Source organism: Rissa tridactyla, chromosome 1 (genome assembly GCF_028500815.1).
Source record: "Rissa tridactyla isolate bRisTri1 chromosome 1, bRisTri1.patW.cur.20221130, whole genome shotgun sequence".
NCBI classification, from domain to species: domain Eukaryota; kingdom Metazoa; phylum Chordata; class Aves; order Charadriiformes; family Laridae; genus Rissa; species Rissa tridactyla.
Genome location: NC_071466.1, coordinates 212561602 through 213138317, shown reverse-complemented (window position 1 = coordinate 213138317; position 576716 = coordinate 212561602). Strand labels below are relative to the sequence as shown.

At 41.1% G+C, this 576716-nt stretch overlaps 1 protein-coding gene across 14 annotated transcripts; it reads left to right on the top strand.

Moving 5' to 3' along the window:
* Nucleotides 1–150814: 150814 nt before the first annotated feature.
* On the top strand, nt 150815–534024 carry CELF2 (CUGBP Elav-like family member 2). Of its 14 annotated transcripts, XM_054187183.1 has the most exons (15): nt 150815–151003; nt 219128–219163; nt 397040–397236; nt 429792–429874; nt 452593–452641; nt 461165–461299; nt 471648–471727; nt 476642–476800; nt 478213–478276; nt 489314–489448; nt 509093–509224; nt 514842–515039; nt 518964–519107; nt 524638–524809; nt 526114–534024. In XM_054187183.1, exons 1-14 carry the CDS (start codon nt 150951–150953, stop codon nt 524763–524765), a joined length of 1593 nt encoding a protein of 530 aa, XP_054043158.1. In that variant the 5' UTR covers nt 150815–150950; the 3' UTR covers nt 524766–524809; nt 526114–534024. The 14 variants fall into 14 exon arrangements, with proteins under 14 accessions (XP_054043158.1, XP_054043144.1, XP_054043149.1 ...); XM_054187169.1 differs by lacking the exons at nt 150815–151003; nt 219128–219163 and adding an exon at nt 269564–269818; XM_054187174.1 differs by lacking the exons at nt 150815–151003; nt 219128–219163 and adding an exon at nt 269565–269818 and having other exon boundaries at nt 514860–515039.
* Nucleotides 534025–576716: the final 42692 nt, after the last annotated feature.

The following is a 576716-nucleotide window of genomic DNA, read 5'->3' as shown; positions in this document are numbered from 1 at the left end:
TAGATAATGAATGACAGAACATCATAAAACCCAGCGAAGATTGGATTTAAATCCCCAAGTGTCTGAACTTACTAGGAAACGCAGACACCCACAGTAAGGTTCCTCTCACTCAAATTCATAGAACTACAATGTAGAGGTCTCCATTCCAGTGAGTCACACAAGGTTCTCCTCTACAGTCAACAGAGAAAATCAGGCATTTTTAGGGTATGATTTTTTTGGGGTATCTACTGCAGGATTATATTATTTGTTTCCATGAAACACTTATTTCCTCTTTTGACTAAACTGAGAGTCTAGACTCCTTGTTCACATTACATGCCTGTGTTGTAGATATCTACATTTGTTTGAATCAATCCCATGCAAAGGGGCAGCTTTTTACCCTAGAAAGCTATGCTGTTTAAGCCAAACAGAGGTTTTGTTTTCAAGGTTTTTTGAGTCTAGTGGTTAGTGACCTCTGCCTCTACTGTTTCTTCATGGCTGTTTATGAAGGCCCAGTAGTTTCATTCCCTTTTTCTGTCAGGAGGGAGGAGAGAGATAATTGCTATAAAGATGCTGTTCTTTAAACTACTTCCATGGAGCTTTGCCAAAGAGCAATCCATTTGAATCCATTTGAGAGCTAGACTGAATTCCTACACGCTCAGGAAAGCCAAGGGAGTGCAACACTAAAAGCTGCTGGAGGATTCATGGAAATGGAGCCTCTTCAGACAGATTATGCTGAGCAGAGCAAGGTCTGACCACAGCAGCAGGGCCAGCCCTCTGGGTGCATAATGTCACCTTACTGTGCACCCCTGGGCCACCACACATCAGCAGAGTCTTTTGACTGAAAGGAGTAAAGGGTGAACAAGGGGGAAAATATGGTGCTGTTCTTCACAAAGATGAGATGTAGCTTTTTGGACAAGACCCACTTTCCTCCTTGGAAAGAAGTAGGGTGTAAAAAGTAGATTGGGTTTAATTGCCTGGTATAAAATTAGTTATGGTAAACCAGGTATCTGCTTTCCCAAGACAGTAGAACACTTCCTAAACATAACTGATTTAAACATATTTGTGTTAACCTTGCAGAAAACCAAGACAAACTTTTAAAAGTTAATTATATATCACTCTCGACTAAAATAACATAAGCATTGTAGAATGGGAAGATATGGGAATCTCTTGAAAAAGTAAAATAGCTATCACTGAAATGAATTCCTAAGATATACCATCTACAAGTGTATATGAGACAGTATATTATGGATTTGTCTAATTGTTTTAAGGAACATAAATGCTATATGACTTTTCTAAAAGAGGATGTCTCAAAGCTGCCAACATATTGATATGCTGTCAGCTCATTCAAGTGTGTTATTAACTGGCAAGCCTTATTCAATGGTATTGGTTCATGTAGAACTAGAGTGGTGGAAAAAATGGATTTTTCGGGTGGATCACTTTCTGCAAGGTACCAGCTGAATATGAAAAGATTTATCCTCTTGCCTCTCCCATCAACTAACTTTGACAAATAAGAAATTTGTGACTTCTGCCTATGAAACATGTAGCTCTGTTTCTGTTGCTATAGGTACAAGGGCCAATTAACATAGGTCTTTTCAGAGAGGGATCTGAAAACCTTTATAATAAATATTAATCAGAAAAATTCTTACTGGTCTTTTTATCCCTTCTAAGTAATTGACATACAGAACTCAAGAGAAGGAGGTGAATTTCTAAAATACATACAATTCAAAAGGAAAGGGAGGTATAAGACAAGTAAGCAGATGAAGATTTGAGAAAGGCTGAAGAAGATGATCCAGAGCATATATTTTTTATGGATTTTTTTTAATAAAATGCTCCACAAATGCCTCCTGACTTCAACTGACATCCGTTGCATCCATTGCTATCTTAGTAGGGATGCGTTATGCTAGAGAGGTTGTAAAAAATGGGGTCCTTAATAACCTTTTAGATTCATCTAACCCTTGAATATTTTGCCCATTAAACAGTCTTTATAGGGTGGTTCACTTTGTGCAGATTCAGTGAGGTTCAATTTTATTGTTCTAAATCAAAATTCAATCAAATGTGCCATGTTTTCTCCTTACTAAGAAGGCAGATCAAAGGTAGTGGGTGAAAGTGTCCCATCAAATCCCCTCTGCGGTGGAGGCTCAATTTATCACTTCCATTAAAATCTCACATCTCTGGCAGACCAGGAAATGAGTACTACCATAGCAAGTCACCCAATCAGACTTGTGTTCTTGAATATCTTTATGCCCCTGCATCTCTTTACCTGTCCTTCCCTCAGGTTGGCTAGAAGGCTAAGATAACAAAAAAAAAAATCAGGTCCCACTTCCAAAATGAAGTTTGACACCCTTGCTCCTCAGTTCCAGTTGCCCTGGAACCAAAAATGTATGACAAAATTCAAAATATGCAAAACTTTTATTAAATGGGTTAGTTAGCCAGATTCACTTGTTTGATTTTGTTTCCAGACCCCTTGAATTGAGTAGAAAAGTTTGAATTTAAAAAGCAAAATGCAAATTAAAAACAGGGACTCGGCCCCAGATACTTTCTTGTTTGTCCAAAATCTCTCTCCAATGCTGCCTCTATTCAAAACAAGCACCTTTCCTTGAAGCATAAAAAGCATGTATTATTAAATAGAAGGTATCTCTGATTTTAAGCTCTAATTGATGTTAAAATTGGAGCTAAGGTTTAACAAGTTATATTGCATGGAAGCTAATCACATGAAAAATGCTATTCTTCACCATCACCCTGATTCTACAAAGATTTACATTTGTGCTTCACATTAACCACAAGAATTTTCCCACTGAATCAATGAAATTGGTCTTATGCTTAAATTTATGTGAATATATGTGAAGTTTGTGTCTTAAAGAAAAAGAAGGATGATAGCAATGTTACCAGGTATTTATTACAATGTCTTTATGACATGAAGTTGAAATAGAGATGAAATTTTTGTATCTTTTTTTAAAATACTGTTGTATTTTTCTTTAATAGTTCTCATCCTTAGAACTTAGTTCAGTTTTTTCCTGTTGCACTCACTGAGGGCAGCTATCATATCATAGCCAAGAAAGATAATTGAATGAAGAATTGATTTTTATTGCCTGTAATAAAAAGCAGTTCTTATTACTTTTACAAATTACTCATAATTACAATTGTCTAGAGAATGCCTTATCACCCTGAGTGGAGCTGAAATAAGCTGGATGCACAATAGTACTTCTATGTCTGTGATTTAAAACTTGTGTTCTCATTAATGGCAATGTAAATTAGCACTATGGCAAATTTAGTTCGTATCATTTTACTGGACAGATTCTAATACTGCTGGGGAAGAATCTTAAGCAGACATGCAATTTATTTCTGAGTGGCATCATTCTGGCTGGAGCATATGCACTGAGTCTGAGAGGTATCTTTAATTATTAAGGAAGTAGAGTTGTGCAAGTTACACTTCATGAAACATTTTGATTACGTCTTTTAGAGTCCAAGTGCTGGAAACTCTGGAGTGTTATAAGCAGGTATCAGATTTGTTACATTGCAGACATGCAAAGCTAGTTTCAGCATCAAGATCACTCTGATTAGGTTCAGCAGATATATATTGAATGGCCTTTCCTGAAGTCTTGTCTTTAAATTTCACAGAAAAGCAGCATTAAGTTTGCACCTGCCACAGCTGAATTCTTTTGTCTTGTTTATCACGCAGTAAGGCTAATAGAGAATATATCTGGGGTTTTTCTGCCTTTTTTTTTTTAAAGTAGAACAGGTAGCTCTGGGTCACTTTCATATACTTGATCCATTACAAGACAGAGAAGGAAAAGCTAGAACTAATCACATCCTTTCTCACCTCCCTAAAGAAACCTGAATTGTTAAAAATCCCCTGGGCACTCAGTCTTCATTAACTTCTATGGCAGAGTTTTGTGCCTTGTTTAAATGTGTCATTCTGATAAATCAAGGTATTGATCGCACTTGATTATAAAGAAAGCGTCTTTCAAGAAGAATGAGTACCAGTTTTGGGGATGAGATGATATTTCTTCTGTTATGACCTGTTGTACAGATGAGAAATATCTGGGCTCACCTTGTTAAATAGTGTGAGCACAGATGAGGGTTAATTTTCTGAGAAGTGTTTCAATGCTAAATTAGATTTGCTAATTTTGTTCGTGTTATACTTTATATTTTATGTGTACTAACTCACTCATTTAAAACTTACTACCTTTAAGGCAAATATTTATGTTAGACAGTACTGTGCAAACTAGGATTCGTGAGTATTTTTTACCAACCAACAAGTCCTATTAATTCACTGAAACCCCCCTAAGGATATAATCAGCAATTTAAAGAACAGTTCATACATTACGCTTGCCTACCAGATATCTAGACATATCCTAACCACACGGCAGGACACAAACAGGCAGTTTATGTAGGCATGTACTGGGCTTCTGCAGTTATTCAATACTACAATTAAATTATCAACTCTTTATTAGTGTATATAGTATTTCTAATGCTCTTTGTCTCAGGCATTCCTATGAATAAGAACCTTTCATTTCCTGTGTGTGCCAGCGAAAGCCCCAGTTTAAAGCATGAAAGATATTTTAAAAGAAACAAAACCAACCCTTCCTAAGGCTTCTCTCAGGACATCCTACTTGAAATTTCAGTGAAGAAATCCATACTTAGACCTACTTAATAAAATCTTGAAATGTCATTCTGTACTCAACAGGAACATTTTTGGCTTCTCATATTAAAGGAAACACAGCAAAATATAACCTTGTAGAGGAGAGTTCTTCTAGTCCACCTAGTCCTGGGAACCTCAGAGGAGCGAATCTGCTCCCTTGCTGGATTCAGCATGCTGCTGTGGACTCTGCAGCTTCTTCTAAGGTTTCCCATGGCCGCCTCCTGCTCTGCATCCCTGACACATGGAATATCTGAGGAGACAACCCTTTCCTGTTCCACATGGACGCACACCACCAAGCTCTCCAGTAACGTAAATCATGTACATGCCATCATAGACATTTAGGTTTAAATCTGCACTAGAGTCCAGACTCCCCACTTGCTTGCTTTCCAGCTGGAACCCACAGTGGCCTAGGTGGGCAAGTTGTGAGGAAAAGTTCTTGATGGTGGACCCTTTATGCTCAAGTTCTGTCTTTACATGTCCTGTAGGTGTAACGGCATTGTCATGAATTGTCTCGCACTGTCAGTCGCCTCACCCCAAGAAACATCTACTTTTAGCAGACCTCTGCAAAAGAACCGTAATTGTGAAGGAACTCTCCACCCGCTGTTATTGCTACAGCAGCTCATGGGGAAGGACTGACTCTCACCCTTACATGGAACCATGGTTTCTGTCTAAAACCTATGGAAAAACTCTCTGAAAAATGAAACACTACTTTGAGAAGCCAGGCTGAGGCTGAAGCTTGTGTCAACAGAGCAATGCTCAGTTCAGAAACAAAAGGTAAAGAAAGATATTCCCTCGGAGAAAGGACTGAGCCAATTAGGGCTATGAGATGCACTTTTCCTTTTTAAGATGATTTTCACAAGACACATGGGTGTTAGGTCACCAGAGAATGCTCAGGTGTTCACAGACTGTTGTCAGCAGTACTGAGCTGAGGGTCCAACAGAAGTCCCAGGGTTACCTCAACAAGGGGTCCTCGCCATACCTCAGGCTCAGCTCACTTTCAAACTCAGACCTGGTGGCACCGTCCAAGACATGATCTTCTCAGATCTCTCCAGGCACAGCCAGACCCCTCCACAGTCCAAGAGCTGGCCTCTGGTGAGTACATTTCTGGTGGAGGGTACATGGAGAGGGGGTATGTGAATGGGGGGCACATGGATCATACCATGGGACCAGATGATGTATGTGGCAGTCTGGGCATGACAATTACAACAACTGCATGTCAGGGTTCCTTTTTGTCTTAAAACTTCACACCATCACTTCAGAAACTGATGCCCTCCCCAACTTGCTCTGGACCTCTAACTGCATAAAATGAGAAGCTCCCTTTAATTAGACAGCAGAGGCATGAAAACACAACCAGATGGAAGTTCTCCAAGCAAGCAGTTGTGTCATGACCAGAAATGTTATTGCCCAACTTTGTCAGCCTCACACACTTCAATGTTTGCACCTGGAAAAAAGTCCTGTCATCTCTGACCTAAGCAGATGACCCCAGCCTGCAGTGTCCGCCTGTCTCTCCCTCTCCCAACACCAAATGTATGTCTGAGCTGGGACACCTGGTTCTGACCACCAAAGATCCTAAGAGTTAGAAACTTAGATTCCAAAAGACTATGAAGCCAATTAACTGCAGAATTAGATCATTACCCAGTGGTACATAGCAGCAGCAGATCTTTCTCATGCCATATTCTCACCCCTCTGTCTAGACTCCACTCAGGTACCTTACCTAGCCCATCGAATTCCCTCTTCTGCTGACATTCCCAAGCCTGATGGTGAACAAGGTCTAGTAGGAGCTCATCCCATTTCACTCCACCATTCTCTGCTTCTTCCCCAATAGCATAACCTATAGATTACATTTCTACTAGACTCTCAGATATTTACTTGTAGTTTTCTGATCTGTTCTTTGTATGATCTCCAAGGTAACACAATGAGACTTGGGCTCCAGATGCAAAGTTACAAAATTTGATCTCTGGGTAGAGGTCTCAGTAGTACATGTCTGGATATTGATGTGGTTTATTATCTTCTGTCTTCCTGATCATGGAAAGCAATGACATAGCTGGGTTTTTTCTTTTTCTCACAGACATATATAAAGGAGAGACATTGACCCAGGATGCTTCCATCATGCAATTTCCAAACAGATTCTACCTGTTCAAGTGGAGCAAGAGCAAATAGTATGGCAGAGAAACTGCAAGACAACTAGAAGACTGAAGTGAGAGTCTGGGTCCAGAAGGATTGTGAGGATCGACCTAAAGTCGTCTGAGAACAAGATGGGCTGTACCAGAAGTTCTTGGCCGATGAATGTAGGACAAAAAAAGAGCCAGAAAGGCAACTCTTAAGGGATCTGTCTTTTTAAGTGCTGGCTGGTGCCAGAGCTGCTGCCAGCACCCCGTGGGGTAGGGAACAAAGCCCCATGACCCTGCAGAATTTTTTTCCAGTGAAACTTTTTCAATATTTTGGGCTACAATCACTAGAAAAGCTGGAGTAGTCTGGCTCCTCTTTCAATGACTGTAATGAGTAGGCACCACATGTATGGTCTCTGAAACAGGCTGTGTGACTGCTGTTACTTTTCCCTCAGTGATGTAATACCTCTGGAAGCATAATCATCTCTTGTTCTTAATGTTTTCATATTAGGCCAATTGACCAACATTTACTGTTTATGAAAAAATAAATATGTTTCAGCTATTGGATTTGTCTGCAGTGTTTTAAATCTCTTTTTCTGTGTCCTGTTGAATTTTCCTTTTGGACCTCCTTGCTAACTAGAAAACAGATTAGAAGCTGTCTTACTTCAGTGGACAAGAGGAATTACAGTTGTTAACAATCTACTCAAGACATATACATATTTATCTTTATTTATTATTACTTCCTGCGTGTATTTTCTAATTTTATATTTTGAGGAAAACACTTAATCACTGCAAAACTTGACTAATGAAAGTAGATATGGTTTTCAGGCTTTCAGGTTCTTGCCCTCTGTAAGTGGTACTCAGTCTTTCACAGATGAACTTTCATTTTCATTCTCTTTCTTCTGCTCCAATCCTTCATTTTTTCCCCTAATATGACTGACTTCCCCTTGGGTATTCCCCTGGCTCCTATTACTGCCTTCTCAAAGGACTGCTCCCTCCACAGTGTCAGCTCTGACTGTGATGGCTAATTCATCAGTACTCTGGTTCATTCATAGTTAACCTGTAATGTGGCAAATTTAACTGTTTGAGACCTGAAGCCTACAGTCCTTCAGGTTGTAAGCCATGTAGGGTAGGTAGCACTATATTACCCCACAATTTTCCACTTGCACTGGTGGTGACAGTGTATTGCACACACTGGAACTCCACAGAATTCACGGGGATGAGAAATACTTGAATATTTACTTGAAATATTTTAATTTCTTACTTTAAAAATGAATAGAATAGAATAGACTGATACCTTATTGCTTGCTGACATGAAAAGTCAGTCTTGCAAAAATTGTGATCTGCTTTCCCTATTTTCAAAATTTCTTCTCCTCCCCCCCATACTCAGCAAGGTAACAGTGATACTATACTGCCTTTTAAATGTAAATTATTTATTCATGGGCAATAGGCAAGGAGGATATTGCAAGTAGATATAATTTTTAAAAATAGGCTGAACCAACAGACAATGGAAATCAAAATTCAGTCATAAGAATTATACTGTCAAATTATTCATTTTGTTTATCCTTCCCTTTGTCCTCCCTGACCCTTTGAAGGAAAAGTTCTTCATAAAAAGGCTTACCTAATACCTATCCAATTATTTCTTAAATTGTGTTCTGGAATGTATTTCATGATCAGTTGTGGTTAGTGTTTTAATTAAACTTTTGCAGTGTATCTGCATGAAAATATAGCCAGTGAGACAGACATACTTGTTCTACGGGAGCTGATTGACAGAAGGGAACAGATTGACTTGGCGTGTTAGTAAGACTCATTAATCTTCTTCAAGTACATACTGGGAAAACATGGAGTTCTCTCAACAAGCTGTTACCAAAACAGAGTTTCTGTTTGAACAGTTGGAAAACTATCAGTACGAGTGCAAGTGGTAAGCAAAGAGTGAGCTGCTCTTGCATGATGAAGCATTGCAGTTCAGGGGCTTTGTCACTGCGCATAATGTACTTTAATATTTAGAACAGGGTGATGCTTATTAGAAAATAATTCATTATCACTTAGGTCTGAAGGTTTGTGCTCTGAGTGCAAACCTGGAAGCTAGCCATTGAAATCATGCTGCGAGTCTTGACCTACAGATTATCGTATTCATTTTATAATAGGTAAACATGTAGCTTCTTAAAAAGCAAAGTATACATAATGGGCTTTCATACCTATCCCATGTGACAAAAGCATGGAAACAGAGATACCTTAGATGTAATACAATAGAGGGTTTAAAGGAAGCGGCAGGTACCTGGACATACACCTGGAGAAACAAATTATTTCACTAAGTACTTCTGATCAGCATCTCAGTAGACAGGCGTTTAACATCTCTCATATGTCACTTGTATTGAGACATTTTTTCATGTTTCTTATACTGAACACTTAGCAGGAAGGGCTGAAATTTGTTATTTTTTTTTCCTGGATTCTTAAATTAGTTAATAGCTAATATTTTAACTACAGGCTACATCTGACAGTTCTCCACAATCTACATTTATAATTTTTTTTGCATCTACTAATGAGGAATATATCACCTGAAAAAAAAAATGCCCTTTTAACACAGAATGCAGAAAGGCATTCCAGCTGAGATATATTGAGGGGAGAGGTATAATGAGGTATTTGGGAAGAGATACACACGCAGGCACAATTCTATTTATGATGTACCCCTGAAATCTATCTCTGATCCAGATGCAACCAACGTAAAGATGCTAATCTTACAAGGGTGTGTGCATGTCCTTTTACTCCCACAAAACTTAGCAGGATGTTTAGTACATGGCGAAATTCCCTCAAAACAGCAAAATACTCAAGAGCCCAGACAGGAGTGGCCATAAGGAGGAAATGAGGCTAACGCTCTTTCCACAAGTCTCCTTCCCACGTTATAAATTAAATTTAAGTACATCACAGGCCAAAAAGCTAAGATGATCTGAAAAGGTGATTACAAGGACACTGTGGAGCTGATTTTTTTTCTTAATTTTTTTTCATTGCATTTCCCTGAAAGTATGAAGGGGACTTACAGAATTCCTTGCTATCTCAAACATATGACTTAGTTCTCTGATATTTTACCATTTGTAAAATGAAGAACATTTTTTACTGATGCTGTAAATAGTTCATGCAAATTAGATGATATCAAAAACCCCATGAAACATTCAAAGCAGCATCAGCATCTGCTTTGCATACAATATATTATAAAAAGAAGTTTCCTCTGCTTTCTTAGGGGAGAGATTTTTATGTACATTCATTGTATTTGCAGAGCTTTCTTTTCAAATGCAGTGTCAATTGAATGGTTATACACTATAAATCTTAGCAGGCATACAAACACACACAGAAATAATACAGACTGCCATACACTTAAGCATGGGATATGTATATTGGAGCAAAATTGGACATCGTTAATAGAGGTTCCCTGGTAACAGAACTGCTGTAATATGAATTTTTATTCACATTTGGTTTAGCAGGCATGCTTGGGGTGTCATGCTCAGTTCTGAAATGTAACGCTGACAGCAAGATACAATGCACAATAACACTGCATGTTTCCAAGGCAGAACTCTGCTGTGTCCTCCTTGGTCCTCTTTTAGCATAGCTGTCTGCAGTTCTCTACTTTTGCAAATTTAGGCTCATGAATCCACGTCCCCCCAAGAGGGGTAAGTGTCATTGGTATGAATTTTAGAAATGAAGAGAAAAACAAAGACATTTTCAGTGATGTTCATCGATGTTGACTGCCTCCTTTTGGGATGTTCAGTGGGTTATTACATCCTGCACTTTCAAAGACCATCAAAGGTCTTCAGCCATCTGGAATCAGCAGGCCTGTGTAGGTACTCATTACTTTTGAAAATTAAGTCCATGGTTTCAGCTGAGCATCCAAACAGCAAAACACATATATATTTGGAAAGTGTTCTTCAGGCTTGCTTGCCCATAAGAAATGGATGATACCAAAGAAGCTCCTAAATAAATTTGGTTAGAACTTTTTGGACAATGTTTGGCAAAATTCACAGTCTAATTGATCCTAAATCTTTGCAGAGGTGTACCTGCTACATTGTCCTTAAGTGAGTTTTACAGATTTGCAATACTTAGGAGGAGGAAAGAGAAAGCAAGCAACAAGGACGAAAAGCTTTCAGTTTACAGACAATGGAAAAACAAAATACAGTTCACAGCTGCTCAGAAGTGTCTACGTGGACACTTTTGGTTTATGGCATCTTAGTAGACAGATAGCAACTGATCCCTGTTTTGCTGACATCACATCTTGGATAAAGGGTTGGGAAGAGGAAAAGTCAGGTTTCGATTCCCATTCTGCCTGATTTGGAAGGGGCTTTTTTCCACATGTCATGCCAATGCTTAATCTTCTATGCTACACTAGGCGTGAAAATCAGAGCAGTTGTTAAGATACTGGTCATTGCCATCTGGGCAGCTTGAACACAGTTAGACAGTAACACAGTACTGTATGTATCTTCTCTGGCCCATGCTAGAGTCCAGCCAAAAGTCCAATGTTCGGCTGTCTGGGCTTTGCCCTGCCACATCTCACTCACTTTTATGCTGCGTGTTAGATCATTCCCCTCCTGCCTTCCCTTTTCTCCCATGTGCAGCTTTACCTCAGATTTCTTCCTTTGATATGTCAGTGTTAGTGTCTCGACCCCTCCACCACGAAGTAGAGAGCTTTAAATCTGTTCTGTGACACTGATCCAGCGCCTCCAACCCATGTATGATACCACAAAAGGCTCCTTTGAAACACAAGGTCAGGAGTTAGGCATTGGCGTATTTCCACAGATTTGAGATTTAGGAACTTGCCAACTCTCCCTGAGGCCCCTTCATATGCACCCAAATAACAGGATTTCGGTGGAGTTGAGAAAAACAGCTTCGCTCCAGTTTGGTGAAGCTTCAGGTAGAGTACAAAAGAAGGAGAGATGGAAAAACAATATTTGGAAATTTTTGTATTCATGATCCAGTGAAATTTCAGGAATCGGCAAAGTTCTGTGTTTCTGGAATTAGAAGCTTTATTTGAACGTGTTTAAGAGAAAATTTGCCTTGGACCTTAGTTCGGCTTTTTGTTGTTTCTTGAGAAATTTCTCTCCAAGGTTTCAGGCCAGTACTCTGTCCTTACCCTTCATTCACCTCCCTGGTCTTCTGTACACCCTGGGAAGCATAGATGGGAGCAAAGGAAACGAGCCAAACGATTACATTAAGACCTTAACCCACACCCACACTGAATGAAGGTGGAAGAAGAGAACAAACAGAACCTCTAATGGGGTACCACGATGAATACATAAACCCAAGGGTGAAGGCCACCAGAGAAACAAGCTCTTAAACGATGAGCATTTCCTACTAAGACCATTTCTGAACCTGAGATAAATGGGGATAAGACAACAAAAGAGATGCATTATTTTGGTGACAAACTTTAGACACAAGTATTGCAGTTCAGGACAGAGGTTGACGCTGATACCAATCAATGAAAGAAATACTAAAACTAATTAAAAGTAATATTCATACCTAGGGCACCTGGTGCTGTTAATCCAGCCAAAATAGTTTCAGAAGCACCAAAGCCGCTTGTGCAAAAGCAGTTATCTGAGAAACAGTTGTTGAGTTCTTATACCATTTTCATAGACTGACAGTAGAAGTTGTTATGTTAATTCAGAAAGTGCACAGTAATGGTTTAGTTATTACCAAATAATTCCTGTATTGCTAATTGCATCGAGCATTTTGAATTAATTATTCATACACGGTTTAACCTTTTTAAAACAAATGTTTTTAATCTGATTTTTATCTGTTGTACGCCGCCTCTGTTTTGTTCAAGTGCGTGCTCCCAGAGTAAATAATACTGATGCTAGTAACTAACATGGACTATTCTGGGGGAAGGATACTTCAAATATCCAGTTCTTGCCTATTTATTGGCACCTGGCTATGATAAATTGTAGCACAGACTATGCAGTAGGTAGATTCAGCAATAAAACTGACTGTAAATTAATCAAATGTTGTCTTTGTCACAATGATGGATCATGTACAGTCAAAGATCTGACAAGTTAGGGGTTAGAAGGGACTATTCCTCCACCTTACTTGCTCTATTTTTCAAAATTCATATGGCAATTTGCCTAGAAAATCTCTATAAACTGTTGGTTGGTAGGCTTGGCAAGTCTGTTTTCGCTTGACATTTGAATTGTAGTTGAGGTTTTATGAAAAGCTGCCTAACTGTCTAAGTGCTGAGCACTTTTGCAATGCAGTACAAATTATCTTACAGGATTACCAATGATTTATATGTGTTTTTCCTAGTCTTCTGAGTTTTGCTAGGATTAGAGTTTCGGTTATTATTTATTTCCACATCTCTGCAAAGATAAAAAGTGAATTATTCATTTCTGTGTCATAGACTCATATGGTTGGGAGGGATCTCAGAGGCCATCTCATCTATCCCCCTGCCCTAAGAGGCATCAACAGCAGATGTGTTACTCCTGACAGATGCTTGTTTAAGGTCTTCTCATAGATTTCCAGTGATGGAGTCATCACAACTTCCCAGACAGTCTGCTCGATGTTTCCCTATCCACACTGTTCAAAAGAGGGCTTTTTTTTTTTTTTCTCCTGATGTCTTTGCTTTGATTGAAATCGATTATTTCCAATCCTTTCCGGCACTGGCCTGAGGTATAGATTGCTCCCCTTCACACTGTAGCAGTCATTTCTATGTCTGAAGACTGCTACCATTCCCAAATCAGGTTATTAATTTCTTTCACTCATTTCTCATAGACCATTTTTCCTTATTCTGCTGAAGGTTCTCTAGCTTGACCCAAGCCCTGTGAGCAAAATGTAGACACTGGGTGGGATTTCATCTTCAGTAGAACTTCATTCCAGTTTCTATGATGTAGGTGTCGAACCATAGTCTTCTTTTATACTCACCAGGGAGCTTGTCAACCCATTAAAATCAGCAGCGTTCAGAGAACAAATGGTTTCATTACAAAGTGAATGCTTGCTTTGGGCCAGATGAATTGCATCCTAAACTCCAACATCTGTATTGGGGAAGGCTTATTTGTGTACAGTAGGTGTGTAAACAGCTCGTGTTGTAGATGCCAGAATAAGGTGATACGAATTCTGAAACAGAGATTACAGAGATAATTGCTTTCAGTTGTGTGCTGCTCCCATGTAGCCAGCTAACATCCATACAGATGGCATAAGCTTATCCCATCTGGTCTCCATCTTCCTCTTCAGAAAGGGATGAGTCTCATGCAGCTCCTCTGTGTCATCTATCTGTCCCGTGCAGATGTCTCAGGTATGCCAAGGTGTCTAAAATGCACTACCTGGCTACACTTAGGCAACTGAATCCTTCCATGTCTTGCAGGTTATGCTCTTCCCTATATTTCCCAGTATAGCCCTGGCCCTTTCCGAGACACTGTAAAGCTCAGCTCCTTTTCCATGGAAAAGCTACACAACCAATTGTTCTTCACTCTATGCATATATGCACACGATGTTAAGTACTCCTGCTCCCGTTGTGTATTGTGTCACTACTGATTATGTCAATCTAAATGTATGTGGGGATCTAAATAAATGTACTTCTGTTTCATCTGCCTTTGAATGTGTGTACCCTTTAGGAGTACGTCTTTCCTGAACTCTGTGTAAACTTATTCTCCAGATCTCTAGACCTTGCCCCAGTGTCTGTGCTTCACAGTTTGGTGGCACAAAACACTTCTACAAGTCACGTGCAAAAAAGTTGTGGATTGCAGGATGTCCACGGGGATCAGGACACCTAGGGTCTCATCCAAGCTCATTCACCAATTGCAGTCTTAGACAAATCTCTTTCTTTGTTTCCCTTTTCATCTCCGTCCTGTTAGATCTCTGGGACAAAGAATATCTCTTCCATTGTGTTTGAGTCTCTGCTGGGACTTCTAAGTGCTATTGGAAAGTAATTAATAACAATATACTACGTTTATAATAAACCTGACATTTACAGAGAAAAAAGCTACTCATTTTTATTTCTGAGCATGCTAGATATAAGGCCAGCTATATCCTACACCAGGAATATTTTTGTAACAGAGGGAGAATTTCTGGCCCATTGAAGGAAAAGTGAGTTTTGCAGCCACAATTTTAACTGCAATTATTAAACACAAAAAGAGCAAGGTGTGATTGTAGGGTGCAATGTACCAGGGGATTTATCAGATAACTGTAGAAATAGTCACGAAGGGGACTCTTCTTAGGTTTTAGAGGGTTTTCTTATGGCTTGTTCCTCTGGCTGATTGGGCAATACAGTATCCGTTTCTCATAAGTTTAGAGTTCATGTTGTATCATTGCTTGTGTCTGCCTATGCCAGATCTAACAGGTAGGAAACATTTTTCTGATACTCAGTTTACAGTTTTCTTTATTCATAGAAATGCCCCTTTAGAACTTCATTTTAAAGGCTTATCTATTTCACAGAAATGAATGCACTTTTCATTTTCTAGTATTTGGTATTAAATGCAGATAGCAATCTGCTTTTTTTTTTTGTGGAAAAGGTTATTATTTTTCTTTTTATCACATGGATGTCTGTAAGTAACATGTAAAATTATCTCTACTCTTGTAGAATTGTAGACACATAGTGCTTGACTGCAAAGCTCTGTAATTTTCGTATTTTTTTTTTTAATACCCTGCATTTAAAGTTTCACATCGGCAGATCTGAAGAGGAGGATGTAAAATAAAAAGCACACAATGTTCTGAGGAAAACAAAAGAGGAGTGGGTGGCTTTAGATAAAACGGTTGCCTTGTACCTCTGACACTGATTATTTTGTTTTCTGGTGCATAAGACTCTAAAGGAGAGAGTCGATTTGGGAGAGACATCGGCACTCTGAAATTGCCCCGTACAATGGGATACAAGTTACTCTTTGGCTGGAGAAAGAATTCAGATAAATTCAGACAGAAATGAATGTTCCATGTTAAGCAAAGAATACTGCATTCCTGAATGGATGTTAAACGATGTGTCAGCTCTAAAGCATACCCTTTAACATGAAAAGATAGCATTGCCTCCATGTCCTACTTGCTTATTTGCACTGAAGCATCAGTGACAAAATATGGATAGTTTCTCTGATTCTACCCAAAACAAGGCTTTGATTATCCACAGCTGCCAGGCAAACTAAATCTCAGGTATTATCACAAGACAGACATACTTTCAACTTGAGACATAATTGACACTGAATTCATGGTCAAACCATTTACAGCTGACCTGGGCATAGGCATCATCGTAACTAGAACCCAAGATATTTTTCAAGAGTAATTTTTTGTTTATTTCATTTCTTGCATATTTCGATCCAAACTTTGAAAGGCACCTTTTTCTATATAAATTACAAGGCTTTCTAAGGGAAGAGGTGGGTATTTGTGTGTATAAATGAGGAATTATGAGATTTCGCTATGGTAAACCCAAAGGGAATGCAGTTTTTCTTACAGGTCAGTGAAAAGAAGGTTAGTAGAACTTCATGTTGGATAATCAAAAAGCAATATACTGTACATCCATGTAAATCCTGTCTGATTCAATATTTGCTTTAATTAGGCTTGCTGCAGCACTTACAAGGGCTAGTGGTCCCTTTAGAGAACCAGCATTTCAGATTAGGATTCCACTGAAAGACTTGCTGTACTTGTCAATTAAAGAAAAATCCCTCCCCCATTTTTTTCTCCCTTCCTTGCAAGGAAAAAAAAAAATGAAATAGCAAATTTTAAGCATTAAAATAATACTTTCGTCACTAAGTACTAATGAAAAATAATTCAAAACACGGTATTCCATACTTTTTCAGAAGGCTAATCTAAGGGACAGAGAGGTGACACAATTTAATCTAGGCAATGTGAGACATTAAGGGGAGAGTCAGGACTGGAATGTAAGAAGTTTGCTTTTTTTTTTTTTTTGTCCTGGGAATATACATAATTATAATCTCATAGTTAAGAACAGCATGAGAACAATCTGCTACTAGTATTTTTTATATATATATAATTCCAAATGGGTGGTGTTAAGGATAATTTAGACAAAAGGCAATGCTTCCAATTTGTGGAAATATCCTTATTCTTTTCGGAAAAGCCTGAATTGGTCTGAAAATATTTTATGCCAAAATTTTCTGCAGAGTAGGAGCTCTCAAGAGGCATTGAAATTGGCAGTCTGGCTACATGCATTTCTACGAGGAGATTAGGTTTAGAGGACGGCAGCAGGGATTTCATAAACTCCCTGGTTTTAGGGCAAATCACCCAGGAAGATGACCCCAGAAGTGAGGACCTCGTAACTCCACGGTGTCTGGCTTTAAGTGCTATTCTGCCTCACAGCTAAATCAGCACCAGAGGTGGCTCACAGAGGGCTGCGTCTGGACTGAGACATCTAATTTCTTTTTGTTAACTTTGTCCAAAAATTTCCAATCGCTACTAGCGTAAATGATAGTAAAAAGCCTTTTCCTCTTCTTGGTTTTAAGAGGACAACTGAATAAGCATTGAAAACATCTATTAAGCCACCTTACAAAGGTTCCTGTTCTCTCAGAGCATAATAAAACAGCCTTCAGGTGTTAGACCTTTCAACGAGACAATAAACTTCACCATGTTGATTTTTATTTTTTTTTAGGCTCTTTTCAGATCATTGCTGGGATGAGATTTTTAACACTCACAGTTTCAATACGAGGCAGCAAAGAGTAAAATTGATGGATGTGGGTTTCTACTGTTTCCAAAGCATTCCCCAGGAAATATATATACTGTTAGGTATAGGTGCTTCTTTTTGGGTAAATAAAGACTCTGCTTTGGAATTAAAATCTTTACCCCTCTAGGTATGCAGATGTTTACAGGTCTGACATTGAAAAGCATCTTTCGGGTACATTGCTCTTCACATTCCACTTTCTAAGCACAGCGTGTCAGAAATACTGAGGGATGGGAGTTTCTTCTGGTGGTCTTAGGCAAAGAGAATACCATAGACATTGTTTGTCCGTTTTTTGTCACTGTTGATGCATAGCAGAAATTAGGCAAAGCAATGGAGCTAGAAACAAAATGGGAAAGACAGGAAAAAGAGAAAGTAAAAGAAAGCCTGAATGAAAGCCAAAGGTGTAGAAAATCACTGACAACTTAAAAAAAAAAAAAAACAAAAACCAAAAACAAACAAAAACAAACCAACAAAAAACAAACCACCAACAAAGTGAAATAAGTCAATAGAAACAAATAGAGATAACAACTCAAACTGAGAAAAGAAAGAAGGATGCTGCTTCTTTTCAGTGTGTTAAAGGAATGGTAAACCCAAAGTGGAATAGTTCAGGAAAAAATCATGAATGCAGAAAAAGAAACCATAAAGTGATGAAGAAAAATAAACCCGAGAAATGCTGTAATGATTCCAAGCAACTTATTTACAGGAAAGTGCTTGTAAATATGCTTTCCATATGCTTATAAATATTAATGTTACATATTGAATATATAATAAAAAGGCAAGCAAAGAAAAGAATCTAGCTTTAATGTGATTGTGATTTTCTAAGCTTGACACTTTTTAACATTGACACAATACAGTAGGAATCTAACTGAGCATGAAACTTAAGCATATGCTGAAATTTGAGCATTTCAAGAATCCTATCCACTGCTGTTGCTGATTAAAGCAAGTATATGCTTAAATGTGTTGCTGGATTAGGGTTTCTGGGAACAGGTTAACTTGCATTGCCTACAAAAGAAGATAATGTTTTAAACAACATCAATTTCTCTCATTCAAAGTCTTTGTATGACAGCATAGGTTTCTATGCAAATATTTGGGATCTCTTCAATTGAATCTATTCCCATATTCATTGATTTTAACTGAAAATGAAAGCCAGCTTTTCAGGACAGTCTATTTCTTAACCGGGATGCATCTTATGGTCCCGCTGCCATCCTGTTTGCAAAATTCTTAATTAAGAAAATAGATTTACAAGACAAAGCTGCCGTAGGAAGGGAACATTTTCAGCTCCACACGCTGAATATTAATGAGGATGGGAGGTTGAATTGAAGGGATGGGGCTTGGAAAATGTAGAGCAAAATTGCACATGCACAGGATTATTACTCCAGTACATCCACTAATTAATCATAAAAACCAAGGTGATGGCAAATACCAGATTTCCTAGTCTGTGTTCTTGTTTGCTAGCAGATATCTTCTTAAATCCTGCTTATATTATGACTTCTTTGACACAGCACTCAGATAGGGATATATCAGCGGCATCAGTGCCAAATTGCACAATTAATCTAAGGTGACCTGAGTAATTCAGCTAAATGAGGCATGATCTGAATATGACAAGGTAGAAGGCATGCAGAAAAAGAGAGCAGAGCACGAAAGGAGAGGGTCTTAGCTTAAAACAAACCACAAAGATTCTGGTTCACTGTTTCCCTGCACTTTTTGTATTTATTTGCATCTCTGTACAAAGTGGATGTCACACGATGCAAAAGAACAAGTACATGGAAATGCACCTCAGCGGTGCCGTTCAATGGGAAAGTAGGACAGGGCTGTAATTTAACACACGGGAACAAGGCTATGCTAAAAAGCAGCCAAAAAATCCTACACTTTAGCAGCGCGCTCTCTGCTCTCTCAGACCTCTTCACCGTAACTTCAAGCCTGACTCTCACAGATGTGTATAAAGATGACAGTCAATTGAATTTCCCTTTCAACAGCCCTAATAGCTCATCATCTTTTTTTTTTTTTTCCCTGCCTGGTTCATTTGTGTCATTCCATGGTACATTTTCTCCAGCTGAAAAACCTGTATAAGACTTTCTTACCCCATCATGCCCCAGGCACCTCCAGCCCATGTCTCACCAGAATAATTCAATACCTCTGTTCTACCAGTGCTGCTTTCGCAGAGCTGCACCATGACTCAGATTTCTGAAATGAGCCGTATTTTAAAAAACCCCCAAAACAAAAAAAAACCCACCCACACAAGAGTTCCACAGTTGTGTGGAGAGAGATGTGACTGACGCATGGGAAGGAATAAGGAACTTGGAGCACAGAATCTGGGGAAAACTGGGGAAAAAAAAAAAGAAGAAAATCTTTAAGCTCTTGTGAAACTGCAGCTTAAAAGGGTAAGATACAGGCCAAACACCAAAAGACAAAGCAGTGCTGAATGACAACTAACTTTACTCAATTACAGGCAGAGTTTAGTGAGCTGTCTAAAATCTGTAAAAAAGCAGTGGAAGAATTTTATTTTGAGAATCACGGTACCCTAAAAAAAAGTTCATCATTTCTCCTTCCACCGATGCAGTGTTCAGAGGAACAAATAATTCCCTGGGTTTTTCTGCAACAGGAGCGGGTGGATGATAAAGCAGCAAAGTTACATACCTTTGATGGTGCTGGGACATCTTTCAGACAATTGTCTCTTTTTATACCATTGCTATTAGGATCACAGTATAGTTCAGAGTAATTTTGAATGTATCCTTATCTCTTTCTTACATCTCTGCAATAAATCTTATCTGCTGGCTTCGTGGAGGAGGGGGCGGTATAGCAGAATATTGTAAGAGCTGTTTGCTTTACGAGCCAAGGTAAAATTTACAAGTAACAGTCCATCCAGCTGCTGGGAACGTGCCTTTTTTCACATGCAATTCAGTAAGTTCTTTTTACATTTTTTTTTTATTTTATTATTTTATGAAGAGAGCTCTTGCAGTCCATTATAAGCTACTACCAGAATCAATTAAACATGGCACAGTAAAACTGCAGAACAAAGGACAGAAGCTTCGCAGGATACAGTATGTTCAATTAATTATTCCATTGTGAATTAGAGGCAATTAAGATTGAAATCTTTTTCATTGATTTGTGCTAGTTTATCTGTGATTGAGCCAGTAGATGGATTGCATAAAACGACAGAAAGAAGGAGGAGGAGTGAAATAACTTCTAAGAAACATTTAGTTTATTTGGATTTGTTTAAGGTCAGACATTTCTCAGGCTCGAGAATTGAAGCAGAGATTGGGAATGGCTGTGGTGAAGAAGACGATTAGCTCTTAATTGCAGAAATTTAGTGTACAGGACAGGAACAGGACTGGCCAGATACTGTGTGATTTTGGTGGAGTTTTACACTGTGTTCTGGAGACCATGAGGATCATAACCATCTCCTGCAAATACTCAGGGGGAACATCTGGGCTCTTAAAGTGCACTTTTCTGTGTGGTGTTTAAATGCCTTCAAGACAGCTGTGATGGAAGCAGTTCATGTACAATTTGAATCGAGGAATTTTTGCTTTCAAAGTGAAAATCAGATGTCAAATCACCGAGCTGGAAGGAAGGAGACCATAAAACCTACATTAGAAAAAGTTTGTAATAGTCTGGAAGTGTAGCTAATGCTCTCTAACTTGTTTTTCTGCCAGAAACACACTGTTTCTGACCCTAGTTACCTCTGACCAGTCCACAGATCTCCCAGTTACACAGTTCCTGAAGAGATAATTTTTTCACCATATACTTTCTTTTTGGCGAACTATAGTTTATTCAACTATCGAGATCCAGCTCCTTAGCTGGAACTAGAAAGCAAGGTCACGATGGTGCACTTGACAAAAGTACACGTACAAAGGCAGTCCTCAAGACATTTATGGTACAATGGGTAAAGTACGCATAATAAAATGCCATTATGGTTTATTAGGCTTTGTGTGGACTGTGAAATGCTTTGAATGCAAAGGGAATTGCTACATTTCCAAACCCCAGAATACCCACAGTTTTTCTGTCTCTGAAAAGACACTAATGACAGAGAAGGAAAAAAATATATATATATATATATTTAAAGCATTTTTTAGTCACTTATAAGACACCATATTTATGAATGCATGAGGCTACTCAGTAAATTGATACTTGGACCTCAGCAGCTATGAATCAGTCAGAAGTTGTTACTATCTGTGGCCATTTAAGAAAGTAAGTGAAATAGTCCACATCCCCGTAGGCAGTACAACATCCCCGTAACCATCGTATGTGCTCTGCTGTTATTCCTGCTGCAATTCTCAACACTCAAAGATGGAAATGATCTTAATTTTCTCCCATTGAGGCCATGTCTTCATACCAAGGCTGAGCTGCCTTCACATGCCAGCTTGGGTATCTGTGCACTTGCCACGATATACATGGCTTGCAGAGCAAAGCGAGGATTTGAGATTCCAAAGGTTAGCAGCATGCCCACTTCTACCATCAATATCTGACACAAACACACAAGAGAATCCCATCTTTCTTCATGTAAAGTCCATTTATATAGAGCTATAGGTTTCATGAAAGAGGTTCCACATGGAAGAAGGTTAATTAAACTCTTCATCCGTTTTTTCACAAACTTCATTTTTCTTCCTCCCTGTTTTCTAACATGATGGCTCCATCTCTCTGAAAGTAATGGGTGAGGATATAACATAGGTGCAAGGGTAGGAAAGCACAGATGGACCTTTTAGAGCTTGAATGCACAGACCCACCTAGAGCTACTGAGTTATGTCACTACTTCTCTGCACACACATTTTTGGACCACAGCTGTAGTAAAAGCATCAATCCCTCATTAACATTTTAAGTGCAAAGAGCAGTGCTGTCTTGCTGAAAGACCAAAGTGCGAGCATAATGAATTGCACTAAGCTGATTTATTGCTGCTCCATTATGCTTTTGAAGAGATGCTTTTTTTACATCGGCTTTTCACAACTCATAACAATTCTTATACATAGTTATAGCTACTACACATGCACCTATCCCCGTGTTTTTAAATACATAGTCATACATCTGTATATTCATATACAGATGTACACAGAGATGCACACAAGAAATAAGTAGTATAGTACCCTAGATTGCAATAAATTCTTGTACATTCAATAAGGAACACTTTCTTTTAAATCCTTACTGTATGTATTTATATATTTCATAGTAGATAACATTGCCATTGCAGAATACATTTCAGCATTAGTAAAGTGTCATTTCATAGATACACTATAATACTCAAACTTAGAGTAACAGGTAGGATTTAGGACATTCTCATCATAAACCTCTCAATGTACTGCATATTGGTTCCTGTTCCTGGGGTTACAACTCCCACCAGGTAAAGGCCAGGCTCCTACCAGAGCTGGCATAGCCAAACAGATGTGCCTGAACCCTGCCTCTGAAAAACTGTTCAAAAGATGCTGGAAAGCATCTCATTTAATTTGGGATTCCAGAGCTCAGATCCCTCACAACCCTGAGAAGGCAAGTAGGATTCAGCTCAGATCAAGACACATAAATGTAGAGTTCTGCAAATATCTACACATAAGTTAGGTGCCTAAGGTTCCACTATAGTCATCGGAGGTGTGGAATTCAATTTAAGTGCCCACAAATAGGCATCCAGTGCTATTTGGGATGGATCCAACCTGTCCTCCGACACTCCCCCAGAAAGCTCTGGGGATTATATATTTTGTGTTAAATGAGCCGGTCTCCTGGTGCACCTCAGATCCTCAAAGGTGCATCAGGTGGCACTAGAATCCTATGTTTTAAGCAACTTAATCTTTGTCTACTTTCAGGTGAGCTGAATTGCTCTCCAGATTCTTTTGACTGTGTTGAACAGGGTATCGAACTTGGAAAAAGGTTGTAAAAGGAACTCAACAAGTTAAAAAATATACCTACATACAGTAATGCTTATTCTGAGGAGTCTGATCATGGCAATGTGAATTAAATACACTCTCTATGGACCCACAAACCTGGGCAACTGAGCTAAGTTCCTAGAAGAGCAACGAAGCTGAAGGGTGTAGAGAATAAGTCTTATGAGGAGCGTCTGGGGGAACTGGGGTTGTTTAGGCTGGAGAAAAGGAGACCGAAGGGAGACCTTATCACTCTCTACAACTAGCTGAAAGGAGGGGTTGGTCTCTTCTTCCAAGTAACAGGCAATAGGACAAGAGGAAACAGCCTCAAGGTGCGCCAGGGGAGGTTTAGATTGGATATTAGGGAAAATTTCATCATTGAAAGGGTTATCACGCTTTGGAACAGGCTGCCCAGGGAAGCAGTTGAGTCACCATCCCTGGAGGGATTTAAAAGACATGTAGATGTGATGGTTAGGAACATGGTTTAGTGGCGGACTTGGCAGTGTTATGTTAACGATTGCACTTGATGATCTTAAAGGTCCCGTCCAACCTAGATGATTCTATGATTCTAGTTCCACAGGTTTTCTATCAGCTGGCCGCATAAGTTAAACCAAATGCATATTTTGTGTAAAAGTACAATACTTCGCATTTTGTGTAATTTTTGTAAAAATTGACTGGAAAGCAATTATTTCCCTAAATTTTTCTTTTAGAATTCTGTGGCAAAACACTTCCAGAAAAATAGTGCGTTTCTTAAATGTGCTCCACTGCAACAGCTACAGATCTCTGGCATCTCAATGACAGCCCTGCATCTTCAGTTAATCCTTTACTAAACGGGGCATACTTGGGTCTTGTTTCATTTCTCTGGAGGGAGCTAATCATTCTGCAGCAGGAAAAGCAGCCTAGCGATTTTAAGTGTTCTCACTATAAATCTCAGAAATCTTATTTTGAGGCATCTTAGGGTCATTTTAATTGCGGTCACTCATTCCCTAGCACAACAGCCCCTCAGAGTGTATGTGTTTTATTAGATCATTCCTTCAAGCTCTGACTGGAGCTCCCAAAAAGTGCTCGTAGTCTGAAAAGTGACAGTAAAAATGACATTGTAGGTTCCTATATGTCTTCTCCCAGTGGATTCCAGATCCAATTTTCTCGCTTCATGAGTGAAAAGATGCTTATTTTCTCTTCTCCCACTTGCAAACACAGCCTGTGATCTGAAAACCAAGCGGGGTTCTTCTTGCCTCTTGCCTCATTACCAGTAATAAAGGTTCTGCAAGCAGAGTTTTACCTTTCTAATGATGACCGTACATTCTAATTTGGTCTTCATTTTTGACTTTATTCCTCTAATCATATCGAGTCCTTTTTCCTGTCAACACGATAAACATAGTAAGGGACAATATCTGAATAAGAAGAGGCCACTTTTATGAAGTCATGTGTCATAGTATAACAGCATTTCACAGAGATTTGTTAATGTGTCAAGAGAAAATTGATATATGGAAGATATCAAAGTTTGTTTCTGAATTTCTTGGCTTGAAAGATCAATTTGAAATAGCATCAGAACTGGACTCTAGTGCAAGCAGGGAGCCCCACTGCTTTGTGAGATTATAAGGAAAGAAAAATCTAGAAGAAAAAAAAATTATTTTTTTTCTAAGAAGACAGGAGTGTATAATGTTTGGCTTTAGACCCTTGACAACATTATTTTTATTGAACCAGTCATCATTTTTTCCCCCTGTGTTTCAATGAACTACTATGGAGACCAAGTGCTTCCCTTAGGGCAGTGTGGGGTAGCCAACCAGGATCATTCCAATGGGATTACAAGGGACGTTTCACTGGCCCTCATTCCAGGTAGATGTTTCTGCATCAGCAGGCTCTTTTCAGTCCCTCTCTCGTCTCTCAGAAAGCCAAGAAGCTGTTTCCAGCAATTACCTTGACCACATCTGACCAAGCCAAACTGTAGTCAGTTCATTTTACTCTGTCATCTTGAAACTAGAGGTGGGTGAAAGTCGGATTTGAGAGCAATACAGGTGAGAATGCAAAAATTAATATATCACATTATCACGAAAAATAAAACATCAGTCAGATATCAGATATAGTGATCATAAAATAGTCACAAACTAAAATCAAGGGCTGTGAAACAAATCCTTTAATCACCTTGCTTCACATCACACTGTTGTATTTTACGGTGGAGTGCGCAAAATGCTCTTTGTGCTCATGTAGTTGCAGGACTTTTTTATTTTTAATGGGTATATTGCTGTTAACCTCACTGTCTCTGCAAAATCTCATAGTTCATTGCAAAAGGTAGTATAATGCACTTCACCATTCAGATTAGATGTAGGTGATTAGAACACAATAATCGTGTGCGTGTACTATACATCTATATGATCAAGCCATTCTTTTTTAAATATTAAATGGCCTCTTGGGGCAAAAAGTAGGTTAATCAAAATAATACTGTCAAGTAGAGAGTACAGACCTTTTTATAAAGGAAAATTAAGTAGAACTGGTAATTATAACTAGTGTACAACCTTTCAATGTAGTCAATAAGAAAGTCAATTTGCTTAAAATAATGAGGTATTCTGGCATGAACAATCTGTTCATACTTTGTTCCCAAGAGCCTCCAGAGGGAATCAGAGCCCTAGCTGACATTTGATACTTTCTGTCAATTTATCAGCTCCGTGTCAGTCTGAGTTTGTAAGATGATGGTAGGAGGATGCTTGGGGACTGATACAAAAACTGGGAAAACGCGGTTAGTTTCCGGTGCCTGAGCTTATCCTTATTAAAAATAAATAAACCCTTCACATTTCCATCCGCACTGCCTCCAAAATTGACTTGAGATGTTTAGCTACGGAATTAAACTAACTAGAATAACTAGGGTAATAATAACAATAATAAATGCTAGCAATATTTGGGAGAGGTGAGGAGTTCTTAAGCTTCAGGCTTCACTAACGGAGATCTGTTTGCAACCTAATGAACACGGGAAAAAGATTACCTCCCATTTGCCATTCCACTCTGAGGTTGCTCCTGTGCTGCCAGGGGAGCTGTCAAGTGCCAGTCTTGGTAAGACAAGATAGTGGATGAGGTCACTTTGGTGGCCAGTTCAGAATAACATTTTCTGCATCCAGCAAATTCTTCAGTTTAAGCCCAAACCATGGAGGCTTGTGTTCCCTTCTGCTGCCTTGCCTTCAAACACATTTTCTTTAGGAAGCTTTTCTTGGAGAACAGACACAAACATCCAAGTAATTGGGGAAGACTCAGGGACACAAAAAGGTGTGGGTATGACAAGTTATCCTTCTGGTTTTGATACGCTGTTCACACCCAATGTGGACACATTTCGACAACCCCACAAACCAGTGGTGCTCTATCAGAAAGCAGAATTATTAGGAGACTGGTCTTGAAAAGAGATATCTGTGTCTATGCCACAGAGAGGTCAGAGATAATTACCAGTTTGTGGTTAATTAGAATTCATAATGATTCCTGATAATACCCTACTGGTTCATTAAGACGCGTTGCCTGTTCGACTGGTTTGTGGAATCATCATCACCTGAATGCAGACGGTCTTCAGATCACCAAAATCAGTCTTTCAGCTGATGAGAGGTAACTCCAGGTTAGCAGAGAGTTTTAGCTCTCTGCTACAGAGACTGCTAAAACAGGATAATTGATATTACTGCTTGGGGAGACAGCTAGCCAAAGGAGGGCAGTAGCTGGTCCATAATGTCAAATCCTGCTCAGTTATGGCCAGGTGAGAATGGTCAATTATCCCGTGCTGAGGGAACTCACAGTGGAGATAAGACAAGTCATTGCCACCACCATCTTTGAAAAATAACCCCTGAAGACATGCCTGTGAGACCAAATAAGTAACACCGCATTTCTTCAGTGATGGCAATGTTACAAGAAAAAGGGGGCTTCAGTACTGGTTGATCCTTTTGACTTTGACAGAGTAGCAAAAAGCAGACTGATCTCACTGAGGACCAAAAGGGGCTGAAGGAAGACAGGAGCAGAAAAACCTAAAAACTGAGAAGACAGCAAGACACCTACTCAATTTAAAGGCTGTCTGGTTAACTGAGGAATTGAAGTGTCCATTAAAGAACGGCTTGTGCACATTTGTAAACATTTCAGGGAAAAAGCCACTCATAGCAGGTACACAGGAGCAAGCTATACAGTTTTGGAGCTTCTTGTGCACAGCCTTGAGCAGACATCCCACACGTTGCCAGCTTGTACAGGGCCCAGTGCAAGGACCTTGGACCTGGGGAACTACCAATGTCCTTGCCCTCACTAGTGCTCTGCCATAATTGTGACAACAAGCTGCCGGATTTCCTTCAGTCTCTGATAAGTTCAAGGTAGTAGGTTTGTTTATCCTGGTAAAAAGGTAAAAGAATTTGTTTTCCCAGGCCTTCCCGCAGGCAAAGAGTGAATGCTCGGTACACGTCAAGCATTCCTGGGAATGTGCAGAGCCATGAAAAGCCTCGCTGCCTTTGACCCTCTCTGCATGGATGCAGAAGTCCTCTATGAGTCATCCCTTCATGAGATCAGAGCCTTTCCCAGAGGCATTTCTATGTGTCTCCTGGGCCCAAATGTAGACACAATATGTTCACTGAAATGGAAGTGCTCTGCAAAGTCACAGCACCCAAAAAATTTCCCTCAGGGGAAGCTTTAAAAACACCTGATCCCTAGTACTGTCCAGCCTATTCTGAAGGTAAATGTTTGCTCTTTGGAAGGGTTTTTAATGTATCCCAGGGGTGAGTTTCACCCCTAGAAAGGCCACTAGCACTGCCTTTGGTTTGGTTAACAAATCTGTATATTACAAATTCTTTACAAGAAGAGTCATCAGCACATTGCAGCTGGTCTAGTGAGATGCAATAGCTATGGGGCAAACAGCTTGCTTTAAAGGAAGGGGCCAAAAGAGTTAAAGCATAGAAAAAATTATTGCTCTCTCATGCAAAACGGAGACAAGGAGAACTTCCCTGCCTTGAGGTTTTGCTAAAAGAACTTGACTCTTTTTCCAAATCAAAGAACATTTAGGTAGACTGTGTACTTTTACAAAATAAAGCAAAAGAAAAAATGCTCACTTTAAAGTGTTACATTTCATCCTGTCAGCATCCTCACATTTTTTCCGGACCAAACACAGAAGGGATCAATCAGCAGCTTCCTATGTTTCTAAAAATATGAAAATGTAGAACAACCTGATTTCAGTCTAATGTTCCTTTAAAAACTTCCCACATGAAAGAACTAGCTAACATTAAAATGTAAAGAAAGTCACAAAGTCAAATTCAAATTCCTGATTCTGAAACCAGTGCACTTTGCTTCCACTGGACTACAGAAGTCCAGATACCTGCCTGTGTCACATTGTCCCATCAACAACAGATGTCTGACCATCTCCTCTGAAAACATGCTATCAAGCTAGGGCAAATTATACACCCTTTCCTAATTAATTCCAGGGAGAGGCTAAAGTTTGACAGGAATTGAAGTGATAGCAGGAAATATTTCCTGCATTCACTGCCATGGGGGGATTGAGAGAGAAAAGGTTAAACCTTCTCACTATCCCCACATGTCAAACACACACCTTGAGTCCTTAAAACGCATAGCAAGTGATGGAATTATTTTCTATGAACACTTGTTCAGTTATTTTTAAGACTAAACCAATCTCTGCCTATGAAATTTTAAATAGCAAAAATGTTTTTGGGGGTATGTAAAACTGAAATTACCAGGGAAATATTCATACAGTACATAGCTGCACAAAAGTGGTAGTAGTTTCAAATTCCAGCAACTCATTTGATGATGTATTTATGCTCTTAACTGGGTTTATGTGCAAACTTAGAAGGCACTTGAAGAATTATGGAAAATTTTTGTCTATATCTGCAGACATTATCCAAATTGACTGCTGATTTGGGGTTCTTTGTTTTTATCAGTGGCTCTCCACCCATTGATTATTTGGCCCCATTGAAGTGTCTCAGTTTGAGTACGGTAAATACTAACTGAAAAGTACAAGCTGCTCTTGAAAATGTTTCCAGTGTTATCTACAGGGCAAAAGAAATGCAAAACTTCTTTTTTTTTTTTTTTTCTGTGTGCGTACTGCACAGGGTGGAATTCATCTGACCACACATGGGTTTCTGGATGTACAGAGACACATGTGAAATATTGGTTTCAGCATTTCACGAAGTAACTCTAAAATCCCTTTGTAGAGAGATAGTCAATACATCCAAGAATCTCATCCTATTTTAGACAGCTACATTTCATTAGCTAAGACTTCCCCCTAATCTCCACTGACTCTCATGGAGCCTAGATTCTCATAGCTCTGAAGCCTGAGCTCGGACATACATTCACCTTTCATCAGATGAATCCCAGTTCATGTTTCTGACTCTCCAATTTAACATTTTTCTAAGCTTTAAGATTAAAAAAAATATATATATGGGTTTTTTTCCTCTTGCAGAAGTTAGAATTAATGCTGTTTCCTTCATGGTTAGGATTCTCTAGTCCTAAGGAAAAACACAGTTCAGCCTGTCCACCTTACCAGGGAATTCATGCTGCCAGATGTACGTGGTTATGGATATGTCAGTCCTTGTGTGTTTTCAGGGCTCATCCACCGAGCATGCCTGGGTTTCATCCACACAGCAAAATTGCCCCTGTCCCTCAGTATGAAGTAGGTTGGTTTCAGCGTTCCTTCCTCTCCTCTCTTTTCCTAGTCCAGGTATGTAGATTTACATGTAATTTCCTCTATTAAATTGTGACACTAACTTACAAAACTTCAATGGCTGTTCACACAGGTTCATTGTTAATAATAGGTTAAATCATTTCACATGTTCACTTAGTGAGTCAGTACCAGAAAGCCCACGTATCTCCGTTCTCCATCCTGTGCTTCTGACAGCCAGTGTACTCTGCCTTTTCATGGCACGATGAACACAGGCACTGAACACTAAGAGTCATTAACTGCATCCACAATCCACTCCATGAATGTCTTTCACTCTGCTAGATCTCATTGCTCAATTATAACCTGGTCGCTTATATTTTGCTGCTCATCCTCAGAGGCTTCTTATCACATGTGGCATTTGCTCATTAAGGCTGAGATGTTATTCCTAGGATTCAGGCAAGGGTTAACATCAGTAGGAGTTGCATCCTCATTCTGTAAAAACGTCGTTCTGAAGCATGACTAAAATGATCATCTCCTGTTAGAAATTTTCTTCTTGAAGAAATGAAAGGCATTGTCAAATAAAATGAAAACTTTCCGAGTTCCCAGTTAAACTAACATACTAGGCATGCATTAAATCAATTAGCTGTAAATCCAACTAAATTAAACTATCTTGCTTTCTCTTTTTAAACAGAGCACAAAGACTCACTTTTGCATTTGCCTGATTATTTAGTGTACTCAAAATGCTGAAATATCCAGTGACCTATTTCTGAAACTGAAGATAACACGTAAAAAACATGAGCATGTTATGTATGTTGTCTTGAAATCTCTTTTATAGATTTGTCAGTCATCATTGCTTCAAAGACACGTTCACATTTACCATATTGCTTGTGGGACTTAACACCGTGCTGTGTGGAGGAACTTTGACTTGTGTCGGACTCCTGTAAAAATCAATATCAAAGCACTGACTGTACTGCAATAGAGAATGCTTATTAATGTGCAGCTGGGGGGAGCAGTGAAAATGACCCATCTTAATGCTGTTGACAGCACATTTGTCTTGGTGTCTTACTGGTTTTAATTTGTCATCTGATAAATGTCCATTTATGTAATGGAGAGTTAAGTGCTCATTAGTTTACATTTAGCTTTGTGTCTAGAGTCAGGTCAGGCTGCTGAAACTGATGTTACATGAAAGCTATTAATAGTCACAAAAGGTTATTTCAATAAAAACAACTGAAAGGAAATATTGTATTTGTAACTGTTCAAATAAATACATAATTTGGCTGCTTGATCAACTCCAATGTCAACAACAGTTTTTCTTGGTGTTTCTCAAAGATGTGGAATTGGTGCCCCTTAATGTCCAAGAACCTTTGTACAAAACGTTTATGAACTCAATTTTTAGAAATATGAAAATAAATCTATAACCTTTATTACTGGTGAGCGAAGTGGGTACTATAGAACACGTATGTAAAATTATTAATTTGTGTGCTGTCATATTGTCTGTAGAACAAAGCCACCTATCTTCGGTCTCTCTCAGTTTTTATTTGTGTTTGCCCAGTCTTATGGTGGAGTATCAACGCTACTTGTAATGAAGATGTTACAATAGGAATCATTATTTCTAGAGCTTTCATGTGAAACCTGCCATATCTGATGAACAGCAAGGAAGCCATAAATGATGGGATAATTCAAATTCATTCTGTAGAGCTGAGCAGGATTTTCCCTCTGAAATTTGTGTAATAGTGAATATTTACTATCTTTTTCTAAATATCTTAATGAAAAACACTTAGCTGTTTTGGTCATGCTTTGGCATGGGGTGAGAATGTGCATAAGGTCTAGTTATATACTGAGGTGTAGCTTGGACTTCAGAGCAGCAACAGAGTCCAAATCCAGGTGCTCTTAAACCAGCCAAGCACGTCTGGTCTATCCTCACCTATTAAAGCCACTGAATCTGTTAAGATCTAGTAAAATCTCTTTGCCAGTGTCTCCCTGTAAATTTTGGCTTCTTCCAGCTTGCAACAAGTTATTACTTCATTGTACTGTGAACTCTGACTTCTGCGGCTGAAGTTGAAATATCTTTAGTCTCAAATCCGTTTAAACACAGGAAGATAAGGGAGAGCTTAGTGTGTGATGCACAACATTACTGACACCTTAAAACAATACATGTTATGCTTTAAAAGCAATCTTAGGCCAAGCTACACACTGACTTCCAATCCATTCTGCAGCTGTGTTAATCATATTGAAAAAGCCAAGATGCTTTTGTACAGCTTTGAAAGGTGAAAAATGAACAAGGAGGACAATGAACTGCAGGGAGAATTATTTTCCATATATTTTTGAAAATCTAAGCAAAGGGTTTCATTCAAATGACCACTTCAGTTAGTACCATATGGCTGAAGTCCCAACCTCAGCTTTCCCATTGATTGAACATGGTTGACCTCCTTCATAAAGTACCTTGGCTTTCACTGATGAAAAACACAGTGTAATAGCTGCCTGGTGGTATTTTATATCCCACAGGTCAGCGAGTGCAACTTGTGCTTTGTGCAACTAAGCCACGCTTAATGAGTATCTGTATTAGCCTTCAAATCTGGCCTCTTGACTTCATTTCTCTACTTGGGAGGCTTCCCAGTCCAGCTCCAAGCAAGGACAAAACCATGGTCGTCGTACTTCCAATGTTCTGAGGTGCCAAGTTTTCTGAAGTGCCACAAGTATCTTTTCTCAGACGGGTCCTGTATTTTCCATGCAAATATAGTACCTGAGCAGCAGGATCTGAGCAATGGAGAGCTGAGAAGCCTGGACTATCAGAGCCAGAGTAGAAGAGGATTCTTCCCTGAAAGAAGACAAGAAGAGAACAAGAACACCTGAGTTCAGATACAGGATGGTTTTGAAACAGTTTTGTGTTGTCAACCTCACTTCTTCCAAACTATTCCTGGACACAACTGTGCTGATAGTCTGAGGCACCGTCACTATGCTTTGGGAAGGTGGTAGAGTTCAGCTGTATGGACATGAGCCGTACAGTGCTATCTGGTTTCAGGCCAGTTTGAGTTACGGGTAGACAAAGAGGCATTAGGACAGGGGGAAATATCAGTAATCAATATTATTATGTTCCAGTGCTATGCAGAATCACTCTGATCTGTATTCCCACGTTGAAATACAGGGTGATGTTTTGTCTTTCACAAGGTACATCTCACACTTTTCTTTCAGCTCTACATTCCTATGGACCTCAATGGTCTTACTACATCTCACAAGCTAAATTTTATTTTTTTTAAATTGTGCTTAGCAGTTTTCAAACCCTTCAATATATTTTAATCACTTCCTAAAACTGAAAAGGGTGCAATTGAAAATAGTTTTAATTTTGATTACAGCATTAAGCGCATCAATGTTTTGCCGGTTCCTGCAGCCTATTCATATCTGTTGAAAAAAGGAATATTTTTACTACCGCTTTTGAGATGGGAATGCAGAAAATAAAAGTTCACAAATTTTCAGAAGTTCAAAGAGTTGAGATTTGAAGACAAAACTTCTGGCTGTTTTCTAGAGCAAGACACCTCATCTCACACGTACCCTGAGCTGAACCTCTAAGTACACAATATTCCTCAGACAAACAATCCATGCCCCCACCCCCCACTCCTTATCAAGTTTTAATCCTTCAATAATGCTCACAATTTTGTGAGAAGTCAGGACTTCTTCAGAGGAAGTGGAGAGGTCAGGTGAGGTTATTTTCTTTGCTGAAATCAAAATGTGAAGACAGACCTTTCCATGAGCTAAATCCCTTCTACTTCTTCTTTATAGCCAAAATACTTAGGATCAGGTCTTTGTTATAAGCTTCCCTGTGATAGGTATATGATATAAACTTAGCTCATAGGAGATAAGATTTTTATAATTTTAAGCTGGTATTGTTTACAATGCAATACTGTTATATTTCTTTCTTAGTTCATTTAAGGTGTCCTCATCACCCTCAAAGACTATAAAAATTTCATCTGGGTAATCTTGACCTGCACATAATTATATGGAAAACCAGGAAGTAAAAAGTAAACTGTAACATTTGGAAACAACTTAGGGTTTTTTTTTTAAGTCTTGGAGGTCTAGTGATGAACAAACCTCACCTAGTCCATCAATAATATGTTGGCAAAATGAATTTACCTCTGCCTCTCAAATTCTTCTGACAAATAGCAAACACTTGCTACACAACATGCAATATCAAATAATGTTTCTCTATAGCATAGTTTGCCCATGAACTGGGCAATTAGCTGGAAGCAAGCAGCCATTATCATTTCCATGAACTTGCAAACAGGGTGGTATCTCTTAAAATAAAACATCAAATTTTTAAGAAGCTGTTTGTAACAAAGAAAGTGTCTCTAATAGGGAAAATGTTCTCAGAAAAAAATGCTCTCAGATTAAAAAAATCTCTGCATTTTAGCTAACAAAAAAATCCAGATTATATATAAATTTCACAAGGCTTAATTGAGACAGTCAATCAAATAAAGCTTTTGAGAGAAAGGGTTATTCAGTATCTATGGAGCAGAAAGTAATAGTAAACTGTGAGGATTATTAAAGTAACAACACATCGACCGCTACAACATGGAAAATAGTCTTATGTAAAATGGAGAGCTTGTAGCACAAAGGCAAAGCTAGACAAAGAAAGCAATTATGTTCTTATCTAATGGCAATTGCAAAAGGAGAAGTCAAGTGTAATATCATGTATTAAGAGGCAAAGTACCAAACATGAGGCCACAGCCATAATTTTTATTTCAGATGTGTAATTACATGAAGTCGTAAGACAACACAAAAAAAAAGAAACCTTTTTTTTTTTCCAGCTCTGTGATTAGTTCTTGTTAAATCACTAGCTTTCTTTTGGGTTCAATTCTGAATGGAAATAAAATTTAATCAGCAGCTATGTTGCTTAGCTTTGCTCTGTAAAGTTTTGATGGATTGATTCAGCTTTCCCCCTATCCATGCACAAATCAAAGAAATATGGAGAGCAATTAAAGTAAGAAGGATTCAGTCATTCCGAGTGGGATATAAGTTGCTCCATTTGGAACGAGAATTCCAGTGATCTTTTGAGTATTTTGGCTAAATGGTTATTATGAATTTAGTGAAGGCTTGTTATAGATTTTAATGTTCCTTATTCTGTTCTCTTTATTGAATAAGAAAGCTCCAACCTCAACCACCATAAAATCATCTGAGACCTGTTTACCTTAAACTGGACTCATATAAAGAAAAATTAGCCCCTTATTGGCTAGCTGGCAACTATTAACATTTTGATAATTGTGATAATTATTATTGCCTTATATATATTTTATTAAAGACATAAAGTTTTTATCTTTGTGCCAGCAATAGCGGATCAGGATAAACATTTGAACCAAATCAGCACGGAAGAAACTGAAAGGCAGGTTTTTGTAGGGAGCTGGCATAGGGTGGTGACCATAGATATATAACGTCACTAAGAAACAACAGAACAATTGAACCAGTTCAGAAAGTATTGGGATTCAGGCTCCCACCTGTGTGTACAAGTAGCGCCAGTAAGAAGGGTGGTTTCTTAATGGCACACGATCATATACTGAGTCACTGCTGAACATACTCACTATATACAATGCCGTCGCACAAAAACATCTAACACCAAGGCCTTCAATTCTGTAAAACAGAAAGGAAGTCATCCTTATTTGTGTTACTGTATTAGACAAGAGGCCAGTGACAAGGACGGGCCCCCATAGTGCTCGTCTCAGTACAAACACAGAACAGAGAGACTGCCCGGGTCAGGAGTTTACAATCTAAATATAGCTCTTGATTTGTAGAGGGATGGGTAAAAATTGTCTGTTCAGTCTGGCCAGCACTGGTTTAGCATGTGCATCACATTCTTTTTTTTCCATCTGCTTTCCAAGACCAATCAGGAGGGATCAACTAAGAAGCACAGTTCAGGCAGAATAGACTTACTATTTTCATTTTCTTCTACATAAATAATGCAATGTTATTATGGAAAGGAATAGAAAAAGATTATCCTCTTTTTAGTTCCAGTCCCTGGATGAAGGTTGAAAAATATATTATTGTAGTTCGCAATGTTACACTTGCAGAGAGAATTTGAATATCAATAAGCAGAGAGATTTTTAAATGGATATTTACATATAATATCACTGTATGTTTACATTTAATATCATATTGGATTTAATTTTATTATGTTCAAGAAAGCAATTGGGTGAAGAATAAACACTGTGGGATGTTATCTCATTGATATGCAGAATCAATATGATAATCAAGTTGCTGATATAAACTCATAAGAAAAAGCTTCTGACATTTCATCTAGGATCCCTAATTTCATATTTACAATGTGGTGTGAAACCATATACTGCAGTCTTACTGTTTAATTAGGAAGATTACTCTTGTATCAATTTTTTTTTTTTCTAATTACTTTTGCTCTCCTTTCACATCATGGAAGACTAATACTGGCTTCTATCAAAAAGTCATGAAGAAATTTTTTTTTTTAAAAAGTTTAATTAACAAATATAAGGTGAATACATAAAACAAAAGATCATCCTAAACCTATGCTATAATCCTTGTGAGAAGGATGTTTGTCTTTATGAGTTAGAGTGGTTAGCAAGTATTTCCAATATCCTAAACAAGTGTGAGCTTGTGAAGGAAATTGGACTGCGTACGCCTTGTATTCTTAGCAAAAATATAGCCAGGCATGATGACTAGGAGGTATATGTTTGATGCTGTATTTCAGGGAAGTCCATTCCCTATTTTCACTATCACTTGACTCATTTATTTAACAAGTGCAATTATTCTTTTCCCTGCATTTGGCCAAATAAGCCTCCAGTACCTTCAATGGTGGTGTTACACCATTGTTCAATGTTACGTGTTCAGTAACAGGTTGGCTGGAATACATACCTAGCTGCTCCTCAGAAACCGAAATACAAAAAACAATGCACTTTCCTTAAGATCACAGCCAGTATCTATAGGGTGGATGTATTGCATGACATCTATAAGGTGGTAAGTGTCAAGCTTGGACATCCAGAGCCAACAGCAGTAGTGCCTGGTGCAGGGAGCATACCAGAGCTGGGGACTTGCAGTGGTTTTGGGGTAAGGCACTGACATATTGTGAGGCTGGAGAGTAGTCTGCTTTATCTGGAGATGTTTCATCACACAACGGTTGTGGTCATCTCATTCCAACCCCCTGCCATGAGTGTTGTAACACCTCCATGGCAGGGACACCTCCCACTACCCCAGGTTGCTCAAAGCCCCATCCAGCCTGGCCTTGAACACCTCCAGGGATGGGGCATTTACAACTTCCCTGGGCAACTCATTCCAGTGTCTCACCACCCCCATAGTGAAAAATTTCTTTCTGATATCCAAACTAAATCTACCATCTTCTAGTTTGAAGCCATTACACCTTGTCCTGTCACTACATGCCCTTGAAAAAAGTCCCTTTCCAACTTTCTTGTAGGCCCCAAAAATTGATATATCTGTAAAGGTCTGGGCACTGGGAGGCCTATGAACCAAATGTTCGTATCTATTTAGGTCCACCTTTAAATGTTACTAACAAATAGTTCACTCTCCCCCTGGATCATCTCTCAGGGCAGTATTCCACACAGGGCAGATGCGTTACCCCTGCAGTGGACTAAGCAAAGATGACAGTGACAAACTGTCTTTCGTGCATGTCTTCAGTGATGTGAGAACACCTCATGAAATATGTTTCTCTGTCTGAATTAAACAAGCTTATCCTTTTGCAAACTGTTCTATAAAAAGTTATGAAAGCCAAATGTCTCTCAAACTGATATATCATTAAAGCTTCTGCAACATTCCAGGCATTGCCACTAGTAATTTTGTGAGTTAGGATTGATTGGGTCTCTATTCAAGAATAAAAAACGAGTGGTGTGCCAAGAATGTTGACAAGAAGCGATATGAATCCAGTCTTATCTCAGTGTTATTGCTCTTGCCAGTCGCTATCTTACTATTAAGATAAAGCAAGTTACCCCGGCGTGTAAGCTACTGATTGAAGGCTGGATAATGATTTCTGGATTTCTCACTGCAGCTGCAATATTGGAGAGAGTCTGGAAGAAGATGGATTGGCAAATTGCAAATTTACGTTTTAGGATGTGCACATAAAAAGCAATTTAATGAATTTATATACCTGTTCATATATGTACTTCTCCCTGTCTTTCATTGGCATAAACAAATGGTATCTACTCTTCATAAATAGGTGCACATAAACATGTCATCTCTGCTAGTTGGTATGGCATTTTAGGTGTACAGAAATATTTAAACATAAAAAAGAGATTACTTCTATTCTGAATCATCCCATTAGAGTGATATACATCTCAATATTCGGAAAACATCAGTGTAGCTTACATGTTGTATGCCTATAAGCACTGTATGCATAGATGTGAAATTTATATTGGGACAATCCAATCCCATAAAATGTTTCATGCTTTTAAGTGGCTTTTGGATCATTCCCTGTATATATTTCTTGTCTAGATGCAGGATAATTTAATACTTTTTTTTTTGCTTGTTGGCGGTCTGATAAGTTATGGTTACAACAAGCAGGAGCTGTGCTGGGGGAAAAGAGGTTATGAGATTCCAGAGATTTATGTGTTCCAAGCAAGAATTAAAGTAAGACTGTAAAGTTTTTTGAAGAGATAGAGGCAGACCTCACGAGGCAGACCTCACAGGACAGTAATAGGACATTCCAGCATGGTGCTAAAAGCGAACTCCTCCAATGCATAATTCAGATCAGAAATCTGAACCTGTTTCCACACCTCAGATCCGCTCCCTAACCACCAAGTTATTAACAGTTTTGGAGTGACATTTGCTTTTACTTCTTTTGTGAGAGCTTATTTCCTAACAAAACTGCTATGTGTTTTCAAGAATTCTATGTTTTCTCAGGCAAACTTATTTTATTGGAAGATCCTCGACCAACTCTGCAAGACACCTTTCAGTTTGAAAGTTGGATGTCTCCCAAGTTACTCTGGCTTCATCCTGGTGAAGCAAGAATGTGCTCAGGGTGCTATATGTGTTTATAAAACATTTAACACAACAGAGCATGGGCTCAGTTAGGCTTTCAGATGTTAATATTTTAAAACTTACAAAGCTTGATACTGCCCTTTGTATTCAAGGGGCAGCAAAATAACTCATTTAAACTCTTATACTGAGAAAGGATTAATCTTCTTCTAGAGATAGTTTTTCAGGAAGACAGGACCATAGGAGCCGTCTTCCCTAACACTATCCTACAATTCTTGCAGGATTCTTAACCCATCATAAGTATTTATCTTGTTTTTTCTCATTGTCTTAACCGTTCATATTTGGGGACGTTGTTTAAATTTTATCCGCAATAAAATTATGACGTATTGACTTGGAGAAAAAGCCCACTTATAAACATCTTCAACATTAAGTCTATACTGAGTTAAAGACCTAACAACAAATGTGCACAATTTATATCATCATTAGATATTTGCATCACACCACTCTCTGTACAACTGACCAAAAAAAAACCAAAACCGCAGATTTTTTTCCTCCTACTGTACTATTTCAGGTAGAAATTGATGCTCTTATTTTATGGTAAACAGACTAGTTACTATGATTTCTTTCTTCGTTTTATTATTTTCAAAAGCTCATAGCCCTGAATTCCATAAAAATTGTGGGTTTGGGGTTTTTTTTAGTGTTAGCTTAGAGCTGTGAAATTAACACTGTTCTACTTTTTAGTCTTGGACTAAGCAGCTGACAGAATTGTCCTTCAAACTTTGTCCAGCCTGCCCACAATAGGCTTTAATGTCGGCGTCCACTTCTTAAAACAGAGATAAAAAGCAAATATACTGTATAGTATGAAATCAGAAATAGCTAATGGATTGCTGCCAACCTTCATCATTATGACAGCTTTTGGATTTATTTTATTAATTGATTGCATTAAAGGATTGTCCGATCTAAGTCTTTTCCAGTTTTTAATTAGTGTTTAATTGATTTCAGGAAAACAATATTTTAATCTGTACTGGCAAAAAATCATACAGTTTGGGGTGAAATTCAGAAAAGGAAGTTGAGACACTGTCTACCTATGGTGGGTAGGTCTAAGTGTTTCATAAAGTCTTATGTAGGCTCTGTTTACATTGCATATATCATACTTATATAAGCTGGCATCCTCTACAGACCTCAAAATCCCTTGTAGACTCTAAGCAAGCAGTATTATCTCCATTTTTTACACTTGGAAATTTAGGCATAGAGGCTAATCTGAAGTTCTGTTTAGCATAAAAGCTTTTCATCCAGAGTTTTATATTAGCTGCTTCTCTCTAGTGTGTTGGTATTTCTAAAGAATAATACATATATTATACACACAGCACTTGCAAGAATGAAATTTTTCCTTCATTCTATACATAGAAGCTGAGGAATAAAAAAGAAAAGTGACTTTGCTAAAGCTGGGCAGACGATGTGTGGCAGAATACACATCCAGCATCTTATAAGTCTCCTTCTCATCAAGTGTGGAATCCTGGATTTATTCTTACCATTCTGTTTTAACCAAGAGCTTCCTCTTACTTGTTAAATGCTGACAGATGTCTTCAGATCTGAAGATCACTCTTGTTGTGAGGAGCTTATTGGCTAAGTAGACAGTGTGAAATGGAATGCCTAAATCCCCGTTCCACCTAAATTGGGACTGAGGCTTCAAAAACCTAAATCACACTCAATGATCCAGTCTGCCTCATTTCCAGGAGACTCTACCAGTAAAGATATACACATTCATTAGTCATTTCTTTACTGAATACCTAACTTTAATTACCCAAATATGCTCAGAAATGTTTGCCGTGCAGAGCTGGAAAACATCACTTGCTGTAGTTTCTGGTTTAGTCAATCATGCACACTTCGATGATGTGCCCAGAGAAGTCCCAGGGCTAGAAACAGACAGGACCACAATAGAGTGAGTGTTGTACAGCTTTGCATAATATTAGGACATGAAGCGTTTTGGGTGAGAATGCCTTCTATTCCACCATTTGCATTACTTGTTCTTTGTCAGAACAACAGACAAGAACAAAAACTCCCAAGGCAAATCCTTGAAAATCCTTTGGCTGCCCAGTTTCAGCTGGCTTTCCTCATAAACTCTGATTTCTGGCCCATGATTTGCACTTATAGGCATACAGTGCTTCATCTTCAAGATATTCTCACTCATAACATTCCAAAACCTCAAAATTGGCCATTCAAAGTTGGACTGAACTCTGCATTTTAAGAGGCGATGATCTCTCCCCATTAACAATATACATTGGGTACAAACTGAGTTGGACTTGTTTTCTTCTCTTCTCCATTTCCTTTTCTCCCCAGGTTTATATTCTCAAAAGTTCACTAAGACAATGCTAATATTTGACATTTAAATCCTCCCAGTAAATATCCATCATGAGTCTCCCAAATCTCATGTTCCATCATCTGCTATTTTTCAGGTTTGTCTTCTTGACTTAATGATTTGGAATAGCTGATTTTAAAGCTGAGCCTTGGGTAGAAATTTTGAAGGTGAGAAGGTGGTTAAACATCCTCAGCTCGATGGAGTTCACACCTACACCACAGAATGCCCTAATTATTCAGGTTTGGAGTATTCTAAGGAACAAAATATCAGAATGGGAAGACGTGAGAAAGCAACGTCTTTTAGGCAGAGCAAGGAAATACTAATAAGAAAGGACAACAGAGATGAAAACAGCTCAGAATTTGAAAGGGAAGAGCCCAAATTTGTAGCTAGGAGAGACTCTGAAAGAAGGAAGCTCCCTGTTAACCAATCCAGATCTCATTGATGTTTTCTTATTTTTTTGATGCTGAAGTCAGAAGGAGCACAATATACCAATATTTCACAGTGTTGCTAATTTTCTGCTCAAGCTGCAGCCTTCTCTTTACAAATGTGTCATAACTTAACTTGTAAACTACTGATTATGAAAGTATGCTAAATAACATGTTGATGCAAAATTTTATCTGTCTGTACCAATTTTTATTAATCTGGCATACACATGTGCCTATGCCAAATTATAAAATATGTCAGTTGTTTCATTGATTTGCAGTATGAATTACAGACTGTCACAGCTTAAATTACTTCAGGGTGTGCACAGTTTCATCATTCAGGATTAGTCATTAAGATACTGAGATAATGCTAAAATTTCAGTCCCCCATATGTGGTGAGCAGCTCTATAGGGCAATGTGTGGTGTAAATGAGGTAAAATCAGAGCAAAGGCTGTAAATCTTCAGGAATTTAGTATGCAGTTAGCAGCATGTAGATCCATGAATGTGATTAACAGTCTCATGCAAGTAAGGCAGCTTCTCTAGCTGTCAAGATTTTCACAAAGCAAAACCCAATTACACATAAACAGATCTTGAATTCTCCCTCTGGGCTTGTGTTTCTCTTAGCTATAGATTTTCATTCTTACTTTTTTTTTTTTTTTTCAAATTTAATATTTAATACATCTAAAGGTTGCCATTTTATTGAGGAATTCAGACAGTATAATCCCCTGGGTGGCTTTCTTTGATCATATGTGGTACATTTTAAATTGAATATATTGACAGCCTATTATAACATGCTTTGTCTTGTAAATTAATTTTCAGTTAGTTTTTAATGCATGTCAAATATGGATTGTAATCAGTTCTTATGTTGGTGTTTTAATAACATGACCGCTTCTCTCATAAAAGGACAAAAACCTTCTGTAAATGGCTTAGGTCTTCTGTCAAGTAAACCATATCATTTCATCTCAAAGGGCACAAGTGAAGGTCACTTGGGACAAGGTTCATGTGCCTTAACTTAGGCATCTAAAAATTACTTCTCTAAATCTGAACTACACATGTTCCCTGCATAGTCTGCAGAAAGAAATGATTACTCCTTAAGTGTTATTAATTTTCTCCACGACAGTCAGTTTTTGCTAGGTCAAATGAATTATTGTCCAAAGGTACCTATTTCTCTCTAGTGACTCCAGAAAGAGCCGCTATTGTCTAGCTCAGACCTCAACAACACACGTTTTAGACACATAGGGTAGGAGTCAGTTGCTTAAAATAGGTGCCCAGGGTCATTTGAGACACGCTCTGGTATCCAAAACAAGTATATGGGGTGGCAGGTATGATGCAGGGCCTACAGCAGGCCCGTGATCTTGTAAACTAGAAACTAGAGGCCGGACAAAATAACCCAGAACACATAATGAATACTAAATGTCTATTTGAGGCAGCTGAGTTCTACCCCTGATTTTAGGTGACATCTATTCCACCCCAAGTGACTTCAGCAAATTGGTGAGGGGGTAAAGGATTACCTTTGCTCCCTAGAGTGCTGGTTTAAGGTTAGGCAACTCACATTCCATAGGTTTGAGATTAAGATGTTGAAATTTAGGTGTCAACATATAGTTGTGTATCTGTGAGCTGTGTAGCTGAGCTCTCATGACCACCAGTTGCCCGTGCGTATGTATCTTCTGCAACCTGTGCTGATGAAGTGTGTCTTACCCATTCACCCATATCGGTGGCTATGATGCAGGGCTTATGGGAGACCTATGCCCATCTGGACTGGTAGCTGAAGAGCAGATGAGGCACCAGGGGCATCTCCAATAACCTCGACGCCAACATGTGGGCAGATGGATCAAGCCCCTCTTGATACAGCCATTGGAGTCTAGGCAATCAGAGAGTAAATCCCACAAGAAATACTTGCATGTCATCAAATGGATCACACCTTAGACAACTGATTTTGTTAGTTAGATCTCCATTAACTATTGTGAAGGATCTGGCAACTAGTGCACATGTAAGTGCCTCAGTCTGCAACGGAATCAATCCAATATCATAAGCTGATTGAACTTTGGTTTGCGCAACATGAGCTACTTATCTAATCCTCTCTACACTAGGTCCACATTTCTGAATGTATTTCCCTCTTATTCATTATCAGTGTTAGAAGGGGGATAAGACAATCCAGAGATCCCTTTCAGTTGGCTGTGACTGTGACACATATATTGAAGGCCATGGGGCTAATCTGACTGTCTTGAAAAAGTTTGATAAATGGGGCAATATCCTGTCCCCTAAAACAATATTTGCAAAATGCCTCAGAAAAATCACTTATCTTCACAAAACCAAAGAAACCAGTTAAATTCTGACAGCAACATTAAAGGAATCCTCTGTTTGGCTGCTCAAATGAACAGATTTAAAAGTAACTTAAATCACAGTCTGTATTTGCACAAGTACTTATGCTGAGTCTGGAGGGGCCTTTAATCTAGCAGACAGAGGCAGGATAAGGTCTAATAATTGCATGCTGAAATCAAAAAAAGTTCAAACTAGAATTAAAAGGAAACTCATTTATTTTTTAACTGTATAATGAGCTAACTTACTGGGGCAAATTACTAAGTGTCATTGTAGTCCTTAAATCAAGATCACATATGCTTATAAAACATACATCTTAGTTTAACAACATATAGTTGGGCTTGAGGCAGAAATCACAGATGAAGTATGGCCTATGTTATGCAGGAACTCAGACTACACAGAGGTCGAACTACTTAATCATAATGGTCCTCTATGGCTTTAAAATCCTTGAGACCATTAATTTCAGGCAACAGGCAGGATATGTTCATGCAAAATTAATTTCCTTAGGGTCTTTAACCCCACCTTCTCCTTGTATGCTTGTTTCTGCCCCTATGTGGGACTCAAGTCTACCGCTGCTTTCTGAGAGACTGTAGTACTTCAAGAAACAAAAGCCAGGGTTTAACTTATCTCTCACTTAAGTGCTAGTTTTTACATTTACCTGAAATAGTAGCTGAGTGGAAGAGTAGACACTTTCACACTTGCTTGTCCTAATATTTCATGTCTCAAATCTGAGTTTCCATATTTAGTGAGACATCTTCTCTTTTAGTCTAGCTGATATCACAGCCACATGGAATCATAGAATGGTTTGGGTTGGAAGGGACCTTAAAGATCATCTAGTTCCAACCCCCCTGCCATCGGCAGGGACACCTTAGAAAGGAACTTCTGAAAGATCATCGATAGGGTCCTGCTTCTGGAGGTTTAGGTGACAACATAATATTTACTTACGCAGCCCTGGAGATATATGACACCCCCTCCTTTGCCTTACATAGAAATATTGTATTTATGGGACAAAAAGAATTCCAAAGACTCAACTAACCACAGAGGAATTACACATTAAATGAGATGCCCTTTAAACTGTAAGTGGGTAGGCATCTTCTTAGCAGCTCCTGCCTCGTTAGCTGCTTTTCTGTCCAAAAGAGTAAATCAGCCTTTTAACAGGAGCATTCTAGTGCCATTAATCTAATAGATACCTGGAAAATCATATTAAAAAGCATCTAGAAAACAATGAGCTTTGATAGTCCTTGAGTTCTGAAGAAGTCTATCAGTAAGCAACTTCAACGCTGACTCATGACAGGAGAACAGTGGCTTGTGATATATACGATGGAGAAAAATCACATGAAAAGAACAGTGAAGCTGGATAGTAATCTGTATGTCTATTTTAATGTCAACTCTACCTTGGGAAGGAGAGAATTATGCAGAAAATACAGAGACACTGTCATTACCAATGTAAAAAGCTCTTACCAATGTATCAGCCGGTATAAGTTGTGCTCAGAAAGACCAAAATCATCAAATGTTGCTGCTATCAGGCACCCTACAGTCTGGTCCATTTCTATATGTGTAGTATTTTCTGTCAGCATCAGTAGACTGCATTTTGGAGTGTGGATGCACTGTGAAATCACTATGCATTATGTTCATGGTTTGGGACACAGTACTTTTGAATTTCCTGACTCTTATGCTGCAGAATACTCCAGAATGACACTTTTCTGTGATGGAAATGGGAAAGCAAAAAGAGGTCTTTTTCACTGCATGGCTTTGGTCTTAAAAATATGTATGTTCAGGAGTGGGAGAGTGCATTTGTCACTGTAACCACTTCTTATTTTCTGGTGAGAACTCGGATGCAAAGAGAGCATTTCATTTCCTGTTAATGTCAGTGGTCATTCTAACCATGTAAGAACGTGGCACTTCGCTTTTCACTGTGAATAGGATGAGACTGGGAAGACAGCAATTATAATAACTTCATTTTTAATATTTGATTTCTTACAAACCACAAGGCCTCCAAAAATAAAGCCCTTAACCCCTACATCTTTACTTCTCTTCTTTGGTTTCTGCCAGAAATGTTCATTTTTGTATCTCACTGGATTTGATCCACAGATTTCCTAGTGAGTTCAGGACAGTTGGTAAAAAGCTTATACGAGTAGAAATAGGCAGCATATAGGGCTTCTGGGGCCAGTAAGATGCTGAACTTTTCTTTGCACATCTCAGCTTCCTTCTGTTAAGTAACAATTCAGTTCTGTTCGACAGGGTAAGAATTTTTGTTGGTTTTGTTCATCACAGGCACTACACAATCACCACTTTGCCACTTTGCTAATTTCCCAAATCCAGTTCTGGTCGTGCAGATGTCTGCATGGTGGATGTTCATGCAGAGATGAATTTGTTCATATGCAGTAGGTCTAAAATGAGTCAGATTTATCTGGTTCAGACCCACCTTTGCTGACTGACCTCTTTCTGTTCTGTGTTCACTGGATTTTTTGACATTACAGGGGCTCGTTACTAATAAACTGCTAGCAGATCAGAGACAAGTAGCATTTAGTATATAGTATTTTCACATTAGGTCCTTTGGGTTCATTGAAATACATACACAAGAACGTCATGGGAGAACAGAAAGGCACGTTTAACCATTCCTTTTGCAATTATGCCCATGCATAACTTAGCACCTTATGGCAAGGATTCCAGAGAAGACCTGGCAACTCAGTGCTCAACCTCCCTGGGGGGTCAATGAGAATTAGACTCCAAAATCCCCAAGGCACAGATGAAAAATTCAGTTCTATCCGATACATTTGTAACCTCAGATCTAGCAAAGTGTTCAAGCCAGGATCCATACAGGTCTTTGGAGTCAGTAATTCCATGGAAATTAATGGAAACTAGCTGTCTAAATGCCTCACGCTTTTGGGCTGTACGAAAGTATAGCTTTCAGCTTTTCGGGTTCTCATCGACCCTGACAGACTTTAGTTTAGTCCTTATAGCTGGGCAAATGGTTACATTATTTGCCCCAGATCAGTATTTTTTCTCTCCATCGCTTTTAATTGCTTTTGAATTGTTCCCGGCCAGTTATCTCTATCCCTAATTCAAATACAGGTTGAAAAATATTTATAAAGAACTCCATCCATCATCAGAAAGACAGTTTCTAAGGGTAAGTCCACATGGTTTGCTGTGATACAGACCTAGTAACTGGCTTTTCAACCTGCAATAAATATTCTTTTCCCTGTCCTCTTCTGATTGCTCCATAATTAACACTAGGGAGGCACAGATTTAACTATCTGACAGATATTTATTTAAAATACCTTCTGCTGCATATATTAACATTTCTGTATCTACTTTTTTAAAGCAGCTTTGAGTTCTGCAGTAAAATCAGATCCAGAGTTTGGTTATGTTAATAGCCTTGCATGGCTGCGGTATAGATCAATTTGGAAAAAGCGATGAATCAGTCATCTGCAATATAATTGTATGTGTTTACACTGTAGAAATGTTTTTAGCATAAAAATACAATAGAAACATATGACTCACATCAACATCACTTAAGCTGGATAAATTGTGAAAGGAAGTTTGGTGGAAAGGAGGATTTAATGCTCTCCACATATATGTACTGATAGCATATATTTATGCATTAACTAAGTCTTTCTCCTGAGCCACTGCAAAAAGGTAGAACTGCAAATAACTGCTACCTGTTCACCCCCCTGGTTAGTGAATACAGTTGTGCCACCCAAAAAAAAGACCTAAGTGTCCATGCATGAGGTTAGTTTTATTGCCAGCTCTGGCTATCTAATGCATCTGTCTACTAAAAAGTAAGAAACCAGGTGATAGAACAGGATTTCCAGTCTCCTTTTCCCTTCCCTTCCCTCCCCTTCCCTCCCCTTCCCTCCCCTTCCCTCCCCTTCCCAATTGACACTACACCTTACAACTAATGGTGAGGACACCTGGCAAAGGTACTGGATGCAAATAGAGTATGAACTTAATCACTGAGATTTTGGAAGTCAGCTAGGGGACACCACCACCACAACACTACTATTAATGTCAAAGTTTTTGCAGTTATAGTCCCCAGGCAGCTCTGACCGCTTTGAGCTGTGGCTGGCCGAGCTATCTGGGGTGCAGGAGCCCTGCAGGGACAGCCACTGAAGTTGGTGCTCATTGCAACTCAGAGCTAGGAAACAAGGGAAATGTGTAAGTATTTCTGTAAGTATCCTGTATTTGTGCTTGGGATTGCCATGACCCAGGTGCAGGACCTTGCACTTGGCCTGGTTGAACTACATGAGGTTTGCACAGGCCCACCTCTCAAGCCTGTCCAGGTCCCTCTGGATGGCGTCCCTTCCCTCCAGAATGTCAATCGCGCCACATAGATTGGTGTCATTGGCAAACTTGCTGAGGGTGCACTCAATCCCACTGCCCATGTCACCGACAAAGATGTTAAACAGCACCGGTCCCCATACTGACCCCTGAGGAACACCAGTCGTCACTGGTTTCCACTTGGACATCGAGCCATTCACTGCAACCCTTTGAATGCAGCCATCTAGCCAGTTCCTCATCCAGGAATAGTATCAAGACAATGTCCCTATTCTTTATTTTATATCTGCCACACGGTGAATCTGTTAGTAGGAGTTAGTAGGAGCCGAAATCTGCTGGTAGGAACCGAAATCACTTTGAAACACAGATGAAACCGAGATAATCCAGGTTACTGATCTGTATGGATGCACAAAACCCAATCCTGCTGATCCCAATCATTTTGCTACTATTCATAGTGTCGTTCACTGGAAACTTAGCAATGGGTTTTATCTGTCCTTCATGACAAAGTGTTCCTGAGCAAATGAGACAGAAAGATGTCATGGGTTAAATACTTCTTTTGCCAGAAAAGTCTTTGCGTATATTCTTTGTGCACATATAGATGAAGATGCACCTAGAATAGAAGAATCTATTATAGACACGTTCTAATGCTATTGTCATCAGAACAACATCTGGGCACTTTCATATCAGGCCTTAAGGTCCGTGATTAAGATCTGCAATTTATAGATCAACTTCTCCCAGGGAAGAATCGAGTGTGAAATACGGTGCATTGTTTTGAGATGGTTTTATTTTGTTTAGGGTTTATTTTCAACATATATGCTGAGGTCTGACAAGATGAACACTGTTTTCAAAAATAGCAAAGTTGCAGATGGAGGAAATGATTTGTTTATGGTATTCTGTATCAAAGAAATGTCACAGATAGATGGGTTTTACTCAAATATTAGAGTTTGCAACCAGTTCTCTGATTTAGCTGGGTAATAAGTATATACTCAGGCAGCAAGACAGCTTGCTGTTGGCTACATATATCATGTTCAAAAGTACAGAGGAATCCCAACAAAGCCACTTGTAATTTGCACTCACTAAATTGGATACAGATCCACCTTTTTTTCCAACAGTAGCCTAGAAATAACAAAGGTTTTGGGAAAAATGCCTGGTTTTGGTTGAACGTTTCTTCTCGTTGGCTATCTGCCACCACAAACACAGAGGGGATATAATAACAGTCATTTGGAGTTCTGTAAACCTTGTCATCTGAGGACCTCAAAATGCTTTCCAAGTGTTAATTAAATCCTCACAACATCCATGTACCCATGCATAGCAGATTTCAGGTTGTTAGGCTCTCCCTGTGACCACAGCGGCTCACTAACTCTATTGCTCTTTGGAGACTTCAGACCCTTTCACACCAGAGACATGAGCTGCATCTCAGCTGCTGTGCTGCCAGCCCAAACACCGGCACTGTGGTTTCCACGTAACTCTCAAAACTCTTTCTTTCAGAGAAACTGAACTCCGGGACCTTAATTAGAGTGGAGCTTTAAAACACGTTAACCTGTTTTTTGGGGATAATGCTTTATTAGCAGCCTCAGAGACAGCAGCTTAAAAAACCACTTGGGTCAGTACCAAAAGAAATCCTTCCTTAGTTCTGAAAAAGCACACAATACCTCCCCATATTGCTGACTCCAAGCAATAAAAAATCATGAGTTCACTCCAAAAAGTTCTTTTAATAGTCTTTTTGTCCGCAGGCTTTTTGCTCCCTGCCCAGTTCTTGAGACGTTGGAGTTTTAAAGTTCTTTGGGATGGAAAAAGTTTTTTCCCACAACCATAAAGACATGAAAACAGATATTCTTCCCAAGTCACATGAGTCATTAAGCTAGAAAAAAATCAAATACTGCAAGACCAGATATAAAACCATGAGAGTTAGCAGTGTCATTTGTTTACCTCTTTAACATGGCATTATTTCCTCTTAATAGTCAATTCTGAAAAGACACTCAATCTTAGACCCTGTGCAGAAAGAGCTCTTTCTCTCTTATTGCACTCTAATAGGCATCTTGCAATATGTCTCTGAATATATCTGCCGTGATGATCTGAAACAAAATTCCATCTGAATGCTGTTTTAATTTTTTTCCCCTTCTATGCATATTTGTTTGATCTAGTGAGTGCATGTAAATAAATCCTGCACTAAGCTCTATAGAGAGGCAAGAGTGAGGATGTGCTATAGCACACAGGGAGCTTGGCCTTGTTACATCCTGTCGGGGCAGTTTGCATTCTCAGTTCTGATCATCCTAAATTCAAATCCCAGTAAGTCACCCACGGAGACAAGTATCGCACGCAGATAACAGTAAATATTCTCCAGGCAGCCTTTTAGAAGCGCTTCTTTACCTTGAAATATCAATGTACAGTGCTTTATATCACCAACAGTGCACTCTGGAAGGCCATTAACTCCTGTCTACTTGGTGATCACAGAGGAAACTACGCAATGCTCTTAGTGACTACCATATAGCATAGATACACAAGAGGTAGCTTTCAAATGGATTGTCTGGATGCCATAACAGCCCCATTGCGGTAACCTGAAGCTTGTTTGCCCTGCCAAGAGACCTCTTCAGGCCATATCGTAATGATATTTCTTCTGTGTTCAGCAGAAGGCTGTGCAAACTGAAAGCGGTCTGAAATGGTTAGCTAGTCCACTTTGTAACTTGAGACATATCACATAACAAACTAGATTTCCAGCAATTGCTTCCTCTGACATTGTTCTGCTGAATATACTTCAACAGTGCTACATACAGCACCTTTCTTCATTTATAATTAATCATAAACCACTAAAAATTGTATTGTCCAGAAGCAAATGTTACTTTCTTTGTATTGTCTCTCGGTGATTGGCATGAAAGTTATGTAAGTCTCACTGGGTAACAAAATACAATACCTAAATGTCTTGATTTGTTTTCAATTCATGACATGCTGTATTTTTAATCATAGCAAGGTCTTCCAAACTGTCTTAGATAAAGTTGCAAAAAATTTTAGTTGTGATTTTTTTCCCAGGGAATTTTTATTTGAAAATGAGATGTAAACTGTGCTCCCGTTCCATGTATCTGTTACACCACATCTAACACAATATTTGAGAGCCTTCCAGCTCCATATGCAGTACTATTGCTAACTTTTTCTGTATTTTTTGTGTTGAGCCTTCCTTCTGAATTAAAGGTGTACACAGTAGAATGTTTTGCGTGGGCACATACAGAAAACAGGATTCATGTGATATATTTGTTAGAGGACTCAAGTTCAAAGAAACACACACTGCACATGGAGTACTTCTTGCTCCTGTGGGATTGTGATTCAGATATCAGACAATAACTGAAGCTCCATCTACTTCATGTAGCCGCCAGCTCTAGCTTTTCAGAATTACTTCATCATTGGTCATCACAGTCTTTCTTTTAGCATATTATTTGTTGGTCACTATCTTTCAAGTAATGTTCTTCAGAAAAACTAAGCAGATCCTAATTTATTCTCCTAAATCAGCCCCAGACGTGCTTTCCACCATCCTTTTCCCTACCCTGTTTATGACAGGCCAAATGGTAAATCCTACTTTTCCCTGTCACTCTGCAGTGCTCTGACCTCACCCTTTCTATTTCTGTTTCTCCTCCTGAATAGTCTTTAAGAGCTCCAAGACCCAGCTGCTGAAGACAACACCTACAATATTTCACATGTCGTTATTCTCTAGGAACTATTTAATGCAAACACACTCTTCTAGGTACTTACAAATGTCAGCGTAAATTCGCCAAGCAGAAATTGTGTCAAAACAGTCTAGATGCCACCCACTGGAGCAGGAAGGTTTGGGGACAGAGGGGGAGCGGCTGAAAGCAGATCATTTGACTTTTTAGTACACTTTTTGACATTGCCTTATGTGATGTTCTCACAAGGAAAATTAGGAGAGGGAAGGTGCAAAATCATTTGTGTAATTCATCAACAGTAGCTTGTTATCAAATTAGAGGGAGCTATCAAGCAGAGTTTCCAGGGAGTTCAGCTCTGCTTTAGATGGCACTGAGAGTCCCCTTTAAAACCTCAACAAGGGATTAAAGACTTGTGTTCACTAAAACTGCACATGATACAAATCCCGGAGGGACAGAAACCACTCTGAAGGACAATATAATAACCATGAAAATCTCAATTGCAGTTCTTTGGCCAGTTTTAGATCTTCTGGAAAGATCCCAAAGGATAGTGATGGTAATGTCTAAATTTATTAGGCTTTATTTAACCTAAAGCCAAGAATTCTAAAGGGGATAAGATAAGTGTCAAAGACAGGAAAGGCTATCAGAAATAGAAGCTGATGCAAAGGGCAGAACAAGGTATTGCAGGCTTACATTATGACAAAAGAAAGATTCAGATTAGACATTAGAAGCCGTTTCTAACAATGAAGACAATAAAGCACTGGAATAGATTAAGAAGGAAGGCAGTAGAGCCCCCACCAGATTAGACATCTACCAGAAATGGATGATAAAATTGCCTAGGTTAGAAGGGATCTTTCAGATCATCTAGTCCAAATGATGTAAGGTGAAGCTGGTGCCAACTCACAGAAAGACGTTTCCCACCAACTTTTACATTTCATTGTTTCCAGTACCGTAGAATTTGAGTGCCTAAAAAACCACTACCACATTTGTCCTCACAGCAAGCCCATTAGGTAGGGAAATAAATATTATTATTTAACTTTTGAAATTAAATGAATGAAAAGACATGAAATGTGCCTTTAGAAAAGGCACAATGAAGCCACTGAGGCTGAGATCCAAAAGGTACTCAGGAATCTCACGCCCATTGGCATGTTGGCGAGCTACTGTAAGTCTTGATCAGTACTAGGAACTTACTTAAGGCTCTTCTGTTCATTATAGCATCTGAACTGCATCATTGTCCTTTGCTCCATTTTGTGTCCCAAGAGAAAAAAAGAGACAATTCCTTTTCTCCTACCCTGTCACAGGACCATGCAGGCTAGAAACACTATGTATGAAATAATGGATCTAGTAACTACAGTCTATAAACCAATATATAGGTCTCTTGGCAACTTTACAGTGCATTTCAACTTTGATCATATTTTAAAAGGTGGCACTTACCTGTATCGTGACTGCTCTCCTTTCAAAGTCTTGTTTCTCATGAAAAATGGGATAAGATGTCTTTGAAGCTAGCAGCCGTCAGGATATTACGTTAATGCTATATTGACTCAGCCCTTCATCCTTCCAAGGTGTATAAATTGAGCTGCATGCAGCCAGATATGTGATGAGACCTTTCAAAGGAGGTATCTTGGTGCTTATTATCATCACTATTACTCCACGTGTCCCAGAAAGGCATCATTGTGGGACATAGTAAGTAAAGCACAGAAATGTGGGACTTGGGAGATCAGACTGATGTTCCTGTCATGACTTTGGACATGTAATTTCCCCTTCCTGTGCCTCAGTTTCTGCTTTTATAAATTTAAATAATGATACTTTGCGGACTACATGAATATCTGCAGAAGAAATGCATTGCCTGAGAGACAGCTATTGCTCTTATCTTTATCAGTTTTTTACTCAGGCAAAATATTTTCCACTCCTACCTGCCAAGAGCTTGCAGCTTAGAACAGGTAAGATAGTAAAGGTAGGAAACAGAAAGCTCTATCCTCATTCTAGAGAAACAGAGACACTCAAATCAAGCACATATCCTTTGGTCACAGTGGAAATTTGTAGCTGAATCATGGATCCAATTTGCAAGTCAGTGCCTTAAGCGTAGGCATTTTCAGGTGTTCTCCCTGGACATTAAAGATTTAGTGGGAGTTTTCATGAGAGAGTGGATTTTTGCCAATATCCATGGCTAGGATTTTTCCCTTCCTCTCCAGTTATGCAGAAAACTGTTTGCTGATAGCTTGCTGGCCTGCCTGACACCCCAGAGGTGACTATATAGCAGTAAAGCTGCACAGATTGTAAATTATACAGATCTTTTCATCCCATGAAACAGCAATCAAAATCTTACACAGTTTTTCCAGACGTTTATTTGAACGTAAAGTAACTCAGTACTTGCTGCAAGGTGCCAGCGGTTTGGAAAAGACCCAGGGACAAAGCATGCTCATTCAGAGAAGAATGAACCAAATATTGAAAGTGGATCAATGGACTGGGGAGTAAATCCTCCCCATTCGGCACAGCGGCTTCCTTTCATTGTCACTCTCTGCACAGACACCAATGGGCAAATCCGGCATAATGTAGTAATTGTGCATTTAACTGCTGTTACCACATTACACACCAGGCAATTCCTTTCCTCTTGGTTACTCCTTCTTCTCGCCATCCCTTCTCTCTACCTCCCTTGTTTCTGAATTTCTTTTCCTCAACGTTTCATTCCCTGGTGCTATTCTCCCTTTGCCACTTGGGGGGTTTCCTCACTACTGCCCAGCCACATTCCATTCACCAAGACGATCAGTGTCCAAATAATATCATTCATACAGATGTATCAATATAGCTCCTTCACTTCCACAGATTAAGCAAAGATTGTGGTGCTCGGACTCCTAATTCACTGTTTCAGGTGTATCTGAACTGCAACAGACTAAATATCCTATACTTGCTTTGTATGGAAGGCTATCTTTTTCTTCAAATGCTTGGATGTTGGAGGCCATATAAACGTAATATCCGTTTGAGGATCTAGGCCAGGAACTTCAGGTGAGTTCCCCTGTGCTCACAAACCATTTTATGAACATTCTTACTAGAAGAGTTAAATTTTGAATAACATTTCCTGTGCACCTTATCCATCAAAGGTTTTCTGCCCCAGCTCCCACAGTAGTCAAAGTCTAGGTACCCAGAGTAATCTGTTTCTACTATCCAAGAACCAATATTAAGAAATGACAGCAGTGGCTTCCTGGGCTACATTAGGCAGAGCTCTGGCCAGCTCTGGGCTCCCCAGTACAAGACAGACATGGACGTGCTGGAGTGAGTCCAACAATGTGCCATGAAGATGATTAAGGGACTGGAACATGGAGAAGCTGAGAGAGGTGGGACTGTTCAGCCTGGAGAAGAGAGGGCTCAGGAGGACCTTATAATGTGTATAAATACCTGCTGGTGGGCAGTAAAAAAAGGAATCCAAATTCTTCTCAGTGGTGCCCAGTGACAGGAGAAACGGTAATGGGCACAAACCAAAATACAGGAAATTCTGTTTAAACATAAGAAAAACACTTTTTTACTGTGTGGGTGGCTGAGTATTGAAACAGGCTGCCAAGAGAGGTTCTGGGGTCTCTGTCCTTGGAGATATTCAAAACCCAACTGTACAAGGCCCTGGGCAACCAACCTTTTGAACAGGAAGGTTGAGCTAGGCAGTCTCCAAACATCCTGTGACTCTGTGATTCTGCAAAATAAAATATTTTAGTGTGGGAAAAAATCAAATTTAATTTACCTGGCTCCCCTGGGAACCATAGTACATTACTGTGCCATACAGGAGTAGAGGGGAAATAAAGATTTGCAAGTCCTGAACACCACAGGAAACTACTGCCATGGGAACAGTGGTCTGAAGGGCACATCCAGAGCAACTGAGTTCAGTCCCCTGCTTTTGCAGGACATCACAACAGGTATTCCCTGTTCTGAGCTTGTTATAAGTTAGGTCCAGGCACACCTGGGAAGGTCAGGTATTTCCAAACTGAAAAAGGGAACCCAATGGGGACATTTACAGAGAGATCGGCCACACTCCCCCACACTCCAAAGTGTCCCTGGAGCAGGATGACCCTCCATGTACGCTGTGGCTGGAACATGGGGGAAAGGGCAAAGCTGTGCCGGAGTTTGAGACGTCGTATTAGCAATGTTGTGTAAAATAAAGGAAGCTGGGGATTTGAGAAAAGGAGGTCTAGGTGTAATACTCTTCTTCTCAGGGTGGGTGGGACTAGTTTTCAGGCTAGCTGACTGAAACACGTATTGTCATTTTACTGTTAAATGCTGTGTGGACACCCAGTACAAATATAAGTAATGTCCCTTAGGTCCATAAATAAAAACAAACAAATGTGGTTTTGCACAGTTACCAAAAAAAAAACCCAGGAAGGATTAAAGAGTGTTTATTGGCTGTTAATAATACAATGTTGCAATTTAGGCTTCCTTTAGAGAATAGTGCCCGGTATCTACTATCTCATGATAAATAGGAGCTGTATCGCATGACACTTGTGAACAATGGGTGAAAGGGATATTAGAAAAATCTCATTTATCTTCTGCTTTATTTCTTGATAGAGGTCCTTGTCACCATGGCTATTATGTGACTAGCCCTAGAAAGGCCACCTCATTAGTTTTCTTTATCAAGATAGCAAGGTATCCTTTAAAGGGACAGTGCATAGATTTTAGATTCAAATAGAAAACAGACTGCATTGTGTAAATGTGTCTCTACCTCTCTTTTCACTGCTTAAATACGTAGGTTATTTCCATAGCTGTCAACCAGATGAAATTAACACTCCTGTGATGAGGAAGGTGTCCCTGTAACAGAAATATAGAAATGGAATTTTATGAGCAGATTGCTTCTATTTGCCTCATGCATTTCTTTAATGCATGTGGCATTTCTTTAATAAATAAACACTCACCAAGGGAAAAAAAAAAATGAAAGCAACTTTCTGTAAATTCTGTAAATCTATTTTCCCCTTTGTCTCTTCCACTCACACATACATCTTCCTCTTGTCTGACAACCACTTCGAAAATTTTCCTCTGTTGCCACCAAAGCAACTATGTGAGTGTCAACAAATCAGTAATGATTTAGAATATGTCAAAGGAAACTCAACATTTTTGTCTCTTTTCAAAAATCTTAATGACAGGCAGATAAAGTTGGACAACGCCACCTCTATTGGCTTTCTCTGGGTTTTGATGGGTATTTTTCATAGAACGAAAGACGCTGCTTCCCTTCTGCAGCAGGCAAGGCAGGGGAAGAGTAGCTGCAAAATCTGATAGTGCCTAATAGTTGTATTAGGCATGTCTAGCTTTCTGCATAATTAAGAATGTTTTTCAGTTGGGGGATATAGAAGATCAATGATTATAAAATATTATATAATAGTAATTAACTCTCAGAACACACTGCTAGCTTTAAATAGGTGATTAAAAGTACCCTCTCATGTGATAACTTACTAGAAAAGAGCCTTAGAGGTAAGCGGACGCTGAATGGATTCGACAATACTATTAGCTTACTGTATAAATCACAGTCACTTATTTCACTGCATTTTAAAGTAAGATAAAATATTAAAATGCAAAAAAAAAAAGCATTGATGGAACATTAACGTTAGGAATTTTAAGGCACAAGTTCAGGAAATTAAAAAGCTCAGGCTCTTTTAGTAGTAATCCCTATCAGGTGTGCGTTTTCAATGAGTAACCTGAGTGATGTTGTATCCGAATACATCAAAAATATCCCAAAAATAATGGCCCAACTACATTTGCTAGGAATAGATTAGGTACATGAAGTTTGAAATTCCTGTTTGTCTTGTACTTACAGTTTTGAATATGAAAGAATGGAAATGACAGTGTGTGTTTTTCCTTGAAGTTGTTGCATGCCCTACCGCAAACCTTCTGGGTGTAGTTTTTCCATGTGTCAAGTCCACCAAAGAAATGGAGCAGTCATGTTTCAGAAGCTTGCTATGAAAGGGCCATCAAGAAAGTACAGGAACAGCCTGCATTCGAAAAATTTGCAAGTTCAGTATTAGAGTTATCAGATGCAGAAAGAGTTCGGAGAAAGAAGATAAAACAGATCACCCTGGTGGACGGATGGTCATTGACACTGAGTCTGTCCTGCTTTGAATGAAACACCCCTTAGGCAAGGTACCTGCAGACTCATTGATTAAACCACCAGTGCAGTGTTCCTTGTTGAGTTGCTTATGTCTGAAGTGAACTTACGCTCCTTTAACGTCAATTTTGGTAATCCCCTGCTATCTGTGATTTTTTTAATTTCCTCAGTGCTTAGGAAATAAAGGAGACTGAGATAGAAATGGAAAATGAAGATTCCTCAGCGCTTCCTTTCTCAGTCTGTTCTTACCCTTCTAATCACACAGATGTTTTCTCTAGGAGCAACATTTATGTTAGGGCCCTTGGAAGTCACATTCCTATTCTATTGGAGTACAATCATTCCACTCGCGAATAAGTTTTGTGCCGGGAAAACCTGTGTCACATCACTAATACACGTCACATTGGTTATTAATATGGATTGTGTAGGTCAGCATGTCATTAGTGATGGATGCATATGAAATCAAAGAAGCATCTGAACTTGCAATCATTTTTAGTTTCTAGTGGAGACAGCCTACCAGGACTCACTATTACTCACATTAGTGCTCAGGCCAAAGCCACGACAGCAGAAAAACACGAGAGCTAGCACAAATCCGTGGGAGCTTAGGGTAAACCGACAAAGCAAAGTGGGGGAAAAATCTGAGAAAATGGTACACAGATGTGGGAAGATGAGGGGAACAGTCTAACGAGCACAGAGTGCAGCTAGATGATGACGAAGCTGGGAACAGAATCAGCTCCACAGACTCCCAGTTCAGGGCATAACCTAGCAGGTTTGGTGGGTGGCTGTACTGGGAACTTATTCAATTTGTTGATCTTTCACAAGCCAGTCTAGAATGGAAAAAATAAAAATAAATTAAAAAAAAAAATCTAGGTTTAAAAGATACTTGTTTGAAACAATAATGTCCTTGGCCAGGGGGGCAGGGAATATTTTAAATGTCATTGCTACCCTCTATTATATATATTATTCATCCCCATGGTCTGGATGACCACCACACATAGACAGACCAGCCAGTATAAATACCATAGGCACTCGTTACATAACAAATCTTTATCTATTTACCTTTCAGAACATTAGATCAATCTGCTCTGAACTTTGGTCTTTTCACAATCATAAGTATTACCGTTTCCCATTCATAGCAACTGCAGCAATAGCAGGAGTACTGCTGATGGAAAGACCATGACCTTACTTATTACACCACCTGTGTACTCTTGAGAACCCTATAATTGAAACATTACATGTTGACTCACCTTTTTCTTATGATGTATTGTAACTTCTCAAGGCTAGAGTTTTCAATCACGGATTTTCAGAGTTATATCAGTGAAACAGATTTTAAATCTATTCTACTCTGAGAGAAGCTGTTCCTCCTTGAGAAACTCTCCATCTTTCCTGGTTGTTTTATTTCATTAAAATGAATGTTCTAAACGATTCCCAGTTTCTAAACAACACCCCAGCTTATTCTTGAATAAAATTTTACTATAGCGTTTTCTATTAACCAGGAAGGATTCAAAAGCATAGTTGGGCCATTCAGGACTCCAGCATATCAACACTGCACACCCTGTTCCCCCCTCAAAGGCCCTTTCTTACACCACATATAGATATAAAAATATCCTCCTGCTGCTACTGCATCTTGCAAATGTTATCCCCTCTGTTCACTTGTCTCCTGCAAAACCTCTCATGTAGATGGTACCTTCAGCTCTTCTCTGCTACTGTTCCCAAAACCAGGGATCCAGGAAAGTATCTAAGATGTGCTCATCTTAGTCAGTGGACATACTACACTTGTAGAGGTAGCCTGTGACATTCATCTTCCTGGGAGTTACCTCCTGATGGGAAGCAGTCAGACCATCTGCAGATCATCCTCCAGGACATTCACTCGATGATTTAATGTGAATGGTGCATTGGTCTAATAAAACTTATTAGTCCTGTGGGGCGAAATGACTATGGAGAGCAAATATGCATCTAGCTTGACTAACATGCCTGCCTAAATGTATTTTTGAGGTTTGGCCTTTGTGCTGTCAGATGCTTGAAGGACTCCAATAGCCAGAAGACATTTCTTCCAATGAATCCTATGAATGTTGCTCGTTTACCAGGACTTGCTGCAGTCTCATACAAACAGCTGAGAGATGAAGGAGCATGGACTAAGGCTCATCTATCTACAGAAGACTTCCACTCCCATAGGGGAAATCAGCTCTCTCTGCTAACAGAAAATTCAATGATTAATGCATTTTAGTCCATAGTCCCTACAACGTTAGCCAAAAAGTGGGAGGAACTTTTAAGGACAATTGCTTTTCCAGCTGTGGGAAATGTATTCCCTCCATACTGATACATAAAGTAATTCTAATGATAACCAAACAATGCTTTAGAGATTCTGATCACAGTGGCTATTTTTTTTTTTTCATATTTCATCACTTTATTCTAGTTAATTACTGGTTAAGAACCCTGTGGAAAAGCATATCACCTCCTACAGGAGTAGTTGAGGAGAATATGTTACAAGAAGTTGCAGAGGAAACTACTTAGAGGTGAAAAAACACGTCTGAAATTTTCTCAGATTTTGGAATGTTTGCTCACCAGACAACTGAAGATCTGTTACAAAAGAAAATTAAATCATTGATAACTGACTGTCTGGAAGCATTGATGTTTTTAGGCTGATATTATTTATGTCCTGTCCACACTTTCACACAATCTCCCCATTGAACGTAGAAGTACCTTCTAGACATTTTATGGTTCAGTATTGCAGAAGGTTTGCAGAGACTTTTGAGAGGACGTTAGTTAATCTAAAGTGACACGGAGGAATTTAACCAATTCTTAGCTCTGACAATTGCTTGACAGGTCAACGGGCACAAGTTCTACTTCCTCAAATACAGTTAGGTACTTAGCATCTACTGATTACACGGTGAGTTAGATGCCTGAATAAGTTCAGGGATCCTAGTCTAGATCTCCTTATGACAGATGTGCTTCTGTTAAGAATCTCAAACACTTTGAAATCTACTAAGGTAATAGTAAGGAATTATTATTGACAACAGTTTTGAGTGAAAAGTTTTGAGTGAAAATATTTAATTCCCTTAATTCTTTGAAAAAAAAATCTTTTTTTTGAGAAGGGCCATGTCATTCCTCACCTAAAATTCCTGGCATCATTTCCAATTTATTCCTCTTAATGGAAAGACGTTCCAGAACCCTGATTCCATATTTTACATATTTTAAATAATGAATGTCTTCTGAAAAAATGCATGAAAATTATGCTTGGCTTTAGTTACTAGAGAAGTTAACATAAGCTACTTAGATTACTATTACAAAAATGTTATTCAAATGTTTTTACTAATGTAAGTCCATATTGAGAGCTTGATCATGAATGGCTTTTGTTCTTCAAGTTCTTCTTGACCTGCATAATCCTTTGGTTTAAATTCTTGAGGGAAAATAAAAGCGCATTAAAGAAATCATGCTCTGTATACAAATAATTTTTCATTATTTGCATAACGAAGCAGTATTCCTATTACGCATCGCTTTCTTCTTTCACTCGAATATTTCTTCACATCCAAAAAATATATAGCCTCGAATCACAAAGGTTTAAAGTTTGACAATGTGTTAAAATACTTTCACAGCAGCAATTTAAAATAGGCTGTACCAATTGCTACTTTTTCTATCAACCAGAAGATTAAAAAAGATTTGCAAAGGGGAAAAAACACACCCTGCCTTTTTTACTTGCGTGTGTACATTTTTCTAACTGCTTTTTACTTTAAAAAAAAAAAAAAAAGGAAGGAAAAAAACCAGAGCGAGGATAAGGGAAGTCTCAGAAGGTATCAGAGCAATCTACATTCTTCTGAAGAGACAACAAGGAATTTCAAATTTTCAAGAATATTCTGCTACCAAAGTAGCAAAACCAGACTTAGGAAAGGGAGGAAACATTTAACATGTTCATAGTGCCATGAACATGCAAATGTAACACATCCTGCCACAGCATGGCTTCTTTCCTCCTCTAGAGTTTGACCCACGTAACGTCGTTGGTGAATACGCTGCTGCTATTGGTGAAGTTAATGGTTCTGATATTACTAGTTAATCACTAGAGATTCCCATTTTCAGATATCCTAATTTCATCCTTGTAGATGATTGTCCTCAGGAGTATTATAATGGTTTGTAGTCATCTGCTGATGGTAATTATGGATGAAAAATATTTCAGATGAAAGAGAGGTAGAGATTGAGTGGATTGAGCAAGGTCATTGAAGTGATCTAGGGATTACATTATCAGTCCAGTTCCCACCTCATCCCAAAACATATTAATTTCCATAACATATTCTTCCCTTGAAGACACAAGCCACAAACATTACTCTGCAACTTTTCCTTTACCAAGGGAGTGTGGTAGTGTACTGCCACCCTCTGCTGGAATACACAAGGACCAAGCGATTTCTCCACCTCCCCATGTCTATTTAGAAAGAACAGTATGAATTGCATCATATTTTCTTGTCAGATATAGGAAAAAATTAAGGAATGTGGAAGGCTAATTTGACACCATGCTTTAAAGAAAAAAAGAAAATGGGAGGTTTTCTATCTGTTTGTAATAAATTTTATTACAAGACTAATGTGGTGCACTAAGTATGTCAAATTCAGTTCCTACAACTCTTCTAAAGGAAGCAATGGCAAGGAAAATTTTCATAGAGTTTGGTCAGGGAGCTTTGGTGTAACTGATTGCAGAGCTGTGGAACTCTAGGGATTCCTTGGTTGCTTCAAACCTTACAAGCATCACGAAAGGACTTAAACAAGTTTCCAGTTATGACTTTTTGCAATACTTCTAAGCCCTGCTAGAGAACAACTAAAAGCAGGAAGAGACACAAGTTCAGCTACTGGCCTTTCTGTATATGAACCAAGGTTTACCTGGTATTACTCACGTTGTAAGCCAGAATTTCACGCTTTGTAACACTGGAATCAGACGGAGTCTTTTGCGTTGTAAAAGCAAATAATGGGTGTGATGAGATGGACAGGGATAGATTATTGAAACATCAAGAGATCAACAGCTTTGCCTATGAGTTTGTTCTAAAGAGGTACAATAAGGCCTATGTTTTTAAATGCAAGTGATGAAACTGGGCACCTCCAGGTTTTTTGTGTGTGCTGTGGTAAATGACGCTCAGTCATCTCTGAGTACCAGACTTCTCAAAAATATTTTAACCCAATACCAAGGGTATGAAAACCACTAATCCCCTTTGAAAGCTTAGGTTTATTTTTCCATCATCACTAATGCACAGGATGAGTTCAGTTTCTAAAAAAAAATCTGAGCTATTAAGATCAAATTCTGACCATATGGGAGTTACAAGAAGGTCTCAGCGCAGGAATATTCCATCATGTTAATTGATTACTGCAATATGTTGCACATGAGGAGAAGGAAGGAAAAAGAATGTTATGAAGATGTTCCAGCAGGTCCCGTCTTTGAGTAATGTGGATCACTGAGGATTTATTGCCCAAGAATTTACTGCTTTTATTCACATTTGGCTCTGATTTAAGGATCTGATCCAGATTCTTGAAACAAATGGTAGACAAAACCTTGACTGTACTTGAGATAGGTTCTTTAAAAAATGAAGTTACCTATTAAAAACAATACTTGGCTTATCTCAGACAATCAGATTTTTGCACCTACCAGTCCAGCTGTTGTACAACATCGACTTAAATGGTAGTCTGTCATGCACTAGAATAGTTTCATGATCATAGTCTATGTATGAGCACCTAAGATTTTTTCACTGATAACATTTGATAGTTTGGATTTATATTAGGTAAGCAAGAATAGATGGCATTAGTTTGTGTAATCACCTACTCACACAACAACTCACACAAAGTGTTGTTCACATTTATTTCTAATCCAGGCTGCATTTATTATTATTTCTGTCCAAAAATGCCTTCATTCTCTGTGTTTGAACCTTAGCTATATGCAGCAAAAAAAAAACAAAATGGAAGAAACTATTGTGTAAACAAGGGAAAAACATTACAGTTTGGGAGGGAAAATGTAGCATAAGGGGAAAGTCGAGTTAGCATTGAAGCTCAGTATTTCATCGTCTTCACTAATAATTTGAAATTTAAAATCAATTCAAATTACTAACACGAGAGAGCTTTCAATAAAATCATGGTGACTGGACTTATGAGCCATCTGTGCCATACACTGAAGCTTAACTGCATTATGGTGGTCAAAGTACTGAATTAAAGGGAGTCAGGAGGGGGAGAAGGGAGGAGGCACAAGAGGTATGGCCTCTAAAACCTCTATAAATCTAACCTCCCTCTTTCCTACCGCCATCATTAGATTCCTACTCTGCCACCGAATAGTCTCAGGTAGGGCTTTAGTATTTGACAAATGAAGGCAATTTGAGGATTTTATACTTGTGGATACATTGTAGGACTTACTGTGTGACTTAAAAGCATTTTTCTTGTAAATCAAATATTACCTTGGAAAATAACAATACTGGCAAATGAAACCAGTGTGGTGCCACTCAAGCCTACAGTCCTGCTTTAATCATGTTGCTCTTTGAGAATTTAAAGCTTTTAATCATGCCAGGCTGCCACGTTTTGGGTTAAAATTCATGTGAATTTACAGATATTATTTTGGCCACTGGAGAGCTCACTTACTAATACAACAGGGACTCTATTGAAGTCATGGAAATTTTTTGCATTGTTATTTTTTGAATGCACTACAATTACTGCAAAGTTCAACCCTACCTGAGTTCATATGTGACAAAGTTAATGAAAAATAGGCTTAATCTGCAATGATTTTGTCTCTTTTGTCCTTCTGTATTTTGTCTGTGTGCTACGCATTAGCAACTGATTCAGTGTAAAAACAGGATATTTTGATTGCTTCATATCTTCATAGCAATAGCCTGTGTTGACTTTTGTATTAGTGCTCTAACCTTGAATTAATAAATACATAAATGAATTCTTACATCTGTGCTGTTTTCAGTACCCAATCAAGGCCAATGTGGTCTTATGACAGGATACAGGCCAACAATAACTGCTTAGAGTTTCATTCAATAAGGAGGTTCTTTATCTTTCAGATGAATTATCAAATAACCACCTATGAGATACCAGTCCAAAATATAAAACCAAAGCCATTTGAAACTAGTCTTGGGTTTTTTTTCTTCTGAGGTTTAAGGAGAAACCTAAGGGCTGGCAGCAAACCTCAAGGGTAATTTCTATTTCCCTGTCCTGCTCTGCATGTACACAGTTACATCGCATTGAGAAAGTTCAGAAACCAATAGGGACAGATAATGTATAGAGCATACCATTATAGATACATAACCAAAAAAAAAAAAATAATCAGAAAATGGTACCAACCAGTTTCTATTGCAAATAAACACTGGACAGATGTGCTTTAGTTTTATGAGCGTGTAAGTCTGATTTTACAGAGTACACTGCATGAAAGTCTAAGCCTTTGAATATTCCTTCAGCAGTAATATTCGTCCTGTTGACAAATCTTTTAAACACCTTATGCAAGCATCCTTTCATGCAAATCAGATTTTCAGAGGTGCCATGTGAGAACCCATGCATTAGATCCAAATCCACCAGAATGCCAGGGATAAATGCATGTTGCCGAGTCATGGGAAGATCAGAACAGTTTTTAAAAAGCAGTCTTTCTAGAATGTAGATCCATTCCTTCATAACGCCATTTTCCAAACAGATTTATCTCTGAGTATCAAGTTTTGACTTTATCTTAGTTTGTATTTCTGAACCCCAGACTGTCAGACAGATATTTGAAAAGCCATCTATTTCTCAGACATTTAAACTAACCTATTCATGGATATGCATGGCTTGTAAACCTACTTCCACATACCGATCTTAATGAGATTTTGCTCTTCAGCCTTCTAGTTATGGGCAAAACAATCTGGTTTTGTGTCTCCAGTGTGTATGCTTCGAATGTGAAATAGACTTGCATGTTTCTGTCTCTCACCTTTGCATCTGGGTGACAATTTAGATTATGCACAGAGAAACAGAGTTTTCTATCAGTAATAAAAACACTTTAATCTTATTTAATTTTCTGGATTTCATCTATTTTCACTTGTGTGTAAGCATAGAAAATTTACTGAAGTGTCACTCTAAAACCCTTGTATAATTGCTAACAGCAATTGTGTCCAAAATTTACCCCATTTAATATGGAGTAGAGGATGTATAAGCAATTTCCAGTGCAAGTACAATGCCAAACAGCACAATAAATTTTATATGTCTCTCAAGGTGGTGAAATTGTTAATTAACCAAATTCAATTAGTTAAGGAAAGTATAAAGGATTGTATCACCATAATTCTATTCATCTCACTTTCAACAGCTAGGAATTATGAGCGCTATGAAGTTGCTTGTGCGTAGCCTGAGAACTCATCTTCAAACTCCCTAGGCGCTTGCTATGGACAAGTTTACATGACTGCCAACACCTGAGCAACTGCACTCGGCTGACATGCTTCTTGCCAGCTGACCCGTGTTATCTGACCTTCTGCATGCTCTGCTCTTATCCCATTTGTAAAACATGGCAAATAGTCTTAAAGCACTATCAGGATAGTTTAACACCTTTTAATTTGCATTTACAAGAGGTGACAAATGCACTTAGAGTCAAATTCAGTAGAAGTTTATCAAGAACCATCATTTACAGTGAGAAACAGCATTTGAGCACTGGACTAGGTGATTTCCAGAGGTCCCTTCCGCACTAATTTTTTCTCTGGGATTCTACGAATTACAGAATATAGTCACTAAATTGCATCAAAGATTTGCAAACAGTGAACTCTTATGGCCAAGAAAAGTAACCAGAACATCTCAGTTGGAGTAATCATCACTTGATGATCTCAAAGGTCCTTTCCAATCATGAGGATTCTATGATTCTATGCTGATGTTATGATGCACCTTACGTGACGGAACTCTTATTTGAAAGGAAAGGGATTTGAATCACTAATGAACAAGGTGACGACACAAAACGGTTATATTGGAATATCTGTAGCCCAGACTAGCTAAGAGTTATGTCCCTGAACTGCATGTAGCTTTTAGTGCTGCCAAAGAATCTCTTAAAGCTTCCCTGAAGCAAGAATAAATTGTTGAGGAAGGAAGTGTGGGAATGGGAATATTACAAAACTCACTGGTGAGGTAAAGGCTATAGGGAGGTAGGTTATAGCCCCAAGCTTTATAGGTTTAAAGCTCCTGATTTGTTTTTGGACAATATCTATTTTATAATAGCATGATGCCTTTTCTTCATAGTCTGGTGGACTCATCCACTTTTGAGCAAAAGCCTGACTCTCTCTGGCTGAACTGTGAAGACTGATCCAAAACCAGGAATTTTCCCATCACAGAGACTGGGAAGCCCAAAATGCACCAACTGGGAAGCCAGATGACTCAGAGGATTTAGTCCCAGACCTGTAACACTATCTTATCTCATGTTCATTGCAACTACAAATACACATGCTCTACAAAGTTAAGCCAAATTAAAATGGTTTTATCATTGATTTAAAAGATTTGAAAACTTCAGAATCACATGCAGAACACTCACAGTGTGAGTCACAAATTGAATTCATACTTTGCAAAGAAAAGTCTCCATTCAGGAAAAGAAAATTGATTTCTTGAAGGTAGTAGGCAGGCAGGTCAATTTGCAGTAGAGCTGCTGTTCAAGGAAACTTCAGAGCCCCACGTGTCCAGGTTTAAAAAAAATAAATAATTTAATTTAAAAATTTTAAATAATGTAAATTATGCTTTCATCTGATTTATATGTGAGTCTGTCAAAGACTCGGACTTCACCAAAGGAATCGGTTCGCAGTTGTTTTATAGGGGTTTTATTTAGCTTGGTTTAACCTGTGTTATGGTGGTATTGAAGAGCCCATTTGACAGTCTGGTTCTGTGGAGGCAGGCAACGAAGAGGATGGATCTTGCGTTATCTGACAGGACACACCAGACAGAGAGGAGGCAAATGGGAAAGGTCAGAAATGGATATACATGAAATTAACAGCCCATGGGAGAGGCAAAAGGACTTTTTTGGTTCATGGCTCATTTAATTAATAAAGAAGGAAACAAAGACACCACATCAGATGCAGTTTACCATTTCACTTAGTAGCTCATGTGGGATGAGCAAGAATTGGCTTCATTCATAACACAACTTCTACCTAAACACCTACTGTAGTCACTAGATTTATTGTACACCTGTGGTCTCTGGACCAAACCTGAATGGAATTTGAGCAGTAGGGACAGAAGATGAAACACTGGTAGAAAGTTAGCTGGACAGAATTAAATTTTTACAAGGTCATGATCCTGGATACAAATCATACTACTAAAAATCAAAGGGCATAAGCTGCTTGAAATCTTTAATGTGGACATATTTGATTTCATTTTGTGAGCATTTCAAGCCACAACAATGTGCAGCCAGACCCCCCCCCCAAAAAAAAAAAACAAAACCCAAGAAACATTGTGTAAGAAACATTATATGCCAATAATGGCATATAATCTTCCAACCATGAAGATTCTATGATTCTATGAATATTACCTATTCAGTATTTTTAGCTCAAGTATTAGGTTTCAAATAAGTGCAAAACTACTTTGAGTGCTTATATCGCCTTTTCATTCCAGATTCAGGATGCAAACGGAAGCACTAGAATTAACAGTGTTAGGCCAATCTGATGTTATTCCTATTCCAAAAAGAAGTATAGAGTACTAGAAATCTCATAAGAAAATCCTTGGTACTTCCACCCTTGTTTCTAGCATTTTCAGGTTAAATCACTTCATCACAAATAGCAAAACTCCAAACATTTGTGAGAATGGTCACCTTGTCTGATTCTTGGGTCTTCCAGTCACCAACACTTAGCTGAAGATTTTCACTGACTCCATATTCAAGTAGGATTATGCCCTCCCAAGTGTCCTGAATCAGAAACCTAGAGCTGATGACTGGGGCATCCTGAGAGACTCTACATCATTATCAAACTTCTTTCTCATCAGATATGAAGCTGGACAATGGGTGCAATGTTACTTTGTATTTAAATTAACAAAAGGAAATAATCTGTTTAAAATATTTTGCTTTGACTGAACAACAGTGATTTTCTGAGTTGCTCCTACCCAAATATTCAAATATATTCATTCCCCGCTTTATGGAGGTAATAATCCTCCTAAATAGCCATTGGCCTGGGTTTAATCAGAGCTCCATTTCTCAGGTGGGATAATAACGTTTTCTGCAATGAGATACCGACCCAGTCACCATAGGCATAGCGACAGCGCATACGACTCAGTACATCAATAATTTTCTTTCATGCAGCTTGGATGGGCAAGGTCTGCCTAGTGCCTGGGTTACAGTTATGGTCCTCAGTAGCTACATGCACACTAGTGACTGAAATAAATAATATTCAGTTCAATCATTTTATAATGCCTTTTTGAGCCTCATGGTATTGGTAGCATGTTAAACTTTTGCTTCCTAAATTTAGCGTAGACACATTGAGTATTAAATGTCATTTAGAACCTGCCTGATGTTTTTGTCTTGCTCATGTATGTAAGCCTGATTTTGAGCAAATAGACCTTTTGAAGTTGTTGAGAGCATTTGCATATGACATTATACATATGCTTTAGCAATGTGTGTTATGGAACTGTTAATGATTTTTGTCCTGACAATTTTTAATGCCCATTCTAGCATCTGTCATGGATGAAATTCCTCTTACGGACACAGTTAGGTGGATAATCTGGCATTTAACTCCTATCTTTGCTGAGTCAGATGCATTTTGCTTTCATCTCTATTCTAAGCCAATGCGGTGTTCAGTGATTACCTTTATCAATCTCCCTGCACTAAATTTGAGTATACTCATTGAATAAACTGCACTATAAACAACCTGTTTGGTACGTAGATAAGAACTGGATCCTTTTAATCCCAAATTGTAATTGCTTCAGGCCCTAAATGTGTAATTTAAGGATCAAAGCCTGAACTGTTATCATATGCAATCCAATAACAAGGAAAACCTGAATGATTTTCAGATAAATAAAATCAGGCTAAATCAATGTAAATCTATAACCATTTCTCTCACATCGTTCAGTGTATTTAACTTCATTTTGTATTTTTCTTTGTTAGGTCTACAAATAGAAAGAGCTCAAGGTGTCAATCAGCCAAACGGGTAAGAGTCAAGTTTTCCCTAGGACTTCAGATTTTCATATTAATTATTCTATTTTTCTAGTCTCTATAATATAAGATTATAATAGTTTTATAATATAAGATTATAATTTAATTATCCGATCTTGTTTACAGTTTCTATAATCTTATTTACAGTAAATCTGTACATTCTTTTCCATGTGTTTTATTTTCTTTTAGGTAATTTTCATAGCTCCTTTCAGTTATTTCTCATATGTTTAATACTTGTTTTCCTTGCATTAGCTAAAAAACCGCTAGGATTATCAATAAAATATTAGTTAATCCGTAAAAAAAAAAAAAAAAACCCTACAGTTTGATGTGAATTGAAATGTTGGGAAGCAGTAAAATATATGGGATAGATCAGCTGTATAAACATCTAAAGCAAAAAAATAAACATTCAAACAGCCCAGGGTTTTGAATACAATTTCTGCATTCTCTCCCCTTCACTTAAATATACACAGATGCAGGCAACGAGATAATGTGTGCAACTTCGGCATAGTCTACCCATGATCATGCAAACTTTATCAGTACAATTTAATCGATAACTGAGATGGAATTGTAGAGTCCCAGCCTGTGGTTAAATTCCACTTTTTCTTTTTGTAATAAAGGTTTAATTACTGTTTAAAAGGGCTGAAAAGCTAGAAGAAAAATGACAGCTAATACAAATATTTACTTGACCATCATTTAGTAAATACATAAATCTTTTCTTCTTTCTTTAGATATTCAGCTCTTTTCAACAGCATAACAAGGAGTAAAGTTACAATGATAAATTGTTCTTTCCAATTTCATATTCTATTTCTAGCCTTTTCATTCATCAGAGTTTTTAATTTGTTTTGGGTTTGTTGGTTTTCACGCTCCCATGTATGTTTTAAGAAATAATTTATTACAATGCATATTTCTTTCTTTTCAAAATTATAATCCAATTACTTTCTCAGTAAACAAGAATTCCTCCTTTTTATGTGAAATGAACTACCAGCAAAAATGGTTTCTGATTAGACAAGCTAATTTTGAAAGGACAGATAGAATCAAGCAATGAACTGGATAAAAATAATAATGGAGCATACCTTGTTAGATAACAAATGGAACAGACTTTGGAGACAATTAATGCAGGAGATACTTAATGCTGAGATATGTTGAACAAGCTTTGTCTTATTTATTTCCTGCTATAAATCATAGTTAATTTACTTAAATAATGTACTGTAACCACCTAGCTAAAAACATCATGTTTCTGTAAACACATGCCACTGTAACTCTCTCTGTTCTCTCCGATTTTGCATGGAAACCCCAGCACCCTTTTTTGGGGGGGGCAGTGAATGTATGTGTGTGTAGACAGTAGACAGATAGATAGATAGATAGATAGATAGATAGATAGATAGATAGATAGATCCATCCATCCATCCATCCATCCATCCATCCATCCATCCATCCAGTAAGGAAAAGTGGTTTAACAACATTCAGGATGAATACTGCAGGAAAATATTTGGTAACTTCATCCAAGGGATAAATATGTGTCGTGGTTTCAGTTGGGATAGAGTTAACTATTTCACTAGCAGCTGGTATAGTGCTATGTTTTGGGATGGGAAATACTTTTGACAGGGCACTGGTGTTCTTGGTTGTTGCCAGGCAGTCAAGGCCTTTGACACTCCTCATATCACCCCACCAGCGAGTAGGCTGGGCGTGCACAAGAAGTTGGGAGGGGACACAGCTGGGACAGCGGACCACAGCTGACCAAAGGGATATTCCATACCACGTGATGTTATGCTCAGCATATAAAGCTGGGGGAAGAAGAAGGAAGGGGAGATGCTGGAAGTGATGGCATTTGTCTTCCCATTACGCATGATGGATCACTGCTTTCCTGGAGATGGCTGAACACCTGCCTGCCAATGGAAAGCAGTGAATGTATCCCTTGTTTGGCTTTGCTTGTGTGCACGGCTTTTGCTTTACTTATTGAACTGTCTTTATCTCAACCCACAAGTTTTTCCCCACTTTTACTCTTCTGATTCTCTACCCTGTTGCAATTGGGGGGAGTGAGCAAATGGCTGCATGGTCCTAGCTTCTGTCTGGGGTTAAGCCATGACAACATGATTTTTTTTGCGTTGGGTTTCCAAATGACTAAATTACAGACTGCAGGCCCTTACTTGCTGGGCTTGATCCTGTTTCAAGTCTTGCACTGAAGTAGCACTTTTTATTGGACTGTTGAAAAACTGTAACAGAGTCAGGTGGTCTGAGAGATATCTTTTCCTATATTGTCTGTTTGCTGTATATGGTGAAGTTCTGTTTCTAAGAAGAAGCATAAAAAATTTTGGTGTTTTTTTGAGTAAAAAGCTGGAGTGGCACACTTTTGAGAGAAAAAAATATGCCTACAACTCTTATTCTTTTATGTTATGGAAATGATCATATGTGTACGTATTTCTAAAGAAAGAATCAAGTTACTATTAAAAACATCCCTAGCCTGTATTAACGACTTGTCCCCTCCAATGCAAGCAATCTTGCATTGTCAAACTCCAGAGGTCAAGGGCAAACAATATGAGTTTTAGGACTCTAAAAATGTGTACAATCTAATGAAAATGGAATTTCAAGTTTTTTAGTATAGTTATATGATCCTGACTGTCTTTTTATTCAGCAGTTAAGCAATTGGCAATTTAGTTAGGAAAGATAACATGTAGTTGCATATCCTTATACTGTGTGTCTGATGCTTTTTGTTTTATCTGAAGCTAGAGAAATTTTATGTAAGACCTGTTTGTCTAACCTTTAGGAAATAGAAACACATTTTCTTTATCTTCCCTTAGCAGTAGTATTTCCTGGGCAATTTTCAAGGCTGCTTTCAAACAGTTCAGAAACACTGTGTGCAACTATTAAAAAATTGGAGTTTGACATAATTCTCTAACTGTGTATTGTATGATTGCATTTTGTATCAAACAGCAAAATTCACTGTTGGGAAAGAATCAGTTATAACACTATTTCTTCATCAACTGCCAATGAATTTGCAGGTCATGGGAGTGAGCAGACGATACACAGTGGTTTAAAAAGGAACTAGACAAGGTTATAGGCAGCCAAGATGCATTTCCTCAGAAACCCACAACTATGAAGGGTTCAGGAAATGCTTCATTTTCTCTGGGAACATAAGGACCTGAGTGGTGAACTTTCTCATGTGATTTGGGGAACAAATGACACCAAGGAGTTAATGCAGGGCTTCAGAAACAGGCCCAGGGACCACGAATGGTGCCTCCAGGCCTACTGTCTTCCAGGCTACCTATAGTCCCAATTCAATGTTTACTGACAAATTGCTCCGTCTTCCTCTTTCTGTGGCTTTATCTCATTAGCAGGAATCATGCTGCTTCCTCTTGGTCCTGTGGTCCGTGAATGTCTCCATGTCACATGGAAAAACAGCACTATAAAAAACTTTTAACTGTTTCACAGGGAGGATTCAGTCCTCTCAGCACCTTTACGAGTTCTTTTTCTCTTCCATGAAACGAGGTAAAATGGAAACAGAGTCCTCCTTCACGTAGCCAGTCTTAGTTTGGGGGAGCCAGGTTCTTCCTTGCAATGAGGGACCTCTGTAGAAGAGTTGTTCTGGACAGAGATGTGTCAGGGACGGTGCCTCAGTGTCCTCCACTTAAATCAATCCTACCATCTCAAGTCTGAGAAATAGCTCTTGACAGTCAAGTCGGACTTGCATGTGATCACTTATAAATATGAATAAGCATGTTCCGCCACTAGCACAGTATCCAACTCAAGTTTAACAAACAGTCATCAAAAAGACTTCTTTTTAAATGTCTGCTGATTTTTAAAGACATCAGTAGAAAGGTAGCAAACACAACCAGTGCCATAAACAGCCAGCTTTTAGTCTTGAAGAAGGGAAGGGAATCATAGGTCTTCATCTCTTTCTAACTAATATTGTAGATTCAATTTTTTCAAACCAATGACTGCAATCCCTGGTGGGGGGGCCCACACGCTGTGACACTATTCAGAATAAACTCTTCTGTGTTCTCACAAATTGTGTGAAACCAGTCCTTCTACTCCTGTTTGTGCTGCAAATTTCAGTTTTACCCAATGCTTTTATATGAAACACTTCAATGATTTTATTATATTTTTCAGTACTTGGGCAACTAATCATGTGGATGTTAATTTTTCTCAGTGATTGGTAACTGTTTCTAAGCATTACCTACACTAAAACATTTTTATTTACTTCCAGAGTCTTCCCCTTATTCACTTCCTTTCGAAGATTATAGCAATAAATCCCTCTTATCTCTCATGTCTGTATCTGGAAATCATCTCTAACTGCCTTCTCTCCCAAATTGCACCTTAATACCGATGCAGTCAAACAACTTCATAGTTTCAACATCTTACATCTCTCTGGTTTTTTTGTGTCCTCCTCCAATCACCAAATCCAGCACTTCCAGATATCTATTACTCATGCTATACTGCGTGTATAGAGTTATGGACACTCTCATTTTTCTACTTGTTCCTTCCTCTACTACATCAGCGTCCCTTTTCTCCTGGCTTTCTGGATTTACGCTGCCAGAAGACTACAAGATGTGCAAGGCTATGCTGGGCGGTAGAACCAAGCCCAGAATACAAACCTCTAGTACCTCAGCACAGGGCATGAGATTGGGTTTGTAATATGTGTGATGTTAAGATTTTGGGGTATTGTTGAATAGCACCACCATTCTTTGCCTAATTTTGTATCATTTCTCAACTCCTCTATTCTCACTTTTCCATTAAGCACCTTGTGATTTCCTCTTGAGAGCTCCTTACTTACAAGAAAGTTGTTTCCAGGATTATTACCTTTCTGGCCTTGTCATTTCTCTTACAGTACACACTCCTATCCCATGACTATCCTACTTACTAATGGAGCTTCATTTCAGAAGTCCTAAAACACCTCAGAACCACTCTGCCAGAGAACCGCTACACAAATGCAGTTACAAATGAGTACCACATGCGTTGGTAAATATGAATCTCATCTTGCCTGCCTGTTCCTGTTCACTCTCATTATATATATGTATTCAGTAAAGAACAAAAGTGAAAGATTGAATAGTCATCTGAGTTTGTGGAAAGATAGGTTTCGGTCAAGATAGTCCTTGCATAATCCTGCACGTTTTATTTGTAAATTGTATTTTCATTTCTCACAGGAGAAGTTGCCAGGAAAAAGACTTTTGCCTTCTGAATCGGATCGGTCTGAATCGGATCCTCCAGCCAGCTGATACTCCACTCATATGTGACACAATTTAGTAGTTGCTGTAATATTGGCTTTGATTTTAAATTCTTATTTTGGCCTAAGGTTACTTGTAGGCCAGGGTTTCATGCTGCCACAGAGCAAAAGACTTAACACATAGGCAGATTGTCCTTTAAGTTTCAGCTTTTTTAGGACACGCACAATAAAGCATATGGGAAGGAACAGAGACAAGCCTTGGAACACAGATTGGATCCCTCCCATGGAAACAGAAAGGGTGCTGCATTGCAGTTTTAGCCTGAATGAGTAGGAGAGATGAGGTTGGAAAGATATGTGAGTGCAGGAAACATGGTGATGGCAGAGTAAGAACCATCCTGAGGAGGAGAAAAAGTGCCAGAGGCAGGTAGTAACAGGAACCAGCTGTGATTTCAAACACTTATTGAATGAAACCTCCTCCAGCATAGCCCTGTGATGGAGCCTGGGGACCAGGGAGGTCTCTGAGGAGTGATGGTGAATGATGTAGCCAGGAGATAATGAAGATTTCAAGGCTTGCCTGTATTTCGTTAGAAAGTTGGGCAAAATCAGCATATTTCCTGGGAAACTGCTCTGTATTGATGAACCAACATTTTCTGTACGAAGACAAATATTCTGTTGACAGTTTTGACCAGCTCTATTTTCAGTGTCAAGGGATCTTGTGCTACTTCTCTCTGTCGTATCCACTCTGGCCCTTGATGCAGGAATTGTCATCTTTAGTTATATTTGCACGTTTGCCTGCAACACTGGCTGGAGGCCATAGACTGCAGCACTAATAGGCACAGAAATCGAGAGACCTAAGGTGTTTTCCTTTCCGTGCCTTTCTAATTGATGGCACGTCTAACTAATGTTGCCAGAAACTGATACCGTCACATCACAGATCAGCCTCGAAGAAGTGAACCGTATGCAACATTCCAGATTATTTTTGGTTTTGCCGGCATAGAAATATACTACAGCAAAACCTCAAGTTGCCAAATGTGGGTAGTTTGTACGCAAGCGAAATATAATGACAAGCGGTGACATTGCTCCCCTCTCTTTTGTGGCAAAGCTGATTTAAGTTTAGTTCACTCTTTTTAATTTATTTCTCCTTTTAATTTCCTCTTTTCATATAGGGGGAAATTATGATCTTATGAAGCTGACATTAAATGATCAAACAATATTGAACAACCTAATGAAAATCTTAAGCAAAAGTCATTGTGAATTAGGTATTTGCTAAACTGACAACACAAGCCTTTGTAAACCTGATATTGTTCTTATGTAAACTCATGAATGGAGACTTTCTCAAATAAATTACTTAATAACATCAGAGAGTCATTGGCTGTGTAAATATATCCCAGGGGCGCATACTAAGATTCCTGAATTTAAATGTTCAATAGAACTTCATATTTGTCACCTTTACTAACGAGTTTTTCCTTATGAAATCATTATTAGCATGAAAAAGTTAAATTTTGTATCTAATTTCTTGAATTAATGCTGTTTAAAGGCCCTAAGGGTTTGAAAGTTCTTTCACTGGAATTCATCATTTACATAATTTTCATAGCCCCAACCCTTTGCTCTCAACTATGAATGCACATTGTGATTTTTTTACGCATTAAGGCAGCAACTTCTATTTTTCTCTACACAAAACAATTAACAGAAGAATAACAGGTAATAAACATTTTTAATCTTTAATGTTATATTAACAGTGAAGTGCCATATTTCACGCTTCAGCAACAGCACTGCCTGCTGAATGATGCCTTTCTGGTTCCTCACTATGAAGATATTTGATTAGAAATGGAAAAACAATTGAGTCATTTGAGATCAGTGGAGCTTTCCATCATTTCCAGCTTGAGATACTTGTGAGTGCACAGCAGCATGGCCAGACTTTTAAGCAGACTAGACAGTATTTTCTCAACTCTACATTATCATAGTTCAGCCATGATCTATGAAAGAGCTGTTTACTTCATAAATTTCTTTGTGTTGTTAATATAGCTTATTAGATAGGAATATTATTCTTTTCATAAACCCAGACTTGGGACACCAATGCAACACAGCATTTGACCAAAATATCTCTTAATGTTAACCTTTCCTCTGCCTACTGTTACTAATAATAATTTTTATTACTGCAGGTCTTTGTGAACTCAGGGTCATGGACATATGGCAAGCATAAGACAAAGATGTAGGACAGACCCAAAGCTGAAAAACCTTACCAAAGTAGCGGCAAAGATAGGCCTAATGTCTGGGTACTTTGGGTTTAGCATAGCAATCACAATGGAAACATAACAGTTCAGACAGTATTTTGACCAGAAAAGCTGAATTTAGCTCTGTGTCAAGGCTAAATTTGTTTGACAACAACCGCTTCCATCCAGTGGTTTGCTACATACTGCAAATCAATTTTACATGGTAGACACATCCCCTATTCCCCAATTTAACAACATGCACGACAATTTTATTATTATTCCTGTCTGCGCACAGTGAAAGAACTAAGGCAAATGATGCAATCTGTTTTGTGGGAAACTTTTGATTAGGATTCAATGTGAGATTAAGACTCCGCTTTTAGATATATACTTTTCATCCAGTTATGAGTATCTAAAAAGCTATTGCACCCACATTAGATTCACTGAATGTACTGATTGCCTCTCCCCTGGGTGTGATGGGAATTTACACACCTAATGCACCAATTACTTCCATACTTTCAACATTTAAAGTCTAAATCTGGAGACGAATGTGACCCTTTCAGTTTGATTCATTTGCCCACACATTCGTGTCTAGTGCTGTTTGAGAAGCCTAGTGTCATGTTCTCATAGAATAAAAGAATTAACACCACCTTCTCACACCAGCCCCTGAAAGTAGTTTATCCTACCCCAATACAAAATGGAGAATCAGCTTCATAAAATGCATTGCTAAATGTAATGTGGTGCAGTGAATACTGATTTTTTTATTTTTTAAGCCAGTCTATTGTGCCTCAGATTTCCTCTGATGTTTTTCAAAGTTTCTGTAAACACACACTCTTTTTTTTTTCTGTAGAAGGAAAATCACATACCTGTGTGTTTTCTCTCTGGTCACAAAATGTCTAGGAATAGCTTCTAGGTGCATTATCTGAATTCCCATTATTTTCCAACAGAAGCTTCAAGTGTCATGTTACCTGTTAATGCTGCTGCTCTTTCCCACCAAGGGACAATATCGAAGAGTCTCAGGGACAGAAAAAAAGGTGAACAATCTTGAAAATATTCTTAGCGATGAAATCCAGATGTTACAATTTTTGGTCACGAGTGCTTGATGTAGAAAGGGGTTTAAATCAAATACTGAAAGGGAATGAACCCATGAAACCCTCTAAATCTATTTTCTGACCAGCAGCAGCTTCCTTGCAAACCTTGTCTCACAATTTCTCTCTAGACAAATCACTCTTCTTGACATAATGGAGGAAGTCCAGTATGTGTGATCAACTGTGTACAGTTTTAAATTTCCTGCAAATCATGTTAGTTGCTTGATGATATGTTAAACCGTAGGAATTAGCCATACTGAAGTTATTCATTTTGGACTCCAGACAAACAACCTCAGAACAGCTTGTTGGAAGGCCTGGCACTTAGTTACAATCAAATTCGATGATGACTTGCAACACGCATGTCAAACTGAGGTCAGCCATTTGAGGCTGCTCACTACCAACCTTCCCTCTCCAGGAGCCAAATCACTGCCCAGACGCTCGTAGAGGCTTGCTATTGCCATAATGACAACATGTTATCCAGGTTAAAATGTGGGTTTGCTATTGATCCAAATGTACACTAAGCCACTGGAAAACTTTACCAAGGAGTGCTATGCTGCTTGTGAATGCAAAAACTCAACTGGCTCAGAATTTTGAGCCATTTGCTGTGTACTAACACTATGTTGCCCAGAGAAGCTGTGGCTGCCCCATCCCTGGAGGTGTTCAAGACCAGGCTGGATGGGGCTTTGAGCAGCCTGGTCCAGTGGGAGGTGTCCCTGCCCATAGCAGGGGGGTGGAACTGGATGATCTTTAAGGTCCCTTCCAACCCAAACCATTTTATGATTCTGTTATAAATTCTGGTTTATAAGATCTGAGTCATTAAATGAATCCAGATATTTGGGTTTGTTTGGTTTTTTTCCCCCCGTGCTTTTGCACTGCCATTTCCAATAGCTAAACGCCCAAACCACCACTTACCAAAGAACCCTACTGATGCAGCCATTGGAAAACCCGCACTTGACATCTGTCAGCCTGCTGAGATTCCAGCCAATGTTCTCACCCTGTGCTGATGCACTCTTCAGATATAATTGCTTGTCTCTGATTCGCAGTATCTCTTAGTAACACAGGCACTCTCCTTCTTGATTCATTCCAGTGACAAGGAGCACAAATTGAAAAAAAACATTCATAAAACTCAAATTAAAACATGTAACTCAAATCTTCTTGCACTAGCAAGGTTTGACTGGTTGTAAATACAAACTATCTGGACTGATCTTAGGATTTTAAGAAAATACATGGTTGCCCTGTAAACCAAAGCTCTGAAAAATATAACTAATGATACCAGGGCAATGGGAGCTATATATTCCCATCTGATTATCTGTTCTAGCTTGAATAACTCAGGGATACATTCTATTCTATTCCTGTTAGGGCGCTACTTTTAGGTTTGTAGATCTAAGCTTCATCTATCTATCCATCAGAAGATCTTGAAGGCATGTCAAACTTGTGTTTCTCCGAATCATTCCTCTATTTTCAGCTTTTTTTTTATGTGTATATGAGATATCAGATTGGAAAAAAATCTCTTCTATTGAAATTTTTCTCAATGTCATAATTTTCTTCCAAGAAATATACTGTTCCCAGAGATATTTTACTCCTTGGGGTAGAATTGTGTCCTAAGTTGGAAGAGAATATTGATGAATAGAAAACCATTTTGTTTTTTCTGTGTTGTCTGCTTGTAACTTTGACTTTCCTTTCCTTAGTCTGTGTACACCATAAGCTTTCCCATGTCACTTATTGTCACCATTGTGATTTCTATTGTATGACATTTATTTCCTTTTTCTGCTATTCAGAAAAGAGAAGATGGACTGCTAGGAAAGATTTCTTTTATTTTTATCCTGCTTTGATAGTATGCAAGTTCATATCGCTGGGGTTTTTTGTTGATTTGAATTGCTGTAACCGGTGCTAAGTGCATAGAATGAGCTTGTACGTTAATTAAAGGGAGAGAATCTCAAGCTATTTAACTTAATAAGGAGAAGTTAACTGACTTGATCAGAGTGTAATACTTGCAGAGGTAAGAATTTCTGATAATCATTGACTCTTTAATTTAGCAGAAAAAGATATAACAAGATCCAGGCAATGGAAGATGAAGCTTGACAAATTCAGAGGTGGAAATAAGACACTCAGAGTGTAATTAGCCATCACAACTTCCCTACAGACGTGTTAGATTCTTTGCTGCTTGCAGTTTTGAAGTCTTAAGTCTTCTGAAAAAATCACAATGCTCAAATAGAATTTTCTGCCTGGTGGCCATGCTAGGCTGAAATTCCTGATACGTATCGTGTAGAAGAGCAAGCAAGTAGTTTTACAACAAGCCTTGTTGGATTTCACCTACATTTACAACAGAACGCTGTCAATTCACTAAGTTATCATCTCCATCACATCTTCCATATGGCAGGGCTGTACTCTTCTTTGTGTGCAAGGCCTCCACTGAAGTTATGGTTTGCATCCCTGTAGGGTGCAAATGATACAGAAGCAATAATAATAATAATAATAATAATAATAATAATAGTAATATTTAATAGGATGAATAATGTAGAATGTGCAGGTAACTATAGTATTGTGCAGTATGGAGAGAACATAGATGCTTTCTCCTTGACAGCCTGACTTTCACAAGGCATGATCCATACTCCAAGAGACTGATTACAATCAAACTATGAATGTGTATTAGATTCCCAGATGGAAAGGCCTTAGTAATACCAGCCTCTACTCACAGAAAAACTAGTGGAGTGTCTGCACCATACACTTTAAGAGGGGGGTTCATGTCAGCACATTAGACATCTAATTTCAACTAGTTCTCAAGTTATGCCAAAATATTCTTCATACAGTCAACATAGAAGGGCTTCCAGAGAGAGGTCCTGCCTATCTAAGTTTAGGTTTTATATCAAAGTCCTGGGCCTAAATGAACTTTTGAAACAGCCTGTTTCTCTTCTTTAAAGTGTGTGGCAATTCTAAGATTAAACCCCTAACTTAGGTAACTCCTTAGGTTTCAAGAAAACACTTCATAGTAGACCTCTGATGACCTCCGAAAATTACAACTTCCCATTTGTATTTTGCACCCTAAATACTTGTGAGTGCTGCCTAGTCATGATACCTAAGAGACCTTCTCTGTCCCTCTTTAAACCCACATTCCTTTTAGGTAAGGCAGTTCTTTTAAAAAATTTTGGAGGGATTTGTCAGACTAATTGTAGGCCTCTTGGGACAATCATCCTCAATTCTCTCTATAGCCAACAAGAAAAAGTTGTTTGTATGGCATGACTCATCTCCTATAATGTACTGCGACATATGAATTGGATTCTAATGATGCCTGTTTTTCCCTATAACCACAAAGTCCAGAGGCGGGCAACAAAGCTGGTGAAAGGGCTGGAAGGAATGTCCTATGAGGAGCGGCTAAGGACTTTGGGCCTGTCTAGTTTGGAGAAAAGGAGGCTGAGGGTTGACCTCATTGCTCTCTACAGCTTCCTGAGGAGGGGACATGGAGAGGGAGGTGCTGAGCTCTTCTCCCTTGGATCCAGTGGGAATGGGTCAAAGCTGCGCCAGGGGAGGCTCAGAGTTGACATTAGGAAGCATTTCTTTGCCAAGAGGGTGGTAAAACACTGGAAAAGGCTTCCTAGAGAGGTGGTTGATGCCTCATTCCTGTCAGTGTTTAAGAGGCATTTGGACAATGTCCTTAACAACATGCTTTAACTTTTGGTCAGCCCTGAATTGCTCAGGCAGTTGGACTAGATGACCGTTGTAGGTCCCTTCCAACTGTAATAGTCTAGTCCTATTCTATTCTATTCTATTCTATTCTATTTATTTGATTCGATTCGATTCGATTCGATTCGATTCGATTCGATTCGATTCGATTTGATTGAAGTTAGTTAGAGTTTAGAAAGTGACACTATAGATATCTGAAGTTAGGTCAGATCAACCTTCCAAATGTTGTCATGACAAGCTTCTTCATCTGGTCAAATTAAAAAGGGTTGAACAGAACTGTAATTCAATAACATTTCAGAAGACACCTCGGAATAGCAGTAAATGAGTTTTTTATTGTATTGTGTGCATCATTCATTTACTATTTTAATACAGGAGAAAGACCTTGTGTTACACAATGGCAAAAAAAATGGAAATAATTTTTGAACACAATGTACAGAGTATCTCCCCTGAATAAACTTTTAATATGAAAATAACACATCATATGTGAAGTGTCATCAGTATTTCTGGTGCTCAGAACTAGAACATGCTGATTATGCTTTGGAGGGCACACATGGCATGTGGGTACTTAGTTGACATTTTAAGTGATTGAATGTTAGGAACCTACATCCTATTCCTCTTGCTGAATACGTGCTTTCAAGGTTCATATCCTGGAAAAGTCCTGGGTCATAGGTATAACAACAAATAGATGAGGAGAAAGAGAAGTGATGTTATCCATAAGGTCATGCAGCTTCTTTTCATTATCAGAGAATAGGTTTTTAAAGTCAGCAAAGGATTTGGGAAAGAACGTTAAAGCTTTCAAGGCACACATTTCTTTTTCAAATAGGGAGCTGGCGTTGGGGAAAGTGAAGGTATTGGAGAGTGTTAGGTTTAGAGCCACAGGCATTGCGACTACCCTGATACAACCAAGAGAAAGAGAAGGATGTTAGAAAATGAAATGGAAACATAAACAAGTCCTAGGACAAACATCATTACTCGTTGTCCTTTACCATGAGAGAGGTTAGAGTGAATGATATTCTCAAATGCCTCCAGAGTCTCATCAAAAGAAAAATGGAACTTTACACCTATTCTTTCTTTAAACTACAGTTCTGTTCTTTTTCCAAAGCAACATCAAGCACTTCCCTCTATGTTCTGCTTTGTTCCAAAAGGTCAGCTTAAAGGGGTACACAGGTGACAGTGGTGTCACACATATGATGAGTATTGCGGTCTATATCTCAAGAGCAGCTGTAGAGCACTCTTTTCCATTGCAAATCTGTTATGCAAGTAGATACAATTGCATCAAAGTCTGACTGCCTCATCTTATTGCAACTTTAAGATCTTTCACTACTTACGTCTTGAAAGGAAGTGAATTTAGTTCAATTCCGTGATTCTGAATGGGTTATGAGGAGTAAGCAACTTTGAATTTTAGTCAACTTCCTAAGGGTTGGCTCTACTAAGTAAACACAACATGAAATCCAGCTGTGAGTTTCTCTGTAGGTTTGGCTGTTTGTTGAAAATATCTTTTGAAGTTCTCAGATTCATACTCTATCACACTAAAAAGCAGCACCAGGTAGCATCTCCTGGCAGTGTTCATGTACTTGCTAATAAGGACTCCAATGTACTTGCTAATAAGGACTCCTGGAAACTGTAAAGTTACTAGATACAGTTCTTGAATGGTGGAACTCCATAAAGTAACTATTTGCATTTTATTTCCACCAATCCGAGAAAAAATTCATACTCTTCAGATAAGATTGCATTTGTATCCAACAAGATTACATTTTTACCCAAAACAGAAACAGAAAAAAGACTATTTCCTGTTGCGAATCTTGTCACAACAATTTGCAGTTGGCCCATTTTTAGTTTTTATTTTCTTAGAATGCATCAGAGCTACCAGTCTGGGACATATGAAAACGTAATTGAGCTTGAAATGTCATCTTGATAGCAAGTGATACAGTTAATTCTGTTGGTAAATGTTGTGCAGTGCTAATTGCTAAGTCTAAATTTAACAATTAGTTTAGAAAATCTGAAGTGTAATTTATAATGGGATATAAGCTGCAGGCTTCTGCTTGCACTGACTTTTTTATTATTATTACTTACACCAGTTTAGGAGGATGAAGCTGAAGAATTTTAACCAAGAATCAAGACGCATGCCTAATTTAACTTCGACCAGATTTGACTATACATCCAGTAAATTTGCTATGGCTACAAAACATGTTCTAACAAATTAAACTTGGATCAAGTCTTTTGCTTTCTACAGTTTGTAATTAAACATGAACTCATATTGTCATCCTAAACTTCATTACCTTCTTTAAAATTTTCATTGATGTCGTCTATCAGAGAAGAGTGCATCAAGAAGAGTGTGGCCAGCAGGTCGAGGGAGGTCATCCTCCCCCTCTACTCTGCCCTGGTGAGGCCACACCTGGAGTGCTGTGTCCAGTTCTGGGCTCCCCGGTTCAAGAAGGACAGGGAACTGCTGGAGAGGGGACAGCAAAGGGCTACCAAGACGATGAGGGGACTGGAACACCTCTCTTATGAAGAAAGGCTGAGGGACTTGGGTCTCTTCAGTCTGGAAAAAAGATGGCTGAGGGGGGATCTTATCAACGCTTATAAATACTTAAAGGGTGGGTGTCAGGAGGATGGGGCCAGGCTCTTTTCAGTGGTGCCCAGGGACAGGACAAGAGGTAATGGGCACAAACTTGAACATAGGAAGTTCCATCTCAACATGAGGAGGAACTTCTTTACCCTGAGGGTGGCAGAGCACTGGCACAGGCTGCCCAGAGAGGTGGTGGAGTCTCCAACTCTGCAGATATTCCAAACCCGCCTGGACGTGTTCCTGTGCAACCTGCTCTGGGTGACCCTGCTCTGGCAGGGGGGTTGGACTAGATGATCTCCAGAGGTCCCTTCTAACCCTATGGTTCTATGATTCTATGATTCTATGATCAGAGAAGTTGGTTGGTACTAGTCTGTGTGTTTTATATCATTTTAAAGAGGAATGTTGCTATGTTTCAGCATTTGGGGTTTTGAAACCTTGAATTAGTCACACAGATTTTACAATGGACATTCTGCCGTACAAAAGTCCTTGAGATAATAAAACATTAGTAAGAAGGAAATAAACTGGAGATGATAAAATTAAATCTTATTTCCCTCACACTAAAATTTTTTGTATCGCAGAATCACTGGATAGTTGAAGTTTGAAGAGAGCTCTGGAGATCATCTAGTTCAAATTCCCTGCTCAAAGCAGAGTCAACTAGTGAAGGTTGCCCAAGATTATGTTCAGACACGTTTTGACTTTTTTCAAGGATGGAGACTTCACAACCTCTATGGGCAACCTGTTCCAGTGTTTGATGACCCTCACAGTGAAAGAGTTTTAGTGGAATTGTCTGTATTTCAATCTGGGCCCATGGCCTCTTCTTCTGTCACTGAGCACCACTGAGAAGAGTCTGGCTCCTCCCCGTTGGTTATTTATACACACTGATGCCATCCCCCTGAGCCTTCTACTCTCCAGGCTAAACAAGCCCAGCTCTCTCAGCCTCTACCCATTTAACTACATGGGTAGTTAAGGGTGCTACAATCCCTTAAGCATCTTCATGGCCCTTTGCTGGACTTGCTCCAGTATGTCCTTGCTCGTCTTGTACTGGGGAACACAGAGCACAGCACTCTAGAGATGTCCAACCAGTGCTGAGCAAAGCGGAACGATCATCTCCCTCGACCTGCTGGACACGCTCTGCCTAATGCAGCCGAGTATGCCATTGGCCTTGTTTGCCACAAGGGTGCATCGCTGGCTCACGGTCAACTTGGAGTCCCCACAGAACCCCCAAGTCCATCTTTTCCAAGCTGCTTTCCAAAAGTTCGACCCCAAAATGTACTGGTATGTGGAATTATTCCTCTCCATGTGCAGGATTTTGGATTTCCATTTGTTATCTTCATAAGGTCGATGTTGCCCCATTTCTCCTGCCTGCTGAGTTTAGTCTGAATGACAGCACAACCATCACTCCTCCCAGTTCTGTGTCACCCGCAAACTTGTTGAAGGTGCACTCTGTCCCATTATCCAGGTCATAAATGAAGCTGCTACACATTACTGGCACCAATACTAACCCCTGGGGTGCTCCACAAGTGACTGGCCTCCAGCTGAACTTTGTGTTCCTGATCATAACCCTTTGAGGCTGACAGTTCTGCTACTTGGCAGTCCACCCCATTGTCTACTTATCCAGCCCACACTTCATCAGCTTGTTTATGAGGATGTTGTGGGAGACACTGTCAAAAGCCTTACTGAAGTCAAGATAAACAACATCCACTGCTCTCTCCTCACCCACTGGGCTAGTCATTACACTGTAGAATGCTTTCTGGTTAAGCATGATTTCCATTTTGTAATTCCATACTGACTACTCCCAAACACCTTCTTGTCCTTCATGTGTTTCAAAAAGGTTTTCAAAATTATTTACCCCATCACCTTCCAAGGCATTTTCCCCAGTCTTCCTTTTGCTGCTGATGTACTTCTAGGAATACCAATGTGAGGTTTCATGACAGCTTTCCTCAGAAGTCCCAAAGCATTTATTCTAGCAGCACTGGAACTGCTGCTTGGGTTACAACTTGGAGCCATGACAGACAGGAGCTTCCACTTCTAAAAATGTTTTATGAATCAGATTAGAACTGTAACCCCTCTTCACCAAACACACTGTGTAGACCTTAGACTTCATAAACATAAACATTCATATGGAAAAGCTTGTTTACTTTGAGGGTGGCAGAGCACTGGAACAGGCTACCCAGAGAAGTGGTGGAGTCTCCATCTCTGGAGACTTTCAAACCCCGCCTGGATGGTTTCCTGTGCAACCTGCTCTGGGTGACCCTGCTCTGGCAGGGGGTTGGACTAGATGATCTCCAAAGGTCCCTTCCAAACCCAGCCATTCTGTGATTCAGTTATACCAGTGTTCTTACATATTCATTTTGACACATGCTTTTTAGCAAACTCAGTATTTTGAAAAAATCTGTGCTCCTTTGTCTGTTTCAAATCTGGCACTGAAAATCATAAGTTATTCTTGAATCCATCAAACTTATCAATTTACCCAACTTTATATATACCTATGCATGGAAAAAAGCTTTCCACTAGCTGACATTATAGACAAGATTCAGCTATGTCCTTGGAGCACTGCTAATTTGCAAAACCAATAAAAATGATGAAAGTTGTCACTACTTAAATACAACAATATGCAAGGTGTACTTAAGTTTTCATTTCAGCAATGCTTTTGTTTTGGGGTTGTTTTTTTTCTTTTCCACTTGTGCTTCATATCTTCTTATTTCTGTCTCCAAGTATGCAAATCTGGGGTTAGTCACCCTTTTCTGTTCAGTTCTTTAGATACAGTAGTGTAGAGATACTTAATTTTTGTCATTGGCAATAAACACAACTGAGTTGCATACCCCTGAAAAGATTCACTTTTGAGAAAGGCAAGATCCTCATCTACTATAAACTGCCATGTTTCAGTGAGGTGCGTCGTGCCAGACTTGCATTGGCTGAATATTTGGCTCCAAAAGCTTCCTTTTGAATCATAGAATCTTCATGGTCGGAAAGGACCTTTGAGATCATCGAGTCCAACCATACACACACAAAAAAAAAAACCCAAAAAAAGAAAAAACCACCACAAACAAACAACGTACAATCTCTGCCACTAGAGCATGCCCTGAAGTGCCAAATCTAGACGTTTCTTACATACCTCTAGGGACGGTGACTAAACCAGCTCCCTGGGCAGGCTGTTCCACTGCCTGAGCACTCTTTCAGTAAAGTAATCAGTGAAGTCAGTGAACATCTTATTGTCATCCCTGTGGAATGTAGAACATTGCACCCCTGCCATAATTTTTTTAGGTAGAACCGAGATGAGAATTTTCCTCGCCCAGAGAGTGTTACAGAATATGATAATGCCTTTTTAAGCAAAACAATGTTCTTAAGGAAAAGTCACTGCTCTGGCATGAGGGAGAAAAATGACTGAAAGAGCGGTTACATGCTAAACAATTTTCAGTCCACTGAAAGACCATTCTTGCTTTCCCATAATAGTCCAAATAATAATACAAAAACTTGAGACTGGTAAAGATAACTTGATTTTCTTCTGTACTGCCCCAGCTTAGAAAGTGCAATTTTCCTGTCGTATAAAAATATCTGAATGACAAGAAGGCAATACTGTAGTTCGGCACCCTGCTTGGTATTGACCTTAGGTATGAATTGCCAGTTCGCTACTATAAGGAGACGGTTACGTGTCTCCTCTTCCACTTAAGCTCTCTTTACATGAAACAATTCAGATTCCCTGTGCCTCCCACCAGTCCTCCTGAGAATAGTGAGCAGAGCGTCACCAAATCTCCAGTGACATTAATGACTGTTACCCTGGGTTCTTAGGGGAGGGGGTGGGATGAACTGAAATGTGCATCACACGACCGCAATGGCAATGGCAGAAAGAGGGGAGGGTTTTCTTTTTAGCTGTAGGATGCGCTTAATGAATTGAACATTTTTTAAACCAACACATATACTGACTCGTCTAGGCCAGTAGCGTTTTCTTTCAATAGCAGGTTTGCAGTCTGACATTCTTCTTTATGAATGAAAAGAAAAATAGGTTAAATGGGATTAAAACGTTACTCTGCTAAAGATGCAGAGACTTGCCTCTGCTACAGTACCCGTTTCTAGCAGTCTTGTGCGGGATTACTGTGGCATTCACATTACCAAATTGAAAGTAACAGGCATCTTTTACGCTGTTGTTGTACAAGTAGTGATACCTTGACAGACCACTTTACTGAAAGCCAGGTGAATTAAATGAGCCTAAAAGCAATAAACTATATACTTTACCCTATAATCATTGAAATGAACAATATTATATTTCCAGCCATTTTCAGAGATTAAGGTTAGCTCCAAGCATTAAGTATGACTTTTACTGTTCTCTTCGTGCAGTACCAAAGGCACAATAAATTAAGTAAGTTACTACGGTCCATAAAATCATTGTAAATGTAATACATCTTGGTTGATATAAATGAACTCAGTTAGGATTTTATATAACAAAGATGAGCCTTTAAATGATGAGTAATATTTCTGCCTTTTATTAGTTGAACTAGAGAAGGTTTTTATCTTGCATTTGTGAAGAGACAATTGAGATATAACTTACAAGGATTTCACCAAATAGATTAAGAATCTTTCACATCAAAAAAACAAACAAAGCAGATGGGCAACAGAGTTCATCAGGTGAGTTTTGTACAGGTTACAGAGAGGTAGCTTGGGTGTCAGTAAAGCTTTAGCACCAAGCATTAGAAACATCATAATTTTATTTACATATTTATTTGCCCAGTAAGAATTTTAAGAGTTAGCATTTAGAAGAAGAGATACAAAAACGTTGATGATACAGATACAAACCATGTAGGAGGCAAGGAGTTAAGGCCAATACCCCAGCCACCTTCTCAGCAATTCTTATGTAAAAGAAAATACTAAAAATATTTTTCACATTTTATCCTTCAAAACCAATGCAATATTAAAAAGATGTATTCAATAAAACCAGAGAGAATTCACAACCAATAATGTACAGTTTGTCCAAGCCCTGGTATGAATCCTGTCACTGCTAGTTGCAAAGATCTTATGCCTCCGTGTATTCTTATTGCTTTTTAAAGCAATCTGGACTTGAAAGCAATGCAAAGCTACATTGTTACATTGTAAATTGATGTACATCAGCGTTAAACCAGTCATTAGTGTGAAGGGAACCAGGAGAAGACAGGGAAGACATAAATTATTCAGCATACTTTTTTCCATATGCTTCCATTTTTAATATAAAAAGTAAACGTGTGCACACATTCAGACACTTTCTATCAACACTTCAAGTTTGAGCATTTTTGAAAGCAGTATCATACAGGTATAATCCAAATGCTTAGTCCAATTCTCAGCACAATGGCATTTTTTATTTGTATTTGGTGACTAGAGGGACAGAAAAATATGCTAAGTCTGACTATGACTAATAGGTACCCATGGTGAGGTTTTCAAACCTCTCAGGTTTTGACCTGTTGATTTTATTAGGAACAAAATTTGTCTAACATTAAGTACTTTTCACAATTTTAGTCATCATATATTGTACTTAGAGCAATAGATCCCATTTGTGTTCATATCTTTTATGTTTTTGAATAATTATCTTAGATGCTAAACAAATACTCAACAACATTACAGAGAAATTAGTTCTGGAGCTGGTAACCTGTCTTAATATAGCCTGGTATAGAACTGTAAAATAGTAAAACTATACCCTTTAAAATGGATGTCTTATAATCCTAGAGTGTATCAAAGGGGGGAAAAAGCCTCTTCTGTATTAAAGCAATAGAAATCATCATTTTTTAAAATCTAATTTTCTTTTGCAATTTTATCTGTATTTAATGTACAAGTGGCACTCAGTGAAAACTTAAGTTGAACCAGGCAATGTCATTTTCCAATTTTTAATCAATAATAGAAAAATTTTACATGTATTTCTGGTGCTGCAATGGAACATTTATGAAGCGGTATCCGTCCACTCCCATTTGCATGAAATATTTGTGGTCCTACCATGAGTCACAAACCTCAGAACTCAAATTTGGAACACATGCTCCTTAATAGCCTCTCTTTAATAATGTATCTGTGTTCCTAATCAATGTGAGTGAAATGTTTTCATAATTTAATAATAAAGTGGGTACATTCAGAATTTTGAACAGGTGAGGATAAATCATGTTTGCCTGTGAATAACAGCTTTTATCATTTACTCAGTGGGATCATAATGTATTCTTTCAATCTGCACCAAAGGTAGTAGCAGGAAGCTATTTTATAGATTTCTTGGTAATCTGAGCTGATGTTATACCTGTTACAGGACACTTCCAATAAAATAGAAACACAGCAGGATGAAAAAAGATACAAATGGTGTTTTTATACCAGTCAATAAAAGCATGACTCTGTAGTAATAGAAAATTTGTTCATGAATTGTGAAGTACCAGTGGCTCAGTTGGTAAGGTATTAAAATAATTCATGTCCTGCCATTGTAACTTTTTCTTACAATTTTACCTTTAATTTGCTGTCTCGTTTTCATTGTCAATGAGAAAAAGTAAGTCAAGTACATTTATGGACCATATCATTAAAGCAGTTTATTGGAATGTCTTCTTATTTTGTTGATTGTTCCCTGTCAGAAGAAGGAAGTCTAGCACATATGTACGTACGGACTTATTTTTAATGACTCAAGTTCATGCTTTAGAAGTTGTATTTCAATGAATCAAAATTTATTTTATTTCAAATTCCAGGTTTACTTAGCCAAGGTCACGGAACCACTTCCAAAAACATTGAAAGGTCTAAGATGCTATCTGCAGGCTAATGCATGTCAGCAAACCCTTTTCTCCTCTTCGCTGAAACTCTGCGGGTTTCAGGGATACTCCCAATAGGCATAAAGGTCGCCAGTTGGGCTCAGTTTGCGGGACAGAGTCATTAATTTGGAAAAGAGAGTTACAGATACGGAAGTTAATTGGGTGCGCCAGATTCTGACCCCCGTCACACTACTTAAATTGGGAGTCATCCCAGAATGAGTAGAAACTTTTCTGCTTCATGGTTACAGTCCGTAAGCTGTGGTTCTCAACAGCGTGGGTCTTGCGTTATTTTTAAACCAGGAAATGAAAATTAAATACATTGAAGAGAAGTAGGAGTAGCCATACTGAATCTGAAATGTAATTTCTCTGGCTGGCTGGAGAAGATTTTTATAGTTGTCATTCTCTCAGTTTTCGTAAATAGTTGTTTTAGCATATTGAGGTGTCCAGTCTCCATCTTTTTAACTGTGGATTTTGCATGGGTTTTTAATGTCTAGAAGGACATTGTTCTTTTCTTTGGTTTCACCACATGTGCGTTTGTTACTTTTTTCCTGGATGGGAAATTCTGATTTTTATAAACACTTTGTAGTTTTAAAGCACATGATGCTAAGCACATTCAGTCTGTAAGGAAATGTTCTTTCTGCTTTCCATGGGAAAAAAAGAAATAATGAGTGGTATAAATTTTGCATCTTAGATCTCATTTCCTCTTTAGAATATAAATCTTGTGCAAAGGAAATGGGGTCTCCATTATCTCTTAAAGATGAAACAGCTTCTAATATGGATAGTCTGCATTCTCTCTGTCGTGTTCCTAGGGGATACGTTAATAAATAATGAACTAAATGTCATATTTTGAAGTCTCTTAGTTCATGGTGATGCAGCTTTCTTACATGTTTATTAAATTTCAATCTTCATTAGACAGGGTTAGCGGAGAAATTAGGTCCCTCTTGTATTGATTTAGTAATGCAGAGTTATAAAATAAATAAAAAGCAGATAGATTTTTGCTTTTTTTTTATCATCTGTAGGTCTTTTCTTGATCCTGACTGTGCCGGTACATTGTCTATGACTGAATCAGCTGACACATTTGTCAAATTTATTTCGACACCGTCCACTATAAAGGTTAAAAATGGAAAAGAAGATTTGAGACTACATGCCATATTTGAACAACAATGACCAGCCTTAGCAAATGCCAAACAAATCTGGCAAAACTATTTATAAAAGCTCTTAGCACGAAATACCCAGGACCTTGAGATCTGTTTGGATCCTGGACATAGGGAAGTATGCGAACACTCACTCTGTAACCATCTCTCTTCATCTCTACACCCAACTGTGTCATTGGGGTCATCTTTTTTAACTTCTCTTCAGTAACCAGGGGCTAACCTAACTTCAGGTGGGAGGATTCGCTAACTGATGTTTGCTTCTCACTTTCCCCAGGAGCAGTTTAACAATCTCACATAAGCATAAAAGAAGGGTTTTGGGAATTCAGAAGTGATTTAGGGACTAGTAAATCCCACCCACTGGACATCCTGCAAGTTGGTGGGCTTGAGTTGAATGGCTCAAGCAGGCTGTGCAGAGCTTGGGTTTCTGGGCGTCTTCTCCAAAAGTAATGCCAAAAACTTTGCAGTGCAGCTCTCTGGGCACTGAGAGTGATATTTGTGATGGTCTTCACATATTCTCTTCTCTCCAGGAGGTTAAGAAAAGCCTTTCCTTGTGTTCCTATCTTTTGGGAGCTCCCATTTGTAATTCATTTCCCCAGGGTTATAAAAGAGCTCATGGTCATAACAGATAGGACCAAAAAAAAAAGATTAATACCTTACCTTGAGAGTATCATAGTATAATTCTGGTGGGTGGTGATCTCACAGGGTCTCTGTCTAGTCCATCTTCCCACTTAGAGTAGGATTAGCCACAAGATCAGACCAGGTTGCTCAGACCCTTGCCCAGTGAGATCTTGAGGCTGAATACAGGGGCAAAGAAAGGCTGACTAATGAAATAATGATCTGAAAATTAATAGCGGCAGCTAAAAGAGGTGAGAAACAAATCCTCAACTGGGGGACCATTTGGTTATAATTACTAACACACAACTCTAATAGTACCAACACGTACAATCATGCATGAGAAACTTGCTAAGCCAGGTAAGTACCATGTAAGTAGGAACTAGCTATATTAATCCTATAATTAAGAGATGGACCTTGGAAAACCATACATTTGAAATTATATGATACTTCATAACCTATTTCGTAGAAAATAATAATCAACTCTGAAGAAGAAAGAAAAGAAAAAATATTATACAAACACAGTATCATCAGTGGCAAGATAACTGATTTTCTAGTTCAGAGAAATTTGGAATTTACTAAACTATTTCCTCTGGTAACATATAGAAAATCATTACTTCTGTTAGAAAAAGCAGGAAATAATACAGAAACCATAAGGAAGGTGAACTAAAAGGAAACAAAAGGGGTAATGCAATGAAAGAACAAGGGTATTGGAAAGACGTTACAGATGGATCATAGGATTATTGGAGTGGTAAAATGCAACTGGGAAAAAGGGCATGAGAAGAATTTCTGTTATTCTTGCTACTCTTGCCATACTTTCAAGACTTCACTGGGAAAATAGGGTGCAGTACTGATCACTCCTAGATGAGGAACGTGCTTTCAAACATGGGCAGACACAAGCAGAGGCTGCTAGGATGAGCACGGAAACAGAGTGTTTCCCTTGCCGAAGGACACAAAGAGAGTTTGGCTTGTTTAGCCTTGCAAAACATAGACGAAGACAGGATGTGATTGCTCTCTATAAACTTATCAGGTGGGTAAACACCAGGGAGAATAACTGCTTAAACTAAAGAACAATGTTGGTCCAAGAACAAATAGCTATAAATTGTCCATGAATAAATTTAGGCTGGAAATTAGATAAAGTTTTCTAAACCTCTGGTGACTAAGGTTCTGAAACAGTCTTCCAGTAAGAATAATAAAGGAAATGGGGAATCTAGTTGGTTTTAGGAAGGGCTATTAAATAGTTTTTGAAAGGCATTATATGGTGTGGGTGCCTGTGATGAGCAGATTGGATTCAGTGGCCCAGTGGACTGTTTCCCATTTTATAAGTAGATATTCCGGTCAGACTGATTCCACCACATTAGAGCTAACTCTTTCTCATGGGTGTCCTGTTTGAGTGGATAGTGATACAAATGTAGGAGTCTTCCCTGATGGCCCTAAAACAGAAATAATAATTTACTTTTCTGATGTATTTCATGTGAACTCAAAGGTAAAAGGCACCAGAAAATGAAAACAAATAGGACATTCAAAGCAGGCCGCTCGCTGTACAAAGCAAATCACAAAGAGAACCAAAAAGACACTTGATGCCCCCAAGAAAACGTGCGATTTAAAAATAAGAAAATAATCAACAGTTTGATAGTGGAATATGAGAAAACTATGAGGCAGTATTTGTCAGCATGCTGAATATGTGTGTGCACATGACTGACAGGTTTTTTCCAAATATGCTAAAGAAGACTTTTGAGGGGGAAAATTATGTAATGGTATTTATGTGAATCTGCTTTAAAGCTTGTATGGCAGGCACAGTGGAAGGGCAGAAGAGGGTGCACACATGAGAGCGCTGAAGTTGAAGGTGCACTCATTACTTAACCAGAGACAACAGTCCACCACATGAGAGAGAGAGAGATGACAACACAGGCAAGGCTGCAGGCGGTGAGGAGCCATGAGAGTAAAGGAAATGGTTCCCATTTGATACATGGGAATCCAGCAAGCAAGGAGAATAAATTAGTATCAAAATGAAAAAAAAATTAGAAGGTGATCTTTGCAGTGGCATTCCAAGAGGACACAACAAGTTAAAGTTACAAATGTCAAAAAAACCCATGGTATCACAGAAACAGAGATACAAATAAGAGATCCAGCTATGCTGGCAGGAAATAAACCTTACATGCGATAAATGTTGAAAATCAACCTATAAAACTTGAGTGAAAGTGAAACTTGAGCCTGAAAATGAGACTCTAGCATGACAATAAAGCACATATGGGGAGTTCAGAAATTCAGGTGGGATCTATAAATTGTCTAAAGTTGGATATCACAGGTGATTACAGATGCTCAAGTACCTTTGACTCCCACTGAGACACCAGCTCTTCAAGGACTCGTGTTGGGGTTGTTAAAATGCTACCTCTTAAACCCAGGTCTTAAAAATTGTCTTTAACAGAAGGTAGGACATTTCATGGTGTTTGTTTATTTTTCTTTCTTCTACATTTATGATGGAAACAGATTAATATCAGACCAAGCATTTAATTTTTCACTTTAAGTCTCTGTATCCATTTATAACTTCGCAGAATTATTTCACTTAATAGATATGCTCCGACTCTTGACTATGGGCTTCATGTACTCCATCTACCCCTTTTTTCTCCCAAGTGATATTTAGCAATTATTGTTATTTAATTCCTGGATGAAAAATTACAGGGCTCTGCTCTGTAATTATCAATGACCTTTCAGTGTAGAAAAATGCAGCCGATCAGATGCAATGGGACTGCCACAGGCGGCCTGAGTATTTGGACAGATATCTTAGGAAGAATCCTTTCCCTCCTCTGGATCTGTCTTTTGTTGAAGGTCAGTGGAGTTGTAGGGTAAAGCTTTGAACAAACTTTTCTTATTTGTACTTGTCATTTTAAAATTAGTTACATTAAAATATGAACTAAGAATGAATCTATGTGGAAAATGACACAACACTCATTTATTTCATTACCTTCAGACAACACTAAAATTGGTAGCACAGCAAACCTCGAGGTATATATGATATCAGGTACTATACCAACACATGAAAATTCATTCTTTCTATAAAGAATTTATGGCATAGCTAGGAAAAGCCAGAAAAGGTGAACAGGATAACTTAAATTATCTTCATTTTAGAGAAAGAAATGCAAAGATGAGGGTCTGATTCAGCAGGCCACTGACTTCAGGCATGCTGGGTAGTCTGCTTCATGTCCATGACTGGTAACCCTCGTCAGTGCCTTCCCGCATCACAGCCTGGAGTGGTCTGTCCCAGGTTACAGGAGGAGACTATGCTGATGAGAGAGCTGTAGGGCTCTTGTACATTGCTCTGAAGATAAAAACACCCCAAAAAACAATCATTGACATAAGCACACCTCTGCTGGCTGCCCCGTCTGAGGCACAGTCAGGAGGTGCCAGGCAGTAAGTAGCAGCTATCTATGAAAAAGCCTAGAAAAGAGCCTAGCAAAGCCAAAAGCACTAATTACCCTGATGGGAGCTTCCCTCTCTGCTGTTTCTTCAGGTGACTCCATATGGGGCCATCTCTGCTGATCCACATTTTGTGCAGTAACTAGACACAGCAAAGAAGAAATATCTTCTATGGATCTCATAGACAGTTGCAACACAGGGAATCATTCTCCCTGGGCCAAGTTCTGCTCTTGGGGTGAGCACCACAGTACTTCTCTGAGCTTTGAAACAGGAACAAAGTAGGCTGGCTCTCGTGCTTTTACAAAACTAGTATTCCTCAACTTGTTCATTCAAGTTTCTGAATAGGGCACTCCTCACTTATCCCCGTGACTGTTCCTGTATTCTGATACATCTGATAAGAAGGTCCTAGCACTCAAGATAGTCCTTTTATTACTTTTTCTTTTTGTCTAATCTGATTGGAAAAATTGTTCACTTGTCTAGTTTCAATGAGGTTTTGCTCAGGCTGTGGTTATATTAATGCACATATGTCTGGAGGACCTCACCACTGCCATGGTAAGTGAAAGCCATTTTTTTGATGGTCTACAATTTCCATGTATTTGTTGGTTTCTTAGACCTTAGCAGCTTTTCTCTCTGAGTCATTTGCCCTACTAAGTACTACACTCACAGAAAGATCTGTCACCATTATTAATGGATATTGTGTTGCAGAACCACAGTGTAAAAGCACTAATTATAATTATCTGCATGCATGTTGATGTGTAGGTAGCTCCAGGGACATATGCAGGTAAGATTTTTATACCTATATGACACTGTGATAACCAACAGTGCCTTAAAACCAGATAGGATCTAGAAACTGTGAGGCATCCTCACAGAGCCATGTGCCAGAAAGGGTTATATATTTAAGGAATCTTTTTCATCCTCTGACCCAGAGTAAGCTGTGGGAGCTGCTCAAACCACACCATTTAGGATGGGAAGTGGAGGCAACTTCTGTCTCAGTAGCAGGAATCTAATTATCCTTTTGGAAATCAGCCAAGATCCTGGATCTAATACAGATATAGGATTCCATACTAAGTGATACAGATTTTTAAGAACCACATGTGGCCATCTTTCTGTTCCATTTCCTTATTAAAGACATATTCAGCAGCTTCTTGCCTCCTAATAACATAGACGTTACCTCAGGCTTGACACAGAGAAATGGCCTGTCTACTAAACTCAGCCACTCTGGTGCGTTGTCTTACAGAGAAGACTGCCGTGCATATATTCACCAAGTTATATACCCTATATATCCCTCTAAGCCTGGAAGATGTGAGAAGATAACTCTTAAGATTGAGTGGACGCGGGTGGTAGGATACCATTGAGTGTAAATGAGAAGAGAAATTTGAGCATCAGAATCTTAACTGTGGATCACCAACACACACAACCAGCATGACATATTAATTCATAATTAAATGTTGACTTTTTTCCCTAAGGATATTTGGGCTTCTATATCAGCATAGTTCATTAGTTAGTCACTGCGGTTGATCCAGTTGTCGGCATGCCTTTGATCACTTTCCATCTAACTGAGCGTGTTAGAGTGGATACCAAAAAACCTTTGTGCATCTCTGTAATTGCAGGCAGAAAATTTACTTACCATGCAAGGAAGAGCATTTTCTCACCCTCAGTCTTGCTTCTCATGATAGACCTCTTATTTCATTGAAAATGCTGAAACTTTCTCAAAATCTATGTTTCGTATCATGATGTTTCCTTTTCCTGCCTTCACCTACATCAGTGAGATAACCAGTCTTATTATGGGACTGTCAAGTGATTCTTAAAGTGAGTAATTCTTGCTAGCAGAAATTAAAAACTGGTTTAAAAAAATCTAGTTAAGATAACATTAATGCTATTGGTGCTCTAGGTCTGAAAGTACTCCAAATAATTATATTTCTTTGCTTAAATATTGTACACAACAGAATTCCTGTTCTGAATCAGGCCTCAAAGGATAATGGTGCTTCTGTCTGTCAGAAGATAAAGATGAAGAAAACACAAAGTTTATAAGAAGCTTGACTGAATTTAAGTATCCTATTTCCAGTACAATTCCCTTTACCTTAGTTACTAACTGATTGAACTGTCTTAATCAAAACAGCAGGGATTTTGATCCTTTACAAGATATTTTCCTACTCAATTTTTTATAGTTTAAAAAAAAAAAAGAATTGTTTAGTGCAAAAAAACAAATACCAAGATGAAAATACTTTTTAGTAACATTGTCAACACTGATGATTTGCAGATGATATCAGCTTGTTAAAATGCACCACCAACTTTATAAAACATCAATTTCTCTCTCACATTTCTCACAGCTTTTGCTACGCATAACACCTAAGACTCCCATAACTGAAGCATTAATGTATTTTTTAAACCCATCTCTTTAATCTTTCAGTATTTCTTTGAGCGTTTGTCAGAACTTTGTGCTTACACACCTTCATTAACTCCCCTGTATAGTCGCTCAGTTAGGATTCGTTTAATGTAACTTCAACAACTAGAAGTTACTATGTGGAGTAAACGAGCAATCTAAGCTTTCTGCAGGGACAGCTGATCCCTTGCTAGGATACACGTCTGATATAGATGGAATTATTTTCTTCTGAAGTTGTTTATCTCTCTCCACTGACTACAGGGGAAGCCTAGGCAATTACCTCAAAAGAAACACCAAATATTTTAACAGCTAAAATGACGAGACGAATTCCTCAGCCTTCTCTTTTGTTTATGTTGCCGACCTACGGGAGAGAAAAGGGCTGTTTTCATTTTTAATAAGGTATTATGATTGTGAATCTAGCAACAGAGACAAAATTGAAAACTACACCTTGATTCATATTTTGAAATTAACAGTAGTGGAAATTGTGTCCCTCCTTAGTTCATGCATATCCCTGGAAAGTGCGTCTATGACTGTATTTTCTGTATCTTAGATACAACTGCTGTGTTACAGAGCTAAGAAGCAATCAAGGTATTTTCTCACAGCTAATTTTTGGTGTGACTTGACATAATAACTAAGGCAGGGCTGTCACCAAAAGGGACCATTCCTCTTTCCCCATCCCTAGTCCTTCACATGCATTCCCTCCCTGTTCCTCGACTACGTCTGGTTTGGAAAAGTGATTCAGTGCAAAACTTTCTTTGCAAGGTTAGTTTTGTTTAAAATCCGCTCACTGGCCTTGCTCACCCAATGCCAGGTCAGCAGCGGGAACGCACCCATCAAGTTGGCCATGGGGGCAAGAGAGGGACTGTCCCCATTTGCATCCTTCAGCATTTCTAGATAAATGGCAAATCACACCCTAAACAGCGTTGCTGTCATTGCACTCATTGTTTTGAACTTGTATGCAAGATGTATAGAGAAATATAAGCACAAATATAAGGTTCAGATAAACATTGTTTGCCTTACATCTTTAGTCTGAACTGTGGTGACTGACTGCTGCAAGTAGCATAACACGCTGCTGTCCTGCTCCGGGTCTTAGAGCACCACTAAGTTTGAGGGCTGAAAAACCCAATCCTTGTCTATACATGCTGGAAGGACAGAAGGGGAGTGATACACAATCAGATTGTGGTCAGGAAATTTCTCAAAAGCACATCACTACTGAAAACTGTAACCAAACTTTCAAAACATTGCCTTTCAAAACATGTTTGTGCAGTGCTTTGAAGTTGTCCTTTGCTACTGTACAGGATTTTATATCATTAATGATCTATCTTGTTCCTATATTACATTTTATGGCTTCCATTCATTTCACATTGATTTTTTCCTGATTTATTAAGAACCCAGTCTCAGACCCTAGACACTCTGCAAATGTAAATTGCTGTACAGAAAATAAAAATGCCAAAATCGGGCTGTGCTTGCCAAGTCATAACTCAATAATATCTACCATCTATGAAAATAAAATCCATAAATACTTCTTAATATCTACATTAGCTTCATAGAGCATAATCTGTAAATGCTGTAACCACTCCCTCCTCCGTTACTTAATCCAGATGCTACAAGTATTTCTTTTACGAGCGTTAGTATTAAAGTGCTGATCAAAGTGAATCTCCAAAGCTTCCACATGCCTAAGTATTTGCAGGATCCTGGGCGACCTGCATATAGTCTTGCCGCCATATTCCAGACTGTTTACCTGCTAAACTTCCCGTTGAATATATAAACGATACCGGATTGCACTGAGGGTGCTGTGCAAATGCTGCCGTGTGGAGAACGCTTTGCCTCCTGGGCTGCACGATACCAGGAAGGCACTGGGAAGCTCTTCATAAGGGCAGCAGGAATTATTAGAGGACTGACTAATAGATTTAGGAAGATGGAAGAGAGTAAGAACGAATCTGACTAGTCTGACTAAATAGTGTCTCAGACTTATGAATAAATTGGTCTAGCAAATCACTTTTAAGTCTTTGTCCCTTATCAGCAGGCACATAACCAACTTTCATTACAGGTTGTAGGGCACCCACAGATAAAATTCATGCCATGGTGTCTTTCTGCCTTATGGATATGCAGGTAAATGTATCATTTATCATGTGCTTCCTTCTATTCACTTGGAAGACAGTGGAATATTTTGCAGCATATTCCACTGGGATTTGTAGAAAACATTGCAATCCTGGTATGCAGTAGCCTCATGTTGGTTTGAGAGTTTACTTTGCACAGCAAATATGAAGTATAATGTACATGAACTATAATGCAAAATGACTGTTTAATTCAAGAGACATCCAAGGATTTAGATAACTGCAGATATATACAATATGCATGAGGAATATAAGTATATCCATGTTTTGAGCGGGAGGACCTGACATCTACAGGGATTTCAGTATTACAAGGAATAACACTAGGTTTCCTTAGCATGTCCTACAAGTATAAATGCATCTTGATGTTCAAGATGGTTTTTTCGGTTTACTTTAAAATCAGGGCAGTTAATTAAGTTTAATAAATGAGCACCTTTATTTGTAGAAAACAAATCCACTGTGTGTTTCAACAGATATGAAACAGGAGGAAAACAAGTTGAAAAAGCATAGGGAAGCTTTTAAGGAAAAGCTGACAGGAGCAGGGCACTTATCCACCATGTCCTCACCCCTTGCTCAGCTCTTCCATGTGGATTCAGCCTAGGAAGGAGCTGGGCGACTCAGGGAAGGCATGCCCAGCTCAGGAGATGCCCTCTGTACAGCAAGAACCTCTCCCAAATTTGACAGCAATCTTCCTGGGAATTGAAGGCTACATATAATACCATTAACTTCCAGCAGGATGGCTCTGCAGCCATATGGGGGGAACCCATACGCAGTGGGTACATATGGGGAACCCATATGCAACCCATACGCAGTTTCCCGTCTTCACAGTAGGCCCTTCTGCCTCCTCATTTTTCTCACTTTTCCCTGAGGGATATTCATAGAATCATAGAATAGTTTGGGTTAGAAGGGACTTTAAAGGTCATCTAGTCCAAGCTCCCACAATAAGCAGGGAGGGACATCTTCAACTAGATCAGGTTGCTCAGAGCCCCCTCCAACCTGACCTTGAATGTTTCCAGGGATGGGACATCTACCACCTGTCTGGGCAACCTGGGCCAGTGTTTCACCACACTCATTGTAGCTCCTATTGCAGCTGGAAAGTGAGAAATACAAGGAGGCTTTCCTCTGCACGCTGTAGGTGTGGATATGTGTTGTGGTTTCTGCTCACATTCTGCAGCACGCATCGTGCTCCCCGCTGCCCATTAGCAAAGTACCTATAGACTGAAAGTGGCATGTCAGGATGCTGATGCAGTCAACTTTCTGTTCATCTGAGTGTTGATTTCTGCAGTTCCTTTGACTGTGCTTCATCTGCTGACAAAGTGTCCCTCCCATAAGAACCAGCAGGCTCATCACTATTTCTTCACAGGCTGGGAAAATAAGGCTGTGTCCTTGCTGCAGAACCGTGCTCTACACAGAGTGGGGCCAAAGCTGAGACTGCAGAGAACATCTCACTTCAGTGCACAAAGCCACAGCTCCAGGATGAAACAGCCTTTCACTGCATGAGGAAGAGCCATGCAAAGACACTATTTCTGTGTAAGGAACTGAGGCGTTTCATCTGTTTTCCTAGAAACTGAATTGAGGTGCACAAAATGCACCAATTAAATCAAAACAAACAAATGAGGTCTCATCTGGTCTTTATTGAACTAAGCTTCTGCTGTTGTTGGAGATGGGGCAGTTGAATAGCTAGAATATTAATCTGGTCTGTCAAAGACACCCCTCTTAGATCTCAATTTTAAGTGCTTTGTAGCATCTCAGAGAACACAAGGGAAAAATCTGAAAAAATCACTTAATTTGAAAACTGACATATTTCACTTGGAAATGCTGTAACATAAAGCTTCCATTCAGAGGACTGAGGCAGGCCCAGGCCAGTCTCAAATGTTCACGACTATTAAAATATTAATTATATGTTTGCTTGTAGTTAATATAATTTATTTGTGTTAATTTACATCAAGATAACTTGGAAGTTAAAAGTCATCTATACAAAAGCATCAAATATTCAGTAACTGTTTAAGGAAAAAATATATGTATGTATGTAAGTATAAAAAATACACATATATGTTTATATATATACACTTATAAATATATCTCAGAGCTGCTATTTGCAGACTTTAGTTAATGTTTCTGTGCCAAAGTTTTGAAATTAAACCAGTACCCCACAGTGATTTCTCTTCTCCTTTTAAGCACAGATATTGGATAACTTCTCGATGCCTTTCAGGGCTTTTTGATGGCCAAGAAAGGAATTCTCCTATCTCAGGAGGATGAAAGATTAGATGAAAATGGGATATGCAGGTAAATTAGAGGAAGTCTGTTGCTACCGTGAGAGTCCTATTGCAGCCAAACGCAGGTCAGAGCAGCAGCGAAACTCCAGAGGATGAAGAGGCCAAAGGACTTGACAAGCAAAAAGCAATTTTTGTGTCCTTCTTTGGAGCTAGGCACTGCTGGAAAGCAAGCAGATGCTTTGCATCAAATGATCCTTACGGATATTTAAAAAAAAATCTTCTTTCTAAGAGCTTGCAATTTTATACGTGCCCCTAACCACAGGCAGAACCAGGCACTGAATCTAGTCCTGATGCTGAAATGTCAGCTGGATGTTGAAACTCACTGTGTAGCTTCAGGTGACGAGTGGAAAAATTCCACATGCAAATGTAAGACTCAGTCCGGCAATAGAAGGACTTAGTCAGACATCCTCATTTCGTATGGTACTTCTTCACACCAGCCAGAAGTGGGTAAGGGATAAAAGTAATAATATCAAATACTCAAACATCTACATCTTTTTTCAATTATTTTGTTTTTTCTTAGTAGCGTCTTATCTAAATATGATCTGGTCTCAAATAAATTCAGCTGGAAAGACTTGGTAAATCAAAGTTCAAGTCGATCTGACTGCAGATTTCCAGTTAAAAGAACTCAGATTGGATGACTGGAACTAACCATTACCCAAGAATTTGGCTAAAATCTCAAGGAAAAAGTTCTATTTGTTTAGTTAAGTTTTTTTAATGAAAACATGCTTTGTCTGAAATGTTTTATGGACATTGAACCTCTTTAAAAAATTCCAACCAATACACATTTTGCTGACAGTGCAACTTATATGCCACAAGGCCTTTGGATGAAAGTTATCTGTACAGATATTAGCCTTTAGTATTCCCATTGTACAAGATATGAAAAATTGGCAAAGCTCTTGGAACTGGAAGAATCTTTGAACTAGAATTATAGATCTATCACGGAAAAATTTTGAACAGCGAAAGGTGGTGCTGATTTATTGCTAGGGTCCTGCCAATGTTTCTAAAGGGCTTCTACACAAACGTGCACACACGTATATATGTCATAACTGAGATAGACTTACGATACAAATACGCCACTTGCCAAGCAAATGAAATCCATGCACTTCAACTATGCCTATTTTGCATGTCAGTAAAACACGTTGCTTAATTCACTTACGCACTTTGAAAAGGAGGTAGGAAGTGACATCCTCCTTTGTGGTGTGGCTATTCCAAAGGCAAAAAGCATTTGCTCTTCAGAAGTATTTTTCAGAACCCCAAGGATAAGTCTTCTCTGGCAAAGAGTTAGCTGTAGACAAAGAGGGGGTGGACTCCATCAGAGACAGAAAAAATCACACCTACTCTTGAGGTGGAGGAGGATTTCTTAAACTGGGGCTCCCGAGAGCCCCCTCTAGCACTCCATCATATGAACGCTTTGAAGATCTGTGATGGAGTCTTGGAGCCATATTCTTCAAAGGGTAATGAACAGATATCCTGTTTAGACAACTTCAGCAAGTAAACAGTAAGCCCATTAAACACTTTTTCTATGTACCCTGAAAGAGTTTAAACAAGGGATTCCACTGAGTGGCAATGGGGTTTGAGACTTTGACATCTAGCACTTGAAAAGGAGGAATGATATTATCTCCTGCCAATAAGAGAATCAGCGACCATAATATTCTGAGGAAAGTTGATTGTTCAGTACACCCAATGGAAAAAGGATCGTATACAGGAGCCCTTCATCTGTTTTATTTAAATGTGAACATTTATGGATATAGCTGCCCTTATCCTTGACAAAATATAAATCTATGAGAAGATTCAGTATATCTATGAGAAGATTCTTACAATTGCAAGAATACCATGGGGAGTTGTTAAAGCCAAAAGTGAGCAGAAATGTATCAGTTGACCAAAACAAAGATTGCCTCTCCCGGTATGCCTTGCCTCACTTATGTCTCCGGATCCTCATGGCTGCAAAAAGTACCTGATACTTCACAGAAGTGCCCACAGACTTTTTGAGGTGGTTTGAGTTCCCCAAACTATTTTCTCCAAGCCCGAACTAGCAGAACACATGTTTTTGTGAAAAACAACTCAGCCTCTAGATCCATTTGCTTCTCTCTTTGGGTTGCAAATTGTGGTATTTTTGAAATGGGGAAAACTGTCTGCTAAAACTCATATTGAGTGCATTCAACTTATTCTGCACAGAACTCATTGACAGGTTTCAGGTGGAAATGCATCCTGTTCATTATCAAGCCAAGTTTTTAATGCGTTGTCTCAGGGTAAAAGGCTTTGCTACAGCAAATGTTAATCTGTCTCCCACTGCAGTGTTTGGTCTGCTGAACAAATCAGGGATTTTCCAAGAGACTTTCGTGCACCACAGATGGATTACAGTGCTCAACACAATGCCTTCAAAAAATGACATGCTTTCATGCTCTCAAAATAACATGCTTTCATAGTTTCGTTGCTCTTCTAGCTGAAACAAGGAGAAAGGACTTTTCGTTTGTCTTATACAAGCAGTGGGATCCAGCTTCTGAGATTAGGTGGGAGACTTGTTAGAGCTCCAGTTAAAGAGAGTCCTGTAGAAGAATGCCCACAAACCCCAAAGCATTCTTAAATGGTAGCCAATATCATTCAAAATTAAGAAATAAAGGCAATTTGTCCACTGCGATCCCAGAGCGATGGTTTTCTGCATCACTGTAGAGTGCTATCCACTAGATCACAGTGTCGTCAGTTATATCCATCACCGTATTTGATAATGAATAAAAATTCATCTTCCTCATGCCTAACTTTGACCCTTCAGATAAATCCAAATAATTAAATCATCAGTTAACAGGTAGAAAGTTGTATTTTAGCACCTAATTAATAAAGAATTATCAATTCCATGTTAATGGGGCAGTCTGTATGCTAATAGAAAGAATCCAATGTGAGTTCAACCTCTCGTATGGCAGGGTACGAGAAAAATGCCAACAGCACTGATAAATAAGAGTAATGTCACTGAAAAGTTACAAGCGTTAACCAATGTAAACATGTGGCTAATACTGCAGCATACCATGCCTCAGGGAAAGACTTAACCCCGCATATGGGGGGCTAATATTTAAAGCATATAGGAATGCAGATAGACAGAAAGAGTTTTCTCTTTCAAATAAGTAATTTTATTCTTCTTTCTGGAATTAACTGAACTGAGAGAAAAATATTCTGCTCTCAAAGGCCTTATTTTTACTAAAGAAAAAGAGAGATTTTTTTACCCAAATCTGCTAACATGTGGCAACTAATTTGAGATGAATTTAAAAAGAGAAAGGCTGTTCTTCCCTCTCCATGCAAGTTCGCAGACTGACATGTTCAGTGTGAAAATCACTGGCTGCCTTGTCTCCTCTGCAGTTTTTGCTTTGTTTTAACTAACATAAAGTAAAACCACTTTTTTGTCCCTAACATTAACATAATGAAAGTCACTTAATTGTTGATAAATATTTTATTATCTTCATTCTGGACTGGCAGAACACTTCTTTTCAGAGGAAGTATGAAACGAAATGTGTGATTTATTCTGGAATTTGTAGATTGCTCTTCATAGAAATAGGTATAGCATATATACAGTTGGCACTCTTTCCCCAAGAGGAAAAAGAGAAAACCCAAACCACATTTCTTTAGAAACCTTCTACTTAATTTAAAAAAAAAAGACAGAAAAACAGAAAGACAGTGAAGGAAAAGAATAGAGAAGGAAAAGAATAGAGAAAGAAAAGAAAAAAAAGAAACCTTCAAATTGCAATGATCTGATGTATTTGAAAATTCATTAGCAAGAATAGTTTCAAAAACTGTATGTCCACAAATATTCCCCCCTGCATACATGCTATTAGTCCATTCAAATGCAATGGGAAAAGACCTGAAAATCTTAAAAGAAAAATTATGATGCTACTCCAGATGGTGAATGAAGCATAGTCATGTCTCTTCCGCTTAATAACAACCCACTTAAAGTGAAAAATATAGCCACACAGCAAAAGCTTTCATAAATATATAAAGAGATTTTCACCTACAAAGTTTATTCCAAAATTGATCCTTACAAAATCCCTTGAAGGGAATTTGTATGTAGAAAATCAACAGAGACATTTTTTCTGTTGTAATTTCTTTTGTTGAAATTTTTTTTGTATCTGTGACAAAGTGAGTGAGTCGGTCAAGAGAGGAACAGGGCTCGCCCTTACTCATCCGTTCTTGACACTTGACCTGTGGATAAAAGTGATCTGGAGAGGTCAGGCGTGTTCACAACACAGAGATAACATCTGTGGTGACGAGGCTCCTGACTCAGACCTCTTCTCAGACCACTACACTGCAATAATTGTTTTCTCTAGTTATTTTTAATGTGGACTCCCTTTTCAAAACTGCAACAAGATTTAACTTCTTGTTTATTATTATCCCCTTTACATTCTTCAGAAGAGACCCGTGCCTTTTTTAGCAAATTGCATTATGGACTTCAGCGGGTTTTGTAGTGATTTGTACAGTATTTGTAAAATGTCTTTGCAGAAAGTGAGCCGAGGTTCTAGTGTAAAGTTTCAGACGAATCCTGAAATCACTAAACTCTGTTTTACCAGCTCAAAATGTAGTCAGTTTTTAAACACTTTGGGGAAAGGCCCTACACTAGTACAGATGGCAAAGCATTCAACTGGCTCTGGAGTCTATAAAAATAATTCCTTTTTATTACTCAGCTGTTTCACAAGTAATATGAAAATAGGTCTGTTTCTTGATGATTATATTAAGGATAATTGGGAGAAAGTAATAGGGCATCTTCTCATTATTGTCTATGAATTGATGTTCCTCAATTATATCCTTTTTATGTGAATGTCCTGTATTTTTTTTTCTGTTTTTTTAAGGGAGCAATTTTGCCTTCCAAGTGTCTTTTCCAAGGGAAATTAACACACATCACGCTTTTAGACAAAGTACTGTAGCGTAATTCATCTCTGCACTGTCCTTTCCTAGCAACCCAAAGTAGGAAATATATGCAGCCAAAGTGTAAAGCTGAACAGCTAGCAGGTTTCTATATTTACAAGAATCAAAGCAGTTAAATGACTCAGCTGCCTCCTAATGTGGGTTATATTTGAATTTGGGGAGGGTGGAGGGAAGAATGGGACATTATTGCTTTAACAAGGTTTACTGCTAAACTGAACATATGTTGCTCATAATGTCACTTTCTAAATCAATGAAATTATCATTATAGAACATGTCGACAAATTAGACATGTAAAGTGCAGGCTGTATGTGGGAGAGATGTAATTTGGCTCTATAAAAAGAAATTAAACAATAAAATATCAATGACAGATGTAGTTAGCTAAAGGTTTTGAGGTTTAAATACCAATTTGTGAAAAAAAATTATTCAGACCCAATCAGGGCACAAGATAAAAATACCAGCCTTCATGCAACAAGATGATTAAGTATTTGGACCAGATGTTCGGAGACCTTAGCTGTGCCCTTTATTTAACTGGCAAGCATGCTGGCAAGTCCTTAAATTTGTAAAACCCAAGTAACGAAGGTTAGCTCAGATGGAAGTAATAAAACAATCAAATATCAAGAGTCATTCATGGCTGTGCACAATAGATCATGCTACAGTTCTGAACTCCACAGTTTAATATACCAGCATAGGTTTTAAAGGAATAGGCTTTCTGTATTATGTTTTAAGAAACTTACTGAAGGACTTTTTTCTGTTCCAACTTTCAGTTCTCAAAGCAAATGCAGGAATTGAATGCATTTGATATGTTTTACATCCATTTCCACAGGTTTGCAGATTTTATAGCTCTCGAGTCTCAGCTAAAATTCTGTGTCGTAATTCCTGGGTTATAGCTTTGTCTCACAGCTGCTATATGGTTGTGGGCAAGGTGTTTAAGACTAAACAATAAAACGTCTGTACATTCAAAGAAGAATGACTTGCCAGTTAAGGGATGACTTCTGTTTTAGACTCTTCTAGTGACTTTGCAGGGTGATCAATCTCTTTGTGCCTCGTCTTTTCTTATTCAAAAACAGCAGGGTGACATAATCTAATCTTTTGGCTCATTTTCTCTCTTGGGCATAGTCTCATTCCTAACCACATGGGAGCTTCTGGGCACAACTGTATTGCAGTAGACCGACGTTGTAATCCGAATTAATGTATCTTGGGGTCCTGGCTGGGCCATGCTACAGCTCCTGTCTGACCCATGCATCAAACTCTCCTTCCTATGGAAACCAGGGGCAGCAGATGTAAGGAGGGGGTTTCACACATATTTAGAACTTACTAGAGAATGAAGTAGGGATGTCAGCACAAGAAGGACATGGACCTGTTGGAACAGGCCCAGTGGAGGGCCACAAAGATGCTCAGAAGGCTGGAGCACCTCTGCTATGAAGACAGGCTGAGAGAGTTGGGGTTGTTCAGCCTGGAGAAGAGAAGGCTCCAGGGAGACCTTATAGCAACCTTCCAGTACCTAAAGGGGGCTACAGGAGAGGAGGGGAGGGACTCTTTATCCTGTAGGAAGTGTAGCGACAGGATGAGGGGTAAGGGTTTTAAATTGAAAGAGGGGAGATTTAGTTTAGATATCAGGAAGAAACTCTTTACTGTGAGGGCGGTGAGGCGCTGGCCCAAGTTGCCCAGAGAAGCTGTGGCTGCCCCATCCCTGGAGGTGTTCAAGGCCAGGCTGGATGGGGCTTTGAGCAGCCTGGTCTAGTGGGAGGTGTCTCTGCCCATGGCAGGGGGGTTGGAACAAGAGATGATCTTTAAGGTCCCTTCCAACTCAAACCGTTCTATGATTCTGTGTATCCTGAGCTCAGAAATACTGTATCGCTGCCTTTGATGCAGCCACTCTGCTTGGACAGTAACTAGCAGAGATGGCCCAGATCTTGTTTAAGCCTTCAAGACATTGCCATAATATAATCAGCAGCAATTCTGAGGGCATAAATAAAAGATAACATTCATGAGGTTTTCAGAGGGATGACATAGTGTGCATAAAACATTTGAATAGCACAGACAGAGCAGATGAAAAGGGATTGAGTTGTAAATAAGAAATCATTCCTTGATGGGCTGATGTAGTTTGGCAGTAGAAGATGGGTTTCATCTGATCAATGTAGGCATCTACAGTGTATAGAAAGCATCTCAGCTATTCACCCCCACTCTTTACCACCCTTGTAGACAAAGAAGAAAAAGATGCTTCTCAGACACAACGTAACTCTTCTGAAAATAAATCTTTAAAATAGATTCATTTTAGCTACAGCCTTAAAAATGCCTATTCCTCACCATTAACTCTGGAGAGAGTCTACAGTGACTAGCTCAGACGTGGACATCTGCTGGATAAATATGAAAAGGCAAATGAAATGTGTGCCAACCGCAGTGACCATCAATTGGTAGCTTCTCAGCCTGCCTCGATACTGTAATCCCATTTTAGGAAGCATTACAGCCAGTTCGAAAGTTAAAGAAAATAAATGCATGAAAAATACTAAAATGAAAAGTTTCCTTTTTCTTATGAGAAGCTTGATTTGATATTCCCCACAACTTAGGAAAATGAATCCAGCCATATGAGTAGAGGAATATGCTCTTGTGTACTCTGTTGCTCATGTGCAATGTTGTTTGAAATATGGGTTTCAGCACTTCTGTTACCATGGTGCCACTTCCAAAACACTTGTAAGCCTGCTAGGGACATCAGAACTTGATTAATTAATCTCTACAAAATGCTTTGAGTTTCACTGGGTGAAAGACACTCAGGGTTAGTTTCTTTGTCCTTCTCTCATGAGGAGCAGTACCTTCAAAAGATGAGCGAAGGTATGTGAAAATTCATGTTTGCCTGGAGGTAGATAAACTAGTCTTGAAAAATGAGGTTTTGTAAACTCATTTTGACCCTTCTTTTTCCCCCATAGCCCTTGAAGGGCAGATCCCAGTCCTATCCAAATGACTACGCTCAGTGTACTGACCACTCTAAGTGTAAACTCTTACTCACTCTGGGCAAGCAGGGAACACCATTTTCGTTATTCAAAAGCACTTCAATGAAGTGAAATACCTTCTTTTAAATGATTGTCTGAGCAGAGAAGAGAGATGGGACTTGTAGGAAGAAGTAATGTCTTTTCCGAGACAACCTGATAGAATTGAAAAGAAACAGACAAGATTTAACAGGCTTTTGTCCTGGAAAGATTGGTTTTTTCCAACACTATCAGTTATTCTAATAAAAGGTATTACCTCTCCCTATAAACCTTGCCTCTCACCTCTTAATGTTTCTTATACTGATACTTCTTTTTATTCCTGTTTTCTAAGCTATATGGATTTAGAAAGACTCCAAATCCATCTTCTGCAGTTTCCAAGTGCTTAAAACACTCTGCCTGTAGAATTTATACTGTATATGGAGTGCTCTCAAAGAGCTGCACTTACATAACAGTGCTTGATTGAATGTCTTGTTTTCCACGTGCAAGTCCAACAGGCTGGAAATCAGGACTGCTGAGAAATACCTGCTTTCTGAAAATCATTAGTCTTTTTTCCCCTCCCGAATTATTTCCTTTGTACCACTAGAGAGTTGCACTAGAGGTGCCAAGTTGACTGAATCTGGATCACGCTCCGGTGCAACCTGGGCTTGCCTAGGGGTCTGCTATGAACCCCTGCTCACTGCTAGCGGGGCTATTTGTGAGCTTGGCATAACTTTATGTCCAGAATTCATACTGGAGTTACATTTAATTGCTTCTGTTTTTCTCTGGAAATGATTAGAAAGATGTTCACTTTGTCTCTAAGATGCTTCAAAAAGGAGAAAGCTTCTGGGTGTTCGTACTGAACTTTCCAATCGCTCCATTTATCTGCACAAACTGAAAATTATCTACAGTTCTTTGGACGAAGGCAAAATTACCTTGTCTGCTGAATTGATCGAAAATAGCATCCCTCCTGTGTTCTCCAGCTTGGACTATTTTTTGTACCTGCTAATTGGGGTTAGTTCTACTGTGCCCTTTCCCAAACTGTCAGGGCACAGCTTCACCAAACTGAGAAAAAATTACTCTCTAAGAGCTATGACCCCCATTTTGACCAATCTCCTACAGAAAGATTATGCCTAGAAGGCAAATACCCCCAAAATTGACAGAGTCTGATAGTCCTAGTTTAGAGAAAAAATAAGCAGAGAGATTATATATTGGAGGGGCAACACAGCAAGGCATAAGCAACCCAGGAGGTTCTGGAGTGCATTGATGATAACTTCTTCCTCCAAGCGATAGAGGAATCAGACAGTAGAGGTGTTCTGCTGGACCTCGTATGCACCAACGAGGGGCTTGTTGGGGTTGTGAATGTCAAAGGCAGACATGGCTGCAGTGACCATAAGATGGTGGAGCTCAGGATCCTGAGGGCAGGTAGGAAGGTGAAAAGCAAGCGCAACCCTGGACTTCAGGAGAACAGACTTTGGCATCTTCATAGATCTGTTCGGAAGAGCCATCTCAGATAAGGTGCTGGAGGGAAGGAGGGCCCAAGAAACTTGGTTCATATTCAAGGATCACCTCCTCCGAGTTCAAGAGAGTTCCATTCCAACAAATACAAAGTCAGGCAAAAATGCCAGGAGGCCTGCATGGGTGAACACGGAGCTCCTGGCCAAACTCAAATGCAAAAAGGAGGCATATAGACGGTGGAAGCAACCAGCTCTAGACAGCCCTGCTTGAGCAGAGGGGTTGTTCCCGGTAACCTCAAGAGGTCACTTCCAACCACAACCACTCTGTGGTTCTATTCTATGATATCTGCCATTATGTCTTGAGAACTACTCAGTTAGAGACAAAATATATATTTCAAGCTATATAAAATATCAAGACACCACATCTGGCTCACTGAAACACTAAATGCTGGAGTCTGGGTGGTGGTCGGGCATTGTATCGTCTCCTGTTTTAACCTCTGGGCACGGTCCACTGGGTAGCGGAGACCAAGTTGACCTTTATTTGGAGCCAGAATGGTTTTAACATCTGGACAAAGAAACTCGGCAACTAGCACCATTTTTTAAATGCATTTCCATGGCATTTCCATGGCATAATTCTATGGCATTAAAACTCAGGGAATGAGTTTTATGGTCACAAATGACACAAATGACAGAACAGAAACTTCCTCTCATTTCACAGAGGGTATATGAGGGTGGTTGAGAAGGACTACAGCACCCAAGGATTCATTCATGTAGTTTTCTGCAGCCATAAGACATACTTTTTAGAATAACTCCTGGTGGAGTTTCATTGGAGTAGTTAAAAATTTTGAAACTTTTTTTTTTGATGGAAAGCTATTTTCAGTGGAACGGAATGTCCCTATTTGTAAAATTTGCAGGTTTGGGCTGGAGGGAAGAAAAATCTGACAATAAATTTTTAGTTTTGCAGTCACAATCTGGAAAATATAGAAAACTTTCAGAAAATATTTATTAATACTTAGTAAAACATAATTTCTGTGATTTTTTTTTTGCTCGGGGCAAAAGAAATTATTTTCCGACTAGCTCTCTTTATAATAGGTATTTTGCATAACAGGTTGTATCAGCCCTTTCTCCCATAAGCAATATAAGCAAATGTAAATTGTTGGCATGAATCCAGACAGCTGGCCTCAGTGGGACATCTTCCTTGGTCATGCCTTTGAATCTAAAAACTGCAGACAAAAGGCGGCGGTGAATAAGTCATCCTTTTCACACTGGGCTCCAATTACATCTGTTGCTTTTTGAGGGAGGGCGTTTGAATTTTGCAGACAGTCCTTGGGCAGCTGTTAAGTTTGTAGCCATATCTGAGTCTGAATTCTCATGAATTGGAAGTACTTAAACTCCGCTATGATTCCCATATCCCACAGCCATGGGAACCGTGAGAAAACTTAGCCTGATTGATTAGACTCTTTGAGTCACCTAACTTCTGTCAGGGATGTGAATCTGGAAAGCCAAAATAAGCTTCCTTCAGACAGGGGTTCACTGGAGATTTCTCTGTGGTGTTTAATAATATGACTGTGCCCAAGGAAAACCAAGAAATTGTGCGCTTCCTCTCATCTGACATTAATAAAATTAATTTACCTTCAGAGTAATAATGAAATGTTTCTCAAAGGAAACTTATTTTACATGCATTTTTATTTCTTCTTTTGAGCAGAGTATCTTCTGCATATTCTGCTGATTATATTTGTAAATGCTACACTATTTTGAAATCTGAAATTAAAAGGTTTTCAAGCATAAAAAATGCAAAATCTGATAATAGCTTCTTGGTCCGTTTTTCTCTCCTTCAGCCTTGTTCCCATGAAACCAGAATGTTTGAAGTTATTAATTCCTTGTGATTTATTGGTTATCTAAAGACTTCATCCTTCTCATGATATCTTAATATATTAAGTGTTTTCTATGGAAATGATTAAGGTATTACAGGCAGAAGATTGTGATACTGCTTGAGCAGTTCCAAAGCCATTCCGAAGTCTCCAAGGAAACAAAGGTCCTATTACTAGTCCCTTTCCTACAGAAGTTATCAATGGTACAAGATGCTGTGAGCTGTGCCACTGACCTCAGTAGGACTGTTCCTAAGGTGTGAAGTTCAGTATCTGAAATACGCCTAATTGGGTTATTTTTAAAGTACATTAAACTGTACACAAATTTACCTCAGTGACATGCTTCCCATGCTTTTGAACTTCTCTTGTACTCTTTTGAGAGGACTATTAGTATGAGAAAATTAAAACTTTACAGCAGAAGTTCAGCTTTTGGTGCAAAAAAAAACCCCGGTGGGCTCTGAATGTGATCTGTCCAGGCATCACAGGGGTTGGTTGGCTTTGGTTAGCTTCACAATTTTGGTCCGTCTTCATCCCAAAGAAATATCAGAGCTTCTCCAGAGCTGCAAGGCAATTAACACATTTCAGCAAACACTTTTAGTACAATGAGAAGGAAAACGCAAAATAAATCACGAGTTTTACAACTCTGTATTACCTCATGACCAGCCTTCCTAATTAAATATGTGAATTGTTGTTCATATTTCCGCTGGAGTACATACAAGTTTCGTTGCTGCTATATCAGGGCCCCTCATCCCTTCACAGAGGAGGTCTGGGACAGCACAAGGATGGTGCAGGCGGGTTCCCACAGGCTAAAGTGGTGCTACAGCCATAGGACAGCCTTACAAATTTATTGGCAGGAGGAGGGGAGCACGATTCTCCAGTGGTTGGCTGAACTGGGACCTGTATAACCTTGTTTCCTGGTCCTTTTGTCTTAGCTTCTCTCACGCACTACTTTATATTAGCTTTACAGAATCCTGGTGTATTAGATGTATTGCAAATAATGTCTTAAATACCACTGATGGCTCCCTGAAGTATATTCTCTGTTAAACCATTCAGTCTGATTTAAATGACCAAAGCTACAGAGCTCCCACCAGCTCCCTGAGGAAGCTCTTGAGACTCTAACAGATCTCACCTTCCAGTCAGCAAGACTCTCTTATTTAATTTTGCCCGCCTATTACCTGCAGCCACTTTTTGCACTCTAAGCATGCCATTTGCACTTTCACTGTGATGTGTTATAGCTTCGGATACAAACGGCTTACCTGTCTGTTGGTTATGTCTAGCCTTTTGTTCAGAAAAGATGTGGCTAAAAAGGCAAATAGCAGAAAAGATGTTAACACATTTTATAGCTAAGCCTAAGAGGTTATTCCCTGGATCTTCTACTTTACTCTGTTTTTACTGTTTCCTATTTTAATTGTCTTAACATGGATAGCTAGAGACAAGTACTAATCCAATCAATTGCACTCTCTAAATCTCAGTACCTTTTTTCAGGTCAAACTGGAAGTCTTCTTTAGTGACTGCCTTTAAAGACCTTTTCATGAACTGTATCAGAGGGTAGAAGCTTTTAATTTCTGAAAGTTAAATCAGAAATGGAAAAAAATTCTAAACGCTGCTGTTGCTGGGGTTTTTTTAAGGTAACGCAACTGGCACTGCGATTTTAAAAATAGGCTGGGAGATTTAGCAATTCTATTTTCCATCAGTTTATAAAGGTATTTAATGAAGGCAGATCTACATTAAAATGGACCGGTTTGTTCTGGAACAAAAACGTAAGCCATACATCTTTTTTATGATATCTTAAGTGAAGCTGGTTTGATACTGTAGACTTTGGACAGATGGGCATTAAGATGTAAGAACGAGAATATGAAAAATAGGACTGCGAGTCTCAAGAAGTCTGGGTGTGGATTTCTAGGATGCCTTAACACAGCACAGGGCATTTGCAGGGACAAATATACATGCAGTAAGAGTCTAATTTTCCCTGCAAGTGCAACACATCTTCCTTATGCACAGTTTATTTATCAAAGATAGTGTTCAGGTTTTTCTCTAGCCGCGTTAAGATAAGGAACGAGGGGTGGCCTTGTTGAACTGAAGAAGACAATCTTCATCCAAAGATACGCCATTAGCACAGTGGGATTCATCCAATACTGAATGTATATATTTTTCTCCTAGCACCAATCTGTCTTTCCCACATTAGCTGTAAACTTCAATGAAAGGGCTCTATTTTAACGTGTGTGCCTGGCATGAGGGATTTCTCATCTTGGACAGCACTTCTGGATGCTAACATAATGCAGTAATGACTCACCTTCAAATGCAAAATGTTCTGCTCAAGAAATCACAGTTGATTATGACTTGTACTGTACTGATCCAGGATGAGTCTTGCTTTTCACTAAGTAGGGTTCAGATAAAAAAATCCCCTTGGTAGAGGAGGAAACAGCATTTCAGGGAGAACATAAGGCCATATGCAACTCATGTACAGTGCCAGCAATATCATGAAGCTAACAGCATTTTTCCTTTAGTATTTCTCAGCCCTAAGAGCTAATCGTGCAGCAAGTTAATACCTCCTCTAATGTCCTTCAGTCTTATTGATTTTAATGGTGCTCAACGCCTTAAAAGATGAGGTAAAACATTTGAATGAAATGTAAACAGTCCTATAGAAACAGGGTAAATACAAAAAATAATTGAAAGTGACAATCAGTCATAATAAATTTAAATGGAAGTGATTTTTTCATGTTGCATTCACGTCTCCTTCATTCAGTGAATATTTCCACTTTAAGTCTTTGTACCTTTAATTACTTCAAATATGAAATAGCTGCTGTTTCAAGTACGTACGGTTCAGCAGAACATACAATCAGAATAACTTTCATGCAGTAAAACCAATTTGACTTGTGTGGAAGTGAAATGCAAATAGGCAATGGTAGCATTAGTCAGAAGGTTTGTCTATGCATGAGAGTTGCTTTGTAGCCCCTGTGATAAAGTGAAAGAGCATGGCATTGTCACCTGCCTGTCTCTTCATCCATCATTAGTTAGGCTAGAATTGGTTAAGGTGTCTTATATGCTGACTGATGTAGCAGGATGCTGTTCAGCATTGGTTGCTATGGGTCCCGGAGTCACTAAATCCCTTTTTATTCCTATTCAGACTCAGGGTCTATAAAAGGTGCCATATCCCTTTGTTAAAAACTACAGGCTGGCACTGAAACCTGCAGAAATGACAGACATCATTTCTCTGAATACCTGTAGGAATCTCAAACACGTTTTCTGCAGTACTTAAAAAAAAGAAAGGGAAAACTAAATATTTCCCCTTCTTTTTATACAACATAGAGGGATTAAGAACACAGTTTGTCTGTGTGATATAACTCCCAAGATTTGCTACTGTGACTGTGAGCTTTCAGTAATTCTTTCATACATTCCTAATACTCTACAAAAGTTCTCAAAAATCAGAAGTCGTCTTTGAGATTTCAGACTCAAGGCCTAAACGGAGTGGTTCAGAAGTAGCACTTACGTAAGGAATTGTGGGACCAAGATAAACTATTCCAAGAGGCTCTGCTTCCAATTTAATAATCTAATATGTATGTGATTAGTGTTTATAGGAAAATCAAGCTGTTGGTTTTTGAGACAGACACAACAGTGTTTGTTTTCTCCAGCTTCTCATAGCATCTAAATGCGATCTGTTTTGTTATTTGATGCAAATTTTTGTTTGGAACTTTCTCTATTTTCTTTGTGTCTGAAATTTGGGGGTGGAAAGCACACGTACATTTTAAGAAAGCAAAGAGCAAGGCATCTTATTTATTTTGTTTCTATTGGGCCATTTCTACAGTTTCTGTTGCATGCTCTTGATTAAGATCAGTATTTTCAAGTATCATCAAAATCAATATGTACTTATACAAAACATAGTGTGATTATTAAAAAATCGAAGTAAATATTGTTATGCTAACTACTGTAAAGGCAATATCAACATGAGGAATAGCAAAGGTTTCTTACTAAAGAGCTGTGTGCCATTGCAAGCACTTTACCACCTGACTTTCACACTGCAATTTGTCCTGTACAACCATCATATTTCAATACTCTTCACAATCACCACACTCAAATTATAAAAGTGCATTTGGCTTTCCATAGAATCATAGAATTGTTTTGGTTGGAAGAGACCTTTAAGATCATCGAGTCCAACAATCAACCTAACACTTCCAAATCCACCACTAAACCATGTCCCTCAGCACCACATCTACCCATCTTTTAAATATCTCCAGGGACAGCAACTCAACCACTTCCCTGGGCAGCCTGTTCCAATGCTCGATAACCCTTCCAGTGAAGAATTTTTTCCTTATATGCAGTCTAAATGTCCCCTGGTGTAACTTGAGACCATTTCCTCTTGTACTATCGCTTGTTACTTGGGAGAAGAGACCGACCCCCACCCCGCTACCCCCTCCTTTCAGGGAGTTGCAGAGAGCGATAAGGTCTCCCCTCAGCCTCCTTTTCTCCAGGCTGAACACCCCCAGCTCCCTCAGCCGCTCCTCATAGGATATCAAGTGAGGTGGAACCAAAAGGACAAGAAGAAACCTGCAGACACAAGAAACTATTTGGTATTCTTTCCATATTGAAAATAATATTTTCAATATTTTTACTGCTCTTGTTGTTTTCATTACTACCTCAACACATTCTGTAGGGCATTACAACTAAGAATTTCATTACATATATAGCACTGGATCTGAAGTATTGCAGGTAAGACTTATATCACATCAAACAATGCTGAGTCTATTTCTTAAAGGCATCATTTTAAATGTATAGTTCCATTACTTCCAACTGGGTTTGCAGATTGAGTACTGGTTTATGAAGTAATAATTCGTGTTATATTTTTAAAAATACTGCTTTCTTAGTTTAAAAAAATCAATATATACATAGCAAACATTTTCCCACTGGGTTACAAGCAATTAGAATCCACCAAGAGAAAAGTCATCTGTCAATTGCAAACATTGTACTTAAAAACAAATCCTCAATGCTGTCTGACTAAGCCAATGTTTAAGCAAACAAATATATTCAAATATTCAAAGATATAGTTGATGTAGTAACACTTTTTGCTGAGCTTAATTCAAAAATCATTGCAGTGTAGTAAACAGAACACCCCCTAAAACAGAGATTAGAACAAGTGATGATAGAACTGCATATAAATGACAAAATAACCACAGGTATATGAATCTTTATTGCTGAAAGAGACCACATTTCACAGTAAACACAAGAGGTGGAGGTGGGGTGATAGAAAAAATAACCGTTTAAATAAAAAATAATAGGATGTTATCGGTCTGTGGCATGGTCACAGCATTTGACAATGCTCAGATCATGCAGCAGACCAACAATGTCTCGTTCTTATGGATATATATTATATTATAAATATGTATTATATACAGACATAATATTATGCATTTGGCTGCATCTTATTGATCATAAGACTTAAAGGCAAAGCATAAGATTTACTCTTTCATTGTTTTTTGAGTCTATAGGGCACACTTGAGTCACATTTTCATGCTTTTCTTCGAGGTCTTATAGACCTGAAAATTCATAGTTTTAATAAAAGATGAGGGTTTTCCTGTTTTCATATGACACATTAAATCACAGGACTTGGCAATATTGCTATAAATTCATAGGCACGCATAACAAAGATTAGAAGAAGGCACTCTGAATTTGTTGTCTTGGAACATATCTTTGACCTCCACGGTACACACTTTTATTTAGGGATCTCTACATCAAGCTTTAACCTCTTTTCTTATTTCTTTTTTTCTTTCTTTTTTCTGTCAAACCGTAAAGCCCAAGGATCCTAGTCTCTGAACTCATGTTAGGTGCCTGGCACTAAGGACTGCACTGAATGGCCAGCAGCAAACCTGCCTCCCATCATTTGTATGCAAAGCTGCAGCTCGTTCAGCAACAGCAACGAGAGGTTACGTTGCCCACTGCTTGGTTTAATTGGAGTTAAGTAGATCTATTACATCGGTGCGCCCCATATACTAGCTGTTTATTTTGATTAATGCATGCATTCCTATGAGTAAAACATGCGTGTGAGAGAAAAACTTTTAGAAGAAATAAGTGGGCAATAAGAAGATGTTATATAGACTAATTTTCCCAAGAGATATGGGTATTTTTAATGCTTCCCCTGGCTGGTGTATTGAACTTCAGACTCTTCGATAGATTTCCTGCTCAGAATGAGAAGTACTCAGCAATTGCTATATTTCTCAAGTTGGGACCCTAAGAATTTAGACACTCCAAATCCCCAGTCTTCCTTACATTTTGTTACTTCTAATTTGTGACAAAAATAATAGTGAGTAAACTATGAGCAGGGATCTGGCCAAAAGGGACGTAAAGCCTCGAAATGGGCAGTTAAAAAGAATAAGAAAAAGACAGGGGAAAAAGCAGCTGGGGAGAAACTTTTTAAATTTGCTTAAAAGCAAAGGATATGCAGCCTGCAAGGGTATTGCGACAGGGGAAAGAGCACAGGTTAAGGCATTAGACAGAGAAAGGAGGAGAAAGCCACTGTCTATAGGTATCAGACTGGAAGATAGTAATGCATCTTCCTGGACTGTAACAAAAAAAAAAAAGTGGTTTTACTTTGATAGGCTCACAGGACAGGAGATGACTCTTCTGGGGAAGACAAGGGGGAGATGAACCTAATTGAAAAGAAAATGTGAGAACCAGGACAAAACCTTTCCAGACAAACTCCATCAAGGTCAGGTAAATTCAAGCCCCTTCCAGCATCAGCTGAATCTTCCTGGCGGTCACAAAGGGAACCGAAATGACTCGTTTATGCTAAATGCCTAAAACCAAGGCATCGACCCCGTGCCATCTGTGAACGTTACCAGCCATGTGTGCTGCAGAAAATGGATGCACTGTGGCCTCGGACTGAAGGTTATTTAGAGAAAGTCCTTTTGTGATTTTATCTACGGCACTGAAAAACTCAGGAAAATGTAGTGCCCTCAGCAGCTGGAACCTGCTCAGGACCTCATAGAGCCACACCAGTCACATATTCTGGTGGGAAACAGGGACAGAGAGATTACCTGGGGGAGATTTTTCGGGAGGTTAGGACCAAAAGAGACAAGCGCTTATTAGAAAATAAGATTAATGACCAAAATTGGGATAATAGCTCATAAGCTTTCAAAGTTTCTAGATGCTTATCCTAATGAAAATTGAACCTCTGAACCTTCCGAGGTTAACTTGTCTCCACTTATAACATCATTAGGAGATAATGTCAATGAAATGGAACATTGTCACAGGACAGCAGTTTCCCACTGCTAAATAAATGCTGAGCCAAAGCCAAGATATTTATTTTCAAAGTGGGAGATATTTACCCTGTAAACACGTTCTGTTCCAGTGACTTTATGTCTGTTACACCAAACTGCTAATGAGGTAGATGCTGCCTGATTCATGTGGTTAAACTAATAAGAGTTTCTCCATGTCCTCCTATTGAAAATATGTATTTTTATTGGATTAGAGAACAGATTAGCTCAGCGTTTCAACTAATCTGGAAAACAGTTGATTCTTTCCAGTGCAGTTTCTGACAACACACCATACTTCAGTGGCTCTTCACTGTAAACAGCTGGAAAGCCCTGTTTTCATTCAGCAGCTATAGAGCTGTAAATTAATTGTCTTGCTAGGCTAACAACTTGACGTATATGATGCAGCACTAGTACTGTAGATACCACAGGAACCAAAATTGCAGAATGCCATTAATTTCAACATGAATGGTGACAAAGGAATATCAACAGTTTTTAGAGATATAGAGAAGGAAGAAGATGTTTGGGCCAAGAAGCTGCTCTTTACATGGACCTAAGAATTTCCAGATCCAAGCCCAAGGAGATGCAGGAATTTGTAGGAAAGCACGTCTGCTCAATCAAGCATGGGTAGTGCGGGTCCCAGGGGAAGGGGGCGGATAGAAGCGCAGGAAGAATAGTCAGTTTTAGTAGCCACTTCTATCAAACCAAATCTGTATCAGAGCCATAGACTGATTTCTCTCCTGCTTTGAGAATCTCAGTCCTTGATTGTTGACCACGTAGGAGAAACAGAAAAACTGTTTGCAAAAAAAGGCCTTTATTTTTAATTATTGCTTATATTAAAAGAAATCAAAGCTTAAATTAGTAGTTCTAAAATTCAAGAAATTCTTCCTTTCTGGACATATATATTGAACAAAGTGCTACAAATATGACTTAAAAAATAAGTTTATATAGAGAAAAAAATCCCATTAAAGACACTCCCTTTCCCAAGGGCACTGAGTTCCTAAGTCACACTGATATTAGTAGGATATTTATTATTTCAGGGGTTTAAGGCTCCTTAGTGCTTCGGTGGATCTGGATCCTCATGCCTTAAATTTATCAAATCAGTTTCTTCAATAGTGAGAGTTGAATATTGCATATTGTATAGGCCTGAACTGGAATTTGCTACAAGTAGTAAAACACACTGACTGTTAGGAAATACTGCAATGAAGAATCTCTTATTCTTTACACCCATTTTCCTTATTATTTTTACCGTGTGGGCTTTTCCTTAGACAAGGAATTTGGGTAGAATCACCTAATAAAACCATTAATCCATTGCCTAGCAGTTTGTAGTAAGGTATTCCCAGTGCTTCCACCGAGCACTTTCGCTGCTCCTCAGTGAGGCCAGGATATTTTAGTGCTTCAGAAATAAAACCAGCCTCAGAACGTTAACCACAAGGGCACACCTTTATGACTTACTGTATTCCATTTTCTTGCTTTTGTTATGAACTCTCTCAGTGCCTTACTCTGTTCTGAAAATGATTTTTTTAAAAAAGGAATGTATTTTCCAGGAGCACTCCTAGGCAAAGCTGATGTGGGTTTGAGTTTGCGTTTTGAGAAGCCTTGCTTTTCAGCATATATCCATAGCTCCACAACAGTCCTTCCTTGGACCACATATGTCAATGATGACAAGCTCTACAGCTTCCTCCATATTCAAGTTGCCTCAACATGCTTTTTTCTGGAGGTTTATTTCAATTCATTTTAATATAGGCTCGGAGCAGATGTCATCAGGATCCAATAATCACAGTTTATTGGGTGGACAGAAAGCAGGCAGTGAAGTCTCTATTGGGATCTTCAGCATCAATTTATGAGGTGCATTGCAAAACTAAAATCCATCTGATTTCCATCAGCTTAGCTATAAATGTAGGCATAATGATTCTGTCCACTTATTTTCAAATCAATTTAACATAACTATCTCCCAGAATTAGGAGACATGGATCACTGCACAGTTTAGGCACTAATATAGTGGTTTCTACTCACCAATGTCCAATAGCACTGATTAGTTTAGCGTCCCACTCCTGTACTCGCTCCACATCATTAACAACTATTGGAAACTGTACATTTATGTTGTTTGGGCTTTCCTACAGAATCCATGCAATTTAGAGAGCAGAAAATGCAAAAAGTTTTAATATCAATTTTTGCAATTGATAAGTGCTTAGTGCATCAGAATGTTTAAAATGATTTGGTGCTTTGGGGATAAAAATGTCAATAACTTAAAATTTGGAAATTTGGACTGATATGCTCATGGAAAACTTGGACTGAATAAAAATGTCCATTTTAGAAGCAAAATTGAACTCTGTTTCCTTTATGTTTTCTTTCAGTTTTCAGCTGTCTCATCAGCTTTGCTAGAATACAAGTGGTTTACATCAGTGTAGTAATGCTGATGGCTGAAATGGGGGCAAATTCTAAGTTAGACAATGTATTAGCGGAATTTATATGAGTATGTAAATATGCATAGAAATATGTCAGTGTACACTTTATTCCAGAGAAAATTTCAATTCACAACATGTAAAGAAAGAATTGAGACATTAAGTTGGATGCATTTTAACGTGGAAGTTTAATTTGTATTTTCTATGTTTATTTATAGGGAAGGCGTTATTATGAACAGGATGTTCATCTGATCAAATGCAATGATGCAATTAAATTGCTGCTCGTTACAGGTTTTATGGTGCTTATTAAAAGTAAATATAAATAAATGTTTGAAGGTCTGTGTGATCAGAAATGCCTTTTGATATTGGATGGAAATATATCAGTGCATGAAATGCCTTAACTGTTTAAAAGCGGCAGATGAGTGTCTTTAACACCATCGCACCAGATCACTATAAGCACAACTGACACAACCCATTTGCTTTTTTCAAAAGCTTTTGTCAGAGACCTCATGGGAGGCTATTAAAAAAAAAAAAATCAACACAAAGTAATCATGGGCTATATCAGAAATATCCAGGTCAAAGACAGAATCCAGTATGCGAGTATACTGTTAGAAAGTCAGGCAATTCAAGAAAAGTAAGAAAAGACTTTTTCTGCTACCAAATGGAGTGGGAAATCTACGGACAGAAACACCCAAGCAAGCCACAGTGTCTATTCCCTTTTTTGCTTCTTCCTTCATGAAAGAGATTGATGTGATGAAATGGCTAAAGCAATTAAAGGCATGAACAAATGAGAAAAACTGAGACTAAGTAAGATAAGTGCTTGTATTAGTTATATATTTTCATGGTCACTGAGCCTCAGGAAATCCACCCCAAGGTGAGCACTATCAGAGAAAAAGAGCTGTCAGGACAATCTCAGAGCTGTCACTGATTATCTTGGGGAGCTTATGGGGGGGTTCCAGAATACTGGAAAAGTGCAATTATTGAGCCTATCTTTATAAAAGGGGGACAGGAGGATAGATTTGTCAGCTTAACTTCAATTCCCAGAAAAATCCTGGAGCAAATAACCAAGCAAACAATTTGTAAGCCCCTAGAAGATAACAAAAAGATGAGTGACAGCCAACATGGATTTGTCAGAAACAAATCTTGTCAAACCAACTTCATTTCCTCCTATGACAGGGTAACAGGCTTTGTAGATAGGGCAGAAGCAGTAGATGCTATATGTCTTGACTTCAGTGAGGTTTCTGACAATGTTTCGCCTGACACTGTCATAGTAAGGAAGGGAAACATTGACTGGATTAAAATACTATAACATGGGTAGAGAAATGGCTGGAAACTTGTACTAAGGGCATACAAGGAAAATAAAGTGTATTTGTTAGGAAGAACATACCGAGTCACTGAAAAGAGGTCCAACCACTTGGGAGGATGAGGATTCAGAACGAGTTTGACAATTTGTAGAAACAGTCTGAAACATCTAAGACGACTTCAGGGAACAACCAGCTAATCAGCAGCTCTGCAGAAAGAGAACAATGATGGAGAATAAGATAAGAGAAGATCCCTGAAATTAATATTATCAGCAAAGTGACGCTTTTGCAGAAAAGCCAAATACTATTATGGGATGTGCAAGCAGGAATAATCTCTCTAAAATGCATGACATAATCTTTCTGCTCTGTTTGGTGTGAATGAAGCCGTAGTTGAAGCACGGTGTCCCCTCTGCAGTTTGCGTTTCAAGAAATATTTGGGTCAGCTGAAGGCAGAGCAGAGTGATTAGGGGTGTGGAAACTCGACCTGTTAGAAATCAAAGAGCTGAGGTTGCTTCCTCGAGAGAAAAGAACAAATAGAGACAGGATTAGTAGTCATCAAATACATAAAATATTGCTGAAAAGAGGAAAAGAGTGAATTGTCCCACATACCCATTTTGTATGTGAGAAGAAATAATGTGCTCTAAATTGCAGAAAGGGATATTTATGTTAGACACTGGAAGAACTCTTTTTAATGGTAATAATGATTAAGCACAGACATATATTGCCTGAGAAGGTTGTGAATCTCCATCACTGGAGACCTTAAGAGCAGTTTAGCTAAACATATGTTAGGAATAGTTCAGAGAGAGATGATCCTGCCCAGGGTAAAAGAATGACCCCTTGATGTTCCTTCCACCCATTCTTTCTTTATTTCTCCAAAACATTAACACAATGGTGCACAAAGGTTTACCATGCAGAGTTGTGGAGCTGAATGCATTTGCTAATGATGTGCTCAACGGATAAGCAAGACCTTGGCAGATGTCAGAACATTTTCTCTAGTTAAAGTTTACTCAGAGGAACTTTTGACAGTACTAAATGGTAAGAATGACAGCAAAGATAGCTTGAGATACTTATTCACAATGCTGGCTAGGCTAGTTAGCAGGCCAGAAGATCTAGGTGACTTTGTGCATAAGACACATGAGGGATCTGTCCAGCCCTCCCCGATGGTGAAACTCAGCATGAAAGAAAGGAGTTCACACTAACACTCATAATGCCCTTATATAAAGTCAAAGGATTTTATTTTTTTTACCCTGGATTATATGAATTTGAGTCATTCTTTAGCAAAAATACAGAAGTCCAACTTTGTATGCCTTATTTATTTCCTTATTACAGAGGAGCTGAATGACTAGATTGGTTGTAGATGAGTGGGGAATATTAAAAAGCTAACAAAAATAATTATATACTAGAGTGTATTCCATCTCATAATTTAAGATCACATGAGCAACATCATTTGTGCCATTCAAAGCGCTGAGGGAAATTGAACCCTAGAATATCCCCAACTGGAAATTTTTTAGGTTACCTGTCATTTAGGGTAGTCTGGCTTGGAGACAGGACTTTATTCATCAGAACGGCAATAGAGCAACCCTCATAAATAGGTAGTATGTTTTGAACTTGGTAAGACCGCTCCAGCTCTCTGTACAATAGAGGCTTGTTTCCTCCTCGGATAGTAACTGTGCACCATTATTAGCCATCAGAGTCTACACTGGGCCATTCTTCCCTTGCAAACGTGTAATCTATTTTAATTTGCTTCTGTGCAACTAGCAGCTCTTGCTTGAAGCATGCTTATATCGGCAGGTTTTCCCTAATGGCAGCACATTCCACTTCTCAGGGAAATGCATAGCATTGGACACGAGTCTATCATATGTCTTGAATTAACAAAGGTGTTACCTGGAGTCTTTAGCATGATGACAAGCCAAAGAAAACCCATGTGCACCAAGATGCCAGTAATTCCTCATAAGGAATGCTGTCTTCCAAGTCATCAAAGAACAAATCCATTCTCCCAAATTCACAAAACATAACACAACACCACTAGGTTTTCTTGATTTTTTAAGATGAAGAAACAAGATCTTCCTACCTGCCTAGAGTGTCAAGGAGAAAAACCTCGCTGTTTGTGTTTCTTACCTAAATATATTTGTCTCATATTAATATAAAATGATTGTCGTATTTCCCCCAGCTGCAGTTGTCTTCACAAAGTGGATAATTGTGCCTCAGAGTCTCTAAACTGTGTTGGTGTTCTTCAGGATATAAACTGCTACACAGATAACTCAAAAATCATCTACTTTCACAGTTTAGGTTTGATCATAAAGGAAAGATGGTTGCTTGCACAACATTTAGAGGAGGAAAAGTTATTAGCAGAGTTTAAAGGTGTTACTTGTTGGAATACAGCAATGCAGACTAGACAATTTGAAATTACTATAAGTGTCACTAAATAAAGTAATGGGGTCAAATCTCATGTGTCTCTAAACTGGTACAGGTCCGTGGAGTTTAACAATGCCGTGCTAATTACATCAGCAGAGAATTTGCCCTCTAGTTTCTTAAGGCCTGTCACAGACAAAAATGCTTCGCACACAGGACTTTATTCTCAATTTTATATCCATGGATGTGCTTGTTTGTGTTTGTACAGACGCAGAGACTGACACAGGGATAGATCTGTGCAGTTCCCTAGCTCTGGCATGGCTACCAGCAATCTCTACGTTTTCATTTTGAACTCTGGCACCTCAGAATAAGCTGGAGAAGAACTAATAACTCTGCCTGGTGTCTCCAGGTCTAGAGGGATCTGAAACGCTTATATTGATAGATGATGAACTCTGTTTGTGACTGAGGAGTATGGGGAGAGTTGAAGGGGGGGTTCTGCTTCTGAAAAATATAACTATTGAAATACTTTTACTGAGGAAGGGGAAAAACGCAAGCAAACAAAACAACTCTATGTACTGTGTATTAGGCCTGAATTCACCTTAGGCCCTTTTATCTACTTTTTTCATCCTGTTTTCTCTCTGCTTTATTCCCTGCTCCAGCCTATGAGGATTTGACAGCATGGCTGCCCTTTAGCAATGCTTGCTCTACATGGCAGGGCAGCAAAATATTAGCTAGTTTAATGACACTCTCTGGCTCCCTAGTAGAGCAGCATTCATCATCATCACTTAAGAAAACACCTTATCTCAAGTAGAAAAGCTCAAGCAGGTTATTGCATCCACATCCATTACAAGGTTGCAACATCTACACTGAGGTTACCAAGAGTCAACATATGTTTTACTACTACTTCAGAGAGAATTAATGTATTGAACCACACTGCTAGCTAATTATCCATATCATTGACCCCGACACCTTAATGGAAAATATTGTTCGCCCATTGAACAGCAGCTCACACAGAATTAGTGTTGCATCGAACATGTTATAATTAAAGCCTGAAAGCCCATAGATGGTTAGACAGAGGAAAAGAGGCCACTCTTAGTCTACCTTACTCCCTCTCTCCTGTTTCTCCTTCAGGTGCAACTCTAAGTGGACTTTCAATTCATTTATGTGTGTTGCAACCTTGTGTCACGCAGTGATGTCCAACCTTGTTTCGTTTTGGGATCCTAAGATCCCATTGGATAATGCAGACTAGAAAGGACCTCATCTAGTCCAATCTTCTGCTCGCAGCAGGGTCAGCAACGAGGCCAGACCAGGCTTCCTCAGGGCTTCCATAGCTTTGGGTAACAGAAGCAACGCAGAGGTGTGAGCACAATGCTCCACCTCTCGACTGGCTCGCTCCTGCTGATCACTGAGGCCGCTGCACTGCTCCGAGGGCCGCAGCCATCTCTGCTTCCCTGTGTAGCACTAACTCCACCATGCAGAGCACTTGACTAGCTGTGCCTATTTTCTTTTAATTGTACTCCTTACTAACACCCCATCACTTTGTCATCACGCTCATAACACTGAGGTAGTAAGTTCCAGAAAGTAGTTCTAAATGTATAATTATTTGTGGTTTCCCAGTCACCATCTATTTTCTAGTTTCTTTTCCATTATTAATTTGTTTCCTCTTTGCTTACTAGTCAGTTGTCTTAAATTCTTTTAAGTCTCCGTAGTGTCCGATGAAAAGGAATTAGGCTTCTGAGTGTGTTCTTAGACTTACTCTTGCAATTATCTACTTCATATTGTTCATCACTCTCTCTTTAGGAAGGTTATTTGGCCTGAATAAATACTTTCAAGTTTGAAGGCTCAGTTTCAATAAAGTTTACAGAGGCTTTCATCTTTATTGACGTGAAGAAAATCTGCAGTGTGATTTTTAAATTTACTGGCATAGTGTCTTGCTTATTGTCATAACAATACTCTTGCCCAAGAGCCAGGAAAACTGTAGTAACCACCTTTTCAGTATTTTGATTTTTCTCTTTCTTACTGGATTTTAGGGTATAAAGATATGGAAAATGTTAAGAACATGTGAAGATGAATGTATAAGAGTAGAGATCCAAGGATTATATAGCACATTTTGATGCGTATAGATCACTCACAGACTTGTTGCCCTGACCTTAAGTTTTTGGTAGAATCTCAGTCTTTATGCAAAATAATTTCAGGCAACTATCAAACTTTTAGAAGTGCTCACAATTTTTAAATCCCTAAAAATGGAGTTCCACTGAAATGAGCAAAACAACACAGTCTCGTGGCAAAATTTTCATGAAGCAGTCATAGACATAGAAACAGCTTCAGAAAATGAGATCCCTAAGGAAACACACCATCATTTCAAAGCACCAATGCACAGATTTGCTCAGGATGCAGCCAGCTGTTGAGAACAGGAGCCTAGTTTTTAACCTTTAACCAAGCATCAGTATGAAGATTTAGGCACCAAAACCAAGACATTGTCCATGGAAAAGTAAGCCTGACCTTGACTGAGCAGGAGGTTGAACTAGATAACATCCTCTGGTCCCTTCCAACTTGTGATCCTATAAATCATGAATAAGAGGTTTTGGTCTTTTTAGGATATATTCTTATATATTTAATTGTCAACTTTATTACTGATGGTTTGAAACTAGGAATTTTCTGAAGAAATAAACTAAAAGAAACCCCCAAAACAGCAAAGAAGCTGTAAAATTAAATTAAACATCATTCTTTAATATCTAGGCCAGAAAATACAAAGTTTGTAAAGCAAATACAATAAATCTATGTACATATTTTAATGGATTAGACATATAATACACGTGGATGACTGTCCTATGTTATGTTTTATTTGCTACACTAAATGCATCATATCTTACAGACCACAGAGAATTGTGCTGCTGTATTAATTACATTTTTAAGTGATTTTCTAATCTTTGGACCATTTTAATATCTGACTGTTGCAGGGAGAGTGTATTAGAATTTCACACAGCACTGCTGTTTGAAAGAATTTAAATAGTAAGCAAAAGCTCTCGTTTTTTTGTGTTCTTTCAGCCATTTATTTCTATTAGTATCAACGTGGCTGTTTTACATTATGCAAACATTCATTGCAAAAGTGATTTGGATAGTAGGTTAACTCTTAGAGAAGAAATATATGCTATGATAACATTACCCAGTGTGGATGTGTTATACTTAAGACATTAACTTCAGTATAAATCATTCTTCATGTGAAATAAAAGTGCTTTATTGCATTACAGTAAGACCCTAAAACACAGCAGATGGATGTTGTAGGATGTATTCTGGGTGTTGCGAGTCAATTGCTGCTCTTTTTAAAGTAAAGAATGGAATTGTAGACAACGATAACCAGAAGAACATAAAATTCTGATGTATACCCACAAAATCAATGACTATTTAGAATGAAGCTTGAAAACTTGGTATAAAACACTATCTTTATCTCATCAAGCTAGGCCTACATCTTGTCCCATTGAGGGGATTTATGGAGGCAGTACTGCAGTATCTTTAAATGAATGTGAATTCCCTTGCTCCTTCAGGTCTAAGACACACAGTGGAACATTATGACCTGTTGAGATTTTTCTGAGCAGCAGCAAAGGTAATAACAGCTTCACTTACAGGGATATGGGAAATCAACCAGTCTTTCCTTTTAAGATTCTTTTTGCTTGTGAATACTATAACCATCGTATAAAAGTATGTTTAGCAAAACGAGGAATTAATTTGTTTTCAGAGTTTGCTGGAATTTTTCCATCCATGTTCTTTCAGTAGAAAAAAAAAAAAAAATTGTTGTGAAAATGAAAATTTCATCTGGAAATGTCATTTTTCTGAGAAAGACTTTTTTTCTGCCTTAAAAACACGTAGTATACATTCGGACTAAAAAGCATATTTACTCTTCTTTTTTTTTCCCCTCAAGAATTTCCTCTCTACATTACTAACTAATCCTTAAGTAGCAGTTTTCATCAGTAGCTTTCAAATCAGTACAAAGGAGAAAAATGTCATTGTTCCTCCTGAACCTAAGGCACAGCGAGGGGGAGGAAGGAGATGCTAAGTGGCTTGCATTAATCACCCAGCATGCCAGTGCAGCAAAACCCACCTCCCAAACCCTAGGACAGTTTTCTACCTACTTTTGCACAACCAGCCAGCACTCCCTGTATGCCCGCTCTTTTGGCAAGAATACCACTGAATTCCTCAGCCCAAAATACCTTTAATTATGGCAGAATATGGATTTAACCTTCATATTTGAGCAGCTGTTCTGCTGAAGAAGGAACTCAAGGCTCAATTAGAAAAAAAACTTCCCTTCCTTTTCAGTTCATCAGCTTCTGAGCATTGGGAGCCAAACCACATGAATTTTTGTGCCTTAAATGTTTATTGTTTTACTTTGTAGCTGAGCAGACAAAGAAGAAGAGAGCAGGTGTGGAAGGCAGGGAAGAACAGTGGGGCTCCTTCAAGACAGGAAAAAATACTCTCAGGCATGGGGAGAAAAAGAAAGAATAAGTTGCTTTGTGCTACCGGTGCCTACAGTGGAGGAGCTAAGCTACATTCCCAACAGCAGTTCTGCCTCTTTCTCCGTGCACCTCATTTTTTGCATAATAAGAGAAAATTATACTTTGTCATGCTGTATTAAAGATAATTATCTCCTGCAGTCCTTGCGGTTTTCTACGGTGCCACAGCTAACCCAGTTGTAGTCCTTGATATTTGCACAGCAACTGGTTGTTACTGCCTCAAACCAGAAATTCTTTGTTTGTTCTTTGAAGAACTCCTTATCAATCCAGATGTTGACCTTGATTGCTGGTCACTCAGTCAGCAACAGCGTGGCCAAATTCAAGGAGGGCTTTGGTTGACCCGTTGCCTAGTTTGCATTCTTGAGAGCCTCTGAAAAAGGTCTGCATGGTTGTGACACATCTGGGGCCTATGTCCCTATGAGAGAAAACAGTAGTGACTCACACCATGGGCCATCAGGACGCAAGAGGGGACAAATATCCATGGAAGTTTTACTGATTTGCACATAGCTGTGGGGGTGGGAAAAAAGGTTGGATCTAGTGGGGCTTGATTTATTGATGGTAACCAGTCCGTGAAGGAGATGTCCAGAGGACCTATTCTGAAGGTCTTGTAGGTCCGTACATTCATGAAGCCTGGAAATCTGCTGATGTCCTTGAGAACATCATGGTGCTCTTCATGTTCTCTGATACAGCTGAATGGATGGCTTACAGACGGATAGATGTGAGCTACAACTGTGAAAAGAGTCCAAACAGACGAAAACCAGACTAATAAAAGAGATTTCCTGATTGAGGGTGAGAGACAGCTATACATCTATCATTGAATGCCATGTGCCTAGCAGTGAGTATCTTCATAAAGCCGACAGGATGCAGCCAGTACTGGAATACCTGAGACATTGCAATGCATTAAAACACTTGCAGTTGGGAAATAAAAAACCTTCATACTCCAGTATTTAAGCACCCAAAGGCTTGGCTTTGCCTACAAGCCAACTCTGTCCTCCTTGTCTCAGGGCGTTCTTTCTCAGACTTGCAGGAGGGCAGAGTCACACAATAGGGCAGGAAACTTAGGTCCCTAGTCAGTATTTTTGCCTTATGGTAATATCCAAAAGCATCAGTTGAAATAACCGCGCTGTGCTGTACGCTGCACCAGCACTATAAAAGACAGTAGGATTCTCAAGCCAGCTATCATTTAAATAGACAAAAGAATGGGAGAATGTAAATATTATCATTCCCGCTGAGCAAACAAAGAGCTGGTATCACTCAGGGGGGTCAGGCGGATTAAGGAAGAAAACCCAGATCTCGTGACTCCCAGGCCAGTGTCTGAACCACACAACCACAGTTCTGCTCTCGACAGAGCTGCTGTCTCTGGGTTTTGATCAGCACATATTGCTTCCAGCAGTTACCCTGTCTGATTTTCATATCCCTATTAAATTTTTCTATAGATGATGTAAAAGGTCAGGGGAAGGGAAAGAAAAAAAAAAAGCACATGCAAACATGTCGAGAAAAATGCCATCCCTTTTCTGAAAGCCTATTGTAAAATAAATAAATAAAGTAGTATTAAAGAATGGAAAAATTACCAAGGGAGTCATAAAAAGTTAGCTTTAGGCCAGAGAAATGTTGCTTTTCATTTCTATATAGTACATGAGAATATTTTGTGGACTAACAGTGCATGAATAATGTTTTATTAAAATGTATATCTTTACAGCTTTATTTTATCAGGTCCTTCAAGGCTTGGCATAAAAAAGGTTTAACAAGTTTGACACATGCTGATTTAGCATTTATACCACAAACTGAATCTGCTGCTTTGTGAGGGAAAATAGGCCAGCTTTCAAAATACAAACACTGAGAAGTATTCAAAGTGAAACAAAACAAAAGTGAGAAGTGGGAAGAACAAAAAAAAAAAAAAGAAGAAAAATGCAAACCACGATCATTCCAAACCTGCTGTGGAAAGGTTTTGGACTAACTTAGAAAATATATTGCATTAAATGTTGCAGCACTGATGGTCTCAGCATCCAAGTTTCTTTATAAAATATGCAAGTCTGATCTGTAGAATTCAACTAAAACTAGTCAGTGAGATTCTTTCCTCTTTTCTTCTTTCAAATGAGCATTTGATCAGGCCCTGCTTGAGCAATCTTAACACTTTCAGCTACTAAGCGTATTAGCCAACAGAAAACACTTCTGAGGATGTAAAGAGTTTTAAAATTTTAAAATAATCTCACATCACCAGTTGCAGAAGGAGGTATTTTAGAAATCTCCCTGTTCAGCCTTAGTCTCCAACCCAGAAGAAAGGTGCTATTTGCAAGTTAGTTTACAAGGCAATAATTATGTATTGCTGTAAACCCCGACATTTAGGAGAAAAGGGGTTTTTCCTGTGCTATGTTAAACTGTGACCTAGATTCCTGCGATACTGAAGTTAGCTGAACCGCAGCTAAACTCTTAGCTAACCTGTCTTCTACAGAATTTTTTTTGATGTTTTTAATCACAATTTTTCTTTTCGTACAAACCCTGGATATCTGGCACGTTTTGTAACTTTGCACTTCCATTATTAAAATTGCCAGATGGAGACCAGTTAAAATGATTTCTATTTCTGTTGCTTTGATATTTTTGTACTTCTGCTTTTAAAGTAACCAGATGGGCGTTAGCTAAATCCTCTGAGCTACTTGTTTATACAAATGGACTGCAGCGGCAAGTATATAAATCTATATACTAAGCTCGCTGGAATTGCTACAGCACTGCAATAGGCAGAGGATGGGTAACATCTCCTTTTTGTTAAGAGGTCATCATCTTTATAGAGATAATCAATAAGCTAATTAAAATTTGGAGTTGTACCGTTGCCCAACTTCACGGTGAGGCTTTTATGTTCTATTTACGTCTCTTCCACATTTCCTATATTTCTGACAAATTAGAGATGACAGAAATTTGCCTCTATCATGACACATACCCGAACTTTTTATTTCTTAGTATATTGAAGAGCAGGAACCCACTCTATATCATAATTTAACATGTATGTTAGAAGGAAAGCTAGATATATATGAAGCCCCCAATGTTTTCTCTGATAAATACATTCTTATGACATTCATTTAATCTAAAGATGATCTTCCTGACCTCTATATTCTCTTTGTTTTAAAACTTACAAGCTTCCTCATACCTTAAAATCCTTTTAGTAGCCATCATTCCAGAGGTAATTAAAATATTTTTTTATTTGTATAGCAATTTTCCTACCATTAATTTTTGAACTTCGAGAGATTCCAAAGCTACTTGTATGGGTTATTTCATTTTCCAGCAGTATAAGTGGACACAGCCACTTTCTACAGCAATCCAGGAAAAGGAAACAGTGGTGGTTGTCACATTCCATTGCAATTTCCAAAAAATATATGTCAAAAAGTGAGATTAACAGAGCTGGTCTCATTAAGTGAACATCATGATTTTGATGAAATCAACAGTCCTTTACTTACATGCATCTACTTGAAACAAATATGGGAAGTATATATCAGAAACCCTGTAATTTATTAAGCTTTACGGAACCATCCTTTGATCTTTTAGAAACAGAGCATTTCTTTGTAGTTTTAGCCAGTTTTTATCTTAACTGTGTCAGCTAGAAAAAATCTTTCCTTAACAGTCTTCATAAGAAATACAATACTGGGGGTGGGGGAATATGCTGTCCCTTGTGGCAACAGGTGTGGTAACATTAACAGAAATTTTAAGCCAATTTTTGCCTTTTTTGGGTATATTCAGTATGAGACAGGCTCATACTTTCCTGAATAAATAGTATAACGCTATACAACAATTGCCAATTTCTCTCCATTGTATGTTTTATTGCTGAGTGATTCAAAACTGAAAAAATGTTGAAATTGTCCTAGGAAAAAAATAGTTAGATTGGGTAATGGGGCTAATGGAAAGTGGTAATTGGGGAAGCTATAAAAGTTGGAAATTTTCTAGTCTAATAATAAAGGAACAAATGTTAATTTTGACTGCTTTGCAGTAATCTGCACAAGAGAAGATTTGTATAGCAATAGAAATCTGATCAATGAAGAAATTGTCTTGGGATTTTCATACAAATCCACAAGCTCTGTAAATCTACATTTTCTGGTGACATATTATCCTGTTTGTTCAGTTGCCTCTTTTAGGAATTTCCATTTCAAATTTAACTTCTAAACCCTTTGTGAATATAGTAAGGTAGAGTGACAACAGTAGAGCACTCTGAATCCTTATAGCACTTCCCAACCAGCGCTGCGAATTCTGTGGCAAATTTCTTTTTGCTTCAACAGCAATGGCTCTGAAACGCTCTCACATATTGAAATTAATGTCATCCTCTTCATAATATCATCTTCTTCCTCGTGTTGTCTCCTTCATAGTATTTTCTTCTTCTTTAGTTTAATCTTTTTTCCCCATTTTTGAGAGTGGAAATAAGGGTTATCATTGGAAAAGCACATTGATATAAAATCAGCCGATAGCTGCCGATGAGTGTGTTCGAGGAAGGTCTGCAGAGCAAGTTGTTTTGCTTTGTTTCCTGCTAAGCACTGCGGGCAGCCCAATCCTCTCTGCAGGCCTCTGCTCCCACAGGGTTGTCCAGATGGTCTGGCTCCGACCCTCTTTCCTTTCGTGTGAAGGTGGGGAGGTGGTGGGGAAAGTTTGTGTCTGGCTTAAATGACTCATCCCCCACATCCTCGGGCCTCAGCTGCTGTAGAATCCTCAGGAGATCCCAACACGTGCCTTACACCGTTGTTGTTTTTTTTTAAATAATCTGATCATCACCTCTTGCTCCTTGAGCCCTGGAAGGACACAGGGGAGCAGATGTTGCTCCCCTATCAGCTCTATGTTATACGGCAAGCTGGAGAGTGAAAGGCAGGACACGTCGGGGTGGCTCTGGCTGGCTATGGTACAGTAGAAATTTCAGTGCTTTTGCCATGTTGGAAAAAGGCCAGTTTTCCAGGTTTGTGGAAATCACAACCTGACTGAGATGTACTGGAGATCGGTCTCACCCCATTCCCCCCTAGACAGCTGGTCCTCTCTGTGCTCAGGGCTGGCCGAAAGCTGTGCTAAGCACTGCCTGACCCTCAGCTGTTGAACCATACAGCACAATACTAACATTTCGGACAAATAATTACTGGAGCAGCCAAAAGGTCTTTAAACTAGCTTGTTTAGCAGGGTACTGCGAAGGTCCAGGCATTCCAAAATCAAAATGAAATCTGTGCAGCAATGAAATAAATACATCTTCTTACTGCTAACATGTGAGTGCCAGTCCTATGAATTAAAATCAAGAGAATTGGGAATTTATATAGAAAAATCTGATATGGTTATCTTGTTGAAAGACTGCTGATTTGAATAAACAGATTTAGTGGGAGAAAAATTCTGAATGAAACTGACTGGAAAATAGAAAGTTCTTTATTTGTGGTTTATTAGATTATCATAATTCCACAGTGAGGAAAGAGGATACCTTTGGCTAAAAGCTCATGCCATCTCAGTGGTACAAATAACAACAATATATATAGAGAGATACAGCAAGAGAAAATGAGAAAAAGAGGGGAAACAGGGGTAAATGAAAAGTTATGATATATGTAAGGTTGTAATAGAGAAACCAAAGGCATAGTGGGGGATGGCTGTCAGGAGTAAGATCAAGTGGGTGGGAGAAGCTGAAGGTGTGCCAGGAGCAAACAGCAGTGCTATAGCTCAGGGGACCGTGAACATTTATTGCCACATACTGGTATTGTTGTTGGTAAGGCAGTAACAGTTTTTGGCTCCGGGACAGACTATTTACTTGAAAGTGGTTCTTATATCACTCTTTAATTTGGGAATTCCTGCCTTTAGGAACCCTTTTCTTGTGTTATTGAAAATGACATAATTTCTAAAAATCCAATGTATTTTTCATTCACCAGGTTATTTTCTTAATTATATTTGCTGGAGATAGTTTCAATTGCAGTTTTGTTCACCTCCAATTTATGTTCTTATTTCTAAAGCCTTTGGCAGTCTTTCAAAGAGTATCCGTACACACTGAATTTCGTCTCTCAGCTTTAGACGATAGCTCTCAATAAATCCACGAGCAGTGCTTGCAGAGGGGAGAGCACCTTCCCGTCTCTCCTCCCCCGAGCAGAGCTCCAGAATAAATCATGATCCTCAACACTTCATTGATCTTGGTAAAGCTCTCCTTTCCGCCAAATTCAATGGCTGATGAAGTTGCAGCTACTATTTCTCCAGTCTTGTGCCAGGTTTTACAGCAGTTGGAGCAGAAATTAAAGAATGTGTAGTACATTAATGTTTAAGTGTTGTTTTTCCATTCCAGGTATCCAAAAAGCTGTCCTGTTGCCCACGTCAAGACAGCCTTCCATGATATTTATTTTGCTTAGACATGAGTTTGACCTATGACAGGTGTACCAGTTCAGGTGTTTTTGCTAAAATGGTTGTCACCTCTGACAGCAGGGGAGAGTGGCCAGATGGGAGCTGGGAAGCAGGAATTTGCTTCAGCAAGAGCTGGCAAACTTTCAGCAGGTACGGGTGGGGATAAAAAGTGGCATTGCTCCTCTACATTGGGCTGCATGCTCTTTTAAAACACTTTCTTTTATAACAGTTTCAAACCACCTTCTGTATATGAACTCTTGGTAGAAGTCATTGCTAGCAGGAGATAAAGTTCCTAATAGCACTGCGGGAAAGACAGAGGTGGGCAATAGGTTTTTTAAGATCCTTGGTGAAAAATATTTCAGGTTTGTACTTGAAACATAGCAGGATGATCTGCTCACATTATCTAAGGATAATGAAATTTGTTTCAAATTTACAGAAAATTTACATAGCTAGAAATATCTCTTGGGAGTGGATCATTTTAAATGTGCAGACTGGGTTAATCCACAATGAAAGGGAAATTTTATTTGCCTTATCACGGCCACGTTAAAGTTACGTGGGTTCAAAATGGGCAGGTGGGCTGCCCCACATACCCACGGGCTCCTCAATCTGTCAACAAAGGGAAAATACCAGAAAAGATACAAAACGTTTGGCTGAAAAATATTTCACTAACAGGAATGTAACTAATGAAAACCAGGAATTCCTTCAAAAATACCCATTACATTCCTTTATGACACTACAATGGAAAAGTATTAGTACTCCTAGGCTCTTTACTTTGCATCCCTTGGCAGCCTAGGGAAGATTATGGCTATTGACTACCAGCAGAGCACAGGTTAACTTGGATTGAACGAAGGCCAATTAACATCTCAAAACAGGCCTCAGCTGGACGATTGTATTTTGGGAGAAGTATTGGGCCCAGTTTTGTCAACAATAATGTCAACATGAAACCTGACCTCACTATTGACATCATAAAATGAACATGAATTTTAGATGCAGCACCCATAATTTGAAAAGAAGGTTGTCTGGAATCAATCTTTAAGTGCAATTCAGGATGTTGAGGGCAGGGAGGAGGGTTAAAGGCAAGCTCAAAACTCTGGAATTCAGGAGAACAGACTTTGGCATCTTCAAAGATGGGATAAGGCCCTGGAAGGAAAGGTGGTCCAAGAAAGCTGGTTCATATTCAAGGACCATCTCCTCCAAACTCAAGAGATTTCCATCCCAACAAATACAAAGTCAGGCAAAAATCTCAGAAGGCCAGTGTGGATGAAAAATGAGCTTCTGGACAAACTTGATGATGGTGACTAGGAGAAGTGCCTGAAGACTGGAATAAAGCAAATGTCACTCCTTTCTTCAAGAAGGGCAAGGAGGAGGACCCAGGGAACTACAGGCCAGTCAGTCTTACCTCAATCCCTGAGAACATGGTGGAACAAGTAATCCTGGAAACCATTTCCAGGCACGTCAAGGACAAGAAAATCATCAGAAGTAGTCAGCTTGCATTCACCAAGGGAAAATCATGTTTGACCAACTTGATAAACTTCTATGACTATGTAGATGAGAGGAGAGCAGTGGATATTGTCTACCTGGCCTTCAGTAAGACCTTTGACACTGTCTCCCATAAGATGCTCATAGACAAGGTCTTGATGTGTGGGCTGGAGGAGTGGACAGTGAGGTGAACTGAAAACTGGCTGAACATCCAGGCCCAGGGGATACTGATCAATCAGCAGTGCAAAGTCTAGTTGGAGGCCAGTAACTAGTGGTGTACCCCAGGGGTCCAGTCCTGTGTAACATCTTCATTAATGATCCTCAGGACCCTGAGGTCCTGGTGTACACCAAATTGAACATGAGGCAGCAAAGTGTCCTTGCTGCAAAGAAGGCGAATGGTATCCTGGGCCACATTAGACAGAGTATTGCCAGCAGGTCCCCTCTACTCAGCACTGGTGACGCCACACTTGGAGTACTGTGACCATCTCTGGGCTGCTCAGTACATGAGGGACATGGACATACCAGAGAGAGTCCAACAAAGGGCCACAAAGAGGATTAAGGTTCTGGAGCATCTGTCCTGTGAGGAAAGGCTGAGAAACCCAGGACTGTTCAGCCTGGAGAAGGCTCAGGGAGATCTTGTCCATGTATATAAATACCTGAAAGGAGGGTGCAAAAAGGACAGAACCAGGATCTTTTCAGTGGTGCCCAGTGACAGGACCAGGGGCAATGGGCACAAACTGAAACACTGGAGGTTCCCTCTGAACATCAAGAAACACTTTTTTACTGCGAGGGTGACCAAGCACTGGCACAGGTTAGCCAGGGAGGTCGTGGAGTCTCCATCCTTGAGGATATTTAAAAGCCGTTTGGACATGGTCCTGAGCAACTGGCTGCAGGTGACCCTGCTTGAGAAGGGAGTTTGGACTGGATGACCTCCAGAGGCGAGTCCCTCTGGAGGTCATCAACAGGGGAGCTATTCTGTGATTCTGTGAGAAGCAAATGATTCAAGTACAGAAGGAAATGCCTTAAGTTAGCAATATAGAGTTCAATCTGTTCCAGAGGATTTTAACATCCTTTTTTTTTTTTTTTTTTTTCATTTGTGGAGCCATTGGAGGTAAAGAAACGAACCTTCCTGAGGTAATTTAGGCCAGCTCATGATTAGTTCACTTTCTGTTTACTTTCCAAGGAGCCAGTATCTAAAAGAAAAAGGGAAAAGGAAGGCTTAGGAGTGTCTAAAAGCAGTCTGGTAGGTGACTAGAACTAGACACTTATTTCTGCAAGAGGAAAGAGTTTTCTCAAGCTACTGGATTAAGACATAGCAGCAGCTGGAACTCCTTTTTTGCAGACAAGCTACAAACTAAAAGAGAGAAATATAAATTATTTGAAGAAACTATTATGAGAAGCAGCACCATCTTCCCCTCCTGATTTCCTCAGACAGAGACTGAACTCCTTCCTGGCTGATGAGGAAGAAACATAATTCAGCCCTCTCAAAATTCTGTCAGGCAGGGGGAGCAGTGAAATCTAAGGTGGCCATAAGGGATGATCTACTCAACTCTTCTTGCCAGACACACCAGGAACCTGTGAAAAGAAGTAAGTTTCCCAAGGACACCCCATGGTTTATTAGCAACTAACTCAATCCAGGCTTGGGAGACTCAGCCCGTGAGAAGCATGGATTTACTGAGGCTGTAACAATTGACCAACCAAATGAGAAAACAAGGACGTTTCCCTTGCTACCCTATGGGCCCAACCATACAGTACGCAATTTTCAAGACATCCAATGTCTAGAGGGCAGTGTAATGTTCTAGAAAGTTGGTTCTATTAATCTAACTCTTTTTTGCAGTTTTTATTGGTGGGATTTTGTCAGATGAAGCAATGAATGTTTATGCCCGAGGTTTAGAAAGTAATAAAAATGTTTTATTTTCAACATGGGGACCTGCGCTTGTCTTTATTGGAATCACAGCCTAGGCCTTGTCTGGGAGAAAAATCACTACACTGCTTGGGCTTTTGTAAATGAGGTCAGCAAGAAAGAAAGCATGTGACATGAGATTTTGAATATTTCTGAATGGAAGGAAAGGATCTCTTATAAACAAACTGCTTGTGTGAATATGACCTGTGTATATAAATAATGTAATCTGGGCTACAGTAACTATTAATGCTTTGAAAGGTATAAAACTTTCATGAAGAGATGTAGGAAGTACTGGAATTGCCGACATGGGAATGAACAAACATTTACATGATGCTTTTTTTGAAATTAATAGTCCTCACAAATAGAAAAAACACGGTACGTCTTTTTCACTTATAAAATAAGATTCTTTACATAATAAAGGCAAATAATTGCATTCAATAATTAAGAAAATAATTTTCTCTGATTTCCCCTGAATTAGGAAAAAGTCCTTTTTAGTGCACTTTTTATATGGATAAGTTGTATTTTAGAACTTAATTTAATTCCAGCCTTCTATTGATGAAATAATACTGTTATGAAACTCTCTCCTGCACTGGTTTCAGAGGGATAGCATTTTTTTTTTTCCTCAGGAGAGCAACAGATTATTTCAGTGTGTTCCACGGTGCTTTCTTTAGATGTACGCACACACCTGTACATGGATTTGTAGATGCTTGTGCCTATGCAAGCAGATGAGCACTTCTAAACAAAGGCTCCAGGGGAGTTACATGCCCAGAATCAGGACACTTAATTGTTTTTTGTGCCTATAAAAATCTCCTGCCAGCTGTCACGGCAAAAAAAAAGTAGTCTTCCCATTTTGTCAGCTTTCCCTGACTTCGTAATAGGAAGGGAAGATGAAACAGTGTTATCTCCAGTGGGTCCAGCAAATCTTGAATCCTGAGCAGCGTCAGACATAAAGTAAGCCTGTGCTGGTACAGTTCATACACAGGCTAAAAGGATGCTTCTCCATGCCTTTAGATGAAATATGTATGTGATTGCTCTGGCATCTAAACCATTTTCTCTTTCCTTACTTGCATGTCATCATCTTTAGGTCAATAGCAAAGCACACTGTCACAGGGGACCTCGTGTCTCTCTCTGTTTAAAGGACATAAGCTCCATGTACAGCGTAGGTGTTTGTGGTTGGTACTTTCAAAACCATGTGCCGGAATGTAGCTTGATAAAGATGAATCTCAGAAATGGAAGATTTATTTCACCATTTTTTAATTTCGTAACTATTCCCTTTTGCTATTTCCCCCTTATTTCCCTCTAGGACTTTGGAGCCTTTAAATTATTTTCATTTTAAAGGGTATGGTGTAGGTGACCATTTTTTAAAGCTTCAGGGGGTTGTTGCTTTGCTACAGCAACTCTTAAATTTTTGAAGTGGTAGAAGCCATCTGTCTCAACAGATCATGTTCTTTTACACTGAATGACAAACCAGCATGTTAGTTGATTTAGACTTAAAACAATCTTGGAAAGGAGGGAATTTCATAAAGCTGCCAATTTTTGTGTCTTCTACTAAGTTCCTGGTGTTGTGCTCTGCAAATTGCTAGGGTGGTATCTGTCCCTCCCAGATGGGAAAGTAGGGCACAGACAAAAAAATAGTTTTCACAATGTCAGGAAGAAAGACTAAGAGGAATTCACCGAATACCTCCATCTAGTCCCTTACCAATAATCATCCTATTCTCTGGACTTCTGTGTTGGATAGAAAACCCGAGGTAAACTTTTGAAGAGCCTGCTGAAGACATATATGGATATGGAGCCACTAATTTTCCTTTTATCTCTTTAGAAATTGTTTCCTAAACATTTTACAGTATGCATTCAGCATAATTTAATTACTTTTAGATTTACACTTCAACGCTGCATGCGATGGCATTCAGACTGTACAAATGCAGCTGTGGTCCATGTGAAAACATGGCCTTCACAACAAAGCACTTATTAAGGTCATTACCAAAGTTTTTATTTTCTGGACTATGTTACGGAGGCAGCCTGAACAATAACCTTTTCATAAGGATTCATAAGGACCTCTTGGTGTTCACTGTATGACCTGACACGAAAAGAATGGAAATGAAAGGACAGTGTCAGCTTTGGCTTTTCAGTCTGCTGCGGCGCTGGAACAGTTAACGGCTGCTATTTTCCTCTCTACCAAATTTGACCCATGACTCTCAGGAATGGAATGAAAGAAGCAGATTTGGGTGTGCAAGTAGCTCTTTTTGAACACGTCTGGCAAATACAAGGAGCTTTTCTTCTCTTTCTTTCTTTCGTTTGGGTTAGGAAGGGCAAGCCCTGCCTTGGACTACAGAAGTGCTCTCACTCTGCCAGTGCTGCAGAATGAAGAAACCCTCCTGTTAACCAATAAAGAGAAATTTAGCACAGGACGTAAATGTTTGGCTCATATGCTGGTTAAAGTAAACCACAAACACCTTAAAAACAATTAGGATGATGGGAGTTTGGGGAAGACTGTCTCTTCAGAGAGGCTGGAAAGCATTTCTCCCATAATAAAGTGTGCCATAATAGTCATTTTCTGCTAGGTGAATAGGCACGAAACACATCTTTGTTCATAAGGCTTTTTATTGTAGCAGTTGTCATGAGTAAAACCTGAAAGTACTTGAAAATCCATTAAAATCACAATCCATAAAAAAAAAATAATACCATCTCTCGAAAGTTTGTCTCTACAGACTTCGTAAAAGTGAGAAGTCGATAAGTATGAGACGCATTTATGTAATTTAAGATTAATGATTAACTGTTAAAGTGCAGGCTTTGTACAATCAGGCCTGCTGTTTAGCAAAGAAACAAAACCCTTAAATCTCTGCAGCTGCTGGATGAAGCCAATTTCTAAGTTGCTGTGTGTGATAAGATGCGCTGAATCCCAGACTGGTTGGCCATTGACCGGCCATGAATCAGTGATTACTGACTGTCTCCGGGGTGTTTTGGTTACAGTACTCTTTCCCAACGAGTAATTGTCATTTGGATTTCTGCCTGCTTGTAACTGCTTTTCTCTGGTTGTGTCCAAGCACTGGTGCACGACTTTATGCATTTCTTAAACTTAGGACTTACAATTTCATGTTTCTTGGATCATGTATTTCATGACGAGAGAATGGATTTGCTTTAAAGATTTGTACTACTTGGATTTACTCATCCCAGTTCTAGAAGTGAGATTTTTAATTAATTTTTTTTTAACAGAATTATTGAATTCAGCCAGGGTTTGTCTTTTTTTTTTCACACATCCAGGCCATGAACAAGTGCCCAAGTTCCCAAGTTAAAACAGCATCTTGCCAACTTTAAAACATTTGGCTGGTCAGCAGGAAAGGAAAAGCTGCTTGTAAAGCACTGGAATGCATTTTCAATTAGTCACTCCGTTGCTTAAAAGGCAAGGCACTAGGCACTGGGAGGAGAGGCAGGGGGGTGGAAAGGATGGCGGGGAGGGACAGCATGAGACAGTCTGGAGAAGAGCCTTTATCAGCCCACAACAGCAGCCCTGAAGTTAGAGGCCACTCTTTAATAGATAAGCTTTTGTTTAACAACAGGCTCCCTAGGGAGAGTGAGGCTTTCCTGGTAAAAAAGACCAGGATTTCTTTCAAATAGCTTAATATTGCTTTGTATGAAAGAGCGACGGAAAATATGTGTTGGGAAGATGTTAGAAGGTTATTTATTTCCCTACTATTGCCTGATAACCAGGCTGTTGGGCATCCTGACTAAACAGTTGTGCTTTCACAAATCTTCCTTGGCTCCTAAAATATTTTGAATGAGATAACACCCTTGAAAGAAGATTAAATAACCAACCCAACCTGCTTACTATACTTGGTTTATTTTCCTGCCCAACACTATGAAGTCCTCGGTCCAATAGGTTTCTGGTAAGGAAACAGCTGGGAAAAAAAATCTCATGACATACAGCCATCTTTCTAATACTCAGTAGCCATCATTTCTTATGCTTTTTTAAATGCTTTGTCCTGTACTTGACCTTCAAATGTTTGTAGCTAGCTGATCTGGAACTTTTTTGACTCCACAGCTGTCTAAACTAAGGATGATGATATTGCTTAGACATCCTTTTGTCTATGTGCGTGTATATATGGATACTGTTTTCAAAAGTATATATATATGTATTTACTTTAACATGACTCAAAATCTTGGAAAGCTTGTACTTCTTTATCATATTAACTGAGAACTGCTAAGCTCTTGCTGGTGGGACATGTTATGGCATGAGAGACTCAAGTTATACAATGGGCTGCATTTCAGCAGGTAGAGGAAACTTTCAGGGCTGTTGCCTCCTGGCTAACTGTAATAAATTTGCTTAAGTAATATTTCACAGATGTGCTGGCTGTTTCTTGGCAAACAAGCTGAAGATCATAGGAAATTTCTTGACTTGAAGCATAAAAATAAAAGTTTTGAAGACAAAGTCCTTAACTGCAACAGAAAAAACATTTAGCTAAAGGATGGGCTGGAGTGCCGCTACCCAAGCACAAGAGTTAAAATAATTTTACAGTGGGTTTCTGTTTCTGTTTTATTTGTTTTCTCCTACTATAGCTACATGCTGTATGAAATACGTGAGGCTGTTTTGGAAAATCCATTGCCTGTCGCAAGTTTCTCTGTGCTAAACTTAATCTTCTAGTTTTATTTTTAGAAAGCTTATAGTTGCTTTCTTCAGTGTTGTAGGGAAAGCTGGCAAAATGCCAGCCATGTCCAGCAAAATGGAGACGTGGCTTTCTTTCCAGACAAGAAAAATTTAAGATGAAAACAATAAAAATGACCATAAATAATTGCAAATGGGAAAGGAATAACAATCTTCACTCCTACAGTATCGTTTTCATGTGGATATGTTGGAGGAAATAATGGAGCGTTTTCTGTGGGAAGGCAGTGAAAAACGTGTCCATGGAAAGTATAAAATGTATTTGTTAGAGATAAAATTCTTGAAATTGAGCTATTTTGTGAGTTTGTGGAATTTCTGGATGAACAGAGTTAGAAATGCTCAGCATCTTGGTGCAGTGGAGCTCTGGGCTGGTTTGGTGCTGACCTAAAATTGGGGATGGGCTGTGTTGTTTCTCTTGGCCTTGGTTTTTCCATCTAAGGGAAACTGTGGTCCTCCACCTCGTGTTTCTAGTCCTTCAAGTTAAGTGATATAGGAGCATCCAACCTTAATGTAAAGGTCTCTCACCTTGTAGCTCTCATTCACTCCTGACCCACACAGAAACTGAAACCGGTTACATCCATAAGTGGGGTATAAAGGCAGGGCATCGTTGTCTCTTTCTTGTCTTGATGTGCAACAGCAGAAGGATAGAATGCAACGATGACTCAAACTGGGCTTCCAAGGAGGCATAAAATCATAGAATAGTTTGGGTTGGAAGGGACCCTTTAAAGGTCACCTATTCCAAACCCCCTGTAATGAGCAGAAACATCTTCAACTAGACCAAGTTGCTCAGAGCCCCGTCCAACCTGACCTGTAATGTTTCCAGGGATGGAGCATCTACCACGTCTCAGGGCAACCTGTTCTGGTGTTTCACCACCCTCATCGTAAAAAAAATAAATTCTTCCTTCTATCTAGTCTAAATCTTCCCTCTTTTAGTTTAAAACTATTACCCCTTGTCCTATCGCAGCAGGCCCTACTAGAATGTTTGTCCCCATCTTTCTTATAAACCCCCTTTAAGTATTGAAAGGCTGCAATAAGGTCTCCCCAGAGTCTTCTCCAGGCTGAACAACCCCAACTCTCTCAGCCTGTCCTCACAGCAGAGGTGCTCCATCCCTCTGATCATCTTCGTGGCCTCCTCTGGACCCACTCCAACAGGTCCGTGTCCTCCTTATGTTGGGGACTCCAGAGCTGGACGCAGCACTGCAGGTGGGGTCTCACCAGAGCGGAGTAGAGGGGCAGAATCACCTCCCTCGATCTGCTGGCCACACTGCTGGGGATGCAGCCCAGGATGTGGTTGTTTTTCTGGGCTGTGAGTGCACATTGCTGGCTCACGTTCAGCTTTTCATCTACCAGTACCTGCAATTCCTTCTCGGCAGGGCTGCTCCCTTCATCCCCCAGCCTGTACTGATTCTGGCAGCTCCCCTGACCCAGGTGCAGGACCCTGCACTTGGCCTTGTTGAACTTCATGAGGTTTACACAGACCCATTTCTCAAGCTTGTCCAGTCCCTCTGGATGACATCCTGTCTCTCAGGTGTGTCAACCACACCGCTCAGCTTGGTGTCTCGATCCCACTGTCTATGTCCTTGATGAAGATATTGAACAGTACTGGTCGCAATTTGGACCCCTGAGGGATGCCACTTGTCACCAATCACCATCTGGACATGATAGAACAGGGTATTTTGAATTTTTTTGTTTGCAGTCTAAGCTTGAAGCCTTTCTTACTTCAGGCCCGATCATTGATATGAAACATTCAGTGAGAAGTTTACGTGGGAAAACACATGAATTTAGCTCTAAAACAAGCAAATGTGACAGTAAGTTAGACAGGAAAGAGAAAAGGCAGAGTAATGTCACCACTTATGTTCTTCCCAGGCTCAAGCGAGGGCTTAACCTTTGTAATGGTGGTTTACAAACTTTTTAGGAAGAAAGGAAGAGACACCGGCCAATCTCTTTTGAATTGCTTACCACACTAAAAATTAAGGTTTTCTCAATTCCACAAAGAAACATATAACAAGTGGCAACTGAATTTCATTTTTTGTGGCAAGCACCTAACCCATCTCCTGTAGGTAAATAAGTATATGGACCCAAAGTCTCCGGAGGTAGATACAACCCTTATCTACGAAGAAGTGCTCAGAGATATGTGTGTATTGGGTGAGAAGCACGCTGTGTCACACTGGTGTTAAGAGGAAGGTGGAGCATCTGCAACCCCCAGCTGTCCTCCACCCTCCTCCCCCAGATCTGCACCTGCAGGCTCTGATGTGTTTATCCTTGTTACACCCCTCGGAGATAAAGCAAAGCTTTTGGAGCTGTATCCCAGGGGAGGATGTAAAATCCAGAGGTCTGAACCTGGGGCCTGACTCGCTAAACTGATCAACTGATGTGGCCCCACATACTGAGCCAGGAGCTTCGCAGGGTTGAGGGGTGGAAAAAGAGGCAACAGAGGACTCGATGTTTCTCCTAAATGAGGGGTCAATGATGTGCTGGCCTTTGAACAAAGGAGGCATTTTTGTACCTAGGTAGTTTAAAACTGGTTGTTTCTATCTGACTGCTGTCTCCTGTCCGGCAGACAAAATGGTCACAAAATCTTTTTGGGGGGCAGTGGGAAGCCTCACTGTCACCTCCTGGCAAGGGCAAGACTGTGCTGCCTTTGTACCATAGGGCCACCGGCAAGGGGAGGCTCAGGCTGCCCAAAACCAGCCTACAGCGCAAAACGGAGCTCTGAAACCAGTTCAGACATAGCTCGAGTTTTATCTCACCAAAGGATGGTGGAAAACTTAAACCAAACTCAAAAGTTTATTAAGCCTTATTGTGCCTTTTATTATGTTTCCATGAGCGTGTGGTGTCACACTACCATATCTCTATCTGACCATCATATTACTGCTTCTTTTTACATATAAGAGCTGAACTTAATTTTTTTTTTCTTTTTTTTCTTTTTTTTCTTTTTTTTTTTTTTGGAGAACTGGTGGCAGAGTGAAACTTGGAGCATATGCCTGTGGTATAAATAGCAAAGTGGAAGTATCTGTCGTTTGTGGTAGTTTTGCTCCCCCTCCCCAGAATTTTAATTTGGGAACTTCTAGAATTCCCAATGAATCCGTGGAGCTGAAGGAGAAGGTAAAGTCATTCACAGGATGAATGGAAAATGTTTAGAGGGGGGAAGAAAAACAATGCAAAAGAGTAATATTTAAATGCAGGGAAATCAATGTCAAAAAGTGTTACGGCAACACAAAAGAAGCCAATCATCCAGATTTTCCTAAATAAACACACACTAACAGCAGTTACACAACTTTTCACATCACCATAGTGATCTGGAGCACGCTTTACTATTTATTTTTTAAGTAGCAGCAAAAAGAAGAAATGGATTTAATGGAATTCAATAGACACCTTTTCCCCTTTCAGACATCCAAAGGGTTACATCTGCCTTTGCATTATTAGGCTGTTCATTATTCTACCATATTATTATTATTCTACCATAATAGCAGTCTTGCTATAAATCAGACTGCTTTCACTCACAGCTTCAGCTCACAAGTCTGCCAAGTTTAATAGATTTAAAAAAATAAAGGGGGGCGGGGGGGGAGATGGTTCTGTGTTCAAAAGGTTGTGAACTGTTTTTAATGTGCGTTATCGGCCTATATGAGGGCGAGGGGAGGAGGGAAGGGTGGGAGAGGAGCTGCATTAGAAAGTCCCTCCTTTAAAGGTGTTAAACTCCAACCCGCGCAGAATAGGGAAAGGGAGACCCCCAACAACCTTCAGAAAATAATATAAAAGCAAACCTCAGAGGCAGAAGAAAATACCCAAAAGGAGAAGACTGCAGCTTGCAGTAATCTGTAAATGATTGCTGGCAAAGGCTGGAGGCTTCAAGCTTGAGCTGTGTTTGTTCCAAAAGAAAGCCAAGAAGGACAGTGTTAATAAAGAGAGATTTAACTGAGGGCTGTGCTTGGAATAAAGTGGGCTACAAAAAGGTCAAATTTGATCAGTTGGAGCAGATTACAAGGGCTTTAAAAGGTAGTGGTGAAGAAATGAAACTGGGGCTGTGAAGCAATATAGCACAAGATTGATTTTGGGGGTGGAGAGAAGCTGGGACAAGTGCTTATCAGCTTGAGAAGGAGGAAGAGCTGTGCTGGGTTTGTTGTCATTCCCACACCGAGTAGAGTACTTGCTGCTTCTGTGGCTAGGCTTCCCTGCCGTGTTTTTTGTTGTTTTTTTTTTTTTTTTTTTTTTTAATATATATTATTGTTATTATTACCGCAATGGTGTCTATAATTTCTGACTTGGATCCTCTGAAAAGCTGGAAAGTTTTAAGGTAGGCCTGTGTTTTCTTCTGTTTGGTACAGGCGTTTCTGCTTTAGCCCTAAATTAACTGGAGCTTGAGTTATAATCGAAATGTGAGCCCTGGGCTTAAGTACGAGAGGAGTTTCTGGTAATTACAGCCCTTTTAAGATACAGCAAACCTTTAAGCAGATGTTTAGAGAGACCCGAGGGAGATTTTTAAAATATACTTCTTGGTGTTACAGTGCAGTGAGGAATTTTTTTCTTTCTTTCTTTCTTTTTTTTTTTTTTTTTTTTTTTTAAGGAGAGATTGTGCTGTGAATTCAAGTTAATAGTAAAGGCTCACACCAGTTGAAACTGCAGGATTAACTCTCTGTTTTCCTCGCCGTGCTTTGCAGGGGGAATGGGTGGGAAACTTCAGAGGAGGGAAAAAAAAAAAAAAAAAAAGAGCGTGAAAGTTGATCAAGAAGTGAAAAATAATCTTGGGGGAAGGAAGGGGGACAAATGTATTTGTTTCGTTTTGTTGGTGAAACTTCCACAGTTTGCTGTCCCTCTAAGGCATGTGTTTGATACTTAAAAGTTGCTACTGATTTTTCCCTTCAGCACTGCTGTTTTTTTTCTTTGAATAGTGAAAAATGGTAACTCAAACTGCTAAAAAGAAGGATAAAGGGGGCAAAAAAAAAAAAAAATAATCACTGTTAATGCCTGCTGCAGATATTAAAACTCCACAGTGTTAAATGTCCATGTTTAATGCTGCTCTAAGCGCCTGGTTCTGCCTATTGAGAATCCGGACATGCAAAAAGTTTGCAGATGGTTTGCAGAAACTTCACTAAAACATTGGAACCATCTGGGAATGTAGATGGCAAAATTATACAATTAGTTATATATAAAGTTTATTTCCCTCAGCTGTTAAGCAAAACATGAAGCTGCAGCCAATACAGGGGTTTTTTTTTTGTGTTTGTTTTTTTTTTTTTAAGGGAGTAAATTTTTAAGGGAGTAAATTTTGAGGGGGTGTGTAGGTTGTGATGTTATTGTTATTAATATAATAATATTTTAAAGTCTACTTTAGCTTCTTGCTACAATGTTTTAAAGAACTTAATGTGTCCTGAGCTGAAAGAGCAAAAACAACCCTTCAAAAGTCAAACTATAATGTCTACTTACATGACTAGGGTTTTTTTCCTCATATTTGCAGAGCGTTGAACTTTCTTTTTCAAAAGTTTAAGTTTCTCTGACCATCTTCTGAGCCTGTGTGTAGGAATGTGGACTAAGATCCTTTATCCTCGTCTGTGGTATGAGACTTGGCATAGCGGTCTTACTGCAAGTTTATTTCATTATTTTATTTATTTCTTTTAAAGTCACTTAGGACTGTCAGCACAGAATGATGAGTTTCCATTTGACTTCCAGAACTCCAGCGTGGATGTTAGCTCCAGTGTGGTGGTGTGCGGGATGGGGGAGTGCAGGGCTGTGATTGGCAATCCGGGGTGGGTGGTCACGCTGCATCGGACCAGAGCTGGGGTGACTTCTGTGAGTCATCGCCAGCGAATGCCAGTAAAGTGCTTTTGCAGAGCTCCACATGCGTTGTCTTACAGTGTGTGTGCTCCAGAAAAAGATATTCTAGGAATTATTTTAGAAGTTTGTCAAGCGCTATGAGACTACTTCTTATTCCTCTGTTAGCCAAGTCAGGTGATGTCTGTTTTTTTGCTGAGTTGAGGGATGACACACAGGACTTGAAAGTCGAGCAGATCTGAGGAGGAGACACTGTTGCCCTCTCGAAGAATCCTGTTTTCTTGGGAAAATGGCGTGTTTACATGACTAGAGAAGAAATATCTCCCTGGCACATTTTTCCCTACAGCATGACTGAAGTTTCCCAACTTTGTGTGTGAATCTGGAGATTACAGCTGTATGGACACAGAGTAGGTCAAAGATGTGATAAAGTCCATTTTACTGGGTATTTCTTTGTGTAGCTACTGTGTACAATTACAGCAGCGACTCTGTACAGATGTGATATTGTGCAGATCAACAGCAGGATGCAGAGGGTTAAAAGGTAGGAAAAGGCAGTATGCAATGTAAGTGCAATGATCACTAATAGTGGAAAAAAAAAAGAAAAAACAACCGAAGAGCTAGAAGCCAACATGTAGCTCGTATGGCTTGTGATTTATTGAATTGTAATGCCACTTCTACCTTTTCTTATAACTTTTATTTCCTCTTCTGCAGGCCAATTTCCAGCCTGTTTGATGCTTCTGAGCTTACCGGTTTTTAGTGTCTCCCCCACCCCCAGTATACCACGGCAGCCTGTAGCTGCTATTTATGAGAGAGAGAGGGGTGGTTCTATGTGTTTCTCTTAGGCGGCACAAAGCAATTCTTCAAGACACAAATGAAATGCTGTAGCAAATGCTACGATCAGCTCAAAAGTAGCGTCCTACAGTGGCAAATTCTCAATTTTTGTTTTCCTTGTGCACCCCCTGTAACTTATGCTGTGACTAGCTCACAGTTTGAGACCTGCTTAGCTGGGAAAAGACTGAAGGACACAGATCCCACAGACACAAGGGGGAATAATTGCATTGGGGTTTAATAATTCCCAGGGGCTTGGACCAGCTGTGGGCTGCCTTGGTACTGGCTCCTCTGCCCTGGTCCCCAAATCTCCTGCAAGCCCATCTTCTGACCTCTGAATAAAGGAAATAATAAAGGAGAAGGTACAATATAACAACAGACAAGGCTGTGGCTGGTGGTGGAACATAACGAGTGGGAGAGGATGGCAGGGGATTTTGCCGGACTTTACCCAGCAGGACTGGGAGAGCCAGCAGAGGTATTAAAATAAAAAAATGGCAATATGGTGTGCATATATACTATTACATCAGGCCTCCCTCTCTTTGCTGTGTCTGTCTGGGGTAGGACAGGGAGAGTTGCAATACTGTCTGGCAAGTCTCAGCTCCCACTGGCTTCACGTTACAGCAAGGGGGGAGGATCTCAGGGGCCCTGAGCGCAGATTAATGTCCAGAATAAAACCCACCTCAGAAAATATCTTCCTTCACTGGATTTCTTGATAGTGATCTGAATATTAAAGTTATTGGAAAGTAATCTGTCAGATCTCCTGTTGTCTCTTTTCAGATAAGCTCCCAGTGTAAGATCTGTGCTTTGACATTAACACGCTGCTGCCTGATCCTCCCTTATAGATGCCTTCTCACTTTTCATAGTGTGACTAGAATAAGTGCCGTGTCTGTTGTACTCCTTGGAGCCAGGAGAGATTGGCAAAACTTCAGGCCTTTTTAAAATCCTTCAGAGCTTTACCAGCAAATGGTGCTTGCCCAGCCCTCTGCAGACACAAAAATCCCATTTACCCGTCTCCAAAATTATATGGTAATTGGGATCCAGCCCCCCTAGTGCATAAGAGAGACTGAGATCAGCTGCTGTGACTCCAGAGATGTCTCTAATACCTGTTCAAAACTTTCCCTGTGCTTCTGGGACATGGTTTCGTTCCTTGTACATGATGGGGACAACTTTGGTCGCTGTTTCTGAAGGTGGAGCCTGAGCTCTGGGCCCCTACAACAGCAAAAGTAGAGCAGTAGCCTGGGAAGGAAAGGCACAAAAAGGAGGGGGGGGAAATATCCCTGAAGGCCACATCTCTTCTGTTGCTTTTCTCCCTTAACTTGGCTCCAGCGAGGCTAAATACAGCACTATAAATCATATGAGTTACCTATACAGGGAAAACCTTGTACCCCTTTGCATTCCTGGCTGAAGAAGTATGTGACCTTTCTATGGCTTATTGCTAGGGGAAAAAAAAAAAAAAAAATTGTTTTTAACTTGACTTTGCAACCTCAAGGCGAAATCCAAGCAAAGAGTAGGAGCTCTCACTCAGATGAGCAGTCAGCTTACAACCTGTGAAGCAGCGAATCTGGATGCAGAGGAGTACAGCAAGACGACCCCCATTCCACAAGTTCTATTGCATTGGCCCCTGCAACTTGGCTGGTGGAGCTGGGAACATCTTGTTTGGAACACGTCGTGTGTCAGGCGGATGTACCAATTCAAATGTTCTCTCCAGAATGCCTTTTCCCACCACGCACCCCATCCAAACAGCTTGTGAATGGTTTGGCTTTTCAGGAAAAAAAGTGTTTTTCATGCTTGGCAAGTCAGTCCAGGAAGAGCAATTTTGGCCTTGTTGGTGTTTGTATTATGAGTTGTTTTCGGTTAATATTCCTGTCCCCACACCCCGCTTCTATGATTGCCTGTGAATTAAGATGGGTTAAATAGCTTCAAGGTGTTCAAATTGGGGAAAGGGGGAGGAAAATACACACAATGGCTCTAATTCAGTTGTTGGCACAGAACAATAAACTGAGGCAACTGTAGTGATGTCAGTTGTTCTTGATTTGGCTTTTGCCTTTCCATCTTCGCAAAGGTTTAGATAAGGCGTCCTGTGTTGTACTCAGTATCTGAACAGCCCAGTTTAGTACATGGACCCCCAACAGAGAACTACTGTTCAGAAAACGGGGTACAAAAGCATTATTTCACATGTGTTTGAGGACCTGAAAAATCTCCAGCCTCTGAAAAGTCTCCAGCCACTCCTCAAAAACAAAACGAGCCCTGAAAGTTTGGCCCAGGGACATAATGCTGGACTCCATCGCCATCATGAAATACAGATAATGGAATTTCAGCTGTCAGCAGAGAATACAAATTCCCCCATAATTGCCACAATCTGCTCACTTTACAAAAAAAAAAGAAAAAAATCCATGAAAAAGAGGGTGTGTGTATCTTGTAATAATTAAAAACACATTTGAGAAGTTATTTTCCAGTTAACCCCTCTGAAAATACAGATCATGTCAGAGATGGCACTAAAAGGGATGGTAGTGAGGGTCACAAGTGATGACACAGCTGAGTATCACCAGGGGGATGATGGTTGGTACTAAGCTCTGATATGTAAGATATGAGCAGCAAAACATGGTCTGGATTCTTCTGCTTTCAGTTTGAACATGTAACTCTACAGTGACTCAAGTAAGTAATACTGGGATGAAAAATTAGGGCCAGATATGTTGAGGTACGAGTTTTTAATCATTTTTTCATCTTTTGTGTCTGCTTCCTCTGTACTTTGTAGAGGACAATACTGGCAGTTTTTCTTTTTTTTTTTTTTTTTCTTTCTTTCTCTTAAAAAGGCAGGATATATGGGGTGATTGAAAAAGTAAAGATAACAGAAAATAGCAGATTAGGATGTAACACAGTCCTGCATCCATTGTTGGTGTCTGAGAAAGTCATCTAGTCCTTCTCTAAGCCCGTGGAGATTTATTCTTGCATCTTTATTTTCCCCTGATTAAAATTCAATATCACTCTTTTCAATAAGAGGTTATTCTCCACTGTTTTACTAAAAACAATCCACTTTTCATATCAAGCCTGTATACAAGCTTATTACATCTTGTTCATTTGGACATGAGTTGTTAAATCTTCCAGGTGCTTTATGGGGAATTTAACCATCCAATTCAAATGAATGCTCTGTCACAAAGAGGTTTACTTACCATCGCTGCTGTGTTCCTTTGCCTAATTGTTTAAATTGCCCTAAACCCTAAAATGTAATATCAAATTACTGCACCAGCAACACAGATGCCAAGCAGGAGTCTAAGATGATAAGCCTGTAGAAATTCTCTCCTGGCCACCAGTGGTTTGCAGTTCAGGGACTTCCGATGCCAGTAGTGATGGGTTTTTTTCTCGATGAATGTTTCCTCCGTGAATTTATCTGATTGGTTTTGCAGTTTTAACTTGAGCCCCCAACGTCTTGCAGCAAAGAAATTCAGTAGTTGCACATACGCTAACAAAGCGGTGCTGCTGGAAGGGCTCTTCTTATATGTAAATTTGTGTTGTGCCCATGTGTTGGGACACGTGGTAGCTGTTTGGAGTGGTTTCCCTGCTAAAGCCTTGAGACATTGAGTTCAGGTTCCTTTCTTTTGAAGGGAGGGGGAGGTTGGCTTGTTTCTGCATCTATTATACCCCAAAATTTCATTCCTGAATGGTGATTAGTGACACCCAGTTACAGGGATGCACATGTTGCATGATGCAGGTAAAAACAGGATCATCCTTTCCTACACGCGTTACTTAATCATACTGACTTCAGTCTACCACTTCATCATCTTCATCTCTTAAATCAATGGAAGTCCCGATGTTCTTCTGCAGATCTCTGCAGCTCTTTCACAACTAACCCACTGCAGATTTTAAGCTTTGTCTAGTTCGTCGCTCAGTGGAACTGAAATAAGGAGGAAATTGCCTGTAGAAAGGAAAGGTAACTGGGCAGTGGCAGCATTACGTTGTGCCTTGAGAGATCAGGTTATAATTTCAAGCTTTTCCCAGGCTTTCTGTGTCAGTTTGGATGAGTTACTTAATCTCTGTGTGCCTCAGTTCCCACCAGTAAAATGGAGTTGTTAATACCTGTCTTATCTACTTTGGCTATAAACTTTTCATGGCTGTAGAGATGTATGGCTGTGTCCATATAGAGCCCGCAGCAGTGAGGGCTCAGCCTTGGGCTGGGCTTTTCACCACCTGCCCTCATAAAAATAATTTGGTTAAATGAAACTAGAACTTAACTCTTCTGAAAACAAGTAATTCCTTGCTTATTTCCTAAATTCCAGTATTTTCTTATTTCCTTTCTTCCAGTATCTCTGCCTTTGCAAGGCAGCTCTGCAGATAAGTTGCTCAAATTCCTCACGTGCACCAGCTTTTTTTCCGGGAAGTTGCCGGGCTGAAGCTGGTTAAAGCCTGGAACCCACAACTGAATGGTCTGGCTGAGCTTTGCCTAATGGCAAATTGCTTAGCTTAGGAGTTTGGATTTCTTATTCTTCCCCTTTGGGGTTTTTTTTGGGAGGGTTTGGTTGAGGTTTTTTTGGTGTGTTTGTGTGTGATGCTTCTGTTCAGTAACCCTTTATAAAAATTTGTAAGCTTGGTTACTGTTCTGCTTTATTAAACCCTCCTCCAAGCTTAGTGTTCCCTTTGGTATGCAGTTCCTCTTCTGCATAACTGCTCTTTTCATGTCTCATCGCTGCACATGAGAATAATTCTTTTCATAGACTCATTTCTTGCTCTCCTGCATTTTTCTAATCCCCTCCCCAGTTGACATGCAACCTTACTGGCCTGTGTTTCATCACCTTCGTTCAGCGACACCTGTGCCACGTGGCATTTTCCCAGCCATTGGTGGCATACCCTGCTGTCCCCATGGTGAGGTGTCATTAGAGCTATGCAACTCTTCTAATAGTTATTTTTCCAGCAGTCATTATTACAGCGTTGCCTGTTCAAGAGAAATTCATTAAAGATCTCTTGCTAGTCTCAAAGTGCCGCATCAAGTACGGAGCAGAGGAAGGTGAAACCAGGGAGATTTGCCGTCTCTCTCGCTGGGCCTTTACATCAAGATCCAGAAGATTTTTCCTTTGATGGACCTGAGCGGGAGCTGAATTTCTTATCTGTAAGGAAAACGTTCTACCTGTTCCCGCTGGGTGTTGTCTGGTGGGTATTGCTGTCTCCAAAGAACCTGTTCAGACTTCAGGGGCTCTAGCACTCCTGAAAAATGCTCTGTGGCACTAAAAATATTCTAAGCATTACCTAAATGTTACCATCCAGCCATCTTTTATATGAACAGCTTCATACGCTCATATTGATTATACTCTAATTTCCCTTAATAATAACCAACCAAACCCATATGGATTGTGTTTCTATATAACTTTCTCAGATGCTTTTTTCCTTGATTGTGTTTCCCCATATTTCATCACAAGTGGAAGTGATTCCTCAGGTTTTTTTTATTCCTCATCTGGGAATAAAAACTCCCTTGCGTACAGAGTTTGTTCTGACAATCTTCAAGAAATTCTTTATATAGATAACTTGTATCTGATAAAAAATTAATTTACTTGTTCAGGGAACTTTGCAAGAATCTTCAGTAGCAGGAGACTGGTTCTCAGCGTAACATACCTGAACTGCAGACTCCGTTTATGTATTAAATTAGTAGATCAGCGGAGCCAGAATTTAGTTGGGGTTGGAAATCTTCGTATGACTTTTGAGTGGTTTGATTAAGCATATTCCATCCAAGAACTCATAAGATACTATGGAAAGCTTTAAAGTAAAAAGGGGGAGAGGATAACTTCTTATTTAATTTTGAGTGTCTTAATTTTAAATAGTGTTCTTGGTTTCCAGGTCCCAAAGAAAACAGTGATGTATTATAGAAAGGACTTCAAGTGAGTCTTTGAAGCCGTGGACATTCCACTTCTGAGAAATATGTGGACTTAATAATCTTTCTCAATGAAGAATAGGTTATAAATTTACAAGTGAGTTAATCCACATGTGTAACTCCAGCGCTGCTTTTCCTTTTACACTCATCCTGAAGCAGGAGGCACTGTCAGATTTCAAACTGAGACTACCTAATTCTGAAAAGAGTAACTAAATTCACCTTCAAGCATTTTTAGGATGAATTTCACTTCTCAGCCTCTTAGGCTCTAATTAATCATTGCTTTAAGCAAGGCAGGGGTTACTGCATGTTAATCAGAGGTGGTTTCTTGTCCCTGGAAGGTTTGCATGGCTTTCCACGTAACTTCCTCCAAGAAGTACTGGGTCTGTAATGCGTGCTGTGTACTTGAACCTTAATTTTTATGTGCCCTGTCTGTAGAGCTGCTGGGCATCTTTGCTGAGTTGTCACCAGCTGGAAGTCCCTTCTGCCCTAGTGTAGTCTTAGGGAAGAATTTCAGTCCCGCCAGTAGCTGGCACTGCTGAGGCCGGTGGGTATCCCTGGAGCCCTTGGACTTCCCCCTTCTTGGAAAAACTGACCTTGCCAAGAGTTGCAAAATGTTGTTGTTGACTGGGGTCATATTTCGGCTGGATGTGCCAAAATAAAGGATTTATGTAGCCTGGGAAGAACTACAGGCTTGGAAGGAGGAGATAGGTATTAAAGGTCTCCAATGGGGTGATAAGGAGAAAAGTATTTAAACACTGATGTAAACTTTCATTGAGTCCAACAGGAATTAATTGGCAGGGTCTTTTATGTGACTTTTCGAGTTAGATTTCCGGCTGACACAAGCTGACAAAGCTCCATTGAGCAAGATCTACTGACTTAGAGTAACTGAGAGTTGGGCCCCCTGTGTTTTGCAGAAGACTTGACATCTTTCTTTTTCTACGTAAAGTTTCTGGATCTAATAGGAGAAAAAAATGTCTTGTTCAGAGCACTTACTGTATTAATTACTTCCAGCCTGTTGATGCCCAGTTTTACTCCATCTGAAGTCTGGGCTTTCAAAAGTTCTTGGTAATAAGGTTACATTAAGTTTTAATTTTCTGGTTATTTTTCTTGTATTTAAAAGAAACAGATGACCGTAGTCAACGTTCTTTAGTCAACATTCAAGTAGACCAATAAATTTAGTCTAATCTATTATCAGACCTAAACCTATGGCATCCTAGATTGCAGACAAGCTGTGTAAACTAACTGTATAAGTTGCATGGCAATTTTAAATCACTGGGAAGTGGTGACAGGAGAAACCAAACTTGCTGCATTACAGAGTAACTTCTTTTTTTCCTGCCCACTTGAGCACAAAAAGGGTATTTATTTTTTTTTTTATTTCTGCAAAAACAGTTTGTGTTTTTAACCCAGAACAACATGGTTCCCACATACAGCTCTGGGACTGCTCTTAGACCAAGTTCCCTGCTGTTTGCTGAGAGTTGCAGCTACATCTGTGGGCAGTAAGTTGCTCTGTTTGCCATGAGATTCATTAAAATCTGTGGTTACTGAGAGTTTGTCATGCACACAGATCTTACAAGTGCAACTGAAGTGTCTTGTTACACAATGCCTCAAAACTGGCTAGATCCCTATTTTATGTGGACTTTGAGGTTTCCTCTTACATCTTTAATTCTTCTCGTAAGAAGAATTTAAAAGTAGTCACAGTTCTCCACCCCGACACCCTAGAGAAGCAGCAAGTTACTCTCATATTAAGAGGTCCCCTAATTTAAAAATACCCTCTCTAGCAATATTTTCTATAGTAAACTACAATCGGAATTTTTCTATTGGTACAAGTCTGGGATGCAGTTAATGCACTTTACAACCTTTATCTTATCTGTAGATACTGTACAACCATGCACAGCAGAGTGTCCAACAACAAAAATAGTAATTATTTTTACGATGACAAAATAGTACAAAGACTTTGATCCACTGCAAAGAAAATTCACGTTGTTCGCATTCATGTGGTTGAATAAAGACAGCAAGATGAATGATCATGGATCCGTTTCCAGGTCCAATTCCAGAAGGCATAACTTTATCCTATTTACACGTAGATAAAAAGTTACCTTTGCCAGCATTATTTTTATTGCAATTAAAGATGTTTACTGGGCAGACATCATAGCAGAAAAGTCCTAGGAAAAGCGTTCAATTAATTTCCAGGAAAAAAAAAATCATCATAGTCGCTGTTTAAGAACAATAAAACAGCTTAAAAAACAAAATGTCCTAAAATGTACAGAAACCTAGCTTGAATGTGCTGTGTACCTGTAATCATCTGACTGTACTAATCGTTGCCTTGTTTTCCTATTAAGCTCTCTGCGAGTTATTACAGGGTTGATTGTACATCATGTATCGTCAATTTGGGTTATGGATTAAATTTAAGCAGATATTATGAAAATACAGTCTATAACAACAGGGGGAAAACAAGCTCTGTTGATGAAAATGAGCCATGTCTACAGTCAGCTTGTGATTTGGGTATGAAACAACATCGGGCTCCAGGTTGCAACATCACAAAACATGACAATTTGGAGGAAAGGAGGAGTTCTGCATTTCTTTGGTTTTTGTTTGTTTCCCCCCCTCTTTGTTCCATAAGACGCACAAGAGCAGTCAGACCACACAGGAAGTTTGCACAAACCTTACGTGGTGCAAGTGGGCCAGGAAAGCAGAACTAGCTCAGCAGCAAAGGGTTTGGGCATTTTTTATTTCTTCAGCAGCTGGAAGCTTAGTGTGGCACTACTGAATAAAATCAGCTTTGCAGGGAGGAAGCTGGATAATCGTTATGTATGACGGTTTCTTAAGATGTGATGGTCTGGAACAGAGCAGTTACCTATATATGGTATCTTCGTATCTTCTCGGTAGTAGCAGCCAATTTTGAATTCCTTCAGGAAGATGATAAAAAATGTGCATTAACCGAGGGGTTGCAGCAATAGTTAGCTAATAATTTCAGACCTAGAAGGACTTCCTTATGAGGAGTGTTTAATTACAGAGGCAAAGAGTTGCACAGAATAACAAGCACTTCTCAGAGATGGTGATTTAGGCTTTTGTTGTTTCAATTTTGTCATAACACAAAAGGGAGGAAAAAAAAAAAAGATTTTGGGAGAGATTTGAAACCAATAACCCACATGACAATTAGCTCGCAGGATACTGTGCCAGTAGATACCAGGGAGGCCAAATACTTAGAATTGGAAAAAAAAAATAATTATTTTTATGGACGATGGGAACATCTACAATTAGATAGGATTAAAATGGATGGGCAAGGATGTAAGTCCTCACGCTTTGGCCAACTACTATCTGAGGTTGAGAAGAATCTTTCCTTATTTGGCAACATATCCCTATCCGTGTAGGCTTTTTGTACCTCTTAGTGATGGAAGGTCATATAAAACAAATTCTGATCCCATGAGACAATTCCCGTGTTATACAAGAGTGTTAAAATCCTGCTAATTGAATTTTCTTTCCTATTACTGAATTCTAATAGCATTTCCTTTATTGATGCAAAGCATGAGTCAAAAGACAGAACAAATCTTTCAAGCTCTGTGTTACCAAAGCATATACTTTTATTTAACAGCATTATATATGATATCTTGACCTCTTTCTGGACCGATGAGTTCCACAGGGTAATTTTGTATTGCATTAAAATAATTATCCATTACCATTTGAACTTTGTATATTCTCAGATAGGTAAACTGTATACTTTAGCAAGCCAGCATGCATTCCGAAATTGTTATGGGAAAGATTTGCATTAGGAAAATGTAGAATTCCTCCCCCTCCTTCCCATGATAAAAAAAAAATCTCCATACACAATAGCTGTACTGCCACATGTCATGGGGACATTGTGTAAATTACAGAGTTACAAATTTGTCAGCCTAACCAAATGTCTGAAAGAATAATGTCATATTAGTTATATTTCAGCTGTAAGCCTGGCCTGTTTTAACCTTGATTTGTGTGGCAGCTAGCCATACCAACAGCTTGTGCATGGTTGATTATAAACAACTTTGTTTTAATGTAACAAGATTCTCATTTAATTCCTGGGAGCTTGATGCAATGGTGATCAAAGACAAATTCAGACATATCCCTGAGGTAAAGGATTAGATTAGACTGACCAGAACAGACAAGGTCCTGAAGATTTCAAGATCATAAGATCTTTTGTATGTTCTAATTCAAACTTTCTGAAGTTGGATGGTGCACCTGAAAATACAGAGATGGAGAATTTCATTACATGCCTAGAGAGCCTTGATATAACTTGGACCAGTTATGACTTGATTTGATTTTTTTAGAAAAGCTTTATTTATTTGGGTTTGCAAGTTATTTTTCATCTATATTATCTTTCCATGTTAAGGATGAAAAATTTATTCTGGAAGAGCTGGAACCCTTGAAATCTGTTTTCTTTGTTTGGGATTTGTGTGTGTGTCATGGTTGGATCTTCTTGTGCTGAGCCAGACGCAGATTCAGACTTGGGGAGGGGGGATCCTGGTTTGGGGTTTTTGATATTTCTAGTGGTTGCAGTGTTGTTGTTGGGGGGGGTGCGGGGTGGTGTCTTTCCTTTTTTTCCTCTTTGTTTTGGGGTGGATTCTATTTTGGTTTAGGTTTTTGGGGTTGTTATTTTTTTGGTTGGTTTTGGTTTTGGGGTTTTTTTTTTTTGGTTGATGAGGATTAAAAGTGTCCTTGTCTGAAGCAGTGTACCTGAGAGGCTCTCTGTCTTTACTTGACTGCCCATTTTGAAGAGGCTTAAGACAATTTAGTATTTTTGAGATTACCACCTCCTTGCCAAGCATCTCAGAAGCTGCGCAAGAAGTTCAAAAAATGTGGGAGGGATTAAGCAAACATTTGTGTGTGACTGTACTTACACATCTGCTTCCTAAAGAGGGTGGGAAGGGACTACGATGTTCACTTTGTTTTGAAATCAGCAATAGTCATCTTAGGTCTGTAAATGTCAAATTTGAGGGGCTTGGTTGCATGAGCATCAAAACCTGCGTTGAACCTTTGAGTGGTTCTTAAGCTTCTGGAGAACTGAATCAAATTGCAGGAATGATCCTTAACTTAATCATCCCAATAAACTCCTGCTACTTTGCAGCTTATATTCTTTGTAAATAGCTGATTTTGAACATTCCCTCTTTCTCTCCTGTAGAAAAAATACAACTCTTCTCTTCAAAGAGAATCAAACCTTTACACAAACAGGTTGATAAGGTTGTGAAAAATTTTGGGGTTTCCTCTTCCCTTCCCCCCACCCCCAAATCTTCAATTCAATTTTTTTTTTGTTTGAGAGAGCACCAATAGAAACCATGAACTTTAATTTTCTGTCTGGTGTTCTCAATGGTAGGGGAGGGAAAATAGGAGCAATAACCTAAGGTCCTTCATTATGAGTTTGATGTTTGTATCATAGGGCAATATGGTGTTGCCCATCATCCTGGTGTTGGGGAATCTTTAGGAGTAAAGATAACTAATCCAGTGCTGCCGGGTTTCACAGTTATAAATTTCCTTGACTCTGGGAAAAATGAATACATGAAGGGGGACTTCTAGTCTATAAACACACAGGTACACGCTCACATGTGCACAAAGACTTTTAAGGTCAATAACCTTTCATTCAGTCAGCAAGTAAAAATGCATGAATTTGCTAGTATTTTTTTTTTAATATATATAAAATCATATAGCGGGGTTTCCTTTAAGATTATTGCACAATCTTGGACTTGCTTTGAGACCTACATTTTTTTTTGTGGTTGTCAGTCCACGAGTTTTTGGAACAGGGACTGCACAAAGATTTCTGACCCCACAAGCTAACAGAAATTACTCGTCTAAATTCCACGTGAACTTCCGATTAAATGTTCACTTCTGCTTCAGCTATGATATTTCCCCCTCAGTCTGGACTACTTGTGCTACAAATGTTTTTTGACTGCAAATGGAAGCATCAGTTCTGTTTCTGGGCCAAATTTTCACGGTCCTTTTAAATGCATACTACAGAAACTAAGTAAAACGCCTGCCCAGCATCCACAGAAGACATCAGCTTGTGAAGGTTTCTGACAGTGTGCTTCAGGGAAAGGTTTTAAGTCATTTCAAAATAGTTTAACTCTAGTGCTTTTATATTCTCATGCTTATGGCTTGCTGTTTTAGAGACCTGTTATGTTTAAGACTTCATACCAGTACTAATCAATCTTAGCTGCATGTCCCCAGATTATATATGAAGACAATGTATTTATGTTTTTATTTGTCAAAGAAGACTCTAAGCCAAACCAAAGGCTTAATAATCAGTGAGTGCTGCGTGGGGATCTTTTTTGTTTAGCTGTGTTTGTCCTGGAGATTGTTAGGCTGAGCTATTTGTTTAAAAGAAACAAAATGAAAATGGGAGGCCTATAGCCAAGTTTTCAAGTGATCCTCTTGCTCACTGGCACTCGCTGAGACAGGAAAAGCGATGGCTAGGGCTTCAAAAATCTTTTGTGCTCTCATTTTTTGGAATTTGAGCTCCTAAGAGAGTCTGGCCTTTTGCCAGTGTCCTGAGACTAGCCCGAGCACTGGGGTGCTTTTTTCCGATCTGCACAGTCTAAAATTAAGACATTGGTTGGGAAGTTTTTAAACCAGTTCTTGTTAAGGCATCTCCTTCGAGGTACTGGCCACCTTTAACCGTTCTTGACTTCAAAGGGTGTCGATGATTGGATTCCATGCTGGCACATCAAATATTTGAGGCAGACCGCCGGCCTGGGGAGGTGTGCTTTCCTTAGGTTTTTGAACCTCTCTTACTGTTTCTTCTCTGCGAATCTCAATTGTTTCTAATACTGTGTTTAACTTCACTCTGAACTTTTGTTTGGCAAAGAAGTGTATTTGCTTGTTTGGGGCAGGCTGAGTTTTACTGCTTTGCTTGAATTTCCTAGTGGTCTCCAAAATCACAGTGGTTTACTTGGGAATCTTGCCAGTGTTTTAGACTTCAAATAGTGATAGTAAGATTTGTGTGCTCATTTGAGGCTTACATAAGGCTAAAGCTAATATTTGTGGGCATGATTAAATGTGTTTGGTATTTTGGGGGGGAGGGATGTATCTAGCTTATGAGTTAGGCCTGCTGCCTTGTGGGGATTTGTATGACATGTAGCAGCAACTCAACAGGTTATCTAGGAGAAGGAGAGTTAATGCATAGTGTTGATACTCGTAAATCAGTAGATTAGTGCCTGCCTTACACCTCTTAATAAAAATAGCAGAGAACAACAATCTTATCAACATAGGTGTGATCAGTAAACAAGTGTCGTATTCATATACAAAATAGAATTTTTATCATCCTTCTGCTTCAAACCGTGTGACACTGCAGTGAAGCACTTGCAGGAGATGAGTTAGTACGTGTTTGATGACAGTTGCAGCCAAAAAAAAAACAAAACCTAGAACAAAACAGAAAGTCACAAATGCTAACATAAGGCAGATAATTGGGATGTGGGGGGTGAATATCCACATTTGAACTTTTGAACTGTCAAGCACAGAAGCCTGCTGCTGCTTCCTCTCCACAACTAGTAACAGGCTGGTTGTAAATTTTGTGAACACCTGGACTAAAAAAAAGTGGCATGTGCTAAGTCTTCCAATTGATACAGAGATGACACCGGTGAATCAGTTAGCAGGCTGATCACTTGTTGTCCTTGTGCATGTAGGCTATTTTGATTGGTAAATGGGAAGTTTGGAGGCCCAGAAAGGCTGAAAAGTTGTGTTCCTAGAAAGAAGTGGTCTTACAGAGGAGGAGGAAAAGAAAGTTTAGAAATAAGATGATGAAGATCACAACTGGAGGAGAGATTTGGGAAGGGAAGCAAGTCCTGGAGATGAGGAAAATCGGTAGACGTGAATTGGAGATGCCTGGAGACCTTGGCTGGTGATGCCCAAGATGGGTAACCACAAGCAGTGGCATAGCATGGACCAACACAACATCCTGCCCGACCTTCCTGGAGCAGGGATGTTGATTCATTATGAATGTAGTATGTGAGGTGTTCAAGTAAGATAAAACTGAATGTCCTTGGTTCCTAAATAATTCATTGCACTGCCATGAATGGTCTGCTGAAACATTAACAGATATTCAAGCCTGCATATATAAGGGCCCTCCTTAGGGTGGTGGTATGTGGCACTTTTCAAAGCAAAAAACAAATTCTGGGTCTTAGATTTAAACATGTCATGCATACATATGCATGCACATGATATACAGGCTCAAAGGTGTTGTGGAATTCCATAAGTGGTATGTATACTATGTTCACAGAATCACAGAATGTGTTGGGTTGGAAGGGACCTTTAAAGGTCATCTAGTCCAACCCCCCTGCAGTGAGCAGGGACATCTTTAACTAGATCAGGTTGCTCAGAGCCTCATCCATCCTGGCCTTGAATGTCTCCAGGGATGGGGCCTCCACCACCTCTGGGCGACCTGCGCCAGTGTCTCACCACCCTCATTGTAAAGAACTTCTTCCTAATATCTAATCTAAACCTGCCCTGCTTTAGTTTAAAACCATTGCTCCTCGTCCTATCGCTACATGCCCTTACAAACAGCCCCTCCCCAGCTTTCTTGTGGGCCCCCTTCAGGTACTGGGACTGTAAGAAGCAGTGTAATCATACGTATTTTCCAGAGGAGATTGTGGTGGCCATTTCAATGCCAGTCCACTTCCAAAAAGCACAAATAAGCTTGAAACATTTTGAATTAAATGGTGTTCTGTGAAGAGTGGGTAGGATTGATTACACACGTTCCTAATTAGGTCTTTGAATATAAATGATTTTATATAGTATTAGATAACGTATTTTGCTTTGAACTCTCAAACCTCACTCTAATCACCTTCTAGCTTTCTTTGGTACTCTTGGGTACAAACTACCCCCCTCTCTCTTTCCTATAATAATCCATCAAGGGTTGTTAGCTGTGGGAAGAGGGTCCTCAGAGAAGGGAGTCAGTCAGTGACATAATTGGTTTCCTCTCAAAAATGTGTATGAATGAAGATAGCTGCATCTGTTAGTGAGTACAGAGATAAACTTTCCATGCTTTGATTAGGAGACTTTTGATACAAATTATTTGTGTATATGTTTTGCAGCTAACCCATTTTAAGGAAAAATTTGAATAAATACGATATCTGTACTTCCTAAAAAATGAGCCCTTACTATAAGTGAAGGAAATGATAAACTATTCTAAGTGGCTTAACTTTGCACAGGAAAGACACGGAAAAGTAGGAGTAAAACCCTGGTCTGTATCTTGAAGCTGGAATAAAGGATCACAAGAGTAGTTATTATTTGAATATCTTCTTACATAAAGCTAATAAACCATTTTCCACCTGATTTTCTCAGGACTTCAAAATTCCTCCTAGCGTAGGTGCCTCTGTACCAGCAGGTCCTCTTTATAGCCCTCATCACTGATGGTTTGGAAAGTTAGGAGGGAAGTCTCTCTTCTCCTGTCCCCATCTCCTCACCATCCTTAGTCCATCTTCTTCTCCAAATGTTAATTGAAATTAATGCTAAAACATAAATCTGAGCAGAAAAGCCCCCAAAATCTCATTCTTTAGGTTAGCTTGGATATACGGTAGCTCTGTTAGCCCAAGCAGAGAAAAGAAATCAATCTTATAAGGACAGCTTAGGCACTGAGTAGAAACATTTGGTCTCTAGTCATACACAGGGAGCTCTAAAACTTCTAAGAAGGAGAGTCACAAATTGTTGTAGCTTCACATACTTGGTGGAGTTGAAAGAGGTTGGATCATCTGTAGTCAAATTCCCGTGGTGATTGGGACTCCAAACTCCCAAACCAATGCTGCCATTAAAAGCAGACCAATGTGGGCTCTTAGGCAACTAAGACTAGGTTAGATTTTAAAATATATAAATACGTCTGTCTGTCAACAAAGACCTTCTAAATTAGGTCAATTGAAGTCACTCTGTAACTACAAGCATGGTTCTAGTGCAATATTAATTGGGGTTTTTTTCTTTATGCAAGTGTCTGTCTTAGGGATTTGTACTCGTGTAACTGCTGGCCAAATGCCTGACTGCAATTTCTTTTTGTCAAATGAAGACACAAATGCAAGAAAAAATTCAATTTTTTGATTTACAGTGATTTTTAGAGAGGCGCCCAAGCAGACAGTGGCCCTACTGAGTTCGGCGTGGCTTTCAAAATCTGCCAGCAACACTGGCAAATACTTCAGCAGATTTTCAAGGCTCAGTTCTTTGCTGCTTAAAAAATATGTAAATATATATACTGTTATCCTTTTTCAACTAGGTTGGGTACATTAAGATGTGTGAGCTAGACTCAACTCGTGAAGGACTAAGGCACTCAATGTATCTTTAGTATCTGTGCTGCAGCCGTAAAAGGAGTTTGACAGACGTGATGTCCAGGTAGGTGCATTATTAAATCGGGGAGGCCACCAGCATTTACTCCAGGATCCGCCACTCAAGAGATGCACATGTGAGAAATAATGTGCTGCACGCAAGGGTTTTTTTCCACTACTGTATGAAATCGGTGCAGGCGTGAAGTGTCTGAATTTTCTTGTATTCATGCAGTGGTTTTACCACGTCTTTCCACTGATTGCTGGCTGAAAAAAAAATAATAAAAAATATTTGCTGTCGCAACTGCTGGGTTCGCGAAATGCTTCACTCAGCGAGTCACGCCATATGCATAGTATAGTTATCATCTGCCAGGGTTAATTGATAGAGAACTCTTCAGAAACAGAAATGGATTATTAACTTTTCTGTCTGCTGTGTCTCCTTTGTACAGAGATGACACAAAGGGAAGAAAATCTTCATGAAGAATCTCATAGAATCTCATTGAATTGATAAGGTTATACGAACAGTAACAGAGAGTAACATATGGGTTAACGTGCCTAAAATGTGTTGTAAAACCCAACAATTCACACGTGCATGTTTGGGATATCCAACATACATTCCAGAGGATATTTGTAACAAAACCCCTGTGTGCGCTCTCCCTAACCCAGTGCTCCCCTGGGCTATGCCCTGCTGTTGAGTTGAAGCCTTTTTTCATCACATCTTGATTAATACGAGGTGCTAAAAGCAAATTGGTGATAACCGCTGGTCATGACGGCTATTGTGCAAGCTCTTGCCAGTGGCGGTGCTAGTTCTCTCCTGTTCTTACCTGCAGCAGCCTTCGTATTTTAGTCATGGGCCCCGAGCAGAAATTGTCAATTAGATTGAGCCTTGTGGTTGTCTTTGAATAAATGTTCTTTAGCAGATAGATTTAGTGCCTCGCTACTCTATTCCCCTGGTTTCTATGTGCAATATACCTTCCATATACACTAAAATGAAGTATCTTCCTGGGGAGAAAAAAATCTATCCAATCACACACCAGATAAAGTGGCTACTCTGCTGAACTCAAGAAAGAAATGAGAGGGCTTGATGAATGCCTTGAGGCCAAAACAATGATTCTCTTGCTGCTTTCTCTTGGAAAAAAAAATTGTAAGATGGAAAATCTGAGTTATTTCAATTTAAACAGTACAGAGGACTGTGGTAAAAGAGGCAGAGTCACTTCTTTTATCCCGTCTACATTTGATCAATGTTTCTTGAACAGTTTTGTCCCAACTGGGATAAGGGAAACTGGGATCTTCTGTGTAACTGGCTACAAATTATTGATAAATGGGGCAGGGTCTGTGAAGATGCAGCGTGAGTTTTTCCACTGACTCATGAGAGCTCTGGGGGACACTGGATGGAAACACGGCTCAGTTGTGCTTCAAAGGGTGATTGCGTAGTCAGAAACTTGCCCGTCTTAAAAAATCACAGACAATTTGCATGTAATTATATCTATTGGACTTGAGTGGGCTGTGAAAAGGAAAGATGATAGAGTCTGGAGTTTGGTTATGTCTAAGAAAAGTCTAGCCCGAGACAGGGAGGGACAGAACATCATCTTGCCTCAAACTTGTGATTTTGTGAGTTTCTGATTCTTTTTCTCCACAGAAGTTTTGGTTCTCTCTTATACTGGAAATGACTATTTATGTAAGACGCTCATAGACTGGGGTGAGCGAATGAAGGAAAACATCCCACTTGAAGGGAGCGTGGTGGGTACCAGCAGGGCATCGAGACACGTCCAGCATCCTACAGCACTCCATGGTCCCGGGGTGGGATATGGCCATATCGGCTATAGGAGACATAGGGAGGACTGCCATTATCTACCTAAGACGTGGAGTCCAGAGCTGAGACTAGTGACTGGACACGGTGGTTGAAATTTTCACAAGAATTGTTTGTTCTTTTTGGGTTTATCTTTTTTTTTTTTGCTTGTGTTTTTGGTTTGCTTTGTCTATTTTTTTTTTAATTTTATTTTTATTTCTTCGTCCCACCAAAGTAGTAAAAAAAAAAAAAAAAAATTAATAAAACCCCACTTTTTCCTGTGGTTTCTTTTTTTGTTTTATTCTGTTTATCTAGCACGTATTTCAGCAGGTGTCCTGACTGGCCCTGAGTGCACACACAGATGTGAGTTGCTGACTGAAAACATGACGTTGGGGATTGGAGGTGGGCAACGGGATTTGTTGTACTTGGCAGTGTACGTGCCTGCTCTAACATGTGCTTTTCTGTGAGAGCGTACGGCTGGGGGAGGCAAAAGAGGAAGGGAATAGTTGCTCCCATGATATGAATGGGTGTAATTAGGTGCCTTGCCCAAGGTGACATGGAAATCCTCTGTCAAGAATGAAAATGGTAATCCAGGTCTTGCGGAGAAAAGGCTGCTGCAATAAACACAGAGTTATCCTTCCTCTTCTAGCTGCTGCTTTCCAGCTAAGCCCTCTCCTCCAGGGCCGCGGGCTTTGGTTTTACCGCTAGTAACATAATGATTGGGAAAAAATAGGTGCTTGGGCAAAAAGGATTAGTGACTCTAAGCCTCTGACCATGGGCAGTGTGTAGAACAAATGCGTCTTTCTGGCAATTAGTTTAAAAGTCCATCTTAGGTTGTGGGGTTTTTTGGTGGTTTTACTCTTAATTAATTTTTTAATTAATACTTAAACTTCTTTAGAATGGAAAAGACTCCTGTGCAATACAAACTCCAGCAATTTTGCGCTGAATAAAATGGAGGCAGCATTTGCCTGTGCTTCCCCTGCAATTACACAGCAACTCTCTTGTTTTGTTTGAATTTTCCTTTGTCGTTATGAAACACAACAGGCTGACGGGTTGATATTAAAAGCAATTGTGTTCCCATTCATGCAGATGCCAGCCTGTTTAGGTGAATTTACTAAGTCCCCAGACGTACATTTTTATATTATTGCTGTCTCTGGGCCGTGCTGAGCATTTTAATTCTCTGAAAATAACCTCTGTTTTCCTTTCATCTCTTCATTAGCTCTTTCATCACGAGGACATGAATTTAAAAAATATATATATCTTAAAATTGTATGTAATAAAGATGTTTTTATCATTCCAATTTGTTGAGCTGTGCTTTTAAAGTTGCACGGCTTTCACAACCATAAAATGGCACAATTATTTTTGTGTTGTATTGCTTTGTACCCTGAGGTTCCATTTAAAGCAAAGCAGGGAGACGTGTTTATAGGCAGTATTGAAAGCAATGTATATGGATCTTGATGTCAAGCATATTTTATTGAAGTAAGATTAGAAAGGGATCTGATGACAAGTTCTGCACTACCGAAGTGAAATCACAATGAGGTTTTGTGCCAAGCTGCACACTGTTAAATCAAAATTAAAGTCATACCAAGCTGTGTTGTTATTTTTGTGGGTTTTTGGTGGCGTTTTTTAAAGATGAATTTTATAGCCAATTATGAGTATCTTTAAGTATTCTGAGCTTTTTGGACATGTTGGTACATGGCAGTGCGCGCTCGTGTGATCCCAACCAGGCCGTTGGGTTGGGGGGAGTTTCTGTAGGTGTCTCGGATATCTGAAGATTGCTGTTTCCTGCTATATATTGTGCATGTATACTTGGATTAAATCCTTGCGAGTAAAAGTAATTTCCTTTCTATATAAAATCGCGCCGTTAAGTACATTTCAAGTGAAAAGCCCTTTTTATTTGATCTCTTCATGTATTTTGTTAACGTCCTGAAAACAGGCTGAGAAGGTTTGGGTTTTTTTCGAGAGAGACAGGCTTAAATTCAATCTGTTTTTAAGTCGAATGCCTGGGGTTGGCTCTAGTTAATATCTGCAGTACAGGAAGGTAAACAGTTCCAGAAAAATAGCAAAATTACGGATTTTCTTTCTGTGTACAATTTTGCATTGTGCTGGGAGGAGATCCCATAGAAAGCAGTTTTTCCTTTCAAATTTGCATTTTGGATTCACAGAGGGGATCCATTTCTGATTAATAGAGGCGACACCAAAGCTACAGGTTTAATTAGGCTTCAGGACGTGAAGGAATCACGTCTTAAAGGATGGACAAATTAAATATCTTCCTTCAATGTTTTACGATGAGTTGCTCTGCAGGAACACCTTGTGGTTTGCACGAGCACTAAAATTTTTGTGATGCTACAGTATTAGTGTCTGGAAAATACCGTTACTTGAGGCTTTTGAAGCTCTGAAGTAGTATGACTCAAACTTAGTGTGCTATTGCAAGAATTGAGTATGTAAGGGAACACCAGGTTCCTATTTTAACTGCCAGCTTTGCATGTTCAGCCTGGGCTCTGAATGTCAAGCTGGATTTTATTTTTTTTAATCATCACTGGCGTTATTACGTCTCTCACCTCTCCTTCCCGTGAGACAGTAATCTTAGCAATATATGAGCTAATAAATATAGATGATTTAAAATCCCAGCTGCCTTTACTCCATCTAGTCGTGGTTTAGCCAGTGCCTGGTATGTGTCACATAGTAACTGTCTTCACCTTTTTTTTTTTTTTGGCCGTTTCCCTTCCGGGTTTTTGCAGTTTTTCCATCGAAATCGCAAAGGATGGAGACTCTCCTGCAGTGTGTTTTATGCAGCATTCAACACAATCAGATCTGGTTCCCATTTTAGGCCTGTAGATGTTGGCATCCCGAACATATTCCTACTTGCTATTATTATTTCTTTAACATGTGGAGTTTTATAGCTCAGTCCCAGACTCCCTTCGCCCACAGGGTGAATAATATGGAGCTACTGTGCAAAATACACTTTTTTGGTCAGGTGGGCTTTCTGGTTCCAAACCTTCTATTTTAATCATCGACCAATGAGTCTATATAATAACATATAACATGATTATATATGGAGAATCATATATAATGTGATTCTATATAATAACAAGATCTGTGGTATGGAAGTATGAGTTTTGCCTGTGCACTGAAAGACTATGGAATTGATTTTTGTTTTGTTTGTTTAATGGTAAGAAAATCTATCTACAGATGAAATCCTATTTGTAGGATCACTACTAGGTAAGAACTAGTGATCTTCAAAAGGTAGTTTTCTGAAAACGTGTTTATCCAGGGAGAGGACGGAAGGAAAGTTGCTTTAATTTAGTTTCACATTTTCAGTCATTTGGGTGGCACAGTAAAAAAGGTCTTATGCCAAGCTCAGGGGGAGAAACTAGTAAATGACTTATTGTTGTTTTAAATTTTTGGCTGTCACAACTTGAGTATGCTAGGCCCACAGATTTTTAGTTATTTTTTGGAATTTTTCCTTTTGTTTCAGTTTTTATGGAGAACTTTGATATGTGGAGAAATTGAGGAATTTACCACCCAGTGAAAAACCAAGCTGAATGTATTAGTTAATACCAACGCCACAGTTGTTTTGCCTATGTTTAAAGGGGCACATACTGCTTGGGCTTGAAGAATGAATCAAAAGGAAAGACCAGTATGATATATTTTGGGGAAAAATTTGCAGACAATCATGTTTCTGCAGGTTTGCCCAAATGGGCAAAACTGGGGAATCTATAGTCATGACCTTCTCTGTCTGAAAGGCACCGCTCTTGTGTTGTTCACTGTTAATAAAACTGTTAAGAACTGGGGGAAGCTACTGTCCTCCAAATAATGAATGTTAGTAAATGGTGGGGGAAAATGCACAGGACCCTCTCTGAGATCAAATTGCCAGCTTTAGCAGAGCTGTCTGTCACCCACTGCAGGCAATACACAGAGAAGGATGTCTTGAGGGAAATGATGTTATCCATTTTTGGTTGCTTTTTTTCTGACGTTGCTATGACAGCAAATAGGCTTCATAAGATCTGAGGGCTTTTGGCTCTTCTTTTGGTTTTGTTTTTGGTTTTTTTTTTTAGTGCCAGGTGACCTCTACCCTTGATGCTCAGTGCCGTTCTCAGCCAGGTATGCGAGTGCAATACATGTCAGCAGTTGCACTGTGTATGTATTTTTTTTACTTATCCTTGGGACATGCACAGTGAAAGACTTCTGGAGCCCCTGCTGTAAAGCAGCATGTCAATCTGGCAGCCTTGTTTATACCGGCACTCGGCCTCTTCCTCCGCTCGCCCGTTCAAACGCTCTGTTTTGGCACGTGTGTCAACAAGTGTGGTCAGGTGTAAAGAAGCGTGTGGCACAGAAGTGACGTAGCTGTCACATAGGATGGACTTCCCACAGCGGAGACGGCACCTCCCGCGGAATTGCGCCGGCTGCCCGTCCACAGCCCCTTGGCACCCGTGACCCCGTGAGAACCCCTGTTCACCAGCGAGGAGGTAGCGTTTATGTCTTTTTGGTAAACGCTCGTGTTTCGACCCCGGTGTTGCGGTGCCACCGCTGCGTTAGCTCAGTGGTTTCCTTGCTTTGCCATCTCCTCAACGTGGGAATGCGCTGTCGTTCATCCCACTCCTATTTCGGAGCGATTCGGAAGCCAGCCAGCCGAAGGTGACTTGATTCCAGTTGTCAGCATCAAAATCTGCAGACAATGAGACATGGCTGCTTTATTGGTTGCTGCCAGGAAATCATCCTGGTAGAACAGACCCTGAAAGTAATGTAATGGGACTGCTACATTTCAGACTGCTTAGAGACCTCCACTGAAGGCAGGTCGTGGTTAAAGAGAAACTTCACAGAACACCGTGCAAAGTTAACTGCAGCGAGTTGTGTTTGGCTTTCCCAGCAGATGAGGAAGCAGTGCAAGTGCTAAATACTGGTGGAAGGAATTATCAGAGATGGATGAAAACATGATTTGGACAGTAGGAGTTCTGAAACATTTGGTTTCAAACCATTAACTGTTACAACGGTAACGTTTTGAAAAATAGCGTACAGTTGTGTTGTTTTGTGGAGATAGATAGCAAAAGGTGATTTAATTCAACTACCTTCCTTTGCATCTAGCGCAAGCCAAACCAACTGGATAGGTTTAGCCATCAGAGGTTTGACAAGCTGATAGAATCTGAGACAACTTCCCAGAGGCTGGGTAGTGAGAATCCAGGCTGGATGTGAAATACATCATGTCTCAGTCCTGTGCCAGAGGTTGATAATCACAAAAAAAGTTTCACTACCTCAGAAGAGAGATCAAGGACGGGTTACACCAAAAGTCAAGGCTTTTAGCTGTAGAGTGTCAGCATTTCTCTGCTGCCTGCCCATGATGTTCCAGCACTGGACTCCACCAGTAACTTCCATCTGTAGAGCTGTCAGTCTTTCACTAGTTCAAATTCAGCTTTAAAATAAAGCCAGGGCTTCTCCATAGCTATGCAGGCTATTTTTGATGGCTTCTACCATGCCTGAGAAGCAGGCAGGTGTCTGTGCTGTTTTTCAGTGGTTGGGACAAAGCTTTGTGAGTGATACGGAAGAAGGAAATGAAGAGGGGTCACAACAGGGTTGCATTTTGCTGGGCTTGCCTGGCCCCTTTCAGAAGTTACCCTCCCTCCACCAAACACAATTCTTTCTGACTTCCATGAAGTTGTAAGTGATTAAGGGTAGGAATCCAGAAATCCCAGAGCGTGAGAGCTCAAAGCGTTCAGATCAAACGGGGCATGGTGACAAAAATGTAGGCAAAGGACGCGGAGCAAAATTCCAACTGTAATTGCAGTTCTGCTGTATCAAGCAGTATTCAGACAATGAACAATTGAAAAGCTATTCACATCACTTCACATTTGCTTAGCCTTGTGGCTAACGTGGCATTTTGGCTATTGTTAGATGGCAACCCAAAGCAGTGAATAGTCTCTACTACTTGGGAAAGAATTTAAAAATCTGAGTAAATGAATAGCTCCTTCTTGGATGCCTCTTATTGCCGTAAGTTAGACATGGAAGTGTCAGGTGAACTCGACCTGTTCTCTGCAAGTGCCTTGGTCTGTCCATAGCATATGTGGAAAGCCAGGGAAAATTAATTAGAAAGGATGTATCTAATTTTTGCACAGTGAAAGCTAAGTAAAACAGATTCATGCATGACAAAAATAAGGTACAAGGAGACATCTCTTGACAGCACTCTGTGTCTGCTTGCTTCAGAGATTTTCCCCCAACGTGAATACAGTTCTTTTATTTCTGACTTTGGATGAAACTGAAAGAAAACTGAAAGAAAGGCTCCCTTTGCAGTACCTATCTGAAGCCTGAACAAGAACTAAATCAAACTTCTTTAATCTAAAGAAAGCATCTGATTCAAATACCGGCTTTGAATTTGGCTGCTGCTTCTTCTGTAGAAGCTATTAGCCTTCCCCTTGTCTGACCTGGGGCTTCCAAAATCTGAGGCTTTTTCTCTTTCTTTGGATTGCCAGCAGCAATTGCTCTTAACTGTAATGTTTAAAAAACAAATAAACAAAAAAGCCCACAACTAAGCCACTCTGGTGTCTGAAGTCCGTGCTATAGAGAGGTATGTATTATATCTTTATGAAGCAGTATAGCGGAAACCAGCTCCGCAGGAAAGACCTCCGTTAGTGGCTGAGATTTGCAAGGGTATCAGAATAAAACTGAAATTAATATTAATCAGTGCCAATGCTATTGTTTAGTTTTAGCATTTCACTTGGTGCAGAACAAGCACGGGCAAATGAAAGAAACCTGTTCACGACAAAGAAAACTATCTCAAATGCATGCCCTGGTGAAGAAGAATCAAGCCCATTTGCCCAAATTCTTGATATGCAACATACTTCCATAGTGGTTTTTTTTTTTAATTGATTTCTATGTTTTTGCTGAGTGAAAATCAGGCAATGCCACATGATTGCTTTTTGTATGACTGCTAAGGGGTCCTTCTGTATGTGTTAAAGCATGGCCTGACACAATGGTTAACGTGGGAGAGAAGGGATGTTCCAAACCTTACTTTTACAGTTTCCAGCTTTCATGAGTTCTCCAGAACAAGCACCAAAAGCAATAACCAAATAGCATTGGCTGGTTTGTTCATTTTTGAATTATATGCAGCTCCTTGCATTATAAGGACCAGAGCTTAATTGCTTATCAGCCTAATAAAGAGGGAAAGGTACGTATATGAAATGAGGTCAAGACACAGGACTTGGAGTCTGTAGGAATCAGGGATCCCATCCCAGGTTGGCAATGGGCATCTTGCGTGACCCTGGAGAAATTCTTTAATATTTAGGGGGCCTCTGCTCGGTATTAGAAAAACAGGATGATACTAACTTAAGTATTATGAAGATGTAACTCATTAGTACTTGCATGGGGCTTGGGCATTGCAAAGATGAAAGCAGGTTCCTGACGTGGTCTTAACAGCTAGAGTAGATTCAGTCAAATCCAATGTGTCCTCCAAAATAGGACAGTTCTCTGGGTGCTTTAAGAACAGACTATGTGTGGAGTTTTGTTTTTTTGGTTGTTTTTTTTTTTTTTGCATGGTTATGCCAGTTCCATTGACAAGGTAGGAGCAAAAAGCTTTTGGAAATGAGGGATGTCGTACTTGGATTGAATGAAACGGTGTATCATGCAAGCTAAATTATTTTGCACAAATAACTAACCCGATTATGTTTTTATATTAAAAACAGTAATTCACAGTCACAAAAATCCATTCACTGAAGACAGCTTAATACAAAGAGGCTGATTTGGCGGTTGCGTGTTCTGCCAAACCTTTTTTAAAATTAGATATTTATTTTGTTGTTTTGTTTGTCGGGGGTTTTTTTGTTTTTTTGCTTAAGGGTACTTCAGAAAAAATAGTAGAGAAAAATACAAATGGGGTGTCTCCTTCTATAAATTCTTGTGTAAACCCAGACAGGCCTATCTGCCACTGTGCTAGGCTCTGTACAAAAGCAGCTAAATTCAGTCCATATTACAATTTAATTAAAATAAACGGCAATGAGTATAAGGAGATCTTTGAAAAGCAAAAGGCGAGAGCCTTTGGAGTTTAATCGTATTTGTCACTTAGAAGCACTTTCAGCAAAAGTAGGGGGTTTCATATCTTTAAAATAAGTAAATAGATGTAGGCTGGGAAGTTGCTAACATTTCCCAATTAAGAAGTGCTGGTTCCTGTATCAGAAGTGGTGTTTCAGGAGGGATCTTTGTAGCTGGAAGGAGTTTCCTAGGAATGTGAGCTGGCTATAAAAAGAGTCCAGTTAACCTGTTACAGGTAGTTTATGTCCCTTCCTGGAGGACTAGTTTGAGGCAGATACTCAATTTTGAAGAAGCAAGATACTGTAGAACCTATACACGAAATACATGAGTGAGCGACGCGCACCACTTTTGACAGAGTGGAGACCATCTATAACGCTTTAAAATGAAAATGAGGGCTAGAGTTGGGCTTAAGTCATTAAGCAGCGCGGGAGTGTTAATATCAAATAGTGTTTGCTCTCATTTCCTGAAGTGTTCACAGCCCAGTTGTTAAAATCCACTCATTCGTAATGTTGTGTAGCTTATGTTCTTCAGGAAAAAGTTCCTTTTATTACAAAATCTTACTCTTGACGGGAGGAGAGGGAGTTAAAAGAGAGAGTACTTTAATGTAGCATTCGCTACATGGCAAATCCTTTTTCGCTGTTTACCTGCAGCTTGTTTTCTGTTCAGAGAGGGATTCAGTTATGTATGTTAAAGAGAGGAAAATTAAATTCCTTATTAGATTTTTTGGTTTTGTTTTTTGGTTTTTAGGTTTACTTTTTTTTTTTTTAGGTTTACTTTCATGAGTGTTGATGTATTGGAAAAGCAAAAGTAGAACTATTTAAGTTGCTTGTAGAGATATATATCAGCAGGCTTGCAGCCTCTCTTTATCAGGGCTATCCTGCGTGGCTGCATTTATAACATCGAGCATCTATGAACAGGCCACAAGGCAAATAGTTTAAAATGTGTTGTAATTTGAGATGCTGCTTCTTTTTTGTCCTCTCTAAAATGGAATTGTAGTGGTAGGTCCCAAACAATCTGAAGACGTGTTGTTTTATTCTTTTTCTCTAAACTCATCTTTCTTGGACTCAACGTAAAGGTTCACTTTCAGTTCTGTGAAGACTCTTAGAATCTCAAAGTAGCAAGTCCCTCCTCGCACAGAACATTATTACAGCTATCTATGCAAAAGAGAAGCTGAAGTGGAATCTAAGTCATCCAGACAATCTCAAGCCCTGAAGCCTAATTTTAGTCTTTCAGGGAGTGGAGAGGGATGCACAGATCTACTTACTCCAACATTAGACCAGCCAAAAAAGGCACATGTCACTTGAGACTTCAGCCTGTAGAAACAATTTGGAATGAAAATGTAGGAGGAAACTGCTTGCTAAATCATTGTCTTTCCACATCTTCACTGAAGAAGAAAAGTAAAGTCAGATAAATCCAATTTGCATGAGATCTTTCATGCATGCAGCTCCTGCTGTGAAGCAGAAAAATATTTCCTCTGCATTTGGAGAAGCCACGGTAGCCTACCAGTGGCTAGCTTAACACCTGTAAGCCCACCCAGCTCTTAACCAAGTCCTGTGAATCCAGGCAGATAAACCAGTCTTATTCCAAAGATAGTAAGTTCAAATTTTATTGCTGTGCATAGTCTTCAGTCTTCCATGCCCAATCCGTTGCTGTGTTTTCAGCACATATTTATCATAAATCATACCCAAGTAGCCTAAACTGAGATAAGCCTCATTATAGAGGACCTTGCCTGAGTAGTAGGAATATCTTATTAAATAAAACACATTATTTTTATCAGTGTAGAGGGTTGCTTAAATACTTTCACTTATCCTATTCCAAAGGAAAAGGTACGATGATACCTGATTTTAATTAATGATTTCACTGCTGTTGCATGATTTACTAGTTTGTCCAAATAAAGCCCTTCAAGGGCTTTAAATGTTTTGACTTAGAGATATGGTTTAGTGATGGTTTTTGTCAGAGTGAGGTTGATGGTTGGACTAGATGATCTGAAAGGTCCCTTCCAACCTAGGTGATTCTATAATTCTATGTTTCTATGACTTAACAAATTTTGGGGAGGCCAAAGGGCAGAAGTGTGTTTTACGTTGGAACCTTCACAACATCTTTTAGCCTTGCCTGCCTTTGTGATTAGGGTGCAGAGCATATAATGTAAAACAACTTCTGTTTTCCTTTACCAGAGCTGCAAAGTTTGAATTTATAACTTAGTGGATTGCTCCAAACAGAGTTGTTTTAACCAAGGAGCGTTACCACATGCTGGAACGGATGGAGTTTGGCAAACTTGCAATCAATTGGTCATGATGGGAGCTGCTAAGGGAGTCTTAATTGCAGTTAGATTTGAGGTACGGCACCAGGACAGTCATTAATATTGTTGTTCCATTGTCAAAGCAAACACTGATCAAAAAGCTTTTTCCACTGATGGAGAGGGAGGCCTGTGTGACATGAGGGGATGGTGCATATTTTCCAAAGGTAAGGAAAATGTGTACTATTTAAAGTCCTTGAAATACTGCTCCAAATTCTGAAAAAAACCCACCCTGGATGTCACTAATATATCTAGAAAAGCCAACCACATGGGAATTTAAGTATGTAGAAGAGTGGTGCTGCAAAAGAAGTGATGCTTCCTGTGTGGTCAGCAGGAGCAGAGGACTTATCCCACCCTGGAAACTCCCGAAACCTTTTCTCAAAGAGTAAACTAATAGTTTCTTGCCAGTGATAATTTTCTCTGAATGGCAAATAAACCTTCCAAGAAATGTAATATGGAAAAGCACAAGGCCTCCGCACGACTTCAGCTAGCAATGAGGAAATGTTATTATCTGGAAGTGAAAAAATTGAACTTTGGGAACTTTGTTTAACAATCATTTCTCTTCCTGATTGAAATAAATGAGCTCAAAGATTTAGCCCCATGTTCACTCTTCAGTGAAAGGGCTTTTACATTGATTTCTTTCAATGAGCATAATTTTTTATTTTGATGTGCAATTAGGACAAATTCAGATTATTTTTTTTTTTTTCAGCTCTTACTTTCACACAATGCCCCTTAATTAAGCGCACTATACAGGGATGGCAGGTGACTTGACATGCAGGGCTGAGACTCTGCTGTGATCGGAATTAGAGCCACAGTTCACACCAGCCAGTGGCACTTTCAGGAACAGAAAGCTGCAAAATTGAAAAGTAAGAAAGCCAAATCCCATAATGGCTCACTGCAGAGCTAGCCGGTGAAAGCCGGGCATGGGCTAGCCCGCAGCTGTATGTACGAGCCAGTTTGTACAGAACCGTGCTGACTAGCTACTGGTCACATATAGCAAAGAATATATCTAATTAGCAACATCCAAAGCCATGTGTGAACCCCTAATTTGCTTTCAACTTGCTGTTCAACAGCAACCCCTAATAAGTAAATAAGGAGCCCCTGCTCATCAGTGAGGGCTGCGCTAATTGTGTTTCATGTGATTTTGTTCCCTGCCCTGAATCCTGGGCTGAAAGCCAGTGGGGACCTTCAGCTCCTCCTCCTCCAAAGAACTTTGGGCATTCTCAGTTTCCATCGCCCTAATACGTGAGTAATTCTTGCTTCCCCGTACCAGCGTGTTAATTCTGCAGCGCACTTTGCAAATCCCTGCGTGGCCGCTTCCAGCTGGCCGCTGTAGAGGCATGATGATTTGGATGTGTACACGTGGATGCCTACTTGCCTAAGCAATGCTTGAAATATTTCAGGCAAACTGTGTCACAAAGTGTATTCTGGTGATAAATACTATTTTCGAGCAAAGCAGGTGTGGGACAATATGGAATATACAAGGAAATAACTGATTTTTTTGACTGTGGTCTAAGGAAGGTGGAGAATTAAGAAAGCAAAAGTATCCAAGGGACTTGTCCAGGTGGCTAAAGAACCATCTAAAGTGACTTTCCTGCCAAATTCTAAATTCCTGACCTGGTCAGTATTTCAGTTTCTTTCTCCTATATATACCAAAGTTTCTTGACACTTTGAACCAAGAACATACTCAAAAGCTTAAAAAGGAGATCAATGTGAGGTGAAGGGGAAACAGGGAAGTAACCTCAGCTCTTGAAAATGGGCTTTAAGGAAAAAACTGGGCAAACTTCAGATTCTGAGATCAGTTGGTATTCCAGCAAAAACCTGTTTTCTGATGTTATGTGTTTTGCTGAATATATGACAAGGATAGCTATGACACAGGCCTTGGAGAAAAACAGAAATACTTCTGGGTTTGCAGGGCTTTCTTCTTTTTTTCTTTTCCCTCTCCTTTTTAATATATCCTGACTGCCACAGTCCATATTTTCTTTGTTTGAAACTGTACAGTAGCTGTCTACAAACTGCTGTAAAGTGCAGTTACCTGTTATTGCCCTGTAAATAATTGAATAACCTCTTCCAGGCAACATGGTCAAGATGCAGATTTAATTTACTTACAGGCCAGGAGTAAAGATGGTTGAATCCATTCGGTTCACTGTCTGTGTCTGGAGGTGTTGCGTATGGGTACATAAATAGTTTACTGAACCTGTCAAACTCTCTGCCAGGAATGAGCATGCCCTCTGGTCTGCTACATGTGCTTATATGAAACAGTTCCCCTTCAGTTCTCACGCAGCAGGGAGTAATATATATTCCAATACTTTTGTGGAAGCAGGTAAAAGACATAATGAATCACGCATATAGTAGTAGAAATGGACACAGAGTTTGGGTTTGTGGGTTGGTTTTTTTTGGTGGTGTTTTTTGTTTGTTTGGTTGGTTGGTTTTTTTGGTTTTTTTGCGGGGGCAAGCATGGCATGAGATTTAGTTTTGGTTTGGTTTTTCTTTCGGTCTTTGTGTTTTTGCGAAATGATATGACCTAATTGTAAAGGTAATGTTTAATAGTCCCTGCCACAATTTTCATGGTAATGGTAACAGTTTTAAACTGAAGGAGGGGAGATTTAGATGAGATATCAGGAAGAAACTCTTTACTGTGAGGGTGGTGAGACACTGGCCCAGGTTGCCCAGAGAAGCTGTGGCTGCCCCATCCCTGGAGGTGTTCAAGGCCAGGCTGGATGGGGCTTTGAGCAGCCTGGTCTAGTGGGAGGTGTCCCTGCCCAGGGCAGGGGGTTGGAACGAGATGATCTTTAAGGTCCCTTCCAGCCCAAACCATTCTGTGATTGCATAATAGGGGTGAAACGCTCCCTGCTGCAATGTTTGGGTTGTGAAATGAAGCACAGGAAAATCAAAACTTCAAATGGTCACTGTAAAGATGTGAGCAGCTGTGCGTGTCCTGCAGCTTGCCGTGGCCCTTTGAGCTGAGACGCTGGGGACCAGCTGGTTGCTTCCTACCGAAATCAGGCTTCCAGAAGTGCTCAAGGGGCAGCTCCGCGTCACCAAGGCAGAGGTTTGTCACCTCTCTAATGAGGATGTCACATTAAAACTGCGTTTTGGAGTATTTGTACCATCGTAAGGAGTGTAATTAAAACAAGAGACTAGCTTTTACTTAAAGCCAAGATACAAAGTCAGTAATATCCCTTGGCTAGTTACCTGAGCCTTTCAAAATCTTTCATGTCTGATTTTCAAAGATTTTTATATTGCTTTCTGTTTAAAGGAACACGCTTTCGACTCTGATCTGCACTTATTAGATAAAACTTTAATTGATATAGTTTCCTCCTCAGGTTAGTATGTTTCGAATTCCTTAGTCACTACTATATTTTAAAAAATTAAAGAAAATACAGATGAAGAGAAAAGTAATTTTTTAGGGGTGGGAAACATTGGAAGGAATAGAGAGAAGAGAGAAACCTTCCTTTAATGGTAGATGGTGACTGTCTAACACACTCACACACACACGTGCGCACGCTTGCGATGTCCTGGCGATGTTCCAGAATGGATAATGATTTCCCTATCTCGGTTCCCTTAGAGTTTGGATTAGATACAGTATTTTCTACTCTTGCTGTTGTAAACTCTTTCTGTGTTTCATGGCTGTGCACCGTTAAACAGCTGCTAGCGTCCTCTCTGGAGGCGGATCCATTAAGCCGCGCCGTTTGCAGAAATACTTTAAGTGCTTTTTCATGAAAAGTATAAAGGTGGGGAGCCACTGTCCGAAATGATGATATTTGCTTGGAAACTGCCTCTCTTTGAAGGTCACTGATGATATTCTGTTGTTTTGAACGTGTGGTCCATAGTCTTTCAACAGTCCATGTGTCATATTCATGGCTGCCCTCCATCCAAGGACAGTGCAGTGCCTTCCTGCAAAGTGACCAAAAGACGACTGTCCCCAGAGTGTAATCAGTTGTGTAGCCATCACACAAGTGGTTTGCCGTAACGTGGACCAATAAAGACATAATAGTACCAGACAAGACAAAACAAAGCCAGAGCTGGTATCGCAGAGATGGGCTACCACCGGTGGCAATACCGGTGCCCAATGACTCCGCTACTGGACAATCTGGGAGTTTCAGGAGTTGCTATCACTGCCATGGCAAGGCAGCAACTCCTGCCTTGAAGTCCGTTAGTTTTGAAAATAGCCTTCTTGTATGGACAGATATAAGTAAAGGTGTTATATCTGTATATAATAACGTGCAGCTTATATTTATAGAAGTGCTCCGTACTGCTTAATAGTTTGTCGCTTTTGTTGCAAGCTTACATAAAATCTATGGCTGCTGTAGGGCAAAGGTATAAAACTTTCATGAGTAATATAAAATATACAAAATGTTGTTGTTAATATTTAATACAATTTGCAGCAGTCAATGAGCACAATCAATGTTTATTAATTAAGTTGTTCTGTTGCAATAGCAATTTCTTCTTTTTGGTGTATGTGTGTCTTCGGGGAGAATTTAGCAAGCTTTTTTGACCCTTTCAGAAAAAAAAATATGGCGTGTTTAACATTAGTGTTGGCAACGTCTTACATCACTTGTTTGCCTTTTCTTCAGCAAGTAAACACAAGTCTTCTAGTGACATCTTCTATTTAAACACACTACATGATAAGAGAACTGGGTTTTGGCCAGGGTGTTTAATAAGATGTGTTGTAATTCAGGCTGTTTGCAGGAGCCATACTGACGCACTGCAGATAATCTAGCATTTGGAGGGGTGGTGGGTTTTTGGGTTTTTTTTTGTTTTAACCCAGTTTGCTATATGTTCCTGGGGGTTGCAGACAGCAGTGTGCAGGGTAGCAGCTCAGTTAGTTCAGCTGATACCCATAAGCTCACAGAATCACAGAATGGTTTGGGTTGGAAGAGACCTTAAAGATCATCTCTCGTTCCACCCCCCTGCCATGGGCAGAGACACCTCCCACTAGACCAGGCTGCTCAAAGCCCCATCCAGCCTGGCCTTGAACACCTCCAGGGATGGGACATCCATCATAAGATCTTTAGTTAACTTGGTGTGTGCCTCGGTGTACCTGTTGAATCGGGCCATGTTCTGTATTGTCCCAAAGGGACAGTGCTTTGGCCCCAGCACAGACATGCCCACGTTGGGGATGATCCCCCTGGAGCCTACAGTCCCATCGGGTGCTTCCTCTGAAATCACAGGAGGGAAGTAATTCCCTGACCCAAATGTTCTTGCAGGGTTGAACTGGTCTGCAGCAGGATTTCAGGTAACCCTGCCACAGCTCAGATCGGTCCGGTTTATCAAGATTACATGAAAACCATTAGCTTCGAGGCCTTCATACTACCAAAGGGTCTGGCTGTGATGGAGAGCCGCCAAGGGCCAGGGCCTGTTTCAGCAGATGCAGTGTTTGATTCAAGTGGACCCAGGAGATTATTTCTGTCACGTGAAGTAGGTGGTTAATATCTCACTGCAGTTTTAATCTGTCTTCTCCATTTTTTCCATGTTATGTCTCTCTTAAATAAAACTAAGCAGCTTTAAAATGACTTCTTCACACTATAAAATAACTCAATCCATCAATCAAAAAAGGTTTTTGTGGTAGTGCTTAATGCCATATCCAAAATTGTGTGTAGTCTGTAAAGTCCATCCTTTCATTTTCATCCATGTGCTGTACCGGTTGAGAACTGCTTGAGTATATTTTATTTCTATTTTTTTTCGCCTAGACCATATCAAACTCTCCAAATGCATTAGAACTGGAGCACTTCATGGTTTAGGTGTTGTTTGCTTTGGGGTTTTTTTGGCTCTTTCAGAAGCAAAAACATTTTACAAGACCAGAGCAGTGCAAGAAGTTGTTCTGCAGCAGCCACAAAGTGGTTAAGTCATTAATTTATTTCTCTAAAATCAACCCTAAAGTAAACATAAAGGCCATGATACTTTATTTAATTTGTCCTCTGGGCTAAAAATGTCTTGAGATTACCAATGATCTTAGTTGTAATAACTTTCATATATAGATACATATATATAAAAAACTATGCCACATTATTTTGAACTACACTGCTAGGGGTTTATTGAAATATATCAACCTTATTGCTAATATTTCACAGGCGGTTCTTCATTTCAGCAATATAGAATTCAATTTAGCAGAAATGTGATATTCCTTCTGAAATTTTAAATTCCCAGCAGATGTATAATTCAATTAAGTCCAGAAGATTAAAAAAATTGAAGTCATTCTCTATACATACACTCTTTCTGCTCAGTTCCAAAATAATGAAAAACTACAGCTGTTCAGTTTTGGTTCATCTATCGCTTTGTACAATTTTATGGGTTTTATGTGTAATCACATTTGCAGAGAGAATTTTTATACAGCCTGCTCCATTTTACACAGTTATTATCTTTCCACATTAAAAACAGATTGTAAAAACTGATACACAAGCCTTGGGCCCACTCCTTAAGGGAAGTAAAGCATGGTCATTAATCATGGGTGGGGGGAGCGCAGGGGAAAAAGGAGTTTGTAAAACTTAATTGTTCTGTTTCTTTGTGCTATGGGATGGCCTTTGTCTCCTAATTTTAAACTCTTTCCACTCTGTGCGTGGAACTAAAGGGGTCATTTATTTATGCGTAGCTGACTTCGGCAGAAATCGGACACATGCATTACCGAAAATTCTCCTCCAAAGGTGAGGAGGTCCTTTTGTGGAAGCACCTGCGTGCTGAGAGCCTTCCCAAACCCTTTGGAAGTTCTTGGCTCCTATTCCTAGGCCAGCGCTCGAGGTCAGGGTTCCATGTCAAATGTCACGGCAGTGTCTGTGCTCTTTGCAGAATAATTTAATTTCCTGTGCCTCAACTTGTCCGGTTTTGAATGCCCCTGCAACACAGACCTGTTGCAGAGGGTTCTACTTGCACCTAAGCAGTAGCTTGGTTTGTTAAACTGGGATGCCTACGACCTTGCTACTCTATAGGGATGTAAGAGAGGTAAACCTTGAATATATTCAAATAACTTCTGCCTCAGAGTTTGCCCACTTCTTTTTCTTTTAATCACATCAGTCTATTAAAATATTACCTCTCTCTGAATTCCTGGTCCAGAGGGGGATGAAAATCTGTTTCATCTTGGCATTTCAAGCATAAAATATGTAAAATATTTTTATTCAAAGTTACAAGTTCCAAAGTTTACCCTATGATTCCTTCCAACAAGAGAGCATTTGCAACTCTCCCAAAGCAGTCACTCAAAGGTAAATAGCTTAGGCATTAGTGATCACCGCTGCATCCAATCAACTACCTGATTGCCTATACGAATCCTACACTGCTCGGTATTGACCTCCATGAAGAAAAAAATTGATTCACTGACCTGTCACTAGATTGTTTTCCAGAAAGTATAAGGGACTTAACCATGCTTGTTGAAGGTGCTTCTTATCTGTAAGGTGTCTTGCCTTTAGCAGATAACAGCGGGCTTTTTTTTTTCCCTCTCCTCCTTCCCCAGCAAAGCTGGAACGTACAGCTGTTGAAATGGGAGAACCAGATTATTTCACTTTGATTCTGTTTTAGCTAAAGGATCTGGCTTTGGGTGAATAAATCAGCTGAGGAAAAATAACTGGCAAAAAATTAACGTTGGCAGGAGAGCAGTGCTGGATGGAACTGTGAACAATCGTGCTAGGTGAAATATGATGTAGCTACTCGCCAGCGCGTGTGTAATAACACAGCTGTCCTGTCCATGGTTACTAGTTCAGCAGCCATGAAAAGGTTTTCTGATCAGACTCTGCAGTCATCTGTGTTACAAATCGATAATCAAACCACCTTAATAATCACAGAAGAAGAAAAACTTACTTACTGTTGACCTGTGGTTCTTATGTGTTATGTATGCGGCAGCATATTAAGTTCTATCTCAGTCATCATTTGATTATTATGCATTCCTCTTCCTCCTCCTCTTAATCCATGTTTTGGTCTGTGAAGTTTGTAGAGAGTTTGTTTGCAGCTTTGTAGAGATCCAGCTCCCAGGTTTGTTAGTTTTCTCAATGGGAAAAAGTGCCTATGCCATCATGAAGCAAAAGGTATTAGTCCCCAGTGTAACCTTTCACCTCCTTCTGAATCATGTCTTATAAAACATGGAAATCTGTGAGCTGTAGTTGAGTAATTACTTCTTCCCTTCTTCTTGCAGTCTGCCTGCATCATAAATGCCTCCTTACATCTACTAAGTCACCAAACCTAAACACTGTCCTCTTCTAATGCTGCTATTCCTCTTTCGTAGCACAGTAGCCTTTCCATGGACTGTAGGATTTGACTTCATGCTTCTACATATGAACTAGAGCTACAGGAGATAATGTAAGGAGATAATAAAGTAAGGGGCCATGAGGAGAGTCAGTGTTTACTGGGACCTGACCTCTGTGCTTACCTATGACATGCATAACATGCAAGTCAGACATCTGCCATTAAATATATCTAGTTTTGTGAATTCTGTATTCCTCTCACTCTGGAAATGGAAAACATTTTATGCTCCGCTTTTTGCAGTGGCCTTTTCCGTATTTGCAGATATTGAAGCTTCCTTCAGCCATCTGTTCTCCAGATCATCCCACCAATCTCAATTCTTCCTCCTTTTGCTGGTTGTAGGTCATAGCGTCTGGAACTTGGACCATTCTTGTTGCTTTCTTCTGGGCTCTATCTAGTTGGCTCATAACTTGATGGTAATTTGGTGCCTGAAACCTTAGCAGCACTGGCTAGAGTGTGTTGTGCTAAAAGCTACTTTGGTGGGTCAAAAATTCCCATTTCCCACTGGACTGTGTAAATGTGGTGGCACTGACTTTATGTTTATCTTTCGTGTGATCAAGGTGGTCTTCCCACCCTTCCCTTCACATCTTTTCTTGCTCTTTTCAAGACGAAACACCGTCTTCTCACCATGTCCACACTGCACTGGTGTATTAGGACTTAACTGCCTGCAGAAAGAACTCCTTCAGCCTGTCCAGTCTAAGCTGTAACGAAAACGAATAAATATTGTCCAGTTGGATTATAACTTATCTTCAATGTTTTCGTGTCAAATTTACTGGATTGCAAAACCTTGAGTCATGTGCCCGTAGCCCGTGTTTTGGAAGCTGATCCTGTTGGTGTAGGAAAGGGTCAAGAAGAGCATCCAGAACAGAAGACATTGAGAGATCCTATCTGGCTGGCTGGCTGACTGATGAGACAATAAAAGAACGGTGCTTTGGGGTTTTTGCTGTTGCCCAATCTGTGCTCAGACATTATCTGCGTATCCAGACACATTGACTTTTTCCCAAGAAATCTCCATGTGTGAATTTTTTTTCATAATTCTCCCATTGCACTGAAAATTTATTGTCCAGTAGATGGGATGGCAGTACTGTGATAGTGTATCTATACAGGATAAGTTCCTTGTATGAATAAATAACGCTTGTCAGTAAATACTTGTGGGGGTTTTGAGCAAAATCTGTATTTTCTTAATAAATGGGTTTCCTTCTCTTAGATTATGACATGAAACAGCCATTTAAATTTACCATTTAATTCGGCTGGGCAGTAGGTTATGTGACTGGAGCCAGGAAGGAAATGGAGCTGGTTTTCTCACCTTCCCGTTTTACTCTTTTTATTGTAGTGAGTATATTTCATTGTCAGCTTATATAGGTTTCCATGGCTAATGCCCCACAGCAGTCCGTATGTAATTTACAATTCATCAGGGCCTTAAAGTAATTTCCTTTGTAAAAACTTGACAGAAGTTTTGAAAAGCATGTGAATTTACCCTTTATCAGGTGCAGGCATGAGTCTCCACGTAGCCTGCCTGAGTTGCAAGTGAACAAGACTCTGGGTTGAGCTTTGCGGTTTGTTTGGGTTTTTTTGGGGTTTTTTTTTGTTTTTTTTTTTTTTTTTTTTGTAACTTGCCTACAGTTAAATGTGACTCTGTTGGTCTGCGAGTGACGAATGACGGACTTAGAGATTCAAGAACACAATGCCAATTGGTAACTGAGATCACTCCCCGTTTGTAAGATAATTTCTCCTTTGTCTTAAAATATTAAATCCTTTATCTCTAGTAACTGGAAAGAATAAGACTGGCTAAAGTGTTCTGCTACAGGCCTAGTTTTGGGCTTTTTTTTGGTTTTCTTGGATTTTTACCACTGGGTGCACATTAGGCTTTCAATTACTTTATTGTTTACATCAAGAGAGGAAAACAATGCCAATTGTACCCACAGGTGGTCAGCCTTTAGGTAATCAAATGAAAGCAATTAATTCCTTCCATGCACAGCAATGTGCTTCCTCCTAATGGAAAATAAACATTCCCGGTTCCCATAACGCAGCTGAACACCGGGAGAAGGACCCAGGGACGCAGACCTTTCTCAGCAGCCATGGTGCTTTCCTTTCCCCCCTGAGAGGGGAGAGGTGAGAGGCTGGACTGGGGCAGGGAGGATCTCCAAATGGATGTTTTATTTCCCAGCTGCTGCCTTTTGGGGGAAACGGATCAAAACATGCAAATCCCTGATGTGGGAAACATTGGAGCTATCCGTATCCAGTAAACTCTGAGGGATGACTGTTTTCAGGGGCAATTTGTAGTTTACTGCACTCCCAAAATCTTAAGCAAGCAGCAAATATGTGCTGGAAGTAGTTGAATTCCTGCAAGCAGTGCCCATTCTGCAGCGAGCTGGGGTCCGGGCACCTCGTGGCTCAGACGTCGTGGTTTCACAGCCACGGGTGCACCCTGCAGTCCTGTCGCATTGAAAACAAGCTGCTGTTTTTCCTTCAATGTCCAATAAAAGCACCTCTCTTTACCCAAGTGATGGCACGGCAAAAGTGGAGATGAGTAAAGCAGATATTATCTGGGTGAGGACAGGAATCCATCCATCCCAGCACAGGTAACCAGGTATTTAAGAGATCCTCATCAAAATGTTATGGTATGGGCCCTCAGAAGAAACTAGGAAGATGGTCTTTCAAATGCTTGAAGGTATACAAAGCTGTTAAGTTTTTAGTTTGGTTTGTGGTTGGTTGTTTTTTGTTTGGTTGTTTGGGTTTTTTTAATCCCCATTAAAGTGAGGCTTAGAAACTTGCTTGTAAAACAAACAAAAAAAGGCACCCTGCTAAGAAAAGTGCTACCGTGGGACTTGCAATAAAAGTGAAGGAGCTGATAATCCTGTATCCCGTCTTTCCAAAATATACATTTGAGAATTTTCTGACTTTGGCCTGTGTAAGCATGAAATCTTACTCAACCTTAGCTTAAAACTCTTGTGGTTTTTGTCTTTTGAATTGCAGTATGCGTGAGCTGACAGTTCAAATTTAGGTAGAGTTAATGCTTTGGTTTGGTTTTATCATCTTAAAATCAAAATGTCTTGTATTCTATTATCTACATAGTGTTTCCTTATAAACTGAAAATGAGAAAAAAAACCCTCTGTAGCTCATTCTCATTATATGTGTAAGTGCTCAGAGTAATACTCGTAAGAGATTCCAGCCTAAGTGTGTCCTAATCCAAAACAAATTTGGAGAAAACTCAGCAATGGACGGGGTAGGGTTGTGGGGTTTTTTATTTGGGGTGGATTTTGTAGTTATTTTTTTTCCTGATTAGTTTATGCTGGATTAAGGCAGGACCAGTGACAGAATGAAGACACTGCAAGAGACGTGAATTTAATGTTATCCCCAGTTTAGCAAACAACGATTACTTAATGCATATTTTTTTTCTTTTTACGTTCTTTTTATTTTTTAAATATAATAACTCCTAAACAAACACGTCAAGAACAATTGCAAAAAGGAAAAAAAGGCAGCAAGTACAGTTCTCTGAATTTATCAGACCCACCTTTCCTGTGCTATGGCAAATTCAGTCCTATACAGCTTCTTAGGCAAATAAATAAACTTCAGTAACGTGAGCTTGATAATGCAAAGACTATTAGTGCTAATCACTTGGAAGCTTGTGTAGCCCTCTGTCGCATTTATCTTTTTCATGTACATCAGAATGAAGTTTACCTCTTTTTCTTAATCTCTCAGCATTTAATCTCTGTGGTTGGACAACTCAGTCTCTACTCCCACTGCCCCCCAAGATGGTGCACGATAACTAAGGTCTGCATTCAGCAGCCTGCTCGTCCTACGGCTATCCACAACAAACTCCAGAAAATAAGCTTTTTTTTCTTTTTCCTCCATACAACTGTGAGGGAAACCTCCAAACATCACCTTTTCTCCATCCAGTTTTGTATAAAGGGCATAATTGTTCTCGTGCTTCAAGTGCCCATAGGAGCGACCAAAGCCTTGAAGTCCGTTTCTCCTTGAGCAGGAAGAGTGGCGGTTTGTGCGCATTGGCTGGGCTGCTGCTATCTACCGTGTAAGTTGTAAATGTGAAGTGTCGTGACTCCTTCAAGTGGCTCGAGTGCTGGGAAACTGCCTTGAAAGCTGTCAGACCAGCCGAAGCGTTGCTCCTCAGACATGATCCGTCACTAAAAAAAAAAATCCGTTCAGCCAGGAGTTGCCTCAAATTGCAAACTCGCTGCCTTGCCTATCTGACCAATTTCTATTCATAGAGTGGGAGAACAGGAATGTACAACACCGGGAAAATTACTTGCTGGTAATTTTTTTTGTTGTTATCCTGTTCTTTTCCCAGTCTGCTTTCCTTCTTTCTCGCCTGTCTGGGATGTTGCTTGACAGATGTTTCCCTCTTATCTCACTCTTTCTTTATTGCTCTGCCAGTAGTATCTGATTGATAGAAAGTGGGCAGGCTGGTACTTACAATACCATCCTTGGCTGATAACTCTTTTGCCACCATTTTTAAGAGAGCCAGAGTCATTGCTCTGTTTTGACTGACTTCTGCTAATAGAGCAGGAAAAAGAAAGTAGGATAAATTGCCCTGTGGTAATTACTATCCTTATTTTGCATGGAATTTTAGTAAAGCCTGAATAAATTTGAGCAAATCCTTGAGTTTTAAGGATCCGAGTGATCCGTTTTACTTCAGGCATTTAGCTGGGCTGGGACCTGGATTGAGCTCAGACAATGATGTAAAAAGATTTAGGGCAAAAGTTTAAGACCTTCCTTCATCCCTGTGTAAATAAGCCCTACTGACTAAATTGATGGTCATGTTGGAAGTGACACCCGTTTGCCTGGCTCATTCATTCCGTTCATGTGAGGCTTATCCCAGTGCTGAATATCTCTGGTCCTGGTCTTAGTTCAGTAAAACATCGTGGAAGTTGACAGCAGGGTTTGTGTGAAGTAGGACCATTAGTGGCGGTATGGAGGAGACCTAATGGTCCTCCTAGGCATAGGAGAAGCATATTTATTGCTTTCGTTGCAATTTAGTAGACAATTTCTGTCTTGATGGCTCTTTAAACTATCTGGAACCTATAAAACCACTTATGTGGGGAAATTTTGCCGAGTAAGAAATGGAGACCGGTCCAAATTGCTACAGTGCCTAATGCATTAGAAGTGATCTCTGTGAGGATTTTTGTCACTGTATTTCTCTTTTATCACTTTATTTACTATATGTCATTGCCAGTACACCCCGTTCATCTGTGATTAATAGGATAATTTCATTCTTGACTTAACTGGGACTCTGCATAGTAAGAAAAATGCAGTGGTTGTATTGCTTTATGCGATAAGAGTTGTGTCATGTAAGCAACTGGGGAGACCGTCTGCCTGCACGTGTTTATTACAGTGCAGTACTTTGTAAAGTCCATTTGAATTGAACAAGGCTTTTGAACTATTGATTTAGCTGGCACTTTTTGCATTGAGAATAATAAACAGTTGTAGTATGTAGGCAGCCGTCTATAAGAGGTACGAGTCTGTCTGCTGGCATGTGTAATGCAGCAGCCGATGTCAGCTGCGCTGATGGGAAGCAGAAATTAATATGTCAAAGCATAAATTTAAAAAAAAAAAAAAAAAAAAAAGAGCTTAACTTCAAACTGTCTAAGCAGGGCATTTTGTCCTGAGGCTGGCTTTAGGTATACAGGAAATCCCATAATGTGTTTTGCAACGATGTATACTTTGCTGAAATAATTTACACTGTTCAAACAGACTTAGAAATCCATCTAATAGGAGAATAGCGTATCTATTTCTATTGGGCAGATATATGTTTGTATGGTCTAACCTTCTTCTTTTTTACCCGGAGGTTTACCTGGTAAGAAAGTATAAAACACAATGTCTGGAGATTTTCTAGCCAGCTTAAGTATTAGTAGATTATTTATGAAGTTTGTAGCATGATGATAGAGCTGCACATCTTAAAATCTTTTTACTAATGCATCTGAATCGACTTTCCCCCCTCTGTCAGTGAATGGAAGAGAGGGTTGCACCCGCTAAGATGAAACAGACGTAAGAGACGGTAATGCAAAGCTCATGAGGGGATGGGTCAAAATTGCTGCGGAGTAATGGAGTGCCCTGGTTTCAGCTGGGATAGAGTTCATTTTCTTTCTAGTGGTTGCTGTGTTTCAGATTTAGTATGAAAGGAATGTCAATAATGCGTATAGTTTTAGTTGTTGCTGGGTGATGTTTATACTATTCAAGGACTTCTTTCAGTTTCCCATAGAAGCTGAGAAGGAGCGTAGGCAGAAAAATGGAACTGCCCATGGAATACCCCGTACTATAGACATCATGCTCGGTACATAAATGGGGGTTGTCCGGGGGACAGGAATCCACGATCACTGCTCGGGATGGGCTGGGCAACCAATCCACCAGGTGGTGAGAGAGACTTGTGTTTGCATTACTTAGCTTGAATATCTTTTACGATTATTATTATTTTCCTTTTTCTGCTATTGTTCTATTAAACTGTCTCTATCTTAACCCACGAGTTTTTTTTCCTTTCCCCTCCTTTTCTCCCTTTTTTCCCTGCCCTTCGGGGGGAAGGGGGAGAACTGCGTGAGCGGCTGTGTGTTCCCAGCTGCTGGCTGGGCTTAAACCGCGACATGGGGATAATCTTTTTTGTCTTTGGGAACTCTGACAACTGATGAACGCAGATCAAATCCTCAGCGCTGCATTCACTTGGTTGTTGTTTTGGTTTGTTTCTTGTTTTTTTTTTTTTTTTTGTTTTACCTCAAATGCCTGCCTGAAACGGCATCCATTAAAAGTGTAGGCGCCAGCTTTGTAGAGGACGATGGGCCACATCACGCTGTCACTTTGGAGGCAGAACTCCCACGGACCTCAGCGAGCGCTGCTGGGAACCAGATGGCGCGTCTTGGCCCAGCCGAGGCGTACGACGCCGAACCCAGGCACGAGCAGCCTGTTCGGCAAATCCTTTTGAAATGGGGGGTAAATTCTTGCAGCTTTCTATGATCTAGCCTGGTTTTCAAATGGTGGGATTTTTTTTTTTTTCTTTCATTTTGTAGCATCCTGCCGATCCCCTGGGATCAAAAGTGGTGCTTGAGCCCTGCTGCTGGTGCGAGGTTTCATACTGGACCTCCATCCACAGAGCGCATCCTCTGCTCAAACCTGCAGCAGGTGGAGGGAATAAAGCGGTGTGTTCACCTGGTGTACATTTTTTATATATTTAAATGTAACAGTTTATGACAGAATTCAAAGTAACCAACTTTATAGTCATAGAAAAGCTCAGAATTAAAACTGGTGGGACTTTTTTTTCCCTTCAGATTTTTTTTTTTCCCTTCAGATTTTTTTTTTTCCCTTCAGATTTTTTTTTTTTTCCCTTCAGATTTTTTTTTTTTTCCCTTCAGATTTTTTTTTTTTCCCTTCAGATTTCCCCCCCCCCGCCCCCTTCACAAAGGCAAGATTAACACATCAGGAGCTTTTAAGTGCATGAGCATTTTGAGCGTTTTTATTTTTTTTTCTTTTTCTTTCTCTTTTTCCCCTTCATTTGCATTCGCCACGTGCCTAAAGTTAACCACGTGCATAAGAGCTTTGCTGGATCAGAGGTGAAATCCAGCAAGTCTGACTGTTGTTTCTGGCACAAGCAAACAGAAATTAAGGACTGTCAGTGGGGTTTGGGCAGCCACGATTTTTTGGGGCTCTGGAGTCCCCAGGTAAAATTGCTGGACCATATTGGGTGTGCAGAGTTCACAGTTAACCTGCAGTAGCTGCTTTAAACTTCTTTATTTGATGGTATACTCTCCAGAGCCTGCCTGAAGCATCGGTCACAGACTGACTGGTCGCCACCTTGATCCAAAGCGTGTCGTCTGCCAGCCACGGAAGACTTTGGGGTTTTCCTGTGGCATTTGAAATCTGGTTCTGGTTTATTTTGGCCCTCCTTTCTTGTATTTGGGTTGGTTTTGTTGCCCTCGTTCGCTGTGAGATGTTCTGCATCCTTTGACCCTTGCAATGAAGGGTTTGCTACAAGTGACTGACCACAGGAAACATGTAGTGTGTGGTTTTTCCTGCCGTGTTGTGGGAGCCAGGTTTTGGGTTGCTGCTCCTTTTTTCTTTTTTTTTTTTTTTTCCTTTTCTCTTTTTCTTCCCCTCCGTTTCACTGAAGAACAAGGATTATATAGTTGAATTGTCTGTCAGCCCTTATTTTTTCTCCTCTTGCCTCTGTGGCTTTTTACGCCAGTGAATACATTTTAACCGAATTTGACAGGCACGGAGGTCCCAGATATATTTAATTTCTGCCAGTTTCATGAAAATATCAGGCATTACAGAGGAGAAAAAGTAGTCTCTACAAGGGAAAGTCAGGAGATCAACCTTTATTAGGTATTCAAAAATTCGCGTGGGAGGGCAACTTTGAGACATAAATCAATAGGCAACGAGGCCCCTTCGGTTCCACCGCTCACCAAACCCCTCGTCTTTCTCCCACCTCTACGTTTAGCTGAATCATTAGGAGCAGATACGGCATAATTCTCCGTCTGAGCACGCCGTGGGGTGACAGAAGATGAACGGGAGCTGTAGTAGCGTTACACTGAACGCGAAATGCAGTTGGGGAAACTAAATTTCAGATTCACTGCTTATTTCGGGATGGAATGCGGAGCTGGGGAGGGCAAGGAAAGAGCCCCGCTTAAATGGTGTGTGCCCGTGAAGTGGTTGAGCACGGGAGCGGGTCAGGCAGGCTGGTGCTGCCCGTCTGTGCATGTTTGCTGTGCCCATTAATTACACTTCTTTGTAGCTTGGTAGCGATTTCATTCAGGGGAAATGAAAGGATGTGCCGTTAAATAATGCTCTGTGTGTATATGTAATTTCTGGAGCAGCCCGTGAATGCTAATATTGTTATTCGACAAGTTATTTCTCGGTTCTTGGAGCCACCCGGCAAAGCGTAAGTGGAAGTTTTGTGAACTTCTAGGTGGTTTCCCAGTGAAAACACAGCAGGTTGGTGAAGGCACAATCTGCTTTTTTGTGTCTCTTCTGTTACTAATCACAGGATAAAAATCTTCATTTATTTTCAGGAAATAATAGGGAAAAGAACGATCTACACCTTGTTTAAAAAAAAAAAAAAAAAAAGTCCGAAGGTATAAATTCTTCGCGTATGTGAATTCAACTCTAAAAAATGAATCTAAGCTAAGGAAATTTTTCAGTCTGAAATCTGTGGATTTGCTTTTTTGTTGTTCTCTACTTCTGGCTGCCGTTCTGTGAGATGGCGCCTGTTTGGAGGTGTTAATCTATACATAATGAAATTTCAGAGAACGCCCGCACTATATCTGTAGTGCTCCAACTGTTCTTTGAGAACCCTGCGAATGCATCTCACATAATAACCAAAGAAAATAGCGGAAAGCCTGCGATTAGAAACCTAACAAGTAGAGCTTATATAGCGATAGCTGAAAAAGCTACCATTCACAGGAGCCGGTTTTCTTTATACAGCTCAACGAGATGTATCTGTGCCTTTGCTGGGGTAGAAAACACTTGAAAACAGAGTACAGGAATTTATGATTTCCATGACTTACTTTGAAAATAGATCTTTTTCTACTGTTTTTTTCTTTTTTTAATACTGAAAGCTCTTTTTGATGTTGTAAGACCTGTTACACTAGCCAGCCTAATCTTTTTTCCCCACCGTGTAAGTCAGTAATGTGAGAACCTTTGAGGTAAAAAGCACAGGAGATTAGTACCATTAAAAGCATGGCTAATACCTGTGTTGAGTCAATAACGGAGCGTCTTACATAAAATTACTTGACCGTTCCTTACGTACCAGCTTCATGCTTAGTCTTATCTTCTGGGACATTGTGTGTCACTTGCTAAATAGGAGAGAAGGTGCAGTCTAGGTCATAATAACTTGTATCTAAGTAGTCTGTGGCACGTAAACATGAATATGAGCATATGAGAAGTAATTGAAGTGGCTATAGCTGAATCTTGCAGTGTATGGGTAACTTGTGTGCCCGGCTGTCACATATATTCCAGGTTCACTATTCTGCGTAGTTTGGGGAAAAGTTTGGCTTTATGAAACAGGCGTGATGTACTAAACAAGTTTTGTGTAACAGGTGAAATACTTGTGTTTGAATTTTATCGACTGATAGTAGAGGAGGTGAAATAGGAGACTGTATTTCTGGAGGCAAGGGTATACAAACAGATCAGAGGTGCCGGAATAAAGCAAGCTGGGCCAGAGGAAGACGATGTAAAAGGGAGGAGAGAAGGGAGAAAAGCAAGAGGAGGGGAGTGCGAACTGAGTGATGGGAGTAAACCAGACTAGAAGAGATGTAAAAGTTAAGATGACATGTTACTGGCAGTGAAATAAGGAATGGCCACTGAGACTTCTGCCAGGAAAAGATGTGGAGGGAGGTATGGAGGTAAACCTCAGGAGTGGAAGGGACAAAGCAAGAACATCAGTCAGCTTGTCGGGTTTTGTCTTTTTTTTTTTTCTTGAAAAGATGGGTAAAACCTCATGTGTGTCGGTAGTATTGGAGTGCGAGGGGAGACCTTCAATAGCTGACAGATGATAATGTAACTGTCACTGTCGTGCGTGTGGGGAAATGTCCCCAGAGCTTATAAAAGCGTTTCTAATTTCTAGTCCTTCCTATTTAAAATACAAAGCTTTTAGGAGCCTAATAGTCTTAGTGTCAGCGTGGGGCGTGGACTTGGTGTTAACTCAAGGAGTGTTACTTGTGAGAGTCACCACCAAGAACTTCCTGAGGCGTCTGGGGTTCCCTCAGAGGTGTCTCCAACTGTACCAGCCAGTCCTGGCCCCGTTTCACTTATGAGATCTGACGAGATCATAGCCTGGGGTGGGAATGGCTTCTGCAAAGAGCTCCATAGATTCGGGGAACAGGACGGATTGGGGTCAGGCTGACAAGATCTAAGTTGACACACATTTCATGAAATGAAAAGGTCATGTTTCAATGAAGGAGAAGTGGGGGTTTTGTTTGTGGGATTTGTCTTTTGGCTTGAATTTCACTGATGGCATTCTGGTCCACAGACATAGGTGAATGTGGCCAACCCTTGAATATCAGAGCTTTGGTAAGGATTTCAGGTGGTTACAACTCAGTCAACTGATATGTCCCAGTTGTTCAAGTATGCCAGTTCACTCCACACCTCCCACACCCTCAGCATTTCAAGAGCTTTGCCTGTGGCTTCATAAACTAATAATATCCAGGAAAGCTTTGCAGTGGGATGGCAGAGCTGCTCCGATACCCCCCCTTTTCAAGGGATTCAGCTGGGGGAAAATGTTGACATTTCTGCCTGACTGAGAAAACTCTCCTTTTGTCCCTGCTATAAAGTTTTAAACCTAAACAAGCAAGGATTTTAAATGGGGCAGAACTTCAATAAGGAAATTTTTTCTTGTGTTGAAACGTTCCTGGTATTTTCTATTGAAACACTTACGGCATCACCTCAAAGCCCTCGCTGTCCTCTGTGCTGTCTGTAAATGCAACAAAAAAGTTGCTTCTGGCTCAAAGAGAATATAATATATATATAATATAATACAACTAGAGGGAGTTCTCACTAATATGGGCTCCCCAGCTGGAAACAAAGCGCTGAAGATCTCTCTACTGTGGACAGGAGGGTTGGAGGCTTCTGCTTTCTGCATGTGAGGCTGCTTTTAAAGGACTTCTGCTGATAGCTATTTTTATTCTTCTTAGTGCTTTTCTCGTTGGCATTGATTTGTTTACAGCTTTTGTAGTTGCACCCAATTTCCACCTGTCGTGGAGGTGCGATGGCTGAAGTTGGATCTCATACGTAAGGAGTCCCTAATACAGTTTGAAACACAGTACCCCCTCAGGTGCGTGTGTGTTAAGACCCTTAATGCTTTCACGGAATCACGGAATCTTCAGAGTTGGAAGGGACCTCTAGAGATCATCTAGTCCAACACCCCTGCTAGAGCAGGATTGCCTAAAGCACATCCCTCAGGGCTGCATCCAGGCGGATCTCGAAAATCTCCAGAGAAGGGGACCCCACACCCTCCCTGGGCAGCCTGTTCCAGTGCTCTGTCACCCTCACCGTAAAGAAGTTTTTCCATGTATTTGAACGGAACTTCCTATGTTCTAGCTTGTGCCCATTGCCCCTTGTCCTGTCACCGGGAACCATTGAAAAGAGCCTGGCTCCATCCTCCTTAAACCCACCCTTTAGATACTTGTAAACATTAATCAGGTCCCCCCTCAACCTTCTCTTCTCCAGGCTAAAGAGTCCCAGCTCTTTCAGCCTTTCCTCATAAGGGAGGTGCTCCAGTCCCATAATCATCTTGGTTGCCCTACGCTGGACTCGCTCCAGTAGTTCCCTGTCCCTCTTGAACTGGGGAGCCCAAAACTGGACATTTCATTCACTGGTCCTACTTTTTCATTCACTGGTCCTACTTTTTCCCTTGTGCCGTTGGTGTGGTCGCCCCAAGCAGTTGGTACCAGAAAGATAAATCTTCAATTTTCCTCCATGCACCTGCATTACGGGGCTATTGGAAGCTGTTTGCCCAAATGGTATTATTGACTAACGTGACAATATGTTCTTCCACCAATACCGCAGTACCCCTTCCTAGAGGGGCAGACACCTCCATTTTTGCCTTCTTCATTCAGAGCAATCAGCATGCTAATAAAATCAAAATAAAATAAATTGAGATGAGTATTTCCCTACTCAAATGAATGTGATAGCAGCAAATCTCCACTCCACGGGCAAATGAGTTGTGCCAGGCATTTTAATGATGAGATAGGTTAGCCAGGTTATAATTGTCTTTAATTTGCACTTGCAGAAGCTGTAACATTTACCTGAACATGATTGGCGCTGGGAGAAGTAGAAAATTCTGTCGCACTTTTGAAAAAAAAATCAAAGGAAAAACTTCAGATCTTATATTTGAAACAGAATATCCTGCTGATTGACCACGCACGTTGGTATCAGTAGAATTTTTTGATCCATAGAGCTGAATGATCACTGCAAGCAGCGAACACAAAAAGTCAGTTCCATAGTGGAAAGCATGTAGTTTTGCTTTTATTTTATCTTGGGGTTTTTTTTTTTTCTTTTCCAAAAGCGTTTCAGAACGCTCAGCCCTTTTCCCTGCTGAACGGCACATTGAATTCTTGTTCTTCACTCTGCTGTCCTCAGAGACTTGGAAAATTTTTTAACTGAGGTTATCTGGGGTTTTGTCTCGTTTAGTTATTTTTAATAATGGAAAGAAGAGGTTGTCCTTCCCATCCCGCCCACTATTGCACCTTTTTACTGTAAAATATAATTTCCTTCATGAGTGAGAAATGAGTGATGAACATAATAACTCGTGCAGGCTTGTGCACCAGTCCTGATGCTTCTCATGAACTTGTAAACCCAGGTAGCGTTTTCTTGTTCCGTTGTGTCCTGCAAACTTCCCCTCTTCCTTTGCAGAAGTTCTTGCAGGAAATACCCGTAGGCTTTAATTTCATACTTACTGCTGCATTTTTTTTGTTATTTTTCAACTTCTGCAGTGAATGGTTTTTGCTTTCAGTGTTTCTGTTCTGTAGGAGGGAACTGTGGGTGGTTACAGCTGTAACGTGTGCTCCATAATCTTGAAGCATTTGTTCAAAAATTTCCCGTTTGCTCTGTTTCAATTTTTAACCAGTTGAGTGGCGTATGCCAGTGCCCTGGGGGAGCCTGGCTGCTCCAGCTTCGCAGGCTAAATTGCATCCCACCAACACTTGGAGCGCTTGGCAATTGCGACAGGACCCTATAGGACCCACAGCCTCCAAAGAGAGGATAAGATGAGGGATGAAAGTTGTATTGTAAGCCTAGCAATTGCTGCAGGTGGGAATTGAAGGGAGAGGCTTCTGAAGATTTTATTTTGTGTCTGGTTTAATTTTTGTCCATAAGCTTCTGTCCAGCCAGTCCACAACCTACGTTTCAGCCCTAGCCCTTGGGAGAAGAAGGCATGATGGCCGTATTAGGGAACAGTGGGAGTTGTCTTGTTGGTAGCCAACAGCAGAAGGGCCAAAGTATTGATTGGAAAACGTGTGAGAAAAGGATACTGCTTCCCAAGAGGAAGCAGAAGGCTTGAACAGCAGGTGGTTTGGATGAGAAGAGGGATTTTGGGTTAGGGGCAAGGAGGAAAGGGACCACGGCTTGCCTTGGTTTTCATCCATCCCGACTATTTGGGAGCATATGGATGTTACGTCCTCATGTTAACACCCTCCACAAATCTTATCTTTTTTTTTTCCTTTTCTTTGTTTTCTCCTTGTTGTGATGATGTGATATTTGCAGTGTAAGTTTCCTCTTGTTATAGAGACATTTCTCCCCTCCTTGTGCCAACTATTAAGAGCCATCATGTGGAATAGCATTTGAGCTTATTCTTCTCCTGGCATTAGCAGAGAGATTTCTTCTCTTTGTAAATGTTGAAATGTTTTGCAGCTTAGTTATAAATATAGCAAAATCATGTCGCTTTAGTTCCAGCATCTGGTAGGATCACTTTAAAATATAATTGAGTAAAAATTAGAATTTAAACAGCAATTTTGTCCCTATTTTGCTACTTTAAAATCAAAAAATCCAACTTTTTGTTATTATATATATAAACAAATCTCTTCTTTCTTTCATGAAACTAAAAATAACTACAAATGCAGTCTCTTTCTCCAATTGCCTGCAATTTATATTAGCGGTAGCTTCAAGATTCGAAGCGTGGATCTGCTTATTGAACAGTCCCTGAACTGATGGGATGTAAGATTGTGGGCTTTGTCAGGGAGACGACCAGACGTGAAACCCTCGTTGCCTCTTGTTTGCTATTATGAGCGTTCACTTTTGATAATTTTGTGAAGAAATGAAAGCCAGAGGAAACATGTGTGAATCTTGTTGGTGTACACGCAGGTTCCTGCAGTGTGTAGGGTGCGCAGCAGCGATTCGGGCGTCAGTTCTCTGTGCTGCTACAATGAAGTATTCAACCCCTCTCTTGGGGAAGTACATGGTAGGTTTCTGGTGGGGTCAAAACTTGAAATAAAGGATGTATTTGTTCTCTTCCTACTTCTAGTGTTGTGGGGGTTTTTTCTGTCTTTTTTTTTCTTTTGTTTTCCTCTTTCTCTTCTTTTTTCACAGTTTTGGTTTTTTGGGGGGAGCCTTTGGACAAAAAAGCCTTTGAAATTCTGTCTCAGGTTTTGCCTTTTCAAATCTGATCCTGCTTTTAGAGAAGATTTGCTCAGCACTAGCGGTAGGTGCAAACCTCTGTTCAGGCAGAGGAGGCTGCTTGGAAGTAGGTCGTGAGCCTCACGTTATTCAGAGCCCTTCTGTGAACCAATTGTGAGTTTAGTGCCTCGGCGTAACCAGCCTTCTTCTGAACATAAAGTGGAAGTCATCCTCCCATTTCCAAGGTAATTCAAGCCTCTAAATCCTCCATTCATTTTAAATCAGTTGAAACTTCTGTGATTCTCTGCAAAAGAGTTTATTTATTTATTTTTATAAATAAATAAAACTCTAAATAAAAAACCTCTTTATTTATCTAAAGAGTTTAGTTATACATACAGAGAGAGCCCATCACTTCTCTACGCAGCTGGAAAAGGGAAATGCTGCTTCCTTGAAGCCCCTTATTCATTATGTTCATCTTTGCAAGAGTGAAATATCTTCATTAGGTTTGTAATTCCTATCTCTGTGTAAAAGTAGTAAGACTATGGCTTGGCGAAATAGCTGAGCCTTGAGTAATTTCGCTATTTTTTCCTTCTGATAACTTGAAGACTGAAGACATACATGGAGATCTGTGGCTCTGTCTTGAAATGCATTTCTTTAGTCCCCGTTGCTAGTTCAGCTACTTTGGGGGAGGCCTTTCCTGGCAAACAGTGTCTGTTCTATAGAGATCCGTAGCCGTAGTCAGAAACCTGTTGCATCTGTTAAAAACATGTAAAAGACAGACCTGCCACAAAAGCTTCTTCTAAACTTAAGCAAAGCAGATAAAGCAGGCAAAGGATGGAAATGGAAACGGTTCAGCTGTGATCCTACTCCAGCTTTCCCAATTCCCATGAATTCAATTACGCTGTTAATAATCTGTTCAACGATCTGACCCCTTGGAAAGCATGGCCAGGAGAAAAAGAAAACTTAACATGACTTTGTGGTTGTAGTTTGCTATCTTTTTGCATCACAACACTTATTTTGCAGTGTTCAGGAAAGTTGCGTTACAGAGTGAGAGAATTTTACATGCCATATCTTCATTTAAAAGCTGTGGCACGCATTAAATTTAATTACTCTCCTTCTATGGCTTAAATTGAGGGCAGCTTCAAAAATGAGGGTGGCTTCTATTAAACTTAATTACTTTTCCCTGCAGTCTGCATGGTTAGTAATCGCGGGTAGATTCTAAACAAAGATACAGTAGAGAGATTCTTTTATGAGAATAGGGCTGGAAAGTAGCCTATAAAACATAGAGAGATGCCAAATACCTTTTATGCCCAGCTTTAATTTATTATTGCTATTGTTAGCTAGTATAATAATAATAATAATGTTTCAGTGTAATTAAGAAGGTATTGCTGGGGAAGGGGTGTTAGTTGAATTTGGCCTTTAAATGTTTAAGCCATGAATTCTTCAATTTCTTCAAGTTCTTTCGCAGATTTATGGGGTGAAAAAAGGTTAATGATAGAATTTTTTTTACAATGTGTTCTATTGACTATAGATGGCAGATCTGACAGTTAAAATGAAAATTGTTCCAGAAGAAACTTGAGTCAAACTAATTATTGGAGATGTTATAGGGATGTATAATTATATTCACCTTTAAAAAAAAAAAAAAAAGAAAAGAGAGAGGGGAAAAAAGTTTTATTACAACTGTGCTTTTTAAAGAACAAGTGGAGAAATAAAAGCTGTAATTGTTCTTAATTATAGCTAACTGTAATTGCACACGACCGCAATATGCAGCACATCAGCAGCAGATTAAGAGATCCTGGCATATGTGTAGTGTACAGAGCAACTTTGAGCAGAGGTGTAGTTTTATGAATATAGTTATGTATAATTTAGGTCTCCTACTTTGGATTCCATCCGTGTTGATTTTATTTTATTTTTATGGCTATTGTGGCAAGATAATTGTCACTTGGAAAGTGCTGCTGCAGTGATTTATCTGTTCCAAATGAGTCAAAAACCTTCAAAAGGAAAACTTGTTTTCTTTTACACCAATGATGGGATGTGACCAGGAGAGATTTTTCTCAAATGCCCTTGTGTATCTACTGATGCAGATAAATGGCTAGCAGGATTTTTTTTTTTAAGCATCTCAGCATAATCAGTACCGAGCTCCCAAGGATTTTGCAGCATGGTTGAAAATCTTGGTTAGCAATCTATCCACAAGTTCTTTTTACGTTCAAACCCCTCGACAATGTAACCCACGAGTCTTTAGCCCATGTGAAAATGCTGCTTTGAACAAAATCTAGGAAAGCGAATGCCTAGAGGTAGACCCTGATTTCTTCTCTTTGCACCTGATTTGCAGTCTAACTTTTTTTTTTTCAGCTGCGTGCACACAGCTCCTGGTTTTGAGTGTAATTTACCTCTAAAGCATTAAGCTTTTGTTACATAGTGAACTAAAGAGGGCATGAAGATGCTTAAAGGAGGCCGTTGAGCTTCAAAACTACTGGTTTTATTTCCTACTGCAAAACAGCTCATTGCTGGAAGAGTGAGGGTCAGTGGGCACCGTATTGTCGATGAATGTGTGCGTGTTCTTGTGATGGTAATTTCTGCATCTCTCGAGTACTTCAGATGCATTCAGTCTTTGTCTTGATGTGCCAGGATCCTCTCCGACGTTCCCAACCTGTTTTAAGCTGTTCCTTTTACCCAAAAATAAATAAAATCCATCTGTCGCTGAATGCTTTCCTTCCAAAACATAGTTTTGCAAAATGTTTCAGTCTTGGACCAGCAGCAGAGTTGATACAGCCTAAACTTTGTGGACCAGAAGGGAACTTTGAGGCTGCTGGGATAGGGTTGGGTTTTTGCCCTGTTTGCTGGCACAAACTGGAGCCCCGGTTGTAAGGAGCTGTACTTCGACGTTTGTTCGACTTGGTAGTTTGGGAGAAGTGTGTGTGCCTACCCCAAAGCAGTAGAGAAGGTTTTACCGAAAGAACCGTGTGTTTCTATAACAGGGGTTCCACCAAGGACAGTGATGCACAAGAAGTGCAGATTTCTGAGAGCAGGCAGCAGCAGCACCAAGAAACTGGGAGAAATCACAGCAAAAAGAAGAGGCAAAATGGATGGCTGGTTACACGAGGAAGCATGCAAAGTTGTAGGCATAATAGAGGTTAAAACTCATTCTTGCAGGTACCAGTGAGAAATCAAAACTTGTTGTTTCAAAAGATTTACCGCATGGAGAGTCTCCTGATAACCAGCATGTTCTAAATAAAGCATTCGCTTCAAATGGCAGCACCGTAGCAAAAATGTATCTATTACAGGGCTGCTAATAAGCAAATGTGAGCAATATTTCTTGACAGCAGGCTGTGGGTGTTTTTTAATAAATCTGTGTTAAGTAGAAAAGGAATAAAAGCTGAAACCCAAATAGCAAACCACTTTGGCTACTGTTTTCTCGCTCCAAGTATAGATGGATGCGTTGACCCCAATCAGAAATTCTCGAAGGATAATTCTGGTTAGTAGAAGCTAATGTGGAATTAAATGTGTATACATTTGTGTATGCGCTCCCAGAAAAAAACTAATGATACGATTCCAAATGCTGAACATGTTCCCCACTCCTCTTTGTTAATACAGTGTTGCTTATGCTTGGCAATAAACTATTATTTCTGTGCTACTTCTGTAATTACATTTAATAATCAGCTCTCACAGTCCAATAGTATTAAACGTAGGAGTCTTTTCAACAAACTATGATAAATAGCTCCTTGCAGAACTGTTGTACTTGAGGAAGCTTTATGGCTCTCTTTGTAAGATTTGTCATTTTCTTAATGCAGCTTCAAAAAGCTTCTGAGCTTCGTTATGGACCGTCACTGTATTTTTTTCCCTTCCCCCTCTGCCTGTGAGTGTAGCTGGGTAAATGAAGCTTAATGTGCCATTTCCAAGCACTGTGACACTCCTCCAGGGCTGGTTACATTTACCATTGCTAAAGTCTAAATAAGTGAGTTTTAATGAGCAGGAATGCTTGCTAATAGCTGATTCAGGTACTTAGTAGTCCATGTTATTTAACTGTGGTAGAATTACAGAACATAAATGGTCTGATGATTAATAGATGTACCTGCTATATATTGCAGCCTAATAGTTCTTGCCATTAAAGAACTATCTTAACATCTTCTGGTTTGGATGTGGTTGGGGAGAAAAGGACTTGCTGGTAGATTTATAATCGCTGGTAACTTACACCTTAAAACACTTTATATAATAATTCCACAACACCATCAATATATTGTTCAGTAACAACAACGAACTCGTTAGAGAACGGCGATACTTGTGTACTTCAGCTTCCCAAGGCAGCCAGCTCAGCAGATTTAGTCACTGTGCTTAGGGCTGTCAAAAGTAAATTCAACCCGTCCTTTTAAGGTCAGAAATAAGACAGTGAATTAGATCTTAATCTCCTTTCTTCTCTTGTCCCGTTAATTTTGGGCAGTGGTAGAGGGACCAGTAAGAACAGCGCTTGACTGTGTTGTTTTAAACACTTCTGATTTGTGGACGAGCAGGTGGCAAGAGGCGAAAAAAAAGGCAAAAAAAAACCCCAACAGATGAACAACAAATGAACAAGAATGAAGAAATAATAGCGTCCAACATCTGTTGCGGTTTGCGCTGAGATACTCCAGAAGACACGGCAGTATTTATGGAAATAGTATAAGGACTGCTTTGAGCTGCGGCTAATGGGGCACAGGCTGCTGCCTGCCAGGCTCCTTCACTGAGCCCCTGCTGCGTTTCGCCTGCTCCATCCCACGTTTCAGCCCGACATCATTGTTTTTTTGGATCACCAGGAGGAGATGTCAGGACAGAAAGGCGCGGAGTAGTGACTTTATACCTGACTAACCAGTAGAGAGAAGGGCCGTGACTATTTCAGCAGGTGGATTAAAAGGCAATATGGGCAGATGGCTGAAGGAGATGTTGGCACCGCCGGTGTTCCTGGTGGAGTTGAGCTGTTTTCAGTAGTTCCTGTATCTATCCGGTGAAACCTCTGATAAAGAAAAGCATCCAAAATGTAGGGAGGCTTTTCCAAAGTCATCGAATGCTTCCTCAGATCTGGGCTAAGGTAGCTGCAGCATTTATCAAAGCTGGTTTCTGTTCGCATGGCTGGGGGTGCAGACAGAGGAGCGTGCATCTGCCTGCAGTACGGCACGTGGCCGTGCCCAGCATCCCTCCTGCTGCATGGCGCTTGAGCAAGACCTGTCCTTGTGAGAATTCTGGTATTTGAGAGTTCACTGCTTTCAAAACTGGAAGTAGGAAGCCCCCAAAGCCTGTAAAGCTGTGGAGTTTTGGGGGGAGGAGTTGGTTTTTTGGTGTCATCCCCCCCCCCCAACAAGGCAGTTCCTGTAGAAAACAAGTTGTTTGCATATTAAATTGAGCAAGGCCATCCCCTTCCGAAGTAATGTTAGTTCTTCTAAGATGCCTATATTTTAGCATCTCACTTTGTTCCAGAAGTCCCTCAGCTTCACAAAACTTCAGAGGTTCCCAAATGCATGTCTCTGCCCAGTCTGCATTGGGTACAAAAATGAGTAAGTATTTGAATTCATAATAGCTGAAGTATCCAAGTTTTTCTGATTCAGTAATGTATTTTGAGACCAGGATCAGCTGCCATTTCCAAGCTTGGCATTTCTTGGTGGAGAATCAAGAGTTGGTTCTCTGAAATAAGTTTAAATAAAGGCTCCAAATTCTTTGAGTGGTTTCATGTCTGCGTCTATTAGTGAAAACATCCAACACCAGGGAATACCGAAGTTTTGAACTATTAGCTTGTGAAAAGGAGGGGCGGGGGGGGGGGGGGGTGAAGAGTGAGGTGGGGGCATTCAATGGAAAACAGTTGTTAGGGTGGCTTTTCCTTTTTGGCATTCGTCACCTCAGACATCAACATTTGACCCCACCAACAGCTGCTGCATGATAAAAGACATTTGTGTAGATGGTACATATAACTGTTTCCCGCACCCTACGCAAATATGAGAGTCTTAAATATCAGAAGATATTTACTGCAGCCCTGTACAATATCCTAGAAACTAAGGAAAGAATCTAGGCCATCACTGTCTATAGTACTTGAATAATTTCCCTATCTTTCTTCATATGTTTTATGCATCCTTGAGATTATATGACTTCTTCGGTATAATTAACAGATGACCCAGAGTTCTCCTTCAGTTCTACATTTGTACAACTGAGTTTGACCTCAAATTACTGCTGAGACTTCAGGCGGGATTCCCCTCCTTTTCTTTGCACAGTGGAAAAGAGATGGTGGCCAAGTAAAACACTGCAACCAATGGAAACGGTAGCATGAGCTACAGATAAGTCAAATACCAAGCGCGCAAAATTTTCCACCCAGTGAGGTTACAGTAGATTTAATAAGCATATGGGGAGGAACTCCTGCTCTTTTGGAGAGAAACAGGGTATTTTCCTCCCACTGAGCTCATGCAGCTCCCTGAGGCAGGAACCTGTGCATCACTTCTCTCTCTCCCTGCACTAACAGGGTGAGGATGTCGGAGTTGGTACCACGGTGGATTCTCCTACATGTTCTTTCTGCTGCTTACTGTGCTCCAGCGAGCCAAATTCTGTACCGGTGGTATTTCTTTCCTTCGTTTCTGAGTCATTACCTTTCAAAGGTTCTTTAGGAAGAAATCCTTTACTGTGAGGGTGGTGAGACACTGGCCCAGGTTGCCCAGGGAAGCTGTGGCTGCCCCATCCCTGGAGGTGTTCAAGGCCAGGCTGGATGGGGCTTTGAGCAGCCTGGTCTAGTGGGAGGTGTCCCTGCCCAGGGCAGGGGGGTTGGAACGAGATGACCTTTAAGGTCCCTTCCAACCCAAACCAGTCCATGATTATATGAAAATGCAGCACTTCCCCAGCAAAACACAGGGCAACAGCAGTCCCTGTGCTGCAACAGCCAGATCTGCACATCCACAGTGGCAGGGGAATGACCTTGGAGCAGAACACCAAAGCGGGACCTTTCTTCATTTCTTCTCTGTGCCCTGGCATTTCCCCCTGATGACCCTGGCTAAATTGCATCCTATCTGTGTCCCCATTGCCAATCTATAAAACGGACACACCGCTGTGCTGCTTCCACCTATTCATTTTTATGTTGCTCTTTAATACCAGAACAGAAGATACAAGAGAGAGGAGCTTTCGTCTGATGTCCTTGGTGGGGACTTACACAAGAGGCCAAGATCTTAGTCCTGTTTTGTAGGTAAATTGCAAGGAGGGAGGATTTGGCCTGAATTATGCTTTAACTTGTAAGTTATAATATTGTTGTCTTCAAAGATTTTGGAGTAGGGGGGTAAAACAAGACTTAATTTTTTATGAAATATATAAAATAGTCACATGTTTTATTTGGGGTATTATTTGTATGCTAGATATACGCCGGACTTACACTGTTTTGGTGGCAGGCGCTTAGCACTGAACACACAGAGATTTCTTTCCCCCTTACCTAAGGAGGAACGAAAAATTCAGAAGTAGCAAATTTAGAATAGTGAAAAATGCAGCTTTTAAAAATAATCATGGGAGAAAACAACAAGCATGTTTGCTCATGTCCTTTATCTCAGTCAGCTAATCTTGCAGAATGACAGCTTGTATAGAAATAGATTTTTACATATGAACTTGTTACATCACTTCCTAAAAAAAGAGTATTTAGCTTGTACTTAAATAGCACATTCAGAGGCTGTTTATGCAGTATTTCTGCTGCAAATGTATGATCCTTGTTAGGTAGCTAAGCTCTGTGTGAAGTTTTAAAACTGCAATGTATTTATTTGCTGCTTACTGCGTGAAAGATAAAATACTTACAAAAGAATCAGTTTGAAATCTTCATTATTTTTTTTTTAAAGATTGTTTTCTACCATTTTGGTCTTTACTGGTCATAGGGAACAATTAGAAAATAAAAGATATACTAAAAGCTTATGATATAGAGAAAGAAAGTCTTCTATGAAGTCCATCAAATTAGTCATAGCAAAACTGAATTCGAAATTTAAACCCCATACTTTATCCAAATGTGGCTTGTTTATTGTGCTGCACTCTAACAAAGCTGAGAAACTATCCAATTTAAAACCGGTGAAATATCTTGTGTCTTACGATGGTATTTCAATACATGCTGTTAATTCTTCCAAGTGAACTCGGATGTAGTCCCCCCATGTGATTTTAGGAAGAGCAGAGACAACAATGTGTCTTTGGAGGTGCTGTTTTTCAGCTGAAATGTGAAATCAATGTCCTGACCATTTGTGGTCATTAAAAATCCCACAGCAGTTTTCTGCAAGAGTAGAGGCATTGACTCCCAAGTCTTGGTGAAATTCCAGCTAAGTAATTATATTCCTCCTGATACAACCTTCCTTTTAAAGCTAATTTAATGTTCCTCTTCAGCTGTTCTCCCCTGCTTTAAGTGGAAAATCCTTCATTTCCCTTTGTAAACTTTTCTTTAGTTCTGCTTTATACTGACAATTAGTAGCCGTCTTTTCTCTTGCCACATCACTGATACACATCGATGCAGTAGCAGCGAGCATGTGTGCAGGCATGGACCCCTACAATTAAAAAAGTTGTTTATTGATGGTCTGGTTAAAAGCCATTGAAATTAATGGCATGTATCCCTTTGAGTTGGTGGTCACAGGAGCCGTCGACACTGTAGCTGAGAGCTGTTGCCCAACTGGATGTTTTGGACCCTTCTCTACCCTGATTTTCTTGCACAGCGGAGTGTAGCGTGGAGGGACTGTTGGTGGTACGGTGTCTGCTCCCCATCGGCCTGTAGGCAGAGCCAGAAAAGAGCGGTCGAAAGCATCGGGTGCGTTGTTTGTTCTGGCAAGCCTGATTTGCCCGTGGGGCAAAACAAAGAACATCTTCACGGTTATGCAATATTTGGAAATATTTCAAGGTAGAACTTCGTAGTTATCAACATGATTGAAATTTGTTACACACACCTTATCAACACAATTGGCATATACAGTTATGCCCGCAGTGGATATTCCTGGAAAAATATATAATTTTTCAAGTGATCCTCTCAAATACCTCATTTCTCGTCAACTTGTTCTTATTTCTGTTCACAATTAATGCTTGTGCCAGGTGTAGGACTCTGTTTAATAAAGGGTGGAATGTTTCACCCAAAGCAGAAATATCAGCTTAAACTTTGGGGGTTTTTTTGTGCTTCATGGAATATGAGCAGAAATGATAGAACTAATTGCTGCTACATGTCCTGGGGAATGGAATGGGTCATGGTCTCTTGTCCTGGAGACAACAGGACCTTCTAACGCTCCTGGCTGAAACAACGGCTGCTGGCTCTGATGCCTACAACCATGACCTCAGTGTTTGGACACTTCTCTTCACAAGTTGGAAGATTCTCATATTCTGCATCTTGGGGGGTTTTGGCTTGAATTTGTGCTGCTTTCTGAATAGAACACTATACAGAGCCCTTCTTCAGCTTCATCCTTATCCTTATGTTCTTATCCTCGTGTGCCTCGTGCGCCGTAGGCGGGCTTTATCCTCTCCCCAAAGTGTGAGATGGGAAAAGGAAGAACGGTGACACGATTGCAGGAATGTGTTGCTGCCTTTCTTTTCGCATCTTCCTTAGCACCCCAGTGGATTGCTTTGCTTGAATCCATATGCTTTTCTTTTCAGAACAAAAATTGTTCTTGATGGAGACCTAAGGCTTTCCAAATCACTAATGGCCATGATCCTGCAGAAGCAAAAATTTTTCCTAAGCATAGTCTTGACTCGCATGGTTTGAACTCAGTTCTAGCTAAGTGTCCTGGCATGCATCTAGCAGAATACACACAGAATTACTTTAGCTGCCCTTTAAACCCCTCCCCTGCTCTTGTGCCTCAGTTCACATCCCTGCAGAAGCACAGTGTAGAGTATTACACCGGACAAAAGTGTTGCACAGTGAAACCTCGGAGCTGTGTTGTGCTAAACCCTGTACGTAGGTGGGTAACAACAGCTGCCAGTCAGCCTCTGAGAGAAGAGCACCATATGATCTCTCGGTGAACAAAACATTTAATACAAACACAACGCTTTCCAAATATTCTGAAGAGTTTTCCCGAACAACTTTCTTTAAACAAAACTAATAGGCAGTAAAGTCTGTTTGCTGATCTTTATGCAGATCTTCCCACTTCCACTTCACTATAAGGTTTTGACTAAAATATTTATACTTTTCTGCTTTGGTACACATCCTACTCCGATCCTACGGGAAGGATTTCTCATCCTGTAGAGAGAAATGACAAAATGTGTGTGTGGTGCTTGGCTCGCCCACACTGGCTTGCTGGGTTTGGAGAACAGCTGTGTAAGTCCTCTCCGGAGGGTGCAGAGCCTCTGCAGTAGGTTAAAGCTCCTCACAGGTCTAGTGAACAATTTGTAAACTTGCAGTTTGATTTTTTTCTTTTTTTTTTGGGCGAGCACGTGTGATGAGGTAGCATTTTGGGGTGCAGACCTCCCACCCGGGACCCTTCTGGCTTCAACAGCACCTTCACCTTCCATATGTATGGACCACGCTGCCCCAGATCCGTCCTGCGCAGCCGAACACAAAACGCTGGGAAATTGTAAATGACCTTCTCGGGAATGCTGCGACTGCACTTCGTAATGTCACCCTCCACCTAACAGCTTCTCCAGGGTCTTTAGCCTTGTCCTCTTCTGTCCTTAGCATTACTGTGCATTAGCTTATCCCACTTGCATTGGCACTGATTTCAGTGGAATTGGGGGCAGCCCTGACGAAGTATTTACGTTTCCATCCTTACCTTTTTGCAAGGTCACCCTTTCATATGGTAGGTAGGACGTGAAAATACATGACCTTATACTCATTTTCCCTTTGACTATTATCCTTCTCTTGGTTTTGTCCATGAAAAAAAAACCCAAAACTTTTTTCTGTAGATACATTAAATTATGAGTTATGTTTATTGTATGTGTCATTTGGGAGTACTAGGGATCCGAAAATTGGTTGTATAAGTCTGGCATCAGTTTCTTGAAATACTGCAGAATAAGTATCCATTATCTTTAAATAAACTTTAAGGGTTTTCTTGATGAGTAATTTGCTCCATAAGATTTTCTTTTTTAAACTCCCATGAAGTATATTTATAGAGCAGTGTTTCAATTCCTGATATTTATAGGACACTTACAGTGGACATTAACCATCTTCAGCAGTCCGTGTACCATTTATTTCCAGCGACATTGCAGGGATAATTGTGTTTGTTTTCTAGGAAAATGGTATTTTTAGTTTAATAATCTAAAGGGGTTTTAATTATTTTTTTAATGGTTTACGTGTTTACTAAGTTGATGAGAAACAGTGATATCTTTGGATAGCTCGGAAGTAATCAGACTTCTCTTCTACTTGTGAGTTTCACAGTTTTATTTGAGTTTGATCTATATTTCAAAAATCGCTACCTTACACATTTTTTCAAAAAATTGGAATTTGATCTGACCAAATGTGAAACTGGCAACACAATTAATTACATTAAAAATGTATATGCTAAAGGCCCGCAGCATCTTTGTTTAAGATTCTGATCACATTCAGATTTTTTTACCACTGTATTGACTCTATTTAATAATTGTTTTCATAAGGCCAGCATCTCTTGTAGAGAGGGTTATTTAACAAAAATGAAAATCTTTAGAAATTTAGATGCACCGATCACTCACTGCTCCGCTCAGAAGCTGACACTGTGTTTCCAGTTTAACATCCTCTTTTAAACACAGCTTCTTCTGCTTCGTGATGCTTCCTGCAGTACACACCTGCGATTTGCCTCGTTGTCTCTTTCTTTAAGCTGGATGAGCAACTGCTATTTTATAAAATGTGCTCCCATATCCTAAAGCAACAAGGTTTGTGCTATTCTGTCATTAGAGTGATAATAGATAGCTAAAGGCGAGGGAGCCCCTTTTGAAGAAGAAACAAAGCTTGACTTTTTCTTCCAGGTTCTTTCCCCAGAAAAGCATTTCGATGAAAGGAAACGGTGTCTGTGATCAGTGGTGGAAGGGAAAAATTTCCTGACTGTTGGAACCATTTAGTGATCCAGTTCTTTGATGGGTTACAGAAAATATCATATTAATTCCTTGAACTGTATAACTTATGAGTAGGGCTTGGAAAATCAGGTGGTATGATACCAACGTGCAGGAGAGTTTAATGAAAATAAAATATCTAGAATGTACGGCTGTATCAAATTGCCCTATAGAAACCAAGTCTGTATTGCTCCACTCTAATTGCGTTTCCTTATCTCTTTCCATTCTCTTCCTCCTGCTCCTGGCTCTCACCTTTGATGTCATTTAAATCATGGACTTTGTTCATCACAGGCACTTGTTAAATACATACCTGTCTGCCTTTGCTGGGGTGGGAACCGGCTCTTCTGAGAGGGCTTATCATAGAATCACAGAATGGTTTGGGTTGGAAGGGACCTTAAAGGTCATCTAGTTCCACCCCCCTGCCATGGGCAGGGACACCTCCCACTAGACCAGGCTGCTCAAAGCCCCATCCAGCCTGGCCTTGAACACCTCCAGGGATGGGGCAGCCACAGCTTCTCTGGGCAACCTGGGCCAGCGTGGAATGTATCCGTTGGTCTGATGCTGAATGGTGTGTACAAGAAAAGCATGTGAGCCATCTCTTTATTTTTTGCTTATTCCTCTTTGCAACCACCGAGCAGGGTTCTGCTCTGTGCCTTTTGAAGCAAAGCACTGGGACGTTTAAGGCAACCTTCCGTGACCGGCAAACTGCACGGCTTGAAGATAGAGACTCAACGAAAATGCAAAGCCGTGCGTGTTTAGCGGGACCATTTTATCTTCTCTGACACTATAATGGAGTCTACAATTTGCAGCGTAACCATTAAGGAAAAAGCCTGGGTGTCGCCATGGGGTGCTCAATAAAAAAAATAAAAACAATTAAAAATCCAAGACCCTTGTAGCTGCTCATAGTTCATATAGTGCCAAAAAGCATGGGGGATCTACAACTAAAGAGGAGTTCCAAATTATTGTGTTTTTACTATAACTCTGTAGTTGCCCCATAAAAAAAAAAAGTTGCTTCAGGACATGGTAAAGCTCTACAAGAGCCTTGAAAAACATCTTTCTTTTTTCTTTTTTTTTGTCTTTGGATTCATAAAGAAATTTGACTTGGGGGTTTGGTCTGTATTCATAAGGTTTATACACTCACAACCAAAATGTGTAGGCTTGGTTCCGTCCTTAGAGATCACTAGATTCATGGTTTTGGGAATTGTTAAGGCAAGGAAGATTTTGAGACCTGTCTCAACTATCATCACCACTCCCCCCCCAAAAAAAAAAGATTAAATTTTTTTACCTACCCTGTATGTAAAAGTTGATGGAAGGATTTTCTATTCCTCAGCTGTAAATAAGGAGAAGAGAGTGTTATGTTGAGAATTGTCCCATACCACAAGTTCAAGCTACAGATGTGCAATTTTGCACTTTGGATCTCAGCTGAAGCAAATAGGGTGTGACCTGACGAGCTCTCTTTCATGTAGCAAACTTCAACATAGGACAGAGGGTTTATAACTGGACGGGCAAAGCGTGCAATAAGATGGACCTCGGGTCAAGTGTAGGAGAATGAGCCCCTTTATGCCTCCCTGCTGGTTTGTTAGGGTCTTATACATGGGAGAGAAAGGAGAAATGGCGCTATCCAGCTGTTTTCCCGATCTTTGGATAAGGCCTAAGCAGATATTCTGGAGAGGCGAACAAGGACGTACAGTGGTGGTAGATCTGGGATGTGTTTTAAGGACAGACGTAGGTAATGATAATGTATTTAATTGTGCTTTAACGTGACGTACCGGCTACATTAGCCCGCTTTCACTCTCTCACGCTTGGTTTCCCTCAAACAAATTGCAAACCCACAAAACACCTTCAAACAAGTAAATAGGATCAAAAATCACATATTTGGAAAACAACTATTGCCTAAAACCCAATATAAGAAGAATTAACATTAACATGGTATTTCACGTTACCATGACACGGTTATACATCTGTCTAATGTCTTGCTTTTGCTGCAGCACTGGAAAAAGGGAACTTTTAACTTTTTAACTTTTAAAAAAGGGAACTTTTTCCAGTGGAAAATTGGCCCAGTACTACGTTTTGGCTATGTAGGATCATGCCGTGCTGGCATTTGAAACAGTGATAATTTTATGCTGAAAAAATGAGTAATTGAACCATTGAGAACTTTATTCTGATGAAATCCTTAGATCACACTCCATCATCTGTTTTTCACATTCTTGTGTATATGATCATGCAAACGTTGCATCCGCAAATGACACATTTGCGTATAAAGCTGTGTATAAAGCACTCCTATAAAATATAAGCAGTATAAAGGCATCTTTAAAATTTTATAGCTTCTTTAAACACAAGCCAATTTTTCCTCTCTTTGTGTCTTTCAGAGAGACTGCCACAGAGTTATCTGGATCATTACCCAGGTAAGCAAGTTGCTCTAAGCTGCATCTGTGTACCAGTGTCTGGAAGGTGCTGAAAGAAGCACGACCTTTTGAGCCGGAACACGATCCTTTTCCTAAGGAAAACCGCTGGGATATTGAAAACTGGGGGTGCAGAGAGGAGAACACGCACTGCGTGCCGTAGACAGACAAATGACTATGAAATACTGGCGCAACCAGAACTCCCCAGCTTCAAGCGACACGCTGAAGTTGCTTTGAGGCTTAGCAGAATTGTGCACCTGATGAGGAGAAGAAACCCAGATGTGGCTTTCCTCCAGCTGTGCAATTACACCCATTGCGGGTGGTTTGGCTTTTGCTTTAAATTTCACCTGAGGGATGAGGGGAGGTAAACGTGGAGGTAGGAGGAGGCAAAAACACTGGAATCTTAAGGCATTTTCATTTGGAAAGCAGCTTAGACCAAATTCTTCTGTGCTGAGAAAGCTTTTCATAAAATAATAGAACTAGACAAGACTCCCAGGCTGCAATAGAAGCTTTTGAAGAGAGACCTGCCTACGTATTGTCAGAGGATGCAATAAAATGCTGTAATCATGCAGACAGAAAAAAGGGTGGAGAGAAGGGAAACAAAAAAAAATCTGATACGGTAACCTGTCACTTAGCAGAGATGCAAAAAAACGGTGCTCACAGTCCTCTTGCATCTTCTGCCACCAGTTTTGCCCTTTGAGGTGTAGGGGTTTTTAATGAGATGATGGTTTGGGGTTTTTTGATATGCTCTGATTAATACCAATGATGTAGTTCATCCAATATATAATGTTAAAAGGGTATTTCAACAAGAAAATCAGTTTTCTTTAAGCATGGTAACACATACAAGTTATTTCTGCTTCTAAGGAAGAGAAAATATGTCTGCCTTTCTTTATGGTGCCTGTGGTGTATATTAGTTGGCTTGACTGTGTTGTTAAGTTGTAAAAATGTAGACTTTCACTGTGTGTGATGGTTTTTCCCCCCTTTGTAATGTATCGCCTTGTTCTGTAGGTACAAGCTTGTATAATTTAGATGAGGTGTTCGTTCATTAGGTACCTTTCTTCTTATGACTTACCATCCCCAGTTGTGCAAGCAAAAATGCTGGTGAAATGCCAAGCATTTGAAGTGCTGACCAACGATTAGCCTACCTGACACGTAAGACATTTTATTCATCTTCATTGCAAAAGAATTACAATTCTTCATACATACAAAAAAAGGAATAACAAAAAAAAGGAAGTAGAGATTCAGCAGAGTAGCTGTCTCTTTGATTAGGAGTGTCAATAACACAGCCTAGCTGTATCTTTTACTGGTTTTAGTGCTAAAATATTTCCAGTTTGACGGCATGCCCCTAATTGGGTAGGTATTACATGACTAATATACTGGAAACATGAAGTCCTTGTACTGCAGAAATGAATTCCACTTTAAATTAAAGTAAAAATGAGAGGTATAGGTGCTTGAATAAACATCCAGTTTCATACTTGCCATTAATGATCACCTAAATGTGTTTTTTGAATTATTACCACAAGGCTTTAATTTTAGCTGTGGCAAGATGTCGCAAGTAAAAATCAGATTATACAAGCAATGTGCACAAGGCATTGTAATTGTGTTATAAATATTAAAACCAATGATCTTGTCTTGATTTAAAACAAATGTTTACAGCTGTGCGCAGATTGGCTTGTCCTCCAGCCTTCTCGGGGATTCACCTGTTCCTGCAGTTCCTTGGGGTTTTTAAACTTATGTTACGATGTATTAATCTAATATTTTTGGTTCTTCTTTCAAACTTCAAGTGAACCATTTTGCTATTATTAATTCATAACAGTGAAGCAGTCTAATTTCTCCACCAACACCACATCTTCCTCCGCCCTCGCCCTGCAACTGCTTTATAGCCTATAAAATTTTAGGTGTTGCACCTTGAAATGATGAAACTAATAACCACTTTCCCCTAGTCACTGTGCTCGTCATATATTGTCCGGTGGGGCAGAAAAAGCCCTCTGCAATGCTAGAAATGTCTCATTTGTGCAGGCAACCACGATGCCTCTTCTCAGGGCAATAATGACTCGTAGGTATATTTGTGGCCAGGACTGATTAAATCCTTTTCAAGCTTTCGTAAACCCGGTGGAAGGGCTTTCACTGGAAGTGACGTGTGAGCAGTTGTGTCTGTACTTGACTGTCAGGAAGGCTTAGGCACTAGTGGCACTAATTTTTTGTTGTCATAAAAAAAAAAAAACCCGACGATGAAAAAAAATTCTCCAAAACCCCTTCTGAATTTTACATAGTTGAATTAAAGTTAGGGATTTGTTCCCAGGAAGCCCTGTAAATCGTCAGAAGTTACAGGGGAGAATATTTTGAATATTTGCTCTTCTCCTGTAGTAACCAAGAGAGGTTAGTTATGGGCATTTTTAAAAGAGAAAATATAACAAAGTGTCTTGCTAAATGGTGACTTTTAAATATAGTAATTTCCCCTTAAATACTGCTGATTGATCTCTAATGATTATATTCAAGAGGCAGAAGAAATTACCTTACTTCTTGCCACTGAAGAACGTGTATCATTGATAGGCAAAGGGAGAAATATCTGAGTTAGTGGATATCATTTAGAAGGAAAGCTAATAGATTAACTTTGCCTGTAGAAAGATATAAAAATATTCAGCACGGTTATATTGTGTCAGTTCTAATTTACCAGTTATTTCTGATGATTTGGGGAAGCTCAGGCAAGAGAAGGAATTGAAAATTTAAACTTAAAATATGATAAAGAAGCTTTACAGTTTTTATATTAAATGACATTATTATATCCGTGAAAGTATATTGTTTTTTTCGAAGAAAGGCTTTCTCTGTGCAACAGCACATCAAAGAACGGATCTTCACAAGGAAAACTTTATAATAATATTAAGTTGTTCATTGCATGACCTATTTAGAGTACTCGGATACTTCTTGTTGTAGACTACATAATTAAATTTTAAATGGAACATGATAAAGAAATTATACTGGTGATCTCTAGAGATTTGAATACCCTATTTGGATCTTTACAAGAGAGTAGTGAAGGCATTCTTTAAAATTTAATAAAGGTCTGGCCTATATTTTTTTTTTCCCGTTAGATGTTCTATAGCTGCTATGGCAGTCCTATTTCAAACTGTATTTGTTCTCAACATTACATAGATGGTACCTGTGATAACAGACCCAACTAAAAGTATTAGAAGAAATATACCTTAATTTGAGAATTCCACCATTTAAACATGATACAGAACGACTAACGAATGAAGATAAGCTCCTAAAACCTTGTGGTACCTAAGCTTGCGACCAGCTTTGGCGAGCAGCGGCTGAGCTCAGCGGTCGAGGGGAGCAGTAAATTAGGGAGGTGGAGCGCTGGAGCACAGCGCAAAGCCCCGTGGGCACAAGGGAGATGATGTTTGGAGCTTAAACGAGAAAATGCTCAGCTTCAATATCAAAGGAGTGATTTCAGTCTCTAGCCACTTCTGTTTGTTTCTGGCAAAGTTACTTTATATTTAAAGAAGAACAAATATTTTAAATATAGACTAACCACATGGATTATTTATTTGCTTAATACTAGGTTAGTAATGATAACAGAAGTAAAAATTAGGCTACTTTTCCACTTTTATGTAGTGACTCAGTTTTACATTTCACTTGGGGGTGGGAGTAAAGTTTAACTGGTCAGTTCCTCCTGCAAGCTGTTCTTATTTACTGCTAAAAAAAAAAAAAATAAAGAGAATAATTTGCATAGATTTTTTTGTAAAAAATATTGTAGAAAGATCTCGGCAGCCCCTGCTTAAATCATGAGCATAACTCCGGAAAACTTGTATTTTGAGGTAAAGGCCATCTTAAACCTGACATTTAGAAATCTTTTTAGAAGGGTGGGAGGAAATCTGCAATGAAATATAACGGCATGGGATACATTGATGTGAAAATTATCGAGTATCTTCAAAACGGAAATTTAAATCTTTAGCTTTTCTTAGAATTGTAATAATTTGCAAACTTTCTATATTTTAAACCACAAGTCTGGAGTAAGGTACAAATTCTAAGCCCTCCTGAGCTGGGGTTTTATTCTTCACCTTTCCATAAATTTCTTTAATAGTGTCTAAGTTCCATTTACTGTAGAGACTTACGTTCTTGCATGTCTGTGGCATTTGGAAAATAGAATTTAAGTACCGAAGTCACTTTGGTACTTTTGAAAAATGTTAACCTGCAACTTCACCATTATTTAAATCTAATGCAACTAAGCTTTTATCTAAAGGGAAAAGAAGAATTGACAACCCACCATATGACAAGCAAAATGAAATCTCTTGATCACTAACTGTCAGCAGTCTTTCTAATACCATTGTGTTAGGGAATGATATGTCTTCCAAGGAGCTAAGTACACAAGGTTTTGAATCATTTCTGTCTTGACAGCCTAACCCAAGTAACTACTTGTAAGTGCTTGGATGAATTATAAAATTTATGTGGCTCTGCAGAGTGAGTTAATAAAACATCTGTGAGCATTTTAATTACTATAAAATGAAAAGGATTTTTTCCTGACAGTAATAGGGGCATGGACTAAAGGCCTACTTGACATCTCAGTTGCTGTCTTCAGTGGTTTTGCATGGACGGTGGGAGCTGGGGTTAGCTTCTGTCTTTGCTCCTCTGGTCCCCTTCAGGTCTTCTGCCAAGCAATTTCTCTCTCTGAGAACACCAGGTTGTACCTTTCCCCCCTCATGTTTCATATACTGTTGATGTCCTCTCATGTCACCGGTGCTGCTTTGCCAGTCGTGTCAGGCTTGAAGACCCATCCACCTACACCACATGCGTCTGCCAATCTATGACAGAATTTTTCCGTACCTGGGTATAACACTTACTGAAGCTTTATTCTCCCTTAAATAAAGCAGGGATTTGGCATAGCCCGTTTGTGACCCTCTCTTCTAATGGAGAAGTTCTGCTTTCCACCTCTAAATCCCTTCTCAAAACTCACTTTCGTCTAGAGCCATATAAATAATAGGTCAAGAAAATGTTGTGCATCCCGGGTGGCAGGCAGTGGTGGCTGATAACATTAAAATCTCTTGAATGTCAAACTATATGCAGCTAACCAGAGCTAGTATTTGGAAATGATATCATCTTGTATCTTTTCTGAAACCACATCATTAAAAAGAAAAGAAAAAGATTCCAGCCCTCGATATTTAAATGTTCTCCAGTCAACTGTCTTAAAGAGCAGGTTTTCCATAATTTGGATGCCTGCCATTTTCTGAATAAAATAATTATTTTAAATTGAGACTTGAATTTAACTAATCACTCCCTTAAGAAAATAAAATAAATTCTTATGTTTGACCTTTGTCTGTGCCTCAGATGTTAATTTCTAAATAGTGTTTGCGTTCGTCTAAGCTTTGAGCTGATTTTCTGTACTGCAAGGAGGACTGCCTGTTACCCATTGTATGTGCTGTTTAGGAATGCCCTGGTGCCGTTTGGTCTTTCTGAGGTGCTGTAATATAAAGTACAGTAATTATTTGGGATAGTAACGGGTTTGATGTTACTGTCACCGAAACTGGGGGGTTTTGAGGAAATAATACACAAGTTGTCTCTGAATTATTCTGATTTTTATTTTTTCTAAGTAAAGCTCCAATATCATTAAAATGTGACATGGAGTTATTCCTTCTAGTAGCTGTCAGCATTTTTTTTGGTTGTTTTACATCCATTTCGAAATATGTTTTTTACAGCTAATGTTAATCTTAAAACACACTTATGTGCAATCTGATCCCGTTCTGAAGAGTTATTTTTAAAATCTTAAGAGGAGCCTAAGAAGCGTAGATGTGATTATCCATATGTGCTTACCGATGACTTGCATTCAAAAATTACTAAGATATCAATGGCAGGATTCACATTGCCTAAATTTAGCTATTACAGAAGTCCTCGGTCGAAAGAACCAGGGGAGAAATGAAGAGAAATAGGTGCCTTATCTCAGGACGGGGTGAATAACCTTGGGGAATTTTTTCCATTGCCTGAAAGTGGAGCCTGGGGGAATAGCATAGACTAGATGTTTCACCTGATGATAGCTTTAATTTAAGGTGAGTCCTAGCAGCCTGAGTTTTATAAGTGTTAAAGTGCCAAGTGACGTAAGCCGATGCCTACTGGAGTTCTGAGGACGTTGGCATGCTTAACCTCAAAAAAAACTTTCGATATTTGGTACCTAAATGCTAAATATAGAGCCCGGGAAGGAGGGGGGAAAGTCGGACAAAAATGATTGTTGGACTTGATAGGACTCTGACCCAGAAGGCAGTAACTCTTCTCACAGTGCAGAGCCCTCAGAAATCACAGCTCGCAGTCTTGAAATGGCTCCTAACTACATGTAGCCTTTGAATCTTAAAATGAGTGTAAGTGATTTTACTCAGTGACCTCGGCTTTGAACCCACAACCATTTTTCACCAGAAATTGTTAGCATCTCTCACAAACGCTAATGAATTTGACAGTAGACCTTTATCTTAAAAGTGTGGTAGGGCTTTTATTTTTACTCCCTATTGTAAAACTCTAAAACTTCTCTTTTTTTTCCTGTTACTCAGCTTTGCCAGACTTCCAAGCATCTTTTTAACTTTGTCTTACAAAGCGTTGCCATCCAAACGTGCCCGATGAGGATAACGTGCAGCAGAAATGAAAGGACTCCGATACCTTCATTTCCATTCCTGAAGGTGAATTACAAGATCGTGATTATTTTTATTTATACAGTGCCTAAAGAGTGCTAAATACTTCATGGAACAAATAAAAGACCTCTTGTAAAAAGCACGCATTCCTATAATCTAATTTTAGTCTCAAATCAGGCAGTATGAATGCTAAGCAGCAGGGCTTGAAGAAAAACGGAAGGTATATAAGGGCTACACTAATAAGATTGAGCAGTTATTTAGGTTCATTATCTGTTCCACTTAATACCACTGCAGTGTCTTACTGGTTTAAGTTAAATTTACATTGGTCTGCGGAGAACATTTGACTGACACAGGAATGGTATTTCTCGGGTTTGCTCAAAAAATTAGCCTTTGAACAGCAGTTTAAATGAAGATAGAGAAATGGACCATTGCAGGTGGATTTTGAGAGACCATTCCAGTGTAAGAACAGCAAAGGAAATCGACTTAAAACACAAAAACCTTTTTTTTCTCTCCTCGCTTTATTTCCCAGCTCAGTTGAAATACTCGTGCTCCAAGTTAGTCATTTGTGTGTGTATCCTTCGCTTAAGTGTTGTCTTGGCGTCTTAAGATTATCAGAAAAACATTGTTCAGAAAGTCAGTGCAAAGGATGAAACTTAAGGGAGTAACTTCAGATGGGAATACGGATTTGAGGAGGGGAAAGGGTGTATTCCCATGTGCCTCTGGAGAAGCAGCCCAGCAACTGAGGTCAGGGAGAGCTTTGTTAACATGGCAGAGTTGAGCAGCTTTCTCTTAGTGCATTTGACAAAACACAGAGTATTATATCATATGTTTAATAAATAGTTAGAAATGAACTGCTGATATACAGGGGTTTTTGTGTGGTGTCCTTACCATTGGTCCCAGAAGAGCAGTAGTAAGAGACAGGGATGGGACGGTGTCAGGAGCACACCAATACCCTCAGACAGCAGAGAGTCCACTTTAGTGCTCTCCTCAATGTTCTCTGCCCTCTGAGCGTCCCTTTTATTTATGAAATAATACCTAGTGTATCGTTTACAGAAATTGCAACTATTTGAATGATTCCAAAAGATTTGCTATGAATTACAAGCAAAGCTTAGACAATCCTTGGTAAATTATTTAAGGAGGTTAAAAAAAAACCCACAAGAACCTAACACATTCCCCGGTGTTCAAGGTTAACAGTTTATACTTCATCTACATTATATTAAAAACATTTTTACTGGAGTCCATAGATGTTGCACATTTTTAAAAGGCAATGATCACAGTGGGACTAGGCAGGTTACATAAAGCCAGACGCAAGATCTGCAAGCAGTAATTGGTGACTGGTTTTTTTTATTTTTTGAGGGTGCTGACTTGAGATTCCTCCTGTGAGACAATGCAGATTTCCCCCATCTGTGCCTCGCCATTAGAAGCAGGCGGCCCCTAAAGCTTGTCTGTGGTCAGCAGAAGGCGGGCAGTGAGCCCCAGACTCACGTGTTGGGAGCAGCATCTCATAGCGATGCTGTAACTCTCTCGCTCGCGGTGATGTTTTTGCCTGTTTGGAGCCACTGAGGACCTACCCCACTTTCTGTGTACGTTCTCCCGGTATATTTTGCAAGTTGTGCCCTACACAGCACTTCTACAACAGCAAAGTGCCGGCGCAGTGCTTCTCTTAGCTGGGCTATAATGGAAAATATTTTTCATTCAGACCCTTGGAATTTTTAGAGCTTTCGCGTCGTTTTCTGCAGGGAACATTTAAGCCTCGGCAAAGCCATGATGTTGTACAGTGGATGCAAATCATGTCCGTTTGCCATAATCTAAGCTTAATGAATGCCCGCGGAGAAAGAACAAGGGGAAAACAAGATGCCAGGCTTCACCTAACACACACACAAAAAAAGGAAGAGAACTGACTCTTAGCCCTTTCTGACTATTTTCCTTCTGAACTTTTAGATGCTCATCTCTCCACAGTTCACGTGCTTAATCTTAGAGAATAGTCCTGTTGTTATTAAAGTGATTGCACACGTCGGTGCAATTTTAGCATGAGTATTGCTGCTTACTCATTGCTGTAAAAGGAACATCATCTGATTTGATCCCAACTTTGTCACTGAGATTATAGACAGCTCTATTTGATGAAGAAAGAAGAATATACACCTAGAAACCCAGTTTTGGTAGCATCCTCTTGAAACGTGAAGAGAGAATCATAAAGTGGAAGCTTAAAATAAGGGCCTAAATGGCTGCTAATACTTATTTAGATGTAGGGTTTGGGTTAATCAAAAGTACTGGACTGCATGTGCCACTGACTTTGGTTCAAAGAGCAAGTGCGCTTTTCTGAACCAGGCTATTGATTCAAGCTCTTAAAAGGCGGCTGTGACATTTAAGAAATCTGCTAGGGCTCGGAGCTCAGGAGCCCGTCTGTTAACTTGATGCTCAAAAATTTTTTTCTTTATTAAGATGTTTCTGTTGGGGGTACAGATGTACCTGCGCCAGTGTGCTCGTGGGTGCCAAAGAGACTTTGGCTTGCCGTGTCTCAGCGGCTGGTAGCTTTCATTCCAGGATCACTTGGTGAAGTAAGGAGAAATTCCTGCAACTAAAAAATTTTATTTAACAAAAATGAAATATTACTATTCATGTCATGAGTAATTGAATCCCCAGATGGTCTCATTCTGTATCAATGGCTGGGGACAATATGAGTCTAGATAGACTGTGACAACATGAATTGATTTCTTCTTTCTCTTTTTTCTTTTTTCTATTTTTTTTTTTTATTTTAAAACCTGAAAAGTGACTGTAGGGGTTTTTTTTTAGCTGATTGCTTGGAGCTGACATTACAGGCTGTGCAGCTGTAAAAAAGACCTTCTCATTTTCATTGAGAGTAAATAAAATAAAATATTGCAGAAATAGCATTGCTTTTCCCCGGTCCTGCTCCTGCAGAAATAAACAAAGATAACTTGGATAAAGCAATTGAATTTGGAAAAGCATTCACAAGAAGAAATGGTTGCTGCTAACATTGAATATTCAGAATGTAATAATAAAAGTAATCATGTTACTAAAAAGCCACCTGTTACTTTCTTCAGTTTTTACCTAAAGCACAGAGTTCACTTTTTTGTTTCGGAATTTATAGCAGAGAGGGAAGTCCAGCTCTTTAGACACCTTATTACGTGCAAGGTAGTACTTCCTTATTAAAGTAGAAAAAGAAACCGCGCACGCTAACATTTCTAAAGCTGTTAAAGATGGATGTTTCCATGAAGGAACAGAAGTAGAAAAACTTTTAAGTGCTCGTTAAGGCGTGCACACACAGTGCATACAAGCAATAAGTCTGTTTTGCTGAACTGTGAAATTGCACTGAGTAATTTCTCTAATAACAGAATGGATATTGCACCTCTGACCCCAGAGGAGCTCCGGGCTCGGTGCAGAAAGTCAGCCCTGGCATCAGCAGAAAGTCGTGCAACCCCAGCACGGGCTGAGTGGCGGAGAGACAGGGAGAACGGTGGCAACAAATGAAACTTGGCATACGACTTGTAAACGTTCTGGCTGATGTAAAAATTCAGAAAATGATTAACGATGAAGGTACTTTATTTATTGATTTCCCCCCTCTGTGACCTGTTCTTCAGGGGAGCTGCGCAGTCGTGTCTCAAGCTGCGTGTTTGACAGCTGCCTCCTGCTTCCCATGGAAGTGTTCCATCCACTATGAGCGTACAGCGGCACAAACTTTTAATTGGCATTTTGTGTTAGCTTTCTCTTACAGAAATCATGCAGCGGTGACGTTTTTCCTCCCTGTTATGGAGAATGCCTGTGGAAATAACAGTTCAGTAGCTGGAGCAGGGAAAAAAACCCGCAGTATCCCTCAGGATGCACATGTGGAAACGGGAAAAGAAATCTCAGTTAAAGCAGCAACTTATATCTTCTATTTCAAAACTTGCAAGGTGAAAGAGAGTGATGCAGTTTAAAGGGGATATTGATTTGGCTGAGTTACGCATGAACTCATGCCACAACCCCAGTCCTTCTCTGGTCTCTGAACCTTTTAGAATTAATGCAAGGGCTTTAGATTGATTGCTTGAAGTTTTTCTGTAAAAACAGTGAGTCTGATGAATGGCAAGTACTTGAGGTGATTAATAAATAAATAAATGAATGAATGAATGAATAAATAAAAAGTTACTCTAAGGACTGAGAAAAGGCAGCGAGAGACTCTACCTCATTTCTTCTGCCTTCCATTTTACTTTGGGAGTGACTTTCTTCAGCAGCTCCATCAGGTAATGAAATATAAATGGGAAATAAATTCCCATCGTGAATTTGTCTCACAGTGCCAGGGACATTTTTTTAGATATTCACCCGCTGGAAAAAATTCAGAGCTCAGAGACAGATGTTGAAAATGTGGCCGTCAAGTCTGGCTTGCGCTTCGAATGCAGGTTTTCCAATGTTGATCCTAACTCGGTGATATTTTGTTAAATTGTGGAATGCTGTAGGGCTTTGGTAGTGGGTGCTGGATAATAGGAAACGTGTGGCAGGAGCGGTTTATCCTTACAGCACCATAAGGGTTGTTGTTCAAGAGGAAGCCGGTGGTTCATCTCTTCATCTGGTATTATCTAGCAGCTGCTTTGAAAGACAGGCTGGCAAAGTTGAGAAGAGGCAGCTATGAAAAGAAGTATCTGCAGGAAAATCTTCTCAGTCCCTAGCCAAACTTCTTTTCACGCTAATAAGAAGATGCTTTACATCATTGTTTTCTTTGGGTTTTAGGACTTTTACAACTCCTGATATTCTACCTTTTCAAAAGATACAGGTGTCCAGTTTTCTTCTGACTTTCAGCTGTGACGCTTTGTTTGGATGAACCAAAACCAAAAAACACGTTTCCTTTTATAAATTCAACTTTGAATTAACTTCTTCCTGTGAGACAAGGCAGAGCGCTGAAGAATTATGTCTATAGAGTTCACAAAAACAATAAATAAGGAAACAAAGGATTACCACTAAATAAGGAAAAGCCCCAAATTCCTTCTTTTCCCCCTGCTTCCCGGTATTCTGCATGCATCAAAGCTGGTCTCTTCTGACCTTCTAGGGGCTTGTAAGATTTATGGTCTCTATAAATTTTATGGTGTAGCATCAAGTCTAATATAAGAAAAATCGATCTGTCCGATGCAAAAAGAGACACAAAACAAAACAAAAGCCCAAAACCTCCACCAAGCCCACCTTTGATATTAATGTTCCTGTGTAAGAACCTCTCAGAGTAACTAGAGGCAGTTGCACATGATTTTCTTGTGGCCAGTACTGCCTGCGCAATGCTCACCAGTGGGCTGCTGCTCTCGGGCACAGAATCATAGAACAGTTTGGGTTGGAAGGGACCTTTAAAGGCCATCTAGTCCAACCATCTCAACATCTTCAACTAGATCAGGCTCCTCACAGCCCTATCCAACCTGGCCTGGAATGTTTACAGGGATGGGACATCTGCCAGCTCTCTGGGCAGTGCAATGCATCAGTCATCTTTTGATCTCGCACCATGTTTTTTAGCCTTCCTTACATTCAGAAATTCTCAAAATGTACTTTAAATCTTCTCCAACCACCAGTATCTCTTACTTGTATTTCCCGATAAAAAAAAAAAAAAGGGGGCTTTTGTCACATATCCCATATGTGCTTTATGGTGCTGAGACGTGATAACTGAGATATGATTTTATAATGAAAAATCCCCCAGGGAAGTGTGCAGATGTACTGCGGAAAGATATTGACACTTTGTGCTTTATTTGTAGGAAGGCTCTAAACACTTTCTCCCCTTCTTTTTAACAGAACATTAAATTAAAAAATAGACTTATGTCTCTTGTCAAACTCCTGAAGATATGTCCAAGTGGTGGCTGAACGATGTACACATGTTAAAATGGTATTCTGCAATGCATCAGGCTAGAATTTGGAAAAGATAACTGATCATTGATGATATCGCTGTCTCCTTTCTTTCAGCTAAATGTGGAGCCTTTTGAATTTGAAGTGAATGCTGCAGCTAGGGAAATGCAGCAAGATGCTAGTAAAGGGGGCTATTGATGGCGTGCTCCATACTGGAAAGCCGTCTTGTTATTGAATGCAAATGTGACTTAGATATGTAAATTATATTCAAAATTTCATCAGTAAGGCTTTAATATATCTAGAAACTATCTTAAAGCATTTAAATAAAATGTTAATTGAAAGTATGGAATAGTGTTAGCAAGCTCTTTCAAAGAAAGCTTCAATTCCAGGCACGTAACAAGGAAGCAAGCGCTCTGATCTAGTCAAACAGAACCTCCCATGGTAAAAACCTATAATTGTTTTAAAGTTCTCTAAAAACCTACATCTCTGTTCTCATCTCATCCCACACACTGTGATATTCCTTATGTTCCTCACTCTCCTCTCTCAGAGCTGACTTTCTTTGTAGCCTTCTCCCACTCCCAGCGTGCTGCCTTCTCTCACCTCCTACGCGTGGAGCTGCCTCCTGCTGCCCATACAACAAGCACTTTTCTGCACATCCCAGCCCTTTCCTTTCCTTGAGCTCGTCTGCGCCGACTTCCCCATGCATCCATCAGGATGTCTTGCCCTGCATCAAAATCCAAAGGGTGAACTTTGTTTCCGAACTCTCAGGAAAGCTCAGTAACAAGCCAAGCAGCGAATTTAGATCTTCTGAGAGCGATCATCAGATGGAGCAAATGACTGATCTTTGTCCTTAAAAACCAAACCAAACCTTTTTTAAAGAATAAAGAGAGAGTGGTTGAACTAGACTGCATCCCTCTGGTGCTTGTGGAAATGCTTTCTCAAGTGGTAGGGCAGTTCTCAGCAACATTGACTTCAGTGGTTCAACTTCAACCAGCCCAGGTCCAACTCATCGACAAAAGCTTGAAATTAGTCCTAAGAGCTAGAAGTATGGGAACACAGAAGCATGAGCTTCTCTTGCTGCAGCTCTGGTTTTGATTGTCACTCCTTACCTACTCATTAAGCAGAGGGATTTTGGAGGTATTTGCTAAGATACCTTCCTATCTGCAGATGGTCTGCAACAGTGACAGCAGCTGTTCCAAAAGCGAGCATGAAGGGAGGTATTATTGCTGCTTAGCTATGTTTACAAATTTGTAACAAGGCTACTATTTAAAGTATGTTCTTTTGTGACTGCATGCAATATGTTATCATCTAAATGTTGCTGGATTGATGGAGGGCATCAAAGGAATGCGGCACAGAGAGTTTTCCCTGCTCTGGAGTGTTTTCTTTCTTCCAGAGCTTGCGGTAGTTTTGGGCAGAGGATTAATTCTATAATCTGTGACTTGTGCTCCCATGATTGGGGGGGGAGAGGAGGGCAGCCACATGACAGTGTGCAGCTGACAGGAGTTGCTGGGGAAGTGTTTGAGTTCAGGAAATATATAGTTCTACGTTGAAAGGCAAAAACTAAGTAGAAATAAAGCATGTTTAATTTTTGCATGTTGAATGCACTTTTAATGGCAGAGGAAGATTGTCAGCTAAGGGAAAGGATTGTCAGATAAGGGAAAGGCTGTGGACATTGTCTACCTAGACTTTCAAAAAGCATTTGACGCTGTACCCCATAGAACTCTCATGGAAAAACTGGCAGCTCATGGCCTGGATGAGCATACGATCTGCTGGATCAAGCACTGGCTGGATGTGCGGTCCCAAAGAGTGGTGGTCAATGGAGTTAAATCCAGCTGGCGGCCGGTCACAAGTGGTGTCCCTCAGGGCTCGGTGTTGGGACCATTTCTGTTTAACATCTTTATTGATGACCTTGATAAGGACACAGAGTGTATCATCAGCAAGTCTGCAGATGACATGAGGCTAAGCGGGAGTGTTGATCTACATGAGGATAGGGAGGCTCTACAGAGAGACTTGGATAGATTGGACCAATGGGCCAATGCCAATGGAATGTGCTTCAACAAGGCCAAGTGCTGGGTCCTGCACTTGGCCACAACAACCCCATGCATCGCTACAGGCTTGGGGCAGTGTGGCTGGAGAGCTGCCTGGCGGAAAAGGACCTGGGGGTTCTAATTGACAAGCGGCTGAACATGAGCCAGCAGTGTGCCCAGGTGGCCAAGAGGGCCAATGGCATCCTGGCTTGTATTAGAAATAGTGTGACCAGCAGAAGGAGGGAGGTGATTGTCCCCCTGTACTCAGCACTGGTGAGGCCACACCTTGAGTATTGTGTCCAGTTTTGGGCACCCCAATACGAGAGAGATCTCGAGGTGCTGGAGTGAGGGCAGAGGAGGGCAACGAAGCTGGTGAAGGGCCTGGAGAATAAATCTTATGAGGAGCGATTGAAGGAGCTGGGACTGTTTAGTTTGAGGAAGAGGAGGCTGAGGGGAGACCTCATCACTCTCTACAACTACTTGAAAGGACATTGTAGAGAGGTTGGTGCTGGTCTCTTCTCACAGGCAATTAGTGATAGAACAAGAGGGAATGGGTTCAAGCTGCAGCAGGGTAGGTTTAGGCTGGACATTAGGAAAAAATTCATCACAGAAAGAGTGGTCAGACACTGGAATAGGCTGCCCAGGGAGGTGGTGGAGTCACCATCCCTGGATGTGTTTAAGACTTGTTTAGATGTGGTGTTAAGGGATATGGTGTAAGGGAGAACTTTGTAGAGTGGAGTTGATGGTTGGACTCGATGGTCCCAAGGGTCTTTTCCAACCTAAATGATTCTATGATTCTAAGAATGATTTTTACGGTCTTTTTTCACAAATCACTCCATCCTCAGACCAAAGGAACCCAGCTGTGTGCCATGCCTCAGGGAGGGCATCGGAGGACTGGGATGCTCTTGCGAGACTCCCAACCATCTCTCCAAGCAGCAGCGACTCAGGCAGGCTGTGCTGCTTTAGCCACGATGCCTCATGGGTATGACCAAAGCGCACAACCCATGCAGGCAGGACCCAGCTCCTGAAGCTGTCAGGACCATATCAACCCAAACCATACACGAGGGGTGAAAGCTAAGGTCCTACCCATGCTCCTCTAGTAGAAGCTTCTCAGTTTCAGCGTGTCCTTTCTGTTGTGCTTTACATAAAATGGTTGCCATTGAAAATGCATTGGTTTTTTTCCTTGGCCGCTTATCTATGAATGGAGGTTTCTGACTGTGTTTTTCTATAAGTGTTCATGGAAAACGGAAAAAAGAAGAGGGGAAATGCATGTAACCAAAAATTTAAATATAAATTCTAAACTTTTCAGTAAGGAAGTGAAAATCCAGACTGCCTCATTTCCATTGGAAGCATGTTGAGTTTCCATGTGGTTCCCCACTTGCGTGACTCATTGCTGGTGTTTGTGTTATTCCCACTTGGCTTTGAAACAGTTCTCCACCTTCTCAGGTGAAGGGATTCATCCCACAGCCCTTTACAGATCCATACTGGAGTGAGATGAATCATTCCTGTCTGTTTTCACTGCTGACTTGAAGGGCACCTACGCAACAGGGTTCCCATGGAAAAGTCCATGTTGGAGACAGGTGAAGTTATGGGGGAAAAGTTTCGCTGTTGTCTTTGCCATCATTTTAGTGAGACTGGGATTACAATTCTCATTTTGTTGAAATAACACGTGTTGGAGGGGAAGTGTAGTGATGTACAGGTTCCACTGCATGGTACCATTTGGCAAATCACACAAGCTAGGCTGACGGATTGAAGACTATGGTAAAGTGAGAATATTTTGCGTGGTTTTGAGCATTAAGCGTTAACGAATGCATCTTAGCTATTAAAATATATTTAATTATCTTTCTAGGAGCATGCAATCATTATTTCTTGATATTACTTGCACGTTAAGAAGCAGAACTGCAAAAAATGTGTTTAAAAATTGCACCTTGCTGAATTGGTTTAATTGGAGGTCAGTAAAATATAAATGGGAGGAAAAGACCTGATGTGGAGGTTTTGAGTTTGTTTAGGTTGGGTATGAATACGTTAAAGTTCTTTAATGTAGGGCTGACGGTTATACTTGGGTTCACTTAAAGGGAAAGGTGAGTGTACTGTGGCTATTACCTATTAGGGGAGGTAGAGGAAAAGATTATCATTCTCTGCAAAGCCAAAAAGCCAATATTTGCGAGCCAAAAAGACAATATTTCCCGCATGTATTGTAGTTTACAACTGCTCCATGTAAGTTTTCATGTGTTCCAGGCTGCTGTCATCCCCCTAACCTTTAAATACACCTGTGTAATCATATCAGAAAGTAAAGGTCTATCATTTACTTCTATTAATACCCTTGGACAGATTGCTGTCTCATTAGAAAGACTCGGCAAAGTAATTCAAGAACTGTTAGGCGCTAATAAGACGCTGTCTTTAAAAATGGATTGGCTGAGTGGAAAGCCTGGCAGGTCCCCAGAATGAATATCTGGCCACAGGCTGGAGTTATGTCTGTGCTAATCTACTTGGTGTGTTCAGAGGATCTACTTGCATCTTGTGGAGTGGGAGGTTGGGAGGCTGCTGACCCACGAAGAGCTCCCATCTGTGGATTCAGCTTGCTGCAGCGATGTCTGGTGGTGGCTGAAGAGTTTGAGGTTTTCTGCAGTTACGGTCCATGGGCCAGGGCATAGTCCATGAACAGAGGCATATTCTGAATATGCCCAGCCCTAAACTGTATTTACATTTCACTAGGGTGGTGTATAGGCTTTATGTAGCTCGGTTTGCTGTCCTGAAGTGAGCTGTCAGAGCTTATCACTGTAAATTTATTTTTTCTATGCATCCTTGAGAGAGGGAGCTTTGGATTTTAGAAAGGGAATGGCAAAGAGAGAGCTGACAAAATCAGAAACCGTGCACTTCACTGAGATGTGGCTGGGCACAGCTCTCTAAAATACAGGATTTGCAGTTGGAAGAGATGCAAATTCCATCCAGACTAAATTCAGATTTAGATTTAAATGCAACTCGCATGGGCACCAGCTAATTCACCAGCCAAATTCACTCCATTATTAAGTTAAGACGCTATCAGGTGACCCCCATGAAATGTATTAACATAATGTCAATAATGAGTCTTTTTATAGGAAGGTGTTGAGGAAATGCAAGCAGAGTTTATTATATGGTACCACGCTTCCAGCCTGGCTCGTTTCTTGTTTCACGAAGCTTTATGTGATGGATCCATCTGTTCCCAGGAGATGGGAGCGTGTTGATGCCATTTTGATGGGAGACTTTGTTTCTAGGTTGAAGCTTTCTGAATTCTCTAGAAGTTGCCTGAGACTTGGTGTTCATTGCCTGGGGCTAACTGTTGCCAAGCCACTCAGCACAGCCAGCAGAGATTGCCTTCACAGGCTGGGTGGGGCCTTTACTTAACTCAATCAAGGCTCATTAAAGCTTCAAATCTCTGAATGCACATTTGAAATTGAGTGACAGGAACTTCTGGGAAAGTTTTGTTGAAAAGCCTGGCATAACTGAATATTATAATGTAGCAGTAGTTCATATGCAACTTGATTGTCACAGCCTGTGTCAAGAGAACTCATAATTTCTGAAGGATAAGACCATATGTTCCAAAAAGAGCTTTCAGAAGGTGGGATACTTGTTTTGCGAGTTATTTTTTTCCTCTTCATTAAAAACAAAGTGTTATGAAATGAGATTAAAAAATCCCCCACACTTAATTAAACTGATTCTCCAAGAAGAGGCCCCAAACCTGTTGGATTAGCATGTTACGATAGCTGTGGTTTCTGATTTACTTCTGGGTGTAGCGGAAATAAATTGTTGCAAGGGTAGTTGAAAGGACACTCTTATCCTAAATATAAATCTGAGAATGTATAAGAATTTATCTTTAAATTTGTTTTCCCACTTATACAGTCCACTTATACAGTAATGCAGTAGTTAAGGACCTCGTCACGCAAGATGACAGTCACCTTGCCGGTTATAATTGGCCCCCGAAACAAAGAATGGCCAGGAAAGTCCACCAAATGTCCAGACAGATTTGTGTGTAGCAACTGGAAATGTTACATGCTGTGGTTTACATCAGCATCGAATATAAATGTAGGTGACTTCATCATCTTCCATTTTAAGCTGTACCTAAATCACCTGTATCGTCCCAAAAAATTCTTGCTTCTTGAATATAATGTGAAAAGGTAGCTTGGGCATCAGTGGTGTTTAAAAGTCAGAACTGAACCTGAGCTGACATTTCTGAGGACGTAAGAATTATACAGAATTCTGCTCCAACAGGAAGGAATAATATTGACTAACAAGGTCTCAGTCTGCTTTTGGAGACTCTGAATATACACTGTGGTTATATTTTTAGAATTTAGGTTTTATTTTCATTAGCAATAATATCCCAATAATGGGGTGGTGAAAACCAAATAGAGTCAGCTTGGTGGGTTGGGATATTTTTATTCCCAGTAAGGGACAAGCACATAGGGAGATGTGATTATTGCCCCAAGAGATTGTAATAAACATAGTCACAAGCACAACTTTATTGGCTAATTACAGATACCCCTATATGATTTCCTAATTATTTTTTTTTTCTGCATGTCATGTTGCAGAAAAGTGCCATACAACAAGCAATGTTTGCTTGCCTTGTTAGGGAGAAGTTTTACTTACATTATTGTGATAAAATGGGATGAAATTACTCTTGTAATTTTTTTCTTGACCTAGCTGGAAGATGGTCACATCATCTTAGCTCTGCGTGCTCAACCCCTTCATTTTACTGTTAGCTTCCTGTATTTACTTTAAATACTTGGGATTTTCTAAATGTTTTACATGTGTTTAATTTTACCTGTTTTCTTAACATTGCATATTTCAAATATCCTCTCGTCGCTAGGTTCCTAGTGGATAATTACTAAATAAGTGACTGATAACTCCACTAGAAAGGATCTATGCAGATTTGGCATTTGTTAGGCTTGTAACATTTGCTGATCCATGTTTCCCATTGACTATTGATTGAGATATTTGATGAATCCTAAATAACATGTTGTAATTGCATATTGGTATCAGCTATGTGGATGTCCTCATCTGGGCTGGCCATTCAGTGCTTCCTTTATGGTCAGGAGAGAAAGGCAGGCGCTTGTCCAAATAACTTTTCCCAAGGTAGCTATTTAAAATAGGTTGTACGGATTGCTTCCTTCTCAATGAGGAAAAAAAGGCATCACTACACAGGGAGTCTGAGTTAGTGGTTCAGGTGTGGACACCTCCTCTGAAGAGGTCTAAAGTCACATGAAATTATTTGTACCAGCTTGCCTCTTGACTCTTTATGCGGAGGAAAAAACAAATCCTTCCATAAATCCTCTCCATTATGCTGTCTCTCAGAATAATTTACAATGGACTGACAGATGCTAAAAAGCTCGCCCATTTTCCATGATCTGTCAAGTTAATTAGACAGATTCTGCCTAAATTCTTTTTATGTTCCAAATCCCGATGATTTGGTTGCCTGCGTTTTGGCTGGCCGATTTGCAATGTCTGCAGCAAACCATCTTGTCTGTAAAGGCTTCACTGACTGGTGTTGAGAACAAACTAATTCTGTGGAGTGTAGCCTCCATCAGGCAGCTCTCTGGTAAATGCTAATGAGGAAGTAGAAAGAGGTGTTCCAGAAGTGATGTGAGCTGCCTCGGCTTAACGAAATACCCACCTTTTTCCTAGTTTTTGCTTGTCCCAGTCCTCATTTCCTAATCTAGGCAAACCACAAGAGAACTGTTTAGCTAATGAATGATTGAAAAGTATGAACACCAAATTCAATAAGTCAAGAAGAAAACAAACATAAAACCCCACAGAGATAACAAAATGTATGCTTAAATGCATCATTCAATTACTCTGCTCACTCTTTGCTTCCCATTACACTCTCCTTTGTCAGTACACAGTGTATCTAAATGGCAATCTCTTTGTGACAAGAAACTTTTCTTCATGCCTTTACCTGCTGGTGCAGAACACTGTTGGTACTTTGCAAATATCAAACAATAAAAAGAATTGATTGCAAGGAACATATGAATTGCATGATGGTTAGTGAAGCTTCTCAGAATTTTCCCTACCCAGTGCTAAGGTAGCCACCAAACTTTGCAGATTTGGACTGCGCTCCTCTTTATGAATGGGAAGGGCACTTTCAGGTCGACTACCACCAGACGGTTTTAGTTCCTTAAGTCCTTCTATGGCCAAGGGCCATCGAAGTCACAGAAGGATAGCAATCAATACGGCATTATTCTTTGTTTTTTCTTTCAGTGTAAGTCATCCAGGAATCATATTGCTACTACCCCCTTAAAATTGTTTGTCTCTGAGGATGTAAGTTGTATCAGGTTTTCTACTCAAGCTTTTCTTTCTCTAATGTTCCTAGAAAGTTGGTTCATCGTCCCGGCGCAAACGGAGCAAACCAACTTTTCTGCTCAGACACCACCCTTCTTGTGGAATACAGAAGTTCCCTTGCCTCAAAGAACAGAGCCAAGTGCTTTGTCTTCCACTCTTAGCAGGTCTTTTTAACTGCCTGTAATGTGAATAAGTCACAGGCAGAGCTAACGTTTGTTTTATTAGGCTGCATGGCATTAACGCTTCTTGGGATATCAAAATCCTCATTTTCTGTGTACCAGCATCTGAAAATGATTGTATGATTCTCCAGAGACTTCACTTGGATATTGCAAGCAGATGTTAGAAAAAACTTGAAAATGGAGAGTGGTATTGATGAATCCCATCATAAAAAGATAAAATAAAAATGTCATTACCTTTGCATTGCCGTGTAGCTTACGATGATGAAATGCGGCAGTTACTATGGAAGAAATGGTCTTTTTGCATCTTCCAGCTATAATCTATTGCACATGATTAACACTGAAAGTCTTTACTAATTAGCTTTTATGGTCAAACAATTTTCATGAAGTTGGTTTCAAAGAAATCAAAATTAAACTCCTTATAGCTCTGAAAGATAGAATTATGGAATATGAACGCATAGATAATCTTTACAAGCTAGAGGAAAATGATCGCTGAGCAACAAAAGCTACAGAAAAAGACCCAATAATATCTCAGGTATTGCAATATAGTGTGTATGGATAATCGATGACGCTAGGATTTTATAAATACAATCTAACTAGATTGGGGGATACACTGGGTTATCTTTTGTCTGATCGCATGTATTGGTGAAACTTTACCTATGGATGCTGTCAATGCAAGTGGTAGAGAATGGGTCAGAGCAGGATGCAAACCTTCACTCTTTACTCATCCTTGTAAAATTAAAAAAGGTAAGACTAGGATGTCGTGGGCTGACTTTATCCCATCAAAACAACTGCCGCAAATCAAAATGAGTAATTTCCCCCTCCACCATTTTGCTCCTTAGTTGCTCTTTGCGTTGTTTTGTTAGTTTGCCCTGCCTTCAAAATAAAACACTGCTTCGACTGACTTCATCCTGCAGTTTTGCACTGCAATTTCTATTTGTAAGTGTAATGACGAAAGAGCTTTTAAAAGATGCTTACACTGAAATGCGGTGGTTCTTTTCCAAGTCAAACCTCCTTAATTTACCTGTGTGTTTGTGCAGATAAGCTTTACTAAACCGTGGCCCAGTAAATATCCTCTCTTCAGTGAGCCTGTAGCAATTACATTTCACAGAGGGAAGGGGAAGCACTGGATTTAGTACAGTTTTCAAAACAACTTAGTTTTATAGCAGAAAAACATTTAAGCATTTAGGGGCTCATATCCCACTCATTACGAACAAATTTCTGGCTCCCAGAAAATTTAGCAACCCAAGTACTTTTGAAAAATCTGTCTTTTGCTCACTGAATTTCATAGATGAAACGCAACCGTTTAATTCTTTTATGGAAGAAAAGGGAGGTCTTAATCTTTTTTTGGGCTTCATCCTGAAATCAAGACCTGGAGAAAAAAACTAGGTCTCGTAGTTAGTTTGATGGCATTTGCTCCATTTCTGTATCATTGATCCCTTTGACAGGTGACAAATTTCTATCAGAGATACTTAAACAATTATAAAACATTGGACACATACACAAAAGAAGAAGTTCTTATAGGTTGTCTTCTTTTCAGGATGGCTTCATAGGAAGACTTTATTCTTCTAGCTGTATTGTGGAGTCTAACAACAGAGATTTTTGCAGTTCTGATACGGTTTACATATTTGAGATGACCCAAACACTGCTTTCTTTGGTCCCATTATTAATGTTTGCCTAATTAAATAACAGGGTGAAGTTGAGGATGATTCTGCCCTAGGCTAGATTATTCCAGCTCTTGAGAACCTTCAAAAATGTAGTGTTCTCCTGAAGTAGCACGGGATGGCCGTGAGATCCTCTCATTTGAATTTTGTCCTCTTGTGCCAGGGTTTTGGGGGTTTTTTTGTTGGCTTTTTTTCCTATGGTTTGGGGGGTGGGTTGCACCTAGTCATACAAATTCCCAGTATCATTGTTAAGAAATAAAAGACGTGTATAATGGTAGGATCTTACCCATTCAGAGAAGCATCAGACTGAAGGTATTGGAGACAATAAGGTACATACAGGCAATTCATGTTTTCAAGGTGTCTTACCAACTCCGTTTCAAACTCTCAGGACGAGGCAATCCCCACAGCCCACCGAGATCTTGGCTTCTTTTTTTTTTGACATTATGAATGTAGTCCCATAAATGTAAAACTTGTCCTGATTTTGAGATGCATCCTCCATCCTAAAGATACACTGATGGCTGTCATTTCCTATTCGAGACAGCACTATCCAGTAATAAATCCATCTGCTGCTACACCAGATTAAAGCATGTGAAGCCTTGGAAACACAACAAGGGGTTAAATTACGAAGTGGCCCAGATGCACTCCATTAATAAAAGAAACAAACCCGCTATTTCAAGTGTTGGGAAAAGTTTCTGTAGTGGTTGTAAAATAGGTTCCACTGCTTAAGAGACTTAATACAAGAAAAGGAGCTGGCCCCATTATATCATTAAGAGAATCCACTTCTTATTTACAAGTTAGGATTAATTTTTACTGAGGCTTAAATGCTGTAAACCCCTGTTGTGTGGCAGAGACTGTGACATTCTGTTACAGGTTAATTTCTTTCCTTGCAAATTAGAAAATAGTGTGACTTACAAAACAGGGGGAGAGAAAGGGGAAATATGCCAGCAGCTGTGCTTAGACTTTTTTTGCCTTTTGGCTTCTTCTTTCATTTTCTAGTCTGCTGCACTTCTTCTTTCAGTGATTTGGATGCTGGATGCCAATTTAAATTTCCAGTGCATTTAGCGTCCTACAACACCAGGGGACTGAAAAGAGAATTAAGAATGTACACGGCATAAAAAAATGATGATATATTTTTTTTTCCGCAGTCCTTTTTATCATTTTGCGTCTGTGTGATCGCAGTGATAACGGAACCCAGCAAAACTACGGCCGCAAAAAGCCAGTCGCATGTTTATTTGCAAAGATGTGTTTGTAACGGGAACTAGATGGGGCTCGCTCGTCGCTCACAATCTGTAGAGGGCTCTTTCACAGATCAACAGACTATAAGATTGCTTTCCTGGATATGAGCCACTGATGGACCCATACAGGCTAGTAAGAGTCATGTAAGAGTCTTTTATCCTGTCTCAGCAGGGACATCTTCCTCATGGGCTTCACGAGACAGTGTTTTCCCAGCAGCGGATTTAACGGGAGGAGAGAAGGGACGGAAAGAAGATTAATGCTTCTGCCAGTTCCCTGCAAGTTCACAGAAAATATTGGCTAGAGCAGGAGTGGCCTGACTCCGTCGTGCTCCAGCCTTTTCTGTGTACTCAGAGTGGCATGTTTTTAATCAAATGTGAAATATAACTTTAGCAGGTCGAATGGATTAGCCTTGCTTGTAAGTAACTCTGTCTGCTTTAGTCAAGTGTAACTTTTTTTTTTTTTTAAATGTTTCACGCTTAAGGTTGTCGTCTTTAACTTCATCAGTTGAATGGGTTTTTGGAGTTTTGATTGTTAAAGGTGGGGAACTATTTAGTAACCATATCCAATTGAGCTTTGAAGTATGCGCAGTGAAGATGGCAAGGTAAGAAACTTCTCAGCCAGTCTGTCGTAAAAGCTTAGAAAACACTGGGACAAATGAGGAGCGATCTTTTCCTTTTTTAATACCATATCGACATTACAGCGCTTGTAAATATTTAAGTTTTCCTTGATTCGGGCTTTCAAATCTCTTTATGTTTAGAAAGTTAATATCCTTGTATTCAAAAGCTGGAAAATCTGTTCATGACAAAGTACATAACTGATTTCCTTCCTCTAACGCCAGTTGCTATTTATCAGCATCTCATCAGTCTCCTGTTCTTATACAGCGTTGAAGTTATCAAAGAACTGGGGGGATTTTCAGCTACCTTATTTCTGGGCCTCTGAATCAGCTGAGCCGCTAATAAAGTTAGGCTGTTCGTATCAAACCATCCCTTATCAGTAATGTACTTTGAAAGCTGTTCTATCTGGTTAAATCCAAGTGAAATAATAGACCTCGTACCTGTCACATCCTCGGGCTGCTGTAAAGTGTTGTTGCTCCACTAAAATAAATAGTTCAGGTGATTTCCATGTGCCAAGAAACTGATGTAAATATTAGAAATAATTTTTTAAATAGTTTGCTTTTCGGAGTAACTGAGGATTTTTTTGATATATTAATCACTGCCATATTTCAGTGCTAGATATGGTGTGAAATTGCTCTCAATTCTTCTTGCAATACAGACTCTGAAAATTTTAATTTTTTGTACTATTTGTAATTAGCGTTTACATTTCTGACCTGTGTTTTAATGTGTTGTTTAGACAAGTTTCTAGTGGCTTGTTCATTTTACTAAGTACAGTTACAAAAAAGTAAGGTATAAAAAAAACCAAACAAAACCAAACCTCAGAACTTTTAAAGCGGTCTTTGTAGGAATTCATGAGATTTGAAGACTAAGGAGAGACAGCAAAATAAAAATATATCCAAAGATTCATGGGCTGAACCAGGTGTTTGCAATACTCTTAAAACCAGATTAATTTTGTTTGCATTGAACTAGATGGGGGAATTCTAACATTCTGTTTAATAGAAACCAACACTGACTTCTCTGAAGCCCCCGTCTTAGATGACTACCTTCCCGACATTGCTGTCATGTTGAAAATCCTCCTCCTATGCTGCAACAGTCAGCAATATAAATGCAGACAGCAGTAACTCCAGCAGTGAAGATATTCTGCAAAATTTCAGACAGCGGAGAAGAGGAGAACACGATAGCTCGACCATATACCATTGCATTAAAAATAAAGGACATAGTCCTTTGATTTCTATGAGAATCGTCTTCCAGTCATTGCAGTGTGACAAAATTCATTACTTACCATAATAGATTTATATATTTTCTTAAAAAAAAAAAAAAATAAAATTAGCGTAGCCCAGAAGTATTGCAAAAGGTTGTTGGAAGCAGATCCTCTGGTTCATATTCCCAACGCCTTGCACGTTCCGATCTCGTATCTTTCCCATTCCTGCACTTCTCTGTCTGTTAAGTAGGAATAAAACTCAAAGGGTGCCTGGTGTCTTCTGTACTTTTTTTTTTTTATTTTTTAATTTGAATGCTGGTTCAAGGTCATATTTCAGCAAAACATGTCAGCATATGTTTAAGTCTCACTGACGGTAGAGATGAGCACAGTGTTTTGAGAAACCGAGGCCTCTAAAGTTATGCATCCTCAGTATAAATAACATCTCTTGTTTTATCTGATTAGTGATGGGCTATGCCTTTTTTTGCTTTTTTAAAACAAGTGCCTCCATTTATCACCATCCAGGGACCTATTTGGATAGTCAGTGGACAGAAAACAAGGCATGAATCTGTTGGAAAAATCATTTGGCTCGTGTAGTCCTTTCTAAATATAACTCTCTGATCAAAGCGCAGCGTGTCTTTTGTAAGTCCTATCCAAAACAGATATTAGATGAAGAATGTAGTGAAACCTTCAGATTTTTGACGGTGCCTTTTCAAAGGCATGCCATCCTGAATGTAGCATCATGTGATGCTGTTTGAACCGAGCATTTTGCCTTCAACTTCTTTCTCTTGCATTCGTGCCACTCTACCGAGATAATTGTATACACAACTTAAAAAAAAGCCAAACCAAAAAAGCATCTTCAATTAAAATGCTGGGGATTTTTGAAGGCTGCTGGAGAAAAGCGGTTGCAGTGTTATGTCTTAGAAGTAATTTTTTTTATTTATAGCAAATTCTAGACATAAATAAACATAAATTGTTTCAGGGTTCTGTAGTACGTTCATAAACATAAGGGCCCTTGCAGCTGAAATGGTCTCCTCCTGAAATGGCAGTTAATAAAAGCTATTTTTGATTTAGCTTCTAACCCGTTAATATTGTAACTGTCTTTCAGGTGACTTTTCCCATCCTGGGGAGAGATGCGGGTGTAGGCATAAGAAGAATATGACTAAACCCTGGTGAATATTCACCAACTGTTAGTTGAGCACCAAAGTTTCATTGCATTGCTTTCCCAATGCCGTGGTTTTCTAAAACAGAATTGTTCTCTGTTCTGGGGGTGCGGTCACGGGAGAGAGGGATGTGCAGAGGCGTGAGACTTTCCTACTCGGGCACGTCGTAGGAGAGGGGGCCAGGGAGAGAAAGCTGTTGTTCCTGTAAAGCTGCCACAGACAGCGCTAATTAATACACTGATTTTACAAGTGATGTAGGGGACTTATATAGACAGAATTAATTATTAAAATCTCTTTCTTCAAAACACCGTTTCTAAGGTGCTTTGCATGATTATAACGTGAACCTGCCCTACAAAGAAGTCGCAGATCTAAGATCGGATTCAGACACAGCAGTCATGTACTTTATCAACAGTTTGAAGATGAATGTATGCACACATCTGGTAAAATTAGGGAGCCGGGTGCTGAGAGACGCTGTCAGGATCAAAGCCTGGGGAATGCGACACAGTGAGGGAAGTCAACACGCATCAGGGGAAAGTAAGACTTTACTAAGTCAGTCGCAGTACATGGGGCTGCTCCCTCGCTTGCTAGTTTTTTAAAGTATTAAGTTTTTTGATAGTTTTATGAACTTTATTGTGTCATTTTCACAAGAATGCAAAGGGAGACATAGTAAACAAATTCAGCTGTGATTATGCTGGAATTGCACTCTCTTGGTGCTGGATTTACCTCCTGAACTACCTGCAATAATCTGCAGCAGCTATTCTGAAGTGAGCTGGGGGTTTTTTGCAACTCTCTAATTGGGGTTCATGCTTCAGGGACCTATTTTTAGAATTGTAGCGAAAATCAGACCTTGCAGTAGAGGAGGGTTTGCAACCGAGCAAAGGCCAAATTGTTATTTCTAATGCTGGTTTTATTCTTAGCCCTGCATAGTGATGCTCCTCAAGTCTGGAGCACAGATAAAAATGAGATATTGATGACTTTCAGACTCCCAAACCCTTTTGCTTGTCTAGAATGCAATTATATAAGTGGCAGTAAGTGATGCCTGAATGAGATTAATATAGGCTGCCTCGCTTCTCATTGCTACAGGTAGGAATGAGAAGATCTAGGGAATGACTATTGAAAGTATTAAGCAATTAAGGTGGGTAGTAAAAAGGGGAGACTGACTGGTATTTTTTTTCCTTTAACTTCATGAAAATCTGAAGTAATGAGTAGCTCCATTATATAAACCATCAGGTGTGATGATGCATTACATATATTTTTCTTATTTCGTTTAAGAATAGCTTCAGAAGATCTAATGCAACTTTTCAATCTGATTTTAAGCAATTGGAGAATATTTAATGATACCAATGTCTCTTTGAAGCCTAAATGTTTATATCCATCTAAATTAGTAACATTAAAAACAGAGTTTGTGCAATTTGGAAGCAATTTGGTCTACCAAATAACAATAGTGTACAGAAAAAGGCTCGGCATCTGCTGATAGGGTCATGTCTTTGTACTGGTTATGTTTTGGGGCAGAATCTGTTCTCAGTTTTACACCTCTGTAAACTGACGGTGATTTCATTAGTGCCATTATACTTAATCTGTGTAATTCAAGTAAGAATTGAGACCCTGGAGGTTGAAAAGCACAATGTCAAATTGCAATAACTATGAAGTCAATCACTGTATAATTTCCCTTAGGTTTCAGGGATAGTGCAGTCTGTGGATACCTGGATAAACTTTGAGTAACTGGGGGAAGATAAATCCAGGGGGTGGTGTTGAGAAACTGAGCTTTCAGGGGAGGGAGGTGTTTGTTCAGTTGTTTGGGGTTTTTTTCCAGAGAAGGTGAAAAGATTGCATTGATTGCATTGCTGTAATTGATGTGTGGCAGCCCATTTAGTACAAAATAAAACACATCGGAAGAAAACGACTTGGTCCTCTCTTGAAAATATGATATTAAAATCTATTGAACTTAAATAAATCCATTGAATTTCATTGCAGAAGAATCACTTGCTTGAAATGTTACCTAAACTGACACTAACTGTGTGCTGGGAAATGAAGCAACAGAACCAAATTCTGATCTCATTTATACTGATATAATTAAGGAAGATTGTAGGCCCTTTGGTCTTTGAGGTGATCCTTGTGCATGAGTAGGGCCAAGGGGGGCTACAGTAATAAAACTAATATATCCAAGAAAATCACTGACACTGGTGTAAAGCTGCTTTGTGGTAAGAGTAAAGCTGATCAACACACAAAGCATCCACAACATGTTTTTCTCAGGAGGTTGTTCACATAATACACACGCAATGCAGGACTGAGAAGGGTGGTTATCTTTTACGTTAAAGTCTTTTTATGTCTCTATGGAATATGAAGCAGCTGTAGGAAAGAATTTACACCTATGTTCAGTTCCTTGCGTACGATATCTGCCGCATAGAGGGGATATGTGTGTGAGTGGGAACAAGGCCCATATATTATATACAGAATTATAGAATCATAGAATCGCCGAGGTTGGAATGGACCTTTCAGATCATTGAGTCCAACCATCAACATGACACTGACAAAAACCATCACTAAACCACATCCCTCCGCACCACATCTAGCTGCCTTTTAAATACCTCCAGGGATGGCGATTCAACCACTACCCTGAGCAGCCTGTTCCAATGCTTAATAACCCTTTCAGTGTAAAAATTTTTCCTAATATCCAATCTAAACCTCCCCTGGCGCAACTTGAGGCTGTTTCCTCTTGTCCTATCGCCTCTTACCTGGGAGAAGAGACCGACCCCCACCTCTCTACACCCTCCTTTCGGGGAGTTGCAGAGAGCGAGAAGGTCTCCCCTCAGCTTCCTTTTCTCCAGGATGAACAACCCCAGCTCCTTCAGCCGCTCCTCATAACACTTATTCTCCAGACCCCCTGTTTTAGCGCTGAAAAGGGTTTTCTGCCTTGCAATGCTCGTAGGAGAGCTTGAGCACAGGACTTTGCCCGTGTGACCCCCAAATTGTTCTGGTGCCTTTCCTAGGAGTGAGTTTATTCAAGGCAACATGAAATAAAATCCTGTAACCTTGTCCCTGCTCCAGACGGAGGCAGGAAGGTGGCCTCCCTTTCTTCTCGCAAGCTATTCAGCTCTGCAAACAGAAATCTGGGGTGTTGAGCTACCAGCTGCTCCTGCCGCAGGTGCATCCGAGGATGCTGCGGGGGAAGGACTCCGATTGGGGCCAGGCGACGTGGATCAGGCAAAATATCCGCTGTGAGCACTTGTGTGCGCCGTGTAGGGCAGCTGGCGTCACTGGTCCCTTTTTGCTTTTGTGCCTGTTGGGGCTCTATGGAAAATCCCATCTATTATGTTACAAAAAAATAGATCGGTATATGTCTGCAGCTCTTACATCTAGAGCAGCATTCTGATAGCCTTTCCATCCCTAACTTCTCTAGTGTGGATGAAGCTGTTGTTTCTCCTTTACTAAGAAATAAAAAGTAAAAAAAAAAACCAACTATTTTCTTTTTTAAGTGTGCAACTGTGCAGCACATGGTTCCTGTGAAACTCTTTTGAAACGCCCAATATTTCAGAAGTATCCCCTAATTAGGGCTGCCCAATTGGGCCTGATTTTTCAGATCTTCTGGGTGATTGTTGCTTTCCTTGATCTTTAACAGGAGTGGACGGTCAGAGCATTTGAAAATCTGTGAGGCAGGCGGATGAATGTTGATGAACCAGAGGGAGAGTGTGGAAAGAAAATGCTTTGTTTGATATTGCTAATTGTTTTGTTTTGGCAATTAAGTATTTTTTGAAGCAAGTGATTGATTTGGTGAGAGATGAAAAGGGATTAAGTGTGACCCACTGAAACTCATTTCTAGCCCTAGCTGCTTATTACGAAATTAGTTTTTGTTTCAGAATAAAACACACAGACAGCCTTGGTGGTATGGAAACTATCAATTAGCTGAATATACAGAGAAGTCCCTTTCTGTAAGATGTCAACTTCTTATGTGACAGTCCTCTAAATATATTCTTTTGAGAGTTTGAATTATTTGGTGATGTTTTTAAGAGTAGCAGTAATAAGGAAAATGAAAAGATTGTGATGAAGAACAACTGAAAATACTTGTTTACTCTTTTATTTCTCCAAAATCTACCCAGAACAAATTCTTTTGGCAATTTTAAAATAATGTTGCTGGTATTGGTCAAGGGGAGGATAACCCTCTGTCAAGAATTGTTTGATAATGTTATCATGAAATATTGATTTTAGTGCCGTTGAGTTAAAATAATAATAATACCATGTTGTTTGCTTCCTTTTTTTTCTTCAGTTGAGGAGCAATTACTATGAAGTTAGGTAGTAGACAGACTCAGGCAGGGAAGTGTTTGTGTTACTGTGATTATCAAGCGCACGCACACTCTATAGAATGAGCTTAAGAAGATTCTGTAGTATTTTGGGCATCTTCTTTCCAGACCTTTTCTGCAATAAATGGCTAGTTGAAATGCAGTCTGAGGTACTTCCGAAGATTTGGGAATTTATTTTCCACACAAAACAAAATTCAATGAAAAAATCAATCTGATCTTACAAAGTGGTTACTTTAAAGGAATAATGGGGCTTCCCAAATACTTAAATGCCTTTATAAAACATACGAGCAGGAGAGAAAAAAAAAAAAAAAAAAAGACCTAGGATCCCAAAAATTTCGGACCTGTTTTTGGGAACATGAATGGATTTCACAGGGGGTTCAGCATGGATGGTGTAGCCCCTTCCACAAGGATGATCCTTGGCCATCCTTGGGTCCCCAGCCATCCACCCGCTCCATCTCAGTGGCTTTGTAGACAATCTTTCTTTGTAGCTGCAGCTCTCGATGCAGAGAGGAGCAGCAGAAGAGCACATACAGAAGGAAGCAAAGAAGAAAGAAGAGAGAGGAAGAGAACGGGGCTCTTAACAGTACAGCTTGATTTGATGTTTTGCCTGAATCTTCACAAGTGTAAATATTTGACTGCAGTTTTGGTGCTTTTTTTATTCCCCTTCAGGTAGAGTATTTGTTTACACAGCACAACATTTCCTCCTTCCTCTCTTCTGTTCTTTCACTCCACGAGTGAAAATCTGCAGCTTTTTTTGGCAAGGGCTTAAAGGTAATAACACCAGTGAGTGAGAACTCTGCTTTCTCTTGAGACTGTGTAAATCACTATCCTCTAACTAAAGGCTCCCATGGGAAGGGGCATTTGAGTTTTGACCCATTTTTTTGCAGCTTCACCCTACTGAGAGTCCAAATGGACCTGGAAAGCTTAATTAACAAAACCATCAGATTTTTGCCGTGAACATCCAAGTTTCAAATTCTTGCTCAGGTGACACCTTCCTTACAAAGTGGAGGGCAATTTAGGAGCTAATCCTGGAAGTCTGGTGCTTGAATGAATACTGGGAGTATATATACCGGGAATATTGTCTTCTTTCACATAAGAATAGTCAGCACAAGAGTCCTATTCCCAAGGAAAAACCAACATGGATATGTCTCTACTTCTAGGAATCACATTCATGATTTACTTTTTCATCCAGCATGTGCCACTATATGTGCATGTGGTAGGATTGTTCAAGTTTATGAGAGTTTACCTTCTTTTTGGAATTTCTTTGGAAAATAAGTGAGGGACTCTACCATAGGTTTCTATTTATGTTATTTGTTTAGAGGGCGGCAACAAACAACTAAACATATGTTCTTTCAGATGTGTAGATGTAGAGACATTTGGTTATGAAGCTTATCTGATGCTATATGAAGATTGCTTTTAAATGCCATAAAAGCAAAAAAAAAAAAAATTACCCTTAAAAATCCATAAACAAGAACACGTGTTGACATTTGGCAGATTCATACCCCATTTCTGAGATCCTGCACAACAAAATAGTCACAAAGGTTTAACATTGCAGCATCTCTGGCATTAAAAATCTCTTTTTCGAGTGACTTTGCTCAAGTAAAGTATATAGTTGTAAGACTTAGGAGTAGCTTAATTTAAGCATATTGAAACCTAATGATTGAGTGAAACAGCTTTTCCTAATGAGTACCTTGCTCCCAAGGTAGAGAAGATGACTTGCAATTTTTTTTCTTAATGAAAATGGAATAGGAAGGAATTAGGTTTCATATGCCTGTTTCAGAAGTGCTAATGCAAGAAGCAAATCAGTAATGAAAGTACAGATTTTTTTATGTCATGTAAAGGAAAGTTACTGAACCTGTAATGACTGACAATGGCTGATTTTCACATTACTAACAATTTTCTGTGTGCGTTTTATTATGAAATTATTTGACACTTAAATACCTTAATAAAATTATGAGGTGAAAAAGACCAGCATGGGAGAGAGTGTAAGATGTCATGCTGTCATCTGCGCTGTTTTCCATAAAAGATTAAATCTTATTTATTTTGATTTATGAGTTAGGAAAGAAGGTCTTTTCTAGAATAACCTGCAAACACCTTGCAATTAGTTGTTCATACTCATCGCATCTCTAGGACAGAAGCTGACAGCTAGGTTAATCAAAGAATCATAGGATGGTTTGGGTTGGAAGGGACCTTAAAGATCATCCAGTTCCACCCCTCTGTCATCGGCAGGGACACCTCCCACCAGACCAGGCTGCTCAAAGCCCCATCCAGCCTGGCCTTGAACACCTCCAGGGATGGGGCAGCCACAGCTTCTCTGGGCAACCTGGGCCAGTGTCTCACCACCCTCAGAGCAAAGAATTTCTTCCTAATATCTAATCTGAATCTACCCTCTTTTGGTTTAAATCCCCTCATCCTATCACTTCACTCCCTGATAAAGAGTCCCTCCCCATCTCTCCTGTAGCCCCTTTAGGTACTGGCAGGAGCTATAAGGTCTCCCTGGAGTCTTCTTTTCTCCAGGCTGAACAACTCCAATTCTCTAAGCTTGTCCTCATAGCAGAGGTGCTCCAGCCCTCTCATCATCTTTGTGGCCTCCTCTGGACATGCTCCAACAGAGCCATGTCCTTCTTATGTTGAGGGCCCAAGAGCTGGATGCAGCACTGCAGCTGGGGTCTCACCAGAGCAGAGGGGCAGAATCACCTCCCTCGCCCTGCTGGCCACACTTCTTGTGATGCAGCCCATGATGTGGTTGGCTTTCTGGGCTGCGAGCGCACATTTCCAGCTCATGTTGAGTTTCTCATCGACCAACACCCCCAAGTCCTTCTCCTCAGGGCTGCTCTTCAATCCATGTCCACCCAGCCTAATGATTTTTCTGTCTTAAATTCATCGTATTGCTTGACTTCTGGGACAACATATGAATCCAGACTGTAATATTCTTTTAAATCACAGAAGACTGGCAAATTCCACTCATTTGGATGTAGAGGGAGCAGATGTGTGTTGAAGAGTGTAGTAGAGCAATTAAATAAATTGAAATTATTTGGGGATTGAATTTCTGTCACCCAAAAATATTTTCCTGAGCTTAGCTGTAGATGTTTAGAATGCTATTAAAATTTTTTAAGCTTTATTTGACTTTGTGTCCACAGGGTCAACTATCTACGAAACGCTTTCACCGTCTGTGGAGACAGGAATCCTTGAAAACCAGATTTAATATCTCCTTGTTTTTTCATACTGAATTAATCCTTTGGGAATGTCATTCTCCCTTCAGTTCAGCCATTTTGGTCTTTGAGAACGATTTCATACCATTTGAAGAACTGAATCCAGCTTCTCTAACACTGACATACTCAATGCTGTGTGCTCTTATATAAGTGCTGCCTGGAAAGTGGTATGTAGCTAGACTGAAATATGGACAGTGTGGGTTCCCATTAGCTGAAATACCTAAAGAATTTGTTATATTTAGAATTTTGTTCACTTATGCTTAATACAGCTCCACTTTAAGTTAGGGAAAATTGGTTTCATTTTCTCTTCCTACCATTAATAGCTATTAGAGTTGAAAATAAGGCTTTAAACATATCATTAAAGTACACTTAAGTAACTTGCAATTGACAATTAACTCAGCATGGTAATACATTATCATAACATTTTCCTTTGATAGGTTTGTCTCTTAAAAGATACGAGGAAAGACAAAGGATGCCTTTGTAAAACTCATATTGGAGTTATTTCTGGTTTAGTTGTTCATGTTTTGTGTGTTTAATCAGTCAAATGTGTTGCATCATATATGTTCAAAAAGCCTTTATTTGGTGTTTGATGGTGGGCAGTTGTAATGGACTGTGGTGAGGGAGTGTCTTTTTGTGAGGGCTTTTTGATTTGTTTCTATGAGTACAGTGGTCAGGCAGGATGGATATAGAAGAAAATTTGCTGCATACTTCATGGATCTCAAAGTTTGGGAGATTACTTTGATAACCACAGGAAGATAGAGGCAGAATTCAGATCCACATTCCAGCATGTCTGGCTTTCAGGTTTTATTAAAATCCTCTTCAGAAGAAGGCATGATAAATTCCAGGAAAAAATTGCCTCTGATTACCAACATCTCAGTGTAACATAACATGTGTTTTCCCTTTCAAAACAATAGTAAAATACAGCCCTGCACTTAAACTGAAAGCATTGTTTGTCCTGTCTTAAGACAGAGTTAATGGTGAGCGCGTGAGCGTGCAGCTCCTCAGCACGGTGACCACGGAGTGCCACCTCCCAAAGCCGAGTTGGAACGTTACTATGACAATGGCAACACTGATGACATTCTCCGTTCCTTGCACAGCCAATGGGCATTGACCTTATCCTGTCAAAGCATGTAAAAAGCGATGTGGGCAACACTGGCTTTGTGAAAATTGGACACATTTATCTAGGACGTTTCACTGCGTTACCATGTATTGAGTTGTAGAAGTGTAGCTAAAATAGATGCTGTATTGTAAGTTTTTTGCAGTGAAGCTAGAAACGCAACAAAGGCAACTGTAATCTGAGCGAATGTTTTTTCTAATGCTTTAAAAGCAAAACCACCGGTGCCAGGCATGCAAAATCCCGTCAGTTCTATGCCCCAGATCTTCTCTGCTCCTGTTTTCTTGTAAATCCACTCTCGAACATATTGGTTTGGAAATTGTACGTCTTAGGGCTCTGTAGCCTGGCAGTCTGAGCAGTTTGGTTTATTTCGAACATTTCCGCCATGCTTAAGTCTGCAGAATTTAAAGAAATCCAACTGTTTGCATACATCCTGCTGAAGTCAATAGCAGCGCAGCATTCAAACGCAGTATTCCCTAGCTCACTCTCCTCCCTCTCCTCCTCAATCATTTCTTCAAAATTCCTTCATAATAACCTTATCCAAACCATAAATATGAAAGTCAAATAAGCCCAAAGGAGATTTATCATCCTCTGACTCGGCACTCCTTTTATGATTAATAATGACATTGATTCCTTCAGAAATGAAACAAAAATTAATTTAAAGGTTCTGATTGGTTTTAGTATTAGGTAAACTTAACATATTGAATGAGCGTAAAACAATTATCAGTCTTATTAACAAAATTAGCTACAGCAAATTTACCAGAAGGAAACTGTTGCTATTTAGCTCCCTAATTGTGTCACTATTCTTTGTGACCAAATGATATAATGAAAATAATTTGATATACTGGTGCTGCATAGAGAATTTCCTGGGAGCAGCTGAATATCATAATCTGTTTTGAACGTATGTTTTCCTACTCTTCCTCTGTTTCAGAAAGTAGAGGTCAAGGGCTTCAAAGAACTTTGCAGTAAAGTGAAGTTGAACTGTGCTGGGCAGAATATGGAATAGATTCTTTACTATTATAAAATGTTAGATAACCCTTTCCTCGAGGCCAGGACACTTTGACTTCTCCAACTGATTCATGGTGTATGAATTTCAGGCTCTGGAAAAGCATGGGATGTCTTTTATTCTGCCTGGCACGGAGGCCAAGAACTGGACTTTCCGTGCTGTGCTGTTGTCTACATATTTCCTTGTATTGTGCCTCAGTCCAGGCACTTAAACTTGGCAAGTTTTTCTTTTCAGGCCTGAGCGTTCATAAAGCAGAGAGCAGTTGGATGCCCTCTAGCCGTAGGCGTTTCAGCCCAGAGGGAGAGTCTCCTGGCCAGCTTTGAAGGCTTCCCAAGGATTGGTGATATGAAGAATTTGGGATTGGGTGCCAGCTTTCATCTATTCTGTGCGAGTATCGTGTGCTCATGGGTTATCAGTGCAGTGGGGTACAAGCAATGAGAGCTGACGAAGGTAATGAGAGAAATAATACGTGGTCTTGGAAAACTTTTTCTTGCAAAATATCTCTACTGGCACTACTGTACTTCCACCCCAGCAACCATCTAAATGGTGGGGTCTCAGAGTGTTTCCTTCCTGCCTGATCGGTCTGCTCTCCCTGGCTGCATTTTGACTTTGTCAGGATACGACCCTCGCATTTCTGTGTGTTCTCATTTCTTTCTTGCCATCTGTCTTCCCTGGATTGCCATCAGTGGGCAACTTGGGTTTAGGCACATTTCCTAGCGCCATTCCTGTAACAGCTGCTTTGGGGAAATGGAAATCGTTTGTAAGTAGGATCTTTCCTTCTCTCCCTCCCGGTGTAGCTTTATGAACTGGAAATAAGGAGATGAAGACATTTTGGTACAGTAAGAACTCCGCAGCACGTGAGCGATCTGCTTATTGTAACGCTGCCTTAGATTGTAACAATGAGCTTCGACATGATCAACTCTCATATCAAACTGCACTGAAGAAGTGAACGGGAAAGCTCCTGTGGAATACAAACCCCTTGAGCCCATCCCCTGGCTGCTTGCTTAACACTTATGAAGATGCTCTGAACTACACAACTAGTTTTCTTGCCCAACACTACAACTTTACAACTTTACGGTTTGTGCCCTCTGGGAAACATTTTTTTGTTTGTTTCATTATTTAAAGCAAACCTAATATTAATGATGGGTCTGCTGTGCGTTGAAGCACTGTGCTACCAATCCACATCAGCGCATAACTTTTGGTGAGGCTTTCTGCATAATTTATGTCCAAAGGAGAGTATGCTGACACAAAATTGAGGATTTAACCATGTTTACTGCTGCTTGCGATAATTAGATCACTTCACACTGGAACTCCTAAGCAAGTGTAACAAGGTGGCCTTCTGAATAACTGTTAAATTTACAGTCCTCTTTGTAACTGGTCAAACACAAAGAACCTGAAATATGTTTTTTAGCCTGCTCTTTATCTAGCATTATCAGAAAACCCAGATGCTTTAAATAAGATACTTGGGTGCCATCAGATAGACCACTGCAAGAACTGGTAAGCAAAAATCATGTCCAGATCACAGGGTTCGCCCAATCATCCCTAAATTGCTTGGGTTTATAAAACTTCACATAGTATTTCTTGAAAGAGTTGGGTAAGAACTGTGTTAAGTTCCAAATATCACAATTCATTGACAGTTTCAACACTTCTAAACATGACTGGAACAGAAAGGGCTTTAAATGAGAAATCAAATCCACGCGTGTGTGCTTCTGTTAACCTCTAGTTTGTCACATTTTAAATCTATATGCTATCCCTTCAGCCATGCTCTGGTATCTGGTTAAAAGAAGTCTAAGAAGTAAATATATGATGTGTGTGGTGTCAAAGCGAGAAAGATCTAGAAGATTCAATAGGCACCTAGGTCAAATGGAGCGTAGAAAGATGATTTGAGGAAACTCCCCCACATTTTACAATTATTTTAAGTGCAAAACAAGCATTTTTTTCATCCTGATGAATTATGATAGAATTATAAGAAACAAAATCAGACTCAAACAGCACAGGGAGACTGTAGGAATACTTAGTCCTTTGCTTTGAAAGGCATTTTCCATCAGTCACTCGCTCCTGTGGCTCCTTCTCACCGTCCTGTTCTGCCGTCTGATGTTTGACATCCCGGCTGAAGGGGAAGACTCTCATATTCAGAGTGGACCCACCCATCCTTTGACAGCACTGAAGGATGTGATCAGCAGAATGTGACCCTTCGTTTAGTTTATATTCTGTTTTCTATCTGATTGACTTCTGCGGCTGGGGGTGTGGAGAAGGACGATCAAGCCAACCAAAAACATGTCTTCACAGGCTGGGAAGAGTTGGGCTGAATCAAACTACTACATATAATCGAGTCAGGCTGTTTTGAGAGGTCAGATGGTTGCTAACTTCTGCCTTTAAGACTTTAAATCATTAGACCCTACAGATCAGAGGGGAGAAGGAGGTTCCCATAGAATTGAAGCATTACGTTTGGGTGCTCCTTGCCCCATTCCAAAGAGCTGTTTTGATTTCCTAATGGTCACGCTTTTCTTTCCTGAATCGGACAACACCTGTTCTTATTTTTGCAGCTTTTCTAGCAGCTCACCTTGTTTCCCTGTAGATACCCTGAAGTGACATGTAAGGGAGGTGGACTCTTGCTAGGGTGCTCTGTTACATGGGAATGTGTGTTGGGTTGTCCCTGAGATGACAAGAGGTGGAACCTTCCCCTAGACATCATCCTGATTAGTTTCGGATGCCTCTTCTGAAAGATGAGCGTTCACTGGTATATACTACAAGCTTCAGAAAAGGCATCCAAACCCAAGCAATCTGTAGTATATACCAGTGAACATCCATCTCTCACTCACATCAGGGCGTGGAGACTGCAAGAGAAGCCATGACTTGGTTTTTATGCGGGCTTAATACAAGCTCCCCCCTTTGCAACCCTTGCTAGGCAAACAGAAACGGTTCTTCCCCAACTCCAGATTCAGTTGGGCTGAGCTGCGTCTTTTTCAGTGGGTCAGAGTGTGCCGTACTTCAATCTTAACACAGAAATTCCTGTTTACAAATCCAGTTTTCCAGTCCCTGATGCAAAGTGATTAAGAAAAACACAGTTCCCGCATAGGTTACTCCTGCACTTCATTTCTTCAGTCATATCTACTAGTGAAATGCATTCAAATGCCAAAAATACGTAGCACTTCTGAAGCTGATTGTTATTAATATTGTTTTGTTTGGGGTTTTTTAGCTGTAAACCTTTTTGAAGTGCCTAGCGAACAGGGAGAGGAGCAGCTTTTGAGGGGGGAGAGAACTTTGAAATCCACAGAGCAGAAGCTTTAATCTCCAGTTGTGACTGACATCAAACAAAAGTGCAAAAACTCCCTTTGTTCTTGAGCACAAAGGGTGTGTTTGTTGTTTGTTCAGGGTAAGTGAAAGGCCCCCGTGAAGTCCCACTGAAGATGTTTAATGAATCTGGCAGCCTCCAAGCTGTCTCTTCTACAGAGTAATCCTAAAGACAGACCCATCACACATAATTTAACAGAGTGTGACACGACAATCTCTGCTCAGGAGAGACTTCGGAGGGGGAATACTTTTCTTCCTCAACAGCACAGGCCCCTTAGGGTTGGTGTTGTGGAGCAGAACTCATGTTGGTGGTAGTCACACTTTCATCTCTGAATTGAGGAGATTTATGTGCTCAGGTATCACTTATTGAGCTACCTGAACACTGACTTTGAACTCATGGTTAAAACTGAGTGAATTGTACTGTCTCTAATGCAGGGGGGGCTGGGATTTTGGCAGTCACAGTTTGTAGTAGAAGTCAAAGTCAAGAATATCTAAGAAAGAAGGTCTGCTCCCAAAATCAGGCCAAACAGGTACATGGGTATTAGAGGAGGAAGGAAGAAATAGCATCAATTAATAGTGGAACAATAATGGAAAAGACTATAAAAAAACCAAACTGAACATTTCTTAGGCATCAGGCCAGTTAAGGGTTACCATGTAAAAAAAGGTGATAAAAAGATGATATATAGAAAGATGATAAAAAGATCATCTTTTTACCAGTTCCTCTTACTTGATCAGTCTTTGGATGACTAGAATAGGAATAACAGTGGTGCGTGAGTTCAACCTCCCTTGTCCTTTCTATGGCCTAATGTTTATAGCCTTTGATAATTGTGGAAGTTGGGCTTTTTGCTGACAGGCCTCATGCTTTGTTGGCAGAGGAAGGATGTTTTGTGTGACTGGGAGCGTGGGGAGTAGGTGGTGTGTGCCTTTTTGGTCTGGGCATCTATTGCCCATGAATGTGGCAGATAGGACTCAGATCCTCTCCAGACTTGAGGGCGCAGGTGGGAGTAGTATCGGAGCACATTGCTTTTCTCTCAGCAAAATCTGTTTTCAGCTCTGCCGTGTGCTGCATGTGTAAATTTGGGCAATTCACTTAATTTTTCTGTGTTGCTGCTTCTCCTATAAAATGGGCCGAATCGTGTTTACCGACTTGGGGATAAAGTACGGAGTGGAGTGTGACTACCTACAGCAGCAGGTAGAAGAAGAAACCACTGTTCTCTTGGAGAACACCATGTTTGGGGTTCTTTTTTTCCCTAGCTTCCTCATGACATAAATCAAATTTCATCCCCACTGCTGGACGTAAATGCAAAATGCATTTGTACTGTCAATGTCAGCCACTCCAGGGACTGCTGAAAAGCTAAGCACTACCTACTGTTGCATTTGATCCCCATGCCAATTGTCAACCAGAGCCCCAGAAAACCATCGTATATCAGGTCTGATGACTGGGATTCAGACTCAGTGCCAAAATAATACTGATATTCTGAAACACAATACACAGCCCCTTTCTAAGAGCTTCTCTGCCCGGTATCACTGTTTGAAATAATTCCTTATTCTCTCCTGAATTGCAAGAATATTGTAGGATCTATCTAAAATAGCAGTCCCTGTTTCCCTCCCTTTTCCCCCTCACCCCTTATCAAATCAGACGTCCAAAATCAAGTGCCTGTGTACTCTGCTGACAAGCACAAGGGGATTAGGGAGTGACGGGTTTAACAAAACTGGCTCAAGGTTTTGTAAAATGCATCTTGGAGCTTGAGCTCTGAACGAGCCATAAAATTCCTCCCATGAGGTAGAATTGAGGTTTCTGCAAGACTGGATCAGAACTTAATAATGCTTTTTTTTAGGTTATTTTTTCTTGCTTTCTAAAAGGTGCTACAAAAACATCTGATTTTTTGAGATGCTGCAAGACTAACAATGACTTAATGTAACCATTGCGTAAAAAATCACAAACGTGTTTTACCACCAGCAAAAAGAACTGATTTCTGGGCTGCATGCAAACCATTTGGGGCAATTAGCATGTAATTTAATTTGCATTAATCAGCACAAGGTCAGCAAGAAATTAACTTTGGGTGTAGATTTTACATATAACAGCATATGAGAAGAAGGGAGGAACTTTTTTTACAGGGTGTTAATTTGGAGCTAAGTGCATTCAGCAAGTTTTGCAGGGTTTGGCCTTGCAGAAGGAAGATGAATGATGGGGATTTGGGAACACCACAAAAGGATGTGGCGATTTACCAAGCATTTAACGTTGCAATATGTAAACGCTTTTAACAGACTTCTTGGCACTTGCGAAGATCAGAGCGCAGGTTTTGCTGAAGCATTGAACACACGGAACTCCACTGAAGGGCTGCCTCTGGCTGAAGGTGGACGGAGTCTCACAAGGCTGTGCGCGCTGACCACGCGTCACGCCAAATCATTCAAGAACACAGGCAGATATCCCAAAAGTACGGGTCTCTGTGCAGCTCCACAGTATTACCTTACTGAGCTCTGAAGTGGGAGGAATTTAGGCAAATGATTCATTTCCTCATGCACCCCTTTGGCCCTCCAGCCTTTCCCTCCGCTGCCATTTCATTTCACAATCTCCTGGGGCTCCACGAGCCTTTGGTCCTAGCAACGTGGTAGGTGTTGCGAGAAATCTACTGCTGGAGATGCAGAAATTGTTTTTGACAACTGGTATCTGAGCGTCTGGTTGTGAGAAACGAGATGCTGAGGAGTCTGGTGGTGTTTGGCTACGTTAAGGGGGTAGATGAAATGTACATGGCTCTTCTTATGCTTTTTTCTTTGAATGAAAAGCATTTATCAGTTGTGGGGCATGGAAGGTGTCTGAAAGTAAGTCTCCTTTGTTACCTGTTTTTTTCCAGAAGTTAATTCTAAGGCACGTTGGAGGTGCCACACGTACATCTGTCGTGCACGTACATCTTTGTTATACCAGGGTTAGAGAGAACCATGGGCAGCATTGCACAGCCCATTTCAAGAGAGGATGCCATGGCCAGGTCTGCACCCATTACCTAAATATTCTTCTGGAAACTCTGGGCAGAGTAGACATGGAGACCTCTCATCCAGTTATATATGCTTAACTGAGAAGCTGAGGTTGACCCTAGTTCACCTAAGCTTCTTGCCTAGTCTAAGGGAGATCCATGATGGGTTGAATTGGAATTACTAGGGGGAAAATCTAGCTTTCTCTGTTGACTGTTAGAGGATGCAAAAGGTGACTATGCTCTTGGGCTTTTTTGTTAAGTGCCCAAAGTTAAGTGGGATTAATCAGGCCAAAGCACGTCTGAAAGACCTGGCTATACGAAAAGTTTGGTTATGCAAAGTGCAGTCACTTTGGGACCTAGGACCCAATTTGCTCACAAACTGAGATCATATCTTTATCAGATAGCTTGGCTTTGCTTGAGCCCTCCTCCCTTTGTGGCTTAGGATATGCTCGCATCATCCACTCAAACACTCAAGGTAGTGGGAACAGTGCCTGCCATGCACGGCAAGAAGCTGTTTCCAAGTGGACTTACCCTACCTCTCATGCTGCTTCCATTGCTTCAGGAAGATTTAGGTAGCTTGACACTCTGTAATGTCAAGATATCCTTAAACAATGTTTTCCCTAGTTAGCTCACAGTTAAAAAAATATATGTTTAAGTTACATGACAGACTAATAAAATCAAATTCAAACTTGGTACATTTTTCTTCAAAAACTTAAGGAATCCCTTAACCTAGAACTTTAGTTTGGCCAGGTTTTTCATCATGGGTTTTCAGATGCTTCCATCTTCTGGATGGTTTTCACAGGGTCTGATTTATTTCCTTCTCCCCACAAATCAACATCCTAACTCTGAACTACAGGCCCTATGAAACTGTGAATTTGGGCACTAGAATTACCAAAACTCACTGGCCATTTTTTAACATCTTGCACAAAATTGTCAAGTGTCAGATGACATGAGAAAGGTCAAAGAAAAATGTACTGTGTAGTAAATTTAACTGAAGATTTATATCCCAGCTCTTTCTTTTTAATCAATGCTAATAGATTTTTAAAGACAAAAAAAAGGAAGAGAGAAAGGAGAAGTATCCTTTCAATAAAAAAATGTTAGATAGAGAGTTTAAAGTATTAAAAAAAGTGACGTGATTTTTTTTTTTCTGTCATGCAATAAAATGATTAGGGAGGGTAAAAGCTGCTGAAACAAGTGTTTATATTAATTCATTAATAAAATAAAAAAAATTTTTATAGTTACTAGTTTTATTTCTATGGCAACTGTATAGAAATTGATCCATTTCCTTCCCTTCAGAGCATATGTAAAAGGAAATATGTATTCTGTAAATATTGCTTTCTTCAAAGTCTGACTTAGTATTATCAGATAATGAATCAAGAGTTCTCGACCAGTATTTACAACTGAAGATCACTTCATCCTATTTGAATTATATGACGCTCCATTTGTTTCCCTTCCATGTAGGACAATGCCATACCTACCTTTTCAGGCACCTTGATGGATGATGAGTTGTTCTAATGAGGCCACATTTCCTGCTGGACAGTGTAGGAGTAAGGTCCACTTATCACATCACGTTCGTTGCTAAAGGTTCTTTTAGCAGATGCATCCACTCATCTAGATGCCAGATACGAGAAATTAAACTCCTTCCTCATTGTCGCTTGTACTTGAGTTTCTGTTGAACATCACCCTCTCTGGTGATATCTTGTTTTTAAATATCCACATTCATCCCTAGTGTTGGGTACACTTCATGGATGTGTGAAATGAACCTTCTGCGTAGAGCACCATAAGTTCATTTTAAAATAGGCTCGATAGAACTGTTAACTGTGGTTCTATTTCTAATTTTAACTTAAGAGGATGAGTAGCCATTAAACTTTCATCTGTAATTATTAACATATTTCACATTAATTCGCATGTGTTAATATACACAGTTTATACATTTGTGTATATTCCTCAAGTTCACTTTCTTTAGATTGTGCTCACAAGAACACAAGGTCTTTGATATTCCACATGGGACATCTAAAAGTGATGATCTTGGCATTACTACAAGTGTAAAATAAAGATATTCCTGTTTAGACAGAGCAGGTTCTACTTATACCTTAAAGAGACTTTAAATTAAAGCAGAAAATAAATGATTCTATAACCAGCTGTGTTTGTTCTCTCTCTCCCTTCTTTCCTCTCTCTTTCTCTCAGATCTGGTGCTCTGTTGCCTCCTCTGTTTCTCGTTGCTCTTTTGATCAGCTTTCTCCTCCTTCCCTTTAGTTGCAGGCCAGATGTTCTTACGACATGTAGTTCTTTCCAAATAAATTATTTGCTTTGTAGAGTAGCCATGTCTGCAATCACAACCTGGCCGGTTGTAAGTTGTTTCGAGTGATGTATCGTCTTTTAAAAAAACACACCAATGTGTGTTTATGTGTTAGAATCTGTGATTTGCACAGGCTGCAGTTTTCACCCCTGCCCTGTCGAGCACCTGGGAAGCACCAGAGCACATCGTTTAAGTAAATTGGGGGGTGCTTGTTCCTTCTGGTGTCTCTGTCTTCCAGATGCTGAGATGCACTGAGTCAGCGCTGCTGAATGCTAGAGAGAGTGGCGCACACCTTTGCTAACCGAGAGAAACCCTGGATACCAGTCTTGCTTTAAATACAGAACTTTTTATTCCCCCGCTGACCAAATATTAATCTTCAGCATTTTCACAACATTTTTTACTTCTGTGCTTTCTGTCTGTGCTATTTAATTTTCATGACGCTCCTTGGATGCTCCCAGATGAAAAAGTAAGGCTAGAAAAGACCTTGTGCATCATCCAGACCGACCTGTAGGTCTGTAAGTAATTGCTACCCCCATGACTCAGATAGGAAAGGTAGGCATATAATCTAAAAGATCTACCAAAACAGACAAAAGAAGATGTGGGGAAATGTTAGACTCTTTTTCTTGCCCGCTTAAACCAAAAAAACCCTGTGATTTGCTGCATCTCTACTGCAGGAGATTGAAAATAATTTGCCTTTCCCTGCGCACATAGATGACACCGGCAGATACTGTGGCTGTGATTAACGCACACAGCGCATACAGAGGTAGTATCTGTCCTGAAGACAGCGTGGTCTGCACGCGTGTGACTGCCTCTAAAACTGATTGATATGTTTTTACCATGAAATTATATTGCAATACATACTGGAGAGGAACTGTGGCTCTACGTCTTGTGTTTTTGTAGCCTCTAACAGGAAAGGAATTTCTCCACCTGTATGTATGTGCATAATACAAACAGCAAATGCAGGACACTCTAATACCACATGGATGGTGCTCTTCTGATAAAAGTAGTATCTTAGATGTCAGATTGCTGGGACCAAAATTGATCTCCTGTGTACAGCTATCTTAAAGGCTGTATAAACAAAAAACCAAATCGACAGAGGAAACAGAAACAAAAATGCAATATTTTTTTCTAGATAAAAACAAAGAAAAACCTCAATAAGAGCAGAGGCAAAGCCTAATGAGATACAGCCTATTGAGTTATAGCCCATTTCTTGCTATTCACATTCACCAGTGAAGTGGTCCAGAGCACTCTGGTTCTAGCAACACCTGGTCTCCCGTTCTGCAATTTCCAATAACAGAAGAGCTGCAGGCGATGAGTTGCTCATTTCTGCAGGAGATTTTAGGAGGAGATACCTAAATGAACTGTCTGCTTTCTCAAAGCACGGTGGAAAGGTTCCGCACACTCCGCTTCTGAAGCTGAGGCCAATTTCATTTCTACTTCAAATTTCGCGTAGGTTGCGTCGCATAGGTCTGCTTCAGACCTGGAAGCCTTGCCTGGCTCCAGCTTGATTGCTGTAGACATCCTGCAGGCAGGTGACGGCTGCGTCTGGAAGTGCCAGAGGAGCTCAAGGCGTCGGAGCCGGACTCGCACAGCTGGCAGGGCTGTGGGGTGCAGGGACATGGGCTGGCCACGCTGACACAGAAACACGGGATTTCCCACCTTCCCTTTAGGCACATAGGTGGGATTCGTCCTGCCTAATATATGTATCTAAAAGTTAGGGATCTAATCCCTTTGTGGTCAATGGAGAGAGATGGTAATGCTCTTTAGTATAACTAATCTCTCCTTGCTGACAATAGAGAAACCCTAGATGACTAGCTTAGACTAATTGCTCAACTTCAAAGGTGGGATTTAGCCATCTAAAACAGTAAAATGCTATCAGATTAAAGAGTAGCTTTTCACACCTATACAAAACAAATGTGATTTGAGCCTAAATAACTGCACAGAACAGCAGATAACCGAGACTTAGACTGCAAGTCCCTCTTGTGAGGAAAAGTATTTTAAATGTTTGTGCGACTCACAATAACACGCTGTTTTATATAGCTTTTAGTGTTCTGCGTTATTGTCACACGGCTCTGGAGTTTATTGGGTTTTTCCATTTTAAAGATGGAGATGTGAGCGAGAGGTTAATTGGCTTGCATGAGATCTGACACGGGGACGCGTGGTGAAATGGGAAAATGAATCAAGGCTTTCTCTTACTCTCATGATTGCACTCATGATTTTTGGGCTGTTGTCCTGGACACTTGTCTACTGTTTCTCTGTCACAAAATGTAGTTCGTCTACTGCCTGGTAATATTGCTTTAGTGTAACAAAATGTCATTGTATTTTGGGCTTCTAAATATTTTAAAAATACTGTAAGCAAATGGAATGGTCAAAGAATAATCTGAAGTAGAGAGCAGAAGGCATGTTTTTAATTGATATACATTACTCATTGTTACTGGTTTGCCACAGAAGTTTTGATCATTTTGGCTCTGTAAATGATTGGTATTCCCATGGCCTTTCAAGGATTTGCAACATCACGTAATTAGTTTAGCAAACGCATAGGCCATATGTAGAAGGCTTGGGTTTAGATTAAATACAGGGCAATGAAACTGTTGAACTTCTACTGTATGTAATTTGTGCAGAACATTCTGCAATATATACATATCGGTTATGAATCTACAATCAATTTTTATGTTAGATGTGGAATCCACAGCTGGACTTTCATCTTGAAAGAAGCCAGATAGCCCTGTGCATCTGGTTTAATCTTCCCTTTAGCCATGTCATTTTAAAGGCACTCCTGCTTAGTGCATCTTACAATTGAAAAATAATACTCATATTCCCTCTCATCTTCAGCAGCTGTGATCCCTCTGCAGATGTTGTTCTGTCAGACGTTTCATTATGTGTGATAAAAAGCGTAGGTTCTTTTTGTCTGTCTGTGTTACTGCTTTGTGGATTTTATTTTATTTTTCTTTATTTATTCCTTTGGCTGTAGATGAGTCCTTCCATAATACTTCACTTTATTTCCTATTGCTGCTGCTTCGCCTTCTTTCTAAGTACAGAAACGATCAAGAACTTGCAACTGCGCGGAGCCACCCAACAGAAGCCCATTGATTCCCCACCAAAGGGCTCTGTGTGAGCCATTCTACTCCAGCCTGAAAAGAAAGCTTTGTTCCCTCAGCTGGTAGTGTCTTAAGATGCCGATCCTTGCCATATTTTTGGAAAACTGTAGCAGTTTATCAGACTGTTTGACACTTCCCGTTCAGCTGTATATTCTGTAGCGTACTCTGGTGTTTGCCTCTTCTCATCCCTCAGTCTCACGAGGGCGAGACGGGTCTTGGAGCAGCCCAGGCGTGGCGGTGAGTTATGCTGGGCAAAAGTCATTTGGAGGCAAACAGTGCAGGAGGAGGAATCCGGAGTGCTGGTGGCCATGCCTGAAATGGTAGTAATGGATTTAGTATTTGGGGCAGGAGGTATGGGATTTGTCATGTTGGCTGAGTATTTTCCTGGCCGCCTTCCATGACTGTTCAGATATTTTTAGCGTGAAGTACAAGCTATGTTGTCTCAGTTGACCTTGGAGCATGACATTTTAACATGGAATTGGTTTGAATTGCTAATCATTAAAATGATTTATTATTTTTTATTACAAGAGCAACTAGAATCCCAGTCATGTTTTGCAGATGAAAAGGGAAGCAAATCGAAACCTGTCTTCTCTTGACTTGCAGTCTTTCACAATATCCATGTTTCCTAAACTACCGTCTTCAGGTTTCTCTCTTCATCATTAAAAGCAGATTATGCCTCGGTTTGGTTTTTAACTTGTCCTTTGGTCATTTGACAAATATTATATCAGAATGACTGAAACTAATCCCAGGGTCTCAGAGTGCTCAATGAGAAGTGTAGAACGAAAGCATTGTTTCTGTTGCAAACAATTTATGACCTTAATAGAAGTTTACAGCTGCCATCAGAAAGGCGAGATCTTCCTATCAGTATATTTCTACTGGGGATTGCTCCCTCTTTGCCTTCATTCCCAGGCTTAAGTTTACCAAAAAGATCAAGCCCCGAAATGCCAACTTCTGTTAAGGCATTAGAAGCAGTAGCACTGCATCAGGATATTGTAGCAGTATATTTTAAGGCGGTAATATATAACGTAGGAAAAGAGGTTCAGACCAACCACAGCCATAGAAGCCTATGAAAGTTTGAATTCAAGTTTTGAGGTCCAGATCTGTTTCTAGCTCAGTGTATTTGACTCTTACTGGGCTTTTTGACTAGTTGTCGACTTTGGGTGATTCGTGTGTATTTAGTTTTGCATGTTCTTATGTTAACAGGACCTCAGAGGAAATGACAGTCATTTTTAAGATGCATTTTTACTGCCACAGTAAAAAAAAGACTGAAAAAAGTATCAAGTTCTCGTTGACTTTTTCAGTCCACCAAATAAGCATCTACTCAAATATCTGATATAGATTTTTTTTTAAAAAAAAAAGGCGAACAAACAAACAAAAACTAAACAAAACACTCCCCCAAGCCCCAACCATCCTCCTGCCCGAAAAGTAGCTGCATGGTTTAAAGATTTTACTCAGCAGAAGTTGAAACCAAAATATGAAAATAAACCTCACTGACTGCCTTGGCAACTGGAAGACCACAACCTGTTTCTACAAAGTACATGGCAGATCTCCGAGGTAGGGGCAAAGAGGCTGTTTCCCCGAAGTCAGTGTCACACTAGAGTTCTTTTCATACATAGGAAGTGAGTAAATCATTGAATAATGCAACACCCTTTCCCGTCTGCGAGAACTCTGCCAAAGCCAAGCCTAAGGGTCTGGGTTAAAGCAAACCCAGTTACTTGGTAACTGCGTTGTGTTTTGGAGGGGTTAAAATTGGAGGGATGTGGGGACTTGTGTTTTGGAGGGGTTAAAATTGCCAAGAAAAACGGCAAACTTGAAGAAGATCCCCAGGTGCCTGCGTTAATACTCCCCAGTCTCTCTGATGTGAGCTGGCAGGTCCCATAAAGCCACTCAGCCTTGAACAGGGAAGGGAAGGAGGGACGGAGCAAGAGCTCCAGCTGCGACTCCAGAGCCCCAGAAAGAGCCTCTAACCCAGTTCCCTTAAAGTGCACGAGCCTCGCGAGCCGCAGCATCTGTTTGCCACTGTATTCACTGAGTTCGCAGGGCAAACAAAAGATCCATATCAAGCATGCATCCTTCCGGGGGGGGGGATGCCTTCCCTCATTCGCCCACAGATTTTCCCCCCTTTTCTTTCAGTTATATACAATTTTAATTTTTTTTTTTTTTAGAGGGGCGGTGGGGGGGATGTTGCTAATTTTTTTTTTTCTTTTTTTTTTTTTGGATGGTAATTAAGAGAGCTACCACCAGCTAGGCTGGAGTGAACGCAAACAAGACCCCTATAGGCAGCACAGTGCATTAATGTAAAATATGCCCAGACAACATAACTTGTCAGAGAGGATTATTTCTGCTTAGTGAATCTGCAGGGGCCCCTTTGCTCCACCACTCAGCGTCTGACTAGAGAGAGAAAGAGAGAAAGAGTAGCCATTAGTGAGTAGCTACTGTGGCATTGATGTTTGAGCGCACTTCTGAACTGGCTTTTGTTGAGAATATCGGTGCAGAAAGCATGCGCTGTCCCAAATCCGCTGTTACTATGAGAAATGAGGAGCTGCTTTTAAGGTATGTTGTCTCCTTTGTTTTAACGCGTGCTTTCGAGTTGCCTGGGCCCGCTGCAAGTATAACCGCGCTGTGTATTAAGTAGTTTCCCTATTTAAAGGAAAAGACAGGCATTGCTGTGTGCAAGTAGCGTTTTCCACGAGTTAGAATCGCACATTTCATGTATGACAACAAATGTACGGAGAGGGCAAGGAGGAAAAAAAAATAATTTTTTTTTTTTTTTTTTTCCTAAATGAGAGCTGATATTTCTTTTATCACCTCCTTTGCAATATTTCTGCCTGCTTCATTATTATGCACTGGGCATGGAATAAGCATGGAAAAAGCTCAGGGAGACTCCATATTAGAGCTAGTGCCCTAAATACCACTTTAATTTTCACTTAGCCTATGTAAATAGTTACTAATGCTCTACCTGGTCTTTACCCCTCGAAGACGTTTTAAAAATATCTAAATACTCCCATACGTGGGATTACACATATATTCTTAACATTCCAAGGTTTAGCGGGGGGCCGGCATCGACTACTCTTTTCAGAGAGACAGACACACACACACACACACACACGCAGGCACACGCACACACGCACATACACACAGAATTATGCTAGAATTGGCACCCTGCTTTGAAAAATGTAGTCTTTTGTTTATTTGCTAGCAGACATTGTAGCATTGAATACATCTTTTGGTCTGACAATGGGACAGCTGAACAATGGTGCTGTCAAACTAGCTTAATGTATGTCTGGCGGTGGGGTGGTTTGGGTTGTTTTCTTTTTTTTCCCCCTTTCCTTGTCTCAGCCCCTTTTTCATTTCCCTTAATCTTTTTGTATATCCGGGAGAATATGAAGTGTATTGCCTATTTTGTGACGGTTCTTTCATTTGATATCTGCTGCTAATAGTGCAGGGAGGGGGAGGTTTGCATCTGAACAATTATGCCCATTGCATTAAGTTGGAGATTTATTACTAACCTCCCCTTTAACTGTGGCGAGAAAACTTATCGATTACGAAAGCTTGCAATACCGCTGTCAATCTGGAAATACCTAGTTGCCAAACGTGCCCTTGCCTGATTTTATGCCTGATCATGTCAACTTTAACTGCTGTTTTGAAGACACTGTTTCTAATTTTGTTTAGGTAATGAAAATGCAATAAAAATGATAAATCAGCTCTCGAAGTGGGAGCCCATGCTACTTTCCATTTTTATAATCCAGCTATTAGCATACGTTAGAATTTTTAAGGTCAGGCAGAATAATTTACCTGGATGGTTCCTATCCCCAAATCTAACAAATTATTCATATGACATTTCATGATTATCTTTCTGTTTAGACAGCCGTAGTTTAGCACTAGAACAGTTAACAGTTTGGGCTTGGAATTTGGCAAAATGCTCGTGCACCTTATGCATTATGAAAAGAAATTGTTGCAAAGCTTTTGAAAGATTCTGAATTACTACTTGGACAGCAGCTTGTGTCTTAAATAAAATGAATTGTCTTCAGTCTGTGGAGTTTCTGAAACTGTTTAAAGTCTTTAAATACTTTACATGATAAATAAATATATTGAGTTTAGTAAGATTTGTAATCATTTTCTGAGAGAAAAGAGAGAGTGGTTTCTATTTTTTGCCCAGATCAATTAATTGTAGGGGTCTCATGCTTTTTTTTTAAACTGGATTCTACAGCATGATTTATGGGTTGAGGGGTCTCTTTGACCCCTTAATTAAAAAAAGAAAAGACATTAAAGATTTATTGGTAGCAGTCAGAGCTCTCTAAAGCATGTGTTTTCAACAAAAAATGTTTTATGGGGGGGACTCTGTGTACTTACTATGCTTTTTTGCATTTTTTTTATTGGTGTTGCATCTCCTTCCCTTGTGTCTTGAGCTGGTATAAATCAATAGGAAAGAGTTTACGTGAACAAAAAGGTAATATCACATAAAATATGCTAGAAGCCTAGAGGTTATGGATTATCAGGTAGTACTTGCGTGCTGTGTGTTGTGCATAAACATGAATAAAGCGAGGATGGTGTTTAATATAGTGGGACCATGCTATAATTCACTTCTTGGAAGAACTTCTTTCGAGACAAACATTAACTCATTCACAACTGCTCTGCTCTGCCAGCACTGCACTTTTTTTTTTTTTTTAAATTTTTTATCGAGTTATCCTCCTTCAGCCTGGGCTTTCTAGCAGCTGCTGGCCCTTTGTGAGTGGCAATGAAGTGAATCCCTCGCTCTCGGCGACATGGAAATGCCCCTTTAGTGACTGCCCGGAGTAGGCTGAATGCCACTTTTGTAGCAGCCACCACCAGCCACCTGGGCAGCAAACTCAACCGCCACTTTTAAGGACTATTCAATACTAAACCTGTTCCCTAAGCGCTCGTCTCACAGGTGAGTTCATAGTAAACTTACAGCAGTTGCTATGTTTTCAGATAAAATGCTGCGCAAAATACGTATACTACAGATTTTTGTCTTGGATTGCCAGTTACTTTCTTCTTTTCCAAGGGTATTTTCTGACATTGCATTCACATCAAAGACTAATTTTTGAATTATTTGTATGAACCCTACTCCAAAAAAAAAAATATTCTTTCTGTGCATATTTACTGAAATGCTGCTTTTTTGAGCCATAACAATTATTATTAACATCAAAGAAAGTGAGGCAAATCTGGAACACAGGCTATTTCTTAGCATGCTTTAACAAAAGTGTCGGCTTTTGAGAGACTATAGAGGTTTCGAGATCCTACGCATGAACATCGCAGGTGTCCTTGGCGTTACCTGCTTTGAATCGCGCCCATTCGCAGAGCAATGTGGTGCCTTGCAGTTGTCAAACTTGGCAACATCTGTTTCCACAACAGCGCCGAGAGAGCTAATTCCGACTCTGCGTGAGCTGTTATTTGTACTTGCGATGACCAGGTGTAATGCCAAAAAGAAAGACCGTCCTCGGTCCTACCTGTCAGAGCAAAAGGAGGACAGGGCTTATCCTGGGAACTGGCTTTCCATGCTGCCATAGGAAATGGAAGGGAGTTATATTTATTTATTAGCCTGGAGTCTTTGTCTATATATTATTTAATTTTTTTTTTAATTTTCAGATTCGTGAACCACAATCTCTAACATCAACATGTTAATATTCTCTTTGTTAAATGAGAATAAAACTGAAGTGTTTCTGTTATCAAATTTAAGTATATAAGATTGCAAACTATACCTTTGGGGCTGAAAAACAAAGGAGAGCATTCAATTAATATTCATATCTAGAAGTTTTACTGCAAGTGTAGATTGTGCTTGAATACTTAAGAAGTCATTCAGGAGTGAATCAATACTAATTATTGTAATCAGGAGGGTTAATTAGCTGAAGATGCTGCTGATGGAAAGTTCACTGCTTACAGCCCTGAAAACACCTAAGTTGATGAAATCTGAAAGCAAGATGTCTAAGAGGACTTTGTGTGGAGAGAAAAGCTCGGCTTTCCTTTGGCGTTTCAAGAGCCAGTTGTACCAAAGGGGAAACAGAGCTTGTACTTTGTGTTTTGCATTAGATTAATTCAGGGGGTATTAGAAGATGCAAGTAAATCTGTCTTGAAGATATTTTGTGGTAGTTTCTCATTAAATGCAAGTACCATTTTGGATAACCTGTACTGTCTCTGCAGCGTTCATTTGTAGATTACCATAAATTAATATGGATAATCTTATGCATTTGAAATCTTGTTCCAGCACTGTTAGTGGGAACAGTTATTTTATTATTTATTTTTCACCATTTGTGTGCAGGCATGGGCTCTTCACATGGTATAGGTACAGAAATGACACGTGCGCTGCATCTCATAAGCAGGGATACATCTGTGTGCGTGTGTGCACACATAGACATGTGCACATAAGTTTGAACATTTCTTCACTGAGGGTGTTTATTTCTATAGTCCTGTGCCCTCAGAACTCCCACTCGGCTTCCATCTGCAAAAAAAAAAAGAAAAGTATTCAACCGCATGTGATTCAGAGGACAGGTATTGAACAAGTAGTTCATGAAATTTAAGTTAGATGATAAGGAATAAAGACTGAAAAGAAACGATTGAAGAAAATCCTTTTCTTTCCCCTTAATTAGAGCAGTTGTGTTTCTTAAAGTGAGCATTACTGAATTCAAGCCAAATCTCGCTACACAAAATCTTTTCTCACAACTGAATTGTGAGAAGATTTTTTTTTCTTTAATGCTGGGTGTTTTGCAGGGGTTTTTTTTCCCCTTTTCCCCTAGTTATATCTATTAAGGTTAGAACCAAGATGAATGTCTGGATGTTTATTTGAGAAAAAAAACCAAACAAACAAAAAAACCAAGACCAAAGAACCCCCTCTCAGTCACACACACGCTGACATAAACCCCCCCGAAGTCAAGCGATGCTTTCATAAGAAAGAAATTCTGTTTCAAAACACATCCTTCTTTCCTCTCTAATGACATTAGAGATTATCACGTGCAGGTGCTATTTATCTTTGCAACTGCTTTCCTATGACTGTTTTACTGCTTCCAACACATTTACTTGTGTGTCAGCCATAGGAAAGGTAACTGAAAATGGCAGCTGTTGAGAAAGCATGTCGCCATGCCTGGAATGACATGCATTATCGGGGCAGCAGGAGTTGCTGGCTCTACAGCCCATTTCTACTTGACCTGCGGAATGATTGGCTGCCTGGGATGGTGATGAATCACTGGAGTTTATGAAACAGGACTGCTGGCATCCTCACAGAGGAAATAAAAACGGGATTTTATTTATTTTTTTTTTCCCCCCTCTCTCTAACACTCTTGCTGTGGCAAAAAGCTTTTTTTTTTTTTTCTGTGTGCGTGTGTGTTTTGTTTTGCTTTTGTGTTATTTCACCCTGCAGTGGAAGCAAATGTGTCAATTAAAGTCGCTTTAATACTGTTCTTGGCAAGTTAATGATGCACGGAAGGTTAACTATCATTATTGGAGGGAAAGGGGCATGAATTTTCACAAATCTTGTGTAAATCTTGATCTGGACCCTAATTTTCTCATCTCTCACTCCAGTCTTGAGACTGAGATAGCACAACTAGCAATCAGCTCGAGCAGGATGTAAAAAAGGATTTCAGCTGTTGTCACACGCAACTTTATTTCCTCGGATGGTCTAAGGATCGGTGACCATTTCATGGGCCAGTATCAGACAGATCCATCTCTGGGGTTTCTGCACGAATGGCTAACTTGACATTTCTGGAAAGCATCGGCTCCCAAATTTGCACTTGGTTTCTAGGTGGTTCGTGAAATTATATTGTGCGTTAAGCCCACATTACCGGATTAGGCTCTTAGGAGTCAGTGCTTGCAGGGAAGTACCGTAGGTCTGTAAACCTGCCAGTGCACTGACAAGACTGACACAGTGTGGATCGCGAGCTGCCCTGCAAAACACAGCCAAGTAAAAATGATCCTTCTATTTCAATTAAAACACCCTAAATTGTGTTTGGGGGTGGGGAAGGGAGAGAATTACTTGCTTGTCTCTCCATGTAGCATCCTCGGTGGCTGATGTATTAGCCTGCGTCCCTCATTCGAGTAGAATAACCTAATTTTAAGTTAACTCTCTCCGATTCAAAGGAATAGGGTTACACAGAAAATTGCTTGGGAAGTTTTAAATATGGCACTTATGCGAAGATAATGCTTTCTGCCATTACATTAGAGAGGGTTTTTCTCGAGTCTCCTGCTTTGCTGCCTAAGCTTTTTCTCCACGAGTTTTGAAAAGCAATTTGCATGCTCACATAGGCCATTAGACTTTTTTCACCTTCCTCCGAAAAATTCATCAGTGGCTGCTGCTGCTGGATGCTGGAGAGGCTGCAGGACTCCCGTTACTTAAGGCACAGCCTTCCGAGGTCCCTTGCAAGGCTTCTGAAATAGAGGAGGGCAAACTTTTGCCGGCAGGAAGGGGGGGTGGGCATGGGGAACCGCTGCTCGCGCCCGTCGGTGTGCGAGGGGTAAATGCTGCCCTCGCACTGGAGTTCCCATGGCAGCAAATCAGCAGGTCATCTTCAAGAGCAGCCTTTGAGGATGCCAGACAACAGTCTGTCACCGGGAGGAAGACGGAGCAGAGGGTTGGAGGTGGGGGGAAAAAACCCGATAGAAAATCAGAGAGAGGATATGGGAATTTACTATCCCTTTTAGACAAATAGAGGAGTGAAGAGAAAAGCAAGGGCACCCGAACGTAGATCATCTGGAAATTGAACCTTGCAAGTGTAGATAGCTGTGGATGATACGATAGCTGTGCTAGGGAGCGAATTTAAGATTCAAATCCTGCACCTGCTCTCCCTGGAAGCTGCAGGTCAGCATCTGAAGAATTGAGGCCCTCTAGAAAGGCAACGGTGAATTATCAGAGAACTTAAATTCTTAGAGACTCGATTTTCAACTGTAACAACCTCTTCGTTTCATTTTCCTTCTCTTCTGCCTAAAAATCATCTATTTTCAGCTAAACTGCGAGGAAGAAGCTCACGCTAAAGCTTGAGAATTTGCCTGCATCATTTCAGCCCACATTTAATTTTAATGAGAGAGTTATATAACCCCCTTTAAAAATAACAAAACACTAACAGAACTGCATCGGCAACATCAGGTGTTCTGCAGTGCTGCTCCAATGAATCATATGGAGATCTATCTGTGCGCGGCTGATGAACGTACATTTAACTCAGTTAACCCCTACCCCCGAATATCGCAATCCAAAGTGACCAAAATTTTCCCTAAAGGGCCTTGCTCACAAAAGGACACCAAACTACGTGCCTGCCCTAGGAACCTCACGGCTGCAGCAATTTTTGCCGTACAAAGTTGTGGTGCCGATGGGTTGGGGTTCTTGAAAAAAGTTGCAGATGAATTATTGTGGTTCTACTGAAGTAAAACTTTCTACGTTAAAAACTAAGTTGGGTTTAATGTTTTGCTTTGGAAAAGAAAGCCAATGTTCCCACTAGTTGTACTGAACCCCAAATCTCTGAAGTTAAGAACAGCCCTTTTAAGGGGCAGCTCTGCGAGTAATACATATGACTTCATCAGTGTCCCTTTCAGAGGGAGAATTTGGGGGAAAAACTGATTTAGCAGTTTTGAGCCTGTTAAACACCTTGGCTCAGACGCAGCCCTTGACTTTTGAAGCCCCTCAGCCACTGGTTGCTGGGAGGTGGGAAGGATCACAGTAGACTTGCCACACTCTCTGCATCCATTACAAGCCATGATCAGAGGCAGGGTCATGGAGTACCTGGACCTTTTGATCTGACCCATGTGGCAATTCTTATACTCTCTATGTAGGGAGGAAAAAAAACCCACCCCCAAACCAGACACGGCACAGTTTTCTGCGTGTCTAAATGCCTTAGAGTTACTGCAGGAGCCTTTTCTTTCCATCCTTCGTATCTGAGGTTTAATGGATTGTGTCTGCGGGAAATAATGATGTCAAACAAAGACAGTTGCTTTACATGTTATCAAGGTGATAGTTTGCTATTTTTGAGGACCGAGATGCATGCTAGGCACTTCACGAACAAATGAAAAAAAAAAAAGACCTGTGAAATTTCCTACCTTAAGATTTCCTACCTTAAAGGTTTCCTACCTTAAATTGCCTTTTACCTGAAGTGTAAGGTGAGATCCAGTCATCTCCAGTGAAAAGGAAAGAAAACCATGTGGCAGAAGTGAATGAGAAGGGAAGAGGGTGGTTAACTTCACAAAGATCCTGCAGTTAGTCAGAAGTGCAGTAGGTTCGTTCAGAAATTTCTTTACAATCTGTTTTTGAAAATAAATCTACTTTTGGCTTCCTGTCTCTTTTCATGTCCCTTATTCATCCTCTTGCCTTGCTGATGCCACATTAGAACTTCACATTTGCCTTTGCCCGTTGCTTTTGGAGTTGGAGCTGCCCTCCAGAATTGCCTCTGTGTTCAGCCCATCCTCACCATCCCCTTCCCTGATCCTGCATCTCTCCCAGAAACAAGCCTCCCTCTTCAGAAACCTCAAACTTATATAAAATGACTGAGGTTTTTATGCCTCCTAGCAGTTGTTCTTGTGGGCTTGGATGGGGGGAAGAGCTTTTTCTGGTTACGGTGGGCTTTTACCCCTGCCCCGTGAAGGCATAAAATCCAGAGGGGGTTATATGATTAGGGGACTGGAACACCTCTCTTATGAAGAAAGGCTGAGGGATTTGGGTCTCTTCAGTCTGGAAAAAAGATGGCTGAGGGGGGGGTCCTTATCAACACTTATAAATACTTAAAGGGTGGGTGTCAGGAGGATGGGGCCAGGATCTTTTCAGTGGTGCCCAGGGACAGGACAAGAGGTAACGGGCACAAACTTGAACATAGGAAGTTCCACCTAAACATGAGGAGGAACTTCTTTCCTTTGAGGGTGGCAGAGCCCTGGCACAGGCTGCCCAGAGAGGTGGTGGAGTCTCCGTCTCTGGAGACATTCAAACCCCGCCTGGACGCGTTCCTGTGCCACCTGCTCTGGGTGACCCTGCTCTGGCAGGGGGTTGGGCTAGATGGTCTCCAGAGGTCCCTTCCAACCCTATGATTCTATGTGCGATTCCTCCTATCCTAAGTAATACAAGATTGCACTTTTTCATGTGAAGATAATATAACAGCCAAATCCACCAGTATTAAGTTCCCTCTTCCAGGGTTGTTTGGAAAGGTGCTTTTTTTGACCATAAATAATGCGCGTGCTGTCTAGTAGGAAATCAGGTCTGCCCAGTGCATGCAGTGCCCCAGTTTCCCTCCTGGTTGGGTAGTGGTTGCTGATGGAATCAGTCAGCGGGTGAGAAGATAAGGTAGTTCATAAAAAAAAAAAAAAAAAAGGTTAAAAGAAAGAAAAAAGAAAAAAAAAAAGAGGAAAAACAGTCAATGCCTGTTGTCAAGTTGAGATAGGACTGGGTTGACAAAAGCCTTGGTCTTGTGTCTATATGGACAAGGCACTCCACAAAGGCAACACCTACAGATCAATAGCGATGCTCTTCGATAGGGCTGTAAATAAATAACAGGACTGTAAGACTTGGTCTTGCAAATATTTACTTGTTACTCTTTTAGTATTTGCTAAATACAGTGCCGAGCACCGTGGATAGCCCAGCTGGAGCAAATGGTACTGGCCGGGTCCTGCTCAGCACTAGCGCTACGCAGGATTGGACCTGAGGGTTGTGATCGACGATCCCGAGTATTTGCATGCTATTAACAAAGTCGGGTGTTCCTCCAAATTAAAGGCCTTTCCTGAAAACCCTCCGTCACATGTAGCGTCTGCCTTGCGCCATAAAATCTTGCCTAATTGTTTTCGGAACGATTGAGTTATTACCCGCAAAATGGAACAAAGGCCTAATACCCACAGTGGGATGAAATCACCTCGTCAGTGGTATAAAATAGGAAGAGGAAAAAAAAGGAAAAAAAAGAAGTGAGTGGGAAGTTTTACTATAGCAACCAAGTTTACATAATATCAATGTGCTTCAAGTGAAAGCTCTAGAAATGCTTAATTTGAGGTACCTTTTCACAGGGCTAATTTTAAATGACGTTTATTTCTGAAAATTACTGATTAGCTCCAATAGCCTACGGAATTGGGGGGAGGGGGGGGAAGCTTCACAAGCGGCTCAGATTTCAATACTTGAAATTCATTGAGCAGTTTTAACCAATAATTCAGTTTTCTTTTTAAAAGGGTTTTGGTTCTATGCAAATCATTTTATTTCTCAAAATAAGATGAAGGGAAGACTGTTGTGTGTTTGGTTTCGTACATAAAAACATCCTTACTGAAAGGTTAAGGCTTCGTAATGCAAAACTTTATTCTGATATTAGAACTAACTGGCAAAGATGGATTTGTTAAAAATAATCAAAACCTTCACAAAATGGTGCGAAATCAGGTCCACTCCTTTTTGCCACTCCAAGAGATGCATTACTTTTTGCTTTTAATTGCTTACGGTGCTTACACCATTCTTCAGCTCTGCCCAAATGCTTTGTGTCACTTGTGCTCGTGTGCTTTGCTTTTCTTTTTTTCTCCTTTTTTTTCTTCCCCTTTTCTTGTCCCTCTAGAAGTCCGCTAATAAGAGTTAAGCTGATAGGCTTCCTCCCTCCCTTGTACGCAGGTAGGCTCACGTCCCGCCACACGAACCAAAATGCTGTATTTTCTGCTGTTAGCCCAGCTACTACTTTCAGGCTCATGGGTTGCCTGGAAGGTTATTTCTTTGTGAAAGATAGCGAACACCTCATTTGCATTCAGTAACGCTGTCTGGACCAGATTCCTTTTCCCCCTCGCATTAGTGGAAGATCCTGAGTGATTCCACTGAAGTCATTTGAGCCCGCTCCAAATTTACACCGCCGTCGCCCAGCTCTGCTTCTGCCGCCTCTGATAGAAACTTGCTTTGATGCCAGAGATAAGCTGAATCCCGAGCATGTTCATTGGCTTAGGGGGGAATAAAGCAGAGGATTTGAACTCTCTTCATGCTGCCTTGCAGGCTTGGGAGAGAGTGAAGTCATTCGGAAACTTTCCCTTGAAGTGCTTCCAACAGTAGCATTTCCTTGGCCCAATACTGGGGGGGGGCAAGTTGATTAAAGGAATGGCAATTAAAGAAAGGGTGAGGAGGGGGTCTGGAGAGGGGTCGTGATGTGAGCTCCACACTGGATTTGGCTGCGAGATCTGGACGGGAAAGGGGGTGTCTGCTGTCTTTGTCACTTGCTGGACGAAAGCCACGGGCAGTGATGTCAGAGTGAGCTCATACGCTCAACCCTGCTCTTTCTGCAGCTGAACTTTTTTGCAGGTTTTGGGGTGTTGTATGGTTTTTTTTTGCTCTGAGGAGGTGTTCGGTTTTCAAAGGTTGAGTTGTTTGGAGAAATTGCACGTCGCTCTGTGTCCGAAAAGCCGCTTGAATGGCGCCTGATCTGCAAACGTGAAGGGGAATTGCTTCATCTGCCCCACTTCGACGTCCGGAGAAACCGAGGCGCAAAGAGTAAATGATGCGACTGCGGCGGCAAGCGGGGTCTGGGCCTCTGAAACGAGGGGAGGATGGAGAGGAGGCGACATTTGTAGCCGGAGTAGGATTAAAGCCTGAGAATTGCTGATTCCAAATTCCAGGTTCCTTCCTCAAAACTGCCATATGCTCCACCAGCTGAAAAAGCTTCATATCGGCAGGCAGCGATAGCGCAGCAATAACGCAGCTCCTCTAAGCCAGTGTTTACATCCATTGTCTGATTTATGCTGTGAAAATTAATGCAGCTTCATTTGCCATTCCCCCTCCCCATTTCCCTCTGTACTACAGTAACGGACCAAAGCTTCCATTTTTCCTTCGTTTTTAATAAAAGTTGCTATTTTGCGCACATGTGCCGGTCAAGGAACTGGCATTAACGTGACAAACAACAGAGGGGAGCCTGTAACAGTGTGAAACATTCAGGGTGGGGTTTTTTGCGTTTTTGTTTTTCACCACTTTACCCTCTGCGTTCGAGAGTTAATTCGTACGTAGTCACTACGTAATTTACGTTTGAGAACCAAATTATTTGAATGCGGTTTCTCCCTATAAGCTCTCCTTGAGTCATATCTCGGCATCTTTTATAGAGAGGGTTTTTTGGTTTTTTTTTTTTTGCATTTGACCCTGTTCCTGCCTCTAACTTTTAAATGGCAAAAGCAAATGTGCTTTGAAAAGTGTGTTACACTGTAGTTGTTAAATAAAGCAATAACCTATGCACTTGTAATGCTTTCTCTATGACCTACTTACATACTACTTCACCCTCCTTATAGTATGATTAAAAGCTGCTTTGAATCCACTATTCCCTCAAGGGATTTGAGGCTAGAATTTAACAAACTGCTGAGAAGGCTTAAGTCAGTAAGAGGGCTTCCCTACAGCTTCTTCCAGCTAATTCACATGTAATTAAAAGGAAAATAAATATTTCAAAAGAACATACGTTTTAATGAAGCATTTTTAAGCACTTACACCTTGTGAAATGGGGCAAATTTATAAAGATCTCGCTGTTCCATATGCAGATTTTAAGCCAAATTATTTGTGATCCTCTCCTCCTTCCACCATGGCATCCTGTGCAAAGCGTGGATTTACTTTTCAGGCAGCAGCAGTGGGACTGTGGTCCTTAAAAGCATCAGGCTGGGGAGACTGAAGTCCCTTAGATTAAGCATGTAGCAAAAAAAAAAAAAAAATGATGATGAAGAGGTACGGATCCAGCCGCACAGGGTGAAGTGGGGGTGGAGCCTTCGTACTTAAAAGAATATCTTCATCCTCGCTGAGCTGCCTGTATTTCTTCTCAGCTAAAACCTGCCCCTTCTGCAGTGGCAAGATTTTGAAATTGAAAGTTAATCCAACTCTGCTCTGGGCTGGATTAACCACCATGGAGGCCTCAGATCAAAACCCAGGTGGCTGCGTCCAGCTGGAGAGAGTTGTGCTTGGTTTCTCCTTTTATTGCGACTTCGCACTTATTTTTTTTTTATCCGCCATATAGGCTTACGCCGCGCGATGGATGGATGGCGTAGAGGAATTGCCATTAATTTAGTAAAGAGGAGCCATAGCTTTGCTTTGTGCATTTCTCTGTGGACGTTTAGGTGCCATGGTGATGAGGACAGTATGCGAACATATAGAACAGAGCAGATTAATAACGCTATAGATATCTGTTCAGGATTGCAGCTGTCCTACGGGGATTATGCTGAGGGCCAAGTGAACCTTTCCTTTCTTTAGACTTGCAAAGTAGGCAAAAATTTTAGCAGCCTGAGGGGTTTTTCTTCCTTTTTAACTGTTTAAAATGGAAAAGTGTCTTAGTGCCATAAACTGGACTCTGAAAATTCACCTGGTCTGTATTCTTACTATCAAATAGACACTGGTCAAAATTTCAATAAAACTTCGCCTGAGCGACAGCATATTTATTTATCGGTCAATTTAATTTTATTTTAGAATACTCTCTGAAAAGTTCAAATGTAGTTCTTTTAAATTCACATTTGTTACTTTTTGCAAGTGTTGTTTATCCAGAACAAATCAAATTATAAAACCTGGAGAGAGATTCCGAGGGAGAAGCACACACAAGGCAGAGAGACGTCTTCTCTGTCTAGACTGCTCAGATCACCCAGTAATCTTCGTAAATATGTTAATATTCTTTTGCCTGGAGCTGCTTCGTATTGAAGCAAGTAGGTTTTGGAGATGCAAAGGAAAAATTATACAGATTTTCAGGGGGCGGTAGCGCGTGTGTGGGGGGGAGGTGGCTCCAGCTATTTGTATGTGTGGAATTTTATGTGGAATTTTGGTGGTGTGGCTGGTTGCGCGTGGGGTCGGGAAGGGGCTTTGGGCCGGTTACAGGCGGGAGGGAGGATTTACCGTCGTTTACTGACTTAAATCCCAATTTACGAAGCGGTGAGGACAGAGTCACAACTAAATCCCCGGCGAGCCGGGAACATCCCTTGGAGCGTTCCAAGGGTGCCAAGGCCCGAAGGGCAGGAACCCGGGTGGAGGGACCCTCCCCTGAGCGACCCGCCTGAACATTCCCAGCGCTCCCAGTTCGCCGGAGGCCACTTGCGCCTTCCTCCCGCACTGGGAAGAACCGGGTCTCTGGCAGAAACCGAAGCAGAGGGCTGCCCGCCGCTGCCCGGCTCTTCGCTCCGCCGAGGGGAAAGGCTCCCCCCCATCACCCCGCACCTTCCCCTCATCGGCGCCCACCCGAGCCGGGAGCGTTGGGCGGCGGGGAGATGCTGAGGGGGTCTCGGCCGGCTCTTACCTCCCTCCCACGCCGCCACCCTCAAAGTTTGTCGGTGGGGGGAGCCCGGGGAGGGGGGTGCGCGTGTCCCCCACCCACCGCGGCGATGCTATAGGCCTCTCGCCGGGGCCGGAGGGGTTAACGGGGAGCCGCAGCGGGGAGATGGCTCCGCCTCCCCGCTCAGCACCTGGCGCTCCACCGACGGTTGCCTCAGCAGTCGATTTCGGAGGGGATTGGCGGAAAATAAAAAAAAAAAAAAAAATTAAATAAAAAAATTAAAAAAAAAAAATAACCCACACCAAGAGAAGGAGGGGAGGAGGGGGAGGAGGAGGAGGGGGGGGAAGAGAAATGTGACAACTGCCGGGGCTGGCGGCTGCCGCGGGGAGGCCTCCGCACCTGTGCCTGCCTCTCCGCCGCCCGGCGCAGTTGTGGGATCCGCCGAGCCCCGCCGCATCCTCCCGGGAGCCAGACCGGCCGCGGCGCCCCCGGAGCCCAGCATGACTTCTTCGTTCAAGCTGGATTTCCTTCCGGAGATGATGGTCGACGGCCGCTTGCTGGTCTCTGACAGAATGTGAGTGGTGGCGGGGCTGCCGCCGAGTAACCCCCCCCGCCCTCCTTCCCTCCCGCCCTCCCTCCCTCCCCGCTACCCCCCGCCGCCGGGCGCGGGGCTTCGGCCGCCCCTCCGCGGCAGGAGAAGGGGGTCCCCCCCTCTATTTTTTTCCCCCCACCCCCTTCTCAAGTCACTTGGTGGTCTCCGGGTTGGGTGTCCCCCCACCCTTCTCCTCCCGGGTGTGCGGCGTTCCGGTGGGTCGGTGAGGGCGGGCGAGGGGCGGCGAGGTGAGGGGAGGCGGGGGGGGGTGTCTACATGCTGCCCTTCCCCGGCAGAACAAAAATCCCTTTGCAAAACCTTCCTCAGTTCTCAAGCGAAACGCTGAGCATCCGCTGGGAGTAAAACCAGGCAGAAAGCAGGGATTTCTTGTTTTTTTACATATATATATATATATTTATTTTTTTTTTATCCTGTTCCCGACAGCTGCCTGGTACGGAGAGTGTTAATTAGGTTGAGGGGGGTTGTTTTACGTGCGGTTGAACTGGGGATAAGATTTATCGGAAGGCGCTGAATGCTGGAATTTCAGAAAGAGAAGTATTCCCCTAGCCCATCTCTGCTCCATTAATCTCGATCTGAAAGTTTCTATTATCATCCTCTTGGGCATTGCCAATTGACAGGGATTTTCAGGTAACCTAAGCCTTATATGAAAAAAAATAAAAGCGAGAAACGAGGCAGTAGTCACTTGCTGAAAGATCAGAAAGGCTGAGGACCGTGCTGCGTTTTTACAGTATCCAAAATGTCTTTTATTTTGCTGGGTTTTTTCCTTCTTTCATCAGGATGATAAATGTGGTTTGAGTTACATTAGAATGAAGCGAGAGGCTTTGGCATTGACTCTGTGCTGGAGCTATTCCGGTTGAGGCAGCGCTTAAGTTACAAGTGTAAATAAACCCGTGTGTGCGGCAGAGACTGTCACCTGCGATTTGCACAAATCGGGTCGCGTACTGTGCCCCCATCTAAGACTATTCAGACTTTTTATTACCTTCTTTACCGGCAAGCAAACTTTCTCCCAAGGCGGAGCGCTCTCCCTGTCACCGGCGATGTTCTGCCCGGAGATGCTCGGTGGTGGGGCAGTTGTTCAGGCAGCTGAGATTTAATGAGCGTGTGGGAGAGGGGAAAGAGGCAGGGGGAGAAGCCACTTGGTGCAGGTGACTTAACGCTGTTTTTACAGTCCTTGAAGGACAGCAGAGTGTTTGCGTAAATGCTGCCCGTTGTCTCTGTTTCGTGATCTTAAATTCAAACAAGTTCTCTGCTGTGTTTTGTTTTTCCCATTGTAAGATCCCTGTTTTGATTGCCACCGGTCAGTTTTGGAAGGGGTGCTCTATTTCTCGCCTTTGGCATGAAAATGGCACAGGTTTGGCTATCAGGGTACAAAGTTGCTGCTGAACACTGGTATCGCTTGCTTTGCAGCCCTCTGTAGGGACTCGCCACAGCCGAGCTTTCCCTTGTTTTCCTCGTCTCAGCTTTGATTAGACTTTCTACCTGCTGTCCTTCCAGGCAGTCAGGAAAGATACCGCTAACAAACATCTCCAAGCTCAAAGGCACTGTTAACTGCAGCTGACGATGCCCTGTTGTCACTTAGCCTTATATAACTTTATCTCCAAGTTGCCCCTCGAGGGGGGAGGACCAGGTCAAACTCTTCCTTCTGCATTGCTGTCTTTGTACTCCTCTTCTCTGGGAAGCATCCGCGATGTATCTTAACAGAGCTTGAAACACAGGCAGTGTTCATCGGACGCAGATCTTAATGTGTGTCCGAAGAAACCAAAATTACTCTAGAGATATGCCAGCTTCTAAGTGGATCTCTAAATACAGAAGGTTAATAATAGAATTGTTAAATACGCATGTCCTTGTAGGGTTTGGTGCTGGTCCTCATATATTTGGGGGGGGAAGGGGAGACTTTGTAATTTCTTGAAGAAAAAGAAGTTTACCTCCTGTGGTAGTGTTGTGATGTGCTTCCTTGTATTAACCAAGCTTTTCTTTGCTGCTGATCTAAGTAATTGTGGAGATGCATGATTTCCAGGGATCATGTGTCATGCATACAAATTAATATCGAGGCTAAATTGCTATTAACTGAAGGAGCTTCTCCTAAAAAAAAATAAAAATCTTGAAACTAAGTGCTGTCTGTGGAAGCTTTGCTACACTGCCTTTCTAAAACTCTGTAATTCGCTATTTAAAAATATCTTCGTTTCGTCTTCGTATCCAAGTGGTGGCATACATTTATTTGCAAGTCCCCAACTCTCTGGACTAATCAGCGCCGCCGAGAATGCAGTTTGATTACGCGTAGGGGGTCACGGGCAGGAATGCACCTTCCCCTTTGGCTGGCCCAGCCCCGCGGTGCAGTGCGACGCCAGCGGCGTTCGGCGGGGTGGCACGGTGCGTGGCGGGGCACGCTCCCACTGACGGCGCTGCACAAAACTTTTAACCTCGCCATCTGGTCTGGCCATCGAGTATAGCTCCGTTCAGTCCTTAGCAGAAAGGAATTTTCCTATTTTAGACTGAGGCAATTAGCAAGATGTGTGTAAAAATCTTTCACAGTGAAAATTTGCAGAGCTAGATTTATTTATTTATTTATTTACGCCAGTGGCGTGTCGGATATTTTAGGAAATCAGCACCGTACAGTATCACTTATACTTCTGTTGTTTACACATTTAAAAGTTCTTCGTAAATGGCATTCTTTTCACTATTATCCATTCTTTCAACAAGGAACCGAGAAGGAGAATTTTCAAGGAATAACTTTCGGTGCATACCTATCGTGAAAGTTAACTGCCAGCTTGATAATTGTCAAAATTAAAGCGCTCTTACCTCTGTGAGACTGTTAATTGCTCTTAAATGTTGCATCTTTCCAAATTTTGCTCCTGTTGTTATTTAGCTAAATATAAGTAAAATAGAACATCAGCTACTTTGAGCATGATTGTTTAGTATAATTAAACTGTATGCATGGCATGGGTGTACCTGGTTAGTAATTGAACGGCAATTTTAGTAGCAAAAATTCATTAAAGACATGGCGTTGGAAAATAGACCCTTTAGGATATGAAGCTTAAAGTTATATGAACTTTTGTTCCTCAGGGCCAATGGCAAGTTGGATGCACTAGCCATCGTCAGTGCTTGCAAGGAGACCGCTTGGTTAGTGCTCTGGTTAAAACATCAGAAACTGTTTGACCGATGTTCTGCGTAGCCTGTGTGTGCTAATTGTGTGGAAGAAGCAATTTGGAAGAGAAGATGGAAGTGGAAACTGTGTGTGTATTTGGGCAGGGTAGGAGAGGGTTAATGGTTACTAAGTGTGGTTATAAAATGTGAGTTCAATGTAATTTGCTTAGTAATTTCACTGCCTTGCATGTACACGCCAACTGGATGGTTGTAAAGTGGTTGCTTTGAGGATTAAATACTCGTCGTAGTTACCCCCCACGTTGATTTCTGCAATACCACCAAAGATTTTTCCGTTCCGTGCTACACGTTCCACTGCCTGGGATTACCTTTAATGTAAATGAGTAATCGTGTGTGTTACTACCGAGACAAACTCAAATTTAACTTTAATTTTTGGTAGCTGGGTATAATGTCAATTGAATATGTGATGCTTAAAGCAGTGCACGTGCAACTGTAGGGGTTCCATGGTAATTACGCATAGAAGTATTTAGTCTTTGAATTCCTGCCTCCTCTTATCCAAGAGGAGTCAAAATCGGATATATGTGCAATACGCTGATTAAAAAGGCAACGAAGATCAATTTTCAATACTTTCTGTTTGTTTATATTTATTATTTAATAAATAAGGGTTGTCATCACTCCCAGGCATTCTTGCACTTTACGAAACCAAAACTTCCCTTTCTGCACTAAATCTGCAAAACAGGACTTTTTCCAGCATAAACTGGAGGTAATAAAATAACTTTTTTTTTTTTTTTTTTAACCTCACTACCTCACTGCAGGGAAAACTCAACATACTGTCAAAAATAATTTTTCGACTTTTTTTTTTTTCTTAAATATATGTAGAACATCAAACCATGAATTGCTAACTGAAAATGGATAGTTGGGTATCAGCTGTCGTGTGGGTTTTTTGGTTTTTTTTGGTTTTTTGCTTGTTTTTTTTTTTTTTTTTAAGTCCACAGGCTTGTCCTTATACTGGCATTTTATTCTAACTTTGATTTAGTAATAGCTTTATTTTAAGTGTTATGACTTGTTACTTGCATGACAGATTCCTTGAGGGAAAGCAAAGCAAAAGAAGAAGAATATTCTTGACTGTTGACAGAGCTCCAGAAAGGAAAACAAATCTTTGGATGTCGATTAAGTAATTACGATTTCCTGGTGTCCTTCTCCCCATCATCTTTTCTAGTAGCTTCCTAGAGCCCCGTTCAGTACGTAACCTATGATAACTCTCAGCTCATTAATATTTAAATATATCTTCCACTTCCTATGATATGATCTCATAAGTTTTTAAGCCTCCCCCACATGTATTCATCATTCAAATTAATCATCAGTTATGATTGCTTTAAAAACTTTGATAACTCTAAATATTTCATTGGCGTTTTAGGATGTTTGATATCTTATGAGCATTTGGACTATTCAAATTTCATAATTAATTCATACGTTAATATGAAAAAATATTTGACCCAACCGATATAGGGGAAAGGTGTACGAAATCTTTTAGTTTTTAAAAGCTCCTGGAATGCAAAGAATGCACTTTGGCAAGACATGACTGTCTAGAGAAAAGGTATTGTCTTATAGTTTAATCATACATAAACTCTTCCCTTTTAAAGTGGAGAGGTGATTTTTTTTTTTTTTCGTTTTTATTTCTACAAACTGTATTTCCTACAGGGTGTTCATATAACTGCGTATATCTCGCGTCTCCTGACATGGTTTCCTTTGATTAAAACAAACTAGTGGCAGGGCAAGGTTAACCAGGGGCTAAAGTCACAAAATAGAGAACACACGTAGAGAGCGAGGCCGAGCTTTCCTTTGCGAAGAAGTGGGAGAACAGGAAAAACCTTCATAGGTACAAGAAAAATGCGAGAACAAGAATGCCTATTCAGAAAATAAAAACTAATTAGAGCAATAAATGTAATGTTCTTGAGTAATTGTGAAATAATTATTCCCCTTTAGAATCATCATACTTTAATTGCTTTCCCCCGCATTCCCGCGTTCCGCATGCCTATGGAAAGGAAGAGAAGCGCTTGTGTTCCCTCCAGGATTTCATTTTGCATTTGCAGTAAGCTGCTGGCTTTCTCGTAAAGGTTTTCAGAAATATGTTGCCTTAAACGCTGTTGTGTTCTTCCATATGGTGTTAAATAGAAAAGGTGAATGGCAGATGCTGAAGCTATAAATTCTCTCCTATCGTCCAGACAAAGCACCTTGAGATTTAGTTGTGCAGTTTATCCATCCTCTCTGTACCACAGATTTATAATCAATCTCTCATTTTCATTGAGACTTGTGTTACGTAAATAGGACACACTTCAGCAGAGTATTCTCTTTGCTCACAGCTTGATCCTTGAAAAATCAGCTGACAATAGTTTAAAATTATAATATTAATAAAGAGGAGATCATCTGGCCTTCAAAATGACATCTGAAAGCAGCTTCTGTTTTGTGTTAAATCTTAATTACTGTATTTAAATGAATGCCTAAATGAGCCAATACACAAAGGAGTTGCCTACTGTACCAATAGTGCCTGTTTGGTGATTTTTTTTTTTTTTGTTTTTATTTTTTTCCTGTGGGTTTACACAAATATAAAAACCAGTTTATACTGAAGAGAACAGCTATGTTCTCTTGCCTCTTACTGGCAACTCAGCTGAAGAAGAGTGAGTATCTTGCGTCTGGTCTCTGCCCTGGGACAGCTTTTCCCTTGCCTATCAAAGGGTGGCAATACTTGCAGCCAAGTTCAAAAGGAAGGCTCCCGAGGAAACGTGGGTGGGAAGTACTCCGTGTCGGCCTCTTGAGTGATATTTTGTGACCTTACCCATCGCTTACTATCAGGGGCAGCATGTTGTCACACATGAGGGAAAGAGTGATGGCTTAGGACCGGGGAGAGACTTACACCGTGCCTGTAAATGCACTGGCCCCACTGCCTTGGGTTATGCTGGAAGGGATGCGCCCGTGTCCAGCTGTGCCCAGGTGACCCTGGAAGGGATGCGCCCGTGTCCAGCTGTGCCCAGGTGACCCTGGAAGGGATGTGCCCGTGTCCAGCTGTGCCCAGGTGACCCCGGAAGGGATGTGCCCTTGTCCAGCTGTGCCCACGTGTCTCTGGAAGGGATGTGCCCATGTCCAGTTGTGCCCAGGTGTCTCTGCAAGGGATGTCCCTGTGTCTGGCGGTGCCCCAGTGACACTGGAAGGGATGTGCCCGTGTCCAGCTGTGCCCAGCTCACCCCGCTCCCCACTGCCACCTGGGATGCACTCATCCTCTGCGAAGGAATATATAGGGAATTCTTGTCCTTTCTTTCCCTGCCAGCCAATATGAGTTGAGCCACTTCAGGTTTGCCAGGAAAACAGAGCAGCAACCTGAGTATTTTGTTTTATGATTTTTATGTCCTTGTTAATTTCTTAAATTGTTCTGCGGATCTTACTCTGGGGTTTTAAAGTTTATGACCATGGTTATTTCAGAGATGCAGCCACTGAACTTTCATGAAAATGACATTAGCGATCTAAGTGATCCACTGATTTTTTTTTTTATTATTATTCTTTTTTTTTTTCCCTTTTTCTGTGCAGGTTAGCATCATAAAGCAAATACAGTCCTGACAAAAAGGCCTAACACTGACTGTCTCCCAGCAGCGGTGGTAATTCATTGCAATGCTAATTTATAACTTTTTCAGTTTCTTTCCACTCAAATACACTGGCCCCTGGACAACAGTGTGAGGCTAAAAGAGAGATGTCCAGGTACACACACCCTTTAGCTAGTCTGTGTAGCTGGATATCTCCACGATGGGAGCACAGGCAGTTCCTTTTGAACCAACTACGACCCTTTCTGTCCCAGACTATACTGTGCTTTTTCTTGTGCTCTGTTCCTACATCCTGTATCCTTTGAAGAAGTCCCAGTCTGATTGCAAGTCACAGCTGACAAGAGCTATCTGCTGTTTCATAACCCTGAAAAATAATGAGGATCCTTCATCCTCTTAATCAAAAGGCATGACGCTGTCGTTTTCTTCAATATACACGCGCTCTTCCCATTTCTTGCTTCTCCGTGGTTTCACATCACTAACTTGCTCAGAGATGAAAAAAAATAAAAAAATCCACAACTTGCTTGACCCACCACTTGTTGTGTCACATCGACCCCAGACCTCAGTGGCACCGGGTGCGGTGGCAGCGGTGGTGCCTGGCCTGGTGTGAGATAAGTGCACTTCATTTGCCTGAAACAGACCCAGGTGATTGAAAGTTATTAACTTCTGGCAGAGGATAACTGTGTTTGAAAATCTGCAAAATCAAGTGATCTTCTCTTTAATTTTTTTTTTTTTTTTTTTTTTGGGGCTCACTCAATTGCTTGGATCTGTCAGCCTTCGCCTGCAGTTCATTGCTAGTGAGAGAGACATCTGGCTATGCCCTTTATCAATAAATGCTTGGGTTTTTTAATATTTTACTACAGATTCATCGTAGAACAAGCATTAGGAGTCTGATACATTGTCAAACGCACTCCGTGCCCAGTGGCTATCTCTTAAAGAAACTCTATTCTCTACCTAGTTTTTGTACAAAACGCTGTAGAAATCACAAGGTAGATGGCTGCGATTTTGCTTGATTTCACCACGCGTTTCAGTAAACTTGATCCCCTTGTCATGTCTTTCAGGGGAAAAAATCATTTTATCTGCAATGTTTCTGTATAAACGTATGGACAAGTTGATCATTTCATTAGCCAGTAAATGAACTTTCAGGTTTTTTTCTAAATTCAGTTTAATTTCTTCTTCCAAGATCTTATTGCTTAGAAACCTTTTTTTCGTACTTTAGTTCCCTTATCCAAACTACTTTTATTCCCTGCTGTCTAAAAAAACCAAAAATAAGAGAGAGAGAAAAAAAAAAGCTCAGTAAATTACAGGGGCTATTACTCTAAATATGAATTTTATTTTGAAAATTCCTAGTTCTTCTGGATTGTTTAGTCTTTAAAATTAATTCTTGAAAATATCCTGACTGGGGGATGCCTCAGAGATTTTACTGCACAACCATAAATGCCCAATTAAGGGATGGCCACTGGTTGCAATGATCTCTCCAGGGAAAAAATTGCAGACATCGTTACCCTTGTCCTAATCTGACCCATGTAATGCAACTCCTTCCTTGAAGCACTGAGACTGTAGGATTGCAAGGTGAGCGCTGGCTTTCTCTGCCAGGTTCGGAGTTGCCAGCTCCTTCTGGAGATCAGTATTGAGTGGGAGGGAACCAGGGGGAAGAGGAAGAAATAAAATTAGCATTTAATTTTGCAGGATGTGGAAATTAGATGACAAGTGAAGCGATTCTTAGAAAAAGAGAACGTCTCTGGACACGTAAAGAACTATTATCTGATATTTTATTACTGACTATAGCCTGCAATCCATGTTCAAGCCAAACTTCCAATGGGTATACAGGAGCTTGGCTTGAATGAGGAATGCATAATGCTGGACTTTGCATCCCATGCCAGGCTGTCTAGCTCTGAACCGTGAATTGCAATTGTATAAATGTTTTTTGTAGTCTTTTTTTCAGTCTCTCACTTCAGAGTGAACTTCAACGTGGAAACATGAAGCAACTAACTTTTCAGATACTATTTTACCTGGCTAGCCAAGTGGGTTGCTGTCTTGATGATGGAGTGGAAGATAAGTCGATTTTAATTTGGCGTGTGTTCTTTTGAGGGATCTTCACACATCTTAGGTTGGGGCAGGGGGTTTCTTTTGTTCTTGACGAACCTTTTCCCCTTTGCCAGAAAGGAGGATTCATCTCAATGCCTGAGGGCTCTCAGCTTTCACCAACATTCATCTCTCTCGTTTGGCTGCAGAAGACAGACTACAACTTTTCCTTTTAAGTTAGCTTGCTGTCTGTGGAGAAAATAGTAAACGCAGCAGCATCATAACAGCACTCAGATATAGTCAAAGAAAGCCCAACAGTATATTACAGATTTTTAAAACAATTGTGTTTGCCTGATTTCATTATTGCTAAAGCGTAGCCTAGCATCTCACGTGCTAGACCACATTTATTTGTCTTCAAGACAAGACTGTGTAGAATAGGAAACCTTCAGAGTTTTAGTATCTTCTTACCAAGTGCAACGTCTGTGCTGTTCCTGGGGTATTTCACTGGAATGGGATGAAGCTGTGTGTGCTGTATTATATACTGTAGAGCATAATGACTTTGGGGCAGATTCTGTGTATTTTTAAGCTTTCTTTTTCTGCAGTGGCCATTACAACGCAGCCCTATAGATGTTGATGTAGAGTTCCTAGCTGTCATTGTAAAGTAAACCAGAAGCAACTCTTCAACGTCCTATGCAAACCTTTCCTTTGAAACAACCATGGAGCAATTCATAAAGGAGTCAGATCTGTTCTCCAGACAAATATTGTTTACAAGGCTTAGTTTGGCCCAGGCAGCTTTCAACAGCACTGGCTGATCCCTGTGTTTTCAAAGTATTATTCCAGACTCCTTTAGGTCATTTCTTCTTCCCCCTGCATGCAGAGTTCATCGGATTTGGGAAAAGGTCCTGCAGCAGCATCGTTGTTGCCTGAGTGTGTTTGTTGAGGAACAGCAGGCTACTCCTAGCAAGAGATACACGCCGGGATTCAGAAAGGAACAATTTTCGGCTTGCTAAGATGCCCATATTGCTACCTGGAAGCTCTGCAGGAGCTGGAGACTTTTTGGCTGTTTCTGTGCCTCTTTGCTCCCTCTGCCCTCACCTCCACATCAGGGGATACTTAGACTTCTTTACTTCGCTGGCCTTCGGAGGATTTGAAGGTCTCGGAGCTTCCCCAGGCTCTTGGTTTCTACTCAAGTGGGAAAGGAAATGGAGAGGACTGCCGCTGACTTCAGCCAGCCGGGCCTCGGGTTTTCCTCTTCGGTTTGAAGCCACAAATATAGAGTGAATTTGGAGTTGAGAGATGCCAGGGTCCTGGGTAAGATGAATAATGTGGAAGGGAGACATGCAGAAGAAAATGGGGGGAGAAAGGTATATATTTAGTCAGACTTTCATAAAAGATGCAAATTCAGGATTACCTAGCAGAGACAATAATCATTTAAAATTAATGTTATATTTAAAAAGTGGAGCATCGTTTGTGTTAACAGGAATGAAGATTTTATTTTTAAGCCCAGCAAAGCCTCAAATCCTAGAAAATGCAAAATTGCTGCTGATAATTTCTAAATGCGAACCTGGAAGGCTTCACGGAAACTTAGAAGGAAATAAATCAACTTCCCTCTCCTTCCCGAAAACTCTTTGGGCAAAAAAAAAAATAATCTGTAAATATTTAACAGCAAATAATCACATTGCCAAGAACCAGCAAACAAGGCCCTTTTATCCAATCCTATAATATGCTGTAAATAGTGAACACCGTCATAGATCTAGCTGAAAAAAACTTTTTTTTTTTTTCATCAGTGAAGAAGCATACCATCTAGCTCTTTAAAAATCCATTAACATAGCTAAAACTTTTTTTCCGGTCTCTTACCACTTCGTGTCATATTTTTCTCTGCCCTTGACATGCAATTTGCCCTGCTCGTATCTGTTTAAAATGCTGGGAGCCTTCAGCATGCTCCGCTCCACGTTGCGTGCCTGCAAGAACCTTCTCCCCTGTCCTGCCTCGCGAGGTAGGAACTACCCTGTGGTGCCATCTCTGCGTCTCCACCACTGAAAGGTGGCTTTGGCTGCTGGGTTACCCCCTTATCCAATGTTTAAACACCTCTGTGATTCCTCCCCAGCTTCTCTGGTGAAAGAAGTTCCTCTACATATCTGCAAAACATGTAGTTTATGTTCCTCCTTCTTTGATAAGATAGGTAAGAGAACTTGCGAGAACCAACTATGATTTAGATCTGAACTGCTTAATGATTTTATATTCTTACTATCCAGCTTGTGTCTTGAAAGTCCCTGGAAGTATGACCATTCTCTTTTGGTCTGTGCTCACTGACCCAGCATGTTGGAATTATCAGCCCTGCCTACGATTTTTCTAGGTCTTCTGGGGATCCGTTGTCTAATAAAAATGTTGCTTGACAAAATATAGTAGGTTTTCTTGCATTTTTGTAGTGGATGTCTTACTAGGCTCTCTCAACTCTGTTTTTCAAACAGTCTCATACAACAGTTGTGAACCAAATATGATACTGTCATGTGTTTTTTTTGTTTTCTGTGTTTTGTTTTGTTTTTTTTTCCACAACCACAAGTTGCCCTACTTACCCAATGCAAATCACTGTCGATCTACGTAATATGCCTTTCTCAAGGGCATCTGTTAATTCCACGTGATAAGCTGGGAGTTTCAGCCAGGAATATTGAGCATTGAAAGAAGACCCGGCTAAACTCAGTAGGACTTACATTTAATCAAATATTAAGCGATTCTCCCAAACTGTAGCTTTGACAGACTTTGTGTGTGAGCGATTGCTTCAATATTGAGGGTTTTAGGTGAAATTTTTATCATTAAGGGGAATGGTATTCCCCTATACAGGAAATGTATGCAGCTGCAAGTTGGATGATGCAGCAGGAAGATATATACAGGCTTCGGCACAATATAGTCCTTTAAATGCTTCACTCTATACACAGTGAAACTGGTGGCAAAGCTCAACCGACACGTGGTTTAGAATCAGCTCAGAGATTCAGATTCCAGAAAGACTGGTTTTTATGAGTACGTTAAGGGCTGAGTCCAAGGCTTGTTGAGTCAATGGGCAGACTCCCTGTGATTTCAAAGCGCTCTGTATCTGTGATCCAAACACCGCGAACAAATAAAGACAAAGAATTTATGTTGATTGGACGTATTCAGTGTGACAAGAGCTTACGTCTGATTGTCCTCTTTGCTTATGAAACACAACGGTGTGCTTCTCCCCGGGATTGCTGGAAGATGAGTATTTTGGTAGCTGCATGCTAGGACTCCCAATTAGTGCAAGTGCTGGCTCCTAGTGCTGAGAACCACAACACTCTGTGAATGGAGAGAAAGTTATGGTTGATGAAAACATATTTTGGGGTTATCTTGATTTGCTTTCAGGGTTTTAAGGCATTCATTTATCCTCTTTTTCTTTTCTTCCCGCCCCCACCCCCTTTTTTAAAAAAAGTCATCTTGATCTGTTATGGCGGTAAGTTTAATGGCATCACAAGATTTGCAGTGAAATCGTGGGCTTTAGTGAGACGAGGTTCTCTGCTCCCTTCTCATCCCTTTGCGTTGGTTGGGGGTCTGCCTGCCCCCCTCACACCTAAATCACCTGTGAGATTTTGGGATGCTGTATGGGTTCTTTTTTCTGATGTGCAAATGTGCATCCTCTTCTGCGTGTAAAACTCTGTTTTCTTTAGAAAGCAAGTTAATTTTCTTGGTCGAGGAGCTCAGTGCACTCCAAGGGATGGATATGTTGAAAGTAGCACCAAAGCAGCATCAAGATCACTTATGCCTGAGGCTGATTCTGGTTTACTACCGAGGCGGACAAGTAGTTACACTGAATATAGAAGCACAAATCACTTTTACTTAGGATATAATTAACTTATGTGAAGGCGAACTCCTCTGATGTGGATTTCTCTTTTAATATCAGGTATATGCATTTCATTTTACCCTCAAATAACTTACTCTGGATGGATCTTCTGACCAAATCAAATGCTTAATTTCTCTTCCTGAAATTCCTCATGTTGTTAGCTTTGAAGCAGTCTTCAGTCTCGCTTCTGACCTGAACCTGATTAGTTTGTCTCCAAGCGACTTCCCCTCGTGCAACACTGATGCCTTTTCGCTTGCTGTCTTTTTGGTTTGATCTTGATTTACTTTTGCAACTGCCAAATGCGTGGTCATTTGAACAAGGTGTACTGATATACCTCTATATTTTTAGTTACTGTATTCTAAATTATTTATAGACGTCAGATTTTCAAAGTTGCTCCAATTAATCTTTGTTCTAGTTTATGTAGGTTCCCTATGCAAAGAGTAGAATAATAGGAAAAGTAAAAGCAGAATGTATGTACGGGTTAGTATAAACCACAATCCTTTTCATACTGAACATTAGCTTGTTGAAATGCCTCCACTCTTGGCAGAAGACAAGCTTCGTAACCTAAGAGGATGTGATTTGAGTGGAGTTTTCATGCCCCATGTGCTCATTGTGTTCTTGCCACTGATGCAAACATTATCTATAATTACATTTTCAAGAGACTGAAAATTGCAGTCTTTGTGGAACAAAAATGCAGCTGAAGAATGGAATGTATATCCTCTCCACCCTCATTATAAGGCTTATAAAAATCAAACTATAAGGCCCAGTACTGTAGCTTTCAGATACAGGAAACCAGCACCGTGAGTCTGTGCTAGAGTATTTTTCACTGAAAATTATGGCCTTTGGATGATCAAGCTAGTGCTGTTATTTCCGATAGTTTGCCATTGAAACTCGTTGAACTAAAATTTGTGATTGAGATCAGTGTAAATAAAGTTGGAGTAATTACTCTGCTTGCTTATTCATAATATTATTTTCATGCATTTGAGATTTTATTCACGATTTGTGGTAACGTCAAAGATTTATTAGACAGTTCATAACATGGGTGTTGAAACTTCCTACCACACCATGCTGTGGAACAGCCGTGGTTTTCAGGAGGAAAACAGTAGCACTGAAAATGCCGTTTTTATGATGTTCTCCTGGACAACAAGGAGTTTTTGCGTTGCAGCTCAAACTCTGCACCCTTAACTAAAGCACCTCTTCCCCACAGAAAAATGTTACCATCTTCCATTCCAGTAGCTGAAGAACCAGAAGTAGAAAGGAGGTATGTATCCTTGACTTCCTAGCTGTGTAAAACAAGCACTGGAAACTTAGACAAAAACTTCTAGGTCAAGTCAGCTAATCCCGAACTTTTGTAGTATGCTTTTTAGAGTAGAAATTCACAGAGTATCAATGACCTGTTCGTAAGACCCAGGCATTCTTTCTCCTCTCATGAGCTTTAGGTTTGAGTGGGTTTTTCTCCCCCCAGTAAGTGTGGCGCTTGAATTCTCTCGGACAGTAGGATTTGACTCTGTAGGGATGAGCCCAGGGAGATGAATGCATTTGAGAAAAGCACGTGCAGTTATTGGTTCTGTGATTTACTGCATTGAGGAGTGTGGGTAGAGGTGTTGAATGATCACATGAATGCTAATAAATAAACAAGGGATGGTCCTGAATGCCTGTACATCCATGAGCAATTAATAAGCTCATGCGTGTAGGTGAATGAATTTATTGCTAGAAACACAAGTAGTCTGGAGTAAAATTAATGTATGTCCACTGCTTTCCTTTCAGTCTGGTTGTTTTTTCTTATTCTAAAGAAAGTGATAATTTGGATGCTTTTCGTAGCTCTTGATAGGTTCACGGTTATTTTTAAAAGCAATTTTTAAAATAATTTGGATGAGTAATAATATGAGTCTCACTATATACCTCTTTATGACCATGTATCTTTCTGTGGAAGGGGCTCTGGGCAACTTCATGTTGCAGCCAGGTGACAATAAGGGCAATGAGATCCACGTGCTTTATGCAGTTGCTGCCCAAGTTGGTAATTCTGCCTCCAAGTTCTGCTGCCTGATTGCGGCAAGTTATGCACAGGAACGCCGTGGTGATTGAGTGCTGGAGTTCCCAGGACAGCATCTATTCTTAGTGGTCCAGCAAAACTTATTAAGAAAAGTAATTAGAACAAAGCTCAAGTACATTAGCCTCTTTAATGCTCCTGAATTCTCAGAGCTATCTTCAACATTGGCAAAGGCTGTGTTTCCAGTAGAGAAACTGAAGCAACTTTCTTTGCTGAAGTTAAACCCACTTTGGTCTTGGCACCGTGATGGGAGTTTCTTCTTACCTAATAGTATCAAGACCCAGACAGATAAAAGGGCGATGGTACGCCAACTAGTGAAAATAACCCACCTTTGATTTTATTGTTGTGATTAATTTCCGTCGAGATGCAAGGTTCTGTGCTTCTGCCTGCTTCTTACGTGTGGTGTTCTTCTGTGCCATGGCACCTTACAGCCTTCTGTCAGCTCCTGAGGCTCAAGAACTGTAACATGGCTACGTAGCTAACTGTTTCCCTTGCAAGAATCTGTTTATCTTTTTCTTCCTTATCTGTTAACTCTGGCAGGCTGGAAAGGTATTTTCTTTCTCTGCTTGCAACACCACCCGACATTACATTTGCTCAACAAATTGTCTCCACTATAGTCCTGAATATTTGTTTCTCCATTGGAATCCAAAAAAGCAGCCTCAAGCCTGTTCAGTCTTGCGTGGTGCATCAAAACTATGTTTCCTCAGGCCTTCAGGATGTCTTTGGGGAGATCTCTTTGGCCTTTAAGCCATGCAGAAGTGTGAGTGGCTGTCTTCCTGGGACGGGAATGTTCAATCGGTTTGAAGACCTTCAGTACAGGTCTACTCTTCATTTTTCTTATTATATACCTATATTCATTCAGCTTTCACACTTATCCCTTCCCCAGGCATCCCCCTCCCTGCTAATGCTGGTATAGATGGACAAGAGTTAACAGAGTGTCCTTTGAACTGTAGGATGTCCAGTTAGGTAGGTATGGAGAGTTCAAACCAGGCAAGAAAGTGGGTTTCTAGGTTTTACAGGTCCAGACTACACACATTCACTTACTGAACAAACAGCCTTTTTATAAAAGGAACTACAAGCTATTTTTTCTTCCCTTATGCCAATTAGTGACAATTTTTAGGTCTTCTCTTCTGCCATACTCAGATATTTTTTTTTGTCTTTGTTCTTCAGTTGCCTTAGAGAGGTCTTTTGATGCTTCCTGTACTGTTGCTTTGTAGGCCAGATAGTCGTGTCTAGTGTCACTCCTGGCAACGTGCAATCTGTATAGTAAATCTAATAGAATAACACTCACTTGTTCTTTTTCTTAAAAATAAATTCCTCGTTAGGGGAAGCTGCTGAATTGCAAGGATTGCATGGCAGCTCATGTTTCTGTGAACACCTGAAGGACTGTTGAGAAGACCCATCACTGTGACCACACCAGTACTCTGGTATTTGGGTTTCCTTCTTGGCAACCTTTAGACCTATGGGGCAGTGAAACATAGGTTTCAGTAAATTGGCTTGACTCAAGCTTGCCTCATTTCAGATCTTTGTGTCTTAAATTTCCAATGGCAGTGAAAATATCACGTTTGTTAATTTTAGAAGAATTTCAAGACGTTCCCAAGGATGGAGAAGTGTGTCCCATAACTCCTGAGGCAGGCTGACTTTTACCTGGCACTGCAGTCAGGGCTGACGTTAGTTTCACAACCAACTTTTTAATAAAAATACACTGTTTGAATATAAATATTACAGTAGTCAGAAAAGTCTGCCGTTACCTGCCTTAAAGTCGCTGCTTCCCCACGCTGAGGAGTTGAATGCCGATCCTCAGGCGATTTTATTCTGTGATGCTAATAGCGCTAATACAGTATCATTGTGTTTGAGGCTTCAAAGATACTATACAAGCATTTTCTTATGATTCCCTGATCTTTGCATTTATACCCAGCTGTTTGTTATTCAGTTCAGCCATCAGCATCTAAGTCTCAATGGACCATGTAATATGCAGCTGTAGCCAGATGTAATGCTTCCTATTCCTAAATGTTTCTGTTAGAAGCTAAGAGTGGCAGGCTAAAGACTACTGATAACAGCGTTGCTTGCATTAATTTAAACTCTAGAGCTACACTGATTCTGTTTGGCAAATTTATTCCACGGCCAACAAGCAGAGCAATATTTCCAATCTCCATCGTTGCTAGCAGTGTTGACATTAAATACATCGAGTATGTCTGCACTGATACAGAATGTACTTATAGTGCTAATTCAAATAGGAGAAGGATGTCTAATTTGCATAAACAAATATATTTTCAGATACAGTTCTATTTAAGAGAGAGATAGAGACAGAAAGGAGCCTGTTCTAAACAATGACTTGCAGTCATTTAGAACAGTTCAACAAATCTTCACGTTCTTTAATTTTTCGTTTTCTGTGGATAGCGGGGAAGCCCTGAGAATATCTTGTTCAAGCTGCAGGCGGGTCTCGCTCTGCTTGGCTTTCCTGGCTTGGGTGCTGGCACAGAAGAGAATCGCAGGGTTTGAGTTTTCTGCCATAGATCGCTCTGAAGCATTTGGCAAATCACTTTAACAGGTGACTGGGGTTGCACGCATATTTGGGGAGTTTTCGTTCAGCCCTTCACTAGAAGGTGATGCCAACGTGTGGTTGAGAAACTTTCGACAGGAGAGTTCTTCACCAGTGCAGAATGCCCTGTCAGTGGGGACTCGGCATACTTAAAAATCTTTATGAAAATTAACTTTTCTCTAGGGATTTTCATTTTTCATTGGCAGTGCATCTTTATAACACATACTTTAGCTTCTTCTTTGTCATTTCCAGGTGTATGGTTTAACTCAGTGTAAGAATGAAAGCGGAGAGTGGTGGCTCCTTTCTTTTCTCTTGCTCAGTCCCTGTCCCTACCCCCAGCCTGTTTTGTTTATTTTTTTTTTTATTTTTTTTTTTAATTACTGTGCGCACTAAGTAATCCTAATCCAGCAAGGACGTTCAGGTTACGAGCAGTGCCTTGCTTTCAGCTCCTCCCTCCGCTCTGTGCCTGCCCAGGGCGGTTAGTGCTGCACGGCGGCAAAGCTTCTCCCCCACGTGCTGGGCAATACGGGCTGGTGTTTTGACTCCAGAGCGAAGAGCGTCGCACAAAGGATGCAATGTGATTGTAATGAATTGCAGAGGGGAAGGGCTTGTTTGAAATCAACTCGATTAACTCGGAGCACAAACCATTGCAAAGTCAACAGTTTTTCTGAGTGGCCACCGCCAGCCATCTCTTTTGAAAACACTAATGGGCTGTTTAATTAGGTGATGAAAATTGTTTACAGTTGGTGATCCCAAGTTTTGTCATTTTGATAGTGGTTAAATTCAAGCTCTTCTTTGATTCTTGGCAGCTCTCTCATTGTTTCATAACCTGGTTATGTCTAGTTTAATTCATTTGCGTGTATTAAAACTGAACCTCTCTCATGCAGCAGCGGCGTTTAGTTAACTGTACTGTGTCATTATAATAGGTGGGGAATGACTAATATACAGCAGTTGGCGTTAAACAAATACAGCGTTGCAAGAGTATGTTTAGATTTGTGGAAGATGTATTCCTTTTGAGCTGACTATACGTGAGACCTAAAGATAATCCTGCCAATAGCATCTAAATTTCAACTGTTCCTCTGTATCTATTGCTCCTGGGGGGTGTTGGCTTCGCTTCTCTCTCTCCTAGCTTAATAATAACTGTCCCTTTGAGAATACAAGAAGGGACAACTTACAGAAGTGTCCTCATATGCTTGATTTTTGGCTTCAGTTGTTGCTTCAGAGCAACCAAGAGCAGAAGTTTTCTTTTTCTCTTAATTTTGTGATGCTTATTCTTGCTTAGAGAAGGTGGACTGGAATATTGGGGGGCACTAAACTGACTGTTAACTTTTTGGCTGTTGACAGCCGCGTGGTGCCTATGGGCTCCTTTTTCTCTTCACCCTGTCCAAGCATACTACAAAGACCCACAAGTTCCTGTCTTAACAAGTATGCAGTCTAAAAAATGTGAAAAAAAAAAAATGGTTGGAAAGCAAAAAATGAAACGGAAGCACACCTGAATGACAGGAGGTGCATCCAGACTCGTTGGATGGCACAGGCAGAGGCCAGGAGATGCCTGGTTCCCTGTCTCTTGGTCCCGTGCCCTCTCAATGGGCTGGCTTGGGTTTTGGTTTGGTTTGTGATACCATTAGTTATGTGCCACATGTTTTGCAGATGCTTTCTGCCAAGGAGCTTAAGCGCAGGCAGATAAACAAACTGGCAGATGCTGGGGGAGGGAGCGTCTTTTGTGTTTTGGGTTTGGGTTTTTTCCCCCCTTCCATTTGAAAATCGTGTCACATATGGGTCTTTGAATTCAGAAGGAGTAACAGCCTTTTGGATGAGTTTTGGATGCCACCAGGAAGGAAACAGAGAGTGGGTTTTTTTGAGGAGCTGGTGACTCTTCTGTTCAGAAATCAGAGTGTTGTTAGGTTGATACTGTGATACGAAATCCTGCAGCGTCTTTAAACCTCTCTGCACCTCCTATTTTTGTGTTGCAGATGTGAAGGCATCATTAATATAAGCATGCAATATGCTACATGGGTAATTAACGTATTCCTGCATAGCTTTCCCTTGCGAAGTATTACATACCGAAAGTAACAATCGCACGTATGTGACCTCACTTAGAGAAAGGTTGTGCTTCCTGGAGCTCCAAAACCATGTAGGACAGCCAGTCCCATCTTCAGAAGGCACTCGATGGCTTCTAAGTCCCAGTTGCTTTCAGCAAGTCCCAGTTTTTCCTAAGACATTTTCAAGGAATGTCCTCCTGCAGCTCAGCTGCTGAAGTGTTCTTTAACCCTAAAAGTCCACCAAAAAGGACAAGATCTTACCTGTAATTTTAGAGCAGGCGTTACCATGGCAGTTGTACATGAGTGGCCAGCTAAGCATATAAAAAACAGAGCGCTAAGAAGGCTGTACGCAACAGGATGGGCATTTTCAAGCGTGCCACTACTCACTTAAGGTGTTTTCCACTGCCGTCGTGTGTACTCAGCTTTCTGAAATCAAGGTAAATAGGCAAGCTGTGGATTGTTGTACTTCTGCGTCTCTGACATTACTGGACTTGTGAAAAGTATTGTGATGCTGCTGTAATGTAACAGGTGGTCTATTATATAAATAAGAATGGCTAAGGAAGAAAATGTTTATGTTCAAGGAGTAGAACTACATAAATAATTCAAAGGAAATGTGATTTCTCCCATTTCCAGGCTGCCGTATTCTCGGGAGGTTCTCTAAATATGCATAGAAAGTGCCAGCAAAATAGGTTTTTTTAAAATTTCTAATTGTGTATGCCATTTTCTCCCTAGGGAGCCAACAGATGAACCAAAATAAATAAGGTTTATTCTACAGCTTTAGTGGTAAAGTGCTTGACCTGAATGATGGTGGAAAGTAATGAATGCAAATGTTTGCAAGAATCTGTCACGTATCTTTATTGTATAATCAATACCAAATAGTCGGGAATATGTTCTCATAGCAATGACACACCCTTTTAAGATATTACGGTTCACCATAAATGTAATTTGAAGAGCACCACTCAAAACTGCTACATATAAGGGATGTTCTTAAAAACTTTTTCCTCCTTACCCTTGTGTATTAGTTACACATTCAGAAAAGTCTCTCCTTTGCTTAAAACTTTGTATAGTACACTGCATGAGTTTGAGGTTTGTTTGGGTTTTTTTGGTCAAAGTTGTATTTGCTTGGCTATAGTTAAAGGTAGGAAACACAGGGTTAAAAGGAGACTTTGTATTTCTCTATTCCCAAACCAACGTTTAAATTGAAACATAATTTTATAAACATTACATCTGAATACCATTTCTCTTCACAGGATCTTTTACCTCTGGGACACTGGCTTGGATCAGGATTTTTTTTTTTTTTTTCCCCTTGCAACAGCTGTTCAGTGCATGAAATAAGCCAGTGGATGTGGTCCAGTTTATAGTGGGAAAGTGTCCATCTCAAAACCACCATCTCAACTGGCACTGAGCAACATCCTTCTCTCAGCAAAACAGCCAGAAACTGAATGAGCATGAATAATGAACCCTTTGCAATTGTCCAGGTCAGGTTGACAGCAATTTTGCCTCTGTGTATTGATAAACTTGGCAAAGATTCTGCATTTCCAGGCGTGCAGAGCCCTTTCTTAATGATTAATTCTTTAAAATAAAATGCACGGAGTTTAAAGTCGCTGTAGTTCCTACTGCTGATTAATCCGATGATGTAGTTTTGAGAACATTTTAATACAGAAAAGACCTACTTCTTACTCCGAACATTTCTCATTTTAAAATCGCAACTAGAGGAACAATACAAGGTGGCTTCGTGTTGCAGTAGTCCAGGATATGAGATTTAAATAGTATAGATTGTCACATGACCTACATTTTCAAATTTGGGTATCTAAAGTTAGACACTGAAAATCAGGCCAGTTATTTTCGTCTTCCTACCCATTTTTGCAAGCACAGAAATATATTGTAAAGCCTCATATTCATTTTCTATGGAAGTAATGATGGTTTAGTTAGTGCTTTTTCTCTGAGGAGCTCCAAACGTTTTTATGAAGTATGTCAATGTCTTGGTAGAGCAAATTTGATATTGAAACACAGAGAAGCTGAACCTGTGTTCTCATCTTGATATACAACTGTCCTTTCAATGCAGCCTGGAGCTTTTGGAGGTATTTGCAAGGAGGATTATCTTTCTTGGCTTCCTCCGTAATAAGTGGAGAATGAGAGGGTCCAGTTCTGAAATGTCACGTTGGAGCCCAGCGTCGGTGCTCTGCATCATCTGTCTGAGGACCTTTTTGTTTGGTGTCTGTGAGGGAACCCAGGGCACTGCATTTCTAGGCCTAAAACTAGCTTTGTGAGTACCTTCTTTTGCGGGGTTAATGCAGTATACAAGGATAATGATTCTTCCATGGTTGCTACCTGGAGGACTTTTGTCCTTTCAGGTCCTGCTTTTCCTTATCCTTGGGAGATCCATGGATCAAACTCTATAAAATGCCTGAGCAGGGCTGATTAATCTTGGTGTCGTCAAGTATTTCTTGGGAATAAGCCTTTGGCTTTGAAGGGCATGGTGGGACACCTTTGTGTTGCACAAAAATGAGACCAGATTTTTCCATAAGGTTTGTCTTTATGTAGTCCACCTTGATTTGAGTCAAGTTACGTGATGAACCTCTTGTTAATTGGCTGGTCCCATATGACCCCTTTGTCCAGGCTGAGCCCTTCAGTTGCTTTCAGCAGCTCCATCCAAGCCAACTAGAAAGCAGTAGGCTTGGAGAAAGCAAAAGAAGCATCCCAAATGCAGGCTTGTCTCAGAAGCTCTTCATCAAATGCTGAAAGCAACATGGAGATTTAGGTTTATGTGGTTTGGGAAACTTCCAGTGAAAATATTCTCTTTGCAAAATGTCAAGTCTTTGTTATCACAGTTGGTTTTGTAGAAGCATGCCAGCTTTCTGCGAAGGAGTAGTCCTTTGCTCAGGAGTGGAAGTGGGTAAAAAAGACATTAATCTAGATGATCTAGCAAGCTACCAAGTGGACCACTGTCTAGACTGACCTGGTTTGAGTGAGAAACTTGAACCTCCATGTCTTTATATCAACCAAGTTCCCTGCCTGCCAAATTGTTTGGTGATTTCCTGTGCAATGGTGGAAAAAGCAGGTCCTTTCCATCCCTCCTGTTCAAACCCACTGAGCTCAGGACTCATGTAGACAGTGCAAGACAAATCTGGTCTTAAAAATTAAATGTTTCCTGGCCTGTAGAGACATAGGAATTCTTGTGTGCAAGTTTCATCCCATGTCATCGCTGCTCCCCCTCCCCAAGATGGAGTGTCCTAGAACATCCAGTTGATCTATACATACCTTTTCTAACCTTAAAGTAAATATTGTCCTTTAAAGGAAGGCTACGGATCCAGTTCTGCACTTTTCTGGTGATTAGTAGAGTAATCTTTCTCTTTATTAACGTGCTATACGGTTCAAAGGCTGCTTTGCAGTGTAAAAGCCATCGAAGATGGTCTACAGACTGACCACTTAGAGTCAAGAGCTCAGTTCTCTCTTGAACTCCTTTTACTGAATAAATTTGCTTCTCATTTCAGACTCATTTGAGACCTTAGACTGTGCAAGGTCTTTAGAGAAAAGACCATTTCCTTCTGCTGTGTTTATACAAAACCTAATTCTGGGGACCCTGATCCATGAAAGATCTGAACAGCTCCTACAGTGCAAATAATCATTTGGGAAATATAGGCTTAACCCCTGCAAAAACAAATGTATTTGCTGGTTGTTGAAGGGTGGAAGAAAAAAGAAAAAGTGTGCATAAAGAAAATGGCATCTGGTAGGCTGCCGGAAAATGGACCAGTCTATTAGGGATTAGTGCTAACAGGGCTCTAAGTTTCTTTCATCAAAATTACTGCAGTCAAAAAAAAAAATACCACTTCACATTTGTGCTTAATTTCACCTCTGTTTATTCTCCTCTCCTGTTCCCTGAAGAATGTAGATGAGGTTTAAGTTAGTCTTAATAGTAATAGGTTTGGAATCTAGCACACTTTCACAAAATTAACTTTGCTTCTGTTGATCTGGGAATTAAAATGCTTCATTAATTTAGCGAGTCCTGGTTTGACAGCCAAATAATGCATTTTGTGACTTGTACTCTTAAGTCTAAAATTCTTATCTGCAGCTCTCCCTGGATGTCTCTGACATTCAGGGCAGCTTGGAGATCTGCATGGCCTGGAAAGGAGGAGAACGTGCATGAACATATATCCGTGCAAGCGCTATAATACAATTTATACGAGTGACTACGCTGTGTCCAAGCGTGTCTTTAAGCACTGTGTGAGTAGGTAACTACCAAGAATCCTGTTTCTCTCCTCCTTTACAATATACGCTTGGTTTTTTCCTTTGTTTGTTTGGGTTTTTTGTGGGTTTTTTTTTGTTTTCCTCCTTTACCAATTCAACTCAACACAAGCAAGGACATTTTTGGTGAAGGGAAAAAGGCTTGGAGGCATGATGGATTGCTGTGCCGTACACTGGGGCTGGGGGAAGGGAACAAAAAACCCCAAACATGTCTGTATTAAAGGAAGAAATTTGTCATCTCTCTTCTACACACCGGGCATGATGTGGTACCAACTCCTGGGAAACCCGAGATGCCTATATGTACCTATAGTACATTTTGAGTATATTTGAGAACTTGGTAGCTGTTTAGAGTGTTTTCATGTTGCTGGTTCCAGTCATTCTGCAAATACTCTTTATACGATAGGCATTTTACGCTAAAAACATCCATGAGCTACACGAACCACGCTGTTGTCATATACCAGGCTTGTGGACTGTGCTATTGAGCGATACACACCTGCGGAGGACTCATATGGTGCCTTTGGAGTTTTCCCCATCAGAGAAAACGAATCTCTTCTTCACATCTGTTATAAACGTACATGATGCCCCCAAATCATGTCTATTTGTTTTGTGGCGTGTCTCAGGAATTACTCTGGTTCTGGGCTATAAGACTGTGCACTCAAATTGCATGGGCACAACCCAGGCAAATGGCCACAAAGCACAACTACAAAAAGACCCCACGATCCTCAAGGCTCCATAAAACTCATTGTAAAGCACTGAAATATAAAACAAGTTGAAATAGGTTTGCTTTATTGGTGTCTAAGAATGCTTTTTCCCCTTTAGTGTCGCTTCAGAGCGGTGCAGCCCAGCAGTTTTACAAGGAAATAATATAAAAGCAGGTACAGGTTCCCCAGCATGAGGCATCCCTGGATTCCAGGTTATTAAAGGTGGAGAGGTTCAGCCAGCCCAGTAATCCCGCTGGATGAATACCCCGCAGTGTATTTGTAGCATGCTGAAAACCAACGCAGTAGATTCAGATTAACTTGTGCTTTGTTTTTTTGGCAAATTCTAAGACTTATGTCGTATCGGTGCCCACTGAAATGTCATGCAAAGACGATCAACTGCAAAATTCTGTTTGTGTGCCCTGCTGAAAAAGCAGGGATGCTTACCCGCGCTAGATGAGTGAAATTTTTTTAATTTCTCTTCTCTGCTTTAATTATCATAAGTAAAGATGAGTCTGTAGATTCTGTAGCTGAGGCTAATTGTGTTTTGTTTGGGAAGGACGTGGAGTGAAAAAACAAGGTATGTTTTCGTGACGTAGTGGTGTGACACCATGTTTTTGCCATGCGTTGCTGTATAACATCAGTTATTTTAGCAGTAGGTCTTCTTTAATATGGCAAAATTCAGTATTTCTGCTTCTGTTTTGGGAGGGGTGGGGGAAGAGTTAATTTTGCTCCTCTGTTGTCTAGGAAACAGTGGTTGTACTTACTTCCCTTTTGAAAATAGATAGTGAATTCCACATACAGGGAGCAATGAATAAGATAAAAAGCCACAAGATTAGAAGCTTGAATTAGACACCATTTGAGAGAGCAGAGATAAGTTCATGTGTGATGGAAACTTTTAGGTTGCAGTGAAGTGAACAGGAGTGGAGCTAAGATCCGCTCTTAAAGAAGGTGCTCAGGGCTGTAAGGCTCTGGGCGTGTTGGCGCTGGTTCAGCAAAGCATTTAACTAAGTGCCTAATTTTAATGATATAGGGCCCCACTGAGTCCGCAGTTAAGGACATGGCCCGGTTTGTACATTAAGTACTTTGTCTCCCACCGCTTTTGAGAGTTCAACCCTGTGCCTGTAGTGCTAAAAACGAAGAGAAGGAAGAAGAGACACCAACAACTGTAATTTGGGTGCTCGTGCTGAAAACAAGCTGTCCGTCCAATTTAGGGCTGTAAATAAATACTAAAATTGGTGATGGAGTTAATGACTGAGAACAACGGAACAGGGAACAGGATTTAAAAAAAAAACAAACAACAGAACCTTGACAGTTGACACAATGGGCAGTAAATGACAAGTGCATTTCAGTGCAAGCTTAAGATGATTATACTCGGAAGAAGGAACTGAAATATAAAGCAAGGGCTGTATGCAACACTGCACGTTCAACTGGAAATGTAGGTTATGTACTTGGTACTAATTCATGTCCCAGCGAACAGGGGGGGAAAAAAAAAAATCTCTCTTCAGTTCAAATGAGACTTGAGCTGTAGATTTTTCTGCCTAAAAAGCTCTGGATAATTCTCTTCTTATGTATTATTAATAGTTCTATTACATTAAATCTTAGGTGCTCAGAATGATCCTCTGGAGGTGTTTCTCCCTCTCTCTCTCCCCGTTGTTCCCAGCTGAAGTCTGGGGTAACGGTGCTCCTGGGTAGGTGAATCTGGGCTTGGAGAGCAGGCGCGCAGATGCTTATACAGAGAGAGACAATTTGCAGGACTAATTTCTTGCAAGCGATTCAGCAGATGTGTTTTTCAGGAGGGATTTTAGCGTAGTCAAGGAGGTGCTGCCCTCCAAAAGGAACAGTTTGAAAAATTAGAGGGTCCTGGGAAAGAAATACTAAAACAAATGAGTGGGAAGGGGGAGGGAGCGATTAAGATTTTAAAAAAAAAAAAAAAAAAAGGAACATGTTGGAAGCGGTGAAGCAGAAAGATCCTGGCAGGGAGAGAGGAACGGGTGTTCTGGGTGTGTTTGAGGGTGCAGAAAAGGGCAATGCCAGAGACGCTTAACGCAGACAGCAAATCTCCTCTCAAGGTTTGTGATTACTATGTCGTGATTAAAAAACCCCACAAAAACACTCAAACCTAAAACAAAACAAAAAAAAAAATCAAGTGGAAATCCTGCTGGCTCTTCTTTTGTGTTATTGATCACAAGCAGTCCCTTGTGAAAGCGGCCAGTATTACTGTACAAATACGCACGCCATGCTTATGACCAGCAAATTCCAGCCCCCCTTGAGGGGAGTTTTGAGAGAGGTTTTGGAAATGTAAATAAAAAATCCAAAAACGGAGAAGGAATGTGAAAAGTGGAGAATGCTCAAGAGGATTTGTGATGGCTTTGCAGAGTGGAAGTAGGAGGAGAACTCCCAGGTTGGAAGGGGTTTCTGAAATGGCAGTCAATTAAAATTATATGTGATAGGGGGTTGACAGTCTGCATGTTTTCAAATGATCCAGCCATAGCTTGGAGTGCGGTGGGTAAGGTGCAGCACTTAGTTGGATGTCCTCCTATGGTAGTCATTAGTCACCTTTTCCTTCCTGTAGAGCAGAGAGAGCCCTAATGACAGTGGATATAACGATGCCTTCAGGGATGCTTAAGGAGTTACACAGCTGCTATAGCAAGGTGTAGCCTGATTCCCTTCATCTCCTCAGTTTCACCAGTGTGTGGAGGAGTCGAGGACATGCCTCAGAGGGGTTGTCAGCCCCCTCGTCACCCATCCTCCCCCTTGAACATCCCAGAGTTGATAGACAATTAGCAGCAGCTTTTTGCGCATGGCCGGGAGTCGAAAGGGAGCTCCACCTCCGCCGCCTCGCGTAGGGCCAGCGGTTGTTTGGCCTCCGCTGTAGAGAACCGAGAAATGTGAGTTTCCCGCTCAGCCCGAGCTGTGCATTTCACCGTAAAGGGTTACCGAGCAAGTCCGCTGCAAGAGGCATCCGTGTCTCCTGACGAGCTTTCCTGGTGCTGCTCTTGCCACGTCCCTCTCCGACGTCAACTTTCCTGGGCTGCTGCAGCCTTATGTAACTGCCCCAGCTCTCCCAGTAGCCTTTTTTTGGGGGAAAAGCTGCTGATTCACCCTGCGGGCAGGTGCTGCAGCGCGGCTTCGGTTGGAGCTCTTGGGTAGGACAGCACCAAACTCCTCTCCCGAGCAGAGCTGGGGGAGAAGGAAAGAGAGGGGGAGAAGTTGGAGCGTGAGGAAGGTCACACTGCAGCATCTGTGCTTCTACCTCTCCCTTCGAGATGCTTGTAGGCAAAAGAAAAGACAAACCTGATGGATGGCTGTATTTGCAAGAGGGTTGAATACAAAGCAGGTGGTACTGGCACTTAATGGACCCAGGGTTGCGTCTGTGCTGCTTTCGGAGACACCTCCAGCAGGCTTTAATCCTGGCTGCCGTGGGTCGTGCTAACAAAAAAGACGCCATGGCAGAGACCGCAGGGTGAACCACCCACGTGCCAGGCCCCAGCAGAGTGGTGCATGATGCTGAATACCAGTATTGGTGCCTCTTTGCTGTCGTGGTTGATATCGTGGTGATAATTAGCAGAGGTCAGCGTATGATTGGTGCGTCTTGCCCAGCCGCAACGCCGTCTCCCTGCCATGGTATCAGCATTCATCCCCTGCAATGCTTGATTGTGCTACAGAGGTGGTTTTCTACCTATGGATCCCTGAATCACAATGGCCCATAGACTACAGGCCAGATTTTATTGAAAAAGGATTAAAATAGAAATTACCACCCCCGCTCAAGCAGCCAACTTGGAAGTCCGAGGCTGCAATCTTGGGTACTTCTGTGCTCCTCGGTGGAGGAGAAGGGGCACCCTGGGGATGGTCATCTCTTCCTGAGCAGACCAAACAAATGGCCTTGGAGGACCAGTTTCTGTCCATTGATGAGAGGAGGAGGCAATGGTGTGATGTACAGAGCCTCAGCCATCAGGACTTCATGCATCTGAGATGGGACAAAGTGACGTGCGGAGAGATCTAGGGACGTGAGTAGAAACCAGGAAAGGGAGGCATTTAAAAAATGTGCTGTTTTAATGAATGTTTTCAAAGCCAACCAAAACTGAAGTCCTACCATAAGGTAGTCTACAAAGATGCGGGACTTCAAAAGCCAAAAAGAAGGACGTACGTGGTTTTCAGTGTACAGAATACATAGTATATAAATATATATTTTTGGAAGACTTTTAAAAATTCAGAAATCAGAGTCACAAAGGAAAGGGAAGAAGAAAAGAAAAGGTGGGTTGAGAGGGAACAAAGAGGGGTTTCAGGGTTTTCTTTGTTGTCTCAGGTCTGTGTTTTTTTTTTTAACTGTTCATCAAAGCAGGAACTCTCAAATCAGTTGGCGCTAAGAAGTGTCTCATTCACAGAGGTTAGCTGCTTGTTGGGAACGTGCTAATTTCTGATGATAGCTCTGAAAGTCTGTTTTCTTTCCTTGTTGATAGAGACCGTGTTAGCCAATAAAAATAATTAAATTTATATTATCAAGATGTAATTGGTGATTATGCCCTCTAGGTGGGAAAAAATGCTTTCAGATGAGCAGAAGCCTATATCCTCTGTTCAAATGACTAAACTTCTTTAATTTCCACAGAAGTGGACTGCGGGGAGAGTGGTATACCCCAAGCCTGCACAGAGAGGGCATTAGCAGCCGTTTCCTAAAGTAATTTATAGTATGGTTCACTGTATTACGCCAGCTCTAACAAACTCTCTCCTCCTTTACTGCTGGTTACTCTACTGGGAATTTGAATCTTGGAAAGCTAAGTGATTTATAAATTTTTCAGGAGTGACGCATACACCCAATCTAAAGGAAAATGGGCTCTTGCAGCCTGTGCACCTGCTGTCGGGGAGGGGAGAGCCTTGCGCGCGGGATTCCTCTCTCAAAATGGGAAAACACCAACGATCTTTAGGGCAGCTTGTTTTAACTTAGTGTTGATGAAAGGTCATTGCCCTTGGAGCTTAAAGCCCTTGCTTTACCCAAAACCAGTTAAAGATAAGGATTTTGCATCAGTGCTTATTCTTGGCTTGCAAATATGAATTTCTCAAATACTGGCTCCTTTGCTCTCTGTGCAGGGGTGCAGTTTGTTCTGAAACCATGGTGGCCTTTAGGTAGGTCAAACTCGTGAGTCCCTTCTCCTCGCATCCCTCCCCGCCATGCTTTCAGTGTGGAAAGCAAGGTCTTTCTAGGAAACAATCTCTGAACAGCCTCTTTCCTTCCAGCTGGGAAAGAAACGAATTGAGGCGCCAGGAGGGTTGCGAGGCAGGGAGCCCGAGAAGAAGTCCTCCTCAGCGAATTCATACTGTAGTAACTTGCTATTTGATTTCTGGAAGGGTAGAGTTACTCGCGAAATTCTGGACTTGCCTCCGAAAGACTTCATGTATGGATATTCGTGACAAACATACACTTCAAAATGTGACTTAAAAGAATTTAAACCCTTAGTCCTCACCGAGGTCCAGGTCAAAAGTTGCATGGTGTTCCTGCTCCCCTGATGCAGTAAAGAGATGGAGAAGCTGCTCTCTGCCCCTCTTCAGTTGTTAGTGTGTTGTTGTTGCTAGAGAAACACAAAACCTTAGACGGGGATTCTGGCAGAATAAAAGCCTTTCAATTCATATTTGATCACATTTAAAGGACGGGGAAGGAGGGACCTTGTAAAAACCCTGTTCATCCACTAGAGAGCATATAGGCAGTGCTTCTCCTTGGAGAAAATAGAAATGTCAAGCTCTTATCGTACACAATAATGCAATGCTGTTTAAATGTTTACTGCAGTTCTACCTGTCGTGGTGACATATGGAGAAGAGAGAATGTGAAAACTGGAAGAAGCTTTGCAAATATATAACTTTCATGTGCAAAAGCCTCCTACCTCCTTGTTAGCGTTTAATATCTTCTTGTTCTTAAAGAGCGTTCCTATTCTCCCCATGGAAATATTAAATTATTTACAAAGTTGCTGAGAAATCCAGGAGTAGCCTCGAGAAGTTGCAGAGCTGATCTCTGCAAGGGCATTTTACGGCTTTTAGAGAATTCAAGTGTTTCATTTCTAGTTGATGTGGTTGGGAAGAAGCTTCTGCAAACGAACTGGTGTGAGACTGCGCGTTCCAGAGGTGATCAATGCGAGAAGCTGGCGCTGAGAAGGTGATATCCTTTGAAGTCTAATGATATTAATATTGACTCTTAAATATTTCATAGCTGCTACTCTTTTGTAGTGATTTTAGTGCTTGAGTTATGGAGCACACTTTTTTTCCCCCCCAATCTAATTTCCATTTTTACCCTTTACACTGACGCCTTCTGTGTGTATACAATACATGTATGTAACTTCAAATGTAAACCACAGGGATTTGCGTTGTGTTAAACGAATGGTGGTAGACTCCACTAATTAGTTAAACTTTCCCCCCCCACCACCATGGGTATCAAATTTACTTTTTCCAAAGGCAATGCTACTGTTTGTTAAAGTGGTGCATGTTAGAGGCAGTTTCTTCCAGTGGAATAAGCCACCGACTTTCTCTGCTGCCCTAGTTAACCTTATTCCTTCCATCTGTGGTTTACAGATCATTCAACATACACTCGTAACCTGCTGTGAGAGCTAGGCATGAAAAATAGTATATAGACCCCAGGTCACTCTTGTGACACGTATCTTTTCCTCTGGTTTCTTTCTCTATGCTTGTCTTACTTTGTGGGCACTGAAACCCTCCATTGCCGTGTTCAAATAGAACTGTGTGGATTTGGTGCGGCGCAGATGTGGATTCATTTGTGGCCTTTTCTAACGCTCGGTAGAACGGTGTATTTTTACTTTTTGTGTGCCGCAAGTCCTACTTAGTAGTTGGCAAAATTATTTGCGTAGTGCTTAGACACTGGATGGATTTCCACTGAGAATAATGGACAATCCGGTCAGGATTTAATTTGCCCTCAGCATCAAGCAAAACTTTCTTTTTGTTGCCTTTTGCAAGTGATCAATGGATCCACTTACATTATAACCTGGAGTTAGGAGCAGAATTGTATGTTAATATCTCTCGTTGCAATAAAATGACTGTTAAAGTCCATTACTTTTCTGGGGAAAAAAATGGGATGTATTTAATTTTAACTGCCTCAGTAGTGTACTGGTGCATATATAAATCCTGATGAATGAAATCAGGCAATTAGGATTAGAAATGAATAACACGGGGCATCTAGTCATTTCAGCGTGTTTGCATTTTGATTCTGATTGATTTTTCTAATATTTGCTAAGTGCATACGTAACAGCAAAGGCTCTATATCCACATGTTGTATTTTTAAAATGCCGTCATGTTGACTTCTGGGATCTAGATCTGTTATTTGACAGCATATTCTGATTTCATTTCAGTTATCTGAAAAACTGCACCATTAAAATAGCTGACGCAGAATTTAAGCACGCCTGTTCATTGTTCTCTTTTTTCAAGGTTTTTTGAAAATTGCACTTGATGCCTAACGCTGCAGAGTCGGTTTGCTTTTCAGGCAAGGTTACTTTTCCTCTTTGAATGACAGCAAGTATTTGTGTGCGTGTACGCAAGTGCAACATGAAAATCTGAAGATATATCTGCCTTACAGTTTTGTTTGTGCTTTTTAATTGATACTTGGATGATATAAAGCAAGCAACTGCCATATGACAATGAAGTGGACTAACTTTCCCAGCTGGATGTCATATTTTACAGAGTATGTAACCAGAGAAACTGTGAATTATGTAAACTGCTAAATAGGATTCTGGGTGTAACTTATTACCCCGCTGGCTGGAAGATACTGCTTGTTACTTGCACTTTCTGAAGCAACATTGTTCTGGCTGTTTCTCAGAAGTGCTCAACTTTGTTATTGGGGAAAAAAACCAAACCTCAAACAAAATTTCAAGGAGCGAGAGTCGTACTTCTGGTTTCCTGTGGTGAAGGAGTGGGAGGTTTTGGAAGGCTGGAAGTGAGTAGTATTGAGTACGACTTCGGAACAGTTGACTGCCGTGCTTTGCATGTGTCTGCTCCGCTGCCTCCAGGTAGGGACCCGGATGAGCTAGATCGCCTGATAGCTCCTGACGAGGACGGATGCTGTTGTCTGGGTCGGCTGAGATAAGCGCTCAGCGAGCCAGTCTGGGGTGGTGGTTTCGTTCTATATTCTGTGTTACTTCACCAAGGGATGTTTTATTTGCTTGTTGGTTGTGTCCCTTTGTGGTTTTGTGCCTGTCTTTTTCAATTAAACTCAATTGCGTCATTTATTTTCACATATAGTTCTTGAAATACCCCTTTCCTGGCATCATGCCTGTGTTTTGCTGCATAAACCTAATGCAACTTCACTGAAACAGACATTTTAAATTTTATCCTCAATATAACATTTGCTACTTTATTTTTTCTGCTGTTCAGCTTCGCTGCTTTTCACACGGCAGTCTGCTGTTCTTGCTCAGGGTCTCTGGATTTGCTGTGGGACGACACGCAGCACGTTCTTATTTATCAGCCACCATGAGTGTAGTAGGTGCTTTGTGGAGGCAGCCAAACTTTCTGCAGTAGCATTCAAGTTGTGTCAGGAGGTTGTATCTATGCGAGAGTGCGCAAGTTGGTTTGGTTTGAGGAGGAAAGACCCTTTGGAAGGACCAGATTTGGAGAAGAGCTTTGCTCTTGTGCTAAAAATTGTGTTGCTCCATGATACATTAGGCTGGGCTTGTACAAAACTGCACTTCTCAGAGAAGATAACTGGAGTCATAATAGATGTGAAATTAGTATTTGTGGAAGGTTTGCGTGTCAGAAAAATGTCTATGTAGTTGGTGGGGTTTTTTTCTTAAAATGAGATAATATTAGCTGCTGGCATGAGCTCAGTTTCTTATTCAAGAGGCACCTTATGATTCAGGGTCACCTCTTGAATGAAGAGCAGTCCAAGAAGACTGTGTGAAGAGGTGCAGGACGTGATGTTGAACTTAGCAGGCCTGCTGTTTGGATTTTAACGTTAACTTTTTTTACCGCTTCCAAAAGGCCTGATGTGTCAGGCCTAATGAAACGTTTTGAGCAAATGCCCCACAGCTTCTTTTCCTCTTCACCTTGTCTCAATTAGAGCCCAGGTTACAGGCAAAATTGTGGCAATAGGCAGCACGATCAGGCCCAGGATCCTCTCTGCTGCCTCTGGCCCTAGGGGTGAGGGGACAACCCAGGGGACTTGCCAGGTTTCCATCTGAGGCAGCTCACCTTGCCCGTCTCTCCAGTAACTGGAGGGAACGTAAGTTGGTAAGGTGAGATGCTTAATCTTTCAAGCATTTCTTTCTAGGACATGGCTTCCCACACTTTCACATGTGAACATTGTGCAGGGTGAAGAAAACACAGGGAGAGGCGGCAGCGTGGCTGGGAGAGGCAGCCATGCTCTTGCCTTCGCCTCAGTGAATGGCAAACCTCCTCTTTCCTAAAGAGCTGGCCAGAGACTTCCTTGCTCTTGCAGCTAGCAAGAGGCACTGTCTTTTTCAAAATCACACTGAAAGAACAGGAAAACACCAAGAACTAGAAAACACCTGCATTATCGCCTCTTGCAGAACCTTCCCGACTTCGCAGATGAAGGAAAGACCTGGTGCATGCCTCCAGAAAGTTTTAGGTTTCAACTCATGGGTATTTCCATGGGTAAAGCCTGGTTCAAAATGTGTCGGATCAGCTTACGGAGTAGGCCCGTTGGGTACAATACAATGGGAATTGCTTTTCCCCCATAATCTTGAAGGTTTCAGGGGGCAGAAAGGAGTGCCGTTGTGGTGCGGAGTCACAAGAGTCTGGTGCTGCTGCGTGCCCTGACCTTCAGCAGGAAGCTCCGTTACAGCACGGAGACCGAGCGCGCCGCGGCACAGGTGTCTGCAGTTGTGTGCATCTGCCTTCCTCGGTGTTCATTCTCGTTTTGAGCTGTAAGGTCTGTAGGGCTGGGCAAAACGAAGAGAGAAGGTCAGTTTATATTGCTGTTGGGGGAAGGTCTTACAGAACGTCATCAAAATGACAAATTTTGCATCAAAAAACTTTGGGAACGTAAAAATGCCTAGACAACTCATCATTCCCCACCCCTCCCAGAAATCTTTTATTTTCACTTAAAATGCACATTCTTCCTGTTAATACAGCTATCTCCAATTACAGTTACATGATTTTTTTTCAGTCCCATATGAACCTAAATCTTTGTTTAATATAATAGCCTTCAGGCAAAGCGGCAATATGCCTAAAGTATTTGAAAATGCATTAATTTCCAAATTGGTGTTGAACCTTGGGTTCATCTCTCAGTATTCAGGCAATGGCGTAGCTGTCATTGCCCACCGATTCCTATTGTACAATGCAAAACTATCAGGCTTAGCAAGAAGGTATTAAAAAATGCAACAAAACTGAATTTTCATCTCCTTTCATGTTTTTAGCTTTTAGATTCAAACTAAGTGAGAATGTAAAAACTTTCTGTCGAGGTCTCATCATTTAAACTTTTTTTTTTTTTGTAAATGTGATAATGTGTTTCCACTTATTCACGTCACTATAAGATCATAGGCTTTTAGAAAAAAAACTCAAACAAGAATTGGGAGACTCAAGAAAAAAAGTGAGTTTGATATTTTACGTGCATTCATTTCATGTGCATAAGCATCTTTGTGAAGAAAAGAAAGGTAATCTTTTCCTTTTCTTTTGTTAACTCTCACATATCTTGGGCCAAAAATTGGAAAATTTTTTAGAATTCAGAACTCTGTATTCAAGGTAGGATTTTTTTTTTTTTTAAATTCACTGATTTCTTATAGGTTCCCAATCCTAAATATCCCATTTTTGTAAAGGTTTTTTGAATCTTTTCCTTTTATTGTAGTTGATCTTTGCGTTCTGTATGTAATTTGTCAGTTTTTGGGAAGAATCACCAATGTAACTCTCTACAAATTCCCATAATACCTGCCCTTCACAAAATAACGCAGAGAGCTTAAAATTATTGCATATCATCTTTAAAGACTACGTATTTTTTTCAGTTTTCATACAGGAGGTAACCAGCGCTCAGCTTTGTCTCAGGCCCTTTTTAAATACCTGTTTCTGCTACGTGGCTCCACTGCTGGCTGTGAGGATACTCCATGATCTCAGTTCTTTTACTAGAAATTTCTTTTTTCATCTTTCAGTCCTCATGCAACCTCCTGTTTTCAGTTTGAATTTTAAGTCCAAGTGATATTTTTTTTTTTTTTATACTTACTTCCAACATTTGGTCTGTACCAAAATTCAGCCTTTTCAACTTTTCCAAATTTCTTTTCCCAGCTGTCTTCTGCAGTGAGTTCAGTCCCACTTTTCTGTATTAGTTAACCTTTTACCCTATAAATATTTGTTGATGGAAATTTTTGCTCGGTTGGCTTAGGTTTGTGATAGTCAGCGAGTCGAGGCTGATAACGAACCCCCGCTGCCAGCGTGCCGAGGAAAGCATTAAACCCCAGCTGTACTCCTTCGTGCTCCTGTCTTTACCTGCCCCTAGCGCATACCATTGCACTTGATTTATCCAATGTAACGTGATCCTTATACAAAGCCAAGCTTGGTTGTCGTAAGACCATCCGTTTTCTTGCCTTTCTTATCTCTTTTCCAGCTGCCTTTCCCCCAGTTCAACAAATAGCTCCAATGAAAAACCTCCAGAGTAAAAGGAGCCAGGACTAAATTTGGGCAACCTGGATTTGGATGGGACTCTGAGGGATGAATGTGTATTTTATTTTTTTAAAAATTTTTTTTTTTTATCCTCCCGCCTTTCAGCCTTTTGTTTTTTCACTTCTTTTATGTGATATTAACTATCTTGGTTATCTCAGTACCAGAGGAGTACTCAGTACCCGAGCACTCAGCGAGATGCAGTGCTGTGTAGTGTATCCCGTTGTCTACATGCTTTCTTGATCCACGTTCACATGCCTGGGGAGCCCAACTGCAGCCATCTCAGGCTGGCTTTTTAGTGACGCAGCGGGCAATTTTGCGTTTCCATGAAGCTGAGTACTTAAAAGCTAGGCAAAGTAGTCTGGGCAAAATAGGCACAATTCTTCCATGGGAAGTCCCCCCAGGACACTTTGCACTTCAGACTTGGACATAAAACAGCTCTTAGTGCTAATCTTTGCGTTGGATTAAGTTTACAGTGAGCAAAGAAAACTTTCAGTCATGTTCCCCTGCAAATTAAAACAGTCAAAGGCCTTGGAGTGTGATAAAACAAGTTGCAAAATTGAAAGGTGCTGCTGAATTCAGGTCACTGAAAATAACATCATGCCTTTCGAAATGTTTACATTGATTGAAAAATGCAAAATTTTTCCTAAACCCTAATGAGATACATATTTCTTTGTCTTGAGAAGCATAAAGCTGTAGGATACTCTTGGTTTGTGTTTTAAATTTTTTTGTTTGTAGCTACATGGACTGAAAACTTTGTCCATTTTCTTTAAAGCAAAACTCGAGGATCTCCCATAATCTAAAAGATTGTGTTCTTTCAGTTTGATTTTGATTTGTACTGGGTGTTTTGGATGCACCAAAACCATGACTTGCGGTCAGAATAAGAGTGTCCTTGTTGACGTTTCAGTAAGCAGAGGTCAAATTGGAACATGAAAACATAACTTACATATTCATAATTGCATGAATTGTCCCAAAAGAAGGTCTTTTATTATACACTGTCCATTTGCATGCTTAGTTAATAGTTTAGTGGGCACCGTGAAGATGTCAGACGCTCCTTTACTCATGTATTTTATCTTCTTTTATTTTGCATAAGCCCACATACTTTTTCACACAAGAGCATTAGTGTAATTTCTTTCTGCATGATAAGGATGTGGGTTCAATGCTTAAAAGAAGGGACGGTAGCATTGTATATCTCTTAAAAAGGAAGAAATCCTTGAAATATTCCATTCACCTATGCAGATAAACTGACTAGAGATTCAAACAGTCCTTAAAACACTGATGCAACTTTGCTGTATCATCTTAAGTCTATAAGCACCTGCTTCCAAAAAAAAAAAAAACTCAAAGCAGACCCAGCAGAAAAGAGAAAGTGAATAAGTGTGAGAAGAGATTTGGAGGTATTTGAAAAGATGAAGCGACTACAAACAGTTACTGTACTGAAGGTAAGGCAGTTTTATAACGGTGTGGAGAAGGGAAATGGGGCAGGCAAATCATGTGAAAGCTAATGAAACTTTAATGAAAACTGATGTCTTTTCCATGAATAGCTTTATGGTTTTGGGGAAAAGGCCATATGGGGGAGAGGGGGGAGGTACCCTGATAAGTGGTGGTGAAGTCCATAGGTACAGCCGTCTGAAGGGGAAGAAAACCAGGTGTGATCCGTTAATGCCTTGGTCCACTTTTTGGTGAGATCTTTGTCGCTGCTGACTGTGCTACAGGAATGTTTGAGGGTCTCAGCTCGGGTCAGCTGTGTACTGCCCTGAGGAAAGGGGAAAAGTACCCTAAACCGCTTAGTCAAAGCACGGCAAAGCTAAACCTGCCTTCAGTTGGGGCAGTTGCAATGGTGAATCAGGCCAACACCTGAGAAGAGGTGACAGAGTTGCAGGGAAAACACAATGTCAGGGGTGGAACAGAAAACCCACCTGATTACTAGTGAAAGCGAAGCCTGCGCCTTAGTTTCCCCTTTTCTCATGAGGATGTGGCTTAGCAAAATGGCCACCACGTGCCTGCAGAGGTGATGAGCCCCAACAGATACCGCAGGACTCTGCAAACAGCCAGGCTGCACAGAACCATCGTATCATCTTCACAGCGGATGATCTGCCGTAGCTCTGGGGGCAGAAATATCAATCCAAGAGGCAGCATCGAAGTACTGAGAAACAGAGGGTCTCCGCCAAACCCCTGTGGGGCCCAAATGCATTCGTGCTTGTTGGAAATAAGAGGCAAGTCAAAACCAGAGCAAGGGCAGCGACGGAGCCCTGGGGATGGGTTGGTCCTCGGGAAGCTCTGAATTTTGGATCTGCTGCCCTGTGATGGTGCCGCCTCCTCCCCCTGTCCCCAGAGCAACCCCTTCCCAAATGGAACTGTAATTTTTATGAATGCCTTGAATTGCAGCCAGGTAATTACCTTCAGGAAATTTTCATTTTGCTAAATGTTAATCTATAGAGAGTGAGTGAGGAAGGGGGGGGAAGCTACCAATTTAATAGCAAGATAAACAGCCATCTCGATTTAGTAAGCCTTATAAAGGAAGCTCTAGGTGTGATCTTCAGGGAAATACTCCATTTCTGTATGTGTTAATCCTAGGAGGACACTTTGCCTTTGGTGGATGTACACAATGTCCACATACGGGACCCAACATGTGTAATTTTGTTCCTGAACTACCCCAGATTAGCTTTGAGCAGCGTCGGCCTACTGTAACAGTGCTGAGCGTCAGGCTGTTGCTTGTGACTTTTCAAGAACCAAGAAATAACAGTTCTGCTGAAGAGGCTGTTTCCTCAAGCTGACTTTCAGATTTATTTTTTTACTTCTTCTATTAATTTATTTCCCGCATTCCATTAAAAATGGCATTTACAGGTCAAGGAGCATTACAATGATTTCATTTGCAAAAAAAAAAAAAAAACCCACACAAAAAAACCCAACCCCTGAAAACAACAACAGCAAAAACCTCTCTGCCTTTGTCGATTGTGCACTTTACCAAAGATTTACATTTTTCACATCTGTTGTCTTCCCATTATAGTTTTCTTCTTGCATGTAAAATTGATATAGCAAGATAAACATTCTCCTAAAGGCTGGAGTAGGGGAGCTTAATAATGGCTCTGATTATTATTATTTTTATTTTTTTCCAAAAGAATACTAAAACAGCCTGTATTTTTTTATGATGTCACAACTAGTGGAGAGTTTGACATTATCACATTAACTGCTAATGTATAAATGCAACACTGATGTACTAGAATTAAAACATTGTATAATGACCTTCCCCTGGTTCAGCCATTAAAAATACATTAATACTCTTTCTTGCAAATTGGGCCTGGCGCAATTTATTCATTGATAACTGGTTTGTGGGTGTTGGGTTTTTTTTTTGTGTGTGGATATCTGTGTTTATTTTCTGCAAAATTATTCTGACACTGTCTTTGTAAAAGCCGTCAGCATCTAGGGTGCACTTATATAGCCTTGATTTTATTTAGAAGAATAGTAGGCAGAACAAGGAAAGTCAGTTTCCCTCCTCCTAGCTTGCATTCAAGTACTCGTGCTGGCTAGCTTTATCCAGCGTTGTGTGGTTCAACATCCCCATTTGTAAAATTAGTATATTACCCATCTCACATGCAAATTGAGACTTAATTAACAGATGTTTGTAACTGCTTTCACATCCTCCTAAGAATCACGCTACGTGAGTGCAAAGCAGTTGCTGCTGGGAGATGAGAACAACACTGGGGCAAAGGCTTTGTTGGAGAGGGGCCGAGGGTTACGCAGGGGTTACTTTTGGCTAATATTTTTTTTAAAGCTACTTTGGTACCTTTTTAAAACTGCCTGTCTTGAAGTAGGTGGGGCACGAGACGGCAAAAGATGTCTCCCATGTAATAAGTGCTACTTCCCGCATCCCCCTTCTCCATCCCGTGTGCATCGAGGTTTTAAAGCCTTAAAAAGCAAGCTCGGAGTCGAACAAAAAGGCTGCTCGAACAGCAGTGGGCATGTCGCAGCACACTTGAAGATAACAGCTGTCAGGACACAGGAGATGAAAATGCAACCAAGTATACAGGCTGCAGGAAAACTTGGCCTTGGGCATTTTGCTTTCGCTTCAGTAGTTTTAACCCTTTGCATGCCAGCAACGATTTTTAAAGGGGGAGGGGAGAGCACAAAGGAGGAGAAAAATCCTTTATGAGTTGTTTCTGAAAACTGAAAATACACAAGTAACTAGTAAATAGCTGCTGGGTCACAGTTATAAAGTGGCATTTAGACAGCTTGGCCTTTATCTGATTGTGAGCCGTGTGTTTCCTCATATGGGAACTACCGCCGACCCAATTTTAATCAGTTGCAATTTTGCTTTTACATCTAAATTAGAATAGTTTGGATTGAACGGGAAGTGAAATGTCTGATCAAAGTGTTTCTATAAAGCAATAACTCTCTTGCTTTAGTTTCTTCGAACATCTTCAGTCTGATATTCTTCATTTTACCCAAATATCAGCAGGGCTAGAACTCTAATGTATTTTACATCAGCCTCCTGATTGTGAAGTTAAATAAACAGTTCATGAACCATATGGGAAAGTCTCCCCGAAGACCTCGCTCTTTAAAATGTGTGAGTACAAGGATGACTCAGGAGATTGGCGACGAAGAATGGAAACTTTCAGTTCGGTTGTTGCCTCCAATCCACCTTGATAGGGGGAGCGACCAAATATATTCCTCCCTGATGACTGTCCGGGGGCCTGCGTGAAAGGAGTCGGTGGTATCAGTTACTGCAAGTAAGCAGATGCGTATTTGGCACATGCCTCAGCAGAGAGCAATATACCTCCCGGCCAAGCCAAGGTACGTTAGCAGGACAGCACTTGATTTGTGGCTAAAATCTGGTCTGCAACCCAACAAAGCCTCTCTCCACTGAACCCGTTCCTTCTGCGCTTTCCACCTGTGTTAAATCCAGTTAAAACAAAACCAGCTATTTACAAGCTTCTGCTAGAATCTGTTTCCGTGCTTGTTGTCTGAAACGAAGCCCTAATTATCACAACCCCTTCCTTGATATTTTCTGTTGACTCGCCCGGTTGTCTACAGCCTTGATATCTAGAGCATGAATGCCAAGGCTGAAACGTGCATTCAATTAGAAGATGACTCTTGACTGACCTACATAACAGTTCATTCATGAGATAATGTGACCTGGAGTCATGGAGATAGAAGTCAGTTGATTGAGCCGGGTTGGCTGTGTACACTGCAAACTCTCCAGTGATTGAGGAATCATCTAAAATTAGACATACGCTGTACGTTACCAAGAGCCTTTCAGATCCGGCTCTGTTTCAGTAATGTTTCTTTTATGAGATGGGCGTATAATTTGGCACATTGTAATCCTTTAATGCTGAACTTATTAGCATGGAGTACTTAGGTATCAAATAAAATGAGCAATTAAGTGATTTATATTTAAGGTCTGCTCTCAGTTCGGGGCTTAGGTAGCCAGCCTCCCGTGAAGTGGCGAGAGCGAGCACGGTATTTACCACTTCCTTCGGAGAGCTACAAAATGGTGCTTTTTGAAGATGAACCTAGTTGTGCATGTAAACCCCAACCGGCTGTTACTGCGCCGCAAGTTAATATGTATATTTCTATTACGGGTTATTGCGTGTTTGTAGTGAAATGCAGGATATTTTTCCTAGCTCTTACCTACTGGATTTACAAATGGGTGAACTCGCAGCGTTCAGCTGCAAGGGGTGGTGGTGGGGGGGAAGTTAACCAGCGAGCAAATGGTTTGAGCATAACGATTAAGCGACACTTTTTGTATTACTAAGCCACAAAGGAAGCTCAGATAAAGGTTGTAGGTCAGAAAGAAACCTTCAGGAGCATGCTCGTGAAGCGAGGCGGTTCAAGAGAGGCTGCAGCTGTCACTTCCAGATCTAAGGGGCTGTGAGGTATTTCAACGATTTTCTTATCCTATCTTGTCTTAAAGATTCATTAACGGAGTAATGCGGAATTATCTTGGGTCCTCTAGGGCATAAGTTCCTCTTTTTCTTTTTTTTTTTAATTTTTTTCCCCCCTCGTCTGTAAGGGCAGAAGTCTCTGTGTCACATCGAGCCCTCGGTTCGTCTTGGACGAAGCCGCCTCGGCGCTGACTGACGTTGTGAGGAGGAAGGGGGGACATTTTGTGCGGGGAGGCCGTGTCCTCTTCAAAACACATCTGGGGCATGGCACTCCGGTTTTTAAGGCTTTCTCTATTAGTAGGTGCATCTCATGTTTTGTTTTTTTTTTACACGTGCTTTTAAAAAGCAGGTTGCATGCTCTTTGCTTTGTTTGGTGTTTAACTCCGTGCTGGCGGTTACGATCCTCTCTAGGGGAGGGTAAAGATTAATCAAAAAGCTTGCCCTCCTCCTCGACAGGAGCTTGCTGTCAGTCTGTCCAGCAGGAGGGTTCCTGAGAGTCTTTTGTGAGTTTCTTAGTTTGTTTTGGAGTGTTTGGGGTTTTTTTTGCTTTTACGTTGTATAAGTAATAATAAGGAAGAGACTACCTGGACAGGAGTAAAAAGGCATTTAATTTAATCTCTCACTTTGTACGTTCTGCAATGCTTTCGGACGATCCATTTTATTTTTTTTTATGCTGCATCCACGTGGTTCGGCTTTGAGTGAGGATATCGTTGGGTAGGCTGGCAGAGGGCAGCAGGAGAGAAACTTTTCTATTTTTGGGGGGAGTTTTCTGGTTTAGGGTTTAGGTAGAGCGCTCTGGCTGCAAGCTGGGGCTGAAATTGCACAGGGCCCAATTAGCGCCTCTTACCTTTTCTGTTTGCTCTTGATTGGTTGCGGAGTCAGAGGTTTAATTAAGCAGAAACGGGGATGTAGAGTTAATGTTCATTATAACTAAAATCGAAACAGCTGTTTACCTTGCCGAAGCCTCATGTGTTAACATCCATAAATCTCCCCCCGAGGAGAGCTCGGGGGAACCATCCCCAGTAAAACACCCCCTTCCAGATATCGTGTTATATCATTTTTGCAACATTTCCTAATCATATTAATTAACACATTAGGGTATAATCCTTATTGTCTACAGAAATTACTTCAATTAAAACTATTAACATATTATCATGATTGATATATTATTACAACTCGCTTTGTTACTACTCAAAAACTACTCTAGCGAACGCGAAGGTTTGAAATTAGCATAAACTGCCACGTTCGTGCTTTTTCTCTTAACCGATGGATCAGGCCTCACGGTAAACTCCCTGAATCATCCCTGGTTCTGTGCTGGGGTTTCTACAGTGAGAAAGGATGTGAGGGGCCATGACTGTCCCACAAGATGAGGCTAAAAAGAGTTTTTTGTCTTGATTAGCCTCTGCACTGCCTAACAGATTTGTGACTGCTGTGCAGGACCATATGGAAGGAGTAAATGCTACAGAGGAACCCAAGACAGTAATGGATACAAATTGGCCATATTCACGCTAAAAAAATGAATAAGATTTTTTTTTTAAGTGTTTTTTTTTGTTTGTTTGTTTTTTGGTCGGAGCTGTGAGGTTTTGGGTTGACTGCCTTGTTAGGAGGACTGAAGGCGAGAGGCGTAACTAGCTTTAATATTGAATGTTGTTACACTCAAATGCTTTGTACAGGCAGGACGAAATGTGCCCTCTGTGTAAAGGCAAAAATTTATTGCTAGCGTAATTGAAATCTTAACAGCCTAATCAAAGAATTATTATTAGTCCAGATCTACTTATTAAAAGAAAAGAAATATAGTGTTACAGGGGGAGGAAACCTTCAATAATAATACAGTTTTAAATGTCTATACACACATTTCCAAGTTTCTGCCCCCTTCTGTGGTGTTTTGCTCACCCTTTCTCCGTGGTTCGTGAGGCTGTTGCCTTTAATTTTTGGAGCTGGGGAGCAGTTATGGGAAGTTGTCAGGTACCAAGGGCTTCACTGGGAGGGGTATGTTGACAGTGGGGGTTTCTTCTTCCTCTTTGCCAGGAGGAGCACGACGCTGATGTTGATGATTTCTTCCTCTTTACTCTGAGCTCTGCTTCTGGCTATTTTTATGTTATCTAACTTGCCTTTACACCCTGCTTGCTCTTTACTAGATTGCAACACCACATTACGCCTGAATTCAGTATGTATGCCATATCTTACATACGTGGGATGCTTTCTTTCTTATGCCTAAACCCACAGGTTTGCGTTTCTTTAGGCAGCTGTGGGTGAGTTTTTATAGCCCTGGGGTCTTGGGAGTCACTCGGTGCCCCATCTGATATCGGTTTGTGCCTCCACTCCACTGCACCTCCATCCTGTGTCGCCTCTTCCGAGGCCCCCGCTATGATCCCGTGTCTGTGTTCCTCTGCGCTCTGGCATTATCCTGGGGTCATAAATATTTCATCCTACGCCGAGCAACTACTTGTTACTACTGTCTGTATAAAAATTACACTTAAACCACATCGTTACGCGAAGATAAGCAAAAGTAAAATAAATTAGGCAATAGCCACCTGGTCATTAGGAAAATTGCTGCTACAGCTAAAGCAGCTAAAACGAAGCTCCGGGCTGGGCAAGGCAAGTGTAGGCAAGCCTGACGTGCCCGGTTCCCCAGGCTGTGCAGACTCAGCACTAAGTCCGTGGCCTATTACTGGCACCGGCAACACCGTGTTTACTGGGCTACAAGGCTCGAACGTGATGAATGAGATCATTACTTGGATTTACCCATACTGGCTGGGGACCAAGCTCAGCGCCACGGGATGTCCTTTCTGGTCTCAGGTTCTAGCAACACCTTAAACTGTTGGAACAGAAAAGGAATACTTTGCCTTTACAGAGCAGATATATATTGGCACACTATTAGCAGACAAGTTGAACGCAAAATAAGACCGTTGATCTAACCGAAGTAGATAATTGCTGTCATTATTCTAAGCCATATGTATTCTATTCATCTTCATGATAGTGCAGTAAGAAAGGTGTTCTCCTCCTTTACAGATAGATAGTATTTACCTACAGTTGCCTTAGGATGCCTCTATAGTCAATGGAAAGACGTTACTACCTCCATTTTAGTCCACCTGAAGTCTGAATTGCCCTCTAAAATGATTATTTCTCGTCACGGACTAAATAGGAAATCCTGCACACATAAATTTAATAAATCTGAGCCAAAGAGATTAGAGATTTGTCTGCAGCAGATGAGTTTCAGAGGCTGTGCTCTCACAGCTGTTACTGGTAACTAGCTTAGCTTACATTTATTTTGTATATGGTCTACATAGGCGACTGCTGTAGTTTAGTACTGTTGTTATACCCCAAATGAGACATGTCCACAGGTAGTCTATGACTGAGCGTGGAATTCGGTTCTCATATTTCAGGTGAGACGATAACGCCCTAATGAGTTCTCATCCATGTGATGTGGTCAGTGGCACTACTCAATTCTTTTCAGTTTAGCCACCACTCCAAACTGTGAAACCAGCTGCTGGTGGCAGCCGAAAAGATGACAATATAATAATAAATTACTAGAAAAAGTTAAGATGCCTAACATCTGCTCTCCACCAAGCTTGAGCATCTTCCCTGTATTGATGTTCTGTCATCTCGTGACACAGTAAAAGAAGATGCCTGCTCTGAAGTTCTTGCAAATTCAAATCATTTGCAGCTGGACCTACATTCCAGGCATCCACCCTCTCGCGAATTTTAGGCCTAAATAGGGAATAACAATAGAGAAGGGAGAAGACAAGTGCAGGAGAAAAAATAGCTTCTTAAAATACCTTAAGAAGTTCCTGGCACAGGTAAAGGCCTGCATCTACTCATTGTTCATTACGATTGATGAGGAAATACCTAGTGATGGCAAGCAGGGTTTTGCAAGACAGAAATAGAAACTGCTACCTCTTCAGAGCCACATGACTGTGTGTCCTGGATTTAGGTTCTGCAAAATGTTTTAATCAAATAACAGTTTGCTTAATAGTATGGACCTTGTTGGTTAGTGCAAACCGAATGCAAACATATTCTAGATAAGATTACGCAGCTCTGAAGGTGCTTGTAGACAGACACTGTTGAGAAAATATACACATAATATTTACTTAAAATGTTCCTGGAGCCTCCTTTGGTGTTATTAGTCTGTCATGAAAATCCGCAAACACATACTTATCAAAAACTCTCTGCAAAACATTAGGCAGTTACTGAAGTCAAATATAGAGGGGTGGATGCCACAGCAGAGCACAGTTAATGGTTGAGCTGTGACTTAACTTACATCCAAGTGCAAACATAATTAGATCAGAAAAAGTCCTGCACCAAGCGTAGGAGGTGTAGCTTGCTTGGAATGCAAAGATGAACCTGGATTCCATCCTACTGCTGCAGTCTCCTGAAGTAAAACTGTAGGAGACAGAAGTCCAGAGCTGAATCCAGGTTGAAAGGTGTAAACCAGCCTAGTAGTTGCCACAATGTTCCGCTCGGTATTGCGGTACAAACTTGCACAAAATGGTGTGATCTAAGAGAAAAGACTTTTGGAATGCAGGGCTCGTGGAGGTTGGTATGGCGTTAATTTGGGGGATTTTCCTTATGTTAATTAAACAATATAAGTTGATTTCTAGTTTCCTTTTCTAAGTTTGTTCGAGTCTAAAAAAGTCTCCTCTTAAGACATGATTTCTATAACCATAATAATTTATTTCTTCTATGTTCTTAATTTCTCTCCCGTACATGGCCCCAGCAGCTGCTTATACTGTGAGGGTATAAGGGAGGAGCGCAGATCCCTCCATGGCAGATCTCCTGTGATTTTAAGCCAGCTCAGTGAAATTCCGCTGGATCTGAACTGACCTTAAGCAGAAGGATGATCCTTGTACATAAATGTGAAATAATACCATAATAGTGAAGAGCGTAAACACCTAAATACTCCAGTAGCCATCACTACATAGTAAACCAACTGGATTTGATCCTGGAGATTATCTTCCAGACTGTATTCCTATGAGTCCTGTTCTGCCATGCATCTCTCATCCATCCATCCATAAAAATCTATTTTTGCAGGTCCCAGAATTAGAAAAAATTAGTATATTAGAAAATATTTCCCTTTTTTCCTTGTAACAGTAGCATTCATCGTTCACTCTGCTGCTTCTCCTCACCACTTTCTACCTCCTGATTAGACCTTGGGGCTGATGTAGGGAACACAAGACCTGGGGACCTTGTGTTCCCTAGGACCAGCAATTTTTTCCTGAGCTAGCCCCCGTAGAAGTGGTAAGCAAGCTATATTTTAACTTATGTGATTTGGCAGGCGCCAGCTAGGAGGTGGTGACAGCTGAGATAAGGAGCCAGTGGGCTAGCAGTGGGGACCTAAGTAACAGAGAGCATCACGGTGGTGGTTAAACTGAGATTCCGGCCATCGGTGTGCCTGGACGTCCGTCTAGGAACGGGCACTCAGGCTTATGTCAGACCGTGCCAGCCTGGAGACGTCCTGAGGGGTTACTCAGATGAGCTGGTGTGTTTTGTATGGACCAAAGCCGTTTGGAAAAGAGGGGAGAGTAGAAGTCCATGTGCGTGTCCCCAGCTGACACCTTTAACCTAATGCAGAAAACAGAATTAAACCTGTAGCTGTCACTGTCTCATCCCAGCATGGTGACCAGCTGTGACTGACTGGTTATAACAGGCTGTTTTCCTTTTTAAAGGTATTATTTATAGCGCTGTCTTTTAGAGGAAGGTGTGAGACTGGTGTATTTGGCTGGATAGCAATGTCAGTGCGTTCGTCTGCTGCAGGGTAGAGGTGATGTTTCTAATCAAGCTGGGGCTGAATGGACTTTCCAAGAGGAGCGCGGTGAGGTTTCTAAACAACTTAAAGGATTTGGTTCAGAACAGTGATTAATCAGTCATTAAAAAGCAATTGCAAATGCCATTACTTTCTGTCCATCTCTAGTGTTTCTCAAGCATGCCCCCGAAAGCTCGACACCATTCTGCAGGTTTAGCAGTAATTTGAATGCAACAAATTGTACCTGCAAAGCACAGATGTTGAAAGCTGAAAAATCTGAAGGTGCCGTATGTTTCCTGTAATTGAAAGCAGGTGCCCTGAAGGAAGCAGAGATTCTGTTTCACTTTATGAAGTATCTAGTTGGCAGAGCAGGCAAAAAATACCCTCTAAAGCTTCAGTCACTAGGACTGGATAAAACAGATTAAAGCTGTTGTCCTACGATAGCTCTAAGGGGCTCCAGCGAGGGATCAAGGTCCCATTGTGTTGGGCACCATAGACAAAAGGAATTAAGTCACAGAGTTTGGAGTACTGAATAAAATTAAAGGGTGGGACGAAGGGGAAGACCATAATGACCCTGTTTTGTGCAGCTCTGAAAACCAGGCCTGACATTTCCAGCACTTTGGGTCTATTCCACTTGCCTTGGGAGGGATGCTGCATCCCAGGTCTGCATCTCCCAGTTGTCCCACTTCTGAATACTTCTATCGTTGCTTCAGTGAACGCTCAATACGGTAGGATCCCAATCTGTCTTTTTCCTTGGTCATTGTATACAAAGAATCCAGGCCTATAAATGAATAAAAGCTATGAAAATTTGTGCTTTCAAGGATGACTTTTTGGGAAACGGTCTGTAATGTGAAGCCTGTAGGATAACGGACAGGAGAGAAGCACCCGGTGCGTCCTAGCTGCGCCTCCACCTGCAGATTTCACAAGGCTTTAGGGAGGGCGTTTTTGTGTGTCTGTGCCTCAGTTTACTTATGGACAGTGGTAAAAGCCCTGAGGGTCCTCTGAGAATTATTCGGTTGATGTTTGTGGGGTTTTTTATGTGTTTTGTGGTACTCTTAAGACATGTAGGAGCCAACTGTTATTGCCCCACTGAATTTAGCTGAATTGCATTCAAGCTGGGCATGCCTTGTGGGTGTAGGTAATATTTGATACTTAAAGACAGAAAAACAAAATAACAGAAAAGCAGCCCAAAAAGTAAAAACTTACCAATGCTTCCAGCGAGCTTTGTATTGCTGCAGGTTTGAGCAAGCCAGGACTATTTCCCCTTCCGTTCTGTGTTTCGGTAACTATAGCAAGCGTAGAAAAAGAGGAAACAACTTTGATCAAAACAGTTTTCAGCTCTAATGAAACAGAGAGCACCCAGCACAGCATCGTCGTACAGTTATTTCATCTCCCCCTGAATACTTTTGTCAAGCTCTGAAAGTGCCGACTGACCTGTGTGCACCAGGCTCAAAGCTCTTGCCCTGAGTCTTCAGCTGCCCTTTAGAGACTCTGCAGCACTTTCACAATACTCTCTCACTCTCTTTGGATTGCCCACGGGGGTTTTTTTCGCCTTCAGTAGATGGCAGACATCTTCTAGGAATTTTTCTTGTTTAGCCTGTCAAACCACCTGAAAGAAAGAAAGAAGAAATGCCTTTTGTCCACATCATGATAGAGATCGTAGATTTTCCTGAGAATACTGAGAATAATGTTTACTGCCTTTCACTAATGGCTGAGAATGGATAGGAAAATCTACGTTCCCAGCAAGTGGAAGAAAAGGTCTGATTTTCCATAGATATTAGTCAGTTTTTCATTCTTTTTGACAATCTTATTTAACTGACTTTAATATTGGATCTCAATTCCAGCCAAAATTTTAAAAACTAGGTATTTAATGACTGTCCCCATCACTTCTCTCTGTAGAGCTTCCTATGCATGAAAGGTCAATGTCAGTCAGGCCGTACCATTTGGCATGAAGATGAATATAGAAGCTAAAGAGGATTTAAAAAATACATGATCTGGCATTTGAAACTGAAGTCTGGGAGTTGAGTCCCGCTTTTATTCCTTTATCTGCTAGTGACCTAGCACTTTGTCTCTTATGGGGTGTGTTTACGGATTTAATAATCTTTTTGTCCTAGTGTATGGCAGTGGAGAAAGTTCTGCAGGGGCAGAGTGAGATTTTAGGTAGGTGGAAGAAGTGTGTGGGTGATGGTACCATTCTCTCTAGAGGTATCTATGTGCAGTGAGTACAGAAAATAGGGTTAATGCTCTCCGTACCTCACAGAACCTGAAAGAGGAGTCCATTTACCTAAAAATCCTTGGCAGGGCCATCTGGTCCCCTTGTTTTTGATTATTGACTGTAGAAAGAAGGGAAAGTGGCTGGGTTACTAATGTGGTACTTTGCCGAGGCTTCTGCAGCTCAGTGAAATCAGCCTGAGCATTACTGCCCTAATTTTCCCATCTGTGAAACTTAGGCTATGTCTCGCAGTGGAATCACGATCCTTACTACTTCTGTGCTCAAAATGCGCGGAGAAAAAAGGTAAAGTTAGAAGACAAGGTGGTATTCTGAACAGCGTCGTGTTTGCTCTAAAAACTGCAATGTACAGCCTGAAAGTATAGAGCAGATACATACGTGAACATATACAGTGTGAAAGTGCAGCACAGAAAAAGAAATTGGGGCTAGATGTCTTACGAGCCATATTTCTTTGGGCAGTAATGCTTTTAGGTGTTATTGTTAGGCATCTCTGGAAAGCAGTTAAGTATTTCCAGTCAAGCTTGGAAATAACCGTTTTAATGTACCAGCAAAGGCGGGGGCGCCTTTAGTTATGATTTGGATATTTGCAAGCAGTTAGGGCTCCGCCTGGTCCCTCCGCATCTGCTGACTTGCTGTTCTTTGTCTTTAGCTGCTCACTCTTGTTAATTGCACTAAACTTTCAATTGAAAAATACGTATATGTATATATATGGAACAGGTTGCCCAGGGAAGCAGTGGCTGCCCCATCCCTGGAGGTGTTCAAGGCCAGGCTGGATGGGGCTTTGAGCAGCCTGGTCTAGTGGGAGGTGTCCCTGCCCATGGCAGGGGGGTTGGAATGAGATGATCTTTAAGGTCTCTTCCAACCCGAACCATTCTGTGATTCTGTGATATATATGACTTTATTAGGCATCGTTAAACAATCAGCAGACAGTGGTCAGCCAGCCTGCAGAATCGACCACTAGTTGTTCTTACAAACATTATAACAAATGACAAATTTCCAAATTTCAGAGCTTTGTATGAAATGAAGCCTGTCGGAATAAGCCACATCTTCATGTCATCCATCTGTCTTTCTCTGGAATCACACAAAACTACCTTTGGACGTGTATGAGCCTTTTCGGCTTCCAGTGCCACGTGTTTCACGTTTTCCTCTGTCTGTCTTGCCAGCTATGTGGTTCCATCATAGGGTTTGAATTGTAGTGAAAGTATTAAGATAGTTAAAAAGATTGAGAGTATCATGGTGATTAGATTTTGGGAAAATCTCTTAGAGGGTCTAAAAAAACCCTTCTTTTTTACTTTATTGACTCATACGGCTGAGATTTGTCAATGGAGATGACTTGTAAGTTTGAGCTGTTCCCTGATGGTTCTTGGATTTTGAAGCACATCATTATTTAGATAGTCTGGTGGTATCTGACCATCTTACCTGGTTTTTAAGGTGCTTAAAATTTGGAGTTGAACCTTTGGAATCAAACAGGCCAACAGCTACAAGTTAGTAGCTTTTGTCTCAGCTTGTTTATAATTTAGTCTCTGTCTTTCAAGTTGGTTGAGTGGGAAGTGGTTCCAAACTACACATTTAGCATTCACTTGTGGGGTTTTTCTTTCTTTGTCTGCAGTAACTTCTCCTGTGGAAGCAGAGCTATAAAGGGTCTGTGAAAGGTTGACCTCATTGGTGCTCACAGATCCTACACTGAATACCAAATTACTCTAACAGCACTTCCTTACGGGCTGCTAAAAGTGATCTGTAACTTAAACCACTGCGCTGTGGTGTTCTGGATGACCCCTACTTTTATAGCTGCTTGTTTGATTGCATATCTTAAAAGAGTGGAGGGTGCTATTGTGTAGGAACGTTTCCCTTCAAATGTATGTTGCCTTGGTTTAGTTTTCTCTTTTATGGCTTTGTCATGCATATATAATATCAGCTTTTCTAGAATAACTTCGTTTAAAGTACGAGCTGATTTTGCAATTTGATATAACCTGCACAGAGCTTTCTCTTCTGTTTCCAGGTACAGAGAAATCGAGCATCTACTTTCTTAGGATGCCCAGGTTATCAGGCACTGTTAAATATCCATCACTCATTCCTACATCCAGTACGTTGTTATATGCAGAGAGCAAAAATCTCAATCCCTAGTTGCCACAAATCGCCATTTGTAGCAAAGTGGATCAGGTTTTCTGAATGAAATCTCAGATGATCTGGTGATGTTTAGCCTCTGCGAGAAAGTTGTTCTTTGCTAGTAGGTGGCTCATAATTTATCAAAGCCAAGAGACTTTGATACCCTCTATCCTGTCACATAAGACTGAGCTGCTGCTGTGGTGCATGAGATAAGGTTATGTTGCCCCTGGAAAAAGAATTCACTTTTTTCGCCCTCTGATATTTCTGTTTCATCCCTTCATGATGTGATGGCTTTCTGTTGTCACTTCTCATTTTTGTAAGGGATTACTAAGTGCTCCTGCTGCTAGGAGTAACAGGATCATGTGATAACTCGGGTTGGAAGGTCCCTCAGGAGATCTCTAGTCCAACCTCCTGCTCAGAGCTGGGTCAGCTGGGAGGTCAGACCAGGTTGCTCAGGGCTTGATGCAGTTGGGTCTTGAAAACCTCCCAAGATGGAGATTGCATAGTATTTCTGGACAACCTGTTCTAATGGTTGACTGCCTCCAAGGGAAAATATTTTTCTTTCTATCCAGTAGGATACCCTTCTTTTAACTTATATCTGTTGCTTGTTGTCTTCCCACCATTGTGCCATGCAAGGGACCTTGTCTTGTTCAGCCTGGAGGGGAGAAGGCTTCATGGGAACCTTTGCATACTTATGGGAGGCTATTGAGAAGGCAGGGCCAAGCTCTTAAACTGGTAGATATTCCCATACCATTTTATCCATGAAGGCTGGTCTGGAGTTGTTCACTCTTTGAGAGCGATTTGGAAGAAGATGTTTTAAAGCAAAGTGATACAGTTTCTGCTGATTGTCCATGTGTGTGAATTTAAGGGATTCTGGCCCTCCTAGGGCCTAAGTCTTTGACTCCTAAGTCTTCCTCCTAAGTCTTTGACTTCAGGAATCTATTCTGCATTGCATGACATCATGACTGAAGTTGGGTGCCATTGCCTTGGTCTTTTGAGCACCCATAATCCGTTGGCAATCTGTTAATAGATGCAGTGAGACTTGTTCTGCTCCAGGTTTTCTAAACAGGTATAACATGTTTTCCCCCTCGATTGCCAGCACTTATGTATGCGAAAATAAGAATGGTTGTCTCAATTCTTGCATATGTCTGAATTTTCTCTCCAATAGCTGTCTCATGTTAACTGACTGCCTGAAGTTATACAAATTACTGCTACAAATGGTTAACACTTAAGGAAATGGGAAATTGTTTGTTGTGCAGACAGTACCTGTCAGTCTGGGTAGCAAGTATACAGAAACTTGTTGCGTTGCAAGGCAGAGCAGCACCCAAAGGCAAAGTATTGCACTGGTGTTCTCTAGCTATTTAATACACGTTTTCTTTTTTTTTTTTTTTTAAGTCTGCCAATAAATCCACATCTATTTGAGCTGATTTTTTTAAAAAACCATTTGGGACTATGCTGTTATTTCCTTGTTGTATATCTCCAGGTTTTTGCATTTTTCCCATAATGTTAAAGAGGGCGATAAGAGCGTATTAGTAGTCAGGGATGACTCTCTAATTTGTATTTTCTAAATCTTACATGACCCCGTTCCCCCAGCATGGCAAATTCCTTGGGTCCTAACTGCAGACCTAAATGAAACAAACTTGTGCTGTATTTTCTTTCCAATCAGAAGAAAAATGAGTGCATGTAGTTATTTAATGAAAAAAAAAATATCCTTTCCAGCCCTTTCAAAGGACTTGCTACATTTCTCAATTTTGAGTATACTATTGCTAATGCTGCTTGCAGCGTCTCCAGAGCGTACCTGAAGATTTCACAAAGACAGAACAACTTCTTAACCAAAACAAAAGTTTGTCTTCTGAATCTGGAGAGTCATGAAAGTAAGGAGTGGGGAATAGCGAAAGGAGAGGATTTGAGGTTTTATGGCAAATTATTTTCAGGACGGAGACCGGGGGCTTCTGTTCCTGGAGCAATGCTTATTAGTTAGACTATGATGCATTTTAACTTAAGATGTGACTAAAAAAGAGGACTTTTTTTTTTTAAAGCTATTTAAACTTCAGCACTAGCTACGTAAAAGCACATGAACAGCTTCACAGGACCAAACTAAAGGTTGACCTAACCTAGTAGCCTGTCTTCCACAGGAGCCCATAGAAAATGGATAAGCAAAATAAACAAAATAATGGTGAAAGTGCTCAAGGATTTTTTTTTATTTTTTTTTTCCCCCTGTAGGATCTCCCAGATATTTTCAAACTGTTAGACAGTGACTTACAAACCTGAAGTTGCACCTGCATGTTTTTCTTAAGTAGCTTCGTTGGATTTCTTTTCCACCAGGGAAGAATTCGGTGGGTCCTTCCAGGTCCTCACATAGTGTGCTATTTTGAGAGCGAAGAGCTAGATATATTTTCATGATATCACTGTTTGCTGCTACATTATTATACCTCCTGTACGTTAATAGTGCTGAGCTGTTTGCACCATCCCACACATTCGGTGTTTGTGCCAGCATGGTGAATCAGAAAAACATCTGCCTGGGGGGTAGGAACGTGGTTTTATGTATGAATGCGTAAACATGAAAACTCTACACCTTCTGATTTGAACTCACACCAGAGAGCACGGGAGAGACCTCTGAATGTCTGCGGTTGGGAACCGGCCCTTGTGCAAATCCCGTGTGAGAGGGTTGGGGGGGGATAAGGTGACGGTCCACATCAGCGTTAATGAAGAAGAAAACTGGCAGAGCGGCGGCTTCCTCTGAGAGTGAAGCTACAGACATTGTGACACTGAGATACACATGCTGTTATTTCATTAGCATTCATGAACCACTTTGTCATTAATTTAGGTCAGTGTTGCATTGCTTGAACTTAAGATTCAGTGCAGGGGATATTTGAGGTTACATCGATCCTTCCAATGTTAATTTTTATTATTTTTTTTCCAGTGGCCTTTTTTTGATTTTGGAAGTATTTTAATTTTGTCCATTCGGGATGAATGGCATATGCCAAGCATGGCGACTCCTGATGGGCATTCAGCTCAGTGGTATTGATGAAGAGACACAATACAGGAAAAAGATGACTTAAAATAAAGGAGGAGCTCTTCTCGCACATTTGTACATTCAGAAAAGTGCGGCCACCTAAACTTCCCAGAACACACTGAGCTTTTAGTAAATAATAGGCTCAGGGGTCGCAGTGATCCTCCTGTTGATACTATGGAGTTTGCTGGCAGCTGACATCTCCACGGAAATGCAGGAATGTCAGCCCATGAAAGCAGCGTTAGCATCTTGACAGGTGGCGTCTTTAGACAGGTTTCGAAGTAAACCGGAGCTCCTGTGTTTTCTTAAGAAACTTATTTTATCCCACAGTTACTGGAGCTTTTCGAGTCTTGTTTTGAAAGGTACCTATGATAAAACCGGGTCTTCCAGAGCCGGCTGCACAGCCTTTCAGGAAAAGCCCAGGGCTCTGTCACTCAGTTCTGCCCAGAGGTTGCATTATTAAGAGTAAGACGGACACAGAATTCCCTTTCTTCTTTAGTCTCCACCCTCTTATCTTTTTAGGCATTTTTAAAAATTGCCTTATATACCAAAATAGAAAGTTTGTCAGAAGCCTGGCAGATAAGAACTCGTACAGCCAGTGAAGATGCTGTACAAATAGCAGAGTTGTAAGTATTTAGCAACATCACAGTAGCCTTGTTCCACATTTGCAATTAATACACGTCTGTGTTTGCATTTGTTATAGGACTCTTGACAGCACCAACATAACAAGAAAAACGAACAACCTGAGTAATAAATCTCTGGAGGCATTCAGCAAGTGCCATAGGGCTCATTAATCTTGATTATTCCCCATAATAGATAACTTCACAAATCATCTATTCTCCCCAATCATGCACATAAGGATAACGTATATATTATAGCCTCCCGTTCTGTAAAACCCCAAATAGAATTTCATTTTTTAAATATAAGCCTTGACAAATGCAAGACAAATATTTATAGAAAAGGGATGGGTATGAATAACAATGAATTGGACTGAAAAAAGTGGGGCAGAGACTGTTGTGAAAAGAAGGTGCCATCTTTTCTGGGTTTTGGGTTTGGTCTTCCCCCCCTCCAACCCCAGCCCCCAACTTTATGATGTCTCTATTTGAATCAAGGAATTCATTTATTTATAGCCTGAAGTAGATGGGATTTTCTTCCTGAGAGTTTTGGCCGGGGAGATAAAGGAGTCTGCAGCTGCAGCCCTCATGCATGCTCTTTAAGGAATGTAGACAGGGGAAAATAGGAGCCGCTGAGAAATACCCTGAATTCCAAACAATTTAGTATTTATAATTTATACTACTGATTCCTTCTTTTTCTTGTACTCTTCCCAGAGCCTCCCTTTGAAAAGCACCCGAAGTTATCAGAGAAAACCACAGTTCCGATTTGGTTTTTACCTGTTTATCATGTTTTCTCAACTGCAAAATAAATATGCCGAGGCAGCATAAGAGATCTGTGAAAGACATAGCATTTAGAGTAAGACTGCATGTATCCTTTCGGAAAGAGTACCAGAGGGGCTCTAATACCCATAGTTGACACTGGACTGCGAGCTGTGCTTCAGCTCAGAAATCCCTTGGTTATCTTCACGCTAATTATGCAAAGAAAAGAAAATATAGGCGACATTAATTTTTAAAAAATATATAAAATATTCTGGGTTTAATGCAATTGGTATTAAAAAAGGACAAGCAAGTGGAGTGAGGTGGAAAACTGAACTTTTTTTTTTTTTTTTTTTTTTTGGCATAGAAGTGGACCAGGACCTTTTTTTGCCTTCATAGTTGTCGTGACCTTAACCTGATGCTTAAGAGTAAGTTCTGCTGATTGAAGTTTCAGAAGCGTAAAGCTGTATTCGCAGCTGATCCTTCCTCTTACGCAGCATAAAGCATGAGATGTGATTGCCCTCGTCTTTGCCTGCAACCCCATTTTGACACCTTTCTTTTCCCTCCCTCAATGTGTCCAAATGCTCTCAAAACCTCAGGATTTTGTTCTGTGACCTGGGGCACTAAAATAGCAGTTTTGTGTGAGTGGAAAGGATTTAAAAGAGTAACAACTGAACTGCTTTAAGGGAGCGTTTCCCCTTCTTGTTCACTGTCCCTACTCCACCCTTTGTAACAAGTACTCAGGATTCATTTTCCTTAAAATTTAATAGAAAAGAGACTATGTGTATCGTCTTTCAGAGCTGAAACGAGAACCTGAGATTTGAATCCATTTCTTTTCCCAAAATCTGCTGCGCACATCACTGGAGCAATTCTGCCTCTTCAGTTCTTTTGCATGTGATTGCAGTACACATCTATAAAACACCTTAGTCCTTTAACAGCCTACATTGCGCCCCTCTTCCTAAATACATGCACATTAATGATCTCCATGGGCAAAATACCAAGGTGAAGAATGAGCCTTACCTTTAAGAAGTTTGAAAAGGGGGAGAAAAAATTGAAACTGTTCATTTTCTAAGTTTGATTAGGTGGATTCAGGATCCTGTAGATTTGGCTTTTGTGTTTAGACCCATTTTTCTTCAGACCTCTGCAAAGAACTTTCCAAGACAGTGTCAAACAGTAGTGCATTTTGGTTTGAAATTTTTCTTTGATATCAGCACAGTCTGGGAGTTTGAAGCACGGTTTCAGAATCAGGATAAATGAGTTGTATTCCTAGCTGTCTGAGAAAAATTCAAGTAACTCCCTTAATCTCTCTTGGCCTCAGTTTCTTCCTGTATAAAACTATACTAATAATACTTCACCATCTTTGTAAAATGTTCCACAGTCCTCTGATGAAAGGAATTATTTTAAGTTCAAAGTGTTACTCATAATGAAAGAATGAACTTGCTTATTCTTGAAGAAATACATTATATAAACATCAAAGAGCTGTTTGTACCAAGTGTTAGTCTGCCATAAGGTGCTCCTGTGTCTCAATTAGCAATATTTTCTCTTTCCCTTCTCTGTGAAAAGGAATGTATTTGCTGACGTGGATGCCATGTGATACAATTCCTTCAATGTCAATGTGTGCAGTAGAACTAAGTATGGTGATTGGCATCAGCCATAATTTCCTATTCTGTCAAAAAATTAGCATGCCAATGGATGCAAAGTGATGTGCAGTCACTTGTAATCATTTTCCTTCCACTGCCCTGCCTGGCTGATTCCTCCAAAGAGCCAGGAGTCAGCGTTGGAGAACAACTTGAGTTTTGCAGTTCAGGTTGTGCTGGAAAAGTACTGGACTCATCTTTAGATAATGCCACTTGCAATCATTTCCAAAAGCGGGAGCATTCTCGTCTTTTGTTGGGGGATATTATCGAAGTGTAGGGATTGTCTCTGTAGAAGTTAATGCAGGTTACCTGTTCAGGTAATGATTGGTAGTAGTTGGCCACCAACAAAAAGGGGTTAGACAAGTGGGAAAGCGTGATGTGTTCTTTAATGGATTAATATAAATTTTAATATTTTTCCTTGGATTTTTCTACCTCTGGCTAGTCTCAGTGCGGCCACATGAACTTGGTTACTTCTCTGGCTCTTCTCTCTTTGATAAAATTCAGATGCATTGGGAAGTTAATATGCAGTTAATGCAGCGTGCCACCCTCTTTACCTGTAGACGTTCCCAGGGTGCTGTGACTGCCTCCGAGCAAGGAGCCTGCTCTACTATGAAAGTGGCCTGTTCTGCTTCCCCTGTAGAATCATTTAGGTTGGAAAAGCCCCTTAAGATCCTCAAGTCCAACGGCAAACCTAACACTGACAAATTACTACTAAACCATGTCCCTCAGCACCACATCTACACGTCTTTTAAATACCTCCAGGGATGGTGACTCTACTACTTCCCTGGGCAGCCTGTCCCAATGTTCGATAACCCTTTTGGTGAAGAAATTTTTCCTAATATCCATACTAAATCTCCCCTGGTGCAACTTGAGGCCATTTCCTCTTGTCCTATCACTTGTTGATTGGGAGAAGAGACTGACCCCCACCTCTCTACACCCTCCTTTCAGGGAGTTGTAGAGAGTGAGAAGGTCTCCCCTCAGCCTCCCTTTCTTCAGGCTAATGAACCCCAGCTCCCTCAGCCGCTCCTCATCAGACTTGTGCTCTAGACCCTTCACCAGCTTTGTTGCCCTTCTCTGGACCCACTCCAGAACCTGAATGTCTTTCTGCAGTGAAAGGCCCAAAACTGGACACAATATTCAAGGTGGGGCCTAACCAGTGTCGAGTACAGGGGGATGATCACTTCCGTAGCCTTGCTGGCCACACTGTTTCTGATACAAGCCAGGATGCTCTTGGCATTCTTGGCCACTTGGGCACACTGCTGGCTCATATTCAGACGGCTGTCAACCAACACCCCGGGGTCCTTTTCCACCAGGCGGCATTCCATGCTGCTGTAGACATGCTCTAAGTGTGGATGCTGCTTCTAGAAATATATGGAAGGGGACAGCAACATGCAGGAAACACAACACAGCGGAGTATAAGGTGGCCCTGGTGTAACTTGTCCCCTCGTACGGGTTGAAAAGGAATAAACACCAAGAGGGTTCATAGTAACCCTGAACAAAGTAAGTCCTGAAGGACAAAATTCATGTTGCTTGAATAGCAACACGTCTGACACTGATACTCTTGTCCTTTTGCATCTTGAAAAGGCATTAGAAAGTCTTTTCTTTTTTTGTTGTGCTGACATAGTGGTACAAAAGGGGATAGTGACCCTTCTGGTTTAAACTGGGAATACTGGTCTTCAACTGGAAAGGAACAGAATTAAGCAAAGACAGAATATGGAGACGTCTTTGCATCTCTTTAATTGTTGATGGAAAGAGAGAGGACAGTACTGTATTAAGATATTTGAATTCAAGTACATAAAGGGTTACAAGGAGAAACTGGTCCCTCTCCAGGCCTTGTTGAGATGGAACTATAAATACAAGTAAATAAGTGGCCAGGGCATTGCTGGAGGGATCATTTCCATTTTCCAAAATAACATCTAGTATGGTGAGGAGGCAGGACTTAACAACACTTCCCATTGGTATCTCCTTGTACCTGAGACAACATCTCCATAAGCACTTCGCCAGTACTCTCGTGCTTGCTTCAGTGAGATCAAGTGACCAAAAACCTGTTCTCAGTGTAAACAGAAAAATACATTAGCTGGTTTATTTTTAAGTTGTTTGGAAACTTGTCAAGTGAAAGCAGCTCTAAATGACATCCAGATTTAAAAAAAAAACGTTACTCTCAGTATCTGAAATAGAAGTGGTAGTTGTGACAGACTCCCAGTGCTCACATCTCTGGAGCTTAAAAGATGAGAAACACATGTTTAAACTCAGATGTCCGATTTAGAAATAAATTCATACGGGCTTTCCATCTCTAGGCTAGGACCTGTCTTATGGAAAAAAAGTTTATGTAATGCTGTTTCCATTATAAATAGAGACTAATTTTCTCAAAAAGACTCTTAATGCTAAGCAAACAAGTAAGCTCAGTACTAAAAACATTCTCAGTGCTTCATTGCCTTGGGTTTACAATATCATTTGCACGTCAAATTATATTTCATCTTATGATTTAGTAATGCCAGAAGAATAGATCTAATTCTGTGTCTCATGATACCCTTAAAGATGGAAGATTGCTTTCCATGGAGTGTAAAACTCAATTTGTAGTCATGTGTATAAAACATGACTTTATGGCAGATTAGCTTGCTGTAGATTTAGTTCTCTCTGACAGTGAATTGAAAAATATTAGCATTTCACTGAACACAATATTAATGGCAAGAAGAGAGTATTATTGTAACGTCGAAAGTAGAATGAGAATTTTGAAAGTAGAACCAATAAGCAGAAGAAAATGTATTTAGAGATTTGCAAGGAGTTTAGGTAGAGTTGGTTTAACTTTTTTCTTTTCTTCCTCTTTTGTTTTGTTTCTTTTTCCCCCTCTCTCGGAGTCATTTTAAGAAACAAAAGTGTATTTGCAGATCTCAGACTGACCTGCCAATGATTTGGAAACAGCAAGTACAATGCTGGAAAAGGCCTTTGAACCATGTCTGTTTCAGATGACTGTAGTAAATCTGAATTTTAAAAATTTTTTCGAAGGGTTCCGTTTTTTGATTTGCAAATGTCTTGCTCAGTGGCCAGATGTGCTGTTTGCTTGTTCCGGTGCAAGGAGAAGGTATAAGCGGAAGATCAGAGTGATTGTTTTTATGCGGTTCATTATTTATGATAGTGTGACGGTGTCGCTGAAGCAGGTGAGCATCACCTCCCGGGTGTGATGTCCCTTGGCGTGCGGAGTACTTGCACTGGAAACGGGCCCGAGCCAATTAACGTACCACTAAAATCATTACATCCATGTGTTGCACTGAGGGTTTTAGTAGAAGAGGTGGAAGAAGGAAAGAAATGGAAAAGGAAACCCAGTAGACACTGTAATTAAATGGCATTCGAGAGGAGTGTGTTTTATGGAGAGCGCTTCCTACTATTCCGTGTCCTGCACTTGAATTTTAGCAGTGTATCTTCTACGTATCTGCCAGGGTGATCCAACGTGTTTATGCAGAGTCTGCTTTTATCATGTGACTGATAGTAATGCAATTCTTTATGCCTAACTCAAAGTTAATATATTCAAGATACAAATGATATCTGAGGGCGTAGAAAGCACTGCAACAATTTAGCTGCAGTTGTAGAAAGGTTCCCCATGCTTCTATTTTAACTGGATACTTTTTATTTATTAATTGTGTTCCTTCTAATTCCATAGAAAGTCAAAAAAACAATGTGTGAAAACAGCATAATTATGCTTTGATATTGCTGCAAAAGTAATAACTGAATTTGATCTGCTTTTAATCTTTCAAGCTATTCATTGTATCTATCCCTTATTCCTATGGTTATCTTTTTCCTTATTCAGTTCTCTTTGATTAACAGGCAGTGGGGGTCTACCTGCTTTCTTGGGTCAGGCACAAGCTCTGCTTTCTTTTAAAATAGCTTTCAATGTGATTACTGTTCCTTTGTTTCCGTTTAGGAAAGCATTTAAGATTGCAAATGATGTGCTAAATTGTCCCATTCTCTGCAGAATATTTTCCACATATTCCAAAGGTTGAAAATTATGACAGTGTGCTTGTTCTTAATTATGCATGCTTATATTAATTCATATTTTCACTAATTTTCTTTCATTTTTAGCTACAGCTTATGCTGTGCGGACTCAGTCCTACAAATATGCATGTGATTAATTTTCCTTGCCGGAATTGGTTTTGATGCTGTTGCTTTTTGCAATCTCCATAGGAACATTTGCAACGTATACCGCATACAACAACATGCGCTTGCTGTGGGACGACGCTTGGTGTCGAGTCAGAATAGGGCGAGAAGGGATGGAAGGGGAAACTGGTTGCAGACCCCAGACGTTGACTGGTTTGGAACTGGCTGGTTGGGAAGAGCAGACGTGTACCTAGCAACTGGTTCAGGTGGCCAGGCGCTCTCAGGAAGCTGAGATGCTTCTTTCCTGATCTGTGAGTAGCTGCTGAGCTCAGTTACCACAACCACATTGCTAGTGATACCTGAGCTCCCCAGTGGAAACCAGCCGCTGTGCTGGTGGAGCCTCAGATGAGCTAAGTAAGTTGCAGTGAGTTGGAGGGGGAGACCACACGGGCACACAACCCCTCTTTCCCAACCCATCCTGCTGTGACGCTTATTTTACAAGCTATCATAAAAAATATTTCTAATCCATAGAAGATAGGTGTCGCTGAAGCAGGTGAGCATCACCTCCCGGGTGTGACGAGGCTGTCCCTTGGCGTGCAGAGTACTTGCATTAGAAACGGGCCCGAGCCAATTAACGTACCACTAAAATCATTACATCCATGTGTTGCGCTGAGGGTTTTAGTAGAAGAGGTGGAAGAAGGAAGAAAATCTGTTGATCTTTAATCTCCTGGTGGTCTCCTTGTCCTTGGTGGTAGCATAGGAGGTTAAGTGAGTTTACTCGGGAGTTAAAGTCTATCTGGACTGAGAATTTGGCCCTAAAATTTTGTCTTTAAAATAGTTGCTTCATTGCCAACAGACTTGTGTTTACCATCGCAATGAGGCAGAAATTCAAGGAGACGGAGGGACCTGTCTAGTGTGACTTCCTTCCTCTGTCCACCTACATCCCCTATCCCAGGCAGAGGTGGAGGGCACACACAACTTTTCCTCTATGAAAACCTCAAAAATAAAATAAACTTGTACAGTCATGAGTTGCAGACAGTTGGGTGCATGCCCCACGCAACCCATCGCTCAGGTTTGCAGTGCACCCGTGTGCGTCACGGCCCTGTGGTCGCTCTCTGGCTCCGTAACCCAAATGCAGCAGATATCATTGCGGCCTTCAAAACCAGCCTGCTTGACAGCGTGTTTCCTGGCTGGGGTTTGTCTTCTCCTTCCTCATGCCCAGCACAGCCTCTCCCTTTGCATGTCCCCAACTATTTAAGCAGCACTGTCTCCTTTGACAGTGGTAAAAGTGCATTTCTAGAACAAACAGGGTCCAAAAAGACGGGATTGCTGTAAAAATCCCAAGGAAGTAGAGACTTAGTGACAACTTAGCCTTGATGGGACCATAGTGATACCAGTTGTTAACCTTCTCAAGCAAAGTATTTATTGCAATATTTAAATTTACTTTAAGTTGAACAGGCCAGTACAAATACTGAGGGTTTCCTGTGGTTTATCTGGCTTACTGACATGTGCTAAAACTGCGTCAGCCAAGCACACCCTAGGGCTGTAAGTAGGTCGGTAGTCTTCAAAAATACATCTTATTCCCTTGCAAGAGCAGCATCTTTTTGCCTCAGCTTTTGGAAAAGCCCGTATCACTACATATGGCTTTCTGTGTTGCATAGCTTACAAAAAGATGCCTGGAAAAGAAGTCTTCAGTTTCTCAGCTGTGCTCTGTGGTACAGGAAAAGAAAGTCAGAGATGGTTTGTCTCTTTGCCAGAGCAAGGAAACCACCCTTGGCCACACGGTCCTATTAATAACAGCTTAGATGGTGTTACTGTATGGTGCAACTTAGATGTTTTTACTGTGTAGCGCAACCGAAGTTTCTTCTTCGCATGCGAGGATCAAATTTTTCACAGATAACTATTTAGAAATGCATGCATGTATGCATTTTTAAGGGCTCTCAACGTGCCTGACACAAGCACCTTTTGTCCTAACACTTAATGAAATTTTGGTGGTTTTGTTAAGCAGCTACAGATCCCTTGAGGGTTTAAAGGTTATTTGTAGGAATTGCAGGAGACATTCCAAATACTTTAAAAAAAAAAAAAAAGACACGGGCTTTAAATAGTTAATGAACGCACATCATTTACCTAAACAGTGTTTTTATAGATCTTTGCAAATATGACATTAATTAAGGAAAGTAACTAAAGCTGAAGTGCCACAGAATGTTAATCCTCAGCATCAGTAATTAGCTGTGGATGAGAATTTTTAAAAATATTTCCAGTTTATATCGCTTTGTTTTGGAAGAAACACAAATATGTGGGTTGAATTATTAAGAAAACAAATGAGCCCTGAAAAAAAAAAAACCAACCCAACTCTTAAAGAGTGGGTGGACGTATCTGTGCTACTGCAACGAGCTTTTGCGGGTCCGCGGCTGCGCTGACTCTGTGGTGGAAGATAAACGCGAGATAACCCTGAGACACCCCCTTCCCTCTCGCCCCCGTGCCCACGCAGGGGGTGCTCTGTGTCCTTTGCTCCGTACCAGGAGAAGGGGGGATCTGTCAGCCCGGCTGAGGATAACGTCGCATCCTTGTGTTTGCGAACGGCCAGTGAGACCAGGTAGTGCAGACAGCTCCTCGGTCATTAATTTGATTGTGTTTTTAACAAACTAGTAAAGGCAGCAGCTCTTTGAGTCTCTCCCTCCTGCGTGCCCTGATAATTGTTTTGTTTATCCGCCCAATTTTACTTGCCGCAGCGGGCATTGGAAGGGCTGTCTGTATTGTTTGTCTTCTTAAACTGTTAAATGAAATGACTCAGAAGATTCAGGAAATTAATTTTTGTAGTCTAGATATATGGTGAAAAAAGAAAGCTTTGAAGTGGCGATGTCAGTGTAGCCACTCTGAAATTCATGAATCAGCCTTTGCAAGATTTTCAGAGGCGTAAAAAGTGAGAATTTTGTAAAATAGTTGCATCCTTTTCAGTTACTTATTGATATCTGAACCTTAACAATTCATGTCACTCCAAGCTTTATTCAATGGGCGTTCTGTATGAAAATGAAAGCCAAGATACCCATATAAATAGGACTTCAAGAATCAGAGCTTTTAAAATAAAGCATAGCATTATTATTAGACTCATATTAAAATTGGGATAATACCCAGTGTTACCTATTCTTTTCTCTCTCTTTTTTTTTTTTTAGGATGATTAATTTAACAGCTACTATTGAAATAGCCATAAACAATTTAATAAACCTAGTAAAACTTCGGATGCTTCTTTATTATGCATTCAAATAGGATTCTCAGCCTCTTGAGTCCTACTCTACACCCTTGAATGCTGCTAAGTAGTGCCATTAAAACAGCAATACGAGGAGACCATTCTCATTTATGTCGATTGTAAAATAGGGGCAAGGCACTGGTTTGGATTCAGTTTGAGAGATATGTTTCCATAAGAAATGCTAAAGAAAATGTAGAAGAAACTGCAGCGTCTCTGGATACCACAAGGTTTGCTTTGCCCTGTTGACATGTGTTAATACTGTCTCTGACCTTCCTACGTTAAGTTTGGATGTGTGTTAGCAAATGGTAAAACTGGATCTTCCTACCTAGAAGACAGTCAGAATTGTGGCCAAAGAGTGGTTTTGTCTTACAGAAATATCATTAATTTTCTATGGGTTGATTTCTTTCAAGATTTAGCGGGTTTTGTTAGTTGAGGATGTTTAAGGGGAAAAGTTAATACAATAAAATATTTTTTATTACATGATTATGAAGAAAGGCTTATTTGAAAATAGTTCTCCAAGGTATTTGATAAAAAATTATACTCTGTCTGAGCTCTGGAAATTCAGGCCTTAAAGACATTCCATTAGTTGAAACACCTTATGCAGGATCTTACATATTTTGCCCTCATTTTTGTGATATATATTTACAGGTAGTACCGCAAGCTGCATGACAGCTGGGTGAAATGTGAGCCTGTAGTGTTCTCACCAGGTGAAAGATGTTGAAGCCATGAGCCTTTGATTTCTTGGTTATTTGAATATACAGATACAGGTGTATCGTTCAGAGGTGTAGTCAGGAGCCGTCTTTGCAGCTGTAGAGATATGCAAGAATTGCACAGAAAGTGTCCCGTGGCTTCAATTTGTGAAGAGTCTGAGGGCTATGGGCAGAGGTTACTGATGGGCAAGTGGGCAATTTATCGTATTGCTCCTGCCTCTAAGAAGTTGGCTTGCGATTCCTTTCTGACACCTATAGTGTTGCTTTACATTTTTCAGGGGTTTTCTGCTTCACTGATGCATCTGGAAAAGAGAGTTTGTAATCAGTGACTGCAACGGGCCCATTGCCTTTCTGCTTGTGAATAAGAAGGTCAGGAGTTGCCGAGTTCTTCATCCGTTTGGTTGAGAAAGTAGGTTTCCAGAGATGGCTGCAGAACAATACTCATGTCTCTGATAGACCCCTCCTTTGCTTAGGGAATGTGGTGTTCTGCACAGTGACAAGCTGATTAAGAGCAATTTTCTAGAGAGGAAACAAAGCTACCTGCAGTAGATGGAGAAGAGAAAAATATTAGGCTCTTGCGTGAACGTCCTTATATCAGTGGTTGTGCTCCAGTAATTAAATTCTCACAAACAGATGAACAAACAATCTCCAGGGGTAATGAGGCTCAGTCAATGAACCACAAGTGTTCACAAGTACTAACAATAAGAGAAAATACAACTGAAACCCCTGCATATGTGTTACTCAAAAAGCAAGTTAAGAACTAATTAAAGGGATTTCTGTTTTCCTCTGCATTTAGAAATAGATACGTTCTCCACATCCCAGTATTACAGAATTCTTAGCTAGACGCATGAAAGTAGGTTTTAAACTTGTTTATTTTAAAAAAGAAATTTAATAAATTCAGTGCCCCCCCTTGACCAAAAATTAGAACCAGCATTATGGGCTGCTTTTCAACAAACTTGAAAACCTCTAACCAGAGATGTGAAATCCTTTGAATGCGATGCGTTTGCCCTCTGCTTCGGGTGCATGAAATGCGGACTCATGAAAATGTGGTCGTAGAAACTGAATACAGTTTCTTCCAGCCTGCTTGGTGATAGCATATTCCACGGGCTGAAATACAAGTATCTTTCCTGCTCTTCAGGAGAAATGATAATATATGCCATCACCTTAACTGTGCAATAAAGTAACTCAAATTGGTCATGTCTGTATAAAAGTGCTTTGTGTCACATGGTATAAATACCTAGATTTTTTTAATGTCCTTTTTCTTATCGCCTGTGACAGAGACCTGTCCACGCCACTGTCAGAATTGATTTTTTTTTCCCTTTGAAGTATTGTTTCTTACTTCTTCAAAATATTTTTTCCAGCAAAAAAAGATTGGCAAAACGACCATTTCATATGACAAGTAGAGATGGGAAGTTGACAGTAAATGGAATATCAACCTTCCCCTTTGCTGCCGCTGTTGGGCTGGGAGAGTTAATCCCATCAATAATGACAGTCATGTTAGTTTTATTGATATTTTGAAATCTGTCTTTCCTTTCTCTCCCTGGTTCACTGCAATCCGTTCTAGGTTAGTGACCTGCCACACGCTACGTGGTATTTAAGTGCCGCATGTGTTGCTTTTTTCATTTAAAATTGTGCTTTTAGGGATCAGGTGAAGTATCTTGATGAACACTGTCAACTGGTTAGATATAAATTATTTTTTCCTCTCTCTCCCTCAATGGATCCCTCAATGGATCCCGTATTTAAACTGTATTCATCAGGGTGCCCTTTGGCTGCTGTAGATGGTGGAGATCACCGGTGGCTGATACTTTCAGCTGCTCCAGAGCAATGGACAGAGGACCTTTAGGAGAGATTCAGTAACACATCCATAGCCACAGAGAAGTCATGGTGGCTTCGAGTGGACCAACTGATAGCATAGTACCAGGTCCATGGTGACCCTCTATCACCGACAAGGAACCTCCTCCCCATTTATGGTATGGAGCCCGTAGCTATAATGTGCATCTTTTTTTTTTTTTAATTCCTCTTTATGGCAGAGCCAGCCATAATGAGTAACAAAGTCTTGAGCACAGTAAGAGAAAGTCCTAATGATTTATAAAAACCCAAGAGCTGAACTGCAGTTCATTTGCGAAATGTTGAATGCGGTTCTGACATCCCCGTCCAGAAAATGATTTCTAGCTGGGGTTTAGTTTCATACTTGTTCTCTCTCTGTAAACAGGAAGAGTAACTTGAAAGTGAAGGGAGGCTGCGTGAAGGTTCATCTCCATGCACAGGGGCACGTGGAACTTGTACTGTACAGCAAAACTGGGCTAAAGCAGGGGTTTGGTCTTTTTTTTTTTTTTCTTTTTTAAAATCTGTATCTGTGTCAAAATAAAATGTCTGTGTTCCTTGGATGGAACACAGAAAATTTTTTATCTCCCATTGATGTTTCCTCTGCTGGCATCCAAAGATGGGCAACAGAATAGAAAATTGAAGAGTTTCCATCTCAAATTAGATGTTTTTTTCCTACTCTCCGTATTAGGTATTTTTTATATAGAAGAGGAAGAAAAAAAAAAACAGATTAATTTGCACAGCTAATCTATTTACACATTTATTTTTTGCTATTTATGTAATACTTGCTGATGAGATGGCCTGGTGTCCTGAAGTGGCCACTGATGATGATGTATTTTACATCTAGAGTACAGTGCTATCCCTAACCTTAGGTTCAAATCCTATGTCTCCATCATGGGATATGAATACAGCAAAAGGACAAGAGAGACTGAATCGGTAAGGCACAGAGATTTCAGAATTGCAAAACATATTTAAGAATCTAGTGTTCATTGATCCAGTCACTTGAAATTTCATTTTACCTCGAGCCTTTTCTGCCGCATGGAACACTGCCATAAAATGAATTTTTATGTATAACTGGTAATAATGGCCTAAAATCTGGCAAATTTAGTTAGTGCATTTTAATAAAATCTTACATTTTAAAAGAACGAACTTGAGTAACTTATAAACTTGGCAGTAGATATCTTTGGAATAAACTATAGTAAGTATAGTTGCGTGAAGGTCATAATTCAGCCATATAAAAATTGTTCTTTAGTTTTAAAAATACTAGTTGCAGTTGTGGTGGTGTTCACACAAGACTCTCAAACCCTTCATTAAATGTTAAGGAAGCCTCAAAAATTCCCTTCTGAAGTTCTGTAGTCATTTTTCACATTCTTCTGTTGTGGCACAGGGAAGGGAAGTAATTTTCCTGCTACAAGAGCCAGAAATAGAACAAAGATTCCCCCAACCGGCGACCCCTTTACTCACTCTCTTTTGTGCTCATCAATTAAAACGCGATCACTTATTGTCTTTGTATATTCTAAATGTTTTAAGTCTCTTCTGAACTGTTTTGTGTCTAGGGATTATATTATCTGGTGCGCAGTATAGCTATGAGTGGGTATTTCATGGTGTGTAGAGTGCTTCTTCCCCTTGTATTTATATGTCCTTTTTACTTTGCCCCCTTTTCTGCCCCTCCTTCCCCCAAAAGACGTTTCTAAGCATAAACAAGGTCTATGTGTTTTGTCCTCTTGACCTAAGTACGAGGATGCTGTGGAATTAGTATTTTAATTTTGCAGAACTAATTCAAAAATAAGTATTTTCATGACTTCTCCCTCCTATGAAGGAAATCCCCTAACCTGGAACCTTTTCTATCTTCCCTTGGAGATAGCCGCCCCGCCATCTTACTGTATTGCTAAATATACCGGTTTTGACAGCTAGAGGAAAATTTTGACTGTAACTGAGAGGTTATTTATGTACAAACAGGCGCCTCCGTCCCACCCGTCTGTGCATGCAGGCGCGTGGGCACGCACTCTTTTACTCTCCCATCCTCCCACGGCATTCTTCCCTTGAAGAGCTCTCTATCTCTGAGAAATTAAGCCTCATTACATATCCAGCTCCAGTCAATCCCGTTATCGTTAAACTCTTCTTGTGGGATGCCTAAATGAGCTAGCTTGTGTATAGCGTGCTGTTCTCCCAGCGTTAAGCAGTCCCCATTTGTGTGGTTTTTTGCTGCCGTGGAGCCATAGCCAAGAAAGACAAACTTCCCTCCCACAGCACAAGAACAAAGCATTGTTTCCTCTTTGCCTGACATTATTTTTCTTGAGATAGTCCTACAGGGACCAAAGCCATTTTGCCATTACCCCTTAGTGCTACTTTATGTGGGATTTATAATGAAATTGCCTCGACAATTTGGGTAATGACGGAGCAACGCAATAATTGATGAAACATTTTGGGGTGGAACAATTTCCTTTGGGAGACATCAACTTTTGTATTAAAATTGTAGTCCTAATGTAATACGCTGAAACTTTAAATAATAATAATTAAAAAAAAAATAATCTTTGACTGCATTACTTAGTGTCTCTCACTGATTTTAGTTTCTGGTAGTACTTAGAGCAAAATTGAAAAGGGCTCTGGATCAGGAAAACCCGTAGCTAAAGGTTTCTATCTGTGTTAATCAAACGATCAAGGAATTACCTTGTTTATATTAGTTCCGAGATGGACATAAATAACATGAGTAATAGTTTTCTGTAATTTTCACTAAGCCAAGTTAAACGAGCTTGATGAGACAGCTTTACATTATGCTAGCAGAGAGAGGGAGAGTGTTTTATTGTGGTTTTTAATAATGTCCCTCAAATTCTTAGTTTAAAGCCTGTTCCCTAAGATAGTAATATGTTTTAAAGTTTTTTATGTTTTAAAGTTTTAATATGTTTTTTATTGTCCAACTAATGCTTTATATTTAAAGATCTCAGAACATTTGACTTCAATTACGTTATTAACGAGTAGTCTCAAAGAGCACTTGATGTAGATCCGAGCATTACATTTACTACTTCTGGAATATGGTTCTGTTCATTTGTAGATCCAAAGGACCTAATGAAAGTGGGTTGTCCTTCATATCTCCGATTTGCAAACAGGAAAAGTGGAATTTAGGGACCTCGAGTGCCTCAGCCAAGACCATAAAGCAAGCCAGGGACCTGATTCCTATACACTATATAGATTAAATCCTGTTGGAGTACTCAGGTTTGTTTAGCAGAACAGTCAATCTCTTCCCATTACGAAGATAGGACTATTTGCATGGATGGATTTTTGTCATGCTAATTTCCAACACTCAAATTCTTTCAGGTGAAGCAGGCAGATCAATTGCTAGCAAAAAAACCTCTTCTTCCTCGGAGAAAAAAATTTTTTACAGCTGAGCTGTGAATTCCTGGAAAGGGAAAGTGAATCCTTGAAAGCAGAGCTCTGCAGCCCCGGAGAACTCCTCGAGAGCGCTGCATCGGGTAGATTTATCTACTAATCAGAGCAGTTTTGCCGTGAATGCTTTAAAAAACCTGAACTTCAGCTGTGGCTCTGACACTTGTAAAAGAGATGTTGAGTTAAAACACGTGACATTACACCAAACAGATATGTTAAAAATTGTACTTAAAGGTTAATATAATAAAAGTGTAGTTCATGTGAGAGTGATAGAAATATTGATCATAAAAATAAGTAGTGGCCCAGAATTTCAACTGAAAAGGGGGGAGGGGGGGAAACCTACTTGATATATGAAGAATTTGAGTTGTGACACTAAGATCAATGGCTGTATTTTCACCCAGTGAAGCATGAGAGCTTCAGATAAGGGCAGTTAGTCAGTGAAATACTGACTGACATACCCTTTTACTGTTGGCATTTGGTCTGCAATATTGATCTCGCCTGTCACTGCCAACAAAGTATATTGAGGCTGTATTTATGTTCAGATAATGTTGTGTTCAGTGCCTTATGAGTGATTTCTAAAAGCTCAAGATGTATAAGGAGTTAATTCTAGCATCTGCCCTCATTTATTTGATTGCATCTTTTATATTGCTACAAGCCATTATAACCTTCTGCCGATCAGTCAGAAAACAGATAACATGTTATAATCTGCACAGGTTCTTTAAATCTGAAGATTTCCCGTTCCTCTGCTGAGAAACGGCGTACTGTAAACAGCAATTACATAGCACAGTCGTTCTTTGACTGTCAATGGTGGGAACACCGTTCCAGAGTGTACGGAAGGTAGCAACTAAACTGGTTAAAGAATAAATCTTTAGGAGGAAGGCCATTATTTCTTCTGTCAATTTGGTGGAGCTGGAAGAGTTAAATTCAGAGCTTTTGGAAATAGTAGCGGTATTACAGCAAAACATGTTTATGAGACACATACATCAAAAAGTTTTGACATTTTATTTTCCTTTACTTTTTTCTGCTGGCTCCAGCTGAAAATCATAAATGAACAAAATCTTTTGGTTCTGCTCCTGTAAAATTCACAGTTTGATCTTGAGTCAGAAAGGCTGAGAGAATTGTGTGCTCGGTTGCCAAGTGTGGTGGCTTTCAGCTTTGCTTCAGCCACCTTGGCCAGACCAAGGGTCAACCTCTTGCTCCATTGCAATTATGAGCATGTTACAAGTTAGCCGTTGGCTGCTGCAAATTGTCTAGAGAAGAGTAGCTCAATCCAAATCAAACCATTTTTCTGCCTTTCTAAGAGCATCATCCACAGAGCTGTAATTTCTTGATCATTTTTCTCATGTTTGGTCATACCTACAGGACCCCCTGTGTTTATCGTAGCCAGCAGACCCAACGTGGTTTTTATGGTTGCCTGGCAAACCTTGAACTTCAAGGGAAGAGGAGACAAGGAAAGAAAGTAGAGCCCAGGCAATGGGTTCTCTGACTGCTGTGAGGGTCTGGTGTGCCTTGCTCTAAGGTAGACTGGGATGGATGAGGTGGCTCTTGTCTATGCAGTGACTACTTATTTCTGGAGAAATAGTTAAAGTTGAGTTTTGTCATTTAACCCAAGACAGCTTATATCAGTCTTAGCCTTTGACCTCTCATTCAAGTTCATTTGCTTTCTGATAGCCGAAGAACTCTCTGGGATAATCCGAGCCAGCAGAAGGAACATCACAAGAATGAGTAATGAATTTAGAGGCTGGAGACACGGGAGCGATGTCAGGAGCAACCTGGGAAGTTGCATCAGGTTTTAAGAAGAATAGGTGGTTATCGTAACAGTAATGTAAGAACATAACAGTTAAGGCAAAGTATTTGCATGCAAAATTCTGTACCAGAGGCAAATAATACTGGAAAATCACTTAAACTGACTCTGCCGCATCCCATACTAGTAATTTAACCACTGCTTAGTGGTTAAACCACTGTGAACTGCCAGCCAGCCCGTTTCTCTTGTTTCTCCACAGCCAGTTAGAAAGAACCTGTAATTTGAAAATAGAAGCTTGATGTTGTTTCTACCCATCTTTGCTGCAGATTTTGTTTCCTACACCCCATTGCATTTTGTGATGAATACCAGCTAGCGCCATCACTGGTGGTGAATTTTATGATGAAGGTGTCTACCCACTGAGCTGCACGCAAAGGCTAGCTGGTTTTTGAGTTATAACTGGATGTTTCTCTGATGGGATATTTGGAATTATGACAGTACTTCACCTTCTGTAAAACTCTAGGGTTATACTGTACATGGCAATTCTAGAGATACTGAAAATGCTAAAAGCATAGCAATTATTTTTTTTTAAAGTAACAAACATCTTTTTTTTAAGCAGAGTGAGGAGCCACAGCTGAGATACAGATGTGCAGTATTATTGGATTGTAGTGGTGCTGGTCTTAATATGGATTTTCCTAAAGTTACTGAGGGCAGTGTGACCACCTTTTAGCTCAAACGTGGTGAATGAATACGGTCGTGAAATGTAATACAGCGTATTGTAGGGTAGAAGCATTCCTTGACATTGGATGAAACCAGTTGATGTTCTTTTTGCATTCTCAGCTCAGGGATGAGGATAAGAAAGTTAAAATTGGGAATTATGATGCTTCACTCATTAAGGCTTTTACAGCTACAGTTACAAATGAGTGCGGGGTTAGAAGGGGTGTCTTCTGGACCATCAAAAGCAATTCTTAGCACTTTGAGATTTCACCTTTTCCTGAAATGGGGAAATCATTTATGCATATTACCAGTTGCTTCCTAAAAGACAAGGTGTTTTTCTGCAATAAGCTTGAAACATGAGACCTTTTCAAACTTTTTGTTTCAGTCAATCAGCTTTGATTTTAAATCATGAAATTGCTTAGATGTGGGTGAGCAAAACCAAACACCTGTGAAATACATCTGCTGATGGCAGCCAATAGACACATAGTGAGTTCGGTACTGAGCTAATGCCTCTCTGATATGAGGCCAAGTCAGTCAGGATCTGGTGGTTGTCTGTTTAAAGCGAGAATTCTCAAAACTTTGAATTTGATATTAAAAAAATATTTTTGATTAGAATATATATAAAAATGCCTTTTTTTTTTTTTCCCCCCCCTTAAATGGCATAAGCAAACAAGATGGACTGGGAACCAAAAGGTGGATATAAACCAAGCTGCACTTTTCACCATGAGTCTTGTGGGCTGAGTCCTTTCAGTCATCAGAGTAGCTCTCTGGGTTGCTGGAAAATTTGCAGAATCCCTTTGTTTCTCAGTGTGTCTGTCCTTCCATCATGTCTGCAGCCTGCTCTTCCGTGTGCTCCTCTGCTGTCCCTCTTGTCCCTTGCTGTGTCTATCATGCTCTTGCCACCATGGCTAGAAGCATCTCTCCCAAATGTGCTCTTTGGCACCCCGGGAGCTCTGTCTCCCCGTTTACAGGAGCAGCCTGAGAGCAGAGAGGTAGCCTGTTGCAGACATTAACTGCTCTCATATGCCGGGAATTGCCTCCTTGGCTCCCTGAATGTGTCCCCAAGGTACTCTGTAGCCAGTGAGCACCCAGAAACAAGGGGGTATCTATGGGGCTTCGGCATATTCATTGTTTTTCCAGTTAAGGGTCCTTTGCAAACGCTCTCTTCGACGTTCTTCGGGGATCTGATGCAGCAGGTGTATCTTTGGACTTTGTTTCATTCTCCCTCAATCCATCTTTGTCATGATTTACGAAGAGAACAAAGATGGTCAAGGCTGAATGAAGCCAGAGATCCCAAAAGAAAAAAAGGTGCAGCACAATTCAGTAGCGTTTTACGATGATATGATCAAACAAGCTCATACACTACTACTGACATTAACGTGATGACAATTTAAGAGCATTAATGATCTGTATCAGCATCTTCAGCAGCCTGCAGAAAAAAGGCAAAAGCAAATATTAACATAGCTTGTTACAGGCTGACTTCTTTTCCCATTCCACTTTATTTTGACATTCTGCGTATCCTGCCCACTATGACTGTTCTCCTTCTCGACATCATCTTATCAGCTCCGCTTAAAATTCATTTCTTTATTAAATGTTGCACTAAAAAGAATAATGCTATTAAGTGTTTGGAGGGATTAAAGGTTGTTTTCAATATCTAAGGTAGACCAAGCTAGTGCTCTTAACAAGTCTGATGACTTTTAATTTCTTTTTTGTTTGTTTGTTTTTTAATATCCCTCTGATATATTTTAATGACTGTAATTTTAGAGGGTGATTGTATTGTCATAATTTAGAACCTGGGTCCTGATGTAAATATATATGCATACAAACACATACGTAATATATATGTGTTATATCTATACATCTATGCATGTACATAAATATAGGAATACACAGAGTAATCCATGTCTCCCTTTCTAAGTGGGATCTGTGGATATACCCTTGAGTTCAGAACCCATCATTTCTATTCTCCTAGGCACTGTAAAATTCATTAAGCTAAGTAAAATGGCAAATTATTTGCTGCTGTTGAAGGACAGAGAAGCATGCTTGTTTGATTTTTGGGCTCTTGTCTATGTTGCTTACCGAGCAACGTTGCCTCGTATTAGAAGGGTCGTGATTTCAAAAGACTCTAATAAAGCTAGTCACATTATGTGTGTGTATTAGAGTGTAGCAAAAAGCCTTTGTTCATTTTGACTGCAACGGAGCTGACTTAATGCCCTGTTTTGCAGCTGTTCTCTAACTACCACTCACTCCAGCAGTTTTTCCTTGCAAAGACCAGTTTTGTCCATCCCATGGGTTCATTCAAGAGTGTTTGCAGTAACGTCTTTTGAGGGTTTGCTGGCCTGTGACGCATCTAATGAAACGACTGGATATTTGCTAGTGTAGAAAGCTGAGGAATATTTTCTGCACATCAGTTTTAAGAGAGCAGCAGTAGTTTCACACGGGGGTTTGTTAGGTGGGAGTACCTGTGCAAATCAGCCCTCAGCACGTTTAGAGTGCAGAAGCATTCATCAGTTTACTCTTTGCATCTCGAGGTCCCTTGTTACAACTAAAGATATGCCAAATCATTTCTTTAAGGGTTTAGGGAATGGGACTCAAAGGGCTCGACTGTCGAAGGAGCCTGTCATTTGATGGTTTGTAGTTGGGCACCTAAACAAGCAACCTGGTGTTGCAGATCATTCAGCATCCAGCAAACTCAGTTGATCTTGTTGGGATTGTTCGCGGTGAACACTTCTGATAACCTGACTGCATCTTTTCGATGGCCGACTGGGAGCTGAGCGGGTTGGATCTAGCTTGGGCTGGGTGTGCTTGTCACCGCTGAAAACCAACTCCAGGATCTCTTGTTGTCCAAATGCAGCTTGTTGGGACCCGTGTCATTGCACCTGGCAAGCTTCTAGGTTTTGCACGTCATCCGTTTCCCCGACAGTCTGCTCAGCGGGTACTCTTGCTCAGTAGCTGATGGCAGAGGCTAAAGGTGAAAATACGCTTAGGCCTCCTCCCTCCCCATACTCTAAGCAACGCTAAGTATAAGCAGCTGGCAAGGAATCTATCGTTTGTCCTGGGTTTGAAACCTATAAATAGCCAGATCATTAAAGGTGTCACTTACAATAAGCCTTTGTCCCCGAAGCTATTTATGGTGTGGGCTTTGGCTCTGCACAGTTTTCTAGGATTGCCAGAAGCAATGCTAATCTGCCTGTGGCAGTCAGGCTGGCAGAGCCGGTAGCGATCACCTCTTGTCCTTCGCGCATTGCTCAATCTCGTCAAATCTCGAAACCTGTGGGGTTATTAGAAATTCATCTGGGTGTAAAGGAGAGCAAAATTTGGCCTCGTGTTTTTGTCAACAAATAGAAAAGAAAACAAACCGATCCAATAACTGCCACAATTTTCATAGAAGTCTTTTAGATAGGGAAGTAAAAATATGCCCCAAATCTTTAGTGCTTTTCAAGGGAAAGGAAAGAAATGTGCTTTTTGTTTTAGAGATTCCATTGGGTTCCTGCTTACTGTCTGGGGAACAGAGAATGCCACAGTCCAAAGCCAAATACATATGCTTTAGATAAGTTGTAATGAAAAGATACCGGGATAGAGTGTTCGGTGGCTACGGGGCTATTAAGAAACTCGGCAGGCCCGGAACAATTTCCCTCCTCTGCCACAGACCTACGTTATTACCGTGGTCAGGTCACTCGGTCTGTAAAGTCAGAATTACGCTTGCCTGTCTCTAAGGGTAATGTCAAGATGAATGAATCGAGCTTAATAGTCACCCAAATACTGCTCTGACGAAGGCCATTTAGTATGGATGCGTGCAAATGTTGCAGGCATGTAATCACCAAAGAGAAAATAATAACATAAAAGAAAACTTTTAAGAGTGAGCATCGCAGTTTTTTTAAGGATAGTGTTTCGGTTCGGGAAGCCCCTAAATAAACTGGAATCCTTCATTTTTCGCCAGGAGGATTATGGATTAGGTGCTGCTATTATTTCCCTAGTTTTCTTCTGTAATTCCAGTGCCAACTGCAAGCAACATATTTTGATTTCACATCAGCGAGGGTCTTTCCCATTAGCCAAAGCCAGTTAAATCATGAAGATTTTCTCTTTTAAAAACACAGAAGCAAATGTTACTCAAATCAATTATTACCGAAAAATGCTTTGCTAATCGAGTTAGGTGAAACTGTGCCCATTCCATTGTTCCGGTGATTCATTGAATATGACAGACTGGTTTGACTGAAGTCAGGCAGTGTATATATATAATAATATGTGTGTGTGTGTGTGCCCCCGTGCGCGTGTGTAGCACAGCTGATGCTCACTGAAAGCTTCTGTGCAGTGAACCATCACATATTAATAGTGAAATCAGGGTTCGCGAGCTGAGAGACATCGACTTGCCAAAGGCCGTCCCTCTTCTCCACCCTCCCTGGCACATTGGTGCGCTCACGCGCACACGCATGGACATACATCATCTCATCCGCTGTTTTCGGGCAAATCCTATGGATACTTGGAATCTCTGTTCTCAAGAAATCCGCCAGCCAGCCTCTCATTCATAATGTCTTGCGTGCGTTCCTGCAGGCGGGGGGTGGGGGGGGAGGAAAAAGTGAGAAGAATTACAGATGATTCAATTAAACTGATATTGTGCACAACAAAACTGCGAGCAAATGCAATTTGGGTCCTGTTCATGTGACTTAATTATCTCTTACCTCCCCACTCCACCCCCTTTTTTAGAATTTAAAAACAATTATGATATAATTGCCAATCTGGAGATCCCTAGATACGCAGTAAATACCCTTTGTCTCATCGAATGCTCTTTTCCTCGATTCAGAAATGGGACCTTATTAAAAATGCACACACACAAAAAAAATCACATAAAGTCATCAAATGACCTTCAGGAGATGAAATTCTATAATGCTGTATACCCAGAAAAGACATACCCATGTATTATGTGAGCAAATCAGCTAAAGTCGTTGAAGATAATTAGCTGTGTGCATTTATAGGATGCGCACACTTTCAGCACTTGAGGCAAATCCCTAGAAGTCAATTGAGACCTTCTCTGATAGAGGCTTGGAGGTGCATTTGAAGACCAAACATGCCTTTTTTGCTTGAATTAGTAACATGTTTCAAAATTTACTAACAGCTTTTTAATGTGTAATCAGCTTGACTTAATGGGGAAGAAAAAAATCGCGATCGTTAAGCAGCCCATACTGAGTGTATATATTCACGCGGTGGGAAAGTGCCTTGCAGTATACAGTAGTTTGGAGTAAGTAGGATCCATTACCCATATCTGCTGAAGGGCTGTCAGATATGAGGTAAATTTAGAGACCTGCTTGTCCCTTCAGCTATTCATCACCGCTGAGCGGCTCTAGCGGCAGCCGACGGTATTTTTAGAGAGGAGAATGATACGGAATTTCTCCATGTGCCGAACATTAGCTGATCCCATTACTCAGAGCTACGCAGAAAGTCACAGCTGACACTTCAGGTTGGTGGCAAAGAAGAGCAATTGGCTTAGAAGGGAAAACACAGAGGAGATGTCTGAGGAGAGTACGTTTGTGGGGACACTGCCACGTCGGGACTCTCGTCAGCCGCGGTCTCGTGTTACTCGGAGTCAGAAGCAAAGTGCAAAGATAGTTTTTGAAGTGTACATTTTCTCAGGATGCGGTGCAATATTGCTCAGGCGTCTTTTCACATCGTATATCTAATAGTTTGACTAATAAGAATAGCAACTCTTTGTTAAGTCCATAAGGCGTCTAGCCATCTGAAAAAGGGTTGTCCTGAGCTTCGGGATATTTTCAAAATAATGTGGGCAACTGACTATGAATAAGCTATTTTGCAAACAACCCAAGTCATCTGTGTTATTATTTATCATTATTTCATCAAAGAAAATCCATTTAGTTTAATGTTCATTTGAATTGCTTCTCTTTAAGACCTCCAAATCCTAATAATGCGTCGAACGCACTCCAGAATGTCAAAATAGTAAATTGTATGTAATTTTCTTTGACAGTAAGTGCATGAGTCCTTGCCAGAATTGTTCCTCTCTACACCCGGTGTGAAGTCATTGCTTTCCCCACCCCCCCATCAAGTGATATTTGACTTTTTAAAACCCGCCAACAAGAACACCGCTGACCTTCTCGTAACCAATTCAACGGGTGCGGGATGGGGCTGGGGGAGCGGGGGGAAGCGGGCGGTTCCAACCCCTACCATTCCGTGATTCGGGGTCTTCTGCCCGCTCTGCTGCAGCCCCGGGTCTGTGCCGTGGAGAACCGAGGGTGGGCATGTGCGCCAAACATTTAAAAACCGGACGATCCTTTAAAGAATGTACTTTTTTTTTTTTTTTTTTAATAGCTCTAGTACTGACCCCCAAGCACTGCGATACTGAACTTCCAAAGCTTTGGGCTTACAATGAATAGCATTCATCTTCGCTTCTGGTTCTGATCTTGTAAAAGCTAACTCATGCATGCACAACATGATAGACCATGTTACGCCTCAGAGCCTTTTTCAGAGCTATCATCTAATACATTTTTTATAAGCCAGAGTGCATTCACAGAATTCTGCCTCAAAAGGCATTCTGCTTTAATGGCTGCACTGAAATGTCTAGTCTGGGTACTTGCGCTTTTTGGAACAAAAGGGTAATGAAAATGTTGAAAATTTTTTATAGTAGTCTTTAAATTTCAGGTTTGGTTTGGTTTTTTTTATTAAAGATACGATGTGTAAAGGTGGAAGGATGTCTACAGAAAAGCTGCTTTCTGCTAGTCCTAAATGAAAAGGGTGAGAATTTTGGCTGCCGAGAAGGCATATGCTCTTTCTGGAAATGGCTATTTGTGTATATTACATAAAACGTGTGCACACATGCATGTGTTCATCTGCAGGCAGACTGATCTTGAAACAAATTAGATTAGGAAAAGTATTAGGAGCAGCTTTCTGTTGTCAGTCCTGAGACTTAGCTCAGGTTAGCTGCTAACAACAGAAGTGAAAAGCAGAAATGCTTCACAGATTTAATTTTGTAATGTGCATCAAAGCGTATATATAAAAGCTACTAAAATTTCAGTTGAGAAAGGAATATTTCAAAATATATATTTACACTTACTGGATACGTTAGTAGGATGGATAGTTTCGTACTCTGAGAAATTCGTATTCTGAAGTAAACAACAGAGCTCTTGAAGTTTTCTAGTGCTCCGCAGGCAGGAGTCCCTTCATTTGACTTGCTTTGACACATTTTGAAGATTATTTTCCTCTTGATCAGAAATTTGATTTAGCAACTAGAGTTTTTCTAGGATTTGTCTGTAACTGGAAAGCTTGTTTGTCTTTAAAATTGGGAAGAAATTTGTCTGTAGCAGTAGAAAAAGTGAGATTGTACATTATAAAGCTTCCTTAGAGTCCCCAGATAAAAATTCTGTTGAAGTAATTTAGAAAATACTTTGTCTTTTTTTAAGATACTTTTGAAAGGCTCCAAGATAAAAACTTCTGTGAACTGGTTGCTGTGTGTGAGTGACTCATTGTAAAAGCTGAGCTTGGCTCTGTGTTTGTACTCTGAAAATCTGCAAAGATGGAGAGCGTGTCACAATCTGGGGCTTTGATTCAGTGCTGGGTAAGAGATGGGGAGTGTCTTTTGCTTTGTCTTAAGAAAGAATAATTTGTTCTGACACTGTTGTTGTCAACTGAATTTGAAAAAATAGAGTTTATGTATTTCTGAGACAAATTAGTGACGAAGACAAGATAACTGAATTGTGTCTTTTGTGTATGAGGGTGGGGTATTTGCTGCAAAAATTGCCCAGCTCTTTTTTAAAATATTTTTTTAATGATCTAGACTCTTGCTACAGGTTGCCACGCTTTGGCTTGGCGTCTTATGCCCTTGGTCTCACCATACAGCCGTTTAGCCACCGTGCTTGTAGGTTTTGATTCTAGCAGTGATTGCAAGCAGTCTAACCGTTTGCGCGTGGATGTCTTTCTGTGGAACTTCAGTATCGTTTGCTTTGCAGAAAAGACCCTGGGGGAGGCTCTAGCTGGACAGTAAGTTGCCCAGGAGCCAGCATTGCTCCCTGGCAGCACAGAAGGGCAACCGCATCCCGGGGCGTTCTGGCAAAAGGATGGGCAACCGGCCATGAGGGGTGGTTATTTCTTCACTTAGTACCACATCTAGACACTGCGTCCATTTTTGGGCTCCCCAGTACGAGACATTGGCATACTGGGAGGAGTTTGATGGAGGGACATCAAGATGATTAGGGAGCTGGAACACTTGATATCCAAGGAGGGGCTCAAGGAGCTGCTTTGTTATCCTGGAGGAGAAAGTGAGGGGGAAATCTGTTCTCACCTACTTATTGAGAAGTTATGAAGACAACAGAGCAAGACTTTTTTTTTTTTCCAGGGGTGCACAGAGTACACAGGACAGGAGGCAACGGGCCCAAGTTGTTAGAATGGAAATGCAGATGTTGATTAGAGAGAAAGAAAAAGATTTTCACCATGGTGGTGGTCAAACATAGTAACAGGCACCCAGAGGGACTGCCCTTGGAGGTACTGAAATATCAGCACAGCCTTGAGCAACCTGATCTAGTTGGCCCTGCTCTGAGGGTGGCTTGACCAAGTGACCTCAAGATGTCCCTTCCAACCAAAATTACTCTCTGAATCTATGCTGACACAGGCTCTCTCTGTTTAACAATGTAGTCATGAAATTTTAATGCTGACACAAGGGAAGAGGTCAGTTCCTCCTGCTTTAAGAACCATTTGTGTGAAGTTAAACCAAAAAAATAAAAAATGCCCTTGTTTATCAGTTGTGAGGTTTGCAGGGCTTGTGAGCAGAAATGGGCAAGTTAGAACTTTTTATCTTACGTTCTGCAGAAGCAGAAAGCACGTGGCTATGTTTTTGCAATGATGGCAGTAGTAATTCACGGTTCTTGCAATAAATAAGTATTTGTGGTCACCTCCCTTGCGCTCTAATTTTGTTGGAGAGTTGCTGAACTGCTTGGATCCTATAAGGAATGGAACGAGCCAATGGTGAAGTATGACTTCACAATCAACTAAATGCCCACCTTTCTTTCTGCTTTTAAGACTGTCCGGACACCTAGGAGCAGATTTAACGTGTCTAATCTTTTAAAGCTATAATTAGCATTAATTTCTATTGCAGTAGTATTCAGAGAGCTCAATCAAGGTCAGGTGCTAGGTGAACAAACATCTAAAAGAGGCAGACTTTGCTTCACCCTCTCCAACAAAAACAATTAATATAAATGTTAAGCTGCCTGTGTGACTCGTGACAAGATTCACCCCGCTTAATTGTAGCTGTCTTGAGAGTTCATCTACCGTGGGCCTTTTACAGCCAATTGAAAAAGAGTGGGTCCAGCAGAAGACTGCCTCAGATGCTTTTGATGCTGCTAGGATAACACATGTGATATTTATCCCAACAAAAGGACTTGTCAAAGACCAAATTTCTAGTACTGTACCAGGGCCTGGGATAAGACCCTGGTCTTGGGAGTTACGGCCCAGTGCTTTTGTTATTTTTATACTCCATCTACTGTGACCCTGAAGGTACCCATCTACCTGAAACGTGATGTGCTATTTCATGGAATATTATTTGTTCTGTTTTCTCCAGAAGAGCGTGTTTTGCACACCTGTGTCACTTCTGAAACAGACGGTCTGGCATTCTAGACGTTTTCAAAAGCAGCCTACAGCAGCCTTGCTCAACATTTCTGCAATAATGATGACAACCACTGGAATAATATAAACCACTTACTAATCAGTTTGTGAAGGCAGGACATCTGCTTTACACAATACAGAGGCAAATTAAGGAGGCTTTCACAGTAGTCTGAAATTGTGTGTTAGAGTTTAAAACGAGAGAGAGAAAGAAACTAATGGTAAATAAATTGGACCATAGTGCTAGTTTTCATCCAGCTGTACACAGCTCTGAAACAGCTCTCAGAAAGGTACCTATTATTTATTAATTCAAGATGACTCCAGAAAGCAATTCCTCTATAAATTTCTTTCCAACAACTTTCTAATCGCAGTAAGTTGTTGGCAGAAGTTGTGCTGGGAGAGTATGTCCTCAGTCACAGTCTTTACTATTGTAATTCCAAAAGGCACTTACCTGTAGACGCTTGGCTTTTTGAACCGCGTGGTTTTGCATGCAGGCTTATCACATTTTAGGTGTTGACTCCAAACTACTTGCAAACTCCAAACTACCCTGCAGAAGAAAGCGAGGGAGTCTGGGATTCATGGCATCCTAGATATGATGGGTTTGGTTTGCGTGACTTTATCAAAGGTTCCAATTCGTACCTGCTTTTCCGTCATCTTCCTGGTAGCAGCTCCAAAGCCAGTTTTCACCGCCCCTAAGAAGTTCCATACATCATTTCCTGAGCTAAAACATTTAATATTTTTCATGCATGGAAGGCTGTCAACTTGTGTTCTGAGATGTAATATCTGAGCAAGGGGGAGACTAACTCAGCTACCTTTGGGGATTAAGTGTCAGAGCCAGGAGTAAGACAACTGGGCAAAATTCGGATATAGATTTGATTTAGGGTAGGCATTGCACTTCAGCTTGGAAGCAGATCTCTCTATTTAATTTCCTTTCTTGGATACATATTTCAACAGACAGCCATGTCTAGCAAGGTTTAGAATGAATCTGGACAGAAATCTTAAGATTAATTTTTATCACTGTCTGGTACACGACGAGGATGCCAGTTTAGCTTGTTCCTTATTTGCCCTGAAGACTAGTGGTTTTGGGATTTGAGGTTATGTCTCCAGCAGTTAGCCACATCAATACCGTTTGGTTAAGCATACTCATTTAGAATTGGGAGACTATAAGTCTGAACTACATCTGATTGCATGGAGAACCCAGTGGTGGAATATACACACTACTGTGCTTTGCATGTTTTAGATGGCACAACATCCAACCAAAATCTGACGGTCCAGAGAAAACTAGTCCTTTTGGGAAATGCAGATGTTAAAGATCTGAACGTGTGCAGCCTTTAACTAAGAGAAAAATACACTTTAAGTTCATCAATATTTACTTTTTTTCTTGGAGCGGGCAATGTACTCGTTGGCAGAATTTCTGTAGAATTAGCTGGTTTTGCTAATGTTAAGAGTAGCCCTTCCCCACTTAAAAGAAAAGGGAAGAACTGAATCCAATTGTGGAATGTATGTACTTTATTCCTTTTACTTTTTCCTGGATATGCAGTTCCTGCATTCCTCTCAGAGTTGGAAAGTTTAAGAAATAAAGCAAAACACAATGCCATTACAAAAGATGTTTAAAGCTCTTCAGGAACTGTCTTTCATTTAAGTCCAAAGTAATGATGTGCAGGTTTTCTTCCATCTATTTATTTTTAAAGATGATGAAATATTTAGTACACAGTGTTACGCTTTTTCCCTTTCTAAATTAAGTGCTACGGATGCCCATCATCTTTGAACTGAAACGGCACAGCAAAGTAATAATGAAGCAAGACCCTACTGCAATCTTTTTCTAACCCAAAAATGTGAAAAGTGCAGATTTTGGGGAGCTACGCGGTGTTTCTCCCAACTGATCGTCTCATCAAGGGTGATGCCAAAGTCCGGTGCTCCTCTAAGAAACTGTGGTCTCCTCTGATGTTTAGGGGTTTCCTCTGTCCGCTGTTAGCCCCTGATAAAAAGCTTGTCTGAGACCAGAGCTCTCAGTACTGCTGCAGGGAAGCAAAAATGGGGGGTTTCCTCTCTCGTTAAAGTAACGTCTCACCCAAGTACTCCGTTGTCTCACTATTATCTTAACATTCACTGAAAAGTGTGGATTCTTTGGATCTCTTCAAACTTGTTACTAATACGGAATACCGTTGGTCTGCACGATACTGGCTACAACAGCCTTAGGACCTGCTGCATAATTTAGGCTAATGATTCTTTGTATTTCATTTCATGCAGCCCTCTATTTTTGCCTGGAAGCAGAGATATTGCAACACTGCCAGAGCATCTCTTAAGAAGCGCCATTGCTCCAGACACTCATAGCACCCCTGTTTTGTGAGCTCTTAGGTGCACATTACAAGATCAATACTTATTTTTGGACTAGATGTTCAGAGGAAGTCCCTGGAATAATATTTTTGCAGTAATTCAGGACTGAACTCCCCGTGGTTGGGATATACTAAGATATTCTAAGGATGGCGGCAATTTGTGCCTTCTGCACAATGTTTCTCGAACCTCAAAATGTCTTTCCCTCAGCAATTTAAAGGTTGCTGTTGGCTGTGACTGCAGGGGAAGAGACATTACCGTTTCTGTGAAGAAGTTAGTTGTAAGCATGAAAAGAGCTCCAGTAATTTCTCTAAGGGGAGGCACCAAGCCTCGTAAAAATATTGACTGAGCTTACACGTAGCTTTTCTGCGCCGTGTTGGTTATAAATAAAACCAAGACACCCAGATTACAGTTTGTAATAGAAGAGAGGTGACCTGAAAAATTTATAAAGGTGTGAGATAATTAAGAATGATAATTTTCAGTTAACATTTGAATGATATGGCGCCATTATAAACCATTTAACACAAGATGCAAATGAATGCATCTGAAAAGGGAACGTTATGTTTGTGGGTTTACTGTAATCGAGTGCAATATGTATTTGAAGGAGTTGTTAGTAGGGAAATGAAGGTTTAAGGCTAAATATGACTGAAAATGTTTTAATCAAGTAGTGAAAACAGGCCCTCAAACAAATCGGAATTACAGGAACATTGGGCTACTCTTTGGGGGCCACAAGATCTTGAATAGTCAGGGGATTGCAAGGCAATGAGAAGAGCCCCACAAATTGTCTTTGACGCTTGCTGAAGGAAGTGTCAGTTCATTCCAGATCTGATACCCACAACACTCTCAGAGCAGCGAAGTTGCTCCCTCATCAAGAAGTTTTGATGAAAAGGTGCCCGAAAGGCCATCAGTGTCTATGGAAGAGGGGAAAAGACACCACCAGCCGCTTGGGTTGGTTTTTCTGCCCTGTGTCGTGTCTGCTGAGAACAAATTAGCCGTGTTCGAGGGACAGGAATGGCACTCTGGCTGCGTGTAGAGCTGCTGAGCTGGAAGAGCCCAAACCCAAAAGCCCCACAACCAGTGAAATCAACGGGAGCAGCAGGGTCAGGGGCATCTGCCAGACCGGCAGGCCAGAGCAATGGGTGATGGGAAATTAATTAATTAACCTGACAAATGCTGTTCAAAGACAGGAACGGTAGTGTATCTCCTCCCAGGTGAAGCTGGAAGATAAATATTGCCTCATGATAAGTAATTGAGGTGGTGTGAAGGCCTCTGCTGGCAGATCTAGCGACAGCGCTTCAAATATAAACGTTCGTGGGGATACCTTTCAGTGCTGGTGCCCTCCTCTCTGGGAAAACACTGAAAATAGAATTTCTAGCCTAGAGCCACTGAGCAGAGGTAAGCAGTTGCAATCTCTTGACATTGTATATTAAAAGCCACAATCTGTATCTGGCAGATGAGTTAAGAGATTTTGAAGTTGGAGATCGTTGAACCAGCTGAGGTAAATAGACAGGAATGGGTGCTTTGGTCTTTAGTTTGTATTCAATTTTAATACCGTTTAATTGATTCTTGAAGTATATTTGGAGCTTCCAAATAATTCGTAATGGTCTTTCAGAGCGTTAGATATAGCGCATCATATTTTCAATTAAAGAATCATTATTTAATTAATGTGGCTCAGTCAAGTCCTGATAAATATGGGCACCATCAGAGCTATTTTTGTTTCCTGATTCATTTCTCCAACAGGACTGAGGAAGCACCGCCTTGAACCATGTCTCTAATGATGAACTCATTTCCTGCTCAATAAATACACTGAAGAATAGCGTTATTTGCATATATTCTACTAAGGATTCCTCCAAATAATACAGAGATTAATAATATCACTATATTTCTTCCCCTCCAAACACCAGACTTGACTTTACTAAGACACACACCGTAAGGTAGAAAGCCAAACGTTGAACAGGAATAGTAGCTAAGATGTACAAAGAAGATTAAGAAAGGAAAAAGAAGAATATTTATAGCTCGGTTTCGGCTGTGCTGTTCTTGTACCCCAAAACCAAGCTGTGTTTCTAAATGATTTGTATGCTGTTTGGCTATTAGCATTGCTGCCATTCAAAGCTCTCTTCTTTTTCTTCTCTCTCCTCCCTCCCTTCCCCCCAGTACTTCATCTTTATACCTGTCACGAAACAGTTGGGGTCGAAAGTCAGCACAGAGTGCATCATTTGTACATTGTGTCTCTTTTCCTCATGTGCCTCTGCTGCCAGAGAAATTGAACTTTCGTCCATTAAAAATCCATTTATTGTGTCTTGACTTCACTGAACTAAAGAACAGGACATTTCATCAAACAGTACAGTTTAAAATCAAATTAAATTGTACTGGGGCCAGAAAATGTGACAGGATAAAGACCCTAGTCATTTAAAAAAATCTTTTTAAAGACCTCCCTGATTGCACTTATTGATACTTCCACATGTCCTTTAAGGTCAAAACTGGTCAGTGACGCAAGGACTCGGCATGGGACATCTAAATGGACCCTTTTGGCATTTTTTTGCCTTCTTTCCGTAAAACAAGTGGTGAGCACTTCTTCCGAATTCGTGCTCGCTCAGGTTTGACACTTGCACGCTGAGTTTGGGTGCAAGTGGTCCCCAGTTGTGATGTCCTTCCAGGTGAACCTTCATGTTGGACGTCACTGCCCCAGGGTGCTGGTAGTACAGGGCTGCCATCTACAGCGATGACTTGTGTTGAAGCATGTGGCATGGGTTTAAGTAACTTGGTAGCAAACCCCACGAAAATCAGGGGAAGAACGCTTGTCCAGTAGACTTGCCTGATGGCCTTTCAACTTGATTAAACATATCCCTCAAAAAACGGGGTTTGCATCATATGTTCTTCTGTTGGCAACCTGGTCCCTTTATTGCCATATATAACCACAACATGTGGAGGAGAGCCGCGTTAAATATGTTTCTTGTCCTAGTTACAGTTTCCAGAATGTTGATGTGCCACTGGAGTCAGAGAAACTGGAGTTTCACAGATGGATTACAGAATTAAATTGTGTAACTCGCAGGGCTACATATGTGCAGCATTTCTGGAAGTCCAGAAATGAAACCGGGGGCTGAGAAAACACCCTTCTTCCAGACCCAATTGCACGGGCAACAGCTGGAATTTGCACGGCTCCTTATTCAATTAATATTCAGAAGGCACTATTGCATTTTCCCAAGAGCAAACAAAGAGACAGTAAAAGCAAGCTGCTACATCTAACTCCACTATTTGTCCTCCCCCTCACGCTGTGTTGGGCTGTTTGGTTGGTTGTTGGTAGTGTTTTGTTTCTGGTTTTTTTAACCTCTTATAAATATGTGTTACATTTGGCAAAGAGGCAACTAGGGACCAAGAAGAGAACAGCGAAGCGGTGTTTCAGAAGCCAAGAGAGAAGCGTGTTTAAAGTGAATTGCACCAGCTTTTTGTTCATATGGGAGATGCTTGTATTGGTTTTTGCTTGACTTGCTTCCATGCTTCCGTGCAGAGTAAGCTGCTGAGATGCTCGTTTATAGTTTAGCTCTTTTTAAGGTATGGTTTGGGTTTATGGTCTAACCAACGACAAGGGGAAGGTTTACTACAGTGATAAATATTTATTTGGTTGTAATGCTAATGAGGTTTATAAAATATATGCAGCAGATGAAATGCAAATGTGTTATCACTGCCTCTTTTTTTTTGAAAAATTAGGTATCTCCTTTCCCTTTTGGAGTGTACTGTATATTCTAAGTGGAACCAGATTACAAAATGATATTTGGAAAACACTTTTTAGAAGGCCTTCTTCTGTTTAAATATACATGAGAGGTGTTCGTTTTGTTTGTGTGCAGCAGGAATACAGCCAGGATGATGGTTTTCCTGGCTCCAAAGCTGCTCAAATAGAAGATCAGGCCAGGGACTGTCTACCCTTATGGAGCTGTTTCTGGGCTGAAGCCTGGGGTGGCCCATGAGCTGCAGGAACTGCACAGGCTCCAGAAGAGTTGATTCTCCAGCAGCTTTTTTCCCTGCTCAAGGCCAGCCCTGGAGAAACAGAGGTGAAAGAGGGTTGCTAAATTGCATAGGTTGTTACTTGCTGGCTTCAAGGAATGGTTTCAGTCTAGAAATGATTTATCATTTCTTATGAAGTATTGACAAGTGACCAAAAGCTAAAAGGAGGTTGTGGAAGTCAAGTTTTTAGTTTGCAATCAAAATGAGGGGCTTTGGCAATCTGGATTCCTCTCTTTTTTTGACCCACCAATTTCAGAGCAGTGAGAGGGCGAAGCACTAGAATATTTTGTTATAAACTTGGCTTTGTAATGCTCAGCTCAAATACAACCTTTTCATCGTTCATTCTAACATAGACTGAGAGATGGAGATCAATGGTCTTTGGTGTTTGGCTTTTTGATTTCAGGATTTTCACGTGCATCAGTTGTATCATTTTAATAGCCAACTCCATCTTTTTTGATACCTCATCATAGTTTAAATAATTGATTTTGGTTTAATTTGTACGCTTTTTCCCATTTTGACAAGTTACGATTATAGTGTACAGCTTTATCATTGTCTCATAAATGATATAACAACTGCTTGTGAATGCCCATAAGTTTTTATTGTTGTGTGTGCATGTTAATAACAACATTGTGGAATGGCACAGAGAAGTTTTTAGCAGAATAATGTTTGCATTTCCTCTAGTAAATTGTAATGCCATAGTACAATTCCTGTATAATAAATCCATAGAATCTCTTACCTATCTGTATTGTGGTAATGATTCAAGGATGGAGCTTCTAAACAGAAGGTGTATGTTACAGCTGTGATACGGATAGATAGTTTGAGAAACAGAAGGGATATGATTCATCCAAAGTCTGAGAAAATTATTGCCATGCCCGTAAAGTTTAGCTCTTGCTTCCCATGATTGAATGGGTATCGTGGGCTCCCTGATCCCTGGGCAAACGGCACTGTGTGTGTGCTGAGTTGAGCAGTGGTCACGGAGTTGAAATGCAAAGTGCTGGAGGTCTGAAGCATTTTAGGGGATGGAAGGAACATTCTCTGTACCACCTTTTCTGGGCTGTAGTCAGGCTTCACTTAGGTATAATGCCACCTGTAGGGAATAAATGATATTACAAAGAAAAATTTAAAGGAAGTCTTATTGAAAAAAATATCCATTTTCTCCAAGGAAATATACCTTATTTCCTAAAGTGTTTCCTCCAGTTCCAGCGAATTTTCTTCTGGGTGCTGATGTCTAGACCATAGAGTAACGTAATTTTGGACCTCTGCGGTCGTCTGCTCCAACCTCTAACTCGAAGCAGATCCAATGAGATCAGGATGCTCAGGGCCTTGTCACGCCCTTGCACACAAAAATTCTAAGAGTGAAACACCAGATTAATTATTATAACTTCCTCTTCTTAATAATACGTTGCTGTCATACTTTGCTGCTTTGTTTTAGTTTGAGAGGATATTAATATGTGTCTGAGTGGGATTAAACATGGATAAGCCTTACGTTGACTGGCATTTTAGGAAAGACTTGTTTTCTTCAGCTAGAAGGTTTTACTCCTGTGAAATGCTCTTAGTGTTTTTTGAAAGCTTAGACAAAAGCTTAGAGCTAGAATCAGGGAACAATATATGTTTTACTAAAAATTTATCAAGTGTTTATTTCAGTCGTTTTTTAGGAGAATACAAAAACCTCCATTAGACAGCTTACCAGGAGTGAAATAACCAGTTGAGGCACGCAGTGTGTTTAAATTTTCTGCTTATTTTGCTGTGGGATGGCAGGAATGTGGGACGAATGGAAAACTAGGAGTCTGACCCAAACCTGACTCGGGAGATGGGCGAGACGGCAAGGCCAGGAGTAAGACGTGGCAGGCTCTGCGAGCTCCGCGGGGGGAGCCAGGCACAGCTCCTGTCCCTTTCCTCCTCCCTTCCCTCGAAAGCCAGCGCTGTGACAACCCAGCCTGAAGCAGCACAGGCACGGGCTGCACCAGTCCCTCACCCCAGGACATTTCTGCTTCTCTGGCCCCTTGCAGGTAGAGGAGAGTTCAGTATCTGGGTGGTTTTTCTCTCCTAGGAAATCTCAGCAGTCAGGGAAACAATCTTAGCACTTTTAACACTAATGAAAGTTGAAGGCAGTAAACAAAATCATGGACTAAATCATCCGGCACTGACACGTCTTTTGGACAGTGAAGAGCTTTTCTTTCGGAGACGCGAAATAACATTTCCGTCGTGTTTTTGCTAGTCTGATAATTAGAAGTGATTTAGGATAGCAGTGAAGGTGCCTCTAATGGGCACCTTGTGGGTGTTAATAAAAGGAAGAATACATTAAACGTAGTGATTTGTGATTGGGCTGATGGGGTTAATATTTTCTTAGACTATAGCTGGACGTTTTTCTTGCGAGTAACAGTGTAATGTAATTATAAGTACCTTAGTAGATGGACTCAATTGCTCCTATCATGAAAATTAATTTCAGGATCATGCTGAGGCTTTCTTTCCTTTCTTCTTTATTTTCTACACCATGCGGAGGGAGCAGACACATACGAATGAAATTATGTTTGAACAGACCGACTCGGGGAGGCCTGTCTGATTCCTACGAACAACTTAAATTGAGATCTGTGGGAAAGGAGTGCATTTATGACTACGCTCCTTCACATTTTCTGTACTTGTGTGACTCCCAGTTTTCTCGCGTGATTTTTTAAAGTGCTTGACAAAGCTGGACGGATATCTCCAATTTACAAGAGGGAAAAGTGAGATTTGCTGAGTTTTCCCAAAATGTTTCCCAGAACTAACGGAGCTATGACTGCAGCTTTTCCGATAAGTTTTGTCAAGCTTTCTAATCAAGTTAATTCAGCACAGGTAAATGTTCTTGCTGTAGTAGTTTTAAACACTCAAATAATAAATAATAACTATTATTATTGTTGTTGTTGTCGTCAAGCATTTATATTCTCCATATTTTAATGCATGGAAAATATAAAATCCTGGAAGTTATAGTCTCAGGATATGCATTTCTAAATTTCTGCGATACTTGAAATATACAGAAAGATGGCAAAGGTTTTCAAAGGATAATATAGACAAAGATCTGACATGAAAAATCTGTGTTTAGTGATATTTTGAGCTTTTGCCAGTGACTTTAGCCTTGAAGAACTTAATGGAATTAAATCAAATAGGACTCTCAGAAATTGCTCTGAAAACATACACAAATTTAGAAAGATATCAGCAACATGAAAGTGTTGGATTGCTGCTGTGTGGTTTGAAACCTTAATTACCAATACTCATTAGCAGGTATACATCTGACCTATACTGATTTAAAGCAGCTAAAAATAAGTCCTAAACCCGTGAAGGAAGAGGAATGTCTGACAGAACAAAGTAGTGAGTCTTGGTTTGGTTGAAAGCAGTTGGTTGCATGCTTTTAAACCCAAAGCAGACACACCCAGGATTAGGGTTTGTAGGTGTGAAACTGGGTCCTGATTTGAGTTGAGGATGTAAATCCGTATTTGGGTAGAATTCTGTGGAAGATTTTGTACGAGATGTGTAGACATCTCAGTCTCGGAGAATTGACTGTTGTATGCGTCTGTGCTTCCTCGCGTGTTTAGTATTAATATTCCTTGCTGTCTTAACACAGGCTGTAAAGTGTTAATGAAAGAAAAAGAAAGGCTGGAAGTTCTTTTCCAGAGAATCCTTTGCGTGGTGAGGGAGGGAGAATCACAAATGTACTTGCAAGTCCAAGCAGAGCTATGCTGGAGTTCATCACTCCCCTTCCTTCGGTTTTCTGGAGAGGTACTTAATGGTGTTTGAATATGACTGTATAGTGCCATTAACGTAACAATGTTCATTCGTACAGTGCAACACCAGAAAGATAATCTCTGTGTTAAGTACTTTTCCTTTATAATCCCTGGAGAGTCAGAACTCTAAAAGCAAATATTGTATTTACCGTAGACTGTAAAAGGGAAGAAATGGGGCTAAAATGCAAAGCAGCGAAGGTAAAATAGGAGTTCCTTTTGGATGTCTGCAGTCGTACTATGAACACATACATACACACTGTTATGCTTTTTAAGGCAAGCGCAAGGTCCTGCACCTGGGTCGGGACAATCCCAAGCACAAATAGAGGCTGGGCAGAGAACGGATTGAGAGCAGCCCTGCGAGAAGGGCTTGGGGGTGTTGGTTGACGAGAAGCTCAACATGAGCTGGCAATGGGCGCTCACAGCCCAGAAAGCCACCCGCATCCTGGGCTGCATCCCCAGCAGCGTGGCCAGCAGGGCCAGGGGGGAATTCTGCCCCTCTGCTCCACGCTGGTGAGACCCCACCTGCAGTGCTGCCTCCAGCTCTGGAGCCCTCAGCACAGGAAGGACATGGACCTGTTGGAGCAGGTCCAGAGGAGGCCACAAAGATGCTCAGAGGGCTGGAGCCCCTCTGCTGTGAGGACAGGCTGAGAGAGTTGGGGTTGTTCAGCCTGGAGAAGAGAAGGCTCCAGGGAGACCTTAGAGCCCCTTCCAGTACCTAAACGGGCTCCAGGAGAGATGGGGAGGGACTCTCTATCCTGTAGGGAGTGTAGTGATAGGACGAGCGGTAAGGGTTTTAAACAGAAAGAAGGTAGATTTAGATTAGATATTAGGAAGAAATTCTTTATTACCGTGAAGGTGGTGAGACACTGGAATAGGTTGCCCAGGGAAGTTGTGGATGCTCCATCCCTGGAAGTGTTCGAGGCCTGGTCTAGCGGGAGGTGTCCCTGCTCATGACAGGGGGGTTAGAACTAGATGATCTTTAAGGTCCCTCCCAACCCAAACTGTTCTATGATTCTATATTATCCCTAATTTGAAATAAACAACTTGATTACAGATTAGATCAATCATGGTTTCAGTATTTCTGGCCAAAGCAAGAAAAGACTTGATGTGCCAGCTAACAGCGTAATTGAAGCAGAGATTGTTTCACTGTTGGTGATTTGTTTAAGGATTTTAATTTACAGTAATGGGTATTCTTCGTTGCATTGTAACCTGGCTCCCTACATCTGCCTTTGGAAAACAGTCGCTGCTTGTATATACTACTGGAATGATGATGCGAGACATTAAACACCAAAATGGAGCAGCTCAGTGCTGCTGCCTGACATCTCCTTTCCAGAATAGAACAGAGTGGGAAAATTGATGCCTAGCTGTCCTTACTTTGATTTGCACCGGAGCTCTGGTGGGAGCTCAGCCACTGCTGGGGACTGGGGGAAATGGAGGTTGTGTGTCTTTCAGAATTCATCAAGTGAGCAGATAACCAGTACGCTCCAGAGGACAGTTCTGCCTTGGCTGCTGGAAGGACTGAAGGATAAGATGACTTTTCCCTGCATCTGACTCGTGTTTTTATTCTTACAAAGTTAAGCAAAGGAGCAACAAGCGGCCGTAGCTGGAGAATATCACAAGAGCAGAAAGCAATTTGACAAAAACAGTAAAGAGAAAAAGAGATCAACAGTGTACAGCACATTTATTGTTGTGGAATAGTTATTCAGACTGGAAGAGAGCTGTTGGGAATCCAAATAGTGTTCAAAAATGATAAAACATGATACTAGGAGCCCTATGTTCAAACGCTTTGAAGTTGCTGTCACTTACTCTGCTTTTGGAATACTGTCCAGGAATGAAGTGGTAATGAAGGCCAGCTACCATTGTTGCCTTCCTTATTTTTATATATTTGGTGGGTTTTTGATGGAATTATGCTTTTAGTGAAGAGCAAATGCGCTAAACGTAAATAAAAGGTGTGCTAAGGACAACTGAAAGGAGGAGTGGTAGGAAAAAAACTGTGACTACAAAGGGAAGTAGAGGAATTAGGGGGTAGTGTAAAGAAGAAAATGTGGTCAAGCTTATAGAAAGTTATTTGTTTGTCCAGAAAAACAGGTTTGGTTGCCTGCTCCGGATGGACAAATGATGCCTTTTCCCTTGAATTCCCTCTATGGACCCCATCCATGCTTTCAGTGCACAACTAAGGAGCTTGATGGACTTCCTCTTTGGGGTGCCTGGAAGCCTTGGCTATATGTCAGGGTCCTCTTTCTTGTGGGCAGCACAGTTGCTCTTGAGAGTAAAAGTCTGTTTTGTCAGTGAAAGCTAATGGCATTGTTCCTAAAATCCAAAATTGGAGATTACGTGTCTGAATTCAGGGACTCCTACAATCAACGGGATTTGATTCTTTTTTTCAGGAGGCTGTTACTTAGACCACCACTGCTAGAGACCCATGCTTGGTTTGCTCATTGATAGTTCAACGGTAACTGCATTTATGGTTCATTTTGTTTGGATGCTGGTGACTCTAATCTTTCCATAGTGTCAGTGGTGCAGTTCAGCTCTGACGTACGGCTTCACCGTCCTGCTAACTGGAAAATCCCATTGCAGATACGATTTCTTTCATTTATACAAGAGTTAGGAGAAAGTATGTTGTGGATGTACTCTGGAAAAAAAGTGGGTGGTATGAAGTAGAAATGCCAGTTGTGACCAAATCCTCAATCTTGTCCGCTCTCTAAGTGTAATTTAAATGCGAATCTTTATACATGAACCATTTAATCATACGGTGCACCACTAATTGCTAGAGAAACTGAGGTATTGGTTACAGGCAGCAACGGCAAGGTGTTGCACAATAGTACTGGCAAGTGTAATAAATGACACGGAAAGCCGAAACGGTTGGAGAAATCCAGGTGGCTGCAGTGTTACATACTTATGTTTAATTTTTCAATGAGACGCTTGGAATGACATCTTTTCTTTTACAAATGCCAAGGAGAAGGATTTTCGTAGAAAGGATTACAGAAGAACACAAGTCTTCCATTTCACAGGACTTTGCACCGAGTAGGAATATTAGTAGACTACTCAGAGGGACGTAGGGCAGATGAATTAAATCTTCATTTCGTTTCTGTTGAGCCTCAGCAACTGAACTTTAATGATTTTTAATTACTTTCCTTACCTGGCTGGTGAGAGGGGCTGTATTAAACCACAAATACCTTAACATCTGGGGCTCATTTGTTCCAAAATGAACACCATCTCCTTTAATTCCCTATTTGTCTCTCTCTGCTCTTACAATATTTGCCTTGTACTGATTCCCCTTGCTAATTGCAATCCATCCAGCGCTGTATGTGAAAAAGCCATTTTAGTTGCATGATTTAATGCTTTTAAGTCATCTTGGCTTTGCTGACTCATTGGTCAACCTTGAAAAATCATAACAGTGCAAACATTGCAATGCCATCGGAGGACTACCAGGTTGCGCAGGGGACTCTGTTACTGATTAGTGTCATTTTTTTTCCGAGTTGAAAGCGCTATTGTGTTTAAGGCCATGAGATTTAGAATTAGGAGTAATTAAAAACCAAGGCTGCTGCCTTTATATTTTTTTAAATATGAAGGGCCCCAGGAGTCTCTGTAGTCATTAGAAAATCCTATTCTCGTGCTAAGCTTGTCCTTATAAGCAGTTCTGTTGTTGGCTTTCCTGAATGTAAAGCAGGATCTCGTTCAGAGTAGATGCTGAGGGGGGGGGAAATACCGTAAAGGCAGGGGAGAAGCAAAGTGTGTTTGGGGGGCAGATATTTAGCGGTTGCGTGGTTGCTTTGTAATGTGTCCTTAGCAACTGGCTTTCTACTCTAACGGGAAAAAGAGATGGCGGGAAAGCATTCAAGGAAAGTGGGTCACATTTGATCCATGACCTAAAAGGAAAAGTGGGGGGAGGGAATAAACAGTTCGGATCATTAATGAGGTGAAAATTTGTCCTTACAAGGCTCATTCGTCAAACTGGGTAAAACTGCTATTCTGGTGTCTCGGTTGTGTGATAGAAAACGCAACTCCCGCTCCTTCAAAATGGTACAATTGCTCCACGGCTTTTTATTTTAAAAAAAAAAGGAAAAAAAAAAAAAAAGAAGAAAAAAAGTTGTTTGTTTTAAACACTCTCAAGCAACACAGTGATTAGACATGACAGTTTGGCCGTGGGGCCTTCCTTTCGGTTCAGGAAAATATAGAACATAGCTGAGCTGTCCTTTCCTGGTAAAAATGAGGTCATTTGTAAAGCTTTGTGTACATTTCTGCAGCGCTCGTAGAACAGAGCTAGCAAAACAATTCTCCTGAAGTCTCAATCCCACCTGTACCAATATTCCCATTTTTAAGAAATGCGGACCCATTGACCACGTAAGATGAGAAATCACAAGCTGTGATTTAGTCTAAATCGCTCCTCGAGGATGTATAGTTTTGATTTAACTGTCGGGGCGCGTACGCTGCAGTTGTGAGCGTGCTGCCGTTGCTGACTTTGAGCTTCTTACAGCTCCGTATGGCTAAGGGAAAGCTTCTTGAAATCTCTTTCCTTTTCCATTGGAGCTGTGTTTGTGTTCTGAACTAGGCAAAAGTACACTGTCAGGCTTGATTTTTCTCTTTGTTGCAAATACATCTATACATACGCATAAACACACACAAATGTATTGTATACATTATATTTGTTAATTCCTGTTGTTCATAAAAATGCCCTAGGCAATTAAAATTTATTAAATAATAATGTATTTTATGTAAAAGCTGATACTGATTTTCATACCCAGCTATTTTTCTTCCACCGGTCAGATGTTGTATAGCTGCTAGTATTGCAAGGTAGTTTTAATTAGCGTCGCAGCCTTATGCAACTCTGCCTGAGAATGCATCATCGAATTAAATAGGAAAGGATAGCAAGGGATGTACTGGCTAAGTGACAGGAAAAAAAGGAGTAGTGCGAGATGTGAGCTGGCGCATCAGAGTTGCATTCCCTTCTACCTCAAAACTTCAGGGAATATGTTCCCATTCTGTCCAGGAGACTCTTGATGTTAACCCCCAGATTCTCTGACCCTTCTCAGTAAAGCATTAGCTGTTTCAGTCAACTGTGTTGACATTCACTCTAGTCATGGAAAGATGGAAGCACAGAGAAGTAAAGGAGCATTCAAGATTTTGGGCTTCTTAATGAAGATACTTGGTAGAAAACAGTAGATTAAAAATTCCTGACTTTGTAGGCTAAGTGAACTCAGACCTGCCATGTCCCCTTCTCCCCTTTTTTTCTTAACCACCTATTGAAATGCTCTGAGAGTGTGTCGTGTTTCCTAACATAGGAAAATAGTAGGAAAATATCTGGGTTTAATAACAAAATTAGGACTGCCACTTAAAAAGCCGCCAGCATTGTTTGGGGTTTCAGAGATGCTCCTGCAATGCAAACAATAACAGTGGCTTTGGAAAGTATTTTACTTCTGGTGTATTTCATGGTTTTCAAATTCTGCTTTTAAAAGAGAAATTAGAATTGCATGAAGTTAAAAGGAAAAAGTGTATCATGAAAGGGTTTTTTTTTGTCTTTAATAACATAACGGTTCACCATTTATATAGTGCTTTCCTCCGAGTGTTGCGGAGTACTTCATTGGGATGGGAACACAACGTACCGATTCAAAGGTGAGGGAGATAAGCACAGCAAAGGGAAGAGACTTATGAAAGAGCGTGGCAGAGAAACGGCTTGCTTTGTTGCATAGTCCTCTGCTCTTTACCATTAGAAACACTTCCCGTTTTTGTTCTTCTATCGGATTTCATCTGCTCTGAAGGGTGGTTATAGCAAGAAAACTGATGTGCCTTGAAATAATCTGTAATACCCCTCTCGATGAATTTGAAATTGCTGGAGTAAAGCTCCGCGTTGGGTCTTCATAACTGACCCGCTGCCCAGCGGGATGCAGTCTATCATGAGTGATTGCCTGGGCGCGAGGTACGGGTGTCCTTCCCTGCGTTAAACCAAAATGAACAGTCCTCCAGCGGTGGCAGTCAGAAGGAAAATTCAGGCTTCCCGTTTTTTCTCCGTATCTCTCACTTACAGTGACAAGCCCAGCAGGTTCAGCCTTCAAATCATTAAAATAAATGTTCAGATTATTAAAATCCCCTATTTGGTGCTTGGATTCCCCTCCGTTTCCTGCTTCAAGCAATTGAGACCTGTGAGCTTCAAGTCTATATTTTCCCATCGGCAGCGTCCAGGTTCCTCCACTCGCCCTGGGGCAGGTTTCTTCCCTTTTTCCATCTGTTGAGCGAAGGTGCTGATGACCGTACAGAGAGGGGTTATACGCAAAAACAGTTGGAAGAGGGCTGGAGATCTTAGGGAACCACATGGTGTTACTAATCCTCCAGCTTTCCAAAGACTTGTCATCACAAATAAGAGTTTTCCACTTTCAGGGGGAGGAGGGAAAGAGAAGAAAGAAGGAAAGAAATTAACCCTGTGGTGTGATGACAGAGATTTCTATAAATCACAGCGCGTTTCACGCTGCTGCTGACAGCCAGCCAAACCTGAGCTGGCCAAGTTTCCACAGGTCGAGTACATTACAGGGAGCTTAAAAATACATCCATGAGTGTTTAACTACCTTTTCTGTTGCACAAGGCTATTGAAGTTAAGAGGCTTTCTACATCATGGGATTGTCAAAGGGATGTGGACGGTATTCCTGTTTTTTCCCATCTCCTCCTTTCCCGTTTCTTCTGGAAAAGTGCCAGCAAGTCCCCAAGACCCGGGTCCATTTTCACTTGTGAATAAAACCTCCACAGCCAATAATAACTAAGCTAAGCTTTTATCCAAAATGTACAGTTAAGAAATTATCTCATCCTTTTAAATTTCTCCTGCTGCAAGTATTTACCGTGACCTTCAAAACATGGTTCTCGGCAACTTTTCAAGATGTATTTTCCTGTCGATTTGTCCAGCAAGTTCCGAGTGGCCGCGCTCTGCTGCTTTCCCAATGCTGCATCCGCGCAGCGCGCCCTGGAAACTCAAAACCAGAAGACAGAGGTTTATCTTTGAAGTCAGAAGTGTCCCCATAAATGACTCCCATATGACTTGGGAAGTGTGTGTATGTGTTAGGGTGTGGCTTTGTCGGGATTGTTCATGGTATGTTTATTTGGGAAATTTAAACCAGTTTTTCTGAGGGTTGTTTTGTTTCTTTGAATGATGCCTTTAAAGGCGGAGTTGCTCCTTTCCTAATCATGTGTAGTTGTTTATTTTCTTGTGAGCCTCAAAAGAACAGCATAACCAGCAGAGCAAAATAACTTATTTGCAAAAATAGGGTAAAAATAAGAAACTAAATAAAATATTGTACTATAATGAGAGTTTACTTTAAAGACTCAGATTTGTTGCTGACTACTTGTGTGCCGGTGCTACGTAGCCTTTTATATAACTGCTGTCTCTTCAGATGTAAAAGTATAATTGTTAGTAACCCAAAATACAAGGGAAAATGAATCTTTCTTTGAAGAGCTTAGAAGACACATGGTGATGGGATTTAGAGGTTTCGACAAGTGCGAAATGGAGACAGCGTGGCCCGTTTCGCCGTGCGTAGGCAATGCTTTCCATCTAGCACGCGTGGTGGTTTTTTCATTAAAAGTTGCTTAGCATTCTGGCTTCACAGCCAGTTTCTCTTCTGTGATCTCCGAATCGCGGTTGCACGTGTTGATAGTGGTACATCTGGTGGGATCTGGTTGTGCCACCATTTGACGCTAGCGTGGAAGGCTTGCCCAGCTGAAGGTGAAGCCAGGCTCCGGCTTAACCCATTACTCCGTCTTCCATGAAGCCGCTGGGAGTACTTGTGCCATAACATTGAATGAACCACCAGTAATATCAGGGCTTGGGGTTTTTCCTTCCCCCACAAAAGCACTGAAGTGAGTTATAAGTATGTTGAAAGTCACTGGGGAAAATCACTTTCTAACTATTGACATTTTAGTAACAATCTAATGATTTTTCTAGTATGTTATGTTGCAGAGTAGTTAGAAAAGACTCAGAAAAGGAAAACTTTTGTATTGTTTTGTTTTTATTTTTTTAAGCTTCCCTGTAATACAACTTGAAAAAAACAACTCCTATTGATTTTGTTGTTGTCCAGCAATCTGATCAGAGCTGAGGTCTGCCCTACGGAAGGACTGGGCGCTTCTCCAACTCGCTTTTCTGCCCCCGAAACCCTGGCTGGGCAAAGATGATTTCCATACTCCTCTCTGAAGAACTGGGAAGTATTTCCCAGACAACATGTATGTTTTCCTTTACTAAACAGGCAGAACTTAGAAGACTTAGGAGGAGCAAAGGTGTTCTACAGAGAGGACGTCAAAAAGAGAAAAAACCTTCTGCCCCCAACCCCACACCCTGCTCTGTTTTCCATTCAAATGGCAAGGTCAGCTTGTCTCCTGCCCTGCATGCAGGTGTTCAGTTGAGCCACAGTTTCATAAGATTATTCATCCCGGTAACATTTTAGAGCTTTCCCACAATTCCCAAAGTTTTGCCTACCCACATACTTTACCCTCAAGCCTCAGGAAGGATGAAGATTTTCTTTGTTGTTTGCTTGTACGTTTAAGATTTTGCCCTCCCCTGCCACTAAACCAAACCTGCAGATTTTCAGTTCCTGATTTTCAGTTCCAGTATTTTATCTGTAGCCTCTCCATCCCTCTTTTCCAAGACCCTGTACTTGGGTACTAGTATTGACTCTACCTGAAAGACTTACAAAGGCAAGGGACTAAAATTCCCAAGGCCAGATAGTGGGGTAAGAAGAGACGGGAACAACCTCTAGCACTTCTTGATTCTCCAACCAGAGGCAATATCACCTAATAAATACGCACTGCATATCTCAGCACATTTTAACCACCTGCAAAAATTGCCCTCTGGGGTGGGATTGCCCCGCTCCTACCCTACTCCTTCTGGCTTCTGGTAGATTGACAAAATGAAACCTCAACTACTGGAATAGCCAAACTCCTTCCCTTCCCCTGGCCGCTGGTAGAAGTCCACCCTGCCCAGACAAAATGCTTGATTCACTGAAATAATGCATGGTGGTCTACATTTTCCTCTGTGCTGCAGAAATCGGCTTTGGCGCCTCCTTGACCTCCAATTCACCAAAACCCTTCCATGTGCGGAAAGCAAAGAGGTGGCTACGGTCCTTCACAGGTGACTGGCAGCTTCTCCATGCTTTCTGCAGGCTTGGTTAGCGCGGAAGCAGGTCGAGACCACACCGCGCTGTAGTCCAGAGTGCTCACGCGTGTCACCCCAGCAATATCACGTTAAGCCCATCATGTACCAAGATGGGGTGGACGGGCCACCCTAATCTGAGCACGTACAAGACCCGAGAGCTCTCGTAGTGTGTGCTGTGTTTGTGTATACGCTATTCGTGTTTCCACTGAGGTCTGCATCTTTCTAACAGCTCACTGCAGCTGTATTTGCGCATTATGAAATAGCACGCTTTAAAGTGCCTCGTGAAGCAGATCCTTCCAGCCTTCGCATTGCAAGGGAACACGAGTCACACCATGCAAAAGTGTGTCTGCGCGTGTCAGCAAAGTGCTTTTTCAGCGCGATCGCTGAGTGCAAAAATTTCAAGAGGGATCAGGCAATTAAATTTCGAGCCCAGGTCTCTTCTGTTTGTTAGGAATTCATCATTTCGCATAGATGCAACATTTCGTTGTGTGTCTCGTATCTTCTATAGACACGATTTCATTTTAATTTTTTAGTATTGTCTTTCCCTGTTGTTGAGAGGTTTTTTTCTTCCTTTTTCTGGACAGGTTATACATATGCTAATAGAAATATGCCTATTATTTGAAGCATAGTTCTGCTTGTCAATGAAGCTTCATTAACACCGTTATCACTGCCTGACATTTATCTTATAATTTTCCAGAGTTGACTGTTACATCTCCATGGAAACCCAAATTGCAATTGAAACAAGTGAGATAATAAAGGCATCCATAGAGGATTGACAGTATGCAAGCCCGCAGTGTTTGCAGGCTACATTTGTTTATAGTTCCTTAGATAAATCCATTGCAGTGGAGATTTTTATTACCTGTCTCCTATCTTTCTACGACTGCTGCTTATTGCAAGGTTTAGAACAACACCTTTTTTTTTTTATTTTGCTTTTTAATTAGAGCAATAAATCTTATTGGATTCAGCAAGGGAGGCATTGAAGATGTAAATTGTAGAGTGATTTTTCTGGGATGAAATGTGAAGTTTTTTATATAGGATTTTGGCACTATATAGACTGATGCATTCTTAGGTTGGTTTGGGTTTGTGTTTTTTTTAAGCAGCCAAAACTTACAATCGCAGAGTATTTTGATTTGCTGACTCTTTCAGTATGCAAGAAGGATCTTTTTTTTCTATACCTAAGGACTTGAGCTCTCTTAAGTTCGTGACTCTAAATCAATTTAGATGGTGCCTCAAAGCATAGAGTCATGAAACTGGAGTGGGTCCAGAGTGAATTAATCTGAAATTAATTTGATTTTGAAAGGCTCCATCTGGCTGTGTTTGGAAAAGGCATTTAGACAGATATATAAACAAATGATCATCTGTATTCTATATGCCAGATGTGGTGTCAAAAAAATGAAGAAACGGTTTAAAAAAAAAAAAAAAATCAGCTGAGAGGGATTTTAGTATAACGATGCTCAACTTGTTAAAATTACAATTGCATCACACTTTGGACAATAAGCTTTTCTCATATTCAGATTTGTAAAATGGGGGAGCACGGGTGAGCTTGATAGGATATTTTGTTTTAAGTAAGAAAATTGAATGTTACAGCTTGCTTTAATTGTCTATTTGACATCTTACATAAATAAGCGCAGCTAACCGAAATTGGCTGTGCCCTTAATACGAGCGGTGCTGTGATCTTCCAGCCCCTTTTTAAGGAACCTATTTAGGTAAAGCAGCCATGTCAGGCACAGGCCGTTGGCGTCCCTCTCGTTGGGCATTCGCTTTTGGGCCCTATGAAAATAGTTCCCTGCGCTTTGTGGAGCTCCGCGGGGAGCGGGTCCGAGCGTGTGTGCACACACGTGGGTGCCAGTCCTGAAATACACTGGGCTGTAAATCACTTCTTGCAATAATCAGTTGACTTTAGCACACAGGAACGGCTGTGTTTCAAAACAAATGTTTGGAGGACACCTTTCCCATGCCCTCCATCCCCCCAACCCCAACGCTAGGACGCAATTTGCCATAAACTAGACAAGTCCTTGCAAACCTCCTAAGAGCTTGCAGATAACTGCCAGCCTGGAGATAAAACTTCCTGAAATAGTCACATCATTAATTATCAAGTAAAAAAATAATTTTTTTGAAGCCTTCATTACTGCCTTTGAAGTTTTTTTGGGGGCAAAGGAAGAAGGGAATTGAGTAACAACTTTGTAAATTTGTGTTTGGAATGTGGAGAGAGAGACTGAGGTTGTTGACAAGAAAACAGATGGTTCTACGTGTCCTGAATTTTAAAAGCCTGGTACTGTTCTAATTCAGTTGTTGACATGTCACAAATGTATAAGCATTTGGGTGTAATCAAATTATTTTTTTTTAAGTAATACCGATAAATGTTTCCTGCCACACAGAAAGAAGTACGCTTCGTTGCAAATATGTGTAATCAGTAAAGCAAGGCATTAATAATCCACACCATTAATACTGAGCAGCCAGCTACTCCAGACTCAACTTCATGTGAAAAATTGTATCAGTCGGTGCTCCAAAACTATAATTGCGCAAGCGCCTGAGAGCTCTCTCATGTTACTGTCCAGCCGACAGTAATGCAGAGAGAACCCCTTTGCAGTTTGAGTCCCTTTGAGACACAACGCCGATAGTTATGCAAAAGGACAACTTCTGCCCCAAAGAGATTGCAAAGAAAGCAGCTGGTGGGGAGCACAAGAGCGGAACAGTAAGTTGCAGTCGTTGCTCACGAGCATCATAGCAGTGGTGATCTGCCAGGGTCCTCTTTCCGCCATTAGTTTAGAGACAGAAGATTATAAATCAGAAGCCTTTGTTAATGCGAACATCTCCAGGTAAAAACCAGATGCGCAAATGCCCATCTGGGAGTCAGCCAACAGAAAACAGATATTTAAAATTCATGACATAGGTATTTATTGGACGTGTCTTAAATCATGTGGTACTTTTCTCCATCTGTGTAGAGTTAGAAATGCACCTACGTTACACCTGATGAAGACAGACTCAATCTTGGTTGAGGGTTTAATGTACAGAACAAATTCTGCCCAGAAAGCAAAAATGACTTATTGGGTGGTTGCCTAAGCTGAGCTTTATGTTGCAGAACCTTATTGCTTGGCGGACCTCATCTAGCCTTGAACTAATTAGTTCCCAAAGCCTACAGGAGAACCCGGAAGAACAAGGCCAGGGGTTAATACATAGCTGCTTTGTTTAGATCTCCAAGCACTTATTTTAGTCATTCTTACGTATCCCTAGAAAACTGCGATCCTCATCCATACTTGAACAAGATGGGAAACTAATTCAAGGCAGTAAGGGTTGGGGTGGGGTGGGTTTGCCTTTCTTAAGCCATTAAAGGGAAGGCGTCTGTCACTGGCTGTGGACCATCTACCAGTTTAGTAAAATCTATAGGCCAGTGTAGGCAAATCCTTAAAGATACTGAAAATAGACCATGGTAAGTTTTAGCAGCATAAGTAAAAAGATGCTGTACAGACAATTAAACAGACCTGTACAGATGGTCTGTTTAATTGTTTGCTTCCACTATGGGATTATCTAGCAATGATATATTTAATTGGCTTCCAAAATAGAGGACTTTAAAAACACCGAACCTCTTCCTCTTCCTGTCTGCCTTCACTTCTGCACTCATTCGTTCTCTTGTTTACATCTATTTTAACTTGTATGAGTTACTCCACTCGTGTCTGTATACAGCACAGACACATCGTTTAGCACCGCTACGTGTTCTAAAAAAATAATTAACTTGATAAAAAAATAGGTCCATACACCAGCGGTAAGAGCTGAGACAGTCTGAGACACATTGGATGTCTTTTTTTCTAAAAAAAAGATGTATTTGAATGTAAGGCTTTTTTGAAGGTGTGATGTAGCAAATGGACAAAGCTTTTGCAAAGTTACTGTTGTTTGACTCTACACTTCTAGGCAGCACTACCAAAAGCAGGGCATTAAAATAACATCATTTGGTAGTTTTAAACATGTATACGAGGATATCAAAGGTTTAGATTGAAAACTCAACCTTAAATCAAACTGGTTTGTAGTGGAGGTGGTGCGACAACGGAGGCTGAGCACCTGAAGAAACAACCTCCCTCCCGAGGGGAACAGTCAGCAGTGAGCATGGGGGGGTGGCAGCCAGGGGGGGACAGACCCTCTCTCATTTGCTTTGGTGAGCAGAACTCTGAGGGCTAATTTTAGGAAGCCAAGAAGCCTTAGCGCAGAGGGATGTATGTGCTCTAACATATACCGTGAGCTGAAAAGGTAATTGCATTTTAACGTAGCTCTTATCATGATTTCCTTTTGTATTCTCGATTTCTTCCTGTGATACTAATGAGGAATCTGCGTCTATACCTCAAAAGAATAATGTGTTTTATCTCAGGTGTGCTCAGCCCTCTTCTGATGTTTCTCTAATGTGTATATTGTTCAGTACTTTTCCCAATTCGTACGGCTCGCAGTATCATGCGTTCTGACCGACCTGTTTGAAAGGTAACTTCCTTCTCCCAGCTCAAATTTATTCCCTGTCAAAACATTTTTTTAAGGTAGGAGAAGTCTTTTTTCCCCAGATTTTCAAATCTTTTTTCATCAGCGACAGGTTGCAACCTCCTTAACTTGCCTAAAATTTACCTTTAAGGCATTAAAGTGATCACATGTACTAAATTTGGAATTAATCAGAAAACAAGCATCCCCTATAGTAGCAATGGTTTGCTACGATTTGTATGATGTAACCTATGGAGAGAGTTAGCAAAGCTGAGCTACAGCTAATCACGGACTCCACCAGAAAAATGACTGCGAATTTTAAATTATCAGGGCGGTAAAAAGGACTCCATTGTCTTAGGCAGCGTTATGCTTTTACAGATAATTTCTGCCAGTGTGGAGGCAACACAAGAAAAAACGTCTTTGCGTTTGCCATTCAGTGCTTAAACGAGCACTTGGGTGTTATTAGCTACTGAGAAGAATAAAATCTGAGCGTTGGATGTCAGGTATTACAAACCATCAGCATTGTTCGTGTCGTTAATGTGCGTGTGTGAGTGCAAGTGCGGTTGCTCTCTGCTGGCTGGCTGAAGAATTGCTCGGCTCTTTGTTCAAGGCTTCATGGGTCTGTAAGATGGAGCCAGGGAGGATGTTCTGTGCGCTCAGAGCTTCCGTACCCCTCCTGCAATTGCAGTTGGCCTTCAAATGCAGCAGAACGGCAGCTTCGCAAGTCCTACAGCTACCCGGTTGTCAGCCCCACCGATGGGTGCAGGGAAGCCTGGAGAAAATGATTTTGTAGACGTTACTGCATGCGTAGGACCAAACGTCCTGCCCTGCGCTGCTTTGTTTGTTGGGCATGTCAGGTTCATTTAGCAACTGCTGCTACGGATATGTGTTACTTAATAATAATTACTAGTATTATTAGCATTTAATAGCTCTGCCAAAAACTGTACAAGACGCTACAGCAGGAGCAGTTAATGATTTTTGAAACATCATCTTTCCTTTGAGCTGCTTTTGAGCAGCTGCGCTGTGAAAATGCTGATGGGCCAGAAAGCTTCTGGAGATGACTTTTTTTTTTCTCCTCAAAACACAGAGACCTGGTTGGTCATTTACGGCTTAAAAATATGGAATGACTTCTTTTTTTTCTGTTTGTCAGAGGTTTTGGCCCTTATTTTGCTGGCCCAAGTCCAATTTAGGTAATTACATTCTGTGTCTATAAATCACAGCCCCCTGCAGTTTTCAATTGGGTATGGTATTGTTCTACCCTTCCTGGCTGAAATTGTTGTGTGATAATGCTCCATGTCATTAAACAGCTGCCGTCTGTCACCTTACAATGAAGTCATTCCTCTCCAAACAATGAGTTTATAAAGCCCTTTTGGGTCCTTCCAGATAAAATTTGCTCGTAAACCAGCAATTAGGGTCTTGCGAGTACAGTAAGGTGATGCTTGTTTGTCTCTCGTGACAGCAGTTGGAGTCCTTCAAACGGGTGTTGTCCCTTTTGTCAGCTTGTGTGATATCCTGGCAGCAGCTCAGGTGTAAATATTTATTACTGTAAAACCCTGGTGCCTGTAAATGCTTTTGCGCTGGGGTGGATTTAGTAGTCTTTATACTTGGAACCCATTCGTTACCATGTTCTTGTTGTTACGTTGCTCTTAGAGGGATTTCAGTGTTCCCCTATGGATGTCTTATACCATAGCACGTGAAAAAGGCAAATCCCCAGCAACATGGTAAAACCACTAAAAGAGGGTGCAGGTTGAGACATGAATGAACCAAAATGGAACAGTGGGAAGGGTTCTGGGCAGGGTTAAAAACAGATTGGAAAAACGGGTCTCATGTAAACCCCCGTTTGGTCCCCATCAACAGCTGTTTTTCGTCACCTGGCTTGGCACCTAGTTCATTAATGGAAATGAACGTGGATTGATGTCAAAGCTCTTAACAGTGATGAATTCAAGAGGGCCCCTTTTGATCCAGACTTTGTTTCTGAAGTCTGCTTCTCCCCCCTTAGCGGTCAGTTCGCTTTTAGCAGTCTTGCTGTAATTACAGATATGAATGGGAGAGAGAGAGAGAGAAGGCGTCTACTAGGATTTTCTGGTGCTCCTGCTTAAGCAGCAGTGGTACTAAAACAATCTCTAGCTCCTCAAAGAGTCGCCCTGTCAACTTGCTGAAATGATGGAATGGTAGTTAGGTTATTAGAAGCAAAATTGGCACAAATTGAGAGAGAGAGGATGCTCTGGCAGCAACCACAAGCAGCCAGCGACTCAGTGGCTTAATCTCTGCCCTTGGGCTGCTCTCTATGATATAGATGACACCTTGTCAGTGAAGATGATGTGCTGGGTCACCCCTGAGTCCAGTGGGCTAAATTGGCCATGGAGGGAAGGACTGCTGCGGTGTAGAGACAGCAAGCCACATAATCTTTTTTTTTTTTTTTTTTCCTTTTTTTAAATGTATGTCATTATTTGGGTAATGACAGTAATTGTCAAGGGATCCCGTTCTCATTAGTGTCCCTTAGACACAGCTATCTCTGTACGCTCATGCTTTCAAGAAATAGTCCTAAGCTTTCGCAAGGATCGCTTTGCCTCCTCTTGGCAAGTTTCACGCATGGTTTCTCTTTTGCCTTGTTATTTCTTGGGTACAGCAGGAGGGGAAGACGGGGGAAGGAAGGAGCCGCTTCCTCTGAGAGACATTGTATTGGCAAAGAGAAGTAACAAAGAAGCCGGCAGCTGTCGGCGACTAAGAGGTTTTAGTGCAGAGCAGTAATGTCCATTGGGTGAAGATGAAGGTTGGGAGAGGATGAGGGAATTCATCTTTAGCAGAGATCATTTGTGAGGGATCGAGGATATTTGGCTGGATTTTTTATTGACCCAACAAGCTCTGTGACAACTGAACTGCCAGGCAGGTGTGCTGTATGATTGTGTTCCTCAGTGGAGCCTTCAAGTGTATGCAGGGATCAGATCCATAGAATCTGTAAAATTGGCGGGTTTTTTCCATTGTTATCTCTTCGTTGTTTTATTCGCTTGTTGTCGTGGTTTAAGCCCAGCCAAAACCAGCACACTTGTTCAGTTTGTCTGCATTAGCTGTAGTCCTATGGCTACTGCCAAAGCAGGGTGAGGATGCTACTGCATGTGCCATTGCTGTGACAGCACTCATGTGCTCCTCAAAACTCCAACAGTGAGAGTATGATTCCTCTTCCGAGGTGCTCGAGAGCCTTTGTTTGCACCGAAGTCAAAGGAGATGCAATTTAGAAAGGAGCCCAGCTGTGCTTGTAGAACTGAGCGCCCTCTCTGCGGACTGACCTTGCCTATCAACCCCTCAACGTGCTGGGAGCTCAGTGAAACTCCTGCCTTGTGGGAGAAAGGGATTACGAAGAAAACTCTAAGTTATGTTTGGTTTTTTCCTAAATCTGCAGGAGTTAGTGGCTTGTCAGAGCTGTCAGTGGATGGTAGAATTTAGCCGGGAGAAGTTTTAATGACTTGCCCAACTTAATTCAGGCAGCGAGTGACAAAATCTGTCCCCCAGAGCTTTGCATCACAGCGTACGGTGGCCTACGCCTGGAGTCAGGGCCTTTAACCATCTTTATCCAATAAAGCGTTTAGGAATATGATCAATGTAATTTGACTTCAGTTCCACTGAAGTAAAGAAAGGGTTTAAGTATTTTGTGGAATTAGGAGAGATCTTGGCCTGTGCCTAAACCTTTAGCTCAGAGCAGGAGCTTGATGCTAATGGGGTCATTAACCTGAGAAAACAGAAGTGTTCGGTCTTGTGGTTTCCTAAAAATTGGCTTGTTAGCAATGGAAATTGTGGTGCTCTTGGTGGTAAAGGTGGTTTGTGTAAAGGAAAAAGCAAAGGAATAAACTTATTTTTCTTTATTAAATATGACCTTTGATGTAATGTTGGGCTAAAGTAGCAATTGTGTATGGATTTCTTAAAGACGGGAACCAACAGAGAGAACAGATGAAGGGCATAATTTAAAAATGAACTCAATTCGGTTTTTAATGTAAACACCGTAGAGAATAAATAAAGTGAAAAGCGAAGCCAATTTCTGAAAGAAAATAGTTGACCTAGTCCAGAGCAAAGCTGAGGGCTGAACAGCTAAGCTTCTACCTTTTCTTGTCTTTGCAGGTCCGAAATAACGTGTAAGCATTTCCTATTTTAAGCTATGGGTCAGGGATTCTTCAGCCTCCCTACGCGGGAGGTTGTTCAGCAGATTGGGTTTTACATAAAGGAATAGGAATCGGGAAGAAATCACAGAATGATTTTCTAGAGATCTAAGTGTCATGTGGGTGCCTACTGCTCCATGAAAGTATGAAAGTCTTGAAAGTTCTTCCCATGGGCTTTCATTCAAGTGAGTCAGTCAGGATTTTTCTGTTTCTTGGAGATTGGGGGGGGTGGTGGTGATTCTTTAGTTGGTTATTCTTTAGTTGGTTGGTTTGGTTCCACTTAAGTGTTACGTATCTATGGAAAATGGAGTTTTTAAGGCTTGGAGAAATCGTGATTTCTCCAGGGGTTCTTGTGACCTGCAGGACATCTTCAAAATAAAGAGGATATTTGTGCATGAAACGCAATATAAAAGGTTGGACCGAATCTTTCAGTCTCGTACTCAGGCAAGACTCCCAGTAGAATCAATAGGAATTTTGTCTAATAAATGACTGTGATAAATCCTGTTGTCTGCTGATCCGTGTTGGAGACACTTCACAAGTGATGATTAAACTTCTTGTTGTTGGTTTTTAAAATGTGCCTTTAATATAACTTGCTCCTTCCTGCTGTAAGCAGGGAAAGTGCTAAAGTTAATATGGGCATATTAATGTGTTCAGGTGAATTATGCTTTCAAGGAGATGAAACACATGAAACTAAATAATTTGTCTTTGCACAGGTTATAGCTGTGAGACAGGGGAATTACACAGGGTTGGGCTTTTTTCTTGCCATTCTTAAATTTTATTTTTTATTTCACGTCTAAAATATGGTTTTCGTCTGGCGGCGCAGATTTTGAGCTTTTCCAAGTCCTCCTGTGGGTATTCTCTCCTGAACAATCATCAAACGGAGAAACTGTAATTAAAGCCAAGTTTTTTGAAAGTGGCAGGTGGCTCTGAAATGCCTGAATTCTGCGATGAGTAACTTTCAACATTGCAGAACACAGGCCATTTCCCCCCTTTCCCCGGTGGAAAGTTGGGAGGAATGCTCTAGAAGTCATGTCTCATTAGCGTTCTTTCTTGAAACCGATGCGTCCAAAAATTATCATCACGTATGCAGTTTCTAGCCAAGTAATTAGTTGAAATCACTGTCCTTAATTATCAATAATGACATGAGGGTGGGGTGGTTTTTTTGTATTTTTACGTTTGTTCATTATTTAAAATGATTTGTTTTCTTTATAAGTGTACAACTCTTACTAAACCATCGTATGTCATTTGTTTCACAGAGCAGGTTATTTTTTTTTGTTACTAAGTTCTTTTCCCCTGCAAAAGTGTGGGGTTGTTTCGAGCTTAGCTGTACATCTGGAGATCAGATAGGGTAACAATTTACAGGGCGTGAAAAAATTTCAAAAATTTGATGTCCCTTTTGCAGGAAGAAAAACTTTCTGAATTTTCCCAACAAAGTAGGCAATTTTTCCTCTGCCTTCTCCTTTTGAATTGTGCGGTTTTTTGTTTTTTTTTTTTTTTTTAATGCCAGGGTGCAATAAATAACGTGCTTTAAACTGGAGCTCTCCAGACTGCTTTTCCTTTTTAAAGAGCATAGGCAACTAATCGGCAGCAACCAGCCGCATAGCTGGAGTGTTTTCCATTCTAGGCAATATCGTACTAATTTGATGCACACATGGATGCCTCACACAATCTGCAAATTCATCGCTGGCATCTTGCATTAGTCATCTGACAGATTGCCAAGTGTTTCATATTCCTTTCATGTGACTTTATTACAAAACACACACACACACACACGCACTGCCTTATTTCTGCCAGTAGCCAGTTTAGCGAGAACTCGCTGCAGTTCTGTTTACAACAGCCATGGAGAGAAATCTGCACTTATTTGCAACTATCTTCTGCTTTAACATGCAAAAGTCCCGGTTTGCCTTGTGCTGCTCTCTCCTTATATAATGACATTAAGCAGCAGCCTGCAGAGAAAACCAGACTCAATGAAAAATGTAATCGCATTGTTTTTTGTTCATAATACTTATGCTATTAATTAAATACTGATTTTTTTTTTCCTGCCTTGTGCCAACTGACATCATCTTCTGCATCTAGTGCACATGAAAACTGCGTAGTCTCCTAACTTGCCTTTTCTTTTTCATCTCCCTTTCCACTTTCTAGTAACGGCACAGCTAACAAGATGAATGGAGCTTTGGATCATTCAGACCAACCAGACCCAGATGCCATTAAGATGTTTGTTGGACAGATTCCCCGTTCATGGTCGGAAAAGGAGTTAAAAGAACTTTTTGAGCCTTATGGAGCTGTCTACCAGATTAATGTTCTCCGAGACAGAAGTCAGAACCCTCCCCAAAGTAAAGGTACAGTGGTTGTGCTCTCTTTGCTTTCAGTTTGTTGGGTTTTTTTCCGATGATCTTGCTTGCCTTCAGGATTTCCAAAGAGGTTTGCGTCTGGGCTGTCTGTTTTGAAGCATACTGTGTTGAGCTATGCAGCAGTCCTAAGAGGAGAGGACTCCCGAATACCTATCGATTACTGTCTTCCTCCTCTTCTTAAATTGCAGTTTAAATGTCTGTTATCTGGAAGCGTGCATTCCGACTGTGCAAAAAATAACAAAAGATTGCTGTCCTTGTTTAAATTATTATTGCCAAGAGACGTGGAAACCTCAGCGGTCACTTTCCCAGGATTAGATCACGAAAAATAAAATTTCCTACTTCCTTTCGTTTCCTCTTTTTGCACCCCAGGTGGGAATAATTTTCAGGATACAGAAGGGGAGAAAGGATAGCGGTGGGCTCTTGCAACGTCATTGCTCCAGAGGCAGTAAAAGTTAAAAAATAGAGTCGCCCTGACCTTTTTCCAAAATCTGATTTCTTTTCTGTGGTCATGTTAAAGGATTGATTTTTGGCACAGGGATTTTTCAAAAAGAAAGAGTTATTTTTCCTTCCTGCGTTTTTTTTTTCATACATATGTTAAGTATTTGTCCTTAACTATATTGCTTTCTTTAAGTGTGTATCTGTGCGCATTTAGGCATGTGAGAATTCTGTGTATTATAGCTATGTAAGTATACCATAGACTGAAAGTGCATATTTTGCTTCACAGAATGCATTTTTCTCCATAAATAGCTGCATACTTTCATTTACACTTTCAGTTCTTCAGGTTTGGAATACGAAAGTGTTGCTAGCATTACAAATAATTAGCGCAGCTCCAAGGCGTAACTGGATTTGCATGTGTGCTTGGCTGGAAGGTTACTAGATATTTATTCATTCTCACTGCCCTCCTGCCACTGCTTCTAAAAAACCTTTAAAGCGCGCGTGCTAGGGAGAATATCAGAAAATGATTTCGTGGGCTAGCAGTGAACTAACAGCGCAAAACGGCCCTCGCTTGAAATTTCCAGTTCGGTGAGAGGCGATTGCTGCGGCGTGAGGCGGCCAGCGCAACTTTGCACAACTTGTGTGAAGCGCTGCCGAGGCTCGGCGTTCCCTCCTCGCCCTGGTAGAGGGGCAGAAGGTCCCTCTCAGTGGCCTCCTCTTTGCTGCCCCGGTGCGAGCAGGCTCGTGCTGGCAGTGCTAGCAGTTCATTTTTGCGTGGCTTGCGTACATCGCTTCTAGTTAAAGAACTTGGTGCCGATGCCGGGGAGGGGGTGAATCTCACCGTACCCTGCTGCCCGTACTTGATTGCTCTTTCCCTTCAGAAGCAGAAGGTGGTTTTGGTCGGAGCGTTTCCGTGTAGTTCTCTTCCCAGCTCCCGCCGTTCCCCAGGAGTGATGGATTGCAGCACGTAGCCCCCCGCTACGTTAGCACAGAGCCCTCACCAAGTGTCCTTTTCTTGTAACGCTGGAGAGAAGACAGCATTAAGAGGTCGAGCAACTGGATTTACTGCAGTCCAGGCCGCTATGGATGAGCAAACTCCTACTTAGTTTAAACCACTAAAATGCTGAACTTTGAGACTCATCCATTTAGAAAGAGCTGATTCCCGCGCCACAGAAATGCCTTCCCACTAAGCAGTAAATGAAGTGAGAATGATATTGTGGTTAGACAGAAGAAAGCCATTGATTCCCGTTTCTGTAGTGTTTTCCATTGTACTGTACCTGTCTGTCAGGCAGCTGGAAGGCATAAGGATTAAGCACAGGTCATGCAAATCGTTGTAGACTAATTATGAAGGCTTGTAGTTCCCATAGTCAATACTCTTTTTGAAAGGTGGTTGGTGGGTTGGTTTGGTTTTTTTTTTTTGCTTGGGCTCTTTTCAGCCATGCAGAGATGATGCTTTCATGTCACTTCAGGCATTATATGTTTTAATGAGTAAATGAAATTAATCCTCAAGAAAGACAGAATAACCTTCAGACTTCTGTTTCCCTGACGCAGCAGCAAGCTCCGCCGGTGGTCAGCTTTTCCTTTGGAAGCTTTGGAGGAGTGTATCTCCATGCTGGCTCTATCCTTCCTCCTGGCTGAGTCTGCCAGCAAGGTTGCTAGATACAGAAACCGCTTGAGTTCCTTGTGGCTATCTATCTCCTGACTAGCATTGATCTTTATTTTCTTAATCCAGTAAAGGATTCTGTGTGAGAGATTGCTAAGAATGTTAGAAACAAACAAACAAAAAAATTGCCCTGAAAAATGTCTGAGAGTCTTGTCGTCACGATGCATGAGCAATACTTGGCCTGTGCCATTTAATTGGCATTTAATAACGAAGCTGAGTTTTGACTTTTTGTCCAGAGGTGTGGTCGAACTGCGCGCTCTCCTTCTGTGTAAACACCCGCACGAAGCAGTCATTTTTATTTTATTTGGGCTGGATGGATTGGGGTAATGGCAGGCATTTTCCTGCCCGCTGCCTCTCCGCATCACCTCCGGTTTTGCATCAAGGGGACCTTGTGGTCGGTCGGTTGACGCTGGAAAAAGTCCATTTTTCTTCGTTGCGTGGTCGTGGCTGTGTGTCGTGCAGAGCATTCACAGGCTGGTAGCACCCAGAATTTTTCTCTGCATATTCTGCAAGCCATGAATTGCAACGACAAAAATGCAAGTTAGTGTTACGACATCATGCGGGGGTGGCGGTTTGGTTTTGTTCTTTGAAGAAAGGCATTTTGATATTTGAAAGATCTCTCTCTTACCAGACAAGGGCTGTGTATCTCTGTTAGCTTGGCCAAAGGGGCTTCTCCAATTTGGGCACAATTTTTCTCTGATGAACTGTTTATGAAGCTGCAGTCTGAGTCTCTCCCGATTCTGTCAAAAATAACCATAGGCTGCTTCTCTCTCTCCTGCTGTTATTAAGACTGTCTTTCATACCCTCCAACGACAGACGGCCTAGTTCATGTCTTTCCTCCTTTTTTTGTGCTGCTTGTTGGCTCTGCAAAACTGGAGCTGGAGGAAGACAGGTAGAAAGCCAAGTTTTACTCAGTTTGGAAAACTAGAGGAAAGCCATCTTACTTCTGCAGATACACTGCTGCTAATGCAAATGTTGAAGCTTGGCTTTATTAATTGGGAACCGCAGGAATGGCTGCATTTCCATGGGTGATGGTTGGAATATCCTCTGTCCTCGTGCCTTCCAGAGTTTGCAGTTTTCCGTGTTTTTCTGGATGTGTGAAAGAGCTCAGCGAAGTAATTTAACTCTGTGTTTATCCCCTGTTGTTTTGTAAGGCTTTTTCCTCTTTCTGCAACAAGAGAAATCCGGGGGATTAGGTAAACTAAATAATAAAAAAAAAAAACACCAAACCAACCGACCAAACAAAAAAGGCAGGAAATCCTGTAACGCTGAAATAAATGGCACTTTCAGCTTCTGGGGGCTAAGGGGATTCAAAGTCTAGGCAGATCAGCCCTCTCTGTTCCCAATCTGGCTTGCTCCCTTTATATAATTTATTCTGGGTGGATAGATGAGGGTTTTTTCAGAGTAGTTGTTAAAGAGAGCTTCTGTAATGCCTCAAATACAACGAGCTCTGTGCGAAGGCGGTATCCACCGCCACGGAGATCTCTCTTCTTCCCCACTGTTCTCCTAAGCCGGAAAGATTTCCTTGGCTGCTCTTGTTTTGGAGCCCGAGCGCTGAAGCAAGCAGATGGCACGGGGCTACTTTTGCCTTTGGAAATGCAGCGGAAGAGCCTTGGGCCAGATCCACACCATCCTTTTGGTACCTTCCCCGTGTTTTTGGTAGCTGTTAATTCTCGTCAGGATCAAGGTGCCCCAAACCAGGTTTGTGAGCCTGAGCCTGTTTGTTCTGTTGTAGGAACGGCCTGGCGGAAAGCAGGGGAGAGGCACCCGTGTAACAGCCAACTCTGGGGTTCCTTGTAGCCTTTTCCAGACCCTTTATCCGATTAGAGGGAGGCTGCTGAGTGAACAAGGATGTGCTGTAGTTAAAGGCCAGTGTTTATTATTGTCCTATTTAACATGGTAATTTAAGTCTACCGGGAAGCAAGCAGAGGAATCTGATAATGAGACATTCATCGGCTGCGTACAGGAGAGACCGGATGGGCAAGGTGTGTAGGAGGCAGAAGTTGCGTGGCTTGTTCGGGTGCCATTGCGGCTACAGTTCAGCCCTTCAGAAATACCCGTGTGCAGGCAGGAGGAACAGTTCCTCCACCCTGTCGGGTCCCTGCTCACGTGTCTGTTATGATTTGAGGAACCCACAAGAATTTACTGTCATTCAGACAATTATTCCATCCCCCGATGACCCCTCCCCGCCTGGGAAGAGGAATACTGAAAAACAAGGAAACCCGAGGGTTGTAATATAAACAGATTTAATGGGATCAGACTAAATAATTAACATTAATAATACTAAAGAACCAGTATTGATCCTGATATCAATATAAAATACACAAGGATTAGACTCAGCCCATTCTATCGTAGGAAGCTGTGCACTCCCAGCAGCAACAACAGATGCAGGACACTGCGAGCGCTGCGGCTTCGGGAGGAAGGGAAGGGCTCAGGGGTCCAGCACTGGGGCAAGAAGGTCTCAGGATAGCAGCCATCAAGGGAGAGAAAGAACTCATCAGCAAACTTTCTAACGTATATTGCATGTGACGCTCATGGTATGAAATAATCCTGTTGGCCAGCCTGAGTCAAGCGCCCGGGTCTTGCTCCTCCTCATCCCCGCACCTGGTGAGCTCTAAAACACTGAGACCTTGAAACCATAGCTGGCCATAAAGTAAATATTTTCACAAATCAAGACGCTAGATTCTTCTAAAAGTACCGTTTTCCCAAGCATTAGAAGGGCCCTTACTGCAGAGCAACATTACTGAAAGCTAAATTAGTCCTGTGTCGCTCAAACCGGGAGAGTGCCCCATTTTCTGTGGGAGGAGAAAAGGGAACTCGGGCAGCCCTGCGCGGAACAGAGCTGTGGCGCTCCGCTTGTCACACAAACCCGTCCTGACTGTCCTAATCAGCCGCCAAGCCGTTAACCAACTGTTGCCTGCCTGCCCTTGCGTCACCGCTCAGCCGACGGCACGCTCCTGCTCCTCGAAGCGCTTTCAACGCGTTGTGGTTTGCAAAACCGGTTTAGATGCTCTTTAAAAGTTCCCTTCAGCCAGCGCTCCAGGAGTCAGGGTTTCTCTGCACGTTTTGACTTGAGATTTCTCTACACATTTTGACTTTGAATACTTTGCGTTTTGGATGCTCTCACAGGTCCAACGGAACATAGTTTAGCTTTTGTGAAAGGAGGTTGTAGCGAGGTGGGGATCGGTCTCTTCCCCCAAGTAACAGGTGATAGGACGAGATGAAACGGCCTCAAGTTGCACCAGGGGGGGTTTAGACTGAAAGGGTTATCAAGCATTGGAGCAGAATGTGCAGGGAAGCAGTGGAGTCACCATCCCTGGGGGTATTTAAAAGACGGGTAGACATAGTGCTTAGAGATATGCTTTAGTGATGGGTTGTGTCAGAGTTAGGTTGATGGTTGGACTCGATGATCTGAAAGGTCCCTTCCAACCTAGGCGATTCTGCGATCCTATGAGTTGCAGCAGGAGCACATACGCTGTTGAAACTGCAGGACTTGGGACCGCAGCCATTATGCATGTGTGATTTAAACTAAACTTTAGTGATCGTGGCTGAGAGATCTTCTGTTACAATCACAGACTTGAAATCTTTCATGCACTGAATGAAAAAGTGCCTTGCGTGTTGGTTTTATTAGCAGGTGCTTTGTGCACTATATGAAGTTTCACACAACAAAGACTGGCAAAAGCCAGATGTTGGCATTACACACAAGTACAACGAGGAGGGAGAACAAATGATAAGGGTGACTTTTTAACTTTCAGGTTTTGACTTTAGGATGTTTAAATTTAAGCCTTAAAGAACCTTAAGTCTATAATTTTACATGGGTTATAAGTAGCGTTACAAAATATGTTACAGATGTGAGCTGACTTTTATAAAAGGTAATTCTTATTCAACAAATCTGCTGGAGTTTTTCAAGAGGTTTCTCTGAAAGTGGACAGGTGTGAAATTGTGTATATAATCAAGCTGGATTTCCCAGGGGCTTTGCACACAGTGTCACACAGGAGACTAATACATACGGTTGCAGGTGAAGCAGAGGAGGGCCCATTTTCAAATGGAGAAAGGAGCCGGTTAGATGATCGAGGGCAGATTAGAGTGGGGAAAGGTTACGGGCCAGGGGAGGAGAGGGGATGATGACTGGAGAGCAACAGGGACTGTTATTGGAGATCAATACTTTTTCGCTCTCTATGTAAATGGCTTTGACAGAATGAACCACCAACTTGTTATCCAACTTTCTGGATCACGCAGAAGGGACTGGATGCGGGGTGAAGCCACCTGATAACCTGGAGAAAACAATCCAATACAAAGAGATTCAGCTGGGTAAAACGAGCCATGAGCAAGAAGAGTAAATTTGAGTTTTGAGTGAACACGCATGTTGGAAGAGTATATTTTTCAAAGATTCGAGAGCAGGAGAGGATTTGAAGAGTGCTCATATCATAAAAGGACTGACATGGTGTTTTGTATCCATGTGGTCAAAAAGGCACAGAAAATGCGAAGCTGTATAAATGGAAACATTGAATATAGCTTTCACGGAAATGCTGTAGCACTTAAAGAAGGATTTTTTTTGATCATGTTTAAACTACAGTTACCAATATTTAGTACTATTCTATAGAAAAGGGCAGAGGTCCAGAGAAGAGCAGCATGATTTTGTATGAAGTCAGGAAGGGTTAAGCCATGGTAAAAGGTCTAAGAAGGTTAACTTGTAAAGGGCTTCAAGCATTGACTTACAAGAAAGCTAAAAGGGGAAAAGCTGAGGAAGAATACAGGACTCTACCTTGGTTTGGAAAGAAGAAGTTATAAGGGGATACGATTGAAGTTTCTGCAGAATGTTGAAGTGCATAGTGAAGGCAGCAATAGATAAGCTCTTTCAATTAATATTAAACCCAGGGACTGCACAGCATAGACTTAAGATTGAGAAACAGCAGGCCAATTGAAAATAAAAAAAATGCAACTTTTAAAGTCAAACTTTCTTCCTCCACTACTCTCCAGAGCAGAGAACGGTATTCCAGAAGAAGCAGTAAGAAAAGTTCCAAAAGAAACTTTTTTCTTGCTTGCTTCCATTTACTATTTTGAAATAATGTGTCCCAGTGCGGTTTCACCCCGTAAGCAGGACGAGGTGCCAAGGCTGGGGTGGACGCAGCTGACAGTGGCTTATCTATGTCCAGCATGAAGAGGGTCTGAGATTTCTGATGACCCCTGATATTTTTGCATTGGTTTGAAGAGAGGGAGCAGATGAGGATAATGTCCCATTGCGCCCTTGACTGCAAACCTGTTGCCCGCATAAATCAGTCTCACTGTATATTCCCATCGTTGACCGCGGCAAGAAAGTCAGTCCCTTTAATACCAAAAAGTATCACAGCAATCCCAACCCGGTCTGACGGTGCAGAAGTAGGGGTGGATATTGGTGAAGATACTGTCACGGGAGTGGGGGTTTGTGGTTGCAAACAGGAGGAGTAGAGGATGTTGGGGGGATTGGGTAGAGGGTGTTTTTCCATTGTGGTGTTTGAAGAGGGGAGATAGCACGTAAAACTTCCCTCAGCTTTGTTTCTGAAGTTCCTGTATACAGCACGTCAATGACTGGAGCTGTAGCAGAATCAAGCTTTTTGGTTTTAGGCATCTTTTTGCTCCACGTTTTTACAGCATTTATGACAGTGGGGGCTTGGGCCAGAAGTGAGGACTCTGGGTGTTGCTGTAAGAAATTAATAAAAATAACACATCTCTAAGCGATTAAAGTAGATTGCTATGGGGCTCATTGGTTACAGTTTTGTGGCAGCTTAACTATGATCTACAGCTGTATATGAATTTTCAAAATTAAGCTAAGTCTGGAGAAGCACGTTACTAATTACATCTATGCTGAAAAAGGGCATAAACTTTAACTACGTGAATCGGTTTAGTTAAATTGATAGAAAACCCATATGCAGACCAGCCGTTAGAAGAGTAGGAGTTCATATTCCAGTTGTGGTTTTCTTAATCGATCTCTAATGTTCATGTCTGATAAGCACGTCGGGAAAAGGCGAGTTAGGTAAAGGGATGTTTGAGCTTCAATTCAGGCATGAAATAAATCCAAGCGCTTTCCAGGTCTGTTCAACAACTCCAGGAATACGCATGAAAATGTGGGTTCAGTTTTCCGGACAGTTCAGGAAAAACAGGAAAACAAAAAAAGGAAAGGATATGTCTGTCTTGTCTTTTTTGTTCTAATTATACTTAAAAACAGTTGAAGGCTAATAATTGAGAATTAGGGGGCTTCAACAACAATGGCTTTTTTTGTCAAGACAGTGCTGGAAAAGGCTATTTTGCATAATAGTTAAAAAAGGCAGGCAATTTTTTGCTATAATGACTAAATGACTTCTTCAGCACACCATCCAGCATTTATCTATAGAATACTTTAGAACAAAATTAGGGATTTACCAAAAAATCCCTAATGTTCTTAAAATATAAATGGGTAATCTGTTTTTCGTAATGCCATCATTACATCGGAAGAAACAGATAAACAGGCAGTTAAAACAGCCTGAACTTTCAATAAAATTGAAAAAAAAAAACCCACCAGCTAATCAAATTGCATTGTTGAATCTGAATAATATGCCAAACCTCAGTCTTTCAAATATATAATCTCAAAGGCAAAAAAATTGTAATGCATGGAAAAATCTAAGTCAAGTCATGCACGCACTTGCACTTAGGAATTAATCAATGCATATAATACTCAGACATAAAATCACGTGCATGTTTAAGTATTTTCAAGATTGGTGCCTACATTTAAAATATATACCTCTGTAATAGTGCCAGATACTGTCAGTTTGAGATTTATGGTGTCCAATTTCTTCAGTTGCATATTAAAGCTCGCATCAATGAGTTTCGATCTTTTTATGACATTGTTGTGGCACTGAAATCCCTTCCTCTTCCAATTTTCTGTTAAATGAATAAACATACAATATTTATCTGCTTGCCACATAAAAAAATGATGTGTGTTTTTGTTAAATAACAATGGCTCCAAAAAAAAAAAAAAACCAACAACAACAACAAAACCACAACCCTTCTCTTATAATATAGTGTTTCTAATTCTATTCAGTTCTAATGTTTGACTCGTTTGCTGGTAACATAGGAGGAGGTTTTGCAAAGGATTTGAGAACTGGTCTGAAACCTTCATGCACTTTGGCATGGAGCTCAAAGGAAGAAAACGTTTGACAACTGAGCAATGTCAGCAATGAAGCGTAATTGGGGAGCAGCCTCATGAGCGTGGATTTCAGCTGCACTGCAGCTTCCAAGTCTCCCATTTCCAACGGCTAGAACGGCGTTTTATCGCTTTCATCTTCTGCTCCTCTCGCCCCACCGAAGTCACGCACGTGCCCACATATGCACTAATAAATAAAAGTCTAAAATTAAACCCCACGATGTAAGAAGTTTTGCTCATTCAAAGACAGAAGAAGAGACTCCAAGGCAGTAAGAATTTCTCTGTCGCTGATGAGATGATGTGAGAGAGACGTAAATATTACAATGATGGGTCACAATAAAAAGCAGCGAAAGACCGTGTAAAATGTTTTAGCATAAATATGTCATCAATTTTACTAGTTCTTAACATGAAATTTAAACCCCAGAAAAGCCTTGAAAGAATGTCTGTTATCCTTTATCATTTTGAAATACGTTACAAAACGGATATATGTGTAGCGTTTGCAGTGTAAATTAATTAGTAGTTTATTACTTCCATCTTCCCCGCGCCCGTCCTTGGCACCCTGAGTTTTCTGCTGGAGCCGGGTAGCAAAAGGACAGTATTGGGCAGGCTTTGGGTCTGGTAGGACCCACAACCTACTCGGTGTCAGACTTCTGTGACAGGGCGTGCTGTGCAAGTTGTAGTATTAGGGTTTTTTGGACATCGGTTCCATAGTGCACTGTAACCATCAGTGTATTTCAAAAGAATAGCAAGTAGCTCCCTAAGGATGAAGTCTGGTAGTGGCTTCTAAGCCTGGTTTGAGCTTAACTCAAGCCAGCGAGCTACGGGTGGAAGGCTGCGTACGCCATATAAACCTCCTGGTCCATCTATCTCAGGGAAGAAGGCATTTTCAGGAATTTGTGTCTTTCTAATTGCTTGTAAAAACACTCTGAGACAAGCTGGTGAATAAATTAAATTTGAATGTTTCCAGTGGATCTTTTCAGGTTTTCACTGAACCTAATTACTGTCTAATCTATGCCTGGGAGTATGCAGTTTTAAGTGGGACGTTAGACTTCCACTCTGCAGATGAAACTCTGTGGTGCATAAATTCATTATTATTTGCAGAGGAGAAAACTTCAGTGTCATCTACCTTGTGGCTTTAATTTAAAATAACCACTACATCCGAGTCATGCGTTCTTTTAGAAAAATAAGGCGAGCTGTAAAGAAGCAGAAGATCTTTTCTAATAAACCGTGTCTCTTATTTGCCTAAGTAAATTGTGAAAATTTATGTTTCAAACAATAATTAAGCCGTCCTTGTGGCTCAAGATGTCACGCTTCCGATTGCAATTTTAGGGAGCTGTACCGCAGTGGGGAGTAGATTAGTGTAACGTACTGCATGGAAACTTCTTAGCTGCAAGGATGAGCGTGGCGCCGCGAGGAGCGGCGCTGCTGCTTCGGCCCTACGTCTCCAAGTGTTCTGCAAAGGGAGACAAATATCACCACTCGATTTTTACCAGCTGGAAGAAGGGAGATACAGAGCCCCGGGGGGAACTTTTCCCAAAATTTTCGAGTAGCTTTGAGCAGGCGGAGGATAGCGTTCTGGCTGTGCCGCTGTTGCGTTGCCTAAATCAAATCTGCTTCCTTCATTCTCGGGGCTCGAACCCCTGGGCTGGCTGACACAACGACTTTGTTATGTTAACACTGCCCAGGTGAGATCTGCGTTGCTTTATTCACGTATTAATTGGATCTGATGAGGATTGCAGTTAGGAAAGAAGTGTGGAGCAGACCCATAGGCACCGGCTCCCACTCTTCCCGTGCCCTCCCTAATTAAAACAATGAGTATTAAACAACAGGCTTCCTTTATTATTTGCAGATCATGGGATATAAAAATCATTGTAGGTTTAAAATGGACTATATTAACCTGAGCAATTCCGCCAGGACTTGAGTTTCTATAGTGAAAAGTGTTGTGTTGTCTCTGGCTCAATTAGATTTTTCTCAGTGTCAATTTTAATTCACTTCACCGGAGCGTGGGGGAACTCTCTGTGGAAGGGAAAACGTTACTTCTGAATGAGAGCCTCCTGTAGCCCACATTTTATTTAAGAGTTTTAAAATGCTTCGCGGTCCCACGTTCTCCCTTGAACGTCTGCTATTGTGTGCCGTAAGAGCTGAACTGAATCGCTTGATGTTTCTTAATGCGACAGGCATCTGGGCTTGAGCAGGAGGATGGAAATGGGAAGAGCGAGATCCTTGGTTCCCTCTTTTTATTTAATACTGGGAAAAAAAAAATATTAATAAAGCCTTGGTGAGCTTTGATGGCCAGATAGACGTAATTATGTCAAACGTTTCTCACCCTTACAAACATCCACCTGGCCACACATCTAGAGAAGTCAAAACCAAGCGGCAGGGTTTCCTTTCGCAATGCTGAGTCCAGGGCAGGGGTTGAGTGGCCTGAGAAGTTGTTTTTTGCCCTTTAGACTCGGCATTCCTCACCTCCCATGGCCATCGGCACTTAGGCCTGGATTGCTCGGTTACGCTCTGCTTGGTGCACGCTGCTGGAGTAGCCCAAAATGTACTGTTTCTTCCTTTTTTAAAGGGAAGAATGGAGTAGATCTTTAATTTGAGGATGCTTCTCATTGTGGAAGGAGAAGAAAAAGAGCCTACATTAGAGTTGTGGGGGAAGGTTTACCATAGGCAAGGGCCTGAAGTGTCCACTGTGGGGACATTTATGAGTAGGGCTTTATGAAATTTCATTATTTAAATTTATGATTTTAATTATTTTAATGAATTTAATTTAAGATTTTAATTTCAATGAAATAACTCTCAAGACATTCGATTTATGGATATTTGTGCACACTGACGTTTTACTTGGATGTTGGGGTTTTTTTTTGGTTTGTTTTGATCTTTTTTGACCGACACCTCCCAGTTTCCAGCTTTGCAAATGTTTTATGCTGCTTTCCAGTATATCACAGGGCTCCCTACGGGAAGACACCTGGGAGTGTCACCAAAACCAGTCAATTGAGTCAATAGATGTGAACCTCTTTTCTGGTTCAGACAGAAGGTGATACCGCAGCGTGATGCTGGAGTCCCCCATAGCTGTTGATAATGCCAGCTTGTATATGAAAGATAAATACAAAACTGACTCAGAAGAGAGACAGTTCTACGTTTTTTCAGAAGAACTGAGCAAAACGCTCTACCAAAATTCTGGTTTCCGAGTGTGTCATCTCCCAGCCTTTCCATTTCCAACACTGTTAGCTTTCCTTTCCTGTCCTGAGTTGTTTGCACGTGCTTTGTTTCTTGCTAGTTCTAGCTTGGGTATATATTGAGTTAAAAGGTGCTGAAGGTAGGGAATTATTATTATTATTATCATCATTATTTAGATGCTGCAGCCTAAGTAGTTCAAAAAAACCTCACAACTAAAGATCAGCGCAGCTTGTAGGTTTACACATGCACAGTACAAGTAACCTTCAGACATTTCCTCATGACAAGATAAGTGCAGCAATTATATTTAAATGAGCGCCGGAGAAAATTTCACTGTAAACTACATTAGCTGGAGAGTGTATGCTGTAAGAGGATTTAATTGAATTAATGTTACTTACTATCAAATGCTCCATCTAGTGTATTACCCGGTCTCCTTATTGCTAAGAATAATATTTGGCTCATAAAGACCCCTGTTCAACTAAGCACACAGTGCAGATGACTTCAGCAAGTGATTAAGGTTAAAGCATGTTCTTCACTGCTTTGCTGAATAGGCATAAGCTCGGAGCTACGGCCAGGTATCCTGCGCGTACATAATGCGTAACCACCGAGCCCTTTAAGAGGGCCGTTTCTGGAGATTCCTCTTACAAATGGTTTTCCCAGTGTCTAATGAAGGTGTGATTTTGGCAGAAGGGTCCTTCCCGGTTTGAGCGGGGCTGTCGTGGAGAACGGCTGCACCAGCAATGGAGACGAGGAGCCCGAGCGCAAGCCTGGGTGTACAACAGGGGGGTGTCGGGGTGGTCCGCGCCGGGGCTTCGGAGTCCTCCGCTAATGAGAGCGGTAACCCAGCACGATGGCAGAGGAGGATTTCATTGAATAATCCTGGTGGTATTTTTAATGCCGTTATTAATGCAGGATTCTCGCTCTCGCATTATATGGAGATGCCACAATGAGATCCAGGAAGGTATTTTGTGTGACTTCCTACATAAAAGCAGAAATGCAAATAAGATGTGTTAACATATTCACATTATATAAATGGAAAACTCAGACGCATGGAAACACAGTGACATAGCCAGAGACACGCTTCAAGCCAGCGATAAAGATATCCACAGTTTTCCTACTCTGCTCTTATGTTTTAACCATTAAGGAGAAAATGTGATATATCGGATGTTTTTGCAGAATGTCAAAAATACCATTGAAGTATGCAGTCTCCTTTATGTTTCATATTATTTTATTTTCCTTTCATGTGCATTCTTTAAAAAGCGAATACATGAAATCTAGCAAAAAATTCTTTTATTCTCCATTCATTCAGCAACAAGAAAAAAAGAAAGGTTTTGAACCACTCTTTTATGGAAATTGAGAAACAGTGGAATAGTTTCTACAGCAACTTTCTTTATTGTTGGCCGAAATGGTAAAAGTTTTTATTCACCTACGCATCTTACATTTTAATGATCCACGTGTCACTCCTGAACGTCACCCACCCGTGTTTATGCATGCGGTTGACATTCTGGTACAATCAGTAAGGCACATGCCATTCAAAGGAGTTACAATCTCCTCTTTGTTTTTGTGGGTTTTTTTGGTTTTGGGGGGAAAAAGAAGGAGTAATTGCCCGTGTCAACTGATGTTCATTGCACGGAATTGTTTAGCTCTCTTAAAAAATCGTTGATCTGCTTTTCCCCCGTGAAAATATTCAAGGTCTCGGTTCACAAAAGGGAAACCAGCATGTAAAGCAGCAGACCAGCAATCTGTGCTGCAAGGAGTGAGAGTGCGACGTTCTGTGCAGCAAATGTCAGAAGTGCTTGCTATTTAAAAAAAAAAATACGACAAATATTTAGTAAGGATGAGAAACATTCTTACTGTTGCAGGCAGATGTGATTTTGGGGAACAATCTGTTTAAAAGTATGGATTTTTTCCATACATTTGTACGTAGCATTTAGGATTGAACATTCATTAGGTAGCATCTGGCGCGAAGTATTCCTCTTTCTCCCCAAGTTTCATGGCTTTGTTTTGAATTTAAGGGAGATATTGCAAAAGGTAATTTGATGTCTCATTTTAACTTTTGAATGAGTCCCTTGAAATAGGAGGAAGGGGGGGGTAGGGGGGAAGAAGCATTTGGTGGTTTTTTTGATAGGGAATATACAGAATTTAGATTTCACGTAGAGTGCCCATGGTACATTGTGTGCATGCAGCAAGTCAGAAGCGCGGCTGCCTCCGCCGTGGATCAGGGTCCGTGCGCCGCAGATAACAAAGGGACCCGAAATCTGGGGCTCCAGTCTCGTCTGCGTGCTCTTATTATCGGTTGCTGTTTGTGTTGCAGATGCACGTAACAGATTGTACAGTATGCTGTACAGACAGATTGGTAAAATGATCTTTGTCCTGAAACGCGGACGGCGTAGATGGCCGAGAAGGACTGAAAGCGTGCCTGCACTGAGAGCTGCACAGCCCAGATGCCGGAGTTTTGGACCCATGTCCTCAACAAAAAGGGCTTTGTGCATCTTTGTTGAAGCAAAGATCTGTTCTTGCTGATCTGACTGTAGAGGGCTGAAATTTTAAATAAGATTTAAAAGAAAATAGCACAAAGATCATTAGAGAGCGAGTAGGAGAAGGGAATGTGCCTCCTTCTCTCTCTTTTTTTCTTGGTTTTTTTTTTCTTCTCATCTAGCAGCATTTCTCCTACGCTTGCCAAATCCAGCGTGTCAAAGGAGCAGACTTTCAAACTTTGGGTAGTTGCTCACAGTATTGGAACAACGCCCTGAAAAAAAAAAAAAAAAAAAAAAATTAAAAAAAAATAAAAGGCTGGGGGCTGCAGGGCTGAGGCTTTGATGCCCTGACTCTGGGATGCGCTGCTCATGGAAACTCTGACGCTCGGGAGGTGACAACGAGAGCAAGCCTGCAAACTTGGCTTGCTCCCAGTGGGCTACTCAAAGGGGAAAAATTCCAATACTTAATGTCTTTTTCATCGTCCAGGGCATGTAAAGAGATCATCCACTTATGCCCTGTGTGGTTAAGAAAACCAAGAATTGCTCATCTTATTTACTGAAGTAGCTAATGTGCCTTTCAAAGTCAGCTTGTGGGGAAAGGAGGGGTGAACTTTAATTTCTATGAAAATATTTTTATGGGAATAGGTTGCTCAGTGAGTATAGATCGTCTACAGCTGCTACAATAAGCCTGTTTATATGTTTTATTAGATCAGTAAACGATTTACATGAAAATTGGCGTGTCTGGATTGTGCAAACAGCTCTTTCGGAGGAGCTCTGCTTCGGGATGAGAAACAATTTTGCCATTTCGAAACACTTCTATTTCTCTTTCACGTGAAAGTGCTCTCTCACTAAGATTATTAAAGAAAACATTTTTCAACTCTGAAGTATTGCTGATATTTTGGCAGCGGCTGTGGCCAGTAGTCCAAGTGATGGGAACTGCTGAGCACTCGGAATTTAAACAACTTGTGTTGGCTTTATGGTAAAATAAATTTTATGCCTGGACAGGACATAAAACTTTGATCCAAGTGGTTTTCTGGGTTTGAGGTATGATGGTGGCTGAACATGCCAGGAGCCAGGGCTCAGTGTCCATGGCTGAGCCGCTACGGCCTTGGTCAAGAGAGGTGGGTCTCTAGATCGGGCGAGAGATCTCCTGCTCCAGGATGCAAAGGTCTCAGGTTTGGAAATCTAACTTAACTGAAAAAAGACCTGCTAGTTCGTCCAGCTTGTTGTCTGCCAAATCCAGGCTTCTTCTGTTTAGCGCATTCCTAAATGTTTTGTCCAATTTTATTTGGAAGTGGACCACGGGATGCTGTTTCCAACTCCCCTCCCCCTCCAAGATTAAGTGTTTTATTGTTGTACTGTAAACACACACAGTCCTAATATTTTTTTGGTATTTTGGTCCCCCCACTTCATTTATTTTCTGTTGTATAATCCCTGTTCTGTGCTAATACTGATGAATGGGAGGGATGCATTTTCTGTCATGTAAAATAGTACTGGGGATAAACTCTGCCTAAGATTTTGGCTGACCCCCTCATCAGGCTTAGCTCAAAAATTAATTTGTCATTACCCAGGTGCTGTGCACTAAGCTTTATTGGCATAGAGGAGTGCCACATACTGTGTGTCCTTTGGAAGGAAAAAAAGTGGTCATGTAATCACTGAGACAGTAAACAGTCATTTCCAATCTAGTAATATTTTATATGAACTGGCACTGTATGTTGTATATCATCCATCTTGCTAATCCTTGTTCCACATTGCCTCCCACTTGAGGCCAAGAACATTACAGCCGTGCCAGAGAGTGGGTGGAAAAATAGCCTTATTATTAACCTAAGTTGAAAACATAATGGCTTTTTGAATGTCTTCATTCACAGATGCAGTCATACTAAAATATTAATACCCTTAAGTAAAGAGAAACAGAACTTTCATTTAAAATCTATTGTCCATGTATGATGCAAAAGTGAAAGCCTTAAAAATGTGTTGTGAATACCCTGTACCTTTTGCTTTATCTTTTATCTTGTAAATTCCAGTATTCCAAAATATTCTTCAGAGTAGGTTTTGAGCAACATTGGTGCCTTCTCTAGCATCGTCTTGTGGTAACTGCGGGTTTCTCCAGTCTTCTGTTTCTTTTTAAACACAGGTAGTAATTAAATGAATATTGAAACACAGATAATGATTTTCTAGTACCGTGATCAAGCAGAGTTGCATCGCCAATGTCAGCGTTTGTTTAAATCTCAACCCCAGCAGGGTCAGGAGTATTCAAGACGCGTGTGTTTTCTGGGAGCGACCATCATGAAGGGTAGAGGAGAAAACTGCAAGCCTCACCTGATTGATCTTCATAGCACCCCCGAATCCTTGATTTACAAGCAGAAATGAGGGACCTAACAGTGAAAACTGAGTAAATGTGCAGCACAGCATCACTGAAAAGCCACAGAAAAAGGAGATGATGCTGTTCTTTAGCTGTGGTTGTTGTCTGCCTTTCCCAGGTCTGTAGCTCATGTCTGCATCTTATCTTCCCAGATAAAATACGACTCTTCCTCAAACGTCTCTGAGAGGTGCAAGAGTTGCTCTTGAGTATTCAGCGAAAAAAAGAAATAAATCTTGATTGTACTAATTTATGACTAGCATGAAAAAATGTGTCCCCTTTTAAAAAGGAAAAAAAAGAAAAAAAAAGGATTCAAACCTACATTGTATCAGGCCATGTGTTGTAAATCAGCCTAATTGTTCTAGAATTCAGAAGTGTTTCATCATTTTAAATTGGGCTTGTCTGATATTTAGTTCCACATTTTTGATAACTCTGCAGGACTAATCTGAAGCCTGCTGTTGCACATAAAAAGCTTTTCTTATCCTATCTTTTAAGACTGATGGAATGAGGGGAAGTTGACAAGTAATCGCTTAGTTATCTCTGTGTCAAAGCTTATGATATGCATTATAGTGAAAACGTGCAATATGCAGTTCCAGAAATAATTTTGCTATACATTAAGGTTTATCTTTCTTGCATACAAAATGTAAGGGTGAGTAACACTGCAGTCTGATAGAGGATTGCAAAGTGCTTGGAAATATCTTTAGGTTTGCCCTAATAAGGCTTAGCAGGAGCCAAAATATTGTCCAAGATACGGGTCCCAATCTTACCATAACTTCCCTCCAAGTGCGTCCATATTCCCCTATTCCCCATCTCAAGTGGAAAAAGAAATTTCACATTGTTAGGACATCATTTTGCAGTTTCTCTGTTGACCCACTGCACTTTGTGGATAAATACAAGTCATCTACGAGTAGGTGGGTTTTTTCGTGAAAAGACCAAGCAATCCTTGTTCCCAGTAAGAACTGGTGGTTGCAAAGCTCATTTGACGCTCTAACCTCTAACCCACCGTTCCTCAGTTCTCCTTCAGACAAAGTTTGCATAGTTTTCCCTTGAACTAGGTATTTTAGGCGATAATAACATGTTGAATAAAAGACGAGGGCACACTGTAACATTATCTAAAGGATACTGCTACCAAAATATTATGATTGTTCAGGTTGGTCTTCATGTGAAATGAACACTGATTAAAAGAACCTTTTGTCAGAGGAGGGGCAGAGCCTGAAGATGAAATACCGTACAAGGACCCCTTGGATTTATTTATTTATTTCATTTTGTTGGGTTTTTTTAGCTTTCAGATAAGACCGGGGACTTTGTTTTAAAGCTCTATGAATTTTTCGGTAGCGAAGTGCCGTTAAGCTGCACATCCGTGATATTTTGTTGGACGCGTTCCTGTGGCTGCCATGGTGACCCGCGGAGAACGCTGTACAGAATCATGCTTCTCCCGACGTGATTAGATACATTCAGGATCCGCATGCTATTGATGCCAAGGAACACTGAATAGTTTCATCTACTTTGCAGACAAGCTTCAGTGTAAGCCCTCCTGCCACTGCCTGCTCAAGGCCACCTTTGACAGCCGCAGGAGCCAACGTGTAGCTGTTTAGGCACTCGTTTTGTTCCTTTTCTCTATTTTTCCTTCTCCCTCTGATTAAGTTGCCAATCATCCAGCTTCTTTCTCTTCTTGTCTTGATAAGTTGCCAATCATTTCATACAGCCTGTACCTCTCTAGCCAAGTATTTCTCTTGTCATAACTTGGAAACAGGCTGCTGGAGATTTATTTTAAATCTTGATCCGATTAAATGCCACATCTTGATCTTTGGAGAGCCATAGGGCCTATATATCATGGTACTCTCTTGTTTGGACTGCTCTGAACTGGTATTAATTGGAGGACTTGAGACGCGCCCCACGGGGCGTCCAAAACATTCCTGATATTCCCTTCCCCTTAATACATATTAAATATTGGTGAATAGATTTTTTTAATCAGTTTTCCAAGTCATACATGGTTGATAGTATTAAGAAAGAAATCATCCATTGTATGGAGACTTCTGGGGGGAATAACGTATTTCCTTGTATGCTACATGGCTTTTTACTCTGGTTAGCAAATCATTTATACAAAGACAGCAAATTAGTAGCATTATTTAGGAAGGTTTTCAAGAAACAAATAGGGATGGGAAATTAAGCAAAGCTGAAAGTGTTTCCCGTGAAAATTGTCTTTAAAATCAATGTTTGTAAGATTGCGAAATCATTTTCTGCAGAAATTATGGGAAGCCTGGTTCTGGGAAATCTACAGATAGGACCAGATAAAACTTTGGAAGAATTACATGTGGGAGCGTAATGCCCTCCTCTCTGGGAGGGGAGCTTAGCTGAATTTTCCTGTCTTTAACAGTTTTACAATTGTATTAAAACTGCTTTCCTAGATTTGCGAGATAACACTTTCCCCCAGTATTTATACTTTATTAGTTCATTTTCCAGTCACAAGGAGAAGACCGTATGCATCATCTTAGCTTCTCTCTCTCTCTTATTCTGGAAATACATGTGTTACGTTTGTATTTTGCATCTCTCTCCATTGATTTTACGTTACTTCATCATCAGGCAAAAATAAGGAGTCATAATAATAAATTGGGATAACAGTCTCTTACCACAAGCATTTTCCTTGTTCCTATAAGGCTGCCCAGGCAAGGTGAAACATGAGCTGTAATTAACTCTTCATCAGGACACTTTTTATTTTGACAGCGTTTGTCTGTGCAAATCAAGATGCTGTACAAGGGGCAAACGTGAGTCAGGCTGGGAGGCTGTTGTGAGATACCTCTCAAATGTCTTTGAGCTTGAGCTTTCTGAGCATGGATCCCCCGCACGAAGCGTGCTCTTCGTTCTCATCGCTTGTGCTCATTAAGCGCTGCCATTTATTTTTGTGTGTCTGCACAAATATATGGCTTTATTACTAAAGTGGTTTGTTTATCTTTGCTGCTGCTGCATTTATTTTAGCACTCATCTAAACAATTAATTAGGGAAACACTTGAGTGCCGAATACACTTCTTCAGATACCACTCGGTTGTGTTTTTTTATTTCCAGGAGCATCAAGCATTTAAAAAAAAAAAAAAACATCTTTTGCGTTTTTTTCAAACCATGTCTTTTTCCCCCTTGTTTGAAGCTTCCACAGGCAGAGTATATAGCTTTGAAAGATCATGGGCCCTGTTGAGAGTTCAAAGCCAAGTAAAGAAGATGCTTAAAGTTCAAAGGCTCTGTGGAGTTGCATCTTCATCTGCATAAAATTGTTTCAACCAACTGGAAAGACAGAAGAGTTGCCAGGAATTTCTTCTATTTCTTTTATATTATTGTTGTAAAAAAAAGCCTAATTGGGGAGTAAATGTGTCACTGCTAACAAGTTCGGGGAAAGTGAAGGTCCTTAGATGAAACACTGCTTGAAGGTGTACACAGCGTAGGAAAGATTTGACATGTGCTGTGACCCTGCGAGAGTGAAACTGCGAATGCCTAGAAATCAATACGAGATATGTAAGGGTTTATAATGTTGAAGTCAAGAAAGAAATGAAAGCGTTTGACTGCATCTTGGGCAAACGGAGCAGGGAGTGTGACGTATTCAGACAAGGGATTTAGACCCAAGTTTTAAAGATGGGGAAAAGTAACACATTTCTAAGGAAAAAAGTTTTCAAATAGATTAAAATCTGCTCCTTGAAAATAGTGTGTATATTGTAACAAATCATGACTCAGAGTGGAGGCTTTTTCAGTTCTTTGACCGGCAGAAAATGGAGCTCCTATTAGGTGTCTTGGCCAAAAGCAGTAAAATATGGGGTTGGGTGATGTTGGCGAAAATAGGCCTTCATTGACTGAAACTCAGGGCACTTTGAGGCAATATTTCACCCAGAATTTCTTCCCAAGCTGCTTAAGTGCACCTTAAGCCAGCTCGAATGTTTGTATTGATTTCTTCCGTTTCCTATGACATTTGGGGGAAGCGTGCCAGGCTGTAGTTAGTTAGATGGACGCAGCACTGGCTTGTATTGCCCTGCTGTTACTCACATTGCTGTTACTGAAGTATCTTTTTACCTCGCTCTTTTTTTTTTTTTTTAATGGTTTCTTCACAGTATTCCTCAAGCTCAGGACATTTTATTCTTTCTGTTTTACAAGGAGAAGCTGGGGCGTGGGAGATTAAAGGCCATATTGTTCAAAAGCATTTAGGTATCTAAAGATTCAGATGGGCATTGAACATGATTTTCAGAAGAATTTCAACCCCCTATTCCTAGAAATGAATTATCCAAGGTCAGATTTAGATTTTCTTGCAAAAATGGTATCCGGGTCTTCCAGATCCAGACAAGTATTGAAACCAACCCCTGCGATGTCTTCTTGCCAAGTTTCTGGGTAAGGGACAGGGTTGGGTTTTTGTTGTTTCTTTTTTAATGGGTTTTCATTAAATGTCAGCAATAATAATCTTTCCATTCTATGCCGTCTTTTATAACTCCTTCTCCCTGGACCTCTTCATCTCATGTCTCTTTGTACTGCTGGATCTGGCCTTTCCTATGCTGTCTTTTGAAGACACAAGCTCAGAGTTTTAGGGCTGGCAGGGCTGTGGGTGGATAACTGGTCTTGTAACACTGAAGGAACGTGTGGAATTTAAACAAAACTTCATCATATCAGATAAAACAGGACCGGATAAACTTCAACTTAAAAAATGCATCATAATACCAGCTTTTGAATTCATAAATCTCTTGATATATTTCTGAAAACAAGGTGTGACACAAGACATTCTTATTGTCTTGCATGTCTGTGGCAACATGGGCCATGCTGAGATTTTAGTGTCTCTCGTCTGTTTCTGAAAAAAAAAAAAAAATTTTTTTGCTATGCAAAAACTGATCTTGTGTGTGAAATTTGCTAGTGAATGAGAGCTGGTTTCCAACTGATGAGTGCAACAATAAAACTAATTTAACTAATGTTGCCTGCTAAAGTTCAATAACCTTGCAATATATTTCTGAGGAAGTTAAGCTGTGTTAGTAGGGGTTTTGTGGAAAAGCCACTTAAATTCCTTCATTGCCATTTCATAGAATCACAGCCTGGATGAGGTTGGAAGGGTCCTCTGGGGTTCATCTCACCCAACCCCTGTTCAAAGCAGGGTCACCTACAGCAGGTTGCTCAGGGCTGTGTCCAGGCAAGACTTGAGTATCTCCAGGGATGGAGAGTCCACAACCTCTTTTGGCAAACTATGCCAGCATTTGATCACCCTTACAGTAAAAATGTTTTTCCTTATGTTTAAATGGAATTTCACATATTTTAATTTGTGCCCATGGCCTCTAGTCCTGTCACTGGGCACCACTGAGAGAGCTCCATCTTCTTTACTTCCTCCCCATCAGGTATTTATACACATTGATAAGAACTCCCTGAGCCTTTTCTTCTCCAGGCTGAACACTCCCAGCTCTCTCAGTCTCTCCTCCTATGAGAGATGCTCCAGTCCCTTCATCATCTTCATTGCCATTCACTGGACTCCACATCTCTCTTGTACTGGGGAGCCCAGAACAAGAACCAGCACCCCAGATATGGCTCAGCAGGACTGAGCAGAGGGCAAGGATCACCACCATCGACCTGCTGGCAGCTCTCCGCCTGATGCAGCCCAGGATGCCACCGGCATTTAACCAGTGAAAATAATTTCCAATACAGAACATTGATTTTTGATAGTGACAGTTTATAAATTGCAATTAACTGTCAAAGATTTGAAGATTTTAAAGGGATAATTTTATGGTATAACTGTGCTATTCTGAGCATTTTTCACTACAGAGTTGCCTCCTGGTTGAACTAGGACTTGAGTGGCTTCTCAGGAGTCACAGTGCGATTAGAGGGTTCATCAGAGCAGTGGTCTGGAAGTCTTATCGGGGAAAACCAGTCTTCAGTGATCTTTCTCAAGCATTCAAGTGAAAGAAAACATAGAAGGAAATCTGGGACTATAAGATGTGTGTGCTAGGAAGTTTCATTTGCTGCTACTGAATATCAGGGCTGGAGACTGTAGTGCTTTTGAAATGTCATTAGGGAAAGATGTGTCTCTGCCTACATTAATTTATGTAAACATGATCTTTGTAGAGTCTTTTTGAATTGAAATACAGTGTCACACCAGTTTTCTGCTGTAAGAATGGATTAATAAGGGAGGACATCTTAATTTTTCATTTCCATCTTTTTAGCATCTGTGCTCTGAACTGTCTTTCTCTACTAAATCCAAAGACGCATTTAGCAGATGGACAAACTGAGGAGTTAACTTGCACAGAGGATGCGTAATTCATTTCAAAGCCAGTAAGCTCAAATCATTCGTTGTTACCTGGCCAAGACAAAAAGGAAACAAGAATCAGCTGCTGAAAGAAGAGAGTAAAAATTTGTATGAGGGGAGGAGAAGATGCATTAAAGATTAAGGAGAATTAGTGTGAGAATAAGAAGGAAAAGACAAAAAGAAAAGGTAAAGGGGAAATGAGGAGAGGGCGGTATAAGAAGTAGGTGGTTATTTGTGTTGTAGTAGACACTGTAGACATTGAGATGTCCCCCCCAAATTCAAGATTTCTTTGTGATACAGTGTATGCATATGACAACAGGACTTGTTTAGAATGATTGCCAATTAAATTTTTTTTTTTGTTTCTCCAGTATTTTGTTTATATTCTTTTCTACACTTCACAGGTGGTAAGTACAGTGACAAGTAGAGTGACTTCCCATGGGAGACCCCTCACAGATCTTGAGATGGGAATACCATCTCCCCACCCTCTCCCCCTGCTGTCTTACTTACTTGAGATATTTTTTTCCAAAAGCTCTGACAGGCAGTTTGTACCGTAAGCCGTATGGACTGATGTATAAGATCCCAATTATTCCCTGCCTCCAAGATCTAGAAACATGAACGGACCAAATGTGAGCTCATCAAGAGGTGCTGAGCCGCCACTTTGAATTTCTCGCTGGTGTCGATTGACTGACAGCCTTCCATCTCAAAAAGCAATGGCTCTTCCGAGGGATTTACACTGGGCGGGTGCTTGGAGAGGCTGGTAGAGGAGAAGCAACCCCAGCCAGGCCAGTGGTGTTTCCATGAACCTGCAGATTGAGGTGTCGACACACTACTGATGTGCGGGTCCAAGGCCACCAACTGCTCATCAATATCTCCACAGCACTTTCTGAGTTTACGTTTGGACATCTCTCATCCGCCAGTAAGCCCCGACTATTACAGCTCAGCTCGTGCAGTGATGGTCTCTAGGGACAGACTAGCGAGTAATGACATGAAATTACCGTGTTGCTAGAAACCTGATTTGTATGTATTTATTTACCCTGCCACCACGTATATAATCCAATTCTGCATCTGCTTCCCCCCCTCTCCCCCACCTTTTATCAGCATCTAGTGCAAATATCGAATGAGTATTATCAAGCTGCAGATGTGGAAGTTGGCCCCTTTCTTCAAAAATAAACCAGAAAGCCCCAACACACCGTACCAACGTGCTGGCCATTCGCTTCCCGGTCGTTGCACAGGTTGGGGGGGACGGGTGTCAGGAATTTGCTAAAAGCTCTAATTGTCCTATAGGAAAAAATGTACATTGACATTCTTCAGATACTTCTACAGCTGTTAGCCATTTAAAACTGTTTGATATAAGTGGCTTACTTCAGAGAGCAAGAAAAGCAGATTCTGGCAATTCTGGCCTTGATATCTTTTCTATCTGTGTTGCACTTTAGTCAAAATTTACATAATAATGGGTAGGGAAGTGTTGTGGCACACTAACCGGTGCATATTAGTTCTTAGTTGCTTTCCCAAAAGGCTTGAAAATGCAGCAGATTTAATCTAGGTCAAAAAAAAAAAAAAAAAAAAAAAAAAAAAGCCCACTTCCATTTTGTAGGCAGAGGACATTTATAGAGAGCATTTGTATTCACAAGGGTACGGGAATGACAGAGTGCGACTCCTCCAAAAGAGCTCCCCGGTGCAGCTGAAGGCTGACAGCAAACTAGGACTTGTGGCCAATTAACAGAAAGGCCGTCGTAACTTGCAAGGCATGGAGAGAAAAAATTGAGCTCCGTGGGATCATTTTTCACTGGCCATTTACAGGGCTGTTACCAGCCTGCAGCATTTGTGCTTTAACGCGATAGGGGCAGTTCGGGGCACGCTGGGGCCGGTGCATCGCCGCCCTGGATGTTACAACCGGGAGGAAAAATAGAGCACAGGGTGGAATTTGGCACGTCCCGGTCGCGAATCCTTCTCGCATACGAGCCCCTGCCTACCTTCAGCTAATGTATTAATATTAGAAGTGGCATCGCTATAATATGTGCTGTCATTAGAGTGGCGATGCGGTTTCCTGGCTGGTGACAGGATCGGTAATACGGTTTCCATCAGGGTGCCAATTATATCAAACTATTAGCAAACTTGAGCTAATTGGGAGGCAGCATCGTTAAAGGTTGATTTCTGCAGTATATGGCAATTCTATCAGGGATTGCTTCGGCAGTGAATCATTGCCATCGTACTCTCCAGTGCCTCCATCTACAATAGAGCAAGAGGATGGTGCAGGTAGGAACCCAAATGCATCCCTGTTTTAGCCACCCTCTTTTTCTGTTCAGCAGAATTACAGAAATAGTTGGATTTTTATTTCTGGAAAGGTTTTTTTTTTGCTTTTCTTTGTCAGGAATATCTGTATCTGCTATTCAAGCAGTTTGTGTTTTTCTCTGGTTTTGTATTGCATCACCCAACCAAAATCTCTTAAGACTTGAAACACTTCTCCTAATACTAGACTGGTGTCTTCCATGCCGGTTAGCTAATTGCACTAAAATCTGTAATACAGATTAAATGCCGGACAAGGCTCCCATTGCACGGCACCAAATTTAACGAACGTGAAAAACTTGTCGCCCAGCCACGCACCTGAACTCCTGTAGCGACAGGTCTTTTCAGTGGCTTTACGGGAAGAGAATTTTTTGCGTCTTCATTGCCTTTTGGAAAATGACAGTGAAGGTCATGGTGGGTTTGGTTGCAAATCACCCTGTTCAGGCAGCTGTTTGTGATTTACGGAGCACGTATTTCAGCGTTCGGGGGAACAGCTGGAATGCAAGGGACCCTTTTAAAAGGCAGCCCTGTTAAATCACAGTGTAACGTTTAGATTTTGGTAGTGGAGGAGTGAATGTGGAAATCAGGAGCGGAACATTTGGAGGGAAAAAGAAAAAGAAATCCTCCTTAACTTAAACTGGCTTGAACTGTGCTGGATTGACAAGAAGCTACTGTCCCCATTGAGATTCCAAGCTTGTATGAAGCCAGCACCTGTTCTGCTTGCAAATGCACACACAAAAATGAGCTTCATTCACAGAAAGAAAGAAACATAGCGGGACTTCACTCATTTAGCCTTCCAGGGCCTTCAGTCCCTTGATCTGTCAGCCCCTTAGAATTCAAACGCAGCCTTTAAAGGAATTTTCAATTCACAACATGATGACTTTGTTGATGTCCTGAATGTGAATGTATTTTGAATTGAATTTGTCTGCCAGGATTCCATTACTTGCTAAAAGAATACAGAGTTCAATCATCAGATAATCATTATAGCTGTTTTGAAGTGTTTATTTTATTAGTCTAGAAGGTAAAGCAAATTTCATACTTTTAAGTTGTTGCAGGCTTTGCAGGCGCACTGATAAGCTCTTGTATTTCTATACCCTATGGTTAGGGTTCAGATACTGGCAGCAGGTGATAATATGCACAGCGCAGGAGAGATCCACACTGACAAATTTTGACAGTTGAAAACTATAGAAACTCATAAATCAGACAAAAGAATATAAGGGATTTTTTTTTTTTTTATTTTTTTTTTTTTGTCCTGTATCTTTTCTCTTTTAGTTCCCGAAAGTTAAATTTTCAGGCCTGGGAAATTGCAGCACGTTTCTCTTCAAGTAAATCAAAACCTCAGAGCATCTTGTAGAATAACGTGTTTTAATTCCTGCCCACGTCCAAGGGTTATTTTCTCATATTGGTTGGACGTGTGTAATTCCTGGCGACTGTAACCTCGGAACCGCATACTCAGTTTAGGAAGCTCTAAGAGACTCGAAGCAAGATGGAGGTTGCCGTATTCATTCAAGCATGAAATCCTGGCTGAGAGATTAAGCCTCTTAAACAGATCCCAGTGCCGTTAAAAGCCAGCGAGGACTGGGTAAGCCACATCTCCGAGTGGAGGAGAGCTTCCTTTTGTTAGTTGTTCAAAATTAGGAATGTAAACAGCTCTCACGGAGTAATTAGCCTGTGCTTGAATTGGGAGAAAGCGATAAAAATAACGACACGATGGAGCTCCTCGCGATGTCGTACGGCTGTATCTTGCAGGCTAACAAAGCCCCGTCTGCTCTGCTGGGTGGGTGGGGGCAAGGGTTTCACAGGTGGCTGATTTGAGTCGTAGAGCAGAAGTCGCACGGGAGGAGGAGTCCCTTGACAGGAGGTCCCTAACAGCTCTTCGAAAAAAAAAATCCTCTTGCTCGTGGGAGGAATGGCATTTTTTTGAAGTTTCTGGGTGAAAACACTGTAATTTGTCATAATTCCACAACGCACACAGATGTCCTCCAGAAACCCAGGTTCGCTGCCAGCAGAAATTCCTGGGTACGGGGGTGTGAGACTCCTCACCATTTCCTCTATTTTGCCCATCCCTGACTTCTGAATGGTTGCTTTAGTGAAGCCGTGGCTGCACGATCCCCATGAAATCCATTGCTGCCATCTTTGACAGCGACTCGAGTAAAGCTGTTTCTAGCCATACGCAAGGCTGTTTGCCCCTGTCGGCGTCTTGCTAAACAGGTTTCCGTGGAAATTAAATAAATAAAATCTCCACCACTGGTGCTAATTGGTGCCTTTGGCAGCCTGAGCAGGGGCTTGTGAATTGAATGTGTCGCGGAGAATTGAATGTGTCAACTCTCTCCCAATGGCTGGGGCCTTGAGGTCTTTTTCTGGCACTAAATTTCCTTTGAAAAAAAAAAGAAAAAAAAAAAGAAGAGAGAGAAAACAAGCTGAAATCAGGGATCTTTTCCTTTTTTTTTAATGAGGTGTTGCAGCTGATCATTGTAGTGTACACAGCGCAGCGTTTTCTCGTCAGATGCTTTGAGAAGTAGGGCTGGTTTCTGCCTTTGTTTCTCAGGCATCCCATTTGTTGCTATCAGATGCTGTGCAGCGCGGGGTGGCAGGTTTTATTCAGTCTGTTCAAGCATCTGGCAGGATAGCCATGAAGTTGTTGCCGATGTCCTTAAGGGACTGGAGGGATCCGCATGATTCATTCAGTATTTTTTTTAGGTACAAAGAAGAGTTGTCTGACACTGTAGTAAATAACGGTTCCAAGTAGAGCACGACCGGCGTACCAAAAGGCAAATTCGCTGCTTTGGAGGCACTGACTGGTAGCACAAACTCCCGTTTCTTTGCTCAAGAAGGAGGTAGTAGCCCACATGGAGTTAAACTGGGCTGTATTTCAGGCTGTTGAGGATCGGCAGAACTGTGTCCACAAACCAATTCACCCTTTAAGTTGTCCTGACGAGGAGGGGAGGAGGTTATCAGTCAGGCTTTCAGTTATTTGGACGTCAGAAAAGTTTAGTTGTGGTTCAGGCTGCTGTCAAGTTTGTGGGTGACGAAGACAAAATTATGTGTGCAAGGGGCTGGAGAGAGGAGGGTTGGGGTTGTTTTTTCCTTTCTCTTAGTAGGAAATGTACTTTTTCTTTTCCAGTGGTGTCACTGTTTTGTCTTTGCCAATATTACATTTTCTTAGGGAAAATGGAGGAAGAAAAGTCATTTCCTAGTTGTCTTTCAGCAGGGGCCAGCTACCAGTCCTAAAGCACAGAGTAGCTCTGTGCTCTTACACAGGTGTCTTCCCTTCCAGTATTTTGGCAGAAAGGACTGAATTTGGTACTTTCTCCAACGGGGCGTGGTACTGAGCCAAAGGGATTTTCACTGGAGGCGTCTTCAAAGCCAACCCATTGGAGCTGCAGCGGTTTGCGTAACTTGGCAGCGAGCACCTCTGGAGAGTCCATGGGACGAGCTATAGCGTTTCCTTCGGCACCGTGTGCACTTTTGCCTTTTCTGTTCTTCTGCATTTTCTTATTTTCTTTTTTTAGTCCAGCCCTGACCTCTTTAGCAGATAGCTTCAGAACCAGGCGTCCACCACTGGTGCCCATGCTCTCTTCAAAGCACAGCAAACCCTCTCTTGGTTTGATGTGGCTTTTTAAGAAGATACGAGCAAAATGAGTCCAGAGATGGATTTTATCCATGTGCATTTTCAGATGCATTGGCCCGTGAGCTTAGAAGTCTCCATTTTTGTCAAGGTCCAATGACCTGCCTGAAACATCTGCACATTTCCCATTAGGCTACTGTTTTCTCCCAGTCCTCATTCACAGAGACATTTTTCTCTCCTGCACTATTACTTCCCAAAAATGACTAGTTAAAGGGTATTTCGCAGCATATTCATCTTTCAAGTGCAGTTCTTTCAAGTAGTGCCAAGAATGATAAACCAATAGATTTCAAATTTCCCCTTATCGGAATAAACCCACAGAGCTGAAATCTAAAATGAAACTCTTTGGACCCATGGCAAAGGACGTCACAATTGCAAAGTCATGACTACTGCTTGATATTTTCCCCTCTGAATCCTCTCTCCTGGTTAAAAAGCTTTATATTAAAAAGATAATAAATAAAATGAAGAAACAATAGAAGATAGACCTTGGAGCTGGCATGGCAGGATAGGAAAACATCACAATGCTTTCTCAAAGTCACGCTACTAAATGTCACAAACTTGGATTTGTTTGCCGTTTTGATTCCAGAGTAAAATAATTTAAATTTTCAGAATTTGCTAGTGAAATAGAAGGTTTAGAAACTCTCAGAGGAAGCACAAACCTTAAAAGGCTGTGGCTATCTGTAATACACATCCCTGCCAAACGATGTTCAGCTCACTGAAATAATTATTAAACTGTCCCTATTGTAAACTGTGAAATTTAAGGAACCTGTTGGCAATGTGAAAAATGTTTCTCCCAGCTGCGTTAAGTCTGCATTACCTGCCTGTCCGTGTGTTGTGTTGCCTGCAAGTGTGAGGGATAAACTTAGAATCACAGAATCACTAGAGTGGTTCGGGTTGGAAGGGACTTTAAAGCTCATCTCGTTCCACCCCCCTGCCATGGGCAGGGACACCTCCCACTAGACCAGGCTGCTCAAAGCCCCATCCAGCCTGGCCTTGAACACCTCCAGGGATGGGGCAGCCACAGCCTCTCTGGGCAACCTGGGCCAGTGTCTCACCACCCTCACAGTAAAGGATTCCTTCCTAATATCCAATCTAAATCTCCCCTCCTTCAGTTTGAAACCGTCACCCCGTGTCCTGTCATTACACTCCCTGATAAAGAGTCCCTCCCCATCCTTCCTGTGAGCCCCTTTTAGGCACTGAGAGGTGTACTTACTGTATTCCAGCTGGGAATACATGATTACCTTTGCTAGGTCTAAAGGTGATGGTCGTCGCTGGCCCGGCTGCAAAGCTGCAAGAAGGGCTCACAACACAACACATGGCTTGAGCCAAGCGAGAAGCAGCGAAGGGGCAGTTCTGGCTTCAGCCCTTCCTCCCAAGGTGTGCTGTGGGCCACCTCCACACGGTTACTGGAGAGGTTTGCTGGCTGTGTTCTCCTGGGCACACTCTTCCCTAGGTCTCCTTTGCTGTTACGGGGATGCTGCGAGGTTGAACAAAAGCAGGGTGGGACGTGATGTTTCACCTTGGTCAATATTAGGGAGCCGGTGCAAGCAACAGCTTTGCTCACTGCCTGAAGGACGGATTAATTTTATCTGTGTCACGCTCTGAGGCAACACTGAGGCTCGAGAGCCAGCGTTTCTTCTATTTACTGTTTGGTTTTGGCATTTCTCTGGAGTTGCAACTATCTGTGTTTAAGAGAAAAGGATTGTTTTCTGATTCATCAGTAAAATTGGCATCATCCTCTTTGATACGAAGTACGTTTTTTGCTTCAGTAGCTACTTCTGCCTTCCAACCACCATTACCCAGCACATTTTCCCTCTCCTTGTTGTGGCTGGGTCACAGAGCACCCCATCTGCAGCTGGGGTTCCATAGCTCCATAGGAGTTTTGGAGTCTCTTCTCAGTGTGGCGTGGCTCCTAAGCAGGAGCTGCCCATGTCCCTCTTCAGCCCTACCCTTACGGCCAGAGCAGCAGCAGATTAGACTCTAAGGGTGTGTGTACATCACTGATTTACTGTGTTCGGTGGGGGCTGTTTAAGTGAATTTTCCTTGTGTCTATACCTGCAATCTTGTGTTATGCACACAAGTGCTGCTCTCGAAGTAGTTTCCCTCCTGCTGGAAGTAAAGTTGAAGTCACAAGCTGGGATAGGCGTGTTGAGCGTCCCACCTGCCAGGTGGGTGCAAGGTCCTCCCGCAGTAAGCTCTCCGCACGTGCCCCATGCATCCCTGGGAGCGGACTTCATTATTGTGGGACATTACAGACTGCAGCAAGTCAAATTTTGGTCCTCGTTTCGTTGTGCCGTGCCTATCGTGTTATAGCTGTCCCCTGAGGACCTATCTGTGAGCCCTGACCTCGCCCTGGGGCCGGTGTTGAGCTGCCGGGGTTGCGTGTGCTGCGGGAGGAGTTCCTTTCCATCTTTCCAATGGAGAATGCGGCAACAACTTGTGTTTGGTCCCACAGACCACGTAGCTGCACCATGCTGCCAAAGGGATAAAGAAGGGATTAAGGAAACCAAAACTGTCTGCTTTACGGAAGGTTAGGCGGATGCAGCCTCACTTAGTGCTGCCAACCGTCAGCAGCCCCCGCTGTCCCACCAGTGGTGAATTCTCCTGGAGCTTATCTTCCTTCCTGCAACTGAGATGACCGTCCTACCTCCAGTCCTACCGGGTTTCAAATGGTGGGGAGCAAACCTTAGCTCTTGCATATAAGGCCCTTAAAATAAGGTCCAGCTTTAACCTGATATTCTGCCTGGGATGCAACAATGAATTCCTGTTGCTTGAGCTTGCCACGTTGCTTATATTTGAAGTATAATGGGGAGCCTTCAGAAAAATATAACCTTATTTACGCTGTACAAAGCCAATTGGATTTTGGTTAACTTAATTTCTAAGTGATTACAGTTCACTAACAATGTAGGTGTGCTATAGATGCAATGCACAGGGGGTGACTTTTTATTTTAAACCATACAAGCTTTTATTCATGTCATTCAGGCAGCCTCATGGTAATTCACATTTCCAGCTTTCATAATGTGTTGTTCAACCGCTGTTTTTTCTCCCTCCCTATTGTACTCTCACAAATCATACTCACTAATTTCTGAAAGCTTTTCATTTCTCTCTATAGGTTGTTGTTTCGTAACATTTTATACAAGAAAAGCTGCTCTTGAGGCACAGAATGCACTGCACAATATTAAAACTTTACCTGGGGTGAGTACATTTACTTTTTGATCCTAATTATTTTATCGCCAGAAAAATAGCCCTTTTGCTCAAGATGCTGCTCGGTGCCCCAAATGACCTTGATGTCTTCAAGGGGGGGTGGCTGAACCTGATGGTCTGTCCTGTAACGGTGCCAGTCCCGTAGCAATGGCATCATCTCAAAAGGCAGTTGCTCTTCTGTAGAAAGTCCCTTGGCTGGAAACAGTGCTGATTCCTGCTGACTAGAGGCAGTTGCTGAAGTGCAAGGTAGATTCAATATTTTATTTTTTTTTATTTAAGAGGGAGGGAGGGAGGGAAAGGGAATAAACATACGGCAGAAAAACACTGCACCACTGGGGCTTCTAGTTTGGAAAGGGAGAGAAGAGGAAAAGACAAAATGCAGCCAGCTTTGTTAAATGCAGCCTTTATCCACTCAGTTGCTAAAGAACCTGACTGCCTTGGTGCGGGGGCTGCACATCAGGGTACCATACAGCCTGATACCACGTAGTGGCGTGCACAGCGTCACCCTGTTCCCTGCCACCACCTCTCCTTAGCAATCTGTTCTCACCGATACATCACACCGGTGGTCAAAACAGTTGTGGTTGCGTTGTACAAACCGTAGCTTGTGTTATCCTACAGTAGTTCAGACAGAGAGGTACATCACTGGTAATTGCATGACTTAGCTCTGAAATCTTCTTGTTCTAATGTTTTCTTTTCTTCTCCTGAATGTAGCCAAATATTTGGGGATGTGAAAGGAAAAATATAAAGGATGGAGGTATATCCCCTCTTAATGTAGGGGAAGTGTTCAGTGGTTGGAGTGTATGGTTACAGACTCAAAAATAAATAAATGTGTACAACGCTGTATAAATACATATCATGTTGGTTGGACTGACAGTTATATGGCCAATAGCTCCTTTATTTCCTGTGTGCCGTATGTGAAATTGGACACTATGTGTTTGAAAAATTCACATTTGGCCAACTCACTTTATGCAACTCCTGTTAGGAAAGCCACCTCATCTGTCATGGAAATGACCAGCGTAGGGAAGTATGTTAGATAGTTAGTCCTGCTCATTCACAGAGGTAAAATGGGAATCCTCTGTTGTTTGCAAGTGAAGATGCTGGAAGGGGTGGCACAAAATCTGCAGAGATAGGCCAGCTACAGGAAAATAAAAATGGTGCCACTTCAGATTCAAGTGATTTTTACCATCACCTGGACCTTGCAACTGGACCTTACAAACCTCCCGGTGTCAGACTTAGCTTTTGAGGACGTAGAGGATGGCTATGCCATCCTCAGAGAGAAAGGAAGGCTCTGAGGGAAGACTCACAGCATCCTCTAGCTCTGCAGCCCCAGCTGTGGGTTCCCATCCCCACTGCCAGAAAATGCCGAGCCCTTGGATGAAGGGCTCTAACCCAATTCAGCTAATGTTGCAGTTAACCCAACTCGTTGTGGAATTGCTCTCCAACACGCCTTGAGTCAAGCAGCTGTGCTGACTGGCTGGGTAGGATGGACACTCCAGAGGAGGTGGTTCCAAGCTGCTGGAGCAGCATCTGCCCCGCCAGCATCCCTGAGTCCAGGTGGGGTGTGGGACCCTACCCTGAAGCTCTACCACGAGATCTATACATCGCCCCGCTTAGAAGCAGAGAGGGTCCTTTCATTTGCTCCTCCGTTCTTCCCTGAGCCCCGTAAGCTGGCTGCTGTGTTTGAGAGATCACGGCTGATCGTGTTTGAGAGACGACATGGTGATCTGCGTTATCCCAGCGGGTGACTCGGAGGGGCAGACTCCTTCCCTGACCGCCCCACGCACAGGTGGCAAAGCCGGCTCGGCTCTGCATTGCATCTTGTTTGAGCAGGGCATCATTTTCTCCTCTGCTTTTGTACAGCTAACAAGCATGCAGCAGTTACAGAGACTACTGTACCTTTTGATATTTTTTTTAACTAAAGCTCAAAAATAGAATATTTATTTCAAATGGTACTTCTAGCTCTTTGTCATTCAAAACTTATCTTTTCAAGCTGTGTTTTTCTGTCCTGACTGTGGGGTTACAAACTTTTCTTTTAAGGAAACGTGAAAATTACATTCCCATGACTCTGGGGCCTGGGCTTTAAAAATATTCCTGATACTGCCAGAGATGTTAAGATTTTACTTTGAGATAAGTTGTTATACCTACTTCTTAAAGGGACACCTCTAATAAAAAGAAGAGACTCAAATACAGATTCATTACTTCTCTTTGAGAACAATTCAGCAAATATTATACAACAGATTCTATGTTTTGCATGTGCTGCATGGTGACATTCAGCATGTATGGCGATACTGTTATGCTGCATCTGTGTACTCCCAAAATAACGTAATTTAAGCACGCCCTAAAGTTGCAGCACACGTGCTGAAAACACTTCACATTTGCAGGATTCTCCTTATATGAATTTTAGCAATTTTCACGTCGTTAGCTCTGGCCCACTAAGCAGCTTTCACCGAAGAAGCAGGAATCGGTAGTGGGTGGGTTCACGTGCGAAACAGTCTCAGAGCAAATGGAAGCAGTCGTCTGGCAGAATTACAATAAGGGATGAATTTGGATCAGGTTCATTTGGGCATCAAGTGTCAGCTTGCTTCCAGTAAACGAGATACGGTATGTAGGGGGTTCAGTAATAAGGTGTCTCCTAGAAACAAAAGAATCCGTGCCTTCCACTGCCACTGCAATACCACCGTGCGTCAGATAAGAGGCATCCTGAAATAGCCCAGGAAGAAAATCGGAGGCAAAGGAGGTGATTTGTTAGCGTGAGGTGAGGAGTGGCGGCAGACGCGGGAGCAGGGGGCTGCAGGGATGCTGCGGGGTTGGAACTCGCCTGCGTTTCACCTGTGCTCAGGTACAGCCCGCACCGCGGCGGAAGCGTGGGAGGGAACACCTCTGTGTTCATTAAATGATAGAGGCCAGACTACTCCTGGGCTTAGTCTCTTCGTTTCTTAAATGCAGTCCTGGGAAGCAGGTTTTGGCTCGGCACTGGTGAAGCCAAAAAAGTGGGGGTTTAGTGTGAAATTTATCCCCCTTCCAAGACTGCATGTTCAGTTTGATTTAGGTAGGTATTTGAGCAAAGCCTGCAGTGCTGTTTCTATATCTACTTTTTGCGTGGACCTCATCCCTCGCAGAGATACGAAAACACGAGCGCTTTATCGGCTCCTTTGAGCTGCACCCTTGTAGTGGACATGAAGAAAATAAGACCAGACATAAATGATTAATGCAGAATCTTGGAAGAAAATATTGCAGGGTGCCTTGCTGTTTGATTACAAGCCTTGGAATTAGTCAACATTTCCATAATTCTAAACCAATATACACCTGTTTTCCCACTGTGATGTGAAGGCACAACTTAATTTAACAGAAACCCCGCTGTGCTAAATCTCTCATTAAATACCAAGCCAGTTCTGTAATTTAAAGTTGCAGCACCACTATTTTAACTGAATTGCCTTTGTATTATAAAATTAATAAGAAGTTAATGATGCACTTTGCTGTATTCTCTCAGATATTTTTTTTTCACAGCAACAACAACAAAAAAGAAAGATAAAGAAGAAAAACATGTCACCAGCTGACATCTCAAGGCTTTTCTGGTTTTAATCATTTTCCTGAGGATAAAATTCATTCAAAAGATTTTTTAAAAAATTTTAAAAACTTTCAGCATAAGTAGGATCAAACATTGTCTTTTGACTCGTGATTAGTATAATCTCTCTGTTAGTCATAGTATTCCTTGTCATATAACGGAGCTTTTATCTTTCGCCCAAAATGCATTTGGATATCACTTGTTACGATAGGATTGCTACTAGGCAGAGAAGAAGATATACGATGTTTGAGAAATACAGGCATATTGATATATATGATGCATATCAGCAAAATAGGGACGGTTCTCTTCTATTTTCTTGGTGCTGGCATCACGAGTGGCTTTTCTGTCTCGTTAATGAACAGCATTAATTTCCAGATGCGTCTTTTCAAATATAACGTGCAAGCGCACAGCTCACATCCTGGCTCGTAGGGATGGGGATTCTATTATTCAACTTACAGACAGGTTTTCTTGGAACGCTGGTCTGGATTTTGTCTTAAAAGGCAGAAGGGCGAAAAGGGAAAACCTCAATTTGGATGTAATAATGATCTTAGAAATGTGCTTCTTTGGGATGGGATGTAGAGCTGAGGCCTCAACTAGTCTCATCTTCATTAAGAATCTCACGGCTTTGTTAGAAGTGTTTAACTTCTATTCCCTAAACAAAATAATCCAATAAATTCCTCCCATCTAAATTTATTCTCTACCTTCAGTTAGATGTAATAATCTTAGTCCCCGCCGTGCTCTAATTTGCTGCTTAGTGAAAATTGGCTTCTGTATAGAGAGCAAACCTCAAAGAGCTGTATGCGGGGACTGCTTTAAGCTGCCTTTGTGGCACTGACATGTGTTGTTTGTTTTACTTTTAAAGTGCATTGGTTTTAAAAGACAATGTGCTGTATTCTGCTAACTAGTGAATCTGGTAGGATTTCCTGGCAAGAGCTGAGTGCAGAAAGGTAACAGAAGAGCACTATATGTTGGTCAGGTTCTTGGAGCCCAGTTGCTGAATAAATACACCTTTAATCTCATGCAGAACCTATTCGAAGTCAGGAATTGATGGGAATCCATTTGTAAAATCTACCCCTAAAACTCTTTGGAGTCTTTGTTTTGTATTTGAAGTTAGATTTAGGTTGGTTTATTGATGGACTTGGCAGTGTTAGGTTTACGGTTGGACTCCATGATCTTAAAGGTCTTTTCCAACGTAAATGATTCTATGCTTTGTCTGACATGGCAACGATTATTTGTTGCCTATATGTATATTTTTGCACATATCCTCATAGCTAAGGTTAACACAGAAATAGTTAGCAGCCTGCACTGATTTATGTCTCAGCACTCCTGTGCATCCCACAGACTAATGGTTTACATGGTTCTTATTTCAAGTGGGATACACCGTATTCCAAGTAGCAGCAAACCCTTTGTATTGAAGTTCTGGCAGGAAATTAGGACATTAGCTGTATGAATCAATTTAATTAAGGGTTTAACAATGGAGAAATACAGTTTTGAAAAAGCTCTTAAAATTTTAACAGCAAGGTGGAGTTTGTAGGATCTAACTGTCTTGTAAAATATTAATGGCGTCCTTTTTTGCCAGATGTTGTCGAGGGAAAGATTTTTCAGTTTTTACATTATAAGACTCGCTACTGGTTTTATTAAATGTCGTTTAAGTGATAGGGAAACAGGACTGCTCTAAAGGAAACTTTTCCCTAAGTATTCTGCGCTGGCTGTAAGGAAACCTCAGGGTCCATTTAAGGCTGTAGAATATGAAAAACTGCTTTTTAAAAAGGAACTTAGATCATTCTTCTCTTTTGGTGCCCGTTCACCTCATTCTGCCCTGCACCAGGCCGACAATCATCAGCAGGATGCCAGGCAGCTTTGGGGCTTCCCCTCGCCCCGGCAGACCAGCTCGGGTTTCACGTTGAGTGTCGAACGCACTCGGTCTCGCCGCGTGCCCCGGTGTGGGTATCGCGTGTACCGGCAAGGCAGCACCGCGGCCCCTCCGGGGACACAGGGCTTCAGGGGTTGTAACGTGGGAGAGAAATCTCAGCACTGTGCCGGATCAGTTTAGCAGGTTAGTTAACCTTCAGAATAATCTGTTTCAAAATGCAGGCATCCGTGACGACTCACTATGAATCCCCATTCACTTGCTGATAAAATACCATTTGTCCAACAAGAAGCAAAAAACCAAATATATTTCTGATTTTCACTTTGCATCCTGAGCTCATTTCTAATGAATATCCTGGCACGCTCCTTTTTGGAGTAACATTTTAATATCCAGTTCCCTTCTGTGCTTTAGGCCTTATAAGTTGTCAGTACTGTGTGAACATTATGTAAAAATTACCTGTAATAAAATGGTAATCATCCAATATGACTTGAATAATAGCCTGACTATGAGATATCAGTGACTTTGAGAGATTTTGACAAACAGAAAGGGAATTCAAGGAGCAATTAAGTTAGTTAAGGGATTGGAGTGATTGATTTATGATGACAAATTAAACTAATTCAGTACCCATATAGCATGGCCAGATGCTGTTTAATGAAGGATCCGAAAAGTCTAGAACTGTTTAAATGATAAAAATAACCGGATGGGAAAGCAGAGAATTCCCAGGGAGTGCCTATTCCTAGGAACTGAACTATCAGTCATTGAATGATGTTGAGAAAGTGAATCGGGCCCATTTCTTCCTTTAAAATACTATGCAAATGGAACCACTTAATGGTATATTTTGTCGAGCTCAGAAGTGATTTTTTTATTATGCAAATACACCACTTCCACCTTTGCCCTCAAAAAAAGTTGCACTGACTTTGCCACTTAAATGAAAAAATCAATATTTGCACTAAATTCAGGTACCGTAGTAGAAAAGTTGGGTTTGCGTCTACCACTACTGTGCAAGACAGACTGGATCACCAACCCCAAATTCATAAAATGGTAAAAAGCGACTTAGGAGCCCAATGAAATCCCTGTAAGCAGCTGAACTTGCAGCTTAATGGCATGTTGTACAGGCATAGGGAGAGGATAATACCAGCTAAGTGACAGTAACTTCTCTAAATTGAGCAAAACGTTTAATTCATAATTATATTGTCCCTTTTTTCTCAATGAAGGCTGGGGGGCAGATTCACCTTCCCATACAGCCCGATCATTAGGATAGCTTTCTGGCATGCAGGAGAATGCAGCTCGTACCCTCTCTGCCTTGTTTGTTGTAAGGATTTAACTCGAATTGACGTAGCAGAGCCTTGACCACCAGACTTAGCTGAGATTGGAGGTCACTGTTTCTTGTCTTGAAGCTGTGTATGGAAATATTAAACTCTTGTGGAGTTGAGAGAAAGCAAGTAAAAGCACTTGGTTGCCTTGTGCTGAGGGCAGTGACTCAAAAATTGTGATATCTGGCTACGAGTCCATGCTGCAGTAAGTATTTTTATTATTTGGAAAAGCTTCAAACGTTTGGAAGGTACTCTCCAAGAACAGGGAAGTGCAGGAAGATCCATTGACCTGAAGCACTGGGAGGAGGAGGCTGAACCTTGATCTGCCTTAAATGGGGGGGTGATGCCCCAGCCTAACCCCTGGGATGTGTCGGGAAGGTGCAGAGCCGCTGGGCGTGGGCATCAGTGAGCTGTTTCAGGTCTTAGATGTTCACATCAGGCTTTTGCTTTACCCTGGTGTAGCAGATCTGCTGAGAAGCAAGAGCACATTAGCCCAGCTGCAAATGCAGTTAGATGCACGCTAGCTTTTTTAAAGAGCTCTTTTGGAGTAGTTCAGGATTATTTTTTTTGCGCAGCTTTGCAGTGTAATAATATTGGGATGGAAACCAAGTTACGCATAATACAGGCTTAACCTCAGAAAAATTCCCTGATGTGAAGCCCATCCCCAAAAGGCCAAGCTGTTCTGGCGTGTGACACTGGGCTTTACCTCTGATTTCCATAACTCCGGACAGTTGAGGTCATCACTTCGCAAAATGCCTCCAGAATTTAATGGCCAACTTAGAACATCTTATTCAGGGAGGCTGGATCTGTTCGCAGGACATGGCTTTCAAGCTGGGTATCCAAAACCCACTGCCTGGAGAACCTTTTGCTGTGCGCTTCAGAACGGAAAACTCTGAACAGAATTGAGAGGCCATCACTGGAGTACTCTAGGGTATTGCAAAGCTCACCGAGATTTAGGTGGGATGCTTAGCTAAGGATAATAGCCCAGGCACTCCCTTGAACTGCTATTTATCCTCCCGCTGGTGTTAGCTGTTTTGTGTTATCCGGAACAGAAAGTACAGGTGCTTCAGTCAGCCTCATTAGCACCATGACACAAGCTATTAAAATTGTCTTCGTAATGAAAAACTAGTTCAGGGAGCCTGCCTAGCTGTCTGACTACTCCTGCCGTAGTGAAATTAGAAAGGCAAATCATAAACAACGTTGCAGGCATCAGGAAGCAACATCATTAGAGGTGCCCTTGGATGCCATTTACCTGCCTCGATAGCAACGTTTGGCGCCCATGGATCTGAGTTATATTATGACTAAAGAGCCTGGGCTTCGTGGCATTTTTATAACAGAGAGATTGTTTGTTCAGCGTCCTTCTGCCAGGCAGTCCAACCCTGTGAGCTCTGCAGCTCCTTTCAGAGACCGCTGCTGTGTGGTCTGTGGCTCTGCGCGTCGCTGTCGAAGGGATGCAACGTTGGCTCATTCGGTGTTCGTACTCCCGGGGTGGCGCGGGAAGCTGGGGCATCCCTAGCTAGCTTTCTCCCATCTCAACCGGATAATGAACCATGCTGTTTAGATACCCCGTGCTGTTGCATGTGACAGCATACATGAGGAGAGAGAAAACATATGTTCTGTCTTCCCTGTGGTCATTAGAAACCCCATAATATGTCCTGGAACACCATGTGAAACTGGGTGGCTTATTTAGAGCCTCCTGCTCTAATAACGCACTTTGGGCAATTATATTCTGCCTAATTAAAAATACTCTTTGCAGACCCGGAGAGGTAATTGATTTTTTTGCTCATTCTCTGGAAGAAATTACCATCTTCCTCAGCTTAGTTGGAAGAGCCACTTCTTTGTCTGCTCTTCCCTTGCGGTGTGGAGAGCAGTCCTTTCTCCTCCTGCCAGCCACTGGGGTCACTGGGGCTGCTAGAAATAACTGGGGGATTCTTTTGGGTCCAAGCACCTCTTTGGGGTACAGACGTGTTCATCTGATTGTCGTGGTAGACATCCCAAACCTTTAGAGACGCTGCAATGGGCTGTGAATTCCCACCCTGAGAAGTTAACGGAGACCCTTAGTTGCAGAGCTTGTACTTCAGGCTGTCAGTGTGTGGAGCAAGTGATCAGCCCCCTCTAAAACAGAGAGAAAATACCATTAAAGGGTTAAATATCTTTTAATGGGAAAAGCCGTGCCAGAGTGGGCAAGGCTAATGTTTGTCTTACTTTTGGAACGGTCCATCTTTTCACTTGCAGCCTTGCTGAAATCAGTAATGGCTTTGCTCCCAGAACGTAGCCTGAGTATCTCCAGGAGCGGGGAGAAGCAGTCATTGAAAAACATGCCACCGTAACTCCATTTATTAACGGAAGCCTATCTCTATTGCCTTGTGCCAAGGAAGTTAAAAAAGCAAAAACTGCAAAAGGGGAAGGGGAAAAAAAAGAAAAAAAAAAAAAAAAAGCATTGAACTAAACAGAGTCTTAAGCAGTGGTAAACAAAATGTAGCTTCCTTTGTGGTTGATTTTTATCCAGCTGCAGACAAATATCAAAGCGATATCAAAGGAAAGCTACCCATTAATTAATTCAGACTGCCTTCACAAAGCAAGCTGGAGCTTTTGCTGATATCTGATTCTGACAACTTCCTAATCTTCACAAGTTGTCATTAAGAGTGGCATTAAAGCAGTCTGCAGCCAGTCCCAGCTCTCGCCCTATTGTAACTCGGGGAGATGGGCTATCTCCCCTCGCAGGAAGGGGGGGGCTGCACAAGCAGGGGTTAGAATAAGCAACTTTGCTTCTTTGCAAAAGGAATTTGCAATGTATCAGGGAGCCTCATGAATACATTGCCTCCGTCATTCATGCTAGGAACGCTCACCCAATCCCACTTGCAACCATTACAAGTTGCAGCGAGTGGAAATTTTCTCTTCTGAAGGAGAAACACAGGGGGAAAAAAAAAAACAACATAGAAAGAAAGAAAAAAAAGCAGCTCATGGTTGAAAGGAATAATTGAAAGTCTGCAACGATCTTTAAGAAAGTATGAATAGAGCCTTATCATTGATTTCAAGATAGAGAACGTAGGATTCTGGGTTGAGGAAAATAAGATTGTGGAAAATAAGACGCTAATCAGAGGATAAGAGGAGTTTTAAAGTAAGAACTGAAAGTCGGGTACCTCCATAAGCGAAGCTTGTAATTCCACCGCGAAAATAAACAAAACACTCTGGTGTTCCTTACCGCTGCCAGGATCTCTCAATGGGATTACAGCCTCATGCGGAGACGCCAGGTACGTGATACCTTTCCATTTCCATTCAGCTGTGACTGGCTCAGATGGTGGGAGTTTGTGTTCTAGACCGTCACTTGAGCCGGTATCCGCCAGACAGCGACTAATACTATTTTGTGGCCAATTCATAACAGTACCTTAGAGGAAAATGGGCTGTGTTATTATACAGTGCGTTCATTTCAAATATTACGAGGAATACAGAGAGGGTAGGTGCTGCTGTGGGAGTACCTCACCAAGCATCCGCAGCGGCCTGGATGTAGGATGGTGCATTCGTTTCCTCCAGGGCCAAGCACTGCTCAAATGCCAGTGACAAACGGGAATTATTTTTGATTGTACACAGAATTGAGGATTTACCTTCATAAGAGGTGAAGTAAAACTTAGATCAAGTATCAGGAAAAAAACGGTATCTGTCCAATTAGAATAATCTTCTGAAAGAAACAAACTTAAATCCCGATCCTTAGGGGCGTTTGGGGCAGGAAAGAATTAGAAAATATATGATAGGCAGTAATCCTGTATTGGCATTAAGTCATTCGAGATGAGCTACTGGATTTTTTCATCTCTCATTTCTGCAATTACCAGGAAGTGGAAGAAATTGCTATGCTTGCGTGAATATAGAACCCTCCTATTTGTACAAAAATATATGATTAACCAAAAAGAAAGATGTCGGTAAGTAAGAGCCACAGTCAGTTTAAATGCTGTGCTTGTGCGCCTGTGTCTGGAGGGCTCTGAGGGTTGCTCAGGCAGGCGTGTCCCTTGCCTCTTGTGACCCTATTCATTTTGCAAAGAATGACATGAATTTATCCCCCTTTAAAAGTAGCCTGATAGCTAACAGCTCTCATGTCTGGCACTTGTCTTCCTCCCTGTTGACATGAGAGCCAAAAATAGAGGGTGTGACTTGGTGAAAATTTCTTTTCTGCACCCATGCCGTCTTCCCCTCTGCTTTCATTGCCCTCCTCTTGCTTCGCCGCAGCTGCAACAACCCTCAGGCTGCATTAGCCCTGCTCAGAAAAAAATAGCATACGCTGAGAAACCGGGAGTTCAAGGCGTTGCAGTAGCTCCCACTGCGACCTTTGGAGCAGGTAGGATGAATGACGGAAGAGCTTTGTGCTCAGCTGGTTTTATCAGAGGACCTTCCCAATAGCTCTCCATGGCCTCCAGCTGTTCCACCTGAAGCCATCTCTGCAAAGAGATTTCTTTGACCTTTAGGCAAGTCGTGCATAAAAATGTTACTCGTGGGGCACAACGCAGAGAAAACTTCTAATTGAGTAGAATAGCAATATAAAGAATAAGTAAGAGAAGACAGCTTTTCACATACTGGCATTTATAGGCACTAAATGAAGCATGCAGGTGTTTTTTTCAAGGGAATCAAGGGGCCCAGTTTCTGGAAAAATGCAGTAAGGTTCCTATTTGGGGTCAGATGCTAGTTCAGGGCTTTGCAGATGGGTGGAGGCAGGTTGATTTTGGCCTTACTGTTCCTGATACTGTCCCTTTTACTAATGAAAGCTTAATCACAGCTCAGTCCAAATACCACAGCCAGCTGGAACTGACTCATTCTTCAAAAATATATGTTTCTGCTAATGTTGTCCATTTATTTTTTTGTTTGTTTAACTTCCCAAGTACCTATTGAGGGAAATATTTAAATACATTAGAATTCCTTAAGATTAGCATTATAAATGTATACTGCATGTTTAGTATGAATAAAAAATACTTTCCTTATCCCAAAGAAAGCACTGGCAAAATACATTCGCTGGAGAGATGCTAAAAAATTAAAGAGAATGAGTTCGTACAAAGGGTGGTTAAAAATTACATGGTTACTTAATGTGATTCTTACTGCTGTTTGTAATTGTATGTATACACAACTAGACGTGCTTATTTTCCTGTGGACAGTGTGTGTTTGTGTATGGTTGTGGCTGGCGACTGCGGTAACATTCTGCTTTCGTAGGTAGATCAAATATCGAGCTATCTTTTTTCATTCTCTCTCCACAGCCAGATTATTTCACCACTGCAGAGTATTGGCATAACACCGAGAGCTTTTATTTGGATGCTGATACTGGATAGTTGTGGAAAATTCCTGTAACTTCAGCTCATGGAGAGCTTAAATAGAATTTATGAGCCATATCCTCATTTGGCATAAAATATTATGGCTCTGCCGGTTAAACAATAAAACTGTACTACTTACCCCAGCTGATCTCAGTCAGGAGAGCAGGATTTCTGACATCTTCATTCCAAACCCCTTTTCTACCTGAATGCTTTGGCTATTCCCTGCAATATTTAGAGAGGCATCCACGTTGACAAGTAGTTTGGGGCTCGTATGTGACTTTTGAAGAAATCTGGATGAGTCTGTGTTTGGTAACTGGGAGGAATTTGTCTGCCTGCCTGACTGCTGGAGAGGTGGGAATTGCGAATCAAGACGTGTATTCTGGACTCAGAACTGCTCGGCACCTTTGCTAAGTGAAAACGGCAGCAGCCCTGCACCATTGGTGCCAGCTCTTGCTATAAATTGTACCCTTTGCTCTAATTTAAAAGGTAGAATTTCAATAGAAGTTATAATTTGGATGTTTTGGGGGCTTATTTTAGACTTACCTCAATCACACTTTTTAGCTAGAAGATGTTCTTGCTGGTACATTGTAATGCAAATATGAAAGCTTTCCAACAAGAACTTTAAAAAAGCTTTACATTAAAAAAAAAAATAAAAATCCCATAGCCTAGAATTTCAGGTTTGTACCAAATAATAGACTCTAGTTTCTGTCAGAAGAGGAGACCAAGTGCCTTGCCGGATCAAGGTGACCTTCTTCTTCCATGCTGCAGAAAGAGTCAGGCAGAAGATCCGCTTAGTAAATGAACAGAAAAATCTGTGATGCGAAGCTGAGGGAGTGGTTGAGGCTGGTTTCTCTCTTATTGAATGGAAGCCAAAAATGGACAAGATAAGTGTAGACGAGGTAACGTTGTGAAAGAAACCGAGGACCCCTGACGCTGCTTTCTTGCCTTTCTGAAATCTTGCTGTTGCTGGTCATTCCCTTTAAAGGGTTATTTCCTGAATTTCAGTTTGGCCAGTGTAGAGGATATTGCTGAGCATAATCACATGGTGTTTTCCCAGAGCATAGTTCACGGAGGAGACAGTACATGCAGGCACAGAACATCGTAAATCTTAAAATAAAATTTCTGCAAAACAAGCCTTTAATATCCTGGTAGTCATGCCCTCCGTCACAGCCGAGTTTGTGTTTTGCATTACAAAAGCCATCGCATGTTTTTAAAAACCTTTCCTTTAAACTAAATTTCTTCACGGCCGTTGGTAGCCTAGAAGAGAATTTGTTTTGGTTTTGTTTGGGATTGCATTTTTGGGGGAGGAGGAGAAGGGGGTAGAAGACTCCTTTGTTTTCTGGATGAATTTCTAAAAGTCATCCTAGATGTTCATGTGGAATCAGAGGGATGTATGTGGAAAGAGAGGAGTTTTGTGGGGACCAGGCTCAAACATTAGCATCCTGAAATGATGCCCACAGCCTGAGCTACTTAAAGATTTCCGTTTGGCAGCAGGAGAGGGTTTTATTAAGATGGGAGCATCATCTTGAGTCTTCAAAGGTCCCGAAGTCATAAATGAGAAGGGCAAACTTCCCTGAGCATGCTGTCAGGAGTCCGTACTTCCTAAGCAGGGGATTTGACTTTTGCTAGGAGAAAAAAAGGGTGATATGCCTCTGCAGACCCCTCAAGTAAGCACAAGTGTCTGCTGTGCTGACTTCATAGGAGATTTTCGTAGAGGACTTTTCATAGAAAATGAGATAACGGGTGGTGTGTTTTGGCTTTGATTTGGTCCTGTTTTGCAAATATTAATATGGGGGAGCGGAGAGGGCTGGAGCTCTTAGATTTGAAGGAAAAGTACTCCTTTTTAAGTCTCAACCTCTGTTGACTGCTGGAAGCCAACGCCCAACTAGGAAGATGGAAGAAAGTACGGCTTCAGAAGACTTGAGTCATGTCCAGCGAGACATTGACTGGGAGGCTCATGTCATGCTGGGAATTGAGTGTTGGCATCATAGGTCATGCTGGGCAAATCCACATGATGCAGCGCGAGGCTGTGTTAGTTATTAGCCGAGGTCCCAAAGCCATGACAGCTTGGCTGGTATTTGGTTCCTCCAGCTATCCTGGATCACTGCTTCAGGTTCTTACGTTACCTCTTGAGAAGGGTATCTAGGGAGTAGTATTGTAAAAAAAATAAATGCTTGTGTGGAGTACAGCTGTTCATTACTGCCTTGCCTACACCTGGTGAAAAACTGTGAGATTTCGGCTTGAGAGACTTGGCTTCGGTTATGGAATAACTCCAGATGAATCACATATAGCCTCTGCGCCTTTTCCCCCCATCATCTTCCTTTCTGCTGAAGAGAGATAGCAGCAGTATACACCTCGCAGCGGTGTTAGGAGGAGAAATCACTTTGAGCGTGAGGAGCTCAGGCTCTGCTGCGGTGCGGACAGCTTGGCTGCCTCCCATCGGACAGTCGTTCTGGGCCGTGCAGTGCCTCCCCGCGTGACGCTGGGCGAATCACTGCTTCACCGCGCTTCGGTTTCCGCTCACAAACCTGGGCAGTAATTTTTGCTCCTCACAGTTACCCTGAATGGGTGTTAAAACTCATTCGATTAATGTCACAGAGAGACTTTTGTTGTCTTTCTGTGACTTATCGTTTTAATGCAAAGGGGAAAAAAAAGCAAACCACATTGGCATGCAAACTTCAATTGGCAAAATGTCAACAAAAGTTATTGCCGCTGCAGATGAGATGGATAACTCTTGCTGTTAAAATAATATCTGGTGTTTTGCTCAGATGTCTAATGGGTTTGCTTTTTAAGCATGGATGATACAAAATATCCCCAAGGCATTATTCCCAACAAGATATAGAATCCCACTTAATGTCTATTTTTAGGATTGAATAGGTTCTGTAAAGGCTCATTTGTTTGAAGAGAAGACAGTTAATCACTTTGGTTTCCATGTGATTTTGAAGAGAGAATTTTGGTTGTACCTCCCCTTCCTTATCTCCAGTCCGTTGGGCTCGCCTGTGTCCTGGAGTTGTTGCCATTTGTGTGGGTGGTAAGAAATGAAGGAATTAAATAAATGGAGTAGAACTGCTAACAGAGCAACTGCAGTTATTTGTACATTAGGAAGTGAAGTTGTCACTTCTAAGACCACCAACTTTTTCATTTCTGTATGAGGGTACAACTTTTAAAGGAGATCGAGTGTTATAGCCTAATTAGTAAATGTACAGGAGGAACAGCAGGATGCGGGGCTGGCTGCGGAAGGGATCACTACAATATTATTACTATTTTAAAGCGCAGCATTGTTTTTAGTCACTTGAGCTAATGTTCAATTTAACTTGAATTTAAAACACGGAGCGTAGTGGATTGCAAATGACTGAGTTGGAAAGCTTCCAAAAGGCATTGAATTTCAGCAGTTTTAGCATTCTCCGGTAAAAGAAACAACTTGTTTTAAGCAAGCTATATGCCTGTTTCTGTGCTCTAAATAGAAAATAATGATGTTATGCATTGCTGCATGAACTATATTTGGCACCCACCGGCAATATTCATTTTCTCCTGCTTCTCTCCCTCCCTCCTTCCCTCCCTCCCTCCCTCTTGCTCTTTCTCCAAAATACGCATATATATATACATATATGCCTGACAGTAATCTAGGAGGCCAAGTAACAGACCACATTCTTCTACTACTAAAATTGTATGAATACCTAACACAGTTTAAATCCCTTAAATTGGGATTTATGAAAGGATGGCAGCAAACAATCTGCTGGCTATGCCATCGCTCAGGCAGTTACAGCTACCGCTTCGCATTTATTTGTGAGAGTCTGTGTGATGGATGCATATTTGTGCACTTTTTACCTGTGAATAAACTAAAGTAAATGACATAAACCAATACTGGGGATCCAACGCTCCGCCTGTGCCGGTAAAGCGAGCAGGACCACGGCATCGGTCTCGGTGCCAGCTAGCACTTCCCTGCCTGGTGTGTGGGCATATTTGGGGGAATAACATGGGCTGGACGTTGTTGCCAGTAGGCGGTATGGACAAGGGCGTCCTGTCTTGAGAGGAAGGAGAAGTACAGCTGTGTAAATGCAAGCTGTGCCTCACCACTTCTCTTAAGAGCCAGAGAGCGGTCCCTTGCCTCTTTTATTCACTAGTATTTATATGGCCTCAGAGACTGTCCCCGGTTCCCGGAGAAGTTCCCTGAAGCTGTAGCCAGATATTGACTGTGTAATTCAAGTTAGTTTGACCCTAGAGAAGTCGTTCTAAACAGTTCTCTTCGGTAGGAAAATACACCTCTTTCAGTTCTGGGAAACTCGTATTACTTGTGAGTCACAAGGGGTTTAAAAAAGCAAAACCAGTTGGCATTGAAGTGATGTGAGGAATACGTCAAGAGCTCCTCCAAAAGGATCCTACTGAAAAATGTGGGAGCTGAGAGCTGAAACAAGGGGCTGGGGTGTGTGTGTAGAGGTGTCTGCATGTAATAATTCAGAAAAACAATGTTCTCTGTAGACGCTGAAAATCATGTAATTCTCTAGGGCTTGTGGACCATTTTCTCTTCTTCGCCTAGGCTTTTGGTAGGTCAGTACATTCCTTCCTGACTTCCAAACTCAGTCAAGGTGTTCAGGAGCCTGGCAGGTAGCGATTCAGGTTCTTCTTTTCCTTGGGCTACTGGTCTAATTAAGCTGCACTCACTAATTGGATCAGGAGCTTGGAGAAAACTTTAAATTCATTCCTAGATCAGAGTTAGGCAAAGAACGTAATTTTTTCCCCACCTTTTTTCATGCTGGTGCCTCTTTAGGTGCTTTCCTTCGCCTGTGCCCTTAGTCTGTCCCTGCTGCTCCTTAATATTTTCTTTCTCTTTAGTTTTCCTGGTGGTTCCAAAAAGACTATGGATTTATAATCCTTCCACCAAGAAGAGTATTAGGGGTTTATTAAGGTCTGACATCTCCTTCTCTCTCCTACATTCTCTCCTGCCATGTTACAATTCTGAGATGTACAAAATGTGAAGGAAGTCCCCTTTGGCTTCAACAATGATTGATGCTAGCAAGAAGCAAGTCCCAAAGTGCTAGAAATGACAAGATACATGCAAGCTGTCATCATTTAATCCTTTTGCAGTTTATTTGGTTTGGTTGTTACCCAAGTAACCCAAGTTCTTCAAATTCACCCTTTCCTTGGGGGAAAGCTTTAGCTCAATTTTGTGTTGTGTTTCCCGGCAATGTGGTCTGCAAGGGTGACAGGTAAGGGACAAACTGAGCTGGGGCATGGCTAGAAACTTATAGCCATGGCTGACGACAGGGAAGAGAGGAAGGGGACAGGTCTAAAGAGGGCTGAGAGCCCTAGAAATCTGCTCATGGCTTTAAAGGGTTGTAGCAAGATGATGAGAGGAACGGTAAGGAGTGAGGAGTCATGGATAACGTCCTCCACACACACACCCTAGACTCCCATGATGTAAAGGCGTGCTGTGCTTAACTTTAGAGGCTTTTGGGAGGCGGCCTTTGGCTGACGTGCTGAGCTGGGTGAAGGCACGGGCAGGTTTATGTGCATTTGGGATCCTTTCTTGATGAGTGGTTTTCTTTCCTCAAGGCAGAAGGAATAGTAGGAGCGAGGCACGTGCAGTCTGCGGTGGCAGGAACGGAGAATAAAAGCTGCTAATAGATGTACTAATCATGTATGAAGGTGGTTTTCTGCAGTGGACCATAAAATAATGATTTTTCATAGTCTAATTACATGGCCAGAGTTTAGGAGGTGCTGAGGGCACCTGAATTTCACAGACTCAACACAGCTGCAGCAAATTGAGCCCATCAGCTCCTTCATCTTCACTGAAAGGCATTTCCTGCTTTTTAATCACCCAAGTCCTCTGTAAGATAAACATCCTCACATATATAACAAAATACCTCTTATTTAACCAGCCAATACAGATCATTTAGAGTGTTGGCTGCCTCAGCCTACAAACCTTGCTTCATTCGCAGAAATTACTGCTCGCGGGAAGTCTTTAGCCTACCTACAACATCTGAATGCCCATTTCTCTTCAGGAAATGGGTGGAAAGCAGGTGCCCAAAAGCCTTTCCACCAAGTATGCTGACAACTCTGAAATGAGATTTAAGCAATCACTGGTGACGCGGCATTGACTTGGAGCGTGCCAGTCCCATGCTCGGCCATGCCTGGAGACGGTTCTTCCCCATTCACCCCTAGCGCTCCAGGCTTAAGATTACACCTGATTTGAAGCGTCCCCTGACTAAACAAAACAAGCCGTAAGCTGATGGAGTCGTGCAATGTGCAAGCACACAATAGTAATCACAGCTAATGACTCTGCTAAATGCTAGGCTGCACGCACCTCCTTGTTTGGTGTTTGTTTTGTATACAGAAGGTAACATCGACTGAATAACGAGGATGCCAAGTTACAGATGGGGTTGTGGAATCGTATTTGACAGCCGATTAGAGTAATCTGACAGAAATGATGACTTAATCACCACGACAGACTCCAAATTCCCAGATAGAATTCCACCCAGGTTAATCTAATTTCCTTGCAATATTTTTGCCAGAAATAGACTCTTAGCCGGCTTGCTTTCTCCCGTGCAGATGTCACATGGCTTTGACAAGAATGTAAATAGGTAGCGTTATTATTGTCAAAAAGATGACTTTGAGGTTCTAAAGCTGGAGAGGACGCGCGCCTGCGAGAGGTGTTTGGGTTTCTTGACTGTGGTTTTTTTCTCTAATGAAGTTATATTTACATACAGTGGGATGTACTCAGGAAAAAGAGGGGGAAAAAAAGCTATGACTAGTCCATTGTAATTCTAGGCCATGGCTCGGTCCTGCTGCTGCCCTCAACATAACCAGTGGCCAGATTCCCATTGATTTCAGGGGGATTTTCAGGATTGCATGTTTGACAACCGTTTCTTTTCCTTTTTGCTTCCCATGGACCACATCAGCACCCCTGCTTGGGATGCGCCCGAGGAGAAGCGGTGATGTGCTTGGCCCCGGGCTTCACGTGGCCTCCGTGACAGCGCAGGCGGGGGACGGAGCCCCCGCTTTGCTGACAGCGCTGCCACAAGGCACCGCGCCGCCTTGGGCAACAGCCATTTCCCTGCTCTCGGCGGTAAAACAGTGGCGATGGCGTGTTCTGAGACCTCTGGCTAGCGAGCGTGTATAGGAAAGGTGGGTCGTGCCGTGACTGGCTGCACAGCTGCATCCCCGAGAGCTCTCTCAAATATTGCCAAGGAGAGGTTATTCCTTACAGCCCATTCTCCATTCTGGGTTCGATATCCCCATGCACGGTGCTCGTCGGGGGAAGCTGCCCACACTCAGAAAGAACTTGCCTGGGAGCTGCGTCGTTCTCTGCTACTGAAGGGCCTGAGCACAGCATGATGTTAACGTCTATAAATTATTTACTGCAGTTACTTTTCTCACTCTTGCCTATTTATTAATTGCAACAGAGCATTCATAAATACTGCATTTTCATAAGCAAAGGTTTCTTCAAGCACGGAAGAAAATGTTTCCTGTTTTTCTGTGTGACAACATGACATACTGAGAAATCACTTACCTTGAGATCCATAAGTGTATGGCTTTGTGATGTATAGCTACAATAACAGCTTTCTGATAAGACATGAAATCCTTCATTTCAGTAGATGACATGATTCTAGTGGGTGGCATCTAATTTGAAACAGGTTTATATCATCTATAATCTTTTGGAGGGCCTCGGAAAGCGCAGCTATTTTATTATTTTACAGCCTGCAGTTATACAAGCAAGATATAAACTGCACAGATTATTTTCTCTTTTGCTTGTTGTAGAGTGAAAGGATAGTACCTATTTAGCCTTTGTCTCTGCCCCTTTAATTTTCTTATTCACTGCACACTTCTTTGAGATTCATTCTTTTCTTTTCCTTTTTACACTTACTTTTAAATATTTTATGGGTAGAGAGCTTATAATATGTATTGTCACGGCAGTTGTCTCTAGAGGTCAGCAATGAGTTTAATAATGAGATGCGAACCAGTGACTCTGTAAAACCCATTTCAGGTTATAAATGGCATGTTTTATTGAATCTAGTGTTAAAGGTTGTTAACGTATCAATTGGTGATGGTCAGGGTTAAACAAGCTTCAACACGAGCCCTCTCATGTTAGGAAACTGTCAGTAACGTATTTTTCCACCTTCCTCTTCGCCGAAGCCATGTTTGTGTATCGCATCCATTTTACCATGGGTATTCTGTGGTTTAAAGCCTCCAAGCCTGATCTGAATCTTTTATTAGTTTTGCGCCGATATGATTTTGTTAAGCAGAACGGCATCGCTCCTGACTTCGGCTGGCCGGTGCGGAGAGAATTTAGACCACGAGTTTTTCAGCAAGAACCTTTGAAATCAAGTCAAAACCCAGTTGAAGCATCTTGTTAAATCTTTGCCTCTTGCTTTGCCAACATAACAGGTTACCGAATTAATGAACTTGGGGTAATTATGCATAACAGAAGAGGATGATTTCTGATGTGGTAGCTGTGTTTGTCAGGTAACACTGATCTTTATATTGTGGCTGTGGGACATGAGTTTGGTCTAAAGTTGGCTTCTCTGGATCAGGGAGTTTGAAAAATGAAAGTGTTTTAACATCGTTAGAATTGCCTTTCTTCAAAATATCTCCACTCGGGAACATATAAACGCAGCTAGATAGAGCGATAGATGGGGCCCTTCCAACTTGAGATATTCTGTGATTCTCTGTCTACATAAGGTCTGGATTCCTGTTGGGTTTTTCTTCTATAACCTGCATATTCCCAAGTTTACAATACTCAATTTTCTTTCCTCTGTTTTCACACCACTCCGTTGCTCCGCAGAGACGTCAATACCTGCAACGGGCTCATGGAGCAAGTTACACCTTTTTTCTTCTTTCACTTTTTGCTTGCTGAGTGGACATGCTGCATCACATTCCCATGAATTTAAAGTCTCCTGCAGTGCCCAATGTATTGTTGATGCCAGGATAAATGTTAAGCGCTAGTTAAGGAAGATAGAGTACAATAGAAGTTCCCTTTTTTCTATAAATTAGATCGAATAAGAGTGGTAGCAGACAAGTGCTGGGCTATTAAAGTCCATTTGGGAAACAAATGATTCAAAGAGAACAGAATTGTTAAAATTGAAGCCAATTTATGCATCCTGGTGACTACATCTACCTTGTGGCTTTGCCTTTTCCTTGGGGCACAGTGGGGAGTTCTGCAAGCGGTACAAGGAATGCATTGATTTGCAGGGCCAGGGAGCCTTCTGGACTTTGAGTAAATCTCACAGAAACATTCACAGCAATATTTTATATTTTCTAAGGAATCTAGCAACTGTATCCCTGGAGGTTAAATGACTCCACCAAAAGCAATGCAGATTCGGTTTGCTGTGCTGCTTTGAAAGCACATTCGATATGAGTGCATGGATGTTCTCCTGCGCAGCTCTTTTTGTTTCCCAAAGTTTGCCATAAGAGTCTTTTATAAAAAAAAAAATATAATGGAATCGCCTCTGACATTTTCAGGCAATACTCGGCTCTGCTGCACTGAAAAATGACACAAAAGCAAAAAAGAGCATAGAATTTTTTTTTTATACACTCACGTGAAATGGTGAGGAATTGCTGAGGAGAGAAAAGGCAGCGGCCCTGCTGCTGCCGGAAGGTTTGTGCAGTCAAATCCCAGCAATTCTGCAGAAAGAAAATAAAAGTGGGGTTTTTTTGCAAGCTTAAACATCTCCCGCATTGAAACTGAATGTGAGGTTGGTTCTGACGGCTTTTTGAGAAGCTGTAACAAAATTTCCCTGAATCCATCACAGTGGGCGGCTATAACCAATGCCCAGTGGAAATGCCACGCGCTCTGGTCAGAGGGAGCTCTACTGTTGTGGTGAAACAACAGAAAACCCTGTCTGTAAAAAAATTTTGTTGGAGTTATCAAGAATCCAGCGTGAGGAGAGCAGCGTTTAGTGCTGAAAGCTGAGGACCTACCGTACCGAGTGTGCCACGGTGGGATGCCGTGTGGTGTACGGCGTAGCGTGCTGCACACAGGCACCGGGTTTGTTTGCCGTAAGGGCGAGATGAATGGAGGAAGAGGTTGAGAAGGAAAAAGTATTCGGAGATTTTATGGAAGCCCAGATTGTGCCGTGTTGTGATGAAAACTTTATGAATGAATGTATAATATATTCTAAGAAAGAAAAAAAAAAAGATGAGATACTAAACAGTTATAGGAAGCTATTATAGGAAGCACGAGTCTCTTCCTCTCCAGTCCTGAAAGAATCAGCACATGTTTTTTTAATTACAAGCAAAGTTCATTTGTCAAACTCAACTCCGCTGAGTATGTTTGAAATGCTTGCGAGCTCTTAAATTACTTGAAAATTCCATCTCGGTTTTGGCAGTGGTTGTGCTTAAGGAAAAAAGTTGGTAAAACAGAAACCAAGCATGCCATAAACTAATGAGGGCTGTAACTTTAGAGGTCTTCTGAAACTAGATACAGCAAATTAAAGTTTTATATGAGTCCTGTGGGCCCAGTGATCTATTTTTTTTAATCTTCTTGGTTATAAAATGCTCCTTTACCATTTTATTTTTTCTTAAAAGCCTATAATATAGTGTTATTTTGAATGTATATAATTTCAACATGTTTAATATTAATCATGTATCTTTTTAGCCCTTCATTAAAAACATGATTCTTGATTTTTTATGACTATCCAACCTGCCTTACTCTTTCTCATTTTTGTTTTTAGATGCATCATCCTATTCAGATGAAACCCGCAGATAGTGAAAAGTCAAATGGTATGTGTTTAATCTATTTTTACTTAACTGTGACTCTCTCTAAACTAAAACAAACACAACATTGTGGGAGTTTTTGCTTTACTCCTCGTGTGGTGAATATGATACGAGGCGGTTTCCCTACACCTGACATGTTGGGGAAGATGTTGACCTGCTCCGAACTCCCATTTATCCTCAGCTTTAAAGAAGGAAGGAAATGTTCTGAAAAACTGTCTTCCTTGTACCTGCTGTGTGCCATGGTCTACCTCGCTACGTACGTCTTTCTGTGTGTTCTTCTAGAAGCGAGGTGATGCGGGAGCATCTGATACTGATAAGATGGAGGTTAAAATTTAATGGTGAAAAGAAAAAAAGAAAAGAAACAAAAAACATTGCCGTGTTAACAAACCGTGTGAGCAGCTGATGGGCCTTAAACATGTGCCTAAACGTCCTTTTTATAGAACGATGCTCTTCTGAATCTGAGCCAAATTTAGGTTTTAATCACACGCTTGGTTCTGAACTGGGAAACCCACCTTACAGCTCTCTGTATACTTATTCCTCTCAACGATTGTAAAATGAATGCTATAATGACAGTAATATCCATTCAGAATACTAGGGTACTGCCTAAGTGGATGTATATGACATGCAAAATAGACGGCATGCTAAATCTATTAAACATGCCAGGTTTGTATATTCAAGGAAATAAGATAATCGGATGGTAACGCAACCTGGCTGTGTGTGATTCTTTAAAAATATATACATGTGTATATTCTGCCCCTTGATTTGTTCCTGTAATTTTCTAAAATATATGTTAAAGATATCATCTGCCTTCTTAGATTGCAAGAGCTTCATTTTCCCACAAGGCCCACATAATCAGAGCTGGTTCCTCCAACAGGCATCTTTGCACCTCATTAATTAGTAATCAGGGCAGAAGCCGTGCACTTAGAGATCTACATACCTGCAAATGTAAATTATGATTGGGCTCTAAATCTCTCCGCAAGGCTTTTTTAAGGCTTCTTTTTTTGCTAATTGTAGTGCATCCCATTTTCAGGCTTCTCCAAGGATTGTAAAGTTTGGAAGGAAACTAAAACTTCGCATTATGCTAGGTTTCCTATTAGGACAACTTTCAAAACAAAACTGGCCACAAGCACAGAAAATTTGAGCCGTCACCCATTTGTCAGGGAGTGGTGTTCCCTCTCTGGGGTTGAGCTTTAGCAGTGATTTGTCGCTGTCTGTGAATGCTCAGAAGAGAGGCCAAGAGTCACCTGCATGGGCAGGAGGACCAAACTTTTCAAGCGCCACTATAGTCAGGGAGATCTTCACTGTTGGAATCCAAACTCCGCTCCCTAGCATTTATTGCGCTTGCAAAATTTTGTGAGGAAAATTTTCCCTAACAGGAACACTGGCCTGGACCTTCTGAACTAACTATAGCCTCTATGGTTTCTTCTTTCAAAGATAAATATCATCTCGAGTTCCTTGGCAAATTAGAAAAATAAGAGGCAATGGGCCAAAATCGACTCCCAAAGAGTTCGTTGTACATTGCCAGAAGTTTTTCTTCCTAAAGGAGATTGAACATATTGGCAAAGCGCTATGGGGAATCGTGCAAATTCTGTCTTGCTCTGCAAATAGCACCTGCTTGGAAAGCAGGGTACGTTGGCTCCTCGCTGCTGCTGTTAGACCGCGGTTATCTGCATGATACTCCTGTCTGCACTGTGGGAATACTCTCTTATTGCACCTACCCCTAGCATGAAAATCATGAGGGATTGGCTTTTTCTGCTTTCTTTGTATTTTGGGGAGAGCACATTGACAGGTCAGAGGTTGCGATTGTCAAATCAAATACCTTTTTAAATTTAGGCTCCTGGAGGGTACTTCTGGTAGGCATGTTCTGGGAGTGGTGAACTCTTCTTTTTTAATGGCTGGGGAACAGAAGGCAAACTAATGCCATGATGATGGTAACAACACTACGAGTCCTCGGAAAGACAGGGTGTAGGCTTTGGATCCGTGGAGGAGGTGAAAGTTTGCGAGCAGCTTGGAGAGCCAAAAAAAGAAAGAACAGCAACATGGGGGATGCGGAGGCCTGTTTGGCACGTGTTTCCCATATGCTTCAGGCTATCCATCTGAGGAGGTATATTATCTGTGCCAACAGCAAATTGTAAACTACCTCTTCAACCAGATTGGTAAGTTCAAAGGGGGAACGAAAGCAGGCATACCAAGGCATCTCGGTTTTCATCATCCATGGTGTTTGAGCTTTTGAGGAATGCTTGAAACCCTTTGATTTCTGAGTAGTGGGAGGATGCCACTACATTTTATAGGTAAAGTGGTGTTTCTCAGGTTTCAAAGAGGTTAAAGAAATTCTCTTGGTCAAAATTTCCAGGTAGCTTGTGGAAAGATACGTAGGAGGGGCTGAACACCCGTTACAATTTTTCTAAGCTTGCACGTGTTTGTGAAGGCTTAAGAGACCTGATAGGTTTCACAGGGAGAAAGGAGAGGTCCCCTCATTCATCTTACGGAGGTTTTTAAAGAACAGTATTTGCTGTGTAGTAAGATGTCCCCTCCCCATCTTGAGTCCTTTGCAAAAAGGTTTGAATGAGCATCCAAGCCCAGGAGTACCAGGATGAAATGCTCGTCCTTCTCCATCACTGTTCCTGTCTTTAGATGTAACATCACTTCAGAAACCCGTCCCTTAGCACAAAAGGCCAAGCTTGCCTCCTAGAAACAGGGAGGTGGGTATGGAAAAGGCACCTCCTGCATGCATTTGGTGACTAAGTGCCGGGGCACTTCTGCAGGATTAGGACCTCATTAGCAACCTGAAGATCTGTTTTCTTCTGGGTAGAAACTGGGTGGTAGATCTATGCAATCGTCTCCATCCGTTCCCCGTGTACAGTAGCTCACGTGTCTGAGTCATCTCTCTGCTCCTGCAGATGAAGCAAAGCTTAATTTCTTCCGCCAAACTTTTAACAACTGGAGTTGATGGGGAAGGACTTGCCTCTAGATCTAATTAATTTGTCTACCCAGGAGACAAGGCTTTTATTGTTCAGAAATGTAACATCCCTGAAAGATTTTCAGCTGATGAATTTTGTAGTGTGTCCTGTTCTGGTTACCCCTCAGGTCCAGCTCGATCACCTTTGTATTGATAGGTGGTTTTTTTAACCTAGTTTTAACAATGTTTGTTTAAGGATGACCTGCCAGAAAAGCGTGGTTTCAAGACTAATGGCTCCACCATTCATCTCGACTGTTAATCACTCACAGTATTTGTCCGTGTAAGGATATTTTCCCTTTTTCAAGCAAAGGTAGTTCCTACACATAAATACATGCTGGACTCTTAAGTTGTCTGTGGCCACTAACGTGCTACAATTTAGCAAATACTTAAATGTTTCTTGGATCAGGATTTGAATACAGTCCATACGTTCAGGCACATATCCTGAGGACAGGATGCTCTCAAATGGATCAAAACGTCAGGGAACATAATAAAAATCTCTATTAAAAAAAAGGGGAGGGTGTAGCTGAGTGATCTTATAATTTATTTTTATTTATTTTATTAGCGAAAACTTGAAGAAATAATTTTGAAATTCCAACTGGCACAACTTTGCCGATTTGGAGGGAGTAATTAAATGCCATATGTTATCACTAACACATAGAAAAGTTGATAATTAATGCAGGCAGCTCCGGATCCAGGTGTGACTTTGACAGATTGTGTGCAAGGGTTTTTCACAGGTTTACAAATAGGGATAAAAAGTCTGTTTTCCCCCCTTCCCTTCTGGATGAGAGGAAAAAAAAACCAACAAAAACATTTATACATAATTAACTATTACTTGATTTGCTCAAAAGAAAAGGCAACTTCTCGATGGAAAATGCACTCTTTAACTGACTGGGCTCCTCAAAAATATATAATAAAGGGGTAGAACTGATTTTTCAGGACAGAATTTTGGGGATTTAGAAGAGAGAAAAGGAGAGTTTGTTGAATCTTCAGGGAGATTTCCCATGATTATTACAGGGTTTAATTCTTTTGTAGCATACAGAAAATAGTCTCTACTCCTTTATTCTCCTGGGCTAGCACAAGCAATCTAGTACAGCCTGCTCGTTATTGAAGCAAATTGAGTAAAGCTAAAAAATGAGACCCTTCAGGATTTTATTCTGCAAGTTGGATGTAGGGCTGTTAGAAGGCAGGAGGGTCTGGTCTGAAAGAATCTCCCCCGGCAGAGACAGACTCCATCTCAGCTAACTTTTGATGGCTAACGTAGCGCTCTCGCTTCAAACATGATACCTAAAGGCCCGTACTAGTGCTTGCAGAGCTAGTCGTGATGGAGTTACGAGGACAACACGTCTCATCTTAGGACAGATATCTCTGCTTCATCACACAGGGTTCCTGCGTTCAGTCAAAAGATTCCCACCCCAGATCCAGCAGGAGTAGCACTGGATGTGTTGCACTAACTGCCCAGGCAACATAGCTGACACGTGTTTGTAATGTGTTTGGATGGCTGAGAGGTGAATCCCGTAATTATTTAATCAAGTTGCCATGCAGTTTCACACCTTCCTTCATGCAACTAGAGCTTCAGGCCTTTTTCACTGTGACCTTCTGGCTACTTCTGCTCCATCGATGAGGGGTACTCAGCCACTCCATCCTACTAGCTGCTTACGGATGGTTGTATCTACTTCATGTCCACAGAGTGGTACAAAACAGCCAGAAAGTACAACTAGGCCTATGAGCAAAGTCCAGAAATAATTATATCAAACACTGACCACAAAATGTTCATTGATTTTCTGGATTCTGAATTATTGAAACCTACCCCTAGTGTGGGAGAGAGAGTTACCAAGCAGCACTGAATTGCTTATGAGTTATGTGCGTGCAATTGCTGACCCTTGTGCCCTGGTATCGCTCCCCCAGCCTTCTCCTTTGCCTGCTCTCAATACCCAAAGCACCCCCAGCTTTTCCCAGTCCCTCAGAGCTCACTTATTCCTCACAACCCTGCAGCTGGAGCTCGGGACATCGACATGTTATCATGATGACCAAGTGTTGGGAGTTAGCTGGAAGGTAACAGACCTGTCCGTAGTCGGAGGAGAAGTTCCCATAAAACGGGCCATCCCGTCTTTCTGGGAGGCGTGAGATCACTTTTTGGAGGAGCTGATCTCTTGGCATTGACAACAGCTAATCAGTAACATTTTAGCTGGGACTAAGACTGGACATCTTAACTGCAGATGACTAAAGTTAGGTGAGATGGCTTTAGGCTGCCATCCTTTCTCCAAAGAGCAGCAGGTAGTGCCTTTCCCCATCTCGACGCTTTGTTGGGTCGCATGTGTTGGGCTCCTCATTTTACGGTCTAAGGGAGCAACCCAACATGCTCAGGTGAATCAGCAGGCTTGGCTGATCAAAAGGGAGGTTTGCTAACCTCTAAATACGTTTGACCCATACTTCTTGCAATCCTCTGTCTATGTGATTCTCAAACCACGCCTGCGTGGGCGGGTAAATATTCAGTCTAGAAAAAAAGGAGAGAAGTGGCTGACCAAAAATGCAGAAACAAATCCAGACAGACAGCCTTACGGAGGTGAAAAAGCATTCCTTTCTCTGCATGAGAATACACAGTTAAAAACTCTTTCAGCCTAATAATATCAGATGTTCTATCAGATGGAGTGAAAACATGTCATTTTGATCCTGACAATCATCCCTCTAAATGATTTTTATGCTGGGCCCCTAGCCAAAAAAAAAGAATAGCAAGTTTCTTAAGCTTCAACAGTGATCAGCACTGACTAATGGCACTGAATGCAGAGCACATCATCATATCAATATGTTTTCTGTACTCTGAGCATTCTTTGTGAAATCTGCATTTTTAAGATGTACAGTACACGGGAGCTGGATGTTTAATTTACTATAAAATCACCCTCAAGCTGAAAACCTGCAAATCATGTTAGTTAAATGGCATATTTATAGGTTTACTAGCAAAACTGAAGAAGGCCGGTGGGGAGTTTGTCGTCTGCTACTCTTGGAAAATTAAAACAAAGCCTTCCCGTTTGCATCTCATTTCTTTTGAATCTGCATGTGAATGTCTTTGGTTTGAGTCTTTGTCCTTGCACCGAAGCAGGACCCCAGGGACCTCCTTTGGGATGGCATGGCAGGCGTTTGTCCAACTCAGCCAGCAGCTATTTTTAGGAGAGAGTTGGGATCTAGTCACCTTTAGGGTAGACCTGCACAGTATTTCAAGCCTAAAATCAACCCAAATTTAAACCAACTGGTACTACCTGACACAGAATTTCCAAAGCCAGGCTGGATGGAGCTTTGAGCAACCTGGTCTAGTGGGAGGTGGCCACGTCCATGGCAGGGGGGTTGGAACTAGATGATCTTTAAGGTCCCTTCCAACACAAACCATTCTGTGATTCTCTGAAGTTAAGAGGTTCCTAACACAGAGCAGAAGGCAATGCTTGGACCCATGCTTGGCATTGATGCTTCCCCCAGCCTGACTTTGTTTTGAGGTATGGAGAAGTCCATACTTGGCAGCTCAGCTTGGTCCCTTGCCTCATACCCTTTCCTGCACCCTGGCCATAGTGTGTGGCTGTTGTCAAAGGGACAGGCTGGCCAGGGACCTTCCTCAAAGAGATTAATCAAGGCAATATAGGAATTTTAAGCAGCCAAGTTACGGGCATCCTTTCCCCAGCAAAGGTGAGTACCCAGACGCTCCTCGGGGCTGTGATCAAGGCAATTTAGTTTCACCATCCCTAAAATAATTATTAGCAGCATTAAGGCCAATTATATGTTTTGAATCAGACATCAAGTTTCACCGTAGGACATAAATAAATAAATAAATATCCCAACTTGCAGGTCTTAATTGCAATCCCCCATATTCAGCTCCTCATCCGTACACAACTGGCTCATCCCATGCATTCATCATTGGTTAACCCTTTCTGGAGGGTTAACCTGCGTGTGGAACCTCAATTTAAAGTGGCAGTGAAAATGTTGAGTCTTGAGTAATCTCTGCTGAGGAAAACTTCTCCTGGGTGTTAAACTCATGGCAAATGTCTTGTAAGCTTGTAGAGTGAGAAGCAGCAATTGTAGGGGCTGGTCTCTGTTTCGGATTCTGAAAAATGCATGGTCTTGGTGCTTGCTTGTATAAAAGCTACAAACACTTTTTAAAGTCGGTGATTCTAAGGAAAAAAATACTTCAAACACCTCTCGTGATCAATAAACATGAACCTCTTCTTTTTATTGTTGAAATTATTAAATGCACTTCAAGTGTTGAAGTATAACACAAATAAAATCGTATGAAAATAGACGCAGTTTCTTCTTCCTCAGCTGCAATTTATTCCATTTGACAAACTCGTACTAATACAGGAGAGAGAGTTGGGGAGCAAGGGAAGATTCATTATTTCTTTTTGTAAGCCCAGAAATGAAAATACTTCGTTACAAAAATAATTTGCACAATAATAGAAATAAGTGAGTGCACTGCAGAACTCTCTGGAGTAAAGCTTTCCTTCTCTCTTTGCTTCCCCGCAAACTCTGACAGTCTGCTCATTAACAGTGAATTGGATTTACATGCCATTTCAAGAGAAGAAAGCACTGGTGTATATACTGTATAATAACCACTTAGATTTTTGGTTTAATATAGATGGGAGGATGCGTTAACGTTTTAAAGTCTTTCCAGGGTGAATTAGGTTTGATGACCTATTTCATTTTTGACAAGAGTCCACAGCTTTAGTCCTGTAAATTTGAGTTTGATTAACAGGGCTGTGTGCGTCCTGCTGCAACAGTCCAGCTTTTGCTGGGTTTGGTGACAGTGCAGGCAGGAAACATTCTACCAATAATTCAGGTAAAGAGCACCTTTTTCCATGTCTTTTTTTTTTTTTTTGCAAACTCAGCATCATTACGGATCAAAGGGTTTGACTCCGGGAGAGGATTATGCAGCCCCCTTGTTAAAGTGATGCCCTAGAATATGCCTCTTGTCCTCTTGGAGGGGAGAGGGCTGTGTCAGTCTGAAAAAAAAAGCAGGAAAATTTAATGCCTTCTTTTTCCAGAGCAGTTGTTACACATCTGCCTTTCGAGTGCCATGCATTAAGTTGGCTGGAATTGAAAGCTCAGATAGGAGACGCTCTCTCAAAACATTTCTCAGGAATATTTTTCATTAGCTCATATCATTATGCGCACAATCCCTTCTTCACCCTCACCCCGTCATGATTTCTTTCATACATGAAGGAGGTGAGGGAATTTATCTGAATTAAAATCCATGCAAAGACATCTTTAAAAGTTTCTCTAACAGAGGATGCTTTTCTCTTAGAAGCCGTGATGGGGAGGCATATGCAGAATGACTAAGGCAGCCAATTAATACGTTATACAAACAGCAAGCACCACTAGAAAAAGGAGTGAGAGAAGGAAAAATGAGAGATTTGGGGTGGGGGAAGAAGGGGGGAAGGGAGGTTGTAAGTATAAAGTGTTTGCCTTAGGACTTGTCTTCAGTTACAGAGCCAGACTCACATGACTGGAGCCTGGTTTGATGTGGTAATGAAGCATTGATCACAGGAAAAAGATGAAATGGCCTTTGCTCATTCATTATTTTTATCTTCTAGCTGTGGAAGACAGAAAATTGTTCATAGGAATGGTTTCGAAGAAGTGTAATGAGAATGATATCAGGGTGATGTTTTCTCCGTTCGGCCAGATAGAAGAATGCCGAATCCTTCGGGGACCGGATGGGCTGAGCAGAGGTGAGTGTGCAGTCTGTAAAGTCTCCTTCCTTAAGTGCTAATTGGGAGCTATATGTCACAGCCAGGGTAGGCATAGCCGCTGTCTGCAGCTAGAGGTTACGCTGTAATACGTCCCACGTGATGAAGGTATCCACGTGAACTTTTCACAGTGACTGAAATTATCACCTTTTATTTCCAGTGTCAGAAAGGTCTCGGTGCCAACATATTAACTTGTGTTATCGCCCTGTTTGTCAGCTGGAAAGGTTCCTTTGCACCCTGAGAAAACACCCTCAGTTTTCTGCTCTCACAAAATCAAAGATCCTTCCCTGACCCCTTTCTGCTTTGTAGCATAAGGCCAAAAAAAAAAAAAAAAAAAAAATTAAAAGGACTGTAAATGACTGCTTGAAGGCATACAGGGTCATGGGAACTGGCCCACATTGTAGCACTATCTCCTCCATTCCTGTGTTTTCTATAACTATATGCAAAACATAGGTCTGCTGTAACTCAGAAACAAAGAGGTTAGCTTGAACCCGAGAGCTTTGCCTGGACAAAAGTTTGTAAAAAAGAGCTTTTAGATCTCGTGCCTCTATCACAACCCAAAAAACAGGGCAGAGGTGTTTAGCAGCACCACCAAGAGCGGTCAAGCGGCTGACCTGAACTTTGGAAACAAAGTGCAGCACAGACTTCAATAGCTGGTGATCCCTTCTGAGCGCAAAAGTGCCTTTTGGGGAAAGGCCCTCTGAAAACATATTGAAAAGGAAAGTAAATGTATATTGATGACCCAGGCTGCGTATTAACTCCATGGTTTATGGACCTGAAATTATTCTCAGAGCATGAACCTTCTCAAAAAGGTTGAGTCAGGTGTGTGCTGAGTGGAAAAGAAAATAGTGATAGTCCTATCTATCAATGGGGAAGGATGCTGTGGTACTAACCATGGCCGTTTAACAACACGGGGAGTAAAGTAGTTTTAAGTGTGGAGCTGTGAAAACATCACTTCTGTTTCTATAGGAAAAAAAAATACATAGAAAGCACAGTTTATGCATTTTATTACATTTTCAAAAGGCACAGAAAAAATAATAGTATCCATTTTGCATGTAGATATAGGTATAGATATTGTCCTTTATTTTTGCATCTACTTGTTTTCACTAGGCTACAGGATTCACAGTATTTTCTGCAACAATTTGTGCATGGGGTTTTTTGTTTTGTGTGCAGCCCAGCTTCTTTAAAATGCCTACAAATTTCAGCAGGGGAAGTTGCAGGTATTCCTGTATTTCATGGTGCTGCTTGAAAGCACTTACCGTACTACTCCTGAATAATAAGGACTCGTTGAAAAGACACTTTGACGTTACATAGGAAGCCGCAAGAGAATTACACACAGTTATGCATGTTTAGTCCGTGATCCCAAAACTTTTGGGGCTTGGATGCAGCAGTCACTTCAGGCAAGGGGAGCCTCAGGATCCAGGGTTTTGCCTTGGGGAAGACTAGGGGAAAGGTCTAAGGTTGGTTCCTGTAGCTCAGTAATGAATGTTAACTGGTGGAGCTGAGCACTGTCATTATCTGTCTAGACCCAGAGTTGAAGCAAAACAAATATTTCTGACTTTCACTGATTTCACTTTGTAAGCAGCACCCGGAAGGGGTGATGGAAGACGTAAATGGGAAAGAAGCTAAGCAACTGATGAAATAACAAGATCTGGGCATCGGATGTTTTGAGCCCGCAAGAGATATACATGACTCCTCAGTATCACCCAACAAAGAAATGGATCTTTCCTTGGATCCATAGAAATCCCACGGCGTACTTGCTTTTATTTAACAAACATTGGGCATAGTACGAGTATAGAAAAGCTAATTATGAAATCCCACAGGATAGGTAAGGGTGGTGGGGTAGTTTTGTTCTGCCGTGAACAGCAATCTCACAATAATCAGAAGCTGAGATTTTCAAGCCACGTCACCAACATATCAGGCAGGGCAGTGTCGTCTGCCGGACAGCAGAACCGTAGATACAATGTGCTGCTCTCTCCTGCTGGAGGCTGAAGATCTCAGTCCAGGTAGGTCACACACCAGTAGTCGTAGCGGAGCTGTATCCTCTCTGCCACTCGGGTTTATTTCGGTCACAATCACGACTGATATTCTATCATGCCCTCATGCATCATGCCTTGTTAAACTTGAATTGCTTTCTACACACCCATGTTCACACTTGAAAATGAGCTCAGCTGTGCCAGCCAGTTTTTCGGGCAGATGTTTATCAGCTTCACAAAACCACCACTCCATGAGAGAAGGCAAAGCGTTGGGGAAAGTGGTTGGTATTGCAGCCAAAATGAAAAGTGCTAAGGGAGATTTGCAGTGGAGGGAGCTTGGCTGAAAAAGCACAGGGTGAAAAGCCGCTTCACTAAAGCAAGAGGGAGGATTTTGCCACAAACAGTATTTGTTTTCCCAGCACCCGTCCGGATGCACTTCCCTCCCAGCCACAGAGGGGTGAATGAAGAATAGTCACTGTCTTAGGAAAACACTGTCCTCACCGTGCCAGAGCCTTCAGGAACTCACAGTGCTCACAGCAGTGAGGTGGAAATATGGTCCAACAAACTCTCTTTGGCATCTTTTTCAGTTGCATAACCAATGCACATCATGGTATCTCGGAATAAAAGAGCCTGAAAAGTGTATTCATTGGTATTTAGGCCATGTCTACACAACAAAAGCAACCTTACCGCTAGTAGGGTAACAGTCTGCTGTCAGCCCATAGTGCAGGATGTAGGGTGGTAGCGTGCCTCATGGCCCCAGCAGCACGGAGAAATCCCATCCTGTGGCATCAAGGGAAAATGTAACACTTCGTGATGAGTGTGATGTGAGTGCTAAGATAAAGGGAGAGAGGCAGAGAGATTGAACTGGTTGTTTCTGTTGTAGTTTCTAGCCAAGAGTTGACAGAACTTTTAATAAAGTCACACCCATAGCTGTCACTACTGATAATGGACCGTCAGCATTTCTACTCCAAATTCCTATTGTCAGCTGTTTGAAACTCGTCTGTAAAACAAGGCTAAAATAATGATACAGAGCTCCAGTGGTGGAGCAGTATATTTTAAAGAAACTGAGATTTATTTTTTTTTTCCTTGAGACGTTTTTTTTCCCCCACTTTTGTTCGCTCCTGCATCTAAGAAATAATTGTTGTTTATATCTGTAACTTGTTACATTCCGGCCAGCTACAAGAAATAGGCAGCAACGAAAAAGCATTGCCTTCCGAAGGCTCTGGGATAGTCCCTGTGAAATTAGCTGGCTGGCAGAGAGTAATTCCTAGCTGTGAAAAGTATTAAAAAATAAAAATACCGTGTTGGCTGTAGAGATAAAGAAACTAGGGACTCAACAGACATGGAGTCTGGCCTTCGCTTTAGCAGGGTTCATGGGACTATCTAAAGAAGCTTGCCACTGCCTGTACTATATTCATTATTCAAAGAGAAGGATTCAGCCTGCAGGGTTGTTTAATCCAGCACTTTTTCTGAAGAGCTAAGTATGCTTTACAAAAATTCATGATTGTGATATCATGTGCTAAGCTTCATTATCATGAAAAAGCAGAAGTGAACTGCCTCAGATGATTAAGATTTTAAATCACTTATTGTAAACGGCTTAAGGAAACTTTCAGACCTCCTGACTCCTAGCACTGTGTAATGTCTACATGACCACAGATGCCAACACAGCCAGCCATGCAAGGGTAGCTGGAGTGCACAGAAATTGCCAGAAATACCCCAGTTTGATTTGTAGCTGTGCCACTGACGTGCTGTATTGACAGTAGATGAGTTGCCCTCAAATCATCTCTCCGTTATCCCATTCCTTAAAATAAGGATAGCAATGCTCCTCTGCCTTTGTAAAATGCTTTTTTTAGATCAGTGGATCAATATCTCTGTATCACTCTAGGAATTATTACCGTCCGTAATGATGATTAAAAAAAAATCCTCTTATCCTTATCACAGGAGCGCCACACAGCAAATTATGCTGCTGTATTGCTAAGTGCAGATTTATATAACAGATACCAGAAAGAAGTCAACTGGGTTAATAGCATGCACTGAAAAAACCTGCTAATAACATGTACAGACAGTTGGATATACCTTGAAAGTTGGGGAAAGGTCCAAATGCATATTCCTACATCTTCTAGGCTCCTAATTGTATGATTTTTTTAACAACACATCGCCAGGCACATGGGACAAGTGAACATTTCTGCAGACATTGATTACAGGGATTATTTTTTTTCTTGCTTCGCTTTAAGAGCAGGGTAGAAATGGCATGGAGAGATATACCGTGGTCAGGCAATTTAATTTCATGAAAATCCATTCATAACTTTCAGATTCGGGGGGTTTCTAGGTGATTTAGTAAAAGAAAATTAGTTTTTGCATCATAATTAATTAGAGTGAAGTGTAGGCGAGGAGATTTTATGCCTGTTTGTTTTTCCTTATGGAGATTTACTGCCCCTTCATGAGCTAAAGTAACGTGAAGTGCCAGCCACGGGACCAGCCCGGATTAGGGGCCACGGGAAACAAGCATGGTGGAAGTGCTGTATTGTCAGTTGCTCTTCAGAAGCACCTCCATGCCTTATTTCTGGGGCTGTTATACGGTAACATTTTAATTTTTTCCAATCACTGTGGCACATTTAATTTTCTTTTTTTTCCCCCGTGAAACTCTTTCAAAGCCGGGAAGGAACGAACACGTCCAAGGGACTAGTGTCTCTGCCGGCCTTTACCCAGTAACTCTACATCTCAGATTTCCATTACTGCGTCTGCGCGGCAGTCCCTCCCCAGAGGGAAATCTGAAATGAAATAATTTATGGGTGGGGTTTTTTTATACCAACAAGAGGGTCATCAAGGCACTGTTAGAGAATGTGGTCTTCGTTAGCTGTATGATTCTGGCTTGGTGTAAATTCCAGTTACTGAAGTCTGTACTTTGCAGGGTGGTTAATTGACTGCCCAATTAGAAACCCTTTGAGGGAACCATGAACTTCAGGAAATTTAAAATCTGGAATCTGTCCTCTGGTCGATAGTCAAGAGAAGTCAGTAAAGCCAAAGGGATGAGGCATTTTTACAGGACGTGCCTGTTGTTACCTTTATGTGCCTGATATCCGTAAACTAAGGAGCTTCACTGTGACTTTTTCCAAACGCTTTACTTTGAGCTGAGTTGTTGCACTTGGTCTCAGACCGGTCGTTGTGTGTCTTAAGCAATACCTAATGACAAGATGTCTGTACAATAAACAATTCAATGTCTTAATTTGTAGCTGAAATGTATTTTAACCACTAAGATTTTTGTGTGATGTCTCCATTAGAAGGCTGTTTCCCAGGCTAGTCCTTCTTCCTTCAGACTGTGCTATATTAGCACAGTGTAGAAAAGGGAAAGTCTACTTTGCAATCTCAGCTAGAAATATTTTAACACAACTAGAGCTTATTTTTATCACGCTTCAATTTCCATAGCTTTTCATTTGAGCCTTATCTTTTCTTTAAATAGAAGCTTTCATCTCAGAGGATCCCAAATACTTCTTGCAGGAGGATTCTGGCAGCTTTTCACTATTGTTTCTTCACAGAAAGTGAAGAAAAACCTTGTTTACGGTGAAGTAGGAAGCTGTAGTGCAACCACGACACCACCAGCTGTGCAGCCACCATACGTAGTCCTGCGATTGCTCGTATGACTTTGAAAATCGCTTGAGCCTTCTTCTGTGTCAGAGGAGTCACTATATATTTTTTCAAAAAATTGATTACATCTGCCGTTCTTTCATCTCCAGAACTTTAAAGCCATGGTTTTTAAATTCCATTTCTAACTCTAGGCCTGATTCAAAAACGTCTAGGGGTTTTGCATCTCCCTTTGCCTTCATTGAGGGTGCAGGGGCTTTAAAACCTCTGGTAGACCACAGTAGTTTTATGTGGAAGGTTTTTTGTGTAGGTAAGAAATCAGACCGCTTACCTTGAGGCCTCCATACTTAAAAACGTTCTACTTCACTTGCAGCTCACAAGTATTGATGTGATGTTAGACTGTGCATGAACTGCTGACTGAACATTTCAAAACAGTCTGTGAAAGCCTGAGATGAGAAGAAGCGAGTGAAGTGGGAGCTGAAACGGGCCAGTGCTGAGCATTTTTAAATATTTCAAATAATTCAATTGCTTGAGCAGCAAGCTCTAGGTTTGGGACGGCACCAGTTGAGGAGGAAGCTTTTCTAATTTTGCAGCCTCTTCAAAATTCTTTTTCATTTTAGGTTGGGAGGGGGGTAAGGACCAACACCATGAGTTTAGATGTTCTGTCAACCGAGATGGCAAATGTGAGAACGTGCTCCCAAATCTCCTCTGTGGCAGGGCTGGCTGCTTCCCTCCGATTCTGCCTGCAGGAGGAAATTACTTTGAGAAGCCTTTCCCCAGTCAATCATTCATCTGGTGGAGGGGGTTAGAAGGCAGCCTTGGAGAAGCAACTAAAACTCTTAGACCTCCTTTCTCCCTCCCCTTTTGTTCCTGTTTGTGATCCCTGACATTTTGAAACCAGAGGTGATAAATAATTGCAAGGTGACTTGCAGGATGGCCGTATTTACAAAAGGATTTCTCTTCTTTTGAGCTTAGGTAGCTGGTGGTACAAAACAAAATAATTTCAAGGCATTACCTATAGAAATATCCCCCTCTCCACATTTTCTCTCTCCCAGAGAGCGTCATAGCTCCAGTAAAAAGGGAGTAGTTGAAGTCTCAGGACTCAGTATGGTAGAACTGAAGTAGTTTGCTTGTAGCTGTTGGTCCAGAAGACCTCGGCCCATGGCACGACAATCAATGTAGTGTTTCACAGGATGAGGTAAGAGGCCACGGAAAACTTCCTTGTTTCCTTGCACCACGAGGCACGAAATCTGATTAGTCTTGTCCTCTCATAATTGTGATTTACAATCCTACAGCTGGCGGTGTGTTCCCAAAAGACCACCTGTATCCATGAGATACAGAGAGTGAGAATATGCTGGAAAGGGTGTGCCCAACCCCTCAGAAACTGCTGCGGCAAGAGTACAAGATGGTTCAGGCAGAGCTCATCTGGCTTAAACAAGTGAAATCCAGTGTCCTTAGCAACTTCTGATAAAATTCTAGATGCCCAACGAAGCCATCCTCCTAAAGTGCATATGTGCCCCACATAGGGAAATAATGGTACTGCCGTTGACTGTGGCAGAGAATACAAGCATCTCAGAAGAACAGCTTTTCTGAATAACTAAATTATATGTGCCAGTGCAGTGGTTGAGTCGAGTGGGCAGAATCCTGTGATACCGACTTAGCTCCCCTCCGATTCTGGTCACAAGGGAGAGAATCCCACAGTTCACACCTAATAAAATACATAGGATCCCATGTTTCACACATAATAAAATATCTGTGCACGCATAATAAATATACAAATTTTGTGCGTGAGTGTCCAGGTTTGGTAGCTGAAAAAATAACCCTTGAACGTGAATACGTGTAGCAATGTCTGGAAAGATGGTTAAATTAGCTAACATATAATTGGGGTGCTTGATGGTAGCAACTGAAGGTCTAAGTTTTCAAAATAATTTAGAAACAAGGTTGTCTACTGATTTTTTGCCGCGGTTATTGAGGCAAATTGGGTATTTACTGTGCAAACGGCCACTGTCCATTGGTGGGGAAATGGCCTGCCGACTGGAGATAACAAGGGGACCTAACCTTGTAGCCTCTGGCTGGCAAACCGTAACTAAAGTGCAGTCCCATCTTCTCTGCGGAATGCTGTTTCCAAATGCTCATATTCAAGCTGCATAACCTCATTCGTCAGGCATTCCCCTTGCCCAGAGAACAAGTTTCTTTTAAATTAGCGGCTCGCTATATGGCACTTTACAGAGATCTGCTACGAAGGTCTTTTCACTCCACGACAAAGGCAAAGGGGGTCCACGCAAATGGATTTGGGCTGAGGAATGAGGAGGGAGGTTTTGCGGCAGCGTTGGGCGCTGAAAGTCGCCAGCAGCTGAGCTTTGTGGTTAAAAAGAGAAAAAGCTTGAGGGAGGGAAGAGAGAGTCTGCTTTATCTTGAGAGGAGTGCAGCTTTATTTCTCTGCTGATTCACATTTCTTTTGAGTCCTGCTAATTGCAACATCTCTCAGTAAGTTACTTACAGCAGTACTGCTGGGCAGAAATTGTGATAAATGCATAAACTGTGTCTTATTGATTTTTGTTGACATTTTACATGCTTTTTATGCATTCTAAACCTCCATTCAGTAATTGTCACTATGGTACACACTCCTGGATAATGAGAGCGAAAGAAGTGAATGAAGCAGTTTCTTGACCATTATAAACAATATTATTCCAGGCTCTGTATGGGGTTTCTCGCCTGCCCTCCAGTATATCTCTATTTGTGCTCATCCCCCATTGAATTTGCAAGACAATAAATGAAAACCCTTGGTGTTATTTCCTCTGTTAATGATAATAACAGAAATGTTTTTAAGAGAGATTACTTTGAGACTGATGGTGAATTTGGGCCTCTCTAATTTTAGTGCACAGCAGCAATATGGAATCTAGCGGAGGTACTGTAGTCTATTTACCCTTCTATTGCACATTTTGTCTAGATTGCTGTACAGAAAGCTGTTTTGTTACATCGTTTTCTCCGACAGAAATTTGTTGCCGACTAAGGGTAGTATAGCAACACGTAGCGTGGCTAAACGGCAGTAAGACGTCATCAGCGGTTATGTTACCTGGGAAATAGGTAGAGTCACAACACAGCCATGAAGTTCGCGTAAAAGAATTCCGACTTCTGATTTTATCATGCTCACTTATCAGTCAGAAGTACATAAGCCAGCTGAGGTTCTCTTCTATCAAGGGCCTTTACGTTAAAGAGAAAAAAAAATACCGCATGATGCAAAAATGCATTGACTTTATTTTCATGACTAGATGTAGTGCTTTTGGGTAATGATCAGGCATTGCTTTCTCTTACTGTTGTTTGATTAAAATGTGAATACAGTCTTGACTTGATAATCTTACCAGGTACACACAGAGCGAAAAATAAAAGGTATTTTATGCCTTAAATTGATTTGCATAAACCAAACAATCTGTTGCTTGTTGGATTGCAAAATGGTTTATTTTGCCCATTGGCCACAGGGGCAACAATATTGTATTTTTGATGCCAGAATGTAGCGTTCATGCATTAGCTCTAAAACGACAATATGCTTTAGCCTCTCAGTGCTTAGATTTGCTTCATTTGGAAATCTTTTAAGTAGTAATAATAATAATGTTTTGAGGAAATTGAGTGGAACACTAAATTATTCTCTGAAACCTAAGTTCAAACTGTGCAAGGCTAAGGGAGCTGAAAATCAATGCACTTTTAAAGTCATTAGAGATCACAAGTGAAATAAGTCTGTGTTGCTTTAGCTAAGCTTTTAGTGTGCCATGGTATTATTACAAAATCAGCCTGAATCTGCATTAATTTCACAGTCTTTTTCTTTAAGATGCCCAAGGGTGCATGAAGAATAAAAAGTAAATCTCGGAAGGCAATGTTTTTATTAGTTAAAAGGGCAGTGAGTCCTGTACTAAAAAAGTTGACCTGTACCATGCCCAGCGTAGGTATGACTGACAATGGTAAAAGGGTGGAAAAATAGCCCAGGCGTTAGCCTCCTGGCTTTTCATTATGATTTAAAAGTCTGAGGAGGGAGAAAAGAGATTTTTTTAGTTATTCACGCACATAGCTTCAGAATTGTTCAAGTTGGTGGTAGCTTTCGTAGATCAAAGAATTGTACCTAGGACTCGGAGAAACAAAAATCATAAAGATTTTTATTTTAAATATGTTATTTTCTTAAATGTTCGGATTCCACCTACATTACTGAATTTTGTCTGAGTCTTTTCACACTTAGTCACAGGCTACACAGTGGAGTTTTTCTCATCCTTATTTGTATGGTTGTTCTTGGAGCATCACGGGAATACGTGACATTATGGACACCTTTATTAAATTCCCAGTTCAGCTGCCAGTGATGCCAGCTATCCACAATTTACCTGCACAAAAGCCATAGCAAGCAATTGTTCATGCATGGCCTGAATAGACTAAACTATGCAATCCAAACTCTACATAAAAGCCTTACTTATGTCAAACCCTGTGGCTAAAGAACAAAAAAAAAAGAAGGAAAAAAAAGAAAAACAAAGCAAACAAAAAAAAAAATTAAAGGATAAAACCCTTTCTCCTCACCCATCCCCACCTAGTTTTTTTTCTTTCATCTATGGTCAGATTAGCAAGTCAGCACTGTCGATAAATAAACTAGAGAAGTTGTTTATTTTTATGTACTACTGAGAACAGTGTCGTCTTGTGGCCGTTCTCGTAGACTGTGTTGGTTTAACAAGCGTCCAACCCTTTTGTCTTGTTGTTTTTTGTCTTTCCTGCTCCCTGTCCCCTTGTTCCCACAGGCTGTGCGTTTGTCACATTTTCTACAAGGGCAATGGCACAGAATGCAATCAAAGCCATGCACCAGTCTCAGACCATGGAGGTACAGTACTGTATCATTTGCCCTTTCTTTGTTTTCTTTGTGCAAATGATTGCGAATGGTAAAGCCATGCTCTCCTGGACCAGATCAGACACATGACAATCACAGATTTAAACTTTTTACCGAGTCACTCCTCCTCTCTTTGCGAAGCTTATTTTTCTTAATGACCTGAAAGCGCACGATAACGCTGCCGCGTGGTATCGAAACATGGCTCTCAATCCTGTTTTCAGTGGCATTCGGCAGAAAATAAAAATGCTGTGAATACCGCTCCTCAGTCATACTCAGAGTATATGTGATGAGTAAATTACCTTTAATATCAACATACACGCCTCCAAAGAAAAAATCTTAGTTTCCTTTAAATAGATTTTTAAGTATTGTGGTTTGCGCTGCTCTGAGAAAAAGCTCAAGAGACTTAACCTGGCCACGCTGAGTTACTAGTGCATGTGTTTTCCTGCAAATAGAATCTCTTTTTAAGTTAATATAATTTCTCCTTCTTCATGTAGCCAATAAAAATGCTAATGATGACAGAGCATATCGAAGTGTGGCATTTCCTGCAGAGCACCATCATGGCTGGCCCCTCGCAAGCAACGCTCTTTATTTCCTCCCAAACTGCCTCTACGGCCTTGAGTTTTATCCTGATGAGCAACACCAAACTTTAAACCTGTTCACTTAACGTGACTGTAGCTGCAGGCTAACGATCCGTTCATTGGAGTGGTTATCGAATGCCACGGCTTGTCTGGCAATCTCAAAACTTTTTTCAGTCTGTGATTTTTGTCATGGTCTTTCAGAACTTTGCACAAAAAACCGCACAAGTATGAAGTCTTTACTTACTCTGGATCTTCTAGCTTATCATTGGAGAGTGCATGTTATACTGTATTATGTATACTGTATCTTCGTGTAGTGATGATTTTTCTCAGAGGTGGCATTGATGTTATGTGCACTTGTTTCTTTTTTTTTTATTTATTTTTTCACCAGGACCTTTCATTTTTTTCAATTTATTCTTTTTTTTTCTCAGTGATTTTTCTTTGCAATGCTCTAGTCTCCCAAAGCATGCTGGGTGCTAAACAATCATTATTGCGTCATGTCGTTGAGCTGCTTTGTGTAACGAGCCAAGGGGGGAGACCAGGGGTGGGAGGGTGGAGAGAGGAGAAGGAGGAGAAGATAAAAATCAAGGCAGTGCATGAAAATGTCACTAACTGTTTCCTGTATACTACAAGTAATGATATCGGCATTGCAAAGCTATTGTCTTTCCAAACATCACGTTTGAATTTGGTTGAGCTTCTTTTATAATCGATGTGTTTTCTTTTCAGTGCAATGCATTTTTAGACCCTGAGTATACAGTTTTAGATGAGAATCTGCCAATGAGATGAGAATAATTGAAACGATCTTTACTAGGAAGCTGATGTTATACAATCTATGCAGTCTAATAGTATATTGCGAAAAAAATGCCGCTTTGAGTCTCTGAAATAATACTCCTAGTAATTTGTCTGCCATGCACTGCTCCATTAATTCAGATCTATATGTTTTGCTGGGTTTGATTCCGAGTTAAAAAGGAAATGTTTATTGGTAATACTGTGCTTTACCTATATTTTCCATGTGTTTTAATGTATTTTTCTGTCCAGCTAAATGAATTTTACACAGGTCTACTTCAGAAGATGGTAAAATTAAAGGGATAATGTCTCCCAAAGTCTCCCATTCTTCTGTTGTATGCGGTACTCCAAAAGAGGCTGCCTTTTGATGTGATACTCCTCTTGACATTAGTTCTATAGAATAGTTGCTCTTGGATCAACATGCTTCTCAACACCTTTAGAGATGCCATCAATGAGATCCCCAAATTGGCAAGGCGATTCCAGATATTTTGCACTTTGAACATCTGGGTCTTTGTGTCAGTTGAGCTTAGGCCGAGAGTCCCTTCCAGGAGAGACGCAGTACACCCTCCAGCTCTGTGGGCGAGGGACTCAACAGGGTCTCTGTGTCCTGTCTTGCCAACACAAAGAAAAATATGAAGGCAGCACCAGCTGTTGGGAAGAAAATGGCTCTAAATGGGGTGGAGATACCATGCCATTCAATGAGGAAGGGAGATTCACCTTATGTGTGTGCTGGGAGCTTCCTCTCAAGACAGAAAATGGAAGAGCATAAACCAGAAGTCATTCTTTAAGCTAAAAAATTTTGCTCGCTTTTGCCCATGCTCTTCTAGTAAAAAGTTAACTTGTGTTAGCTGGTGTTAAATCTCAACGCTCAGCCTGAAAAAGTGGTCCTTGGACACTTCTGTTTCATTTTTTTTTTGCGAGTAAAAGTGGACTGGGAGGACAATATGTAGTACACAATTATATTTCAACCCAATTACTTCAGTATTCTTTTTCTGATTTCATTATTTTCAGTTCTTTGGCACGCATCAGTGACCAAGATGAATTTTCAAAATGGGCTAAGAAAGATCAATGGGGGTGTTAATGTCCAGATGAACACATCTCCTAGAATAATAAATTCTCTTACTACTCTTTCCACCTGACTTTCTGACCTGGTAAAATCAACTCATTTTAAAAATGTAATTGCTGCTCTAAGTTTTTGCTCTTCTATCTCATTTCTGTGGAGTTTTCTTGTTTGTTTGTTTAAGGCATTCAAATGCAGCACCAGTAGATGACAATAATTTGTTATCATGGAGTAAATTTGATGCAACAATAACAACCCTTTTCTCATATAGAGCCACTTGCTACATATAATTTCAGTCTTCAGAATGTTTGCTCTCTTGAAAATGATGAAGTGATGAAATATAGAGCAGACAGTGAAAAAATGAATTATAGATTCATAAATTGCAGAGATATTGTTTTTATATGATCTACTGACATTTAAGCATTCATAAATCTGATGTCAGCTGTAGTGCTGAGTGCTGAGCTGCTGGACTGATAACTGAAATAGCCATATAATATTTCTTCCTTTGAAATTCATTTCTATTTCTTTGGAAATAGACTTGATTCTCCCGTACATCTAGGTAGAAGGCAGTAAGCTCTGGTTGTTCTTAACCCAGTGCTACCAAACCTCATATTAAATAAAAACAGCTTGCTTTTTTTTATTAGCGAAATCAGAAAAATTTCTCTCGCACCCTCCACTCCTCGGCAAATTTTTCTTTCTTTTTTTTTTTTTAAGAGTCTTGTTTTTAATATTAGTATAAAAATCATGGAGAGAAGTAATTGTGTAACAAGCTGACTCCTTCGTAATCTTTATTTGATTGCTGGAGTGGTACGTATCTCCTTGCTTCCTCACCGAAACATTGAAAGACATTTTCACAATGAAATGCACAGGAAAGGAGTTGGAGGTGGAATAATCAATCACAAGTGACGATTTTCTAAGATAATTCGAAAGGAACAGTATTGATGGGAGACCTTCATACAAGAGATTTCATTATTGTGGTTTATTTCATCATTTCGTCTGTTGATTGTGAATATTCTTATCATTTGTCCTGGCGTGAGGTTCTTCAGAGGAAAGGTAGATGGCTGCTTTTTGTAAAGAATAGAGGGCAGGAACTTTTCTGAAGATGTTCACAGTGCTATGAGAGCAGCCATGGGAAGTGTTAGGTTTAGTATAACCCCCCTCCCTGTACCACACTATGCACTTTGGCTAAAGTGCTGCTGTGGTTTTTGGACTCGAGTCACCTTTCGCTCCTACCATTGTGTTCAGATTGAAGTTAGACGAGAATTTTTAAACAAAGCCTGGTGGGTGGAGGGAAGTTATTCATTGAACCCTATGAAGCTGGAAAACAGTATGAAATGGATTGACAGTTTCTATGACTCACAAAATGCTTGAATTAATTTGAAGAACTGAATCATTGCAGTATATCGTTTGCTCCCTTGATTTGGAAAAATGAAGGCTTGAAAGGTTAAAATATGAAAAAATATTTTTATATCTTAGCGGAGGAAAAACAATAGAGTAAGAGCAACAGAGACATCTTTCATGTTCACATGTCTCGTTCTCCCGGTGACTTTGCCCAGGAATACCCAACCTGAAGTCCAAGGGAAATATCCAGCTTACCTCAAAAGTCCATCTCATCCATGACCTCCTACTTCTTCACAAGGGTCCCTCAGACATGGGTGAGGAGTGGGCTGCAGAGTCTCTAGTTCTTTCTTACTTCCTAAGGTGTCTTACAGCCCTCCCATATCATGTAACAAGAGGCTTATAGAAGCATTAGAAGAAATGTTGGCAATCAGGAATGGGCTGCTGTCAGCAGCACAAGTCACTTTGGGTCTGCATCCTGCCCTTTGTTCGCATCTTGAGGATGCTTGATACAAAGCGTGCCTGGGAGCGGACCGCAGGTGGGTGAATGGTCCTAGCAGCATCACCCTTTGTGCTCACTAGGGACTGGGGGGCCTTGATATGCAAAGGACCGGTGACCCGCTGAGGATGGGCGCTTCAGTAAATCAGTTGCTCACAGTCTATTTACGTAGGGTACAGAAGCCAGCTGCACCGAGTGTGACCGCACAGCCAGAGCGTGGTGGCAGGGCGGTGTTGGCTGTGTGGTCCCTGGCAGCAGGGAGGTTGGACACCTCTCCCTTTGGCGATGCCTTGAAAACAGACTGCAGACAAAGCATCACGTCCATCTCATCAGCTGTGAAGCTTAATTAAAGAGGACTGGTACACTTCGCTGTCTCTGGCAGCAATTTTGATAGCTGGAAGGAAAAGAGAGCCTGAGGAAAGGCGCTTTATAAAAAGAACTGGGGAATCAATAATTTCTCCATAGCCTCTTTTCCTACGAAGCTGAAAACCTTTAGTCCTTGTGGTCCTACGTGTGCCAGTCACAAAGAGAGGGTGAGCAATCAGGTCATGCCTTTGCCGGTGGCCCTATGGGACATGGCTGAGCTCAGGACGCGAGGGTGACTCGGTGTGATTTAACGTTTCTGTCTTTCCCGATCTGTCTAACCACAGGGCTGCTCTTCGCCAATCGTGGTGAAGTTTGCCGATACCCAAAAGGACAAGGAGCAGCGGCGTTTGCAGCAGCAGTTGGCACAGCAGATGCAACAGCTCAATACTGCCACGTGGGGAAACCTCACAGGTCTTGGAGGACTCACACCACAGTACCTAGCTGTAAGTTTATTTTGGAACCATGGTAAATCAGCTGTAGTAAACTCCCTGCAATAAGTTGTTAAGTCCTCCAGGTTACGTAGCATGTCTTCTTCTGCATAAAAAAACCTGTCTGTTTATCGCGTGGTCTAGAATGAAATAACAAGGAACAGAATTTGAATAAACATTTCAAGATGTGTCAGTGGTGTCCAAGGCAAGCACTTAAAGTTTACTCATGCTGCAAAATCAAATTTGATTCCATTAGTTTTATTGTTCTTTTGAATGTTAGAATCTGTTTTTTTATAGCTGAAATAAAATTTAAGTCCTTCCTTAGGGGAGGACAGATAGGCAGCCGAACACTATAGGGGCCATATTCTATATGGTGCAGCCTCTAAAATGGAATGTTGTGGTTCAGTCCTCTAATTTTCCACATTTTCATTTGGAAACGGCTTTCACTTTAGTGCGTGGTCCTGTCAACGTTAAACGCGCGTGGTTCACGCTACGTTGTACAGAAAGCGAAGAGGGCAGGGGAAAGCCGTTTGTTTCTCATAAATTTAAAGTGGTATTTTCCTCGGTCCGTTGGTAAGATGAGAAACTGACGTTGGCTGCTGCCCCTGTTGGAGAAACCTGCCATCCGCAGCCGTGTGTCTTAGGTCCCGGGTGGCCAGGAGGGACTCCCCGGCAGCACAACTGAGAGGGAGCCTCTGCCCTTTGTGGCTCTGGAGCGGGGATGTCTGGTTGAGCAGCTTTTGGGTAACTTGGAGAGTTCCTCATGGTTCCGAGCTAGACAAATAGATGCATCCACATATAGATACATATATATATATATACTCTCTGTGCCTAAATACATAATTTGTATGCATACAATGCTTTGGTATAGCGATATAATTATAAACAGCGATTTACCTGGCAATTAAAAATATATATATTAGTGGTGAGGTAGGCTAATTAATACTGAGGTAGGCTAAATTGTTATATGCAAATACCAGTCTAATGGGTATCAGTGTGCTTGATTCATAAAGATAATAAAGAAAAAACTGAATTCAGGGGGGCGGGGGAGAACGGACTGTGATTGACAGAGATGAGTTATGGTAACTACTAGACTACAGAGGGTTGTAATTAGTCACGCTATGTTGGTTTAAATAGATTTAACACCTGGTTGTTAAAAAGAATAAATTGATTAATTGTTTTAAAGCAGCAATGTTATTGAGTTTCCCTTGTGTCTCTGTGTTTCTTAATAGAGATTAGACATTAATATGGATTTACAGCATTGACTCTGGGGATGTTCATTCCAACAATAGACAGAAGCAAGAGACTATATAAATGTAAAGGAAAGCATAAATACTCCAAATGTGAAATGATAGCTCATTTTAGTTTTATCTTCATTTGTTACATTAATGTCAGATAGATTGCTGTGTTGTGTTGTTAATTTGCAGCTTCTGCAGCAAGCAACTTCCTCCAGTAACTTGGGTGCCTTCAGCGGCATTCAGCAAATGGCCGGTAAGTTAAAACCCATTCCGTTTTGCTCCAGCTATGTTTCGTATCCTTAAGCTATTGAATTCTGTACCTCTAATAATCACGTTGTCGGGGCCGGGGGTGGGGGGGGCATGTTCTGTATTAAATGTGGCAGATGTGCTGGCAGGGGACAGCTCGCGGTTCAACGTCAATAGAAACACTTTCTCCCCTCTTTCAGAAACTGAAATTAAACCCAGTGCTCCCAGGTTGTGCAAACAGTTTGTCTTGCATTAGTCACCTGCCATTTGTCCAAAGTAACCAATTGTAAATTGCGGGAGAGCTCTTAGTCCCCGCAGCCGTATCCTACCCTATGAAAAGTGTCAGTAAAGCAACAGCAGGATTACATTCTAATTTCCAGCGAGATTTCTGCGTCCTGAAAAAATCAAATTAATGGCAGCCCTCAAACATTTTAATAATAGGTGGTGAGTAAAAATGTTCTGACCTTTTTAATGAAACCCAAGATTACAGGCCTACCTTCAGTATGAATTTTCAGGCTCCTTTTATAATCATGGAAAATTAACTGGGTGCCTTTTTGACTTTGGAACGCTAGTTGACAAAATTACACAACAGAAGCTTTTATGTAAAAGTATAATCTTTAGTCTGGGGGGAAAAAAAAAAGAAAGAAAGAAAGAAAAGGGAAAAAAAAAAATCAAAGTGTGAGCGGATTTGAAAGCCAGCTAGTTGGAAGGTTTCTTAGTAATGAGCTGTGTGCCAGTAGTAACTGATGTGTAGTGATTAGCAAAAGGTCACTCCCACTGTGTGACCTACCATGCTGATACCCTAACTTAACATGATGCTGGAGAAGGCAGCATGTGCAGTAAATCAGAGCACAGATGCACATTATGCCTGCCGCGAGAAACTGTTAAAAAGCTTTTTTTCTTGTTAGAGGGGAAAAAAAAAAGAAAGGAAGCACAAAACCCCTAAATTGCTACATTAGTTTATTTTAATCATGAACCCACTGAATCAATGAAATACAACGTTGTGCTTGCTTCATCATCACCAAACAAGGGCTAAAATATTCAGAAGTCTTTATGAATACCATTTTCTCACTCTTCTTTTAATCCTGGTCTTCTGCTGCTTCTGATTCTGCTTTGAATGAATCCTGAAATACTTTAACAAGTATAGATATACCGCACCATATAGCTATACCCCACAGGTATTCTTTGCTCAATCGTTATATTATGCCATTATTGCAGAGACTAATGTGAACCTGCTGTCTGACAATATAAATTGGCCTACAGATGACAATATCTCTGAATTATTCTCTCTTCCTCAGACCTGCTGGCAGTGCGTGCTGGTTCTATTATGTTACACTTGCAATCTAGCATTTTTTCATCAAAAAAATGTATCTTAATATGATAAACAGAACAGAGCGGTTCAGTAACAGTTTTATACTTGGCAGCTTTGAAAGTGGCTTCGAGCTCAGAGATTGTGTTTAATGTTTTCATATTTGGTTAGGTCTACAAAAAGAAAGAATTGAGACACCGAGGAAAAATAACGTTATATCCATTGCATTATGTGCACCTTAGAAGTTTTCTGTTGTCTGTTTCTTACTGTTAGTGTAGATTGAGCTTTGTCTCCAAGAATTGTGTTGAAACTAAGAATTTTAGTCAAGTAATTTCAGGATGGGCTCTCAGTCCAGGGCGTGATTTATTCTCTGAAAATCATATGGTTTTGAGTCTAGTAGAAAATCATCTTAAGAAATCGTAGTGGCTTGTCATTGTTTCTTGACAGATATGCCTTCTCGACTACAGATTAGATTGCTAATGCGCTCATCTATGAGATAATTTAATGACTGACTGCCTCTGCTAGAAAATATGTATTTTTTATCTTATATTCATGTTGTCAAAATAGCTTAAAGTTTACTCCTTTCTTTCCCCAAAACATGTAAGTCTTAAACCTTGATGTTCAAGTTCAAATTAGTGATATTAAATTTCTCTCCGAGCTGCAGCTCTACATGGAAATGCCAAAGACTAAGCACTATTTCATCATTGGGACTGAGAGTTCATGTCCTCTGCTCAGAAATCATGTGGTGCTATGTTACGCTGTGCATCTAGTACTGAAGACTCATTTATTATGTTTTGTGAAAGGAATAGAAAATACTCGTGTGTCTGCAGCAAGATCTTGCATTACTGGCTGAAGCCATCCTTGAATGTTTGTAAAAGCCTGGAGTTTTTTAACTTAAGCTATATATGTTCATTTTACAAAAATGAACCTAATAGGTATGTCCATATTTTGTATAGCTTGCCTATTAATAAAATATTTCAAGGTCAGAAATAAAATCTAGACACAATTGAGTAAGGTGTTAAAGAAGATCTGTCATTGCAGCTTGCAAGTTCTTTGAACTTGGAGTTTGAGGGGTCCTACTTTTATCTTTGGAGTCAATGTGTATGCGTACCACTGAATTCAGACACTAAAAGTTTGATCAAAAGCCACATGAGCCATTGAAATTTCAGTCGTGCTTACGTCTCAGGGCTCCAGCACCTCTTTTGTGCTTAAGTCTCAATGAAGTCACTGTTTGCTAAATTAGGACTTCTAATACAGCCACCCCTTGTCCAAAATTAGGGACCTTTGGATCTGCAAGTATTAATTCGTACTGCTAAAGCCTGTGTTGTCTGGGTACTGAGCAGAAAGGACACAGCACGCACCCTGCCACACATGTGAAGAAACGTTTGCTGTGCAGCCCTCAGCGATATTATTTCTTAAATCAAAGCCATTTTCTTTCCTAGCAGAGCAAAGACACTGATCTTCAGTGTGAAGTTTTAAATTCCCTTTCCCTAATACCATGCCTCAGTCTGCTTAAAGTAGTTTTAATGTGGTTTTCTTGAAAGGAGTGGGGCTTTTAGGCATTTCCAGTTGAAGGGAATTGGCATTTGTTTGTCTGTTAGCTGGGGGCCCGATCCAAAATAAAACGGGGATTTTTCTCAAGAACTCACTAAAATACAGACGTTAAACACGCAGAGCACCAGCTCCAAAAGCGGACGCCGTTCTTGCTGTAGCAGCCACTGGCCCTGCTGTATGTTCAGCATCGCCTTTGCCCTACGCGCGTAAACCATGCGGGAAGTCCAAGCAAGTCAGGAAACTGGTTTAAAGAAAATTTCTAAGATGTTAAAATTTGACAGACAAAAAGTAGTAGTTTGCCATCTGGCTTCCCAAGCTTTAAGGTTCCACATTTGGTTCCCCAGTTTAGGTTTTTTCATTTCTCGTGAAAAAAATAGTTTTTCATGAAATTGCTTTGTTTCAGGAGCCAAACCAAAGAAAAGCGTAATATGTCAAGACTGGTAATAAAGTTGGGGAAGTGATGCCTTTGCTGTTATTGTAATCCCCTGGTCTCGATTGCAGGATCTAACCCTACCTTACCAAAACGCTTCACCGTCCTGGGTAAAACATGCAAGCACATACCACCATCAAGTTTATATTTTATAGTGAGCACTTCCTCACTTTTCCTCCCCTCCTCTGATATCTGCTAATGCTAATTTAAAGGCAATGTTTTCTCTCGCATGCTTCTCAAGCCTCGGTGTCTAGCCCGTCCTTTGTCTTTGGGGAAGGCTAATAATGTAGATGAATTACATTCTGTGATTTGATTGTCTTTAAAAAGACAATGCAAGCTACGTTAAGCGCTAGCAACCTTTCAAGCAAAAAAGATTCCTCCTTCAAATATATACAAATTGCGCGGGAAGCTTGGTTCAAAGGAGCTTGAACATTTACATTGAATTTGGCTGGCGCTGGATCAGCTCCTAAAAGCTGCAGTTATTTAAGCCAACCTGTCTGTTTAAGAACAACCTGGAAAGTACTATACAGACAGTATAAACAGGGAAGTTTTATATTACATAGTAACAATTACATGTAGAAAATTGGAATGTTCAAAAATATACAATCTATGAAGATTTTCTATTGTCCATTAATTGGCAGGAATAAATATTTGCTCATACAGAAATATTTCTATATGTGTGACCATCCAGGACACATAAACATGTACAGTACTCATAAAAGACACAAAGAAACTCTCTTAATGTCATTGAACAGACAGAATATTTTGCTTTCTGGAGTCATGCAGGAGAAGAAAACATGCTTTTGGCTTTTCTTGCTTTGGCTTTCAGATCCCTAAACCCTCTACAGCTGGGACTTTTTATATGTTTCCAATGTATGGGTTTTTTCCAATCTTTTCCAAACTCTCTCACAGTTTGGTTGCACTTTGGGTTGAACTTCTGGCCCTTTCTGAGCCCTGTTCAATCCATTTCACCCTTCTTCTGTTACCGAAGCCAGATTTCCTCCTGTTGCAGAGTCTGTAGGAGCAGATGGGTGAGAGAAACTCTGTGAGGTTCTGCTTTCTGAATATTTCCCTCTAATTGTTGGATTGGCTCAGTGGATCTGGAGGGACCGGTTGGAAGCCAGGACCATCTGCACAAAAGCTCTACACTTTTGCATTGGCCCAAGGATCCTTTATATCCTCTGACTCTTTGGTGGCTTCATTCCAGCAAAGCCATACTGAAGAAGGGCTTCTCCCTCTATGGCCTCTTTAGGGATATCGTATTAAAAGTAAAGGTCACTGAGAAACTGCTTCCAGCTCAAGGGAGATAGCTGTTTCTTCAAGATAACTACCAGTTTTGAAAATGTTGACCTCAGGGACTAAAAACATTGAGCTTTTGTAACAGTAATTCCATTGAAAGTCCTATTTCATTTAACCCATACAATTAGCTTTTCGTTTGGGGGGTTTTTTTTAGCTAATAAATTAAACAACTCCACTTAGCATTTTTTGGAGAGGCAGAATTTGAAGCAAGTGAGCCTGTTCTCAATCCCTGTGTCGCTCCTACTCACCGGAGAAGGAGAGGCACCTTGGGAGGCAACCGGCGCTCGGCAGTTTACAAGACATGCTTATTCAGGTGGTGAAAGTGCACGACGTGGAAGTTTAGTCGACTCTGGGCACGAGATCTGTACCTCTGCCTGGGTGTTCCATAAATGGCGAAAGGAGGGAGAGGGGCTTTTTATTGCCTTGGTGGGTGGAATTCATCCCACTGAACCTCAGCAGTTTGGAAATTAGGCGCCCGATCTCCCTGCGGTGTCAGTGAAGTCACTCCCAGGCTGTAATTCATCCTACCAAGAGCTGGGGTTAATCTGTCTATTTTAGGATTGGGTGAATCATCCACTCGCTCTCTCTCCTTTGACTATAGCAAGAACCTGGGCGAGTAACTTTTATTCGGATAAATTTAGATCAGATGAATCTTTCCCACTAGGACTGGGGAATGTTCAATTGAGAAAAGCATATTTCTTGCCAGGAATGTGTTTGGAGCATGCATAACTTGAAAATGTGCTGAAATCCTATGCGAGTCAACTATTAAATTTCAGTTGGATTTAGGCACGTACTCCTAAAAAACGGGAGAATCAAATGTGGACTTAAAAGTTGTTTGAAGGCTTTGCTAAATCAAAGGCTAAATCGTCAGGGTACCGTAAGCACTGTCCCGCTAAGCAGCTTTTCTAAAGGTAGGCACAGAGTATATATGGTTTGATGGAGGCAGCGCTCAGGTATCCTCTCTATTTTAATCCTTATAATATTGCTGGAATAACATCACACTATGTCAGACACAGGCGGTCAAGCCTTTACCCCCATTTTTACATCATCATCCAGAATGGCCGATATCAGTGTTAGCAAATAGTTGCTTTTTAGCCGGGAGATGATAAATTTTACCTTAATCCACAATTTTTAAGGTGCAGTCAGGATTTAATTCAGAAGGAATAAATCCCAATAATTGTGAAGGATAAAATTTCCAAAGAAAAGGAAGTCAAGTTAGTGGAAACTGCTTATAAACTACCCAGATTTGGCTCTGATCATCACCGCTGACTTTGATATTCTCCATGCATATATTGTCACTAAATTGTAGACAGTGCCTTCCTTTATTAGGAATTTGTTCAGCAAGCAAATCTCAACCATTTCCTAATATGATTTTATTACGGTTTTGGAAACCCAAGAGTCGATGAGGCCTAAGAAGTCTTCAGGAACGTCTCGTGACTCTGTTGCCCCTTCTACAAATACCCAGTAATTCCAAATTTACAGTTATCACAGGAGAAAAGCCGTGGTGACTGAAATGAGGCAAATTGCTTCATCGTACGAAAGTTTGCATGGGAGGCAGCACAAGAAGTTGTAAAATGTAAATCTCGTGCTCTCAAATTTCCCCGTGTTTTCACAGAACTGCATCTGTGACTGTGCAGCACTACAAAAATTTCCTGCGAATGTGCTAATAGGCCTTATGAGAATGTTCTATCACCACCCATCTGTCACTTTTTAACAGGCCTGATTGGCAAGCACTTGTAACAACTGACATCTGTTCTCGCTTATTGATATGTAGATTTATGGTAATTGCTATGAACAATAAGACACAAAATTACCTAAGGTGAACATTAAATTAAATTTTCATGCCCCTATCCTTATAAATATTTTTTTTTTTTAAATCTTAAGTTTCAAGCAAGGCATACTGTGCATCTGTTTTGTACATAATTTAATTGTTTTTTTAATCTGCCAAATAACAAAATGAAAGTTAAATTTCCCTGCAATCTTGAATATTTGCCAAGCTGATAGCACATTGGTAAATACATGTTATTAAAAATGGAATCAAACTGTATTGTGATTCTGGTTTTTTTAATCATTTCCCTTTAATTCCCAACATCGTCTCCATCACGAAGATCAAGAGTTATTCCTTACCCAGAAGTTGTTTTTTTTTTATTTTTCCCCTACAGGGGGAATTTATTTTTCATGTGCAGCTCTGCCTATGAGGCTGTTCTTCAGCGTTAAGCAATTTGCATTTCTTCAGAGAGAGATGCGTTTGCTGAGTGAGCAGCACTTCCAAATAAAAACGATCTCCTCGTTTGCGGTCCAGCTCTGTTGCGGGATTTGGGACTGTTTTGAAAAAGCTGTAGGATGCAAAATGTGTGAAGACAGTGTATGAAAGGGGAGAGAATGAGAGAGCAGATTAGTCCCACAGAACTATACCTTGGCTGAAGTTCAATTGAACCAAAAATCCTCATTTGAAAGCAAAGTACTTTCTGGGTCTGGGACTTGAGAGCATTTGGTTTCCTCCTCCAAGTTTGTCCTAGCAAGTGAGATGTTGACGCGCTTGACAAGTTGATGGGAGAAGCCAATAAGGAGGGAGCAGAGGTGGTAAAACGCCTGGGGATTCTGGAACGGTGATGACAAGACTTAATTTGTATATGTTTGAGCAGACAGAGGATCCTAAAGAGGATGCATATTCAGTGATATACCTGTTGACATAATCAGCTCTAGACCCTGCTGGATGACAGTGCGTGCCATCAGCCCTCACATTCGGGTGCTCAGTTCAACGGGGCTCTTTGCGGTCCTTCTCTTACGCATGTGTGACCACAGCAAGCAGTCTTTTTTCCTGAAGGCACTGAAGCTGACACCCTGTAACATCTGCGGAGCTGGTTTGTGGCCAGCATCTTTTAGTCACCTCTACAGTAAAACAAACTGGGTGGGGAGACGACTTCGTCACTGCCTAGCTCTTGTTTCTTAATCTTTTTTTTGGCACTGAAACTCTTTCATCAAGCTGATGGGTTTCTCTTGTGCTTCCACAGGAAATGTCCCACTATTAAAAAAATGTTTCTGTGGGATGAGGCAATGCTGGTGTTTGTTTTGCGTCCGCACAGGCGCAACGGTGGTTCACGAGCCCAGAGCGAGCAGTTGTTTGTTCCACTGCCTGTTGACCTTGCCGTACTTTTCCTTGAGTGCTGTACAGCGCGCGCGTGCTGCCTTCCAGCTTCAGCGCCCCCAGAGCCTCCTGCAGCCTCACATGCGTGGGCAAAGCCGGGCACGTAAAATGCAATAGGAAAAGCAGTATTAAGTTGCTTCAAAATCCATTTCTGTCTCAGCTGAGGTTTGGAGAAAAGTCCATGCATTTTCCTAGTCCATGCACCTAGATTTCATCTAGGTGATGCTATTTTGCAGTCTCTCCTCTAGTGCCGTTCTGTATTTGTTCACTGTTAGTTAATCCTGCCATGTGTGCTGTTCAGAAGTCTGAAGGAGAAACCTCCCCACAGAAGAAATATAAGCTGATTATGACTGATCCTTCTGATGAATAACTAACCAGTGGGTGATAGAAAACCATGCTGCCGTGGTGGAGAGCAACCCACTGCTTTCCCAAATCTCTGCTACAGAATGGCATGAAACGTGGCCTCGGTGAAGACCAGCAATGTTTGCTGGACGTTCTTTGCTGAATTACTTATGCTGCTTATGAAAGAGGAAGGTAAATGATGTTTGAGGATCAAATACCAATCCAGGATGAAAATGGATTCCATATCTCATTTTGAGAAACACTGTCTGCTTTGTTTGCAAAGAGCTGGACCCCAGCTTAGGTCTTCTCCATCCCCAAAGTCTTGTTTGAAATCATGTGCAGAATCTTACTAGCAAAGAAACAGGGTTTTTTTAATAAATAAAAAAAAAATTACACCCGAGGCAAGCAAGTAGGTCAACTGAGTAATTAAAAAAAAAAAATTAAAATTATGCTTGCATGTCTGAATTTCTATCTGAATTGTACTTTTTGATTGAAAAGGTCTCAAGTTAAACCAGAGATAGGATTTGAAAACAGCTATGACTTTCATTACCATCTCTGGTTTCAGACATGTATTTGTTCATATGATGCTGCTTCCAAAACTTGGGTTTAGACTGATAGTAAAAATTAAAGTTTTTTAAAATATTCAGTCAACGTTTTGTGCTCTAGAAGATGACTTTGTTCAAGATTTGAGATATCGTAAACAGTTTTATTCTACTTATCTGGGTATGAAATATATTATTCTTTAGTATGTAGAAAATATTTGTGTAATTAAGGTATAGTTTTGCCATCTCAGACTTATCTTAGTATTTTAAGCACTTAAACTTTGTGAGAGCTAGTTTAGAAGATTGACCAAATTGCAACAACGACCCACAATCACTTTATTTAGTAGTTACACCTAATTGTCTAGGTTAATAATGACTTGTGACTAGGGTAGCTTTATTGCACCTTGCAAAATAGTTTGAGTTGTTAGGGTTTGAGAAAAGCCTTATTTTTTAAGATGATTGTTAACCTCCAAAAGAAACGTGAAAGAGCCTTTTTTGGTCACATAATTCCTCCAAGTGTGTTGTGCAAAGTCCGGACTACAAAGTGGTGGATCTTGGATCAACTAGAACCTTACTCCTAACATTGCCATTGTGTCACATTTTCAAAAGTAACAATGTCTGAGCTCACTTTGGGCGTTTGAGTGAGACACGGAAGTTAGAACCTCAGCTGCGCTAGGTGCTCACCTGAGACCTGACCTGCCCGTTGGAACATGCTGTATTTAAATTTGAGGATTTATTCACAAGTAAATGTGTACATCAAGGTTCACCTCACAGTTCCTAATGCTGGGACAGTGAGAATAGGTCTTTATGGGGCTCATTGGTTGTATCAACCTGAGTCTAAAACATGTGCATTTGAAAGTAATATCACTCTCCATTATTGCAGGAGTTCTCAATTCCTACCTCTCCTTCATTGCATTTTTTTTTCTTCTCAAGTATGCTTTAAAAGTATTATGTATAACCTCTTTTTTTTTAATCTTCTACAAGTTGTTGTTAAGTTCCCCTGGTTTGAGAAACAAAGTGCACAGGCAGAAGTAATATCTCTTGTTAGATAGACTAGCGGTCAGAAAAGATTGGACAAGTTTCCAGGCACTCCAGCTCATCTTTGGGTGTTCCCCAAAACTCATGCAATCTTCCCAGCTCTATCACTTGGTCTAAAAAAGGTATTGCTCTTCCTACCGCCTAACCTTTTATGTGTACTTACATTATCAGGACTACAAGAACATAATACAACTCTTTTAGTATTTTGGGTTTATGCACTTTGCCAATTCTATTGAGGGCTCAAGCAGCATGCGCAGATCTCCCTCATGTGTCCAAACCAAAAAGGGCGACCTCTCATTGGCATCCAAACCATCTCTCTCACGTCCGTATGTAGACACCCAGTCTGATCGCCCCTTGGGAGAGCTCTATCTTATTCAGAGGACCCTGAGAAGGATCCAGTCTGGTTACAGCTAACACTTAACTTTTATCCGCATTTTAGTCTCTTACTGAAGCAGTTCACCTTAGAGTAAGTGCCTAAGTATTTTGTCTAGTCCAAGGCAAAAGGCAGGTACTTTTGAAGGCCTCTGGAGAGGCAGACTCCTGTCCCCCTGATTTAAGTCAAATGAATGCCATTTGCTGTTCCTTAATCATCTTTTTTTTCCCATTTCACATAAATTCTATTTATGGTTTGTTCGTTTTTACTTGCGATCCAAATTAAAACCTTTGCTATTTAAATGCATCCATTTCTTGAAGGTCCTTGTTGGAATGCAGGTATATGTCCCCCACATCTTCTAAAATAATGAAGTGACAGATGACTGAGTAAACTCAATACCACAGTCCAGAGCTTTTGGCCTGAAAGTCCCAACCTCGGTGATGGCTCTGTGGTCAGACTGATACTAATTTGATGTTCTTAGTTCATATGTGTTTTTTTTTTTTTTAAATGAACCATCAGAAAGAGAATCAGCACAATTATTGGCTACTGCATGGTGTAGCCTTAGTAGATACATTCAGAGGAGACATGGGAAACAAATTGTATTCATCCCAATTATATGGGATGTCCTGAATGTGTTTTAAATGTTAGTTATCGTCTTTACACCCCCTGTTGTGTCAGGAAATGGTGTTGCGCCTGGGCTTCACACAGGGTTTAAATGACTTTTAATTCTATGTTTCCCTTATAGAAGAGGCACCAACCAGGTGTAATTTTCCTGAACCATAGGCTAGTGCCTTTGCTGTATTCTCTCAACTCCAAGGTAGAGAGGTGAGAGATGCTATTCAGGGACTCTAAGAAGTGATTCCCAGATTATAGATGGGAATGAAAAGAGGAATTGAATTTCTTGACAAGGTACCTCCCAAGCTCCATGTCCGTTGAAAATAGCTTCTTCTTTTTTTTTTTTTTTTTTTTAATTATGTGTTTTAATTAACCCTATTGCTTCTCCACACAGGCATGAACGCTTTACAATTACAGAATTTGGCAACTTTAGCAGCCGCAGCAGCCGCCGCCCAAACCTCAGCTACCACCACCAATGCAAATCCTCTCTCCACAACGACTGGTGCTCTGGGAGCCCTCACAAGTCCCGGTAAGAGCAGAGTGCTTGCTTTCAAAATGCAAACATGAGAATGAATGGCAAGATGATAGTTAAAACAGTGATTCCAGGTTGTGTCCAAGACCCTTTTGATAGCAGAATATGTTTTTGTTGCTGTTATTTTTAAGGAAATAACTAATTTTTCAAGTGGTCCGTTGTGGGCATGTTCACCTTTCCAGAATCTTTTCAGGGGCCTTTAAAGCCTAACGGACCCATCTTACAAAACTACGTGGAAATTACAGTTGCATGGGAAACTTAAGCTAAATTATACTTTTCAGAAAGAATTCAGCACACGAGCCAATCCTTCCCATCCTACAGAAAGATCAACAAGGTGGTTCTTTTTAATCTCAAGGAGACTGATCTTTGATTCCCAGCACATCGTGCACATACTGCCTTCACACATCATGAATTTTTGTGAAGTCCCTCTCTCTTTCTATCCTTTGCTTTTTCTTGCTGTAGCCTCAGTTGAGCTTTCTTCTGGTCCAAATTGAGAATACAGTTACAGAAGCGATATCAGATGCACAAGGAATGCACAGCCAGATTCTGATTTCATTACACTAAGCATAAGACAGATTTATGGCAGAATAAGGGACAGGATAAGAGGTGGTGGTACCTCCGTGACCACCATGTAGACTTTCAGCCATGTATGTCCAATGTCTGCAAAACCCTAGAGAGAAATCGGGGCAAATCCAGAGTTCAGTGACACTTCAGCATCTCCAGAATCCATGGAGAGGTGTCGATTCAGTGTAGTTACTCTGGATTTACAGTGATGTTGCTGAGTCAAGAATCTGGCCGCTTATCTTTACATAAAGGCTGCGGGGTGTAATTATTTGCATCATGAAGTGTGTTTATTGCTGTTCTAAAAAACATTCATATTATTTTAGACACCACTAAAGAACATTTGTGTTTAATCTTGTTTAAGCGTGTATTTATTCCCCATGAAAAAGTAATTCATGGCAGACGGTTTGAGCTCGTCAGTAAGGAAAACAGTCTTCACTGCACAATAGAACTGGGACCGAGCGTGGTGCCGGGTGTTAAAGCTGGCCCACGCTTCCCGTTATATTACGGTTTTATTGTTTGTCTGGGGGAGAGGTTAAATGGAAGGCAACTTGGCTAATACTGCGCTCGTGCAGCATTTTCCTGTTTCTGGTGTGAGCCTCATCTCGACCCAAAAACATTATTCATTCACAACATCTCTGAGAAGCAGGTTGGGTGAAAATAATTTTGGTTTGCTGATATATATTTTTTAACCCTGAGCAATCTCTTCCCTCCGTCCTGCAGCTTTGCAGAAGGCTAGTCTCGGTGTCAGTGCTTCTGTGCTACTCCTGTCTAAAAGTCACCCATTTACAAAAGCGGGAATGTTCCATGCACGCTCTGTAATATCTCTGCAGTTTAACTGCTAAATGTCTGAGTAGCCTGTCCTCCCAAAGCATGCTCAGCATTTCTTGAGCCGTACCGACAAGACTTCTCAGCACAACTCAACGTACTGCACTGGGGTGCAGAGGGGCTGGAAATGAACTTTCCTTATTGTCGCTTCTCTGTAGCCAAGAGGCACCAGAACCACAGGCAGCAGCATGTTTCTGTTGTGCTCTTTGTCTTGCCGTGTTAGCACAGGACACAGATTCATCCTTTAGGATCACATTTTCCTCTCTCCCTCTCCAACACAATCTTCTTATCCATGCTGGCTGGCTTGCAGTTCCCTCTTCTAACCTGGTCTCCAGGCTCCTTGAGTACCTGGAAGGTGGTTTCATCTGATGTCCAAGTCTGCAGGGGCACCTGCTTAGAAAGGTGCTTCAGCTGGGCTGGGCAGACACTTCTATGGGATAACTGGAGCTTAGTATTGCTCAGGGTGGTATTGTACAGCAGATACCAAGGTGTTTCCAAAGAGATTAATGATTTTGGCTAATACATTGAAAATGTGTCATTTTCAAAAAATTCTAGACATTTAGCCTTTGAAATAGTGCATTCAGAATGACAATTGCCTGTGAAAGTCTACACAAAGTAGGTGTAAACTAAGTAGTAAGTGTTTCTAATATTAGACAGCTTGGCGTGTCAAAGAGAAAGTTTATATCTAATAGAACCATTGACCTATTTATGTTGCACAACCCACCTAAAATCAAGCCTTATTAAAATGTCCTTCAATTTCACCTTTCTTATCTGGTTCCACATTCTCCACCCTATTAAATATTTTGTAAACCTGAATAATATCTTCAATGATTCTTCTCTGCTCTATGGAAAATGAATTTAGTTCGATAAAGCTTTTTATAGTAGCTCGAAGTATTTCCATTAAAATTTGGAATATGTTGGCAGAAAACATTTAAATTCGCCGTTCAATGTGTGGATATTTGGAGGCCTTGAGGGTATTTTTTTGGTCTAGTTTTCTTTTTATGGAACACTTCAGTTTGTTGTGTTTTCATAAGTGTAAATTATTTTGTCTGATTTCAAAGCCTGCACTAAGCCCAGGAAGAAATGTTTGTGTCTCTCCAGATAATGCATTAAATTAATATTTCTCAGTTCAGAAAGCTGTCCAAATTTAGGAGAGAGCAAAGGTACATGTTTAAATTTAATCCTTTTCTTGATGCTATTAAAGCCAAAATGCACGGAACAGGGGTGGGCATGAGCATGTACTTCTAAAATGCCTTAAACCATGGCAGCTACATAAATCATGTCCATGTTTCTACCCGTATATAACTGTATCTCTCCCGAAGATCTCTTCTGAGTCAATCTTTGACCAAGACCTCTTGTTCTGTCCTTTGTAGACATGTGTCATAAGAGCCCCAAAAGGTGGCTACTTCAGTTAAAATTCACCTTGCAGCTTAATTTTACATAGATAAGACTTAGCAACCTTCAGTGCATCAAACTATTACAGAGGAGATGGTGGCCAGACCGACTTTGACGCGTCGGCAACACAGAAAAACAGGTTGGAAAGTGAGGAACCAACAGGGCATCTGGTAGTTGAGGCTGTCGAGTTGTGCTACGGGCTTCTAATTGCAATATATTCAAAAAGGAGAAAAATATTCAGCATCTAATAGTGACTTTTCAATCTGTATGAAACTCCTTCTTTAAGGTTCATACAATCACATATTTCTAAACAAATTAAACTCCAGTGATCTTCCTCTCATACATTCTTCCCAAATAGCTTTGACCGCAAGAGAGTCTAAGGACACTCGTTCTCCTCCATGTGCTAAATACTTTCTCTTAAGCCTGAAACAGTATTCATTCAGAAAGAACAGAGACAATGCAATCCCCCAAACTATTAATTTTTTTATAATTGTAAATTTATAATTTCAATTTTGCATACCCATGGAAGTCTCTCCCTACAGCATTGTTAGAAATGATTTTTTAAAAGCCTTTGCTTAAAAAAACATGAAAGATTAAGCTTTCATTTTAGTAAAAATCCCCTCAGGCAATAAATAGGTTCTTTTGTCTCTTGGCCCTGGAAAAAAAATTAAAATGGTTTAAATTGCCCATGGTTAAAGTAACTGTTTCTTGCAATTATCAGATGGTAGTGAATAAAAATGAAAATGAAATCATGAAGGGATAAAAACCAGGTAAATGCATATTATGTCTTTCATGAGTTTCTCACGGGTCTTTTGAAGACTCATTTAATCATCTTTCTTGTCTTTTATTTTGATATGATAATTGTTTCCTTTATTTACTTTAATCACCTCTATTTAGTTAATTAATTCTTCACTTTCTTTTCGTTTCACTCACTTAGAATACTTTCCTGTTTTTAAGGCAGGTACCTGTAGTCTTTTGTAACATAAGGATTTGAGCTGGCATAGTTTTTACCTGACTCCAGGTTGTCGGAGCCAAAGTCCCTGTTGGTTGGGCCCTGGATGTTGGCATTTCCCATTAACTGTGAAGGGGTTTTGGAGGCACTACTTCAGGTGTAGGTATCGACACTGTAAATTTCTCGATTTAGGCAGGATGAATCTCAGCTGAGTGTCAGGAACCTTGTTCTCTCCTCCAGAGACTGTCCTTGACATGTCCTGCGAATGGATCGACAAGCAAGGAGCTCACAGGGAGGCTGGTATTCCAGAGCCTGCAGAGATTTATGGTTAATTCAGTGGGCGGTGGGAAGGCCTGGAGGTGGATGTGAAGGAAGGACACACAAGCTCAGAATCAGAGTATCTGCCGCTAACACTGTCTGACATTTAATTTGCCTCAGTCGACCCACTACCCTAATTTTCCCAAGGATAATAGTGTTTATTCTGACTGTCCTGGGTGGTACGAGGTTGATACGGCACTGTAAAACATTTCCCAATATCGGGAGCTGTGAAGCTCCTGGTCTTTTTGCAAACTGACGTTAAGCAACAGCAGAAAACTGTTTTGTACTCACAGGAAGAATATGGAAGTAGGGTTCAGACACCAGCTTACTTTTTCATCATGTCCTTCTCCTTTACTGCACAGATTTTTATTGTTTAATGACATAACGTTAGAGTCACAGAATCGCATAGGTTGGTAGACAGTTCCCAAGGTCTCTTTTCCAAGCTCCTGCTCACAGCAGAACCACTCAGAGCAGGTTGATGAAGGCCATGTCCAGCCAAGGTTTGAATATCTCCAAGGATGGAGATTTCACAGCCTCTGTGAGCTCGTTTCAATTTTGTTTCTTAAAATTCATGCATAAATATTTTTTTCAGTAGCCAGTAGGAAAGCCCTTCTATGTGCAAATGAAGAGACGAAACATCTAATTATACATCCAAATTTATCTGCATAAACATACACAATATAACTTCTGAGCTGTGGGGGGATAGAATTGCTAAACCAGAAGCTAATTCAGTTTCAGACATAGGAGCCTTGATTTTCCATGACATTTTCATGATTATTTGATTCTCTAAACTATTATTTATTCACACAGCTGAACTAGCTATTCATGCTTCGGTAAAAAAGCTCTTCAGGTTTATCTGCTGTGTAAACCGAGGAAGAGATATTTCTGCAGAAAAATACTGTCAGTGTAGAAAGTAAGACTTTTTTCTTTAATGACCTCTTAAAATCCAGCCCAGCTTTTGCCATATTATATCAGAATTCAGCCATTAACTCTTACGTTGAAAAAAAGCTCTCCTAAGCACAAAAGTCTAAAAATACTCATTTTCAGATAGATGCTGACATTGAAGAATAGCAACCACCAAAAAAGGAAGTCTGTTAAGTATAGAATAAACTGAAAAAGAGAAAAAAAAATGCCTACAGTGCCTGTCCTGTAAGAATTAATTCATCCTTTACCCCTGCTAAAAGCAGAGAATTATAACTTAAGTTAGCATCTGTGGTTCATTATTTTCTCTATCCCCCAATATAGCATGAAGATTGTCTTTGTTAGTTGAAGGTATTCATGTTGTGAACACAACTGTTGAAGTGTTAGAGATTTTATAGAATATACAAGATGCTTCAGCTGAGAAGCAGAGAAGAATGTTCAAATAATCATTCTTAGAAGATTCTCTTTTTGTTCAGTTCAGTACAATACATTTTTCTCCAATCAGCGGTGCAAAGTCTGCCACCGTGACATTTTGTTAGAGGCCAGTACACCCACTGAGATAGCTGTGATTTGCTTCCAGGATGATCCAAAAATAACCTTACCAGTAGGTGTGTAGGAAGGTCTGGCAGTTTGCTGAAGAATGAATTGAGGTGGATGTTTCATGTTGGAAAAGATCGGTTTAAAATGCAGAATGGCACTCTTCATACTGTAGTACAAATTGATTTTTGTATACCATTTCATGTGGAATTAACGCAGGTTCCATTGTTATAAAATCATTTAAAATAAGGCACCATTATTATAAAACCATTTAAAATAAGCTTTATTAGTTTTGCAATACATGGGAAACTTCCCTAGCATAATGTTCATTATTTTTAGGATAAAGATACAGTTGAAAAATATAACACGTATCTTAAACGAAGGTTTATAAATACAGTATACACACAGTACACATACCCTGGATGGATGCTTAAACAACCCAAGTGTATGATTTTCAATTTTATATTTAAATCTACTTACATTATTAGGACCATTGTCTCAGCGCTCTGGGCACGGAGCAGTCCGATGCCTTAACCCCGATCTCAGCACCAATTTTTTTAAAAGTATGTGTTTGCAAGGAAGCCATGGAAGAAAACCTTGCCTTAGCATGCCCACCACCCGGTGCCTGTCACTTGGCTGCCTAGTTCAGGGAGATTGGTGATGAGAGAAGTGTATTTCTGAACTCTTGTGTGCTCAGCTGGGCTTACCCACATAGTGTTAAGTTTCTGAGCCTGTGGTTAGGCTCCTAAATAAGTGAATTGATTTTGACTGCTCTTAGTGCCCAGAGATTATGCTACCTCTTGGAGAGAAATATTGGTACTAAGCCCATCTGATAATTAGGTCGCCCTCAAGCAGGCATCCAAACACAAGCTGGAGCCAAAAATAGGAAACTGGGCATGCAATTTTGACCTATATTTGTATTTTTAATAATGCTTCAAAATGTCTTTAAATGACTAAAGAAGAAAAGAGTAGGAATTGTGGATACAAACCTCCCAGAGTCCCAGTACAGTAAAAGGAGAGGCGAAGGGTGATGAATTCCCGCGGAGCCTCCCTGGAAGAGCACTCTCTCTCCCTGGGCTCCTCATTTGGAAAAACGAGCCAGCGGTAACCTGAAGGACGCCGATGGCAGCAGACAGGCCATCAATTAACTGGAATGACTTGTTTGCAGATTTGTCCCTTAAAGTGGAACAGGGCTTTGTATATTCTCCTAGCAAATTGGTTTCTGCGCTGGTGTGTATCAATTCAGCCTGAAGGCTGTTAGGAAAGTTCAGTTACTAAATGACTGGGCTTAGGGCGGGCAGAACCTGCCAGTGAAGAAGTGTGAGGCTGCCCAACAACTGCAGAAAGAGGCATCTTGCAAAAGCTCCTCGCCTCTTCTTTAGGATCAACATTATCAATTTATCAATTTTTGGTACAGAAGGCTCCGACTGTTTCCTCAGAATTGCATAGACACCAAAGTTGCACGCGGGAGGACAGAAACGCATGTGTATTTTTCAATGAAGCACTGTGCTAGTTAATTCGTCAGGGTTTTTTTTTTTAGGAAACAGTGTACAGTACTAAACCATGGATTAGTAGGATCTAATTCAACAGGAGACATGTTTGTTTTTTAAACATTAGTACATTATCATCTTCCTAAAGTATTAATCCATTGCCTTAGCACATTTCAGGATTTACTTTGCTTGCAGTATACAAATAACACTTTGTAATACATTATATTTTGAAAGCGTCTCTCTACCCCACTCTTAATCTCTATTTCAAGCCACAAGAATCCCAGTTTGTAAAAAAGGCTATTTTTCTTTCTGTTGAAAGCACTATTTCAAGTTCATTCAGGGTTGTTTTCTACTAAAGAAACGTGATACTATTGGCTTGGCTTCACAGGTAGATATGCGGGCTTAATATGCTATATATCTTCCAAGAAATTCCAAGCCCAGAAAATGCTGGAGTTCATAATGTTCAAGAAATAATGTAAATCTTAGCAGAACTCATGGACTTGAAAGAGCTTTCAGCTGTTTAAGGTTTACTACTGCCAGCACTGCTCCTTCAACCCTACCGAATTGTGCACGTGACCACGGATACTCAGAGTCTGTTTTCCTAAGGCAGGATAAATTGTGGAACATAATAGGAATTAGAGCTTATGACTCTCTTTAACCTAATTGTTTCAGCATTGTCTGAAAAGAGCTGGTGGTTTGAATAGGGGGCCCCTGATTTATTTTATGCATTGGCCAAACAAAAATATCTCCAACAACTGCATGAGCTTAAAACCAAATAAAGTAAACCCTTGGCTGCCTTTGCTATTTGCAGAACAAAAACGTACGATATGAATGAAAAGAACCAGTGCCACATCGATCTACGTATGACTTTACAAATGGTCTGCAAAGGACCTGGCTGGGTAATTTTACATGAGACAAGATAAACCTCGAGTTCTGCAGCTTACGGAGATGAATGACAATATCTTGTGGTGGCTATTACAATGAGGTGGTGCTTGCACACCCCGCTAAAAATCCCTTCTTCCCTGGAAATTATTATTCATGTACTTTCTGGATTTATAACTCCTTTACCTACAGATTCAAATTTTCAAGATATAGTTTATCTCATCTCCATTCTAAAATGCCATGGATAGGACTCCCGAGTGTCTGAAGTAAACAAATCTTTAAGGCACATCTTGCAGCAGTGGAAAGATAAACACCTCCTAAGGACTCTGAAGATGAATCAGGCCATCCTCTCCCATGTGCTAGAATTTGAATTGCCACGTATACATGTGATTAGCACTCTTGCAACAAAAAACATTGCTTGCCTTGAACTCTTCTGACACTCTTTTTTAATGGAGAGATGCAACCGCTTGTTGTTTGTTATTTCTTGGTGGTGAAAGTATGTCAAAGATGTTGCAGGCACATGGGGGGCAGAGTGAAGGAACCTGTACTCCAGGCGGGAGGTCCTGGCCTCAAGTAGAGCCCTATTGATTCTAGATCAGAAATTCTTTGGAAAGCGATTTAGAAGTGGTTGTATGCTGAAGTGGCTCCACATGGAGGTCATTTCAGCACTGGGGCACAAGCCCTTGAAAAATAGCTTGCTCCAAGTAGTGTGAGGTGGCAGTAATAAACATGAGAGCACAGCTGGAAGTTCCCTGTAGAAATGCCATTGCTCTGGTTTTGATGTGAACTCAGTGGTGCTTCAGTGAACACAGGCCACAGCCCTTGGCCCCACTGAGTAAGAGAGTCATAAATACTCAGTAATTATTCTTTGTTTTCTTCACGTTGTGGGCTTTCAATTTGGTTTGATTTCAGTTTGAGTCACAGTTGGAAATATCTAATGGGCATCTATGAAGTTTAACCCAAGCCGGTCCACTGTGCCCTGGTTATTCTCTTCCCCAGCTTCTCTTTAAAGTACTTTACACCCAAAACCAAAAGCGATTTATCGCTGTGGTCTGCTGGGGAGAGCGCGTGATAAGTTGCAGGCACAGTGCTGAAATAGGATATATGACTTGGAATTTACACTAGAGGTGGATGGTCTTCACTGAGCAAGATGTTTCAACAAAACAGAAGCAGCAGTGTGGAACTGGCCCAGAATGTTAACTTGCTTTTTACTCTCTTTCTCTCCGTCTCACAGGAAAATGTACCCTTAAACACAATAGCCTAGATTCACAAAGGTATGCCCAATCGATAAACCCTTGTTTCCTGAAATACCTTCTGTTGTATAGTTTTGAGGGAAACTTACAGAAGATAAGATTAGAAAGCTACAAAAATAGCCAGCTGATAGGTTTGTCTGCCATACCTGTAGTACCTTTGTATGTTCCGTTTTCTCCTCCTTCTATGTGCTGCTGTGGAAGGTGCTCGGTGTAGACACTGTAATTTCAAGACAATCAGAAATGTCAAGTTGGGCTATAATATACATGACATAAATTATTAAGACGAGTGAATTAAGATAAGTGACCCTGATTTTCACTTGTCCCAAGCTCACAGAGCTTCCTTAGCTCTCAAATACCCATGCAGTACTGAAGAGTATGGATTTATGAGTGCAAAGTTAGTCTCCAGTTCTCGAAGACCTTGGCTGCTTCCGAATTTGCAAAGAATTGGAATGATTTGGTTCGCCTACCTATGTTTTCTTTTTTTCCTTGTATAAGTGAGTGTACTCAAAGGAATTTGTGAAATATAAAGCTGTTTTCAGAAAGCCAGCTTCAGCCTGAAAGGATCACCATGGGGAAAGACTCTCCTCCTCTCCCTCTCTTGCTTAGTCTCATTTGCACATGCATACACACAAACACACGGAAGCGACCAGATGTTGAGTGGACGCTGCTCTCCCTTCCTCCTTTCCGCACTGGTGCTTCTCTTTTCCTGTACCCTGAGAAGATACGGACAGTCTTTCACAGGAATTGTTCACCTGTGAGTGATGAAGAAGTAGAGGGACACTGAGTTATTTGAGAAAGGCTGTGATATTAATATATGTCTTTCTGTATTGTCATTCTTGTTTCCCCCGGACTCTTTCTTGCTCTCTTGCTTTTCAGGTGCTCTTTCCCTGGAGTGTGTCTGTCACTTTTATTTTATTCTATCCAAGCACTTAAACTTACTAGAATCTTCCTTTTTGACATGTCAGACAGCACTTCCAAGATACCAGAAAATGAGCAAGTTTTTAGTTCTCTCTCTCCCCAAATGATAATGTGTTTGTCAGAGTACCTTACAGAGAATTAACCTCCCCAGACTAGGAAAATCCACCTATCCTTTGCCAAAAATTGCCCCAAGAAACAGAACGGGTCACGCTGGTGCTGTGTTAGCAACCGGGAGACCACCGGTTTGTGCAAGAGTGAATACTCGGATTGGCTGGAGATCACCGTAAAGGGCAGACAATTTAATGCCAATCACACGTGCTAGTTAGATTAGAATACTGATGAGCCCTTTTGAAAGGCCAACTGCATCTTCTTTCAGCAAAAATATTAAAATGCCCCCCTTTTCCCCACCTCCCCCCCCAGATTCTCCACAAGAATAAATTAAAACTTGGAGGTGTGGTTATTATCACAGAATAATTAGACCCCATGGGATTAGAGACACTCAACGTTTGTTAATGCCCCTGGGTTGTGATTATCTAATAATGATGATGCCTCTGTCATCGCTTAATTATTCTTCCCCTTTAAAATGTTCCTTATGCAGTCAGAGCCCGTAGAGTGTGCTCATTTCAGACAGAAACGCAACTGCAAATTCCTGAGAGCAGTGTCACGTGGGCGGTGTGATTGACTTACCCACTTCTCCCCCACGCCCATGTTTATAATCCTCATTTCATAAGCTCCATCATTACTATACTTGAATCGCCCCTCTTTTCCATAGCAGACATTTAATTTGCAAGTTTAGGAGAAAGGTTTGGGGCCTCCATCTCTTTAAAGCAACCAGTTGTTGTTAGCGCAACACAAAGAGAATACACCTTCATCAATTGACCTTAAACGTGTAAAATAGGTCTGGCCAGAATCCCACATAACACCAGATCAGAGGTCCGGATTCCTCGCTACAGAAGAACCTCCTACAGTTGGGCACCTTTCTTCTCTGTTTAAGAGAGTACCACAACCACAATAGGATGTTGTAAATCAGACCAAAGTTGGAAGCTTTGCATAGACTTTGTCCAATGCTACTAAACTTTGTCCAATATCTTTAGTCTTTCACTCAGGCCAGCAGGTTTTTGTCTTGTTTAGGCACAGTTTGCAAGACACTGTTCCAAACATCATTGGGTTTTGCAACTAAAGATTAGAAAGAAAACAGAGAACGCAGCCTTAATCTGATTATCCTTAAATCCAGTGTTGTCTCTTAGCTTTATTATCCCTCTTATACTAACAAAGGGACAAAGGAATGTTCTGTTTACCCAAGAGATTTTGAGTAGTAAACAAAGATTTTAAATTCAACTTGCTAAAATTCAAGATTTCTACTTTGGGTCTAAAATTTCTTTTCCTTTTGTCCCCCACTCTTATAAATTTTTTTCTACGTCACTGACTGGGGAGATGTAAGATGTATTACAATGATTTTTATTTTCTTTTCTCACTGCATTTACTCTCTTTGCGTAATTTCTTTATATCCTTTCTTTCCATTCTTCTACTTTGATTTTATTTTCTGTTGCACATTGCTAAATCTAAAGGAAGCTAAGAGGAATCTAAAATCTCAAGGAATCATCCAAGGTCCAGATCTCCTTTTCTTAGATGTAGATCTAGCCCTGGAGATTTTACACTCAGAGTAGTTACGGTAGACTAGAATCATAAGTACAGCCAAGAGTTAAGTGGCATGTTCTGTGTCAGCCTCTATTCCTATAAACAGACACAAGGGCAGAAGACAGATCTCCTGTTCAGTTTTCTGCCAACAAATCTTCATTCTTCACCTTTCTTTCACTCCGCCTCACTGTTACCTGACTTTTTCTACTTTGCCACTCCAGTGTTCTACTTCTCAGAGGTTCATAGAATAATCAAGGTTGGAAGGTCCCTCAGGAGGTCCGTAGTCTCTCTTGTTTCAGTTTACTTCTCACCCTCCCACCATGCACTACTGCTCTATCCAGCTGATCACCTCCTCATAAGTACTGGGAGGCTGCTTTAGGTCCACCTGAAGCCATATCTTCTCCAGCCTGAACAAGCCCAGCTTGTTACAGGATGAGTGCTCCAGCCCCTGGCCATCTTGCTGGCCTTCCACTCAACTACCTCCAGCTGTTTTCCTTACAATGAGAAGCCCAAATCTGGTTGTAGTATTTAGATGTGATCTAACAAGGGCTCAATAAAGAGGAAAAATCACCTGGGTCTCCTGGCTCCTCTCCTGTTCCAACAGCCCAGGATGCTGTCGAATTTCTTTGCTGCCAGGGCATGCTGCTGGCTCATGGTCACCTCCCACCAGGACTGCCCCCAGGTCCTTTTCAGCAGAGCTCCTCCCCAGCCCATCCATCCCCAGCCCGTGTTACTGAAAGGGATTATTCCTTCCCAGGCGCAGAACTTTGCATCCGTCCTTGTTAAGTTTTGTAAGGTTCCTGTTGGCCAGCTCTGCCCGTCTGCATCCCTCTGAATGGCAGCCATTTAGTCAGGAGCAGATTAAGTCAGATCTATTTTGTCTAGTCATTGGAGTCAGTGAGCTCGAGAAGGCAGCAGAAAATCAGAAATACACCCAAATTCAGTACAAGAGAGAGGATTCTAGACTCAGACAGCTGCCAATACGGATTTGACAGGAGCGTCTCCCAAAAGAGAACATGTTTCCTCTGCAGCTTCTCATCCTTAAAGTCATAGAGATACTGAACCTTGAATTTGTGAGTAACATTGTTCCCTGGTGCACTACTGTGTCGGCTTAACTGGAGCAAAATCAGTACTTAGAACACTGAGTTATTTAAACTCTCCATTAAGTAAAACAACAGGAACGAAGTTGTGGTTCACAGCCGAGCGGTGTGGTTTGCTTTTTAGTACATGCAGATCCTCTACAACGGAGTAAGCGGGATGTGACCAGCATACAGATAAACAGGTAGCCGATACGAAAGTAAACGTTGAGCTTCCTGTCGCGCCGTGCGTTAGATAGTGACAGGCAATTGCGGAGTGGAAGCGAGAGCTGCCTAAAGGAAAGGCGTCAGCAGGGCTGACACGGTTACCATTGGGAATCTCTATGTGGAAAACCCCAGGGTATTTAAGCCAGTCTTGGAGCTGCCCTGAAGCCTTGCAGCACCAGAAAGCTGGTTCTGCTCCAGAAACATTAGCTGCTCTCTTCACATGGATGCGGTGGGGTGAAGGTCTACAGCAACCCTCCAGGCAGGCAAAGAGCTAAAGCTGCCCTTGCCTTTCTTTGCCCGTTCTCTCCTTTAGTCCTGCCATAAAGCTAATATAATGTTTACAAAAAGAAACTTCACTAAAATTCGTTGAAATATCTCTTTGATGTTCTTAATACCTTAGTCCCAGGCCTGGAGTGTGACTGTGTACCAATTCCAGACAGTATGCCAGCGCTGGAAGAGGGGGAAGGAAACAGGAGAGGTGAAGAGGAATGGAGAGAGTGCACAGCTCTCATAAAATAATGCCAAGTTAGCATATATAATATGGAGTTTTCAAGAGACCCCTTTTTTTCTGTGGTGTATGACTTCACTGAGAAGTCATTGGAGTTCATTATTACTTAGACTTTTACCAAAAAAAATAAGGAAAGAATGGGGTCAACAGCACACTGCAAACTGTCTCTCTGCTAAATCGTAGCAGTGCATGTGTGATTTGAATAGGTCATTTTATTCAGAGCCACAGTGAGAGGGAGTGTTTATTTAGCACTTTGTTTCACCACCAAGCGCTCAGGCAGCCTCCCTGGACCCTCCAGGTGACCTTCTCTGTTGGGAAAGAGGATTCATTTTATAAATGAGATATGAGGGGGGTGGGATTTGCCCAAGGCTGTGCTACAGACAAACATAGGCCTATGGTTTTCTTACTTCAGTAATACCTAGAATTCTAGGTGTACTTCAGTATGCCTAGAAGCCCTATCAAGAACACTCCTTGGTCTTAGGTGTAGGAAATAAATAGGAGTGACAAGAGTGTGCCTGTGTCTCCAAGATATGCCTTTCTAAGAGACAAGCCAGGGACTGGGAAGAAGCAAAATTAGCCCTGTTGTGCAGCAAAAAAACATAGCGAGTGCTTTATCCAGGGAAGCACGAGAAGTTTGAGGCAGAACTGGGAAAGGCATCAGTAGCATCTAGTAGTTTAGCTCATCCTGCGTGCTTTTGCGCGAGGCCATCCTACTTCGTATGACACGCACTGCAACACTGCAGAAGTCCCCGCTGTCTGGCTCCCTTCTCTGACAGGGCGTGCCTTGCAGAATCGTGCACATCCTCTGCAGATTAGCTCAGAATCACCCAGCACCAGGCAATTCTCTGAGCCCAAGATGTGATTGCGGTGATTACATTCAAGCTCCTGAGTTGCACGGTTTGGCATTGGTTCTGCGGGCAGGATGAAAGCAGATCCCTGGCTTTCAGATCACAGGCTTGTACCACAATGCGTGGCTGAGAGGAAGGGCAGGATCCATACACATTTCCTCTCTGAACAGTCTACATATACTTTGAGTTCACCATCTCAACCAGTGGAAACAGGGGCACTTCCAGAGGGCAATTCAGCCCATGCTGAGACAGAAATCTAAAGGTAGGTGGTTTGAGTTGGAGGTCTCTTAACCTCAGAGACAGTCCAAAAGAATGGTATTGACTAGGCTGGCTTAAACTAACAACGAAGCTGCCAAAGGTGGGGAAATTAATCCCATCCACAGTGTGCAAAGCAAAGCCAAAGAAATATTTACGCATCGTTGCCTTTCCTAGATGCTGTTATCCTGAATCTAGTTTTCCAGCTGATGTAAATCCAGATGGTGTAAATCATCATGACTCTATGGACATAAGCTAGCCAAAAGAATAGCCAAAAGTTTCTCTGCTAGTACCATTTGTTTTTCTAGGTTGGCATAGTTTTTAGGAATTGTGTTGAAATGTTATTTAAATTAAAAGGGAAATTGCTTATTGCTAGTTTAGATTTCTATTAAAAATTCTGTGACCTAAAAAGTGCTATAACCTTTTACAGGCAGAAATAAATGTGTTGAGGAGAATAGTTGAAAATGCCAGCTCCTTCCAGCCTTAAAAATCTCTATGCATGCAACATTACCAGTTAAACACAAATATCTGTACTGTGTAGAGCAATGACTCCAAATGAAAATGTGTTCTCTGTATCAGAGAGAGCTCTGTTAAAGAACATATTAACCAAAGGCCAAATCTCTTTATTCATAATGAAGCTGATGATAGCAAAAATTTCATCCATTAAATGGAGGAAGCACAGTAAGACCAAATGGCTGGGGGGGGAGTGATTTGGGGGTGTATTGGGGGAAGGCTGCAGCCATGCCTTTCTTCATTTCACAGCTTCTAAATAATAATAGTTGTATTATTTGAAGTTTTCTGGATGTTTATTAAAGTGGAGTTGAGTTTGGAAGAAAGAGGAGGAAGGTCCTCTGAGGACTGACACAAAAGTGTGTGAATAGAGGTGTCTGTGAAGAAGAAACAGTAAAGTCTCTAGTAGTAAAATAAACATTTCTGACCTCACCTTTCATGGTTGGAGATACTAAAATGTTCTATGTATGTGGCCTGGATGGAGAAGGCAACAGGTGACCCACAGGAAAAGAGCAGATCGTTCTACGGGTTACAGGACAACTCTTTACTCCTACAAGTCTACACTGACCTCTTTATCCAATGCTGTGATATTATTTTCATGTATTAATAGATTTTTAAGGTCCGTGGGGAACATGAAGAACATCTTGTCTGAACTCTTGCAACAACAGCCAAAGGATTCAACCCCGTAACTCCTGCCCGTAGTCTCTGATTGAGCAACAACCTCTTTGAGAAAGTTGTCGGCTTATTCCAATGACTGGTGTTAGAGAGGAAAAAGTTCCTTTGAGTAGACAAAATCTTATCTCTCATGTTCTGATGTTTATCCAGGCCTTAACATTGTGAGGGAATGAGCGGTGCAGCTGGTAAAAAACATCTCTGTTCTTCACCAACTATTGTATATTCAGCCAGCATCCATCAGGCTGGAGCTCCAGTCTGCTGAATCTCTCCGCCTAGCTTCAGTATTAGCTAACGCGCTTCATGCTGCCTCAGAAACACATTGAGTCCCTGACATAAAGAGGTTTTAAGGAGGCAAGGCTAAAATTGCCAGTGTAAAGAGAAAAATAATACACCAAGTGTTATGAATACAGAGTGTGCCATACAGAGTGACACCAGAAACCCGGGTCATTTGCACTTTTTTGCTTGTTTCGATTTTCCTCCCTGCTGCACCAACTGCTGGTGCACAGGTAGCACAAGGAGGGCAATTCCTAGCGGCACTGCAGCTCCGTACATCAAGCTGTCTAAGTACCTGGAGACAGATGCGTGCTGTTTACTAAGCAGCATGATGAAGTGATGCGATTCAGAGCAGCAATGTTCTGGTGTGGAGGATGAAGGCAGTTGTGAAATGTTTTCATTTCATTTATTTGGTGGCAGGTGAACCTGGTAAGAACTAATTTATAAATTCTGTAGGTATACAATCTATTTTTGTCATCTGGACAACCAAAAGGCATAAATATAGAATAACGCTATTCCGACAGTGAATTATACTTCCTTTGCCATTATTCTGAGCAGTTGTAGAGCCCAAGAGCTTTGCTGACACGAGAGAGTTATACAGGTTCCCCCAAAGTAGTGCAGTCATCTACCGTTACCACGAAGCATGTGATTTCCTTTTTTCCCTTTGGTTCAATATATGGTACGATCTTTTAGTTGAAAGAAACTAGAAAAGGACAAAGGACAGGAGAAGCAAAGTCCTTGTCTTTAGGTGGATTTCAGCGTATTCTGGGAGCACATGAGGTAAAAACTTTCATGTGGCCTAAGCCTCCACACATGTCATGTAGGACTTTCTAACTTTTGTTTTGACTCCCTTGAAGTTTTTTGAGGACAAGGAATGCCGTTGCTTCATCTGTTGGTTTTATCCAGCAGCTCGCAAGAATTTTTCACCTCTCTCAATATGTTGGACCTTTTGTGGCCCCTTTATCATAGTATTTTAGTTCATTACTGTCTTCATTACGTATGTGCAGGTCGCAGTCAAAGAGAAGGAGGTAACTAGTGTGGAGTCTCTCAGGAAACCTCGCCCAGCAAGATGCTGGATCTGCTCTTTGCAAGTGCCCTAACAAAAGGAGCTCCCTGATTTCTGTTCACCCAGTGCTCAATAGGATAATGGAAACCACACAATTTGTTCCGTTTCTTTCTCCTCAAAGATAATAATAAGCCAAAGAGGAAAAAGCATTGTCCCAGTGGATCTGTGAGACAGATCGCTGCTAAGCAGAAGAAATAGCCGCAACAAAATGCTGATTTCTGAGGTGCTTCAGTGCTCCAACTAGTATTTCACGTCGATTATATGCCAAGTCATTATTTAGGCAAACTAGATAATCTGCATTGCAACTTCAAATGGGAGAATCACTGAGGCACCTGCTCCGTGTTTGTCTGATGCAATAGAGAAACTTGATATGAATAACAGAAGAAAAGGGACGTTGGCCTCAGATACTGGCCATCCCTGGAGCATGTGTTTGATCACAGTGTGAGACTATGATAAGAGCCATCACAACGCGCTCCGTGGGCTGCGCAAGAGGGAAGGATTTAATCAGGTTTTTCTGCCTTCTCCAGCAGATGTGTTGACAATCCATAAGCGTATGGCTCTCATTCGCAGGAGTTATTTGCCCCCAAGAGCTTTAATGTAATTTTCAGGCAGCTTCCTAGCCCCCATTTCTCTCATTTCTTAAATATATGTGTTTCCTCAAGAGAAAAGGGTAATAATCCTCTGAAACAGAAATGGATGGAATTCAGCCCAGTCAAAACCAATCAGATTCTTCAGATCTGAGGTTTATATACTTCATTTAAATGATCTGCTAATGAACATGAGCAGAAACACGGAACAGTGTTGGTCACAGGGAATTCACTGACATTCATTCACTTTGATTTTTTTCTCTCTTCTCTGTTGGTGCCCACATTATCTGACAAAAGTGGTTTTTTACTTGTTTTTTTTTATTACTCTTTTTTAAAATCAAAGACATTATTGGCTTCTTATTGCTTTGTGGAGGGAGATTGAATAATCAAAGCTGCTTCTATCTGCAACATATAAAATTATTCAAGTTGACATTGCGGATGGTAGGGAAATGGGGATGAGGAATGCCTCACAGAGTCTGGAGCTCTCTCCTCACCCACACCAGGAGAGTCTTTTGTACTTTGAGGCCTCGTGAGTGCGAAGGCTTGTCTTTGGTGGGTCTTGAGGCTGTAAAAGTGGGTTATTTGTAGCTTAGATCTTTGAGGTTTGTCCACAGAATGAAAAAGTTGCCTCCTGCTTTCCTTTACTGGATCCTGGCAACTGCAGAGACTTAATTTTCTTGAGGGTTCACTGAGTAATCTGATGTGTTTGACAGCTCAAAAGAGCATCAAGATAAAAGCGATCTTAACCATTTCACAGCTAGGTAATGAATAGGAGCAAAAAAGTGTGGTGTAGACATGATGTGCCTCTGGTAAATTATCAACAAAACTCTGACTTTAATGCTCACTTTTCAGAAGATAATGCAACTTTTTAAAGGAAAAGAAAGAAAGTCTTTATGATTGATGCACTGAAGTAAGGCTCAGGAGAGGAGCTAAAAACCTAATTGCTTCCGTGGCATTTATGAGTGTGATTCATCTGGTACAACTTTACCTACCTGTAAGTTAAGTGTTTAATCTACACTGGTTATTCAGGACACTTCTGTGAGAGAGATATGTATTTCTAGTTCATCCAGCCTGTCCTAAATGATAGCTCTTTCTAAGGTGCTTTATCACTTTCCTATGACAAGAGAGTGAGTCTCTTTCTCTTCTTAAGCGTGTAGTTTAGATGTATTCATCTCATCCACCTTCTTCATTCCCTTGGCATTGTAGCAGCAAGGACCTTTTCTCCACCTGAGCCTCAGCTTCCCCTCTGGCAGAGCTTTTGGGGATGCGTATAGTATCATTTATGGGTGCGCGTACATGGCTAGCTACTTACAAAGGCCAGGCTAAAATACTGCAATAAAATGGATAGTAGTTACATTTTGTACTTGGCTGGTCACTCTTCTTTTTTTTATACTTCAAGGCTTTAAATAATGTCGATGCAGTGTCCTAAAACAGAGCCATAATGGCATAGTGTCTCACTTAGAATAACTAAAATTCCTCTTAGAACACTTAAGGCCCAGAACAGAAAGCTGTTGAATGACAAAATTACAATGAGTAATTCTATCTTTTTTCAATTATGGAGTTTCAAATGTGACAAAATGTCAATAGGCGGGTTAGTTGATCAGCCTGGGATGCTCGGCTCATGACAAACTTTTGAGAAAGTGACTGATCCCATACTTACTGATTCTGTATGATGTTTGCAAATTATAGCACAATGCTGAATTTTGGGATGCAGCCTTTGCAGTTCAAGGCTTATCAACACTTTCCATGAGCAGTCATACTATTAATGTCTTGAGCAAGGTTGGTCTATTGGTCTCGTTTTCTTTTTTTCTTTTTCTTGCAAGTAACCCTGCTGTTGTGCTCAGCATTGTTGTAAGCTGTTTTGTGATCAAAATAAAGCAAAATATGGCCTTAATTTTGCCTTGCTTTTTTTTTCCTTTCAGTGGCTGCATCAACTGCTAATTCCACAGCTGGTGCGGCCATGAATTCTTTGACTTCTCTGGGTACTCTCCAAGGATTGGCTGGAGCCACTGTTGGACTGAATAATATTAATGCACTAGCAGGTACCGTAAACAGTGAGTATTTATTGCTGTGGTGGACAGCCTTCCCCAGTAATCATGCCACAAAAGCTATCAATTGTAAAGCAATTACATGATTATTTTTAATCTATATATGAAATAAGGGGGTCAAGTTGATCTAGTTCCATTCATGGTACCTATGCAGTTCTGGAGCCTTTTAGTTTCACATAGGTTGCTCTGCAAAGTGAAGTCCCTTGGGTCCTTGCACAAAGACTGCTTTTCTTGCAGGACGTACGGAAGGTAAAAGAAACATCATCAGGGTTTTGGGTTATCTGGGTTATAGGAGAGGCTCCTTTTTCATTTAGGGAGTCTGACAACAGGTATATCACCCCAATGAACAAAACCTCACTCAGAAATATAATGATAAGAAAGATGTTTGCTATGGAGGCAGTCCTTTTGAAATGTCTGTAGGAATTATCAAATTGACTTGAGAGCAACATACTTTAAAAATGAAGGCAAGTCTTTGGCTTTTAATTGGCAACTGTAAGAGAATGATGCAGTCAGTCACCTGTAATACCAGAGCATGCACATCTATCCTGTGACATCTTAAACAAACGCTGGCATCTCCAGCTAAGTAGATGCCAGTAGCGTTAGAACATTCTTCCTTGTTGTTAGCCTTGGTCAAGGTTTTCCTGAAGAAGAAGAATTTATTTTTTTTTATTGTTTCTGCTATGATGACTTCACCTTTGCCTGCAATGGAAGAGATTTGTCCAGCTGCATTTTCCCCCTCCCTTTTTTTTTTAGCTGCTGTTGCTCCTTGCATTTCCTTTCGCAATGCAAGGAATCTATTTGGTCATTGCCAGTCCATGACCCATCATAACCCCCAGGAATGGATGTCCTCCTCAGTATCTCTTGCTCACTCTGGTGCTCTGCATGATGTCCTTTTTGTCACTGTTACTTGGCTGCTCACTCAATCTTTTTGTTCTGTGATCTCTGGTTGTCATTGTTGGGAGTTGGGAAGGAAGGGGGCTAGTGGATGTCCATGTAGCAATGTTGAGTGGTTGCATGGAGTCTTGTGTAAAACAGGTCTTGCTTCTGGCAAGGACATGCGTATTTCACACAAATAACCTCACAGTAAATATGACTCAAGAACACCTTAAGAAAAGTAAGTAATAGGTCCCAAAATGGCAGATGTTATTTTCCTTTCTTCTTATTACATTAGTATTAAAACAAGGCACTGAAAATGGCATGCATGAAAAGCTAACATCTCCTCTCATGAGCTCTCATAGTAAGAGAGCTACCCTGTCATAAGTAAGAAATCATTAAATGTCCTTTCCTGATAAACAGTCATTGTGCTTTACTTGATTTATAAGAAGTCACAATACCAAGAGTGGAGTATGGCATCCCACTCCTTCCCTCCCACAAGTGCTAAGAACCCAGGCACACTGGAGCACTCCGAGATAATGTCCCCTTCATCAAGACCGAGGAAAAATGAATCACCTTGCTCTTGACTTTGCGTGGGAATGCTTCTGTTGCACCCCTTTTGTCACTTCTTGCTAGGCTACAAGCAAAGAGTTTACGTTTTCTCAGCAAGTATTTTGAGGTGATGTACGTGCAGACTTATCTGCATGTGTCATTTGGAGTATTAATGACATAATCACAACCTAGTATCAAATTTCAACTGGTTTTAAGCCACCATTACTTCTATGGTCTTGTGCCAACGGTGGCTTCAGTCCCAGATCTTCTTCGTGGATGTTTTTATGGACACAGAGAGTGTACATGTCTAGAATATCTGTATGTGTATAGAACTTACAGAATGTATGTGGATATGTCTGTCTGTCTATAGATGAGAGAGATCTAAAGAGGGGCAACTGCTTCCCCAACGCAAGAGTGTTGTGGCACTGTTTGTCTCAAAAGGGTGACACCAATTATCAGATTCAGGTACTTGTGATGCTAGTGATGGCGAAGCATTGTTCAAATTGCAACCTCCCCCGTCTATTTTAAAGACGAGCTAACGCTTTTCCTAGTGACCGTGTCTGATCCAGTTGTTCATACTCAAACCCGCATAGGAGTTTGCCTTCGGGAAACCTCATGTTCAGTGACTCTGATGTTTCACATTATGCCATGGTCACAAACACTCCAGTAAAAAATTCAAACATTGTTTAGTCATAGAGGTTCCTGAAGTAGTTGTGCGGAGAAGTTGGAATCCAGTGACATCCTTCTAATTGGGGAATTAGCAAGAGAGATCCAAAGCACAAGTCAAGCAGAGCTTAACCCAAAAATGAATCAGAAGGTGGTACCGGGCTTGGGCATTGATTTACACAGAGGTGTTGGAAGAGGTGCTTTTCTGTTGAAGCCATGTCGTGCTCTGTATGTGAGAATCACAAGGAGAATGTCTTCCAGGCCTTCCAGGCTGAGCTCACTAGGAGACTTTTAGCTGTTTTCTGGATCCTGACTGGGTCCATGAAAAAGAAGCTGGGCTGTGGAGACTGATAGTGCTCTCATTGTAGAGAGAAGCATTGTATAAAGATGTCTGGAGGCCTTAAAAATTAAAGGAAGTGGAGTATGGTAAGTTTAACTGTCTCTAAGGGCTTGGCAACAGTTGTACGTACATTTGGGGATTCACCCAGTCTTCCCTCAGTAGTGCTTGAAGCATCTAAAATCTTAAATGACAAAACATTAGACTGTCTCCTTTGGGCACGTAAATTTAAATAATGTAACTAACAAAAAGCATTACGAATAATGAAAAATGAATAAACAGAGAGGAAGAGATTCTTTGCAATTAAGAAAGAACATCATGGATTCGGGATACTGGGCAGCTATGACACAATATTTGTGTGTGAACCCAGGGCAATCACTTAGCCTTTCTGCCCCCGTGTTTACATCTGTAAAATGGAGATAAAACTATTCATGACAGATTTGAAGGTGCTTGGAAAGCACTTTAAGAGACCTTTGTACTTGCCAGGCATTGGCACTTCTGTTTTATGTAGAGTAACTCCAAAAAAGTAGAAGGCCATAGATGAGAGACTCCAAAAGGTTATTTCACAGAAGTGAGGAAGGGACCAAAGTTCAATATAACTGAGGTGCAGTGGTAGAGATAATAAAGAGATGGCAGAGATGTGTAATTGCAGCTGGACCTTGTAGATTTCATAAAAATGTAGAAAGGGAGAATAGAAAACATGTCAAGAGCTTTCTGCTGATCTGTTTTGCTCAGGAGGGAACTGTGTTTAGACACAGGCGCTGCAGTAGCAGTGCCCTTCCCAGAAGCGCGGTGTGCTGGGGCTGGCTGGCTCTTTGCTAATCTGAAATCATTTGGTGGGAAGGGACTATTGATTCTAGGTGAAAGAAGGGGGAGGATGCTGCCCACTGCAACACAAAGCATGTTTATCTAATGGGCTGATGACTCACAAAAGATAACATGTTATCCTAATGCTTCCTCTATTATCAAGTTATTTCAACACTACAATAAAAGGAGAGATACAAGCTGCTTTATCAGGAGCCTTTACTTAAACCAGTGCTCTGTGAACACCCATACAAGCAACGACGCAAACCTAAGTACAAAAACACCAGAGCAGGTTAAGGTCAGGTTCAGGATCAGATGATGGTGATGATGGTGATGAAGAATCTTCATTTTCCAAATGTCCTGCCTTTTAGGTATGAGATGCTTCACAAACTATCCTGGCTTGCAAGTTTTTGTTTTGTAACTGGAACCATTATACAACAAATATCTGGCTCTCTTGTGCTCTGACAGAGGTTTTTTGTTCAAAGTAGTGGCAGCCAGTGGCTTCTATCAGGATACGGCGATGCTCTGAAGTGGGGTGGAGGGGAAAGAGAAATCTTCAAAGTGCGAGACATTTTATTAAGGAAAGGCTAAGAATATCACATCTCTGTCAAGTGTTTAGTCACACAAATTATAGTAATATCAAAAGGTATAATTTATGCAGCACAATTCTCTTAATTGGCACAGACTCTGGTGGAGCCAGAAAGGTGCCACTTGAGCAATTGTCCTGATTATCAGAGACTCATAGGAATACACTTTTTGAATCTACAGAAGAGATGGAAGAAAACTAGTGGGTCAGCATCTTTATCCTCCTCTGTCAACGCAAGATAATTCCCCGCAGTATTCTTTCTATCTCTAAATTACTCATGTGATAAGGTTTATGCCACTTGCCTTGAAGAATGTTTCCCAGTCTAATAGATTTCATTGTTAATTCACTATAAAGTGTCCTCTGCTTAATTTCCTCACTTTTCTCCAATTTACATATAACCCCTTATTATTGCTCTGAAATTAAGACCTCTCTTTCTCTTCAATTTTCCTAGCTTTTTGGGTCTTAACGGGAGTCCACCAGCCACCTCTTCACCCATCATTTTACCAAGCAAAACACTACACAGTCAATATCTAAGAAGCGGTCCCTGGTGGTTCTGGGTGCCCCATTTTTCTGGTGACTGATCTACTGTACCTCAAGGGGCCTGATTAAGCCCTTTTGAGGTGTTTGTGATCTGTTCACCTAAAAACTGGGGAGCACAGGATAGCTAGCTGTGCAGACAACATGGCCTAACCCTCAGTGCTGGTGAGCACTTACTGCTCTGGTGAGCACTTACTGCTCTGGTTGACACAAGTGGGCGATGAGCAGGACTCTGAACTCTGCCACCCCTTTGACTGCCAAAGAGACTGTAGCTCTATCAGAGAATTCACTTTTTCTGGAATCTCTGAAAAAAGTAAGTGTTAATACTCTTAACTTCAACGTGGTTCTTGTAGGAGCCATGATGAGGAACAGAAGCAGCGGAGAGAGGCTGTAGCCCAGGGGTTTGTCCACCATCAAGTGAGAGTAGTAAAACTTCATTTGCAGACCACGCTGTTTACACAGATGAGGGATGCCATTTTCCGCACAGCTAGCAATCCAGTCTGAAATTTCCTCTTTGGCAGTCATCCCAGTCAAATTAATCGGTTATTTATCGGGGTGTAGAATCGCTTTAAAGAAAAAAAATTAACCATCTCTGCTTCCAGCGAGAAGAAGGACATTGCTAGAACCAAATGCTTTTGTTTCTTCGTGAAAGATGCCTAGTCTGGAGGAAGCACTTGTAGTCGCTCCAGATGTGCTGCTGTTCGTCTCTTCTGGAGTAGCCGGAGTAACTGGAGGAGGAGGGTGGAAGCACAGAATTATGGAAGCCCATAATTTTACAGAGGGTCGTTTCAAAACGCTGTTAATCAGAGTTTTCTGCTAACTCTGTATAAACCAAACCACTTCTGATACGGTGTGGTCATGACCTGTTGCTAAAGACCGTGGTGAGAAGGAGTGGGTTTCCTCACAGACTGCCTTTTCCCAGTGGCCAGCCTGCAAGGACGCAGGTCAAATAGGTCCCACGCTCCCAGCTTCAGATACCCTCAGCAGAAGCATGGGTGTCAAAGAGGGTGGGCAGAGGGACTTTCAGGAGCACCCAGCTGTAGTACTTGCCAGTAGCAGGCTGCATGCGAGTCCGTTTGACTGTGCAACCCTTGTGCTGAAGTGATCCTGGCGCCAAAGTCGTGTTTCTTTGTTTTCAGTCCCATTTGGTGAAGTGCCGAGCTGCATGCACTGCCGTCGTTGTCAGTGTCGTATAATACCAACGACTTTCGGAAAGCACTAATGAACAAGTGCAATTTCTTTTCTCTATTGTTGGGTTTTTTGTAAAGTTGCTCAAATGCTCTCAGGTATGGCGGCCCTGAACGGAGGACTCGGCGCAACAGGCTTGACGAACGGTACGGCCGGCACGATGGACGCGCTCACCCAGGCCTACTCAGGAATCCAGCAGTACGCTGCCGCCGCGCTGCCCACCTTGTACAGCCAGAGCTTGTTGCAGCAGCAGAGCGCTGCGGGCAGCCAGAAGGAAGGTAAGCCCCCGCTGCCGGCCGAGCAAGCCACGTACGGCCAAGCGAAAGTAATCTCCTGGGTTCATTTCTTAACACAGAACCTCAAGTAGCCTAATCTTTGAATTTTATTTTATTTTTTTTTTCAGTTTTCTCTTGTTCAATGTTATTATTTTCTTTAACCTGTAATGCAGTTCACTGTGGTGGGTTCACCCTGGCTGGGCACTCTATCAGTCCCCCTCCTCAGCTGGGCAGGGGAGAGAAAATATAACAAAAGGCTCGTGGGTGGAGATAAGGACAGGGAGAGATCACTCCGCAATTACCGTCATGGGCAAAACAGACTTCACTTGGGGAAATTAGTTCAATTTATTACCAATCAAATCACAGTAGGGTAACGAGAAACAAAACCATGTCTTAAAAACACCTTCCCCCCACCCCTCCCTTCTTCCCGGGCTTAACTCCACTCCCAATTTCTCTCCCTTCTCCCCCCGAGCGGCGCAGGGGTTCGGGGAATGGGGGTTGTGGTCACTTCATCACACCTTGTCTCTGCTGCTCCTTCCTCCTCAGGTGAAGGACTCCTCACACTCTTCCCCTGCTCCAGCCTGGGGTCCCTCCCACAGGAGATAGTTCTACATGAACTTCTCCAACGTGAGTCCTTCCCACGGACTGCAGTTCTTCATGAACTGCTCCAGCATGGGTTCCTTCCACAGGATGCAGTCCTTCAGAAACAGACTGCTCCAGCGTGGGCCTCCCATGGGGCCACAAATCCTGCCAGCAAACCTGCTCCAGCATGGGCTCCTCTCTCCACGGGGCCACAGGTCCTGCCAAGACCCTTTTCCAGCATGGGATCTTCATGGGGTCACAGCCTTCTTCAGGCATCCACCTGCTCCAGCATGAGGTCCTCCATGGACTGCAGGTGGATATCTGCTCCACCGTTAACCTCCATGGGCTGCATGGGGACAGCCTGCCTCACCATGGTCTTCACCACAGGCTGCAGGGGAACCTCTGCTCCGGTGCCTGGAGCACTTCCTCCCCCTCTTTCTTCACTGCTACCTTGGTTTCCACATACTTGTTTCGCTCACTCCTCTCTCCTGGCCGGTGTCGCACAGGTTTTTTTCCCCCCTTCTTAACTATGTTATCCCAGAGGTGCTTTCACCATCATTGATGGGCTCAGGCTTGGCGCCTTGGAGCCGGCTGGCATTGGCTCTATGAGACATGTGAGAAGCTTCAAGCAGCTTTTCACAGAAGCCACCCCTGTAGCCCGCCCCCCGCTACCAAAACCTTGCCACACAAACCCAGTACATTCATTTTTTAACTATCTGTCCTTCAAGTTATACTTTACTGGCCATCCTTTCTTATATAAAAGCATTTAGCAACTGCCGCGTAAAAAGGCGCCGGTAACAAAAATCATCCCTTTATGGGTGCCATTCTCTCCACTGGTTTCCATTTTCTGTGATAATGGAGTTAATCTGATTAGGTTTAAGGTTTTGAGTTAATGACAAGATCCGTTTTCACTTTGAGTGGTTCTTTGCTTAATTGTGGGTCTTGCGGGGAAGCAACTAAGTGAATGATTGCCCCCTCTCCCCGCGCCAGCAGCAAATAAACCTCAGGAAGTTACTGCTAAGAATAAATGAATACTAATTACAAGATGTTTAGGAAAATGAGGTTACCCTTTTCCCCTCTTCTGTTCCCCTGCACACTTCCCGGGCATTTTGGGGGTTTGTTTCTGTTTTCATTGCTTTCTCTCATCCTAATTTCCAGCTAATTCCAGAAGGACAGGAAAATACTGCGTGCTTTCTAAGATTGTATCTATGTTGTCACTCCAGTTCTTGCCAGGGCTAAGCTTTGGAAATAAACTTAGTATAATATCCTCAAGAGAAATTTTTGTATCGGCTTTTAAAACATCTTGTACTGTTGTGGGAAGTGTTTCCTAGGAAGACAAATTTGGCATTCCCCCAGCTGGCTATTGTATAGGGACTCTGAAGTTAACGTGTATATTTTCTCTGAATTCTTTACTTCATTTACTGCTAACAGCTTGCCTTATTTAAAATGAAAGGGGTTTTTTTAATTAAGTTTTTTTTTTCCTATTTTTTTTTGTGTTCTCTGCATTTATCTTTCATCTCACTCATTTTGGCCAGTGACAGCAGACTCTTTGACACCAGAAAGAAATTGTTTATTTGGTGTCACTGTAGGATACACAGTGGAGGACAATTGTGATTTTTTTCTGACTACTTTAAATTTTGTGAACACTCACGTTAAATGTAGGCTTACTTTTTATTATTATGAATTGGCAGTGCCCCTTTTAAAATACAGTCTTTTTTGATATATGTTTTGTTTCTGTTAGTAAGGGGTTAAGTTAAAGTGACTAAATTCCATCTTTGAATACTGACAACTGTGTTTTGTCTCTTAACATGATTTGTGATGGAATGGTGAAGAGTCTGGAGTGGTTGAGGATAAACAAGTACCAGAGAAAAATGCTGTGTAAATATTGAATGCGGAAGCACAGTGAACTGCCTCATGCATATGCTCCAAACTATTGTTTAATGCATTTTTTCTTACTATTTTAAAAAATAGTTTTTTCTGGATAGGATAGTTTACTTGCGCTAAGAAGAAATAAATTCCAAGTGGCCAATTTTTTTCCTCCTTTTTTTAACCCCCAGGAAATGTTTTTCTTTTAAAAAACTTTTTTTTTTTCTTTTTTCTAATCCATTTATCCCCTCCTTTTGGGCAAACATTACGACCTTTTCCTTCGGGCTGAGAGAGAGCAGCCAGCCTGGCTCTTCTGTATGGGAGAGGTGAGGCTTTGTGACTCTATCGCAGAAGGTGCTCCATAAATCTGATACTCGCTTTCCTCTTCCTCTCCAGAAAACCAAGAACATCACACCTGAGGCACACTTGGGTTCCATTAAGCAAGGGAGTACTTAAGCAGGTTCCTCCAGATGTGTTTTTACCAGAAATGTTTGTTCCTTTTGTGTACCACTGGTGCTTCTGGTGTCTGCATGGGAAGGCCACGTGTCTGTCTCCATCATACATCATGTTCTTCCAGGCATCTATTGATCATTTCCAGTATGTTATTGTAAAGGAGAAATTGATCTATGGAAAAAAAATAACCTATTAGTGCTAGGATGAGTGTTTAAACCGACAGCGCTAATGATGCGTATCTCAAATTTTGGCTGTAAGAAAAATATTCAAAGCACCTTTGAGTTTGCACTTTTCTTTGCAAACTCAACTTTGTCTAAAGCCACTTTGATTTCAACCCAAGTACTTTATTTTGAACTTTTTTAAAAGACTTACTTTACAAAGTTTCTTCCAGGAGACAGAGGTTTCTATGGGGAATTTGTATTACCAAAAAAAAAAAAAAGCTGTCATTTTGAAATGAGTCAGTACAAATTTAATTCTGAGTATCTTTCTCTCTCTGAATTCTCTGATTTCCAAGTTACGAGGTTTCCTTTGTCTTATCCTTTTTATTCCCATCTCTACCAGCTTCCTGCCCTTCGGGTTTACACCGGTGATACTCAAATCTGAGCTCAGCTCATTGCATTTCCGTAACTTCCCACAACTGGAATTAAACCGACAAACCCATGCAGGTGTTTGAGGCAGCAGAGGACTCTTTGTGAAGTTCTTGGGGTATTGTGAGAGAGTAATGCATTGTGTACCTGTTTTCCTAACCTTAATTATACTGAAAGACACTCATATAAATGGAAGAGGTTGCAGTTTAACTTCTTCTGTAGCAGAGTTATCAAGTAAACACTTTTCAAGATGGGAAGTTCTAAAGAGCTGCATTTCAGCTCTGTTCCTTTGATGATCCACTTGCTTTTGTTCCTTCAAAGTTGGAAAGTTAAATGCTTTCTGACCATCACCTTCAGTAAGTATTATGGAAAAATAGATTAAATATAGCACTTGTGATAGCTATTTTCATACTTTTTGTTTTGTTTTGTTTTCCTAAAGGTCCAGAAGGGGCAAACCTCTTTATTTACCACCTCCCCCAGGAGTTTGGAGACCAGGACATTCTGCAGATGTTCATGCCTTTTGGAAATGTTATCTCTGCTAAAGTCTTCATTGACAAACAGACCAATCTGAGCAAGTGCTTTGGTATGTCAAATTTAATAAATTGAATAGTAAAAACTACATGCATTGTACTGAAAGGGGGCCAGGAAAGAAAATTAACAGCAATGTGAGAAATGTCGTACTGAAATCTCATTCCAAAAATAATGGACTGTTAATCCTCAAATGAGCGGGAAGATGCACAGACAAACTAGTTCTAACTAAAAATTGGATATGAAAAAACAATAATAATTTTCCAGTCTGACATCTCGCATGAGTGTGTCAAGTACATGAAACTAATTACACCCTATGTGGGGGAATGTCATTTAGTATACTATTAAACTGCCTTATTATGGATACCTAATTATTCTCTATTGTATAGCTGAGCCACTTAAAAACGCTCTGTGTTTAACCCATTACTTCTACATTCCAGGAGTTTCTTTCTTCTGAATTAAGCACAAGATTTTGCAATTAGTGCTTGAATGGTGTGTACGTGTAGTTCAGAACACTTTGCAGACAGTCGATGTCTAGATAGGCAGCTCCAGCTGCTGCGGGCGGGCTCCAGTGTATTATGGAAGGTAACATCTCCCCTTACCTTAGGGCAGGGATGAAGATCAGCGTCAGGTTTCCCAGAGAAAACTTTGAGCTGCCAGAAAGTTAGATCACAACAGAGGAGAAGATGATATGTTGGCATAAAACAAGCTCTAGGGTTGATTAAGTGGGGCTGATGTCTTTTGAATAGCACAGACGCACCAGTTCAGTGCTTTGATGGAGTGGCGTACGGAATGTAAGCGCGTGGCAATCTGTTAGAGCGTTGGTCTAATAATTGTGGTCTTATACCAGACATGAGGACGGTCTAGGAGGAGGAAAGAATCTCTTAAAGATAAGTTTTATAAGGTTTGACCTAAAATATTGAAGCTTCCATAAAAGTCACAATTCTTTCCCAGAGTAAAGGAATGCAACTGTATGTATGACAAAAGAGTAACCAGTCCAGAAAACCCCCTGGTTTCCAAAACTCCTTTGGGCTGATAGTGTTGCTCTTTGCCCAGCACCACCCCTTCATTCTGAAGTGCCCCCATTTGAAGTGTCCCCATTAACCATAATACATGTTTCTTAGCTTGCGTATCATTACTTTTTTTAAAATCTAGATTTTGTTAAAATGTGTCTGTCTAAGGATTTGCCTCCACCAGGGCCTTTTGGGGGCTCTACAGCTGTTGGGCTTTAACCCGGTTTGAAAGGTTTTGCATTTATCGCGCCTGTGCGATAAATATTGGGGGTTGGACTAGATGATCTCCAGGGGTCCCTTCCAACCCTATGATTCTATGATTCTATTCTATGAAATGCCTCTTATCTAAACAGACAGTACCTAAACACGAGGAGAATTCATCAAGTTACTCAGAAATACCTACTGCACCGGAATCCAAGCCTTGCCACAATCCGTTTTTCACCTGAGCCCTTGGTAGTACACTTGGAAAGTTAATTTGGTTCAGAGAAAGGGTGTGACATTCTTTCTGCATTTTTCTGTAGTCTTTCAGTTTGTTTTTGAAGCATTCACCTCTTTAAGCTTTACAAAAAATTGTTCATAACTAGACTAATACCGTCCAGCGTGTTTCTGCAATGGGTTAAAATGGTCCCTGAGGCTGTAGCAAATTTGAAAAGTGGAATTGAAATGGACTCCCTATTGATCTGGAGCCAGTTCAGTTAGTATGGTGGCGTGACAAAATCGTTGTTGAGGTCTCCCGGAGTCTTGATGAAATGCCAAATCAAGCTATGTTAATCGAAACGCCGCAATTTTGGTGACTGCTGAAAGAATGTAGATTAGTTTGGGCAGGTGGCTCAATTCATCAGCTAGCTTCTGCACTCGCTTTTCGTGGGTTTCCTTTTACTCTACTTACCTTATTTTTACCTACTTACACATTTGTCTGGATTTACGGGACACAATTAGCTAACTTAGAGCAGTGCACTGACGTTATCTTATTTGAGGGAAAATGGAGGGGTCAACACCCAACGGATGGAGGAGTCCTCTGTCTTTCTGGCATTAGTCAGCTTTCAGTAACATTTCAATTTCTCATTCTTCCTCCCCAGATATTCTGCCACCAATGAGAGATTTCTGCTTTAAAAACAAAAAGTACTGCCGTGGCAGAGGAAGTTGGGATTTTCTGATTCAGTAGGTGACTACTTGGTGATGCTGCTAATCACAGGCAAAGCCAGAATTAACCCTGCTGGTTTAACAGACTAGCGTAGTCTGTATGTACCTCCTCAGCTTTGTTAGCCACAATCCTCTGATGATTTGGTCCCGTATTTGTGTTTTAAAAAGCTTTCTTTTTTCTCTGTCCTCACGCCCAAAAACTAGGACAATAGTGCGTCTGAAGAACCCATTTCTCTGCCATATCGTTAATGGTCATTGCTCTTGGTACAGTCTGGGGTTTTTGTTTGGTTGGTTTGGTCTTTTTTCCGTAATAATCACAACAACAATAGTGACAGTGATGGTGTTTTGCACATGCTTGGTGCTTTCTGCTGTGGAGTTTCCAATCTCTTGCCCAAAGGAGGAGGAAGTCAAATTACAGATGAGGACAGGTTGAACACCAGAAAGGTGAAAAGATTGTCCAAGGCTGACCACTGGCAGAATTGGGAAGGGAAGGTGCATTCTGAGTGAGTCGCAGGGTAGTGAGATACAGTGATGAACTTTCACGGAACACTGCTTCTCAAATGAAAAATTACTTTTCTTCGCAGAAAATGGACTTTGGCATTATTTGCTTTCTTGCCCACCTCGAATGCTCAAAAGATTAACTGGTGATGAGGATGATAGGACAGTCTGTTGACACCTGGAAGTGCGCTCCCATGAGTTCTCATGAGCTTTAGTTGATTCAGCAGACAAAGGGTTTCACTCTTCAAGCTTATCTCTTGCCTTTCATAAACCTTAGCGTAACAGAAATGAGAGATGTAAAAGGCAGTGGAGGGGGGACACAATGACATCGGTGCATAAATGCAGTTGGCCTCATAGCAAAATTGGTACTCGAATGATTAAAAATATTTATCCTGATTATAGAGATACCTAGAGATTTAAAACAAAAATCAGAATCGTCATGACAGGGTCTTTAAAAAGCGGTGAGAAACATCATCCCATCCTCATGTAACCTGCAGTTTAAAATTCAGACAAAAAATGATGAATGGGTGCAATCAGGAAAAGATAAATAAAGGGAGACAATGCCAGATTCCTTTGTAAGCTCCATAAATGAAGGTTCTCGATAAGGGAGAAGGTGAAAGTATAACAGGTTAATGTAGATACCGCGTTCTGTGTAAAGAGACAAATTGGGAATCAGAATAACAACTGAACGACAAAGGCTGATGCCACGGGTGCAGCACAGAGGTTGTATGTTTGAATTTGTGTCTGAGTCAAGGAAGCCAATAAAGAGACATAGAATGAGGTGACTTGTCTCACCCCCCTGGAAGGTAAGCATAGCCTGAGCTAACTGCTCTTCTGTCATCAGTGGAGGTGTCTAAATTGGTGACGTGAATGGTGGGTGGAAAAGCCACCTCTGGGTGTGCTTGCTTCTCTTCATTCACCATTCATAGTTGCCATCGAAGTGACTAATTTAGATCAGTTGCTTAACTCTCAGGTGGCTAAAACTATCTAAGAAGAAAAGGAACTCAGGTGATGAGAAGTTGATAGGAGAAGACTGTTCTGAACGCACTTAAGAGAACAAAGTGAAGGTCAGGAAAGCTGTAGAGGACAATGCTGAATTGTCAAGGTAGGTAAGAGTAGCTGTATCTCAGTTGTGGAACACCTGCCTGGAAGGTGCTACAGCTGCCTTCCAACTCATGGTAGATCTCTTTTCTACCCCTGAGGCAATCCTAGAGTTCAAGGCTGAGATCTGTGAGCTGATGGAAGTAGACACAGGAGTGCAGTGCTAAGGCAGTGATTTGAGTCACGTGAACAGATAAGATCTCCTAGAAGAAAACAGGGGAGAGGAAGAAAGGAAGAGAGTGATGAAGCTCCTCAGGATATGGCAGTAATATTGAGAGGAAACGATCCAGTGGAGAAAGTGAGGAAGTGACAGGAGTTACTAAACCCAAGGAAGGTATGGAGGAACATTTATTATCCCTTAAGAAGGTAACAAATAATCAACCACAGAACAGCATGAATAGAGCATATTGGCTTTGGCCAGGGGAAGATCTGCAGAGAATTAAGTGAGAGGTGTTGTTGAGTAGAAGGAACAGAGCTAGCCTGAATTGTCAGAGAAGAGTCTTAAGGTAAATAGTTTGGTGAAGTTGATTAAAGGTGAAACCATGGGGATGGCCCACGAAGGAGAGCAGCTGGACAAGGACCAGATGACTTGACAAGAGGGGTTTTTTCTTTGCAATGGGGAAAGTGTATCATTCTGACACCGAAGATGGAAGAGGGCAGCAGTGCAAGGTAAACAAGAGCCCTGAAAGAACAGGTTAAAATGGTGATAAGAAAGAGGTTGTGAATCAGAAAAGTACACAGGCACTAAGCACAAATGAAGAAAGCTGGTAGAAGAGAGGCGGTGAGAAGCCTGCGTGCTAGGACTAAAAACAAAGTGTGTGGGATCCATGCTTTAACAGGGTGAAGGGATATGTGTTAAGGCAAATTCAAGTGGAAAGAAGAGGGAGCATTTCAAAGCAGATGCATAATAGCAGGCTGAGTACAGTAGTAATTAGCCAGAGCTGAGGCAGAGCAGCAGTTAGGCGAGCTTTGCAATTACAAGTGGGAGGCCCAGATATGAAAATGAATTTAGAGCTTCCAGAATCAGGGAGATTTGAGTCCATTATGAACAGAGCATTTTTAGTCTCCGAGGGAAAAGGAAGCTGAGCCAGGCCAGCCAGTCTGAATTACCCGACAAGCATTATCCCCCTAGTTAGTGCTTGCAACCGAGGAGCAGAAGATCTGGAGTTCTCGTCGAGCCCTGCCATTGTCTTTACGATGCTGCTTAATTTTGATGCTTGCATACCCCTTTGGGGACCAAGAAGCTGAATTAATTAACATTTAACGTACCTTGAGATCTTGAACTGGAAGGAGCTGTAAAAATACAAAATATTAATATATTGCAACTGTCCTAGGCTAAGCCCAAGGAGATGTTTCGTAGCACATGGGACCAGTGCACATGAACTCACACTCAGGTGTGCAAATGCGCGGGGGCATCTAAGTTTGGGGGTTGTTTCCGTAACCAGGCTTTCTGTTTCAGCTCCACATCTGCAGACTGGCCTAATAGTACTTCCTAATAGACTGGGAGGTATGTAGATATTACACTGAAAAGTGTCACGGTAATAAAAATCTTCAGTCTCTAAGGTAGGTCGATAAGTAACGGATTGGAAACTGCATTGCACCAAACCTGGCCAACTGCAGCCCCGCTAGTAAAGAAAGATTACGAAGGTAAAGGGGGAGGCAAAAGAAACGGGAGAGGAAATGGGATACAAAGTGTGGTCAAAGAACTGATTGAAAGTAGGGTAAATGCGTCAAATAAATAGTGATAATAAAATCCTAACAAAAAGCCTTCTGACGTTTGTTCTAACCTATAGTTCGCTTTCTCTCCCGCCTCCGTTCTGTGTCTCGTAGGTTTTGTTAGCTATGACAATCCAGTCTCTGCACAAGCTGCTATCCAGGCTATGAACGGCTTTCAGATTGGCATGAAACGCTTGAAGGTTCAGCTGAAACGCTCCAAAAATGACAGCAAACCTTACTGATCTTAACCCCAGATGCTTACTGCTCTTATTTTAGCTTTCTTAGGGTAAGTCCCATGAGCAAACCTGTCCTCTGCAGGGGGGTTAAGAAAGAACATAGAGCCAACCTTCACCAAGAGACAGTTATTTTTACAGTTACCACTTCCATTTTCCCCACTCGTCCTTATTACACTTGGCTCCCATTTCCTTGCCAAGTAATTACCGAGTTGTGTTACTGTATTTTGTTTTGCAGCATAATTTATCTCCTTTTTAAAACAAAAACAAACGTCTTGAAATTCAAAGCAACACACACACACACAGAAAAAAAAAAAAATGTGCAATTTAACTCTGTGAACCCTGGTGCCATTAGCACACAATAAAAGTTGTTTTCTATGGATGGATCGTATTTTACCAGGGTGGCACCAGCAGTTTATAGGTTAAACAAAAATGGCCTCATGCCAGTTAAAGCACTTATTTTGCAACAAAAATTGAAACAAGTCTTTCCACTACATCAACTTGTTTTTTGAGAAGATTTGATTTTTTTTTTTTTCGGTTCAAATCAACGTATTGTTATATATTAGTCTGATTTTACACTGGTCGTCTTTATATTTCACTTTTTTTTAAGTTCTTGTTTTTTTGGAAAGGATTAATGTAAAAAAGATTTAGAGATCTGTTTCTAAAGCTACAGGGTTTAAAATAAAAAAAAAAATAAAATGAGTGACAATACTTGATGTTTCTTGAGAGATAAATTTAATAATAATAAAAAAAGAAAGCCACAGGCCTGTAAATTTTATTTGTAAAAAGCATTTCTATTTTTATACAAAATTTTTACTGCCTCAGAAATAATGGAAGTTATTTATTGCCTATTGTTAACTTATTGGATACCTAAAGAGCAGCTCTCTATGCTAGCTAGATCCTTTGAAGTAGTCTCTAGAGTAATTGTGCCAGGAATGGGCGCTTTTTCACTGTTGAACCCTACACCCTTTACAGTTCATGCTTTTATCCTCTTGTTTGTATTTGTCTGGTTATTTTGTTCGTAGTTTCCATTATCTAGTTTAAAGTTCAGTTGTCTGACCCCCTTTTTTCCCCTCTCCCCGTACCTTTCTGTTACATTTGTAGAAACTGGTTCTTTCCTCTGTTTTCTCCCCAAAGAGGAATCCATTCTCTCTGACTCCTTTCAGATGGATTCTTTTGGGGTTCCATTGTGCTCTTGTTGACAAGTATTGTGAGTTAATGCAAATTACGAGAACGGCTCATAGACTCTACTGATAAAAGATTTGCATTAGTTTTCTCCTGCACCCATAAAAGTGATTTTGTTTGTGCTGCATAGATTCTGTGTAACTTTTTTTCCTCTTCCTTGTTTTTTCCCTAGACATCTCCATGCCCGTTAGCCCATCGTTTGCCTAGCATGTCCCTGTGGCGTCTCAAAAAAAAAAAAAAAGTTTCATCGTCCCGTCATTGTTTCTGATGTCTTTCTGACCTCACATCATATTTGGTTCTCCTACTGACCTTTGATCTAGTTTGACCTTTGAAATTTGCATGTGACCTCATCTAGCTATGAATTCTGGGAAGTCAATGTGAAAAAACATTGCTGCATTCATGCAAGACTGAAATTTATTATTAGATAAATTAATGATAGGATTTAAAAACAACCTGTGGCAAAATGTTTTTTCTTTCTTTCCTTTTTTTTTTTTTTTGGTTTTCTTTTTTCCTTTGGGTTTGTTTTTTTGTTGGTTTTTTTTTTTGGTTTGGGTTTTTTGTTTCGTTTTGGTTGGTTGTTTTTTTTTTCTTTTTTTTCATTTCGTAAAAAAAAAAATAAAAAAAAAAAACAGACTTGAAAGTATTATACAGGGATTGGCATTCTGCCTGGTCACTGGTGACAATAGCAATATGTGTCCAGAGGCACAGAATGTTGGTTTCTAACAGACTACTTCCAAAACAGTTTGAGAAATAAAACTGTCTGATTTTAAGTCTCTAGAGGTCTGTAATAGTTTTTACATTTTTCAGGCAGTGTAAAGTTTTTTGATAAGGCCATTTTAGGTGGCTCACTTTCTCATTAAAGTATATATATAGAACCACTTTTTGTAGATTAGTATAAGAAAATATTTACCCTGTTTTAGGGCAAATGCTACCTACTTGTGTCACCTTTTGCTGAACTGACTCACAGTTAGACAATCCATGGTTTAATGCACATGAAATTACCTATATTTTATACTGTTTCAATGTACAGAAGAAAGGTTACTGTAAAATGTGTTACGTTGGTGCTTCTGTGAATTAAGTTGTGGTTTCATCATGAGTCTTATGGTCTTAAGTGTTCTATGTTTATAAAAGACGAGTTTAAAATTGGTTTACTTGAACAACAAGGACAAAAAGAAGATTCAAAAAAAAAAAAAAAGAAAAAAAAAACGTTGTTTGCTTAACAAAAATGAATTTCATGTGAAAAATGAAAAAATATTCCAGAATAAGTTTGTGTTGGCTTGTGACGCATTGATGTCATTTTTTTATTGTGAACAATTTAGATGTGTTTGTGTTCAGCAAAATGTGATCGGTTTTTCTTTTAAAGAAAAAAAAAAAAATCAGTGAAACTATAGTGCCAAATTCCAAAGGTACTTTCTTCCTAGAGCTTCAGTGTGTTTCTTGTGTGAAGTAATTTGATAACATGGGTATTTTATTATGTGTTTTGTATAAATCCCTAATATTTAAAGAAAAAAGAGGTTAAAAAGTTTGTTAACTTGCTATCCTGTGGTCTTGTTGCCTGAAATTGTTATTGTTTGTTATTTCTCTTTGATGTTTTTTGTAAAACATTGTATAAGTGCCCATGTTTCACTTTTTTAACCACTCTGCACACATCAATGCTGTGAAAGCAAACCTCACTATGTATTTTCTTCATATTGTATGGAAACCTCTAAGGTGAGAAAGTTTTGAACTTTTAACCCTTTCCACCCAGAGCTGTCTTGAGTGTTAATACCTTTTATACATTCACCATTTTGCTGTTTATTTTTATATATATATCTATATCTATAAATATATATATACTTAGTTTTTTGTGGTTTATTTAATACATGGTTGAAATCAGAACAATGCACAGGGCAGATCTGAAGGACAAAAAATATTTTACTGCTGTCTAAATTTCTTCTGTATCTATAACTAAAATTATTTAAAACCGTAATTAACTTGTGGGTTTCCTTTTTAGATTTTGGGGATTTTGTCTTTTCTTAAAGAGCTTTTAATATGCTGCTGGAATATGCTATTCAGTATTAATAAAATAAAAGAAAAAGAAAACAATTCTTTAATTATCTATTGTGTGAGCCGCTCCCCCGCAGGAGCGGTGAATCCACCATTTGAAAACCTTGAGGAGAAAAAAAAAATAAAAAATAATATTTTTGTAATTTAAATAAATGAACTTTTGCTTAAATCAGATGCACTAGATCTTCCTGGGTGAAAATTCAGTGTGCACTGCAGTTAAACTACTTTTTATGGATAAAGTTTACATACACTGTAATGTTTGGTGTTATCTGCCATTATTTGTGACGGCAATATATTGGCTTACTCCTGCAGACACTCGGGTAGAGAGGAGTAACTTTACTCGTACAAGTAGTCCACGGGAATAGATTTGTGACGGATGTGGGTGTTTGCTGGAGGAAGCTCTGTGTAAGGAACCAGAAAAGAGACGCTGGTAGCCCTTTTCACTGCCTTGTAAGTCTGATTAGATTGCGTTTCTACCGCACAAGTAGTGACCAACAGCCAAATTTGGTTTTTTGCTACCGGTATAGAGAATTCATTGCCAATCCAATGCGTGCGAGCAGCAGTACCTGCTACTGATGATAAAGTGCCATACTTTCTTCCACTTCCTATTTCTATACGATTATATTCGAAGCCGCCTAAAATTAAAAACAAAAGCCCTATATGAACAACATCAGCTGGTGCACTCTTGTCTCTCATCCCCAACTTAAATGCTTCTTTATGTAGAGCCCTGGGATGGAAAGGACTAGCCTCTAGTGATGCAAAAAAGTTTCCTTCTTATAGCACATGCACTTATAAATAAATGATCTATACTTTTCTCACATGTTTTTACTACTGCTGGGGCCTTCCTACACCCTTTGAGGGCTATTTTGTACTACTTGCAGCAATTTTGCATATTCGAAGTATCATCTCACGTACGTTATATTATATATATGTACATATATATATAATATGAGATCATCATTTGGATTGTTTAGACTGTTTCACTAATTTTTCTCATTGTACCCACCGTATAAATCTCCAAAGCTTTTTTAGATGCCCTAGTGTGTGTCCTGTGGGTTTACCAGTCCAGTTAGAGCGGTGATGCCTTTGGTCCTCGGGCAGCGTAACTCGGCATCGGGCTGCCCCGAGTTACGCTACACGGGACATTGGCTAAGCAGTGGGAGAGGAGGAATGTTTCCGTACTTCCAGGCAACCGAGATGGGTCATTGCTGAGAAAAGCGTCCATCTTGAAATAAAATTTTTAAAAAGTATTAAAAAATCAGATGAAAAACCAAAAACCCAAACATACACCTCCTTGGAGACAAATTATCTACTAGTTCTCTTTCCAAATATTGAAAGGAAAAAGCTGCAAGGGTGCAAGGGCCTAATAAGAGAGGAAGAAAAACAAGGGAAATTGCTTTACAAAATTCTAATCAAAAGACTAGACTAGTTGTTTTTTCAAACAAATTAGCTAATTGCGATGAAATGGCAGTCCTCAAAGGAGTAACAAGTTCATCTTTCTTTCACCATAGGGGTTACAGTTCCTTGGCTTGTGCTACTCTGGAATCATTTTACTGTTTCTGTTTTTATTATCTTAAGTGCTAATTAACAAAAGGAAAAAAATATCCTGTAGTTTCATTACCTTTTTGGATAATGTCATACAAAAAAAAAAAAAAAAAACAAACCTATGTATTTGTGTTTTTTTTGTGCTGTGAGAATTGTTGTTTGTAGATTAATAATACTATCATTTTGTTTAGAATTACAAACTAGTTTTTAAGTATTGTCTGAGAAAAGCCAAAGTTAATGCAATCTAGTGGAAGCTGTAAGACCATTTGAGTATTGTTTCTGTTTTATTGATGCATTTGGATTTTGTTGTTTGATGGAATTTGAGCCAAAAAAAAAAAAAAAAAAAAGAAAAAAAAAAAAAGCAGGCTTTCCTATTTCTACAACTTGATTGTACTTATGCATTTTGTACCAGTGGAACTTTTTATACTGGAGATTAAAAAACAAATGGAAATTTTTGTGGCTTACTCTTGTGGGCCCCCTCGATCATGACTGATTTTCAAGTTTGATTTCTGGATGGTAGAAAGAGAGTTGGTTTTGTTTAGAGAACTCAAAACTTTGGCTTGATTTCTTTTTTTCCCTTTGCTTATATCTAGTGTTTAGAATTTTGTCTTAACAAAAGCGGTAAGTTTCACTTTTTATTCTGTATCGTGCAGTTACACAATAAGGTAATTAGAATTAGGAGTACTCGGTCACTTTGCGTGGATAAATGTATTAGTTAAAACGTTAGGGGTTTGCTTTTTTGCTGTTTAGATCAGAGTTTTTTCTGATTCTTCTGTCCTCATTGTGAACATAACCGTGTAGTTGAAACAGTCAGACTTATTTTTGTAACGTATGTTATTGTGTGATGCAGTTTTTTGCTTCTGTCTCCAATATTAAACCATTTTCCTAATACTTGTCTCTCTACTTTGTGTGTTGTATTGTTGGTGGTCATTCTGTGTTGGTAATACATCTACACACCTCACTGTTTCACGTGCCTGTTTTTTTTTTTCTCTATTTGTTGGTTGTGTACAAAAGATACAGTCGATTCCACCTAAGTGAATATCTGATTGGGGGGCAAAAGAGGATTTGTACATTTTAGACATGTTATGGTTTCTTTGATTTTTTTTTTTTTTCCTCTCTCTCTTCCTCCCCCTAGTCATGCCTTATCACTTGGATAATCTGTCCGAGCAGGAAGCATTTTAAATGAGTTTCCTGCAAAGTCCTGTTGAAGGTAGCTTTTGTTAGCCTTCTAACTGCAAAAGGTTCTGCACACAAACACACAGAAGCCACCTGAAAAGATTATTTTATTTTTTTTTGCTGTGACATTTCAGTCAGTCGGGAAAATGCGGAATATGGACATCAATTCTTCCTAGTCGTTAAAAAATAATAATAATACCCTACTGCTGCTTCACAGAAGCATATGAAACATTCAAGAAAAGGAATATATAGCCTTGGGATTTCTTCCAAACTGCACAGTAATCTGATGGCATATGGTGTTAGTCAAACTCTCCTTAGAAACTAATCACATCTTAACTAGGGCCGTGAGAGCCTACCAGGTGATCGAGCTTGTTATGTGCAGTTCTACATATAATAATTTAAAAAAAAAAAATAAAATCCAAGTGAGCAGGGAAGACTTGCTATTAAAGTTAGTAGAAGTTTAAAAAAAAAAAAAAAAAGATAAAGAAATAATGGGGGAAAAAAATCCCCTGCTGTTCAAATGGGTGATGTTTTTGCTGTGGGCTTACAAAGCAGATCATTCCCAGCATTGGCTAATAGTGTTACACAAATCTCAAAAGGGACAAAAGAAATACCATAGCACTTTTTTTTCTTATTATTTTTTACAGTTGGCTTTTAGCTTTTTTTATTCTTTCATTTCCTATGATTTTTTCCTCCTCACAAGAATCTCTCTGCTCTCCCCCAACCGGTGTCTACCATGATGAAATAAAAGCTGCAAACGAAAAACCTATGTTGTTCTGGTTTACAAAAAGTCTCTCTTCTCTCCTCTGTCTGATCGCAGATACAAACCTTACAATTTGGAGAGGGGGAAAAAAAAAAATAAACAAAACCAACCAAACCAAACCCAAGGAGGAGAGAGCAGCACCGGCGAGTGCTCTCTGGAATTCAAGCCATACGCCCCCGTCCCTTTCCTTTGTCCCACTTTCTGTGATGCTCAGGAATCGAAGACCACTTAAAAGTGCTCTTATGAGACCCAAACGACACTCCTCCCTCGTGTCTCCTCTCCCCTGGTCTTTCTGGCACTCTGGCTTTGGCTCACACACACAAACACACACACACCCCCTCAAGTAATGTCCTACGAGGTCATGGTGCGCTGGGTGTTTCCGTGTTGGCTCCTGCGTTTGGAAGAGTTTTGAAATTTTCTGGTGGCTCATGAGTTGGCCTGGTCGTTACTGCTCGATTTTTTTTTTTCCAAACTTTTTTTTTTTTTTTGGCTTTTTTCGCTTTTCCGTTTCCATGAAAGGCAAGTAAGTGATGAGTCTGGAGTCCCAAACAAGCTCAAGTGTCGTCTTGCAGGGTCTGTTGTCAGAAGTTAGGGGTCCAAGCAATGCCTTCGCTGCAACTCTTAAAGTTCCTCTAAAACCATCAGCCCAGGCAGGAGAGCAAAAACCGATGGCCAGACTATGTCCTGGGTCTTTGACACCTCTAGAGTTTATGATCCTGAGTTGGATAATATTGACACCAGTGGATTCAGTTGAGTAAGTCTTGACATGCATGATTGATAAATCAGAATTCGTCTCTGGGTTTTTTAGGTTGCTGTGAATGTTTTATTCTTTTTTTTTTTTTTTTCCTCCAAAACTTGGTCTTAGGAAAGAAACTAGAGCTTTGTGAAGGGTCTTTTCTTCCAAAAATGCAACTGAAAAAAAAAAAGAAAGGCTTATACTGCAGTTGGGTTTCTTTTAAATACTCAGGGCTGAAAGATACAGGTTTTTCTTTCCTTTTTTTTTTTTTTTTTTATTTCAACAATGGGGAAAAATGAGTTCCTTAAAGCAATGCAGCCGAACAGTTTGTCCTGCTTAAATGCATGCTTTTTACTTTCAATTATGTAAGGCACCTTGCAGTGTTAGCAAAATGTCTCTTTGTTAGCTATATGTGTATCGCCATGGGAAATTACCAAACTGTCACAAGACTTGCTGATTAAAGAATAGCCTGCCAGAGTGTGTGTGCCTTTGCCCAGTGTGACTCTTAGGTATTAGGCTAAGGAAAACAGTTTAACAAAATGTAGTGTGAATCATTCCTGATAAGTGAATAAAGCATTGTGACCAAGCAATCAGATTATTCACTTATCAGGAATCGACTGTACTGATAGTTTGCCTGATTGTTTTTGTTCCTCATCTCTGTTGTAGTTTCACTACTTTTTGCTGTGTTCTGTTTTTTCTCTCATGCTCTTAGCAAAATCACTGGGAATATCCCTTCGTGTGATCATGAAACATGCTACTGAGTAACAAATAAAAAAAAAAAAAAATTTTTAAAATATAAAAATGATATCTTAACAAAATCTATGCACTTGCTATCAGGAACACAATACTGGATGTGTCTTATATATATTGAACTATAATAGTATTCGATTTCTTAAATAAAGCTTAAGAAAGGATTCTGTTGTCTGTAAAATTTTATGAGCATTAAGTGGAAAAAAAAAAAAAAACAACAACAAACAAAAACCGTGCTTCTAGGGTTGGGCGCTTTTTGTTGTATGAAATCTTACTGGGTACACGGTCTTCAACCGTGCCCAGGCAAATGTTATACAATTTGCTTGCTATTTCGTTAAAAACTAAGACCTTGAAAATTAGGCTTACTGAAGTCTGTGAGGAGAAAAAGTCTTACCGTTCAGTGACGAGCAGCAAAAGATACTAAAACGCAGAAATTTCTGTCTTTTTCTGTATTTGCGAAAGCAAATGTACTTGCTTTTGCACTAAAACTACAAAAGAGCTGAAATAGGTGAATCAGAAAATGCAATGAAACAATGCTATATTACTTCCACAAACAATACTGTATTTCTTTTTGGTGTGTGACTTTTTTTCCTCCTGATTCTAGCTAGATTTAGGATAAAAAAAAAGGAAACCCCGTATGCTCAAAATCACAGATTCAGCACTGGAGGTCAGAGCACCTTTTTGCGGAAGATGCGTGGCTTACTGTACGGTTCCTGTATCTGGGCCTTCTCTTAGGAAAAAAATTTCACATCAAAACCCATGAATTAAATGGGAGTCGAATCGCTAAAACTGTTGAGTACACTGAAAAATTTATTCCTTCGATGGCTGTACATTTGCCACAAAATTGTAGCTTTCAAACAATCAGGTTTTTGTGGAAATACCCGTACTTCTTGTATTTAGCAAACTTTCAGTAATGTCAGCCTTTGGCGAAAGATCCAGGAGAGTGGTGGGGGTTGCTTTCTTTTTTTTCTTTTGAACTGCATTACTGCCTCACTTTTCATATGCCATTATATTATCTGAAAAAAAAAAAAAAAAAGAAAAAAAAAGAATTAAATTGTGGAAATCTGTCCGCTGCTTGTATCATTCTCCTCTATTCATACACATTTAGCAAATGTTCTTGAGCTCGACGTCCGACGTCCAGGTTTGTTAGACTCGTAAGCCCGAAGCACTGCTCCCCCCGAGAGGCCGTGGAGAGGGGTGACTTGGGTGGGCAGCAGGATGGGCCTCTCCATCCCACATCGGCACAGAGTTCAGGTGGGGACCCGGCCCTGGGTTTCAGGTTGCTGGTGTAACACAAATATTAAGTAATAGCAACGATTAGCTCATATTTGTATGCCCTCTGATTTTCCTCATTAGCAGACTTTCTTTTTTTCCTTTAAAGGGAGCTGGAAAGTTGCAGTCGTTTTCTGAATCGTTCGCCCCTGTTGATAACCTAATTGTTTTACATGAATGCTAATATTTCCCTCTCACACATTTATATCTATCAGCTAAATCAGCAGTAAAGTAAACTCTTCTGGGATACATTCCTATATCAATTAGCAAGGATTTATGCTCCAAAGCACCATTAACATTAATGGGAGTGTGCTCTTTAGCATAAACAATTGGCGATGGGTCTGGTGGACTTTATTTCATAAACAAAGAAGCATTTGAACCTTAGAGACTTGTTTCCTGAAGACGGTACTGCAGGGAGCGATGTCCCAGCCGTCCCGCTCTGCCCTGGGGATGGCTCACTCACAGCACGTGCATAAATTGTTGAGTTCCCAGCAAAAGGAGACGGCGCCAGTTTGGCAAGTGGGCTAACTTCTGGTACAAAGTTTTGCTGGCTTCTGAAAAACCTGCCTGAGAACACACCGGGCAAGATTTTTAGCATTGTCTCATGTCTCTCTGACCAATGGCTTAAAAAAATTCACTCTTGGCTCACCCACATCGCGTGGTGCCACAGGGTGGAGACTGCAGAGGTGTTGGGGATTTTGGAAAGAGGCAGAAGGAAAACCAGAGATGAAGTCCTGCGGGGAAGCAGGCAGTGGGTTTGTCAGCTCCCTGAACCGTGGGTGTCACAGCTCCATGCCTTTAAGTAACAAGTTAGAAAGGACCAATAAATCACCAAGTCTCACCCTTCACATGTAGGACAACGTGGTTTCCCCCTGACCCCAAGCTTGATTGAGTCAACGAAAACGCAGTTTCAGTTGTTATCCAAAGCCACTGGGGTGAAAGTCCACCGCTTCCTGGAGACACACATCTGCTGAATCCCTGCCCGTGCTTCTGCAGATGTTTTCTCTGTTGGTTCTGGCTCTGCTCAGTTCGGCTGCACTAAAGAGCCCTTTTGTACCTACAGTTTTACCCCCCAAAGACACTCATAAGCAGGTCTCAAGTTGCTTTTCATCCTTTTTTTTCATAAGATAAATATGTCATGCTCTGGAAGCATCTACATACAATAGTGGTTTTTTTTGGTCCCTGAATAATTTTTGTGGTTTATTTCTGCAACCTTCTTTTTTTTTTTCTTTCTTTCTTTTCTTTTTCCCGCTATCCTGTCTGAATTTGAGGTACCAGAGCTGGATGCATTATTTCAACATCAAGTCTAGCGGCGCAACATGCAGAAATTAAAAATTTCATCCCTACCCTACCCCTCTGAATTACACAGTCAGGGATTGCATCAGTCCTTGCAAAGAGTGACATGCAAAAGCCACAAAACACCAGATTGGCAGAATTATTTTGGGTTACTTCTTTAGTACGGCTAAATCCCTCTCAGATGCGTTGTGCACCAGGTTCCCATGTGTGTGGGCTGCTCGCCTGATCTTAGACTTGAAAGCTTGCTTACAACCATACTAAGAGCATTCTTGTATGACTCCTGGTCCTCTTCATTATTTCCCAAAGTTATCAGCAGTTTTAATATTTACTTCTATGTCATTAGTGAAAATATTCAACAGCATTCAGGCCTATTACTGATCCCTGCAGAACCCCTCTAAAAAATACTTTTATTCAGTGATTCCCCTTTGACAGCTTCTTTGTTGACACATCAGCCAGTTCCTAATCCATTTTATGTGCCTTGTATTGATAGGGTGGAATGCTAATTTTTTCAATCAGGATCTGCTGCGCTGTCAAACATACAAAAGTCAGAGTATATTCCATCTTTGCAATTACTTTTATCAGCCAAAACCTACAATCACATCAAAGAATGAAATCGAGTTTGACAACCTTTCCTCCCTAAAAAGCATGTTGATTGGCATTAATTGTTTACCACTTCTTTAGTGTCTTCTACCCCTTTTTGCCCATATCAATATTTTCTTTATTTTGCCGATGTAATGTCAAACTAGCCTACCAGGAGCTGGGTCATCCTGCTTATCTTTTATGAATATGAGCATGAAAACGGCGCGTTCCTCATTGTCTGGGATGCTGCTGGTGTGCTCAAAGAGTCCTAAAGGTTCATATCAGTGGATCAGAGCTCTCTATCCCATTCTCAGTCCAAGGCACTTAGGGCTACCTGCTGGGAAATATTGTACTTTTAATAGCAGTGGTAGCTAAGTAGATCGTTACAGAGTTGGACCAGAAACCATTTTAGTCCTTTCCTGACATGTAGATATGTGAAAGAAGAGTATTTTTGACATTTCCTCTTTTTCTCCATCATGACTAACAGTTTTCCCATCTCCATAAGCCAAAGTCTAATGCTAAAATGAACATACTTAAAAGAAATTTTTGCAGTTGCCCTGCCCTGCTCACCCAGGTAGACTTGACAAGGTAGTGAGGAACCATGGGATAAGGCGTATTTATTTATAAGTCAATAGGAAGCATGGGTGAAGGTAAAATACTTTTTTATTCAGTCATCCTCCTCTGAATAGATACAGTCACTCCTCATTGAGGCACACGGGATTTAAAGCCCTGTGCAGAAGAGTCAGCATCACCTGGGGAGTGGGTGATACCTGGATGCACAAGACCTATCAGAGAAGAGAGGTCAACTGGAAATCAGAAGAAACCTAAGTCAGTCAAACTGACCTGACACCAGTGTCATTACAGATAAAAAGGGGTAAGCAGCAGCAATAATGGAGGAAGGCAATGGGCTGTTTTATGCAACAGCACAGGCACCAGTGCTTTTTCAGACCCCAGTAATACCATATAGGTCCCTGATCAAGACTCTTGGGCATTGACCGTAAAGGTGCTGAGGTACCAATGTATCTGCTCAACCTCAGCCACAGCCCAACACCCCCCAAAGCAGATACATACCGCTGCTTACCCCTGTAGACATCTCTGCTATTCAGGGTAATATAAATACATGCTGGAGACAATTGTTCCCACCTGAAGCAGTACACCTAAGACCAGAGAGTGGAGCAGCTGGAGGTGTTGCTGACTTTCCGTTGGCTGTAAGAGGAGAACAGGAGCAGAATTCAGTTTTCTTAGTAGAGACATCAAGTGTTGCTCCCAGTGCCTGAGAATACCCAGCTTAACCACTAACTGCAATCACTGCAGCAGAAGGGTACAGGTATCCTCTAGGTCCTTTTTCATATCTGCCATGTGGGTGTCTCAGACTACTCTAGGTATCTCAGATGGCACTAGTCCAGATGAGTGGCTTAGCCAACTCAGAGACCCAGGTTGAGGTGTTTCCAAGTGCACCAAGAGCCTTAGCTCCCATGTTGGGCAACAATAAACTGGCCAGCAGAGCTATTCTGCTTGCCCTGAAGTAGACAAATACGGCTTAATTTGTTTACCAAACGTAGGCATCTAGTGCTGTTTGAGATTTCCCAGTCTCCAAAACATCCACGAAGGCCCTGCAGGCATGACGCAGGACGAATAGGACATCTGTGACCTCCAAAGTGGGATACCTAGACCATTTCAAGGGCTCTAAATAGCGTAAGCAAATGAGTCTCGTGCCTCAAGATACTCAGCTAAGGATCCCTAAGCTTAGAAGGATGAGTCCGTCAGCTGAATAGAGCTTTTATTCACTTTTCTAGGCCTGGGCCACATTAGATACTCCAGGGCAACTCAAACGGCATTGCTGCCTGCATTTATAAAAAAAAAAAATTGAGCTCCAGGGGTCTAATTTGTAGACGGCTGAAGGTGAAATTCAGTGAATCATGTTGTTAACAAATGAGCCCCAGGTGAAGTCCCACAGGCCTTAAGTGGGAATTGTGCTGAAAAAAACCACCGACTGCAACGGGTCTCCTTTCTAGGAGATAGGTGTGTGCAGACCATCCCTGTGACAGACCAGCCAGACCCCCAGGGAGTTGTACTTACGCGACCTATAGAGCAGCTCTGGCATCAGTTTCATCCTATTCAGCTTTTGGTGCTGAGGATCCCCGGGTACCAATCACTCACTTTTCTTGTGGATGTGGCCAAAGTACCACATAAATTGTGCCACACCAACCTTGGTCTCTGATCCTGGTGTAATCATGCCACATACTGGCGCACCACCCCTGCCCCAGACCCTGGATCCTTCTGCTCAAAAAAATAATAAAATAAAAAGCAGGAACCTTCACAGCCTCTCTGGGCAATTTGTTGCACTACTTGACTGTCCTCATCGTGAAGATCTTTTTCCTGATATCCAGCCTGAATGTCTCTTGTTGCAATTTATGCCCCTTGCCTCTCACACCCTGCCATATGCCACTGCAAAAAGCCCTGCTAAAACTTCTTGATAGGTTCCTCAGACCTCAGGGGAGGGCGCTGCTGTTAGGTGCCCCTGACGCTGTCTCTGCTCCAAGTTGAACAAGGCATCAGCCCCTGCTGGTAGGTGAGGGCTCCAACCTGCCCAACCAGCTGGTGGCCCTTTGCTGAACTCCCTCCAGTGTGTCCATCACTCTTCTGTACTGAAGGAACCAAAAATTGGATGCAGTATCTACATGTGGTGTAACACGTGTCTCCGGGAGAGGAGGCAATAATCATTTCCCTTATTGTCCTGGCTCTGCTGCTCTTCTTGCAGCCTAGGATGTTGGCTTGCTTTGCTGACAGGGCACACTGCTGCCTTGCGGTCATCTCCCACCAAGTCCCACCCAGGTCTTTTTCAGCAGTTCTCCTACCCGGCCTGTCCATCCCCAGCCTTTTTCACTACAAGAACATCTTCCTTCTCAGTTGCGAGTCTCTGCATTTGTCGTTCTTGACTTTCACAAAGTTCCTGCTGGCCCTTTCCTCCAGTCTGTCAAGGTGACCCTGAATGGCAGCCCTGCTCTTGGTTATCCCCATCAATTTGGTATCATCTGCAAACTTGAAATATGGATGTTGCACTTGCACTTGCCTTGGGTTGCACTTGTCCTTCTACAGGTGGGTGAACCAAATTCAAGTCCAGGCTGAGGAGATAGAGAGCACATTATGGTATCTCGCCCACTCCTCTCTTACTTTCATGCCAAAATGAGAATAAATCAAAAAACAGGGAAACTCCAGAAGTGCCAAGAAGGGAAACAGCAGTTCTCCAGCAGGTATATTGTAACTAGTCACACAGCACTGGGATTTCTGCTCACCACCGTGCTGTGAAGCACACTCTTGGGCAAAGTTTTCACTGGCCCAAACAGCTACCAGTGATTATGTGTGTCCTCAGTAGAGACAAAGCCAAAGCTATGGCTGCAGCACTTCCAGAATGGCCAAGATCCTTGTGCTTGCAGCGGACAGGAATCCATCCACTTACCCGTTTCTTTGTTAACTAGGTGTCAGTCTGCTGCCAACAGCCAAAGACATTCTTCCTTTCCACAGGCATGAGAACAATATGTGGCACAAGGTTTGGGGCCTCCTGCTGCCTTGCCTTCATCCCAGCTCTTTTCGCATTCCACCCTTCTCCCCACACCCTCAGGAAACCCCAGATTTCCGGAAATCTTGTGGGTAGGGTGAGGGAAAATAACACCATCACCACTCAGTTATGGATTGAGAACATGCTGAATAGAAAGACATGAAGGCATTGACTAGCGTATGTGCAGGGAGAGGAAGAGGTCATGAAGGGCCATTTCTCCTCTTCTTGGTTCCTGTCTCAAACCGTGGCCATACACAGAAGGAGGAGAAACAAGCCCAGCAAATAAGGTTGCGTAGGCAGATCTTCTTTCAGTTAATTTTTTTTTTCTCATACACCATCTACCAAGCCAGTGGATCCCATGGTCATCTTCGTGGGCCTTACACAGTCAAATGCTACCGCAAATTCCCACGGGAGACACCCCATTTCCCTGTCCCCTTCCAAGCACCTTCTTCATGACTGGGAATGCTTGCTTACTAGACAGCTGTCATTTGTGCCAAATATGTGTTTCCCAATAAAAATAAAACCCTAGCACCCTCCCGGCGCAGCCATGTGCCTCCCCCTCCCTGTTCCTGCTACCTCACAAAGGAGTTGTAGCTGCATCCAACTTCTGAACAACGGCAATGGGGCTGTGGGGTGAACTGGGAGGCGTAAGCATTTTCACAGCTACTGAAATTGTAGCACGCTTATGCCACAGCCTGACTGTTTATATCTTCAACATCTCAGCAAAATGGCTTGTCACTGGGTCAGAATGCAATTACTTTGCCGTAAATCACCTCCCTGTGCCTGGTGCAGGAGCAGATGCCAGCCATAAATTTGCTCTCGGTGGAACAGAACTCCTGGATGAGAGGTCATGTTCCCAGGTGTGAATAAATAAAAAGTGCGCGATTCATGGAAACAACACCAAGTAGCTGGATTGTGACTTTGCATGGAGGGCAAACAGGCTCAACAGGAGACATTCAGTGTGTCGCCTTCTCCTCCAACTAAACTTTATTCAGCTCATTCCGCCTTACTCTTTTCTGTTAACAGTTAGCTATCTCCCTGCTTGCCAACTGCCCGCTCTTCCTTGGGCAAAGTACAGAAAAGTTTCTTAGCTACGGTCCCCAAAGGCTGGGGGCAAGTTGCCTCCTTAGACATAAGAGCTTTTGCTAGAGAGAGATTGCCACATGTGGGTCAGACCTTAGGTTATATCTGAAGAAACTGCCCATTCTCCATTGAAGGGGAGTGAGGAAGGGATCCTGGTGCAGAGACTTCAGCATCCTGGTTGGGTGTTCAGCTCACGGTAGCTGGACATGGTGTATTGGGTCAAGCCTTCTGCCAGGAAGGAGCCCTTGCACCCTAGGAATGCACTTCTGGACTTGCCTAGGAATTAGAGATCTTCAGTCTTCAAGGTCGAAGGAAACAAAATGCACAGAAAAATACAACAAAACAAAATCCCTTCAAAATAAATTTTGTTCAGCAAAATCCACCCATGTCCTTGGGAAAGCAAGCTTGTGAGGAACATAACTATAGGTGCTGGAAGCTCTCTTGAGTCTCGCTTCTGCATGTACGCAGAACTGCCTTCCCCTGAGCAGCTTTCACCTGCCGAAGGCTTGCAGGGCGTCGAAATGGCTGCGGGGCTTGTGTTCGTGGTGCACTCACCACCGCTCCCATTTTACGTTCGGTTGCCCAGCCATGCCTGGGGAAACTGCCTGCACGCCGCTGCTGTCTGACAGGCACCAAAGGGTACCTGCTCCTTCTGAGCAGAACACTTTAAGGCCCCATGAGGACCTGTGTTTTGCCTTCCCAAATTAATATGCAAAAGTAAGCAGCATGAATCATCCACGGGGCACTGCAGCGCTCCTGTATCCCTTTTACTCTTACCAGCAACTTGGATTTTATGCTTGGAGCATCGTTCTTTCCCCGTTCTTCGCCTCTCAACTGGTCCTCCCTCATCCAGTTCCCATTCCTTTTCTTCCTGTGAGTAATTCTTGTTCTCTGCTCTGTATTCAACAAGTGTTGGAAATGAATGAAGGAGGTGATTAATTATTTAGGATTGTACAAGGGAATTTAACTAGGTGCAGTGGGAAGGAATTAAGCAAGTGAGATATAAAGGCTGAAGATCAGGGAAATATTTCCTTAAAGTGAAATGTAATAGAGGGCAAGCCTGCCTCTGGGGCAGCACGGGAAGTTTCTCCTCCCGTGGGATTTAAGATTGCAAAGAGCAGAAAATGGTCTTTAAGAGTAATCCTTCTGGGACAGGGTTAGCCAGCCCAGAAGGCTGTACTTGTCCCTCCCTTCTAGGCACAATGGTGGGACACAGCGTGTGAGAAAGCACTGAAACGAGAACACAAAGAGATTTATTCATGCTGCAAACTTAAAATGCAGTAGGAAACTTCCCTTCAGTGCAAACAACTCTTTGTAACCTGTTTGAAGATATTTTTTTTATATATCCTTATTACTCAAGTAATTAATTTTCAACAAAGGATGTGAGAGGACACTGCATTAGCACAGCAGGTAAATTTGGGACTGAAAAGAAAGCGCACTAGCCCTTAAAATGAGAGTTATTTGTGAAGACTACATCTAAGATTTTTAATAGTACTGTGAGCAATATCAGGGTTTTGTGCTTTCATTTGCCGTGCTGTCTCCTTTCATTACAGAATGTCCTAGCATGAACCTATCTGCCACGCTCTTGAATCCTTTTATCTCTTGTTAACTCTACTTTTTTTTTTTTCCATTGATCACTTCCTTCTCATGCAAAGACTTGATATGTTTAACCTTCATAATCTTCCTACTTTGCGGTTGTGGGTCTGTAATTACAGGCTGTTTGAGGGCTCACCTAGCAATAAATCAAGTTGCGCTAATTGAACAAAAACTTGTTCAAAAACCTTCTCACTGAAGTGATCATTTTGCCTTTTTTGGAAAATTTTGTAGCTCAGAAATAGCACACAAGCTTGTTGCCTATGTGAAGTCTTAGGATTATTTTGGCAACTCACAAAGCCCATTCTGACTGCGGACAAAGTGGTACCTTCGTCCAAGCTAGGCTGCGGGTTGTGGGCAACCCAAGGAAACTCTAAGAGACCAAATGCTGGCTCAGGTGAATCATAGAATCATAGAATGTGTTGGGTTGGAAGGGACCTTTAAAGGTCATCTAGTCCAACCCCCCTGCAGTGAGCAGGGACATCTTTAACTAGATCAGGTTGCTCAGAGCCTCATCCATCCTGGCCCTGAATGTCTCCAGGGATGGGGCCTCCACCACCTCTGGGCAACCTGGGCCAGTGTCTCACCACACTCATTGTAAAGAACTTCTTCCTAATGTCTAATCTAAACCTGCCCTGCTCTAGTTTAAAACCATTGCCCCTCGTCCTATCACTACATGCCCTTACAAACAGCCCCTCCCCACCTTTCTTATAGGCCCCCTTCAGGTACTGGAAGGCCGCTATAAGGTCTCCCCGAAGCCTTCTCTTCTCCAGGCTGAACAACCCCAACTCTCTCAGCCTGTCCTCCTAGCAGAGGTGCTCCAGCCCTTTGATCATCTTCGTGGCCTTCTCTGGACCCACTCCAACAGATCCATGTCCTTCTTGTGCTGAGGGTTCCAGAGCTGGACGCAGTACTCCAGGTGGGATCTCATGAGGGCAGAGTAGAGGGGGAGAATCACCTCTCTCGATCTGCTGGCCATGGCTCTTTTCAAACATACCAGGATGAAGCCCATCGTCAGTGGAAAACGTTGTCACATACAACAATGTGACATTTTAGTGCTCTGAGGGCATTGCAACTTAGCTGGTTCACTGAAATGCCTAAAATTTTGCTGCCTTTTAATAACTTCATTAGTTTTGTTCAATGCTTAAAGTACATCTAGAGGATACAATGCAGTCTCTGTAGCAATTCCCACTCTAGTGCTGAATCAGTTACCCCGAGCCCTCGAAGCTGCTGGGGCATCGTGTTCCTCTTGACCTAATTAGAAAGGCAGAGGGCAAGATCATCTCGTGTGGCAAAGTCAACACGCCTGACCTGCCCGTGCGCTTTGTGTGTAGCACACGTAGCCTGTGGATGGTGGCTCCTACACACATGGATCTCATGAGATCATAACAACCGAGCCATGTACCAATGTTGGTACAACCATCAGACATTTGGCCAAGTAGAGGCACATGTATGGCACAATATGGACTCACAGGCCTTGAAGCTTTTTGGGTGCTTGATGGCTATGTGAGTTGATGGAGATATCTACTAGCACCGCGCCTCCAATCTACATTGGTTTGCAGAGCAGTACTGGCTAATAATTAATGCTTTATAACTTGCTGGTAACACCAAAACAATTTATCTTTGTTTTCCCTCAACTATCACATTGCATGGGAGTCCTGGCAACGTATGTTCTTTTCTTTTGTCTAATTTACTGCTGTTGAGGTGAGGACTGCCTGGTATCCCCCGGCAGAGGCTGTGTCTTCAAACCTTCGGTGCTCCAAAGAGCTGACAGTGCTTTGAGATTCCCACAAACATAGGCTGAGGAAGCAAGAAAAATAATTTTACACCAATTTTACAGTATAGTATCCTGATGCTTCAGAGCTGTTCACAGGAAAAGCCCCAAGGGGGGCGGAGAGCAGAACTAACACAAAGGGGAGGTTTCTCATCACTTTTCTTTCCTCCCAGAGGATATTAGCTGCACATTGATGCCAAACAATATTGTGCATATTCTTTACTTTGGCTTGATACCTCCTGCCTTGCTCTTTATCTGATCTCCTGGATAAATCAGCCGACTCATCTTCCAGATCCTCAGCTGAAATTTCTCGGTGTACCAGTAAGCAAAACAAAGCTTGTGCATGTCCCAGTGGTTTCAGATTTCTTCTTCTTTAATTAGTTCTTGTAGTAGTTAATGGCCACCAAGTCAGCTCTCTGTTTCTCCCTGTGGGTTATGAGAGTCGCATTTACAAATGATCTCAGGAGGCATCAGGTAGAAGAAGAGGGCTTTGCCACTGGCCCTCGACATTTTATTTGTATTTTTGCTGAATCTTCATTTCCAGGCTAAATGTTGCAGCCAAGCGACACCAGTGGAGGATAGCAGAGTCAGTTTTTCCTGCACACTGCCATTTTTTGAGGAAAAATTTGAGACTGTTAGGACACATCACCCGAATTAACTTCACCAGATATTGGATCCCCATCTCTGACAAGCTCCTCTTTGACCACTGCAATGTGCGGCTCAGGCTGTTGAATACAGGGGCTTGTGACCTACCTGGTCTTGAACAAATGGCTATAAGCTTCAGCAGCTACCCATATGCCCTAGTGTCCCCACAGATGTCTGAATGACATTTTCCTTCACAGAAGATCAAGGAATAATGATGGGCAAATCTATGCATCCCTGAAAAGACTTCTAATTGATGTCTGGTAAGCAAACTTGAGGACAAATGATTACTTACCTTGGATTAAAGAGAAGCATCGGTAGGATCTTGGAAAGCTGAGATTTTGTCCATATAACATTTCAATGAGCAAAGTTGTGCCAGGGAAAAGAAGGGGAAGCTTACCAGTAAAAAGCAGCAGCTTTCAATTGCACTAGGGAAAAAAAAAAGAACCAGAGAGAAAAAGTAGATTCTGTGAAAATTTTTAAATGTCTTCTTACAGTGAAAAACCTGGAGTGAGTCTTTCCCATCTGTTTTTTTCATATTTCTAAATAAGCGTATGATTATTTTTTAATGTTTTCTCCATAGGGTGTTAAAGTGTTACTAAGTGACGCTGGTTCCCGAGCCTCTATTTTTAAGACCCCACCACGATTGCTTTGCAGGAAAGATGTGCCAAGGCTTGCATTTGACTCTGTAGTGCTCAAAGACTTCAAGTTCTCATTATCACTATGGCAACTATTAACCATTCATTTGTTGTAACATGATAAATACATGCCCTCAACTAGAAAGCATGTTATAAACCACTGGAGTACCCTCAAAGCTGCTCTGTGTAGCACTAAGTCACCCAAAGGAAAGCACAAGTACAACAGCGAGTGTGTGAATGTGTTGCAGCAAACCTCATGATTCGGGTCATCAGAAGACCAAGGTAATCAAGTTCTCAGTTAGGTTTTTGTTTGATTTCTCAAAACAGTAAATGCTCATGGTGTAAAACATTTTACTCTAAAATGTACAAGCTTAGAAGTGTGATAGTCATGCATGTCTCTGCCATGCACTGGGAGATGGCACGGTGACCCACCACATTGCATCCGAGGAGTTGAATCCACCATGCAAGGATGAAATTTCAGGTCTGGAAGACAGAATAGGTGCATCTGCAAGGATCTCCATTCTCCAAAGCAAAGCTGATAAGATTTTTTCTTGGGCATCGAGCTATACTGACATGGCTGCACTGTAATCTTGGAGCTAAGATGAGAGTATCTCCATTGTGATACAGGGCATGAGTACATCCTTTATATGGTTACAACACAAGAACCGGTGTAAGACAACCTCTGCTCCCCTCCCTCCTTTTTCTAGCCCCTGTTAGACTCTTTCTAGTCACCAGTACCAACCACAAGAAATGCTTGAGGACAACATCTACGAAGAAATCTTAGCAGCCTCATTAGCACAAAGCAAGACCCAAAAGTAGCTCTCTTAGTCACACTACTGCATCACTGGCCACAGCAAAGCCCCCCCATTTCACCTCCCCTCACCAAGAGCAGCTGGGGCAGACTGCCTTATACACAAACTGCCTGGGGTTAGCATCCCGTGGAGCAGATGGGCCAGTGTGCACATTGGTCAGCAGCTTGACTTAGGTTTCCCATGTGATGCCTTATGGCCTTCAAGTATTTGGGGATTTGGGGAGTGAGGCCCCTGTTCGTATTCCACAAGCTGTTCCTGTTATATCTTACAGCACAATGCTGAGGGTGAGTTCAGCGTCCCAGACCAAGGGGTACGGAGGTGTCTGAGGGTGCAAATCCTAGTAGGGACATGTTCGAGAACTGGTCTGGTCCTAGTTCCAGAACCTACACCGAGTTATCATGGCAGCTGCACCCAAGAGCCTTCTCCAAGTGACTTCCTCCAGAAGCAGTTCCTGCAGCCAAATAACATGCTCATAGCATGGGGCAGGGCAAGAAGGAGACTGCTAACTGCCTTGAAACACCTTAGCCCTCACCCTGACAGGCCACAATCCAGAGTAAAAGCCACCGCCCAACATCACTTAGTCTTTGGGCCTCTTTTGAGACCACTAGTAATTTTTTCCTGGATCAACGTGAACCTTATACAGTGAGAACAGGCCTAAGGCCATCGTTTATACAAGTCACTGGCGCTGACAGCTGGTGGCAGCTTCCAAAGGCTCTGCAGTACCAGCACCAGTGGTATCCCAGAGAACCTCCTTTGCTCCATAAGCAGGACAAGGGAATTGGTTACTCGCTTTTATTTGGTTGTCGTGATACCACATCTAGGTTGCTGCGGCCAATTTGGGACCACCAAGAGAGTGATCAGCCAATTGGAGTGAGTCCAGTTTGGTGACAGTCCAATACAATGAGTGAGCCAGAGCACATGGTGTATGAGGTGATACTGAGACAGTCAGTTTGTTCATCCTGGAGAAGAGACAGCTCCAGGGGAAGAGGAGGGGGTGGGATCTTACAACTGTCTTCAACAACCTAAAGAAGACGGAGTCAGATGTTTCTCAGGAGCATACAACAGAAGGACAAAAAGCTACGTGGATGGGATGGGCACAAGAATTTGCTGGAAGAGCAATTCAAATTAGACATAATGAAGGAAAAGTTCACCATGAAAGGAGTTAAGCACTGGAACAGAGGTCCTGAGTGGAGGTGGGATCCCCATCCTTGGAGACATTCGAAATTCAACTAGGCATAGACCTGACCAACCTGATCAAACACTGAAGTTGGCCCAGCCTTGAGCAGTGGGTTGGACGAGGACCTCCTGAAGTCCCTTCCAGTCAAAATTGTACTATGGTGCTGTGATCTTTTAGTTAGGTGATTCCTACCTAGCTAATCCCCAGCAGCACGTCACTGCGGAATACATGCTACTTAATCGGACGCTCTTTGATCTTTAGGACTGGAGTCAGTGAGGAGATCACTAGATGGAGAGATCTTGTCTCCAGAGATTTATGACGGCTAACTACATTCCCCGCTCAGCCTACATGGCATTTTATTTTCTTTTATCCTGCCCTCCCAAATCCCTGTGCCCAGTGTAGCAATTCTCCGCTGTGTTGTACAGAATCTGAAATAAAGAATTCAAAGATGTGTTAGCACCACCAGGAAAAGCTTTAGAATTAGCTTGTTGCTGTACATCTTATATTCAGATTAATCAGGGAAATAATCACACACACTGTTCATAAATAGATGGATCCTGTGCTCCCAACAGAGGCTAAACTCGCAAAAAAAAATTCAAAGGATGGTTTGCGTCTGAGAACAGCAGGCTTAGCGGATGGAGAAGGAAAATCTTCTCATGGTATTTCTATTCAAGTCCAGCCTCAGCATAAGGTGATCACGTTATGTATTTAAAAATGAAAAACTCCCATTTTTTCTGAAGGCAGCTTTATCACAAGGATTATCTACAAAGGCTACGCAGAAAGATGTCACAGCAAGGAATAATGTGCCAGACTGGATAGGAGCAGCAGCAAAGGGGCTCCATGATGCCCAGCACAGTCGAGATACTGAGATAACGGCCTCTTTGTTCCATAAATGTTTTTCCATAACTCTCATTGCTGAACTACCAGAGCACTTTCAAGTCATGCACTAGGCAATATGACTAACATCTGGCATGGTTTTTTGCCTTTCATCCTGTCCCCAGGGGCAGAAGCTTGGGCAGTCATGGGGAGGGGGAGTTAATTACATCATATACATACATGTGTACGCACACATACGCACCCACGCACATGCACACGTACGCGCCAATTAAGTCTTCTTCCTTGCACACGTTGCTTTATTTTGCTTTTTGTCAGTAGGGGGAAAGGCTAGAAGATGTACTTTCCACAACAGTAGGGGGGAAGATTTGCAACACGCTTAAAAGCAGAGGTGCATTTCTTTGAAGTTCCGAAATTCAAAGGTAGCACGCCCAAAATTGCATCCTACAAGTAAAAGACAAACATTATCTTAAAAAAGCATAAACAAAATCACCCCTCCTCCAAAAGTTCCAGCCCAGAATACACTTCCCTCTTCTCAAAGCAAACAACTTCTGGCTGCAAAAAGCAACGTAAGACGTGGCTCGGCAAGAACGTAACCGTGTTCTCTTCCAAAGCAAACACTCGATGCTTTCATTACAGTGAAAAATAATAATGGGAGACAGAGTGTACATGGTGTAAACACCTTTAATGCAATTCTAATTTTATTGTTGCTTCAAGATCACAGATTGTTATGGCAACTAAAGAGGGAAGGGGGGGGAAACCTGATCATAGAATTAATTTGATATCAGATTCATTTGTTCCACATTTGTGCTTCAACACATGCATAATAAACAATCCCAGTTAAAGAAAAATAATAATATTGAAGCTATAATAATGGCATAATGTAGTATCCACTTAACCCCCAAGTCTAGTTAAAAAAATAAAAATAAAACATAAATCCTTTATGAGTCTATTACTGTTCCAGCTGCAACACAACTCACATTATAATCAATAACACTTGTAAAGCAGGAAAGCCAATTTTCAGAAATACAGTCTATCAAAGCACTGAAAACTGCTAGGCTGGCGACTGCAACAGCAGCCCGACATCCCAGCTGCCAACTGGGCAGGCGACTCAGCAGCAGCAGCAGTAGGTCCCACTCCACTCTCTCAGATGGGATGTGGGCATTGCGCTGCCGAATGTGGGGATGGATTCCTCGCTGCTGATGTGCCTCCTCCCAAGGAAGGATAAAGCAACCCCTGGGTGCAGCCCTGCCTGAGTGGGGAGGAGGCATCTCTTGTGCTTTGTGAACCTGAGCCGTGATGGTTGAGCTAGGATGTGGTTCCTAAGCTCAGATCGAGTGTGAGAAAACTTGTTGCAGATAGTCAGCTCCCCAATGCGATTAGAGCACTTACCACGGATGTCATAGACCCAGCTCAAAAGTCTGCATTGGCCATTAAAGCCAGGAACTTGAGCACACATATGCTATCTTGGGTCTCCGACCACGAGGACTTGGTCAGGGCTCCATCTGGGATGGAAGGAAAGTCTTTTACATTGGCTGTGAATCTCCTGACTGGTGTCAGGATGTGCAGGGGGCAGGAGTAGAAGCTGAAGTTCTCAGGGTGGATCCGGAAGCCTTCTCTTAATGAGTTTTGGGTACCGTGAGTTCTAACCACAGCCACTGGTGAATGTTTAAGTACTCGGAGGTCATTTTGTTAACTGACACACAAATGAGGTGTTTAAGGAGGCAGAGGGCATCTAAGTACTTTTGAGGTTCTGTGGCAGTATCTTGGTTTGATTTAACAAGTTGTGGAGGAAACCTATCTAGGGCCCTGCCCGAGCATGGTCCAAGAGCATGGGGTCGTCTCCTGCAGCCACACATGGCAACACTCAGAGATGGTCAGTAAAAACTTTTGTTTCAGGAAATACGCTCAAGTTGGGAAGATGAGGACTGGGGGCAATAACAGAGACAATAAGCCCAGACAAGTGATATTGTGGTGGCCCAGATCTTCACTCAGGCTCAAATCTAAAACCAGCATGGGTGTTGGATTTTTTTTCTTCCACACAGATAAGTGCCTCTGTTACCCACCATATATAAAGCTGGTATAGGTAGGAGGTGGAAATATACGTTTACGGGTAAAGACACTCACACTCTCTGTATCGACAGGTCAAAATTCCTCCTTTCATCCTTCCTGAGAATAAAAACTAACTGCAAAACCGTAAAATTTTCCACTAACCAGAATACCCATCCTGCCCAGATCAATAAGTGTGAAGTGAAAAAAGACTGAAGCTACTTAAATGAGGATTCTTAAGGGAACTATATCCACCTCTGATAAAGGGAAAAAAATACGCGGCATCAGAGAAATGGAAGATACATGCTATTGCCCTCCAAGGAGTGTGATGTCTGCAGCTTACCCAAACATAATTCCGGAGGCTTTGGGGCATGAAGTGTGGCTTCACTTTGAAAAGGACCCATTATTAATCGTGTCATGGGTTTCTGGGATTACTGTGTCTCAGAGGTTTATTGTATGTTCATTTGCTCTGTTTACTAGCAAAATGTTTCTCCTCCAGATTCTCATCTTCCAGGGCGTAAATGCAGCTTAGGATCTGAAAGTCAAGATGAGCTCTTCCAGGCTCATCCATCAAGAGTAATAAAGTGTCTCCTGGAGGTTACACATGGGTAAGCAAGAGCAAAATCTGGCGGCGGTGGCATTACACTGTGTGTCCTACAATTAGAAATTAATCATCAATTCTTTCTGATGATGCAGAAGTTAGAAAAGGCTCCAGTTCCTGAGTTCTGACAGTGCACTGGGGCTGATGGCAGTAAAAATTGCGTGCTCTTTCCCAGCCAGAAAACATAACTCTTAACACATGAAAAGCATCCAGGCTTACACAGGTGAGAACGTCTTCTCTATGTCCACCATTTTCAGTGTAGAAGTAGGTTTTACTCTTACTTCTTTCTTTGAAGAGGTGAGAGCAGTAAGGCAGGATGCAGCCTGAGGGGCAGAACCACGAACACCCTGTTAATGCAGAGTGAATTAAAACATGAAAAACAGTTTCATACAATTGACTAATAAATGTAGAAACCAGAAACTAATTTGTTCTGTTTCCAGACAATATCCTCATTCAAATGTGAGTCTGTGGCGCAGCATTCAGAAGCATCATCCGGTGCCTGGGAGCCAGGTAAACCCATGTTTTAGTCCAGTTGTTCCAAACGTATCCGTATTATTCTTTCAGTGACAAAAGTAAAAGCAATAGGTCTCTTTACAAAGGATTCCCAGAGTCAGTAGTACTTACATTTACAAATCATAAATGACCGAACTCAGTTCAGCAGCAAGTCTCACGTAGCTACCGGCTTCCAGTTCAGTGTTATTTAATTATTGCCAGCATCATTGCTTCTTTTTTTTTTAAGCTTATTTCTGGCTATTCATACTTGACAAGGAAAACCAACGTCATAAACCAACCACATATTGTGTTCACCACCATTGGCACTTGGTACATAAGATGCAGCAGTGAATTCTTAATTAGTCAGAGCTACAGACAGATCTTTTTATCTCCTGTTCTGAACTGTCAGCAGTCACCCCAAAGCGTGGAGGCAAAGACTTAATGTTCTTGGTGATCAGGGGGTGACTAATCCGCAAACTTTGAAAAGGCTTCGGTCTTTACAGGGCAGGCCATCTCCACCAAGCTGACCACCCAAAACCTGCGCTCAGGCTCACACCTTGGCACAAACATAATCTTTTAAGTTCCTCTGAGCTGCCAGTGTAATCTTTATTAACCGACATGTCACGTGGAGTTGTAAGAATTCATTCGCGTGGTTGAACGAGCCGTGAGGGGAAGTTGAAACCTGCCAAAACCTCAAACAGGAAACAGGGTGGAAACGATGGGCTTCCTACAGAGGAGAGTAAATTAGATAAGACAATGATCCTTTCTGGGATTGCGGGCCAGGAATTCCTTTTATTTTTCATAAATAAACATGCAATTGGTGTTTCGCTCATCCAGGTACTTGGATAATGCATTTTATTTTTTCTTTTTTGCACGCTGACCATCATCCCAGGCTAACAAGGACAGGTTATTTGTGCAGAAATGGAAATATTTGTCCTTCATAGTTCATTTCTCATTTGACATTCTTTATTCCTGATTGTTCTGCTTTAAAAGATAGAAGCATCCAGCCATGGAGAAGCAATAACACCCAGCAACAGAGGAAGCTGATGACACAGCACAAATGACGCACTTTGTGCTTGGTGCCTGGCACTCAGCAACACCGCGGGAGCTGAATCCAAAGGGGTTTTTGCATAAACCCATTTAGCAGATTCTTCAGAATAACAAACATGTTTAAAAAGGATCAGCCCAGAAGCAAGCGGTAACCAATTGAATGGGATCACCTGGCCAAACCGGTTTCAGGACACAAAAGGTGAGATGCAGGGAATTGACATTCGACTCAGCTCCATCTCGCCTTGGCAGATGCTTATTGATCCCTGTCTATGCAGAGATAACTTGGGGGGAGCTGTGGAAATGGCTCAGCCCCGGGGTGGTTTCAACACCGCATTACAGTAAGAGCCGAAACCCCAATGGTGCCTTTAACAAACAAAATGCCCTGAGTCAAGTCCCACCACTGTTCAGTGAGTGTGAGACCAGACATCACCAAATAAACATTGCTACCTAAGGGGCCATCAAACCACCAGAGATAACCATCCCAGATAGCGCAATCCATTCAAGCACAGTCCTGAAACAGGATATTTAAGTCCAAAGTTTTGGGGAGCAAAATGGGGAGTCTTCCAAAGATACATCTGGCCTGTAGGAGATTCTTCCCCGCCTTGTCCAGGATATTGTGCAAGGTAACGTCCCAGGGATTGAGTGGCCTTACCGCAGAGAGAGGGTAAGTGATTTAATAGCATACGTATGATGTCTAGCATGCTCTAGGATCGTGATTTGTGCACTCGTTTTAAGGTGTTCATATCTAGCGCGCTGGTGGTTTGTTTTGTCACTTTTCAGAATCACTCGTTAGGTGGTAATAGTGCATTCTGTGAATTGGTTTTGGATTTTTTCCTTAAATTGTAATAGTGCATTCTTCCATTGTATCCAAAAGAACTTGCAATAGTGGCATATCGGACCTGTGAGTGAAGTCCAAATAAACTGTTAATTTGAACCTCTCAGTGAAGTCTTTTTCTCTCTGCCACACCAATTGAAAGAAAAAAAAATAAAAATGACCCACCTGCTCCCATTGGTATTTTGCAAATATTGAAACTGGGTCACGAATTTTAGCTACATGTTCTTGATAGGAGGCATTCAGCCTCCAGGTATAGTCCTCAGTCTTCTTCTGGGAAAAAGACCTCTGAGACTGGGAGTTCCAGTGCTGCCCACAGCCTCCTATCTTCTCTGAGACAATCTGAAAATGCCTTCTCTAATACAAAGGTCAATGTCCTGGTCAGGTAGATAAATACCAGGCATGACGTGTTGCCTTACCAGGGACACTGCAGCACAGAAGATCTCTTTCTGTGAGTTATAAAAGGGTATAGTTTCCATACTGCTGTTTCCCATTATCCTGTTGCTGATCTCTATCCCTGCCACCTGTTGCTTTTCTAGCACTAGAAAGCACGTGCTGAAGGAGAAATAATCCCAAGTAAGGATTCTTAGGCAATTTAAGCAAACTCATATTTCCCATCCCATCCCTTCTTTCCAACATAAAAGCGAAACCGCTGAAAAGTCCCAACAGGGATTTTCAAACTCCCCTCACCGTGGCATTCTGCACCAGTGCTGCCCAGAGACGAAAAGGTGAATTCAGATGTGATTTTTTTGGATTTGGTCGCTTTTCACCAGAATGCAACCTTTGACGTCTTCTTGATGGTATATCTTGGATGACATTGACTTGAGCTAAGAGGAAGCAATCAAGAAAATACAGTGAGCCAATAGAGCCTGAATCTGCTTTTCTTTTTCATCCATGAAATCTGTCACAAGCGGCATAGAATAATTATAACTTGCAATCCTGAAGTTGATTTTTTGCAGTGATTTTGAGTTTTTCTTGTTTAAGTTTGTAACACTTAGAATATTTTCCTCTTTCAAGTGCTTCTCTGCCTATGATCTCTCAGCAACTCATAGTGATTAATGGAAGCTCCAGTATATTCGCGTATGATAGAGGAGACACAGCATTTCAGCAGTTTCTGCTTCAAGAAATGAAAATTGCACTCTCCAAGCCACTAGAATAAAGTAACTGCTGATGAACGCTGACTTTAATGGCTACTGGGGATCTCTTACTCCACTACTAAAATTCAGCCCCTTGTAGGATGAGAATGCAACTGCTACCCAGCCATCTGCAGCCACGGTGAAAAGCAGTTTAGAGACAGCTGTTTCAGGGTCGTAAGGCAACAGAAATGGTAGCAAAATGTTGTTGACATCCAACGAAAGCAATTTCTTTAACCTGAAAATTATTTTTAGATGAAATTTTCAAAAAAATAATATAAAAAGAAATTTTAAAAGGACTGACCTCTTTCAGTTAGGAACAGTTCAAAGCAAGATGTTTTCACCAAGCTGAAATTAAATATTTAAGGAGGTTATTTATTGGGAGATGTCATCATTTTGTTTTAGATTTGATCCATTTCAGAATATACTTTTGGACTTGCAGTGTTTTCAGTGCAATGGAAATGCTGCTTATAACACTAATATCATAGGGATGAGTCCCAAGGGATGGAAAGAGATATTCCATGTTCCAAAGAACCTGGAGTCCCAAGTGATGAGTCAAGCAAAGCATTGAAAGAGATAGCAAAGGCCAACAGCTAACCCAGACCTCCCAAATCCCACTCTGGAGTCTCTTATTGAATCCCACCTTCTGATGGTATTCCCATCCTTTCACTTGTGAAGGACTCTCAGCAGGTTGAGCTGCACTACCTTGCATGGCCAGGCATGAAGGTAGGCCCTTAATTCCTGACGTTTCATTCTTTTTTATGATTATAATTGTCTCAGGCTTAGAATGAAAACAAACGAGCAAATTATTTGTACTTAATGTGTTTGGCATTCTTTACCTCACCCAAAAAGGTAGCTCAGGTGAGTTTCCTAGCAAAATACAACCTGTTTTCTTTAAAGACGTAAAAGCCATTATGCCAATCTTGGAGCCAGAGGACTTGTTTCTCCCTCAGCCTCACAGAGCGCATGGCTCTGTGGGCTGCTGTTCACTCCCTGGAAAAAAAAAAAACAAAAAACAAAAAACAAAGCACCGTGGACACGGTTAAAGTGGCACAGATTAAAGACATCCTTTGCTAGGCAGCTTTCAGCTTTCAGAGCTCATGCTGCCTGAAAACAGTTGTGCAAAAACACCTTTAGTGACCCAGGCAACACCCGACCACCCCGTGGACTCACTGCCCAGGGAAAAGACCTCCTATCTGTGAAAAGTGTGCGTGGCAGGATCAGTTTTAAATATCCTAAGATCCCTCTTAACATAACTGAACATCACAGCTCGAGCCCCTCAGCCAGGATTTCTAGGATCTCTGAACATCCTGCGCTGGGCTCACGAGGAGGCAATCCTTACCCACCCGCCAGCCCTGAGCCTCTGCGTGTTGCACAAGGGAACCCTCTGGAGACACAGCACATCGCTCTTAAGCGATAAAAACCTCTTCTCCCTCCTTTCCTCTGGCTGTTAAGTAGATATGCAAAAAATACCTGCTCTGCACAATCAACAAGTGATGGTTGGTTGCTGGGACGTGTCCTCCTCCGCACACACAAGACCCTGAGAGGCTCACAATGGCTGTGGGGTCCCCAGGGTGGCCCCCGTCCCTGGGAAGGGCTCCTCTGTGTCATCCAGGCTCTCTACCACGTCACCCAGGGATGAAGTTGTCAAGTGCACGTGCAAAAGACATGCTAGAAGGCATCGATTTTTATCCTCTGATGAAGCCTCGTGTAGAAAATCTGCAAAAGGGAACTAGTCAGGGGTAAAAGAGACTCCTCAACATGAGGCAAAAATACCATTCCCATCTCCCATTTCAGCTGAGCCCACGGGGGTGTACAGCCATGCTGGGGCACCCAGTCCGGCATGGGAAACACCCCCGTGGTGGTGCAACAGCTGTGGCAAGGGAGGCAGTTGCCTTCTCCCCAAGGCACAGGGCTGCTGTGCTCCCTCCGAGCCCACGGCGATGGGCTCATGCCTGGCAAAAACGCACGTGACTGTTAAAAGATCCTTGCCATGATTTGCAGTAGACTGCCCGCCATTGTGAAGGTGCCCATGTCTTCTGTCCTGGAGGAGAGGTGGGCTCAGCCCCCAGGTCAGTGAGACTGGGAGGGGAGAGAAGAGGGGTGCTTAGTTAAAGTCTAAGTATGGTTTTAGGTGTTTAAGGCTTTTATATTGAATTGGCTTTCAGCTGCAAAGATTGGAGTCTCAGAGGAGAGGCCATCCTGACTGATGGAGGCCAAGAGAGGTTGGTTTCTACTTTTAGCTGTATCAGAGTCAACATGAAGAGGCAGGATGAACAGTTGGGATGGATTTCACCTCTACATGCACATATGTGGAAAACAAACCAGAATGTCCCTGCCACTGTCTGAGCCAGACTCCCCATGCCTGTGGCGAACGCAAGATGGACTTTGGTGCCTGCCCACCCATCCTCAACAATAGAGGATGTCAGAATGAGGTATGATTACTTAGTAAAGGCATGAAATGTGGTTGTCTGGTGGGAGCAGAGCCAGGATTTGGCAATCCAAGGCCAATTAGGGCCAGTGGAATGTCTAGGAGAATGGCGGGGGAGATGGTGGGGACTGAAAGAACAAATGCGCTGACAAGAAGGCCAGTGGGTGGGAACTGATGGAGAAGGTGATCTGAAGAACGCACAACCAACCAGTCAATCCAAAGACAATGAACCGCTGAGTGAGATAAAGGTGGGAGCAATTAGGCAGCAGAGGCAGCAGAGAAGTCGGTCTGAGACAGTAGCTGACAGCTAGGGCAGGTGGCCATGGCCCCACCAGGCAGAGGGAGGCAACTCCAGAGCACCAGTCTGTCATTCCCCCTCCCTTCCCCTTTGATCAAATAATGGCCTTTTCATCCAGAATCCCCTTTTGCCTTTGCCACTGGCAGCCTCATTGTTTATTATCTAACCCCTCCCCCCCCTAAAGTCACCCTTCCCAGCACTAGTCACTCACAGCCTCCCCAGTTCATCCTGCAACCAAATAGTCATGTCACACCCCCATCCAAAGGACCCCAGAGCTTCTGCAGCCCCTCATGCTCCCATGCTTTTCCCCACTGCGCACAGCTGCAGCACCACATCACTAAAGAACTTTCAATGTAAACCTGCTGCTGAATAAGGGACACGTTCCTGCAGCTCCCAGATGTTCAGGGAGGCTCAGGCTCTGGGAAAAAGCAACTCCTTGTGAAGACAGGGAATTTTAGCTGAATGTGTGTTTATTTGGAGTAACCACACTGTTTCCATTGGGTGCAGAAAGAGTGCCAAAGCACAGAAGGAAGACCTGATTTTCTGTTTCTGCCAAGGGAAGAAACAGAAGAAAAACCTAAAGGCAGTTCTTGCCCATGTAGCCCAGGACGGGCCTGTGGTGGTCTCCAGAAGGTTGCCTGGTGCTCCTTGAGCTCTCCCCGGGCACAACCAACCAAGCCAGCTTGGTGCGAGTGACGTGTGCATGGGACCTACATGGCCTTTGTGGCCCATCTTTGGTCAGAGGGGATGTGTGTACAGCACAAGAGCTTCATCACCACCAGCCATTACAACAGCAAACAGCGAACAGCGAACAGCTAGTAAAAAAATAAATAATTAAATACATAAATAAATATATAAAGAAAAAAAGACCTGTGACATTTGGGATAGCGTGTTTCCTGACAGATGAAAAATGTCACCACCAACTCTCTGTACATCCGTGACAGATGAGCTGGCAACTGCCCTAGGTCACAGACAACCTTTGCTGAACTCACGCTGGCCCCTCAGAAATGACCCCCCCCGCCCCAAATCCCTGCCCGCACACCCTCCCGCCTCTCCCACCACAAGCCCACGAGCTTGCAGGGGGATGGTTCGCTCCCTGAAAAGAGCAACAACAGGTAAAACAACATTTTGCAGTTTTGAGTAGAATCCAGTAAATAGTTTGGAATCAGGAAAAAAAAAAAAAAAACAGGCAAAAGAGCCTCCCCCAAAGCTCACAAAATTTTAATATTTCCTTTTCTGAGATTGCCTAATTGTCCATTGTCATACAAAGTTTTAGGGCTCCAAATTGAACCAATACCATCGGGATGATAAAAAAGCTTCCGTGTGATCTCAAACTATTTTTGAGCAGGGACTGAACTGGTCTAGTTTGGAAAGCTTGTTTGTTCTTGCTCAGGACAGACCTAGAAAGAACGTCATTTCGAATTCTTGTTTGGCTTGGCCCCATTACCGAAAACCGAGAATCATTTTCAGTGTGATTCACAACTGTTTTATAAGGTTTTTTGGATAACAAGAGGGAAAAGATATGCAAAACTTTTCCTTCTGCCACAGCTGGCTCTTCAGGAGAGTAACCAAGGCAAAAGCAGTACAGGGAACGAAAACTTGAAACAAACTGAATTTTAGAAAAGTCACCAAAATAATTGTTGGGGTTGTTCTTAATAAAAGATGTCATGGCTGCTTTTCCAAAATGTGTTCTTGAAAATGCTCTAAAAACAGGTTTTCAATCACTAGAAACTACTTTTTTCCCCAACTATCATTTTCAAAATTCAAAAAAATGGAGAAGGAAACCACCCGGTTCCTTCATTCCACCCAGTTCTGGTTCAGCCATTGCAAGAGGAATACAATTTTTGCCACAAAACTCCATGTTTGGGATTTTTGTCACAAAACTCCAAGTTCGGGACATTTAGCTCCTGGCAGCTCTGCGAGCCACAAGGCACTGCTTGGGAGAAGACATTCCTATTTCTCAGCCACTTGAAGATGCAACACCATGAGGCCCTTTTGGTGCTTTGCTCCAGCACCCGGAGAAGGAGAAATGGAAAAAAAAACACCTGATACTGGATAATAATTCACAGGCCCAGCACCAAGAGTGAGCCAGGACACACGCCGGCATGTGGGAGGGTGGACCTGGTTGTGACACAGCGTGGACCAACTTAACCTTAATTACACATCTTCAGGCAACAGACCAGTTACTAAGGTTCTCCCTTAAACTCAAGGAATTGTCCTTTCCTCCCTATATTTTTCCCCTTTAAGGAAGCTTGAAAAGGGAGAAAAACGTCCTTTAGTGCCTTTTTGTGCTCCACGCAGAAGGTGATGCTGGTGGGGAGAGGGCACGAGATGCTCCGTCTCATTCCTACGGGGTCCCATCAGGACCAGGGAAGAAACAGCAATAGTGTTTCAGCTGATGGTTTTCACGGAATAAGGAATATTGGTAATTCTCGGCACTTGAAAACTTCAACTTGTTTTAATCCAAAGGGGTAAAAAACTCAGCCTTTCTCCTTTGCCTCAGTGAAATTTTGCTGGAAATGAACATAGAGAGTCCATTGAATGTGACGAAAATTTTCTATGTGACTTTTTGTTTTTTAACTGGAGAGGAGGTGGTTGAAAGGGAAGTTTCAAAAACAAACTTTACCACCTGTCTTTTCAGCTTGTGGGTGTCAAGCTTACAAAAATATTAACGGCAATGTCACAATCGTAGCCAAATTTAGAGCAAACATCATTTTTCATATGAACTAACCACGTTATTATGCAAGTTTTAAAAATGACAGATGATAGCAATCGAAAGCAAATTATAATGAGAGTTCAGTGGAAGTGTTGGGAAAATGCATAAGCAAGCATACAACTTAAGCTTGCTAACTGTATGTGTTGAATAGAGACTATAAACTATATATTTTAAGTGAAATGAGAGTGAAATGTTCCCTAGAAGAGCTAAGCCCTGTGAGTTCAATTAGCCATTCACATGCTGAGTTCCTAAATAGATGTCAAATTTCATGTGTATGTGTATGCACATATTATAGATAATTATAAAAATTAACATTTAATTTCATTAAACATTTAATTTCATTAAATAATATAAAATAATATAAATATATCAGTGTGTGTGTATGTAAATATAGGCATATACACATATCTGTGGACTATTTTTTTTAAATATGTATATATGTGTGTGAACATTCAGACACAGATATCTATATAAGTTGGCGGAGGCCTACATCTTGTGCGCATATAACCGATCATATTTTGACATAACGGATTTGTAAAATAGAGTGGCAAAGACCCAAAAAAAATGAACCCTGCAGCAAGGACAAATTAGCATGTTGTGAGATCCCTGCAGAGGAAATCAAGCATCTATGCATTTCAGCCTACAATGTCCTGCAACAAAGAGATCGCTCCGGTTGCCTGTAGCCATATTTTTAAAGCTGAGAAACCAATTAGCAACATTATCAGCATATCTTTATCAAAAATTCTTTATCTTTCCCAGGTTGAAGAACGCTGCGCACAGGGAAAACGTTGACTTTAACAAGATAATAAGAGGGCCTCAGTGGGTTCTTAGTATAATAATAACAATAATCATAGTAATAATAATAATAACAACAATAATAGATAAGAGAGGCTTCCCTTTTTCCATACTGGTTGGTGACAGATCTCAGGCACCTCTTCCTTTGGCCAGAAACAAAAAGAGCTTAATTTAACCCCATATCCCAGTTCACTGAAAATATGTGGTTCTTACCTTGGAGCCGGCTATAGAGGGATGTGAGGGCAGAGAGAACCAGCCTTGGTGGAGCAAAGAGAAGAGGTGAGAAAAAGTCCCTGGAGCAAACTACCCTCAGGGTTGCACTTTGGGGAGAACAAGCTGGTTGAAAGCTGGGGAAGGAACCTACACCGACGCAAACAGTACAGATGGCCCAGGGACAACCGGAAAAATCAAACCATTTGCGCAGATGCACCTTCAGGGTGAAAAAAAAGGTGGCTCCTCCTCTCTTTTTACTGCGATGAAGATGGAGGAGACTTCATGATCTGGCCGCACTCTCAGCAAGGGTCATCAGAGACCTCTAAAGTCCAGGGACAGCAAGAGTTGCTTTGTCTAAATTCTCACAGCTGACCAGAGATTTTGAAAAGACACATCAATATTCAGACCAAAGAGGCACAGGCACTGTTAATACACTCAGAAGAGCAGCTGGTGTAGCTTGTTTTTGCTGCTTGGTGTTGCCAACGGCCATGATTTTACCAGGAAATCCATAGTTAAGTGGTGCCTTTCCTAATAGCCGGCACTCCTGGAGTTGTATGCATGTATTTTATGTATCACTTGAAAGCTTGAAAATTTCAGTCCTGTACGTACCTCTGCCTAAAAAGAAGGCAAAAGCAGTTTTGGATTTCTTTTTAATCTTCATCGTTAAGTCATTGTTGGGATTTGCAGTAATGAAAAATGATGCTGGACCTGGTACCACTGAGCACCCAATGATGGAGGTTACCACTGTGGGGTTTAAGGCTTTACATGAGAAACTCACCCCCAAACTGTGTATACCATGAGCTGCAGAAGTCAGTGTAGCCACTGCGGAAGAGCCAAATTATCCCTGCTGGGACACGGTCCAGGGCAGTGTAGATGCTCGAACCTGAGGCTCCAACAGCTGGACTTGGGAAATGTCACAGAAGCTTGAAGAATAGTAAAAACATTGAAATACCTCCTGAGGGAACGTGTGTCACTCACTGCTCCTGTCAAGGAAGTTGCAGAAAAATTTCAACTGACAAACATACATACCCCAGGAGCAGCCCTTCCATGGATGACAAACACATCACACTGGGGAACAGTGATTGCCGTACCCCTTCAAACAGCGTCCTCACCACTCCGGGGCAAAGCCATTAGCAGGAGCCAAACAACCCCCAGCCCATGCAAACTGCCACATGCCCTGCAAAAATACCCTTCTGCAAATCCCAAAATCAGGAATAGTCCTAAGTCCTCCCAGGAAGGAGAACAACACACTCGTGCCCTTCGCCTCCCACCCAGATGCCACCAGGAGAAAGGAACGAACCCTCCTCTAGGAGTTTTTCCACCCAGAGAGCAGAAGGCAGCCAATACCATTTATTGAACAGGCCTCTGGACTTGGGTTGTGTCCTCTCTGAATTGAGTGAAATGAGTCCAGAGGGAGCGTGCATTGGCCAAAAGTAACCGTAGTTGCTGTGGTGACCTCATTGCTCACACAAAACCCCTTTCTCACTTTGGAGGCCACCTGTTAAACTGAGCCCTCAAACAGAGCTGCCTGCAGCGTGGCCAGGGACGGGGCAGGGACTCGAGCAGAATACAGAGATTTCTTCAACCACCCCTACAGCTTTTCTCTTCTACTGCAGCCCAACGGCTGGCCGAAAGCTGAGTCTGGAAACATGCCTGGTTGCACGTCAAGGTAGAGGGGCTGCAGTGAGAGCGGGGCTATAAAAATCACTGGAAATCTACGTAGCACCTCCCTCATATCTAAAATGCTTTCACTGTGGATTTAATCAAAGCATCCTCCAAGCCCCACACATTTGGAGCATTGGATTTGAAGGTGGGGGGTTCAATGTCAGAGCTCAGTTTGGAGGCACCAGATTTAAGTAACATGTGATTTTGGTGCCTGGGCTCCCGTCAAAGCCAGCGGAGCCCAGAAAGCAAGTCAGCTTGGGGTATGGGGCTGGCAGATAAGACAAGGAACCTAAGGAAGACCGCTGCTTTTCTGGATTGACATCTGTATTTGATCTAAAAAATCAAGCCCTGGCTGCCTCCACTGAAAATAACAGGAACTTAAAGACTTAAGCATACACACAGAGAGCTAATGTAGGTGTCACTTCGGGCTGAATCCCACACCGAGTGCTGGAACATAAAGGAAAACTCATCCTTTGTTACCCACCTGCTTTGTGTTGCAGATTTCCGTTTTGCCAAGCCCCAAAGATGGGAGAGCAGCCACAGGATGAAGACAGACATCAGCTGGGATGGCCACAGCCCAGCAAACTGACAGGCACCACAGAGAGATGGAAATAGTTCACGGTGATTACCAAACCAGCTCAGCAACTCCTGAAGCTGCCCAGAGACCACAGCCAAAGCTGGGATAAAGCTGTAGACTTGCCAATCCAAGGATGTGACTTTTTATGAGACCAAAGGATGCCTCTGTTGTGAAGAACGGGCCCTGTCAGCTGCACAAGTGGCTCACACGGCAGGCAGGCTTTTTGCTAGTGCAAAACAGAGCCTGAGGGATTTACACTTCGCTCTTATCCCTCTGCTCACAGAGGGATCCCTCACAGAGCTCTGGTCTCGTGAGCAACTGAAGAACCCACCAGTCACCACCTCAAGGGTTTAAATACAGCCATTTTGCAGATCCGTCCAGTTGGATGTTTGCCAACGAGGTTATGAAGCACTTTTACAAAAACAGAGATGCCGTTATTCTTCCTGGCGAGTCCAAGTTGCGTACTCTATGTATTGTTGTCATCTGTAGATGATGCCGAAGAAACCATCCATGAAAGAGCAGAGGGCCTGAGAGGTGCAATATTGCCGAGCTCGAAGGGGCAGCCGCAAGGACTCTGCTGAAACACCACCCAAAATCTTCAGCACTCCCAGGAAGGCTGGACCAGTCAGAAAGAGGTAAGACATTTTTTTAAAAGCTAAGACAAATATTCAGAGGGGTTGCAAACACAATGTGTTGGGAAAGTTGGAAAGCCCAAAGAAGGAAGAACTACCAAGAGACAAGGCAACAGCCTTCTGGCACATGAAGAACATGCTGCAAAAAGGCAAGGGACAACCTGTTTTCCATGTCCAGGGCACATAGGACAAGAATTAATGGAATTAAGTTAAGAAGAGGGATATCTAAACCAAGTTTAAATATGAGGAAAAACTTTCCAGTGGCTGGAATAGTACAGAATTGGAATAAGTTTTTTCTGACAAGGTGGACGCAACGTCATTAAAAGCAGGTTTTAAGCAGATTTTTAAAATAAGTCAAGAAAAAAAGCAGCTCTCAAGAGTGCTACTGGCATAGCTGGTACTCTTTCATTCCTTCCGGCACTATAATTCTGTAAGTCAGTGTAAATACCTGTTACAAATTGTACATGCTCTCTTGAAAGCTCACTTTTAAAGACAGTGCAGAGGAAAAAAAAAACAAACACTAGAAACTTGTATAAGGGAAGACTGCATAAGGAATACTGGGAGTGTTATGGCCCTATAACTTTGGGGTTTTAGAATAATACAGTCTACAACGGGTATCTATTTACAATGTTGCGTTATTTACACAGTTTTATATATTTTAAAAGTGACTTACCACCAGGCTGACTAGGTTTTTTTGAAGTTGTGAGCTACTAATATTTATTTATCAAAATATGGTGTATAAGAATGATGCCTAAGTCCGGAAAAAAACTTTCTGCATGTCCTAAGTGGACAAAGTCCTGCTCTGAGATTCAGCAAAAAATTTGCAACTGCTTTTGCATACCCTGTTTCAGCACATAGGTGGTATGAGTTATGGTGGCCTTGGGAACGTGGGCTCTTTCAACAAGCTGCTCACCTGCTCCAATACAGTTCTCCACCTTGATAAATCTCATTTCTCTTATACATAGATACAGGCACACACGTATGCAAAGAGATATTTAAAATCAACCCCGGGAAGTGGAAACAAAGAATATTATTTGCGGTGGGCCTAACAGATTGGATTAAAAAAAAAATAAATTCAAACAGCCCTTGAATACCCATATGCCAAGTTTAATCCCCTCGTTAATTAAAAACGGCCGAATTATAACCCCTTTCAAAAATTAGGTTTACAGTGGAAATGCCAACTGAACAGACCCTTCACTGTAACAGCCCTGCTGGCGCCTCCAGAACACAATCGCAGGACGGCGAAACATATTGGCACCTCCTGTACGTGCAATTGAAATATTCGCTCGGTGCCGTCTCTTCCTGTTAATTGCTGTGCGGAAAGTGGTCCCCGTACAACCTCTTTATCTATCTGCTTCAGAAGCCTTGCCTACCGCCGCGCGCACTCGAGGGGCACGGTTGGCCGGGCTGTCGGGCTCCGGTGCCAAGCTCCGTTCTCCCCTCCCCGAAAGCGGCAGCTGGATCGCCGCTTGGCTCCCGGGCTGGCGCCTTGGCTCGCTCGGCTCTTGGCTGGCGTTGGGCTGCGCCACAGCTTGGACGCCTCGCCGGGCGGGATGCTCGCTGCCACCGGCACTGCCGGGCTGGCTCAGCAGCCTCTCCTCGCTTTTCAGGAGACGAGCGCTCCCGAGGTCCCCACTTCAACTACTACCTTTTCTCCTTCAAAGAACAGCAGCCTAACACTAAAAAAAAACTCACCCGCTTTGAAAACCAGTTTGCTTTTCCATGTGTTGCATCCTCTCCTGTCCTTTTTCTCTGTTTTCCATTTAAATCGAGAGCTTTATGCAGCAGGGCCGCTCTCAATTATGACTTTCTTCAATACCTTGTAGGATGGAGCAGCACCCTGATATCAGCTATGAAAACCCGGCAGGCTAAGGGGGTAAATGCAGGCTGTGAAATGGCTTCTCCCTTTGCAGACGGATTCCCTGTACGAATTCGGGAGCAGGGGCCAGATCTCCACTGGAGCCGTGCCAGTCCACACCAGCTGTCAGCACAGCCACGGAACATCAAGTGTTTCTGTTCCACCCCGTCTCATCATCACAACTGTCAGCTCAGGCCCCACCACAGAATATTTATTAGTGGTGACAACAGGAAAGAACAGAAATATCAGCTCCTCGCTTGACTTTCGCAAAGTCAGTGGGTAAAAAAAATTTACACTTTGTCCTCATAAAGTGATTAAACGTGTTGGGAAAGATACGGAGAAAAACTTCAGTGGGGCTTAGGTTCACTTTTTGTTTAATGAAGGATTGGCAAAGGACTTACACTGCATGAAACCTGACATCTCTCTCAGGTTCACACGCAGAATTGGGAAACAGCAGTCAGTGAAAGTACCGAAGTACTGGTGCATCCGTGGGTCTCACCACGTAAAAGTTAAAGACAGTGAAGCGCTAAGGCTTGCTCTGTACTGAGAGACGGTGTAAGTCTGTGCATTTACATACCAGCTGTCATTAAGGCTTAACCAAAGTGTTTCCAGTTCCTTTTTGTTGTATTTTGTACTATGTTTATGTGTTGGAAATCAAGGCACAGAGCCTGCAAGTCAGGGTGAAGAAAAGGACAAAGACAACTGAAATGAGGTGCAAGCAGAATTCAGGTGCTTAAATGCACAGAGAGCAATATTTAAAACTCCCTGCTCTGCTGCTGTCTAAACTCAGAGGTATCTAAGCACCCAAAGTATAACTCCTCATTAATTGAAAATTCCTTCATTTCTCTCCTCCGCAGCACCCCAAACCATTCCCACCCTCACCGGTGGGCTCTCATTCCAAGCCCCCACCAAGCATGGCCCCCTCCATCCCGCAGCCAAGCTTTGCCATGCTCCAGCACCTCCCCTTCCTGCCAAACTGGGGACAAGCCCGCAGCAAAAAGTGAAGGACCCCTTGCATCCCCAGCTGTGGGCTATGCCTGGTTGGAGGCGCTTCCCAGGCATCCCCCATTTGTGACAAAAAGGGTGTTAAGGTTGACCTGCATGGTCTGTCCTTGGCCCAGCAACCACCCAACTGATTCACGGCATCACCTGGAGGGTGGTTGAGTCCGACTCTCGTTTGGAGTCCCTAAACCCTGTCCAGCAAACGAGGGGTAGAAGCTCTTGGGTTTGCTGCTGGGGAGACGCATTTCCAGGCACCCTGTGGAGTCTCCAGCCCCGAGCACTCTGCCTACAGCTGTGAAAGCACTCTGTGTCGGGGGCTCATGTCAACTGACTTCCCATCCGGGCTGCTAATAAGAACTCCCTTGACTAGGAAGACACCACTGCAGAGAACAGAGCCATCTCCTGCTGAACTGATTATATTTACTGTGAAACGCGGAAGCAAATGAAATCTCTGATTGAGAGAGAAAGAGAAAGCTTTTAATCCCACTCTATGATGCTTGCCAGATTGACAAGTCTAGAAATAAAAATGGAAGAGTAATTATACAAGACTTATTTATGTCAATGTTCAGATTTATTTTTTCAAATATAAGAAAGAGAAAGGGACAGAAAAGGTCTGGCTTGTTATATTGCTTTCCATAGCTGTTAGTGCAAAATGATTAGAAATCTAAGTTCAAGCTGTACCAAAATCATCTCCTCTTAGCTGTGGCACAATCACAGTGTTATGGATTGATACAAGACAAAGGGAAAAATAAAAGGAAGAAAATAGGAATCTGGGGCAAAGTCACGGTTTCATTGTGATAAGTCCTACAGCTCTTTATGGATGAAGGGGGAAATGTGTATGCTATCTGATCCGATCATTTTAAAGTTATGGGTGAAATCTCTGAAAACATCCATTAAATTTTTTAATTCAGTTAGTAAACAAAAGTGATAGAGAGTACCAAACACTGAAGTGTCTGGCAACTCAGAGTCACTAAATATTAGGAAAAGATGGCTTTGGGTCAGATGAGCTCAGCACCAATGCACTTCTTCAAGGGCCCTTGAGGACACTGTACTTTTTAATTGCACTTGTACTTCCAATTTGGGACCCGAGTATCCATCACACGAGGCCTTTTTTTTTTTAAAATACAGCATAGACAGGATTCGTCTTGCCTAATTCAAAACATCCACTCTGGAGACATCTGTGTCTTACTAAGCCTCCCATCCTTTGTAGCCGTGAAGAGAAACAGGCACTTTTACAGCGCGCTCAGCTGACCTATTTTAGATACCGGCTTTAGGGCAAGATGAATCATGCCTTGAATGTGCCAATTTCCCTGTGGTGCCAAAGCAAGACTAGACAACCAGTTTATTTGCTCAGATGAATCCCACGTGGCTGGGGCTGAAAGACTCGTGCTATGATCTGGCTGAATGCGAACTGTCTCTGGTCCCAAGTCTTACATCATCCTACGGAGGGTCCTGTGTGTTGGATATGTTAGCTTGAGTAGCTACGTACTAATTCCATGATATACCACCAGTACCAGAGATATCTCGCATCTGGCCAGCTAAAAAATTAGGTGGAGGAAATCAGCTCTGCATATACCTACCCATTCACACACCTTCGATGCAGTGAAGAGACCATCACTGCTTCGGTGTTGCTGTACTTACAGGAAGGGCCATGGGAAGCAAAAGAAACAACAGATCATGGAATCATAGAATGGTTTGGGTTGGAAGGGACCTTAAAGCTCATCTCGTTCCAATGCCCCTGCCATGGGCAGGGACACCTCCCACTAGACCAGGCTGCTCAAATGCAAAGTGACTTGCCAAAAGTCATACCGGAAACACGATGAATGTAGGACTAGAAGCCACTTCTTCCAGCCCCCTTCCTGTCCATTTCGGTATTCATCAGCTGTAAGTTTGATCACGTCTTCTAAATGCTTTCTTTATCTTTGGAAATCTTTCACTCTCTTTGGGAAATCTGGCCCACTGTGTTTTAAGAGCAGACCAGCTATGAGATGTCCCCAAGACCCTCCAGAACTCTTGTTCCTCTTGGAACAATTGCAGCACCAGTCTGCGGTCTGCAGTGAGCAAGCATAGCTGTGTCTTGGTGGGTCCTTAGAGGGAGTTCGAAAAGCAGCAGCTGTCCCCAGATACCGTCAATGCTGCCACAACAGTCATGTGCTGACAACTGCCTTGGTCTGCTAATGAATCTGGATGGTTTCCTTTGAGAAACAAATCACCTTAAACTTTTAAGTTGTCCCCAGAGCTCTTATTTTATAAAGTCTGAATCAAACAATGGCAAATTCAGCCTAATTCCAGCAATGTTGGTATGGATCTGTAGTGGGGGTGATTTGTATTTTCAGTTTTTTGTTTCTTGGTGGATGTACATTAATGCCCCAGACAGCAGTACCAAGAAAGTAATTTACATTCTAGTCTTTCCTCCTTTGGTGAGGACTTTTTCTGAAAGGCAGCTTTATAGGTAAAGATTCAGATTGCATAGGGACATTGAATATGGAACAGGAGCTTTCCTTCCAAATTTTGTTTCCAGCAGGGCTTAAGAAAGATAACAAGAGTTTTATATGTCTGATTAAAAAGCCAACGCTCCAAAGTGTGTGTACGTAGGTTTTTGGCATGATTTCTGCTATGGTCATAATCAGCTGCTTGCCCATTCCAGCTGCTAAAGCACAGTAGACAAGACTTGAATTCCAAATATTATTCTCATCACCATGGTATCCTGTGCACAGATCCTCAAAGGTAATTAAAGTTTGAGGCTCTGACTCCAAAGGGCAGGTCCATAAATAATTTCATCTCTCACAATTAGGTGACATCGTGTTTTGTTTTAAGACTTTTATACTGCAGGGAGTGAATCCAGAAGCTGCCTTGCCTCCAACAGGCAGAGAGAGATCAGTGCACTCCAGAGAGGCAGTGGAAAATATTCCCACCTGCCCCCCCGCCAAACACGCACAGAGCAGAAAGTCATGTCAGGCCAAGGCTGCAGCAGATGCTGCACACAGGGACGCCTCTGCAATCTCACCTCTCCTGGAGGCTCCTCACCCAGGTTTGCAGGGAAGCAGCTCCATCTCCTCAGGGTCTTTGGACAGAATCCTCCTCCTCTCCTGAACGTCAACATTAAAACCTATGTTAAACACTAAGACAACCTGCGCACAAACAACAGAAGAAGGCTTTTTGGTCACTCCCTCCTTCACCTCCCTAATTCCCAGCAAGAGCTTTAAGTGCAAGGTGACAAAGCAAAGACCATTTGCTATGCTGACTGCTTGGCTCAATATTCCCATGAACATCACAAATCCCACATTATTTTCTTGACAGTCGCTCAAACAAAACCAAGCCCCTCTTCCAGGAGATGGGTGGGTGGGATAGGATGGGATACTGAAAGGGGGGGTGTCAGGAGGATGGGGCCAGGCTCTTTTCAGTGGTGCCCGGGGACAGGACAAGAGGTAACGGGCACAAACTTGAACATAGGAAGTTCCACCTAAACATGAGAAGGAACTTCTTTACCCTGAGGGTGGCAGAGCACTGGCACAGGCTGCCCAGAGAGGTGGTGGAGTCTCCTTCTCTGGAGACATTCAAACCCCGCCTGGACGCGTTCCTGTGCAACCTGCTCTGGGTGACCCTGCTCTGGCAGGGGGTTGGACTAGATGATCTCCAGAGGTCCCTTCCAGTCCCTACCATTCTGTGATTCTGTGATGTGAACCCCTGCAGCGTGAGGGATGTGAACCACAGGGGTATACACTTCCACGTTTTCAGAAAGGGAGATCCCACTACTTTCTTTGCGCAGTGTAATCTTGCCACTGCCCATTAGGTTTGCTCTGAGAACCACTACCAGACTGGATAACCCAAAGGATCCACATTTGTCTTTAATCCTCCATGCCATGACAAACAAAAATAACCAGGACTTCAGATTGTAGCTTTTCATGCTTTTGCTCGACATAAAAAAGCATGATTGGTGAGACTGAAGAGCGGCAAACCTGTAGGTATGGGGGCTGAAGTGATGAAAGGAGACACTAAATCAAAGTAAGAACCTCCAGAATTGGGTGGTGGCTGGAGATAGATATTATGTGTTGTCATATTATATTTGACTTGCTTCAGTGTCACTTACATTTCACTTTAACTGCTAGGTCCCTTCTGGACACGACCATTATTGCCTTGCATGCAAACACGGCTAGCATCTGGTTCCATTATTTTACTTCTGGGAGCAGGGAGAGGAGAGCAATTCATAGAGATTTTTAGAAGTGGTTAAAAGAAGAAACAGCAGAAGGTTGTCTTGAGATACGAACGGGAAGTACTGGGGTCTGACCAGGTTTTCAGGTCCTGCAATAGCTTGTACAGTAGTGCAGGACCAGTCCCTTGGAAAGTTACCACCTTCTGCATAAGCAGTAAAGGATTGGCTTTGCCTGAGGAGCAACAGCTTTTGCCCTAGGTCTTCATCCTGCAAAAAAAAAAAATAGCAATAAATGGCTTTTAACATGTAATTTAAAGTACTTTTAAAGATGGCACAAGAGGCACAGGATCAGTATTACTCGGTTGTGTGTTTACTCCCTTTTAGATCCTGCAGCTCCAAGTTTTTCCTTTCTGTCTGCTCCAAGGCTGAGCTGCTGGTGACCCATCTCAGGTGTCTTGTCAGTCCTAAACACAATCAATTAATTGCCTTCTGAGGAAGGTCTGGTCAAGCTGGCTTCTCAGTCGTGAACAACTTTCTTGAAATTACAACCCTAAATTATACCATTTGCCATAATGTAAAAGCTATGAAGAAAAAGAAGATAAAACCATTGTCAAGAAGAGACACGTACTTTCCCCTCAAGTTCTCTTTTGTCCCTCCATCTTCCATCAGTCTGACAAAAGGCTGTTTGCAAGAGCCTCTTGAAATGAAGAATCTAATATTCGATTGCAAAAAGATTAGCCTTTGACTGTACTTCACTCCATGCTACACCAACGGAATCAGCATGGGAAATGTTATCCAGTAAGAGGTTAGGGAGAGGATGGAAGACCAGGTGGTGCTGGAGACCTAAATTATAAAGGTTTGTTTTCCATGAAGCGTGACTGTTATTTGCTTCTAGCTTCAGGAAGTGGCAACGCTGGAGATGAAAGACACAGCATAAGATGTTCAGCCACGTACGGGAGGGCAGGTGTGCTGCTGAGTCACTGCTTGCAGCGCTCCCGTCATGCTGGGCTTGGGCCGACCTGTGAAAAGGACACAGGAAAACTGGGATTACTTTGGAGAAGTTAATTCAAAACTAAAGCAGCCTGCACATACTGTGCCCAAGGTACCACTGAAGGCACAAGGAACTGCAGGAGACCTGGACAGAGTCTGGGCACTCAAACGTACAAGTGCAATCCGCAAAACATTTATCACCTAAAGCTCCTGAAGGGCCATAAACACATAATTTTTGCCACTGTAATTATCCAGCTGTCTGGAGTTTTGCTACTGCACTCAGAAATGCTGTCATCTCAGCAGGACTGTGTGGGTTAGCATCCATGTCATGTACATGCCTGTTGGGATCTGCAAATTAGGTCTTTCTGTGCTGAAGTTCCCCAAGCGGCGTCGGCTTTTTCTGAGGTACGAAGCACAGGAGGAGGATGTGTTGCACAGATTTTCTCTTGTGACCTAGAAGCTCGGACACCTCTTGCGGAGCGGGAGATAGGACACACCACCTCCCCTCCCAAAACTGCCTCCGCACAGGAGGAAATCCAAAGCTCGAGAGAGAGAGAGAACAAAATTGTGCAGTCCACCGATAAAAGCTCTGACCCTGCACAAAGGACTTCGGCTTTCCAGTTTCTGGAATATAGTGCATTTTGCATTATTTTCAGTAAGTCATATACTGATTCTGCACATTTGCTGCCTCAGCAGTAGAAGAAACGTCTGATTTCCCACAACATAAGCTGCCCTCGTAGGATAAATACATTATATTTTTGTGATGTGCCTTGTCATATGCTCTTTCAATGTTAAGATAAACCAGAGTTCAAGGCTTTGGAAAACAGAACCGATGACGACTATCATTAAATCTCCAAGTAACTTTTTTTTTTTCTGCCCGAGATGTCCTTCCTGAAGCCACAGAGAAGGACATTCGCTATATACACGTGTCACCATTACTTACGTCAGTAATCTAGCAGACAAAACCGTGGGATTGACATGATGGCCACAGGGCCTGAATTTAGGTCACATACGAAATAAATTAAAAGCTTCTCCTTATCTCAGTGCAACATCTCTCCCTCACCCACACCCCCGTCTTTGGCACTGCTGGATGTATGTAAGAAAGATGAGAAAAACTAACCTGCTGCTCGCCAAGAGACTTCGAAGCAAAAATGGCTCCTAAATCAAGGTAACAGACCACATTGAATTGGTCCAATGGCAGCAGCAAAGCTCTGAATTGTGTTTATCCCCATGTAGTTACTGCTACAGAGCTCAGTGACAAAGATCTGTGTGTGTGCTTATCTTAAAAAAAAAAAAAAATCAAAAAAGATACAAAAACCCAAAAGCCAACACAACAATGAAAAAAAAACCCCACACATGCAAAATCTGGACTAAATCTAACTCATTGGCTTGTATCAGATCAAATGCCCAGTTGTAGTCCTGCCTGGCTCATGCTCCCCACTTCACCTCCTCTTCGACCGTGAACTGTGCAGCAGAGACGTGGCTTTGGTTGAACAACGGACTGCAAGCACAGGTTACCACACAGAAGGTGCCAGTTGAACCCTCTCCTAGGAAAAGAGCTCCCCCGTCCCCTTTTTTAAGGGATTTCTGGTTTTATAAAGTACATCAAACCTCCCATGCTCCCCAGATTTGCATGCACTCATTACTGAAGCCCAAACAGAAACCTGCAGCCAACACAAAGGCACACAACCCCATCCAAAATCTAGGCACATTTGAGTCTTCTCGGGGTTATTGGACAGCAGGCAGGTGTTTGGTGTGTACTTTTGCAGGACAGGGAGGACAAAACCTGAGCCTGGCAGCTAAAGGAGCCCAAACCCTTCAGCACTCAATTCTTGGGTGCTGGAGGGACAGAGAGCAAACCTAGAAGATGAGGTTGGGGTGCCAAGAGAAGGGGTCTGGAGCTTTAATCAGGGAAACTTCTTGTGTTTGGTTCTTCCTGGGCACCTAGGCACTGACTCTCTATACGTACTAGGTAAATAAACACAGTACCATCAAAGCCAGCGATCTCCTGGGGTTTCTCTCCCAAGTCAGTTTTGCAAAACTCTACATTCACGCCAAACGTTCTGATGAAAACCAACAGCAACACACTTTGCTGCGCACCTCAGAAACAGAGTGTGATCCCTGGGTGAAACCTCCTGCTTTTCACAGAGCTGGTAGGGTCCCAGCATCCCCTCTCCGGAGGCCAGCTCAAATGAATCAGGCATGGCAGAAATTAAGCAGAGGTTAAAATTACCGTACAATGGTATGCATATAACCCTAGTGCGTAAGAAGGATGAGATGAAACGTGTTGGGGTTTTTTTCCGTTTAGGTTTTGTCTCTTGTATTTTTGGAGCTTGCTTTTTCTTCTCTTCTTGAAGAGCTTTTTAAAAGGTTGCCAACAGAGGCAGTAGCCTGTAGGTGCGTATGTGCAGAGGTACCAAGTAGTGTAGACCATGGGGAGCCAGCAGGATAGGACGCCCTACATAAAGACGTCTGCCTGCAAAAAGGGAGAGGCTGCGCGTTAGAAGCAAGTGGGCAGTGAAGAGTGTGTGTTTGTGTGTGTGGATGCAGGATCAGGTGCTGGCCATCCGCAGATGCCAGGAAGGGCAGTGGGCCAAGGTCAGGCGGGAAGAGGAAGGAGAGGCTACCGGGGGATTTGAGCCATTGAAACCTCCAGTCCCCAGCTTTGCTTCTGCAAAAACATAAGCCAGGTCAAGGTGGTGAGGACATGCATGCAGATGACACTCAAATGGAGGATTTCTCCTCTCCCCAGCATTTTAGAGTCGATTAGACCATGGATTAAGACAACCAATTTAGGCATGCTGCTCGTTGCACTTTAGCCTGTTCCATAATCACTGCGAGACAGAATTTGGCTTTAAACCCATCATTTTTCATCCCAGGGACAAAGCCTGTTTTCACCCAGTGTGCCAAGACATTCTATGAGATTAAAATTATGTCTCTTGCAAGATTGTCAAGATCCTGCCTTCAAGGGTCTCTTTCTAATTGTTTTCAGAGGCTGCCAGCCTTGCAGGGCGTAGTGCTAACTTCAAAAGATGTGGGGCGGAAAAGTCTTTTAAAAATGATTTTTAAAATCAGAGGAAGAGAGGAGGCTATTTAATTCCACACAGAAAATCACTTCTTCTTCCTGCCAAGCAGCAGTGGGAGCACAGGCCTTGGAGTTCACGGTTCAAGAGTGCAATCATTTGACATGCAGCCGTTGCCAGGAGGGAAAAGGAGGGGAGACCAACCTAGGCAGAGACTCTGCGACTCTGACCTTCCAAGAGAAAATCCCAATTTGCAGAGCTATCCTTCAAGGACCTGGCTCCACAGATGTTCATTGCATTCACCTTCACCTGAGCAATCAGAAAATAACGATAACAAAGTTATCAAGGTTGAAAAGTTTGGACTTAAGCCTATAAGGTTGAGGAAAGAAAAAGGGGGCTGTTCCCCAACAACAACATTCCAAAAAGCCCTCACCATGAATGGCACTTGGATTTTGGAAGAAGCTTTAAAACCTCCATTTTTCAGTCTCAACGTTTAATTAGGACACTTAAAAATGTAGAGGAACAAAACGACAACAACAAAACACAAACACACCCCGCCCTGGGATTCGTCTGATGCCTGGCATTGAAAATCCACCAAATGACAGACCGTACTGCGGTAATTCATGTTCGTGACATTACAGTGATTGGCTTTTAATGCACTCACCAATAAATTACCACTAGTCAAACAAAGCACTCTGAGGAGAAAGACAGACAGAAAGGAACATTCAAGGTTCTTGATTATTTATCAGTTGGCTGAAACATTCGGAGACCAAAAAGAGAGTTATATATCCTACCCAATGAATCACCTCACAGCAAACGATTTTACATTCCCATAAAGTGAAGTTCCCACTAAGGGCTGGAGGGAAAGGATGCGCAAACAGCTCGACTTAGCCAAGGTAGCATTAAGATAGCATTAAGAGGCCAAAAGTTGTTGAAGCCAACAATAAACCGTTGATTTCAGCCAAGCCCCATGTGACACGGAGAGGTTTCAGCAACGCAGGCAACGAACTCAGATCCCCAGAAGCCCACCAAGGATGCTTCCTTAGAGGGAAGCTAGCAGGCTAAATGCATTTCCAATTTCAGTGCTACCATCTTTAATTAAAATTAAGGATATTTAAACCACCTAATTTATTCTTCCCTCCTTGCCCTATACTTTTTTCAGGATGCTTTATGCAGCCACCTAAGCAGCTTAGAGACTTTGCCTTTCATGAGCTCACATTTTGGCTCTTCCACGCTGTACAAATGTTACACCATGAAAATACCACACTGAACAGAACTTTGTCTCAGATGACATTTTAAACCATTCAGGAAACACTGATTCCAACTAGATTTTTCCAGTAGTCTTATAAATAAAATAAAATAAAATACAATACATGTTTCCACCACTAATCGCTTGTGTTCATCCATTAGTGGCTAATAACTCCAAAGCGTAATGATTAACTTGTAAGCGCGGTGTGATGGGGAGCACCGGGCTGGTAGCAGAGACAGCAACAGGAGACAAAGTACTCAACTAAGGTTTCTAAGAAACCAATCGGAAAGGCTTGTAAACTGTTACAAGACTTATTTATTTTTTTTACATTTGCTTTGCATTCCAAACTCACTGCTAAAGAGCACTGTAGACTTGGCGCTGGGTGTTTACAAAGCCACCCTTAAAAACATTTCCATCCGCGGTGAAAAAGAAACCTACCAAAAATCAGAAGGCCCTGCACGTGATAGCACCCTTCTCACTGGCGCAGTCTCTCAGACTGGATTTGGTCTGTTCTTGACGACGACGTAGGCAAAAATTCCTGCATGAGCCATGGGAGACAAGGACCCCCGTGGTTCTGAATTGCCACCGTGCCGGACTGCATGGGAGCGATAATTTCACACTGGCATTTTGGGATAGAAAATTACTGCGTATTTTACTCTCTTGTAACCTTCCCTTCATCTTAAACTGTCTTTCGTATGATAATTTGAAATATTTTCCCTAGACCTTCTGTCTTTAATAAGT

Bases quoted from the DNA above. Each gene is read 5' to 3' on its own strand.
- CELF2 (XM_054187169.1), top strand. From the start codon at position 269,712: ATGTTTGAGCGCACTTCTGAACTGGCTTTTGTTGAGAATATCGGTGCA. The intron at 471,728-476,641 runs GTACAGTACTGT...GTCTAACCACAG, and splicing joins ACCAGTCTCAGACCATGGAG to GGCTGCTCTTCGCCAATCGT. The intron at 515,040-518,963 runs GTAAGCCCCCGC...GTTTTCCTAAAG, and splicing joins TGCGGGCAGCCAGAAGGAAG to GTCCAGAAGGGGCAAACCTC.